Raw genomic sequence first — 417,321 nt, 5'->3', positions numbered from 1 at the left:
TTTCGTCAAAAAACTGGTTAATTAAAAGCATGTGTTTAATTTTATTAGTGGAACCACCGATCGTCACAATCGGTTTGTCCTGACTTGTAATTTAAATTAAACATAACTGCCCTGTTAGATGGCGATCACCCTGACACTTGAATTGGATGTATATTAATATGTTATTGATGCAAAATGACTGACAACAATATATATCAATATTGACCACAATATTAAAAGAGATGGACAACAGAAGACCAGTGTGGGTGTCCGGTGGTATCTAGTGAAAGTGCAGTGATTGTCATTGTGAAACACTTCAGCACAGCACATGGTGAGACAATGAAATGTGTCCTCTGCTTTTAACGGTGCTTTGCTCAGTGGCACCTCAGTGGCATCTTGGCGGATCGGGATTCGAACCGGGACCGGGGCCGCTTCCTTAACCGCCACCGCTGCCCGCATCACTGTGTTGAGACCTGGGGGGTTTAGAGGAAAGCCCAGACCTTGAACTCCAGCTCCATGGTCCGGGTCTGACCCTCAAGTGTCCGCTGTTGATGCTTCTGGACACGCAAGTGTCCTCAGGGTCCAGAACCAACAATATAAACCCCGTTCCCACAAACCCACTGTTCTCTACTGCCTGAAACCAACCATAAAAATGATAACACTTTATGGGAGGTTTACAACAAGCTCTATATCACTATATTGTCACCTTTGTTTGCCGTGTTTCACCGCTAAATGATTCCAGCTTTGTCCGAAACTCAGAAGTAATTTGCATTTCGTTATAAAAATGTACATCCTCGCAGCCACTAGCAGCAGATATTTAACGTTTATGCCACGCTGTACCATGTGGAACGATCAGTAATAATCAGTAATAATTACTTCTCGTGGCCTCGAGCCTGAGGCAGCAGCACACTGGTGCCGAGCTCACACCGTAGAGCACGAACTCTTCTGTGTTATTACTCAAATGACAAGCTGTCCCGCTGGCAGACATGTGTACACTCGGTCCCGTCCTGGCCACCGTTTAGTACATTTTCTAATGTGCGGCTTGGGGGGAAAAATGCGGTGTTCCTGCTAGTCGGGTTCCCACTCACAAAAACAAAAACTCACAAAGTGGGCCTGTAATTGTAGCTAACAAGCAACCGGCAATTACGCGAATGACAGGGCGGCCTTGTTAAAGGCAAGAGCTGTACTGCAACTACAGAGCACCCGCCGGTGCTAAATACTCCACGCTGCACCAGAGGTGCCACACATACAGTACAGGCCCAAAGTTTGGACACACCTTCTCATTCAATGTGTTTTCTTTATTTTCATGACCATTTACGTTGGTAGATTCTCACTGGAGGCATCAAAACTATGAATGAACACATGTGGAGTTATGTACCTAACAAAAAAAGGTGAAATAAATGGAAACATGTTTTATATTCTAGTTTCTTTGCTCTGGTCACTGCTTTGCACACTCTTGTCATTCTCTCGATGAACTTCAAGAGGTCGTCACCTGAAATGCTTTTCCAACAGTCTTGAAGGAGTTCCCAGAGGTGTTTAGCACTTGTTGGCCCCTTTGCCTTCACTCTGCGGTCCAGCTCACCCAAAATCATCTCGATTGGGTTCAGGTCCGGTGACTGTGGAGGTCAGGTCTCCACTTTTTGTTAAGTACATAACTCCACATGTGTTCATTCATAGTTTTGATGCCTTCAGTGAGAATCTACCATGTAAATGGTCATGAAAATAAAGAAAACGCATTGCATGAGTGTCCAAACTTTTGGCCTGAATTTTTGTACAATATGTAGGACCATATAGTAGCATAATGTACATGGTAGCAACAGTTTTTGGAAATATATAAAAACGTTGTTCTTTGTTGGATTTCCTTTGTAACCAGTCAACAAAGTTTGCTGGGTTGTGGGGTGTTTTTTTGTATCTATAAAATCAAAGCATTAGAGCAGTTCTTCACTTTAAACTGATCTAATCTGTCCATTCGTGCAGGATCATGCATACGATAAAGTGATTGTCACATGTGATACACAGAAGCACAGCACACGGTGCACACAGTGAAATTTGTCCTCTACATTTAACCCATCACCCTGAGTGAGCAGTGGGCAGCCATGACAGCCGCCCGGGGAGCAGTGTGTGGGGACGGTGCTTTGCTCAGTGGCACCTCAGTGGCACCTTGGTGGATGGGGATTCGAACCGGCAACCTTCCGATTACGGGGTCGCTTCCTTAACCGCTAGGCCACCACTGCCGACCATATATGACTATATATAACATATATGACGATCTTCCAACTCTGTGTGCTGCACGGAGCACTGCAGTAAACTGTATTCCTGTGATTTCTGCACTTCCAGCACAAGCCTTGGTTTCCAAACTGTGGTGCTCTGGCTTATTGTCAAAGATTATTATTACGATTCATTTAAATGCAGTATCGACAGAGGACGACCGTCAACAAGGAATAATGTTCATATTAACGTTCAACGAAGCTGCGTAAACTGGTTAAACAGCCAAAATATTTTGAGCAGTGGCGAAAATTCTGCGAACCTCTGAAATAAAGTAATATGTACACAGTGAATAACTCTACATTCACTCTTTTAAAATAAATAAAAGCCTGCACACCGCACGGTCTGTCTGCATTTACATTTACGGCATTTATCAGATGGCCTTATCCAGTAGTGACAGGGACTGTCCCCCCCCGGAGACACTCTGGGTTAAGTGTCCTGCTCAGGGAAACGATGGTAGTCAGTGGGGTTCCAGTGGTTCCCACTAGGCCGCCGCCACCCCACCTGGCAGCGGAATGTTGAAAGATGGCGCGTATCCGGTATCTGCTCGCTAATGGCGGACCGACTCGGGCCTCCGCAGGCCGGGACACGGAGACCGCAGGCCGGCTGCGTTTTTATGGACAAACCTTCCGCTCCCTCATGCAACGAAGTCCATTTTACGCGCCGAAATGTTGTGACCGGACACAACAAGCCGCCAGTCGCCATGTCACCACTGTGGCTGGAGAGCAGCGTGGCCGCTTGTCGTCGCCTCGACGTGGGCGGAAATTCCACCCCGTAATCTTCCCCGCACAGGCCCGCTGCTGTCTTCGGTCCGGGGGTTCGGGGGTCCGAGGGTTCGAGGGTCCGGGGGTTCAGGGGTCCAGGGGTTCGGGGCTCCTCTCCTCAGGCCGCCTGGAATGTGCCATGAATCCCATTCCGGGTCTTTTTTTTTTAAACAACAGTGGAATTCTGGGGCGTCTTATCCGCAGAGCAATTTAGATGCAATCACCGTCCAATCAGTCTTTATAACAGCGGAGACAAACACGCGCTCCTGCTGGACTGACCGCTATGCATCCTGGGTAATTTATTGCTGATGGATCGTTATAATGTGATGAGCATCTGTAGCTTTTTTTTGTATTATCTTCCAAAATATTGTTAAATCTGAACCAAAATGAAGTACAACAAATAAATGAAAATGGCGAAGGGAGGTATTATAAACACTTGCTGTTCTTCTTCTTATTTTTCCAAGGCTGCATGTGCAGGACCTGAGTCTGGAGGGGACAACAGGCACCTTGGGCAAAGAGCAACAGCTACCCCTAGTGGCGGGTTGAGGATGATGCAGAAGATGCACGGTGGTCTGTGGTGAAGCGATCGAGACAGTGCAGCGCAGCACACGGTGCACACAGTGAAGCGTGTCCTCTGCATTTAACCATCACCCTTGGTGAGCAGTGGGCAGCCATGACAGGCGCCCGGGGAGCCGTGTGTGGGGAGGGTGCTTTGCTCAGTGGCACCATGGCGATTCAGGATTCGAACCTTCAGATTACGGGTCAATTTCCTTATCCGCTAGGGTTTCTGAACCTGAACTACACACCTCTGCTAATGCATGATGAACGTTCTGCTAATTACACTCAAATATCCTGGGCGACACCGTATTCCGTGGCAATTAGCTGGTATGCGACCTTGCCCTTTTGTACTGCTCTTTATTTCTTTCTCATTAACTTCATCACTTGCTGCACCGGTAGCTGCTGACATGTTCACAAGGTGTGCATTTTCAGTGCTGTTTGTGTAGAAGCACGTTTATTGCCTGGTTATTGAATTAAAATACCAGTATTAATATTAGGAAGGGTGTGTATGTGAGTGCATGTGTGCAAACCAAATGTATGCGTCCGCACGCTTTATCACCGGCCACTAACAATGAGAAATGAATGCATTAGTGAGGAGGTCTCCACTTTACCCATTAATAACAAACTGACTGGGAAAGGGGAACAGCAGGAATTAGTAATGCATTAAGGAGCGCTGTGCCGTTTCCATTATGGGGATACTTTGGTATTCCTTTAGCAGGAAGCGTTATTATCTCTTTAATTGAAGCCTGTGAAAGCGTGTATTAAAGTTATTTGAGGAAGGCAAATAAAAAGAAATTTAATGCCACCTATTTTTTATTTCCTTGCAAAATGAGAAAGACAGCTCTTTAAAGATATCAGTAAGTGTACAAAATACAATCATTGTAGGCCTTGTGATTAAAGGCCTTTTTTCTGCCCCACCCAACAGAACCAAACGTCCATAAATTATGTTACATAAGAGAGTCTCTGTAATCTCCTCCTTTTTTAATCTGTCAGATAAATCTCTTATTTATGATATCGTTAACATACTGAAATATATAAAGTGAAAGTAATTGATTTTGTCATGGTGATATACAGCACAGCACACACAATAAAATTTGTCCTCTGCATTTAATCCGTCACCCTTAGCGGGCAGTGAGTGTTTGGTGACGGAACCTGCTTCCTAACCCACTAGGCCACCACTGCCCCTATTTAATTCATTATTAGTGCTACACATTTGTGATAAATGTTTTGTGTTTAATGAGTAAAGTGTATTGATCTAAAGCATTTTTAATATGTGGTAAAAACAATGATACCAAGGGGACCTCAGTGGCACCTTGGCGGTTTAGCCATAATCATATATATTTTTAGTCTTGTTTGTAATGCTGTAAAATTCTACTTCTCACTGTATTTGCTAAGCATTGGCATCAATCTGCACAGACCACTAATAATAATGCAACATTGATCTAGTAAAGTGAAAGTGATTGTCATTATGATGCACAGCACACGGTGACACAACGAAATGTGTCCTCTGCTTTTAATCCATCACCCTCAGTGAGCTGTGGGCAACCATGACAGGCGCCCAAGAAGTGTGTGGGGACGGTACTTTGTTCAGTGGCACCTTGGTGGTTCGAGATTCGAACCAGCAACCTGATTACGGGCCGCTTCCTTACCCGCTAGGCCACCACTGACCCACGTCTCTTAAAGTTACATTTACATTTACATGTAAAGTCTACAGCAGTCCATCCATGCAAACCAGCAAGGTCACCCAAATATTCTAACAATGTAAGAAGTGTGACTAGTGTATCAAGTTGGCTTGCCATCTTTCAATCCATCCAATCAATCCATCAACAGGGCCTGAGTTCCACTTAATGCTGGGCACTTGCGCCCCCTAGTGAGGAGCCGCAGTCATTTACATTAAGCCTGTGTTCTTTTCTTCCCACTGGGAAACATCTACATTGTCATACTCCTGTCACCTGCCCTGTGACCACATTTTCACCCCATCATGTATAAACCATGCTGTCTGTCATTGTTGCATAGTATCTGTCCTTCGTCCATAATTAAGTGTTATGGGCCCCATTTGGACTCCTGCCTGCCCTTGTGGGAGTTCTTCTACCATTTGAACTGTGTGACTGGTTGCTCTGGCTTTCAATAAACTGCCCTTGCACCTGTTTTTTTGCCACAGGCCCCCAAATGGTACGCCTACATTCAGCTTAATTGATTTTCATGCTGATTATTGAGTTTTCAGCCATGACAATAGACTAAATTGTTCCTGATGTGCATGGTGGAGCCCGTTGCCTGTTCTAGCATTCTATCCTTCAGAAAGCATTGTGGAGATTAATCTTCAGGTTTCCATCTTGAGTGGGTTTAGAGAACAGATGGATGAACAAAACGTGCACTGCTCTTAAGGAAAAACAAAGAGTTGTGTTGGCTCCATGTCCTCCACCCACTGCCATGTCCCTCACCTACATCCAAGGCGATGCCATTCAGACTTCACACCACATATGCAGGGATGCTCAATCGGACAGGCAATGAGATTACATCGCTTGTCATTTTCTTATCTGGGACGGACTGAGGTCCCTGTGGGACCTTCCATCCAGTGGGAGGATGGCTGTTGTAAAATGATTCCTGGACTGCCAATGCAAATCAGCACCACTGGAATTGTGACAGTTTCTCATTGTGACATTTGACCAGACATATCACATGTTTCCAAAGGCCTCCTGTTTTTGCAAACATGCTGTGAATAACTTACCACTTGGATAACTTACCATTCTGTAAATCATAACCTCTGGGTTGTTTGAACCCAAACCCGCATAACGTGAGTATGTTGCTTCCACAGCCCCTGAGAGCAGTAACTTTAATCAACCTCCAATTGGTTACTCAAAGTTAATGCTCTTGCACGGTGCATACATAAAGACATTTTCAATGGATTTTCTTTAGGTTAAAATAACAATGCATATTGACTAGGGATATATGGTATTCTTATTTAATAAGGTGTAATCCTTCTGGAGCTGGAAGAAATTGTGTTATTGTATAATTGAACCCTACAGAAAGAACGCAATCTGTCACAGTTGTAAGTGTTTTGTTGCATTTACATAGTTTTTTTTCTTGACAGATATATACGTATACTTGCATATTTCCACTGAAGGATGATGATAAAGTGGTTAATGCTGGTACATCCACTGAGGTATGAGGTATGATAAATGCCCCATTTCTAGAGTAACAAACTGTCAATTTCCTTTCACAGTACATTACTGGGAACTTGCCCACAGATGAAGGTCCTTCAACCTCAATGCACAATCTAAGCAGTGTAAGAAGCTGTGTGCAGTTGTCCATATTTTAATGTTATTGTCTGACAGTATCTCATTTATTTAATTATTTTTGCCTTCCTAGTTGCCAGCAAAGGAGCTGTCTAAGGTCCATCTTCAAAAACAAATAAGAAAAAGCGACATGGAGATGGACCTTGCACAGCTTCAAATGGAAGTCAAAAAAATGTAAAACTGGACACAAAAATTTTAATTCCTGGAGCAACACCTTAAATGACAGTTGAGAACTTGTGAGAATTTTAATCTGTTGCATGTTAAAAGTGTCGTGTACATAAAGTAATGTAACAAAAAACACAATTTATTTCTTTTTACTTTCATTGTCAGGAAATAGAGAAATGTACTGCACAGCAGACCAGTGCAAACGATTTAATGAAAGACATTTTGACAAATCCTGCCTCTCAAAAGTCTTCCATCTCTGTTGTGTGCATCTCTCTAGGCCATCTTCTACAATACAAGGAGGGTGGCTCTCTCCTCTTAGAGTGGCAATGTTGTGAAGCACAACACGAGCCACTATGGTTGCATGCCCTCTCTGGACTGGCACTGAAGCCTGGCCTTGAGGATCCCTATGGTCATCTCCACCAGGGCCTGCGTTCGGCTGTCAGCCTGGTTAAAGCGTGTCTGTGGTCCAGGATCATTAAATATCATTAAATAGGGCAGACATAGTAAAAAGAATAAAAACATTGTAAGAAGCAAAACTTGCTGAAATGTGTGGCATGATGAGGACTTGCGGAAAATTCTGGCATCATTCACAGATCCTGGCCATTTTGCCTCAACATTAGTAATGATGTGGGTTACCTCACATATTACCTATAGTTACTGGATGTAATGAGTTTACTGATTTTAACAAGGCAGAAAATTAAGGTCACAAAATCAAGTTGTTACCTGCACATTGATACTATGAAGAGATTTCCTATTAACGTAGTCTCCCTCATTGATTGAAGGAGCTTTAATAGGAATGTGGGTGCCATCAATGCACCCAAATACATTTGGAAACAGTGAAATAGAAAGCCATATATGGAAGTATCAAGTATGTGTGTGTGTGGATAAATACATGTATATATCATATATATAAATAGTATGACTAAATTAAATATGCATAATAGATTTTACTACAGAGAACACATCTGCCACTTTGTGTGTCTTTAATAACACACAGAGGTTGATGGCCAGGGAATTGTACAAACGTGTGTAAGAAGCGTTTAGGTAGCAGACACACAGTTGCCTTTCCCACGTGCTCTGAATCACCCACATTGTACAAGAATGGCCGTTGGATGGTTTCTGCTGAAAACCAGTAACGATTCAAGTAATAATTGATTCAAATAACCATTAGAAAATGAAAAGATATCAATACATGGTCTTATAACTCTCTTCAGTAACCTTCTGAAAAAAACTAACCCTGGAACCTAACCTGCTACCAAGCACCAAGCAGGTTATCTTCAGAGAGTAAGTTGCTATGGTTACGTACATACCCAGAAAGTTACCTCCATTTTTTTTAACCAAAAAGTTGAGGTTTTCCACTAATTTACCCTTAAACTTAGCCGGGTATGTCACATAACCTGCATCCTGGAATCCATCCTGATCAATCCAAGCTGAGACCAATCAGCCGAGATTGGTCAGGACTCCATAAGAACAGGCAGTCGGCGTGGCTGCATTAATGTGGAATCTGACTTTGCCGTCATGTTTTTTTCAGTTCCTGTCTGTTTGTTTTTGTTCTTTCAGTGTTCCCTTTGTTCTGGCCCATGTGCCTGCTCTGTTGGTAGTTATAATAAAATCCCTTTAGTTCTTTGAAATTGTCCTTCTCCTGTGCTTCATTCCCCCTATGACCCCAAGTCAATATCATGTTTCTTTTAAAATGTGTAATGTACTGCTGCCAAACTTTTGTCTGCATATGGTATATGAATCACAGTGAATAGCTCCCTGTAGTTTTGTACAATGGTTACCACAGAAAATATTTAAAACATATGTCAGCGTGTCTTGGCTTCATTGATGTACGCTGACAATGCATCAGTATTAAAAAAAACTACATGCATGTCAACAAATTAAAAAAACTTACACATCAATGTGCTTTATTTAATTTATCCAGGCCAACTGGCTCAACTGGTTCCTGTTGTACTGAATCCAAGACTAGCAACCAAAAAAACAAAAATGCTGCTCTGTGTGCCAAGCTAAGTAAGGGTGGGGAGGGAGTTGCAGCACCCCCTGGTGGTTGGCAGGGGACCTGCATGTCTACACCTACACATAAACACATCTACAAAAAGTTAATGTTAGTTCATTTAAGGTCAGATTAGAAATTACAATCAGTCAAAGTAATGGTGAAACAAGTGCAAGTTTTTGAGTCTTTCATTTAAAAAAAATGTTCTGAGACCCCTCTCCAAACATTAAACACTGTGTAAATGAGGACAGTCACGTCATTTATTGCTCCTGTGCACCTTATATTAGGTGTCCAATTAGACCACATTTTGGACTAATTGAACAAGTACATGCAGGAGTAGCCCCTCACAATGACATCAATGTTGGCATTAACCTTTTTCACCAACCTTGACACGGTGTGGATAATGTGTTGGAAAGTGTCAAAAATCTGTAGGATGTGCTGGAAAGTTTGATCTAGGCTCCACGTCAAATGGCCAGTGTTGGGAAGGTTACTTTTAAAATGTATTCCACTACAGATTACAGAATACATGCCCCAAAATGTAGTTTGTAACGTATTCCGTTAAGTTACTCAATGTGAGTAACATAGTCTGAATACTTTGGATTACTTAATATTGTCATGCTTTTTACAACTACATGAATGTGGAAATCACAGATAATAAAAAAATGTGTTTTTCCTCAACCATTTCTTTATTTATAAAGCTGAAAAGTGGAAGAGTATTAGACAAACATAAAATATGCCATTGAAAATTATTTACTGTTATGGTCACCAACATATTCCATCACTTAGTTCAAATAAAAAGGGAAAAAAAAACACAAGTGAAAAAAACAGCATTTTCAATTACCCTCTTCCTGATTAGGACAAAAAAGTAATATATAAAACAATTCTCAAAAATTCAAAATATACTTTTTTGGCATTTACTGTCAATATTATTCTTCCACAAAATTTCAAAATACTAAAGATCCTTCAATACAAATCAGATATTTTAAACTTGATGTGACAATGACAAAATGCACTTTAATCCTTGCCACCAGATATAATTTTGAACACAAGATAATGTATGTTTTAATTCAACATTACTTCATGGCCATTTAACAAAGGCATGCAACAAGAACCATCTAAGGTGTCAGTGCTGAACTGTTTGGGTGAAAAACTTAAATCCCCCCAAAAATCCAATAATTGGTTAACAATTGCCATAAACATATGAGGTGCTGCTTTTCTAATTCATATTTATTATAAAAAATGATAGGGTGGTAGTAGACTAGTGGGTAAGACACTCGCCTGTGAACCAAAAGACCCAGGTTCAAATCCCACTTACTGCCATTGTGTCCCTGAGCAAGACACTTAACCTTAAGTTGCTCCAGGGATACTGTCCCTGTAACTACTGATTGTAAGTCGCTCTGGATAAGGGCGTCTGATAAATGCTGTAAATGTAAATGTAAATGATTATAAAAATGCATGAATTAATTATTCCTCGCACTCATACTGAACTTGGAGAAAACGGAACATTTTGCGGACACGTTTGGCACTATTAGACACACTTGTGCTTGCTCTGGAATGGGCAGATAGCTTTAGAGCATGCCGGGCAGTGCTCCACGCAGTGCTGCCCGGCCGGGCGCGGATCAGACCGTCGAGTCATCCATTTATTTCGACAAAGTAACTGTATTCTGATTAGCACTCATATAAACGGTAACTTAACGGAATACAATTACTCACATTTTGTATTCTAAATACATAACGCCAGTATGTGTATTCCGTTACTCCCCAACACTGCAAATGGCACTCAACTCAGTGGAGACCTACAGGACGTTACGTGATTTAAGTGTATATGTGTGTGTGTGTATGTGTGTGTCTTTAAATATCTATGCATATGTATGTTATGCACTTCAACCTGTCTAAACAGTTTATTGTACTCATGTAATAACCTGTAGAAGTGTTTGACTCTGTCCAGGTTGCCAGGGATTTCCACTCATCAGGCCAACCCTCGCTTGTGTTCTTTTTTGGGAAAACTGCTCCTCCAACAGTTATAACAAGAGATGGATTTGGAGAGAAATTTAGCCATGACCGCAAGTTCAAGTTCGAGTGGGGCAGTGGTGACCTAGTGGGGCAGTGGTGACCTAGTGGTTAAGGAAGTGGCCCCGTAATCAGAAGTTTGCTGGTTCGAATCCCGATCTGCCAAGGTGTCACTGAGGAAAGCACCATCCCACACACTGCTCCCCTGGCGCCTGTCATGGCTGCCCACTGCTCACTCAGGGTGATGTGTTAAATGCAGAGGACAAATTTCACTGTGTGCACTGTGTGCTGCGATGCTGTGTATCACAAGTGACAATCACTTCACTTTACTTTCACTTTAAAAACTTTAAAGCTTAATTGTCATTTCAGCTACATACAAGTTAGACGGTACAAAATGAAACAAAACAATGTTTCCCCAAAACCTGGCACTACATGTAACATTTAAACAAAGTTACATACTGATAAAGAGCATATGTGCAATATCAACCAACCAGGCTTCATGGAACAAGAATAACATTTAAGGCAAACGAAACCTGTAGTCGACAAAAAGACAGATAGTGAAAAGAATGTGTTGTAAATGTCCATTATGAAGAGAAGAGAGACTACGATGATCTTTCAGAGGGTCACCACAGCCACTTCTTCCATAACAGCTAAAGCTTCAGGGATCTTCAAAAATTGACCCGTAGCATTATAATGGACACGTAATGTACACCATGACACTGGACATGTACACTCTGCACTGTCCAGTACCTCCAAACATGGACACTGCACTCTGGACTTTTCCACCACTACTTTTTTCTTTTCTTGGACAAATCATCACCAACTCTGCACTGACACCAATTGCAGGCTCACTCTACACTGGAAGGGGTTCCTTCTCTGTATCACTCCTTCCCATGGTTCCTTTCTTTTTTTCTCCCTCCTAGATGTTTTTTTGGGTGGAGTTTTTCCTTGAACACAGAAGGATCAAGTGTGGGGGATGACATACTGTATGTGAAATATATAAGAAATAAATGTTGTTGTTGAGGTTATCTTCTCGTCACTTCAGAAAAGTGACAAAGAGCTCAACTTGTTCAACTGGCCTTTAACTAACCCTGGTCTCAACCCCACAAGTTTGATCCACAGAATCCCCGCCTCTTAATTCTGCTAGCAGAATCCACCAGACACCTTCAGAGGTCACCTTTGTGGTTCAGAGCAGCGATCTTCAAAGAGCCCATTAAAACGTACACGCCGTCTGCACTGGGCCCCGCCCCCCGCGACGAGGCCCCGCCCTCGTGAGAAGTCCCCGCCCCCCGAACCAGCTGATGTCTGTAAATGCCTCTGCAACAGCGCGGCTAGTCAGACATGAGCGTTTCCAGTCAGCACGCCAGGCCGCAAAAAAGGAAAACGGCTCCGCCGACGACCTCGACGGGAGATTCGGTCTGATTCCCTCCGTCCGTCGCCGCGCTGGAGAAGACGTTTTAGCAGCCGCAGCACTTGAGGCAACTTCGGGCTAGCTGGCTAGGTAGCTGGCGCGGCCGCGGCTCTTCCCACTTCCACGGCTCCAGAACGCTGCTGACGCCGGTAAGAGACGAGCCGTGAGAGCCGCCCGGTCTCGCCGCGACACGACCTCCCCGCGGCCGTCGGTATTTTCTGCCGGGAACCAGCGGCGGCCGCCGCGAGTTACGCGCTAGCTGAGCACTTCCTGACTTAGCCTGCGAGCTAACAGGCTGGTAATGTGCTCCAGCCTGGCTGTATGCAGATGGGGGGATGGGGCTGCTGCCTTTTATTTCTTTTTAAAGGCTCCCATCTCTGCATCTTGAGTTAAACGGCCATTCACAAAATAAAAAAAATCACATTCCTGCCAGTACTCAACCTACTTTGTTGTCAATAGATGGCCAGTCAATATTATTCTACAAATAGCCACCAGAAGCAGCCATTGGAAATTTACATTGTTAAATATTAGATGCAACGTCAGCCCTGTTTGTCCCAACGTATTAAAAAAAAAAAAGTTGTAAATGTGTATGTCATGAACCGTTCCTGCTGAAGTTCAGGAATGGAGAGGCCGGCCGGAGCTGAGCCCTGGGGCAAGCTGGTGAAGGTGGACTCGGGTTCCGGAGCAGAGGTCCTGCTGGTCAACAGGGAGTGCACTGTCGGCAGGAGGAAAGGTGAGTGGGCCGTACAAAAATGGAATAAAACCCACGTTAAACTGCGACAACCCTGCTTTCACTTTTAATTTCACTCTAGATATTTGGTGTGAAAGTGAATTTCTGTGGGTTTTTTTTTTTTTCCTTTTCTTGTGTGCAGATGACTCTTTTATATGTACAATGTTCTGCTGCCAGACCCAGACAGTTTATTTTAATTATAGTGCCTGCCCTCACACAACCAGTGCACCTCACTCTCCAGTGGCGGCTTTAGTTCTATGAACTTGGACCCCCCCCGCCCCCCAAAACACTCCTCATGACAAAGGCGTCTATTGAGAACATGCGTGCAGAATATTAAGCAGTTTTTTTGTATGGGATCTACTTTGGGAAAGGTTATATGTCCCTGGCTCTGTCTGCGTCTGGCCCATTATGTTGAGATTCTTGTCTGGCTGCTTTCTGAGGAACGGCATTTTATTTGTCTGTCTGTCTGCATTTTGCGTGGGACACTGCTTCCATTTTAGTTTTTTTTTTTTTTTTCTTGGTCCAAGTTTAGTGCATTGGTTTATTTTTAGTACAATTGATTATCTATTAATATAGTTTTATATCCTTTTATTCTACAACCTTTTTATTATGAGATGTCAAGAGCAACGGGATCAGCTTATCAGTCAGTATTTTGTCTTGCAAGGGCGACATACCATATGGTTACTCAGTGGGATGTGTGAATAACTATATTATTGTTGACATTGGTCCTGTCTGTTTATCTGATGTTAGTCATGATGCTCGATCATTCTTGCCTTTTCTATTTGGATCGTATTTTCTGTGCACTGAACTGCCCTTTGACTGAGTACGGCACCATAATTTGTTCAGACACATTTCTTTTTTATGTGTAGGCTGTGATCTTTCTTTTCCTTGCAACAAACTGGTCTCAGGGGATCACTGCAGAATTGTGCAGGATGAGCTCTCAGGGGAAGTGTGGCTTGAGGATATGAGGCAAGATTTATTTGTCTTTTAAAAAAATAATAAAAATTGTAAGTTATCATATAGGTCTACACTTGAATGACAAGTTTATTACTTAATTGTGGTTTGGATTCATTTGACCGACATTGACAAGTCACCTAATGAAAATGTGTGGTTTCCTTCATTCACAGCACAAATGGCACAGTAATCAACATGTCCAAACTGGTGAAGAAGCAGAAACATTTTCTGCAAAATGGAGACGTCATCTACTTTGTATACAGAAAAAATGAGCCAGAGCAAAGTGAGTATCTTAGTTGGAAGCACTGATGGTCCGTGCTTCTTTTTTACCTCTTTTAACATTGGTTTGGTGGAGATCTGACTGTTATTTAGAGAATTGTGTGAAGAACCTATCTTGCTTTCTTACAGACATTGCATATGTTTTTCAATCCATGAAGCCCCTTCATGCCATTTCACAGAAAGGTACATCAAAATTTCTGCATAAACCTCTAAGGAACAATAAAAAGTGTGTTCTATGCAATATGATAAATGAATATATTGTCTCTGATATTGCATGATTCAAGGTATGTAATGTATAGATTTTTTTTAAAACCCAGATTGTTCCGAATAGCACCACATAAATGTATTAAGGCTGACAATTGTACTGCTAAAAATTATTATTATTATTATTTTTTTTTTTTCCCCACCCCTCCTCACTTTTTTCATGATCAGTAATATTTTGTGGAAGTGTATAATGTTAGTCTCTCTGTATGTATAATCATTGTGAGTGGACTGATTTGTGATTTTAATTAATTGGTTTCACACTTGATTAAGAGGAAAATCTTTTCTTGTACAGCATGTACTGTACATCCCAAACTGGACAGCAAGGTGAGGAATAAAGGAAAACAGTTCGCACCCCAGGAGCCTGTTCTGGAGGAGCCCCAACCCTCCACCTCCTCTTCCCACTGTTACAGCACCTCCTTTCTCACATCTGCACCAGGTACTGCCTCGCTCCTCCTGCAGGCCAGCTCTGCCCGCCTGGTCTGCAGCTGAAATTTCGCATTTAAAGGAAGGCAGCTGTGGTGTGTTTATAATCTGTGCCACGGAAATGAAGAGTCATCATCTTCCATCTCCCAAAATACCCTTTCAGGGAGCGCGGTGGAGCCGGTCATTAGGCCTCTCAGCTTGAGGGAGATGCTTCAGAGTGAAGAAGGCAGCAAAGTGGCTCTAAAGGAGGGGGAGGAACTGGAACCTCCAGACAGAAAGAGGAGAAAGATTGTCCCTGGTGAGGCTGCAGCTTCTCGGGATAATTTTTTTTAATGGTACATTAGAAAGTGACATTAAATAGATGGAGCATGGAGTGCTGGGCTTTTATGTGCTTACCTTGTTTCTTTTCCTTTCTGTTTTCCCCTGAAAGCGAGTGATGAGTTTGATTGCTCTCATTCCAAGAGCAGCGATGGTGCATCTGTGCCGAAGCAGCTGGGGGTTATCGAGCTGGTGAGAAAAGACAAGGGAGAGAACATCAAAACAGACAAGATGGAGGAATCTCTGACTTGCATCATATGTCAGGACTTGCTGTATGACTGTGTGAGGTATAGTTCTCTAACAATCCTACGTTTAATACAATGTGGGGAATATAAGCGAGTTACTGTATTTGTTGCTGCTAGACAGACAAACATATTACACACACAAACCAAGCAATTGAAAAATATTGGTATATCTTTGAAGCAAAATTCCAGTTGTCATTTTATCGGTTGAAATTAGTCAAAAGTACGGAAAAAATAAATACAATTACGGCAGCATTATTGTAAACCACTAACGGTCTCTAAACTTGTGCTTGTAGCCTACAGCCCTGCATGCATACGTTCTGCGCTGCCTGTTACTCTGGATGGATGGAGCGTTCATCCCTCTGCCCCACCTGCCGATGCCCAGTGGAGAGAATCCGCAAAAATCACATCCTCAACAACTTGGTGGAGGCGTATCTGCAGCAGCACCCAGGTAGTGTTGTCCTACCTGAGAATTAAAGTTACATGTAGCTAGTAAGATTTATGCACAACATTTTCATCCCAGTTCATGTGAGATGCGAGTGTGGCTCAGTTATTGTCATTGTGAAAATTCCCTGAATTTCATGGATTGAATGAATAGAATAAAGAGGTGTGTGTGTGTGTGTGTGTGTCCCCACAGAGAAGTGTCGCAGCGAGGAGGACCTGAAGAGTATGGACTCGAGGAATAAGATCACTCAGGATATGCTCCAGCCCAAAATTGAGCGTTCGTTTTCTGATGAGGAGGGCAGCTCGGACTACCTCTTCGACCTGTCCGACAATGATAGTGACACTTCTGATATCAGGTATGTCAAGTTGCGGTCCTTGTTCAATGTGCTAATGAATCCGAATGGGCTAAAAGACCACTGCAACTTTAACCATTTTTTTTACAAGATGATTGGTCAAATATCCCGCCAGGAGCTTTGTTTCATGCTTATTTACCAGAAATTGTCCCCAGCCGTAATTCTTAGATGTGTTTTGTGGAAAATGTCTCATTAAACTACCTAGTGACCTTCCTTCCACACATCCATAAAGTATGGATTGAAATTTTGTGATGTCATGTTCCCTGCCACTTATAGTCTGTTTGCATCCACAGCCAGTCATATTTAACATGCAGACAGTGTCCAGGCTACAGAAAGGACATGAGCCAAGCCCTATGGATCTCAAATCCACATCCTGATGAGGGCGTGGCAAAACCTCTAGGGGAGGGACCATCTACCTCCTCATCTGATGCGACTTCAGGTACCTCTAAAACCTTGTGCTGGCAAGATGAATTTTAACCATGTAGCAATGTTAGTTTGTTAATGTTTGGGGGGAAAAATGTGAAATTATTTAAAATTGCATGAAAATGTGTGAGACTGCGTAGTACTCAATCATGGAGTAATATGTCTGCCATTAAATCCTAGCTCGATTACTTACTGGCTATTTTGTTTAGCATGATCCCGCCCCTAATAGTATAGTATAAAAGATTAATCACATTAGTGTTCGCGGTATTTGGCTTTAATCAGAAATACACTTTCTACATTTGCCTAGGTTATTTAGTCCATAAAAAATAATGCTAACTTGCAAAAAATGGACGCGGTATTTATTTATTTATTTTTTATAAGGTCCTGCTTTTAAATAGAGATGAGAATTTTGGTGGTCTTCCATATCCCTTCAGTTCCAACACTCCGGGAGTTCCAGTGCCCCCCTCATGGCAGCCATATTATCTGCACCTGCTGTCTACAGCCAATGCCAGACCGGCGCTCGGAGCTCACTGGCCAGCAGCTCTCCTCTCAGCAGTGTGAGTGGTCATTTCCTCGGCCTCAGCGAAACTGTGACCGATTGCTCTTGGGTTTAATTTTGCTGACTGTTTCCTGTGTCCTGTAGGCATGGTGTGCCAGCGGCCCTTCTGCCACTTATACTGGGGGTGCCAGCGGCTGGGCTGCCAGGGCTGCTTAGCACGCTTCAGCGGTAAGCGTCTCTGTAGACCTGAAGAATTTAATCCTGTATGGTCCAGGCGGTCAGTACGACGTTTTATTTTAACATCTGAGTATTGCAGAGTTAATCATGTACACACCCCAATTCACCCACAGAACTCAACCTCTCTGACAAATGCCTTGATGCCGTTTTGAACAGCAACAATTACGAGTCGGAAGTTCTGCAGGTAAAAGCCAATGCTCTTGGTCCACCGTGCACTTTCACGAATCAAGAGTCTTGTTTTTTTTTTTCCCTGCTCACTTAATTGTGTTCTCTGTCGACAGAATTATCTGTCCTCAAGGGGAAGATCGTGGAGGGAGATGCTGCTGGAAGGCCTTCAGGCAGTCCAGCAGGGCGTTTACCATCTGTCTGGTGCGTGATCTCCACCACCCACACCCTCGTGCTGCTATATGATCCTGCCTAAAGCAGAGCTCAACAATAACTTTCTAACTCCAACCTCGGGGGGGTGGGGGGGTGGTGGTAATGAGGCCGGTTCCACACCGCCAAATCACCTCTGTTCAATTTCAGACCATCTTTTCTTGAGTAAAATACCGAGAGCTGATAGGGATTCTTTTCTTTTATCATAGTGCTACTGTGAAACATGACACAAATTACCTATATGCTTTTTAAACTGTTAAACATAATCAGACATCTTTTCTTTGTTTCTGAAATTAGCTCTAATATTACATGGTAATTTTCAATCACACTGATGTAGCCAAATCCTGAAATCGTATGAAAGTTAATGTTCTTTTTATATCCCACAAACATTTGTAGTGTTGACGTGCTTGCTGGTCCAGCAAATATGGCCTTCAGCCTATCACTGTTGTCGAGCCATGTTCTGGATAAACAACGTTAATATATATTTATTTTATTTGTGCGCAGATTATCGCATCAACGCCAGTGCAGTTCTGTGCTACTGTTGTGGCCTACGGGTTTTTAAGGAACTGGCTTACAAGTACAGAGAGAACATTCCCACTTCAGAGCTTCCAGGTGAGCTGCTTTCTGGTCATGTGACTCTGTGAATCATTGTATCCTCTTAATGGGGGTTGTCTTGGACCTAGGTTCCTCCTTTTTTGCATGTGAATGATTCACAGCACAACACCCTTTTTTTTTTTTTTTTATTTTTTTTTTTTTTTTTAAATGATAAGAGAACTGTTCTACAATAGTCTTGTTTTTTCATTCTCTGAAATTTTTCTCCACGAAATAGCTTCTGTGACATCCCGGCCAGACTGCTACTGGGGTCGCAACTGCCGAACACAAGTCAAAGCACATCATGCCATGTAAGTCTGCATAGCCCAATGTCATTTTATGTTGATAGACCTTAAGATTTCAGGCAATGCATTTGACCAGCAGAGGGCGACAGATATTATCTGCTCTTCTCTTGTATTTTAGACATGGACTGTTAGAATATTTAACTAACTTTTTATATCGTATGCTTTTGCATGAATTTTAATTTATTTGGCTTCCCATTTAACATGTTCTTCTCTTTGTGTTTCAGGAAGTTCAATCACATTTGTGAGCAGACCCGTTTTAAGAACTAACAGTCATCTGCAGCGGCATTTGAAGAAGAGATGTTCCTCTGCACCCTGTACTGTTTTGAAAAGTAATTTATCCTGTGTACCTCGTATCACAAAACCTTCAACCCTGGCAATAGTGTTTTATGAAAACTTCTCAGATACTGCAGCACTTTGCCACATTCCGCTTGTAAATACATCTGTCACTTTTACCCTGATTTTAGTTTTTGAAGAATTGAAATCAAATGGCACTTGGAAAAAAAGTGACAACCAGAAATCCTGTGGAGTTTTATTCCATTACTTCCCCCATCGTATTTGTGCTAAAGATTTTTCTATTAGAGGAGTCACTAATCAAAGCAGACTTCCTCTCCATTGTGGTGACGTGGCCTAACCGGCGTGCCTATGTAGCTTGTAGCTGTATACTGGACTGCGGTTGTACCCTCCTAGTGTGAAGTGTATTAGTCTGCGTCTCCTTGCATGTCATTATCATGGTGGAATGGCATGGGCGGGGGAATCCCTCTGGTCGCTCAGCAGACCAAGCCATCCAGCACATGACCGTTATCGCTGGTTGTGTCCTGAGCATTTTACACAATTGATGATGGTGGTGGACTGCAGCAATGCACTAAAAGTATTATGGCACCATTTTAATCAAACAGTTGCTGCTTCCATATAGTCTACTCAAGCTAGGGAGACTATTTAAATTGTGTATTTAGAGGTAAAAAGGCTAGTTTTTTTTTGTGCTACTTGAACATGTGCAGGTATTTAAAAAAAAAAAAAAAAAAAAAAAAGCCATGGAAAACCAGTGTAGAATAGGCTGCAGTGTGAGACCATGTGATAGTTGTATAGGATTACATCTCTCAGTGAGAGGAATCAGACTGCAGACTAATGTGTTGAAACTGTGCCATTTTATCTGAGGCCGGGGGGCTCGGCTGTGCGCTTTGCTCGGGATAATCAACGCTAAGCTGATTAAAGCAGTGCATTTATAGACGCTTTGTCAGACCTAGTGATAATCGGCCGGGTCTGGCACTCCACGATAAATCTTTCAATGGTCTTCCACACCAGGAGGATTAAATTCCTCTTATCAGCGATACATTGTTGGAATTTACACATGAACCTGATCATGTGATCATTATTGAGTAAATCAAGTCCATTAGCAGTATTTAAAATAAATAAATAAATAAAGGTGCCAATGCCTGTGACATGTCTACACTTTTTAAGGACCTTGATCCTTGTAATGATGTATACCCCCCTTTCTTCTGCCCTCTCCCATCTCTATTGAAATGCTATAGGGATTGAACAGCTTGGCCCTGTGATTGGGTCAGTCTGATATGATGAAGGCCTGGTGTCAAGTTCTATGAACCAGGTTTAGTTTATCATGTTGAGTTTTGCTGAGTTAATTTTTTGGACATTTCTGGTTTTATATTTTCAAAACTTGTTAGATGCTTCTGTATGCTTTTTCATACATTATGTTTAGTGTGTAATATTACTTTTCCTATGATTATGTAGTTAGTACCACATTTTTCAGGTGTTTTAATGTTTAAACAGTTAATGCTTAATTCCCGGGACATAATTCCTAAAGCAATACCTAAAGTGGGTTCATTTGGACACGTTGTCCGCTTGCATGGCTGATGGGTGGGCCCTGTTGTGGACTTGGGCCCTGAACCTGGCCGTTCGTCTTGATTACTGCCGGCAGGTTGCAGTTTCCTGGTTGTTGACTGGCACTGTGGCATTCCTCAGCAGCTCAGGTCCTCACACAACCTCGGCCAATCCGCCCCGAGCCGCTGCATTTTAATTACATCCAGTGGGAGGACCTCTGCACCCTAAGCCTACAACAGTGCGAGCCGCCGGTCAGGAACTGTTCCCCCCCCCACACACCTCGCCACCGCCTCCTCCTTTCCTCAGTCTGCTTTGCATTTTCTCAAAGGGAAACGTTTGTACTCCAGGGCAAATATTTACTCACTTCGTGAGAACGTCTGAAAAGCACCGCGCACAGCACACGGGGGCAGGTTAATTCTACCTCATCAAAGCTCACTACCAGTTCGAAAGGAGAACAATCGCTGTCTGTGCTTTCTGTTCGGCAGGTTTAGAGTAGGTGACGACTGATGGGCCATATAGTAGAGCACTGTTATGTTTAAATGCCTTTTTGAGAGCTTTTAGTGCCTCCTATGTTTTAGCAATGCTAAAGAAATTTATTATGTAGAATCTAACAAAAAAATCTGTTGTATTTACTGCACTAATAAACATTTGCATTGAGTTGTTTGCAGTTTTCATAAAGTGCATAAGAAATGAGCGCAACAGGCAGACGGCGCGTTTTATTTTATTACAGTTCACCTCACATCGCTCCTGTCAACCCAGTCAACCCAGTAAAACTATCAGCAACAGCGGTGTGCATTAATGTGTTAGTTACATCTATCCATTCCCTTTCAAAAACCGCAGAACAAGTTTAAGTGAAATAAGTGTAAATGAGTGGCATTTGATTAAATGACTGGAGCCTTAAGACAGTGAGTATGTAAACTGACATTAAAAAGACACTATGTCTTCAGTACATATGAGAACAGTGAGCTGCTCAGCCTGTCCCACCAGCAAGGACACTTGGGAGGGGAAAAAAAATAAATTATATTTATGTGTGTATATTAGCCTGCGAAAGCATGTTGGACCCTTGAATAAAGTTATGAATCGGAGGCAGAGAGTGATTGCCAAGCTCCTTTCTAGTAGGTCCATGCTAATTGGTCTACGTGTTGCTGAAGGATTAAGGACAAGCCGATGTGGAAAAAAACAGGTATTTGGAATTGCACTTATGCTGGGGGGAGGGCACAAGCTACATTTTTCCAAATAAGCACAAGATCTGAACACCTTTATGAAAGCATAGAAAACAGCAGTTGCTTGTGATCCTCCGAACTCGTTAATTTAATGTAAATGATATAATTTGTTTCACGTTAATCTGAAACAATGACCAGGTTTTTCATACAACTGCTGATTTCTTGAATAAACATAAAATGAAATATATATATATATATATATATATGGTTTTAAATCAACCCAGAACAAAGGGTCTTGAGCACAAGTAGCAAAAATGGAAGACAAAAATATAGTTTTTCAGTAAATCTAAAGGCTGCCATTAATAATCTGACAGATTACTTGATCAAGAGAATCACACAAAGGTACTCTGTCCAGATGACTTTGACAACGTAATGTCTGATGCAGTCTAGGAGCCGCGTCTCTGTCCAGACTCTCTCGGTCACATGTCCTTGCCCATTAAGCTGCACTGGACGGACGACTGGCCCGGGGAAGGCAGCTGTATCTGGCTGGAAGTGCTGAGCGGCTCTGCGGTGGCCGCCGCCGCTGCGCCGGGAGAGAGAAGCCCGCCTGCTCCGCTGCTGCTGTTTACCCACGGCCTCCACTCTGACCTGCCCTTCAGCCGAAGGGATCCGTTGACTGGACACTGCAAATTGGGACTACAGTCGGCAGGCCTCCTTCCCTCCTGAGACTCCTGCTTCAGTCCGTTCTGCATGTGAGGCAGGGTGAGGTGCTCGGCCAGGACCAGGGGTTGCCGGTCCTCCTCTTCAGAAATGGCAAACACTGGCACGCTGCTGTGATCGTCTCCTCCGGGAAAATCTTTGCCCTTTCCGCCCTGTGCTTCCCCTGCCTGAAGCTGACCAGCGGGTCTGCTGACGTGCTCTGGGACCTGGGGGACAACGGGTGGTCCCGAAGAACCAGTGGGGACCTTGGCACTGTCAGAGGCTCCAGAGAGGAGGCCGAAGCAAGGAGCAGTGAAACGGGAGCGCCGCAGGTTGCTGATGGAATTGAGGCGCCGTTGCCTCTGAGCTGGCTGGGAAAGCGGGTACGAAGCGTTGCTCATGGATGAATCGGAGTAACAGCTTTCACCTTTGACCCCAAGCAGAACATCAGAAAGGACCTTCCGCTTACCATCCTCGCTATAGTCAGATGCAGAGTTGGCTGGTGCCTGGGAAATAAAAACAAACCAAAATGGGGTGTCAGATGTCATGGCAGTCAGTATAAATTAGAGTGGCTGGCAACCAGACAGACAAAACCTTATTTTTAGTACAATTAACACTTATGCAATTATAATTTGTTACCCTCAATATTTGGAATGATGTGCTCTCTTGGTTGAATTCCTGCTCATATAGACTCCACTACATCAGTATTAGTAACTCACTCAGTATTCTTAACCGGTTAGTCCTGTTACTCAGGGTCGCGGTTGCCCATCCTGGGACACTGAGAACAGGGCGGGGACTCACCCAGGGCGAGGTGACACACACAAACACACGCAATTCAGAGTCCCTAATCCAGCTAGTGTACGGCAGGAGGAAACCAGAGAACCCGGGGGAAACCTGTGCGGGGAGATCATGGATTCCTGAGCTGGGATTTGAACTCACAACCTTGGAGGAGTGAGGCCATGTTGCTCCACCGTCGGCTCTACATCAGTATTAGTCACTTGAAATCAGTCCCTGTCTGTTACGGCGTCCTGCAAAGGTCTATCCCTGGTCTTCATTCTCTATATCCTGCCAAACGATCGTGCCAGTCATTAATATTGCCTGTGATTATGATGTCCAGCTCTACACAAAATAAACATCTCAGTGTGCACAGCACTGTGAACTCCACCATATGAATCAATGTCAATGTTAACCAGGTTAAACTTATGCTATAGCGTTCAGTAGGGGCTTCCTAAGAAGATGATTATCTTTTGGTTTTCCTTCAAAGGTGCTCCCATAAACACTGCTTTTGTTCCACTAATTCTAATCTTCATTCTCCTCCCAATTGGACCAAATATCACACGCCTTCTAAAATTCTCTCGGCTGTGCTATATAAGGCACAGTGGACCCATATTCGGAAGGTTGTGGGTTCAAATCCCGAACCGCCAAAATGCCACTGAGGTGCCACTGATCAAAGCACCGTCCCCACACACTGCTCCCACTGCTCACCAAGGGTGATGTTTAAAAGCAGAGGACACCGTGTGCTGTGCTGTGTATCGCAATGACAATCACTTCACTTTCATAAATGTATTAGTTCTCACTTTTTATTGTACCATATGGGGAGACAATAAAATCGAGTGGGAGTAGAGTTGTACTACAGATAAAAGACTAGATACTCACACTGTCAACCAGCTTGGTGAAAGGACTGGTCGAGTTCCAGCTGCACCATTTCTTATGCAGCTGCGGCAGGGGGGGCAGGAGGTCTTGAAAGGTTCGTACACTCCATGCCCTTGGTCGCGTACTGGAGGGACTAACAGGACTGGCTGCAGCGGGCTGGGCCGAGGGTTCTGGAGAAGGCCAGTCGCTCAGGTGGGATGGACCAGTGTCACTGTGCCTAAGAAATCTTTCCCGTTGCTAAAATAAGCGAATATTAATTATTAGTGATGAGAAAAGTTTAGTGAGGTCGTATATAAGCACAGTAGATATTCAACAAGATCAAGCTAGCCAAACTAACAAAGCATTTAGCATTATAACACATACAACTGAAAATTAGAAATATTTCACTCCACTATCAATCTAATTACAGGGTTGGACTAAAAACTTGCATACACAACCCACCCATTGTTGTTAAGTAGTTTCTGCTCTTTTGGGGAACTTTTTTGGATGACTTGTGGCTGAAACAATCAGGAATCTAAAAACACTGCTTGCAATACTTGTGATCTATTGACAAGGGTGGGTTAAAAACCATCCAGAATGAATGAGAGAGCTGTCAGTCATCACAATGAGCTCCGCCCACTCTAAACTGTCTCAGCTACAGAAATATCAAACCAACAAAAACTGCAGTTAGCATGTCATTCTTTTATGTTTTCATCCATTTGTGCACATAATTCTGTGTACAATACTTGCACAGGTGAACAAGTCCCACACACTACGCCTATTATGGAAATTAGCAACATAAAATAATAGGTGATTATGTTATTCCACAAACCGTGTAACCCTGTTGCTAATGCATACTCCTATACATGCCTTCTTCAGTAGACTGTATTACTCTTCCCTCCTTACCCTACATCCAGTTAAATTTACAGACTTGTCTGTAATGAAGCCAGTTCATCACATTCCCTGCATGAACTTCAAAATCCCTTTATTTTCTTGGAACTGTCTGAGGTGAGTGTACTTCCAGCATAATAAATGTTCCCAAATAGTTACCCAAAGAGATTATGCACAATTTTGATGGATTATAATGGAACAGCCCTGATTAGTAGTCTAATACAATCACTCCATGAAGTGCCTTAATAATCTGCCAGTCTGAATTACACACTGGACCCACATGCATGCTTAAAAAGAACCAATATTCACTGACACAAAACATATTTTACTTCAATCTCTGGCTTCTTTATGACCAAGAACTGATCACAAGTAGTGATGTCAAGATTTGTTGCCAAAGTAAAGAGTAGCAGCAAATAAAAATTGCAATATGATTTTATAGTGTTAACGATATTGGTTTACTCAACACTGAAACTCTGCCCAAGTGTGAAGTCATCCATTCCTCTGAATGGGACTTAAAGTGAAGGTACGGTAAACCTGAATTTAATTCAACCCTGCAGCCCCAAACATTGATCATAAAACCTGAAGACACTTTTCATAAGTTTTCTTTTCATAAATTTCTATATTGTGAACCCTTTTTGGGCTGATTGTAGGTAATTATTGTGATATTTGTCTGGTACATCATCAAAATAAAATAATAAACTTTATGTGTAATTCATGTTTGCTTTACTTGTATGATGAAAGTACAAAAATAAATGAAGTTTTTCAGTAAAGTCTATGTATGTACTCGTTAGATGCACTCGTTTCCAATCCCAATCCTGACGTGAGGTGTGTAGGGACATAGCCCCATACGTACACATCAGACCTGGGAAATTGGCTGCTCAGATAATACATTCATTAGCCTGGACTGCAGGAAAGCACGCCAGCTCCTCAAGAGCTGCCAGCGGTTCTTCATGCCAGCTTTTCCTGCAAAGCTGGGCAAACACTTCAAATGCAAAGCGCTGGGACAGACTTCCCCCTAACCCCACCATTGTCACACACCGACAGTTCCACTAGGCAAAGAGGATGCTATTTGTTGCATGGGAGGTCAGATGCGAATCAAAGGCACTGTCACCTTTGCTGTAAATGCCTGGCAAGACGCGTTAGTTTTCCTGAATGGAGGACCCTGTACCAGAGAGTTCTGGTCTGTTACTTACTGTGTGGGCACAGAATGGCAATCGGCTGGGACTGGGCCCTGACGAAATCACAAAGACCTCATCCGTCCCCAGTTCCAGCTCTGTGAGTCCACTGGATGACGTCTCCAGCTCACGACTGTGGGAAACATCAGCAGCTGGAGAACCTGAGCAAAAAATGGAACTGTTTAAATAACACTACTAGGATCTTCTGTGCAAGTAAAAGATGAGGTAAACAAGAGACCCCACACATGAAACCCTTTACAGACCTCACTGTTAAGTGTCCTTATTCATTTTAACTCAACATTGCACACACTCAGCTCTACTACTGAAATTTGATGCTCATGACCTTGTTTGTGTAGTGCACATTACAGGGTCAAAGGGCAGCAAAAAAGACTAGCATCTCAGTCTGACTAAAATGCTGCAATACATTTCTTTCTATTGCTATTGGTTGAAAGGGACACCAAAGGCTAAAGCACAACTACTATGCAGCTTGGACACGTTCTCTTTACTAACCACGTTTTTTCTTAGAACAATTGGCACAGAGATTAAATGCTAATTCTCTAGCACCCGTTTCCTCCGTATTGTTCAAAATAATAGCAGTGCAATGTGACTAACCAGAATAACCAACTAATTACCCAATTGCACTGACTTAAGAGCGTGCATATCATGCTGGGTCCTGTTTGTTGTCTGAGAATCTACTGCACCTACTGGTAACTTGTTTGCCATGAAGCAATAAAAAATATACTAAAAACCTGGATTATTCTGGTTAGTCGCATTGCACTGCTATTATTTTGAACAATACTGTATAGATGACAATACAAACTGCATATACAGCAGACAAATGTGTGTTGCATTTGTTATAAAACATTTTATGATGCATGTTTATTGTGAATGTAGCATCATCTGAAATGTAAAAAAAAAAGGTCCCCTGTATCCTCATTTATGAAGACAAGTTTGTTTCTTTTCTGCTCACCACAGACCCAATTAAGCTGGACATATAAGTTCAGCTCTGGGACAGATGAAGTCATTGTTGGCTTAGCTGGAAGCAGACCAGAGACCCCCGAGAGACCCCCTCAATTATGCAGGGGACATGGAGAGGCCGATGCATGGCAGAAACGACAGTGGGAAGCAGTGGAGGACTACCTGAGTGTGGCAGGACCGGGCTGGAGGAGAGGTTGTTGTTGTCCTTCTCTAGTGTGACCTCCTGGCCGAGGTGCTCAGGAGGCACCAGCTGCAGTTCACTGGCATCCACCCCCGGACTCCGTGCCCGCTCCGGTGTCTGTAGCGGCGGCGCAGGCCATTAGCAACACGTCCCACCACTCAGCAGAACAGATTCACCAACACGGTTCCCCAAAGCAACGCATCCCAACCTGCTCGACCCAGCAACCGCCTACTAATGATCGAGGCAGGCTGACATGCCGCATCAGAGCACTAGTTCTTATATAACATCAATTAAACCAATGATCGCACATGCATTAAACGAATTTAAACGATGTGTAGATGTAGTTAATGCTGAATTGGTTTTTAATAAAATTACATCAAGCTGCTTTAAATAGGTAGTGCAAGATTTGGATGCGAATGATTACAAAAGGACACGACAAGGACGGCAGAGTTTACAGACACTGCCAAGTGGGGTAAAACTGAAGGCAAAAGAGTCCCCAGCTTTGACGAAGGATATGAAGGTAAGGCTCCTGGATCCGAGGCACTTCTAACCGGGGGAAGAATGTCTGGCTTTCTGAGATCAGAGGGATTTTTGTTGTTGCTGTTTTACCTCTGTGTTGCTGGAGAAAGAGGCGCTGGCTCCTTTTGCACATAGCTTTGGTCTGGAACACAAAAGACCCACAACATTTTGATGATGCTTTTAAAATGATCAGATTTTCTGCACAGCCATTTCTTCTGTGGCTAGTATTTGATTTAAGGCAACTACCGTACATAGCAGCATCCACAACGCAACTACAGTACAGTGTGGGAAAAATTTTAAGCAAGTGGGAAAAAATACTCTAAACTACGGTTGCATTAAAAAAATCAAAATAATTATTGTTCAATTTTAACAAATTCCAAAAAGCAAAGTGAACAACCACTCTTTGTTACCACTCTTTGCTTTTAAACAGGCATCATTTCGTAAATCACACAAAGGCCAACAGGCTCTAATGATCATGAAGTTTTGGAAGACAGTATTTTTAGATCAGTAAGGCACATTTTAAAAAGCTGCCTCACATACAAACATAGACATAAATGCAGAAGAAAATGGTTGTACTGATATAGAGCAGTAGTCGCAAGGTGGTGCAGCAGTTGTGAAACACAGCACAGCACACGGTGCGTCAACGAAATGTGTCCTCTGCTTTTAACCATCAGCCTTGGTGAGCAGTGTGCAGCCATGTGTGGCACCTCAGTGGTACATTGGTGGATCAGAATTCAAAGCGGCAACTTTCTGATTACGGGGCAGCGTCCTTGCTGCCCCACCGGCCTTACACGCCCAAGGTCGTGAGTTTAAATCCCGGCTCGGACCTTGTGTGTGGAGTTTGAATGTTGGGGCGGGTTTCCTCCAGGTTCTCTGGCTTCCTCCTGCCACCCAAAGGCATGTACACACTAGCTAAACTGGCAGCTCTGGATTGTCCATGGGTGTGAGTGTGTGGGTGAATGGTGTGTGTGTGTGTGTGTGTGTGTGTGTGTGTGTGTGTGTGTGTGTGTGTGTTTCCCAGGGTATGCCCCGGCAGCCATGACCCTGTGTGGGACTAAAATGATTGCGTGAGTGAAGAGAGTAACCATGTAGGAGTTAAGTAGTAGTAGAAAATGTTATAGAAAAGAAGCTTCGTAATAGTAGCAGACTGAAAACTGAATAGATATAAAGTGGTACAGAATGACTGTCTAGCTGTACACATTTGCATTTATATTTTATAGAACTTGCATTTGCATCTTATTGTTCTCTGAGAAGCAAAACAATATTGTTCTCAATTTACTGCTTTCACTTTTATATTATTTGGGAGCATTAGTCTCTTCCTGAACAGTTTTAGAGTTAAGGTTGGGAAGATAAAACATTGAATAAGTTTTACTACTCTCTAAATCCTTCCGCCTAGTACTGCATGTTTATTTCATCTTATTATTAAGATAAAATGTTCTGTAGGAACAATTAAGCTCCAACTCCATCTGTTTGCTGGAGGCATTCCTACAGAAGCAAAAATGTGCCTCATGCTATTTTACTCTCAGGACACCATACCGGCTCTCTGCTATATTTTACATCTTGTCTGCTCTTTGTAATTACAGTTTTATTTTATAGCGAGCTTTAAAAATGCATCACATTCTCTGCCAGCAGCAGCATTGTTATTTCATTCCTCTGCCACACATGTACTTAATATACCTAATAAATAAATAATCTTATCATAATTGTAAATAATCATATATTAAACAAATATCTGTACATGAAATGTATTTCTCTCAATTGGGAGACAAGGTCGCAGCATTAGGAATTCTCAACAGAGTTCCATTCACATGAATCTACCTCTGAACTCACAGATGAATTACACAGAATAAACATTAAACAACCTTTTGGGCACACACACATTCTAACATTATTACATGTGTACTCATTGTGTACTGTATTATTTTCAATTATTATTTGAAAATAATAGCTTTTTGGCAATCAAAAATTTTGTCTCTATCAGGAATTATTTTCTGTGGGAAATTATCTTTACAGATTAAACAGCCGCAGGGGGTGGGGTCATGTAAAATGTATGGTGCATACTGGACAATACACTGACAATACAATACTGTGTACTCTGTATACAGTATATATGTGACGCAGACTCGGGCCACCTTGAGCATTTTAATTTCTTTAAGTTATGAACCAAACGAAGAAGACAACGTTAGGACGTTAGTTATGTTTAATTAGGAAATGCAACAATGTTAAATGAGATTGTTTATCTGCATCAATTTTAAATCGAGAAGCATCTTGAAATAAGTTTTCAGACGACAACTGACACTTTGATGATTAGTGATTAAAAAAACTTGTCTATGAACCTGCTAGGAAATTTCATTTAATGTTATCCCAAAAGGTGAAACATACACATCTTGTCACTGAGCAAGACATTAAACTCTTGAGTTGCTCCAGGCTAAAATTACTTTGGAATGAATGAATGTGTGACACAAAGAGCATCAACTAAATGTAACCTAAACTCAACAAATCTATTAATGCATCATTTCCTCATATTAGTACAAATTAGGGCCTCAAAACAGATAAAATTACATTCTCCCAAAGTGATATAATCAACATGAATCCATACTTGAGTGTCCCCATGGCAGTTTGTGAATTTGATACACCCTTTGCGCTTGTTCTATTAAAGAACGACAATAGGATCTCTGCGGGACAGACGACTACAGCCCTCCCCCTGTTTCCTTTTTCAACTTTGTGGACTTTTGTGTGCCTGCGCTGCCTTTGATCTTTTGGAAGTAATGTCAGGTGTGGCACCTTGAACCAGCCCTCTCGTAGCAGCATGCACGCACATCAAGGCCCTCTCGAGAAAGTCTGCCCTTGTACGCCTACATTGGGACTGAGTCAACACAAACTCTACAGTGGACAGAGGAGGAGAGAAACACCTTCTTTGTTGATTTTTATATTTGTAAGGGAAAGCCAAGCAACCATGGGAATAACAGTATTAAAATAGCGTTGTCAGTGGGGGAAAAAAATAGTAATTTTTCAGTAACGGGTAACTTAACAAATTAGTTTCCATCGTTAAAACGCCGTTACAGTAGTGGCAAAGTTTTTTTATTTATTTGGTGAGGGCAGAGGGGAGGAGTGAGACAACCACATAAGTGATGATGACTGGCTATTGTTAAATTTTATTGTAAACTACAGGCAGAGTTGGGCGGGTGTTTATGCAATCGCACATGTGCAGGAGAGACACGGCTAGTGTTGTTCTCGTCAACAAAATTTATTACAAATGATCTTTATCAACAAACATTTTTGATGTGACGAAGACAAGATGCAACAAAATCGCTGGTCATGTGACAATAACTTAATGAAATACATCATATTAAATTGTTAACAAACAAAAACTAGACCAAATCTGGTCACACAGATGTCAATACCGCAGTACGGCATTGCAGAAATTAATTAGCAATTAAAATCTGTTGAAGCTCTCATTGTCTCTCGCTTCATCAAACAAGCAGCCAAGAACGTGTCCGTAGCAGCACAAATGCAGGCGTGGCTAGTGTGGATAGTGTTAGCTACATAAGGATGTTCCAATGACAGCCACATTCTGACATTTTTTTTTTTAAATCTGCAGAATTTAACAGTAAATAAAAAACTTCGATTCAGATGATGTGTCACATGGTACTGTGTGCCTTTAAATATTTTCATCTGGTCGTGCCTGGAGAAAAAAACATGCATCTAGATGCACGTTGCTCCAGTGTCTGAGGCAGTCAGCAGTCATGTGTCTGCATTTGAAAAATCGGACCATCTTGTCTATAGCTACAGTTGATGGCCAATACTCACTCTATTCCTCTCCTGAACTGTATAAAAAGAAGCTGGATCTCCAATCCTGGTACAAAATATTATCTACTGACAGAACAACTCCTGTTGAAAGTGCATGGTTATGTTCATGAATATGGCTGGTTGTCTTCTGGCACATCCATTGAAGAATCATGCATTCTCATGACAAATTACCAAATCAAGTAAGATGGCAATGTATCCTGCAGAAATTAACAACATTTTCGCTACTTTCTGCTCTAACTTATATTTTTAGAATATCCTGCCAGTGATACTATTATGGAACATTTCTTTAACAATCAGGTTCCCACCATTACTTACTCCCAAAGATCTGGGACTGAACTACCACTGCAGCAGGCTGAAATTGTTGCTGCAATGACATCAAAATGCCTGGCCTATATGGCCTACCCTACTGCCTGGCCTACCCTACTGATTTTTTTTTTTTTATCTTAATATCTTTTACTCGAGGCTCATTCCTGCAAACTGAGGTGTCAATTATTTAACTTTTAAAATGCAGAGACTGTGGTTCTTCTCCTCCTATATCTATTTTAGAACTGTGATGTCAAACCTTTAGTGAAGGCTGTAGCTCTTCGCTTAGAAAGCACCATGCAGGATGTGATCTCATCCGGTCAAACAGGTTTTATCTTGGGCAGACGCTCATTTACAAACATCCGTTTACTCTTAAATGTAATTCACTCCACATCATCCCAGAAGTGATGGTCTCGCTGGAAGCGTACGAAGAATTTGACTGAGTAGAATGGAATTACCTGTTTAAATGTTTTGGTTATGGTCCCAAATTAGTTTAATGGATTAAGCTTTTATATTCCTCACTCCAAGTCTCCATAATCACAAATGGTACACAATTGCAACACTTTCAGTTATCAAGAGGGACTCATCAAGGTTGTCCAATTGTCCAATCTTTGCTCTGGCTGTAGAGCCCTTGTCTATTGCACTTCTGTATGTGGAATCTATAGAAATGGATAGGTAGACTGACTTTCTTTGTATGCTGATCTGTTGTTGTACATATCAGGCCCTATGGTAAGCGTAACCATGTTATCCAGTTACTAAGAACCTTTGGTGGTAAAAAACCATTTCAGGGTAAAACTTTGATAAAAGTGAATGTTACCCTGTTAATGACTTTGCTGTACAGGACAACTCCCTGCCTTTTCCAATGGCTAGGAGCAGCTTAGGCATTAATACCTAGGCATTAATATTACTAGGAACATTCAAAGCCTCGTTCAGGCAAATTTCTTCCCTATTCATGATAAAATCAAGATATACTTCCAGAAATGGCTAATTTAACCCATAAGTTCTGGTCCTGTTCAGCTCTGTCAGATTACTGGGCAAAATTTTATAATATTTTATAATAATATTTTATTATAAAAATTTATTATATTTTATAATAATCTTATTATAACCCTTCATTCTGACATATTTACAGGCATTTTTGGTGACACTGATGATAACCATTATAGGTTAAAGAAAAGACACTCTGTTAGAAGAATGTTGGAAATCAGCACACCCACCAGGACTTCATCATGGCTAGCAGACAAGTTGCTGTTCAAATATCTAGAAAAGATTAAATATTCACTTAGGGCACGTTTCAAACTCGGCCGCTTTGCATAGATATGTTCTTCGGGCCCAGCAATGTGACATGCTGGTGGCACACAGGCTTCGGGTCTCATAATGCAGTGTGCACTTTGGTGACTTTGGAGCATGAAATTTTTTTTTGAGCTGCTTCACAACCCATTTTCCATCGACATAGGAACTGTTCCTGTAGAGATTTAGCAAGGCAACTGAAGCACTGCATTATGGGATCTGTAGTTTGTGTGTTGTTGGCGATTCATAATCATTCATAATTGTTGGCGGGCCATAATCGTGGATCTGTATGCTGTGAAGTTTTGTACACTAGGGTGTTGTGGGTTAGCGTTGTCATATGTTTGACTTCCAGTTTTCCTTTCTTTAATTCTTTCTTCTTTATTTCTTTTTTTATCTTTCACCAACTGTGTTGCAATGTGGTGTATTTGACCATACATAGCTATATAATGTTTTGTTTAACAATTGCTGTTGGCAATTGTTAAAGATCAATGATCTTTGTTCTGTCTGTTTCTAAAATAAATAAAAAGTGAAGTAAAAACATAATCAATCAAAATAAACTTATGTGTAAAAGAAAGACATCCTTACCTGAATATCACACACAGTACGCTGGTGAGTGCCACGATAAAAAAGGCGCCACCACTCAGAATGGCCATCAAAGCGTCCATCTTCCTGGCTGTGGGGCCAAGAGGCTGCGGGTTTTCCCCCAGTTCAGTGTGATTCCGGTATTGAAAGAGAAGGGCAAAGCCTCTGCCCCAATGGGTTGTAGTGATGAGCTCCATGATCACCTCCACCATCTCCTCAGAGGAGCCAAACACCAGCTGGCTGCTGGCTGGCCTGTTGGCACCACAGAATCTGGACGAGAAGGTGATGAGGTCGGAGATGTAGAGGACATCGTGGGGACATGCATCCAGTGCTGACTGCTGGGTCCCTAGGCTCTCTGGTTCAGTCTCTGTGGGGGAAGGTGGAGGCAAGGTGGCCTCATTTCTAGTCCTTACCTCCCCTTGAAGGGCTTGAGGAGAGACAGAATTCTGGGCTTTGCCACCCACAGGGTCTGCTCCGGACACCACTTCAGAGGACAGTTGCTGCAAAGGCGGAGCAGATGATGAAGACGGAGACCATTTGGCAGAATTAGAGACAACTTTAGCCATCTCCATTTTGGTGGACTGCTCTTGAACGACCACTTGCTTCTCTTCATCCTTCTGCATGGCCTGAGGCTCCTTAACAGTGCTGCCTTGTGTGGCGAGGCTTTTTACTAACAAAGTGCTGTCCTCAACACTGGAACTAAGGGGTGTGATAATCATGCCATCGTCCATCATCTCATTGTCCATGTTAACCTCTGACAATGTGGCTAATCTTGTCTGGCTGCTGTGACTCTCAAACACATCAAAGTCAAACATCTCCATGATGAGCTGGTGGCCCACAGGCACAAAGAACTGCCACACACAGTGTGTCCCAGAGGAATAGTTATAGGGAAACCCAGGGGACAGTATTAGGCCCTGGACGTCCACCACATCCACCTTAGCGCCACAGTCAAAGTAAACCTGGAACAAAACAAAACAATTCATATGAATGACTCTTCATGATATGAAGCAGGTCACATGTGAACACAGCACTTACTGATTACGCCGTGTCAGGCAAAGGGTGGGGACTTACCCAGGGTGGGGCACCATTTACTCACACACACACCGCTATGGCCCATTTCAGAGTCACCAATTGACCTAGTGCCTTTGTATGATGGGAGGAAAATGGACGACCCAGAGGAAACCTGTTCCATGGGGGGAACATGCAAAAGCTGGAGCCCAGACTTAAACAGCCTTGGAGGCATGCAACCCAGGTACATACCGTGCCACCATGTGGCCCAATCACATTTCAAGTAACCAATGACACATTAAGAATGAAATCCCAACATTGCATTCTTCTATAAATCTGTCCTAGAAATTTGTGGAAACTAGGCTGCATTAGTTACTTCATATCCCAGCACTGATAAACTGGGGCAGTGGTGCCTTAGTGGTTAATCAAAAGGTTGCTGGTTCGAATCCTGATCCACTAAGGTGCCACTGAGCAAAGCACCGCCTGTCGTGGCTGCCCACTGCTCACTCAGGGTGATGGGTTAAGGGCAAAGGGCAAATTTCACTGTGTGCACCGTGTGCTGTGCTGCTGTGTATCACAAGTGACAATCACTTCACTTCATTGCTGTTTGTGTCTACAGCATTGACAGTTGATGCCAAACAAAATTAAATAACAAATAGGCATATTCTACAGTACTGTAATGTCGGACATAATGCCATTATCTGCAGTGGAACTCAAGTGTAAAAGTTAGACACTGTCTCTTCTAGCTGTTGCGTGGTATACTGGCTTTGAAAAGAATTCACTCATATGGCCCTTCAGTTTAGATTAAACATTGTAAAAGCTGTTGGAAAATTGCTAAATTATCCAATTGGAACACTAATTATGCAATAAAAGTTGATGTGCTGGTTTGTGGGCTAAGTAAAAAAAGAAGAAGCACACACAGAATAGTTCAGGCCCAGGCCTGAACTATTCAACCCTCTTGCTTTCCCGGTATATCAAAGCTGCTCTCTCCGTCTGCTTTGTTAACCTCAGGGAGGTATTTCTTCAAACGTGCTGCCTATAATGCTTCCCAGGTGTGCACGGTGGAGGGGACCTAAACCTAATGGCAGTCAGATGTCTGTCGGTGGGCAGACCACTTCGAACCAGACCTCGGTGGGGGACCAACTTTATTAGTCGTCCTCTTCGGCTCAGTTCCGGACTGTGGGAAAACATTATCGGCTCGGTACAAGACAGGTAACAACTAAGCCTAAAGCAAGGTAAGCATCCCAGATGAGAAACTAAATTAAAAAGCTGCCAAGGAGGCAGGGGAGGCGAAAAAAAAAAACGTCTTTCCTGGAACAACGGCAAGTCCATTTGATTGTGGCTTGGTATACTTTCTGCATACTTGAAGGCAGAATGTTTTAATTAACAACATCAAAACAGACCATGTTCTTCTACAGTATGATTATGGCCAAATTAGCTGATTTAAATCCATCACTCTGTTACATGCTGACACAGCAAGGATCACACACACACACACACACACACACACACACACATACACAAACAAGTTGACAGGATAAGACCACACTCATCTTTCACATTGCTCTCTCCGAATCGAAGGTGACCCAGAACCCAGAACCCCCCCCCCCCCCCCCCCCCCATGGACAATTGTGATAAACATTAAACATGTAAGCTATACATGTAAATCAGGGTTAATAGAGCAAACAACGTGGGTTCTTTCAAATCCTTCTGTAGCAAACCCATCTGTCCTCTTTTCCTGGCCTCCTTACTTGACTTTGCAGCAGTTGTAGGGTATAAAAAAAAAATACACCACAGAAACATGCCTGGAGGCCGTCCAGAAATGTACTCTCCAGTCAAATGGAACATCTTGCTCAGAGCCAAGCGGTGCAAAGCAGCTTGTGGTCCATTCATGTTACTTTTCCATAGAAATTTCACAGCCAAAATCAAACCCTCTGAAATGTAGAATATGTTAAACTGAGAACAAGTAACAATATTAAGGATGTCAAAAATGTCCATTTTAGAATTACTATATAATTAACACATTAATTTAAAAAGACGTTTTCCAGTTCATTCAGTTGTGCGTAATGATTTTTGTTGGATCTTTAATGATAATTTTGTGAACTGAGGTTAAAATGGGAGGAGCCTAATGATTGACAGCTCTCACACATGCAACCTCCTCATTCTGAATGTTTAAAGTCACACACATCTTTATGCTGAGGATGACTTACCTTACAGTCAAGTCCATCAATTAGCAAAATATAAAGTGTCCTTTGCCACATGGACCATTTAAATGAATTCATCAGAAAGAAGGAAAAACACAGATCGATGCCAGGAGGTTTGAATACACGGTCACAAATACGTCATTGTGACATGTGAAAGTCTTACACATTTACACACAATGATTTGTGAAGAAATGCTACTGTAGCATAAACATGCCTGATGTTTGAACCGTGGACCCATTCCGACCCTGCTAATTCACATCTTGTGTCCATTTTATGCTAATTTCGCCAGCGAAGCATTCCCACCACTGTCCCACAGAGCAGAGTTATAATTGCGGCGCTTCCATAAGACTGGGCTATCTGTTAGTGCCGTGATCCTCACGGTAGACTTCACATGAACAGCTCCCCAAAGTGCCGAAATGTATAATGGAAATGGGACATTCTTACGATGCCGTACATCCCAGTTCCGTTACATCACAGACTTCCACTGGCAGGGTGCAATTAATCAAGGATGCCTTTTCTCATTGGGAACAATGAAAGCCAGTCCCGCTTGGCGCAGGGCTTCACGCTGAGACGGGAGATGACATTTTAATGAAGTGACGCTATTAAATAGAAGTGGGTAGGAGTTTATACAGTGTAAGACCCTGCAGGTCATCGCACCCCAGTTGCTCTGCAACAAATACGCAGAGACAACCGCAACTAGATCACTTGGACACTTGGTAATTGGTGAAAGTGACTCATTTGCCAAGAGAACAGAGCATTGTTGCAGTACAAGTGTGCCATGTTTATTCGTGAGAGTTTATGAAGTGGTTTCGCAACCTCGTACTTACTGCAATTTTATGATACAATTTATTATTACTTGACAGCCCATTCAACCCTGGGTGGTTTTAAACATATGCCATTTAACATGAATATCTGGAATACAACAGCATTCCCGATTTATCCCAGCCTAGCACAAAAACAAAGAAATCGGCACAAGCAGAGCAACTGGCCTCCACGGCTGTTTTTCACGTTCCCGGGGAGGTTAATGTACTTTTCACACTCTTATTTTACCGCTTTCTACTTCACCGCATTGTCACAACAGGCCAGTAAAAGAGGTCATATGAACTGGGAGGAAGACAGACACACAGACACACACACAGACACACAGACAGACACACACACAGACACACAGACAGACACACACACAGACACACAGACAGACACACAGACACACAGACAGACACACACACAGACACACAGACAGACACACAGACAGACACACAGACACACACACACACAGACACACAGACAGACACACAGACAGACACACACACAGACACACACACAGACACACAGACAGACACACAGACACACACACAGACAGACAGACAGACAGGCACACAGACAGGCAGGCAGGCAGACACACACACACACAGACAGACAGACACACAGACACACACACACAGACAGGCACACAGACAGGCAGGCAGGCAGACAGACACACACACAGACAGACACACAGACAGGCAAACAGGCAGGCAGACACACAGGCAGGCAGACAGACAGACAGACACACAGACAGGCAGACAGACAGACAGACACACAGACAGACAAACAGGCAGGCAGACAGACACACAGACACACAGACAGGCAAACAGGCAGACAGACAGACAGACAGACAGACACACAGGCAGGAAGACAGACACACAGGCAAACAGGCAGACAGATAGACAGACAAACAGGCAGGCAGACACACAGACAGGCAAACAGGCAGACAGACAGACACACAGGCAAACAGGCAGACAGACAGACAGATAGACAGGCAAACAGGCAGACAGACAGACACACAGGCAGGCAAACAGGCAGACAGACACAAAGACAGACACACAGGCAGGCAGGCAGACAGACAGACACACAGACAGACAGACAGATAGACAGGCAAACAGGCAGACAGACAGACACACAGGCAGGCAAACAGACAGACAGACACACAGACAGGCAAACAGGCAGACAGACAGACACACAGGCAGGCAGGCAGACAGACAGACAGACAGACACACAGACAGACAGACAGATAGACAGGCAAACAGGCAGACAGACAGACACACAGGCAGGCAAACAGACAGACAGACACACAGGCAGGCAGGCAGACAGACAGACAGACACACAGGCAGGCAGGCAGACAGACAGACACACAGACAGACAGACAGATAGACAGGCAAACAGGCAGACAGACAGACACACAGGCAGGCAAACAGACAGACAGACACACAGACAGGCAAACAGGCAGACAGACAGACACACTGGCAGGCAGGCAGACAGACAGACAGACACACAGACAGACAGGCAGACAGACAGACACACAGGCAGGCAGGCAGGCCCCTCGCAAAGGGGGCTCCAATCTTCACAGGGCTATTTATTGGTTGTGAAAAGTGAGGCCGTGACGAGTACTATCAAGTTCGCAGGGACTGGATCTCGCGATGATGTGTTACATTAGAGTCATCATTACACACACACAGACACATACACACACACACACCAACCCGGCTCTGACATGCATACACACCACTGGCCGCCGCCATAGCCTCCTGGGAGGATAAGGGAGCGAACGTTTTTAAGACAGGAAACATCCTTGAGGCCGGTCTTCACACAGCTGCGCAGGACACTGATACTCGAGCCCCCAACTTATCACATATCTTTGCTCTGATGTCAACTTCTCACTTGTGCTCGCTCTGCCCCTGTTAGTCTGTGTGTGTGTTGAGTGTGTGTATTCCCATCTGAATTCAGGAGGGGAACCTAATCCGGATACTTCGCATAGTAACTGACTAAACATAACAATTTGGAGTTTATATTTATAACCCTGCTCATTTTCTACAAAACCTGTGGGCTGCAGGGGAAGGAGGGGCGACGCGAGCACCTCCATTTCATTCGGGTCTCGCAGATATGTGGCCGGGTGGGCGAGCGGTATGCGTGGTACACGCCAATTAACATAGTTTTTACCGTCTCTCAGCCACCTCCAAAAGGGCAATTACAGACGAGAAAAAGTGCAGGCGAGCAAGACGCGGTGTTATCTCCGCGGCGCGGCGATGGACTAATTCACCCCAAAATTGTTTCCAGATAAGGAATGTGACTCCGGCCCGCATATCCAAGACAATTAATACTTTCACGTCTCGGTTACAAGCGATGCGGAATATGCGGTTTTCTCTATAGTATAATGTATAATATGATTCTGTCATTTCTTTCAGTATCACTCTGTTCTCAACTCACCAAATGCGATTAGGTCACTGGCTGCTTTTGCAAAACAAGAACAACAAAAAGCCCCCCCACCATAAATCAGATTTGCACATTTCCGACCTCATACCTGTGGAGAAGTGATGGGAGCGGTTCGGATACGAATACTTCCCCTTTTGGCCCGATGGTATGAATTCCAAGCTTGTTTGCGCCGTTCCAAAAATCAACTTAATACAAAAGAGGACAAAGCCATCATTTAGAGTGCCCCCTCAGGCGCATAATTGCAAAGATAGTGAGTACCCTATGCGCGCAGCAGCTGAAGCGAGGACGCCGGTGGTCCGGCGTAGCCGGGGACTTCTCACATCCAGTCAGAATGAGGAAAGAAACTAAAATCAATTTTATTCTAATAGAGTGAAGTCAGGCTAAAGTTCTGTTTTCAGCTGACACTGATGCATCCCAAAAATGTCATTATAAAAGGTCATCTAGTTCACATTTGCCTTCATATTTGCTACATTCATTGTTTTTGTATTCCAGTGGCTGGAATACCTCAAGAAAATTGAATCCAGCACCTAATATTATTTTAACATTACTTATGATTAGGGCTGCACGATTTGGGGAAAAAGACATATTGCGATTATTGAGATCAATATTGCAATATGCGATTGCGATATGATAAAGGACATTTGCTTGTATATCAATGAAAAGTCGCATACTAATAGTGAAATGTTTAATTTCAAAGTGAAACATACAAACTACTTATAACAACCTGAAATGCCCAGTGCTTTCAAAATACTATATTCTACAAAATTAAATAATCACATAAACTCTTTTACATTACTGTCGAACTACAACCCTGGTAAGGCTAAACAACTGTTTTGATGATATTTGGCCATTATAAAATCCCGTATTATAGTTCTTACGTTTAACCAAAACGTTGTTTGGAGGCTGACTTGAACACAGGGATGCATAGCTTCGCTAACTTAGCTAAGGTTAAGATTTGTAAACTGAGGTGAATTTCTTTAGGAAACCTTCAAAGTTTGAGAAAGTTAACTAAACAGCTAAGAACTGTCTAAATAGTTAATGCCTACGTTTAGCCAAAACGTTGTTTGGAGGCTGACTTGAACACAGGAATGCATAGCTTTGCTAACTTAGCTAAGGTTAAGACTTATAAAACGGGATTTTATAATGGCCAAATATATTCAAAACAATTGTCCAGCCTTACCTATGAAATGTTTGGATCTGGTTTGGCGCGTACAGCGGTTTGTACAGCCCCAAGCAGCACAAGAGTGAGGCATTTTTATGCACTTCTCTCCATAAACATATATATGCTTCACGCCACAGCAGAGCCTCTCGCAATATGGCGGCGACGTTGACGTACGCTGCAGCACGTCATGCGACATCTAACCATATGTCTCCGAATCGAAAGTCATGTGACCAAACACGTCACATCCGACTGAGATGTGAGACGTGAGATGTGAGACTTCAGTCAGCTCGCAAACTTTGAGAGAATGAGAGAATGGATCAGCAACATATCCGATCCAATCCATGTACTCCATTTAAATCGCAGCTTTTTGCGTTCAAGTAATCGCACAGGCTGACATCGCGATTAAGATTGCGATTAGATTAATCGTGCAGCACTACTTATGATCATCAGTCACAAAAAGGATTCACAATACAGGAAAGTATTTTCATTCCCTCACTCTCTTCATTCATTGTCCACGGGGGAAAGAAGCATGAGACACGTGTGAATAGAAAAACTACATCTGCCCATGCAGCAGATCCTGTACACGTGTGAATTGGGCCAATTTCATTGCTTCCATGACCAGTGCAACTGTTTTCATTAAAATGGGGTTTCTAATAACAAATGAATCCGTTTAAAGTGACAGACTTGGGTTCACAGCATCATTCCACTGGAACTCAGGACTAATTGTTGCACTTTCGCCCCTTTGACGTCTTTTTAATGCACCGAACAATATCCCAAGCAGCCCTTTAAAGCGTATGATCTGAGAGAAATGAACCACCAAGATAAAGCAGCTGCCGGTAAAGGCGGGAAGGATTTGACCGTAAAAAGCGTGCCTTCGGCAGGAATCTGTTCGATTAAATAATCAGATACTACGGTTCCACCGAAGTGCTAATGAGCTGGATTCTGCCCGTCCGGCGAGGGCCAAGGGCAGCCATGTTTTACCACCTCGCGAGTTCCTACGCCGCGGCACAATCTAACACCATCTTTTAATTCTCATAAAGCCCCACTTAAACCTCTTTAGGTTAGATTTGTCACACCTTGTTAAGCAGTGCAAGGTGGGGTGGGGGGGGCAAAAAAAAAGTTAGAAGGCGGCAACGGGCCGTCAGGTTTGTCCGACCTCTGACCTCAGGACGGAGTGGTCAGGTGTACCGTCCCTCCTGACAGGGGGAGATCCGACACCCACCGAGCGGACCACCGGAGGAGAGGTTACATAACGTTGCGGTCAACTGTGAGGACGCCTGCTTTCTGCTGCAACATGCAAACCCCGAGGCGGACGCTGTCACCGCCACTGTCACCGTCACCGTCACCGTGCCAGGGATACGCTGTCAACGTTGGCCATCTGAGACCTCCTCCTACACGGACCACTCAGCCATGTCCTACTTGCCACATTTTCACACGACAAAATGCCTCATCACATGAGAGGAGTGTCACCTTCTGCCCCGCGTGATGGTGGCTGGATGTGAAGCGCGTCCACGTCACGGCGACGGGGTCGCGCTTCAAAACAGGAGCGGCGTGCCTGAGCGACCACAAACACGCAGCGCGCGCCTCTCCTCCACGCAAACAAACAAACAAACAAACAAACAACAACAACAACCCAAACTCGTACGGACTGAACGCAGCTCGGTTCTTCCGATTCTCCCGCAGCCGCAGCTTCGTCTGCTACCAAAAAACAAGCTTCACCGCAGCGGCGGCGGCGACAACAACAACAACGACAACAACAACAACAACAACAGCGCCGCGCTGACGGACACGCGGAACTTTTACTCACTTTCTGCGCAGCGCATCCCGCGAACCACAGCAGGTACAGCGCGACGCGCCGCGTCCCGCTCGCCGCACCAGAGCCCATTTTGTCCGCTTGTCAGTTGTTCTGCGACGCAGGCAGGAGCGCAGCCCACTCTCCTCCTCTCTCTCTTCCTCTCTCTTCCTCTCTCCTCCTCTCTCTCTCATTCCTCTCTCCTCCTCTCTCTCTTCCTCTCTCTCCTCCTCTCTCTCCTTCTCTCCTCCTCTCCTTCTCTCCTCCTCTCCTTCTCTCCTTCTCTCCTCCTCTCCTCCTCTCCTCCTCTCCTTCTCTCCTCCTCTCCCTCTCTCTCTCCTTCTCTCCTCCTCTTCTCTCCTCCTCTCCCTCTTCTCTCCTCCTCTCCTCCTCTCCTTCTCTCCTCCTCTCCTTCTCTCCTTCTCTCTCCTCCTTCTCTCTCCCCCGCTCCATTCACCTGAGTGCGCGCTCACGCAGCCGCGCGTGGACCCGCACGCACGACGCACAGAGCCCGTCCACGCCGTCCACGCCGTCCACGCCGTCGGTCCACGCCGTCCGTCCTACACATCACAAGCTCATGTTTCATACATTTTTACACACTGAACTAAAAATCGACTTAATTAAAAAAAAAAAAACAGCATGCAGTGTGCTCGTTTCTTTATTAGTCAGCACAGTACAATACAGTGTATTAATTATGTATTAAATATGCTTAATGTTGGGTCAACAAATGGGAGTTCAAGCTGAGGGATGCAACCAATGACACAAAAATGCATTTTAATTACTTCAATGTTGTTAAAGCACAGAAGATGCAGTTATGAGTTTATTTTTTGTTACTTTTATTAGATTGGAATTTTGTAGCACATAAACAATTTCACTACTTCTCTGTGATTCTAAAAACCGTGCAATAGAATTGAATAAAATAATATCACCAGACAGTGTTCCGGTCATATATGTCACACCTACTATTTGGCTTTATTTGACAACATAATGTATAAAAAAGAAAAGGATTTGAAGTGTTACATCAAATTAGGAAGACATTCTGGCTTTCAGAGACCAAAAGGGGGAGGGACGAGGAACAAGAAGAATGTTACTAATTTGGTAAGGACATTTGAGATAGTGCTGCAGAGAAACTATAATGCCAAACCATAATATTCCAAAAATTTGAATAGTTTTGGGTGTGTTTCCTGGTACGACATAAATTGTAAAGCACATCACATCTTTTTTTTACTTCATGTTTTAGTTCATTAGTGAGCGCATCAAAACTATCAAGTAACATTTGGGATTATGCAGTTTTAAGAAATTATACAGTTTCATGACATAAACCTATGTTAAAAAAGCTTCAAGTCTGTGCTGTTGAAGAATAAATGCTTATCAAAGTTTACATCCATCATCTTTTTTATTGACCCACCCCTTTTATATAATTTAATTTCACATTCCAGACAAATATGCAATGGGTAGAAGTGCAGCTCCGGTTCTGGCACTTTTTACAGAGAGTAAATCCCCAAAAAACATTCTGTGGTCTTTTGAAATCAACATTGCTGAATGATAAAAGTAATATCTGAAGGAAACCAGACACTGTTAGAGGCTGCATCATTCAGATGGTCTTCAGAACTGAACAGAAGATTAACAGCGGAAGATTAACAATTCTTACGAACCGCCGCCTAACGTTGCTGTGGATGTCAGAATTGGCCAGAGCTTCACTTTCTGAAAAGGACACTTCTTCAGTGCCCCAGCTATGAGGCCAAATGAGCACATGTAGTGAGGGACAACAAGATGGTACAGTAATACTCGTCTTCTGAGACCCCAAAAGCTTGAGAGGTTCACCAGAGAAGGATGGCGTAGTCATTTCCATGTCATGTATTTTTATTTTTCTAGAATACTCATACTTTAGGTGTTTAAAGGTTGAAAGACAAAAATAAAGAAAAAATGAAGATGTATGAGTAACCTAAACAAGACACTTAACCCTCATGTGTCTCCAAAGGGACTTGTAAGTCACTCTGGATAAGGATAAATGGCATAAATGTAAATGTACTAAACTATTAAATTGCAAATGCAAATTGCACAAAGGTTTTTTATATATATATATATACACACACACACACACTAGGTCTAATGTTCTGGCTTAGCATTCTAGCTCTAGTCTGCATGTATTGTGCTTGATTCCGAAAATGTTAAATTACAGGCTACTATTGGCATAAATATGTGATTATATGATTAAAACAGCCACGGTATATAATTCATAAAACCTTTTGTTACACAAAGAGCAGGTCTGTGAGAAAATTGGCTGAGAGAACAAAGGCAGTGGCCTGGTGAGCCGTGAGAAAGGGTTACTCCGGCGGAGTCATCCGTGATCCTCTTCTCAGCTAATGGATGTCTGTGATTCACATTCCAATCAACGTCGAGGTCTTGTTTGCCAGTGCTTTAGCGAGAATTTGGCAGGTCTTTTATTATGTTCCGTTTTCCTGGAAAGGTTTATGTCCAAGGCAAATAATATATAAACAAAGAGATATTGTGTTTATCTTTCGGTGAAGCACTTTACTTACAAAAGGATTCATGGTGTATTCACACACAAATAAGTGTGAAAAATATCTATAAACAACAACCACAAGAAAGTTTCCATCTGGACAGCTTTTTGAATTAAGGGTAAAATGGGACAGAGAAAAAGGAAATAGGGTGCATGTCAAGAGACAGGTTATTTAAATCATAATTTTGTATGGTAATCAGTTTTGTTGATTATCTGCATACAGTACAGGTCAAAAGTTTGGACACACCTTCTCATTCAATGTGTTTTCTTTATTTTCATGACCATTTACATTGGTAGATTCTCATTGAAGGCATCAAAACTATGAATAAACACATGTGGAGTTACCTGGCCACCACAGTCACCGGACCTGAACCCAATCAAGATGGTTTGGGGTGAGCTGGATCAACAAGTGTTAAACACCTCTGGGAACTCCATCAAGACTGTTGGAAAAGCATTTCAGATGACGACCTCTTGAAGCTCATCGAGAGAATGCCAAGAGTGCAAAGCAGTAATCAGAGCAAATGGCGGCTATTTTGAAGAAACTACAATATAAAACATGTATTCAGTTATTTCACCTTTTTTTGTTAAGTACATAACTCCACATGTGTTCATTCATAGTTTTGATGCCTTCAGTGAGAATCTACCATGTAAATGGTCCTAAAAATAAAGAAAACACATTGCATGAGAAGGTGTGTCCAAATTTTTGGCCTGTACTGTATATCTCTTATGTCTTGGAGGTGCTTGGAGCTTCTCACATCATTCAGAAATCAATAATAATCTGCAGCCTTGTAAGACTATATCAAGGCAAGGGAACACATTCAATTACACAACGTTCTGCTTTTTTACCCTGTGGGATCCCACGCTCTGCATCCCTTCTGGACCGATGACTGGATTTCTGGTTTTGTATGACATTCTGAAATCTGTGCGCTTTTGAGAAATGGGTGCTCATGGTCACGTTGTATGACAGGCAGGCGGTGACATCCCATCTGGAACGAATCTGGCACATGTAACAGATCATTTTAATGGTGATGTGCATCAACATTTGCTATATAGGGGGCTTTATAGCTGAAGCCCAGACACAGTCCACAAGTCCAGCCTACTGTCCCAACCGCCAGAAAGTGTCAAAACTGAAACTTGAATCACATAAAGAAAGTCACTGATCTCATAATACTGCAGTTCTATACCAACATAATAAGCTTAGGAATCTTAAGTCGGGTCATGGAGCACCACGACCTTAGCATTCCAAAGGCTATAGTCAATAAAACATTCACAGAAGACAAGTCGTGCATATCTAGGAACAAAGGTCCCAGGATAGGATGTGGATGTGTAGGAAGGGAAGTTCAACCTGCCTATAGGTGCAACCATGCAAGTGTTGAGATGTAGCTTTAATAACAAGTTCCATGCTGAGTTATGTTATTTTATCCATGTCTATGACCTACACCATATTTCCAGAGCGATGAGGGTAAGAGGAGAAGTGCATGAAGTGATACACCAATCATGCATAGTTATGATGTGGGGTTGCTTTAGCTGCACAGGACAGGGCTCATATAATGAAAGTGGAAGTTAGCCATAAAAGGTGGCTGGGGTGCAGTGCCTTGGCGGGTCAGGATTTGAACCAGCAATCTTCCAATTACAGGTCTCTTTCCTTACCTGCTAGGCCAACAACTGCCTAACCACTGAATATAATAGCGATGGTGAAAATATATAGCATATCTGCATATGTGTTTCGTGAACCCATTCTCAAGTCAGAACTTTTGGAGAGTTCTAATGTGGGGCACAGCGGAACCTTGGTAATGGTCTGGAGTTTTTTCATTTTCATTTATTTGCCGCAGGTGGTAAAGGAAGTGGTCTTGTAACTTTGCAGCCTACTGCTCCCTGGGTGCAGTTCATGGCTGCACACTGCTCATGATGCATGGTCACTTTTACTGTCTCTAACAATAAAAAAAAGAACATACAGCATATATTTTCAAGCAATATTTAATCAGTATTTTTTTTTTGATGAACAAAAATAATAGAAGTACCTCGATATCAAACTATATCTTTCTTTCTTCTTAGAATGAAAGTTTTCCTTTGAACAAAAAGTCCTTTTTTTAAGTAGAACTTTTCACAGCACACGAATACAGTATGCTCGCTGTACCAGACAGCCATCAAAAGTGATTCATTGTTTTTGTCTGGGGCTATTTGACAATATGGGGGAGTTTGGGTGGGGGTGGAGGCATGTTGCAATCATTAAGATGGCATATATTAACATTACAATGCTCTGTTAAAAAAAAAAAAAAAATCAGAAAATATTTACGTTCCACCCCCCAGAAAATTGCATTCATCATTCATTTCAAATTATAAATTATGCACATGGCATCCACTCAAACATTCAATCATGAACTGAATGCCTGAATAAAACACAAGACGTATCAATTATTTTTATATGTGTATATATATATATATAAAAAAAGTTAAACTATATGCTTCATTTTGCAATGTTGCCATGGATTACACGTAAATATTGAAGATAATTTCCTTTAGTATTTATTTAGTAAAAAAAAAATAATTCAGAAATGTAATCCATGGCTACAGAACATTAAAGTCATAAAAATACAATAATACTGTAAGACGGAAATCAATGAGCTTGTTGACTGTGCATTACCACGTACCAGGTCACTAGGCACAGCTCTGAATATCAAAATGAACCCAGTGTTGACAATGACAAGGACCCAGTGGCCTGTCATTGTAGTTGGCTAAACTATGGCTGAGCTTACAATCCAGAGCCAGGTACAGTCAGCAGATACAGATGGAGATGAAGCCCACAATCCTTTCGGCTTCATTTGTGTTGATATTGTTTCTACATCAGTGCAAATGTTGATAGAATATGCTTCAGAAACATAAATGGAATATATAATGTGTTTTGTAACCTGCACATAAACGTGACTGCAACAGCATATGATGAAGTCCTGTTAACTTAGACTCGGGGACCAGACTAGAACTGTGAAATACAATCACAATAGAAAAAAAATTAAATAAAATTTGTACTTCAGTACATAAATGAATGGGACTGTGGGAAGAAATTGAGGTCAGCAGGACAAGCACCGTATTCCTCCTGTCTGAGTGATTAGATCCATTACTTGGGAATGGCCAGTGAACGTTAGTACACACAAGAGATTTCAAAATTAGCATGTGTTGTTTTCGTCCATTTGTCATCTTTAGCAAGTTATGGACTTTTTCTTTTTTGCTCAGGGCATTAAAAGAAAAAAAAAATACAAAGAGCAAACAGACATCTAGTACACAATTATGAAAACCACACGCTCGCATACACACATCAACAATAGCACACGTACTCAAACGCTCTAGGTCAGCCCACTTATCATTTTGCATTACTCTCATGCTGAAAATGAACGGGGGTTAGGGCGTTCAGGTAGAACGGCGGTCTTCTGCCTATAAGGTCACAAAGGCTGCATCCCCCTGATTGGTCGACACAATAGTCATTCAACACAACCCTTTCTCTTTAGCACGAGTGGTGATGGTTGCCATGGCAGTGCTTCCTCCAGCATGAACACCAGGTGGAGGCGCTCTCATACAGAAATCTCGTAGGTGGTGCCACCCACCCCCGACACCTTTTTGACACTGGTGCTGCGGTTGGGGCTGAGGGGCGTGCCCGGGGAGCTGGAGGATGTCCCAAGGTGGCCTTTAGGCTGTCCGTTAAATTTTCCATGAGCCACGTCCTCTCTGGATTAAACGAAAAAAGAAAGTTGTTCCAAAGACAGAAAAACATCCAGCACTTCCAGATGCATGTACTATATAGGGGACACGATGTTAACCAGCGGAGTTCAAAAGGAAATGCAGATGGGTGTGTTTCTCCATCAAACAAGCATTAAATATTATACTGTACATTAGTTAATGCCACTTAGAATTGTAAACATGTAATTTTAGAAAAGTCAATAGTAATAGAAACAAGCACGTATGGGCAAATTACCAGTACCTACAGGATTTTGCAATGTTGTGATCACAACAATTAACACTAATTCAACCAACCCCAATTAATTCTCAATGTAACCTTGCAGCTTTGTCCAATCACCACAACCTTTGTGCAAAATGTAAGTAATGGTCTCTCGTAGGTTTCACCACTCCTAGCAGGTCACTTTGACTATTATGGCACAAATGTCACCTCTACTAGACCTGTGCGTGCATGCACACAGACCAGAAGCAAGCGACACAAATGTCTCACAAACTGTTAAGGACAGAACTGTTTTACCATCATTATTAATTACACAAAAAAAATAAAAACATGTCTTGCATTTTATTTTTTGTAAAAGTTGCCACGTAATTTTGCCATTTTACTTCACAACTAAAGGAAAGCCCTGGAGACTGAATAATCTTTAGTTTTGTATTTTATAAAAGCCTGGACAGAATCACAGCAGCTTTCACTGCTCTTTAATGTGGCTCTGTGTCTACACTGAGGAGCCACGTGTAGTAATTAAAATCGCACCTAGTACCAGTCAATACTTCTATATATAGGTCCTGACCATGCCACTATTTCCAGCTGATCACTTCTTTTCACCTAAGAATGTGTGTTGTGTTGGTGGATATGCTCATTCAGTCCTAGTTCACTGCACTTACCATGGAGGTAAAAAGTGTGCTTTTTTTTGTCATGTAAAATAAACCAAAAAATCATTTCAAATCTTCCCACCATTAATGTGACCTATAACCTGTATAATTCAAATGAAAACAAACAAAACACTGTTCCAGTACTGTGGACATTTTTGATAACCTTCTCCTGACTGATCCCTTTCAACATTGAGATCCCTCTGATGCTTCGTAAGTTCTCTGTGAAGTGTGTACAGCATTTGCTGTAGCAGGCAAGTAAATGTGATGAACTTTATTTGGGGTAAATTAGATGGTAGGTGTGAACCCAAGAAGATTAAACCCTGTAATTAATTGAAAAAATGCAACCCCCATCTCCACATACAGGTTATAGGTCATTTGAAGAAGTTATGGGTCACATTAAAGGCAGGAGGATCTGAGGTTTTTATGCTCTTCTTCTTTAAGATTCATACCTCAGGCTGCCCATACGCGGAGAGTCGCTCCTCTCCAGGGCGCTGATGAAGGAGACCTTGTGGTGGGAGTATGAGGGGGATCGGGGGGTGGTGGCAGGAGAGTGGTGCGCCTGATGGGCCGGGGAACGGTAGGGGGGATCCGCCGCCCGGCCCTGCACACTGCCGCCGCCGGTCACGTCGCTGTGCAGCGAGCTGGAGGAAGTCCTCGGGGCGCGGGCCAGCGAGGAGGCGGAGGAGCGCAGGATAGGGGTGCGAACTCCGTACCCGATCACCCCGCTGGTCGCGAGGCTGTCTCGTGAGCCGTAGCCCACGGGGGGAGTGGGCCCGCGGGAACCGGGGCATCTGGGCCCGTCGGTGTAGCAGGCTCCTGGCGGCAGTTCGTAGCCCCCGCAAGCGTCAAACACCCCCGAGTCTGCGGCATACGCCATCTGGGCCTGCGGGTGGCTGTGCATGTGCATCAGCTTCTCCTTCTCTTCCAGCTCCTTCCGCTCCTGGATGGAAGCCATGATGGTTTTGGAAAGGTTGTCGTAGCGTACAGGGGATGGGTCGCGAGGGTGTGGCGAGTGCCTGCCGAGTCCCCCGCCAACCCGCACGGGGCTGTAGGACGGGGGCGGCTGGCGATGCAGTTCGGCGCCCCGCATGTGGCACATTTTAGTTGGCAGGTAGGGCGAATGGAAGCCCATGGAAGGCACCCCTGGGTGGACGGCACACTCCCCCACCGTGGGCGAGACGCTGGGGTTGAGCAGGCTGTCGTAGGAGAGGCTGCCATTTCGATTGGACAGAGTTCCGGGGGAGAAGACACTCTTGTACGGTGTTGACGTCACCGTCTCCGTATTCATGCCCCCCAGCCGGGGCCTCTCCGCCAGCTGCCGGTGGCCCTGCTTCAGGCTCAGCGAGCGGGTGTTGGTGGCGAAAGAGTCCAGCTGCAGTGGAGAGGACTGGAAGGTCCGGTGGAGGGGGGCATTTCGGTAGTCTGGCAGGTCCAGGTTGGGCTCTGACCGGTAGTCATGACCTCTGCCCCCCTCTTCCAGTATGGCCGAGGTCTTACAGTCATCTGGTGCTAAACTCTGAAAAGCAGCGAACACACAAATTAAAACTAACAAACTAACCAGCATCATGTGCCAATTTATCCAGAAATCTCTGTCTACCAGTTGTGAAAGTGACAGTTGCACGTGACACAGCACAGCACACGGTGCACACAGTGAAACATGTCCTCTGCTTTTAACCATCACCCTTGGTGAGCAGTGGGCAGCCATGACAGGCGCCCGGGGAGCAGTGTGTGGGGACGGTGCTTTGTTCAGTGGCACCTCAATAGGACCTTGGCTATTCGGGATTTGAGGCCGCAACCTTTTGATCTGTTTCCATACCAGCTAGGCCGACACTGCCCAATGCAGTGGCCACCACAGGCTCTTGTCAAGAATGGAAGCATGGTAGCGTGGTAAAGACGATCATAATAAAACTAAATAATTCAATTGTAAATAAAATTATACTTGGAAGAAAAAAAAATTACTTTCAAACTAAACTGTAAATATTTCCAACATATTCAATACATTTATTCTAAAAACCCAGCCATGTAAGTATCGTATTGGCCAGAATATAAAATGACCCTGAAAATGTACACTTGATAGAAATGACACATTTGTAAAACGACACATTTCTCAGACCTTCTCCCCTGCAGCGTGGTAGTGCACTTTAGGGATGGTGCCGAAAGTGGGCCGGTATTTGTACATGGCAGGGGTTGAAGGGTGAACCGGTTTGCTGGACAGGGAGCTCTCTGGATCAAAAAGAGAGAAACAGAACCATTACACTTTCAGACCAGCCCCTGCAGCAACAGAAAATGGGGTTTAAAGGTGCACTGACAAATATCACCAGCTGATGGCGATATAGCTGCAGTTTTAGAAGGAGAAACACACTCACTGCAGAATATGACAGTGACCGCACAACATATGTATAGAATAGAACCCCACAAATTGAATATAAGGATATATAAACATCCAGATATCATGTTAAATGGTAGAACGCGTCCCAGATGTCAAGGTTTTAGCAGTTAAATCCCCATAATGTGAAATCTTCTGAATCAGTGTTTATGTATGCTACAGATACGCTTGCCTTCACTAGATGTTAGCTGGCTCTTCAGTTGGTTGTAGCGCTCTGCTTTGGGTGGCAGAGGTGGCTGGACCTCCAGCCCTTTGTCATCCAGGCCATCCAAGCTGCTTTTAGACTGATGGGTTTGGGGGGAAAAGAAGAGAGGAATATTTATAGTTGTGAGCGGGCAACAAAGGCGATGAAGGGGGAGGATTAGCAGTTCGCTCACTTTTGTTTGCAGCACATTGCCATGGAACCCGTTGTCGCTGACCTTGATTGTGAGCTGTCGGTCCGAGAGGTCAGGTCGCAGGAAGGGGGGTTGTAGGGTAACCAGTGGCTTTTTCCTAGGATCGACCATGTACCTGTTCAGAAATAGAGTACCAAAAAATGAATGGGGTGCACAATCGTTCCCACAGACCGTTGACCCCAAATTTAAAAAACATATAGGGTCTTAATGAGCTGAACCAGGGCCAAAGATACCCAAAAGTGGTGTTTATGCAGTGATCACTTTCCCTGCATCCATTGTTCTACACAGCGATTAAATCTAAATTCTAACAGCCATCTGCCTCCTCGTGGGTCCCTGGCAGCAGCCAGGCATAACAGAGCGAACTGCCTCTGCACGCGAGCATATGGACACCAACAATGGTTCTCGTCCCCTGACTGTAGGGAGGATAGAGGAAAGAGAAAGGGCTAAATCGAGAGGTAACCTTCTAGTATGACCTCTCCTGTTCTCTCCTCTGCTCATAAAATTCTTACCTGGGTGCCAGGGGACTGCACAAGACATACTTGACGTTGCCACAGCAACCGCGTGTGAAAGGATTCACTCCTCCTCTGAACTTCCCTGTCACCTGCAGAAGAAAAGCTTCACAGTAATGATGGCAATGACAGAACATTGTAAAGAATGTTTTTTTAAGGACAGCTTATAACTGGTTCTGGTATGTTCCTGAAAGTGAAGTGATTGTCAGCAGCCATGAAAGGCGCCCGGGGAGCAGTGTGTGGGGACGTTGCTTTGCTCAGTGGCACCTCGGTGGCACCTTGGTGGTTTGGGACTCGGGCCACCACTGCCCTGTCTGTGAGATCAGATAGTGCTTCGACTCACCTGCTCATTGGTAGTGCGCCCTCTGGCCACCAGGACCATGTGGAAGCCAGTGAGTCCCACAACTGGAATGAAGAATAGTCCGGCTACACACATCACCACCAGGCTACAGAGGGAGTCAAGGAGCTAACCAGACCTTCTGAAGACCTACCAACCTTCCAATCTACTTACCTACACTTCAGGCCAAATGAATTGATGTCAAATAATCTGGCAGCATTTTTCCTGCCATCAATTTTCGCCAAAATTACGATGAGTGTTAAGCACGGTCAAGCAAACAGCAATCAAATACAGCTACAAAATGCAGGGAAAACATGTGTGCTGTTCATTTCGTATGTCCGTGTGGACGAGGCTGAACTCCTTCCCTGTGCAGCCACAGTCACTCTCCACTGCCAGAGAATCACCAAGCACCGTCATTATGATATAATCAATTATGGTCTCGACCAATTATGAGATTAATTTCAACACCCCTATCAGTCATACAGGCCATTTATTTATTCAATCATAACCCTAACATAATATTTATCATTGTTTTACAGGTTGAGCACTTAGCCAGCCAGTGTACCATACAAATATTAGCCATTGGAGATTCATTGTGAGAATCATTATTACTTCATGATTCAGATGCTTTTTAAAAAACATTTATATACTGAGTGTGTATATTGCTGATATCATCCCACTGATATCTGCATCTCCATGGTATCAAAAATTCAACATTGGTGCAGCAAGCCAAGCTCATTCTTATAGCAGTCAAAGCATGTATTCAACCGCAGTGACGGCACTCAGTCACACACTCAAGCACACAAATATCCCTTACAGACAGGATGACCTCCCACATGAGCAGCAGGGGAGACGGCAGCTCCACTCCCGATAACGTTCCTGAGGAATCAATTAGGAAAGGTCGGGCTTTGATAAGGATACGTCACAGTTGTGTGCAGGGCGCTCAGCTTCTCCAGGTGGTGAAGCACGAACAGCAGGCCGAAGGAAAAGACACCCACCATGTGTGTGCTCAGCGATAGGAGGAACAGGAAGAAGTAGCGGTAGTTCCGACGCCCGATGCAGTTGTTCACCCAAGGGCAGTGGTGGTCAAAGTCCTGGAGGGGGAAGGAATTTGGGGTGTAAAGCATGATAAGAAAGGGCAGGATAGGGAGGGAACGCTAAAGCTTATCTGAATATTGCACAATAAATATTCACATTTTCCCTTTTTACTTTTCGGAGAGGAACAAAATAAAAACATTATTATAATTTTGTCATTAGCATGAATCGTTTTTTTCCAGGGTGTACAGTGTCACACACAGACTCAACGCAGATGCCTGAAAGATTTATGAATTACAGCAGCAATAAATTCCACAAGGATTACCTCCTACTTCGGTAAATACTCAACTGGAGAGTGTTATTAAAATTAATCTCCTTGGCCGGCCGGGCTCACACACCGAGTGCAGAATCAGAATAAAGATGGAGACGGACAGTGAGGGGGTTTTAGGGCTGATTCGCATCATCCATCTTTTTGGCTGCACATTTTCATTATTTTCACATTTATTTTCACACGGCTGCCGAGGGCCTCAGACTCCCCTTTCCAGGAGCGCAGAGACTGGAAATGCAGATGCAACCACATGCAAATTTATTCAAATGCACACAGTAACCGTGTGAGGTGTAGTTTGCGGGGTTTTAGGGTTGTAAGAATTAAATCGCGATAAATTCATTGCTAGCCTGGCGGGTAGCTGTGTCTTGTTTTTTTTTTGAGTGGTGCTTGTTTAATGACGGATTTTCTTTGAGCACTGCTGCAAGAATATTTTGGTTTTAATATGGTGGTAGTGGCCTAGGGGGTAACACACCAAAGTCCGAGGTTCAAACCCCACTTACTGCCATTGTGTCCCTGAGCAAGGCACTCTGGATACGAGCCATGTGTGTAAATAGCATATATATGACCTGTGAACCAGTTTGACATCATTATAAAGACGGAAAATGCAATTGTTGTGCTCATCATACACATAATCAAGATGTGACTTGTTCTGTTTGTTTTATGCAGACATATTTCGTAATATATCTTGTCCCCTGATTAAAGTGTAAAATATTTACAAACCATGAACATGAACATCAGTAACAGCAAGTGGCCCACGTGGTGTAAACACCGAGTAACCAGAGCTGTTGCGGTCCTTTCTCACCTCCACACAGTTGTCACACACGCTGCAGTGTGAGCAGCGTGGGGGGCGGTAGAAGTGACAGGTGGCACACCACTTCATCCGGACCTGGATGCCCTTGATCTCCACGTTCTTGTAGAGCGGTGCCCGGAAGTCGTCGTCCTTGTCCTCGTCTTCATTGGCTGTCACAACAGAAAGGCGGGGCTTATTTGTACACTAGTACAAATAAGAGCACTAAGAGAGCTTTGTTGCACTATTTAAATGGACATTAAAAATGCATTTTAAATAAAAAGTGTAAAGATACACTTTATCAGAAGAACACTGTAATGTACCTACTAGCCCGAATTGTAAAACATATTCCCTATGACAAATATTAATATAGATGTAGTACTAGAAAGACAAATGATAATCTTAAGCTTCAGGATATTTCTTGTCAGATGTCATGTCTTTTACTGTGTATTATTTGAACAGTAAGTGAATCTGAATGTAATATTGGCTCAATATACACTAACATAATGTCTGGGTAGTAACAAAATACCCTTACTTCAGGAAAAGATAAATCCCCGCTCTGCCAAAACGGATACTAAAAACAGAACAGCAGCCGGCCAACAGAAAAGGCTTTTCACTTACAGCCACCTCTCCCCACACTGAAGCACCATGTGTAGCCGACACCGGCCTCCATCTGTTCTACATCTCTGGCCGCCGTTAACTCTACCCTCCCCTCGGCAGGCTGAGAGGCTCAGCTCAGGCAGGAAGGAGCTGCTCAACCCCGGACAGAGTAGCTAGCTTGCGATTTGAACCTGACTCTTGTTGAACTTGACCCACAGCCCATGACCCATGAGAGGGCGGGCGGATCAGCGCACATGTTGCGGTCCTGCTATAAACAATCCAATCTGAAGGGCTGTCTTCTGAGATGGCTGCGCAGCCATAATTCTCCTTTAGACACGTGCTGGGTTCCTGCCACGAGTTCTTTAGTCACCCGAGTGCAGGCCCCATGAATTAAAACTCCCTCACAGCAAGGGGGCCGAGGAACAGCAACGAAGCAAAAATGCAGAGACAATTGAAGGCCGTAGATCAACCACATTCTTTCTCATTCTCTCTCTTTCTCTCTTTATCTCACACACACACACACACACAGAGCTGAGAGCACCAACCTCTGGGAAATACACAAGGGTCCATGAAGGTGGCCATGCTGAAGTTGGCCAGGACGAAGAGGAAAACGATGCCATTGTACAGGGGCACAGCAGGGGAGATGGCCTTGGTCAACCACGGGCACCTGGAGATACAGAGACAAAAGAAATATAAGCAGCTCTAAAACTTTAAACAATGAGCACCACCTCAATTATAGTGAGGTGATTGTCACTTGTGATACACAGCAGCACAGCACATGGTGCACGCAATGAAATTTGCCCTCCGCATTTAACCCATCTTCCTGAGTGAGCAGTGGGCAGCCATGACAGGCGCCCGGGGAGCAGTTTGTGGGGACGGTGCTTTGCTCAGTGGCAGATCAGGATTCGAACCGGCAACCTTCTGATTACGGGGTCGCTTCCTTAACCGCTAGGCCACCACTGCCCCTCAGAATGTACAATTCATTTGACCAATTTATTATTGAATGAGACTTAATTCCTGAAATGCACAGCAAGTGAGGATATTAACTTGTTTATAGGATATTAGTAATAATGTGAATATTAACACTTGTGTAGCACAAGAGGGAGCTGGAACACCACAGATTGAGAACCAAGGCATTAAACTACACACAAAATGTATTATGAAGGTTCCATTATGCATTTATTTAAAATTCCAGATGGAGAAGAAAACCCTGTCGTTACAGAATTATTCCAATCTCCATATGGTCCCGGATCTGAAAAGCATTGAATTCTGTAATCCAACACATAATCTAATAAATGTAACTGACAAAAGTGTATGGCCTTCAGCAACCCCTCCAATCCCAGATTTGTACACTCATCTGAGAAAATCTGATTTGATTCAACATTTTGAATTCCATAGTAAAAGGGAACGGCAGGCAGCCCTGCCGGGGAAGGGACTCAATGCAAGATATAATTAGATAAGCTTACCAGACTCATGAATTATATTAACAACAACAATAATAATAACAGCAGCATATGATATATGATCAGCCTCACATGAGATCTGATCTCATGTAGGCTGTGGTATAAAGGCAAATGGCAGCTCTATACTTGGTGACCAGCAGGTGGGGGGTGGGGGGTAACAAAAACAAAACTGTATAAAATAATGAAACCAAATAGAACCACAGGTGCTAGCTTTTTTTTTTTACCCTCAATTTGCACAGTGGTTGCCTTTGACAAGTTGAAACAAACAAACAATTCATACACAGGGGTTTTATGAAATGCATTCTTTCATTGTAACATTTTCAGCTTCCATAATAAGTGTTTCCTGAATAAATGGAATTTCAGAATGTCTTGATAAACTGAATAAAGTTCCAAAACTAAAACAAACACCAGTTCTTTCTTTGTTCTTCTCCACACAAGAAATCATGACGTCAGAACATTTTAACCGAGCCCAATCCACCACACACAGTTACAACAGATATAATATAAATAATATATTTAGAACGTATTATTTATTTATAATATAAAATGTCTCAACCCAAAACTGACATCACTCAACACACGAAACCAGAATAAAATAGGAGATTGACTATAGGAATATATTATCTCACCTTTTATTATTAACCTGCTCAGTAGAAGCATGATAAAACTGCCTCTCCCATCCTTTTTATTTCTTTCATCTTCTGTATAAATAGATTAAAAATTCAGAATTTGCTGCTGTAAGGTGGTCACGGTGCTAGGAGTAGAAAATATCCGCACCTTGGGGGCTCAACAATGCAGCACTGATAATGGGTTTCTCAATATTGATTATTTCGGGGGGAATTACTTCTGTGTTGCATTAAAAAAAAAAAAAAAGCTCCTCTGGTTAGCTGCTTGCAAAGTGACTGGAATCAGACGTGATTTACCGACACAGCCACTTTCCCAGCATGCCTATCCAGTTCAGGATCGTGGGACGGCTGGAGACGGTCCCAGCAATCTTTAGGCACACTTGGTGGCAAGCCCAGGGAAATGTGACAGCCCATTTGAAGCTTGGATGTAATGTGTGTGTGTGTGTGTGTGTGTGTGTGTGTGTGTGTGTGTGTGTGTTGCAGCCACATTCTCCCCAAGCCTCAGGGAGCTAACTATACTGCAGACAGCATAGCAACAAATACAATGACACTTGAGTGGTTTAACCAGCAATTACTCTGCCTTACTGGGAAGATATACAATTAAAATAATGGGGTAAGACAGAGCTGGCAGCGTCCCATACTCCATCACAAGTATTAGGTCGAACCCTGAGCAGCACCCTGAGCAGCTCACTGGACAACAATGCCTCCTCTACTCATGTCCTACACATGGCACACAGCGGGCCTGAGCCCTCTGTTGCGTCAGAGCACGCACGGATGCAGAGGAAATGCGATAGGCCCAACAAAAACGGAGAAAATGAAGTGTGATTGCCACAACGCAATCTGACTGAGCTGTGATGGTGCTGCAGGCAGGCTTGTGGCAGGTGGTTTCACGCTGCGCCGGGAGGCTCACACAGACTCATGTGAGGATACTGGGCTGTAAAAATGCCTTTTACCCCTCTCTGACACAGACATATAACGCAATTCAACTTAATAGGATTTACAAATTCACACATACCTTTGTGGTCCCAAAGCCAACTTACCAGAATCAATAATGATAAAAAAGAAAAGAAATAAAATACATACAGTGTCTGACAAAAAATGCAATTGCATTACCAAAGCAGAGTCTTCACAGCATAATGACCTCCATCCCTCTCTCTTGCCTGGTTTACTCTTTGGGGAACTCTCTCCTGTGCCGTGTTCAATAATTCAGAGAGCAGCCTGTGGTCAGCAGAGGATACTAATGGCCCGGTGAGGAGGCCAGACACACACAGACCGGCAGCTGGGCCAGCTTCGGCACAGTTTACTACGTACTGTGCTCACAATTTTATCTAGGGCCACCAATCAATGCATTTAAAAAAAAATTAAAATACTAATGCAAAACCCCCACAGTAAGTAAATAAAATGCAGCTGTGTTAATTTCACTCATTTACTTTAACACACTTTAACTGGATTCCTCCTTCAAGACCAATTTCCTGCATAAATAAGAATTCTGCCAGATACAACGGTCACGGCATAATTACTAAATAAATACTGAATTTATCATTCTCAGGAATCCATCAGTGTGTTTGTTGAAAGCATGAGAAAGAACATACGGAAGTGTGCCGTCATTAGACATTGTGTGCTTCATAATTCCTTTTTTCCCCCATCTCTGCAGTGCTTTAAAGGAGCAGCGATCAACTCGAGCCTGCGGTGCAACAATGCAATTTCAGCAGGAGCACAACAAAGAATGCAGAGGAAAGGTTAACCCGCCTCCTGACGGTGGTGGTGTTTCGATGCACAATAAGCTGCGCCGCTGAGAAAATGGCCTGTCGGGCGGGACGCTGAATTTGATAAATGTCAAAGATTACCAAACAAACACGTAGGACGCTGGCACCGACGGTCAAAAGGAAATTCGATGTTAAGTGGATTTCTCTCTGTTCCTGGAGCAAAGATGTAGAACTAAAAGTGTACAAGGAAGCGCAGTCAGAAAGCATGGCTGCAGTGGAGATGAGCCGAGAGAGTGTAACGTACATTGTACCGCCACCCTACAGCCTTGAGTAGCCTCTAAGCCTGTTGTCATAACAACTTATTTTAAAGCGCCAGCTGCATTTCCACGTCGAGTTGTAGCATTTTAATCTTCGGGTCCAATTGGTTGGACAGAGCCAGTGGAAGACCTCAAGATTTGTGTTGCCAAAGCAGACCCTTCACAACATAATGGCCCCCATCCCGCTCTCCTGTGCCACGTTCAGTGGTGGCCTAGTGGTTAAGGAAGCGGCCCCGTAAATCAGAAGGTTGCCGGTTCGAATCCCGATCCGATCCGCCAAGGTACCACTGAGGTGCCACTGAGCAAAGCACTGTCCCCACACACTGCTCCCTGGGCGCCTGTCATGGCTGCCCACTGCTCACTCACGGTGATGGGTTAAACGCAGAGGACAAATTTCACTGTGTGCACCGTGTGCTGTGCTGTGTATCACATGTGACAATCACTTCACTTCAAAACTTCACTTCTTCACTTCAATAACAGAGCGTACGAGCTGCAATATGCACATGAGGACTCATTCAGTACATAGTTGGACGGTGAGTCGGGGAGACGTCCCAGTGCCACAGCCGTTAATGTTCAGGACAAACATGGTGGAAATGCAAGAGAATTGAACTGCCGTTGTCTCTTTTGTCTGCACCGTTTTCACATTGGCCCTATGCACCAAGCCTGGGGCTCGTCCTCCAGTGTAATGTCAAGCCCACAGGTTCAACTAGAATGAAGAGGTAGTGTGCAAACTCTGATTATTATGACAGAAATAATTAACCAACACTAAGCAAGGGTAAACACAGATAACTAATAAGCAGTTTTCTTGTTTTGCCAATAAAGTGTCCGGTCACCCAGAGCAAAAAAAACACTATTAACTCATTAATTCTTTCTCAATCCATTAAAAGATGCAAAATTTTGCATTAGGCTACATGGATTCTTTTATCACACTGGGGTCAGTACATCACCGGAAAGCTGTCAAAAACAGTGGCAATACAGTGTTGTGCATGAATACATTCAATGAACGGCACTCATTCAACAGGTTTATATATTTATTAAGACTGAACGAAATGAGTGATTTTGATATCATCGACATGAATGCGAGTTTTCACATGAGCATTACATGTACGTAACAAGATTTCTGGAATGGACCGGGGTTGAATGAGAATGGATTTCAGGCAGACAGCATAGTTAATGCACCGAATCTCCCAGCATGGCTGGTGCTAGTGGTACAGAAGCATATGCTGAAGTATCCCAAAAAAGCTAAATAAATGAATCCTATGCTAAAAAACGGACCATTAAAGATGTTACTGCTTCTGAATGGTGAATTACAGTTAACACCCTACAGTTTTCTTTATCTGGTGCATAAATGACTGATTGTTTTCTATTTATACTACACTATTGCATCCTCACTACTGGGTTCAATAATGTGAAGATTTACAGAGAGGCCTTCAAGGCAGACATTTACACCACAGGGTTCATTTAAAATGCATGAATCTGTGTTCATCTCATCTCCAGCTGGAACCTTTCCAAAGACACCAACATGGCGTAATTTAGCAGAACGCTGTACACAGCGGCAAGGAAATCAGATAGCAACATATGTGTACTGGACTCAAGACAAAATAGATCTTCTTCAAATATGGCAGTGGAGCATGCAAAAAATTACATTTACAAATGAAATGAAAGGTCACAATGAAGTGAACATGCGCTTACTTTAGAAACATTTAATAATATGGAACACGAACGTTTCTTTTACTGCTTTCAGGGTTCGATTTAGAGGCCAGCATGGCTTATAGCAATAAAATGCAGGACTGAGGTGGTTAAACAGTCATCTGGTAGACCATGCGCCGGCCTTGATAAAGATCAGAACTGATGGAAAGTCATTTGACTACATAAATCTCAGCTCTCTAATTTTAGACGCGTATGATTTTGCCGCAAAAACTTCCTTCTTTAGAAGGTAGAAGGAAAGCTGAAGGGAGCTCTCCAAAATCAGAACAATGTCGGCAATACTTCCATCATCAAATAATCATAATTCAGTATAGGAACGAGCGTGCCAAAAATACTTATTTAGAAAGCAGTAATTAATTCTTAATCCGCACTGAGCTCGTTTCTGCCATGTATAACTTCACATACGAATGTGTCTTTTTATTCCTATTTCACCGGAACACAACAGCACCAAATCCCAGCCAGTGCCAGCACTTCATGCTGCATCCTCTCTGCAGGGATTATTCATTACGCTTAAATTATTCCAGTAATTGGGTTTAACTGGCATGGAGAGTTGTCACTCTGGAGAGTGCAGCTTAACCGTCATTCTGGGCAGCACAAGAGCTCCCGCCGCCATACATGAGGCCATGACAGCTAAAATGCAGAAGAACGTCCCTGCCATGGATTCTCCTCTTGTGGACCTCTGGTGATGAGCACAAGCTCCCAACGTTAATGGTGCAAAGGGACAATTTGGTCGATACATCTTAGCATTTTTAATGGTGCTACACGTGGCGTAACTAATCTCAGGAGGCTAGTCACATTAGAACAGCCAGAAGTGCACAGCATTGCTTTCTCGTTGGTCTTGCTCTTCTCGGTGCATGATGTTTTCAGAACCCAGCATAGCCTTTTCTTTCTACCTTTCGCTGAGCAAGAGAAAGAGAAACTTCTTCTAAAGCCACTCTGAGGCAGGTTGGGTCTAAGGGGGATCAGAAACCCCGGCTGAGGGAGGAAGCAGGGATGGAAGGGGAAATAGAGAACACTTTTTCAAGTCAAGAGAGCAGCATCCCAGCTGGGGAAGATGTTGTCGGGTATATCCGTTTAAACTTCCAAAGACCTCATTCTTGCAGTGAAATGGCCACAGGGCTTGAACAGCTGAGAAACGAACGAAGAGACCGTGACACATCTGTTGTTCTTGCTCACACCGTGGCTGCTAAACAGTGATGCACCACCATTATCAACACAGTAGGCCTCAAACATTGCTGCAATCTGCGGGCACTGGAACCCTGGCGAGCTCAGACATCCCACCGGGTGCCAGGGGGCCATATCAGTGAGGACCTCATCAGGCGGGAGAAGAGCACCCTGGGACTGAGTCGGACATCATTAATGCTGCAGCACCATACAAGGGCACGAGCGTCTTAACAAGGGTGCAAGACAGTCCACTGGCGTGAGATGCAAATACGGTCTTAGGATTTTGTTCAGGAGTGTATTAATTCATATAAATGGGAATCCCAAACCACTGCTGCCCTTGCACTCTAATCTCCCTAAGAGCAAAGAACTGTGTGGAGTCTGGAGCAATGGGCCAATCGGATTAAGTTCAATTTTAAACTCAAAATGCTTGGGCCTCACCAGCAAACCATTCTGGTTTATTCTACCGACTGTAGAAGGTCAGACATTTAGATTTTTATTAATAGAGCTGTCCCAGGACACCGATATTAGTGTGGATTATCAGACCATACTACTATGGCTAATGAGTAATCAACCAATTAATTGGGGTGACCATTGGGATTTTGAGATCTGCCTGCACTTATGACTTCCACATACATCCAATAACAAATTTGCATTCCATCTTAAATGCACTAAAATAAATTACTTTTGCAGTTTTGTATTATTATGTGGACACATATGAGCTATATGTTTCATATTTCAAGTGAAATTTTCAATTTTATTTCAGTTCTGTATCTGTACAAATCACAGAGGCCCAGAGTGGGAAAGCATCTGTGTAAAATGGTAATATTGATAAATTGAGCTTAAAATTATTTTTCATTGCTTTAGAAAGTGGTTAATTTTGAGCATATATAATGTTGCCTATATTACACTAATTTATCATCTACTTAATTGTATGGATTTTAAAATAAGCTATATTTTGATTGATTATGTACAATCATTGAATAAATCAGTCTGTGTCCATACCTCTGCATCATTATCAAATCTTGAAGCTTGTGTGCAACTCTAGTTTTTCCCCTATCTCCTTCCACCAAGGGGGTTGTTGCCTGTCTTGATCGCCATGCCTCATCCAGGATAAACAGTTGCTAGGCTACTGAAGATGCCAGGTTGGACTGAATAATGCAGCCATCCTCCCCTGACCTTGAGAAGGCCGGTCTGAGATTTTGAGTGCCACCACTGCCCAATGTGAGCCAGGATAAATCAGGACTTTTATCTCACAAGGGCATCTGCAAGTCATTCTGCAGCTATTTTCATGCCACTTCCTGCAGAAACCCGGGGCTTTAGCGCGATTGCTCTGAACTTGGAAACTATTTTAGGGTGGTAAAACAAGGGTGTAGGCTTGTATTCATGTTTGTTTGACTGCTGGTGAGCAGTCTCAGTGTTACATGAGCCTGGCAAATATGTCAGTCAGTGTCAAAAAGACAGGAAAAAAAAAAAAAAAAAATCACTGTAACATAAACCTGGACTTCCCCCACAATGTTTCCACCAAGACAAACTGGCAAAGACTTGTTGTTTAGCGCACGCAACAGTAAGGGAGCGCGTTCCACAGACTGATTAAACAGGCATTGATTCCACAACTGACTGTGCCATGGATGCCAGCAGGATAACTAGGGAACAACAGGGAAAAGCTGGCAGGTGGTCAATAAATGCAGTACAAAAACACAAAATCACCTACTTATACATGCCAATTTTTTTTTTGTATTTTGCTTTAATATCTGTGAAGGTTCTCAGTCGTCCAGGTCACGGTTATCTTTCACTGGCAACGGGACTTGTTATGGATCCATGATAAAAATGATTCACCCTTTCATTCTTCCGGATTGGAAGGGCGCAATGTGGCCAAGGATCCATAACTATTCAGTTGCCAGTGAAATGGCTTCCTTTGAGATATTTTGCTTTAACTCTGGATTATAAAACGATCATCTAGCCATCATGCTGCTACACTCACCGGAGTATATACTGGGTATGGAGGGCTGGCAAATGATTGGTTAGTCCAAGAGGGGTGTGAGAAAGAGAGAGACAGGAGGCCCGCCGGGAAGAAAGAGAATATCACTCCGCTGCTGGGGTTCCCATCACTCTCTCTGCATCAGGACCGGAGCAGACGACTAACTCCGCTCACAGCATAGTGACGTACTACCAATATATACAACTGTTACAAGGTGAACGGTGACATTGTCATTATGTTACAATGTAGAAAATGTATGGGATGCATTGTGACACATCGATATCAAAGAATTGATAATCGTAATTGAATCGTGAGGCCAGTGAAGGTTCACACCTCCAGTTGCTTGTGATTATGAACAGTGCTGGTCGACTATTCCATGCCTTTTCTTTCGCCTTCAGTTTCCCTTGCCTTAATGAAGAGATCATCAGATAGATTACAGGCTGTGGGAAATGAAATTGTTCAGTAAGTTTATTACAAAACATTATTAAAACATGTCCTGAACCGTTTTGATAACATCAGAGAACACTTAACACTACTGCCTATGCTGTAAAAAAACAGAATATCTGCATACATTTAAAGAAAGCCATTATCGGCACCAATTAGTCTTGAGATCCATTGGGATTCTATCTATTTAAAAGCTTCATTGATTATTAGAAAACCGGTTTGTAATGATTTTAGCCGAGCTGGAAACAGTTACACTGATTAAAGAAGCAATTAAAACGGTCCAAATTCTGACTAGTTGGCACATAGGCGAATGTGTATTTGGCTAAATCCTTTCTAACTTTCAATGTGTAAAGTGTATTTAGAAACATTAAAGTGGTGTAATCAGGAACATTTAGAAGAATGAGCCATGATTATGCAACATTGCAATAATTCTCAAAAACAGAAAGAACATTTACATTTACATTTTATGGCATTTGGCAGACGCCCTTATCCAGGGCAATATACAACGTGCTTCCATGTTACCATCAATTAAGTGATCAGTTCTGGTTCACTAGGACCCCCAACTATGAATACAATCTTTTTATTCACTCTGTTGTAGTTTCTATACACAAGTCAGACAATAAGAAGGTTATAAGATAATCTAAATATTCTCTAAAGAGGAAGGTCTTGAGCTGTTCTAACCTCAAGGGGAAGTTCATTCCACCACCGAGGGGCCAAGACAGAGAAGAGTCTAGATGAGCGTCTTCCTTTTACCTACAGCTTTTACCTTCAGAACGAAGGTCTGGACCCAGCGCATGGCGGAGGACACACCGATGTTCCCGCTAGTCTCAGTACATGCTACACTTGCGCATTGTACTTGTAATAGTTGTATTTGAACATTTTCTGCCAGACTACAACAATGTGCATCAGCCCCGTTCGTTAAATGTTTCTGGGTGTTCTGCTGTGCTGCTGCAAGGATTGGATCGAGACCAGAGGAGTTGGCCCCGTCCTGTTCTGATGCTTTCCAGCTGCTCCGAACAGAGGGTTCATGCAAAGCTCAGGTACCACAGTGTTAAAGGTCTAGTGCTGATAGGCACGGCACATTACTTGTGCTCAAGGCTAATAAGAGAACATTTTGTGCACAGAACCAGTGAGATACATTTGGAAGGGTTCAACAAGGCCATGTACTTTCAGAAAAGTTTGAATGGTTTTAGTTTATTTTATTTTTTAATAATGATCCCCAATGTAACATTATTCATGTATGTGCTTCATGTATGTGCTTCAGCCAAATTCAAAGAAAGCATATTTATTATCACACATTTCAGAATTATTATTTTCAACTGTTCATATATATATTCAAGATTGAACTAATAAAATAATGGGCATGCCAGAAGGCGGCAAATATAATGTGTTGAAATGATATGATTCCCTTGTAAAACCCTGGTCACCTTACCCCAAATAGGACAGGGCTGATGTTAAAGGGTTCACCACAGGGCTGTAGGAAAGACTTCCTGCCTTAGAAGGATTTTTTATGAGGAGAGCAGAGCTGGATTTGTTTAGCCTTGAACAAAGGAGACTTTGGGGGCGACACGATCCAGTTCGACATGATCATAACACTGTTGGAGGCTGTTTATTTAAGTAGCTACTTCAACCTAAGTTGAAATGCACAAATTTGTGGACTAATCGCACAATACACTAGTGTAAGATTAAGGATTAGACTCCCTTCTGTCCGATTGTGTTAAAATGTTAAAACTTAATTTGCTTTTGTGTGTTTAATACTGATTTTCACATAACACAGTTATGTACTCACTTCCTGCTCCAGCAGAAGCGAGAACTATAGCTCTCTAGTGAATGGTAATTACGAGTCTGTTGATGCAGTTGTTGACAGAAGCGCGGCCGATCCTCACATTAAACCCCCGCTTTAATGATCGCAGCCAGGTGGACATGAATAAAACAAGCCTTGAGAAAATATAAATACCATTTGCATATGCAACCCACCCACCACAGGCCATGGTGAGAAACACCTACAACCCTGAGTAGAGTTTGGGTGCCAGTAGCCTAGTGGGTAACACGCTTGCCTATGAACCAGAAGACCCAGGTTAAAAATCCCACTTACTACCATTGTGTCCTACCATTCTAACTACTGATTAGCAGTTGCTCTGGATGAGGGGGTCTGGTAAATGCCATAAATGTAATGTAAACTGGTGTCATATGTTATTCATACCAGGTCATCAGTACAGGGTGGGCCATTTATATGGATACACCTTAATAAAATGGGAATGGTTGGTGATATATACATATACTAATGTCCTGTTTGCGGCACATTAGTATATGTGAGGGGGCAAACTTTTCAAGATGTGTGGTGACCATAGTGGCCATTTTGAAGTTGGCCATCTTGGATCCAACTTTTGTTTTTTTCAATAGGAAGAGAGTCATGTGACATCAAATTTATTGGTAATTTCAGAAGAAAAACAATGGTGTGCTTGGATTTAACGTAACTTTATTCTTTCATGAGTTATTTACAAGTTTCCGACCACTTATAAAATGTGTTCAATGTGCTGCCCATTGTGTTGGATTGTCAAGGTGTATCCATATAAATGGCCCACCCTGTAGTATGAGTCCATGAAGAGGAATACTTTGTCAGCAACAATGTTCAAGTAGGTGACCATTCATGTCACTTAGTCATGATGTTATGGATAATCGGTGCAAATGACTACTGTGAACTGTGTCTTTGAGCAGTCTTGAGTTTCTGTGGGCACACAATGGTTGAAACATGACTTTCCAGTGTTTATTTTTTTGCTATGAAAGGCCCTCTGAAGAAAGAAAGGGGGGAGGGAAATGGCCTGTCTGCTGATACAGTGCGAGATGAAACGGCATCGCACTTCAGGCCGCTTTGTTGTCCCATTCCCTGACACCGCACGCAGTGTTGAGGGACGAGCCGCTGCGAACAATGGGGTCCTTTGAAAGACCTCGCTGCAACAAGACACAACAATGACCCCTTTTAGCAATTAAGCCCAGCTCACTCCCAGCAATGTGCTCTTAGAAGACAGGGAGAGTGTGTGTCTGTGTGGAGAGGTGGGTGGGGTTCGGGGCTCCGGCAGAGCCAAGCTGTATAATTATTGCGGGCCCTGTAGCTCACTGCACTCCTTTCAGTCTTCCTGCTTTTAAAGTAAACATAACATATAATTAAAAAACACATTTCAGACTGGCCCCGGTTTCAGGCCACTTCAACACATCTGACATTACATAAGGCAAGTGCTTTTATGCAAAGCGAAAAAACACTCAGGCCAAAGTTCTGCTCTATTCCAAGTGTGAACTTTTAAATGCAGTTTCAGATAAATGTGAGCAAGTTCAAGAGATAATAAGTTCAAATCAAATAATTGCTAGAAAAGTATAGGTCTTAGTATAGAATAGTGGAGGTCTTCAGTTCTGTTTATTCGTGTGGAATTTAAAAAATTGATTCCATAATAGAGAAAAGCCTCCAAAACCACAAACTGTAACCTTTTTTGTGATGGGTGACAACTGCAGTTTCTAAAATACATTCTCCTTCACGTTTGCCAGCACACTTTGTGAAAACCACTCACCCATCTAAGAGGGTCCACTTCACAGATGCTACTTGGCATCAGTGACAACTTTGGACCGTCCTTCACCCCTCCTCAGTCAGACCTGCAAACTTGGAATGGGCTTATTTGGTACAGCGGAGATGACTTGGCCAATGAAGAGAGCTCTAAAGGGAAGAATGGGAATAATCGTCTCCAATCCTGGTCCTAGATGGCACTCATCCTGCACATTTAAAACACCGGTGCAGACATGGTGCTCATCGAGACCCTGCTTTAGACTGTAGCTAAAGCAAAAAAACATTTCAAAAGAGGGTAAAAGAGGAGGACTGGTTGATTAAAACCATGCTAATGGTGAAGACACATTATTTTCCATCTCGCTGCAAGATACCTTAGAAGGGATCTACAGTACCGCACTGCTGTAAAAATGTACCTGTGAAAGCCGGCAGAGTTGAAATGACGTCATATCTTAAATCGCAGAGAGAAGTCTGGTCTGGTTTACCAGTTGCTAGGACTGGCCGACACACACAAACAAATACATTTAGAAGAACAAACGTGGCAAGAGCAAGAACTGAAGTTCGGGAACAGTTCTTGCTGATCCTGATCTTCATGTGTCTAATCAGTCTGTATTCTGGAAGGGGTTTTAACCCCAAAAAAGGTACAGATGCTTTTTTTTTTTTGTTTTATTGTATGCACCACATAGATGGCAGGTCCAGCTCACTGAAACACAACTGTCCACAAGTTTAAAGTCTCCTACCTTAGTGTGAAAAAAAGAATCTAGAGACTTGCAGAGTTTCTGCACACTGGACAGTGAAGCAAATTAAACTTATAAGCAATCAAATGTAGGAGGCGGCGATGGAGACACTTCTGATTCACTTTGAAAGAGGAAACGTCATATGGTGTAGAGCTGAATAACGGGTCCATTATGCTTTGATAGTCGCAGGAACTTTCAACCAGCCATTCAAATATCCCAGCCACAGGAAACCACGTAACGGGCAAAACATTGCTGCGCCGTTTGCTGCTAAACGACCTTCACTTTCTAATTCACTTGCAGGCCCGGCATCCAGCATTGTACCGCTTTCCAATTATACCAGCGGCAGCCGCTGTTACCGTGCGGCACAGCGGAGTATTTTTAAAAACCAGCCCAGCGGGCACTTTTCCAGCCTGCGTAAATCATCACTTAGCATTTAAGAAAAATGGGGTTAGGAGGGAGCTGAGCGTCCCTGGTGTTTATCACGGACAATTTACGAGCCCGTCTGGCACCTCTGCCTCGCTTGTGCCTGCATGAATTGAACCAAATCCTTATGCAGCAGCAGAGCTAGGGGCAAGTGATAATGTGCAAAAACAAGTTATATCTTTACAGAAGTCAGGCTGAAATAAATGCAACCGTTTACGACAGGAAAGTCACACAAGGGACACTTCTGTTCCAAAAGGGTCTTCTCGTCTGAAGGGTCTAAGCAGAGCGATTTTACAGTGACGCTGGACTTCCTTCAGCCACAAGGCCATGGTTGAACTTTCCCTCTCTGGGCCGCTACAGTAAGCCTCCGTGATGGGCGCTGACAAGGGCTCCTGTCCCCGTGCCGGTCTGAAAATACACCCCGGGGCGCGTGAGCGACCGCCACCCCGGACTAAAAACAGACCACGGCTTTCTGTTAAACCCCCGTGAACAGGTGCGTCTATTTATAGAAACGCACCCCCAACTGGAACCCCAAACCTTCTGCACGCCATTCGTGGAAAAAAATTATAATAATTTAGAATTTCTGAATCTGCTGCAGCTTGTAGGAAGAAACGTTTGGTGGCTGGAAATGACACCCACCAATTACAGCAGAATAGATCGGCTGCGACATTTTACACACAGCAAGTCGGTAGCAGAATAATCCTGATCCAGGTTCAGAGAGTGGACAGAACAACCAATCTCACTGATAGAGGCGCCATTTGCATTGTTTACTAGTTGCTGCACTTTTCTTGAACGTGCAGGACCTTTGATGAAGTAAAACCAAACCTCCATTGATGAATGAACACTGGCAAAATGGAGCCGAAATGGAGCCACAGTTGCTGCACAAGTGTTTTCAAACTGCTTATACTGACTCCAACACACTGAAGTGGCTGGATAATAAAAAATATTAAAGTAAAGTGATTGTCATTGTTACACACAGCAGCACAGCACACGGTGACACAACAAAATGTGTCCTCTGCATTTAACCCATCGCCCTTAGTGAACTGTGGACAGCCATGACAGGCGCCCAGGGTGCTTTGCTCAGTGTCACCTCGAACCCACAACCTTCTGATTACGGGGCCACTTCCTTAACTGCTAGGCCACCACTGCCCCAATAGGCCACCACTGCCCCATGTGTTAAGTCAAGTGATGAGTGTAAAGAGAACTTTGAGAAGGTCTCAAACACCAGGGCTGCAGAACATTTGTTACCAGGCTGCACAAAAAAAATCTTATCTGATCTAATCTTTTTACATTTTGTTTCCATTTACTATTTTCATGGCTATAAATTAAGACCACAACTAGTGCGAGCAGGAAAAATAGTTTTAGTATTCTGATGTAATCACAGAAGCTCTTTTTGTCCCTGAAGATCTTTCAGAGCTCAGGTCTCCCACTGATTCTGCATTCTGACTACAGTCCCTTGTGTACAAATTGACCTCAAGTACTGCTGAAATATATTTCTACATTTTTTTACAAGAAATGGCTCATTTTATTTAGTTTTTTCAGTGCAAAACTAAACTGTCAAAAAGTATTCTAATATTCAAAGCTTGGTAAAGCCCATCTTTGAGTCAATCTTTGCAAAGACATAATTGTTGTTGCCTTGTCATATGAGCTTCACCTGTTACTAATAATGGATCAATTCGGTGTCAGGTGTGTATAAAAAGACCCCCAGTACACTAGACCTTCACATCAACTGCAACTAGACCTCATGCCTAAGATTCACCCTGAGACTAAAGTGTTGAAGACCAGATCCACTGCTGATGTGGCAGACACCTTCAATGTGTCTCAGCGTCAAGTACAGAGGATTTATAAAAAAAAAAAAAAAAAAAAAAAAAAAAAAAAAAAGATTTGAAGAGACTGGAGACGTTTTTGACAAGCCCAGGTCAGGCAGACCCCGCAAGACAACTGCTCGAGAGGACCATTTGTTGGCTCGAAAATCCAAGGCCAGCCCATTTTCCACTGCAGCAGAGCTCCACGAGACCTGGTCACCTGAAGTCCCTCTGTCAACCATGGTCGAATCAGTGCCCAGAAGCCAGCACTAAACAAAAGACAATTTGTATGTAAATTTGTTGTTCAACTTCTGTATAGGCGACAAAACGTTTGTCTTACCAAAATTTGACCTTTCTGACATGATTAAATAATTAAATGATCGTTTTCAGTTAAAATAATTTATTTCAATGCATTAAACATCATTTGGTAGGTTTTAGCTTTTCATATGAGCTATTTCTTAGACCAATTGATTAATTAAAAGTCAGGTTAATGGTCGGCCCGTGTAAATTGATGTTGTGGACCACAGCTTCAGGGTGCATCACATCCAAGCAAATAACAAAGATGGTTACTGAGATATGAGCATTGTGAACATCCTTTATTTGCCTCTCAATAATTATCATGTAACATTTTTCCTCCTTCCTCCTCCGAGAAGACCTTTTTCCTGTTAAAGATTTCCTTTTCAAGCATCAAACCAGCGCCTGTGCGGGAAGGCCGCAGAGTGCACCGCCCTGCAGACTTCACTGCGAGGAGGATGCGCTATTAGCAGAAGAATACTGTTGCTGAGCTGCCCGAGCGGCTGGGCTTCAAAAGGCAGAAAAAGCAACAAATACGAAGCTGAGTCGGCTTTTATCAGCAGCGCTTATCACTCCTTCCATTCAACTCATAGACGTCTTTACTTTGTGTGAGACAGCAGCTTGGAAAATTTTCCAGAACACTGTTAGGAGGTTAAAAAAGCACACGATGAGGATACTTCCTCTCATTCTTGTGAGCAAATATCTCAGGGTGTTGGTTTACGGGGAGGGTCGAGGGGATGGCTGACGTGGATGTGGAGAAATACAATATTTTCTTTGGAAGCGCATTTATTTTTCCTGCCCTCCAGCCTTGTCTTAGGAGACGTTCCTGCCAGCAGCCCCCCCAGACCGTCTGAGGAGACTGACAGACGCGAGACAGACAGATGCAACCCAGAGGAGTAGAAGCGGTGTTGTCCTCCCCAACCACAGCAAACATTATAAACTGCCATTGTAGGATGACAGAGAAAGCCCCCAAATTACAATCCAAACTACAATCCAATACGTCTCAGTTTAAACATCTCTGACATTTCATCGTCATGATAGCTCCGGCTGCAGAGATGCTTCATGAACTGATGTTCCTCCAAGACCAAAGACGGTCATTATACAGTGGTCATTAAATTTAAAAAAAAAGGCCATCGACTGCAATACTGGAAATGCCTCTGACAAATGCACTCTGGGATTGAAAGAAGCTTTATGCAAGTTTTATGTAGTACATAAATATATAGATATTTTGCAACGAGAAACATGAAGGTTTTTGAACTACTGAGTGTCAGCTTAACATTCTCCATTATAAAAGTATTTCCTCGCATAATTTCAGTGGCCATTATGCTATGAAAATGGGTGCAAAAGAGATGACGGAGGGGATGATGAGGCCCAAAAGGGAATCTTTGCATAATCATGATTAATCCCAGCCTATTATTGTGATTTAGTGGATTCATTTTTCAATCGACTGACATTTTTTACTTTCGACACACCATGAGTGAATAGAAGATATTCACAATAGGAGGTAGAAGACCAATGTGCGGTAAAGGTCCAGCCAGAGACTTGGCCTCAATCTCACAGAATACCTGTTGACTGCAAAAGAATGGCAGCATGCAAGAGATCTTCTTGCAGTTTTGACCAAGCTTTGCTAATGCCAAGTCATTTTCTGTTTAAAATCATTTGAGTTAATCATTATTGACATCTTAAAATATGAAAGAAAAAAAGGAGGAGTGAAAATATGCGACTAAATTCCATACACACAACACACTCAATCTCACACTCATACACAACCTAAAGGCCAATCTTTAGCCTTTTTCCTAAATTTGCGCAGAAGGTGGAGATGTGCCCTGTACTGCTTGAAACGTGCTATATTAATAAAGTCTGATTGATTGAGAGGTAGTCAGCATTAATAGTATATATATTTTTGGGGGGTTTACAGCTTTCCCAACACTGTAGCAGCATAGCGCCTGTTTTCCTGTTCACGCCTTTACAAGCGTTTCACGCTGAGCTCTCTGCTAATGAGAAACAGGACGAATGAGGCTGGAAGATAATTATGTCAGAGCTCACACACTTCAACACCCCTCCCCTCATGCAGACCCTTACTCAGAGCGGACAGCAGACAGTGCAGAACCCTACCAGAGATGAATCCTTGATAAAACGGTCTCCGGGGGGAACGAGATGCACAGGAAAAGAAAAAAGGGTGTGTGTTTGCGTGTGTATAAGTGCGTGAGGGACCGAGACAAGGCCAAAGGAGAACAGGCAGGAACAGAGACCATTTTACGGAGTCTGTGACATCAGTAAAATGGTCCCACACTTGAGATGAAGACACATGAGAGAGAAGAAAAGTCTTGAGACAGGAGATAAAGCCACAGAATCTCTGCGGTGCGTGAAGACAGGGACAACTTGTCAGATTCTGCACAGATGTAGAACAAAAGAATTAAAAATGACCTGCAGATTCCGTACACAGTCTGGAGTGTTTAGTCTGCTGAAATTTTTAGCTCATACAAGTTAACACACAAGCACTTAACCAGAGTCCAAAATGGCTCCTCCCATCCATGCTAGGGGTCGTCAAGAAAAGCTGGATGCTTATTTAACCAGACTGGTGAAAAAACAGTTTTCAACATTTTTAATAGCAAATTGGCACCAATATCCAGAGTTTAAATACTTACAAGCATAGCACTCCAAGAAGAGGAGTTCAAATGTCTCTGATGTCCTAAATCTGCCCCAAAAAAGTCTGATGAAATCCTGTCCAGACTTTGTCAATGTTGTAAATGGGAATGGATGGAACATCCGCACACATGTAGAGAGGCACATTATCCGCAACAATCAGTCATGGTTTCCAATGCAATGCTGTGTTCATGACTGCAAGTGTGTCACTTTAAAGGCTTCATTGATTATTAGAAATCCATTCCGCATCTGCAATCAATTGCACTGATTAAAGAATGAATAAAAAGAATCTAACTTTCCCTTTTGTTACATTTTCTATTCAAATGCAATTCATGTGTTCTCTAAAGGACCCAGAGCTTTTCAATAGTAGTGCATTTTTGCTCAAAGCACTGAATAAAATCCATAGGCCCACATGTCTTATGCAGTGATCTCTCGCAGTCTTATCACGATCATGTCAAAATTTCTGGGTCGACAGTGGCAGCTCAGACACCGCTCTCACCAGGCAATGGCAGGAGAAATAAATAAGCGTTATGAGGTGTGCTTCTCATTTGCCTTTTGTAATGTCTCGAGACAATATACAGCATGGGTTTTATTGAAAGTACAGTCTGCAGTAAGGTGGTCAGAGAGACATTTCAGTTTATCTACAGACCAGGACAAGGGCAGGAACTGATAAAGTGGCAAAATCGTGAACGTAAACTCACGTGTGATGAAAAAAATGGCAGAAATTCATCCAGTCAGTCCCTCCAGATTGTCCACAATCAAATCAAGTCAAATCCCACAAAACCAGCAATTTACAGCAAATTTTCGGGAAGTTGCATATTTTTAAACCTACTACATCATTTTGTAGAAACATATTTTGTATGTTTGATAGATCTGTTTTTTAACCTCTTTTTACTTTCATGCCTGGTGGAAAACCATCTTCGTAGTCTAACTTGTGATCGACAGAAGCACAGAGTGTGGAATGCTGCAAACATTTATAATGTACAAAATGCAAGACCCATGAGTTTGACTGGTAGTGGATGTGTTGTATTTTCTATGAAAGTGCTGCAGCCAATAAGAAGTCTTTTTTTTTTTTTGTCTGGATTTGTTAGCATTCCTGTCGTGCATAGTGACAACATATTAGCTACGTTCCCAATTCAGGGGTTGCTGCCTTTGAAGCATGCATCACCTTAAGATGTCTGTGACCTTGGAAGTGATGCAGCCCTTGAGCATTGCCGCTGATTGAGTCACCAGCTGTCCGTGGTGCCCAATGAATCTTCGGAAACCCACTGGAGCCTTTGTGGACTGAAGATGGATTCATTAGTAGGCCAGCATTGATTGCTGAGAGGCTGAAGGGAACATTCCATTCCCAGACATAATGCTATACTTCTCCACATGGCTGTCATGATCACACAAAAAATCAGAGATGTCTATCAGTAAGTACACCCCTCACATTTTTGTAAATATTTTATTAGATCTTTTATTGGGACAAGACCGACATTAATGTCTAAACTGCTGGCAACAAAAGTTTGTATAGCAAAAATTATCTTGGTCTGCTGCCATAATTGTGATCAGGTGATTATTTGGGCCTTCAAGTCTCAGAATACGCAGTTTCAGACACAGACCTTGTCTGTCTTAATGTGGAGGCATTCTGAGGTCAGGGCCCTTTTCTAGTGCCGACCGGCTTGGCTGAATATGCCTGAAATTTGTTTGATTGGTAACATCTTATGACTGCAGACACTCTATAAATATCTAGAAACTGTCTCTCAGTGGTGTTTCGTTTAGAAGAATACTTAAAATTACCATAACACTTTACAAATGTCATCTATAAATATATTTTTGCAGTGACTATGCCAAATTTTCACAACTGGCTACTTATACCTATATCATGTATTCATTCTATTTTCAGACATCCAGCTCACATGCAGGTCTTTTCAAAAGAGGGTTTAAGAAATGCAATGAACAATGTTCAAAAACGCAAGCAAAACAGAACAGTGAATCAACTCTCTTAAGTTGTTGGTGTTGTCGCTAAGCAACGGCTTTCAGTGTGGCACCTCAGCCTCTTCAAGTACTCAATTAATCCTGCGAGTGATTCTCCGCATGACTCTGAAGTTCCACAGGTCACCCTAAACTTGTGCAAAACAAAACTCTAACTCATCTGAAAGGCAAAGTCTGAATTTAATTTAAAAAGTGATTAATACCGTAAAAAAAAAACAGCACAGTGTTTGTTTCACATCAAAGCCACAGCACACACTATTCCCAATCGCCATTGAAATCCAAGCTCCAAAAACACAGACAGTCGTTGCTCAAGCCTCTGTGGACAAACGAGGGCAAGTTTCTGATCCCGCTTCCAGAGACATCAGACAGTTGGCTGAGAACTCCGCTCCCTGCCGGCTCAGGCACAGCTGCCAGCGAATGCAGGTTACGCTGCGGAGGAAAAGTTGTATGGCGGTAATATTATTTTTCTCCTCGCCCCATGGGAAAAGCCATATTTAAAGTGGCCTGCCCGTTTTTAGACACGCGGTTAGAGAGTCACCTTGTCCTGGGCAAGGATGGTGTATCGTGATCATATTTAAAAACACGCACACAACCCAACATGCTGAAACACAGGCAGGGCAGAAGAAACATCAGTCCAATAAAATGTACATGGAATGTAATACCGAACAAGATGAGGCAGGACTATGGTAGGTAGGATCCCGCAGACCACATGCACCACAAACCTTTTGAATATGGTGCGACACAGAGAACACAAAAAAGGCGAGCTGTGACTTTGCATTTGTAATGCTGTAATACAAAACCCAAATGGCCAAGCAGGTGGAGCGATTAGGATCTATCAGGTAAATCTCTGGATTACGAATCCAGGGCATGAGCAATGAAACAATCTCTGAATGCAAATAACTGCGGAACGGCCTAACACCCACGAAACGGAGTGGGATGGGGAAAACGGAGAGGAGGAACAACTGAAAGGGTGTAGATTAGAATGAAGACATGGTGCCAAGTGAGAGAAGTAGTCAGCAGGCCGTAAGGTGAAGCTCACTCCAAGAGAGAGAATCGGACCAAACACAACGTAGCGGAACTGTGTGATTAAAGCCCTTTGAAATGGAAATGCACTTCAGGGGAGGAAGGGGAAGAAATCCTAGATGTATTGTAATATAAATCAACGGCAAGTGGCTAACTAGCAGTTCTTGGGTCCGCAGAAAAAACGAAAAAAAAATCCATAGGTGCAATTAGTAAATTACATCTCTCAGGTCCAGCTCAGGTTGGGCTGTTTTACGACGAAGCCATTCATCTCACCCGCCACAAACCTGAAGATGAAAAATATATAAATAAATGCATAAGCAGCATCATTGTTCTGTCACGTAAAATGTCAGTGTGGAGGAAAAATCTCCATTCTTCTCTCGATCATTAATCATCAGACAAGCTTTCATCAGAATTAAATATGGATGAGGCCAATTTGCAGTCAGAGGAGTAACGACGCAACGCCTGAAGAAGCGGTCTGTAGTTTGGAGGGATATTTCAAGCGCTGTAATGGACACGCGCTATAGACACGGTAATAGACATACGGTAAGATAATGAACGAAATGTGTCCTCTGCTTTTAACCATCGCCCTTGGTGAGCAGTGGGCAGCCATGACAGGCGCCCGGGGAGCAGTGTGTGGGGACGGTACCTTGCTGAAGTCCGCTTCCTTACCCACTGAACACTTGCCATTCAAAATAACACAGAACAGCTTCTGTCATTTAACAAATTGCAAAAGATGCTAGATGCACTATAACCTCAGCCAGCTCTGAATGAAGCCCTGTTGAACGAAGACGCCTGGCCGTAGCCCACAGGGGAAAATATGACAGGCCACCGACAGGTAGGAAGCAAGCAGCAGACCCTTCTCTGGGTGGGAGGCCTGCGCCACCATGGCTGGGTTCCAAACCACACAAGGCAGCCTCAGTCAACACGGGTGAAGGGTCAACCAGTGAAATGAACGTGTGTAAGACTGCGACACGGAGGTTCGGGCTGATGAGGTGATGTGGAGTCGTGGACAGCAGAGGAATCCTTGTCTGGTTAAAAGAAAATAAACCCCGCCCACTCACCCACATGACCACAGTGCTGCGTTGCACTGGGCCCATAACCGGAGCCTTGTTCTAAGTCCAGTGAAACTGCCACGATGTGTTTTTTTTAAATGCCTCAGAACAGAGCGGCCCTGCACTCTGTAGTAATAGCTACCATTAGAGCACAGTAAAGAGGCTGTTCCTCAACCTATAATTCAGGTTAGGGAACACACTGAGCGCTTTCTCTGCCAAAAAAAATAAATGTACAGTAGGTCATGGCCAAAAGCTAGACAATGGTGGCATCTGTTTAACCCGTCCAAAAACAAAGACTAATCCTGCATTGGGGCAAAATGACTACATCTGCCCCGAGTTCTGTAGGTTTAATGAGAGAAATCGTTTCACCCAGGCTCAATGCGTACCTGATTAAAATGTTGTTTTGGGTCATCTGAAGCCCTTAAATGTGCCACAGCACTAATGAGTTTTACAAATGAAAAGCTCACATGACAGGGAGATGTCAGTACCACGATGGAAATATTTATTTATACTGCCATTCTGATCATTAAAGTGCAGAAGCTTAGGCTTTAAAAAATAATAAAAAATTTAAACACAGAAGGCAATCAGTCACTGCAGTCGGCGCCTCTGAGGGCGCCTGTTCTACTTCAGTTGACTTGACAGGGCCATTTAACAATGTGTAACACACATCAGACACAGATTCTTCTCCCCCCTGTTGGATCTAATGTGCAGTGCTCCATCAGCACCACAGAATCACCAATCACCTCCCTCCTAGTCACAATAGGAAGCATGTAGGCTGATTACCATGGCAAAACTGTTTATCTGATTTTCTGTAGGCCAAACAGGATTATGTAATGTTTCCAGCTTTTAAATTGGAAAAAAAACACCCCACTTTAATTTAAATGCTATTCAAATACTAAGGAGGACATTCAAATAGAACAAAGACCTTCAAGAGCCCATCCCTGATTGAGGTACACACTCATGTTCACTCTCTAAAGCTCATAATAAAAATCACAATGTTTAAATAAAAGCATATGCCACACTGTCTTCAAAGTCATCCTCCGTGCAGGACCACAACGGTGTCCTGTCCATGTCCTCCCCTTAAGCCTGTGTGGTCCGAAGAGTGCACTTCATAATGTGACAGGTGAAAACGAGCTGTGCAAATGACTTCCGACAGGGCGAGGGACAGAAGGAGACTGATTAAAATCTTCTCTGGAGTCTGTTCAGTACAGAGACATATGTAACACACATATACACACACACACACACACACACACACACACTTGCACAGATATTAATAGATTCAATCACCACCACATGTGGGAGGACGACAATGAGATTGATGTCAAGCACCCAAGATTTTCAACTGGAATTTTTAATTAGTGGCCCGAAAGCCACCCACTCTGCATCCTCTTCATATCCATCCATCTCCAGCCAAGGAGGTCAGTGGCTGTAGCAGCTGTGGTCAGGATAAAGATCGGAATATGTGCAGAAAAGACTAATCAGTTTGCTGTAGGTATATCTGTACATAAAACCAGATTATGCCCATGACATTTATGAATTTGTAAGTAATAATCACTTGAAAGTAATGATCTATAATAATAATTTTAAGTGTTTATTGTGGTAAAGGGAAACCATAGCATATACATGCTATAATGCTGTATACGGATTTTGTAAGGACTCTGCCTTTTCTTTTAACTTTTAACATTTGTAAATATTTGCTCAGAAATGGTTACAAAATGTGGATCTGAGCTGCCTGAAAAGGTCACAGTTGGAACTGTAAGAGATTGCAGTAAGCCATACAGGGCAAGCTGATAAAGATGTTGCTAGAGTCTGTGATCACATGAGTTTAAAAAGAATGAAGAAACGTCATACAAAAGTCCACTGAAAAGCACTGCAGCACTCCACTGCAGTTGAATGCAGAGACTGCGTAGATTTTGCTTGCATTTATTTGTGGAATTGCAATCTGCAGGAGTAATTTGTCTATGAACACATTTGTAGAGCTGTACATATGAACACCACTGTGTATTGTACACCACTTGATGCATAAATGCTTACCCCATCTCCCTATTATGCCATAATGAAATGAAATGTTTAACATCTAAAAGAATGAAATGATAGATTTAAATTAATTCCAATTTAGATATAGATTTGTTGTGGGTGTCTGGCTCATTTTAAATTGAAATTTAAATTCAAATTTAAATTTAAAACTTAATATGTCCCTGGAGATTATTTTTGGACCTCTAGCAGTGGTGTGATACTAAAGGTTCATATTTTTGTCTAATTACAAAATATTATTCATTACAGCAGCATTCAAGCATATATTTAGAATAAATACACAGGTAAGTTCACACACACACATGAAAAAGTGTGACAGGGAAAGAATATGAATAATGTGAAGCATAATAACAATGAAAACAATATATCATTGAGACAGAAAGCTGCCCAACGTTGCCCTTACATGACCCATCATTGTCTACCGAGAGCAGTTAGTTTTGCATTGCTAAACAGATTTTCTCTTTGTAAATATGTCTCAGGGGGAAAAGCAGACTATGGACACTGCAAAAGGACCAGTCCTTCTCCAGAACTCTCTGCTGACTCAGGTGTTTCCATCCAGTCTATAAAGCTCAAGCCCATCCATCATGGTCAGCCATAATGGAGCTCGTCCATCTTTAAACTCATATGACTGAATATCGATGCTCGCCTTCAGCAAGTCCATTCACGTCACTACCTGTCCATTCATTAAGGGATAGACTTTGGGACTGAACCAATCTAAAGTGAGACTTGTGCATGTCCTACTCAAGCCTAGCACTGACTGGATTAATTTACTGAACTGAATCTGGGCTAGACCTGCAGGCATGAACATGCCCAAGAAAAAAAGAACTACTGGAATGGTAGCGTGGTGGAATCTGAAATAAGCAGCTGAGGGATACAAAGCCTGATGAAAATGCTGACATGGAGAACAATGCGTGTCTGAGAGATGGCAATTTAAAGAAAAAAAACGCATGTGATATCTTCTTCTTCGCAGGCTCGTTCCCTGTAAAATTGGTTGAACAATAACAGTCATGTTACATCTCAATTTTCATGCCTGCATGTCATTGCCACATGATGACATGAGATTCCTGAGTGGTTTGTCCATCGCTCCCATTACTGTCAACATAACAGATAAAATGAGGGAAACTCTTCAAACTTGGTGTAAATGTTTACCTTATTTGTAAATTTTAAGGGATCAAATGGCATTGTGACCCAATGCAAGTCTAATTCTGATGAGCCTACCATTAATTGAAGTGGCCAAAGAAACCAAAAGGTTCCAGGTTCAAATCCCAAGCCGACAAGTTGTACCATCTCCACACACTAAGGGTGAATGATTAAATGCAGAGGACACATTTCCTATCCCAATGGGGAAAAGAAACTTTCACTTTCTAAAATAATATTCATATTCCATTCATTCAATAAAAATGACCATTTGGCACCTGTGTTGTGTTTAAAAGTTGTCTGCAGTCAGGCTGTCCCGGCGTGGAAAATGTTTTATGCAGCTTCTGTCATTAAACACACGTGATTGATGGAGTAAACTGAAGTCTATGTCTTTATTATCGACACAATTCATGCGCATTTGCAGCAAAACCAAAAATGTAATAATAAAATGAGTCCATCTAGAGTCTCGTGTGCAATTTCAACTCAGAGCCAAGTCAACAGCACTGGTGCTCTGCCCTGCCCTGCCCTGTAATTCATATCATTTCAGTGCATATTTGTGCTCCTAGTATTATGTCGGTAGAGGTTTGACCAGCAGTCTGTGAATTTGGTGAGCGATTCCACTTCACTCCAACACGAACCCTGACCTATGCCAGATGTCGAGGAAGACATGGCTCATTACATTCGGGCATGGCTTGGCGTGAGGCTTCACAAAGATGTTCTGCTTCCTTTCCCCGTAACAAGCTAAGAGTTAAGGAGGCATCCTGTCGGGTCCCCCACCCCGTCATGTGATGACCGCTCGAGGCCCTGGCTCGTAAGTCAGGTCGAGGCTGAATTGTGCGGCGCTGCTCTGCGCCCGGCGCCTCCCCAGCGATGCTGCAGCAAACCCGCAGCCCGACAAATCAATCAAGGCACCCGGGCCGGCCGGCAGCCCCACAAACCACTCTGACCGTGCGCAGAGTCAGCTGGTTTTCCGTCTGTAGTTGTGGAGCGAACGCAGCGGCTGTTCTGACAGCAGATCCTTAAAACATCCGTAATCTCCCTCCCACTCGTCATTAGGTGATGGATCGGGTGGATGGGGAAACGTTTTTATAAGACTCCATTACAGCAGGTGCTCATGCTGCAGGCTGACATGGCTTTGAAAAAATGGAAGAAAGAAAAAGAAGACAAATACATTTTTTGGGGACATGAAAGATCCTCTGCAAGCTTGCACTCAGAGTCAGTGCTGATGACTGTTGATGGATGACGTGATCATTTTGCTTTCATCTTCTAATATTGTAAAATATGGCTTGAATTTGGATTTTGATTAGTTGTTTTTGGACACACAATAGAGTGGCATCAGTTACAGATGTTAATTTTGACAATTAGTATTTTGCCCAAGACTTACAGAGGGCATCATCAGAATCCTACAGGATTCCCAAACTAAAATAATAGTATAATTCCATTATATCCATTTCATAAACATTTTGTAATAAAAAGCATAATTTCTTCAATTTTTTAAGTAGTTTGTACTTCTGTACAAACACCTTAATTAACAACACTTGAATTAGACTTGCTTCTTGAAAGAAATAATGAAGAGTGTTGTTATCTTGAGTTAAGGTAACAGGCATAAAATTGCAGCTGCCTTTATTCCACATCCTGTCCTGTGCAGGAACTAGCATGTGTGTATTGCTATATCCAAATACAAAAATAGATATATTTTTGGCACATGTATTTCTAGGGTTCTTTCGTAGGCCAAGATCGAAGCAGTATGAAGTGTTTACTGACACAACGTGTACACTGCTCTCTGGCTCTCGAGTTTGTACATCATCTGGACGTGTTCAGAAGATAAGATCTTGTCTTCTGCCAACTCAGTCAGCAGCGCTACCCAATCTCGACCTTCCTGAAGTCCCCCATGCTGTAGGACTTTTAATTCTTCAGCCATGACGTGAACATCATCTCTATTGATTAAACTTGTCATGTCCTTTCAGTCAAACCCTCTGACGCTGCTCCAGGAAAGGACAGAATGATTTAAGCAAGAGAGTATGGAATGAAAAGAGAGCAAGAGGAGGGAGGTCAGCAAAGGCAAAGGAAGAGTCAATAGGCGGCTTAACCCAACTTGACTGACAGCTGCAGGCCGTCAGCTCTGTTATATTTTTAAATGAAAGAGAGCCTTGCTCCAGTTCTGCCAGAAGTAAAAATAGGTCTCCACTCCACACTATCCAAAAGAGACACAGTGAATGAGTGCCAGGGGGGTTTGAATGGGTGGGCCCGTCATTGAGCTCCTATGTCTGACACAGTACAGGGGTGTCAGGACATTGAGGATCATTCATTTTATCAGCAGAACTAGGAGCATTGGACCTTTCAGACCGCCATTCTAAAGGAGAAATAAACCATGGACAAGAATATATAAATTACATTTGTAGGTTTTCATGCATGGTTATGCTGCTCATATGTGCCATAGTGCAAAACTTCCAATCTTAACTCTTAAGTTAAAATAAGATTTACTAAACTTAAGGTTTTTGTCAATGTGGCATTAGAGAAGAAAATCCTCACTAGCATGAATAAGCCTAACTTGCTCTACTTCATCCAATATTCCTGGGTTAGGAAAGTCTGAACATGTCTGTTACCTAGCAACCAACATTATCTTTTATTATGAAGCCAGTTATTTTACATCTAGTCACTAATCATACAAAACTGTCCGGCAATGTGACCTTTACGTAAAGAGCGCACTGCATTTGAACATGTGTCCCCAGGAAAAGATAAAAAAATAACACAAAACACGAAACCCTAATATAACCAGAACTGTGTCTAATGTCACAGCTTGATAAAACTATAAGAAATTGCGCATGTTCCCAAACCAAGACCATATTCACCATGTTAAATTGAGATGTTAAGATAGAAACTGCATGACTGTGATGATCCAATAATACAGCTCCCAATTTAAATAACTAAATAAATAGGGAAATGTGTATAGATCTATTTTTTGTATGGGTATATCACCTTGCGCTACAAGCCTTCCAAAAATCTAACTTCCACTTCTATTGGAACTCTGTTGTCCATCAAACCTGATCGCCACTGCAGGCAGCAGAAGAAGCGCTTCTGGCTCTCTGACACAAACTCAGTGTATCCTACATCTTCCCTCTGATAACTGAATTAATTAGCCTATGCTGTCTTTTGCCTCACATACCGGCTGATCCGTAGCCACTTTCATAATGACTCCAACTCATTATGTGGACCCATAATAGCTGGCTTTTCAAAATGTGTCCCTCATCAGCAAAAGCCCTGCCATCATCAGAAGGCCTCACAGGCTTCAGTTTTCTACCACACAAGTTTTTTACACAGGTCTAACCTAAAAACACAGCACTATTCCTGACCCCAGGTAACCATCCTTATCAACATTTCATTACATCAGTTCTGCAAGAAAAGTAATTAAGTTGCTGCTAAGTAGTGCTGAAAGTGTCACCAGACTGAGCATCATCCCCCAAGTGTGGTTCCAATCATTTCTGACGCCATTCAAACCCAAAGCCTACAGAACATTGCTTTAGTAACAAAGACAGAAGGATCTTGCCAGGGGCAGGATATGTCAAGATTAGTCATTTCCTTAATAGAACATTTAATTTCAAAGAAAATGAACTGTGGGGTGGCTTTTTCTTGTTGAAAGTAGCTGCGCCCAAAGGCAGCCATTAGCACCAATCCACCATATGGAGCAAGAACCTTAGAACCAAAAACCTAAACCATAGCTCAAGTTGTTACCTCAGACGACCCACATGAGGATGGAGATCATGTGCCGAATATCTGATTCTTACCCAAACTGCCAATAATGCAAATGGATGCATCCTGTGGGGCAGGGTGGCCTGTCTGGCTCTCCAGTTAACAGCTGCTATGTCTACTCAGCTTAAAGATTCACCAGACTCCCCCTTGGGCCAGCTGCCCCCTCAGTGGGCCATCTTACCAGCAGGGTGTCTGCCTTTAGACATCCACCTGCCCACCACCACACACAATTCAATTCCCACAGTGCCCCCAAACCCCGGCATGGAGTCTCGGTTCTTTCACATTCTAGAAATGTGTGGCAGCTGTGTTGAAAGCCGTATTTCACTGTGTATCTATTATAGATGAGGTTAACAGGACTTCTCCAAAACACTGTCCACGCAACATCACACTGGAAAATATTCAAAGCATTTATATAAAACCACGATGCCATGTATGCAAAATATTCTGGAACGGTCAGTGGCCTTCATTTGCGGCAGACAGGGTGTTAGGAGAAGCGTACACTAAGCCTACAGGAGATAAGCACAACTAAATGATTTCATTAATGAGGAGGAAGGATTGAGGGAAGGGTTTAAGCCCAGAGATTGCCATTCGGAAGCCTGGAGGCTGCCACACTTAAGAAAAGTGTCCCATCTCACAAACAGCCTTAAAGTGCAAAGCAGAAATAAAAAAATGGAAATGGACAAAACAGAAAATATAAGACTTTGCAAGTCAAAGAGCAAAATTACTTTCACTTTTCATGGTAATAGCTTGTGCTAACATCTTCTAGATAATCGTCTGATTCTTAGTAAAGTATCTGGACATGATGTACAAATTGAATATGGCTAAGTCGCAAATGGTGAGAAGAGACTAGCGGTCACTACATTATCATTTCTACATTATCTTTTACCCTGACTGCTCTGTTGGACCTCATGCATGGAAGCCCATGATAAAAAAAAAAAAAAAAAAAAAAGCTCTACATGTTGTCTGAGCCGTTATCAGTTCTAATGAAATATGTCCTCTGCATATGAACCATCGCCCTATCGTGAGTACTGGGAAAGGCACCCAGAGAGTGGCATGTCTTCCTCAGAAGACACTATGCCACCACAGGCCCATGACTTAAGTCATCTGTGCTGTAAACATGGTGGCATTGCTAATGCTAAGCACTTGGCTAACCAACTAAACCCACAAAAACAACCAGACACTCAGACAAGTCACTTTCCTGTATGAAATGTAAATGCTAACACTATTATTGCTACTATTAGGGCATTTGTAGAGTATTGGTAGAAGCTTAAATGCTCTGGGTTGCCACGTTCTGTCAGGATTCATGGGTGAAAAATGGTGGTAGGCTAAATCCTCGTTTTCTGAAGTGTGTATTACATGCAAATAGTCTACGCTGAAGCGCCAGCTCTGAAGAGCAGGACTGTGCTCCAGCCAAGCCCAGGAGAAATTTATCACATGAAAGGGGCCTGCCAGCTGCCCGGCAGCCTCCGCTGAATGAGACGCTGATTTCAGGCAGTTCGGGTTATTCCATTAACCCCCCCACACACATCCTTTCCTCCTCCTTCATGGGCCGTTTGCCACGGTGGATAGCCTGGGTGAGCCTGGACTCGTGCAGATGGGCAGAGGAGGGCTCTTTCGCAACCATCATTAAGCTCTGATAAACAAAGAAAGCAGAGAGTCTATCCTACAGCATGCCACATCATATAAACCCCCACCCTGGAATGCTGAGATACTCTTAATATGCAAGACTGTGGTAATCGAAGCACAAAGGAGCCCACATCATTCGCACAAACACACAAAAGGTTATCACCGTGCATCATGCAGAGATACTAAATCGACCATCTGAAGACTATGTTGCCTGAAATCAATCCCATTGTTATCTTATCAAACCCTTAAAAGTATAATTAGACTGTTTAGCTTGGGAGTTTCTGCAACAGGGTGGTGATTAGAATGTCAAAGCAGCATTGCAGGCTATCCTCCAAGTGTTCAGCATGTAATCATGCTGTACACGTTAAAAAAAACATTTATTCAGTCATACACTTAACTTACGCCTCTGCATTTAGCAGGGCAAAAAAAAAAAAACATGGTTATGTTAGACTTTATCTACCTTAACCACAGTAAAACTATTACAATTTACACATTCATACATAGAAAACCTCTAAAATATAACAAGTGGATTATGAGTTTTGAGTGGATTATAAGAAGACTCAATTTAAATAGGGTAACAGTAACATAACTCTTTCACCATAAAAGTAATGTGACTAATTACACTAGATTACTTTTTTTAATTATAAATGAATATCCTTAACTTTTAACCATTTTTGAAATTTTGTAATCTGACAGTGTTTACCTTGTATAGCAGTAATAAACATTGACTTACAGCTAAATGGTGTAAATATGAGGAGCTTTATGGTTGTTTTGGGGTCTTTTGGTTTCTAGTTTGTCACCCACTAGGCTACTACCACCAAATAACGCATTCTGTAAGTTTACCTCATTAATTCCGTTAAACTGAAAAGTAGGTCTATAGTTATGACAAATACACCTGGCAGGCCTGCAGCAGTCGACCTTCCTCACAGCCAGATGATGAGGCCGAATTAAATAGTCAATCAACTTATAATCGCTGCTTTAATCATCCTCTCCTCCATCTTGGTTTCAGAGCCAGCTTCAATGCTGTGCGACAAGGCGAAACGGTGCCCAAACATCAGAGTTCGAATTCAATTTCAGGCGTTCCTCGAGCTCCCGCTGGGTTGTGAGAGTGATACATGCCAGTAATGACGTGAGCCTAACCTACGTTCTGCGCTGAAGTACGACACTTGGCAAGATGCCGGTTTCTGGGTGGGACCTGGGCATAGATCAGGTTCATTTATTGATTACAGGTTTGGGCACTCGACTAGTCTTCCACATGCTTCCCCCATGATCCCAAGCCTTGTCCCTTTTTCTGATATCTCTTTACTTCATAATGGTGATCACTGATTAGCAACAGAACTAATATCAAGGGTCTCTTTACTTTAAAATGATGGATGGTGAATAGAAATAGAAAGGATGATGACTTTAGTGATGGCTTTCAGTGGGAGGAGACAGCGCATGGGCAGTCCAGACAGACAGGTTCGATGTGACGACCAGCGATTAGTCATAAACAGTGATATGACATATAGAACACCTATGAACGTCACTAACAGAGTTGGTGGAATCTGTAATAACGGTGCATTATCACAGTGCTTAGGTTATTAGCAAATTAACAAAGAGCAAATAAAAGAGTATTTTAACAACACCATTATTCATTTTTGTTTCTGTAACTTGACTCAGGACAACCGCATCCTACCGTAGTGGAAACTGGTGGTGATGCCTGGTCACCGCGTTGGCATTCAATGTGCTTCCATGCAGAAGCTGTAGTGATTTCACTCTCCACTTTTCCACTGGTAACAAGGATGATCCTTTCAGTTCTGTAAATCTACACAGCTCAGTTTGTGTCTCTTTTGCTGTATGAAGCTGTATTGGGCGCGTGTGAATATGAATGCAGATTAGTCACAGAAACACAGACAAGTAAGTAGTTGACAATCAAAGCCGCTGCTCAAGGACAACATGGCGCATAAAATCCAGCCACAAAACTAAAGCGACAGTGTGCCTCCTGTCGAAAGGACAGCGCCATTCTTCAGTTTACACATACTGTAATATACAGCAGAAAGCGCCACGCAAACCCAAACAAATATATTCACAAAAATGCGGAAGACCAAATGCAGGGTTTCAAACGTATCTTAGATAAAATAAATTCAGAATCATTCAGCTCCTCAGCCTCCAAGCACTGACGCGGAGTCCTTTCAGTCAGGCAGGGAATTCAATTTAGATTCAGTTCACTCCTACATACATCTATACATACATTACACACACATCAAGGAAAAGACGAAACATAAAATTATAACCAGCTCCTAGATCAAAGACTACGATCCCAAACCGCTCGGCTGATTCTAATCCTGGTCTGCATTTGTACTTTCCGATCCAGCATTGCTTACCGTCAGCTCACTGACATTATTTTTCGTGTTATGGTGGCACCTCTCATGTACGGAGCTTTTAAGACACTTTCAGCAGTCTTTTCAAGTACCCTTAAAAAAAATTATTAATTTTATCAATCTGGTTACAAAATTCCTGTCCTACTTCCACTCTTGCATTCCCCTTTCGATTTTTGAATCCGAAGATCCTCATTTAAACAAACACAAAGTTTTAGAATTACAAATTACAAACCTGTAGTTTATCCCTTTCATTTCTTATGAACACAGGAGATTGGATCCAGCTTGTGCCATGCTGGGATCCCTTCAAAGACACATGATTCACCGCAGTGAAAATGGCACGTTCCCTATCATGGCTCTACAGACAGGGTGCTGAAAAGGTAAAAGAGGGTTAGAAAGGAAAGGCCCAGACTAGCCTTTGGATCTGTGGCTTCAAAGTGTCAGTGGCGCTAGAATTTCTATGTAGGCCATCGTGTTTGAAGTCTCCTCTGAGTTTTTTTTTGGTAACCCCACCTTCCCACCAGAGAAGAGCCGCTGAACATTTCAATGGTTAAATGAAAGCATATACTATAATCGGAGTCAGAAACGCACCAGATTTTGTTGCCATTAAACTCGGACATTAGGTGTGAGGGACACATTTCTTAAAGTTATTCCTGGTCATGGCTTTCTCCCTCTTGCCAAAACTTAAAGAAAAAGGACAGGGTGGAGGCACCCATGGTGGGAGCAGCTGGAGAGGCTAAATCAGTTCCAGATGTTTTCCTTCCTTTCTTTCTTTCTTTTCCCCCTCCTTCTGTTGGTCTTTTCCAGTGCCTTCCTCAAAGCCAACGGCACTGGTTCCTACACTTTACTGCTCTAAAAAATGCAATTTAACTTTCTGTATTGTTATCTTTAGATCACAACTTATATTTCTTCTTAACATAACCAAAGTTGGTCTTAAAGCAACCTTTTTGAAGATCACAACTTCTCGTGGTTGGAATCATGATTCTGACTGGATTTCATGTTTCTGATATTGTCTAACGCACCTCAGCGGGAGAAGATGTAGCTCTCCCTGGGACTTCTTCTCCAGTGACAGACACTAATACGAACATTTTCTGTGAATTTTATTTATTCTTTGGTTCAGGTTTACAGTCAGACCTATAATCCTGTGTCTCGTGTAAATCCATTCAAACAATTATAAAGAAACCTATTGAGGTTCCTTGAGAATTCAGTTGAAAAATAATGAAACTGCACATCCTCTCCGGACATCTGTCCAGTATAAGGTGAGGAATCTTGAGCAAATCACAAATGTTCTAGACTAATTAAACATAATATGGAAATTGTTGCACTATACTGTCAAGACTAAGGCCCTGTTCACACGACAACATTTTCCTCTAAAACGGGGAAATTTCTATACGATCCGGCCTTCTGTACACACGGAAATGGCGTTTCAGGGGACCAAACCGGGTTCCAGAGTGAATTTCTCTTTTCTGCGTTTTCAAAAGCAACTACAAGACATCCTCTCCAAGGTGCACATTTCTAATGAAAAGACAAGGCTGGAAAACAACAACTCACCACTGGACACTAAACAAGGAGAGTGGGTAGTTACAACGCCACATACAGGTGTGGAGGGGGTTAAAAATGTATTTGGGCCGTTCCAGTGTCCAGTGTGGATGACGACATTTGAAGGAACGCTCCCGTGTGGACAGGTTTTTAGAGAAAGATACTATTATAAAAAAAAAGCATTCTTGCGTGGATGGGGCCTAAATGTCCTGTCATTTTCCAATAGGGACACAAATTGTAGAGCAATGGGGGAAATCAAGGATTCATATCATATTGGATCAATACCAATATTTTACAATACAGTAAAACTAACTCAGAGGGCTTTAAAAATATACACCAATAAATTTTTTTTTTTTAAAAAGACCACAGAGTTGGTGCTGTTGCTGCAAACAAGCATCAACAAGGCATTTATTACAAGAACAATGCATTGTGACATCATGATTCCATGAGTCATGGATAATGCAGGACCTTGTTTGAATTGCCCATTTTTCGCTTTCTTCTTTGCTCTTGAGAGCTAGTATCTGTTGTTAACGGAGTATTATCCATACGAACAACTCCTGAATGAAGTAGGCAATGAAGTGGAGTTCTGTAGTGGTGCTTGATCGACGTAAAATAGTTTCATTGACGTCAAGGAAACCCTGAAAGCAACCAACCAAACCTGTGCAGACAGTCTAATTTGTTCCAATGAGCAGACGAAATGCATTAATGCCACATTTAGCACTTCTGGCTGAGCCATAAGTGGAAAACATCATAATAGAAACAGTGTGGATCTTATTATTATTACTTTTTTTGAATTAATTTCTCACACTCATCCCTTTTTTCCCCCCCTCATGAACAGAGCAGGTATGAGTCAACTGTGCCATTCACACCCCCACCGCTACTCCTTACACCAGAGCAGAGCTGTGTCTCCAGGTGTTTCCGGCGATCGTACTTCATTTTAATATTTCAAGGGACAACGGGCCTTTGATCAGTGAGAAATGCTGAGCCAATAGCTAAAAAGGGGAAGCTGTTCACAGAACCGTTTGCAGAGACGCTCTTGCCAGCCACACAGGACAAGAAAAGAGGACAAGTGTGGGAGGAAGGACGGGCCGGCAGGACGTTAACTGTGTGTTACCGCTGACTGTCTGTCATTTAGCCACCAGCGTGTGAGATATACCTTTCGTTGTTGACCGAAGCATGGTTTCGATCTGCATGCTGTCTCTGTGGCCTGTGGCTAAGAATACATGAGTCCTGACAGCCAGACTGCACAAGAAAACCACATCAGTCTGTAAGCCCTGGTTCTGGGAATAGAGTCGTCTGACTGAGCTCCCGACAAAATGTCATCTACGAAGTATTTTCGTGTCCGGGCAGATCATGGCTGAGAGCTCAAATCGCTTGTAAATAACTCTACTGAAGGACACAAGGTTTGAATGTTCAGATTTTTTTTTTCATATCTGCCACCACATTAATCTCTGTATTTTCCCCCATACTGAATAACAAATCCTTTAGACTTCTCCACATTCATTCAAAACGTTCTGTCTCGTTCTGTCTGCTCAACTACTAACACATATGCTACCACCACCTATAATAGAAATTTAGAACATTAAAAACACACCGGCAATCATTCTGACAAATAGGTTTTTTTAGAACTCCCCAAAGCAGGTTAGCTGTTCCGAGGACAACAAGCAACAGACAGGAACATGAGGCAGCATGCCATAAAGATCATAATGATCTTAATGAGCTCTACGGGCAACCCTGGGCAGCCCTCACACCCCTGGAGGAGTTTACAGAAGGGAAAACTATTAACCCAGAGCCAGGTTTTGTGTCTATAGCTGAAGTGAACTCCAGGAAATCGGAACTGTAAGGACCAGCTCTCAGGAGCAGAAATAAACACAAAAATGGCCTAGATAGATTAGAGGACGACAGGAACTAATCGCACTGGTTATTTATAACTTCACCTGGCAAGACACCTACTTGTGTAGAAAGCAGGTTACAGTGCTTCTGGCCATCTGATTCCGTGCAAGAGAACTCTGTTGGCTACCCGTCCACCTACTTGGCTTTACAGAAACAAACTTGAACTCAGCAGATGGTAAAATTGTTAAAACCAAGCATGCAGGAAAGGAAAAAATGAATTAGAATAGTGACATGAAAATGCTTAAAATTTTACATCAGTCTGTACAGCAAGTATGTGAGAGAAATAAATAGCAAATAACAAATAAATAAAATGTTGCATCAAGAGGAACATAAGTAAGGATATAACATTTTGATATTATTTGAAGTATAGGTTTCTTACAAACCATTAATTCCACTATCAAGTCATACAAAGGGATTGTTTAAATATTGAAGAGCTGTCTTTTCAGCCTCCCTGCGTGAGTCAAAGCCCTGACACACTTCTTCTCCTTTAAACAGCAATCTTGAAAATGGCCCGGCAGCGTGCTGATGCCCCGCCCTTGGGTTGGTCTCTAGGATGGGCTAAAGACTGCAAGTACGTGGTTATGGCCCATGAGTAAGGAGCACAACTTTACGTCTGGCCCAAAGACGTGAACAATTAGGCCAAATCGGAAGGATACCACAGTTGAATTAGAACAACGTTCTCCCGTGTCGTCTACACATCATGAACATCAGCAGAGATGATGCTGAATATGAATGGTCATAAGTGCTCACAGCAGAGCCTATTAACAGATCCTTTATTAAAATGAATAAATACATAAACACACTAAGGATAAAGATTAAGATCAGCAGGGATGAACATTTCATGTTTGAGCGAATGCTTGTTGGATTACTGCACTGTTTTAAAACTCGGCAGACTAGTGAGCATAAGCGCTTGGTTAATAGCCTTAGGTCAGAATACGGAAGACCCCCTGCATGGTGTCTGACGCAAGCCTCTGGAGCAGAGACCAGAACGGTCTCTGAGTGTGTTTCGACACCATGGGGGATTTGAAGTCACGCTATATTAGACTTAGCGTGTTGTGGACATTCGCTAATGCAACGATGTAGTTCACCAATCGAAATACTTGAATAAAAATGCTGAAAGCATAGCCCCATGTTTGGTTTGGTAGCTGAGGTCATTATAACAGCGATAGTGTTTCTGATGTCCACTACTGGTGCCTTGAACAACTGGCATTTTGAACGAAACGAAACAAATGTGAACGACGGAGGAATGGAGGAGTCCAGAGCATGTGCTCCGGGTTGCCAGAATAGGTCATTAGGAACCCCGTTCTTATTTAAGAATGTTTAGCGGACATGGCAGGTAAATCTTGCTGTATTTTTGGATGACTGTAGGTTGAAAACACTAAGCGTGCTACAGTTTCCATGTTTGGCGTAATGAGTGCACTGTGTGAGTGATAATAATAATAATAATAATAAATAATAATAATAAATTGTCACATGTGATACAGCACAGCACACGGTGCACACAGTGAAATTTGTCCTCTGCATTTAACCCATCACCCTGAGTGAGCAGTGGGCAGCCATGACAGGCGCCCGGGGAGCAGTGTGTGGGAAAGGCGCTTTGCTCAGTGGCACCTTGGTGGATCGGGATTCGAACCGGCAACCTTCTGATTACGGGGCAGCTTCCTTAACCGCTAGGCCACCTCTGCCCTAAAATTAAGGGCCATGCTAATCTTCTCTGTATTGTTCCAATTTTAGTATATGTGCTGCCAAGTGAGGGCTGTCAATCATCACTCTGGGCCTCTCCCATTTTAACTTTGTTTACAAAAAGACCTGCCTGACAGAAATAAAGACACGAGTTCCTTGTCTCCAATGCAGATTCAGACAGAACCGCTTTCTACCTTTCTTGTTTGTGTTTGTTCATTTCTGTAAATCCTGACAATTTAGTTCCAAGACTCCTTATGGGATGGTTGACAATGACAAAATTTAGCATGAGACTGGCATTTGTATAGTGAAAGCTGAAGTGAGGGAGTGCCCGTGCACCCCCAACTCAGGTCAAAAGATCTAGTTTCTCAGGAAGATGCCAGCTTTCTTCGTCTTTCATAATTTAACACCAACAAGGGGAAATAGTATTATTCAGGGGGTAGGTGATGAATAAATTATAAGCTCCAGCAAATTATGGAAAAATACACGATAAATGAAGCCAGATCTCTGTGTCAGAACATTTTGTACCCCATGCTGTGGAACACATGGTCAATAATACAACTATAAACTTTCTGGCCGTGGGCCACCGAGAAACGCGCATAATGTGGCGGATTGTGCAAATGGCAGCTACAGCTCGGTCCGCGTGAAAAGCTGGAATCGGCGGGATCACGTGATCGGTGACTCATTCTCCTCATTGTGGGAGAGGTCCTCAGAGTTACTATGCCGCCCCACCCTTCTCCAGACTACACGTATGGCTTCACCTATAGATCCGTTCTGCGGACGGCAGCGTGCAGCTCGTAATTCCTCCGGAGCGGCCCAGACGCTTTCCCAATCCACGGGATATTTATCAGGGGGATCAAAGAGCACCGGGGTAAAATCTCCTAATCTCCCCACTGCTCCCCATCTGCCGGGGGGACCTGGACCTAAATGCATTGGTCTGGTGGCTGAGATAAAGAGGGAGGGGTGTCATGAAACATTAAGAAAGCACACAATGCTCTGCACGTATACACACACACACTATACACATTAATACGAGTTCCCCTGGCCTGTCTATGGTCCTGCACTGGCTAGAAATGCTGATAGGTATAAAGAGAGCTTTGGCCATTCTGCTACGCCCAGCTCACACGGTCGGATCTGGAATTTGTCCCCTTGTGTCGTGATAAGGGGAAAGGTTACCTCCCCTTTCTCATGCTTTGTTCGCCCAGACAATTTCCCACCCCTCCCCTAAAAAAGGAACTCCACCGACCGTCATGGCTTGAAAACATGTAAAGTATTGCAGCTGCTCTGTGATTGGATGTAAAGATGTTCTGTCACAGTGGGTTCATTTTATTGTTTTTCTGGAAAAACACCAACACAACTTCCTATTTGCACCATACAGGAGGTGTTTTGAACGACATCATTTCCGCGAATGCCTGCTCGCTTCTACAGGCCGCTCTCCTCCTCGTCCGGCCTTTCTCCTCCTCATTAGCATTTAAAGTTACAGACACCGGAGGAGAGCATCCTGGGAAAACCTCATTGGACTCGGACAAAGTGGCTGTAACTGTGCACCACGCCTGAATTTCGGAAAGAGAGGGTTGGGGCCTATCATAATAGCTGACCTTTAGGAACACATCTTGCATTTTCCCATCCACACTTTACAATTCATGTTAAATTGACAACCCTGGCTTGAAATGACAGCTAAGACCATGTGCTGAGACACACACACACACACACCTCATTAGCAGATTGTGTTTTCAGTTCATCCCATGAATGGCCGCTCTGCGTGACGCGACTTATAAAAGCGTAAACGTGTAGGGGCGTCAGGACAGCTGCTTCTGACCTTTTGCTCTGCTCAGTGAAATATAAATCAGAAGAACAAACAGGGTTCGGCACTCATCAAACAGGCTTTAAAGACTGACTGAACGCTAACGATAGCTGTTGTCATGAATAAATTCATTGTTTCAACACCAATTTTGCTGCAGAGCCCCATAACTGTCTGGCGCAGGTAAATTTCACCCTGAACTTCCCCCGTTCCACCGGCTACCAGCGTCTCGGGTCCAAAGCAGCCCCTGCAGACGAGATGATGTGCGCTTACCTCGCTGCACATCGGGAATGTCACATCACTGGAATATGCTATTACTAGGCAGGCCACCTTTTTTAGCAGCGTTATGGCTATTTGCAAAATAATTTAATGAAACATCATAACAGTTCGTGCCTTGTCGCCTTGCGCACTCAGGATGCACAAAATCGTTTTTGGAGAGGCAGTGCACTTTTTTTTGGTGGAAAAGGCTTCTCCCGATAACAGTTAGAAATGTATAAAAGTGTACGGTGGGTCTCGTGACAAGCACTTGTCTAATGTCCGTCCTCTGAAACAAATACTGTTGCTAAAAGCAAGAAAGACAGCAACAGTGGTGACCCCTGATGACCCCTGATGACCCCCCTCCAATCAGCAGGAATAATGACAGCACCGTTACACGAGGAAAGCCAACCAGGAGTCCACCAGATGCCCCAAACGCTCGTTTTTAGTGCTTAATTTTATTTTTATTTATGCTCGTAAACTCGTACGTCTGTCTCTCTGTGCAGTTTTAGCACAAGCAGTTTCCTCCGGGATTAATGACGTTTTCCGATTCTGATTCTTGAAACCAGAAAGGAACCAGCGCCTGGATGCTTTTTCCAAAAAGACAAAAAAAACACACACACACAAGTTGCCGAGAGTTCAGTGGAACTTTCCCCCGACTCCGAGCTCCCATCGGCCGAAGATCCCGACGCCGAGCCGCGGCGTGTAGCGGAGGCTGCGCTGATTCACAGCCCGCGGTTACGGAGAGTCCAGCAGAACACACACACACACACACACACACACACACACACACACACACACACACCAGGCCCGGGTCTACACGCCACGAGCGGGCAGAAGTTCACACGGCAAAATCGCCGCAAGACACAGAACCCGAGACGCGACCGATCCCGGGTCCAGGCGCGAACGGCGAATGAATGGAACTCACGTGAAGACGAAGAACAAAGTGGTGGATCCCACGAGGAGCGCGGCTGCGGTGGACACCGGGATGTACTTGGTGGGTTTAAACCTCTTTCCAGCGCTGTTGGGCATTCTGTAATTTCCACATTCCTTAATTATTTATTCCTGTCGCGGAGGCGGCGGCGCCGGGGTCCCCCTCAGAACGGACGGCGGTCTGCCGAGCTCCACACACACCCGCACCGACACACACACACACACACACACACACACGGCGCTCAGAGAGCCTGGAAATCCCAGCGATCCGATCCGATCCGATCCGATCCAGCCCACAGCTGAGGTCACCGCGCCGCCCGAAAAGGTGGAGCCTCGTCTGGTCGAATCCGAGGGGAGCGCAGCGGTCACGTTAGCGCGGCTCATCACGGCGCCGCGCCGTCAACATCGTAAACTTTTCGTTTTTTTTTTTATTAAAAATTTAAAAAAAAATCTCTATCCGTTCACACTTAGGTAAAAAAAAAAAAGAACTTAGGAAGTAAACTTGATTTAAACGCAATCTATAGAGAAACTAAATATGCGTTGATGTTTTGGAAACAACAACTTAAATTTACACTAATTACTGGAGTTTAAATTAATAGGACAGAAAATGCTAATTTAGTCGGACGTTTCTGAAAGCTCGCACGCCCTCTGGTGGCCAGCGTACGTAATGCAAAAGAAAAAATAATGGTAAATTAAAAAACTAATAATTAATTAATTATTATTTTTCTTTACAAATACAATATTTAAAAATAGTCAAATAGACCTAATAATAGACAAAAGAGGAAAAGTATTAAACAAAACAGCCAAAGTGGCTTCTTTTTTAGAGATTATTTAAATAATTGTCTAACTTCTTATTGTCTAACTTATGTACAGAATCTACAAAAAGAGTGTATGAAAAGATTGTATTCATAGTTGAGGGTCCTAATGAACTAGAACTGATCACTTCATCGATGGTAACATGGAAGCACGTTGTAAGTCGCTCTGGATAAGGACGTCTGCCAAATGCCTTAAATGTAAATGTAAGTGGAATAATACAACAATTTGCGACAGAATATACATTTAGATGTGCTCTGACTACACATGAAATTTAGTACACATAACTATAGTAATAAACCCACATGAGTCTATGAGTTAAGTGAATTGAGCTTTATTGTCATACAAGCCATATACATAATACACAGTATTAATACACCATAAGTGCAACACAGAACACAACAGAGCAGCAGCACTCAGACAAACCAACAATGAAAATGGGGGGGGTTATAGTTCACAGTGTACTTCAGTTTACTTAAAAAAATCTAACACCGAGAGAGAAGAAACAACGCAAATGTACTGAACAGAGTAGTGCAATAGAAAAAAGATGTACCAAAGAGCACCTTAAAAGTAAACAGTTGGAGTAACAATAGACATCCAACTCTCCTTCTCAACTCACATCAGCAATCTTTCCCGCTCATGTAGATTCCTTCTCTACTATATCAGACGATTCTGCCCTTATCTGTCAATACAGGCCACCCAGATACTGGTTCAGTCCTTAGTAATCTCATGACTGGACTACTGTAACTCCCTTCTAGCTGGTCTACCACTATGTACCATCCGACCTCTACAACTAATATGCAGCAGCACGACTGATCTTCAACCTTCCCAAATTCTCCCACACCACCCCTCTGCTACGCTCCCTCCACTGGCTCCCAGTAGCTGCACGCATCAGGTTCAAAATACTGATGCTGGCCTACAAAGCCAAACATGGAGTAGCACCATCCTACCTCACAGCCCTTATTACACCTCACACTGCACCTCGTATACTCCGAGCCTCCAGTACTGCTCGCCTGGTCCCCCGATCACTAAAGGTAAAAGGAAGACATTCATCTAGACTCTTCTCCATCTTGGCCCCTCGGTGGTGGAATGAACTTCCCCTGAAGGTCAGAACAGCTCAGTCATTTTCAAACGGCAGCTCAAGACCTTCAGAGTGAATAAAAAGATTGTATTCATAGTTGGGGGTCCTAGTGAACCAGAACTGGTCAACATGGAAGCACGTTGTAAGTCGCTCTGGATAAGGGCGTCTGCCAAATGCCGTAAATGTAAATGTAAATAACACCGACATCCCGCAGCGCTTTCGGACGCTGACGGCGTGTGTCCCTGATCGGACACCGTACCCCGGTCCTCACTTCCGTCCGCCGCGAACACGTTGACCAAGCTTATTTCGGGGACGCGTTCGATGTCGCGACTCGCCACTTCGTGCAGCGGAATGTGAAAGTGTGTTTCATGGGGACCTTTTGAACGTCGCGTCGTGTCACGCAGCGGCCACACCTCGCTGCGTCGCCGTCTGTGCGTCACTGGCTCGCGTCGGCGGTACGAGTTAGCCTGCCTGCTAGGCTAGCGGCCATAGTCGCCGTCCCCGGCATGTCTTTCAGACGAGCGGCCAGGCTGCTGTGCGGCGTCGCCGGCGGCTCCGCGGTGCTGGTTTACGCCGCGTCCGTAGCGGAGTCCCGCGGGTATTTCCACGACGGCCAGCGGGAGTCGTCGCGCTCCCAAGGCGGATTCGCGGTTCTGCAAGCCGCCCAGCCGCAGACATGGCAGTCTGGCAGTCACGCAGTGCAGTCGAGTGGGAATGGCTGGGACACTAACTGGGATAAGTGAGTTTATTAAATACTATATATACAGGTTGTCTGCCCATAATTAGTATTTTCATTAATACAGGTGATTTGAGTACTGTAAATTATGACATAGAAGAGTACTGCCATCTATGTATGATGATGATGATGATGAACTTAGTTCATGAGTTAATGAATTGCTTTTAGCTCTGTTAAACCCTGGAGGATTTATTTATTCTGGGATTATCTATTGATTACCGTCTGTGTACTCTGATCTTGTATTGTACACAGACGTGACCCGTCCTCTCTTACCAATGGAAAGCGAAAGCAGACTTCAGCTGGAGATGATTCCGGAGCAGAGGTGGAGAATTCCAAGCCAAGAGCCACTCGTCACATCTTCCTTATTAGACACTCCCAGTACAATCTAAATGGGAGTGAGGACAAAGAAAGGATCCTCACCCCGTTAGGTGATGACATTATAGTATGATGGGAATTATATGTTGCATCAACATGTGTTGGGATACTATCCATAATAATCTTAATTATTTATTACGTTTTTTTTTGTTTTTTTTTTAACCATAGGTCGTGAACAGGCCGAGCTGACTGGTCAGAGATTATCAGCACTGGGTCTAAAGTATGACGTATTGATTCACTCCTCAATGGCACGAGCAACAGAGACCGCAAACATAATCAGCAAATACCTCCCAGGTCAGACGAAGCAGCCACCAGAAGAACTTCGTATCGATGCTAGTCCCAAACCAGAGTTTTACATTTTGACCCCATTTTTTTCCTACTCTGTCATGTGGCTGGTGTAGGGGTGGATTTGGTGAGCTGTGATTTGCTGAGGGAAGGAGCCCCCATTGAACCCGTTCCTCCCGTCACTCACTGGAAACCAGAAGCCGTGGTATGAGCCTTCACATAACAACGTCACTCATTTCTGGCACTTTCCATGGTGCTGTAATTAGTCTATTGTATAGTTATTGCGTTGAGTGTTGTAGTGGCCCTGTCATAATCATGAACCTGTACTGTACTGCAAAATGCCGTCGCGGACGGCTTCAGGACTGGGTTGGTGGTTCAACCACGCAAAGAATACATCATTTCAGTGTAATGTATTCCTTCCTCGTGGCGAAACAAAGAGGCATTCTGACCCTTAGCCGTCACGAGTGGTGTGAACATCTTTACCAATCTCAGCAGTATCATGAAGACGGAGCCCGGATCGAAGCTGCCTTCCGCCGCTACATACACCGAGCCGATGGCAAACAGAAGGAGGACAGCTATGAGATCATCGTCTGTCATGCCAATGTCATCCGCTATTTTGTGTGCAGGTTTGTTGCTCTTTACTGGGGCCTGAATATGAATGGAAGACCCTGCTAAGGGACTACACTACGGTCTTTGTTTTGCTGTCCTGCTTGTGGAATACAACGGCTATTTTGTGTGCCCTGCTTGCTTGTCAGCATTTCATGGCTGAGAAGTATTATGTTGCTTTTTGTGTTTTAAAAGTCAGTGGTCATAAACGAATGCATTTATCTGTATGTGGTGACGGCACATTTTGTGTTGCAGGGCGCTTCAGTTCCCCCCTGAGGGCTGGCTCCGCATGGGATTGAACAATGGCAGCATCACTTGGCTCACCATCAGGCCCAGTGGCAGGGTTGCACTGAGGGCTCTGGGCGACTCAGGCTTCATGCCTCCTGAAAAGCTGACCCGGACCTGATGCCTCAGCTGATTGTGAATTAAAGTCGAGCGTCACTCCTTAAGTGTCTTGAAATAGTTCTTTGTTCTGTTTTTTGTATTGATGTGTGGCAAGGAGAGCCTGACATTTCAGAAATGACTGATCCTGTGCAAATTTTCAGCTTTAATCATGAACAAGTGTCTAGGACTTCTTTCGGAACATTGAGTTTACATTAAACTGATGAGAAGTCATATTTCAATGATTGTTCTGATTTAACTAAGGTCTGACTTGTATGAATGTATGTTTTGGGGGGTTTGAAAGAATTTTTTTTAAACCAAAAGAGCAATTTCTCAGAGAACAGGGTTTGTTTTATGGCTTGTTCTTTGTAGGTTGTTCGCTTGTTCAACGTTATGTAATAAATGTTGTACATTGCAAAAAAAAAAAACAGTATTTGGGTGTTGTATTTTAGGATATCGCATGTTCTCATTAAACCATATTAAGTGTGGTGCAAAATTAACATAGAGGCTCTATTTGGATTGTTAAATCATCACACAAGGATCTTTGCCATAAGGTGCAACATTTTATTCATTTTCAGTAGTACATCAAATACTTTTTTTTTACATATACAGTAAGAAAATAGGACTAGAAATGCATGCAATGGTAAAGGCAGGACAAAAAAAACTCTTCTCAACAGTTATACAGCAAATCCAACGCACCACACTGTTGGCACTACAAAGCTCCAAATAACAAAAGAAGTAAGGCTGGCATTAATATACTGTCCTAGCATGTACTAAATTGTAAACGTTTGTACAATCTTATTTACGAGGTATTCAAACACTGCATGTGCCAATGCTACCGTATATCCAAACCGGGCTACTACGATGGTTCATGAATCTTGGGTGTAGTCAGTGCAGCCTCTACACTGTCAGACAACAGGGCTTTTTCTTTCTAAAAGGCACTAAGAAAAGCTGAAGATAGCAAAGTTCCAGGTTGCAAATACAGCAAAAAGAGGGGGCAGGGGCAGTCACAAAAGAACCTTGATGATTTAGGGGGAAATCACAGCCATCTGTCTCACTGGCCAATTTGGCGCACTCTCATGTGCAGCCATGTGGTTTAACCACTTAAAGTACTTGTAAGGGCAACAGGGTTGGGTTTAGATGTAAGAAATAACTTGAACTTTGTTGACCAGTTGTACTGTAAGACAAATCTGAGGTATTTTGCTTGAAGGGGGGGGGGCGACCACCACAAGCTTAATCAGAAAGTGACAAGGCCATGTTCTAAACTTTGTAAAATGTGCCACATTTGCGTTTACCTCTAGCTCCCAGTCTTCATGAGAGGAAACTTTCAGACATTAAGCCTTTCGCCTTCCATCTGGTGGACAGCATTGTTGACCGTTTACCCGGAATATGTAAAATTGTAAAATTTTAGGCAGAATGACTAACATGGCTGCAGCCTGGTGCATGTCATGGAGTTTGCAATCGTGTAAAAAAAACATTCAGGTATCTACAAAATAAGCACATTTATTGGATTTAAAAAAACAGGGAGGCATTAGATGTTCTGAAATCACCAGTCATTGATCACGACATCTGAAAAGCAGTGACAGAAACAGTGGAATAAACAGATATTTCACTGACTGGCCACTTGGAGACCAGCTGTGGCATGACTGGACTGGAGGCTGGTCCCTCATTTCGGAAAATTAAGGCAATTCTTAAAGTGAAAAATAAAAAATAATCATAACATAAAAACTGGCAGTTTATTCAAACAAAACATACACCCAGACTTTGTTTTGTGCTACAATTATTATTTTTTTCTTTAAATCCTATTTTCCACACAGCCATATCCTATTTTCTGTTAAAAAATCCACAAGGGACTTCCTTGTCATGTTACTGAACATTCAGGCTGTTATTCTGGTTAATCATTTTGTTTTAAATGGCTGGACCATTTTCAAGATTCCCAAGCTAGTGGACACAGGGGCTTAATGACGAACAATAAATAATCATATATTTACTTTCTTTTGGACATCACACTCATACATACACTGTAAATGAGACTTTTAAAAACAACAAAAAAACCTACACCACATCCAAACTTTATGTAATATACCGAAGTACCGCAGCTCTATTAATACAAACTTGTGCATATTTTTGATGTGACAAACTATTCTGCAACCCCTGTGTTGTCAGGTGTGCAGGACCTCCAAGCATTTAGATAGGGTGATCTCCAAAATGCTTGAGTCGAAGGCGCTGGATGAAGCTAGCGTGTGCTGGACTGTAGCGGCCCGGGCTGGTGAAGTCCGGCGAGCCTACATGTCGGGCGGGGCTGAAGCGGCTCACTGGGGAAACCAGGCCACTCAGTGGGGATCCTGAAGCGTACATGTGAACCCTGGGGACATTCTTCCCTGCTGCTGGCGTTGGCCAGCTAAAGAAAAATAAATTATGTACAGTTAAGCTTTTTAGGCTTTTGGTGCTACCAAAACAAGTCATTAAAAATCTGCCAACAATCAAATGGACAGGTTAGAAATATAGATTTGATGCTTCATATTAAGCTTCACTTGATCAAGTGCATAAAGAGGTGCCAATCAGAAGGGCACACAAGTGACATTTTGCACCTTGAAGTACAGTGCATCTGGAAAGTATTCAAAGCACGTATCTTTTTCCACATTTTATGTTACAGCCGTATTCCAAAATGGATTAAATGCATTTTTTTTCTCAAAATTCAACACTAAAACACCCCATAATGACAACGTGAGATGTTTAATTGAGGTTTTGGCAAATGTATTAATAAAAGAGAGAAATCACAGCGTCAAAAGCGCTCTGGAGCAGGTTTTAATCCAGATGAAAAGATGCTGCAGTCATCTTTCCCTCTATCCTGACTAGTCTGCCAGTTACTGCAGCTGAAAAACATCCCCACAGCATCATGCTGCCACCACCATGCTTCATTGTAGGGATGGTATTTTGCCTGGTTATGAGCGGTGCCTGGTTTCCTCCAAACATGACGCCAGCTATTCACATGAAAGAGATCAATCTGTGTCTCATCAGACCAGAGAATTTAGTTTCTCATGGTCTAGGAGAGTCCCTCAGGTGCCTTTTTACCAAGAGTGGCTTCCGTCTGGCCACTCTACCATACAGATGGATTGTTTGCTGCAGAGATGGTTGTCTCTGTCCAAGGAGGACCACTGACAGTGACCATCTGATTCTTGGTCACTTCTCTGAATAAGGCTCTTCTCCCCGATGGCTCAGTTTAGATGGCCAGACAGCTCTAGGTACAGTCCTGGTAGTTTTGAACTTCTTCCACTTACGGATGATTGAGGCCACTGTGCTAATTAGGACCTTTTAAGCAGCAGAAATTTTCCCAACAACCTTCACCAGATTTGTGCCTCGAGATAATCCTGAAAATTCATTTGACTTCATGCTTGGTTTGTGGACTGACATAAACTGTCAGCTGTGGGACCTTATATGGTCCAGTGTGTACCTTTCAAAATAATTTCCAATCAGCTGTTTTTCCACAATTGGACTCCAATTAAGCTGCAGAATCATCTCAAGGATGATCATGGGAAACAGGAGGGACCTTAGCTAAATTTTGAGTTTCACGGCAAAGGCTGTGAATACATATGTACATGTAATTTGTCAGATTTTTATTTTTAATATAGTAATTTTCTTTAACGTTGTCATTATTATGGGGTGTTCTGCATAGATTTCTGGGGGGTGTGACCACAAATTGTGGGAAAAGTGATGCTCTGTGAATACTTTACGTATGCACTGTAACTGGTGGTAAAAAGAGTTATAGCCAGCAGTTATCAGGTACTGGTAAATTCAAGAAAATTCTTAAGACATAAGATGTCACATGGAGAACATAAGACAGTCTATATGTTGGCAAGAAGTGTACCCACCTTTGCATTTCACTTGGGGAGTATGACTGAATTGTGCTCTTCCACTTATGAATGCTGGGATATTTCAGGGGATCAATGTCTATGGCTTCGATCGCAGACAGCACCTCTCTATCCACCTTGGTTGGCAAATCCCTGACAAAGCAAGTGTGACAGATATTGAGATGTGTATAGCAATTACAGCTACTGTGAAATAATTCATAATCTGCCATTCGTCACATTATAGTAGTTTGTGTCAGCTCTAGTGTAATTTTACATGACAAGTTACAGTCATGATTTAGCAATTATACAACACACACAAATGCTTCACTTAAATGCTTTATAATATGCAGTCTAAAACATAATATTTAACAAATATTTTGCATTATTCATCACAATTTCACTGACAATTTAATTCGTTTTTTAATATTATTACGGCTGCGCTTACCCCTTAATGAAAAGACCTTTTCTAATACGAGGTGGGGTCCTTAATATGAAGTCTGGTGAGCTGTCTACAGACTTGTAGGAGCTGGATGACCCTGAGCTGCTACTCAGATCTCTGCCACCATGGTCCCAAGATTTGGACCTGGCACAGAGGCCGCGCTCTAGACCAGGGGCCTTAGTCCTGTCATTAGCAGCATCCAGACTCTCCTCTGCCAAATAATACTCCTCTGAACTGGAGCTAGAGCGCTCCTCCATGTCCCGGTCCAGTATGTCCCTTTCGCAGATTCTCCATGCACCCCTTTCCTTGTGATCCAAGCTCCCTCTGTCAAACACAGCGTCTTCCTTAGCGCCGAGCGACAGGCGACCCACCCCTGAGACCAGGTCCCCTGAGTACGGGTCCCTCTGGGAATCCCGGTGCCTTGATCCCCCACTCCTCCTCCTTTCCCTGGGCTGACTATCCACATCGTCCAGAAGGGACATCCTCTCAAACTCCATCATCAGGTTGGTCATAGGTGACAGTAAGCAGGAGGAAGAAGAAGAGTTCCGGGCTGACACCTTGTCCCCGTTTTGAGTCCTCTCGATGCCCGTTTGGGCACAGAAGCCGTTCTTGCTGGCTGAGGAGAGGAGGCCCTTACTGGAGGAGAGCAGGTCCTGTTCAGCGGCTGCCTCTATGAGGTCAGCACTGTGTGACACAGGAAGGATGTGGAAGTCCAGCCCTCCTACTGCCCCCTTCAGGCTGTCCTTGGAACTGACGGCAGAGATGCTTGTGAGCGCTGCATTCTGCCGGTTCTTTATTTCCTCCAGGCTGATGTCATCACCCTCATCCAGAAAGGCTCCAACCGAAATTGAGTTGCAGAACTTTTTTGGTTTACCTGTACAAAACATCCCAAAAAACACAGTCAGGTGACCGGGGAACAGAGTTACATACACCAACACTAATGAAGACATTTATAATTGTTGTTGTAATTAATACAACTACTAATAACAATAATAATGTTTAATTTATAAAGCACCTTCCCATGGTCACTAGGATAAAGAACTGTAACAAACACACATTTGTACACATACAAAATACACATGCACATATATTCACACAAAATACAAAAGTTAATCAAAAAGAGTTCAGTTTTGAAAATAGACAGACTGTGGCAGAGTTCCAGAGCTGAAGGGACCATAACACTGATGGACCTACCACCAAGGGTGGTGTGGGACAGTGAGGAGTTCACTGTTGGAGGACCTGAAAGAGCAACAGGCTGTAGAGTTCTGAATGTACTGAATGGACTAACCACTGTTCCCCTTTCATAGACTCAGAGGGCCAGCAAAAGTCCAAACTGCCATTATTGGGCCCACAGGACTTCTGCACACAACAAAATGTGTCCTCTGCATTAAACCCATGACCTTAGTGAGCAGCCGACGGAGCAGTGTTTGGTGACTGCTGAAGGGGACCTCGGTGTCACCTTTTTGGTGAGGGATTCGAACCGGCAACCAATTACAGGTCTGATTCCTTACACGCTAGGCCACCACTGCCCATTGCAACAATAATATCAGCATAGGTCACGACATGAACTCTGAAGTATACCAAAGTCTACCTGGAGAGGGAGTTCTGAAGCGGTTGCTGGTCTCGTTTTCTCCAGCTTCTTGGTGACTGCGCTCACTAAAGTCTTTCTTGCTCAAGTATTCCTCTAGCTTCCGGAGGCCCTCGGCGGATGAGAGGTCAGCAAAGTTGTCCAGGAAATCCCAGTACTCTGACCACGGATGGCCCAGCTCATGCGCAAGATCCCTGTTGAATGACGGCATGAACCGAAAATGTTAATTTCAAAAATGTCCAAAAAACTCAATTGCTTCATTTTAACACAAACCTGCCGACTCGTTCAGCCCCTCGGTCGGGATCAGACTTCAGGATATGATGAAAGTGCTCTGCTCGATCTCTAGGGGGAGTCTTCCATGCTCTCCGAAATTCATCGGCCTGGCCAAGTATATAGTGAAGATAAAATTAATACAATCTATACTTGCTTCAATTATGGACAATGCCTAAAAGCAATCAGCTTCATGATAACTTTCTAAGATATACACTGGTGGGGTTGTGTGTCAGTAAGCAGTGGACTGTTACCACTGATCACCTTTGATGGACTCAGAGGGCCAGCAAAAGCCCGAACTGCCATTACTGGGTCCACAGGACTTCTGGTCAGAATGTGGGGTAATGTGTCCAGCACCTCGGGTGAATAAGGAGCACCAATCACAGGCTGTGAGGAGTTGTCTGTCGCCCTCAGCAAGGGAACATAACAACGATCTTGGGGGAAAAAAAAAGTAATGATCAGGGCAGTAATTGAAGATCACTTCAACAAACATTACTGTAAACCAGTCAATGTTCACACCTTCCAGGTATTCACTGATCTTCTGCTTAACTTCAGACGTTTTGTTTTTCCTCTCACAGATGACCTGTCCAAGAAGGGAGAAAGCTTGAGGTTACATAAAAATATGAAGAAAAGGGGGGGTTGTTTATAGTAAGGACAACTTACGTCACACGGCTTCTGGTCATACTTGTTCCTGCAGTTCTTGTCAATATCAGGGTGCGAGCACAAAACATTCACCACCTCCGGACAGCCAAATTTACATGCAAAGTGCAGCGGGGTCTCAAAACTCTGCAACATAAATGCTAATTATAAATCAGCTGCCTTGAATGGGATGGAAATGCCACCAAATGTCCTGTGTTGAAATGTGGGTATTATTTACTCACTGCTTTGTCTGGAGTATTCAAGTAAAGGTCCACGATGTAGCGGATGCGTTTCTGAAGCATTGGCTCCTCGTCATCCGGGTACATGAGCCGCATAAACTCCGGGTTCTCCAGTGTGTCCAGAATCAGCTGAGCAGTTCCTGCCTGGTTCTCCTTGGCAGCCACGTGCATCACGTTGTATCGACAGCCCTCCTATAAACGGCAGAGTAAACACAAATCCATTTCAAGCAATTACAAGAATTTTTTTTTTAACAAAATAAAAAGAGAAATATTCTTAACTATGGATACTAAAAAAAAAAAAAAAAAAAAAAAAAAAGTGAAGTGATTGTCACGTGATACACAGCAGCACAGCACACAATGCACACAGTGAAAGGTGTCCTCTGCATTTAACCCATCACCCTGAGTGAGCAGTGGGCAGCCATGACAGGCACCCGGGGAGCAGTGTGTGGGGACGGTGCTTTGCTCAGTGGCACCTTGGCGGATCGGGATTCGAACCGGCAACCTTCTGATTACGGGGCAGCTTCCTTAACCGCTAGGCCACCACTACCACTAGTCATATGAAAACAGCTATACTGTGACAACAACTTTTCAAACAGGCTCTAAGACTGGGGCTTGTTAGTAAGGCCAGTCTTCAGGATTAAGGTAACATAATACAACAAGAAAGAACTGCACTGTAGTGATATGTATCTAGAAAAAGAGCAACTTCTACCCTCCATGTGTCATGCAGAACACGGTATATAATTATGTCTTTATAAACAGAGGAGCCTGATGATTTGTGTCCAAGACCGGCATTGAAATACTGATACAGTCCATCACTGTCATATTAGTTTTACAAGACATATGTCAAACAGTAGAAGCATAGAGACCATTTATATTAATGGAAAACAGACACGTTCACAGATCTATACGATTTCTTGAGCACTCTCAACAATTAAGGAATGACACAGAAGATGGGTGCTGTATGACAATTCCATTACAAACACAAGGACAGAGTTTAATAATGTGGAATTACAAATGGAGAGACCAATAACCTGGGCTCACCTGGACTATAGTTGGATTGTCCCCTGAGCCAATGAGATAGCGTGGATTGCTCCAAATAAGCTCAGAAAAGGCCACCTCATCACCCTTCTCCACAGCTTTCCTCAGCTTAGCCGTGAGGTCTTGTGTGCGTGGGCTTTTGAAGCTGTTGGCCCGCTCTCTATTGATTGTGTCTGCCTCAGAGACTGAACTGTTGTCTGTTTTTGGATGAGAAGGGAGGGACAGACAGCCTAAATCAAGCTCAGACGGTTATTTGTGCTTATTTACCTACACTGGTGGAATCTATCGTTTGTCAATAGAAATATTTTCATCACTCAACATTATGTTCTACTCACCCCTGCAGAAGGTGCCCGATTTGGCAGGAGACACACATGGTGTGGTTTTGCTGGGAGATGGGTAGTAATCACAGATCCCTTTGGCAAATTTTTCAGCATCTTCTCGTTTGTTGAAGGCTTTAAACCGAGCCCCCTTCATCATTTTCACTGCCTGCAGAGCTTCCTTCTTATCAGTGTACACATGCGCTCTTTCTTCAGGGAAGAAAAGAGAAAAAAGAGAGAGATAAGTTATGAAATATCATTAGCATTGACAGAGGTACTTCAAGGCACTGAACCTGGACCCTTCCTTTTTCAGCATTACATTCATACATTTCATGCTTCTACATTATTAACACATATTATGGAATTGAATTGTAAATTTACTGAACCAATACTGAGGTTGGTTTCAGACAGTAGCTGGCAGGGCAGCATTTGACCACTCTTCAGCCAGCTGTAGCAGTGAAGTGTGCAAGAATCAATACTGTTGTGCCTGACACATTCCTAGTGACACAATACAGACCCCCTACTACCATTTCAGTGTCACTGCTGGTGTTTAGATACAAAACATTCTTCAAGCAAAGTTTTCAATATAAAGAAGTATTATAATATGAACACAATGCATTTACTTAAATTGCCACTACATGGCAATATGTTAATAGTGTAATAAAGAACACTGCGATGCTCTATGCTCACATCACCAAGACTCTTTTCTGAAAAAAATAGTCTTTTTTGGAATCTTACCATTCCTGGTCAGCACATCCTCCCACAGTGGACATACGCCATAGAAGAAAGGTGGTGAGGCCTGTGTGGACTTTGCCGGAGTCTGGCCACCTGCTTGACGTTCTTTAACACTTATACAGTCAGACACCACTGGCTTTTCCATCAAAGCCTCCTCCTCAGGCGGATTGAGTCCCATACCATAACCAAAGTCACCTTCCTCACAGGACGTTGCCCCCGAAGGGGCTGCAGATGTGGCATGTGGCACATAGCATTTGGCCAGCTCCAACTCGGACACTCCAGTGGCTTCACGGGAATTGGTTTGCCCACCATTGCTGTCTGTTTCTGAGACACCGCCGTCCCCCTCCAACAGAGCACGGGCCAGTTTCCTCTCAAAGATCGCCCTGGTGGTGGCTGTGATGGGGCCGCACTTCAGGTTGGCTTTGAGAATCTCCTCCCGCAGTTCGTCTGCACTCAGGCCCTGCAGCCTGCACAGGATTGCCTCCATACTGCAACTACCTGACAAATGAAAAGCATGATCTGAGTATTTGCATGTCCATTTCAACTGCAAGCAGGTTAAAAAAAAAAAAAAAAAAACACGTTTCACATTCTCTTTATATTAGTATTGTATATTAGTACAACTTTTAGTCCTTAAAATTAACATTCAAATGCAAAGAAATTGAGGCGAAAACTCCAATGAGCAGCAGACACGTGAACAACTAAATTACAGAAATTACATTAATAGTAAAACTCATGTTTCCGACATTACAATCAACGATTTAAATTAGAAAGGACAAATCAAAGAGCTGCGAAAAGAGGAAAAAAAAGTGTGCAAACTGTGACATGGTGCACGTATCGGTACTAAATCAACTGGGACTACATCAACCCCTCAGAAGAAACAAACTACCCTCCAGAATTTGACCCTGTCACGCCCAAGCCACAGCTTTTCGGTGATTTTAGCCATCTGCCATTCCCTGCGTGACGGAAGCGCTGCTGACACCCAAAGTGAGCGAGGTGACAGCGAGTGAGCTGAATCGCGTGGCGTGACTTACCATGGAGTAGCTTAATAGGCGATACTCATGATGAAACGTGTCTTATTTTTTTTATTGAAGATAACGTTGTTCAGACACAATGCTCTGCACAGTCTGGAACGGTCTCATTGTTTACAAGCAGCTACGCGCATGCGCACTTCGAAAGGGAGGGCTCACAGTTTATCATCTTCGAGCACAGGAAGCGAAGGAAATGTATTTCCCTCCCCACGGTCGACGAATAATTAAACTCTTGTCAATGTCACTGGAGTCAGAATGTGCAGGAAATGGTGTATATGATCATTAAAAATAGACATCGTTCCGTGATCGGGCGGCACGATGGGAGCGCCTGGTCAAGATAACCTTAGTATAAAGAACGAATCTTTCTAAACGGCTCAATTAAATGAACTCGTGAAACCCGAAGGACGAGTCGTTTTCTTAACGTATAGCGTACCTTAGCATGGAATTGGCGATTGCGATAATGTGTAAACGTGTTTTAAAACATGTATGCTAGCAGCCATGGTCATTACCGGCGCCTGAATTGAAGCAATCCGAATAAACAAGAGTATAAAAATGAACTGAGGCTAAAAGATTCGGATCACTAAAAAAAGAAATAGAAAAAAAAAGTCGGAATGCCCAACACCGGACAAGGATTGCTATCCTCACATTATCACACTGATAAATTCGTGTTGTCAGATGGCTCCCCGTACGTATTCATTCCATCACAGTAAGCCTACATTCTTTCCAGCTACCCCCCCAAAAAAAAAAAAAAAAAAAACAATTGGCCGAGTGTTGAAAATGGCTGTCACGCATCGTACGTAAATTGGAACGTGAATCGCGAAATCCCAAACGACCAATTTTCCAACTCAAATAAAGTCAGGCAAGATAATGGCAGCGTCCGCTAGCCGCGGTACTAGCTAGCCAAGGCTGCCACAAAGCGGGGCAGCCGACCAGCCCTGGATATTTAACTCTGGTGTCTATTGTACTTGGTTTTTAATTCTGCAAACTTTGTGCACGGCAGTAAAGAAGCGACATATTTGAACACACTTGTTAAACCGCGTCTATACGCCCACCTCCTCTTTCTGCTTCTCGCCACCTTCATCCACCGCGACGCTTTCAAAATGAACCGAGGAAGGCCCCCTTCGCAGGTAGCAGGCTTCGGTGCCTGACTGAAAATGGGCAGGAAAACCTGAGGACGCGTGAGAAAGTCGGTTCTGTCGTGCGTGGCCTCGTTCACTGTCCACAACGGCTGGACAACAGCTATAAAAAGCTACCACAGCCATTTCCCCCCTTGCCTTTTTTGCGTTAAAACTTTCATGATCTAACAGTTCGCGTGTCGCAATGTGAAGCCGACTTCAGCAAGGAGCTACAACACATGGTCAATGAAATTGTGCATTTATATAAGATAGTTACAAGAATCTATCCCCAGAACTCTTAAATAATAGACAATCTTATTTGCAGCCTTCTTCCCCCTTCAAATGAACAGAATAAAAACAGATAAGTTTTACACAGTTGAATTATTTGGTTAGAAATTCAAACAAAAGCCTGTAACAGATTCGTAATTACCCACCAAACACATATAAAACGTAAATTTTACATTTGATAAGCCTTTGAACATTTTTTTTACATTTTAAAGTTAGTTACCTTCTCTTCTAAACCTTGGTTATTAATTAAATGTCACAGTCAGTTCTTCTACTGTTTGGTAAGCAGCAGTAATCTCAGAAGTATATCCAGATGCAAGTCTTTTTACATTGCCATAGTCTCAAGCATAAAATTGATATATACAGCAAGATATGATACAGTCCTTAACTACGACTGGATTGCTTTTGTTATAGTATTCCTTCAGTACCTTCTTAATACTTTCCCCAATTACACCATTGATTACAGGGCACAATACATACATAGGGCTTAAAACAGTAACTGCATTTCTCATCAATATATTAAAATCACAACTGTCTTTAGTAATTAAGGCTGAATATGTAAATAAAGAAAAAAAGTAAAAATGTTCTTAAATAGTAACAATAAGAAGGAAAACCTCTCAATCTGAAACATTATGCATAAACATTGTACAATGTCCTCTCCCTGAAAGTTAGATTTCATTTCATTTGTTGTGCAACATTGGACAGGATCACTCATATACAACACTGATCAGATCTTACAGTTAGACAATGCATCTTTTGCACATTTCACAACACTCTCCTTAACAGAAACAAAAGTTTACCCAAAGTACAGAAACTCCACTGACAACTGAAAATAACAGTTCAATGCACACAAACTCGAACGTAATGTGGTTTCAGGAACCAAACACATTCTCAAAACAAGGGGGAGTAAAATATACGCCATACATTTCAAATTTGTGCAAGGGCAGTGCCCTTTGTTACAAGGAAACAAATTCAGAAAGGTTTGATTCAAACAGCAAATCTGCATGCTGCATGCTCTGCTTTGGCCAGAGCAGTCTGGGACCTCAGGCACACATATTCAGATGTTGGTTGGGTGGCAAAACCGAATGAGTGGATTTGCTCATTCACAGGCACAGAGAAATGGAAGAACAGATCAGCTTCTGTTGGCCTCCTGAGCCAGGAAACCATTAACACCAAAGCCCCTGCATTAACCCCTGACAGAGATCATGATCAAAAAGTGCTAAAATCCAAAAACAACAGTGAGACAGAAAGAAAGAAACATATTACGTAACAGTAATGTGTTGCAAAGCCCTCTAACATATCCCAGGTTATTGGGATGAATCCCTAATTTTTTTGTTAAAGAATATGATCAACTTTCTCAAAATATAAATAAAACATTTACAAACAAAGATAAAATAAAAATAAATCATATAAGTATAAAGCTGTGGTGTGTATTCTTTATACACAATTACTCAACCAAATAAATTTTGGGGCTGTACCAAATGTTGGTGGTTAGAGGGGACGAAAAACAAAAATTCAACCAGGGGTGCTCAAAAGTGCCCAAGTAGGTAAGACCCTATTCCTCAGCACAGTGTCTCTGAATGACTAGTACGTTCTATGATAGATGCGCCTCCTCCACATCGCCATTCCCTTCCTGATTAACGACAGAGTTGGATCCGTTGTCATGGACTCCCAGTTCAGAAAGCTTCTCGCTGTTGGCCCAGGATGTCATGGACTCATGCACAGTGACTGTGTGTTCCTCCATCTGCTTCTGAAGGCTGTCCATCTCCTGCCTGCACAGATTGACAAACTATGAGTCCAGAATGGCAAAACAATCTTCTGCATTAAGCAGAATCTAGCTCAGGTAATTATAGTACTGCCATCAGATTAGACAAAGTAGGAAGTACAGTGTTTGATAAGAAGTCAAAACAATGTTTAATGAGTCTTGAAAAGGGAATAGTCTTTCATTTTCTAATGAATTTCAAATTTTGATCAAACACAGGCCTATGAGAACCCAAGTTTATGCATACTTCAGTTGCTGCAGACAGTTATGTAGATTCTTGAGAGGTTCTTTATTGACTGAAGTTGACGGCTTAAGTAGTTCATCCAACAGGGAGGCTGGTACAGGGCAGTCTGGGATCTTCACTGGAGTCATGGGGTTGGAATCTGTCTTCAGCTCCATTCGCTGCAAAAAATTAAGGTGGTGTCCTTTCAATTATATGAACATAAGTTATACTCAATGATATTACAGGCATGTTAGCTCTGGCCGACCTTTCTCAGACGGCTCTGTTTGAGGTCAATCTTGAGCTGCTGGTTCTGCTGCAACACTGTCTTCATGGTATTTCTCAGCTCTACTACTTTAGCCTGCAGCATGAACTTGTCCTTCCTGGTACTGGTGAGCTCCTCTTGTGCCATCTCAAGCTCCACCTTGATTCGCTAGACACACATGGAAAAGCACATTTGTGAACAATGTTGTGAAACGTGAAAAGTGGCACCACCTAGGCTTGAAAAGAGTGAATGTGCTCAGTATTAATAGATTCAACACACATGATCTGCACTTCTAAGGTTCCTCCATTGATTCAGGTACCTGCAGTGTGTCCTGGAGGCCATCAAACTCCCTACGGCTACACTGCTCCACCATGTCCAACTGCTGCTTCTGTGTCTCGATTTCACGCTGCCGCTGCTCCACCTCCCACTTCAGGTCTTCCACCTGGTATCCCGGGAAAAGAACATCAGTTAAGCCACATGTGTCAAACTTTATACGGATGTATTATTATGGCGAATCGATATGAAGCAATAATAACACACAAACTAGAGATCCCATAATGCATTGGGGACTTTGCTGACAAATTGAGCGTCCTCCGTACATGGTCAACCAGTCAACTTGGAAACTGCTCCTGTACAGATTCAGGTGCAGTTTAAAGATCACATTTGGCAAGGCAACTGAAGCACTGCATTATGGGATCTGTTGTTTGTGTGTTATCAGTAATTCCTATCGCCAGGCTATAATAATAATAATAATATTTAAAATGATCTCGCGGGACATGGCCCGTGGACCACGAGTTTGACACCCCTGCATTAAGCCATCTGCCACCCAGCCTTTTAACAAATATGCGGTACCTCCTGAACGGTAACAGGCTGTTTATTGAGCTGCTCATCCAGCTGCTTCTGTAAAATGTGCAGCTGACTGTGGGCCTCAGACAGCTCCTCCTGAAACTGGGAAACCTCCTGAGAACGCTGCTCATCCTGAGTTCTGAAAGGTATAAAAAAAATTTAAAAAAATTATGTTTGAAATTCAAAATAAATACATAAAAATTAGCACAATCTTGCTCACAAATGCTGAGGCTGACCTGAGTTTATGGGCCTCTTTCTGCAGAGCTTTCAGCAACTCTTCTTTAGCCTGCAGGTCCTTTTTAATTTCGCTCAGTTCCAGCATGGCTGCCCTATAGTGCCTTCGGTTGTGAGCTGCCTCCATCTTAGCCTCAGCCACCTATGATGCAAAACCCACAATATATACCCCCAATGCAATGTGTTTCATTTCTGGCCTAGTAACATTACAAACATTTTATCCGTGTATAATGCACAATCAGTTGAACATATGGAAGATTCAGTATCTGAGCGCTACTCACCTGCTCTGTTAAGTTCTTCACTTTGGCTTTTTCCTTCTCCAGGGAATTCTGCAGCGTCTGGACAAGCTGTCTCATCTGCTGGTCCTCCTCCTCTTTACGTTTTAAAACAGCTTGTACCTTGAAGGCAAAATAGCAGGTCACAACAGTGTCATGCAACGATGCTATTACTTTGCCCCAACTAAATAGTAGTGGCCAACAGACAATATCGGTTGCCAGAACAGTTTTAATTTATCTTATTTTATTATGATGTACAAGAGAGATAGATCCAGGCAGTGCTACCAAAAAGTCCAAACTTTGACAAGACTCCCTTGTCAACAAGATTAACGGTTCCACAAAACTGGGTTCATTTTTTAAAAAACATCATTCATTTAAGTGATGTTAAGCAAATGTTAAAAGAATAAATCAGTAAAAAAAAAAAGTGAGCAATTTGCACAAATATTCTAATAGCTGCAGAAATTGACATGAACAAATGTTCAACCCTTTAGCTATCAAATTAGGCATGTCACATCGACCGTCATACCTGAAGATTAAGCTGAACCAGATCTGCCTCCCTCTTAGCTAATGCAGCCTCCAGGATGTTGGCATGTTCCCTCAGTGCACTATGGGATTGCCCCAGTCCTGCTAGCTTCCCTTTTTCATGCTCCAGCTCCAGCGTTAGCTTCTTGTTGGCCTCTTCCAGTCGACGTATCCTCTTTTTAAAACACCGGGACTCTTGCAGCTGCGCACAATTTCATCAAACCTGTTAGATTCTGCACATCTAACCCACTCAACGACCTACATTATGTTCACCTACGGCCCACTCAGAAACCCACATCAAAACCTTGGAAGTAAAAAAGTTAAAACTGTATTTACAGGCTAATTCTAGATCGACCTACAATTAAAAAAAAGCAAATGTACAAGACATAGGACATCAAACGTGTTATAAAGAAATGTATGTGACATGTAGACATAATAGTGTTTACAATCCACTGTTTAAAATCTCAGCCTGTTCTTACTTCATCCTCCAGCTCCAGAACCTTTTCTTGGTACTCCTCCAACTCTGTGCTGGTGAGTGAGATGACCTCCTGTAGCTCTTTCTCCAGCATGGCTTTGCTTTGGGAGACCAACTGAAGTTCAGACTGCAGGCTCTCCACTTTCTCCTGAAATGTAAAGTACATACATTCAAATACAGCATCACTCGTGGTGTAAATCAACTCAACTGTGACTTGTCTCAAGTGCTACCTGCAATGCCTGGTTGTTGCCCCCTTCTGTGATTTGGGATTTGAGTTTGACCAGCTCAGCCTCGGTTGTCTCCTGCTCAGTCAGTGCCTCCTGAAGCCTACGGCTCAGAATGCTCACTGCGCTCTCGTATGCCTTGTGCTTGGCTCTCATTTCCTTCTGGGCGCTGGTCAAATCAGTTCCCAGTCGCTTCATCTTCACCTTCTGCTCTGTGATTGCCCTGAAAGGTGTGACTTATTGTAATGAGGAAATGGAATAAAAATGTTAAGCACAGTATTAAAGTCACATCTATAGCCCTACTCACTTTTTGGCTTCATCCTGCATTTGTTCAAGACGTTTCTTCAATTCCTCATTCTCCTCGGTCACAGCAGCTAGCTGACTCTGATCAAACTGTAGTGACTGAATCCAGAAAAAAATCCATTCAGTAAAACAGCACACTATGTAAGGAAACCCAAGGGAAAACCGAAATGTTAATTTGCCTCAGTCTATATAAACAGCTTATGACATCACCCATCCGCCCCCATCATCTTCACCAACACATTCTTACCCGCTCCCTCTCTTCAAGACTCTCACCAATGACAAGAGAGCTAGAAATAGGCTGAAGAGATTCTTCTGTACAACAAGCCCGCACCTGTATTTGGGTGTCAAGGTGGTCTCGTTCGGCCTGCACAGACTGAAGATGTGCCTCCAGAATGTTCATCTGTTGCTGTACCCTCTCAACCTCCTTGTGCAGCCTCGCCTGCTCCTGCTCCATACCCTTCTTCTCCCCGTCCACTTTCAGGAGCTCCTGCTTCAGGTCCCTCACTTCAGACACCAGCCGCTTCTTTGACGCCTTCAGCTCACTGATCAGCTGGTCTTTGGAGCTGGCATCTCGCCGATAGGCTTCTACCATGACCTGAGGTATGCGGATGAACGCAACATCTTAGGAGAACAGGGTGTGATATGAGAAGGCGTGTATAGCAAAGGTGGGACAGAGGATGCAAACCTTCTGTTGGGTAAACTGCTCCTTCAGTTTCTGGGCTTGTTTCTTTAAAGTGCTGTTTTCCTGCTGCAAAGACTCAATCTTGAAAAGGACAGGAAAATACAAATTTCTTACATTTCAATGATGACTTCATGAAGAAAAAGAAAACACTGTTTATCAATTAGATAAAGATCACCTGAGAGGTTTTGACCTGAACCTCCTGTCTAAGCTCGTCCAGAACATCAGCTGCAACCAGCACCTCTTCACCAAGCTTCTGCGTCCCCTCATCAATCTGGTTCTTGTCAGCCCGCGCCGCCTGCAAGGCAACCTCCAGCAAAATCTTCTCATTTTGCAGGAAATGGATGGCATCGTCCTTAGAGGTTGCCTCTGTCTGCAGCTCTGCCAGTTGGGCTTCCAGCTCAAGGTAACGGGCCTCAAGCTGATTGAAAGACAACTCTTTGGCATGAAGACTTTCCTGAGTGCTGGTCAGCTGCTTCATCAGCTCCAAGTGCTCCTGTTGAAGGGCTTCCAGCTGTGCGTCTTTCTGGGACAAAGTCAGCTTGACCTACACGCCATGACAAAATAGCATAACGACACCTCTTTTTCAACTTTTCATCTTGGGAAAAAAACATCTCTTTATTAGGGCAATATGTTAACTCATGTTAAAATGACCAACAAATTAAAGATGTAGCAATTATATTCATATAATATAGTCTCAATGAACATGACAGGGGTGCCATAATCCAGATGATTTCAAACCAGTTGAGTGTGATTAATGTACCTGCTCCAATTCCCTTTCTAGGGACGTGGCCATGTTGGCCAATTTGAGCAATTGCTCACGCTCAGACTCAAACTCATCCAGCTTGTGCTGGAGGTCTTCTTCCACCATGGTCTTGGCATCCTGTATCTGCTTTATAGTGGCCTCCTGCGTCAACATGTCCACCTGACGAAGGCAAGAACTAAAGTTCAAAACTACTGGGAGTTTGAGTTTTTTTTGTTAATTCAAGACAATTTTAAAAAAACTGTGCAGACCTCTATGGTCTCGAGCTGTACAGCAATCCGCTCCTTCTCTTTGATGGAGCGATGTTTTGTCTCTGTAAGTTGGTGAGATAATGTTACGTTCTCCAGCTTCAAGTTCTCCAAGACACCAATCTGGGTCATCTGGCCAGTCTAAATGAACACAAAACACATCTTTTATAAATAAACAGAGCGATTTTCTGAAGACCACTTAAAATCACGTGCACCATACTCACCTGCATGTTGACCATTTCGCTCTGGAGCCGAACCCTGGCCTCCTGAGCCAACCCTAACTGCTGCTGGTACCACTGTCGGAGCTGCTGCAGCGAATCGATCTCGGCCTGCGAGGTCTTCAGCTTGCTCTGCAGCGCACTGCGCTCCAACTGAACCTGCTGTAGATGCGACTGAAGTCCTCCCATCTGCTGCCGCAAGTGCTCAACTACAGTCCAAGCAGAAGTCAACTTTATTTAAAGAAGTCAACTTTATTTAAATTTTAAGATGCAGCACAAAAAAAATTATGAAGATGCGCTCACTCACCCGTCGTGTCTCTGGACAGTACTGCCTGTTGCATTTCCTCCACTTTCCCCATGAGTCTCTGGTACTGCTCCTCAGCCAATTGCAGATCATTTCCAAGAGACGCCAAGCTGGCGTTCTTAGTCTCCAGGTTTCCTTGTAGCTCCACCATAGCTCGCTCAAGCTGGGAGCAATTCTGTCGTAGGGTGCTCACCTCTGCAGTAAGGGAGCTCTGCTTTTCCTGGCTGGTCTGGGTCTGCTGCACCTGAGCCTGCAGCTGGGCATTCACTGTGGCCAGTTGGGCTTGGAGTTCAGTCTTCTCCTTCAAAGCCTGGCAAGAAAAAAAAAAAAAAGCATTGTAAGCAATTTTAAAATGTTAAGATTCTGAGGAGATCTTCAGGATTTTGGTCTGCAAGATACCTGGTTGGCTTCAGAAGACAGTGACTCAAGCTGGCCTTCCAGCCTCATTTTTTCCTTCAGAACTTGCAGCATTTCATCATGGGTTCCCATCACTGAACTGCCTAAGGACACACTACAAAAACCCACAAAACAGATGGAGTCACGATGCTATACTCCAAAGTTTCCAGACTCGTAACACAATGAGATTACCTACCTGCTGGAAAAGCTGTCCCTTCGGCTCCGGGGCTCAATGCTGCCTTCTTGCTCCTGCTCGAGGTCCGCCAGCTGCTGCTCCTCAGTGGCAGCCTGTAGAACCTCCTGCAGGGAGGGGAACTGGCCGACCTCATCAGGGGCAATCTCCCTACCGTTGACCGTGTATGGTGCCTTCTGCCGACCCACGACGGCCGACAGCATTCTGAAGGATCCTGCGGCAGATACGCTGCTGTACGACGAGCTGTCACTGTCGTTACCATCTTGTCTTGTTCCGGTCTCACTTCCATCCACCTCTGAGACATTGTCCTTAATGGGCAGAGACGATTCAAGCAAAATTTCTGCGGTCTCAGATGACAGGCTGATTTCCGACACAGTGGAAACGGAACTTATGGTGGAATGCACAGAGGCAAAGGAGGAGTCTGCAGAATTCTCCACGGTATGAACCCCAGTCTCGGGAGTCCTGAAGTCGGCCAGCGAGTGGATTTTGCGTGACGACTTTGATTTCTTCTCCCTGGCAGGTGGAATGCCCAGGCTGCCAAGTTTAGGGCCCTTTGGAACACTTGTCCGAAGGAACGAATACTCCTTGGTCATAGCAACAGTGCTAGCTCTTGGGAGACCCTCAGGATGAAGCATAAGCTCCGGGTCCAGAGTACTGAAGAGGCGGCTTTTTGGCGTGGAGCGATGGGACTAAAGCCAAGCAAAATAGATAAATAAATAAATACATACATAAATACAAATCCCACTCAAGATGTAGTTACAGAACATGGATGGCAAGTTTGTACAAACATGGTGATCTGTTTTGCTAAAATTAACTGAAAACATGAAAATGATCCGAAATGTAGTTGCAATTTAGTGAGCCATAATCAGCACAGAAAACTTCATTTTGTCATACTTATTCTTTGTTTACATTTACAGCATTTATCAGATGCACTTATCCAGAGCGACTTACAATCAGTAGTTACAGGGACAGTCCCCCCCTGGAGCAACTTAGGGTTAAGTGTCTTGCTCAGGGACACAATGGTAGTAAGCGGGATTTGAACCTGGGTCTTCCGGTTCATAGGCGAGTGTGTTACCCACTAGGCTACTACCACCCCATGGTGTTGAATTTTATTTTCAAATTCCTGCAGGTTAAGACATATGGATGACACTAAATGACTGACTGAGGTCACTTACCCTCTCTTTGTGCCTCTGCACCCTGTACTGCTTAAGCTGCTCTTCTAAGCGCCGACGAGCCTCCAGGCGAATTCTCTCCTCATTCTCCATCTCCAGGGATGGCTCTTGGGAAGCTACAGAAGTGCATTGTCATTCATTGTCAGTCATATAAGCAGAGGTTTTATTTTTTCCTTCTTCATGGTTCTTCATTGTCTATAAATTGGTTCATAATGGTTCATGCTAGAAACCAGTTCTGCTAGAGCCATTCATTCCCTGTGTACCATGTTAGTGAAAAGCCATACAGCGTGGGTTGTTTTTTTGTTAGTTTGGAATGACACAGAACACCAGATCGCCCACACGAATTATAAAAGTGTGCTGTGCATCACAAGGACAATCACTTCACTTCACGTTAAGATCATCCTCGCCACCGAAACATGCAAATACAGCCATTCCAATTGTATTTAACTTAGCAAATCCAATTTAAATTTTACAAATAATCTTCAAACTGGGAGAGAGAGAGGAGGAAAAAAAAAAAGAACAAAAACTCACTCCACTAATCCTCAAAAGCAAGACAAGCAAGGTCACCAAAACCAGGGGTTTGGGGAGGGGATGTTACAACAAGCTTCATCAATCCCCAAAAAACTAAGGGTTAAAACACATGGCGGGAAAAGCAGCAGGATAGGGTGGGGCTTTAACGGACTGAATCGCTGTATGCTTACACAGTTCTGTCTCCTGCATAGGTATACTTATTCTGAGTGACTGCAATGCATCACCCTTGTGAACCCCCTCAGCAAAAGCTCCCTCAGACTTCTCTAGGCTGTCATGGAAAGCGGCCACACCTGGGGATGGCTCTTTGGTCTGAGGAGGGGGGGACAGAAGCAGGGGGCCGTTTGAGGGCCAGTCCCCTTCAGCTCCCTCAGCCTCCACCCGTCCTCCTCCATTTGGCACCATGTCCATCCTTACAGGACCTGTGGGATGCAATGAGGCGCAAGTCAATAATAACAACTCACCATTGAAGAGAAAAAGTTTTGTTCATTGAACAGGTCAAACAGGCTCCACAACTATGGGATGCAGCACATGTATAGACAATGACAGAGCAAGAGGTGCTGAAAAATCTATGATAAAAATGTTCAATGTAACATATGTAGAAACAATAATCAATTATAGTTTTTTTTCCCCGCCACAGAACTTCAGAGACAGGAATGCAATGATGAGGTCTCTGTCAAAATCATAACAGAATAAGAATAACTGAAGAGAGGGGGTGTAGCTAGCAAACGGTACTTCCTTTGTAGATTAGTCATAAGCAGGAAATGAGCATGTGGAATATACGACAAAATATATGAAATATATGGAAAAAATTATACAGCAATCTTACCATTGGACATGTCCTCAGCGGCAGCGCTGGAACTTGGCGCCGGACCTGCACAGCTGTCTTTGGACTGTAGTAGTGGGTGCACCTGGCGGGGACTGGACTCCATTGTTGTGGCAAATTCCAGATGGCTCTTTTCCACAGGTTTAGAGGCTCAGAGGACGCCCCATTAAAGCCCATGGAAAACTGAGGGTGGCCTAGTGACAACTCACTACTTCAGAACATACTCTGATCATGATGAAATTTGACAAAATGCTAGAGAGATTTAGCCAAGATTCCACAGGTGATACCTAAAATGACAAAATATGGCAATTAACTACACTTATACGCGTATCAAATATCACTGCATCTCACTATAATTCACATGCAGATATTTCTCCAAAATCCATTTGGACACTTCCGGGGAATAACGCAGCACGACGCTAAATGCATGCCACTTCATATCAATGTACAACGCATCAAGGTATTCAATGGACATTTAAAATGGACACGACACCAGTTGCTCCCCTGACGCTGCTACACAATTCCCCACAGGTCGCCGAGCGGAGCCTTTACACAGACCAGGATGACGGCAGAGCTGTAATATTTAGCTGCAGTTCCCCGCATGTTCCTGCTGTCCCAGCCACGGCTGGCTAGCTGGCTAACAGGTTAGCCACGAACAAACCCCAGTTAAAACGATAGCGGAAAAGCGCACGTTTCAATATAAAAAAATACATTCCCTCTTCCTGGGTTTATTTTTTTTATACGTTCGTGTTTTTTTTAAAGCTAAGGTAACGTAAGGTTCTTTTTCCTATGGCCCAATCTGTTCAGGCTGCCTGATTCCCTAAAGCAGGAATTTATTACCAAGTTGAAACCGCAACGTGACCGCGTTTAATTGCTACGCCGTGTACGGAGGTGCTGAGCGTAGGACAACGACAAGCACACATATTTAAAATAGTGGCAAAAACGAAAAAAAAAAAAAATACGCCAACCTTTCAGAGGCTCTCCTCCCGGGTACTACGTGGCTGTTTGGATCCCATGTGTCCGTCACTCCGACGTGCAACGTGGGACGCGAGTCGAATGCGTTCCGCTCACGGAGTTCCCGGATGGAGGATGCGCCACAGAGGCCTACATTCGGACGAGTTCGAGTGTAGCTCCTCTGTACGCGACATTTGTCGCGCTTAACTCACACTGTAGTAACCTTTGCTAGCATGATCTTCATCTCGAATTTTTATTTTCTGATGAGTAACTGCTGTGGTATTGTGCTGATTGTAAGAGGCTCTGGAAAACTGCAGACTGAAAAATGAATCAGAAGGTTGCCGGTTCAAATCCCAAACCGCCAAGGTGCCACTGAGCAAGGCACCGTCCCCACACACTGCTCCAAGGGCGCCTGTCATGGCTGCCCACTGCTCACCAAGGGAGATGGTTAAAAGCAGAGGATACATTTCGTTGTGTCACTGCGTGCTGTGCAGCAGTGTTTCACAATCACTTCACATTCTTTCTTTCCTCAGTGTGTAGTGTGTACCTTGCTCGGTGGCACCTTTGACATTTGAACCTGCAGACTTTATCTGCTGACCCAATCTAGATGCCTTACAGTATTATTTTCTAATATACAACCCATATGATTTTCATGGAAGGTGGACGTTCCACCGGGACAAATTGTGGACTAAAATGGCATAAAATGGCCATTGTGTCTACTGCAACTTAGTCATAATGCCAATTGATGTTCATAAAGGAGACAATGTGGGTGTTCTAAAGCTAGCCTGGAACCTGTTTTCTGCATCTTGTATTTTATATAGGTTCATGTCATATAGGTGCCCATGCAATGACAATTTAAAATATTGGACATCCATTGTTAACAGCCCCGTTTCCACCCATTGAAACCACATCATGAAATAACTTGGGTTTATTCATAACTTTTATTTCATACTGTGTAACATGTTACCACTATAAAATGGTGAACTCTTCACCATTTCCAAAATGCTCATCAAAACGCCAAACCAGCATCACACATTCCTTTAATAATAATAGTAATAATAATAAAAAAAAAACTAATGGGGAATGGGAAATCTCTGCATCAGGCAGCATAAGAAAATGGAATTTTCATTTTTACGTGTAGGATTGACCCCAGAAAAACCTTTGCTTTTTAACTTTAAACACCACAGCAGTGGAGCCACATGGAAAGCAATGGCTCATGCAAAGATATGCTGAATTTAGTTACCATTGTCTAAAATGTAAATTCTGAATTTTAAACAGGAATTTCCAAAAAGGTTCCATCTGCAATGAGTGGTCAGACATTTCAAATTCAAACATTTATACAGCCAAACACCAATGACAAGCCATTTCTTTGCATGTAGAATGGTTCCTATATGAAACTGGAATGCCACTGCTTGTTGTGATTTGTAATGGCTAAACACAGGGACCAGTGAACCTAAAAGATCAATGTGTGTGTGTGTATATATATATATAAAAACTAAAAAAAAAAAAAAAACTACAAACTCTCGATTTTACAAGTCATTGGGTGGCCATGTACTGCAAAAAAAACTGAAAAGGAAAAAGGGATGCAACTTAAGCCTTGCTTTTAGTGAAAGCATGATGTACACTGAGTACAAAGGCATCACTATGGACTTCTGAATTACAAAAAAAAAAAAAAAGTTCATTGCTGCAATTTGTGGTTCTGTGCATATTAAACTGTTTCAGAATTTAAATGTGTCCCATGGAAAACAAGATTAATTCCATAGTGCAAAACTTTGGTTAACACCTTTAGTCTATGCCCTGCGTGAGTCAACTTGCCCCAACTAATTTGTCCTTAACAGCACAATATATATCCATTAAGGTTTATGGGTTACTGCCTTATTTCAAGCAGCATTATACTGATCACCACATAGAAGTGCCATGGTATTTTCTTCATGGCTTGACTTTCCTTCCAAAACAAAGTCCTTCTACCACTCCTCAAAACATCGATTTTGCAAATGAATCCCCTCAAGTAAACTTGCTGCAGGATTTGACATTTACGCTCCCATAGGAATTATAATTAACTTGATTTGCACTTCAGATCTTAAAAGCATAAGTTTCTGATGGGTGGTTTTAAGTGCATTTCCAATGAGTAACAATAAAATTCTGACTACTTTAAAAAAAGGATTAAGCACACAACTTCCATCACAACTTTCACTCAGTCTTGGAGGAATAAAAAAAAGTTACCGAACAAAAAAAAAAAAAAAAAAAAAAAAAAAGTACCCAATGTGGGAATCAATCAATACCACAAGCCTCATTTCAAAAGCACATCTTTGTTGTTTTTGATTTTCAAATGACCAGAAAGACAACTCCCCCCCCCTATATAAAACAAAGGTGGGATAAAGTGGGGGGTACGAGGGCTGAGAAGTACTAAACATTTTGAGGACTGAGAAATGGACACTTTCAGAGTGGCACCAAGGTCTTGTGATTTCAAGAAGAAAAAAAAAAAAAAAAAAAAAAAAAAAAAAAAAAAAGAGCAAGTGTCCAAATTCAGTTTCAGAGTCTATTGTAGAAAAACTCGAAGTGACAAGTTGAATGTCTGGGTGAAGGAATACTTCATTTCTCCTCCCCAGCCTTCTCTTCTTTCTTTTCTTCCTCTTTCTCTCCATCTTTCGTCTTTATCGCCTCTTTATTAATGGAGAGCTCCCCCAATTCCTCTGCCACATTATTAGCATTAACGGCATTTGCTGAAAAAGTATAGTAACAGTTAAATTTCACGTTGTGTAAAACAAGTCAATTATAGCAGAACATCCCAACGCTTTCCTTTGAAAAAAGGAAAACACCTGTGATAAATTCTGCATGTTAATGTAGCAGACAGAAAAAGTTTCAAGCTGGAGTAAAAAAACAGCAAGAAACAGAGTGAGCCTGCACCAAAAACAAAACCATTCTTACCTGGTGCCTCCTGAGACTTTCCAATTTCTTCTTTGCACTCATCAAACTTCACCTTGAATTTCTGCGCATCTGTTAAAGACACCAGACTCTTAAGTGTTACAACCTGCCATGCAAACATAGCATATGCACCCCCATGGTTTACTGCAGGAACTTACTCTCCGCATTAAGGAAGCGAATTGCCAAGAGCTCTGCTTTGGGTTCTTCATCTGCGAAGTCGGCATGCGTATTCCATACCCAGGCCCGGTCACTTCCAGCGTTCGGTCTTAACTCCATCAAGGGCATGACTGTAATCAGAGCCGAACAACTTTGACCACCACACTAAATCCACAGAAAAATAGGCTGCAAACATACTACATGGAACTGACAGGTTGTGTTGGGGAGAGTTCATAGTATAAATCATGTAAAATGTAAACGATAGTAACTAGATGGACCAACAATAGTATACTGAATGATTACAGAATCACAGCAATCACAAAGTCATTCATTTCAAGTCATGGCGCACAGGCGGAACTCCTGGATCAAAACAGTCACTTCCGTTCCCTTATCGAGAGGGTTAAGTAGTTTAGGGACAATGGTAGTAAGTGGGATTTGAACCTGGGTCTTCTGGTTCATAGGCGAGTGTGTTACCCACCAGGCTGCTACCACCCTACAGGAAACGGCACACTAACCACAGAGAATCCACACGAGGCATCTACATTCAAATAAAGACAGACAGGGTTGCATAGAAACTTACTGTGGTGATTGGCACAGATCTTCAAAGTCCGGTCTCTCCTCATGAGCAGACGAATGGTGCCCTTCTCTTTGTGTCGCAGCAGCTTGACATCACCAGTTCCACGCTCCTTCCACTCAGGCGGGTCATTCTCACTTGCAAAACGATACAGTTTTGCTCGCCTAAAACCCAAACAAACAGCTTTAGATTACTTAAATCTCAGATAAAGAGACGCTCAGACTGCAAACATACATCCTGAAGAGCTCCTCCTCATCTTCTTCCAATGTTCTAACATCCTGTTCAGGCAGTGACACAATGGGCTCAAAATGGGGGTCATGGTTTGTCTCATCTGGATTATCTGTGGAGGTCTCATGCTCCTCTGGCGTGTCCTGTAGGGAAAAAAAAAAAAAAAAAATGAATTAGTGAGGTGTAGTAACCTAGTGGTTCCATCTGTCCCTGTAAATATTGATTTAAATTTCACTATGACAAATGTGGAAATAAAAACCCATGGGAAAAAGTAATTGCATTCAGCAATTCAGTAATTCAGTAATTGCAGTCCAGCGAGGCAATTCAGGAAAAGCCAGCCAGCATAGTGAACGGATGAGGATTTGAGGAAAATCTTACTCGTGGGGCTTTTGTTTTTGCTGCAGCATCCAAGCCCAGTGGTGCTGAGGCATGCACTTGTGGTTTAAAAAGGAGGGAACAATGCTAGTCTGCCAAAATCAGCCACCCAGGGTCTCTCACAGATCACACAGAAATTAAACACACAAATAAATAAAAAAATGCTTTCAATAGTCGTGAAGACAAATAAATTAACGGACAAGTCCATGTGCTTCCACCACAGGGAGGGCTGCTAACTCTGGCCTTCCAGTAAACTGCAAGATCAAGTTCAACTTTGCATTAAAGTTGCATTTGCATTATACAAAAATACGCCTCAAAGGACACAAACATAGCAATCGCGAACCCTCTCGACTGTTGCAAAGTGAACGGGCAAAAGGAGCATTTCGAGCAGATTTCAGTGTGTTAGCATGCCGGCTAATGGACGCGCCGCGAGTCGGCTAGCCAGCTAGCGTTTCAGACAGAGTCGGGCCTAAAACCGAAGTTCGGTTCGCCGAACACCACCGAGCCGCGGCCGTTCCGTTCGACAAAGACGAACGCCGGCGGCACGAACGGAGCTCTTTCGGGCAACAATTTCGCGTCGAGCGCCGGGAAGTTGCGCGAGTTCCAGGAAGTTGGGGGGGTTCTAACCAGGGAGCGGCGAGGTCTCCCCTGCACGACGGCGTCCAGCGAGGCAATTCAGCTAAACTCGGAACAGTTCAACCCCGGAGGCCGGACGGAAACAACGGAGGAAACTGCGGTCAGAATAACTAACGCGGTTCCGCACATCGAGACGCTTTCGCCGCACGGACGGGAGGGCGACACGACCAACGTCCATCTTGGGGCTCGTCGAAAGGCGATTCACGAACCAGACCCAGAAAACAACTACGAAGCCGAACAGCACGACAAAAAAAAAATAACAAGCGCGGATGAAAAACCGCGACTCTCCAGAAAGAACCGTGACCGGCTTCGGCGTTGCCCTGTCGGCTAGCCGCGCACCGGCAGGCGCCCCGTTCCAGCAGCTCGGGGGAGCGACGCTGCCGCCTAATACTTGTCCCGGCCGGCGTCACCGCTACCGCGCTGCACGGGCGCGCTCGTCTCACCTTGGGATCGGCCATGTCGACGTGGATGTTGGAAGATTGGGATTTGGGAATTCCGCGCTCGCCCGTTGTGCTTTGTAGTTCTCGCGCTCTTCCTGCTGTGGGCGGGCCTACAGCTTTCGCGCGCCTGGAAGAAGGCGGAATCCCCGCCCCCTTTACCGGGCTCACAGGAAGTGACGTGCTGCGTTCGCGTTATAGAATTCGGGTTATGTTCCATTTGGTTATGTTTTTAAACTTTTGTTTAAGGCAAGAAATAATATAAAATGTTAACAGATTTATTTTCGTAGATCCCTATTTGAACTTTTGCTTCTTTCAATCTTATAAGCATCGCTTTCAGTGATGCGAAATAAAATGCCAAATATTAGTCTCCACATTATTGTGGAAGTAAATGCATTCGATTATTGACATCAGTTTAAATCAGTATGTTCTGACATGCAATGCAATGTTTCAGCTGCATTTCTGAGAAGTACTGTTTTGTACGATTCATATGCGCTTATTTATTTGCTAAGTGAATAATTTGTATGAATTTTGAATATATAATAATATATTTCTGCAATAATTAACCTTCATTTTACCCAGTTTACGTTTGGCCTCATCGTGTCAAAATGAATCTGACTTTTATTTTGACACTATGATAATTATTCATTATTAAATGATGAATAAATAAGAATTATACAGACCACGGGAATTATTTAAACAACATTTTGTACTTTCGCTTTTGGATTCTAAAATAAAATAAAATGAACTGGTTGTAAATATGACAGGGACCTTTTTTCCCAGCATTCCTGGGTAGAACACGTGGCCTTAAACATGGAAGCGCACGTTCTTACACGCAGGTTGCGGCAGTAGCGGCTTCTCTCGGTGCTGCTATATTGCAAGAATGGTAACACTTCATGCGTATTTTTAATCAATGTGTCGTTTTATTAAGGAGTAATATTACATTTACTGTATATACGCCTTGGTGCACTTGTCGCTTTGGATAATAAGTAACTCCACACCGGAAACGCAGTTTAGTTGTGACTGTGTACTCGTTTGAAGTTATGCATGCGGTGAGCATGAAGTAGCACATGCAAGAGATCCCAAATTGTTAACGCAACTTGTTGAAACGCAGGATTTTGTAGAATCTGTCGACACAAAGAAGATGAGTTCTTCTCCAAAAGAAACTGAGCACCCAGACCACGACCAAAACGAAGCGAGTCGGACAGCAGAGGATGGAGATGGAAAAGTGTCGTCTGGCTCTGATGTGTATCGCTACATAAAAGGGGACCTCTTCACCTCTGAAATATTCAAAGTAGAGATCCAGAACTTACCGAAGTTCATTGGCTTTAATGATCTGAAGAAGTTCCTCAGCAAGCATGGCCTCAGCCCACACAAAATCAAGCTCTTCGGCAAGCAGACCTTTGCCTTTGTTACTTTCAAAAACCTGGAGGAGAGAGACAGGGCCATGAAGGCAGTTCATGGCGTGCTGTGGAAGGGTCGAGTGCTGAGCGTACGCCTGGCCAAACCCAAGGCCGATCCCATTCTGAGGAAGAGGAGGCAAGACGCGGCTGCCGCAGTGGAGGGCGGGGAGCCGCCCACCAAGCGCCAGGCCACGGACCAAGAACCAGAGGAGTCCGAAGAGCCCCTGACCACCCAGATCGCCAATGTAGTCACACCTCTGTGGAACGTGCCCTATGAAGAGCAGCTGCGGAGGAAAGCGCAGGAGGTGGAGGAGGTTCTGCAGAGGATGGCACGGTGCGTTGAGGTTCCGCTCTCCGTTTTTGAAACTAACCAAACCCTCGTGCATACAGTAAAAGAATGAATTCAAGTTGCATGCAATGACAAAATGTCCCCCCCTCTTATTTCTAGAGAAATAGGAAACTGCAACAAGGCAATGCTCCCTTGGTTATTTGTTCAGAAAGAGAAGTATAATAAGATGTGCTGCCCACTGGAACCAATAAGGTCTTCTCCTGTGCAGGTAAGGTCATTTGTGTCTGCTACATATAGTTGGACTCTTTAAGTCTTCCTCCGTTCAGGTTAGTAGCGCCATAAGACATTTCTTTTACTTTGTAGACCGAATACAGGAACAAATGCGAGTTTCTGATTGGGGTGGGAGCAGACGGTGAGGACAAGACCGTGGGCTTTCGCCTGGGGAAGTACAAAGGAGGCTCTTGTGCAGTGGTGGGGCCAGGTGACACTATTCATGTCCCACCTGTAACCAAGAGAGTGGTCCAGGATTTCCAGGATTACATCAGGCAAGGACCTGTGGCAATATCTCATACATGTTTTATAATTAATGGCCATTGTCACGATTGTTTCGCTCGCTCTGTCCTTCTGAACTGGTTGGAGATGCAGCATGGAGAAAATGTCTGTTTGCTATGTTGTCACACCTGCAAGAGCAAAGCTATTTCTGAGTATTCTTCTGATTCTCCTCAGGACAACTCCCTACTCCGTATACAGTCCTGAAACATATGAGGGCCACTGGAAGCAGCTTACGGTTCGCACAAGCAGGACCCATCAGGTGATGGCCATGGTGTTCTTCAACCCTCAGGTACAGCACCAGCGAGACTGTTTGTGCATTGATGGATCTAAATAATCCTTTTGAAATGCATTTTGTACATATAGTGAATTTTGCTGGAAATAACTAACTATATGGCAATATTTTTATTTATTTATTTATATTTTATTAATATTATTATTTTTTATACTACCAGTCAAAAGTTGACTCACCTACTCATTTATAGATCTTGCAGTTTACATTTATAGGACTATTTCAGGACCATAAAAGAACACATGCAAGGTTATGTAATAACAAACAAACAATGATGGCAGCATTTCACACTCTTTGCTTCTCTCCACATCCTTAAGCTGGACAACACTGGCTGTTTCCAACAGTCCTGAAGGTTTATGCTGAACACTTTCTTATTATTCACCATGTTAATGAGCATTTCATGAAGCGCCTTTTGAAAATAGTGAACAAAGCATCCATGAAGGTAAAAACGAGCAACGCTGAAAATAAGATTCATCTTCAACTTTACTTTCTCCTACAAAAAATACTAAATATTTTTCTTGCACTGGATTCTTCAAAATGACTCAATCTTAGTCTCCATAACTGTCACAGAGGTGCGTCCAGAATTTTGACTGATAGTGTATATGATTATTTTTATAGAGGCAATTTGATTGCAGGCACTCAAATCCTTTTGTTCACACTTTAATGCATTCTATTCTTTATAGTCCGTCATTGTATGGTGCAAATACAATTTGCTTCTGAAACTGATTCAGTTTAGCAGTCCAATAGTTGTCTTTCTTGTGCTATTTTTTCAAATTTAGAAACTGATTGAAGAAGAGCTTAATGTATTAAAGACATCCATGGAGATGTATTTCACAGAAGGAGCTGGGAAAGGCAGCGGAATCACCTCATTATATTTTGTGAGAAATGGGCAGAGGTAAATAATACATACTTTTTGGAGGGAGGGAATCTGATCTGTGGCCTTTTAGGGTTCATGCCTTGCTTCTCTTTTTGAAAAAGGGCATCTCCAAACACAGAAGACCTGTCATGTGAGCATGTGGCAGGAGAGAAGTCGATCCATGAAGAGCTTTTGGGACTGAAGTTCAGAATTTCACCCCACTCCTTCTTCCAGGTAGAACTTTCATCAAATAAAGTAATAGTTGTATATGTGTGGCTCTGAATATTGTATTTAAAAAATACCAAGGCAATAATCTGTATAAATTGATTAATTATTTTGGGGAAATAATAATAGAACAAATGCTAATTTTGTGTGTTTGTTGTGCGATTCATTGCCCTTCACATCTGATAAGAGCGCTGACCAACAGTAATAATTCGATTTAAAGGTTAAGTTTGTGTCTACACCAGATCAACACACTTGCAGCAGAGGTGCTGTACTCTGCAGTTGGGGACTGGGCACAGCTGGACCACGACACTACAGTGCTGGATGTGTGCTGTGGGACGGGGACCATTGGCATTTCTCTAGCAAAGGTAAAAAGCACGGGGGCGCATGAGCTCGTCAGCTCGTCCTTCGTGCTTTGTCAGCACCTCTAAGAATCTGTTGCTGTTCTCCGCAGAGGGTAAAGAAAGTGATCGGAATCGAATTGTGTCAAGAAGCTGTGGAGGACGCCAGGTTCAATGCTCAGAGCAACGGTAGGTTGATCTTTTTAAAATGCGAGGAGGGGGAAAGATATAGATATATAGTCCCACTGCAGCCAGTTTTGGTTACAACCGGTAATACTAAACTGAGCCAGATTGAACAGAACTAATGTTGAGTGTTTTTTTAATTTTTTTTTGTCCTTGTTAGATTTTACATTTGCTTTATCATACTCGTTTTAGGACTTAACAATGTGGAGTTTCACTGTGGGAAAGCTGAGGATGTGTTCCCCACAGTGCTTAATGCCATCGTATCCCCTAAACTCACAGCTATTGTTGACCCCCCCAGAGCAGGGCTGCGTGAGTAAACTGTATACTTAACATGAATGCTGATGTGGTGAACATAATGCTGCACATTTTAAAACCAAGCAGGCCCACATATCCTTAAAAGCTCATATAGAGTTCATATATTACAAAAAGAAAGGCATTTGGTGGTTTATTTACCTTTTATTGTTCGTATCATTTTTACTAGATTCTAAAGTAATTTTGGCAATCAGAAGAGCAGAACATCTGAAGAGGCTGATTTATATTGCGTGTAATGCCAAGGCAGCCATGAACAACTTTGTAGAGTAAGTCCCTGATGATGTGCTGCAGTGACATCGCTTTTCCTGATGCCATTAAGGCTCAAGTGGCTCATCAGCACCCTTTTGTAGTCTGTGCAGGGCTCCCTCAAACCGAGTGCGGGGAGCTCCATTCCGTCCAGTTCGAGCCATGGCGGTGGACCTCTTCCCTCAGACTATTCACTGTGAGGCCATACTGCTGTTTGAAAGGGTCGATTATGGATCAGCTGCAGAGAAGGAGGAGTTGCAGCCCACCACCAATTGATTTGGCTTTGGGAATTATTCTCGATGTAAATGGAGAATTGCCTTTGAGGCTTTATATTAAACCATATAATGTAGAATTTGTTAAACCAATACAGATTTGGTATCTTGCTTTTTTGTTAAGAACAAAACATTACGTTTTGTATATTAAAGATGTTAAATACATTTGCTTTTCTCGTGCTTAAGTATTCAAACATGTATTAGTCTAAATCTGTAAGGGACTTGCCCAAAGGAAACAGGAATTTTAGGGATCTGTAAGTAGTTCATACATCTAGGTATTTAAAATAAGAGAATGCTCAAAAATACTTGCTTTAGTGCTTTGGGATTTCTAGTTCTGATACAAAACAGAAAATGCAACAATCTTCCTGAAATGGCAAGTTTGTTTCCTAAACACAAACATGCCTGTGCTGATTCAATTTCTGTGAGAACAATTAGATATTTAGTCAACGAGACTGATAAAAGCACTGGAATGATCGTTCAAATAATTGACGGTCTGTTCTTAGATTGTCAAAATGATTAAAGTGCAACCGTTAGAACTGGAACCCTCTGTTAAAGAAACCAGAGTCAGAGATAAATCAAGATTTTATTTGCATAAACGAAAACCACTGAGTCAGTGATCATAAGTTACATCAACAAGATTTTTTAATAGGCAGCAACACCCCTAGCAAATATCTCTATATTATGTTCAATGGCAACAAGTATAAAATGCACATACTCTTCACACATCAGCACACTTGGCAAGACAGACTGGGTCAGGCTAAAACGGGACATGTTTGGGTAAAGAACATTCATAAAAGCACTCTAAAACGTAATACAGCAGCCTTGTGCTTGTGTACGATGGTGAAGTGCTAGAACGAACGCAGTAAACATTCAGGAAAAGCACACAAACTAAAATACTTCCTGCAACAACAGTGCACAGCAGTTTATATATATATTTTTTTCCCCCAGCAGTTATTGCATCTCCCCCCCCTTTCCGGTACATGTAATGTATGCAGCAAACTACAGTATTCTAGTAAATGCATAAAGACTATTTAAGCTTTGGTTCACACCTTGTGGTTAAATGATCACATTTTCGTTCGAGGTACTGCCAAAACATTTACGCTTTGAAATAAAATGTTTCTGGTTTTAAATATTCTTCAACGTACATGTACCTCAGGACGCCTGCGGTGAAATAAATCAGTCAGAATAACTCTGCACCTCCACTCCCAATTAAATCGCACAACAGCAGATAGACGGAAATAATAAAATCCTTCAAAATTGGAAAGGCTATGGGTCATTACATGCTACTAAAGGGAAACTAAACCAGACCTCGCCTGTCCACTACCACAAAGATACAGTACTTCAAGCCTTGTGCTTGTGTTCTCTGCAGTGCCAAAAGGAAAGCAAGACTTCAGCTTGTTAGATCAGCTCGAGCTGCTGCCTTTTGATATGTTTTGTCCTGCATTTCCAGAAGAAAAAGGCATTGTAGAATATACATGTATACATGATAAAGCAAGTCCCTCATACTTGAATGTCCAGTTACACTACGGGCTGTAGGCAACAGATAGAAAGCGAACACATTTGAAAAATGTCAACGTGCAAAGTAACGACACCCTGACTGACACTCACAAGAGCAACCAGAACCCAAAGTCCTACGCAGTCAAAATGCTGCTTCTACGATACCAACCATAAGACCATACACCACACCAGTTAGTTTCCACTACATGCACAAAAGCAAAAAAATGGCAGCAGAGTTAACACAAAAACAACCTCAATAGGCATAAGAAGATAAACTAATGCTAAAAAGAAAAGCGACTACAGGGAAAATTAATCATGAGCTGGTCCTCGTTCGGTCAGTCTAAAATTACAGAAGTAACAAGCGCACACTTCAGTCAGGCGATATAAGAGAACACTAGAAATGAAAATGGTTCATAGGCAGGTGCAGAGGCGCTGTACAGAGAATGCATGTGGGGAGCATACACTCAAATCCCACCAAAATGCATCAGACTCCAGTTACAGGCTGAGTAGAAGCAGTACCACAAACCCTCCATGCTCCAACTTCTTACGAGAACTTGGGTCAATGTGTATTGTATTGCCATTTTACACTAATTTATAATGCATAATTGAACAACCTTCCTTCATGTGAACTCATATGGCACCATAGGTCAGTGCTTTTCCAGGGTTGGGGATGGGGGGGGGCGTCCTACACATCCACGGTGCACAGAGGCTCACTGCCAGGCTGGGCTGATTCCATTACAGTCATTTTTGGCTTCTTCCTGGTTTCCTCCTGCAGATTTTAAACCATTAAAATAATATTAGAAGGACATTACATCTAAATTACGTAAGACATTGAAATCCAAAGACAATGATCATACCCTCTCTCTAGCCAACTTCCTCATCTCCTCTTGAAGCTTGTTCAGGATGTGAAGGTTTGGCTTGTTCTTTTTGGCATACTGTTGCAGTTCAATCACACTTTTGTCTGAACTCTCCTGCAGCAACAAACATATAAATTAAACAATCAATGCTCAATCCCGCTGGCCATTAGTGTTGGTGCAACTGTAGAACACACCTTTTTAACCATTTTGTTGCTCTCTCTGCCGTACATGCGTAGCAGCGAGCCCCAGTTTTTCACATGGGGGTGGAGCATCTGCAGGATCTTCTGGGATGCCAACTGCTTACCAACTCGTTTATTCTTGCCTTCAGAGGAAGTAATGAAAAATTATTATTTCAGTCCAGCCTAGACTCTTACTGATGCAAGCAGACATGGCTATTAAAGCTTGCTGGAGTACTTACACCACCCACGCACAGTGTGCTTGCCACAGGTCATGACATACTCGCTCTTCTGGTTCTTTCCAGGAATCACCTCAAACTTGATACTGGTGTCTCCCATCCCATGGTTTCTGTGGAAAACAATGAATGATTGATAGGAAGAAGGGAAAAATATAAATCACCACTATATATTAGTCAATAAGGAGACAACAGCGGTGCCCCAGCAGCTAAGAAAATGGCTGCATAATTGAAAGGTTGTGGGTTCAAATCGCGAACTGCCAAGGTGCCACTGAGGTCCCCAAACACTGCTCCCCATGTACTTTTCATGGCTGCCTACTGCTCCCTCAGGGGATGGATTAAAAGCAGAGAGTGCAATTGAGTCATTGACGCATATAGTTAAAGACAGGAATAGAAGACCGATTTAAATAAATATAATAGAAGTACACAAATTACATTATAAGCAAATTACACGGGTAAAAATAAGTATGGAAAAATACAAATTGCACTAAACTTTTACAGTCTATTACAACTTGTGTGAGATGGTGAGTGAAGCAAGTGTCATTGTGATTTACAGCACAGCACATGGTGACAACGAAATGTGTCCTCTGCATTTAACCATCACCCTTAGTGAGCAGTGAAAGATGTCTGGAGAGCAGTTTCTGGGGACGGTGCTTTGCTAAGTGGTACCTCAATTGCCCCTTGGCGGATCGGGATTCGAACTTCTGATTATGGGATTGCTTCCTTAACCACTAGGCCACCACTGCCCCAGATGTGTAAACTCATTTTAAATGAAACTACAGGTGTGGTAGTAATGGCCTAGTTGTCAAAACTATACTTTGTCCCAGAGGAAGATAAAATAAATTGATTATAATCTTTATTTAAAATGCTAAAATATAGCAGAATACAGGGTTTGGGATATACACACTTACCTCTTAAGGCACTCATGAAGAATCTGGTAAGGTGAGAGCAAACCTGCTTTGTTGGTTAACTCATACACCCTTGAGTCCTCAATACTGATATGATTGAAATACTGCCATGACACAGGAGGAAAAAAATCAAATATTTTATCACTACTGATCTATAGAAATGTGAACATTAGCCATTTTAACGCAGCCTGTACCTCCAGTTCATCCCCCTCAACTGGCTTCTCCTCAGATGTTTGTTTCACAAAGTCAGGAATCAGGATCTCCAGTGTTGCTCGTGCTGAGAGGGGAAAAAAAACAAAACTAATTGAATAGAAGTATATATGGAGTATTATGTATAGTGTGAATAAAAATGTGGTGAAATACCAGCTTTATTCTTGGCAAGCTTTTTACTGCTTGCAGTGCCTGTGCCATAGGTCACTCCATCTATGATGACTGAGGCTCCAAAGGGTTCACTTGGGTTCTCTGGGAGAAAAGTTGCCGCATACATATAAATGTTTGCACCCATCTAATCTTCTGTGACACAGCATACATTTGATTTGGACTTAATGTGAATGTTCCATATTTAGACTACAGAACAAATATATGTAAGTATATTTACAAGACACTTACCACATTCGAAAAAATTGTAAACTGGTCGGACCTTAAGTACACGTTGCATATATTCATGCAAAATGCAAACTTCGGATTTACCATTCGGGTTGATGACAAACTCTGCAAGGGGAAGAAATAGAGATCAACGTAAAAGTGGAATCAACCAGGCCTTTTGAACCAACATGGAGTGAAACATTTAAAAGACTCAGGAGCCCTGGGCACCTTTCTTAGTTGGGGCATCCTGGACCGAGAGTGTGATGAGCTTCTGATTGGCCGGTAGAATGGGTCTCTCTGACTCGGCCTGCTTCCTCTTCATGTCTCTGTTGAATTGCCGTCTTTCAGCCCACGTACGGAACTTCTTTACAGTCACTTGCTCGAAGTCAAAGCATCGCTCCAAGTAACTACGGAAGTCTTCAATATCTGTAATAAAGTACACATGAAACAGAAATAGTTTTTTTTCTGGAATAACGCAGACACAACTTCCTGTCTGCGCCAAACCTTCTGGTTGGTGAATGGTGTGAATGTTAGGAACATGGAAGAAAAAAAAAAATCTTACCAATAGACTCATCTTTGCAAACCTCAACCTTGGCTTTCACTTGGCCCAAAGCCCCTTGTGCCATTTCATTGGCCAGAGATTCCTTTCCATCTAACTGGGAATCCGTAGCTGCCACAGTGTCCTGGCCGGCGTCCTCTGAAGCCCTGGCAGAGGTGTCCTCTGGAGCAGTGGAGTCTGGTTCATCAGCTCTCTCTAGGGATTCTGCCTCTTCTCCAGGTTTCACCGGGGAAACGTCAGAGTTCGGAGTCACCTCTCCATTTTGTTCCCTTTCCTCCTGTTCCTTCATCTTCTTATAGTGCAAGCAAGGAATGCTACTTGTGGGAGGGTCATGTTTCTGAGATGGATACAATTAGGATTAAAATGATAAACATTAACACAATGTGAACACAAATACTACTGAGCAGTGACTGACAGCCCCAAAACCAAACCAGCCAAAACAATAATTACCCTGATGCTTCCTGTTCCAAGAAAATAAGGACGAGACCACGTAACAACTCGTGTTTCTCTGTGAAGGTAGACTGGAATGCCAGAGTTATGGAATGTCATGATCCAGCCATCAGGTAGTGGTTCAGTTGGAGGTCGTCCACGACCTAAGAGGCCAATGCAAGAGTAACTTTAAACTACACTTACAATGTACAAATACTTTAAGAATGCAGTAAAAAATATGAAACACTCATTAACATGTATTTTACAAACATATCAGTAATGCTCTCAACTCACTCTTAAGAACAGTCTTAATTTTGGTCATCATAGGCTGAACACTGGATTCGCCATCAGATTGGTGATCACTGTCCCCGGTGTACTTGTCCTCAGCCAGGCGCATCTTTTTGGGTACTGGCATTCCCTCCTCCAATAAGGCATCAACGTCATTATCAAAATCGTCCTTTAGATAAGAATAATAAAGAAAGCAGCTTTTCTTAGTGATGGACATTATTTGTATTCTCTACAGTATACAAATGAAAGTTGGAACGTTCAGATTTCCAGAACTAAACTTCCTTTCAGGGAATATATTTTAATAAACATTACCTTATCAAAAGAACAAACCAATATTTTCAAAGCAGACTGCTGTTATCTACCAAATGCAAACATGCATAGAGGTTATTTAGCTGGAAATGTTGGCCCAGCAATCTGAAAATGACCAGCATCTACTAAAAGTATGGCAATTAGCCTAATGTATATATTTACTTGACTAAGTACATACTTTAAAAAGCACTTTTTATAAGGTCTCTCAAAAACATACCTCATAAAAGTAGTTCAGGTCATCCTCATTCACTTGCTCCTGCTGAGCTATGACCTCAGATCTGAAGACACCTTGGTCCCCATCCTCTGTTTCTAGAAAGTTCTCGCTGAAATCCTCCAACTCATCCAGCACAGCGAACTCAACCTTATCTTCCTGATCAAGCTCCACCTCGTGCTTTGTCGCGGCGCCAACGGAACCGTTACCATTAACCCCGATGCTACCCTGAGCTGCCATCTGCTCGGAAGCAGCATTCAACTCACCATTCGGCTCCTCGGAAGCAGCCACTGTGCCGCTTGCTTGCCCTACCCCTGTGTACAGCACCTTTCTGTCTTTACTCTTGCTGCAGTCTGAGAAGCTCACGCTGATCTTGACGTCTCGGAGCAGTTTAAGATCGGGGAGGAACTTGGTTACGGGGGGAGCGTGCCGAGCGGTTCTGGGGCAGGGGACATTGGGGTCAGGCTCATCCGAGTGACGGCTACTGAAGGACACAGAGCCCTTGGTGAGGAGCTGCGCTTGCAGGCTCCCTGCTGGGGTGTGTGAGAGTCCATCACCACCAGAGCTAACGTCCATTTCCTCTGCGTCACTGGACGTTTGCAGGGGAGGTGGTGGAGGTGCTTTACATCTAAGGTTCTCCAACTTTGCATCATCAGGTGGCTCCAGAGGGAGCGGAGGCAAGACCTCATCAATATCCATTATTTAAGATTCTAGGTCACCCTAAAGCAGGTAAATCCGAAAATTTACTTATCTAATCAGTCACTTCTGTCTTAAAAACACATTCAGCTCTCAAATCAATCTCTGCATTATTTGGGTACAGTGTTGGACATGCTAAGCTGACTACATTGTTCTTTTCATTAATGTAGACAGCTTTTTAGAATCACTGTCTCAATTATTGGAAATCACAATGCATTCAGCTTAATAGTAGCCCACATCTAGGAACAGTTCATCCTCCTGCGGTTGGTCTTCTGCGAGAGCTGAAACAAGAAAAGAACAGCAAAAAAAAAAAAAAAAGGGGGGGGGGGGGAGTTCAGTCCCGGTCAATTTCAGTTTATAGCGTTTCATAACATTTCAAAAGACATTTTTTTCCTCTGCAAAATGCTTGTGGTCGCGCCAATGACACGAGTTGCCGGCGAAAACAGGATTAGCGTCAGCGAATTCACCTTCTTACGTCCGGCCGACCATCGCAGAATCGTGGCCATTTACAGCCAAAGGCAAACAACTAAATGCGTCCGCCTCAACGAAACCACAAGTCTGCCGCTTTATTCCGACGACGAACGGCAGTCGACAAAAAACAAGGTAGTTTAATTAAAAACCGGCAGCTAGCTGGCCAGCTAGGTCGGCCGACCATAATTAAATAATTATACAGCGTTATTACAGCCTCGCCGGGAGGCTCGGCGCTCCTGCGAGCCATTCTCGGCGTCGCAGAGCAACCACGTTTCGCAGCGCACTCACCTGTTCGACACTTAAACACTTTGCGCGTCCTAGCAAACGTTTCGCTGAGCGAGCCGAGCACGTCCCTCGCCCTCCGCCATGTTCGGGGCGGCAGTTACGTTTTCCCCCGCGAAGTCCCGCCTGGCGCCGGCGCCGAGGGACGCGGACCAATCACGGCGGGCGTTGGGTTTCCTGCGGCCAATCGGGCGCTTCCGTTTAGCCACGACAAAAGGCTGCGGGGAAACGCGCGCCAATCAGGGAAAAGTCCAGATCGTCCCCGACCAATCACAGTAAACCGCCAGTCGGGTCTGCATTATGGCCAGCAGGCGGCGGTCGACGTCTTGTTTTACTACTATTAGCGCCGATGGGTTTGTTGCGACGACCCGTTGATTTCGATAGTGTTTTTCATTTGAGCACGTTTTCTCTGTTTAAGTGTCGCTGGGTGAGCAAAAACGTCACTGGTTGCCCAAAAGTGCCCAGTGCATTTTGGATAATTAGAACACAAAAAAATCTAAAATGCACCAATCAGGAAAAGCGTGTGGTACTAGCTGTTATGTAGTTCTACCACAACAATTTTATGTTTGGCTGTTGTGTGTTATAAAATTAAATGGCAATTTGATCAGCCATCATATGACGTGTCATGCCGCAAGCAAGGGAGGCTGTTAAATCATGGTGCATCTGGACATCCTTAAAAGCCCCACTGGACAGATTAAAACTCAGGACTTCCAATAGGACAAGAAGCTCAAACAGAAGTCATGCACTGACTTTTAATTGGCCTGCTTTTAGAATGGACGTAACCCATCATTGCAAATTTGACTTGGTCTGGAGGCCTTGAACCAGGTCACAAAAACTAAAATATTTACATCTGGATAAACACAGATTAAGAATGGTGTGTGAGATTAGTTCCCTGGCTCCTAGGCCTTCATTAAATTTTCATTTTGCATCACAATGCACAATCAGACTGTGAGGTCAACGTCCCAGATGATGGAATGTTCACTTGAAACAAAGTCAATCAACCTGATCTTACAAGGCTTCAGAAATCTCAGTCCACAAGGCTTCAGGTGACCATGACGACACTTCCATAGCTGTAGTTTGTACAGGGCTTTATTATTAACTTTACAACCACGAACCAGTGCAAACAGTTTTAAATGTCAATTTACTCCTGAGTTGAATGGCCAGACTATGTTCTAAAGTATCCATAAAAAAAAAGCTGTTAAGACATCTGTAGCATTATGAATTTGGTAGTTAATGAGGAGATGTCTTCATGTAGATGTCTTCATGGCTTGGGCTGACACTCAGGAATAGCCAAGCAGCAGCATGGTGTGAAATGCTACTCGCCCTCGTAAACTGCACCAACATGGTTAATCTAACAGGCAATTAATGGCTCAAACATTTTAGCATGCTACTTTGAAAAAACACTGAAAATACTATCATTGACATTTAAGACTTCAGGAAGACCTGAGGCCTTCCCATGGGGTCACAGGAAAAACACTTTTTTTAGATACAGAAAAACAGGCTACATTGTTATGATTATTACATGTTTCTTGATATGAAAGTCTAATCAGACATCCTCCACCCCCCAAAAAAATGTCTTTGGCAGCAATAACCGTATGAAGTATTAATCACACCCTTCTTATGTACTATTTTAATATAACAGTCCATGATGTCTAATAAGGGAGAAGATTTCACACAATCCTTTAATAATTTAAGATGTAAGCTTGGAACTGTAATGATTTCAACTAAGCATTCTTATTGCATCATATATGCTCAGAAATGTTTATGCAAAGCCAATGCTTCAAAAAATAGATCTTTTAACAGATTTGGATGTCATATATAGTTTAAACCCTATACAGCAAACAGCAGATTATGTAAAAAAAAAAAGCTATAAAAGTGGTGTTGATGCAAAATTGGGTCGGGATTCAGAAAGGCACAAAGTGTGTTTCCTCAAGATCTGATGTCCTTCACCCCTGGAGTTTGAAGTGGAAAGATTTTGTGCTCCACTGGGTAACATCACAGTTAAGCATAGTGCGCTCCGTGAAGGTCACATTGTCTGCTGCATCAATAAGAATAACTGTATTGGTCCTGAAAGTAAAAAGTACACAGGAGGTAAGGCATAGAATGGATGCAAGAACTAACTTTAATAAGGCAACATTTTCAATTAAAAACTGAAAATGACCTGATATCTCCATTCATCATTAAATAGCCTTAGTACACTTGGGGTTAAAAACAGCAAAATGTGGGCAAATCAGGACAATACACTCTCTCTAGGCCCATTCTGATTCCCAAATCTGAGAGTGCTTCTGAAAAATATTTTGGTTCCTAAATCCATGCATTTCAACTCATTTCAAATGTTCAACATTTGCGTTGCCCTTCTTTAACTTTAATGACAGCACACAATGACAGTGATGTATTAATATTGGAAAAACATCTGTCCCAATCAGTTAACATAGTCATTAGTGTAGAATATTTTTTATGGTTAATGGTTTGAAACAATGTTTCAGTTTGGTGAATCAAAGTACTGGCTGAGCTATGAGAATGAAGAGATATGCAGCAAGTGCAGTGTGATCACCATATGGAGGATGTTAGTGTCAGGGAAGGCATGACAAATCACAGTGCTAATGAATGTCAGGGGGAGTCCAACCTTGTGCCGTATCTTGGCGCACGGACACACACGGCAGACAGTGCACGGAGCATGGGCTTGCTGTAACCTTCCCCCTGGCTCTCCTGCGCTGGGTCCGGCGTGTTTCTGAAGGAGTGGAGAGGTTTACCACTTCAAACATCACGCTCATCCAGGCCTGATGCAAATGTTGCGTCATTTCACATATTTGCACCACACAGATAGAGGACTGCAAACAGCCAAAGGCACAAAAAAAAAAAAACTGGTGCTTTTCCCGAAGATAAAAGAAAACGCGGTGCAAGGTACTCACAGCTCCTCGTTGTTGAGGATGTGTAGCAGTTCCTGAACCAGGCCTTCGGGGGGCAGCGTGCGGCTCACTACGCTGGTGAAGAGGTGCTTGCCGTGCTGCAGCTTCCTCCACGGGGTCTCCAGGAGGGAATTACTCAACCCGTAGATTCCTGCTGAAGCAAACAGATTCCTGACTAACGTCAAGCTGCCTGTCTCCACCAGACAGACAGCAATACACACTGAGCTTTTAAGAGGCAAACGGTCCGCATGCACGAGGTGTGCACAAGGGAGCTGGAGAAACCGAGCAAACCTTGTTTTAGGTGGATGGGCTCAGGGCTGCCTTTGTTTCCATAGTAACAAATCATGTCTTCATTGGCCCTGTTTCAGACAAAAAGAGGGAACAGATTGTAATTGCAGCAAGGTAACATTAGTGGAAACAATTAATGCATATTATGAATATTTAGGGTGTGTCTTTCATGGCTGCCTTCCACATGGGGAGGCAGTAATTAAAAATAACAACTGGAGCCATGCCATTAAATGAATTACTCTCAATAAAATCGACCAATGCAAAAAGCTACCACAGAGTGTGGGAGGTGGTGGCCTAGTGGGTAAGGAAATGGACTCGTAACTGGGAGGTTGTGGATTCAAATCCGGAACCGTGTGGAAATGATCTAGCCATACAAATGAAGGGAACAAACATCCCCTGATGTATAATTCTTCAGGATAAAATATCCAGCACCGTTTCTTAATTTGTGCTGTGTATTATCCTAAGAGTGCACTAATGGATAAGCGAGATGCTCAGCCCAGTCCTTGGGCCACCCAGCTACTACAATCTTCATTTATTCGCAGTTTACAGGAGATCAATGCGCTACAGCTTTAGGTTACAGGGCCAAGGTTAGTACAGCTTACTTACCACATCAATGCTCAGACAACTAGTGAATTTCTGAATATGTCACATCAATTTTGGATTTATTTGGATACCAATTATTTTTCTGTTGCTGTAATGTGACACCAGCCCAGCTTAAATGTGGAAGAGAAATAACATTTAAATATGTGTTCAATTCAAAATACCACTAGGGTGGTAGTAGCCTAGTGGGTAACACACTCGCCTAAGAATCAGAAGACCCAGGTTCAAATCCCACTTACTACCATTGTGTCCCTGAGCAAGACACTTAACCCTAAGTTGCTCCAGGGGGACTGTCCCTGTAACTACTGATTGTAAGTCGCTCTGGATAAGGGTGTCTGATAAATGCTGTAAATGTAAATTATATGTTTATGTATTGAATATTACTTATAAAAATGTTCATTTTAGAACATTTTTGAGGATTGCATATGTATGTTGCTAGTTGCACCAGAACCAAATACTTCTGGAGAATGGGCCTGACAGATATATTCTTATTAAGGAGAATTTAAATAAAAGAGAAAGCCTGATTATATTAGAATGATCTACAGCTTTCCCTCTGTGTGTTTACAGAATAATAAAAAGCGAATTCAGCAATGGCAAGATGGCAGATTTGTTTACGCCACACTTGCCAATTAAATTGAATAAAACTGAGCTACTGAGCAAAGGGCATCCCTGCAAAAAGCTCTCAAATTCCATAAACCTCCTGAGCAGGAGAATTACACAAACTAACAAGCATTAGTTGGAAGAATTTTTTTCTTCTATTTTGCCTCCCCCCAAAAAAATCTGAGAATTTGAAACATATTCCATGCATTGTTATTAAGAAATGGGTTTAAATGTAAAATTAAAATGACTATTCCTGACAGAAGAAAATGTTTATTACATGTACTTGACCCCTTAACACTCCTGGGATTAGGACCACAGCCAGCTCCTCCTTATCATTCATCAACAGCATGCAGTAAACACATGGATTGGGAGCCTGGGCAGTCGGACAGGCCCTCAGAACTTTAAAGAATTTTATTAATGCAAATAAATATAACATTCTGAAATATGATATGCAGCAAACTGTGTTTTGTATCTGTAGTTCCTAGGAACACCTAATGATGTGTCAGTCTTAAACGTCTCTGCAATTGGACTGCATTTTCGACACCCAGGGTCTCTCGGAAGAACATCAAAAGTGCATCAGCTGTGCTGGAGGGAAATTTTTGGTTGCGGCAGAAAGCCACGGGTGGTAGAAGGAGTACAGAATAAATGCAGAAGGAGAAGGTGCTTTGGGAACCTTGAAACGGCACTTTGAAGTTTCCGATCCGAGTGATTATCAGTATGCAGGATCATGCATGGCTACATGCAAACCATGAAGAATAAGAATAAAGCTGCCTTTGCTGCCTGTTTTGTGGTGGCCCTTATGAGAACTCTAGTTTTAAAAAAAATCATAAATCGCTTGCCTTGAGCCACTTCTCGGAGCCTAACAAACGTTCAGAACACACATTATCGATTAAACATTATTCAATGTAATATACAATGGATGGAGTTGACAGACTGACAGGCAAGAATGCAAAACAATAAAAAAAAAAATTAATACTGCATAAATTCAACTCAATATGAATTACCAGATTACTAATTACATGGATTTTTGCAGTTCATTCATGGTAGATGTATTAAATGTAAAAACCCCCATCAGAAGTGGTAGAGCAATCCTCCATGGTCCAGCAACGTTGCGCCGACATTCGTGCGCTGTAGGTTTTTGGTTTTGTGTGCCACTGGCACAGGGAAGCATCCCCACAGAGAGAATTACAGGGCGCTCCTCCAGATTTCAAAAGGTTGTTTATGGACTAAATGTGTTGCTAGGCAACCACCTACATGGAGTAGATGTTAATAAAATAAAGACTTACTGGTTGCTTCTGGCATTCAAAAAAGGAAATAAGAATAACCATGCTGCATGCAGATTTGAATCCTTACTTAATGCTAATGCCCCAATTCGCCACAGTAAGAGTAAAATGTGTTCAACCCTATTTATCTGGCAAACTTCCTGAGAACCTCCATTTACTGACTGGAAGAGATTTATATAAATGTATTTAAATTATGTAAATATAAAGAGAGACTGCTTGAAACGGGACATAAAAATCAGATTACATATGATATTTAAGGAACATGTTTCTCATTAGATATTTTAATCTAGGCCCTTAAAAGGAATTGCTCATTACTGTGCCATGAAACCTAATCATAATTTATTAATGACAGAGTGGTTTCACAAATGAGATGAGAAAAATCTGCTCTTCACATCGCTCAAGATTGGAAAAGTAATAAACTGCTGTGCTTGACTTCACACCTGCTGGTCTGAGATCCCCAGAAACTGAGGGCTGCATCTGGCGCTGAAAACCTCACACTGAGCACAAAAAAAACCTGTAGATGAAATTTAAAATGAAGATGTCCTCTAATCCCAGGTCACCAGACCCCTTCAGTTTCATGATTGAGGCTTACTGAGCTTAGCCACAATGCTTTGAGGTGAACATTGAAAGAGACAGATTTAGCAATAGTTTTGAAATTAGTTCATGTGGGGTGAGAGAATTCGGGCTGACTGGTTCCATGTAGGATGCTGTTTCTCATACTTACATTTTCCCCTTACATCCCACTTAACTTCAAACTCCTGCAGCTATTAGCACTAATTGCACTTAATTCATGCTGATGTTTCAAATTAATCCCACTTTATTTGGAACAGAAAATCGAGTGAATTAGAGTAAATTAATTGGACACTTAATGCAGGTACTAATAGCCCAGTATCTGCACATATTATCAACTCTATTAGGAGAATTAAAAAAAATGGGATCAATGGGAATTCAGTACATTTAACTGTAAAATGAAACTTCTACACCTATACATTTACTTCTGAATATGAACATTTTTATTTCTGTTTCTACTTTTCTACAGTTTACCTAACATCATTATGAAATCAATGATCTTGTCAGGCAAGAGATGTTTTTTGGGCTACACTTCACTAACAAAATAAAAGCAATATTGATCTAGGACAGTACAGCTACCATTTGTCCTTCAGGCTGTTTTATTAAATCTATATGTTTCCACACAGAGAGAAACTAATAAGGCAATTACAATATTTATTACAATATTCCTCTTTCCTTTCATTGTGACATGTGCAGCCAATTTTTGACTGTTTTGATCCCATCATCTCCTCTTTGTTTAATTTCCAGCACTGCCCACAGTGAAGCCCAACAATAAGTGACTTGGCAGTGTAGAGCATGAGATGCACTGTGATTTGCTGATTTACTTCTCATGCAGAGGAAGTGATGCTTCAATGTGGCCCAGTGCATATTTACATTATACGAATGTGGTCTGAGTGACTGACTCATCCATGCAAATCAATTGAGTCCAACAGCAGCTTCAGATTCATTGTACTCTGAAAATTCTAATCAGAAAAGCAGCTTGGTATTTGCAAATGAAATACCCCAGTCTCTTTAACTCGGAAGCATGCCCGGTCCAAATGCAGTCAGGCGTTCTTACGGAATTCTAAATCGGCTTTCTTAAGCCTTCCACAGTCAGAGAGAGGCAAGAGCAGGTGGCTGTGCACAAGGACCCAAGAGATCTGACAATATCATCTCTGTTTCAGCCTGATCCACCTCCACAAAGGATTGAAAAAGAGACAGAACACATGGAATAGGAAGAGCACTTCAGAGGACTCCGAGGCATCAATCTTGTCTTGACAAGACAAAACCCTCAATTTAATAGATTATCGGTAGTTAAGAGACAGATTATCGCTAGTTAAGAGACATATACTGAACAACTGCTATGCTATTGTGCTTAGAAACTGTCCTATTGGTTCATTCAGAGGTTGAATATAAGGCTATAAAAAACGGATTTGATAATTGATGATTGAAATAATTAAATATGTAGTGCAAAATACTGGCACAAACTGGATTAAAAAACGAGACTCTATTGCTGATGAATCACTGATAAAGAATATTATTAACAGATTTTAGACTGTTTTAATTGATTTGATAAATGTCCAAAAAGTTTAATTTTCATGGGGCTTGATAAGACACTATATGGAGAGTACTCACTAATGTCACATCAAGTATGTCTTCAGGATTTGCAGAAATAAGTATGGTCTGCTTGCCTGTAATCTGATTCTTGGAGAGGAGAAATTAACAACAAAGCCAGCCCTTTTTGGTCATTTACATTTACAACATTTATCAGACGCCCTTATCCAGAGCGACTTACAATCAGTAGGTACAGGGACAGTCCACCTGGAGCAACTCAGTGTCTTGCTCAGGGACACAATGGTAGTAAGTGGGATTTGAACCTGGGTCTTCTGGTTCATAGGCAAGTGTGTTACCCACTAGGCCATTGCCACCAATTTTTTGTCATTCTTTCTAACACCCAGAAGATAATACAATGTACAATTATCCAATTTAAAAAGGAGAGGATCAAAAGGGCATGACTGACAGGTCTCACACTCCCTACTTCATCATTCTGCATGATTTAAACCAGCTCCTGTCAATATGTCACCCAGGTGTAGCATCTATCGCCTCATTTTCTCCTCCCGTTTTCTTTGCTAGTAATTCCCTGTATCCACAGGGGTTTCAGTACAATCAGAAAACCTCAAAAACCTCAAAGCATTCACCTCACAATATAAAACCATATTTTAAAAAAAGGTCACAGTTAGGTCTATTAAAATGATACAGTTGTGGCCAAAAGTTTTGAGAATGACACAAATACTGGTTTTCACAGAGTTTGCTACTTCAGTGGTTTTAGATCTTTGGTGTTGTTTCTGTGTATTGTAGTATAAATACAAGCATTTTATGTTTTTTTTTTTTTCTTTTTCAAAGACCACCGCCTCTTGAGGATTGACCAAAGGTTCTCAATTGGATTAAGGTCAGAGTTTCCTGGTCATGGACCTAAAATGTCAATATTTTGTTCCCCGAGCCACTCAGTTCTCACTTTGGCCTTATGGCACGGTGCTCAATCCTGCTGGAAAAGGCATCTTCACCAAACTGTTCTTGGACAGTTGGGAGAAATTGCTCCCTGAGGATGTTCTCTCTATGTTCTTAGGCAAACTTGTGAGTGAGCCCATTCCCTTGGATGAGAAGCAGATGAACTCACACCTGCCTGCTGCCATTCCGCAGCTGAATCATCTTTAGGAGACGGTCCTGGTGCTTGCAGGACTTGGGCACCCTGAAGCCTTCAAGACAAGAGGATGAATGAAATGGCAGGGCTGAAATGCAGTGGAAATGTTTTTTTGGGATTAAATTTCATTTAATAATACCAGTCTTCGTGTCATTCTCAAAACTTTGGGCCACATAATACTTGGATATTATATATTATGTATATAACTTACCCTGCCATTTTCAGATTCAGAATAAAAACCTTTTTGACTTTGTTCAGTTTACTCTCACTGGCCTTCCACTGTTTGGTCCCCTGATGCCAATCTCTTTTCTGCAACTTTATCCTCCCCGCATCTGAGCGTAGCAGCTCTGCCACTTTCCACTTCACCACACAACCCTTGGCTCTTTGTATAATTTGTCCGCTTGGTTTTAAGAGCAGTGCTCAGTGGAGATCAGTCAATTTCCCAGTAGGATCCAGCACTCACTCACTTGAACTCTCCAGCCAAGAGGTTGAAGCCATTGTAGAGATGCCCTTCAGCAGATACCTTGCGGAGGTAGGAATAGCTGTCCAGGTTCTCCGTCAGGTAGTTGGAAACCAAAAACCCTGAGTTGCATAAATAAATCTTAATTATAATGATCATTAATTATAAAATTCTGGCCATAAAGCTTGGCAATTTCATTTGCACTGACATTCATCAGTGGTTTTTATTTATCCACAGTAGAACCAGAACTACAAATGATGGCCTACGACATCAATCATTTGACAAACAGCCAAATTGTTTAGTAATTGGACAGAGATGATGAGCTGTCAGCGGCTGGTGAGCATGCTTCAGAATGACAGCCTATAAGTAAGACAAATGCCCAAAATCTGGCCTTGGAGGTGATCAGCGTGAATTAAAAAGGCTGACATTATGCTATGAGGTCTTCCCATGGACGGCTGCACATCTGGGACAGACAGCTGTTAAGCGACAAGTGGTTGGCTGGGGGGATGGGGGGTGTAGTCTGCGTTTCATAAATAAATAAAACAATAAATCCCATTACAGCAGCTTATCGTCTGGCCAGATATTACTGCTGCAGAATTCAATTCAGAGATCTCTGGTTTTAAAGCCAGGGGAGCTGGTGGCCTACACAGAGATGAGCTACTTTAATCCGCATCCTGGAATCACTTCTGAAGCCTTGATGTCTTTATAAACAAAACTTTGAAATCAAAGCCTCACCTCTCCCCTGCGCATCTGGGTTGACCTTTCCTTCAAGGTAATTGGTCAGCGCTGCCAGCTTGCCCCTCTTGCTGATTCCCAGCCAGGATCCACCCTCCTTTCCTTCCTCCATGTCAAGGCCTGGCAGAAAGTACAGGACGTTTATGTTCATCACTGTTCACTGTACTTAGCTGCATAGTTGTGATATGACATGATTTGCTGAGAGGCAATCTGCTCACAACTCTTCTAAAATGATTCAAAAGAAAAAAAAATCTAATATTGACCATATGTAATTGGTTGCAAATTAGTACAAATAATAATGCTGATTAGCAACCCATTCGAAATTGTAGTTAGATCCGCTTTCAAACTGTAAAAGAAAAAAATTCAACCAGTAATATAACCAGCTAAACCTTAATCTGAGTAAAACTCTCAAGAACTAATGTATTTTTACTATCCACTTAACCATCGTAAAAAAAAAACTCCCTGTAATGTTTGGCTTCTCTTTATGTATTATGTACAGCACCAACATGTACAGAGACCCAGGCTGTTCATCACAACTCAGATAATGTCTTTTTCAGCAGCAGCATTTGTTTCTGCTGAACAACATAAAAAGCGCCATCCATTCAATTCCACCTACTGGTGTTGGAGCCCCTAGACCGCCAGGTTCAAGAAAAACAGACAGACAGACAGACACGCTGATGTCTTCTCTTCATGTGGGACAGCAAGATGAATCTCTCCTCTGTGTGCTGTTGGACCCCGAATGGGGGCGCATCCATCAATGAAAGTTGTTTTACCTGTGGGCTCTGCAGCCGACTGGGAAAACCACTGAATGCAATGTGATCTGTTTTGTGAAAGGAACTATTATATTCTCCAGCTAGAACCTCTAAATCACATTTAAAGTACTGACAGGTAAAGAATGGAGTAACACTCTGAAAACAAAAAAAGAGCAATTGCAGCAAACAAACACCCAACATTGGCTTTCAAACAGTGCATGAGAGTTGAGGGCAGTGAGACGGATGCCCTTGAAAGTTCCGGAACCGTACGCATTCTGCCTGCCAAGCTTCTCAAAGTGCCTCAGCACAGAGAGTAGCTGCAGTGAAAAGTGATCCAGGTCTACAATGACATGCAAAGACTGGAGCACATTAGTGTGTTTTTTAAATCAGGCCTGTTGACATGGAAACCAATATCTGGGGAACAAAAAAAATAAAAAATAGTGGCATGGAAGAGAAGCATATGTGAAATGAGCTTTTGTTCTGATATCAATCCTGGCACTCCAGGCTATGCTTTAGTTGAAACATGTACTGTACTTACCGCTGAGGATCTCATTGCTGGACCCCCAGTAATCGGCTGCCTTTGACGGCCTGTTATAAACCTCATCTCTGTTGGCAGCCAAAATCAGCCTGAGAGACAAAGAGCACAAACATGGGAAATGCCATTTCTGCCTGCATGTTTCTATGCAAAATTCTTGCCCCTGCTACTCATTTTCTTTATGCATTTTTCGTTTAGAGCCTCGTCAGCTGAGGGGAGGTTAAGCCAGCCAGGGCTGGGGGAGAGAGCGCGTGAAAAGTGCCAAATTGCAGAGATGCCGGGCCCGAAGGCTGCTCAAACAGCAGTCGTTGTGTGCGAGCGAGCTCCTATTTCTGCCCCTCTTTCTCGGGAGAGCATGGCTGTTTCGTATGCTGGGAACCCCAGACCCCCGACAGAAGCAGCTGCAACAGAGGGAGAAGGACAACAAAAATATAATTAAATCTGCTGCATCCTCACTACTCCAGGACATGCCTGTGAACTCGCCCCAAAACCCATCATGGCATGGTCTCCCTCACAGCTCTGAAGTTATGCTCTGGTATCCTTTAAATCCGGCACATCTCATAGACGCCTGACTGGACTGGGATCTAGAAAATTTGGAGGTGACCTTGTTATTGTGTTCCTCAAACTATTCTTGGGCCATTTCTACTGTGTAGCAGGGTGCACTGTCCTGCCTCAATCTGGGAATGTCGTTTCAATGAAGGGGTGAAGGTACATTTCAAAGTAACATCCACATGAAAGCAGCAGAACTGATACATGAGCATCAGCATCAGGTCACCAGGTCACCATCTGCAGTGCCATAATGCACTGTGTGTTTTCAGACACCTTTCTATTTGAACCAACAATTCGATCTGGAAACATGTAAGTCAATCAACCCTGGCCTGTCACAGATTGGCTAGTTTTGCTCAGTACTTCTGACCAGGAAGCTGCCTTTGTCAAAGCCCCTCAAATCTTGAAAGTGAAAGTGAAGTGATTGTCATTGTGATTTAACCCATCACCCTTAGTGGGCAGCCATGACAGGCACCCAGGGAGCAGTGTGTGGGGACGGTGCTTTGTTCAGTGGCACCTTGACGGATCGGGATTCGAACCTTCTGATTACGGGGCCGCTTCCTTAACCGCTAGGCCACCACTGCCCCTGTCCTTGCCCCATTTTCTACTCAACATCAAGGACAAAATGTGCACTTGGTGCCTAAAATGTCCCACATACGTGCCACTGTAGGAGGAAAATCAATGTTATTCACTCCGCCTGTCATAATGTTATGGCTGATCGATTTATGCAGACACAGAGCTGTGTTTTTCTAATTTCCCTATTGCACAGAAGACCGTGTTCACAACTTCATTCCTTCGGACACATTTACGCAACACAGTCTCATTAGTATGATGAAGTGGCTTATTGACCACAAATTGATTGACCCTCATTACTGGTGTCATTCCCGGAAATCAGGGTCCATAATGAATCCTCTCCACCAACGTGACCCAAGTCTCGCTTTTCGGGAGGCGTTCGCTTCTGTCAGCGCTTGCGGTGTGAGGAACTGTTGCAGGGTTATCTACCAATGCATGTGTGCAGGCAAGACACTGCAAAGGATTGAAATGGGAGATAAATGTTGGTGCTGTGGTCGATTAGCCCAACCACACACACACACACACACACACACACGTTATTCAGAAAAGACCCAGTCTACACTCGCATGCGCTGTACGTCGCCACTGGGAGCAGTTGCAGGGAAAAGCACAGTGCCACGCTGCGTCCTGCAGCACCATTGGCTTCCATCCCGGCTGCACCGGGCTTTATCACCGCTGACATTAATCTTCCGAGACTTTTACTGGCTCGGCACAACTGTCACTTATTTAGCACGGCAGCGGTGCGTATCTTACAGACTGCACATTAATGTTGGGCTACTGTCCATGAATCACAGCTGGCAGGCCGCCACACACAGCCGGGCAGTGCACACACACACAATCACAGGTATGCAATCGGATTCATCATCAATGGTTGGGCTTTGCAAAGAATCACATTTCAACTCTGCAGGCATCGATTCTGTGTTGCTTTTGATAAAGTGTTGCTAGGCAACCAAAGTGTGTTAAATTAATTACAGAAAAACCACGTTTATTGATTGTCGTTATAAACAATATATTATTAACTGTATCTTTCTGCATGCTTCTATTACTTCGAGTGAGAATAAGAAAAATGGCATTCATGACTGTGATATTGCCATGTTGACCACTTTTAGCATATGACAATAATGATAACAATCACTTTAACACACATTATTTAAAAGATTAAACCTTTATAAAAAAAAAATCAGGATTGGGGTTTGTATTCTTTTTTATTAACCTCCCATGTTGGGGTTGTTTAAAACGGTACACTTATTGACTTTGGACACGCTCCTCTAGCATTACAGCTTTAGTCGGTTGCAGGAATGAATGTTTGGACCAAGAGCAACACAAAAACCAAGAGCTACACACAACCCGGTGCCAGGAAATTTTAGTCGCATTACATTCTCTTTTTAAATTCCCACAATTTAGAGGCCAGATAGTCACAAACATTTTCATCACAACCACGTTGCTCAGCACAACGCAAGCCAAACGCAACACTTCAAGGTTTAAGAGACAAAAGCAACAAGAATCCGACAGGAATAACCGAATGTCAACCGAAGCACATTTCCAGCCCATTCCACGTTGCTGCACCTCTCACTTGCCACATTCATGAAGGACCTTTAAAAAGAGGGACTAGATGCACACCTGGTTTGAGGATGGAAGAACCTAATGCCATGTTATGGCCGTTCTATTTCTACCGTATGGTATCAAAAACTCTGGAATGTTTCCAGATGAATGATGTCCGGTTTTTGATCCCTTTCAAGGTTTGTATTTCTGAATTTTTAAAAAAAAAAAGGTCACAGCACATAATATAAAACAATGTTGTTCTATTTCAGTTTTTTTATCACACCGAAACATGATTATTTAGGCTTCAACTGCAAAAAAAAAAAAAAAAACTTTTTTACAGTGTCTAATATTGACTATTTTGTTCTTTATAAGCTTTGCAGAAGGCTCGGGTTGAAGACGTGATTGATGTTGTTAAATTCTTTGGAGAAATCTTTTTTACCCCTTAAAGCTGGAGAGATTATTATTCCTGCAGCAGTCACAGAGGGGTTACGCTTTATTCTGCCAAAAAAATTTTGCTGTCAGCCAACACAATTGTTTTTCATCTGGCATGTGCTCAGGCTGTATTTTTATTCTTCTGGTTTTTGCTTAAGAACATTCCAGACTGCTGAGCTTGCAGTGGCAGATGCCTGGCCCGATGCTTGTTCTCAGACTTATTTGCCCTGACAGAGAAATAAAGGCCTGAATAAACCTTCATATGTGAAATGCCTTTTTGAAATGAACTCAGTGCAGGGCTGCTGTAACTATATATTCATCCATCCATCCATCCATCCATCTTTGACAAGCTAAAGATAATTATTTATAGCCAAACAATATCTAGCAAAAACAGACATATCTTTTTAGAATTCCTTATTAGGCCGTACTTTGACGCGAGAACAGCTTCGTAAAACATTATTTTTTTTATGCTGAAAACAATCTAAACTGTTGCTATGGAGCAGATGTACAAAAGCTTTCAAATGAAGCAGAGTGGGGGGGGGGACTTATTTGTAAAAGTAAATGTAAATATATTTGTATCTCAGAACAATTCACATTTCTGATTGCAATATTCTGTATTCACATCAAGCTCTGGGGACAAGCTTACCTGTAAGCATTTTTGGATGCAGGCCGCGGGTCAAACTTGAAAAAGATGATACACATGAGGGTTCTGGGTCCAGGGTGCTTCGTTTTTATACGGGGGATGTTGATGTCAGTGCATATCTGTAAAAGCTAGGAGAGAGTGAGAGACAGTGAGAGAAATTGTGTCTAGAGGAATAAACTGACTGCCCGAAGGTGTTGACTGGACTGCTTTCGATACGCTCACAGACTTTACTCTGCGAATATTTTCCCTTTTGGCCATAAACAAACTACAGTTTCACACAAACCCACTCAACACAAGGTATTTCATAACAGAGCGACTGTATCCAGCAGAGTATTGGGAGGTTTCCAAACCAAAGTCATTGTCTTTTTTTACAATCCGGTCACTGTTAGCTGAATCTGCAACTTTGAAGATCAGGCATAGATGCTGATCAGTTTTTGATGAAGATATAACATCCAATATAACATAACTGTGTACACATTAAAAGACAACCAATGATATTACAGCATGAATTACTTAGTTCTATTACATAGTTATAAACAATGACCTAATGAATTGATTAAAACGACTAATAAGATAAATAAATATTTATTAAAAAGGTACGTAATAATCTATGTGGTACGATTTTTAAACAGCCTGATAAACAACCTGACAAAAAAGGGACAAAGATTAATTCACAGGGTAATTTATGATAATGTCATTGCAAGTCTTATCTAGTGTGAAGATAAACTGGCGATGTTCCTTCCCACCCCTCCCCTGAAAAAGTAGCTCCACTGACCGTCATGGCTTCCAAATGTGTGAAGCATTGCAGCTGCTTGGTGATTGAATGTAAAAATGAGCACAAATGTATTACTGACATTTTTTAGTTCCCTCATGCCAGACTTTGAAGGACCACTGGGTTCATTTTATCTTTCTGGAAAAACGCAGAGAAGACTTCCTGTCTGCGGCAAACATTGTGGTTGGTGAATGGTGTTGATGACGTCATTTCCACGAATCCCCCGCTCACTTCTATGGGCCGCTCTCCTACTCGTCCCGCCTCTCTCCTCCTCATTAGCATTTAAAGCTACAGACACCAAAACGGCGCGTGTTGGGAAATTCTCATTTTGGGACGGGGGACATAGTGGCTGTAATTCTGCACCACGGCTGAGTTTCGGAAAGAGACTTCAGATACAGTATAAGGGGATGGACCTTTAAAGTTACTTTTATTCAACCAGCAAGATTTTTTGACCAGAAATGGCACAGGCTTCTCCCAAAAGATAAAGAGACGATGCACAAGAGGCATTATTGCGGGAGAAAAAAATCTCCACTGGTGCCCAAGGCCAAGTTTCTCTGTGGACTGCCTCATGTTGAGAATCTTCATCTATTGCTCTTTTTTGGTGCCGTTTACTGTTATTAGGTTCCCTGGTCCAGTGGGGATGGTGTTCTTAGGATTGAAGGCTTCTCCTTTTTTTTTTACACCAAATGAAGGAAACATAATTGTGGTAAAAAAATCTATTTTGGTTTCTTCTGTCCATAAGACAGAAGACCAGCTGTTCCCAATGAATCAGGGTAATTAGAATGCATTTGGACAGCTTGGATTATCTGGAATGGTATAGAACTTTGGATTTCCCCAGAACCTGTGACAGTTTGCGAAGGATATGAATAATTTTGCACGTGACAGTTTTTGCTCAAATGTAAATAAAAGCTGAGATATTTTTTTCACCACAATTATGGTTCTAGTACATCGTCTTATCATCTCTTGGGAGATGCTTGTGTCCAAAAAATATTGCTGGTTGATCCTTAAGTCACAATTTGGTATGAATAGTTGTGAAAGTGATTAGTTGTGACACACCACAGCACAGCACTCAGTGCAAACAGTGAACTGTGGTCTCTGCATTTAACCCATCCCCTGAGGGAGCAGTGAGCAGCCATGAGTGTGGGGATGGTACTTTCCTTGGAGGAGGGTCAGGATTCGAATCAACCTTCTGATTAGGGGTCTGTTTCCTTACCTGTTAGGCCACCACTGACCGGCTGTCCTTGTTCTGTACACAGAACTGTACACAGTTTTATATTATGCTTCAAACTATAGTCCCTTAATTTCGGGTAATGAAACCAAGAAAATATGAAAGGGAGTGATCCAACTCTCCTATAGCCAATCAGATTATCATCATGGAAACATAAATCCTGAATCAACTGGTTCCCAGGACTGTATTCACATGATTATTTAATGTTTCATAAACCAAGGTGTGTTGCTCACATATGATAAGATATAAAACAAAAAAACCTGAACTGTCGACCTTTGATGAGGTTTAATGAGCTATCTACGCCCCAATGCATGATCGAGTCACATTTTTCATGCATGATGTTTCATCGCTATGGCATTCAGATTTTGCACAACCCTCTTCCTGTTTTTGATCCTGTGACATCAACCTCCACAGATAAACTGTGAGCTACATCCAAGAGAATGTAGGCCAAGGTATACTGTGAGGACGGTCCCTTTGTCTGCGGGTCTTGTAACCAGATTGGTTACCAGACGCCCTTTGCTCTGGTTCACAGAAAGACACCTACATTATTAAATGCACGGTGGGGCAGCTCCAGGTCCAGACCTCAAACATTATGTTGTCTCATTTACAGCCGCCTGGACATGGATGGTGCCAATCGGACCTCGGCACGAGGTCGCCACACAGCTGTCCACATTAACACAGGTGACCTGGACCTGTCACTCGGCAGGCAATGCTCAGAACAAAAGCAGTATAAAAAGGCTACCGGCGAATTCAGAGGCAGGTCGGTTGATTGCGTTTGTTAGCAAGGGCTACAGAACTTTAGCGGGCTACGCTTTAGCAGCACTTACACTGAGCACCGGGCGGCATGTACTCGACCTAGCCGCCTAGCTAGTTAGCTCGGCGACAGCACAGACGACAAGTCAGATCGGGAAAGGTCGCGCCTCGATGCCGGTTTCGTGAGAGCCCTGGCAACGGAGAACCATTAACCGCACGTTGGTGTCACTCACCGGTCCATCTGACAGGGTCGATTCATTGGGCTTAAGTTCACGCACTCGCCCCTGCGCTGCACTGGCTCTCCGCAGGGCAGCCGCGCTCTGATTGGCTCGCGACACGCTGCCGCCGGAGAACTCTCTAACGCGATTGGCTGCGACGACACGCGGTTCCCTCCCATTTTGCCTCAGCTCACGCCCCCAGCACTACGTCGTATTTAATATACATCGGCTTAATAAAAAAGTAGAATAGATAGTTTAGTTGTTTTTTTTATTTAAATTGAGTAAATTGTTAATTGCATGCGACAATGTTTAATTTGGGACATTTTGTGGGATTCTGCAATCACTCGCCACAGTAAAAGTCCCGCATTTGGCGGGCTGTGGATAATCTCTTGGTTTTGCGCCTGCGTTGCTCCCCTGACGGACGTCTGCTTCGCCACTCAGCTTACAAGCACGGGGCGGGTCTTTTGCGCGACGTGAGAATCGACCAATCACGAGCGAGACGTCGCCGTTCCTCGAAGAACAGGGGCGGGGCGCGACGCACGTTTGCTGTGACAGGTTTTTTTTTTTTTTTAAGTAAAGCCTTGGATCTCGAGAGTCGGAGTGGGATCAGAAACAAACAAACAAACAAACAAAATATCTTATTTTTCTTTTCTTGTTTTTTTTTTTTTGCAAAGGCTTCCCCGGGAACACATTGTGATCAGAAACCGCGTGGTTTTGTGGTCGAACTGACGGGAATCTCCTGGAATAACCGGGCAGCACCTGACACCGTCGCCTTTCTAACGCCAAGTGCCGCGTAAACTTGGAGGAGGGCGACCGGGGGAAGGACCAGACTCCGCGCAGCCCATCGGCTTGGAGGTAATGGGACGCCGGCCTCTAAATCCCGAATTGGCGCCGTGAGAGACACCCTGGCAGCGTCGGGGAGCCCGATCGCCGAGATCCGCCAGCGCCGTTCCCTCCACCCCGACGACGCGATCCGGAGAGGGGGTCGTCTGGGAGAGAAGGTGAATTGATCGCCGCCGCAAGTTTCGCGCAGCGCCGCTGAACTCCAGCCGCGGGGAGGAGAGAGGTAGGACCGGTTGGTTTTTTTTTTGTTGTTGTGGCAAGAAATAGGTGTCATCGTCATCGATTGAACGATCAAAACTGTCAGAAGTGTCTCCGTTTTTCTTTCATATCATGACGTGTTTTTTTTTTTTTTTTCGTTTTTGTCCCAATTGCATCGTACCGTGAACAGGCAGATAAAACGCGGACGTTTTGCATGAGGGATTCACACCGTGTGCCGATATCAAAACCAGGACAAAATCGCCTCAGAACACATCGCGGAACAAAGCTGGCGCGGCTTCCGAGGTCCATTGTGCCACACGCGGCTCCGGGAATAGCGGCGAGCGGACCGCTGCGTGTTTCCTGCGCGGTGTGGTGCCGCACAATGGGGATCAATCAGGGCCATTCGTACGAAATCACGGCCGTGTGGCAGCACGGAGAAAGGGGCGAGTGGAATGGACTCGCGGGCGCATTGTCTCGTGGACACGACGGTCTCGTCGAGGCCGTGATGCACAAAGTCACCTGTGTCACGTTTGCCACTTCATTTTTTTCAGGTGTTGCCTGTGGCCCTGGGGTTTGGTGGGCTGAAAGTTGTTCATCTGTGTGAGGGTCGAAATGCAAACATTAATCTTACTTTTTTATCACAGTGGTGGCATCTGAGGGGTGTTGAATTCAGTGGACGTGACTGCTGCATGAAAATAGATGTGCTGGGGATTGACGTGCATATTAACCGCACTATGAATGAATATAAATAACACGGCAGCTTGTCACAAGGCCGTGCTCCGGAGAGTCCACAGAATCTCAACTCGTGCCAGTAGCGGAGTGGCCGTTTTTTGTTTCTTCTTCCTCATCTGAAGATGAGGAGGTCGGCACGGAAAATAATTGGTGCGGAAAGATCTCTACCAGGAGCTGTTTATTCCAGAGTCCTAGATCACACAAGATTTTAATAATCATCGTCCAACTTGAATTTGAAACAGTGTTCTTTACTACCACGGCTCTCAAGATTTTAAACCTGACAAGGTCCTTGTGACCAAGGTGCTGGTTATTACATTGAACTGGACTGGGTGTTTGGTGTGGATTCTGCTGTTCGGTTGCTTGGTTATAATTTGAGTTATACAAAGAGTTATAATAGATATACTGATAGTAGTGTTTGGTGTTCAGTAATGTCACCTCAGTTATGGATTTAAAGCAATAAACAGATAGAAACTAGAAACTGCAACTTGGTTATTTGAAGCTTGGAGTGAATGAACTACTTCTTTCGGCTAGAAGACAAACTTTAATTTTTAGCTCTAATGCACCATTTCCCATATGTGATGGCAAAGTAGCAGCTACATGATTTCATGATTGCCAGATATTGCCAAACACAGTATTGTTTCATCCCAGACTTGTCTGGAAAATGCAGCACAATAGCCCATATATATATATATATATAACTATGAAGCAAACCGTAACCGTGATTTTTACCATAGCAAATAAGATTTAGGTTCTTCGGTACCTGTTCTTGAGAAGCCGTTTGTACTGAATCAGCCCAATCTGGCAACACAGAGCGCAAAGCTCTGTCTCTCTACAGCATTCCTGGTGAATTACAATTTCAAATGGCCTCAACACACTGTGTGGCAGAATTATCACACTTATTCTAACATAGAGCATGTTTTTTTTTTTTTTTTTTGCCAGAACCTGATTTTTAAGAGTATTGGATTTTTTTTGCCCGCTACAATGAAGCTGGTTAACAGCTGTGTTTGTCTAAGCTGCTTCTTTGCTCCCTTCCGTTTTCGTGATCCAGCAGTTGCAGTACGCATGGAAAAGCAGCCTGTCTTGACCATTCATTGGTATTGATTAGATATTATTTCCACTTGATTCCATTTGATTTGCCGACTGGCTTGGAATGGGACCTGACACCCATCAGAAGTATAATCGCCACCCGTTGATATAATTACCTCTTTGTTTCACCTCCTGAGGGTTCTGTTTTTCACAAATACTGGTTACGCTGATTCTCGGGGGTTCCACTTTAAATCCCGTTGGTGTGTCTTTTTTTTTTTTTTTTATAGGTATTTGCCAATATGAATCAGTCAGTACAACTTTAGGAGTGTCATATCAGGGTATCCTCACAAATATGTGCTTGTTGCTCTATCGCTAAACTCAGTTGACGTTATCATGTTTTATGGTGATATGCACTCAGTTACTTAACCAGCCCTCCCGAACCTCCGCAACATGGCTGTCGGGGCAGAGACAGATTGGCCAGGGATAATCTCCCACTCAAAATGCTACTGATTAAGGGACTAGATTTGTACTATACCTGTCACTCAAGGCGTAGATGTGAGCTGGATACATGGGCTGGGGTTGAATAGAGGGCTAATTTACTTTGAATTAGAATTCACATTGGCAATGGTGCAGTTCCTTGAGGGTGTTGAACAAGAAATGTAATATAACAAGCGGGTAGTGCTGATGCATTGGTGATCAACTAGGGGACATTTAGCCTTTTAAAAAGCAATATTTGCCCTTTATTCATTCATTTATTTATTTATTTATTATTGTTTTTTTTTTTTTTTTTTTACATATTTATCAAATCTGGCCAAATTTGTGTTTCTAATGCTCTGCGCACTTAGTAGGCAGTATACAACTAAAATATGTTGAGAACAGCATCTAAAACCCACACTCCAATGCAGTCTTATCTGCCTGTCTCCTGCTCTTTTCTGTCCGCTGCTGTTCTCTGAACCTCTCAGAACTTGGTGACAATGTCAGAGGAATGTCACTTCTTTAGTCCGGACTGTCAAGTGCTGAGTTTACATGTTAATGAAGTGCGTTTCATTATGGGGCCTTTCGTCTGCCCCTTTAGATATAGTTTTTGTTCTGTTTCTTGTTTGGCTGTTTAATGCTAACAAATTATTATGTGTTTTTCGTTGTAATTATTGCAGAACTGTTGTGGTAAATACTGCATAGTTCTGATATCTACTTTCAGCACAGTTGATTACAATTGTCATTATGCTTCTGAAAATAATTACACAAAACGCATTTGCATAGAGACAGGACGTTATCTGTTGCCGCATGAAAATCAGCCACGCCAACAATCACTTCCAGAGCCGCGTACCCCCCACCAGCCAATTATGAATGGCATAATAATGGTGCATTTGAATGTTTGCGTGCATTGTGATGGGTAAGCCGTGGGGACGGGTTGGTTGGGATCACAGGGAAGAAGAGCTAGAGGGAAGGGAGGGGCTGAGACCGGGCTGAATTATGGGTGGAGACCTGTTGGGTGACTTAGCCCTGCTTGCCCTCTGCGCGGTCATTTGGTATGAGCTTAAATCCACTGATGCACTTTTGCTGCTCTTCTGGGCAAATGGCTGCACGACAAGAGCTCAGCAGCAGGCAGAAAAGAACATAGCTGGAAAATGGAGGTTTTATAATTGAAATCTTAAATGAATGAAAATGTAAAATATATCTTCTGTTTATGTTTTTACTATGGGCTATATTCAATCACAAATGTACTTCATCATGTATTTTAATTAGTATTGTTATATTGTTGTAAGAGCCTAAGTGGTTGAAAATAATTAAAATCTCAATTAAATAGAAGTTCCATTGTGAACAGTATTGGGGGTTTTTAATTTTCAAGTATTCATTCAAGCAAAAATGTCAAATGAACCTGTGAATAAATGGAGGTACTCATGGGGAGACAAGAAACTACAGATTAATGTCTCGGTCTGACTGTTTTATTGCTCCTTAAGGTCAGATTGCTTCACATGGCAGTGCTCTGTCTCACACAATCTCTTTGTTTTGGGCTTTTCATGGGGACGTGACTAGAAATGTACAAATTAAATTAATTTAAAGAAATTTCATGTCCAGCTGTGCACAGTGAAACCTTGGAAGGTGGTTCGAAAATGATATCTGATATCCAATTTATTGCCCTCTATGTGTGGGGTAAAAAAAACATTTATCTTCTGTGTATTTATTGGCAGAGGGAATCTGATAACCGGGTCGGCCCATGTTGATGGAAGATGGGTATAGTCCAGCAAAAGAATCCTATATCCTTTTTTACATCTTTCTTTTTGATTCAGACTGCAGGCATGGGATACTTGCCTTGGCTTCATGAATATGCATCCCTTTGTGTTACATTATGGCTTTACATATAGGCCATGCAAATGGGCCACATTAAATTCTAGATTCATTTTTAATGAAATTCCTCCTCAATTCAAAATCCTTCTTTTATAATCGGGGAAGATTACATTTGGGAGACCCCTGCCTTCAGACGGGTGTTGGAGAGCTCATCTGCGCTGCCCCGTACGAGCTCAGCAAAACCCTTTTAGACTACCAGAACGGACGGATGGGTTTTTCCCTGGTCATTCTTCTCTGGCACAGTATCCAAGCTCAGCAACTGGACCCATAGAGATTTGTGCACCGTATATGCCTTTCATAGAAGCAGGAAACCACAGGACCAGATGTGTGAAGGACACAGCAACAAGGTTATTTCCTGTTGTGACTACCGGTGACCATACAAATAAAAAAACTGTGCAAAAGTGGGGGAAAAGGGATCTTTTATGTAGGTGCTAAAACTGTAGCACCCATTTTGTTTTGAGTGCTATAGAAATCTTATTTTGATGTGACTGTCTAGAAACTATATGAATATTTCATATATTTCATATGTATCATAATCCCCAGAGTTATTATCATGAATGAAAAACTGTGTAAAGGGTGGCACCAGGCAGCAGCCCACACTTGCGATTGTTCAGTTAATACAGACGTGATGAATGTTGTTTTGACTGTAGAGATATCTGAGATTTATAGAATAATGTCGTAAACGGTATAGCCTTCCAACGGTGATCCATCATGCTCAAACGTTGAAGGATATTGTCTTTCATATCTTCCAGAAACATTGGCAGGGGCAGCATGAGTATGTACTGAGGTAGATGATGCACATACTGGAGGAACAAGGTAACTGGGCCTAGTAGCTTTTTCACCAAGGCAGGATTAACCCCAGACAGGGTGCCACCCTGTTCAGATGGTGAACTCACACCTATCAGCAATGCAAAACATGGACAAAGTAGCTCCGTTTCCTTATGTTGAAACGAAGACATGTCACATTTGTAGTCAGGTGTGTAACTCTTGGATGGGTGGTGGTAAAAAGAAAAAAAACTCTTTAACCACAGATAAGGACATAGTTATAACATTATTCCGAACTGATAAATGAACACTAAGCTGTTGTGGCAGTGTTTTGAGTTAGTTTTACCAAACATGGCAACCATTTTCAACATGACCTTGTTCAGGTTGAGCCTTGTTTCATAAGTATACTAACTTTTATTAATTACTTTTATCAGTCTCAAAAAGGCAGATTTTAGACAGGTAGTATTTGCTGTTTTTATTGTTGTATATAAATGCAAGGCCAGTGCTGTGTCACGTTCCCATCTAGGGAGAAAGAACATGGACAATGTGAACTAGGTGGATGGTGACAAGGAGGAACACACGTGCCAAACCAAAGTGCAATAAAAGTGCGGGAAGTGATGTATACAACCAGACCAACGCGTGGTATGTACACCACCATAAAACCCTCAACCGAACACACACAAACTATATACAAGACTGGCACAGAGCCAAACACACTAACAGAGGGGAATCCACGCACATACAAATGCACACAGGTACTCGTAAGAGGGAGAACCAGTACTAGAGACTACAACAAAGCACAATAAACTACATCTCCAACTTTCGCTTTCTCTACGCTAAACAACTCCACTCCACACTCCTCTGTGGGCAATAAGCCACCATCCTCCTGTTCAGGACTCCTCATGTGCTGGCGGCTGAAGATTAGTTACCACACCATGGGCGGAGTCAGCAATCAAAAACTCCTCCCCTTCAGGCCTAAAAAGGAAAACACACATAGACAAGCAGAGGGACCCCCACAAACACACTCCCAACGAGTTACACACCCAGGGACGTAACACTTGTGCTCTGAGAATTTCTAATGCCTTTCCCAAGATGACTTTGCCAAAGTTGGCTCAGAGCAAGTTTTTGGCCACATCGGTTCTCTCCGCACATGGACAAGGGTGGTGTTATTCAGACAGCAGGCTGGCAGTAGTCAGTGACATCTGACTGGAGGTTAATCTGTTCGCTTTTGTTCCCTCTCTGCAAGTGAGGGATGTGATGAATAAATGCGACACAATTAAAAGCCAAATCCGTTTGCCTTCTGCACGGTACTTGCAGCTCCCGCTTGATCTGTTTGACCCATGGTGCAGAATGTCTGTGGCTAAAAGCGTAAGGCAGAAAAGGGGCTTTATACAGACTGGGCCCTCCAGTCATGCACTCTTTTTAACTGTAATGTGTGTTGCCGCATAAACATGGAGACTTAGTTTTCGTAATTCAGTTTACGATATACATGCCCATGTACATGTAGGTGGCACATGCATCTAATCAAATTGACATCATTTTCAGTAAGCATTGTACTGAAGTGAGTATTCTGAGCAGTGATTTGAAGCAACAATAAAAGACATTTATTGAAAAATCGTTAGTTGTCCACCTGTCCCATACGTCAATGTTTGTAATCGCTCTCTAGAATACTTTTGAAAGCATCTCTGGACTCAGAGGTCAAGGTCACTGTGACCTCACTTTCATTTGAATACAATATTGGATCGGTAATGAATAATTGAGGGAATGTCCTAAAATTTGACACGCACCTTCACTTGAACACATGGATGAGGGTGGTAGTAGCCTAGTGGGTAACACACTCGCCTATGAACCAGAAGACCCGAGTTCAAATCCCACTTCCTTCCATTGTGTCCCTGAGCAAGACACTTAACCCTAAGTTGCTCCAGGGGGGGGACTGTCCCTCTAACTACTGATTGTAAGTCACTTTGGATAAGGGCGTCAGATAAATGCCGTAAATGTAAATGTAAATGTAAATGGATGAACCAACCGGTCAAGGTCAGTAATGGTTGTCTGCAGTGGGGTGGGGAAGAGGAATTGGATTGCTGAGGCACAACCGCGTAGCAGAAAGATTTTCCCAGTGATCGTTGCATATAAAATTATAAAATTACATTTGGTTAAATGTCATGATATATAACAAAACTAGATATAAATTGAGTTTTACAGCAGTGATTTATAGTTTCTAAAAGTAGAAGATGTCTGTTTCTTTGCCATGAAGTACAAAATCTTTGAACAGTAGCAAAAAAGCCTGTCAAAAGAATCCCCCAAAAGCCCAGATTAATTCCTCATTGTGAGTCCCTCATTGTGTGTTTTGGGGTGCTTGTGAATTTTGATTTTACAATGTTAGACTACCTGACTTCACATAATTGAAGATATCATATTTTCATTATCTGCACAGCATTTTGGAAGATGGGTTATTGATGTTTTCCTCTGCCGCCTTCTTTCTGCCTCTTTAGATCCATGTCTTCATTTCTCTGTGCTGTCAGGATGGGGTGGGGGTGGGGGTGAAGAAACTTCCATTTAAAACCAATGGCAGCATAGATAAGACCAGGCACCAGAAATCCCCCCGTCTAATGGGTATTTTTATGTGTCTCCCCCCAATTTTGGATCTCCACACCCCTTAATCCTCCCTACCCAGACATCATTGCTCTTTGTGATGTACCCGAGCTCTGCGGGTCGGTGGCGTCTGACACATGTGATCTTGGGGGTGACATCTGTGATTGCTCTTTGTAAGTCCTGTCCCTTTCCAGGGTCGCAATCATTTCCCCCTGTCTGTCTGTGTGTCCCTGTACCTTTTCAGACCGCGGCCACACCAGGCAACAGTGTTCAGGTTCACCGCCGCAAGATTAACCCGTCGCGTCCTACTCAGACTTCATTATGTCAGAGGATGTAGGGATGTCGCAATCACCCACACACACACATATATATATATATGGCCCAAAAAGTCTGTGAACTTCTGAAAAAAGGGTCTGGGACTTGCAACCGTGTTTGTGCTTTAATGCCATTTGTTGCTGCTGCGTTTTTTGGTTTATACCTTGTGGGTATTTAGAAAAACATGATGCAAGCGTTGTGTAATGATGTGAACCCCCTGCCACTTGACATTTTTGGAGCACGCTGTCTTTTGCTTTCGGTTCTTTCCTGCAGTACCTCGCACAGGCACCTACGGCCGTAAAAGCGTGTGTTTGTTGTAGGACCGTTTCATGTTACTCCATGGCTTCTCTCTCGGCCTGCAGTGAGAGGCTGTGGGAAAAGGATGTCCTAATGAACCCTCCCTCTGTCTGTGAAAGTGTGGCCATGGCCCTCTGGAGAGAGCGGCTTGATCTCTGCTCTGTCCAGAAAGGACCTCTTTTGGCGTAGGCCTCTTAGGAAAGGTGGTTTTGAGCACAATGGAAAAAAACAAACATCCAATCCCATTTGTGTCCTTCACAAACCGCTTGCCCCTCCTTTTCATGCTCTCTGAATAACATGTGCATGAGAAACCATAAGTGTTTACCAATCTTGAAAGTTTGAATTTGAAAATAATTTGGGAATGTCCTCATGGCGTCAAACACATGGGGGGGAGAATGCAATGTTTTTAGGGTATATAAAAATTCTGCACTTATAGTGCTGCACGATTTCAAAGGGCTGATGTAAAGTTGTATAACACATAGTGGTGAACTTGACATTTGAATGTGCATGGCAACTTTTTATTGTCAATGTATGGGTGTATTTCTACATGCTATTTAATTGCTATCTCTGGACAGCATAATACATCAGTATAATGCTTGATATAACGCTATTTTTCATTGTACAGCCTTTGTCAAATTTCAGAAATGGTTTGCATTTTATTTTAGTTTTACACTAAAGACACATTTTTTTGGTAATTTACACAAAAGAACAGTTACATCACCATTTGTGAGAGACAATAAATTAATTACATTTACAAAAACAATGAAACATAATATAATTCCTAATAAATCATATTATACATTCTAATAATATACATCTGAATTGCACAATCAGTAATTTATAAATCATTTCACCTCTTTACCTGTAACACCCTCTGCCTCAACTGCCTCAATGCTAGCTTTTCAAAACGAGTTCAGAAAGGAATAATAAGCTTTAGACCTGGAGCTTCTGTGTCACAGTCTCTAGAACAGGGGGGCAGTGTAGGGGCAGTGTAGGGACAGAGGTGGCCTAGAGGTTAAGGAAGCGGCCCCGTAATCAGAAGGTTGCTGGTTCAAATCCTGATCCACCAAGGTGCCACTGAGGTGCCACTGAGTAAAGCACCGTCCCCACACACTGCTCCCCGGGCGGCTGTCATGGCTGCCCATTGCTCACTCAGGGTGATTGGTTAAATGCAGAGGACAAATTTCACTGTGTGCACCGTGTGCTGTGCTGCTGTGTATTACATGTGACAATCACTTCACTTTCACTTTAGAACAAAGCACTGAATGCTGCAAACCAAACACAGTGTCTTAATGTTTTTTTGGCTATCCACAAAACCAACAAATGTGAATCAAATTAGTTTAGTAGAAATTAGTTTGCCTTGGAATTGAATGTGCCAGGCCCATTTAGACCTTATCAAAGCGTCTTCTTTTACTGGGTCAAATTAGGGTGCTCCTTGTGAATTGACTGTACATTTTGTGGAAATCAAGAGATCAAGATTCAATTTAAGATCGCTTACAGGCAACACTAAATAAACAGAAACTACTGATCCATTCATAAAAACCTAATAACAAACACAGTTTGAAATCTGATTCTCCATAATCTGTGTGTATAGTCATTTTGAAGACATTATTTGACCCAAGGGTGGTTCTTTCCTGAATGGGATGCTGCATATTCATCCTGCTAACTAAAAGAGAAGCAATTCTGTGTTTTGTGCATCAGTAAAAGAACAAGAACAAAGCAAGAGAAATCTGGCAGCATGATGACACTCAGACCTCTCTCTGTGTTTAGTGCTGCACCACAGTGAGAGCTGTCATTGGCCAACCAGGTAAACAATGAAAAATGCTCAAAACGAGTGGTTCATCCCCTTCTGCCTTTTTTTTTTTTTTTATTGTTTTCACCTTGGTGTGCATTGGCGTAGTCAGTGAAGAGCTAATTTCCTATGATAGGAACTATGCTATTCCCAGGAAGATTTTTATTAAATCCTTTTTTAAATGAAATACATGTTTATCATGACTGGCCACATGTGTGGCGTGGCGGTTAGTGACATGGCCTCACACCTTCAAGGTTGTGAGTTTGAATCCTGGTTCGGACCTTGTGTGTGTGGAGTTTACATGCTCTCCCCGTATTGCTGCGGGTTTCCTCATTTCCAAATTATTTTGTGATGCTTGTGATACAATTGTGCAAGTTGTCCCACTTAAAAAGATGAGAGAGGTCTGTAATTTTCATCATAGGTACACTTCAACTAGGGGAGAATGTAAAAAAGAAATCCAGGAAATCACATTGTACGTACACTAGGTAGACTGTTGACTCTGTATGTGTGAGTGAATGCTTTGTGTGCGTGTGTGTCCATGTGATGGGCTGGGTGAGTCCCTGCCCTGTGCTCAGTGTCCCAGGATGGGCTTCGACAGCCACAGCCCTTAATTGTCAGTGGGTTTAATGTTCTTAATTGGCCGTGGTTTCTTAATAACAGGTTTATACTGGAGAAAGGTGCAGACATGTCTGAAAGTGTGCTATATGTTCATGCTGTGTTTAAGGGTAATTTCCTTATCTCCATGAAAACGTAGGTCACCTTTTGCCCGATAACGTGGTAATGTTGGTGAAATGGCAGGTGATTCATGCAGAGGTCAGACATGCATCACTTCTAACAGATGCTGTCAGATAAACTAGTGAACATGATTTCTCGCTCTCATTTTTCCTCTCCTCTGTACACTTAAAGGCTGGCAGGAAATAAAAAGGGGCGCCCCGTCAAAGCACGAATGTGTCAGACAGCGTACCAGCGTTTTCTTCAGTGCTTTTTCCTGCGGGGGAGGCCGTAGTGGCTCAGGATCAGAGTCCAGGCACTTTGTGAGATGTGTGACTGAGTGTTTGTGTGTGCAGGCTGGCACATCTGCTATGCCCTGCACAAATGTTGCACGGAGTGTGTGTTTTTTTTCTTCTGCGACACCAAAGGGGGGAAAGATAAGAAAAAAAGAGTTATAGTTTATAATACACACAGAAACACAGTGGGCATGGAAAGTTTTCAGACCCCCCCCCCACCATGCTTTACTGTTGGGACTGTATTGGACAGGTGATGAGCTGTGCCTGGTTTTGTCCACACACACCGCTTGGAATTAAGGGAAAAAAGTTTTATCTTGGTCTCATCAGACCAGAGAATGTTATTTCTCACCATCTTGAAGTCCTTCAGGTGTTTTTTTTTTTTACAAACTGTGGGCTTTCATGTGTCTGGCACTGATTAGAGGCTTCAGTCAGGCCACTCTGCCATAAAGCCCCGACTAGTGAAGGGCTGCAGTGTTTGTTTACTTTCTACAATGTTCTCCCTCCTTCCAACTGCATCTCTGGAGCTCAGCAGCAGTGATCTTTGGGTTCTTTACCTCTCTCACCAAGGCTCTTACACTTACATTTTTAGTTCATGGCATTTGGCAGACACTATTATCCAGAGCGACTTATAAAGTACTTTGATGTTACCATCAATGAAGTGATCAGTTCTGTTTCACTAGGACTCAAACCATGAACACAAAGTTTTTTAAGCTTCTGACCTGTTCTGAAGTTCATTCCGCCCCCTAAGGGCCAAGACAGAGAATAGTCTGCACAAGTGTCTTCCTCGTACCTTCAGCGGTGTAGGGACCAGGCGAGCAGTTCTGTTGGATAATGCGAGGTGCAGTGTGAGGTATAATACGGCTCTGAGGTAGGCACGAAACCCCATGTTTGACTTTGTATGCCAGCATCAGTATATTGAATCACAGCAAAGGGTCTGAATACTTAGGACCATATTATATGACTCAATATAAGAAAGAGTGAAAATTTTAAGGGGGTCTGAATACTTTCCGTACCTACTGTGTATGTTTATACAGTATGTGTGTGTGTGTGTGTGTGTGTGTGTGTGTGTTTGTGTGTGTGTGTATATATATATAAAATGCAAGAGAAGATAGAAAACAGTAGGGACTGTAAAGATTAGTGCTGAGTCATTTAACATAAAAAAACATAAAAAACAGTCATTTTTACCTGAAAATAAATCTGTTTTTCTTTTTTGGATCAGACATAGTTTTTGAAAATACAGCCCTTTTGATATTTTGGTCAACATAATTTTGGTATAACATTTATCATTCATTTGGGATGTTTGTGCTATGATTTAATGAAACTTGTGAGAGACTATGCAAATGTTTGTGTGTGTGTGTGTGTGTGTGTGTAGCTGTTCAAATATGTATATTTTAAATAAGCCTAGGGAGGTTACAAAGCTCATGACCATTTTATATGGGTTACATGTTCAAGGCGGAAAATTGAACAGATGAAACCAGCTCTGCTATGTCAGTTCACATGTAAACAACACATGCTCACACTAGCAGAAGGGGTCTCTTAAATTAGTACTTTTTCATGTCCGTTCCAACAGTTCCTGCATATTTTACAAAATCTTCAGCTGCATTAAATAGAAGAAAGTGTTTCAGGATATGTGCGTCTTGTCCTTCAGCAAGTCCGTGTTTTAACGCGCCACCATCTGGTGCACAGTACCTCTCGGACTGAAAATATCCCAGCGTGTTATTGAGTGGGTTTCTTTTTGCCCACCCATTGTGAAACGTAGTGCTGGAACGTACCAGCCTATGAGTTATAGCGACTGTCTTCGCTAAACGCTCTCCTAATTACCGGAATTGTCTGAGAGTCATTCAGCTCTGGCTGGCTGTGAATTTCAGCTGAAAGACGTTGGCTTGGTCTCAGAGCCTTGAGTCAGACCTGTAATTGCCGCCACAATGATTTGGGACGTGAATGTGCTCTGCACCGTCCTGACCGGATGTGTCTGTGATTTGTCATTGTGAAACACTGCAGCACACGGTGACACAACGAAATCCTCTGCTTTTAACCATCACCCTTGGTGAGAAGTGGGCAGCCATGACTGGCGGTTTGGGGCGAGTGATTTATCGGAGGGTTGCTGAGATGCTTGAAAATTTGATCATTAGCAGTTAAGTGTCTATTCAGTGTTTTGTCGATCCTGCACCCGTAGGATTTCACTTCAGACTGACCTTAATTAACTTCAGTTGTTTTTCCCTAATGGTCCTTTAATGAAGTTGGTGGGTTGCAACCAATGTGGGTTTGTCTGAAGGCTGTCTGGAGGCTGTACATCACTGATCTAAATGATGTTCGGAGATAGGCCTCAAATTCAGAGGTACATTTCTAGGCCAAGATTTATTTTCGACCAAACTCTGAATCCTGTTTAGTCACGTAAGCAGCAATGGTGAGGAATGCATTATTTGATGTGCTTTGATGCCCTACACAGAACTGCCTCAGCGCGTAACCCTCCCTAATGACTAACTTTGCAGCATGGCAAGGTGAAGCTACTTTACATGCATTTTAAGTCCTGAGGGACCCAGAGCTTTTCTTTTAAGTGTTCGCCATGACCCATCGCCGAATACCTCTGTTAAGGAATTGTGCAAGGCAGAGGTTCCTGCACTGTTTATTTTTCTTAGCTTCTCTCAGCCTCGAGGCATACCTACAAAAAAATCTGAATTTGCAATCAAATTTTATATAATCTCATTTTAAATAGTCACAGCCAATAAATTATACAGTAATAAATGAATTGCATTATTTGTTTGAGAGCCTTGGTCTGTTTGGATAATCAACATGTAATGAACATGAAGCTTTTATACTAACTACAACTGCAAATTTGAATTAAATATATTTTTTTGTAAGTGTGTGGTTAGGGCCAAAATAAATGCACTCGGCTGTCTGTGACTGAACTATTGCTTGCAGTGTGCAGGTCCATGCTGCTGCTTTCATTTGGATTTGTGATCTTTACATGATAATGCAGCAGCTACTTGAACTGCATGGGATTCTCCCAGAAACGTGCTATGCTTCCCACGCATCTGATTGGTGGGATGTTTTTGGAAACCACTGGTATGAGTTATAGTTGTGTGTTATTAATATGCATTTCCTACAACCACCCACCCACCCAGTTAGAAAAGGACCACAGTAGTAAAGTTACATCTGTCTTACTTCTCACACTCGCAGTTTACACACACACACACACACACACACACACACACACACACAACACACTCATCTTGCTTCAATGGCAGCCTGTTTTGCGCATTCTTTTGTTTCTTTGTTTGGTTTTCAGATTGTGAAATGATTTGCTTGGAGAGAGTGGGCTTTGCTGGCAGCAGAGATTCGATACCATGGGTCTTTTGGGATTTATGGTGAAAATGTGCGGTGGAATTCTTCTCTCTGTGCTGCGAATGTGTTCTATTTACAGGGCTATCCACAGAAAAGTGTTTTCTATATTTTTTTTAAGGAGGGAAAATGGAAACCAATATGAACCTCTGCATCTAATCTGATGTTGTATGATTGCATGCTGTACAAACCTACAGAGTAAAAGCCAAAAGCCGCAATCGGAAGGTTGCCGGTTCGAATCTCGAAAAGCATAAGTGCCACTAAGCAAGGTACCGTCCCCACACACTGCTCCCTGGGTGCCTGTCATGGCTGCCCACTGCTCACTAAGGGTGTGCTGTTGTTTCACAATGACAGTCACCTCACTTTCATTAAACCACATGGTACATTGCAACGTTGCAAGGGAAAACTATAGACTCAAAGGACATACAATTTGCTTTTATTCGTTTATGTATTTCATATAAATAAAATTTATTTCATCAGAATTCTACTGTTCTTCTTCCTTTATGGAATTTCCTAGAATTTCCATTTCTGACCTTTTGAAAGCACTGAAAGTGTTGGGGTAAAAAAAAAAAAAAAAAAGCTGCCCTCATATCTTCATATAAATACACGTTTGTTTGACCTTGGGGGCCGCTTTAGCTCTGCCATCTTCCAGCATGAGTTTAATAATACACTTCTATATGCTGTCAGCTGGCTGGCCTCAACTTCAAACATGCAGAACCCCACCCTGCTCCTTTTTTTAATCCCTTAGCTGTCAAAATATATCGAGGTTTGCAACAAGTGGCTCAACAAATCACCCCAATTACCTGACTTTGAAATAATAGTCACACGCTTACTATTATATCTGTATTTCTAACTGATTTGATATACTGGAAGCAGGAAAATGGGTGTCTGAGTGCTAAAAAATAATTAGTATTTTTATTCCAAAACTGCAAAGGTTTTTCCTCCAAAAGGACCTGGTTTACAACCTTTATGGCGTACATGATTGAAAGGTGTTTGAACACACAATGCTTCACATTATGGTGCATATGGACACACTTTGATGACCTTGTCTGATGAATGACAATTTTCTACCTACTACTTGGGTAAGCATAATGTTATCAAGATGCATCATGGGTAGAAGAAAAGCAGGTAGAGACACTTTTTGTTGGGGAAACCTTTGGTCTTGCATTCATGGGGAGAGAACATTTAACATTTAGCACCTATGTTGGGTTCTTTGGTGAAGTCTGTAAAATTGTTCCAAAGCAACAAAGAATCTTTTGCTCAGATCTTGTGAGGGCTCTAACCAGATCATGTGAATTTTAAGATTCTTATGGTACTTTTTTTGTTCTCGTTCTACAGCATCAAGAGAATCCATATAAGTAGTTTTCAATTTCGTTCTCTTGTCTTTTTTATTTTCTCACGGGCCTGTCACTAGCATGAGCTTTGTGGGCATTATGTTCATCCTCTGAGAGTCAGGGGGCATTATGCTTCACAAAGGAACCGCTGTTCTGTTGCAATATTCATCATTGCGGATGGAAATATTTTCTGAACGTGAAGACATATGAAGCCCTCTACCCCGTCACGTTCTCTATGAGACTCGTATAGTCCAGCAGACACAGTTGGTCTTTTAATGCCAGCACTTTGAATGGTTTTATTATGTATTTTGGTCTGTGGAAGTATTTGAGCACTCTGCTAATGCAATGTAGATGTTGCGTAGCACATTGTATGGAGTTTTCAGGGATCTCTGAGGGCCGTGGAAAAGCAAATGTCCAGTTGGCCAACAAAAGGCAGTCCCACGTCATTCTTTCTTCCTGGATCAGTGCTTCTCCCTAAACGTTTGGTCCATTTCAGCTTCAGCTGTCATGACAGAAATTAGTTTATAGAGATGAATGGGGCAAAGTGAGGCCTGAGGTTGTTATTTTTTCATGGTGACTGAATTTCTAGGCTGAGTATGAGGATGTATTTTTTTCCACCATCTGTGGATGCCTTCTGCAATCAGCACTCAGTAGATGGCTGTTGGGTTTGTCACAAGAATATAATTTAATATGGTACCAACTTTATTTCTGATTTTGGAGACATATAGGATTCTCATGGGATCATGCACTTCCCAGGCACATGCTTGTTTGGCTGATAATCAAGCATTCCTACATGTTCACACCATATGCCATTAGAATATGTTGCATGTTTACCTGTTTCAGGCCTCTTGTTGTAGCATGTGATGTAGCATGTGGAGCGTGTTTGTAACATATCTGCACATAAAAAGGTCCCGTGACATTTTGTTTTTGCTTTTATATTAGCCTTTGTTGTCCCCTAATACTGTATCCGAAGTCTCTTTCTGAAATCGAGCCTTAATGTAGAATTACAGCCACTTTGGGACAGTCCCACTTTGAGATTTTCCCCTTGACATGCCATTTCTGTGTCTGTAGCTCTCTCAAGCAGAAATGACTGACACACCTAGCAAGCAGTCCAGAAATATCTAATCCAGAAGATGGATAAAAAGAATTACAAACTGAATTGAATGTATATATATCACATCTGCAAAGCAGTTTTGCCTGATATGTGACCTAAATCAGTCAGTCAAATACAAATTTGTATAAGAAGCGGGTTCCCCACTACCTGTTCTCAACAACCATTTTTTCCTGAAATATCTGAGTCTCCTCCCTTCCTGCACCCCCCATCGTTTTCTTAGCTTATAATACCACTTGTTCACCACTCTGTCAGCAGATATTACAAACATGATCTCTGATATCCATTTTTATTCAACAATTCCGACATCCCGGCGAATCTACATCTTATATAATGGCAAAAAAAATCCCCTGAGTAAAAAAAGGCAACACTCCCATACAACAGTACTTCTCTGAGGCTGTGCAGACACTGTACAGTTTTTATATTGTGTTCTTCAGTGACAGCTCGCGATGCATGTTTGAAAATACCGTCGGAACCTGGGATTTATCTGTTCAATCTCTGCCAGAATGTGGTGCTCATACAGTGCATAAAACACAAAGCCCCACAAACCGTTCTGTCCACTAGCGGTTTCCAAAATAGCTTTTATATCTAAATTAAAAGCCATTCTTTGGCTCACAGTGATGCTAAATAAAGAGTAGCATTACATACTACTGCTTCGTTTTATTTCATGACATCCAGCCACTCATTGGCATTTATAATTAAACAGTATCGTATTACTTATTCAGATCATATTCTTATTCAATTTTCTCATCGTAATCATTTTAATAATAGAATAGCAAAATGTACATTAAAATGTATCAGTTCTTCATGTTTTGCCATGTAATTTATTTATTTACTGGTCTGCTATTAAACTGTGGTTTAATGTGAGAGTATTTCGTTGCCACTCTCTCGTCTCCATATGAACCCTGGAAAATTCTCAGTGGTTCATGAATACATTTCCTGCATTTGTGGGAGTGATCAATCACTGTAAACTCAGCAATGCCTTCAACTCCTCCTTTCGTTGGCTGCTCCCTTTAGGGGTTGCCACAGCGGGTCAAGTTTTATATGCAGTTTATATGTTTTAATGCAGCCATCTCCATTTACCTGGGCTTGGGACCGCCATACAGAATTACACTGTTATATTTCAATTGTGTCCCCAGTAGCTTTTTTTAAAACATTTTTTATTATTTCTTTGCTCTTTTTTCATGTTTATGGATTGTTTCTTTTCCCGTCTCATTATAGTTTGGTCTATACTGTACATTGCATGAATTACTCTCAATTTTGTATATGTCCACAGCTTTGGTATGGGTCAGGATGCTCATTGCTCCAACTGTCACGGCCGGGGTCTGGGGGCAGCAGGGGGACAGCAGGTGAGGGGGAATGGGTGCAGGCGTGCCCCTGTGGGCAGTTCAGTCCAGAGATTCACACACAGTGCAGTAGAGGCGACTGTGATTTCATGACCTTATGAAATCTAAAAATGTCACACTTGTACTGCAGTGTGTACACTGTAGTGTCTTGTGTAGGACATGTACAAAGTAGCATTTTTACAGTGGAAATACAGACATGACATTTCCTTGTTGGAATTAAAGGTAAGAATCTATATATATATTATGCACTGACTTTAATCAAGTCGGTATTGAATGCAGAAGTTGATAGCAGCAAAATCCCAGGTTCGGCTAACGTTAATGAAGGAGGGGGCATTTTTAACATATTTCAGCATGTTAAGTTACTTTCCCTGGTGTGCTGTAACTCAGTTACCTTTTGAAAGAAGTAGCCTGTAACTATAACTGATGACTGAAGTATTGTGCCAAAACACTGCATAAACAGTAGTAATATAACATTTACAAAATATTGTCATTATTTTCAAGATTCAAGAGAGATTTGTTGTTTTGTACAACAGTATACAGAGTTGTACTGTTTTACACAGACCCTCCATACTGCAATCATAAAAGAAAGAAGAAAATAATTATATAACGTATTCTGAGCTTGTCTCAGATCGTTTGCATTGTCTGTTGTGTCGTTCATGATGAACAGTTTGTCTTTCAGCCACTAAATAATTTATATATTTTTTATTAATCTGACATGGCAACGTGTCAGCAGTGTGAAACAAGAAAGGAGACAAACTGACGATGACTGTACTTATCAATTATTTACAATATTTCATACTGACAATATTTCATACTGGCTATTTGTAGTTTTGACGTTGATTGGCTACTTCTCTTCAAGATGAATTGTTCTGATAAAGTTGATTTATTTTTTCTTAAAAGCTAGTTGTATCACTATTTTACGGGAGGGTAGAAATTTGTTTCTTACTTCAAAAGTAAGAAACTAATTACTTCCTATATAAAGTAAAAAAAGTTACTAAAAGTAACTCAGAAACTTGTCCAACACGGGTTGTGTGTACACTGGCATCACAACATATGACCACAGTTATCAGCCACCAATTTATCTGCTGTGGTGCCACAGAATATGTAAAAAAAAAATATTTTAAAACACGAATGGACTCAAAATAGCACTTGTAAGTATGTGGTATCAAACACCAGTGTGACCTTGATGGTACTGTATAAGCTCGGTGTGGGTGGAGAGATTCTTTTAATGAATCTTTGAAGAAATTCAGAAGTTGTTGTTTCACCTAATCAAGGATTGGTGGAATGAGTGTAGGTGGACTATCCTGCCGTTGTTGCTCTAATGATCAAATATTGTTTCGTTGTTGCCCTGAATATGCAACCTACAACTTCTGAATCCTTCTGTCCTGAAGAAAAGTGTATTAAGAGTCAGATGACCATATGAGAGGTGCTGGATATTTCAGGCTTCTCAAAAATTTCTTCAAATAACCCATCCAGTAACTTTATAATACTTTCTTGGATTTCTTGGATTTTGAAAGATTTCTGCCTGTCTGGCTGTCCCTTTAACCCTCGAATTTAATCTGGTGGTGGTAAAAAACTTATTTGCACTCCAGACTAGTGAGGGGAATGTCTGCTGAGTGCTTGACCTCAATGCACTTTCCATCTCTTTCCATCTCTCCTCCTGACCTCGCTGTCGCCCATGTCGCCTGAACCCTCTCAGCCTTCATTACCCAGAGAGTTGAAGTACATTTACAGATATAACTGAATTCGGTGGCTTGGCCTGTGCTACCTGGTTTTACATACTTTGTTCCCCGCGTTGTCCTAATCAGTTCCTTCCTAAAGAGTTTTAAATTGTTAGTAATTATTTGGATGTTAAACATGGCAGTGGTAGTATTGTTATTGGTCATTTATAGTTTATAGGTAAGCTTAACCAACTGATTGGCAACAGAACTGAGTGTTCTGTCAATGTTCCCCTCCCCTGAGCAGCTCTGAGGTTTCCACATTCCAAGCTGGAGAAACACCAACCAGGAAATTTTCCAACTCTCATCATTAGATAATAACCTGCCGTTGGAGCATGTGCTCCAGATTTCTCTTTTAATAATCTGATTATAACTGGTATTAGGAAACAAGCTGTTGGCTCCTGTTGCCTTATAGAATCCATCATCCAGGGATTAAATAATTTTTTTCATGTTCTTCTCTACTGTCTATCCACATAGCACCAAGGATGGAATCAAATGTATTTTTTCTGCTATGCCCTAATGAAGGAAATGTACAATAAATCACACAAATTGAGATCCACCAGCGTACAGTTTAGTCCTTGTGTTTCAAGTGAAAAAACTGAATGAATTTAAATAATCTTACAAGAATTAGTTAGAAGTATTGATTAAGCCCATTAAGTCTGAATAACAGTTTTATTGCTTCAGTGCAGAATTTTTCCGATGTAATAAGACAATTTTGAAAGGGTTTCTAATAATCAATGGAGCTATTAAAAATTCACATTAAGGGACACAGCATTCCATTGGAACTCTAGACAAATTGTTGATAATGGGCATTTCATTCATTGATTGCCATTTTCAGCTAAGTTTGAAACATTTGCATCCTGTCCAGACTTGGATATTCATCAGTTGATGATATTCTCGTTGGCATTTTTTTTCTGACCTTTCTAAATGACCCCTTAAATTGATTAGTCATGTATAGATGCCTACAAAATTGTTCTGGAACCATTGAATGGGAGCTGATTCCATTTTTTAAAATTGAGCTCAAAGGAACATTTTCATTTACTTTTTGTTTTTGTTCTGTTTCCTTGTGGCTTCTGCTGATTAAGCATGTGCAATGCTCTGGTCTGAGCACTTGGAAGTGCTGAATATTTTTTACATGGACAGAGGCTCATCAGAGGTCATTAGCAGTCATGTCAAGGCCTTGTGATGCCTCATACTTCAGCTCATTTAAGGTCTGCAGCGTAGCTGTTGTCACTCTTGTCATTCACACTGAGTTTGGTTGTTCCACTTGGTTGCCACAGTTACGCTGCAGAGTGAAGAGCCAGTATGCAAAGCAAACAATCCAGTACTTTCATTTTCAAATCCATATAGATTACAGTTCTGGGTAGGGCAGAGGAGGGAGATGGAATTTACAACCTTCAAAGCTGGGCTCTTGTCACATGATTTGTGAATCAAAGGGCCCCTAATGAACTGTCAGTTAGAGCCAATTTTTCATTAAAGTGAAATGAGGGACCATGACCTGGTTGCACTGCACCACTGGTCTTCGCCTTTTTGTCTAAATTGCCCTTTTGTCTTTTTGAGATGTAAAACTGTGGAGGCGAAAAGCAAAGATGGAGGATAATGTTTTCTGAGGGTGTCATTTCTCCTCCAGCCCCCTTCATTTCAGAGTTGGGAAAAGGAAATCACCCAGTGATAAAAGCATTTCTCCAGAGAGCCTCCCAACGGAGAGCCTGAACATTTTACTGTGGGGGAGCTCTGAATTGGAAGGATTTTAATGCTAGTAAGCCGTTTTAAGATGGTTTTTGATCTAAAATATGAATATTTATTTTCAGACGGGCAATTTCTCTTCCACTGCAAGAAGAGTAAATGCCAACGCACTAGACTCAGGAAATGGACATTAACTGCTCAGCATCCATGATCACCATCTTGATCATTCAATAATAGAATGTTATTAATACTTTAACATACATTCAATGTGATTATGGCTCACCAAAAGAGCTTTGTATATGTAATTTGTTTAATTATCATAGATGCAGAAATAAGGTTCAGTAGTCCATTGACATCATACTATTCAATCAACAAAGCTTTCTGTGGATGCAATCAAACACAAAAGTAATACACAAAAAATAAATATAATGCATAAAAGGGTGATAGATATAAGGACCATGAACTTATTTATAAAAACATGAGCCATAAAATACCCAGACTTGGGTATATATGAAGTAAGAATAACAGAATATCATGAAATCACAGATAGAGAAGGGTGATATAACTTAAAACATAAAAATGCATAGTATTACACATACTTGTACTTGTTAAAGTTGATAAATCTGGTCATTTTAATTTAATTAAAGATTTATTATTCTAGTGTAATTTTTCTTCTGCCTATGATTTTTAAAAATTTTTTATTTAAAGAAATCCACTAACTTCAACAGTCAGTGGCACCTTTCCCATCACAAAAACATGAGTACCTGGTATCTGACTACATAAATGTTATGCAAATTGAACTATTAACAAATTAATGAAATTTTATGTCCTTCCATTAACATAATGAAAGTTTGAGCTTCAGCCTTCATCTTGAACAAGGAAAGGAAATGCATAGCAAAGACCATGCCTTGTCTTAGTCTGTGTCTTTACTGCATTTCTGAGCTAATAAAGTGAAGTGAGAGCGGGATTGGAGGTATTGAAGTGGTATTGTTAAAAAAAGTCTATAAAGGATTACTGATATTGTATTATTCTGATACTGTATGTCTGATACTGTACTGTCTGTTACTGATACTGAAAGACACTCGCCCATGAATCAGAAGACAACAAAGATGGTGACACTTACTACCATGATGCCCTTATGCTGAGAGAATTAGAGTCAGTAGTTGTCAGTCTCCTTGGAGACACACAGGGTTAAGTGTTTTCTGGTCCATAAGCAGGTGTTTTAGCTACTACCAGCCTAGTGGTTACACATAGGCAGTGTGGTTCATCAGCCTATGGTTCTGCACTCTCTTGTACTGTGCTCTTGTTGGCAACTTGACCAGATGTGGTTCAGAACCAGATTAAAAACGGTTTTTGCAGTCAGCTTTAGATATATGACTGTGTATTTGATGCGCGATGGGTTTATGCAATGAAAAAATGTGTTCAGTTTATATTGGCTTTATGTAGCTTCTTTTTGTAAACGGACCTTTTCCTAACTCACTGACCAGGCCCCATGTTGGCCTTACCCTAGTCGCCACCCTCTGGTAAGTGGTCAGGGCCTGGCCTGTACACACCCCGGCACTATAAAGGACTACATCGAGGTTCAAGTTTCATCTACGCTCCAGACCAGCCCTTTGGAGAGAGACTATTCATTTCTCATGATAATCTGTATACCAAAGGGGGTTAAAAATAAGTGTCCCTGATGTGTCACCCGGCTCATGTTAAAAAGCCACTGTGGGATGGGTGAATGTGGTATTCCAGGAGCGCTGGAGGATTGCTCACAATGCAGTTAGACAGAAACATATGTGATTTGTAAGGAAGTGGAGGGTGGTTGGTAGTAGCCTTGTGTGTAACACACTCGCCTATGAACCAGAATCCCACTTACTACCATTGTGTCCCTGAACAAGACACTTAACCCTGAGTGTCTCCAGGGGGACTGTCCCTGTAACTACTGATTGTAAGTCACTCTGGATAAGGGCATCTGCCGTAAAATTCAGTTAATGTACAGTACAGGCCAAAAGTTTGTACACACATTCTGATTCAATGTGTTTTCTTTATTTTCATGACCATTTAAATTGGTAGATTCTCACTGAAGGCATCAAAACTATGAATGAACACATGTGGAGTTATGTAATTAACAAAAAGTGGAGACCTGACCTCCACAGTCACCGGATCTGAACCCAATCCAGATGATTTTGGGTGAGCTGGACCGCAGAGTGAAGGCAAAGGGGCCAACAAGTGCTAAACACCTCTGGGAACTCCTTCAAGACTGTTGGAAAACCATTTCAGGTGACGACCTCTTGAAGCTCATCGAGAGAATGCCAAGAGTGTGCAAAGCAGTAATCAGAGCAAAGAAACTAGAATATAAAACATGTTTTCAGTTATTTCACCTTTTCTTGTTAAGTACATAACTCCACATGTGTTCATTCATAGGTTTAGTGCCTTCAGCGAGAATCTACTAATGTAAATGGTCATGAAAATAAAGAAAACACATTACATGAGAAGGTGTGTCCAGGAGTGTAGTGTAAATGGGAAGGATCTTTTAGATCCACCACCTGCATGCATGTGATCTACAGGGATCATGGGGAGTTGTGTTGGTCCATAATGCTCTGTAAACAGGTTGAAAGTCTGCATCTGACTGCATCTGCTGCCTGGGGCAGTGGTGGCCTATTGCTAATAGATGCTTTTAGCTCCTTTTTTCTTTTTGACCTTTGGTAATAAAATTGCTATTTTGTATGACTTGCTTACAGTTAATCATCACGTAAATCTGATGAGTTGGTTATGGCTACTTATTTTTTGGTGGTCAAGTATCTTTTTGAATAATTGACTCTGTAACAAGGCTTCTCTGCAGAGCGTTGTTACAGTAATCAGATCGGTTCTCCGTCTCCTTACCAGCCCTACAATACAATGTCATGGGCATTTTCACTCTCCTTTGCTTCCTGCATTTTTCTCAGTCCCCCTGCCCCACCACAAGTTTTTTGGTTGTTGCAATTTTTTGTGACAACAATCTGGAGCGATCACGGACCTTGGCTGTTCATTATAACATGAAATACATTTGAATTCTAATCATTTTCATATGAGAACATTTCTCTGTGAGGTCTGTCATAAAACATTCACCATGGCATATATATTTTTTTATTTCTAGATGTTTCTAGATTTTGTAAGTCAAGAAACGCTTGCATTTCAGATGTGTAATAAGATTTTCCTTGCTTTCCTTGCCCGACCTCTCCTCCATGTGATGGCAAATGTTCACCCCTCTGAAGAAAAGAGAAAAAAGACAAATGGCTGCAGTCGTCCAGCTGAGGCCGAAGTGACAGGTGTAGCAGGGCCTAGCTTCAGTTAATTTGGATTAACTTTTTGGCTCTGAAGTGGAGGCATTTTCATGGTACTTCAGACTCTGGCACAATTATTCACGGGAGCTTTGGCGTTTCCATGCGAGTGGCTGAAGGCATTCAGCCCAGAGCAGAGTTCCTCGTGACTTTTTCGAGAGAGCCGGCTGGTCGTCATGAGAACAGCGGGCTGCTGGGAGTAATGTGGCGAGTTGTCATCTTTGTTCTCCAACATCATTCATCCAACATAATGTCCTTCGCCGTCTGCTCATTAAATTGTTCATAGCATGTTTTATTTGTTTACTTTCTTTCTTTTGGCATTATAAAGAGGCAAGACCTTATACATGAGGCATTTTGAGGGTTAAAAAAATGAAAGAATGAATGAATGAATGAATGAAAATTTAATTTTGAAGATGTACACATACACAATGTCACATACCCCCCGAATGTTATTATAAACCCATCTGACCTGGAACGTTTTTATTTCGGGATGCATCGCCTCGCTCTCCCATTAGGGCTGCTCTTATCGGAGGTGCAGACAGTGGTCTGAAAGGAGTCGGGTCATTACGAACCGATGGTGTTGGGTCATTACGAAGGCTGGCAAGGATGGAGGGCTTGAGGAAAAGCGCGATGCGGTGTTCCGTGTTGCAGGGCAAGGTGCACAGTACATCTCTTTACTTTTATTAGTGCAGAAAGACAGAATGTGAAGAATGTGAGTGTGGAGAGGGCACAGTTCATTCTGGAAGGGGAAAACTTTTTTTTTTAAGGGGTCATGAAATGGGCCAACAGTTTCTTGGAAGACTGCTTCATCCCAGCTAAACCACAAATTTGAACTCTGTTGTTTTTGTGAGATGAGGATTTATATATGTGTGTGTGTGTGTGTGTGTGTGTGTGTGTGTAGGATTTCAGAAGGGTTACTGCATATCTGTTAAAACCACCATCACCATGACTCTTATGTATTTAGTGTGCTCTGGAGGCACACAGATACTTTTACAACAGTTTAAGGGTTGTTTAAGGGTTTTTACACATTAAATAAAGTATATCAGTGTGTGATTGCTCAGGGACACCATGGTAGTAAGTGGGGTTTGAACCTGGGACTTCTGGTTCATAGGCAGGTCTGTTACCCGCTAGGATGCTGACACCCACACAGGAGCTTTGTGCTACACCCCTGCATACCACCCAGGCCTACTCTGCGACTGTTGCAGTTTGGGGATTTTGACATGGTCACAAGATGGCACCCCTCCCCGTTAATGCAAGCTCATATACGGCAGTGTTTTAAATCCACTCTGACAGGTTCTGGGGTGGCAGCAGCAGACTCGGCTGGCAGGGCTGACTTTGAAAAAAAACGTCCGCTGGTGTTTGCCCAGAGAGCATCAGCATGCTCTCACCTCAGCTGCTGGAGGTTTGCTGGGCCACCGCCTCTGGCGTCCGACTGCCAAATGACTCTGGTCAGTTTGACAGGCATCGTGAGACTGGATGGGAGGGAGTGCTCACTGAGTGGTCCACAACCTCCCATGGCTGGTGGGAAAATGACAAAGGTCTAATGCTACAGCCTTCCTTTTTCCAGAAGTTAAGTAAGGACCTACGTTTGTTATAATCATCATTTTAGTTTTTTTTTGTAATCTTTATTTCACGTTATTTCAACTTCCACATTAGCAGCAGCAGGTATCTGATGTTTATGTAGGGGTGGCAGTAGCCTAGTGTGGAACATACTCACCTAAGAACCGGAGGACCCAGGTTCAAATCCCACTCACTACCATTGCTGAGCAAGTCTAACCCTAAATTGCTCCAGGGGGACTTTCCCCTGTAACTACTCATTGTAAGTACAAAGGGGAACTACTGTGGATAAGAATGGGGAATGCAACACCATTTCATTTATGATTTTAATAGTGTTAAATTTTTTTGAGCTCATGACTAATGTCAGTGGCACGGCGTTGTAGGGCAGGGAGGACACAAACGCACAATTCCAACTGAAAACAGAGATTTAATTGGCAATACATGAAACAAAGCAGGAAACACTCACGGGGTGACCTGACGAAGATACAGGATTTATACAAATACAACAGGCGATAACATTCAGGGCAATGAGGCACACATTATACAGTTCGGGCCGTGACGAGTTTTAAGAGAGTTTTAGAGTTTTAAGAATTTATATTATATTATGAATTGTGTTATTATTTATATAGTATAAAAATCATAGAAGTATATGGGTAGTATATATAACATATTAGTTGGATGGTTTTAAGGGTTTTGTAACTGAGCTGAAGTGTTTCATATTTTGCAATTATTTGCTTTAATTGCGAAACTGAACATCAGAAATTTGAATAAGGAGCATTATATTAGTGTCCTCTCAGATTTTGTTTTGTTGTTTTATAATAATATAACATCGATACATTGCCTGTTGTCTCTGTGTGCGAGCTTGCGCGTTTTCCTGTGAAATGCGTGCATGCGGAGCTTGGATGCACATGACATACGTGACTGTTCACCGTTCACTGTGCTGCAGTGGTTCTGCCTGCTGCTGCCGCGACTCTGCCATGTTGGACACCCCCAACTGTAGGTGAGCGAAGACCCGCCACCCGGCTCCCACACCTCTAATGGGGAACTTTATGCAGTCTTTATTGCCTAAGAGGGGAATTCACCAAACCACAGCTCTGCTCACAGCAAAGCTCTCTGGTGAAGTGGCAATTTATATTTGCATTCCCCCGTCGTCACCCTTGGTTTTCTCTAGAACGGGAGACCACCACCGCTGATATTTATGACCCAAACATTGTTTTAATCATATGCTCTTATTATTTAGTCAACCATAAAGAGCAATTCATGCCAGGCTGTGCTGGACTGGTGAGGCTGGAGAGGAATCTTAAATCTCCTGAGGATGTAGTGCTACATCTGCTGTCATGCTGCTGAGACCGACTGGCCTGACATACCAGAAAAAACTGAACTAGACAGCATTTTTAGGGTACATACGGTTTAAAATCTAGGTAAATTGTGTGTGTAAAAAATGAGACTTGATGAAAATATGACAGATAGTTTGTGGATGTAAATTTTTTTTCTCATTGTGATCAGGACTGGGGGACTTGGCCCATGTGTGGCTGGTGTGGATGCTAGTTTTTTAGATGACAGTTAATTAGCCTGTAATAAAGATAATGAGACCCATGGATGGAGACTTGATTAGCGACCACAAACCGGTTTCTACCATGCAGTTCTATATAGGTTTTGATGTAATTACCGGACATTGACCCCGGTGTGCTACATCAATGCAATAAAATAAAATAACGTGTAGTTTTAAATACAATTAGTAGATAAACCAAAGCCCAGGCACAGTATGTACAGTACATAGCCGGTCCATCTACATCCGGGAGCCAATAAACACCACCAGGGGGGCAATATTAACTGCTGCACCATAGTCTTTTAAAAAAAAAAAACACCAACACACAGTAGTGTTTGTTAAGATTCCTCTGCAAATCTATTTACTGGGAGATTCCCTCTGTTTTTCTCCTCCTTTTATTAGTGTACAGTACGTTCACAGAATGCTGAGCCGTTTCTGTGAGCCAGGTACACAAAAGCAGACACTGCTAGGGCACAGCCATTGAACTTAACATGGGGAGGGGATTTAGCTGGCTTTTAACTCCTGACCACCAGCACATGTCTTTCACCTGTTATTAATGTGTGTGTGTGTGTGTGTGTGTGTGTGTGTCTTCTGCATTCCCTCACAAAATGCATAAAAACATGTTTTTTTTTTTTGCAGCATGTAGTATGCCTGTCAGACTAATTAGGCTTAATGGCTGATCTCATCCGCTTTCACAAAGTTTACATTTTTTTTTCTTTCTGCCCATAGGGGGCAGTTTCACCCTCTCCTTCTCTCACCCTGTCTTTTTTTCTGACTGGAAGGAATGAGGAACAGTGTGTGGAAGGAATGCTGTGTTTTTGTGATTTTTGTTGTGCTCTCAATACTGCATGGCGATTACCTAACAGGTTCTTTTTCTAACTTATGTTCAACTTTACAGACCAGGAAAGCTATACTTAGCATTTTATTATAAACCCCTACATTGTTCCTGAACATGATGAGGGTACGTGTCAGGAATGAACAGGGACTGCTTTAATGGTTAGTGAGAACTGCTGATTTATAACTTTACAGGAGAACCATAAATTGATCTTAAAAGATTTTAAACTTATTATAATTTTTTTATATTATAATAATTCAAAAATTCTAAAAATGTCACTTGGGCTCGTCTTGTTTTCACGCCTCAGTGTAGGCTTGCCTCCGTTCTGAGCTCTATCACTACTGAGCAAAGAATGGCCCACCATCTGGCCAGTGGCTATTCTGTGGTTGGAATCAATTCAGCGATGAAGCTGTATGATAGCACCAGACTATAGCTGGGCTAAAAGTGCATATGGGTCAGACTGCAACATGGCTGCCCCTGCTCTCAGTAAAACATTACATGTGAATAGGTGGTTAAAGGCCAAGCTCATATGAGTTGGAGCACAAACTCGCCCATTGTCCGATCTTTAGCGATTCGTGACATCGCTCTTAACTTATCCAGTGTTCTGTGCTTGCCTACGAGAGAGAGAGAGAGAGAGAGAGAATAGGGGATCTGATTTGGCACTGACATCAAAGACAACTGCGGACTGAACCTTGGCACACGGGGGTATCATAATGAAGGCGGCCGTCTCACATTAACACCCCATTCAGCCAGATCCTGCGTCTGCTGTGAGCTGTCGCTCAGCCATGCGGTCATAGAGTCCTCTTCTAGCTTTTATTTCCAGCTTGATAATTATTGTTATCTGTTGCTTGTGAGCTTGTCAGTACCCATTAATTTATACAGCATTGGAAATTAAGTGTGCAGAATGTATTTTATCTCAGTGCATGGGGTGAAAATGAAAGCAGAAAGAACGCCCTTGGGGCCAGAGCCCTCTCTATGTAACACATTATGGACTTTTTAAATGTTTCCCCTGTTTAAAGACTCTCAAAATATACTCATAGATAAATTAGGCACAGCTAAAAGGATTGTTCAGAAAGAAGAATGCCATCAGGCCAGCAGATTTACCACTGAGCAGGAAGGTTTCGCTCAAGTTAAAGTGCATGTGCTTTTTATGGCAGGATGTTGATGGTGGGATTGTGTAAAACACATGTATGGAAAAGTAGGTATTCATACGTGCTACATCAATCACTTCTGGACCTCTGCACTGCAGGTAGTGCAAGGCGATGGGAGAGGTGTTCACATCAGCTGCACTAATGTACACCAATGTAAAAGAGAAAAAGATGATGAAACAGACAATGTACTGTGTTAAGAGTGTGTTTGTACTGTGATAAGAGCGCGGAAGTAATCAGTGCTTTGCAATTAATTAATGTCATTCATGCATCCATGCAAAGTTTGTGCAATCTGATATTAAAACAGTCAATTTCGACTGCCCTGCTTTGCCTGCCATGTAACCCATGCTACTGATGCATCGTGCATTTGTTTTTGTTTTTTTGGTAATATGTGTTTTTTCTATAAGTTTATTATAATGGAAGAAGCATCCTAACTGCTATAAACTTAATAATATTTACAAAAAAAAAAACGTCTTGAGCGTAGAATACTTTAACACACATCAACTTGTACACAGCGTATGCTCATTCAGGTTTTATATGCATATATTTAATTAGTATATTTATACACTTAATTTAATGTTAATGCATTAACAATGATAACAGTTCAATATTCTGAACTGAACGATGCATCCAATGCTGGAATAGGAGCAAAGATAGAAATGACAGAAACCATTTCCATTTGAATCCCACTTTTCTACCTAATATCCAGAAAAGTTCACTTCACTTTCAAATGGGCGATAGCAAATTGCATCAGGCGCTCAGAGTTGTGTTTTAGTGTTCATTAGGCTGCTGTGGACCTTGATGGCCTTCGTTTTGGACAGACGGCACTAATTAGGCTACAGCCCCTGCAGTACAACAACACGCTCCTCCGCAATTAAAGAAGTTCCCTCTTCCCTCTGATAACGAGAGGGCCTCTTAACTGCACCGGAGTGGAGCTCGTAAATCAGCAGACCCAAGGAGTTTGATGCAAAGAACTAGAGCAAGTGAAATCGGGTTAATAAGACTGTTAGTCTGACAGCCGCCGACCCTCCACGGTCCCCAGTGACAGGTGGAGATCGGTCGGTCAAGTAGCACGCAGGCTACCCATCCTGGAAGAGCAGTCTCTTCAGCCTGAGTGGCCTGGCCCAGCAACAGCTAGAGTTTGGATAGATGGCAACAGGCCTGCATTTCATTCTGTTTGTACTCATGTCTTGTACTCATGTCTTTGGCTTTTGCCAAATGTTGTGTTTTCTTAACCGTGTTTTTCTTAACCGTCCAGAATTTAGTAGAATTTTGTGGGTTGTGTGATGTTTCAAAAGACTGTACTGCATGTGATTTCTAGATTGGCATGATGATCAAATTAGTAGAAAGTTCTGTTTGGGAAACAGAAGCTGGACAAATGCGGTCACACAAACAACCCATCATGTTTCTAGAGACTGCTTAGAATGGTAAAGACTGGCTTCACCCAAACTGCAAGTTTTGAACTAGAGTTGTGTTCTGTCTTTCTTCATGTCTGCTTTGGTGTTCTTGGTATGTTCTTACTTCTCCCACTGAATATGATGTGTAGAGATGAACCACTATGCATTGACTGCGTTCATGCAGCACTCTCCCAGAAATGCATTCCTTCAGTGTGGGTGCCTAAATGAAGCAGTTGGAAGGCTGGATCCCATATGTCAGCACAACACTTCTGGTTTATGTGGAGATTTGCCTGCTGGATACAGGCCAGTGGCACCTGCAGCCTGTGGATTAGGTTTTAAATTGAGCCCCCGAGGGCTGTTGGTTCTAAAGCCCTGGCCGAAGGCAGGGGGTGTTGGGGCTTTGGACTGGTAGGGGGTCAATTCCATTGCTTATTGGTTGTGACCCACTGGTTTGTAATGATAAAATTGCATACAATGTTGTAGTCATCATAGATAAGATGCATTTATTGTCACTATACAAGTACAAATAACGTAAAAGCTTTTTGGACACCGTATCAACCATAAAGTCGATACAGTGGAACCCTCAATCTTCTGATACAAAGTCAGATGGTTTATTTATTTATTAGGCCACTTGGTCCAGACCACTCCCTGTCATATGACCTGCGGTATTGATAGGGCTGAATGAATGGTGAGGAACAGAGAAGCTGGCTGTCTGGCAGACATGACGAGCCAATCTATAACTGTGTTGTATTGAGCATTTTTTGTCTCTCTGCATGTTTCTTACTAGCAGCATCCATTTCACACTAATTGCAGGAGTGAGTTATTGAAGCAAAATGTTTTGGAATCCCACAGGCACAGAGGAGGCCTGTTCATGTAGCTTGTTTTCATGGCTAGAACTTTATGTGTTGTATGAGCATGTTGAGGAAATATAGTAATGGTTTTGCAGTAGTTTACAGTTAAATGAATGCGTAAAGAAATAAACTGCAGAGCACTGTATTAAAACACTCATCCTGATGTTACCTGACATGAAAGAGGCGTGGCACAATAGAGGTTACAAGAAATGAACAGTTTCTAATTTATTACACCAGTAAATTACTATTGCAGTTACATATGAATAATGTATGTAAAAAAGTACCAAAGTTACAGAAAGAAAAGAAAAGAAAGGAGAAAGGGATAGACAAGGAGAGAGGAAAGCCAGGAGCCAAGCTGCAAAGCGGAAAACCCCCTAGTTCTCGACGGAAGAGGAAAAGTGAAACCAAAAGCCCACAAGAGAACATTATTTTATACATTTACTCCCATCTTTCCTTTGATGTCTCTGTCTTGTTTCCTTCTCTTCGTGGGACCTCAAGCAAATGGCTGGCATTTCACGCCTCTTGCGTGGGGGAGGCCGCTTGACAGGGACACGGGTGGGGGGACCTCTACGCAAGACAAAAGCACAGAATACCATGGAACTGGGACCTCCATCTTACAAAAGGGTACAAGGTCTTACGAAATTTCAGGACAGTCTGGTAGCAGCTCTGTCCCTCACATTTTAATAAATCTTAATGAACAAAACATTGTCACCATGAACACATCGTCAGCATGCTTACATTTGGGGCAGTGGCGGCCTTAAGGAAGTGGACCCGTAATCGGAAGGTTGCCTGTTCAAATCCTGAACCGCTGAGGTGCCATTGAGCAAAGTACACTTCTTCCCGGACTTCCCGCCTGTCATGGCTTCTCTCTGCTCACCAAGGGTGATGGTTAAAAGCAGAGGACACATTTCATTGGGTCACTGTTTGCTGTACTGCAGTGTTTCACAATGACAATCACTTTCATTTTACTTTTTATCCTTTATTTCTTTTTCACTCAAATTGAAAATACGTTTAATATTAATAAGATGTTCCAAAACCCTGGTCTTGTGCCCTTTCCTTTTGCATCAGCCTGATTTTCACACCTTTAGTGATGTGGACCCTTGTTTCTCTCTCTCTTTCCTCCTACCAGCACTATCCTGCCATAGCTCTAGATGTCACTTTTAAAGAGTTGGTCACAGGCAGCGGCCACACACTTTCACTCCAGATTACCACACCCGTCATTCTCAGTTGACCTTTTGCATCGACTGCCTCCGTCCAAAGCCACAAGCCCTTAGAGTAGTCTCTGAAATGCTGTGATGTCCAAAAACCTCAGCAAGTTTTGGAAGTAAGGGTGAGTTGGCAGTGTTGAGTTTTTTGTTCTTAAATTAAAAAAAAGTGCTGTGCAGCATCTGGGCAGTATTCTTTAGTTTGGCTGAGAACCTCACCCATTATCCAGGGGTGAGCAATATGGCAAAAAGTTGGTATAATTTCCCATGTCAAACTGTCAGTTTTTTCCATAAGTTTTTATCACAATTTCACGTATTGGCGGAATGACAAGACGCCAGAGATAAACAGTTTATTAACACATAAAACCATGACTTTTGCCTCCCTCCCCATTTCTGTATCCAGACACTTTTCTAGCTTTTACTTCCATGTTCTGCTTCTCAGCAGTCATGTGTCGCCATCTAAAAATATTGTAAATACACACACTCTCAAAAGTTGCAAATTTCTGTCATTTTCATCATGTTTGAATCATAATCATCAATTTTGTAATAAGCTCCTGCTTCTCTGTAGTCTTATATCATTTACATTTACAGCATTTATCAGACGCCCTAATCCAGAGCGACTTACAGTCAGTAGTTACAGGGACAGTCCCCCCCTGGAGCAACTCCGGGTTAAGTGTCTTGCTCAGGGACACAATGGTAGTAAGTGGGATTCGAACCCAGGTCTTCTGGTTCATAGGCGAGTGTGTTACCCACTAGGCTACTACCACCCCTACTACTACCACAGCACACGGTGTATAGGGTACAGGGTGAAAACAAGAGGGAAACACCAGCATTATCCTGCTGGGAGGCATTGGTTCTCAGACTATTTTCACTAGGGGTACTTTTAAAGATTAAATAATAATTTAAAATATGAGCACTAACATGGTGTCAGTGTTAAGAAAAGTGGGGAGAAATTGATGCATTGATTGTGGTGGACTATGAAGCCATTAAACAGATTTGGACATTACTTTTGGTAATTACTTTTGGTGCCCTAGCGTTTAAGGACGCGGAAGGTTGCCGGTCCAAATACCATTCCGCCAAGGTGCCACTGAGCAAAGTACCGTCCCCACACACTGCTCCCCGGGCACCTGCCATGGCCACCCACTGCCCACCAATGGTGATGGTTAAAAGCAGAGGACACATTTCATTGTATCATCATGTGCTGTGTTGCAGTGTTTCACAATGACAATCACTTCATCTTGCATAAACTCCCTTTTAAAATTTTGAAAATGCGCAAATATGGACACGAGTATGTCCAGCTTTAATGTTGGAGATAAACAAACCTTTACAATCCTTAACACAAGATCACTGAATATGAAATTTAATGTGTTTTGTTTTAAATGTTATCGTATTCTCAGTGCTATAAAGTTATATGAGAATGAAGTGATTGTTATTGTGAAACACTGCAGCTCAGCACACGGTGACACAACGAAATGTGTCCTCTGCTTTTAACCATCACCCTTGGTGAGCAGTGGGCGGCCATGACAGGCACCCAGGAAGCAGTGTGTGGGGACGGTGCTTTGCTCAGTGGCACCTTGGCTCATCGGGATTCAAACCAGCAACCTATATGCATTTCAATTATGTATTTTTATTCTGGTACTTTGTGAAACATGTATTTTTAAAAGCAGTACTCATTTAAAGAAGTTTGAGAACCACCGCTTGAATGAAAAATACTTTTTTCTTTTTTTTACTTTCCGCAACCTTAGCCAGACTCTCATCTCAGTTTGCGCTGTCCTCATTCCTACTGCTTTGTCTCTGGGACTTGTTGAAAGTGGCTCTGGTGCTTCAGGGCCGCTGGGGCTCTCCACGTCGGCCGCTTTGCCCGGATGGTTCTCAGGTGGCCAGCAGACTGTGACAGTGGGGAGTAGCTGGCTTGCGCAACCCCCCCATATCTGCTGTCTTTATCCCAGTTCCGTTGCATAGGAACAGTGGGATGGAAACCCAGACAGCTGAATACGTTTTTAATCGATTCAAGCCAGACTATGGCACCCCTGTCTTCCCCTGCCCTGCCCTGTGCCCCTTTCTATTTAAATGAGAGCCCTTTGCGTATGTGTCTTATAGAAATAAAATAAATGTAACAAAAGTAGACTTTTACACAAAGACTGCATTGGTGAATTGGAAAAGGAAGCATGAGCCTTTTGTGCAAGTTTTTCTAAATAGAATACCTTTTTTTCTCTTTCCTTTACCCAAAAAAATATTTTTGCCTGCAGCTAGGAGGGAGTATTTTAAGAACATTTCTTTGTGTCTGGTGTGGCCAGTGTTTTTTTCAAGTGTAACTAAAGCCTCCTGTACTCCTTATGTAGCAACATACCGCTTTGCAGAAACTCCCAGTTCCTCCTATGAGGCAGCTGCATTGGAAACCCTGAAATGCCGGGCGCGCTGGCTGAAAGCTGCAATTATGGGACATTTTCTCTCCACCTCTGTGTTTTAAATAAAAAAAAAAGAAAATGATACGGAACATATGTCTGTGCAGACAGGCTCTGCATTGCAGCGGTGGCTTGAGGTCACTCTGTGATATTTCACCGGCCTCGGTTGCTTATGGGGGCACCGCTTGGTTGGTATTTAAAATATTAGACAGACAGCAGAGGAAGCCCTGCAGCCGGCGCAGCGGCGAATCAGGCCACCGGTAATGCTGGTTAGTCTTCAGAGGTCTCTCAGGAATTGTAAAATGTCGTCACATTTTAAACAAGGGAGGCTTTTTGGCTTTCAGTCTAAATTATACCCCCCCCCCCCCCCCCCCCTTCCCACTGCTTGGGATGTGTGGGGCACATTCTGTACCACTTCATTAGACTTCCTGAAAGCTGCTAAGCCTGAAAATAGACAAATCTATTTATTATCATAAAAAAAAATCATTCTAAATTAAAATTCGATTTTGCCTTAAATTTTAGTATGCCTATTTCTTTGTTGTGCTAATTTCCCTAAACACTTTGTGTGTGTGTGTGTGGCTTGGATGTTCTGTGATATCTTTTATGTGAATGTGCTTCATAAATTCATTTTTATTTGCTTAATATTAATTTGTTCATTTGCTGTGCATTCCATTACTATGTTTTTACATTTGGCAGAAGAGTTTGTTGAATGTGGGTACCCAGTTTGTCACAATATCAGTTCCTCTATTTGTTTCCATCTCTGTCTCTGTCTTTCTCTTCTTCTTAATGTGATTGAAACACATTCAAAACATGTTGTGGAGATGTGCAGATTTTGTCATTTTGTTAATTCATGTAATAAATCCCAGTCTCCATGTATGATTAGATTTGCCAGTTTCCTGATTTATGTGACTGGGGATCTGTGATTTTCAACATCTTAATGACAACGGACACTGATGATGCACCTTGAATGTCCGCAGGTGACGGAAAAGCGTGGTTTAGTCAGACACGTGTTGTAAATGGCAGGGCTGTCTGTCGGTAAGGCTGTACAGATGTTTGTTGCTCATCAGTTCTCCCTGCGCCCCGACGTGCTCCACAGGTCTGTGTTTGGAGCAGGTGTTCTGCTGGAGGCTTTATCAGCTCAAGGGCCAGTCACTGGTGCTCTTACGCTAATGAAGAAGTATGGAGGCGACTGTAGATCTTCCGTGTTCACTGCCTGACTGCACAATGAATACACCGCACACAGGAAACAGTCCATCTGCAGGTGCCCAGCTTGTGTCTTCAGGGTGTTTTTTTTTTTTTCTTCAATATGGGCCAGACTCTGTGTTGAGGAAGTATTAGTGCATATGTATGCAAGTATTACAGCTTGGTGACCTGATATTTTGCTTTATTAAACTTTTGCTGCATTAAAAAGGTCTGTGTGGCATTGTGGATCTTCAGCACAATGCTCTGTGTTATCGCAGCAGCATGTTGTGTGGCACCTTGTGGGAAGGTTTTCCACTATCTGTGTCGTTGACAAATGGACATATTGGTGACCAATGGTTACGGCAGTTAAGAAGGACTTCTCCCCCCAAAACAGTGGATGTGGATTTGGAGTGGATTTTCATAGCACTAACAACAATGTACCAGCTTTTATTATATTTTCAGTCATTGTAAAATGCAGAGAAATGCATGAAAATGTCTCTTGATTCAGATGTGCTCAGGGTTCTGTTGAAAGCTTTGCAGCAGTGTATCAGTAGATTTGGATCTAGAGACATTTCATAATCCCTGTTGACTAAAAATCATACACTGTGATCTTTTGAAAAGGGAATAGGGCCAAGGATTTCTGAGTACAGTGGTAGTATTTTAATTGTGACATTCGTCAACTGCTCTGATCCTGGAAAAGAGAAGTGTGTATAATGTGAAAAAGTGCAATTTCCTAAAGGTTTCAACAAAACAATGTAAATTCTCTGTCTTCTCTGTCTCCCTTAGGTGCATTTCCTTTATCATTTGTGAATGGAAATCGAGAGGAGCTGATACTTTTTATGGGCCTTTTCCTTCAGTTAAAGGTGAGTATGGCTTTGAAAGCATTTTACATTATTAAAATCTGAGCTGAGATGCATGATTTAATTCACAGAAACAATGACTTTACTTTGAGTCATGAACAATCTTTATTTAATGGAGCAGGGGTGAAGGTAAGCTGGTGTGGCACTATGTACCACTGAACAGTCTTTTTGAGCCATAGTTCAGACATTCCTGTGCTATTAGATGACATTTATCTGTGTCATTTATCATTCATTTTTTTGTTTCTATGCATTCGTGCAAACCAAGCTCAATCAAATGCAGGATCAACAACATCCGGCTCGATCAGGCACCTATAAATGCATTTACTTTTATGGCATTTATCCAGAGTGACTTTGAATCAGTAGTTACAGGGACAGTCCTCCAAATGTCTTGCTCAGGGACAAAATGGTAGGAAGTGGGGTTTTAACCTGTGACTTTCATATATACACACACACTATAGACTAGATCAAACAAGATTAGGTTGGTAGCAGACGCTGGACAGATGTTTTGTTTATTGATTAAATTAGAATAAATTACAGGAATTGCTTTTAAATTTAGTCAAAATGGAAATGCAAGGAACCACAACAGAAGGACTTCCTGTGATCCCAGGCAAGATGATGTTGTAATTCTGGGTGGTGTTTGCTTAAACTTCGTACTAAAGAGACCATACATAAGATTAAATACCACAATGCTAAACCAAATTCCCTGATATTATGCAGTTCCTTTCTCTGGCTCTATTTTCCCCTTCTGATGGGATGTCAAGGAAGAAATGAATAAGGCGATATGACCTCGCTGGGCACTTCTTCCCCAATATTTATCTGGGAAGAGAAACCCAAGGTCACAGTTTTCAGATGAAGCGTGCTCTAATTACCTCTCTGAAGTTGGAATATGAAAGGCCATTTTAATAGTCAGTTTGGAAGTGCATATTAATCTTTCAGCTAGAGGCCAGACATAGCAGCCAGCCATTTACGTTTGCCAGGATTCTCAAAAAAATCATCTCAGCATAAGTCATTACCTTGATTTTGTGTGTGTGTGTGTGTGTGTGTGTGTGTGTGTGTGTGTGTGTGTGTGTGTGTGTGTGTGACCTTGATTTAGACTTAATAAGCAGCTTACACCACTGCAGTGGGACCACGTCCGGTTTTACATCCCATGAACGTTAAGATTTTACTGTTGCTGGTCAATTTTGAGAAAGCGTGATTGATTTTTTAATAACTGCCTGTCCCCGCTGTGGGACCACGCCCTTCATCACCCCCTGTCGGCTCTCAGTGACTCAATTATTTTCTTATAAAAAAAAAAAAAAGAAAACGAAATGAAAGAACACCACTGCCGCCCAGTAGAATTTAGAGAATATTGAATGATTGTGTGTCTAAAACTGTACTTTTAAACTACATTTAGATATTCTAGTCTGACTGAAAGCAAATTGACGCCTACATTAGTATGTTCAGCATTTATCAGACGCCCTTATCAAGTGCGACTTACAATCAGTAGTAACAGGGACAGTCCCCATCTTGTTCAGGGACTCAATAGTAGTAAGTGGGGTTTGAACCTGTGACTTCTGGTTCATGGGCGAGTGTCTCGTGTTCTTCACCTGTCATGCCACCAGACCACCAGGTGGCAGTAGTCCATGTTATCTGTTCCATTGAAAAAAGTTAAATGAAAGTGTGAAACAGCACACGGTGACACAAACAAAATGTTTAACCATCACCCTTGGTGAGAAGAGGGCAGCCGTGAAGGGCCCCCAGGGAGCAGCGTGTGGGGACGGTACCTTGCTCAACAAGACCTACACCGTTCAGGATTTGAAGGTCCAACCCTTTGATTATGAGTGCATTTCCTTACCAACCACCATGGCCCTCAACATTGTTGTTCATTTAGGGAATTTGACATTTGAAACACCTCCATTTATAAAAATGATTAAAGCAAAAAAACGTTATTGGTAGTAGCCTAGTGGGTAACACACTCGCCTATGAACCAGAAGACCCGGGTTCAAATCCCACTTACTACCATTGTGTCCCTGAGCAAGACACTTAACCCTAAGTTGCTCCAGGGGGGACTGTCCCTGTAACTACTGACTGTAAGTCGCTCTGGATAAGGGCGTCTGATAAATGCTGTAAATGTAAATGTAAATGTTTTTATATTGAGGTAACGAGGAACAGTTGAGAATGTTTTAAACCACGAGTCTGGTGCTCTGCATGTTTCGCCAGTCACTGGTGATGGCTTCTTTTGTACCTAAAGTAGGATGAATGGCTGACAACTTTACCAGTGAGTCGTTAAGCATTCGTTAAGCATACTTGCAGGCAGATTAAGGAATTCATGGTGAGCATCTGTTCCTTTATGGTAAAAGTAAGTCATTGTTTCATCTGCCGTGCTGCACTGTGGGATTTGTATAAAGTATAAGTGAACAGAAAAGTGTGTGTGTGTGTGTGTGTGTGTGTTCACTCTTGTTTGTTTGTATGCAAAGCAGATGGTTTAATGTAGTGTGTAGTATTTTTTTTTTACTTTGTACTAGTTTGTAAGGTTTTGATATCTTCAGACCAGATATTTTATTAGTGTTTTCTCTGCTTCTCTGGGAACCAGACTCAACATTTTTTTTTTTTTTTTATACGCACACGCATACACACGCACATGCATATACACTGCACAAAATAAATAAATAAAAATTCACTTAACAATTTCCGAGCAAGTTAGGCCTTATCAGGGCTTAGTTTTGTTAACTCAAAATCTACAGAAATCGAACGAGAATTGCTGGTGTCTTCCTCCTATAAGTCGCTTTGGATAAAAGCGTCTGCAAAATAAAGTAAAGTAAAAGTGAAGTAAATATATCTGCGTTCAGAATATTGCTTTATATTTCATTAGTGCACAAATGAAATAATGATCATTTTTTTCAGTCGGTCAGGTTCATCATGTCAGTTTGTTTATGTAGGTCTGCTGTATAGTTCTGTGCATTGTATGAAGCTATATGCAGTCATTTAATTCACATCCAAATGTGCGTGTTTTCATATTCTATGCTGTCATGTTGTGTTTTGTATTTTATAGACTCTTGTGTGCATGGGTGTGTGAACACATCCAGAAAGCAATGGCATTTCCATGCACACGTGCAAAAACATGCAGTATGAGCAACGCTGTCACTTCAGTGTGTTTGTGTGTAAATTTCTGTGTGCACGGGGGTTATGAGGAGTGAGGGAGCTGTCTAGTGCTGGCGAGCGTGACTAATCCAGGGATCTCCTGTGCAGTCGGTGTAGGCGGCTGCCCTTCACGCCTGGCTGATGAAGCTATACACCTCACAGTCGGCGCCGGCTCTGTCGCACCCTGCTCTCGGGCTCCCAACACCACCGCTGTCCTGCTGTAATACCCAAGATGCAAGATAATCATCCACGGTTTGACCTGATGTCCCCCTGCCCGCTGTATTTCTTTTCGACCCGTGTTTCTTCCTGCAGCCTTCTGATGGTGTTTGGAGCATCGGGTGTTTGAGGCTCAAAATGCTTCTGTCATCATCAGAGGAGGAGCACAAGCCTACATGTCATTATTTCTAGAGTGTGGAGCGCCAACTTTAGAGTAAACATTGAATGAAAAAGAAAGGGTTTTCTTCCAAAAACTGCAATCAGTTGTTCTGTTACCTTCATTTCATCATTCTTACAGCCGGTTCTCCATGTTCCTGCCACAGACTGCTGTCCACTCGGCTTCCATGGTGCAGCCTGACTGGCTGTCAGCGGTGTTCTTGCTAAACATAATGTTACTGGTGGTGATGTATGAAGTAAGGGTTCTTTATACTACATTTAAAAGTCGTCCTTAGATGCCCCTTCATTTGTGTTATGAGCCCTGCGGCTGTTACATAGACTGTGTCATTAATGTTTAATAAAGCATGCATTTTTGAAAGGCCAAAAGGCATTATTACAATTTTTTCACACCTCCGTCTCCAAGACCCACAGTCTTCGGTTGAAATAGGTTGTTAGTTTTGACACAATCACCAATTATCACAGTCAGGCTCCACTTCCAATCAGCATTATGCTGGTGCAAAGTTACATAAAAGAGGTCTTTAATCTGACTGTATTACTGCAACATAAATGGTTTTATTCCCCTGCTCTCCTGCAAGCAAAATGCTTTGATGTATCTTTCCATGAATAAATTGACTGTAAACGGTCAGGTTTACATGTTTCTCTCTTGTTAGCACCTCCATAGGCAGCTTGTGTGTGTGTGTGTGTGTGTGTGTGTGTGTGTGTGTGTGTGTGTGTGTATACAGTACAGGCGTGTTTGGACACACCTTCTCTTCAATGTGTTTTCTTTATTTTCATGACCATTTACATTGGTAGATTCTCACTGAAGGCATCAAAACTATGAATGAACACATGTGGAGTTATGTACTTAACAAAAAGTGGAGACCTGACCTCCACAGTCACCGGACCTGAACCCAATTGAGATGGTTTGGAGTGACCTGGACCGCAAAGGGGCCAACAAGTGCTAAACACCTCTGGGAACTCCTTCAAGACTGTTGGAAAACCATTTCAGGTGATGACCTCTTGAAGCTCTTCGAGAGAATGCCAAGAGTGTGCAAAGCAGTAATCAGAGCAAAGGGCGGCTATTTTGAAGAAACTAGAATATAAAACATGTTTTCAGTTATTTCACCTTTTTTTGTTAAGTACATAACTCTACATTCATAGTTTTGATGCCTTCAATGAGAATCTACCAATGTAAATGGTCATGAAAATAAAGAAAACACATTGAATGAGAAGATATGTCCAAACTTTTGGCCTGTACTGTACACACACACACACACACACATATGTGTGTGTGTAAAACCAATAAAGCCAAGTAATGCACATCTGGGAAGTTCAGAGCAAGCTTTCTGATTCATGACTCAAGAAAGAGGCTGTTTAATTTATTAGCATAGTTGCATTAAGCAGTGTCCTTTTTTTTTCTCAATTTGGAAGACTCTGAATGCCTACCAGTTGGATTCAGAAGGGAAATGTTTCATTGGCACTGGTATGTTAATGTTTTGTTGGCAGAGGGTGAAGGAAAATGGGATCGGGAGTACAATGAGGCTGATTAAAATATAAGCAGATTTCAATTACTACTAATTATGTTTTTCAAGATCCGGTACTGGCAGCAGGTATGATTTAGATTCTTGATTATTTCATAGTTTAGCTTAATGATGCACTTAAAGCATTGAATCCATTGCCCTTTTTAAAGATTACCGTCAAGGTACAGATTTTTGTCAAAATACAAATGCGGGTTCAATGGAGAGGTTGATTGTAGCTCGCAGATGGCTTTTGTCATTTTTTGCTTTACAGTCCTTCATGTCTATAGAGGGTCGTTGCTGCTGGACTCACCCAGGCTCACCCAATATCCCACCCTCTAGGCAATGGGAGGAAACCGGAGGCAATGGGAGGAACTTGGAGGTGTGGGGCCACGTTGCTAACCGCCACTGTGGGAAGGGAATTCCTTCAAATGGGACAGGAATTGTTCTGTTATTAGATGCTGTTATTCCATGTTTAGATCCATGGAAAAAAAACAGAAAGTGTGTTGCCGACATTTTTTTTTTTTTTTTTTTTTTTTTTAATACTGAAAATAGTATGTGTTTTGACATGAGTTTTTTTCTATTCTTATTCAAGCCAGCAGTTTTATTTAGAAAATCAGCGTCCAAATCCAATATCAAGTTAATATTTCTGCCATTGTGTTGCATTGTGTGATTTTGTAATTATTTTATATCCAGCTGAGTTACAAAATGTTCCAGAACAGCTACAGCAGTGATTGGCCGACATTTTTTTTGTCTTTTGAACAGTATGTTCCCCATAGACAGTGTTCTTTTTATCTCACTTGAGCATCCCCAAGACTAATTTTCATGTGTTCTGTTTTTGTGACACACACATGTGTGTGTGTGTGTGTGTGTGTGTGTGTTTTCTTTTTTCCCTTCCGATATCTGCTGCTCCTCTCTGTACCAGTATGTGTGTTAGACAAAGAACAGCACGCTACTATTCCAAGACTGGAGGGAAGTGTTTGGGAATGTTAATTGGTATGACTGGACTACTTTGTAGATAAGGCGAGACGGTGGGTTTGAAGTGTGCGTGGGGCTTCTTTTAATAGATGCCAGATCACGATGACCCACCACTTCCCTGTGGCCATGGAAGGGGAACTTCAAAAGTACTCTGACCAGCCGTGACCCTACATATGCACCAAGCTACGCTTCAGATATTTACTCAATGTCTCTAGTTATCGTGATCCTTGGAAATAGCATGAAACATTAGCAAATGTCTAAATAAAATGGCTAGCTACAATAAAAGTTCCCTTAATAGGTTGGTCAGGGGTAGGTATACCTGAACATGTTTTATATTAATGGAAATAAAATAATAATCACCAAAAAAAGAACACAATATTTGAAAAGATTAGTTGGGACTGCTTAATTAATTAATCGATCAATTCATTCACTCATTTATCACAGATTTTGCCTTATACAAACCTAAACATTTCTCATTACCATCAGCATGTGCCTCACTCCGTACATGCACCACGCATGTGCTGTGCGTTCTTTGCAGAGCCATGAAATGTGAATGTCCGTGTAAATTAGGAATAAGTTTGTCTGTGCTTTTGTGTGTTTCTCTCTTCTCACCAGCAGTGAAAGCCTCAAGGGCACCAGGGCTTTGAATGCAGGATGTGAGGCAGAGTGATTACATATTTACTGCAGCCAGCTCGTTGTCACATTTGGCTATAGCGCCATATGTGTCCTTTCACTCTCACTTTCTTTCTCCTTGTGTCACTCCACCTCATCCTCCACCCCTCTCACTGCACCCATCACCTTTTCATATTCCAGTGCCTTGGTCATATTGTACACCAAGGCAGGCAAGGTAGAAATGATTGTATAGGGAGAAATGATTCCTGGCTTCATTTATGTTGCCTGTCTCACCCTGAATTGGTTGTGCAGAGGCAGGCCGGGCATTGTAAACACTGTAGACACTCGTAAGGAGCCGGATCTCTCGGCCAAAAGCTGCATCAAATTGGCACCGTTGGTAATGAGCGGCACGAGTGCCGAGCCTTCCCTGGAGAACAGGGCTGTGTAAAGCCGTATCTCCATCCCTTTGTTCACGGCCACCTGTTACCTGGACTTTTCAAACTGTAATTGGTGATAAGGGCAAGGAAATTGGCTCTGAACAAGGTTCGGCCAAAAATAGACACGTTTGACAGCCTCAAGGGCAAAAAATATTTAATTAGAGGGGAGAAATAACATGATGCAGCAGGTTTTTAATTGTGTTTCTGCGTGGATGTAATATCCCCTGTTTTCAGGGATGACTCATAGGCCACAGATAAAACCGAAACAGATCACAGATGGGGCGTTTTCCCACCCCAGTCCCACATTCGGTGGGATATCATTTCTCTGTCCACTGAGTCGTCACGGTGGGCCCCAGTCAGCCATTCAGTGGACCACCCATTCAGGAGGAGGTATCTGGGACATTAAGGCACCCCTGTCCACTCAGGCTTATAGTTTTTTTTCCCCAAATACCCTGATTTCGTCTGGACCCTGGACTTGGGCGTGGCAGAGCTCATTGTTTTCCTGGTCCACTCTCTTCCAGTCTGGAAAACCTGCTTGTAATTGTCCTGCCACCTAGGGCAACTTTAGCCCTAAGCAACTAAGAATGATGAGAACGTGGCTGTCCAGACGATTGTGTGGCTCCTCGGTGTCAGAGGAAGCCGAAGGCCTCTGCTGTTCCCACTGCCTTTTCTTGTCCAGCTCTGTGCATCTCCCCTCTGCAAACCTTTTGTAATGAAAGCCACCTCGGAGAACCTAACTAAGAGTTGGGAAGTGTTGGTGTAACTTCCACTCGTCTCCCTGGACACTGCAGGGGAAATCAATTCTTTCTCATTAACCTGTCTCCTGCATGTGGAGTAATGCGAAGAGCCTGAGGTTTGAGGGAGCTGGCGGACAGCAGTGTGATGTTGAGCCCGAGCTCCCACCCCCCGAACCCTGTGATGTAGGTGGCAAATGCAGATGCTATCGCTGTGCACGCTGTTCCTCTCTGTACTTACAGCACTCAAATAAGGTCTGATATGTTGAAAAAGATAACGGGCTGTGGCATTCTGACACAATTGGTGCACATCCCAGGGTTTCAAGGTTCAGCTCAGACGGGACTTCCATCTTTCTCATGGCAGCAAGTGATCAGTGGTTAAAATAAACAGGATTTTATAGAAGCAGTTTGTTTGCATTGCATTGTGTGCTATGTAGTGGTTCATTTTCCGCTTAATTATCTAGAGTTTAAAAAAAAGGAATTTAAGCAGTGGTAACCAAACTTTTACATGCCATTTTATGTAATGGTGCCATTAGTGAACCATATCCAGGAGAAATAATTATGCCTGAAACCAAAGTTGAATTGCCAAAAAAGGAAGCTTAGTTGCAGCATAATTGTGCTTTGTTTACATGTTTTGTGACAAGAAATGCAAATACACATAACTGGAACACTCTGGTCGCATAATTAGCCCGGTTAATGTATTCTGATATAATGACCAACGCTCTCCAGGTGAGGACGACTTTTTCTTTCGCAGTTCACACAAGCTAACGAGCATCTAATTTCAGACAGTACAATTGCAGGAAGTCGAAGCGGCGCGTCCGCTGGCATTGAGGAGGGGGGGGCGCCCTGAGCGCGCGCCGAAATAAAAGTGGGATTTGCAGAGCAGGCGCATGTTAATGGGACTAATGTTGAGGCTCAAGTTGTTGCTGCTGCAGCTCGTGGTGGGTTGAGCGTAGACTCTGTGGTATGTGTGGTATTTTTGACCGCTGGGAGGCTCAACCTTTGGCAGTGTGACTAAGTGACCTTATATAGTAAACCATTTTTGCCAGTTTATGAGCAGACTCTGAACCCAAATTATGGCATTTTAACAACTGTTTTTGGCATAATAGAATCGTCTGTAGTTGCTGTTTTTTTTTTTTTCAACAAATTTCAATAATAAAACTGTACCAAAATTGACCCGCCACCCTGTCTTGTTTGAGGTGGAAGAAGAGAAGAAACAGACGCATGTTGAAAATATAAAATAAGAAGACTGGACCAACATGGAAGTGAAATTACGAGGCCACGCTTACAACCTGAATGAGGGGTAGGGATTGGACATTGGCCAGACGGGGACATGGCAGAGGTTGATTTCACCAGACTGAACCAAGGCAAGCTGTCAGAGTGATGCTTTGAGCAATGTTCTGCTGGGAAACCTTGGGTCCGGCATTCATGTGGATGTTACTTTAACATGTACTACATACCTAGACATTTATACTTATCAAGTTGGCGGAAACAGTGTTCCCTAATGCGCCCTTCCAAAAAATGGTTCAACAGTGTGTGTGAGGTGGTTGACTTTAAATTCTCCAGAACTCAATCCAAAAACACACCTGTTTTATCCAGGTTCTTGTGCTTTGTATAGCAAACAAATGGAATTTTTTCAAAAGTGGTGATGAATATGTAGCCACAAGCTGTTCTTGATGGGATTGTTCCATCTTGCACAAAATTCAATGCTTCATATTATAAAAAAAAAATACCAATAAAGTTTTGATTTTATTTTATTGGCCACAGCGGAACTGTTGAAGATGTTCTTAAATAAGAGAATATCTTGAGGAGCCCAGTTAGGAAAATTGAGGTAGAAATGTTCACAGATGCCCTTTGATATTATAAAAACCTTGGTGCAGGTGGATTTGGCTTTTCACGTTTGTGCTGAGGCACCGAAAGCAGTAATGATTGAATCGTTCTTCCGTGTTTGCTGCTGGCTGTTCAGTTGGCTGAGGAGCTGCATGGGTAAATCTGTGTGACTGATTTGCCCTGTTCCTCGGGATAATATGTAATGACCTGTCTCTAAATGTTTTACATTTTCATTACGACTTGAGTCTCGTTTCTGCTGCTGGCCGGTTGCCAGAGGTAATTTATCTTATTTACTTAACAGAAAGAGGCAGTTGAATATTTTGCAGCCCTTACCTCTTCTTTTTTTTAGTTTTTCCCATTGTAATTGCGTTGCTGTTCTGGTCTCCACTGCCAATTAATCATACGGGGTGAAGGGGGGTGAGAAAATGCAGAATAAATGTCACACTGTGACCTTTTCTCATGGAAAGTCAAGTGTATGTTGGGCAAAGCATATCTTTTATTGCTGATATCATACAATCCCTTCTCCCTTCGTGGGGAATATTAATGACTCCGGCTGCTGATTGAGACCACGTCTCTTGTCTCCATTTCGCAGACGGTGGCCAGCTGTCAAAAACACGCATGGCAGCACAGGCCCCTCCGCATAATCAATACAACTGGAGCTGCTTGGCTTTGCGGGCTCTTTTACACACTGTGCCTTTTTTATTTTGGCTGCATGTGCACTTTTTCATGTCTTTGCATTTAATAGATACAGATTGGAAAGGGGGATTAAAATGGACTGTTAGGTCACTGGGTGCCTTTGCATCCATATTAATGCTTCTTTGCCAGTGTGCTGTGATCCTTTTTTTGCATCTCTGAATATCGCTATGCTAATATGCCAGTGAACAGGTGAGACTGGGACACCGGAGGAAGGAGGTTTCCAGCAAAGTAATTACTGCAGTAACTTTGTGCCTATTAGCATTCCACTCCTGGCGTCCTGCCTCTGTACAGCTTCATTATTAGGAGGGTGCCTCCGGTGTAGGAAAGTGGTGGCCTACTTAGGGTTGACCTGGACTTGTATGAAGCATGATCGTCAGTTGTAAATTTACCTGTCAGGTCAAGTAAATAAATACGTAAAAGAAAGAAAGGACTGCTTGCTAGATATCTGTATCTTGAAGATATTCCCTTTTGTTGTTGTGTAAGTACATCGGTCACCCAAAAAATCACTACAATGATGATTTAATAACTGTGTTTAAGATCATGGAGGAACCCATGATGTGATGCCACACAAATGGTGGTAACCGTTATGCACCGGACACTATAGGTTTGGTTTATAGCTAATTTAAGTAAAGTTAACTAGGTCAACATTACATCCTCCTTTTAAAAAAAGTTCAGCTTAGTTTTAATCTCATTTATTGCTGTATGTTCAGCAGCAAATTGATTTAGTTTGTTTTGACAGTCATATTGGTTTAATTTGTGGATTAATTTGTTAATTTTGAGTTGTTTGGTGTTTGGGTGGTCATTTCTGGTTTTTGGGTGGACCTAGTCAAAAGAGGAGCCTATCAATACCTGATTTGGATGGTAACCCGATTTGGACTGTGTATTCCAAAAGCCACATGGTATGGCCTAAACCTAAAATTGTATTGCTTTAGCACAATTTGTTAATTTAATTACAACTAACTGATTGAGTACACTCAAAAATTCAATTTTGACACCTATTTGAAAGTGAATTGATTGTCATTGTAATACACAGCACAGCACAGCATTTGAATTATGCTATTTGAAACTGAGGCAGGCAAATAGAAAGGTCCTATTTGCCTGCATTAGTTTCAAATAGCATAATTCAAATGTGTGAAAATAGGTGTCATAATTGAATTAAGTTAACCCAACAAATAATTTTTTTGAGTGTTTTGCTGTCTGGGTCTGATCAGCACTTAATATATTTTCTCCTCTGTGTTCAGTTGTTGTTGTTGTTGTAAATGTTGCTTTATTAGGATTTGCGACTTTGTGAGCTGTTTTGTTATTTTTTGAGAGTAAATAAAAACCCCTTCTTTTTCTAAATCCACATGCATCCTCCTGCCTACCTGCTCGGTCCCTCACACATGGTAATGATTGACAGCTGTCACACATCCAATTTGGTCAATTTGACTAAATATGATAATGCTTTAACATTGATTTGGTGTAATTTTTAAAGTCACATTTCTAGTCTCTGAGCTTTTCTGATTGCAACTCATGACTCATCAAATAGATTTTTTCAGTAGGTGTACCATTCAGTAGGTGTACCTGATTTTATTGCTTTTTTCTTCAGTATGATTGATTATTAATGAACTAGTTAGTTAGTTAGTTAGTTAGTTTATTTGTGCAGATTTTGCCCCATATCTACTGAGGGAGGCTAAGATGTTAGACCTTTTTATCTATATAATGCTGGAGTAATTTGTGTCATTACTGTCATTAGGTCCTCTTTTAATGCAGAATAAAAATTTCTTAAGCATTATCATCAGGTGTAACTTTTTCATTATTATTAAATCTTTTCCCAATATAGGCAGAATGCTTGTAGGCCCATAATTAAAATGATTGAAACATACTTCACCCTTCGACAACTTCACTCGTCTACTAAAATGCGGATGTGATGTTGACCCCATGGGGCAGTATTCACTTATTTAGGGTGTGATTTGAGGGTAACTTTAGTGGATGTAGCGCTTAGTCCTAATGTAGCTATCAACAGTGGGGCTGGTGCTCCTGACGGATGGCAGAGGTTGAGAATGTGGTGAATAGCTTGGATAATGACACATAAGAACCCCTCAGACATGTTTTATTCAATGCCTGGTTTATGAATGCTTTCTTTCATTTCATTTTGTTACCGCAGAGGGCGAGATTTCAGTTAAACTGTATTTCCATATTTGATCACAGGGCATTGTGGCCCATGCTCTGCATTAATTATTCGCTCATGGTGGTTGTATTAAATGTGCTTTAATCTGTTTGTTATGAAACGGGGAAAACAAGATATCAAATGATCAAGTTATGTTTGGGTGTGTTGTTTAGTTGTGCTTGTGTTATGTTCTTGTTCCATCATTATTAATACTGCAGGGCCTGTCTACTGCAGTCCTTGAAAAAAAGAATTGAAATTCCAATATCAGAGCACTCATGAAATTAAGTATTTGTTGTGGTCCAAATCTGGAAATGCTTGTTATTGACAACTTCTTGTCTCTTCCCCTTGAAGACATGCAAAGGTATGAGCAATGATGGTTCAGGGTCAAGTTTTTGGCATTTTCCCATCTACACCACAGCACTACAGACCACGGTTACTGTTCTGAAAGGTATTGTAGTTTGATCCTAGTTCATTGTTTTACCCCACACCTAAAAATGCTCATGGAATAATTGCATGAAGAGAAGTTTTACCAAAATGTGTGACGCTCAGTTGCTGTTATTGCAATTAGCACGAATGAGTGGTGTTATATACAGGAGAGAAAACTAGTGTTGCCAAGAATTTTTTTTAGATTTGGTCAGCCAGAGGTTGTGTGTTGGCTAATGAATGGCTAAATGGATAGTAATGAGTACATTTTAATGGCAATATTTAGAGATCAAGGTAACTAATAACCATAGAGCTGATATGTCTTTTAGTGGAACCCTGAACACATTAATTATCATCTGCAAGTACACAACTGTGTAAATGTTTTAATTTTTCATTGAAACAGTTGTTTTCATCGTTAAAACAGCATTACATTGATCAAAAAATGACTGTCGCAGCTGAAAATTGCTATTAATGAATTTGTATTTGCATAATTGTAGAGAAACCATTATTGGCATCTCTTAGTCTGGAGTTCCAGTGAAAGACTGTGTTCACTAATCAATAAAGTATATCACACAAAAACTTCACTGATTATTAGAAAACCCTTCTGCAATGATCTTAGTAGAGCTGAATACAGTTGCACTGATTAAAGAAGCATACTATTTCGTATTCATTTTGCAACATATGTTCACTGACATGGGTGACTGGGTGGTTACCCAGGGCAACATCTATCCGCACAAAGAGAGTCTCATACAGGATGCAATTCTGAACAGAACCACAACTGTATATGTTTTATTCAGACTCGTTTAATGTTTTGTCTTTTTTTCATAGAAAACAATGAAATTTCAAAGTGACCATAATCTTTTGAATAGTAGTGTAGAGCTGCACTTATTTAAGTAATAATAATATATACAAATATACAATATATACAAATGAGGAATGAAAAATTGTAGTTTTAGTTTGTTTTGATTGTTCGCCATTGGCCAATGCAGACTGTCTAAACAGATTAATCAATAGACCACCGGTAATGTGGGAGGGAATGGGGATTTAGCTGTGCATGGCGCGTTGTGTTTCAAGATTCCCTCGCTTAACACTCCTCAGACACTTGCTCTCTCTCATCTCGGCTGCTGCGACTGAAATATTAATGTCTGTTTCTGAACCTGCTGCTGGGTCTTCCTCATCCGCACAGGCCCTGATGCCAACTCTTCTAGCCGTCAAACAGAAACTCCTCAGGCATTAAATACAATAAGAAGCACTATAATTATTGGGAAAGATGTGTTTTGCCCCACTTTAGCAGGAACGTTGTTCTCAGCAGGGTTGTTTTTAATCGGCCTTATTACTTTTTTTGCTCTTCGTGCAGCGTTGGAGTTTTCTTATTCCTTTGTGTTTACTTGATAATGTGTTTGGTTTTGGATGCTTATCTTGTTAAGTCCAGCTCTGTGGATCCACTTCAAACGCTCTGATGATGTTTGTGGCTGCGGCTGCTGCAGGTGCCGATTAACGCTTTTTTTTGTCTCATCGCGGCTCCACTCTCCCTCTTGTCATTGCTGGTGACATCATTTTCTTTGACGCCTGTGTCGTATTTCTCTTCAAATGTACAGCGCCAAAACCATTCATTACCAGGACGTCTCTGTCCCGCAGCTTATTAGACATTCAGCACACAGCGGCCTGTAAAGCTCGGTCTGTGCGGCTGGTTAAGGACCAGGTAAATGATTTGGATTTTCAGACAAAGCTGCGAATGTGGCCAGCGTCCCGGCTAATTCATCCGCCGCTTTCTCTTTTTTAAAGAAGGGTTTCACAATGTCGCTCTGGAACTGTCAGGCTGACCTTCTCTTTGGCTGTAGCTGGGGTGAAAATTGTCCCTGCAGTAACCATTGAGTCTTTGAAAACATCTTTACAACTCCAGCCCCACCTCCACTTGTCAATATAAGCTACTCTTATTGCTGTAAGAGGTACCGAGCCCCAAAAAATGCAGTTCTTATTATCAGTCTCCAAACTATGCGCCAATTCACTATACTCAGTCAGTCGGTAATATCTCTGTCTCCGAGGGCACTATTTTCAAAATGACAGCACTAATATGCCTAACTAACTGTTAACTATTTAGGTTGTTCAGAACTTTTATTTTCACACAGCAGTTCAGTTGTGAGTTCTCTGCTTTGTGCGACTTTCTTTTTTTAAGGGTCTCCCCCAGTTTAACTTTCTTTGCCCACTGTTCTTTAAATTAATGGCAACACAGAGACTCCGACATGAGCGCTCGGTTTCAGCAAGCCTTTGCTGCTGAATATAATTGTACAGCAGCTATCAGAGGATAAGGTAAAAAAAAAACTATTTCTTCTGAGCTCCTGTTTAAAAGAGGAATTTCATTATGCTGCCATGCTCTTGATCTGCATGGTGAATGGAAATTTGGAACTCAAATAATTGATTATGAGGCCACCTGGATTTCCTTAAGAAAATCTGATAATGGGAAGAAAGTGTAATAAAAAGGAAAAGAATGTAAAATAGGTGGTGTTTTTTAATATCTTGGGGAGATGTGAAGACCATCAGTATATGGTTCCCCTTGATCTCCAGTGACTAGCAGGTCTCTACTGTGGGACGCTAGTTTTGGTACCCAGCACAGGAAATTATGCCTTCTGGGTTCTAAAAATAGCAGTTTCTTCCAAGAAAATTACCAACCAATTACAGTGGGCAGAGCCCATTTCCTGAACTGAGGAGAAACGTAATATTTTTGAAGTCTTTGAAAACCTCCTGTTAAATCCATCAAAGCTACAACATGAATGGTGATGGTATTTTTTGCAAACCCAGGAAGTGTGAAAAGTAAGTGGAGAACATGCTTTTTGAAAAAACCATGCACACTTGAAGTGTGTTTTAACCCATTTAGAATGAGTCATTGAAGTGCCCTGGATGAAGTACAGAACATCCAAAAGGCTCAGTGTCCAGTGGACACCGGATATTGCTCACCATTATTGTGTGCATGCACGGTTGATGTCCAAAATGATACTGCTGTAACATGAATAAATGAAAGGTCTGCAATAAATTGTGTAATAAAGCAGTAACACCAGTTGCTGAAGAGTGGTAAGATGACATTGTCAGGAAAGGCTTCAGTTCAGGAACATATTTACCATTTAGCCATTGAATGCTATTGGTGGAACACTCCAGGTATTGGCTGTGGTATTCATCAGAAATAAATTGATTAAGACATCATGTCACAAGAGCAATGTTAATGCATGTGACATGATTATGATACCAGGTTTTGAGCTGGGTAACATTGGCAAAAAAAGTGGGCAACATACCTATGACCCAGGAGAAGACCCAGGTTCAAACCCCATTTACTACCATTGTGTCCCTGAATGAGACAGTTAAGCCAGAGTGTCTCCAGGGGGACTGTCCCTCTAACTGGATAAGGGCATCTGATAAATGCTGTAAATGTCAATAAGTGAAATATTCACCTCTTCACCAATAAATTAAGCATTGGTTTCCCATTTTGAGATATAGTTCTGTTTTTTTTCTGGAACATTTATTGGCATGTGAGTGGATCTTATGTACCCCTGGTGCATGCTGCATAATTGAAGAAAACAAGGATATTTGTTCCAGACATCCAGAAATATCATTTGATTTTTTCCTCCTGGATTGGTTAAAAAAAAAAACAAGTTCTGCTGGGTCCATCAGGAACGCTGATTAATCCATATGGTCTAGGCTGCATGCCTGTCATGGGCTGAATGCAGAAGCTCAAACAGTGCAGCTCCTCCACTGCATTCTCTCTAATCTAATGCTGATCTGTCGCTTCCTTCTGCTCTCCCAAATACTTACGCCCTTAGAAAAAAAACTCTTCTTACAGTCTACATGAGCAAGTGTAGGGAAAACCAGATTGTTTGGGTTGATTATATCCATGATTCTTATTAGATGTTTAATCAGATTCAAGCCTGGGCTCTGGCTTGGCCATTCAGGGACATTTGCAGAGTTGTCCTGAAGCCACTCCTTTGATATTGATGGCTGTGTGTTTAGGGTCGTTGTCCTGCTGAAAGATGAACCATTGCCCCAGTCTGAGTTCAAGAGCGCTCTGGAGCAGATTTACATCCAGGATGTCTCTATACATGGCGCCAGTCATCTTCCCTCTATCCTGACTGGTCTCCCAGTTCCTGCAGCGGAATAACATCCTAACAGCACGATGCTGCCACCACCATGCTTCACCGTCGGGATGGTGATGAGCGGTGCTTGGTCTCCTCCAAACGTGATGCCTTGCATTGATACAAAAGATCAGAGAATATCGTTTCTCATGGTCTGAGAGTTCTTCATGTGCATTTTACCAGGAGTTGCTTCCGTCTGTACACTGTACCATACAGGTGAATTGATTGCTGCAGAGATGTCCTTTTAGAAGGTTCTCCTCTGTCCACAGAGGACCTCTGGAGCTCTGACAGAGTGACCATTGGTCACTCCAATTTGTCACCTCCTTGACTGAAGGACCTATTCATTTTTTGCATCTTTTGCTATCTGATGAGGTTATGAATGGTTTTGTTTTAACATTTTAATCCTCTGGTATGTGTATTCCTTGACTTTTAATCCATAATGGCCTCATGTCCAAATTATGTTCTATGATCTTCCAAAGGGTTGTCCCAAATCCCGAGAATTTTTCCAAACTGTTTTTTCATATTAGATTTTCATAGACGCTTGACCTTTCACTCCTGTGCCCGTTCATTCCTGTGGGTTCAATTCCAGGTCCTGACTTTGTGAGATTGTGGCTGTTCGCATGTTGGCATTCTCTGGTTTCCATGCATCACCCAAAGGAATGCATGCCAACTCGACATGGGCTGTAGGTGTCAGTGTGTGAATGAATGGTGCGTCTGCCCTGCGGTGGACTGGCTGTCACTGCCTTGTGTCCCATGACCCCCGACTCTGGCACCCATAGCTTTAGTGTGGTTTAATTGGTTACAGAAAATGAATGAGTGACCTATGCATATTTGCTATATATATTTTTCTTTTTGCTGCTGAAAAGAAATGTTCTAAGGCCATGTTTTAATTTGTATATTATACTGCAATTACAGCACACAATGGTTATGGAAGGATCAGTCTAAGGTGAGAGAAGTGAGCCTGAAGTTAGTGTACCTAACGATTTATTTGTCAGCCCTTTAGCAATAAATGTCTGAAAGCATTTGATGAAAACACCTTTCTGTGCATGAGGAAGCAAATGTGTCGGATGTTAAAACAAAAAGGCAAGCTGCTCGTTGAGCACCGTGTCTTCAGTTGTCTTCAGACTTCCATCTCTCTTTTTTTTAAAGGAGTCTCCTTTCTGGAACCTTCAAAGTTTGTCAAAGCCATGTGAATCTTTTTTTTCACAAGTAGTATTTTTTTTGTCTTTGGTCAAAGACTTTTTCAATCTATCTTGTTCCCTTCTGAAAGTATTTGATTTTGATGAGCTGGTGAACTGAGGTTGATGGAAAAGCACTGTGTGAAGGTCAACACCAATCTGAATCCTAGGTGCTCTCACATTGAACCAATTCTTTTGGCTGACCCATCTAGAGCTAATGATGATAGACAGTAATTTTTCTCTAGATGGAATACCCAATCAGGAGCAAGGGTCTGTGAATGGCAGAGCACAGTAGAAGGGCATTTCAGGTACCAAGATCTTTTTTCCATTGGAGCATGTGGATTACCTTGGGAAAAGTTCTCAATTGTGATCAGCAGCAACTCCCAGTAGCCCTGCAGACAAGCCTGAAATAGAAATTGTACCCCTTTTTGATTTAAAGATTACAACGGCCACTTTGATGCAAGGATGATACAATTATTTGGGATTTAATAATGAAAACTGCATGACCCAACTGGTGTGCTGTTTGGAAATGTGAGGGTCATAAAATCAGAGCTTCCAGAGGCCAGTTTGAAGGGCTTCTCTGACTATTTTACTGCAAAATCATGAAGTGCTGCATTAAGAAAGCTTTGTAGAAGGATTTGTGAAGGTTGCAAACTGTTAATGAGGGATCGTTATCGTCACTAGGAACAGTCTCACTTTGTTGAATAAAAGCCAATTAGTCTTGATGACATGAAGCTTCGAACAAAAGGACATCAATAAGAAGGATATTTTCCAAGGCCTATCTTGCTCCCTCCGCTTGACCACATCAAGGATCCGTTAAGATGGAAATAAAATGTAGGAGTTGATCCCAAGAATGAGGACCAAAAGTGTAATGGAAGCAGAACAGTTGCCTGAAGCGTGGAACAGGTTTTAAGCTTGATTAGGAATAGAGTTGACAATATGTTTATAGTTCTCAGTGTCAAAACGGAAAAGGCTGTGTACAAATGATGATGGTTATAAGTTCCCCTACCAGTCTATGCATTAGGTCATAAGTTATTTTCAATCAAAATGTAGGTTCAGTACACTGTATGCCAGACAATACAGATCAAGGTGTTAGGTGGGAGGTAACATGTATATCAGTGCAGCTTGGTATTATACTTATGATAATATAATTTTTGTCAAATCACTAACAACTCCCAGTGGTGGTGCATTGGCTGAAAAGAAGACTGAAGCCAGAGATGGTGGTTTGAGTAAGAAGACATTTCCGAAACGCATTGGAAATATTATTAGCTACATTGTATATGTTTACATATGAATTTCATGCTTTTAACAAAATAAAGTAAATGTTGGATTTCTGTACAACTGGACACACACCCTACATTAATACAGGTGACAGACTAAAGTCTGTCTTAACTGTTAAACAAAGGTTGTACATGATGTCAGATTGTATTAATTTAGTAAATTAGATAAATACAAATTATTTCTATTTGCAACTATTCTCCATAGAAGCATCTTAGGGGGAATATGAGTAGAATTTTTGGTTTCAAAACTGGTTTTGCCAAATTGGGTGGTTTTGAATCTGATATTTTGAGGGAAAAGTGCTTGTCAATTACAGGTATTAAGGACCTCCTGCAGGTTTTCGGAGCCAGCTTGGGATGTGCAAGGATTCTGTGTCCTCTGCTATCCCTGGCCCAAATGTACAATATTAAAATCCTCTGCTGTTGAGCTATATGGACACAATGAAGTGTAACAGTAGGATTAAAATAGGCAAACATCTGGCTCCATCAACAGCCTTCAAAGATAGAAATCCATTGCTGTAGTGACAGCTTTGAAAATGCCTCAGATCAATCACATCTTTTAGGAAAATGGTGCAATACATTTATTATTGATCATAAAATATGCACCAGAGCTTTATTCCCCCACTCTCAATTTTTTTCTACATCTCTAAGCAATGGTATTTATTTATGTGTTGTGGCACTTGCTCCATTGCATTTAATTGAATAGTATTTTATAACACAGATGGACTAGGGCTTTGCTGTTTTTTTCTTTTAAGATGTTTTGGAGCTAAAAGCTTTTAGCATATCAAACATGAGTCACAAGAAGGTGCCTTTCTATACTGCTTTTTATAGAATACATTTTATGAGATTTCTTCCCCCTTCACCCTTAATCCTAGGCATTTATCTTTTTTTTTTTTTTAAATTCTCATAAAATCATGTAAAGCAGTTTGAAGGCATGTAGGCTGGGGGGCTACTGTGGTGTAGGACTCAAGCCATTAAGATTGAGCGGCAAGGATGGCGTTAACTAATGCAGTTTCTTTTATGAAAGACATTTCTGTTATACAGTTTCTATGTGTGTAAACATATATTATGTATTGCATTTCCTACCTGTATACCTCACCCTTACCATTATTTTCACCACATATATATTCAGGCAATGAAATTAATGGTATGCAGGTAACAAATGCAATAACTGAGCATCAACGTTGGCCATTACATCCATATATATGTGTGTGTGTGGCTGTGTGTGTGTGTGTGTGTGTGTGTGTGTGTGTTTGCATACGCATTTTAGATCAATGTATGGATGAGTAATAACAATAGCATAGTAACTGGGAAGTAGTGACTCATTTGCCCCAAACTAGAACATTCTTACCGGAGTGTGAAAGAACTGTTCTACGTCTTACATAGGTCACATTGTATTGATGCTCGCTTGTTTAATTTGCAATGAATGCACTTTGTAAATCTTGATGTCTTTTTGTGTCTCATTGCAGCTTCTGTGGCTGGCAGGTCTCCTTGGCTGGATCACGCAAAGTTGTCAGCTCTAACAGCCAGCTCCCACGTCCACTCCCCCGTCAGACAGCGGCCCAACTAGCATCAAAGGTACCGGCTCAGCCGTCTCACTTTTTCTGCCTTTAGCCTTTAATCATTCTGTTCAATACATCATTGAGCCAATTACTTTTCACGGACGTCCTTTCTCCCCCCTCACTCTTTTCCTGCTTTTATACTCCAGCCACTGCCTTGGATAAGCTGAATTCTCAAGAAGCGCATTTAATAGTGTTTTCTTGGTGGAACTCATGAAATAATCCACTTGGGTTAATTCCGTTGAAATGCTTCATCCTCTAAGATGTTTACGTTTATGCTTTAGTTCTCCCACTCCCACCTTGGGCTGAAAGCAGAAGCAGACGTTTGTTCTGGTCTGTGATATTTCTCCCCAGGTCCAGAGTGTCTGAAAGTGGTGGGCACCGTGTGGAAGGAGGTGTGTTTTCTCTCTCTCCATTTGCAGCATCCTAACTGATAGTAATTTCATGTCTGAGTGCTGCTGTCTGAGGCGGAGAGATTTTTATCCTTTATGTTTTATACAGGCAGCTCCTTGCAGATTATGCTGTTCGATTAATACAAATGTAATCGAGTAGATTATCCTTTTCTATGAACAATAATATAATTAAATTATTTATACTTGAAAGTCTGGTTCATTTGACATTCTACACAGACTTAAATTTTAAATTGTTCATATCTTAATATCTTAATAATATGTTCATGCTACCATTCAAAGTTTGTTTTTAAATATATTAAATATTTCATTTAAAAATATGCTTGTTTTAATTGTCTATTTAAATAACATAAAATTCAATATATCTGCATCCAGGGGGAGAGACCCCATTATCAGCAGCAATTAGTCTTGAATTCCAAGGAAATGCTGTTAATAATGCAAACCTGTCAATTTAAAAGCTTTTGTAATTGATCTTTGTACAGCTGATGCACTGATTTAGGAAGCAGTGAAACTGGCCTTCTGCAGACTAATATTTGCTCTATCAGCAAATGTGGTTTCAACTTCATTATTCTTTCTAAATTTGTCACTGACTGTCATTTTGTAATATTTTCCAATCAAACGTATTCCATGGAAAACAAGGACATTTCTAAACTTTTGAACAGTACTTCAAGAAGGGACTAGTGCACTTTCTGTTTTGTTTGTCCTAAAAGCGATTGATTTGCATATGAGATGTCTTTGTATCTATGTGAAAAATCCCTCACCGAACCCCACTTCAAAAGAGCAGTAAACCACCTTTTCTCCTCACCACTTTCTTCCCACAAAGAAATGTCATCAGCAGTTGGGTCCATATTTCTTGCAAAGCTTTATTTATCCTGCCATCGGCCAGCCTTAGCCGATGCTGGATTAATCTTGGCTTTAATGTTCCATAGAGGAAGGATGCGTTGAATCCTTAAACGATTCTCAAGATTGATCTTTTTTTATTTTATGTCCTTAATTAATGAGCTGTTCTGGATTTGTTCTGTCTCTTTACAACATTTAAGATGTGATTGCTTTTATTGGCCCTTCACATAATGTATTTTGCAACACGGGGCATATTTTTTCTGTTGAGAGCATGCTGGCTCAAGCCTTCATGTCTTTCACTTGGTTTAGTATGCAAGTGATCGTGATCCGCACTTTCTGCTCCAGTTATATTGTAGCTCTTACCCTCAGTGATGATCATGATAATGATAATAATTCTAATTGTTATAAAAGTTAATATTGAGGCATTTCATGAATTAACAGTGCCCTTAAATATATCAGTCATATATTTTTTTCACTAAGTCAGTTGACAGATATATGGAAGGTGCAGGGTTAGTGATGTGTTTGGTCTGGGCACTGAAAATGGAGCTCTGTGATGGTCCGCAGATACTACACCTGTCAAAAATGAAACTCCACAGGCACCTCTGTAGATGCTGCTCGAGCACAGTTGGCTGCCGCAGCATGGTCATCTTGCTATCCTCACCCAACCTGGCTGCTTTCTAGCCAATCAGAGTGAAGCATTGGTGAGAGGCCAGTCACCCCACCATGGATCAGAGCCAGGGTTACAGGGCTGCGTGACCATAACAATTGGTATGGTGTTCCACTTCATGCCCCTGCCAACCTCTGTCCTCCTCCCAGTGCTTTACATTGGGGTCCCTCAGATGGCCTCACAGCAAGCCAGAGCCGAGTGGTTGGGTTTGACTAATTAGACCAGCATGCACTGACTGTAATCATCTGCTTCGCTATATGATGCAGGTCAACAAAATATCACAATATTGACTGATATGTATGACTGAATATAAAATAAGTGACCCAGTGATCACAGAGTTGGAAAGATATGTGGCTTTAGAAACTGCATTTTAAAACCAGTCTTTTTACTATAGGTAACAAAACAAAGAAAACTTTCATGGTGTAAATAAGGGGCAGATGGTTGCACAGTGCAGAGGGTCATCATACCCAGTGTTCTCAGATTTTATGTCATGATTTTCTCCGACAACATAGTGACCTCCTTATCATCCACCCTCACCTTCTCCGCAGACCCCAATTGATTTTTTAAAATGTATTTATTTTCCCTAGGGATCTGTGATGGAAATAATTACCATCCCGGTCCCCTTTTGTTCCACTCATGTTCTCATTTTACTAAACGTTTGGAGGAGACGTGGTGCTCCACACAATTTGATGCATAATTGCCATGCACGACAGCACACCAGTGTGAAACAAAGAGAGAAATGCTCTCTGAAAAGTGGCCATTTAATTTTTTGCAATTTGTCATTCCTTTCAATGTGCTGAAAAATCTGTTGACCTCTAAAATGTTCTCAGAGCATGGCACATTGTGTTAGACATTATTGAAAATTATGAAAATGTCAATCATGCCACACAAGCACTCTGACATATTGGGCCAGTTCAGGCAAGATTGACTTTTATGTCTGTAATCATTCTTTGTTTAATTCAGAGTAATGATGCTTAATTGGCGTTATTCAGCCTCAAATTGACCCCGTGTTAGTGCTGTTGTTTTTATTTATAGCTCAGCTAGCGGGAGTTGTGGAGCAGGTGCTTGTGGATTACACGCACCTCCCCGTATTCCCTGGGGATTTATATTCTCACGTGAGCATCAGGTGTGGACGTTTACACCAGACGTACATCTGGGAGTTTGGTCTGAATGACTCGATTGACTGGGATAATACAATCGCACCTGCCTCGGTCTGCTACCACCTGCTGTTGTGCGAGCGATTGTGCAAGCAAGCACAGCACACGGTGACACAACGAAATGTGTCCTCTGCATTTAACCCATCAAATTTAGTGAGCAGTGGGCAGCCATGACAGGCGCCTGGGGAGCAGTGTGTGGGGACGCCACCTTTGACTAATTCAGACAAATTTTATGCAGTATGCACGCATGTAGCAGCACGACTGATCTTCAACCTTCCCAAATTCTCCCACTCCACCCCACTGCTACGCTACCTCCACCAGCTCCCAGTATCTGCATGCATCAGATTGAAAATAATGATGCTGGCCTTCAAAGCCAAACATGGGGTTTCACCATCCTACCCCAGAGTCTGCCAAATGCAATAAAAATAAATGTAAATGTTTTTCAAATTATTTACTCTGATAACCTTACAATTTACTCCAGGATGTAAGCAAAGGCCAGTGCTTGAAGTGTTCGGTGCTTACGGAGAAATGCAAGCCACAGGTGAACCATTTAAAGTTTGATCTGTCTTGGTTAGTCCACCAATTTCTGTTGCTGTTATCATCACTACTGCATTGTGGGATTTTTATGCCAGTATAACCTCCTGTGCATGTGTACGCCACTTTTGGTTGGTATAATTCTACGATTATGAATACACTTACAAAAAATGCAAATAGAATTTTATCATAAATAGCATATTGAATTTTGGATGCACAGAGTGACTAATAACACAACAAAAATGACACTCGAGCGCTGCACGATTTTATTGACATCTTTATAAATCCTGTGCATGCGAGCTGAAGCTGTCTAGCCTGTCACAAGTTCTCAGCAAAATTCAACCAGAGACAGTCAAACACAGTCCGTATGACATCAAACCATTAATGACCAGTGTTTCTAATGAGGAGCCTGGTGTAGCAACAACACAAAAGCATGCATTAACTAGTACTACTGCAGCCAACCACAGTTTTCTGATCACATATGTAATAAATACATTTCTGAATTGACCATCAATGTCAACAAGTTTTTGTGAAAATGATTTGCAGATGCGGGTTAGAGCTGGCACTTTCTCCCCACTTCAAGCACCAAGAAGACTGTATCTGTAGCTTTAGTGCTAGTGTTAGAGCCAGTCACTGCACAGTGGCATGTTTTCCTAACCTGTCAACCCTAGGGTGCAGCATAGGTTGTACCAAAATCTACATATATTCGAACATATTTTCAAACATGTTTTATACATATTCTCTGCTCATATGTCACTGGAAAAATCTATATTTTGTGTATTGTGTTACTTTATGTATTCTGTATGGTATGTTCTGTGACCACAGAGGCCTTCTGACTGAGATGATGAATGTTGCGTTCAGGATATATTACCAATTTTCCAGTTGGACTTTGAAGTGCAGCACTTCTGTATTTCACAGGCAAAAACTCGATGAAAGTGCATCTGTGTGTGTAAAATTATTACAAGGGCTATTTTTAACTGCTCTATTTTTTATTTTTTGCTGAAACACATACACACTCTGCTGATATAGCGTGACTCCTGCTCCCATTAAGGTCTTTTATTCAATCACTGAAGACCAGAGAAGCAGATTACACCTTCAATTATTAACATTTAGCTATTCTAACCAGTGTCTTCATGAAATTACCTTCCCCTTTTAACAGTTTTATACCTGTTTCTGCCCCATTCTGTACATTATTATGGACCATTTGCTCCTTCTTGTATTGCTGTTGTATAGTCGGCAATAGAAACTAACCTTTTGCCCTTGCAGTGTGCTTAAAGGCCTTATTAGCATATGTTTAATTCAGCATGGGAATTGAGTGATCCTAATGGAAGAGTAGGTTAAACGAATGGCCCTCTGAATCCTTTCTCTTTGGAGCTGTACCATTAGCAAACATGTGCCGCCTTAAAGCCAGTCTCGGTTGAGCATGAATTCTTTAAATTCAGTCCACTGCACACTTGGGTTTATTTTGAGAGGCATCCAGGAATCAGTGGTAATGATGAGCTCTCTGGACATTGCTGAAATGCCTCCCGCATTCCCTGCTTTGTCTTCTGGGACATCGCCCCCTTTTTCATTCCTGTGCTTCTCGGGACTCATGGGATTGAAACCTCAAAATGCAAGGAAGGAAAATATAATTGTTGGCTCTCCAATGCTTCAGCAGTGTTTTGTATGGTGTACTGTTTTAGCAGCTAGGCCAAACCATTAACTTTAAAAACATTAAAAAAACATATTGTAAGGACTGCCTTACTAATCTTACAATCTTAGAATGTATTAACTCTAAACTGCATTATATTCACTATTCACCCTGCTCACTTGTGGCCAATGACCATGTGACACCAAGTGCACCGATACAGGGGTGTGTTGAGCTGGACAGAAAAAAGTCAGCCACACTTCACGAGTGTAAGATTTGTGACTATATTAAAGCACGGATTAAATATTTTCAAGTTTGATTTGGTCGCGGATGTGGTGCTGAGATGATCACTTTTGTGAGATCAGCTGATTGCACCGTGACCAAGAAGTATTATTTGATAGGAGGAAGGGGATCTTCTGCTCATTGCTGCCAGATTGGGTGGTGGATACTTTTATATTTTGGGAGAAATTTCTTGGTATCAAGTAACTCAATTCTTATGTAAGTATTTTAGGTATTTGCAGCAGGTAATAAGATTGTTTTGGCAATTTTGTTTTTAAATATTTTTTTTTATTGCAATCATGTATCTGGCAACACTGACTGCAGTGCTTTGTGTTCTCTGGGGTTTTAATCATTCTGAAGCAGGGTGTATGACCACTGTGGGCTCCTTGCATTTCTTCCTCCGGTGAAAATCGAGCTCTTAATTAGAACTAAACCTTATTTTAAGTTTGAAATAAGGTAGTTGTGTTCAGAGTGGCCATTTTTGGTCCTTGTTAACATTGTCACAAGCACATCTTCTAACCAGCAGATGAATTCAAAATCAGCAACAAAATGCAGAGGTGCACCACTTTGAGCTTTCAAATATGGGAACAGATATCTGCACATCAAATCTGATTCTTGCCAAAAGTGGTGTGTATGGTGAGTGACAATTTAGATCTTTCGTCTGATCAACAACAAAAAAGTCCTTCCCGTTTAATCCAAGAATCACACTGCCTTAATTTGAGTAATGAATTCTCATCAGATCAAAGTTATGGTGCTTTACCACGGTAATGTTGACTTAATTTTTTCAGTGGGTGAAGCACATTTGGGAGGAGCCCTGCCCTCCTCCCCGCCCCATCTCCAAAGGCCGCTCTCCTATGGCAGCCCCCTGCACATTGCCTTGATGCAATATGGTGTCAAAGCTCCATTTCAAGATAAATAAATGATCACCCCACATCAAAGGCCGATTGTGCTCGGTGTCATTCTTCAAAGGGAATAGGGACCTCAGCCAGGGCTTCTTATAGAGAACATTCTGTCTATTTACGTGTACCCTACTTGGGAATCTAATCAGTTTATATGTGCCTTTCTCATTTTAACACCATAATAAACTTTCACTTCAGTTGTCAGCTGTCTGTGGAACACTGTTTTCTATTTGCTTGTTTTTTTTTTTTTTTGACTCCACGGGGCGAAAGCTAAAGGAAGCCGTGTTATAACCCCAGCCTTATCTAACACTGTCCCTCTCGTCCCCTTTTTCTTAATTTCTCTCTCCATCTCTTGTTTATCTTCACAGCTCTGTATTGCTGTGCAGCCTTTGGGCTCGTCTGCTCTCTCTGTTCTTACCGGCGGACGTGTGTAATCTCACGCTTTCTGGCCAGCTAACCACTAGGTGTGTATGAAGAGTGGACTATATTCTGACTATATTCTCCAGGTGTTTTTTATTCTGTGCGTGCTAAGTGGCCCTGGTTGCTTAATGGCTACTATGGAAGTTCTGTAATTTATTTATTTAGTCATTTGTTCATGTTTAAAAACTGCACTGGAAGGTTTTTCTTTGTGTTGTTATGGGCAACAATGTGGTGTTGTTGTTATTATTTATTGTTGTTGGATCATGAAACTAATGGCCTTTCCAGTTTGTGCTAACCCAAGCCACTTGCCTTTTGACCCGCCCCTTTCTCTCTCATCCTCGTGCTCCCACCCCAAGATCAGTACAGCCTCGTTCAGGCACGGCAATGGAGGACTATGAGGTACGCTCGGCGGCCAGCATCCTGGCCTCGGTGAAGGAGCAGGAGGCTCGTTTTGAGCGCCTGACCCGCGCCCTCGAGGAGGAGCGGCGCAACGTCTCCCTGCAGCTAGAGCGCGCCACCTTGCCCTCGGACAGGCTGGCCGGCTGCAATGCCGGGGGCAGCCAGCCGCTGGCCTGGCAGCAGGTGGTGATGCAGGTAAAAGCTAAAGCTGGCACGCTCATCCCAACTGCTCGCCTGCCTCCCTGCCTGCCCACCCGCCATCTTCAAACCCATCCTCATGGTTCTCTTGCTCTGGATATGGTGTGAATGATGGCATTGCTTTGGCTTGTGTATGTCGTCCGTTTCTTCATTCCTTCATATTTATTTTTCATTCTTCTGGGTGCTGTGTCACGCCAGTGACTCCTCATCTCTTATGTGGGATGATGCGTCCGATTCAACGTGGCCGACCATTCCTGCCTGCTTCCACCTTGAACCATTTTGATATTGTCTCGTAGCTGTCTGTCTTGTGGAGAAGCCTCTGAATCACTCTGGCCTTCCCCCTCCTTCCTGTAGCGTTTGGAGATATGAAATCAGATGTGATGTAATTCTCTCAAATGTTAGTGGTCACCACAGCCCACTGATTTACAGAGAAGGCCCTTGATCTCCAGTGACTGATATTGTCATTAGAGTCTAAGGTCAAGTGTCAGACATGCCAAATGTCCATAAGCTTCAATGCTTGTATGACTCATAGTCACACAACGGCATTAGACCTAGCGTAATTTGACCGGCATTTCACAAGAACGCTAATAGAGCGTATTTAAAATAAAGCCAAATAAAAAAAAAATTTAAACCCCATCTGAGCATGTTAGCAAAGTCACAGCATATGCTGCAGCCTTTGATCTCTTCAATTCAAATTCATGGCGCGACCATGAAAGGACCCTGTTTCTCACACTTTAAAATGTGGCTGATTTGCTCATAGATGCGTAACATGACATCTTGGAAATGAGCTTGCTCTGCCTAGCTTCTCCCTGGTTTGTGGCCAGTAGTCCATGTTTCTGGAGCATTTAGCTCTGTTGCAATCAAAAACAGTCAGGGGGTCAATTGGCCAGAACGAGCTTCCTTTCGCCGGCACATCCATCCACCGGATCACAGAACATCAGACCCGAGGAAATGATTAGAGCTGAAAGCTGTCCTGAAGTCACATGACAGACAGGAAGGAGAAGAGATTGCCGACTGTCTCTGCAGAAACATCACTCATCCTTCAGGCTTATGTGTGCTGCCAATCATTTTTTAAAATGGTTATATAACCAGGTCATATAAGGAAATGATTGCTGATCTCTTAATGCTTTCCTGCATGTTGATTGATTGTGAGGGGCTATCTGTGGCTGTATTGTCTATTAAATGAAGCAGATGTTACACGGCCTGTTGTACATATTAATATGTTCTGTAAAAATTTTATTGTGTGTAATGATGATTGCTTTTGTGCCGAGGTCTGTCATATATATATATATATATGAGAGAAAGAGAGAGAGAGAGAGAGAGAGAGATTGTGATTTGACAAGTATCCAGATTTTATTAATGCTAATGCAGTGTGTGGGGACGGTACTTTGGCGACTCGGAATTCAAACTGGCAACGTTCTGATTACAGATCTGCTTCCTTAACCACTAGGCCTCCACTGCCCCACTACCACAAGGTTACTTAACCAAATCTTAAATCCTAACCTGGTTCCAAACATGTTGTTCTCAAGGCTTCTCACTTGGCAGCTAGTTTTAGCAGTTGTCTGTGCATTTTTGTGTGTTTCTGGAAGACTTTGGGCTGAGACGTTGGTAGCCCTGTGGTAAGTGCTAACAACCTTTTGTCCGCACCTACCTCTGTGCATAGCTATGCACAAAGGTTCCCACTCCTTTACTCACCTGCTTTTGAGAAATGTTTGGTATTCAAACCTCAAGCTTCATAGTGACTAGTGGTAGCCGGCGCTGGCGGGTGTGCTGCAGTCCCTGCATGTTGTGAAAACTTCGGAAAGGCCGAGCTTTATGGGAACAGTGACTTCTTTGATCTGCCTCCTGTCAGCAGTGAGAAGTATTGGGCTGCCTTGTGATGGTTCCATGGAGCTTTTCTCTGCCCTTGCACTGGCACAATGGACACAAAGGCTACAGATATATTCCTCCCGGGCAGGGCCTGCAAGTGCCAAATACGTCATAAATCACCTGTCCTAACAATGAGCCCCAGGTCCCTCCTCCTCATGTTTTCCTGCCAGCACCATTAGGAAAATTCACCCCTTCTGTAAATGTCTAATTACCGTAGTGTGAAAAATTGTGTGTCCACCCCCTCTTTTTCTGGGCCTTTCCTTTACTCTCTGTTCTTGCTCTCTCTCCTTCTCTGTTGTTTTAACTACTACTAATCATGCACAGAAAATGGCTTTTTCTCTAATGAAGACCTGGACTTGGTGATAATAAAAGCACGGCCCTCAAGTCTCACACATTGAGTGTGAGACACACGTATTTCAACAAGTACACCAGTCCTCCTAGTGTGCATGACTTTGAATGGTGGAACCCCAGGGAAACCCAGACTGACACTGGGAAGTTGCAAAATCTTCACCCAGGACCTGGATTTCAACACCCAACCTTGTATATTTTGTCGGCCATTTGAGCCAGTTAATATCACCTCAAGGTCCTGGATGGTTAGAAAGTGAGAAAGTTAGCATGCGCTGTAGTGCTCCAATGTGGGCCATGTGGACGTCAGCAAGGAGATAAAGAGCCTGAGCCATGGAAGGGTTAACCTTCTTCAGCTGTTCCAGCTCGCTGCGTTGGTAACGCAGAAAGACAAGATCTCAAGGTTTGGAAATGGACACTTTCCCTGTTTTCCAGGCCTTGAGAAAGAAATGGATTTTGTGCGTAATGCAATTTGTATTCCATGGGGGCAACTTATACCACCATGTCTCAAATCAGCCTGATGCTGGTCTACTTAATGCCTGTCCATGCACCCCATTCTGCCATTTGATCGCAATCTATTAAATCATTAAACTCTCTGAAAGCACGGAAAGTGCTTCTGCACCGCCGTGTCCTCTCTGAACACAATAGCACTGTTAAGGAATGCCTGAACACTGCAGAAGGGTGAAGGTTTATGTCGGGACACCATTAGCTGTCAGCGAGTAAACCGTACTAAAACTGATCTGAGACGGGTGCTGTGGCTCATGTGTTTCATATACAGGTCCGTGCTTTACTTGACCCCTCTGCCACAGCAAGAATGTGACCCCCTGACCCCTCTTGTATGTTATATTGCCAGATGAGTCTGTGTCGTGCTCCTCTGATTGAACACTTAAATTGAAACCATTTGGAATGCATAGATTCCTTATAGTTAAAAGGATTTTTTTCCTTCCCCATGTCTCTCGGCTCTTCAAAGGTTCCTTGTTTACTACAAGGTGTTTGCAAAATGGTCGGAACACATTTACAAAATGAATTACAACCATGTCAATTCTTTCAAAATGAGGGGTGAACAGAACACGTGGCAGAGATCAGTTATAGATGTGGGGAAATTTGTGCGCAGGCAAAACACTAGAGGCCTAAAGCTCAGATCCAGAGGCATCCATGGTTTATTAGGGCAAGCAGTGCAAGGGTAACTGAGAATGCTGGGAACCTATTTCTGACTTCAGAGTCTCAGCAGGCATTCCCGTCAAGAAGCATGTTTGACATTGTTTGTCTAAGGCCTTCGTTGTTGTGTGCAGGACTCCACACTGTGCATGTTCATTAGGAGGATTTTAAGAAATGAAGGGAGAGATGATGATATTGTGTGGATCTAAACCATAATGGACATGGGTATGGTCAATAAATCAGACCCTGAAGAATACAAGAGACTGGCTGCGAACGCATGGACAAAGCTGTAAGTTAGATCTACTGAATGCAATAATGTAGATTCTGGAGGATGAGGTTATTTTAAACATAGTTTTATTAAGTTTTGGGGAGATGTGGTGCTAAATGAAAGACCCAATATGCAGTTATGAACTCATAGAAATAGATTTTATTGTTAAGGTTTTTTAGTAGGTTTGATCGTCTGAAACCCATGTTTCATAGTAGATTACCTTGTCTTGAACCTGGAACTACTGTACAGTCTACTGTAGTCTACTGGACAGGGGTCTTTTGGACAAAAATAGTAATTTGGCAAGTAGATGTTCATGAATCCTTCTCAGTGTTCTTTTTGCGTTCTCCATACATCATATGACTGACCATGCTTTACCGGAGGGGGCTGTATTCAACAAGGTAGCAAAATCTGGTATAAGCATTTCCCAGCATAATCATTGCCAGTAATGAGAATTCATAGGAAGCAGCCTGTGCCAAAAAGGGTACTTGTGAATAGTAAAAAGACTATTTTTATTGGAGAGTGACAAGCCCAGCCATTCTTTAAATGTATTTCTTTTCTTCTCCTGTTTATTCACGTCAGCAGCTGTTGGATGAGGAAATAAGCCATAAAATGAAATATCAAAATCTCCGCCATGTTGTATTATTTCAAATGGAGAACAGCTCAGATGGGCGTCTGACTTCCTATCTGACCCCCACAACTGCACTTTGTCTTTTTTTTTTTTTTTTGACATACAGTAATCCTTAAGCATAACACATAAATGTCACATTGGTTATGTTATTCATTACATGGGAAACTTCAGTGTGTTGCATTATTATCTTTGGTCTTGCGGAGTTGTCATTTTGGGCAGCAAAGCACCATTCCTGATCACAAAACCCATCTGAACCTGCTCAGTCACGTTGCAGGTGCATCTGTTTTGTTTTCTTTAACACTAGATTGCAGGTTTATTTAACACACCTGACTGTCAAACTTTGTCTACGTAGGAACATGAATCTTTCTGCCAGATGTTCCACCGCAACATCTTGACTGACAAGAAACGGAGCTGATTACAAACAATGTTTTATTTATGCATTTATTTATGAAAAACCAACCCTGGTACTATAGCAGCATTCGGCACAGGGCGATATTAAAAAGAAGCGCGTTGTCGCAGTAAATTATTCAGTGTGTGCTTCAGAGATAAAACACGCTCGGGTGTGTAGCACGGCGTGTGGACTGAAACTGTGAAGAGAAATCCGGTCCTCGGGAGGGGAACATCGGGAAGTACCGAAGTACAGAGGGGCTGAACTTTTCTGGTGTTGAACATCACGTCAAAGAGTAAATTTAACTCATCTCCTGCTGAAGCTGTGGGGAGGGAGAAATGCGGATATTTATTTACTTTTTACCACCGTAAGTGCACACACACACACACACACACACACACACACACACACACATATATATATATATACCCCCTTTGGATTTGTCTTGGTGGCTGTATATGGTCTGCCTTTTCTTTCTTTCTGTCTTTCTTTTTCTTTCTTCTTTTTACACTTCTTTTTATAGTAGGCTGGGAGGACAACAAAAGGACCAAAAAGGAGTGAAAGAAATGGAATGGGAGAATGTGTAAAAGTTTGAGGCGCCGAGTGCCCCCTTCGCCCCCCCTTTTGGGAGCCGCGCTCTTGTGGCACGTTGGCTGGGTGGGGCCAGAGCGGATCTGGGAGCTCCAGCTGCGTCTGTCTGTCAGTTCCCTCCCCCAGCCCCACACCTCGTTTGCATAGATGCTGTTAGAGGAGGGAAGAGAGAGAGAGAGAGCGAGAGCTCACCGAATTTCTTTTCACCCTCGCTCGCCCGCTCACTCATCATCGACCTATCTTATCTGCCCCCACCTCTCTTCCCTCCCCTGTGGGTTTTGTTCCCCGCCCGGGAAACTTTTATCCCGCCCGTCCCCCCACCCACTCTCCGCTCCGACCCGTCAGCTAGTGCATGTTTTTGTTGTGGCTCTGGCTCTCCGTGGATGCTGTACTGACTACTCCGGTGACTGATTTGCCCCCTTCTCTCCAATTCTGTCCGCAGACCGACTTGCTTTTTCATTATTTTATCCTATTCTTATTCTGCCTGTCGTTCCGCCGTGTCTTGTTTTAGCATCACTCCGCCGAGCGGCAGAGGAGGCGGGCCTTACTCCTTTCTGAGAGGATTTAGAGTGTGTGAGTGAGGGAGAGAGAGAGGGACGGAGAGAGGGTGTACATGCGTGCGTGCCTCAGAGGGGAGAGAATGGCTTTAAGGCTCTGAGCTCCTTATGCACTGGCTGGAGTAAGAAAAGTAAATAAGGAACGAGAAGAAACAGAAGGAGGAGGGGAGAGAACTTTTTCAGTGGAGGGAAGGAAATTGTTCTCGCTCGCTCGCTCGCTTTTTTTTTTTTTTTGGTGGCTCAGCAGAAGGATTGTGAGAAATGCCTGCTGAAGTTAAACAGGTTAGTGCTGTTATTTTCTTTCATTTCTTTTCCTTCCTACTGATATTCTGTAGGCTTTATTACATTGTCACTCCGTCTTGTTCCCTGGTCCCCTTCCTCTTTCTGTCTCATCAAATTTGTTGCTGTGGCAGATGTACAGTTAACAGTTCATGACCTTAGTGGTGGGGTCGTTGCCCGGGAATGTCAGACTCCGTCTCGTATGCTGGTGTCTGGCCATGTTGTATGATGTGCACTGCATGTGCACAGATCTCGCCCTTCTCGGTAATTCACGTGCAGCCTGTCGAGTGTGCCGGAGGTCGGAAAGTTGTCAGAAACATGCTGTCATGGAGATGATGTGATGCTCAGCTTATCCTGTTCATTTAAAGCATCTCCGTGGCATAACCAGCCGGAGCAGAGAATGTGACAGACGCACGGTCAGACGGATGGAGGACAGGGCACATTTATTCATGTTGGATCTGTGAGGATTGGACTGGTTTGCATGATGCTGCTGCTGTACCTCCTACCATTCCAAGTTTTTGCCACGCCTGAGGGTGCTTTTCGTGCCGAACATCCTGCCACGCCAGCCTATGCTGTGAAAACAGAGGCCACTCTTGCTAAGCCTGGGATCGGTTCCATAAGGGAAATGCATCCATCCAACAAACCTGGAGTCTCACAAATTTTTGGGTGACATGGACCAGCCATGGCAATGATAGTCATGCTGGCATGCTAGACTCTATGTTGATAACCTGATTATCATGAACTATTTGAGAGCCCAATGACCTTGTATTCCACATGACCCCTGAGAGTTACTCCATTGTGAGGATTTAACACCTGGCTCTGTTGACCCAGTCCCTGACCTGTACTCTCAGTAGGAGCACATTCCCAGCATGCTCCATGGTATACTTCGACCTCGGCCAACTGCCTCCCTCCTCCTTTGACCGTTTTCCTCTGGAACTTCTTCAAACCGCACACCTGCTCTTCTTGATGTCCTCCTGACTCCTAATGCAGATGGTTTGGTTCTGGAATGGTTTCTGTTCTCTTTACTATTCCACTTGTTTATGTCTCTTCCGATTGGTGCATTCCTGCTGTATGTTACCTCAGGGCTGAAACGGGTGGGTCTGGTCTCCCAAGCTAGTTGTAGTCCAGCCATTAAATTCTGATGTAGATATTTGTGCCCTAACAGCGTTGTTTTGCTGCTGTCATTCAGCGGAAGATTACGGCACATCAGTCACCGCTGGTTTCACCACGACTGATGTGTGAGAACTTTTGTAGTCCATACCACTGTGTACCTATACCCAGCCTGCCGTAGAGATGCCTGCGCTTCTCCTGCATTCAGAATCGAAATGGCCTCATGCCAAGGGAGACCAGAGCGTCTGAAAGACTGAGAATTGCCATCGCATCGGCCGGGAAGGAATGTGTTATTTACATCAAATTCAGACAGAGAGCAACGTTTCCCTTTGTGTGTGCATTGCTCCCTGCCTGCCTCGGAATACTGATGCAAGTTCTGAATGCGTCCTGGCTACGGCTGGCTCTGTACCAACTGTTATTTGGCTCCTTTGTGAAATGAAGAGCAGTCTCGCGTTTCTAGCGTGGGTGGGTTTGTGGATTGTCCTGGTTTCTCTGTGTTTATGTCTTTTATTTCCCCCGTCAGCCTCCTCCCCTTCCAGTGCTGGGAGCAGCAGCTTCCTGTCGATCAATATTTGAAGACATGTAGAGCATGAGGTGGATTGTTTGTTTTTTGTGAACTAAACACAGAAAGTCAGTGACCTGAATGAGCAAAAACCATGGAGGTCAGTGGCGAGGGTGGACACCCCCCTCCCTGTTGCCCACAGGGCTGGTTTTAGCCCAGTCTGCCAGGCCTATGCACTGGTGCAGAAGTGGCAGTAGAAACAGCTTCTGACGCCATCCAATTTCTCTCCCACTCACGTCCATATAATCACACTCCTGACCTCAGGGTGTTCGTGGTTTAACCCATAAGTCTCGAAGCGGGTGATGGGGCTGAGGGTTCAAGTTAACAGAACAGCTGAACCCACCCCTTGCACATTCGAGAGCCATGCCAGAGGCTCTCAGGTATCTGTTACCCTGAAGAGCGTGGGGAAATGCCACACAGCCCCAGAATGCATCAGACCCCAGACCAGCCCTGGTTTCTGGTCCTGTAACCCATTTGGCTGGAGTGCAATGTGACCGATATAGGAGCTCTTAAACCAGAGTTGGAGTAATATGGCGGCTTTAAACTGTCACTGCCTGCCAAGCTATTCCTGTTGTGGATGAATTTGGGGGGTTGCAGCTTTGTAGTTGTTTATCACAGGAAAATAAATTGTGGTATCCAGTTCTAATTTAATTATGTTAAATGGTCACTGCAGTTACTTTTCAGATTTTCAACAGTTTTGGGTGTGTTTTGGTGCATTTGTTTTATAATTAATAATTTATCTGCCTACGCTTCTTAAGCAACTTTGTTTATATAGTTTACGTTTTGAGTTATCAATTTGTCCATGTAAATTCTGAGGACGAATTTGACCTGATATTAATGGACATGTCTATTGTAGCACTTAGAAAAAGATTTTTTTGTCCTGTCGAGCATCAAAAGCATTGATTTTCCAGGGAAAAAAATCAGTTGTGATATTGACAAAATGTGAGAGGAAGAACAGAAAAAAAACGTCCTCTTTGGACATCTGTACGGTGCTGAAGGAGGATGCCTGCGCATTCAGTGTTTGGAATGGCAAGCTGAGGAGATTTGCCGCATTAATGAGTCGGAACCTTAGTAACTTGCGCTTTTGTCTGCTACCATGAGTCGGCGTGGCGAGCAAGGGCTATATCCTGAATACTCGCCGCTGCGCCATGCTCGCAATGCGTTACGATGTGCCGGCCGCCATTTGACGATTTAAGAAGGCGCTCTGTGAGAGATGCTAATGAGCGCTACCTACTTTCAGCACCTCCTTCCCTCTTTCCCCACCGTCACCCATCCATTTTTTTCTTTCTCTTTGTTCTTCCCTACAAGTAGGCTAAATCCTTGACATGATGAATCTCAGTCTACTTTTCCCCCTGCGGGCGTCTCAGTAGCGTTAGCCATGGCTCGCGCCATTGTCCCCCACTTTATTTATTTAGGGTGCGTTTTGCTCCGGTGCCGTTTCCGAGGAAATCTGCCCATTCCTCTTCCCGTAAACGTTCTCCCAGCTCTGTCTGTCTCTATCTACTCAGCTGGAAGCAGCCCTCGGTTTGTTCCTGATAGCGCAGGAACATTAACTTCAGTAAACAATGGGGGCTGAGCGAGCCCTGTTGTTGGTTGAAGATTGAGGGCCAGACCAGTCCAGCAGTCCCGCAGTAGCGTTCTAACAACAGTTTTAATCACCAATCGGCTAGCATCAGACAGCCATGCTAAGCACTCGACCTACCACCTTGTCCTTGATTCCCATGTTTGCAAAAAGAGGGACATACATCCTCCCCCACTCCTAACTTCTCTAAAAAAGCTTACTGGTCAAGTAAGGCTAAGCTAATTCAGGAAATCTTGTCTTTTTTTTTTTTTTTTCTCTTTCATTGCTCCTGCTGATTACTGGCGCTAGATGTAGTTATGCACTTCTGCCCCGAGTTGCCACCCTTCCAGGATTTTGGTTATCTCTCCTGGAAGCCATTAAGTCCATTCTGGGATCCAAGATGTTCCAGAACCTAAGAGTTTTCAGATGTTACGCTCACTACCATTAGCCTCATGGAACCTCTCGACCCCCATTCCATGTAGTTACTGCTTTAATAAAAAATGTCCTGAAAATTTACTTGGGGGTGGGGGGTGTAACAAAAGTATATTAAGATGATTCCAGCATAACTAAAGAATTGTCTTCAAAATGAATAGGAGTATTGTAATACTTTTGTGAGCCATTATAGTTGGAGTGTAAAGTGAAATTATGGTAACATAGTAGCATAGCTGTAAAAATAACATGCATTTTTTTCATTAGTGAATGAGGTGGCAACCCCATTTGTGCCCCAAACCATGTCCAGAGTACTGAATAATGCTTGCATTTCTTGCTATTGTCCACAGTGTTTATTGCATTTAGATTTGACATAATACTTAATGGTCTAAACTTGTCCAGGGCCAAGACCATGCAACACTATATTTGGACACATGGATTTTTTGAGTAGGGATTATCTTGAAGTCATTCCTTACTTGCATCCTGCTTCACTTTCTGTCGTAGATCAGGGTATGTGTGTGTTTGCTTGCGTGGCTGTTGTAATTGGCTTACAGCCAGTGGGTGACAGGAAAAGGAGCATATGTGACACGTTTTTGGGCACAGCCATGGCAACAGGAGTGGTTGGGGACCCCTTTGACCCTGAACTTGATGATTAATGGCAGTGTGCGGCTGAGTTTTCTTTTTGGCAGACAAGTCTCTTTGACTCACTGTGTGTTTACTCTCTTTCATTATCCTTTCACAGTGAAAGGCAGGCTTTTCTTTTTAGTCAGTACAGCCTGGAAGCCCCCCATGAGAGGGATATGAAGAATTATTAGAAGTGGGAATGTGGCAGTGATGGACGTAATGAAAAACTATTTCTTTGTTTCATGTTTCCTCTCTTTTTTTGAAATCATTTATGATTAGGGCTTAAATGTGAAAGGTAGACATCTGTGTGTTTTGAAAACTAAAACCCATGAGATGGGTAGACTCAAGGATTATTTCCGATTGATGGACAAATACGAAGCCCTTCTTTTGTCCCTCGAAATGCATTATTCAACAATTGACCACAGGAATCGATGAGGAGCTTAAGTGGAAGTTCATTCCCCTCCCTGGAACCCGCTATTCTACCACTTCCTCTACCGCCCTGATCAGCTCTGGATTTTCTATGCAAACAGGACTCTCTTGACTGTTATGTATTGAGCTCAATAGGAAGCACCCCAACTCCCTTCCTCCTCCTCATACCCAGGGACATTAGAGGCCCGGGGCAGGGTGTCAGAGTTCAAATTGTACTCCCTTTAGCTATAAACACAGAAAGGGCTACTTAGCGACATCCGACGCCACCCCCTCACCCAGCAACACCAGCCATATTGTACTGAACAATAACAGACACAGCGGCCTGAGGGGTACACGGTGCATGAGTCTCTGGTCTCCAACTTTCCCCATCAGGATTATCCAACCTCATGCTCTCCTAATGGGTTGTGAAGGCGGATGGGGGGAAGGGACGTTCATTGATCCTCTGACATCCGCTTCCATCATACCATCTGTCTTAGACCACCATCTGGGATTAATAACTCCTTCTGACAGCTCCTTAGTATGATTTGGTCACCGCACAGGGCATACCAGATAACCGAGTGCACTCTGTATTTGTCTTTGCAAATGTTGGGTCGTGACCTTCTCCTGACATGTTTTTTGGGGGTGGGGTGGTAGCGATGGGATACATTTGCAGAACTTTTATTTGCCTTAAATTCATGCAAAACAGAGTGTAAGTAGTTCTTAATTATGCTTTCTACTCCCTGTTAGAGCATCTCAACCTGTTGAAAAATTGTTTCTGGGAGGTTGCTATTAACCCACACTAATGAAAGGCAATTCAGAAGGTTGTGTCATGTGATATAACTTTAACAGATGTCACGTTTCTAGCGGAAAATGTGACCGTGACTGAAAGTGAGCTTGCTTTCACCCCTTCATGCATGTAATAAATGTGTGATTTATCAAACCCATGTGTTGCAAATTGGTGCTTTTAATAATTCACATATGGTTCATAATGGTTAAGATCATTGGTCTCATCGCTTATAGTCAAGGTTCATTGGGAACTGGGTCACAGTGGTTTGTCACATACAAGGGGTCAGTTTTCCAGAGTTTTTGGGAAACACTGGTCTACTGTATTTTTTTAATATATAAAGAGTGTTTATTGAGCACTCCATCATTTTGACTGTCATCTATATAAAACAACGCTTTTTGTGTGCGCCTAAAACAAAATAAAATAAAGTTTTTTTCAAAAAGCTGTGGCTATTGCCGCGTCTGGCCCGGCTCCCAGTAGAGCCGCTGCCGGACGTGCCTCTACAGAAGTCTGAGCATGAAGCTCATTATTGCGGGCTGCAGGCCAGAGCCAGTGTGACCCAGGCCCTCTAATGGAAGATGACACCAGGCCTTCGCCCTGCTTAGCTCCCTCTCACCTCAGTCGTCAAGTCGGCCCACTGTCCACAGGAACACGTTTTAATGAGCTGAAAGAGGTCAGCCAAGTTCTGCAAAACCAACTTTACAATAATAATAATAATTTAAAAATAAATAAATAAAGAAAAGAGGGCAACGTTTTCTTTCATCTCAGGTTTTTCCTGAAGGTGATTCACTTGAACTAATCGACAATAGCTTGTATAGTTCCAACAATAGGGAGGTCCAGCTCTCTGGGCAGCTGTCATCTGTTATTAACCAGCGATCACACAGCATTGTTATTCACCTCCTCATCTTGTCTTAATGTATGAGCCACTTGTTCCCGGCGGCCCCTGGTGAACAATGGGCCAGTGCGTCTTTCTGACATTCCGTAAGGCTCCATTCATTTGTCTAATGAACTCCAAACTGGATCTCCAACGTTCTCGGGTTAAATGCTGTTTTCCTCCCTCCTATTTGGCTTGAATTGAAATTGTTTTCGAGTCTTTTAATTGCCTGTGAATCGGAGCATGGTGCAGAGCTGACTCGTCCCAGGTCTGAGGAATAAGAGGAGGGACGGGCGCCAGACATTGATGGCAGAGAGCAGTTGAGAGCTGGAGACGTCCCACAGGTCTTATGAAGGATCCGTGCAGCATAATTGGTGGCTGTAACGGTTGGTGTCGTGTGGCGTCGTTTCTTTCTTCTTCTTTTTTGATGACTGAACACTTGTTCATGCTATGAAGTATGCTATTAATTATTTTACCACGGCCTCAAGAATCAGAGGTAAAGTGTCTTTTTGTTTTGCTTGCTACAATTACCACTTCACCAGAGCCAATCATTATTCACAAGGTTGTTATCATGGTGAGGAAAGGAGTGAAGATGAAAGTGTGTGGCCAGGATTTACTCCGTATTTGACATGCACGGTTCAGGAGGCAAGAAGTGATGTTTTCCCAACCGTATTTTCCCCCCACGAAATCTGAAAAAACTCACCCGAGGAGCAAAGTAAAGCAAATACGGTTTGTTTATCCAGTCCTCTCAGCACAGTTAGGGAAGCCTTAATCCAATAAGACTGTTTTTCGCCCCAGCCCCTCCTTTCGCATCTGCTTTGTGGTGTTTAGGTTCTTAAGCTGGACCAAGTGCTTACAATACGCTTGTTTCCCTGCCCTGTGAAGGGCTGCAGGGAGTATTTTTATGCCACAGATCCCCTCACATTCCACTCCCCACCTTCATATGGAGAAACTCCACCTGCCAAAATGACCAGCCCCATCCCATATACATCCCTCCCAGGGGCAAATTACAGCCCTGTATATTCCTCTAAACCCAACCATGCACACGTACATACGGACCTGCTGCTCAGAAAGGCCATTTTAAGCTAATTGAGGCCGTCCTCCCTGGCTGGCTGCAGCAGGAGGAAGGCTATGAATGGCTTTTTGTGTGTTGGGGTTTATTATCGTCCATCAGTGGATTGGGAATCACGAGAGGCTGAAGAACCCCGGTGTTCTTGCCTCACTTCATCATCTAGAGTACAGTAGGCCTGGACTAATTTGAAAGACCATTTGTCCTCTCATTAGGGTAATTGCTCCTTTAAATTCATCTAGTTATGGCATAGACATGGTAGATTATTACCCTTGGTCCTGGAAAAAGCACATAACAAACTATAGATTACGTGTGGGTTGTAATTCTTATTGCCAAATAACTCTCTTTATACGAGTAATAATAATAAAGTACTGCACTACTTTTACAAATAAGACAATATGTCTCAGGTACAGTGTGAAATGGCACTTTCTGCTGAATTTTGGAGGTTCCGAAATAACCGTTCAGACAAGTTCTTGAGAATAAAGAGGATAACACTGTGTTATAGAAATGAAATATTGCACCCTGCTTGAAAGCCATTGGGTCAAATAGAAAACAGGGCACATTCAGCATCCTTCCTTGATGCACTTTAGCTGGTCTTTAGTGATAACTTTTAGACTAGTCATCCAGTGAAGGGTTTTCAGACTCTTCAGTACATTCCAGTGCATTGGCTGCACAGTTTAATATAAATGTTTAATATAAATGCCTATAATTCATATGCCTGTGGAGACCTGCAATCATAAATATGCATTACATTAAATGTTTAACTACACACACAGTCATATATCAGCTATTCTGAGTTGACTGGATAATCTTGTTTGCTGTTATGTGCAATATACTGAGATATTACTGTAAAAATATGCATATTTGTAGGAGAATAACCAGTATTGCTTAGTGAATGAGAGAGAATACACACAGGATGGCACTAATTTTTGTTAAACGATTTTCAGTTTGCAGTATTTCTGGCAGCGCAGAAGATAATTCTAAAAACGTACTCTATATTAAAGGTCTTGTTTGCTCTTCCTTTAGAGTTACAGTGGCACCTCAGCTCCATTTGGTTACTCTGAGCAGTGAGCTGTCAGTTGTGCCCTGTAGACTGGTGTGCCACTGGTTCTGGCCTGCATGTAAAGACTCCGCCGGTCCCCGCTAGGGCTCAGACTTACAGCTCTCTGGTGTTATCTGTCTTCCGGAAGCTCCCAGAACTCTCCCAACTCCCCAAGTTGTGAAGCCACTTCTCTACTCAGGCAAAACATGTCTTCTGTTTTTTCTCTGCCAGCCAGAAAGGCTAATTAGAGCGGCTTCTCTCTCTGTGTCCCCGCACTCGCACTTCTTCTGTTTTTTCCAGGGCATCTGTTATTAGGAGCCACTGGCAGTAATATTGTGTTGCGGGTAATGCGGTGGCTGAGATGCTGCCTGTGTTCTGGATGTGGATGTGGCTGTGGCGCTGTGCAGGGTGAGTCTGGGGCGCTGGGGCAGTGGTGGCCTAGCGGTTAAGGAAGCGGCCCCGTAATCAGAAGGTTGCCGGTTCGATTCCCGATCCGCCAAGGTACCACTGAGGTGCCACTGAGCAAAGCACCGTCCCCACACACTGCTCCCCGGGCGCCGGTCATGGCTGCCCACTGCTCACTCAGGGTGATGGGTTAAATGCAGAGGACAAATTTCACTGTGTGCACCATGTGCTGTGCTGCTGTGTATCACATGTGACAATCACTTCACTTTACTTTAGCAGCAGTAGTAGTAGTCCCGGAAAATGGGAAAAAGTAGCAGTGCACCTCTGCACATGCTTTTGTGTGCTATATTATTTCCAAACAGGCAGCTATAAGGTAATCCCATCACGTATAAGAAATGAAGTGCACGTACATTGGGTCCCACGCCATATACGCTTGTGATTCTCTGAGAGAGTGTGCGTGTGGCTGTGGCCAACAGCACTGCAGCACTGGGTAGCCTGCTTTGGACCTGAACTGGGTCAGCCTCCATTCTCCAGCAGTGATGCGCGGTGGTGAGGGGATCTGGACTGTAGCAGCAGGACGGACTCGACACCATGCGTGACCCGTGACTCTGGGGCTTCCGTGAGTGTCATTATCCAAAAAACATTTAGTACAGTTTTTTCCTCTCGAGGGTCTTGCTTTTATCTGAAACTAATGTCATGAACTGACATGGAGGGGCTTGAGGATTTGGGTAGTGGGGTGTGTGGGAGTCTTCTCTGACTCAGTCATTAGTCTCTGATTAGCATTTGCCCACTCTTTTCTTTGGCAAAAACATAGCTCTGCTCGTCATTAAGCATGACCCAGAGATAAGAGATGTTTTACCGCCTCAGTAGCGTTGCATTACGGGCTGCTACTGTTGTGGAAAAGCACCTGCTTTACTACCAGCATCTGCTTCTGGCTGTTTTCTCTAGTGCCCAGTGGAATACATGATAGTTAGTGCTAACTAGTACTACCTTATTAACTAGTATTTGTTTTGTGGTTTTAATGAGTTAAACTAGCGCTAGCCTTCTCTTGTTTTCTTGAATTACAGTTGTCAAAAGAACTTCGCAAGACACGCACTTACGCTATCCAGCAAGCTAGCCTTCTCTTATATTCTTGAATTTGGTTTTAAATGAAAACTCATGGACGTGAACGCATGTTGTTAAAGTATATGTTATAAAACAGAGCCCATTGCATTTTGGGGCTGTGGTACACACAGCGGATGTCTCTAATCTAAAAATTCATACTCAATTGCTTCAGATTGACTATCTGCCTTGCTGATGAAAATAGCTTTATGCTAATAGCTTGTATTTAGCTTGTCTTAGCGATTCCTTTGCTGTTCTCATCTGGTAAACCACGACTAGTATGAAAATACAGTTTTAAGTCGGTGAAACCTGCTGGTGTTATGACCAATTTGAAAAACATACCATAAGCTGGTCATGCTCTTTTTGTACAGGGTGTTTGCCTCAAGAACATTTAACCTTTTGGTATTTTAGCATTTCAAAGGCCAGTTGTGTTCTTTTAAACACTTCACTGTGTTGCTGTTGCCGACTGAAGATGGCCTCAGTGCTGCTTCGAACACCACCGAGTTGAGTGATTTATTCATTTCTGGCGTGCCACTTTGTTTGAAGTCTCGGCCTCAAAGCTATGAAGCAGTCAGCCTCATCGATCTGTGTGTCGTGAGGAAATGATCTCCCCTGATTGACAAACGGCGGCTGTTATTTGTCATTACTTTGACAACGTGTCAGAGGAGCTCGGCAGCGCTCGAAGACGGGGAAGGGAAAGCGAGACAACGAGAACGGGTCTGATGATGCAAGTCCACGCCGCGTCTACAGCACAAGCAACGTGGGCTGACGAGGAGGTGTTACGAAAGCCATAATCTCTTTCATGCCTTCAAAACCACGACGCTCGCGCTCACTTCAGAGCCCAAGAACTTTTTTCTTTTCACCCCGTCCTGTCTCCTGTCTGCGTTGCGCATTCGCGTCGCCTGCCTTGGTGTCTAAAGCGGAGCGATTCATTTGTCTTGACGGGCCGCGATTCAGAACACTTACGGAGACTAATTTCTCAGTGTGCAGCAACTTAATCTGGGCCTGAAAAGTCAGGCGCCTGTCGCAGAGTTGGCAGGGTTTTATTTTTACAGGTTTATTCTGCAAGAACTTGCTGTGCTATAAATATGTGTTAGAGTGCCGACCTGAGAGTGACCCCCTCCCACTATTTAGTTGCCCAAATTCCAGGTTTTAAAAAAGCACTTCCATTCCATTTGTGTTAACCCCTGGGCAGGTTTTAAATACCTATAAATAAAAATGTATAACATTTGGTATAATACAATTCATTGATTCATTAGAATTCATAGTCTTCTTGAACATGAAAGTGAAGTGATTGTCATTTGAAACACTGCAGCACAGCAAACGGTGCACAGCGAAATGTGTCCACTGCTTTTAACCATCACCTTAACCAAGCCATCTGATTATGGGGCTGCTTCCTTATCCGCTAGGCCACCACTGCCCCTTTATATAGGAAAACCAGGCTTGTCATATGTCCTGTACGGTAATACCGTATCTTAACTACTACAGGGAAGGTAAAACACACATGGCGTGAGGGACAGAGGCTGCATTTGCTTTTCTGTGGCGTTTCCGGTGTCAGTGGTATGTGTGTGTTGCCGTGGGTGTGTCGTCTGTTCTGCCTGTGTGGGTTTACATGTCTGTGTTATGTTTTCCGACAGAAAACAGAAGCTGGCGTCCCGTTTGGATCAGCTGCGGCCCTGTCGATGCTGCACTTTTGGCAGCTCTGTTAGGGGAGGGTGGAGGGTGTGCGGGGAGGCGCCGCAGTAGTCGGGAGTTCAGGACTCGTGCTCCACTTTACACTGCAGCCGGGGGAAGATGGCTGCCTGCCACAGAGCCGTTACTGCCGCCGATGATGTGATGCATCGGCACAAGAAACACGCCCTGGCTTTTTTTTTTTTTTTTTTTTACGCCCTAGCTACTGTTCTGGAAGGTCTTCGAATGAGACTAAAGCTTTCTTGAGTAACGTCAGCTACTCCCTTCACCCTGCTTGCTTTCTCTCTTCTTCGGCGTCACATGCTGTACCAGCGGTGTCGCCTCCACTGCCTGGCTCAGCGTGGTCCAGCAGACAGAAACATTCGTTCACGTCCTTCAATTTGGAATCATTTTGATGTGGTGGACAATGTTCGGTATGCTCAAGGCCAAAACCCCGGAGAGCATTCGAGCAGATTTTATGGCTCTAGCATTGCTAGTTTTCCACGCAATATTACTTTAAATCTTTTTATTATTTGCCAGCTGTTTTTTTTTTTTTTCTTCGCTGAAGAGTTGCAGAATAGTAAATGTGTGCCTTTTAATCTGTAGCAATTCACTTGATATTACAGGAGTCAGGGGAAATGAAGCTTGCACTGGAACATTTTTGGTGTGTGTGTTTGTAGTATTTTATGTTTTTTTTTTGATCGACGCTATCAGATGTTCTGTAATAATGAAACACCCTGAGGTGTGATGACACTAATCATACAGCCACTGTTGTTTTAATGTTCTGTTGATTTCCCCCCCTCTTTTGTCCCCATAAATCACTTTTTATGTTCACTAAAGAATAATATTGACGTAAAATACAGGAAAAACAGAGCTATCCCATTCTTTTTTTATTCTTGCACGTACTTGTGATGTTTATAACTGCCATCCGTTCTCTCAAAATGCAATTGGACTTTCAGAGTTGTCTAGTTGTCAGCAGGACTCGGTGACCAGTAGATTAATGGGCGTCATTCCCCGCGTCATTCCCCTCAATTTTATTTTTTTTTATCGTTTTCCACTGAAGATCTTTTGAAGCCCTGCTGTGGCTGTCAGCATAAAGCACAATATGAAATACTTCCCATAACTGCAGCCCTCCTCCTCCCCATGAAAATAAAAGTACAAGGACATAATGCGTGAGTGGTCTTCTCCTGTTCTTATTTGGAGGGCTGCATCACAGTGCTGCAAAAAGGGCGGTAGTAGCCTAGTGAGTAACAACGCCTATGAACCAGAAGTCCCAGGTTCAAACCCCACTTACTACCATTGTGTCCCAGAGCAAGACACTGTCTCCTTGGGGACTCCCTGTAACTACTAATTGTATGGTGCTTCGTATAAGGACGTCTGATAGATGCCATAAATGTAAATATAACAGTGATGGTACGATTTGCAGATACTAACGTACCGGCCTGCTAAATCACCCTCTGCACTGGCTCTCCCTTCACCACAAGATGTACGGTATAAGGCCAAACCCCCCTTTTTTAGAAGAATTCAAACAGAATATCACATTTGGTGCCATCATCTGGTATTGTATTTTTAGTAATAAGACTGCACCACCTTCCAGGCCAATATAGTATCATTTTGAGAATGTAATGTAAAGCCCGATGCGACTGGTTTTATTCTGTACACACAGTACAATTATTTTGTGAAATGTTCAATGTGGGATACAGAGTTGTTATTGCACATGAAGAGATGAGCTGTAAGATAAAACCGCAGATTATTGCCGGAAGCTGTTCTTCAGTAAAAATCTATTGCTGCCCCCCCCTTAATGCATTTAGTTCATTTGTGTTGCTGAAATTATATATATTTTTGCTATTAATTTGCTATAAATTTTTGCCTCTCTGTATCTTTGCTGTATCTTTGCAAAACTACTTTTATTCAGTTTGCTGCTGCAAATTGAATTTTAAATTCTGAAAATTGTTACACGCCCACTGGACGGGGAAACTGGTGCTCAGGTGCCTCCAGGCGAACGCAGATGCTGTAAGTAATTGCTGTGAAGCCTACAGGGGACAGAGTGGGTGGGTTGGGTCCCGGGAGGAGGTTGTGCCGCAGGCCCCCGCCTGGTTTAGAACACAAGCTCTGCTGCACTCTGAGTCCTGATTAAGGGGCTGTGCACATGCCCACGTCACACAGGGCCTGCCGGCCTTAATGAGCCGCGGTGCGATGCCAGCGTGTGATGCCAGCGTGTGATGCTGACTGTATCCCATCACGGTTTTGAAATGACCTGCTATGGCGAGGACAGACTTGTGCTCTCCAAAATCTTCACATTGTTATGCATAGCAAGGTTGTCTCGGGGGGGGGTCCAGCCACCCACCCAAAATGACCCTTGTCAAAGCTGTCAAATGTCTTCACTCAGCCTCTTTATTTTCATTTCCAGTGGCGTTTTGAATGCTCTGTATATGTTTATTCACACTGGCGCTGCAGAATGAGAATGGGAATGCACGCCTCACAATAGCACCGGAAACGTGTGTGTGTGGATGAGTCTGCACTGGTTTTGTGCTGCTCTCAGTGCATTTTCCCTCCACCTCCGGCACCTTGCTCAGCTCCTGCTGCTTCTGGTGTCCCGTCGTGCGAAACAGCTGACTGGAATCGCCCTTCTATGTCACGCGGCGCTCTCCAGCCAGCCTAACAAAGACGTCTGAGCATCTGCAGCTCTTGTTACCGTATTCATTAACCCCTGTGCACCCTGTCTTTTTAACACTGCTTTATCAATGTAATGCAGCTCTGGTTGTGGGTGTGTGTGAGAGTGTGTTGGGGAGGAGACTCCTGATTTGCTCAGCACACAGATTGGATTAGTGGCATTAATTAGAATCCAGACGGCCTGTGTCCCAGCTGGGGTGTGTCTGCATGCACTATTCTGGGAGTTTTACGTCTTTATGCTGATGCATCCCTCATATTATGGGATTGGTGATGGGAAATTACCATTTTAGAGCTCTTTTATTGCTCTAAGTTGAATGGGGGAAATAAGATTAGCACACATGCCTATACCCTTGCAAAATGTATATCAGTCTAGCTTGAAAAATGTTTAAATCATTTTTAATTAAAGAAACCACAGCATATTACATACAGACAGATTGAACCTGGGTCCAGTGAGCATCTTAATCCAAATTGCACGGAATTCCTTGACTTCCGTTATGAACATAAGCGGAATTCCACAGAGCACAGTGCAGGAAGTGGAGACCAAGCTCCCTAGCATTTCCTTCCTGTCCTGATCGCACCATGTGATCAGAATCGGCCATTGTTTGCAAGGTTGCCTGAGGAGATGTGCATGAACTGTTACAGGGTGCCTTGTAAAGGGAAGAAACCCCATTTTGCGTAATACGGTGTACGCCATGTTAACAGTCACCTCAACTCGGGTGCGTCAGCTGCGGATTGTTCATTAGATTCAAGTGACAGATGTTGAATTTGGACAGGGCTCACCCAGTCGAAGTGCGAGGCCCTGAAATGAAACTACACCAGTTTGACAGTTGCAGGGGGTGGCCAGTAGGAAGCCTGTCTCTTATTATTCTTGGACAATTAGACAGAGTGAACCGCTAGAGCCCAGCGGCCCACGTTTCAGCTTGGTAATGAGGCAATAGCCTTTCCTGAGGTCACTGGCAGTCGTTCACATGCAGACAAAATCATTTTCTGCACCTTTCAAAGACATATTTACACCGGAGCAAACACAGACAGGAATCAATACTGTATGTGTTTAGGGTCAATACATTATTCATACAGTGGGAGCTGATTTCGGTAAAGGTCACACTGTCAGATAGACAAAGGCTTATATAAACATTTGCCCATGTGATATGTTCATGTTAAATAATTTATATATGTAAATATATTTGTGTGTGTGTTCAATATTACATTTTGACTTTTTTTTTGTTGTTGGAATAATGTTTTGGATCTTTTAGGACTTTTGTACTTTGTCATTTGGTATTAGGTCAAAAGATACCAAAGCTAATAAGTAATTGAATTACCCTGCTCTTTGATTTTAGATTCTATGAGTTCTAGGACTGTTGCCAGGACTGTTGCCAGTTGTTTAGTACCAATCATTTGTGATATAATGCGAACTAAAATCAATAATTTTACTATTCATGTAGGGTTTAATCTATGTATGCATGTCCCTTATTTGGTATTGGTACCAAATAAGGGACAGCTACAGTATTTTTTGTGTGTGTTTGTGAGAGTGTGGACTCTTGGTGACCCTGGCATATCCAGTAGCAGTGAAGACAGCTGGAGGGCTGTGGAGGACTAGAGGGAGATGCCAAAAAGCTAAAAAAAAAAAGATGCCTCCTCTCCAGCTGTGCCTTATAGGAAAGATGTGTGTGGAAAGAACGAGGCGTAGTGAGACAGCGCCAGACCTCAAAGGAGACAATCCATATTTCATGTGCATCAATACTGTATCCCTCTCACACACACATACACACACCCATTAGATTCAAGACAAACTCCATCCAACTGCACAGAAATGGAGTGGAGGGAGAAAAAAAAGCATGAATAGAACATAAAACACTCAAGAACATACATACGGAGCCAGGCTTTTGGCACTATTACACATATGTGTTCAAAAGCGGTCCAGACCAACACACACACCCAGCTGTTTTCCACACTGCAGGAAGCTGGGTGATGTCAGGCAGAGCACAATAAATTTGTTAAAGCACAACCTCTACAACATGAATGAATTTTGGGCTTTGGGTCTGTCATTCATTTTTCATTTAAACGGCAGTGGCATTTTGTTTCATTTTGATGACGAGATGGAGACTGGGCTGATTACAGATCAGACTGTGGGCACAATGGACACACATACACACACACACACACGCTCCTTGTGATTGTTTGTAATGAATATCCCCCTGTCTGCCATAGAGGAGCCCACACAGTTACGTGCCAAACAGCCTTTTGTTTGCTTGCTATTAATCTATGATTAAAAGTCTAAACATCAATTAAGAACCAATACTGCCGAAATCAAAATCCAATTGGCCCGTAATCAGTCACACCTCTGCACCACTCTTACTCTAATTGATTGATATTCCATCAGAATGTTGTAGGCGTAACCCTGTCACCGATTCTCAGATTTGCAGAGCTGCCTTTTAAGTGGCTCGGGGCAAATTGGACAACAGTGTCTGGTAGGGCTGGGCAATTTGCCCTACAAAGAGCAAAAAAATAAACCTTTTTCTTTTTATTTTCACTATTAAAATGTATGATTTTATTCTTGCTATTTTACTGAATCACTGCTGAGAGAAGTTCTAGTGTCACTGAAACCTGACTTGGGTAAGTGGGTGTAGAGGATGGATAGACGTACAGAGCAATATAATATCTTGCGCTGCTGTCCATGATGTCAGGTTTAAATGATTGATGCTTCAGAACTGATAAGGACTAGACTTCAGCTGCCCAATTTAGGAGAGGTGGGGATGTGGGTAAATCCTTATCTGCTGGAATCATTTGACCTGGTCATTGCTGCCTTAGCGTTAGGTTAAAGGTTTTATAGAACGATGTTACCTTTCCTGAACCTGCAGTTGGGTCTTCTGCGGTTTTGGACAGATTAGAATGTCTGGCCTGGCTCTTTCACTGCCTTGTGAAACGACAGGGCTGCTCACATGGAAGTACTCAACGTTTGTTCCATCACACTTTGACTCAGGCGTGACTGAGCCGGAGCGATCTGTGTTCCCATAATAGCCGCGACTGTTCTGTGGTGCTGGGGAAACTGTAGCATGAGCGCTGCTGGACACTGGAGCCGCATGTAGCGTTTATCCCAAGGAAGTGAAGAAGGATTTAAACGGCCCTGCAGAGCACCAGTCACAAGGCAGAGGATCATCTTATCTGACAGCCATGTCTGTTCAGTGTTTTAGCTCACATTGTGCACCCGTCAGTCCCTGATGTGGTGCAATCCCCCCATAAATTCTGCAGCTGGGCTAAAACTCGAGGGTCATGATGGATTTATTCTGCACAATAGACTGGGTTATGAGCACCTGATTCTATTCACCTACCTACCTTTTATCTCTTGTTGGCTTGTTGTAAATCCGCAGAGGTTTCCATGACAGCCCCTGTCTCCTGTTCTGTTCGACCTGGGGACCCGCACCCCGCCGAAGCTTTGTGGAGACACTGAAAGCCGATCATAAAGTCGCTTTGCAATTTAATCCCATTTTAACTGGCCGCATATTGTGTGCGGCGTGATCCAGTATCCGTTTTTGTGCTTTTGACAGTAACGTGCAATTACAACTTTTGCTGACATTTTGGCTCCTGGTAAGAGAGTCGTTCTCTGGAGGGCTATTAAATGTGCATGATAAAGCCCCCGGGGCTTCAGGCTGCCTGCTACCAGCCCTCCTCTGTATCTGGTGAGGGGTGTAGTGTTTCAGCCTGGACACATGATGCATGTAAATTGCGAGACATGGCATGTCCCAGTGGTGATTTGGGGAGGACAGGATACTGATCTCACACACACATTACATATACACACACACATTTTTAATATATTTGCAGGGCCATTGAGTTATATATACACTAGAGGACAAGACTTTTGGGGGTCCACTTAAAAAACAAATAAACAAATAATCAATACGCTGTTTTTTTCTATTTTTTATTACAAGAAACCCTAGAAGTAATTAAAACAAATGTAACTGGCTGAATTTTTAGCCATAAACGCACCAGTTGGGTCTGAAGCATTGACATTCACTCTACAGTGCATCTGTGCTACTGTAATAAAGGCAGTTGTGGCGATACAAGCTTTTACATCCATTAAAGTATACATTTGTTTTTCAAATATGTCAGTGTTTCTATTCATTTTATATATAAAAAATCTGCCTTGTCCCCAAGTGACAAGGTTTTCCACTAGGACATTAAACAAATGTGGATATACTGGCTCATAAGTGCACACGCACATACCTATAAGCTATACGCATGCAGCCCTTACATTAACTTTTGAATAATATGCCCTGCCCCTGTCGAACGAGCAAAAACGGGTGTGAGGTGGGAGGGGGGGTCACAGACATCCTTCACAACAACCCAGAGTCTCTCACACTCTCACACAAAGCCCCCCCCCCCTCCTTTTTTTTTTTTTTTCTCAGTGTTGTCAGTAATCTCACCCCAGTGGTGAATTCCTCTTTCCTCTCTCCTCCCCTCACCCTTTAAACAAACAAATAACCCCGTGGCGAGCGCCTACCCCACCCTGAGCCTCACGATGATTGTTTGAACAGATTCTCCTATAAATTTCAGATGCTGAAAGCAGATTTTACAATAAAAAAAACTTCTTCTGCAGTACGCTCGGAGGTGCGTGCTGAAGGCGGCGAAAAATCCCCAGTCGCTCTCAGACCGAAGCCTTGGTTGCATTCCGCCGTGACAGTTCTCACTGCATATCATTGTGGTGGGTGGGAGGGCCTTTTTAGAGACTCGGCCCACAGTTGTGGAATGCGTGTGGAGTGTGAACTGGGACACGGCTCTAATGCTTTCCATATGTTCACAATTACTTTGGGTGATTTTTTTTATAGAAACCGGGGTGCCTTGGGAGAATGACCATAGCGAAGTCTGTATGTTGTTTCAGTGCTATTTAAAGATGTGCTAGGCCGCCTTCCATGCTGTGGCTCTGGAATCAAGTCAGTTTCTTTTCATGCACCTTTTAACTCAACTTTTGTAAAAAAAATAAAAATGTATACATTCTGTGTTTTGGCACCTCCCTGCTTTCTGTTCGTACTGTATGTAGTCATAAGAGAATAAGGATCTCATTATCTGCCGCATAGTTTATGAATGAATAGCTGTGTGCAATTCTTAATTAAATAGGATTTTTTTGTGTCAGAACTGGCTGAATGAAATTGTATAATTCAGTAGGACATGTAATGTAATGAAAACAACTACAAGTTTAATTAGTTTGAAGTGAAAGTGATAAATTTTCACATATGATACACACCAGCACAGCACCAAGTGCACACTGTGGTCTCTGCTTTTACCCCATCTCCTGAGGGATCAGTGTGCAGCCATGAAAGGTGCCTGGGGAGCAGTGTGTGGGGACAGTTCCTTGCTCAATGGGACCTCAGTTGCACCTTGTAGTGTTTTCGTGGTAGTATGAACAATGAGCTTGTAGACACAAGATACACAAGTTCATATACTTGCAGTACGTAGACCTTATCAGACTTAGCCACTGTGGTAAAATATCACTAAACTACTATACATTTTGGAGGGGCATCATTCAGCTGTCTTGACACTAGGGTTCAAATGACCAAAATTCCTGGAAATGCAAACTAGAAAGCTGAATCAGAGTGGGGATTTTTTCTGGAGTGGCACAAGAAATGAGTTTTAGGTTAATGGTCTGTATCCTGTTGTCTATATTCATTTGTACAGAGGAGTTCTCAGCGGTGCATCTTGTGCATATGACTGTGGATGCAACACTGCAGACAAGGAACATAGGGCGCCAGTGAAGAACAATCAATTGGGGAGTCTCTGGACTCCCAAGGTGGTGTTGCAACACTCTGAAACCAGTAATGGTCTCAAAACCTATTGGCCCATGGCTGAAATAGCACTGAAATAAATGTAGAAGACACGTCTATGCACAGACATATTGGGGGACAAGTGCTCAACAGGAGCAGTGTTGCTGTATCATATTGCTCATCAATATGAACATTGGATGAATAAAATATTTGCACATTTACTCTAGATGTTCTCCAGAACTTACTCCTAAACTAAAGTTTTACACGTATGCATATGATTGCATACAAATATGATCATTTTTTCCTATTGTGTTGAACAGAGTTCATTTGTTCATTTTAACGCATGCCTGTTAGAAGCTAATAGTGGGCTTTTGTGTGTGGTTGGCTGACTGTATTTTAATATCAGAACAGTGCTAAACGAGCTTAAAGCAGACATTATTAAGACCTGGCAGGCACCAATGAAAGAACTTCAGCGACTTGAGGCTGTTCCACAATGGCTGTGTTAGCTGTAATAGCTGTTATGATGACAAGGAAAGAAGGAGGGACACACATGTATATGCGGAATTGCATAATAATAATAATACCATTTGGGAATGGATGTCATTGAAATGTATTGAAATATAAAATTGTGAAAAAAGGGGTTTGAGGCCAGAGGCTTGGAAATCATAGCTAAGGATGGTGTGGTGTCTGTGAGAGCTGCAGTGCAAAGGAGGTGTGCAGTTGCAGGGACGAGCATTTGTGAAACATACACAAGAGTGAAGTCTTGGCTCGCGATCACTCGGCAAGCCAGGGAAGATTAGAAGTCCCATAATGCTAGGCTGCTTTGTCCTTTCCTCCAAGCTAGCTTCAGATTGGCCATTAGGACCAAACATCTCTGGTGTGCGTTGCCTTGTGGGACGCCCGCATCCACACTCTCCTCTCATCATTCCACTCAATTAGGGCTTTCTGTAATGGAGCTCATCCCGGGCCCCTGGGACTGGCTGGGCATGAGATTGTGGGGGCCAGCCCCGGCTGCAGTCTCTGCCTTGAGAGAGTGTGTCCTGTTGGGCTACTGCCACTCATTGTGAGCCTCTCCACTTTCGCTTCCTGACGTTGACTTTGGAGGGCTACACACGGGCTGCAGCAAACAGGCTTTGTTTTGGTCGCCCCTCTCCGCAGCATTATTTATTTAACCAGGACTAGGAAGTGGCGTGATGCCGCCAGTCTGTTTGTTTTCGGCCCCTGTCACGTTACTGCGTAGCCAGTTAACGAATCAGCAGGTTGAGACAGAAGGCATGATGGGACGTTGAGAGACCTGAGGTTACCCAAATGGGTTGTTGTGTTGGGATTAATCATGCAAGAGCCATGTAATTATTGCTGGGAGCCATCCTGGCTGAAATCTGGTTACGCCCAAAACAAACTGCCTGCCTCTGAGAGATGCACAGGCTCGGGTGGTTGAAGGAGATTTGAAAATGTTCCTGCTTGGCTGACAAGATTGTAAAACGGAATTTGAAACATGCTCGCTCACAAGTAGAACATGACTTTCAGTGCATTGCTGACAGTTTAATATCAAGCATTTATGACTGTCCATTACAGCAATAAACACACGAAACAAAACTCAGATTCTCTCATAATCCAGCTATATTGGTGTTGCTAAGCAACATAATTCAGTCGGCATTCTGTGAGGTAACCGAAGCTTTTTCACATGAAATTTAGGGGAGAAAAATGCAATAATGTATTGAGTTACAGTCAGTAGTTAAGGGGACAGTTCCCCCTGGAGACACTCAGGGTTAAGTGTCCACCTCAGGGTAGTAAGTGGGGTTTGATTCTGTGACTTTGTGGTCTTTTGGTTAATAGTAGAGTGACTACCACCACAAAATGAAACAGCTGAATGCTCTGGAATCATAAAATATATCAAACCTTTGAGACCACTGGTGATTGAGGAAGCGTTGGGGGTCTCGAGCTGTGAAGATTCGGAATGTTCTTTTGGCCGTAGGTCGTCTCTTGGCTCCGTTGCTCTGCTCCACTTTTTCTCGGGATCAAACAGTCTTTACTTGTCGACACAGTCGCCCCTCTCCAGTCTACCAGGGCCGGTATCAGTGGCTTTTCCAAACCCTCCCATCATTTTTAAAATGCAGGGCCATGAGACGTATCTACATATAAACTTCCTTTTCCTTGGCTCCCCTCACATCCTTAGCGCTATGTTTCAGAGTGCTGTCAAAGGCGTGGCAAATTAGCTTAGAGCATCTGTGCAAGCTTTTCACCTCAGAGTTTCATTTGTGTGATGCGCAAATGGGAATGGGGCCGAAAGGCTGAAGTGGTGCTATGCATCTTCTCAGTCAGAGAGCTTAAGGAAAATGAGTTCTTGTGGATGGGTAGTTGTTGGAAGTTTAGGTGGCTTGGCAGGTTGGAAAAGCTTTTTTCGCAGTGAGCGTGTGGAAACTCCCTTGGCAGCAAGTTCTTGTGACTCAGTGCTGACAGTTTTTCACATTGCCATGTTAATGGTGCACTGGGACGTCTAGGAGGCACTTAGGAAACCTGATAACCAGACCGTGGCTCCGAACGGGTTTCTACTGCTTCTAGTACCTTCAGTCTAACAAAGGCGTATGGTATACTGAGCATACTCCCACACATAGACACACACCTTTCTGGAGTTCAAGAGTTCACCTGTATAATTGTCTTCATTAAGCCCTCTCAGAACGGCGAAGTTGTTATCTGGAGGCTCAATCTTTGCTCCATGCCAGGAGGATGATCCGCACCAAACTCCAGAGAATATAATACTGGTTTGGGCAAATCCCTGACCTGCCTCTCAGCCAAATCCCTGTCTGGGCAGCCTTTCTTGGTCCCTCTAAAGGAAGTATATTAGCCCTGTTTTTTCCCCCTTTTATCAATTCTTTTTCAAGTGGTGGAGTCTGGAGCTTGCTACCGAGGTTTTACATCCATGTTAACGTGTAATAGAATAAGGTAATCAAGGCTGAAAAAATTATTTGTGTGTCATCCTAATAAAAGAACTTTCTATTATTTCCTCCTCGCTGACCACAATCCATGTCATTCCAAGAAAGTCTCTCTGTATTTCTGCTAAATTTCCACTACACAGTGTTGTCATTGGGCAGCTTAGTCAACAATGAATAAAAGAGCTGAAGGCCTTGTGATGAGTGTGGGCTTGACCTCCGCAATGTAAAACTATAGACAGTGGAGATAAATTCACAACACAGTTCTCCAGCGCGTTTAGACCTGGTATTAGGGTCACATGTCACATTTAAGCTTGTGTGCAGAGGAGGTGTGTATGTGTATGTGTGTGTGTGTGTGTGTGTGTGTGTGTGTGTGTGTGTGTGTGCATTTAGATAAGAGTGCCTATATCCCTTTTTATGGGAAGGCTGAAACACTAGTCGCAGTTCTCACAGCACCAGGAATAGCAGCAACTAGGTTAAATTGGTATGCGTCAGAAAGGCTGTGTAATAGAATTTGAATTTGATTGGCTGAACTGGAAAATGCTTGCTCACGTAATGAATGCATTTCCTTTTCAGCGATTCAAATTCAATTTTTGCTCTGTCACTGGAAACCCAATGCCTGGTGACATTTTCGTTTAAATGTAGGCTTAGAGTCAAATATCACTTCTTGTTTCTCACTCTCTGGGCTCCTTGCAGACAGTTTTAATTATGTAGTCAAGACTTTTCACTTCTGGCTCACCTCCCCTGGCTTATTTCATGTGAAGATGTCTTGATGTAGCGGAATATTTTTGGTCACTGGTCACAGAGTTCTACTGGCTTGAGCTCAGCAGTTGTGTGGTTGGCAGAGGTGGTGTAATATTCAGACTGACAGGGCCGGTCACGGGAGGAATAGATGCCCAGTGTACACACGCTGAGTTTATCGCCCTCATTAATGCGGGACTCGTAAAGGTTAATAAAGGTGGTCTGGCTGAGATAATTTCAGTCGGCACAGCAGGACCCACCTGTGCTTTTAAATTGTCCTTTTTAAAGGGTGCAATTTAAAGCATGTGTATTAAAGCTATAAAAGAGTCGGTATAGCAACTGTTCAGACTCACTAACTAACTCTAGATGACTTATTCTCCTTTTTTTGGGTGCTGGTGTAAATGTCAGCAGACTTCGAGGGAGGTACTTTTTCCTTCATGCATTCTTCCCCACTCATTAGTTTCAGTAATGGAAAACTGACACGCTCTTCAGCAGTGAATTACTTAACACGTCCAATTAAAAGTATAATTGACTAAGCCCTGGCACAAGAAAAAAGGAAAAAAAAAAAAACCAATGGAAGTTTTCGTCCTCAGAAAGTGAGTGCAGATGCCCGGCTGAGGCCGCAGCATCCCGCGGACCCCTGAAGTCCCTGAGATGACTGGGGGGGTGGACATGAAAAGCAGGGAATTGAGTGATCAGCAAGACAGGCCGCAGATCAGCCAGCCTAGCTGAGACTTTGAAGTTGTCAGCTGCCTAATCGATGAAGAACTGGCCGCTTGTTAGCGGGCTCATAAGCGGGCAGGAAATGAGCCTGCCCTGGCATCATCCCTATCGGCGCTGTCTTCGCTCTTGCCAGTCTTCACTGGCATCACCGAAACATCTTCTTGTGCTCTCCTTTTTGTTGTTCCCAAGCTAATCTGCCGCTGTGCTTTTGTTATCGAAAATAGCCCGTCCTATTTTCCAATTATTAGTCAGCAGAGGTTGCTTTTTCCTGATTTTAGCACAAAGAGTTGCTGGTGTTTTCTGGGAAACTGGCGTGCCATTTAATTTCATACCTCCTTGCAGTGCATTCATCAGTCTGCGGCTGAATAAAACATGAATCGGCTCTCGGCCTGGAAAACGGCCTGCACTACACCACCTCTTTGTTTGTGTGCTCCCGCATGATGGAGACCAGCCAGGGTTATTCACCTCCAAGCCTCGCCTGAAACACACCTAAACTCATTCTTTCCCCCTCTCTGATCCACAGGAGCAAAGTCCCAGTAACCAGACCTCCCTGGCCATGATGCAGGAGCCACAGGAGGTGGTTGAGGAGACGGTGACTATAGAGGAGGACCCGGGAACTCCAACCTCCCACATCTCAGTGGTCACTTCAGACGACGGCACCACGCGCCGTACAGAAACCAAGGTAGGAGCCCTTCTTCTCTAAAGGAACATGTCACTTTCCGCGGTTCACAAGACTAACGAGGACAGGGTGTCCAGGATGTCGTCATGCTGTTCGAGGGACACACACTGGGCTTGTTTTCTTTCATCTTAATGGCATCAGATAATGAAGTTGAGTGATATGCAGTTTTTTTTAGATCACAGATGATCCAGATACACTCATAACGAGGCTGAATAAAGGAGGTGAGGCTGATCACGACATCAAAGGGATTTAATTATTTTAATCTTCTAACGATTCTAAATTCGTCCAGTATGATTTTCTACCCCAAAGGCTGTTCTCTGTGGTGTGAGCTCTCAGAACAGCATGAGGACTGGGATGAAATTATTATTATTTCATTATTATTTTAAGACCGGGTGAACTTTGCCAAGAAGGATAAACAGCTCTAACCAGCCTCCTGTATTAGTCCTGGACTGCTGCACCAGTGTGTTTGGATTAGTACTTTTAACATATGAATGGCGAAGAGAGAGTCATCCACTACACAGTGCTGACTGAGAACGTTCCCGCAACTGAGTTGGCATCGCTGGATAGGGCACCCACTGACTGATCAAAGTGCAATTGTAAAGGATTCAACGGCTCAGAAAGGTCTGGGCCGATGCCTGCTGCACAATCAACAAGCTATTGATGTTCAGCCACTCAGCTCATGGCGGCTATACGGTGAATTTTTCACCTCAGTGATTCAGAAGGTGGATTTTATTTTAAGGATTTACTTAATTCCAGGCCTGGGATCCCTCTGAAACAGAACTGAAATAACTCTGTTATATTTAGAAATATTTCCAGCATTGCCTGAGTAGTGCGGAATACGAGTATGTGATGTCCTAACTGACGACAGAAGCAAAGACCTCTGGTACGTCAGTCTTTGAGGGCATTTGGCAATAAAACAGCACTCTGAGACATTCAGCTGGAAGAGAAATGATTTATTCTTAATTTGCAGTGGAAAATATATGCAGCAGCTTACATTAGACTGCAAGACTATTTGCTATATTGATGTTAATTATGTTACATAATGCTACATTGTGCATTCAATAATTTGCTGGTTATGTTTACATAACTAAAATCTTTATATCATTATATTTGTGTCATTTGGCATAAATCATTGATGAAAATTTCCATTGAGTCGGAGTTGATAAAACAAGGACTTAATAATAAAAATAATTAAGTAACTTCATTATAATAATGAAGTAATATTTAAGATCAGCTCTGTGTCGATCAGTGTCGTGTGTAGAGATGAATTTTGGATACTTGTGGCATTTTTAAAAGTCCAAATTTTGGTGTCCTTTTGGACCATTTGGGTCATTATTAAGAAGGAAATGAAAAGTCATAATACTCTGTCAGTCAAGGAATATATGTAGAAATTCTTTGTGGTTCCTTTGGCAAAAGGACATCTCCTTGATCCTGTTCTTTTCGTTGTGTCTTGTAAAAGGATGTCTCTGCTAACGTGAAGGTGAGTTTTAACTTGTTCCCCATCACTCCATACCTGGATGTCACCTCTTCAACCCAAGCTGCTATATGCGTAGCCTGGCCTGGTCTGTCATAACAGAGTCTCCATCTCCCAAGTCTTACAGCACCACTCCAACCCATCGCTTCTCAGAGACAAACTGGCAGAGGAATCATGGGGAGGGACATTGCCAGACCGGCACACATTTAAATGCCTTAGTCATTTTTTCTATTTATTCAAGAAGGTCGCCATCACCAATTAGAACAACTGTTTGAGCACATGCTCATTATTAGGTACACCTATTAATTGCACTTTTGCCACTAGGGATATGGGAGAAAATAAAAAAAAAAACATGTAATAATGTCACATGTTGTAAAGGCCACACCAATCCATAGGGGAAGTTGTCAGGGTGTTCTAGAAGTCATAAGGAAAAGAGGTTAATCTTAATCCTATCGTGTAGCATGATGATTTGGTCTGATTCCAATTCACATAAAAATTGCTTGTTGGGTTGACCAAATCTGTGGCTTGAGCATTCAGATTCCATTTTCAGCTAAGGTAATAAATAATTGTACAAGCTTTAATATGAGAAACGTGTGCCTTAGTGTATAGTTACTGTACTGATTGGTGAGATTTGTATGGGTCACTGGCTAAGCAGTAATTTAAACACTAACCCCCAAACGATTTACAGTTTTGGACATTCCACCTCACAGCATCATTTTTCCACCTTCCTTTGCTTTTTCACTGAAACACTGACATTGTTTTTCAGATGAGGTTATTTGAGACAAAAAAAAACTTGCATTTGAATAAATGTTTTACTTATAATCATCTTGGTGAAATTCTGTTGTTGAAATGCTTTTAACTATCTTCCCAACCTTATGCTTGTGCTATAGGTGACCAAAGTTATAAAAACCATCACTCGCCGCACCTACGTCCCACTGTCCTTCACTGAGATCATTTCGGATTCCAAATTTGCCACGCCCATATCCACTCCCACACCTACACCCACCCCATCTGAGGCAGAGCCAGTAAAGATGGAGTCTTAGTTTCTCTGGCTTGAACCGACCTCCTCCTGCTACCGCCTCTAACCGTCAACCCAAACCCACGGCTGGTGTTTCAGTGTTGTGTTAAAATTGGTTCCCGCTAGACTGTGAAATCTTACAGTGCTATAAAGTTTGTGTCTGGTTAAAAAAACCTGCTAACAATCTAACCACAGCTAAACACAGGGCTGGGATTGCCCACCACACATCCCACTGCACCTACTCTGGTTAAAAGCCCTTATGTGGGTACAGAAGTGCCGTAAATACTTGTTTACGGTCGCTCATGTTGGCTAATCTCCCAAAGTTGTGTATTATACAAGATAATATTCTGTGATCTTCAGCCAGATCAAAGTGTGTCTCTTCATGGCACCATTGTCCATCTTGAATACTTAGTGAGTGTCAGTTTGGGCAGCAGCGTTTTAGCAGTCTCTTTTCTCTTCCCGTCTTTCTTTTTCTAAGTGTCTTCAAAGGAACAAAGACACAAAGTGCCACTGCAGTTTGCCTGCCTGTTAGGCATCAATAGATCATTACAGTCTATATAGACTCTAATCAAAAGACTTGCAGGCTCTCGCACCGCTTTCTGAGGCTTCAGTGCTGGTACCAGTAATACGCATCTTCACCATCAGCCAAAACAAACCAGAGCAGCAAGGCCCTAATCATACACCTCAACTGCAAAGGCTGTTATTCTTTAGCTGGAAGGTGGTGGCAGGTTGTTCCCATGTTTCACTAAAACAATTCTTATATATAAAACGATATATTTTTTGGCATAAAAGGGTCCTTTTGTCTTTAAAAATTTGAGTTTTTCTGTAAAGGGGGAGTTTTGGAGTGTTGCTTTTTAAAAGGCAGCAGTGAAGTGTTTTCTAGATGTAGAAAATTGAATAATTAGTCTCAGAAGAAATGAGCCATAAGTCTTTCTTTGAAAGAACTAAATAGATATTGTATATACTTTGGGTTACATAATACATCACACTGAAGAATAGCACTAGAATATAACAGGATGACATCCCAAAGTAATACATTTACATTATTTATATAAGCTACATAAAATGTCTTAGGAAGATGTTTTAACCTTCAGAACTCTTTTTATACAGTCTTTGTTACACTACCTAACAGATGGATTCCATTCTTTTGAAAGAAGTTCCCTTATTTAGTGGGTTGATGATGGTGAATGAATCTGCATTTGGTGTTGAGATGGTTGGACATTGAAGACACCATTCCATCTAGATTGATCTTTCAATAGAAAGCAATAAATGGACCTAAACAATGACAGGAAATTTAGATCGCCAATTGTTATTGTTTATTACATAGCTTTATGTGTTTTACTTTATAATCCTGAGTAGGTACATCAGAACCTTTGACTGGTAGTGTACAAATTCATTTATTCCTTAATGTTTTGTTAATGTTCTTTTTGTTAATATCTATAATACCTTAAGAGAAAATAACAACAATAAAACTGCAGAATCATGTAGCATGCACTTTTGTACTTTTTCAGGTCAAGGCCTAAGACAAGAGGTTCTCTTAAGGCTCTGTTAATTTTTAAGAGCCTCATTAATTTGTAAGATGAAAACAGTTCATTATCAGCAAGGAAGAACTCTCTGCCCAGCAAATTGGTTACTGTAAGGGACACTGCTCTGAGACATTTTCCCTCCAGCATACAGCTGCTTTTTGCTGCAGCAGTGGAGGGCCCATAGGGCAAAACAACAACAAAGAAAAAGACCATAGAGACATCCGAACCTCTGCAAATGGTTATAAAATGGCAAAAACTGTGCAGAAGCTGTCTGCTCTGTCACAGCAACACAGCAGCCGTCACCATGACCGTTCAAACGTCTCTATGACAGTCATTTTCCTGCTTAACTGCTGTGCCGTAATTGCTCTTCGGTTAGGGCATGAGCAGTGAATGCGGCCAGAAATGAAATGGCGTGTCTGATGAGTGGGTCCCGACTGTAATGAGCTTCAGGCTACAGCATCATTACGGACACAGGGCTGCGCGCTACAGAAGTCGCAGCCACTGTAGGGCAACACTGGACAAACACTTATCAGAGGAAGTCACAGTTGCTCTCAAATTACACTTCATCTTTGGATTTTTCCCCCATGTAGGGGCTTTATGAAGCCCTCTCTGCAGCCTGTGCTTGACGCTCACCAACGCATGACTTTGAGCTTTAAATCCCAGTGCTTGCTCTATTGTTTTTAATGAATATACACACCACTCATTTCATTTGGCAGCCTTTCTCACCGTGTGGCATTCCACTCTCAGGTCGAATGTGGACTGGCTGTGTGTGTTTTGTCGTGTGTTTAATTTGCACTTTCTTGCTCTGGTTCTGTGTGGTTAATGTTTTATTTGTCTTAGTTGCATGATCTGCATCATAGGACGATCCTTGCTGTTGTGACATTGTATAAATTTCCCCGCCTTTTTTCTCCAGGTGACTAAGATGGTGAAAACAGTGACCACGCGAACTGTGCGGCAGTTGCCACTGGGTCCCGATGGACTGCCTCTTCCTGAGGGTTCCTCCCCCCTGGGCAGCTATACCGACTCCATTGACCGGCGCTATATGAAGAACGGCGATCGTTTCATCACACCCCAGTCTACGTCCACCCTCACCCGATCCTACAACAATTCTTACAATGATTCCTACAGCGAAACCCCCGACAGCGGCCACTACCGCCACTACCCGCTCCACGATGGCTATGGTGACATTTCGGACAACTACGGCAGCCTGTCTCGTGGCATCAACTACCGACCCCCACGCTACCCATATATGCCTGGTGGGTACCGGCCGGAGAATAGCTACACTCTGCCTATCCGGAAAGATGACTACGGTCACATGGCCCAGCCCCAGGTGCCCATAGGTAGCAGCAGCATTGACCTGAACCGTTCCCAGCCTGAGCGTTTCCAGCCTGAGCCCTATGGCCTGGAGGATGACCGCCGCAGCCTGGGGCCCGAAGATGAAGAGCCTTACGACCTGGAGCCTGACTACTCCACTGCCAACCGCCGGACCCTCGCTGGAGCAGACCGTGGACGACCCATGAGGGAGCCGATTCGAGATGGCCCACGAGTCAGGTGAGGAATAAGGATTTTTTTGGAGGGTGATCACAGTGCCAAAATTTAAGATGGAAACCTAGGTTTGTCTCCACAGCGGGAGATCATATTCTTTCACAGTCTAACTACATTTGCTGATGCTGATGATTGGCCTTGGTCATCAGTATGGTTGCGGGATTAACCGGTTTGACAATTAAGCATGTAGTGAAACATTGAGCTGTGCTACCGATAGATTTTCCCCCCTAACTGTCTGAAAAGCTGCAATTTGTGTGATTTACATATGTTAACACAGTTGTGAAATCAATTCACATAAAATAATCAAGATATTTGTGAAAATGGGATTATTTCTCTGACTATAAAACAATTGCAGCCTTGCCCAGTTAAATTTAAGATGCATGGATGTTCCGTAGTATGATTAGCTCCTTCCCAAAGCACGAAGGAGGAGACGGGTCCTTTTGGGATAATCAAGGACTCTCTTTGAGCTCTACCATAGGCTTCCCCTGTGCCGTACTGAGAGTGAAGAGCTTGTGATGAGCATAATTAAGACTATGTGTGGTTGAGAGGATCACGGATGTAGCCGACAGTGTGTGCATGTAAACAGATGTCTTTTACCTTGGAGCAAATGTGTGGAAGGAAGTGGCATTGAACTCAGAGTATGGTTCTGATTTCCATTTTGATGCCAATTGGTTTGTAAACATGTGTTTATATCAGCGAGAGGGTGAATCCAAGCCGCAATGTAGGGAGAGACTGCTGCCTCATGTCAGTTGGCCCCATCTTTGAGCCCTGTGGTCTAGGGTGACCTTCAGCCAGAGACCAGTCACCCCCGGCACCATCTGCTTGATAACAACGAGGGGTTCAAGACCGGACACACTGGGAATGATTTACCCTTATTCAATGCTGTCCAGTGACTCAAAATTGCTCTGTGCACCATAACAAGAAGAGAAACAAAAGGCCTGGATGTTAATTGAATTTGATCTGTGACATTTATTTGTGGGCACTGTGTAATGAGGATATATTTTTTTTCTCAGCAGTGCTTGGAGGATTGATGGCAGAAATTAGAAATGGTTAAAAAGAATCTTAAAAAGTTTCACACGACATAGTTAAATGTGAACTGTTTCATGTTCATTTTCATTATGCTGCTATGAGTCTTTCTAGAAACTAGTAACTATAGTGAAGTATAAGTGTATAAGCTTGCTCAGTAATGCATGATGCAAAATAATGAAGCTTTCATTACACTTTATCAGTTGCATTTCCGTGCAATCTACAGATTGTATCCATGTTGTAGAAATGTGTGTGTGTGTGTGTGTGTGTGTGTGTGGCAGGAACACACAAACTAGTGTTGTCCTTCTTTAATCATAGCTTCCGTTCCTCTCACACACACATACACAGGAAGGTGGTGTGACCTGCTGTACTGTCATCGCTGGAGGGAAGAGTAATCTCCTGTGCCAGTCAGTTTTGGTTGTGTTTGATAACATGCGCGCACACACACACGCACACACACACACACACAGAGCAAGCACAGATAGCTTGTTAATGAAGTGTCGTGGTTGAATAGCGGTCTCATCATTCTGGGAAAGCTACACTCATCCGCGTTCTTTTATTTCTGCAGAGTGTCTCTGCTCTGATGGTTGTCTGTGCATTTCTCCAGACACTGAAGAGTCACATCGGAAATGTCACTTATCCCGAGGCCCAGCCCTTTCCTGTGATTACCCTCATTCTAATAATACTCAGTCAAAAAAATCACCATAATGTGTGTGGAAACTGTTTTAATTACAGACCCCAGCACAGTCATCTTAGAAACCTCCAATTACAGGAAAGTGCAAATTAAGACATTTAGCCCAAAAAGGATTTGTGTCATCTCTCATATTGGTTTCTGATGTTTGAGGATTCTAATTGAAAAACAATTAGTCTGTTCTCTGTATTTATGGACATCATTATTGAATAGGATTGCCATATGAATTCTGTGTTTTTGAGGGGTTTTTTTTGTAGTGAACTTGCTGACAATATCTATTGTGTCTTTATTAGTATTTGTTTTATGGTTGTTTGTTAAACGTCTGCTTCTTTGGGATATAGATCATATTGTGATGCACTGGCCAATATCCAGCACTACAAAGACCTTGTGGTCCCACCCATTTGGCCCACCTCCTCACCCCCACCTCTGGCAGCTGTCAGAGTGATTAATACCCGTTCCTGAACCCGTCCCGACAAGAGAGTCTCCAGCAAATCTGTAATGTCTCATCTCTCCTTTGGCAACCCAAAGCCCACCTGCTAGCCAGCGAGGGCCAGCCAGAAACAGGAGAAGGGTTGCCGGGATCACGTCCCCAGAGACAACCGGGACACTCCCCCTCCATGTGCTCCTGTCTTAATGGAAAGAGGATGTGGCGTTATACACAAGGGAGTTTATACAGATGCATCAAGCTGACATGCAGACAAGGCTACTGTTTCTGACAAGATAATATTCCTGACCATCAGTTCATTCAGCACAGGAATAGAATTATTACTACTTAATAAAAACGAAAAAAAAAAAAAAAAAACAGTGAAATGTCTGATATAAATAAATCAAAAACACAAATTAAAAGAATAAAGACATTGTATTTTTGCTTTTCTTAAAAAAAGAAATTATGTTTATTACCTTGGAATTATGCCTCTAAAAACAGCATTTCTCTAAGTCCCGTGTTTTTTTTTTTCCTTTTTAAGGCATTGCTAAAATGGGCAAAACTATTTCTATCAGGATGACAAATTTTTCAGCACAACAAAACATAGTTTCGGTTCTAGAAATTCTACTTCAACCATACAGGCTTCATTCTGGTTTCCCTGGTCACTTCTCCCACTGGATAGTACAGACTCAACACTTGACATCACTTTTGGTATCAGATGCTCAGATAGTAGTCCAACAAGTAGTCCAACTGACCTTGATGCCTCTGAAACACATAGTCCCAAACAAAAGTAGAAGGCAAATGACCAATGAGAGAAAAAAGATCTATGGGTAAAAAAGTGAGTTCATATCTGTAATATTCATATATGCCTCAAACAATTTAAATCTTGTTTAAAATCACTCTTTTCCATTCATCTGTACGATGATGAAAAAGAAGAATAAACCCCAAAATTGTAGATTCCTGTGTAATCATGAATCACATCCTTTCTTTTAAAAAAAACAAAAAAAAAAAACGCATGAACAAATTTAGGATGTTCAGGACGGCGAGTTCATCATCGTGAGAGCAGAGTTGCTCCTGTAATCACGGTCGAAGCATCATGTCTGCTCAGAGCACCGGGACTTTCTGTGTCCTGTGAATTACGGCCCCTGCCCACACAATGGCTGCAATTTAAATGCAAATCCTGGCATTCCCATCAGTCTGTCTGAGAGGCTTTACCTACAATCAGTTTGGATCTAAATAATTTCATGTTATGAGTGCGTGTGTGTAAGCATGAGAGGAGTTGCGAGAGATTTATGATAGCCATAGAGAGATTATGTTAATGGGTTTTGTTTAGAAGATTTCACATTTTCCTTCAGTCCTTATTTGTATATGAAGCCACCGTCACTGCACGTAATATCAATTTAGATTAACGTAGCTGTACTGGACTCTTAATGCACAATCACGCACACACATTTTTATATATTTTATTAGGTCCTGATGTCTTTATCAGTCACAAGCAGAACATTTCGGTGACCCCAAAACCACACCAGACCACCTTAATTACCGTGTTTAGTAACTAGACGCCTGTCGGTGGAGTTTATAGCAGCGCAGCACTGTGTAAAAACTGCGGTTGGTCTTAACCGTTTCATTCCGTCACCAGGGCAGAACTCCTCCACCCACACATTTACACTACCATCCGGCGCACCATGTCCCTCACATCTTTCATGTGGCTGTCTCCACGCTCGACCTGTGCTTTTGAGCTGTGTGTACGTGTGTTTTGCTCTTATTACCATACCATCAGCCTGCACACCAAGCCCAGTATTGTTTTTGTCTCAAGTACAAGAAATGTCATATTGATATTAAACTTCCTGCAATAGCCTGCCCACACACACACACACACATGCATAAGAGACCTGGCAGTCAGGGACCCCCGAGGTGACAGATGTGCCCTTACCCTGGCGTCATTAACATAAAAACTCTTGCTACTCCTGTGCGGCGCACATCAAAAGATGCTTGGCGGTTATGTAAGTGCCGATAAACAAGCCTGCTCTCCGTGGAAACACTGTCGGCGGGGCAGTGGTGACGTGGGCGCCGGAATAGAGTGGCTCTCTAATTCCATTGCGCTCTCCCACTTGCCCTCTCTGTCTGCTCTTATAGCACCTGCCATGGTAACCCACGAGAAGAGGCTGCAACACAGAACTAGAGTTAATAGAGTTTGCATTAGGGCTCTAATTCCGAGTGGGAGAAGATGACTCGGAAGGGAGGGGGGTGCTCGTGCCAAACAGCAGAATAATGAGCCGTGGGGGTGTTTAGCAGTCGAGGGCTGGGCTGAGAGCTTAAAGAGCACACTGAGGAGATAGCCACCTTATGTGTTCATCGTTAAATAGAAAGAGAAGAGAAATGCCTTGAAAGAGATGTTTGCGGTCCCTTTGAAGGTGTAGGCTTGCCGACGCCTCCGAATGTAATAATCTCTCAGCCCTGGAGCGATTCTTGAAGAGTGCACGGGCCTTCAAGGCAGGAATGTATGTTGTATTAGTGTCTTCTGTCACTGCAGTGCTCATGTAGGGAATTCTGTCTGTAGGAGTCTCGTGGCCATGGTAATTTATGACTAGCTTAAATAGAATGAGCTTTCCTGCTACCTCCGCAATGCATCTTACATGTTACACTTAACAAACTCAACTTTGTATGCACACTAGATGTTGTGGCTCCTTCTCTACAATATCAGATCTATCAACACAGGCCACCCAGATACTGGTTCAGTCCCTAGTAATCTCACGAGTAGATTGCTGCAACTCCCTTCTAGCTGGTCTACGTCTGAATGCCATCCGGCCTCTACAACTAATACAAAATGCAGCAGCACGACTGGTTTTCACCCGTCTGCTACGTTCCCTCCAGTGGCTCCCAGTAGCTGCCCACATCAGATCCAAACATGGGGTTTCACCATCCTACCTCAGAGCCCTTATTATACCTCGCACTGCACCCTCGCATCCTCCAGTACTGCTCGCCTGGTCCCTCCACTGCTGAAGGTACTAGGAAGACTCTCATCTAGACTCTTCTCTGTTTTGGCTCCTAGGTAGTGGAATGAACTTCCACTTGAGGTCAGAACAGCACAGTCATTAAGTATTTTTTTTTCAAATGGCAGCTTAAGATCTTCCTCTTTAGAGAATACTTTCTTATAGTCTGATTTATGTAAGAAAAACCACAACAGACTGAATAAAATGTTTCTATTCATAGTAGGGAACAAGCCCAGTGAACAAGAACTGATTACTTCATTGATGGTAACATGAAAGCACGTTAGGGCATCTGCCAAATGCCACAAGTGCAAAAATGTAAATGTTCTCTGACTCCTCTTTCACATCTGACCGAGTATCAGATGAAATTGCATGAATTATTTTTATCATCCAGTCTTGCTGGTAATCTGGAATATAATCAATATATAAACAGAATCAGTTATATTCAGTTATATTCCAGAGTTGGTGTATAGACAGAGTTGGTGTTATTTCTGAGTGAAAAGAAACATGATGCACATTGGCCATTACTTTACATGCTTTTTCCTGGTATTTGATTGGAAATTGCCAGTCGGTATGTGTGCATGTGGAGGTGCTGATGCTGTTTCAGCACATTCTCGGCACTGACTGTGTCACTGATGAGCTACAACCAGTGAGAATGCAAGGCACTGTATGACAGAAAGTGCCAGGGAGCTCCAACTCTCTAGAACAAACCATTCTGCTGACATGTATCAATCCATAACATGAACTGTAGCTGTTTTATGTTGTTTTCTTTTGTTTTTCTTTGCACTTGTTCTTGTCGATCAGCTTTTTTTTTTTTTTTTTTTTAGGTCTCCTGTTTTGCGAGACAGATACATAATAGAATCAGTCGAAATGCCAACTGAATGGAGACATTAGACCCTAGTCTTATTGAAATTTGCCTTTTTATTGTAGTGTAGTGTACATGAAAAGCTGTGTGGCCCTGAAATCAGTTTGATAAAAGACATCTTTACTGTGAGGTATAATCTCAGTTGCTTGTGGACATATGGATTCTGTCTGTATCTGTTGGCTGATGCTCTAACCCTGGTTTTACTCATCATTAATAAAAGAGATCTGGACAGCTGACCTGACAGCGAAGATTAATATGGAGGTTTAGCCTGTTTCTTATTGACAGGAGATGTTTTTCCACCCGTTTAACAGACCGAGCGTTTAATAAAAGTGTCTGTATTTCTCCATGTCTGCTTTTTGATGTATTCTTCTTACATCTCTTGACATATTTATATGCAAGTGAAGTGATTGTCATTGTGAAACACTGCAGCACAGCACATGTTGACACAATGAAATGGGTCCTCTGCATTTAACCCAACAACTTAGTGAGCAGTGGGCAGCCATGACAGGTGCCCAGGGAGCAGTGTGTGGGATCGAAACTTTGCTCAGTGACACCTTGACAGTTCAGATCCACAACCTTCCGATTTCGGGTCTGTTTCCTTAACTGCTAGGTCAACCACTGCCCTATATCCCATTATCATTACTAATTATTTTATTTTGCTCTTTTTTCTCATCACCAGAGGAGGTTATGATGATCCTATTGAGGCCGAGCTGATTGATGAGAGACACCCCTACATCCACAGTATGTACCCAGCTCCACTGGCTCAACCCGAGCGCGGCAGCATGGCTAGTCTGGACCGGATGGGTGGCCGTCGCTCTCCCTCCATTGACAGCATCCGCAAGGACCCTCGTTGGAGGGACCCAGACCTGCCTGAGGTAATCGCCATGCTGGGCCACCCCATCGACCCGGTCAAGTCCAATGCTGCTGCATACCTGCAGCATCTGTGCTATGAGAATGACAAGATCAAGAAGGACGTCCGCTACCTGAAGGGCATCCCCGTGCTGGTGGGCCTGCTTGACCACCCCAAACCCGAGGTACACCGCAAGGCCTGCGGTGCCCTGCGCAACATCTCCTACGGCAAGGACCATGACAACAAGGTGGCCATCAAGAACTGCGATGGCATTCCAGCCCTCATCCGTCTACTGCGGAAAACCAATGATATGGAGGTCCGAGAGCTGATCACAGGTATGTTACTGCACCTATAGATGGCAATTAATGGCCAATGCATCACACACTTTTCCAAAAACCTTCTCCGTCTGCTGCTTATGTCATAAGATCTCTGTATCTGGTGATCCCAGTGGCCAGTGTCACTATTGTATGTCGCATGCATAATGCATAGTGGAATGGCATTAGTCCATATTTTCCATGTGTATGTGTAGCTTAAAGAAAACATGTCTGTCCCTAGACTTCTGGACATGTTTTCTGCTGCAACCCTCTGTTTTGTATGCCCTCATGTGTTTGCCTCAGCACCTTTCACCACCCTTTTGGAATATTAATTATAAAAGAACATGCTCTACCGGGACCCATATTCTAAATATAGCTGTACAGTTTCTCGTGCTCCTGCTTAATGTGCCCTGTTAATGAAAGCCTCGGGCAGGATGCCAGAGCTCCGCATGCGGTAGAGTACAGCAGGTCTTGTCAGCCAGTGAAGGCGATGGGGGGCGGGGGGGTGGCATGCATTAAAAACAGGTCAGTGTTACAGTATGCTCAGCGAAACCTTCAGCGCGACCTTTGATGTCGCTAAGCGAAACGGGACTGCCAGTCTCTCTCTTTAGTCGGAGCCCTAATCCCTGCTTAATTTGTTTGACCTGACACACATTTGGTGGAATGTGTGGAATCGGAATATTCTGTCCAGCTGCTGACAACAACACAGGCTGCTGTCTCTCTCTCTCTGAACTTTGATGGCCTAAACAACTACCAAACAATAACCTAAAAATATCTTGCCCCTTCTATATTATTGCCTAATAACATAATCAATATTTAATTGCAAAAATATAATCAACCTAAAAGTTTTGATTTAACTGTGCAACAGATCACTTTACAATGAAAATTTTTGATTCTTCATACTTACAAAACAATTTCAATGTTTTTTTTTTCATGCAAACTATTTGGAAAACATTTTTTTGCCAAATACCATGACCAGGCAACAGTTTCTAGATAATAAAGTGAAAAGCGACACCACAGTCATGGATAAAATATTTTTCTTATAACTGTTTTGGATCTTCAGAAGCGTGAAGCTTCATTGATGCAAGGTCAAAGGCACCCACAGGATTTACATAAATTATTAAATAAAACAAGAAAGAAACGCCGTATGTATCAGTGAAAAGGAGGACCAAGGTAGGCCCCTCTAAACTGGTCCTGGCTGGCCATATGTTTTAATGGCATAGCCCCTATGAAAACGGTCCCTTCACAACGTGCAATCCGCTTACAGCAGCGCAAAAACTGGGCATGTTTTTCTACAATTAAAAATAATTGGATGCTTTAAAAATAACCCGCTTCTGTCTACCATGTGTGCTTTTTAAAAGCTCCACGCTCTCCATGCAAAAACCACAGAGAGTCTTTTTTTTCCTCCAGGAAGGCATGAGGAAGTCAGTCTGACGTGGAAGCGGTCGGGTACTTTTACTGCATCACCAGTGGAGCCTGTTATTCCCCTTGCTGTTTTCATCCATGTGTTCGGGCAAAGGAGTGTGTGCATTTAAACGTCTTTAGCCATTTGAACAGCACCACCCTGAAGCATGTCTGAAATCAACCATTCAGGTGTTAAGCTATAGAGTGGCACCCTGGATTGGATCCATGTGTGTCTCTTGTGTGGGCATTCTGTGCAGTAGAAATGGCGCAAATTGAAGGAATTGGGAGGCTTGTTCTTATGAAGCGAGGGTAGAGGCCAGTGCTCCCGATCCCAGATGAAAGAATCAGTGGTTTATAAATCAGCCAGCCACCGTGATCATGCCACTGCAGCACTTAATGGAAATAAAGCTCCCCTGCTCCCCAGCACAAGGCTGGGCACAGCTACACCGGGGAACTGCTGTGGTGGCACTGAGCCCACTGATGAGACAAGGGGGAGAGATAAAATGTAGGAAAGAAAAGAAGCGATGAGTGTAATGCCGCTTTCCGTTTTCCTTGAAAGCCGCATCTGGGAGCTGAGAATGACATCACATCCAAGTTTCATTCACTCCAGTGCAATTTGGAAAAGCAATGTAGTCATTATTAGTAATACTAGTTAGTAATAATGCAATAAAATGTTTAGCACAAACCATGTCAGCTGTTACAGGTGGGACAGTGCTATACATACAAATAATGTCAATAGACACTGACATTCCGATTTCTGGAAACTTCCGTTCAAGTAGGAATTTCCGGTTTCTGAGGTCACTAATTCTGTACAAATGGAATGCCATGCTATGTGGCCTTGCTACTCATGCAACACACTCTTAACCTTGTTATACAAGCAAAATTACATTATCATGCAAAAAATTTTGCATGGAATTTTGCATCGCCCATTCGGTAAGTTGCTCGCTTAATACCCAATGCCATTTTGTGTGGCATTTTATCCATCGTCTCACACCCTTGTCACACTTATGCTCACTTATGTGGCGTAACCCCGTATTAATGTATTCTAACATGCAGTCAGACAGAACTGTGGAACCCCCTTCCTGGTCACAAAGCCTTACCCACCTTCCCAGAATCCCCCCCACCACTCCAATTCAGCAATTAGCCTGTGAAGCATGTGACACTGGGGGAGAATTATGCCCTTTCAAATCGGTTCAGAGACATGTCACTAATACTTGCAGCACATGGTGGCTGGGGTAAGATGGAGGGGGGTCTCTCAAAGTGATGAATTGCAGGGGGAAGGGCTGAGCCATAATGGCAGTCCCTAAGTGAATGGCCTGTTAGAACAGCATGTCTGCTGCGCCCAGGAAATTGAATTAGCTGGGAGGCTCCAATGACAACGAGGCAGGAGTAAACCCAATAAGGGCGCAGCCTCGGAGCTCTCCTGCCATCCCAGGGTTTTATTCCATTCCTCTGCTTTTGGATTTGATTTGTGGCCTGTCCAGGAAGCTGCAGCCAGTGGGGCACAAGATGAAAAAAACAAGGAAGTTGGAATGGGAAAGTAAAAATAGAAACCTTCAACTGATTAACTAGCATTCCTCCTAATTAAGCAATGATAAATGCAGGGTTTCTCCTTATGAGATTAAACTGGAGATATAAAAGCCTCAGTACACAGGAGCTGTGCACAGTACCGTTAAAATACCAATGATGCCACTGGAGTTCCATTCTAGCACTAATACTCAAATTGTGTTAAAATTGTGCTACTCTTTTTAGGGTTATTTTTTCCACCTTCCAGTTACACTGGTGGAGGTCTCAATGGATTCCAGTGTGTTAACTACGTGTGGGCATGTTTTTCACCATGCATGTGGCATGTTTTATGTGTCATATCAAGGTGTGAAGACTCTTCACCAAATCACTTATTAGGCAGTTGCAGTGAAAAACTTTATGGATTTTAAACACATTTTTGCCTATTGCCTCCAAACATCATTGCTAATTACTGATGTCAATACTGACATCTCACCTTCATCACACCATATTCACACTAGTCTGTGTGCATTTAAGGATTGTTTACTGGAATATTTTAAGGAATTCAAAGTTAATTTGGTTATTTGACAAACCTATACTGATCATTTTTGTTACATATTTTAATAATTAAAGGACCACCAACAATATTTCTCCATAAACCGATAGCAAAAACACTTGTCTCTGTGTCATAGACTGTCACACACAAAGACCAGTCCTGCAAGCCAATAATGGTGGTTTGAATACAGTCTTCTATTTCCTCTGAAAAGTGCTCCTGAAAAACAGTTCACCACACTATCACCGCAGATGGGAACACTATTCATGGCCAAACACCTTCTACACACACACACACACAAATCCTTATTTTCATTCCTCAAAAGTGGCAATCCTGTATATTGCTTCTTCAGCATCGACCTCCACCTGTTTCTTTTTTTTGGGAGTACTTATTTTTGGGAGTACTTTTAGCTGTTAAAAAGTCAAATGTGCCTATCCCTATTTGATCAATAATGTTGGACAAAAAGACATTACTTTTTCATGCTGAGGTTGAACACAGAAGCAATCTATACAGTTTTAATTCTCCTTCTTTCTCACATTGCAACTTGCAAGTGTTTTTGCTTCTCCCCCCACCCTCATTTCACTCCATAAATTTCTAAATGCTTTTTTTTTTTTATCTAAATGAACATAATTACAGCTCACTTCTTTCTCTCAGTCAATTTCAGTGTTGTTACTTCATCTCACTTTCCAGATAACTCATAATAACAGGGGCGCATTCATGTGTGTCGGTGATGGAACACTCTGACATAACAGCCAATCAGAGCTTAAAACAGATCAAGCTCATTTCAGATTCATCACCCATTAAAAAAGTGAGGATTTATTTTCAGGCAAGAAACACTCCAGGCTGTTTTCTCCTAACAGTAATGAGACCTTTTTTTGGTTATGGACATTAAATTTAATTGTGGTAGAGATGAAAAGAAACACAGCCATTTTCATGCTTTATAATTTCAATCAGGACTAGCGCCACTGCATTTTTCTGCCTTTGCCAGCTTGTTGTTAAAGCAAATGGGGTGATTCTAATAGTGCATTGTGGAGGTAATCAGGCTGGTAGGCCTCGCGTGATCCAGCCAGGATTGAATGCTAACCTCTCCCCCATGCTCAATCGTGCTGTTGTTGTAGTAATGAGCCATACACTCTTAACATGGCCCATTACAGAACACCCTAAATGCCAGGCCGGCCTGGTTCCGGATATATAGCATGTTCACCAGCCCTGCCTTAATGGCCTTGCAGTGTCATGGAGGTGCTGCAGCGTTAGTGTTGTGGGTGCAGTTATTATTTTTCCCAGAAGCAGGTAGTGATATTTTTGTTCTTGTTTTGTAGAGAAAGTGGTCCAGTGTTACCACTGTGACCCAAAGTATTTTTAGTTTTCGCTTGGCGTCTGACAGGGGGCCAATTGACTGGGTGGAAAGTGTACAGATAAGGACCCTAAGAATGGGGGACATGACAGATCCAGCATTTTTTGGCTATTAGTGTGCATGGAGTGAGGTATGTGTGTGTGTCTTTGTCTGCGCTCATGTGAGATTAAGCTAAATGCTCCGGCTCCTGGCTGTTACCATTGTGTGAGAGTAAGAAATCATCTGCAATGCCGTTGGGACCACATTCTCTCTGACCCGAGATGAAGCAGTTTATCTTCTTACTCTGCCTCCCTAGGGTTGTGCTGATGTTTGTGGGGTTGTGGGGGTTGGGCTTCCTGTTGAAAGCTGGTGCCGTGCATATCTGCTACGACTTTTAAGTAATTTTTTTGATAATATTTCAATTTTTTCGGCCAAGCGTAGGTCTTGCTCTGGCTCATCCATTTGTTTTAAGAAGTTCCCGCTGGGATCGCCCCCATTTTCATATCTCTCATATATCCCCAGAGGAAGCTAACCAAGGTCTCCCAATCAGTAATTTAATTATTCACAGTGTGTGATGGCTTCATCTGCCCTCTCTGTGACTATTCTGCCATGCCACTGTCTTTGTTCTAGTGCTATCCTTTGAAGCTGAGCGTCTCATTTCTATCGCCAGTGTCATGCATATGGATGCCGGTCAAACTGACCTCCTTCATGCCCCTTTCTTTCCCCGGGTCTGTTCACACAGGAACGCTGTGGAACCTGTCTTCATATGAGCCTTTGAAAATGGCCATCATTAACCACGGCCTGCAGACGATGACCAACGAGGTCATCATCCCCCACTCAGGCTGGGAGCATGAGCCAAACGAAGACTCCAAACCCCGGGATGCGGAGTGGACCACAGTCTTCAAGAACACATCTGGATGTCTGAGGTAACCATCTCTCCAACTAATATTGTGTTTCGACTTTTTCCAATGAGAGCAGGGTTCATAAGTTGATGATGGAATATTCTTGGGAACAAGTAACACAACTGTTCTGACAGTAATTGCTATCTCCACTTTACATTGCATTGCCACTACAATAAACCAACTGTTCTCACTCTTGTGACAGAAATAAGACCAAACTGAGTGAGGTGATACCTTGGCAGTCATATTAGTTATGGACTTGTTTGCATTGGTTGGTAGTAGCCTAGTGGGTAAACACACTTACCTATGAACCAGATGACCACAAAGTAATGTACTACAACAACTACCATTTTGTCCCTGAGCACGACACTTCACACTGAGCTGCTTAACCTGTACCTGCTGATTGTAAGCCACTCTGAATAAGCATGTCTGGGTCTGCTCCTGATTGGTCCTGTTACACACGGTACCTTTTATACATGGTATGTTGGGTAGAGGGATACACCAACCAAAGCTAAAAGCGTAACTGTTATGTATCTCTTCAGAAAGGGTCTGAAGTGAACAAATTAACTTAACAATGTCACACATAACTGCACATTATATCACTGAGTCTAGTACGTTGTCTGGATTTGAGCTGAATCTGTACAGCTAACTAATGGATAAGCATCCAGTAGCCACAAAGCCAACAAAGCCCAGTAGAGCCTTATTATTTGGAGTAACTTCTCCCTGAGTGTGGATATCTTGGCTGTAAGCAGGAGGAAATATGCAAGATCAAAATCATCTCCTGAATGGGTATGGCTAATGGTCTTGAACATAGGAATATTTTAATATATTTACTATTTTGTTACTCTCTTCGTGCATTTTGTAACAAGTGTGGGGGAAATATCAATACAAGAATCTGAGATAGGGGTATTGACCTCCTCTACACATTAACTTGACTGTCCAGCACCCCTTCTGGGGAGTGTTCGGCCAGACGGCCTTTTGATTACGGTATCCGGGAGCTCTCATCGCTATGGTAACTCTGCATCCTACCACAACAAATCAGCTTATTCTTTTCCCTTGAGCTGCTGAAGAGGGGTATATCAGTTGTACAAAACTCTGAGGTTCTGAGTTCAGGTCAAAGAAGGTTGAGAGTGTCTTCAAGGCTAATGAAGGTCACAGGTACTCCTTCCGTCTGTGTCAATATGAGCATCTGTCGGGGGAGCATCATGACCACTGGGTCATTTGAAAATATTCTCATGATTAGTTTTGAATTACTCTTGAACATAATGCAGAAGAGGGATGAAAGCTAGCCTAAAGCCCACAGACCACAACTTTGTTCAAACGGAGGCTGTTTCTAAGGTGGACTTACAGCGGAGCTTGGTGGCACTGAGTGAACCTCATAATTAAAGAGACTGAGGAGACCTTGGCTCGGCCTGTGGGAAAGGGCTTGCGATAATGTCAACACATCCACCTATATCGGTTTCCCCCAGCAGAAGATAAGAGAGTGTCTATATAAAGAAAGTGGCTGTCCAAATAAACTCGCTTGCCTTACAACAAAGCCAGACATCCAACCGGGACCTTCTAAAGCATATGTTTATCTTCTTCTGAAATCAAGGGATTTCATGAGATGCATCTTAAATAAATGAAACAATGCTTAATTACTCTAAACGCAATCTCAATCACCCATTCCACTCTTATGTAAGAGTTGTGTAATCTATTCACAGCAAGATGCAATTTTATTTTAATATGCTTCAATTTAGTCTAGTTTAATATTAAAGATAAAGTTTATCTCTGTTTATGCTGTTTTGATGTTCTCTTGAGTATAGTACAAATTGCAATTCAGATCATAGTTGTGTAAAAGGAATCATGATTTTATTTCTTTGGGGAAGATCATCCACCCCTAGGAATAACATCATTAACTGTTCTTGTATGTTCATTTGAGTCTGGTTGTGGCATGATGCTGTCCTAAATTAGTAGTGCAGAAAACTCTCTAGCTAGAAAAAGACTAGCTTACTGCAAAAATCACATCTACTGCAACCTGCTGGTCAATAGACAAGTCAGTGCTTACATTTACAGCCATTCTACCCCCTGCATCCAGAGAGAAACATTCCAGATTGACATTCCTCTACCTCCCATCTCTGACCCCCTCCTTTTGACATCTGGACATGTTTTAGCAGCCCTGAGAAGAGTCTGATCGGAAGGTCCTTAGATTGCATTCTGCCTCCCTGTGGGCATGCTTGTCCATGACCCATTTTATTTTTTTAATCACTGTAATCAGAATCTGCTGGCCACTAGGGCACATCAATTGGTGTAGCTCACAGGTTCTAGGTTGGATCATTTACATGTGGGGGATTCTGAGGGGTCGATGTTCAGTCCAAGAACGAATACATATTCTTGACTGCCGTGTATATAGCTATGGCCTAAAACTCCCAGTGCTGCAGTCGCATCCAGTATCTCTAGACCATCTCTAAAGCTGCTGCTCAGCCAGTCTCCATGGAAACTGTATCCATTGACATCTGTTGCTTAGTAAGCCGGTTGAAAAGCAGGTCTTCTTTCCTTTTTTTCAGTGTCTCTCGCAAGTTGCTCTCCCTACTTTGACTGATGAAATTATTGTGCATCGACAGACCTCTCATGGTTTTTTTTTTTTTTTTTAGAGCAGCTGTAGAAGACAGAGCTGAGATCCCAATTTTTTCTGATATTGCCAGACTGAAAAATTACACAATTTTTGTTTATTTGGGTCCTAAGAAGTTGGTGAGTTTGTAACATTATATAATTTTCCTCTTGGTTTGGCTTCCTTTTACACAGGGAAAAATCTAACCCTAACCCTGCTTATTGGTCAAATGTATCACCACTGGAACAACAAAAGTAAATACAGGAAGTTGTGGACTACTACATGTTTGTGTGAAATCGTGCACATATAGTCATCAGACCAAATGTCTATGAGGCTCTGCACCTCATTATTTTAGCATGGAAGGTTGCCGGTTCGAATCCCGATCCGCCAAGGTACCACTGAGGTGCCACTGAGCAAGGCACCATCCTCACACACTGCTCCCCGGGCGCCTGTCATGTCCGCCCACTGCTCACCAGTGGTGGGTTAAAAACAGAGGTCACATCTCGTTGTGTGCACCGTGTGCTGTGCTGCAGTGTTTCACAATCACAATTACTTCACTTTTTATTTGGTCCTGTTTAGGTTTGGTATTCGTTCTCACCAGGCATACCACACCAGATATTGCTATTTGATTTGGTTCAAGACCACCTCTTTTTAGGGGTCATGGTGCAGTGGTATACATGCGCAAACCAAGTGCTATTACAGTGTTCACACCACACCAAGGAGGCAAACAAACTTGAGTTCAATTCAAACGGACTAAAGCGTGTAGGTGTGAAAGCACCCTTACACATTGCTTTGGCATAAATGAACAATTTCTGCATGACTGATGTCATGTAACCTTTCCTGTCAGCAATGACTTCACATAACAGCAAGTCATCACTATTACTTTCACTGACTCCATTTTCAGCCATTTCTCTCTGCTAGTTTTATGCAATTAACCACGTCACTTGATACTGCCTGCATTGCTTCAGATTTCCAGCACCTACACAGCCGCATGTCTCCCTTTTATGAAGTTATGTACATGCACACCAATTTTGCAAATTTTATCATGATCATGAAAAAGGGCCAAAGCAGATCACCAAGATTGAGCATTGATCAAGATTGCATAATCACCCAGTCCTATCTGTCACCATGTTTTTAACACATCAACTTAGACAGTTACAACATAGAAGGAAAACAACTGAATAAATGACTGCAGAAACTCATTTGTGGGGAATTTTGATGAGGGGGTCATTGCAAATCAGTACAAAGTGATTGCAAGTGCTCACCTCTATCTTTTGATGAACCATTTCTTTTCCTGGTGGGAATAGCGTCTTCCAGGGTGATGACACCCCCACCCACAGGACACAATTATCTCTGAATGCTTGATGAGCAGGAAAATGATGCAAATCATGTGATATGACCTTCACTCACCAAATCTTGACCCAAATTTGGAAGGTAGTAAATGAGACAACTGCTTTTGAGAGAATGGTGTCCATCCCTCCAGAAGACTGTGAAGAAGTATTTTCATCAACAAAATTTATGACAAAATACCTTCGTCAACTAACCTTTTTGACTTGATGAAAACAAGACGTGATGTAAATGTTGGTCATGTGACTATTTATAATGGAATATATAGTAATATTGTTGATGAATAAAAATGAGACTAAATAGGTAACAAGGTAAAAACTAGACTAAAATGTCTCTTTTTTTAATTATTTCCTGTCATTTAATAACGTTACTATATTGTGGTTTCTGTTTCCTTTGACTCCCATCCAGTCGTGCAGATGACATCACTTCTGCAATATGCAATCACTGCATTAATTAGATTTCATTAGATACTTGTGATGAGTGAGCAGATGGCTTTGATTTTGGGTGCACTTTCTTTACAATGAAGTGGAAAAGAAAACAGAATGTGTGATCAAGAAACATGGATCAGAGCTTCTTCCATGTTCAGAATGGATGTATTCTTGAGACTATAAGGTAACAATAATATAATAATAAGATCATCTTAATCTTTTAATTATTAAATGGGTTTGACTAAAATGTTTGTGTTTATCAATTCTACTAGGTACTTGACTGGGTTATTGACTAGGTATATTGACTGGGTTAAATAGAATTGCATACCTAAAAATAAGTTGACTAAAAGTAGATTAAAATGTCATCAGTTTTTGTTGACTAAAATATTCACATTTATATTTAAGGCATTTGGCAGACGCCCTTATCTAGAGCGACTTACAACGTACTTTCAAGTTACCATCAATGAAGTGATCAGTTCTGGTTCAGTCTTTTTTTTTCTTTTTTTCTGGTTCATTAGGACCATACAATCTTTTTATTCTCTCTTGTTGTAGATTCTGCACATAAGTTCGACAATACGAAAGTTACAAGTTAATCTAAATATTCTCTAAAGAAGAAGGTCTTGAGCTGCCGTTTGAAAATACTCAGTGACTGAGCTGTTCTGACCTCAAGGAGAAGTTCATTCCACCACCGAGGGGCCAAGATGGAGAAGAGTCTAGATGAATGTCTTCCTTTTACCTTTAGTGATCGGGGGACCAGGCGAGCAGTACTGGAGGCTCGGAGTATACGAGGTGCAGTGCGAGGTGTAATAAGGGCTGTGAGGCAGGATGGTGCTACTCCATGTTTGGCTTTGTAGGCCAGCATCAGTATTTTGAACCTGATGCGTGCAGCTACTGGGAGCCAGTGGAGGGAACGTAGCAGAGGGGCGGTGTGGGAGAATTTGGGAAGGTTGAAGATTAGTCGTGCTGCTGCATTTTGTATTAGTTGTAGAGGTCAGATGGTACATAGAGGTAGACCAGCTAGAAGGGAGTTACAGTAGTCCAGTCATGAGATTACTAAGGACTGAACCAGTATCTGGGTGGCCTGTGTTGACAGATAAGGGCAGAATCGTCTGATATAGTAGAGAAGAAATCTACATGAGCGGGAAAGATTGCTGATGTGAGTCGAGAAGGAGAGTTGGATGTCTATTGTTACTCCAAGGTTGTGGGCTGTTGGAGAATGAGAGAGCTGTGAGTTGTCCAGGTAAATAGCAAGATCCTGATGTGGTGAAGAATCTGCTGTAATGAATATTATTTCAGTTTTGGTGGGATTGAGTTTGAGGTGATGGGCTGCCATCCAAGATGAGATGTCGGTTAGACATGCAGAGATTTTGGAAGCAGCATGTAGATCAGAGGGAGGAAAAGAGAAGATGAGTTGTGTGTCATCGGCATAGCAGTGGTAGGATAATCCATGTGAGGAAATGACCTCACCAAGTGATCTCATGTAGAGGAAGATAAGGAGAGGACCTAGCACTGAGACTTGAGGGACACCAGTGGAGGGTCTACGTGAGGCAGAGATGGATCCTTTCCAAGTCACTTGGTAAGATTGCTCATCAAGGTAGGAAGCAAACCACTGCCATGCTGAGCCCTGAATTCCAAGCCTCTTCAGGATTGACAGGAGAGTCTTGTGGTTAACTGTGTCAAATGCTGCAGAGAGGTCGAGGAGAATAAGAACTGATGACAGTTTTGCCAATCTGGCCCCATGTAGCTGCTCGGTAACATCCAGAAGGGCAGTCTCTGTAGAATGAGCTGTTCTCAAGCCAGACTGGTTAGGATCCAGTCTATTCCTATCTTCCTTCCTATCTATTGTTCACAGATCATTTTGTCTAAAATATGACTAAAATGCTCAGATTTTTAGTTGAAACCTGACTACAGTTGTACTATACTGAATGTCAAAAAAAAAGGCTAAGTTGTGTGAACGTCTTCATACCCACTTGTAAAAAAAACTCATTAGACCCGTAAGGATAGATCATCATTTGCATGCAAACCAAACAGATCAGTGGCACTGTGTTCGGTTTATTTTGTTGACAGCCGTATGTTCGAACAAGGTTATCACTGTGGAAATAATGCCCATTTACCAGACAACGTGCGTTGTACCTCAGAGGGTGGATACATGAAAGGGGCAGGTAACTGAGCTGGCAAACATGATCAGTGTCTGTTGCGTTTGGCATGTCGGCCTGGCAGATGTTCAGACAGGATTTTTTTCATAAAAGTGAAAAAATGCAAGAAAATAAAATCCTTCAACCTCTGGTTCTATAAACATCCTGTTTTCTTTGCCCAGGCACTTGGATAAATATCCAATCTTCCTTTCTATTGTTGGCTGGTGCGAGTGAGTGGGTTCCTGTGTTAGACACGACTGGAGATTAATGGAAGAAAACAGCCAACCCAGATGGCGTCCACTGTCTGCACTGCTCGTGCATAGATTAGTTTTAATTAGTGAAACGCGCCTGACGCCAGGTCTGTTTTCACGAGTTTGATGAAGAGCGTCCAGGTGACTGAGTCTCTCAGTCTCAGTGTGCAAGTGTGGATGCTTTTCTGGCGAGCGGTCTTTCACGCCACAGGGACGGTGTCACTCTCCAATGAGCATGCTCGGCACTTCCTAATCGGATTAGATAGCCATGAAAACCCTCTTAAATGAGGTCTCTAGTTGTAGCTGATTACTTCTGCATATCCCCACTGTCTCTTTAGGGGGAAACTTTGCTGAGTCATTTGTTTGGACATGAGTCTATGTGTGTGTCTCCAGTTTCTAGCCAGAATTGTGTTGTCAAAGTCACAATGAATGTCATATTCTCCAGATGTTTCTGTGATTCTACAGCACTGCCTTCTACAGCACTGTACATGTTTGGATTGTGGAGTCTGGTCTGGCCTTGTATTCACATATTAATATCATTTTTTGTCTCCTGCTGTTTTCTAGAAACGTGAGTTCGGATGGGGCGGAGGCTCGTCGTAGGCTGCGTGAGTGTGAGGGGCTGGTGGATGCTCTTCTCCACGCTCTGCAGTCTGCTGTGGGGAAGAAGGACATGGACAACAAGGTGAGCTAAGACTCACATCACACTTACAAGTTGTGTAATCATGTCACCCAGAACACAATTCTTAAGGATGTTTCTGCATTCATCCAGAATGGGGAATTAGAGTGCATGGGAGCTGTCAATCATCAGGCTCCTCTCATGTTAAACTTTGTTTATTAAGTCATCATTAAAGGTCATATTTTGGGTGACAGAAATAATTACACAAATAAAAATGGGTAGTTAGTGTTATTAGTCTCTCTTTAACCTTTTATCTTAAACAAATAGGCAGTAGTTCTTGTTTGAGTTCATGAAACTTTGTTCATGAAACTTATTCAATTGCTCAACCAAACTGGCTTCAGTAGATACATCTCTAATGCTAGCACTAGCCTTGCTGGGTTCCTACCAGCTGCCTGATGTCGGTGCGTGCGCAGATTCCATTTTCAACCTTCCTCAATGGCTGATCTGTTCTTATGTGCAAGTGCATGCAAATGTAGAATGGATTGGGCAAATGATATGGACCAGGTGTCATGCGGTGTGCTGTTTAACCTGCTGTAAAATAGGCATCATTAATGATTAAAAACCATACATTTCAGCAAGCAATATTTTATATGTTTTATTAAAAACTTTTGGTATATGGCAGTGAAAAATTCATTTGTCTGGTCTTTTTTTTTTTTTTTTTTTTTTTACTCTCGCACTCTCAGTCGGTGGAAAACTGTGTTTGCATCATGAGGAACCTCTCCTACCAAGTGCACAAAGAAGTACCTGGAGCAGAAAAGTACCAGGATCCTTCAGCCATGCAAGCCCCCGGCTCAGCCGGACCACAGAGGAAGAAGAAGGACGATGCCGGCTGTTTCGGGGGGAAGAAGGCCAAAGGTCAGTTTCCGTAATCGTATCGTAAGGCCTTGAGTCATCCCAAACATCTGATCTCATCTGATGATGCCAGTTTAATGCAGGGCTGCTTGAGCGGTTCTCACAGGATGCCACTCCGACTGTATAAACAGATGCTGTTGACTTGCATGCGGTTGTTATGTCTTTGCACAACAAAGGCAACTTGATGCCAAGATATCTGAGGCAGGATGAAATAATTTGCCCACTTATATTATTTTCATTGTCCCTGCCTTGTCTAATGTTACCCACACTTAGTTTTTCCCCCAGGCTCTATGACTTGCATGCTATTATAATCCTTGATTATGATTCATATTTTAGTGATCACATGACCGTCTTCCTATCACTGACTGGTGTTTTTTTTTTTTTTTTGAGCAATGCTGTGGGTGTGACAAATATCAGAGCCCATCCTCAAGGCTCTCGTGTGCCTTTTTAAGCCCTGACCGCTGCTGTTAATGATCAACAGGGAGTTTGGGGAGGGCATGTTGAGTCAACAGCTGACTTATGCTGCCAGGCAGATGGAGAGGGAAACTGTCACCCCATAATCACAGGCCGGGGAGATGTCACACAGTACAGTGCCCCTCGGGAAAGGAATTCAAACAAGTAGACTAAAATGTCTAGAGATGATGGCACGTGGCGCACGTGTACAGCTTTGTTTAGCCATTTCAGTGAGGTTTCTTTTTTCTATCGAGGGGCCTGCAGGGATCATTCGAAGAGGAAATGGCCTACATTTAAACCTTTAAAACTATTTAAACGCTTATATCTTGCCCTCTCAAAAATACATGACTTCATTCAAGAGCTGTTTAGGCTTATTTTCTTCATCTAATGTGTCCTCCAAGGTATCCTTATGTAATTAAAAAAGACTGGGATGTAGCTTTTGGGCTGGCTTCCCTTTTGTAAATTCAACAACCACATATGTAAACTCATTGTTTATTCCACTTCATGTCTCGGGGATGTTACCTTTGTTGTTGTAACCATGTAGATAATGATTTTCCACGACTCACATTGCATAGCTATGTGAGCTAAGCTATGTTACCCTCAACGCTGTCCCCTATCTCCCGCGCTTTGTCCTTTTCTTAGCCCTTATACAGTGCGGTTGTTTTTGTTTCTTTTGTCAGAAATTTCTTTAAGGGCTGTCTTTTAAATGCGCTAAATGAGTAAACTCCACGTTATCAGAAAAGAGAGAGAATGATCAACAAAAGAGCGGCCTGGGAAGTTCCACCACTTCCACCTTCAATCACTAGTTACAGGCAAAGTCTTCCTGGAGCATCTCAAGGTGTCTTGTACCACTTTGGTGGCATGGGGGATTTGAACCTGCAACCTGTTTTTTTCCCCCTGAAACCTCAACAAAGACTGGATCTCTACTTAATGTGACATTAGTCTAGTGCCCCTTCGAGAATTTTGCTTGATTAAAAGACAGCCCCAAGTGTTTCTCTAACCGGTTCATATGTGAACTCTGCCTTCCTTCCCTCTTATGTCTCCTCTCTGCTGCCTGCTTGTGGCTTTTTGCCATTGCCGCTGCTTCGTTGGCTAACTGTAGAGGAATGGTTTAATCAAGGTGAGTCACTTCCTGCCTTCCTCCAATGACGCTCCTCTGGGGTCTGGGGTTCAGTGTACATCATTTATTTTCAGATCTGGCTTTCAGTGTCTTTGTGGTCTATAGTGTTGTATAGTTGTCTTTTGAGTCTGTATGAGTTGGTGTTGTCCAGTTTTGAGGTTGTCTGGGGTGTGAGTGTGTGATATTGTGTTATAAATGTGCACAGAATTATTGGGTTTGCACTTAAATATTATCACATTATTTAGAGCATGATACAGACAACACCAGTATGTCTGCTACATAGCAGGTATAGCATTTAAATATATCATTTAATCACAAGCCAGTCTGTCTGATCTTAACATTATCATATTTTATGCAATAAAATAAAAAATAAAAAAGTGCACTTACTGTATCCTGACACTAAAATGTATGCAACAGACGGGCTTTGTGGTTGAACAGTGCAGTAGAGAGCTACACAGGGGCTGTCCCCATTTCAATCTACCCCAAGACCTTCCTTTCCCCATACATAAAACTTGGACAACTTCAATAACTTCAAAAACTTTACTTACATTTGTGTGTTAGTGGCAATTCTATATTTACAAAAAACTAGTAGGGCTTGTTTGAATGGGATGTATTGAACTTCGAATAATTTGTATGATTGTGATCAATAATTGCAGGCTTAACAAATTAAAACAGGAAACAATTAACTACTCTGTATCAATTTGAGTCGAGTGATTGGGCTTCTCAGTGCCATTTTCAAGCCATGTTCAAAATAATGACCATGTCACTTGAGTGAACCACCATTACAATGTGTTTTTCCTATTATTATTCAAACTGTTACCGATGAAGATCAATTTAATCAATTTAATTTTGATAGTCCTCTAGAACACCAAAGTGAAGTCTGTGTGTGTGGTGTGTAGTTTTGTTGGTGTCACTGTATGTAAGTGTATATGTATGCATCATGTAGATGTGTGGGTATGTGCTTGTGCAGTAAATTGTATATCTGACTGTCTATATGCGGTTCACTCTAGGCTGAGGTCTGAATGTTTAAAGGCGACTCACTTCTGCTCTCTCTTTTCACAGGCAGGAAAAATGGGGAAAATGACAAAAACTATGACACGCTGGATCTACCCAAGCGCACAGAGCCAACAAAAGGTATGCGTGCCACCGTTCCACATCATCAGCCCGTCACTCCTGCAGAATTATAAAGGGAAGAATCTGACGCCTTCTAGAAGCCATGAAAGACCACCCACGTTCCCAAACTCCCCCCTTTTTATATAGTGATGTGAAAGTCGCGGTTATGGCTTAAAATTAGCTTTGTTTTTTTTTTTCTGAGGAATTTTTAGGCTTTTCCCAAGACAATTTTGCTGCTTGTGGCTTTGCACTGCGCAGAGCTTTTATCAGCGTTGTGTAATGCTCACCGCATGAAATATTTATTACTGAGGCAGTGAGATGTTTGCTGTGCGGGAGATGAGATGAAGATCAGCACTTTAACCCCAGTAACTGCACTGAAAATCCTATGTATATGTGTCTCCATGCAGTTGCAGTTTAAAAGTATTTAAGTTTCCAAAATGAAAAGCTGTGAACTAATCAGAACAGCAGCTAAAATTCAAGGGTTTACTATTTAGTCCATGATGATTAATTTTAAGCAAAATTGGATAAAGCAGCAGTTTTACTGTATTTAAAATTGGGCTTTCAAAAATTGTGCCTACGTATGTTTTATTCTAAAGACTTGCTGTAATCCATGTTTAATTCATATTACCAAGGCAAGTGTGGGAAAATAGGCCCAGGAAGCGACAAGGAGATTTTTATTTTTTAACAACCCTGATTAAGATGATGCTCCCCAAAATGCTGTGTCACACTGTACTATGTGAAATTAAAGAATTTCATTTGGCCAGCCTAAATTTAAACTGTAATATTACTGGAATATTATATGTTAAAATTAATTAACCAATATATGTTTTGAAAATATTTGACTCTAAGTAATACTAACAGAAAGTGTCCTTATTTGGCTTGTCTTAGGCCTGTAGCTAGCTGCACATAGCCTCATGAACCTGTGGAATTTCACACAAATTTGGTCCTAAAATGAATTTGACAGTCCTGTGCATTCTCACATATATTCAGATGAAGAATGTAGTGGCTAGATGAACTTTCATTACAAGAATAGTCTTTCCACTTTCTTTCTTTCATTTGGCAAATGCTGCTGCAAATATGACTTGAAACACTGAACTATGCATGGCTTCCATTGACAGCCTGGCAGAGTCTTGTAGAAAATGTCTGATTTCAATCCAGAGACATTTCAATGTATAACATTTTGTGTGTTTAGGTATATTTGCCATAACCTTTTACTAGATAACCGTGAGTTGAGGGTTGGCTCCAAGGACTCGATTGAGAGCCACTAGTTCAAGTAGATGTGTTTCTCCCTACCTGGGAGTGCATTTAGGGGTGTATTTGTGGGTTCTCTGTAGATTTGGGATGGTAGCATGAAGATATTTGTTAATACAACCCCAATGAAATTGAGGTCCTGCTCATCCACACAGAAGCTAGTGTTAGGTAAACAGATATTGCAAGAGACAAGAGAACCAAACAATTTAATTCTGTTATTGCAGTGTGTGTGTTTGTGTGTGTGTGTGTGTGTGTGTGTGTGTGTGTGTGTGTGTGTGTGTGTGTTCTCATGCACACATATGTGGACTTCCAGGATTCGTGTTGTCTTGGGTCCTTAAACAAGACTGGAGATGAGATCCTGTTAGTCCTTCACTATACACACAGCATCTTGTGATGGCTGTGATGAAGCAGGTTTAATTCTGGTTTACAGAAAGACTCTTGGTGGTTGTAGCCTAGTGTGTAACTACACCTGAATCAAACCACCACCAAGTTACAGATTCCAGAACCAGACCATAAGAGACTGACCAATAAGCACATAGCAAGAAATAGCAAGAAAAAGGGTCCTCTATGGCATGGGCTGGTTGGTCACCCTAGTAACAAGACATGAAAGCACAGAAATAGGTGGACTATGATTATTTTTATTATGGAATTTATGCAAAGGATCCTTATATATTTTAAAATTTATACATATTTGATGGATAGATTATTACACTTTTATGAAAATGAGTCAACAGAAACATGGAACAGTTGCAGTCAACAAATGGAATTTGTAATTGTTGCTGTTTGTTTTCAGATATACTAATTGTTTAATTTGGGAAGAGCTGCATCTCGAGTGCATAGGGCAGGCAAGCAGCAGAAGAGAGCCGAATGGTGCTTGCATATATGCACATCACTGGACTCATCCGAGTTAAATGGCAGATGCTCAGAGTCACTTCCTGTTTCTTTGTCATTAATGACATTAGCAATCCAAAGTGGGCTCTTATTAAATTAGATTATAGTTCATTGCAGTGGTTTATGGAGGTAAGCCGATTTTCGTGTTTTTTTTTTTGTTTTTTTTGCTTCAGAGTGAAGTAAAGCAGATAACGATTTTTGGCAGTTATGATGGCAGCAGTGTGTGTTAATTACAAGATAATTTCAGTGGTACACAATTGCCCTCTAAAAAAAAAAATCCGTTCTGGGTCTTAGACTTGAGTGATTAACTGTGACCACTGGTTGTTGATAGTAATGTCCTGATTAGTTTAGTCATGATGAGGTTGAGCACATACAATAATCTCAGGCACATGCTTGTGGCCTCACCTGATCCACAAGGCAACAGGCTTTGGGCTGAGCCCGAAATTAGTGCAAGTACCAAATCCCATGGGCAAGCGATTGAAATCATCATTCAATGAGGCAGACAGGGTGCCTTTCCCAGTCACTCCATCTGTATCGTGGGACAAGACTGTTCTTTTCTGGTGTTGGAATGTGTTCTGCTCCAGAACTCCAACACTGAGATAATGAACAGATAATGATCTGAGTGGTTCCTGTACCTGAAAGTCCATGATTGTGCTACAGCCATAAGATTAAGAGAGATCAGGGATTTTGATCCTTAGTAATTCTTCAGTAGTTCTAGAGTTATTTAAATGATCAAGATTTTGTGTTGCTCATGTGAACTGTCAATTTTATTATTTATCTTGCCATAACCCAACCCAAGCCATAACTTCAATAAAAAAAAAAGTTAAAATGAAGTGATTGTCATGGTGAAACACTGCAGCACAGCACACAGTGACATGACAAAATGTGTCCACTGCTTTTAACCATCACCCTTGGTGAGTGTGTGGGGACAGCTCTTTTTCTCAGTCGCACGTAAGTGGCACCTTGGCGGATCTGGATTTGAACCGTTTTTTTAACCGCTAGGCCACCACTGCCACCAAACTTGGAAAGTAAAATAATACACTAGTAAACAACAATATACATAAGTACAAGGCTACAGACTAAATTCTTCTAAAAAGATAGTTGGTCTTTGATTATTGTGAATTATTGCCTGTTTTAAATCATCCAGAATTAATTGTGTGTTCTGGAACTTTCAATTATCAGGCTCTTCCCATTTAATATAATCAGCGACTGTGATCTGGATGACAGCTATGAATAAACAAGCTGGTAGTTAGTTTGTCATATTAATACAGATAACTACCAAGTGGTAAATAAGTGGGAGGTCACACTAGTGAACAAGCTCCATGCTGTGGTTAATGCCAGTTTGAAAATATTGCGCTCTGTTTGAACAAGCTATCATGTGATTTAGATCAGAGCGCAGACCTGGAATCAGAAGAACAGGCTGTGTGGGACTGATCTCGCCAGAATTCCACTCAACAGTCCCTAACATTCATAGCTGTTGAACATAAGGCCTGTGGAAAAGTAATTAAGAACTCTGAAGAATGTTTTTAATTGGAGAATGAGGACGACAGGCCCGGGGATGACTGAACCCATGCCACTGTGTTAATTGACACGGGGGCACGAAACCATGTGCCTTGAGAAAGGTCATGTGAATGTTTATACTTCTGTAAGAAATGTGTTGGTGTCGCACAGAAGGACAAAAACGTTTTTTCAGAAGCTGAAGGATGTCCTGAGAGGAAGATACCACAGATTAATGATTTTTGTCTTTCGTCTCTTTATCTTCCATGTCCCCTCTCTCCCTCGTAGTGGTGCCAGGAGAGGGGAGCAGCTCTGACATCAGGTGCAGGGCATGGTAATAAATCATCCTTCTTCCCATCCCGCTCCACGCATCTATATTCTTTTGTCTGTGGCACAAAGCACACAGAAAGACTTCTGTGCTAAAAACCCAGAGAAACTCAAGCAAAGATTAGATGATTAAATGAAAACAAAAGCCTCTCTTCCAGTGTTGCTGCATCCAAGGGAGGCGGAGTCATTGCTTTTTGTCTCCATATTGAGGAAAGATTCTGGTGAAAATCTAGGAGGATAAAGGTGAACAAAAGGATGGACAGTTAGGGTTCTTTCACACCTTACTATGTTTGCTTTGGTCCAAATCAGTCTGTTTATAACATTATATAATCATCCTCTTGGTTCGATTTCCTTTCACACAGGGAAAAATTCAAACTAACCAAAATTCAACGCTTCAAATCATGTGAAAAATAGCTCTCTGCTTATCTGTCAAACGTGTTGTTGTGGGAACAGAAGTAAATACAGGAAGTAGACCTTCTGTTGTGGACTACTACATGTCTGTGGGAAATCACGCACATGCAGTCATCAGACTCAATGTTTATGAGGCTCTGCAGCTCCTCATGACTTCAAGTTTGTCTGCGATTTATCTTACAGGATGAGTGTACAAGCCATAATTCACTGGTCTCAAATCATGTGATTTATAGCGTTTGGTCCTGTTTTGGTTCAGTATGTGTTATCAGCAGAAAGACCGCACTAGAGTTTGCTATTTGATTGAGATCACCTCCTTTTGGGTGTCTCGGTGCTGGGGATCTCAGGAAACTTCTCAAGGTGTCCTTTACCTTTCAGAATCAACAATCAAGTCTACCCTGGAGAGTGAAAAAGGGAAAGTGTCAGATGTGACACCACAGCGCCGCACCCAGTGCACACAGTGAAATGTGTCCTCTGCTTTTAACGGGAGCATGGTGTGGGGACAGTACCTTGCTCAAGGGGACCTCAGTGGCACCTTGGCAGTTCGGGATTTAAAATACGAGTCTGTTTCCTTATCCACTAGGCCTCCAGTCTATGCTGCAGCTGGATTAGCACTAACCAGATTGTAGCAGCGTGATCATCTCTGGCCCTTTTTTTATTGGTTCTTAAAATAAAGATAATTGTTTGTATATTGCTTACGTTTTGCTGATACTCTAATCCAGAATGACTTACAATCAAGGTACAGGTACAGAACCCCTGAGCATCGTTAAGTATTTTGCTCAGGGGCAAGAATGCTATTGAGTGAGGTCTTCTGCTTCAGAGGTGAGTTTGTCACCCACTAGGCTACCATCACCCCACTGTGTGCTGCACAATTTATTTTATAAACCCATGCACAGTACAGGAGAATCTGGCCAATCACATTCATCGGATTTCAAAATTTTCTATATTTTCAGAATACAAACAGTTATAATTCTTGCTCTAGTCTGTTTTTCCAGACTAGACACTGCGGGATTGGACCGTCTTGCATTTTATGTTTGCTTGACTGGTCGATGGATTGAGACATGGACAGAAGCCATAAACTTTACTTCAAGCCATGCCTGGAGTGCTTGTCGTGCTTTTCCATCCTCTGTCATCTCATTTGTCTTCCCGCTTCTCCACAGCCTGCCCCGTCTCGTAGATTTATGCCATCCTTGCACACGGGGCGAGACTGTTTATTTACAGCTTCAGCGAAGTCCGTATAAAGCCTGGCTGCTTTATTTGTGCCCACATTTTAATTTCAAGAGGATCCTAATGACAAGAACAGCAGCACTGATGTCATCCCACCAGGGTTTCCTGGTCAATGTGTAATGAAAACTGTCTGTGCCGAGGGAAGTCACTAAACTGAAATGTTTTGTCAACAGTGAATGAGCAAAGCCCCGTGCCCATCAACGGTGTCACCCTTAATCAGAAACGTGCTTGTCACCGTCTGCTGGCCTTGTGATATATCGAGGAGCACCGCTTCCTCTTTCCACCTCATCTTTTCCTTGTCTTACCCGCCTGTGCACTTTTCTAAATAAATAAAAAATCAGATTCAGTGTGATATTATTGAAATGGGAACACAGTTAGTGCAGATTGACTTGCCCCGAGTGCGAGCCGAATTCTTTGAATAATTCATGGCGCCGAGGCAGCAACAATCCCATCCTAAACCGGTGAGGAATGTAACACCCAGATAGCGAGACTTAGTTCATGTCCACAGCGCTCTCTTGCTAAATAGCATTTCCACCCCTGCGATCCATCGTACAGACGCCTCTCTGTCATTCGCCACCATGGACCACAACGCCCACTCCTACTCCCTTTCAAATCTAACAATAAGCACTGCAACTAACAATAAATAATAAATGTGAAATAATTAAAACCTAAATAGTGCTGAACAATATAAGTACTTGTGTTAAAAGCAGTAACATGAACTCCCTCACTTTCTTCACTGTATTTATGGTATTTTAGTAACATTATTTGTTTTTAGTATGTGCAATAGTCAGTCAAAATTTACATGGTTGCATGTGACTAGCAGAGCTTATGCCCCAAGAAGGTGGTCGTGGTGACAAATTGTGCAGGAAATTTAGTGGGATAAAGGTGCAGATAAGGTTGGGCGTGTAGACGCTGGTCTTGTTGTGGCTGCTCTTCATATTCACCTCATTATATCAGCATCACAATTCAATGCAATAAAAATTTACATGATGTCATGGCTGGCAGATCTGATTCCTGGTGTAGCCGACAGAACATAACATGGCTGAAGGCTGCCCCTCACTGGGTCTTGTTAGGTGGTCCTGATGCGGATTGCAAGATACATTATCCAGGCTTGAGGTGTTTGGGGTGTGAGTAATGAGCCTGTGGACACCTTTTAGACCCTGGCCTGTGTCTAATCTCTCCTAAGTACACTTATCTCACAGTGATGCTTTCTGATAAGCCACAGACTCCCTGGATGCACACAAATAACACATCCTTCTGTTCTGTTGTGAGTGCGTGCAGGCGCATATGTTGTGGGTTAATACGTAATTGGTGAACGGAAGGATTTTTTTTTTTTGTCTGCGTATACACACACACACACACACACACACTTATGACTCCTGCAAGTCCACTATTACTGGCAGTCTTCCACATATGAGGCATGAGATTAAAAGTGAATTTCCCTCATGGAGACCAGCTGTTGGGATGCCACCCATTGAGGCTGCGCGGGAAGCCGCATGGCAATCATAATCACTCACTCTCCAATACCCCGTCCCCCATGCCTCGCAAAATAATCTCCTTCAATAACGAGAAATTAGATTGTATGTAACAGACCTCTCCCGGGCTGTCGGTAGAACTGCGCCAGCATTATCAAAATCTGGCTCTGAGAGGGGAAAAAAAAACAGGTATTGGTGACTTGTTTAATTTTAAATTACATCTGCTCATCTGTATATATACCCTTCCATACAGTCAAATCTAGTCTAGCCATGGGTGCAGGTCCCAAAAGGCTGTTACCATTCCATTTCCATTATCCATTCACATTTACTGTCACCAGTTATAACCCTGGTCCCAACCATGCTGACCCTAATTTTTTCATCATCACAAATAAAACATATTGAGGTGGCGGGAGTAATCTGGTGTCTTCCAATCATTTCTGTGTATATTAAAACAGCAAAATGTCTTTTGCTCAATGACATTGGTTTCCTTAAGGTTTTTTATTTCTATATTGCTTATAATTGTATTTAATTGCATTTTTGCTGCTTTATTTGTGGGCATGTTTTCTATTGTGCATAAATAGTGATTTTGCTCTGCAATAACTATAGAAAAAGCCTGAACCTTCACAATAGTATCCCCTTACCCAGGATTATGCACACCCTCTCAAGATGATATACTGTCACATTCCTCAGAGCCATAATGGCTGAGGCAATAATTATAGCTCTGAATTAAAACTACACAGGAGGAATTCAATGCGATTTACCCTCCCATTGGAGCCTTTTTTCCCCTCCTTTTGAGCCAAAAGAGGGTGTTTCTGTTGCTCTGCGAGAGGCTTTAATCTAATTAAATTCAGATAAATAGAAGTGCCCTGGCTGCTAGAGCCATAGTGACAGTTGCATAAAGCCCGCCGGAGCTGACTGCTTTATGTTTGGATAAACAAGCTATTAAAATGAAATATAACCACCAGAAAGCTGAGGCCATCAAATGAGTGTCTGCCTAGAGGGCACTCTCGGGATCTGTTGTTTTTCTCCATGTAACATCAGGGGAGGATGTTGACCTTCGACCTTAGATTGTTGTGGTCAGTTGTTTGCCTTTTTTTCCTCCCCTCCACTTCACTCATTGAAGTGCTGAATTTCGTTTTTAAGACTCCCTCTGGGAACTACGGAGTTGAAACTACAGAGAGTGCGCTACAGAGTTGAAAGGTGATCTGGTTTTTATTGAAAATACTTCTGTGATATTTTCAGGGAGATGAGTGGAAAATGGAACCATCTTCCCTGTGTTATTAATTTACACCTGTAGGCCAGGTAGGCCACAGGGCTTGAAGATGAGATGTCAGGTGACTCCTGAAATCCATACTAAAAATGGATTATTGAACGCATAATATGGAGAGTAGTCAATTTGTGGGTCAGTTCCCTAGGTTGCTTTGTGTTGGAGTGTGTGCTGTGTACATCATGAGTTGTGTTGCCCTGGGAAATTAGTCAGAAAGAGAGTTGTAGGGCTGCATTACTCAAATAAATTACTGCATAAAAAATAAATAAACATCCGCCATTGCCTCATGGTTCTGTCCCATTAGATAAAACGGTTAATATCCTCACCAGAGCATTTTTCACTAAATTTTCTCAGTGGCTGACAGTCAAAAAGGAATAATATTCATGTTGGAAATAAACTCTGTAAATCCAGTAGGTCTATGCATGATGTTTCTTGTAGAGTACTTGGACTTAATTTTTAAAAGTTTGACGATAAATGCAGTATCCAATTTTTGTGTAAGCCTAGCCCAACTCTGTCCTACTCTCAGCTGTCTTGTGTATTACTGTTCACCTGCCAGACACTCTGGACCAGCACATGCGGTGGGTTCTCTGCCTTTCTGACATGCTTTCTCATTTTGTGTCTGAGTCTGAGTAAACAAGAGTCCGGAGTTAGCGGAGGGGTGCTGCCAAACATAAGAGCCACAACACCAAGATGTTAATTTAATCCACAGTCTCTGACTTGTCTGGCTTTTTTTCTCCCGGAGGTTATAGTGGAACCTCACAGCATGCTGTTAAGAGTGCTCATTTTTTCTTGTTTTTTTTCTGATTTCTGCTTTTGACGTGTCAATCTGTTGGGCCCCAGGAATAAATAAGTGAGAGGATAAAACGATCTCTGTCGATGTTTGCTGTCACCCCAGCTGCCAGCGTGTCTCTCTGTGCTGCCTTAATGAACAGATTTGTTAGTGTGGATGGATGTGGTTGCTGTGGCAACTGAGGCAAATGCTATTTCTGTTCAGCCGGATGTTCTTGCACACCTACCACCGCCGCCTCGTCTTATCCGCTGTGTGAGTTTTCCCTCCATTTTGTACCACCGCCCCTCCATCCTTTCCTTTCGTCTCTCTCATATATCTCTTTTGGTTGGTCACATGACCAGTGGTTGTTGGCTGCCGAACCTATCAAACTGATATAGTCTGGTAGCTTCATCAGGGCTCATCTTTGGCTGAATAAATGGCCAGAATTTCCTGCTGCACAAGGGGTGTTTGCTAACATCACACTCAGTAGTTTGCCAGTCAAGAGTGTTTGAAAGATAAATTGAATGGTTTTGTTTTGTTTTGTAACCACTCGGCAGTTAATTCCACCTCAAGATATATCTAGAACGCGGGAAACACTCCCCGTGTGCCATGTTTTAAACAGCACTGGGAAAACATGCCCCACAGAATATTTCCCTGGAGCTGTGTTTCAGTGCAGATGTTATTTCTATCTTAAAGTAGTATAATATTTTAATGTTGCATTCTGGGATAGCAGGGCCATGGCTAATGATGACTTATGGAGTGAAGATCAGTGCAGGTTTTATAGATTCCTAACTTATTTTGTTTTTCAAAGCACATTTTTCCCCTCTGGAACTGAAATAGATTTTAAATCAGTTTCTGTTAGTGCTTACCACGAGATATTCATTTGCCAATGCTTTAATGGATGCCTCCTTTGTTTAAAGGTGGAGGTTACAACCGCACTTTCAAATAAACACACGTCCAGTCGCCCCAAGGCCCAGCATGAGCTATAGGAAATCAAAACGCAGCCACCCAATTTTTCGTGGATACTATGAGGAAAATGGTTTGGTGTGAAGGCATGAATCTGCTGGTCGACATGACTGCTTCTCCGAGAGGCAGAGAAAATCTCTGAAAGACGATTCATTCTTTTAGCCCAACAGAGGGGAGGTGAGTGCAACAAGAGAATCTCTTTGAGTCGTGTGGTGAAAGGTTTGAAGTGTTGGTGATTCGGGCACAATGCTGGCTATTGAAGAGGAGCCGGAAGAAGCCCGGCTTCCTCGGGTGACCGGTGACAGGCCCCTCGGCTCACGGAAACTTTGCGGGACCTCATTAGCCATTTAGAGATGGAAAAATGTCACGGTTTGATTTGGATGGCGAGCTTAATGCTTTCAAGCATCAATCAAACCCCCTTTGACAGCATCTTCCTGTCAAGTCCAAGAACCAGGACACTAGTGACAGAAGGTGTTTTGTCTCTTCTCATCCCCATTCCTCTCCAGTGACCCCTGGCCATTCTCCCCAGGAAATGATTGAGTCTGCCAACAATGATGAGCCTGGCAACACGTGCCTGCCCGACCAATTCCCCAAAACAACACACTCACACACCCGCAGAGGACCTACGAACGTCCCCCGCCAAACACACACTCCTGCTGCAAACCGGTAGCAGCGTTTGATTGACAGGCTCGGCCGTCCCCGCTGTGACTGTGCACCAGTGCCTGGGGGCAAAGAGAAGAGGATCCCTCGCCGCTTTGCAGCTTCATCAGTATGCTGGGTGACTCAACGCCGCCGCCTTTTCATCCTCTCGCCAGGCGCAAATTTCCTCCATTCCCCACCTCGCTCTTTTCCCCACTGCGCTTTCCGCAGTTGAAGAATTTGACTCTCTTGTCCTTTCTTCGTCTTGGTTATTGTTTTGGCCCAAACCACTCCTTTGGAAGCTTGAGGTATTCATTTCCGGATATATTCGCAAAAAACAGAAGACTTTTTGCACAAGGTTGTGAAAAGGCGCTGGCTTCCACAGAGGAACTTGGACGGTTAAACATCAGCATGTGTTCCTCATTGTGGTTGTTAAATGACATATTTTAGGGGGGAACAACAGTTCGAATGTGTTGTTCATTTTATTTTTTTATTTTTTTCTGTGTGACTATTATGCAGAGACACTGTAACCCAACTTTGTCCCTGTGCCCCTGATGTAGTAGTGTAAAGTAGTGGCCTCCAACCTGTCGAAATCTGTTGTGTCATTCCAGTCTGCTTATTAAGTTTGGTGGTCTGTGGGTTCTCTGGGTTTTGGGTTATGAAACTTTTGGCCTTTTTTTGTGGGCAGGCGAGTTATTGGCACGTTCTTCATTTGTAATTGTTTTGCAGCTTGTCAAGTTACAGTGCAGTCACCTAAATTGCTGAAAAGTTGAATAGCATCTGGAACCCACTTTCTGAGCCACTCGGTGGACTGTGATGCTTCGTATGACCTTTACTTTGCACTAACCCACTTTGCCAAATACAGCTGAGCACAAGAAAACCGGTGAGAAACAAAGCTGGGTGGGATGCAGGCTCAAAGTGAGGACCATACACACTAGGACCTAAGGCCACTTTAAACTAATTAATACATGTGACAGGAGGAATCGTTGGAACCTGGAGGAAACAGGGACACACACACACACACACAAACTCCACACACACACAAAGCCAGGGCCTGGATTTGAAGGCACGACCTTAAAAGTGGCAACTACTCTACCCAACACATTGCTTCTTCTATTCAGTGCAACTGTTTAATCGTTAATAATATAAGATAATTACCATATTAATAAAAAAAAATCTATTAACAAATTAACCCAATACTTAGTGTTCCATTGGAACTCCCTCTTTACATTTATGCCCATATTCAGTTCATTAACAGCCATTTCCACAGACATACTATTCACAACATAAGCAGCATCTGGGCTGGATCTTTGATCAATCTGATGTTGTTTTTGAAATGGAGGTTATGTACAGGATGCAGCAGTATATAATATTTACATGGCAGCATGGCTGTTAATGAGAGGGATATATGCGCTGATGGTTTAGAGCCCCGGTCTCAGCTGGGCTGCGCCTCAGCAGGCAGCCTGTCTCCGGATGCGCTGCTGCTGTAGGAGAGATCCCTCATCATCCATGACTGAGCTCACAACACTGCAGCAGGAGGCCAGTAGCTGGCGAGTAAACAAACCCAGACAAGCCGAACATCTCCCTCCCTCTGATCTCCCTCCGAAGAGAAGCTTTTTAGCATGTTGTCTTAAGCCACGTCTTGGAATATTGCTGTTTCGTAACCGTCTGGCCACAATCTTGAGGGCAGTCCAAGCCAGAAGAATTACAAGAAGGAGAAATAGCAGATTCCTAGATATTAAAGGCTTGTGTTGGGTTTCAAGTGAACTCTGCAGCAGGGTGTAGTATGAAGGTCATTAAATCGAATATGCATCCGATCCAGCTTGGAAGACAAGTTGTGTGCCAACACACTACCGCAGTGTGAAGTTGAATGACAAGTGTTTGTTTTACTTCTTCAGCATGGACTTTAAAGGACCGGCGCAGCGTCCCCTAACTGCGGCCTCCCTCCCACTGTGTCCTAAGCTGCTGAAGGGTCCATTCCATTTAAGAAGAGAAGAGCATCCTCAAAATAAACCTTTGTGCCGCCTCGTTTGCTCGAGTCAAACGCCTGGAATGGAGCGAGTGCAGTTCTGTGACTCAGAATAATTTCTGGCAGGGTGATAGATCTGCAGAACCGCTACAAGTCGCTCAGGCAGAAAAGATAAATATGCTTCCTCTGGCCAATGCCAGGAGATCTGAGCCAGAGCCACATCCTGTGCAGAGTCTTCCTCCAAAATTACTGGTGCGAGCAGCAGATTTAGCAGTTTAAATGGCCAGGTTGGGATCGTGCTCTTCCTGAACTTCGTCTACTGTTGGTCTGCTTCTCGGCTGGTATGGGTGTGTCTCATTCCTCCCAATACTATTTATTGTTTTAGGCTATTTTATCCATTCTATGTGCAAGAATTACCAGGAGTTCTATTTACAATTTTTGTTTTTAAAAACCAAACCCCTCATCTACAGAAATGTACAAACAACATTTGTATTGTTTGTTCATTCATAAATGTGATATATTTGTATTATAAAAAGACCATCACTGGACCATCACTAGCCATCAAAACAACTTTTAAAACCAACCAAAGGTTATTTATAATTTTTCTGTATTGTAACATAGTAATAATATTGTAACTACTGAGTGTAAGTTGCTCTGGATAAGGGCGTCTGATAAATGCTATAAATGTAAACATAGAACTAAACCCAAGTCTCATGTTGTAAACATAATATTGCAAATACATTTGAGGCTGTGATGACAGCATTTTGGGCTGCTGTTGTCCTTTCATACAATGGGGGTGGTCTTCCAACAGTCCTGGCAGGGTTTTTTTGATTAGCACGTCTTGTCAGCATTTCATTCACTCATGTTACTGACTGTATAATGAAACTGGATATGATGATGACAGTCATGTGCAAAGCGGTCATGAAAGTAAAGAGGGGCGACTCGTTTTACATGAAACGGACATTCTTTTCTGCATTAGATTCTTGAAAATAGCCTGTCATAGACTCTATACCCTCCACAGACTAGCTGTGTCCAATGTTTGGACATGAGGGAGGGACACTTGGACAGTTAACATTGTGCTGAATTGGGTTGAGATCTGGTGACTGTGAAAGCCATGTCATAACATTTTAAATCATTATCATCCAATTAAGACAACTCAACAATTTGATGCAGGCATTGCCTTATGGCAACAAAATGCATCACAAATGAGGTTCTCTTTTTTTGTTCTTCACCTGTCATTATATTAAGTTAATTCGAGTAATAAGCCTTTTATTGATTTACTACTTTGCAAATACAGAGAAGTAAGGAGTTTTTCATCTGAATTGGTTCAGAGTAAAGAGGTTACCAGAGGGCAGATATAACAGGGTCACCATATTCCTACTTCGTGTAGTGCAGTTTCTGCTCTGTTACCCCAGCCGCACCAATCTGCTTACAAGAATACTGACTGCACTTTTTTGAGTCGTGATCCTTCCCTCCACACAATTAAATGCAAAGGGTGTGACCTTGAATTGCGGATCAGTTCGATATACCCCCCTCCTACTGTCCCCTGAAAGCTGATAACGTCATTACACTCGCATCACAGAGAGCAGCATGCAATTGACTGTTGCGACGTTTAGAACGGACACAGAGATAAACATGCCCTCAAATGTTTTCCTGCTTGCATTTGGAAGTCAGATCAATGCCACTGCCACACACACACTGAGGAATAATCTAGAACCCAATAATGATCTCTCTTTGAGTAATGTTGCTGCAGAGAATATGGCCCAGGATCTTAATGGCCGTGTCAACCCCCCCAACCCCCCCTCGACACTGCATCGAATATATTAGACAAGTGATTTCTCATAATTGCACAAAATACGTGGTGGACTGCATGTCACAAGGTGTTGTCTGTGTATAAAAATGTCCTGACGCAGGTGAAATCGGCCCTGAAACTTGTCTCAGGCTTGGATGGATTTTTTCATCGGTGTCTTAGGTCAGAGCCACATGGGAAATAAACGCAGCTGTGTTAATTGCGCTAATTTGTTATATTTGTAATTGAGTTGAAGTGACAGATTTACTCACAATACAGACATCCTCAATTCAGTTAGTTATACATTTCATTGTGAACTGGTCAGTCTGCCTCACCTTCTCCCTCTTGGAATGGCAGATCTCCTTTTTTCGTTGAGACTGTTTGAAGATGCCGATGGCATTGTGTTATTGCGCTGTTTGCATTGGGAATGCAAAGCAGCGCAGCAGCAGGGCATCCCTCCACATGCAGAGGAAGGTTGGAGTCATCTGACTGCGCTCATTGATTAAATTGGCAGGGACAGGGACTTGGGGTGAAATTAACAAAGAAGCCATTAAGCTGTTGGATTTCTGAGGCAGTTCTTCTGGCTGCGCCTGGCCCAGTCCGTGCATGCAGAGCACTCGTTCTTTCTTTTCTCCCATCTTTTTTCCTGTTGAATGTTAATAATGATACATAAATCCTACTCAATTATTTCATCTAGCAGACATCAAATCGTCCAACCAACAGAATGGGAGAGAATAAATCACAGTTTTTAAAGGCTGAAGCTGTCATTTCCGTAGGAAGCTCTTTGCTGGGTCATTCCTTTAGGATTAAACAATGCACTGTGTACTGTATAATTACAGGGTGGATACATGTTTTAAGTGTATTGTGATTGGCATGTTTATGGAGTGTTGTCTCAGTTAATTATGAGCTTCTTAATTTCCCAACGTGTTAAGGCTTCAACATTAAGTGCCTGCTATTATCTCAGCAGTTTTTTTTAATTCATATCTGTTCACAGGCTTTGAGCTGCTGTACCAGCCAGAGGTGGTGAGGCTGTACTTGTCCCTGCTGACCGAGAGCCAGAACTACAACACACTGGAGGCGGCCGCAGGAGCCCTGCAGAACCTCAGTGCTGGCCACTGGACTGTAAGAAAGACCTCCATGCACACCATGGCCTCTTGGGATAGGAGGGAGATGGGGAAGGGCCTTTACCATCAGTAGAACCAATTATGTGCCAAATAAAACAAAGAGTGCTTTTAAACGAGCAATCCTGTTGTCCAGGGTGGTAGTAGCCTAGTGGGTAACACACTCACCTATGAACCAGAAGACCCGGGTTCAAATCCCACTTACTACCATTGTGTCCCTGAGCAAGACACTTAACCCTGAGTTGCTCCAGGGAGACTGTCCCTGTAACTACTGATTGTAAGTCGCTCTGGATAAGGGCGTCTGATAAATGCTGTAAATGTAAATGTAAATGTAAATGTTGTCAGGCTGGGGAGAATAGTGTTTACCCGTACAGTAAACAGAGGGTTAATCACCCCGGCAAGGTCAGCTCGGGGATTCCCTGTATTTCATCAGACAATTCTATTCTCCATTAGCCTCTTTGCCGCTTTGCGCCCAGTGGCACCTGATTGGCTAACCCCAGCCCTGTTAATTAGTTTGTTAAGTTAGATTAGTGTTTAAAAATCTAAAGCTTCTTTGGGTAAGTAAACAGTTGTTTGCAATATTTAGTGTTTAATGATTTTTGTGTAGAGTTAGCATGGTGAAGTGAAGTGATTGTCGTTGTGAATGCATAGCACACGGTGCCCACAACAAAATGTGTCCTCTGCTTTTAACCATCACTCTTGGTGAGCAGTGGGCAGCCATGATGGGTGCCTGGGGAGCAGTGTGTGGGGACAGTGGCTTGTTCAGTGGCACCTCAGTGGCACCTTGGTCAATCGGAATTTTTTTTATTAGCGTGTTATTTGCTGTTATTTGCTTAACTGATCTATGTAGTTAATAGAAATCTAGTTTTTATTTATTTATTTATTTATTTATTTGGAAATTTGGACCATAATGAATGAACTGTCTTTAAATAACACAGCTATAGTCACCACCGGGACCTGATGGCCAAGCGGTTAAGGAAGCAGTCCCGTAATCAAATTCGTTTCAAATTCCAATCAGTCAAGGTGCCACTGAGTAAAGCACCATCCCCTGCTCACTAAGGGTGATGGGTTAAAAGCAGAAGATATTTTGGGGCTGTGGTGGCCTAGTGGTTAAGGAAGTAGCCCCATAATCAGAAGGTTGTCGGTTCAAATCCCGATCACCAAGGTGCAACTGAGGTGCCACTGAGCAAAGCACCGTCCCTGCACACTGCTCCCCGGGCGCCTGTCATGGCTGGGTTAAAAGCAGAGGACACATTTCGTTGTGTGCTCCATGTGCTTTGCTGCAGTGTATAATGACAATCACTTCACTTCACTTTCACTTCACCACCACAAACATACCCCCTAGCACAACACTTCCATCGCTTATCTTATCGCTGAAGCTTGTCTAAACAGTCAAAGCCCACTCCTGCATGTGCAGCAGTGTAGAACATATTTCCAGCCCATGCCAGCAACGTTTATTATCTACATCAACGTAAAAGACATGAGGGACGCAAACCCCACCGAGGCGTCTCCTGACTGGGAGCACTTGTTTAAATGCCATATATTCTTGCTAGTGGCAGAAGTGTTGTGTTGCATGGGAGTTGCCAGATCGTAGAAAGCAAACATGCAACGGGAACTGAAAATAAGCCCAAAAATAAGTGGCCTTGTTGTAGCATGTGCTTTTCTACTATTCACTGGAGTACAGTTACTTCAACATTTTTTTTTCCATCAGACCTGCTCACAATCTAAATAAACAATTGTACTGTAACCGAAGTAATTATGACTTTATTCTTTTTAAATGCTTTGTGTAATATGCCCATTTGGCAATATTAGGGGAATGGTGGCGCTGCTGATTTGAATGTGATGAGTTACTGTGCGTGACCAGGAACATTTGGTCGTAATGATGCGCTTGGTGTCACACAGGGGCTCAAAAGGACAAAAACACCAAACCTCTGCATTTTGGTAGATTGACATATCATGTCTGATGTCGATAAGAGGCTTTTTGGGGGTCTTTTTGTTGGTTTTAAGCAAACGCTTTCTCATCCTCGCTGTATCGCATGATTCGTTCTCAGAGGCCCACTGCTGCCTTCTAGTGTTGTTGATGGTGTATTACGAAGTTTTAATTACATCTCTGGGGCACAGAGCCCAGCAAATCTCTTTCATGTGAAATGTAAATGTTTTTTGTTCCAGAGAGAAGAACAGAGAATCTTCTGAAGTTTAATGGCTACAAATTAGATGATTTATCATCAAGTAATTTTTTTACTCAACCATGTGAATTACTAAAATAATTTGAAGCATTTTTAGCATTCTGAGCATTTGGTTTGATTACAGCCCTCTGATTTTCTAAGTTAAGGACTTCTTTTCAGCTCTTGTTTTAAATTGTTTTATGGGAACAAGTTTTACATTTTTTCTAATCCGCAACGTTCCATTTCAGTGGTCGAATTACATCCGTGCCACGGTGCGTAAGGAGAAAGGGTTGCCCATCCTGGTGGAGCTGCTGCGATCAGACTCAGACAAGGTGGTGCGAGCTGTGGCCATCGCTCTGCGAAACCTGTCCATTGACCGCCGCAACAAAGACCTGATTGGTAGGATTACCCAGAAGCCTATTTGTACGCTTATGCACAAGCCTCATTTCTTTGTAATTTTGACATATCCCTTCCGTTCTTTCTTTATCTCAGGGAGCTATGCAATGAGGGACTTGGTGAGCAACCTGCCCAGTGGCCAGCAACGGCCAGCCAAGAACCTGGAGGAAGACACGGTGGTTGCCATCCTCAACACCATCCACGAAATAGTGACGGACAGCTCGGAGAACGCCCGCTCGCTCATGACCGCACAGGCCATCGAGAAGCTGGTGGCCATTAACAGGACCAGGTACTCAGATCCACTAGATAAAACCAGGGATTAAATTATGCACCAAGAGGAGGTTTAAAAATGAATTACATTTAAAACCACAGCTTTAATGCCCTCAGGCATTTATTTTAGAATGTCCATCGCTGCTGATGGAGTCTAGAAACTCAGAACCTTGTTGTCTTTTCTGAGAACTGAATGTTCTTGAATGTTCACCTTCAGAGGTCTGTGTAGTTTGTAGTTTGCAGAGCTGCTCCTCTTCCCACAGCAATAATGAGTCGTGCCTGTTCCATTATTGACCACCTCTGGAGAAGACCATGTTAATCAGACAGTCCTGTTCATTTCCTCCAGTGACCTCATTTAGACAAATATTGTTAATCACTGCATCACTCTCCAGCAATGAGACTTCATAATGCGCCATTCAGAATGTTGCTGTCCTCTTTAATTTGATGTGTTATCTTGAGTAAAATATTTACTGTGTACTTCCGAAATGGTAAAAATAGATTTTTTTCTGAAAGCTCGAGATTCACTTTGAAGCAGGAAGCTCTTGCTAATTATCGGTGGGTATAAATGAGCTGGAGGAGGAGGCAGCAAAGGCTACAGGGTTGTGAACTCAAACTGAACTCCTGCAGAAAAAAGCCAGAGTTTCCAGACTCAGAAGTTGAATTGGACTGTGTTTGTGTGTGTGTGTCTTCTCTCACCCGTCTGCCCTGCAGCCAGTCACCACGGGAGACCAAAGCCGCTTCCCATGTGCTGCAGACCGTGTGGAGCTACAAAGAGCTGAGGAACACTCTGACCAAGGATGGCTGGAACAAGACCCACTTCCAGGTAGAGGGTCTCCTCCTGCTGAGTCCTGATACACACTAATCTATAGTTTCTCTATACATAAATACGATCAGTAAAAAATTGTGTTATGCAATCTGACTTGTTTGTTGAGGTGCTGATATTGGACTGTAAACTCTAAGCTCTTGTTCCATCTGAACATTTAACGTTGAATTTAGGGCAAACATCTTCTCAGCTGGGTCTTTGGGAACTTTTTGGGATGGTTTTCTGTTTCAGATTTCGTCCATATTGAGCTGAAACATTAACTGGCAGTTCTGTCTTATTGTGTTCCTGAATGTTTTAGCCCACTGCAGCCAGCACCCCCAAGAGCTCAAAGAGCGGCAAGCCCGGATACGACGACACAACCTTGCCCCTGATGGAGAAGAACCAAGGTCAGTCACTGCGAAACTGAGTGTGTGGCTGCTGTCTATCTGCCAGCGGTTCCACATTAAAGGCTCAGCAGTCGGCAGGGGCTGGTGATGAGGAGGCTTTGAGATCATGGTGTCCTCCTGCTTCCTGGCTCTCACTGTGTCCACCTTCCCCCACTGCTGTCTGAATTGCTCAAGCTCCAAAGAAACAAGCCACCGCAAGATGATAACAGAGCTGAAAATCACTCTCCAACCGCATCAGAGATGTACAAAACACAAACACTTAACATTGACCTTCCTATGTGTCCGATTTCAGCTTTGTGCCCATAAAACATCTCATTGAGAGAGGTGTCACGTGCATGACAGCACTTCTGTACTATATAGTTTTAGTAGGACATATATATGTGTGTGTGTGTGTGTGTGTGTGTATATATATATATATTTGTGTTGCTGCTTTTTTGGTTGCTAACTTTGTTTGCGTACCTGTTGTGTGCAGCTGTCATTCCCATTCTCATTCTCAGCCGAAGGCAGCTGATTGCTTACAAGTGCACCAGCGTACTGCCTGAAAGCATCTACAGCAGTGTTCATTTTGACTTTAGTCCTAGTCTTCTGACTAAAGAGCACTGTAATTGGTTTCCACATGACTGAAATAAGAAAACGGAAAACTTAAATTACAATGTTCTAAACGTTCAAAGGACAATTAGAATTCAACATAATTAGTTCTAAAGATAAAATGACAACATCAAGCATTTGAATCTGTAGTATTTTGCCCTGTCTAGTGGTGTGTTTTAGAGAAAGTTTTGTTATTTAAGGCTTACATTTTATTATACAGGGTTTATCAACAAAATGAACACTGATCTGTTAGACCAAAAAATCTAAGAACGCATGAGGGGTTTTATTGAAAATAGGAATGTAAATGCTTTTCAGGCAGCAAGAAAAGTGGCTGTGGGGATATGATTCCTATGGATGAGCTTGGGCCAGGTAAGACGGACGTTGCACAACTTCAGAAATCAGAACGAGGCAGCCACCACCATTAATGTTTTTTTTCTGTTGGGTAATCATTTGATTATTTCTGTCCTTTTTTTATTACTTTAAGAATTAACAAGTCTGTTGAAACTCAGATGCTGTCTGCGGGACCCCTCTTTTAACAAGATGTTTGTATTAGAATGGGCACTTTTATAGATCAATTTCAATAATAATCTTAGATGAATTACAATAATAATTTTAAAAAGTATGAGGGGAACCATGATTGAGCCCAGATTGGTTTCCCACTTTGTTTTATATCCCAAACACACATTATTCACTCTCCAACACTGCGACGAGTGTGTGTCTGTTCCACTGGTCAGAGTGCACTCTCTAGGCTGGATGCTGTCAGGATGCTTCCCAATCTCTGCCTTAAGTCTCCTCGTTTCCCAGTCTGTACCAGGCCTCTGTCAGGCCCTGACTGACAGTAATTGGACAAAAGTGCTGGGCTGACACAACGGAGGGAGGCCAGGGAGCGTAGAGTTTGGATATAAACCCAAGAGTACACTCCTGTGGACTGGCTCATATACACACACACACACAAACATACATGCACGCACACTATGCATCTCTGTTCCCGACATGCCTCCACTCTCTTTTGTCATTACCCATCACAGTGAAAACAGGCCTGTTGACTTCTGCTCCAGAGCTCTTATGCCAGGATGGCCTATCACTACAGCTAATTTCTAGCAGGACCCTGTTGAGTCTGGCTGTTATTTTATTTACAAGGCTAGACGAGGAAGAGCTCCTTATTCTGTATGCTGTTGTTTAGCATTATTGTGTGCAGTTTAATGAGTCTGAATGCAGAATGCTGCAACAACCAGAAATCTGTGCTTCCCAGATGGCTATTCCACTATTGACCAGAGGGACAAGGAATGCAAATATAAGAGCAGTGATGGCACAGGCGATGTCACAGAACGGGAACCTTTAAAGGTGAGAGTGTGCATTCATGTATGTATGTGTGAGTATTCTTTTTATTCAATAATACTAATTAAAAAATTAATAAACATGACATTATTAAACACTATTAAATATTAAATAATTTATATATATTTTTATAGCATAATACTATAAAAATACTATACACATAATTACTATATCTTCCATCATATTTTGTATAGTAAACATAGAAAAACATGTTGGAAAGTACAGTTTTTGAAGCAGTTTCTTGCCGTCAGTGGCTACAGCCTGCAGTTTTGCTAATGTGAGCCAATTTGCCAGCCGCAGATCTGAAACGGTAGATAATTGAGTGTTAAGCTTTGTGATTTTAAAGTCATTAATCTTGCTATGATTAAGAGACTCCGACTATCTTCTCTGCTGCCCCCTCATGTAGGTGACCCCCATTTTTGGCTGCAGAGAATAGGCCACTTATCAAGGGCTTTGTCGCCTATTGTTTCACATTATTAAGTTCACAGTGATTTGCACTTGACCTTGAATAGTGATTAGTGGGCTCTTAAATTGTTGCGTAGTTTGGCCCCAGGAGGAACCGTCTTTAGTGTTGCACAACATTGTGACACTGCAAATTGTTAGGAATGCAGTTACGGGATTTATGTCACTCCTTTTTCCCTAACTTCCCTTTCTTTTAAGGAATTGTGGTGACTTTCAGATTTCCCTTCTTCAGAGTTTAGAACTTTTCAGTAGCCCTGGTTATACTTGCCTTTTAATCTTTATGTACATATGATACATATCTGCTCGGTGTGTTGTGTTGGTTTTGCAAATTCTTGCACTATGGGCACTACTTTCAAACTAGTGTTTGTTGGGCTTCTTTGTGCTAAATAAGTAAAACAGGAAAGAACCACATTGTAGATGTTTGTATGATGTTAATGATGACTGAAAGCTCTCACACACGCTACTTGTTCATTTAAACCCGCACCTGTGGAAACAGCACAAAACAACATTAACTCCTCCCACAACATGACTGTGTTTCCCTAAACCCCCATCAGCCCCTGCCTTAAAGGAGCCACCTAGAACGTATGCAAACCTTGAGAGACTCATTTCCTCACCCATGCCCAGAAAAATTTACCTCCTGCAGTCCGCCTATCGCCCCAGATCTACAGAGGATGCCATCTCCCATGTTCACATGGACAAGATTGTTGTTTGTTGACTATAGTTCAGCATTTCACTTCTTCACCGGCAGACCACAGTTGGTGAGAACTGGGAGCTATATAACCAGCAGAATCACCCTCAATACAGGAGCTCTGCAAGGGTGTGTACTTAGTCCCTTGCTGTACTCTATCTACACTCATGGTGGAGATGGGGTTCATCTCAAACAACGATGAGGCGGCCTACATGGAAGAGGTAGAGAACCTCACATTGTGGTGTCAGGAAAACAACCGCCAGCAGGAGACAGCAACTGAACTACATGCCCCTCAACATCAGTGGGACTCCAGTGGACAAGGTGAGCAGCTTCAAGTACCACATCTGTCCCCACATCTCAGAGGACCTGACGTGGTCTGAAAACATCCAGATTAGGTCCAAAAGGGGAAAAAAGGCCTGTACCACCTGAGACAGCTATGAAAATTCATGGTAACAGCTTGGTAACAGCTTTGTCCAGGATTGCTAAGCCCAACAGAGGGTGATCAATGTGGTGGAACACTGATGCAGGTCACCTCTTCCAATTATGATAAAATGGAATCACTGGCACCTCAGTGGCACCTTGGCTGTTCAGGATTTGCACCAGCAACCTTCTGATTACAGGTCCACCACCTTACACACTAGGCCACCACTTGCTAGTGGGATCTTGAGAATGGTAAGGAAACAGCCCAGAATTAAATGGGGGGAGCTAGTAAATGGACTGAAGAGAGCTGGGACAGCAGTAACAAAGATTACAATTAGTAACACACTATGTAGTCAATTTTTATAATCCCGCAGCACTTGAAATGTCCCCCTGCTTAATCCAGCACGTGTCCAGGCCCATCTTCAGTCTGATGAGACCATCTGGATAACCCAAAGGAGGACTAGGAGAATGTCATGTCATGTTTGGAGCAAGAAGAATTGCATCCAAAGAACATTACCCACTGTGAATCATGGGGGTGGAAACATTATGAAACATTTATGTATTTTCAGATTTTGGGCAACAACCTCCTTCCATCAGTGAGAGAATTGAAGATGAAATGTGGCTGGATCTTCCAGCATGACAATGATCCCAAACACATAGCCCAGGAAACAAAGAAGTGGCTACAGAAAAAGCATTACAAGGTTCTGGAGTGGCCAAGCCAGTCTTCAAACCTCAATCCAATAGAGAATGTGTGCCCAGCGACAGCCCCAAAACATCACAGCTATTGAGAAGTTCTGCATGGAAGAATGGGCCAAAATACCAGCTACAGTGCAAACTTGGTGAAGACCTACAGGAAAATTTTGACCTTTGTCATTACCAACCAAGGTTACATTACAAAGTGTTGAGGTGAAATTTTGCTATTGACTATTATACAAATAAATTCTTTAAAAATCATGCAATGTGATTACCTGGATTTTTTACATTCTCTCTCACAATTGAAGTGTACCTATAATGAAATTTGCTGGCCTCTAGCATCTTTCTTAATCGGACAACTTGCACAATCTGTAGCTGCACTATTGGTTGCCCCATTGTGTCTTTGTATTTATGTAAAGCTTAAGAATTCATTTGTACTTACACTAGTGCATAGTGCTGTACTTAGAGATGGTACAAAAGTAGTTCCCAGTGTACCAATCAGATGTAATACCATCTTGATCTATGGAGCTGATAGACAAGATTATAGAGTATCTATGTGGTGTTGTCACAAGATCGTAACCTCCTGTCAGTCTAGTTGAAAATACCTCCTCCTGGTTATTAACAGGTAGACAAATTATTTTTTAGCTTACAATAGAGGTTGACAGGGAGCCACTCGATTTTTAGCAATCCTCACACATTCAAGGTTGGCCGTTCGAATCTTTGCTTGGACCTTGCATGCTGTCCCTGTGTTGTCGCAGGTTTCCTCCAGGGACTCCAGTTTTCTCCTGTCTTCCAAGGGCAAAGTGAATTTGCCAACTTTGAATTGTCCGTAGGCATTATCTGAGCAGGACTAAGCAATTATGGAAAATGAGAGAAAGGTTGACCGCTCACAGGTGATATACTGCCCCCTATTTGATAGCCTATAAATTGATCTAAATTAGAGCACAATTTGAATAGTAAATAAATAAATGATAAATTGGAAAATGCTACACTTGTTCACCCTTTGTAGAGCATTATCTCGATTTCAACCGAAATTTTAGTCAAACATTCTGTACTAATATTTGCAGGGGATGCATTTTTAATGAATGCTGTATGGTCATGTATTCTTGATATCAGCCCTCTAGATTTAAAGGGTGACATCCAAGCTTGATAGTGAGGGAAACTAGGTTCAAGACACTGAAGGTCATTACATGTCACAGTGTTAATTAGTCATTTTGTTCAGAAGATAGTCAGAATACTCGGTTTTCCTGGTGATAGATAAGGATGTGTGAACAAGCGCTGATCCTTCAGAAAGCGAGCAAAGCTACTCACCTGTCTGCACTTGTATTTGCTTGGAAAGGACAAGTATAACCAGGCTGTTACATGTGCCACAAAGGTCTCTGAAGTTAAAGGTCTGTGGTCTGAGAGGCATTGTTAAGCGGTCTGTTTTAGCAGTGGTCTTTGTGTTAAAATTTGTTCCACCACAGCAGCCACGGCTCAATCTCCACTGCAGACCTTGCTCTCACTTTTGCCCGTTCCACTCCCCTTAGTCTTTATATTTTTGCATGCTGTATTTTTTTAATTTAATGTATGACTTACTAAATCTGCTCTCCCTCTCTCAGAACTAACACTGGATCCCGACTCCTCTTTTCTTACGTTTAACTCTTGTTTTGCTGATAACCCTTCTCCCCCGTTGATGCAGAATGACACAAATAGGAAACACTATATGAGGAGTAACAGGCCTGGAGTCAGTCTGGTGGACGCTTGTGATGTTAAACCACAGCCTGTTGACTCCTGGGTCTAAGTGCATGCATGGTAGGTCTTTATGTGTTTGATTTTGTTTGTGGTGTTTTGGTTGCTTTTGTCACAAATTCATTGTCCTTAACTTTCAAGCTCACCCCTTTCCTTTTTGTTGCCGTGCCTAATCCAGAGTAGTTGGCTAGTGAATGTACAGTTCTGAAAAGCATTTTAATGTGCTTGCAATCAATGGGTTGATGCATCAAATTTATATGTATGCAAATCAAGTTGCTCTGTATGATGTCAAACAAAAAACAACCCCCCTTGACTATTTCGTGTGAAATTAATCAACAAAGGCACTGTGTGAGATTCGGCACCACTCAGCACCATCCAGAATGCATTTCTCCTGTGGGAGTCCTAATAAGCAGTAGTCACAAGGACCTTCTCTGCTCTTATCTGCATTCGTCCCACACACACTTCCTGTGGATGGCTGTGAAGGGGCCTGATTAAACACGCCATGTCTGGCTGAGTGCTCTGGGTTCCCCACACTGGTGTTGGGCTTGCTCCTGCTTAAGCTTTCCACCCCCACTGCCCCATCCCATGTCCTGTCTCCATCTTTTGTACCACATGTCTAGGTCTGTCATGTCTGTCTGTCGGACCTTTCAGAAACATCACATTTCTCCTACTTTAGTCGGCTCCCTAACATCATTGTAACATGGGTGGTAGGGGATTGTATGGTTGTACGTTTCTTTATTTTGGTACGAACATTCCTTATTAACATTATGTTTCATATAGCATAAAAATATTTTTGTTTTGTAATGAAAAACACTATACCATGTGACGCACGGTTCATAGCATTTTTGGGAATATCATCTGAATGAGCTCTTAGGTAGATATTTTAACTAAACTATTCAGAAAACAAAAGCAAAACCAGATCATCTCACTGTCACTTTACGTCTGAGCCTCTTCAAATATGCATAATTGGAAGCTTTAGTTGACAGATTTATTGTGATTTATTTGAGTGGTTGTTTGCAGAATTTGCAATAAATTGGTTAAATGGCTTTATCAATCAATAGTCCTACTAATTATGTATAATATTTAGATACTAATATTGATTGGGTGAATTGGCGTGAAATAATTTCAGTGCTTGCTTTCTGCATGTTCTTATTAGAAAGGAACGCTCATGGATAGATTATTGGGGATGTTGAGCACACTGCTGCGATTAACTTGGGATAAGAACATGCATTGGGATAACAACAATCTGCATTTAATATCGAATCATCTTGCCTCACGGATTCAAGATCATTTTTGTCTCATGACAATCATCTCCCTTTCAGCCATTATTTTCACAGTGACCTTTAAATTCATTTTATGTGTATGCCATGTGTCAAGCATGTTTGGAAATCTCATTTGATTGTCTTTCTTAACTGTTTGTACTGGATAAGGAGCCCAGAAAGCAGGTATTTTAAAAACGATTTTTCTTTCTTATTTTGATGATCAAATCCAAGACATGTTCTAAAAGATTTTTACCATGCTGTTTCCCAGGCTTAAATCACAACCGTGCAACATGTCGAGCAGAAGAGGATCTCACGTCACCACTGCCATTATCCATGGAGCTCGTTTCAGTGTTGACTCATCATCAGACTTGTAGAAAGAAACAGAGACAAAAGAAACTCATTCAGCAGCCAGCGTTTTCAGCGTTAACAAACGAAAAGAGAGAAACAGCAAAGAGTTTGCATATCTACATTCCCACTGGACATGGACACTCGCGGCGTGGACGGACAAGTGCTTAAGGACAAGTGATCACAGTTGGGAAGGAGGTTCAGATGACTGGAAGACTGGAAGAGTAAAGAAGGTGACGTGTACGTTGTTGTACGAAAATGAAGCAGAATGGAATGGGCGAGGCCCGGAAAGGAAACAAAACCTTTGTTTTTGACCTGTTTATTTTTACAGAGGCACTGTGATTATATTTGTGGGGAAAAATATTCTGGTTTCTGTTTTGTCATGATTGTGTTTTGGTTGGGGTGTTGGGGTTTGGTTGAGGGAACACTGGTGTGGATGCTTTTTGGTTTGATTTGGTGAGTGAACAAAACAATGCCAGAGGACACGCTAATGCCATGTCATAAACACACTTTGCATACATTGCTCTTGCTCTGTGTTTAATTTGTTTCTGTTTAATACGGTCTGTATTGTGTGGAGTCTTCAGAGCACTTTCATAAGAACGTTATTCACCTGCAGCAGGATGTCGCTGCAGTACAGAGAGGAGCTAGTGCTCTGGCATAAGTGCTATTGGTTTTACATCAACACTGAGAGTCTGGAATTTGATTTTAATTCATGTGTTTCACTAATTTTCAGGAATCCTGGTTGCTTGCAATTTCTTTGGCTGGGGGAAAAAACAACTTGGTTTTGTATGCAGTTGGTCTAAAAAAAGCGAAGAGGTTGTGCACAGCCATGTTGTCAAAGAGCAGAAAGCATTTTATTTTTTGGTTGCAATTGTAAATGTATATTAGATTGTAAAGCAGAAAAAAACACACAATTTGATGCTCTTTATACGTTGTCAGGTGTTTGTCCATAACAGTTTGTTTTTTGATGGGTAAAGCGTTGCCATGCTTGTAAAGAGAAATATTCACTTATAAGTATAATGATTATCAAACCAGAGTCACACTAATCATTTATTTATATTTTTTAAGTGGTTTAAAAAAAACAAGAGGTGAGAATTTTCTGCTTGTGTCCGAGGGAGCACATTTTGAACCGGCGACAAGGTTGCCAAATGTTTGTGGCTAGCAGAAGGGGTTATGCAAGCACTGACATGCAGGGGGGCTTCACGGGGATAGACATTTCACCGCTGTTCTACAGTATACAGCTACAGTAAAATGTGCTTTTGATTCCATCAGTGCATCTTTTGAAAACTATCTGAAGAAAGCATGACAAAAAGATGATGTTTTCTTATATCTGAGTACCAGTTTTTGTGGTGTTTTCTAGATATTGAGCCTTTTGTCTCATGAACAAGACAGAAAACAGGACTGTATCTAAATGTATACCATGACCGTATTTAAAACATTTTTATAAAAGCTCGTTTAGCATTATCTCTTACAGGAGAAGGTGCATTGCAGACCAGAAGGTCACCAAGGTCATTATGAAGTGACAAGAGGAAGGCAAATAACACGTACTGTATATGTTGTCCTCAAACAGGTCTGTAGTTATGTGATCCTAACCCAGTCTATCTCACAACAGCTTAGTTCATATGTCAGCTTAGGCAAACGGCATGTGCCTGAATCTTTTTTTTTGTTTTGTTATTCGGTCCTTTTCTTCCTATGTGATGTGACTTTACAAAGCTTGCCGTTTTTACCTAGTGTTAACAGAGACTTATAATAAAGAGTATGTGTTCTAACTTTAATTTTTGATAGAAGAAATATCTAATATTTCCATGTGATGGTCTACGGTCCCGTGTGCCCTCATCTGTAAACTCATCTCTGACTGTCTATTCCTGACTGCCTTTTTGCAGTACACAACCAAAGGATTTTGGTGCTGTACTCGTGTACAGTGCTTATGAGAGTGGTCTGGGGAGGGAGGGGTGGGGCTCTGTGTGTGGAAATATGACCAGATTGTATATAATTCTAAAGTAATGATAATAAGAGTGTGGACCTGTCACAAGAAACAAAAAATGGAGGACCTGCCGATCTAAGCTAGGTGGAAACTACCTTTGTAGATATCACAAAATAAAGGCGTCAAAATACAAGTCAACTGTACAACTCGGTAGCAAATGTGTTTGTAACTATCATGTGCCTTAACCTTTTTTCCATGTTAGATCGAATCAGAATAACGACGTGTTTTATATGCTCTCTCTGTTGTTCCCCTTTCATCCACTTCATGCCATCCTCACCCTGTCTTTCTCCATTTCTCTTTTACTCTATCTTTCTCAAGCACACACACACATACACAGACACACAGTTGCTCTCTCTCTCTTTCACACACACTCATTTTGTCCTAAGTGTAGTCTAGACCTTTGGTGGGTTTTGCCATGTATCACATTGTATTATAAACTTTTAAAAAATAGAGACATTTAAGAAAAAAATGGGTTTGATTTAATAGAAGAGTAAGTTGTTAATGCTTCGGTTGCGTTCAACACAATGCCACAGTTACAGAATGTATTATGTTAATTTTACTAATACCCAGAGGCAAGTATTGCTCTTGTTGAAATAAAGGAAAAATACAGGTTGTAGAGTATCAATTTGGTGTGTTTTCAATAAATCATGCCTGGAAAAATATATATTGTTTTTTGTTGACTTTGCATTCCATAATGTAAGGGTAATGATTTATTTCGATCAGAGTGGATGCCCTATTTCTGATCTAATGTAGAAAAGGAGGGATGTTGAAATTATCCTAAATTAAAGAGGATTGTGCTGATCCCTGACATGTAAACCATGGATAATATTATTATTATTTTTAAATACAGAATATGAAATACTTAACTCCTAATGTTCTGTAATCAGAATCAAACATAAGCTTTATGCTCTAAATTCAAGTTACAACTGAAAGGGTACCATTAGGCCCATTGAGATAGCTTGGGGATAATAAAAACATATACTTTATAGCTGCTTAAACCAAGAACACTAGCCCGATGTTGAACCCTTTCTAAATTGTCCATTTTGAGACGTGAGCATTGTAGTGGGGATAAAGGGCAGGGTGGGGGAGAAAGGCCGGGAATGGAGGCTGGATGGAGAGGGCTACGCGCCTGATGCCATGCTACAAGCTCGCTCACACACTCAGCGTCCAGAACTGCTTATTCTTAACTATACAGCATTCACTTACACACACATGATCACCAAGTGCTATTGGACAAAAGGGGCAGACAACTGTCATTCTATTAAGATACTGAATGAATAATAATAAAGTTAAGTGATTGTGATGCACAGCACAGCACACGGTGACGCACAACGAAATGGTTCCCCTATTTTTAACCATCACCCTGAGTGAGCAGTGGGCGGCCATGACAGGGACCCAGGGAGCAGTGTGTGGGGACGGTGCTTTGCTCAGTGGCACCTCAGTGACAACTTAGTGGCATGGCATTTGAACCGGCAACCTTCTGATTATTGGGTCTCTTTCTTAACCACTAGGCCACCACTGCACCATTTTCATATTAGTATTCAAGTCAGCTCATTTTTTACACTTGTTCATCACTGTGATTTCTTGACAGTAATTAACAAAATAACACAAAAGGCAACAACAGTACATTCAACAGAGTCGTGATGTCATTTTCGAATCTCTGACCGTAGTAAAGCATCCCAATTACTGTTCCAAGATGTAAAGCAGTCAGTAGCGCCATCTAGCGGTCGCGATAACATAAACAGACCGTTTTTATTTTATTTCAGTGTTTATTTCAATCTAATAGTCATTATTACAGCCAATGAAAACACTTACGCTACGTGGAGAGAATTCTACTCTAATATGATTTAGAAAAAAACAAACAGGCATCTCAATAGGCACATACGTTGAAGCGAGGGGTCCTTAACGCAAACAACATGGCGGCCAGCTGTAGATGGAGACACCGGTTTAAGTCTTTTGGGTGTCTACACAATCCGAAAAGACATTTGACAAGTATTCCATTTTATATTATTAAAGAAACGCAAGTTTTAAACAAATGAAAGTCGTGTTTTGAGGTCCTTGGCTGTAGTTGTAGCCGAGAGCTTCTCGAGAAAAGGGCCTTCAGAAATGACCGAGGTTACATGACGCGTAAAGTTTGCTTTAAAACTGTTTTAAAGGTGAGAGTGCAAGTTTCCAAACACTGTGCGAGACGTCATGTGTGCTGGATCTTTTCTAGGTCTATATGACTATGATATCGTGGTAATTGGTGGCGGATCTGGTGGGCTTGCTTGTTCCAAGGAGGGTATGTAGGTTAAAAGTTTATAATGTGCACGCCAAAATAATGTATTCGCATAGCGTTTCGTGGTAAAGGAAAGTCCTTTTTTTCTCACAGCTGCTCAGCTCGGGAAGAAAGTTGCTGTCTTGGATTACGTAGAACCTTCGGCCAAAGGTACGCGTCTTTAAACGCATCAAAAAGTATATTTTAATCAGAATCAGAAAGCTTTATTAATCCCGAAGGAAATTGCTTGTGCTACAACTGCACTGAGGGAAAGACATACAATGTATGTACAAGACATACAACAAGTACACAGAGAGACAGACATACATTTACCAGTATAAATAAGAATAAGTATTCAGTAATGGCTCAAGAAGAATTGCACATTATGTAAGAGTTACATTTACAGCATTTAAAAGTTAAGAGTTGATAAGTGAGTTATTGCACAGAAGAACAGCAGCAGCAGAATCATATTGCACATATTAATCACTGGACTTAAGTAATGCGTGCTTTTAATGACATGTTCTTTTTACGTCAGGCTTTTTAAGTTGAATAGCGCGTCTCACGTCTTCTCCTGCCAGGAACTAAGTGGGGTCTTGGTGGCACCTGTGTGAATGTGGGCTGTATTCCCAAGAAACTGATGCACCAGGCTGCTCTCCTGGGCTCCGCTGTGAAGGACGGGCAGAAGTATGGGTGGAAAATACCGGGTCCAGTCTCACACGACTGGTAAGCGTCTTGGAAAAGAATAAGGTCACACCAGCAAAGGATCCATGTAATAAGGGGCGTGTCACTGGACTAATCTTGAAGCAGAAAAAACAGGCATAGCCACATTCGATTAGGCTTCAGAGCCCTCTAGTTGTTAAATTATTGTATTGCAGGCAGGATGACTTTACATGAATTTACACTCACCCAGGTATCTCAAAGACTTAGAAGTTAAAAGTTCTGCTTTCAAACACAATTAATTCTGCATTGCTTCATGCAGACTGGAACAGTTTTTCGGGGGCGTTTGGTGTTTGTTTTTTTGTTTATTTATTTATTTAATACGTTTAATAGTTTTAAATATTTAGTAGAATTTTGTCATTAAAATATTTAAAAACACAATACAGAAACTGGAACATAGAATTTTCAGACAGAAAGAACACTGCAACCCACCCCAATCCCACACCCCGGATCTCTCTCACTCAGAGAAATAAAATAAATAAGAATACATAAGAAACCAAAATGTATTACAAAAGCAGCATATTTTCATTTACTAAATAATAAGCTGCATACCATTCACACAAGGTTTTGTATTCAGGCCACGAATCTTTCCATTGTAACTATATCTAATAATAAGTTGAACAGGCTGATCCGGAGGGGCAGCTCTGTTCTAGGATGCCCTCTGGACCCAGTGGAGGTGGTGAGTGACAGGTGAATGGTGGCTAAGCTGTCATCCCTATTGGACAACATCTCCCACCCCATGCAGGAAACTCTGACAGCACTGAGCAGCTCCTTCAGTGGCAGGCTACTGCACCCACGATGTGGGAAGGAGAGGTTCAGAAGGTCTTTTCTTCCAACCACTGTCAGACTCTATAACAAAGACCTCACAGCTGACCACACACACACAGACAAACAAACAGACTTTGGTACATTTTGTAAATTGTAAATTGTTTAAATTGTAAATTTGTACATATATACAGATACATATTTATCTTATTTTTTTGTGATGCTATTACCTCTGTTTTTTGCTGCTATTACCTTCTGCTTCTATCCACTTTCTGCAGTGACAATTGCAATTTCCCACTTGTGGGACTAATAAAGGTTGATCTGATCTTATCTTAAGTTTGCCCACTGCTGCCATGACAAAGCGTGAGGTGGTTGCCAGATGATGGCAAATTCTGTTGAATTCTTTTTATTAAATTTGGAATAGATCTATTTTGGTACTGAAGTCCCTCAGGTGTGAGAAGATTTGCTCTGTATCCTGTTCCACAGGGTCACTATGGCAGACCGCGTTCAGAACCACGTCAAGTCGCTCAATTGGGGCCATCGTGTTCAACTGCAGGATAAGTAAGAATCCCAAAACAAGCTCTATTAAGTGCAACTTTAATAAAGCTTCATTAATTTAATTTTTTAGTACTCAGAAATGGAAGCAACGAGTTACTTCCAATAAAAAAATAAACACATTAAAATCACCCTTCCTTTATTGTGGGGATCAATGGCATGACATTACTTTTAAATAATGTCTCTTTTAGGTTTGTATTGGTAAAACATTTTCAAATGTCTTCCGTCTGTAAAGCTTTATGGTTTGATTCATTGCTGTAGCTGTGTAGTTTACAGAGCAGTGATCCTGTATCACACACAGAAGGCTTCTGGCCTCAGGGCAGCCAGGTGTTTGTCTCTGTGCTGCAGAGTAGCAGCCGACCGACTTGCTGCAAGGGCCTCCGTTGTTTTCAATTGTTTTCAGTACCGCAGGATTATACAGCTAAAGCGTACAGTTTACAGAGTTCAGAGGCATCGGGTGCTGGGTTCCACCCGACAGCATTGTTTCAATATTTACATTTCACTTCCTGTGATTGACAGGAAGGTAAAGTATTTGAACATGAAGGGCAGCTTAGTGGATGAACACACTGTCAGAGGAGTTACTCCCAAAGGCAAAGAGGTAAAATATATCCTGCATGTTCTGTCATTTTTAATGCATGTGTCTCTTGCTTCCGAGAATTTTTTTTCTTTGTAATGAATGTTCACTCCCAGAGCTGCCGGTTTGGTCTGTTCTGTCTGCAGATGCAGTTGACAGCCAGGGACATTGTGATTGCCACCGGCGGACGGCCAAAGTACCCCACACATGTGAGTCCTTGACCAGGCCTTCGGCCTCCCCTTCAGCAATAGCCTGACCTTGCACAGTAGCCAGACGAGGGGGAGAGAGTTTGGCTTCATCCACCATGTCAGCGTTTGTGGCTGAAACCTCCTGCGACCTTGGCCTGCGGTTGTCTGCTGGCAATTCCGTAATGACAGAACAGCAGAGATCAGCGCTTTTGTGGTTTACGTAAAATCTGATAAAAACGTGATTAAAACATCACAGGTCTCAGGCGTAGTACGCACTTTGTGTTTTCTGTTGTCTCAGGTCCCTGGGGCGGTGGAGTACGGTATCACCAGTGATGATATTTTCTGGTTGAAGCAGTCCCCTGGAAAGACGTGAGTGTCTGTGTGCACAACAGAGAGCTTTTTTACACTTGCCTGTGTAGGAGCCTAAATCATATCAAATCAAAATGTAATAATATACACTACCAGTCAAATGCTTGAATGCACCTACTCTGTGACTACATTTACATTTACAGCATTTATCAGACGCCCTTATCCAGAGCGACTTACAATCAGTAGTTACAGGGACAGTCTCCCTGGAGCAACTTAGGGTTAAGTGTCTTGCTCAGGGACACAATGGTAGTAAGTGGGATTTGAACCCGGGTCTTCTGGTTCATAGGCGAGTGTGTTACCCACTAGGCTACTACCACCCTACCAGGCGCTACTAAGATGGGGCCATTTTGAAAAATCTTTTGGAAGAGGACATATTTTTTTGTAGCAGGAGAAAGTGAAGTATGCTTGATGAATCGGTCATCTTTGCTTTGGAGAGACTCAATGTATAATATTTTTATTTTATTTAAATCTCATTCACAGTGCATAAAAGATATTTACCCTTTTCATTCCCCTTACTTCCCCATTTTATTCCCCCCATACAATTCCCCATTTTATTTATACTTTAATTCTATTTACCAAAAAATGCAGTTTCACAGACATTTTTCAGAGACTCATAAAATAAATAATATATTACTCCATAATTTCATTTCATTAGTCAATTGGATGTACACATTTGAGATGCATTCATCTTTCCAAAGAGTCCATGTCTCTATTCCACTGCAGCATTCCAATCATATGTGCTATTGTATACTTTTCATGTACTATTAATGCTTCCATTTTTGTTTTTTTCCATCCTCAAAGTGGAATCCCAAGCTTCATTTTGTTCTGAATGATGCCAGAGCCCAGATCCAGCCATTACTGTTACTGCAGAATACATAACCTGAGGTTTGCAAGCCGGTGTTAATTGTCATGAAGGCCACTGGCGTCAGTGTACATGACGCCCTCACCAATCCTGGTGAGCGATGAGACTTCAAAGGAATAGGGCACAGAGAGACTTATTTCTTATTGACTGTAATTTGATGTGGCATGATGGGAGTATGGTGTAGTCCAGGACTGGTGTATTTTATAATTAAACTGGTCTTCAGTGCTGGTGTTCACCGAAAACATACTCTTGTTTCATCTTTTGGCCACTTGATGGCAGTATAAGCACGTACCACACAGTACCATACCGTCAGGTCTCTTCTGAATGTAATGTAAGATTGTGCTTATGTTCAGGGCTCCACGAGAGCTGCTCTGTTGTGGAAAAGTCATTATTTGAGTTTGACCCAGAGGCCCGATCTGCTGTTAGTCTTACAGACCTCAGGTGGGCCATGTGCTTGAGCAGGAGAAGAGAGAGACAGGACACTGCTGTGTAACCTTGTTTGGAGGGTAGCAGCACCTGAGGGCCCTGCTGAGTGACAGGCACACACCTGAGAGGTTGAGATGGACAGACACGCGTGCGCTGCTGCCCTATGGTTTGACCCAGGGTGTTTGTTACAGTAACTGAGGGAGCTCGGTGAGTGCTGGGAGATGATAGCTGATCCACAATGTGCCCCATAGCATATTAACTGTGTGTGTGTGTGTGTGTGTGTGTGTGTGTGTGTGTGTGCTGAAAAGTGCCTTGGCATCAGCAGTCCAAACCTTACATTATCTGTAAATTGGGACATTTTTAAATAGTAGTGCCTCTTTAAAAAAGTTAAATTGTTTGTTGTTGATCATGGCGGATGATCAACATTAAAAAAATTTAATGAAAAAATAAATGTTTAAAAAAAGTACAATACAGAAACCACTTGGTGGTGGCTCAGTTTTTTTAAAGGTGCATTTCATTCTTTTTAACATGCTCTTGTTTCATTTTAATTTTTGTGTAATTTTTGTGTTTAATTGATGCAGCTGTGATGAGTGGTACAGCTCATCTGTTCTGCATTGACCCATACATTTCATGTGTTAATTCAGTGCAGTAGTGTTTTGCAAATATAATGGATATAATGTATTGCGTTTTGCAAGGAAGCAACTTTATGGCACTTAATAAACATTGACACTTTAAATGCTACATGATAAGGAAACGAACCCGAACAGCAGACCATGTGCCAAATAATTTGGAACCGGATCAGGGTTATCTGGATTATTATTATTATTTCTTTTATTTATTTATTTTTTTTAAAGGTCTTTCTGTGTTCATTCTGCTCCAGTCTGCGAGCCTGTGTTTTTGTTACTAAGTGAAAATTTGCGGCTGGTGTACGTGACGTCCTCGGAGAGAGCGGGCCGAGCGCCGGGAGATTAGGGGGATAAAGAGAGACACGTTCCTGTGTGCCGCCCCTTGCTTTTCGTGCCACGGCGTGGAGGGAGTATTGTGTGTGTTTCTCTCCACATTCCTTTCTTCTAGATCACTTACAGTGGTACACAGTGTCGGCCCTGTCTAGGCGCTACGTCGCAGCCTCCCTAACTGGCCTACCTCAGAATCCTCCTCTTCCTCCACTTCATGCTGCTGCAGTTGGTTGAGCTTCTGTTGGTGGACAAGGTTGCGATATGAGAATGTAGGAACTGGCCTTTAGATGTGCCACCACCGCCAGACATTTTAATCATCCTGCTAACAGAATGAAGAGATGCTGTCTGGCTCCCACCTGCGTAGGATTACGATACCGACCTTGTGCACATTTCACGCTTGCATGTGGCGAGTTGGAACCCAGAGTAGCTATCTGGCGATGGGCTATTTTTAAAAAATTAATAAATAACATCAAATGTGTATCCAACATCTTTTTTTAACAAAATTCATTGCGTTCAACGCAACGTTGTGAATTATGGAAAGTCCTTTTTGAAGCTAAATTCAAGTAAATACAGGGTGGGCCATTTATATGGATACACCTTAATAAAATGGGAATGGTTGGTGATATTAACATCCTGTTTGTGGCACATTAGTATATGTGATGGGGCAAACTTTTCAAGATGTGTGGTGACCATAGTGGCCGTTTTGAAGTCGGTCATCTTGGATCCAACTTTTGTTTTTTCAATAGGAAGAGGGTCATGTGACTCATCAAATGTATTGGTAACTTCACAAGAAATGGTTTTAATGTAACTTTATTCTTTCATGAGTTATTTACCGGTTTCTGACCACTTATAAAATGTGATCAATGTCACCAACCATTTCCATTTTATTATGGTGTATCCAAATAAATGGCCCACCCTGTAGTACATAGTAAAGTACAGAAACCAACTACAATACGACAATTTTTGTATATTTAACAATGGTTCATTTATCTCTCTTATAATTCACTGTAAATGTGTAAAAATGCCGTACCGATCTTGAAACATGACAATCTTTCTGTCATGTGAGTATTAAATAAGACAGTAGGAGGCAAGTCAGGAATATTTTGCATGTGGATGAGGGTCATCCTGGTCAGTATGCCTCATGAAGTAGAGAGTATTTAGTTAAACAGTAAAATGATGAAGTTCTTGTGAAGTTCTGTCTCAGAGAGGCACGCACATCCATTTGTCTAAAATAATAAATTTGCATGTCAGATGATGGGCCTTTTGAACTTATTTAGCAGCCTCAGCGAGGCATCTCAGCGACAGGCCGGGGGCGAGCCGCCTCCCGCCCAGATGAAAGCCCTGCGAATGGGGTGGGAGATCCTGCGCTAATCCCAGCATGAACTGCCTGAGCGCAGCTGCGTGTACGGTGGCCGGCCGGCGCTGGGCTGAGCCGAGCTGTCAGGTCTGAGGAGGGGAGGCTGAGGGCGGCTCCATGCGGGACGTCACTCAACGGTGTACCGTGCAGACCGGGCCTGGAAGGCGCGGAACTGCATCCGCGGGGGGATTAGGCCTGACACTAGTAATTAGCTTCCTCTCCGCTCTGCAGAACGGACCTCTGGGCATGGATTTGGTGGAGTGATTCACCTGCGCCCCACACGCACACGTACACACTTCCCCTATGTTCATTCCTTCTGTATTCCCAAATCATGCTTTCCTCCATACTCCGCTTTTATCCCCTCTGTCCTTGGCTCGTTGCGCTCCTGTTGAGTAATTGAGGTCTGACGTTTTCATCACTCTTCTTTTCCTCTCTGGATTTAGAACTAACCCCAGACCCCATGTCTACCTGTTGTCCCACTGTTTGACTTGGCCTTGTTTTAGAGAGAAGAGTGTTGACTGTCCCAGCAGTGCAATAAACACATGTGATAGTGAGGGCGTAACACTTTTTTTTTTTTTCTCTCCCTCTCCCTCTCTCTCCCCAGCCTCGTGGTCGGTGCCAGCTGTATCCTCCCTACTGCCAGGCAGCAGAAACTCCATATCATGCACAACAGTGTTTATGCTTTTTCTCTTTCTTTACTCCTCCTTCAATCCAAAATATTGCTGTTGCTTTTCACATATCCAGTTTCCCCCCCAGCACATGTCCTACAGACTCACTCTGAGTTTACAAGAGCAGTGTACATCATTTAAAAACGTGAGTTTGAGTAGTCACTAAACCAATAGCTTGAATGATCTTTGCAACAGTTGGTCAGAGAATGAGTGCAATTTTTAATCAGACCTGAACTTTTAATACAAGTAATTTGCATAGTGCAATAATAGGAACAATAAACAGGAATAAACGTAATATAAGTAGGAATAAAGATCCAGATTACAGTGTGCAAAAAAGATTAATGTAGGAGATGTTATGTAGGAGTTGAGATGTTAATATGATTCCTTTTCAATGTTTTAAATGTGTTATATTCTTAATAATTAAATACAATTAAAAGAAAAATACAATTTAAATGTAATGAAAAGTCTTAAGGCTGTAATGCTGCAGTGTAGTTTAAACTGTGAAATAATTAATAAATGCTGGGACAGGTATGATTTTTTTTCCTGAACTGCTGCCTGTGAAGATGTGGCCTTGGAGTGTGCAGGTTTTCTTACAGGCGTCGGCTTGGACACCACTGTTATGGTGCGAAGCATCGGCCTTCGGGGCTTTGATCAGGTATGACCCTAATCTAATTCTCCCCACAATTCACCTCGGTGATGCTTCTCTGCAAGATCATGTCTAGCATCTAGAATTTATTACAGGAGTAAGTATGTAGATTTACATTAATTTATTTGGGAAAAGTGTTGTTTTGGTGTTCTTCTGGTTTCTATAAATTTTCTTGGATGAGACCCATAAAATACTAAAATGTAGGAAATGGGTGTAATTGTGGCACTGAACCGCATTACGTGAGCCATCCTGCCTCTCACACCGGCGGCAATTATATGAGCAGCACCGAGAGAAAAGCTGAAGGCTAAGAGATTGACACCAGCGATTACAAGTTTGAATTTAATTACCACTTCCACCCCGTGCTTCATTCAGTAGTGAGCGGAGTGTGGTCGTATCACGCCACTGGATTAGGTGATGTAATGTTTTTCAGGCTGGGAAGCGTGTTTGTGTGTGTGTGTGTTTCTGTGTACTGGTGCCAGATGAGGCAGTTGGATGACTGTGGGGAGTTTCAGTGGTGAATCACGACAGACAGGCTGACAATAACAGGACATAGAGCCCAGCAGACGTGTGTTTTCATGCTCTGAATGTGCTTAATAATAATAAAGGAATACTGTTTTGAGGTGTGCAAACCTTATGGCTTCCAAATCCATGTTGTTAGAAATTCATGAAACATGTTAATTTAAAATGTACAAATTAACAGGTTTAATTTATATATTTGTTGTTATTTATGTTGAAAACTGCTGGGGTTTGTCATCTGAATGTGTTTTCAGCAAATGGCGGGACTGGTGACAGATTACATGGAGGCCTACGGCACCAAGTTTGCCTGGAAATGTGTGCCAAAGAAGGTGGAGAAGCTGCCATCTGGGACACTTCAAGTGACCTGGACAGACATGCTTTCAAAAAGGGATGAGTGTGACACATTCGACACCGTACTGTGGGCTGTAGGTGAGTCTGGATTATTCTGGTGATGGTACTATTCAATAATATGAACCTGATCAGTCTGATACATTCATTCATACAGAGGAGGGTCCTGTTATAATCATGTTGTACATGATTGTATGCATCTTATGTCAATTGCTATGTGAATATAATACATTATACAAGTGTGCTCTGATTTTATTTGAGGTATTTTACAGCTACATTAGAGCTACATTTAGGAATTAAATGTAATTTTATTTATTGGATGGGTTTTTAGGATAGTGGCATGTAATTATTTCATTATTTGTGGTCTCTCTAGAGCAAATAATTTCTCTTGCATTAATACGACCTCTTTTTGGGATCTGGGCATCATAGGAAGTGTTAAAGGTATTATTTTGATGGTAAATATACAGATGAATACATTCATGGTATCAATCATCACTGAATTTAATGCCCACCAGCTGTACAGCCCCCCCGGTCACAACAGAATTGTCCTTACGTGTAAACTCTGTGCTCCCTGGCTCTCCCATCCCATCAGCCATCCATGTCTTTTATCGTGACTCACTGTACAGAGTGCAGAGTCAGCAGACCGGGGCCGATCACAGCCCGAAAACAAGGTAATAAAGTTGCGGCGCTTGAGACGCCAAGGGAAGAGTAAATCAGCAGCCCGACGTTGGGGCCGCTGGGCAGGATGTGCCGTGGCAGTGGGTCAATGCGTTCCCTCCTTTGTTCTCCCGCTCTGGGCTTTCCTGCCCCGTGCCACCCCTACGGAAAAACACCAGACCCTGGGACACCTCCCGAGCCCTGTGCATCTGTCACTGAAGGCTCTGTCCACGCCTGCGCTCCGTTTCATTCTTTCATTCCCCTCTCTCCACCCGCAGAGGACAATGGAACAAATATCCGCCAGCGAATTGGCGGTTTATTTATTTCTGCGATGGCCTCAGAGTTTGAGACGTTTCCTCTCGCCCTGAAAACATGTAACTGTTCACATTTCTCACCGCATTGTATAAGGTAGGCGCCTGTGTGTGGAAGTCCTTGGCATGGGGAGCACATGTGCTTGACACTGCGATTTTTAAAAAATTATAAAATAAAATAAAAAAATGTGTGTTCATTGGTGACTGTACCTGAAGCGTCTGTCAGGCCTGTAATTCATCTTCCAGTGTGTATTCAGGTGGACCGGCCACTTCCCTGTGACAAATCGAGTTTTCAAAATTCTAATTCAACGCTAATCGTGTGCTGATAGAAGGAGAGCGCTTTAACCAAAATCAGTCAAATGCTGCTAAAATAATGTCAAGATTTTTAATATAGTTAGTTAAAGTTGGGTACATAATGCAATTGTGTTTCATTTGTTTACTGGGTCTTGATACATGGAAAGTATTACAATCTAGGGTCAGGACAAATAAAAAATGGAATATGGCAATATATATTGTGATGCATGTGATGTAGATCTGTTCGCTTGCACTATGGATGAATTGCACTTGAAATTGTGCTATCTTATTGTTCCTCTTCTATTATATAAAATCATTACATGTTTGTATCGTAGAGAACTGTCCTGCTGAATTTTGAGAATTGCTGCATCACCGTTATTGGGATTCAGACCACGGCATACTGTGTTACTAATGTTATACCATGTTGAGAGTTTTAAGAGATTTGACAAACTTGTCAGTTTGAGGGCATCTTGGATCCTTGACATTTATAATCGACCCATAATGCTTGTAGGTAATTATGCTGCATGCCAGATGGAAGTTGGTTGATAGAGCTGATGTTAAGCGAGGTCTATATTGGGTGAAAAATGGCAGTTTAATGCCATAGTGCGTGTCCAGCCTAAAAGCTAGTGAAAGGCGACGAGCTCATTAAACGCTGTTGCATTTACAGACATCCTCCTCTCAGCGTGGGCTTCCCGCCTCACTGTAGGCATCTAAGTGATGAGCTCTCTCCGAGCACTTTAATGAGCGGACGCTCCATTTCCCCTCCAACCTCCTCCGGCTGGGGGTCAGACAGTGCACGCTCCCCCGGCGGGGTGTTAAAGGGTCTCACGGCGGCTGTCATGGAACCCGGCTGCAGCCTCGGTCCCGACCGCACGCCCAGAGGAGCCTCCCCGCCCTTCCGCCTGGCCATCCTGCCTTAGCGCCGCAGTCCTTCCTCCGCCGCTGTCTTCCAGGTGTCCCTCAGATGAATGCGGGAAGTGTACATTTCCTCTGCGTGTGCACTCGCTCTGTTGTTCTTTCCCATGGAATTCTCTTATCCTCTTTCACAGCGGGGCACAAGCTCCCTGCAGCACATACAGTACGGGGCAAAAGCTTTAGGAACCAATACGAACCGGTGGAGAAAAAAACAAACTGTGTTTATCTAAACTGCAAGCTATTTTGTTAACGGAACAGAAAATCCTATGCCAAACATTGATGAAAGGTTGATTCACCAAATTTACATAATACCTAACTGCATAATTTCATTACTTTCATTAAGCTCTCTGACATTATGTGTATAGAGAAAGAGACTGTTATCTTATTCTCTGAGCAGAAATGCAGTATTGCTCTGTAGACTTTTGCTTGTACGAGAGCATTCTTTTTTTTTTTTTTTTTTGAGAGACCTCTACAACATTTTAGGACAAAGTACAATTGATCAGGGAAAACGACCTAATTTTATTTTGGTGTGTCGATCACAAAGGTGGAGATGGGTTCGGAATCTCCAGTTACTAGTGAGCTGCGTGGTCAATGCACCTCATATGATGTTTTCATCAATTTCAAACTCCACCCGCCAATGTCACTATGCACCAAATGCACCATTCCCATGCATTTACTTTGCCCTGATCTGACCGTGGACTCAAAACATCCCTGTGAAATGCCCCTCAGTTGAGTTCTTCCACTCGTTTATTCTTACCTCAGTTTTATTAGCCGTCTGTCATTCGTATCTGGTTGGGGTGAAGAGTGGGGCTTCTTGAGAACTGCATGGGCCGTACCGAAGACTGTGGGCTCAGAGCCACGCTCTCTTTTGTCTGGGTCCAGTGTAGTTAAGGCGTCGCAGAGAGGGACTTGTTGATACCAATTAGCTCATAGACCTTGAGACTTCCCGTATTTGCCTCAACGGACTTTGTTATGCCTGGGCCAGAAGGCCTGGCCTGCTGTTACTCAGAGCGTGGGTGCAGGCGACTGGGGAACAGTTCTTATCGGTTGTTATGTCCACAGCTCACAATGGACATGGCTGTTCCGGCAGCACGGCAGAGTTTCAGACTCTGAGCAGTCCTCTTCCAGAGATGAGATATCATCGCATGAAAGCACGTCGTAAGTCGCTCTGGATAAGGGCGTCTGCCAAATGCCGTAAATGTAAATGTAAATGTAAATGCATCCCTTTATTGGCAAAACTGTCCGGCTCAGTCAGATGGAGAACCTTGATTTGCCGTGAAACTCTTTCTTTGCTCTTTGTCCACATTAATATTTCAGTGCTATCAGCCAGATGAAGCAAATCCCAATATTTTCGAGGAATGTGGGTTCTGGACATCCATGCCCCTCCTTCACTGTGCTTCAGGTGCTTTCAAAGTGTTCTTACATTCAATTTTATTTATTTATTTATTTATTTATTTATTTATTTATTTATTTATTTATTTTACTGAAAAATTTATTCGTGCATTAATTGACATTGAAGCCTCTACCAGTAACAGCAGTATTATAGAGGAAAGGCAGGCATATATGTTATCTTATGATACTTCAAACTAATTGTATCCATTGCTTCTTTTATATTTTTATGAGTGCATATTTGTGTTCATGATTCTGAAGATTTTTTCCCTTCACAATAATACTTTGTGCTTTGTGGCTACAAATTACGAACTTTTCAATTGTGTCAGCCAAAATGTGCAGAAGTTTTTTACTGGCCAGTTGCAGAATATTTTCTGAAGGTGCAATACCGATGTGTCGAGCCGTCCATCTCAAAACCGGGCCCGTTGCTGGTCTCTGCCGATGGAACACAGAGTGAAAAACAGAAAGCCATTCAGCGTCTGCAGCGCCGTACCAACCCGAAATATCCCCGCACGCATAGAGAGGCTACAGAGTCCTGTGGGCGCAGCATTAATGCACTAACTGTTTCAGATTTTTATCTTGCTTGTTAACACGACTCCACACATTTACCACCAGGGAAAATGTCATGCGAAATGCCGCCTTGAGGGCGGATAGGTGTGTGCATGCGCGTTCATCGTGCCGGATCATGCCGCTGGTGCTCGTGTTTGAACAGTGGTGGTCCTGTTTGCCCGTGTTTTCCCCGGCCTCCGTGGTGCCCCTGTTCCAGGAAGAATGAGACGCTCGGCGCTGCGGTCCCGCGGCTCGGGCCGCGCTCGCTTTCTTGCTCCAGCCGGCAGGCCCTGCTGGAGGAAGTTGTTCCTCGGGTCCCGGCAGGAAGAGGGTCTCGGGGGTTTGTTATTCTAGTCGGTCGATAGCATCTACGTGGGTACCTCTGGGCCCTGCAACAGGGGAGTGTTTATTGTGTTACCCATGGTGAGGGGGAGGGTGTCGGGTGCTGGGTGAGGACTGTTTGGGAGCTGTGTGTGTGGGTGGGTGAGCGGGAGATGGGAGAGTGTCGACAGCATCAGTCAGTCGTCCCATAGGAAGTGACAGAAATGACATGGCGGCCCCAGCTGGCTGATGGGATGTGTATCCAGGTCTCCTCATTACTCACGCTGCCAACAGACAGAACCCCCCTCGCCTCCCTCCAGCTGTGCAGATGTTTGGTTTTGTAATTGCTGGATAAGATTTTGGTACTGGAGATGCGCGGGGACCGGGCCGCGTCTGCATCGCGCCTGCGTGGCGGCAATGTGGTATGCGAAAGCAACGCTAAACAGAGCCGCTCTCCCACCGTCCACAGGCAGAGCCCCCGAAACCCAGCACCTCGGCCTGGAGAAGGCGGGGGTGCAGATCAACCAGGAGACGGGGAAAATAGTGGTGGGCCCGGATGAAGCAACGTCTGTGCCCAACATATACGCCATCGGTGATATCAGCCAGGTTAGTACAACCTGTAGTCTTCCTCATCATAATAATAATAATAAATGAAATGCCTACATCATCACCTAAGAGCACAGATAGTAAAAATGCTGCATAACTGTACTGTCTGCACACCAATTCCGTTCAACTCGCCATTGTCATATCATATTTGGACATTTTTGTATTCTACAGAATTGTTGTAATGGTTTCTGTAATGTGTACAGTGCACTTTTCTACACTATGGAGTTTTATAGAACTTAATGTTTTGCTTTTTTGGTTTGAATAATAACTCTATTTTTTCCTACAGTACAAGGCTGTAAACAAGATGACATTTTGAAGGCCCAGTTTTCTTGGCTCATGTATAGGATTATTGTCTAGTCTGTTTATGATCAGAGGTCTATAATGAGGAGGTTTGACTGCCCTCGTGCACCCTGCTTCCTTCTGAATTGAAACCTCGACCTGTAAATACGTCACACAGTCAAAATAGCGCAGCATTCATCTCCTCCCACGTTTGTATCTGTTTTCTTTGTTCATTATACCCCTTGCAGCATGATCTCCATGACCACTAACACACATTCAGACAGAAAATCGAAAAGCTAAAGAATCTGACAGAGAGGGAACACTCCCCACGTGCTACATCAATTGTCTTAAAAAGTGTGTAATTGTTTAAAAGCAGAACAGGCAGGGGGGAAAGTAAAAGGGTGTGTGATGTGGATTTGGTCCTGCTGTTTTATAAAAAGGTCTTCCGTCTTCAGACAGCTGGGTGTGTCACTGCAGCTTGTGCTTCTTGGTCACAGGCAGCTGCAAATGGGCCTTTGAAGAGTGGCTCATGCTTGTCAGTTTTTTTTTTTTTTTTAATGAATACATTTTTTTTTGAGGGGGAAGGATGTGCAGACGCAGCATTTTTAGTCCCTGAAAGTGAATCACACCTGGAGACTCCCTCCTCCCCGAACCTACTCTATTATAAACTCACACGCAGACTCTGATATTGTACACAAACTTTGTACAAGTACACACACACATCCGCACAAATGTTTGCTAAAATGCAGAAACGAACATAGCCAGAGGACGCGTCTCGGACAACAGGACGTGCGGAAGTAATCAAACAGGTTGTGATGACATTAGTCAGCCCTCTAACATGCCCTGTAGCTCTCTAGGTTCCTGTTATGATGTCTTGGTCTGTCTGCGTGTGTGTGTGTTCACCATACAGACAGCAACTGCACTAAGTGCAGCACAATATGATGAGCATGGGGCTTGTTCACTAGTGTAAGGTCAAAGACATCCTAAGGATTTTACATTAAAAGCCAGATACATCTAGAAACACTATCTTTGGCTACAATTGTGTGCCCGGCATATTAACAGACCAAATGGTTTTTTTTTTTGTTTTTTTTTTTTCCTTCAAGATACAGATAATTACCAAGCTTCTTTTATCTATTTATGTAAATGCTGAGGACTGCTTTTTGAAGCTAGGTTGACGTTAAGTCAAATGTTGTCCACCTTAAGTTGCTCTAGTATTTACACAATTACATTGAATTTACTTCATTTCAAGAAGGCTAATTATGGGCTACAGTCATGAAGACCAAAGTGAAGACCAACATGCTTTAGCTTAGAATTATTTACACTTAAACTGTTTAACAGGGGCTTTGCACTCAGGTATTTACAAAAGGTGCTTAGGTAAATATGTCACGAATGAGTTATTGAAACCTGTGGAGCCTAGAGTGCTGCATTCGGCCCGAAGGGTCGCAGGTTAAAGGTTTTTAAAGTTCCCATACTGTCAGTTTCATTGTCAAGGTTAAGCCTTTAACCCACCGGTGCGGTCTGACCGTAACCTGACCAGCAGCTCCCCTGCTCTCCCGGCCCCCGGGCTGATGAGACATCGGAGCGCGGGGCCACAGTGGAGCGCCGTGCGCTCCTGTGTGAGTGCTTGTTTAACTCATTAGTGCCTTTCTCTGTTTCCAGGGACGCCCCGAACTGACCCCCACCGCCATTAAGGCAGGCAAGCTCCTGGCCCGCAGGCTCGCCAGACAGGCCAGCGAGTTTATGAATTACGACAACGTGAGTCCAGGCCTGCCTAATGCAGGGCTTCAGTATGAGTGTGTGAAGCATCATTAGCCCTGTTATTAACAGAGCCTCATCACTATTACTGGGTACATCTGTATCACTGGGTATTTCTGTTTGTCTGATTCACGCAGCTAACAAGCCACCCTGTTGAGAGGGTAGAATGAATTACTGTCTCTAATAGGTGTTTTTTGTAAATGTCATCTCAGTTTATTGCCTGTTTTTCTGTGTGTGTGTGGGTGTGTTCTTATTTGAATCAGGTCCCTACCACTGTGTTCACACCTCTGGAATACAGCTGTGTTGGACTGTCTGAACAGGAGGCTGAGCTCAGGCATGGGAAAGATGCCATAGAGGTAAAGATCAACACAGACACACACACACACACACTTTGCACTCCATTAAAATGTTTAATCTTGCCAATACATAGACAAAAACCTATGTATTGAAGAGAATCATGATGTGTAAATATGAAAAAGTGTTTCCTGTCACGAATCAATTGAAATACTACCTCCAGCAATGGAGCGTTTTAACTTTTTTAATTGTTGAACTTTAAGGCCTATATTTGGGGGTGTACCTAATTTCCTTCCCCCCCACACACCTGCTCCACACAAACTCCAAACTGTTGAGTGGCTCCTCCTCGCCCTGACTGACAGGAGAGCAGGAGGCATGATTGAGGCGCGCAGAAGGCGATGACAGACCCTCCGTCATCAAAAGCGCTGTCTCTCATTGGCCCCGCCATCTGCGCATCCGGGGTTACATGTGTGTGCACGCTTCACCCCGATTCCCTCAATTCGGTCTGATGAAACAGACCCATCCCTGCATCCTGCAGAGTCTCATTCCCTCTTGTACCACCACCGGCCCTAAACCTGAACAATCATACCGATGTTCAGTGTATGTGTGTGTGTTTACTTGTCTGTGTGTACCAGGTGTTTCATGCCTTCTACAAGCCGCTGGAGTTCACAGTTGCCGAGAGGGATGCCAGCCAATGCTATATTAAGGTTTGAGCACAATTGTTGCATTATATTATTGAGGGTTTTTTTTTAAAGCCAAATGACTTTTAATTTAGCACTTTATTCAGTATAAAATCAATTCCTCCCTCCCAAGCTTAACTGAATAAACCCGGATCTGTGATTTCAATGGAACTGAGCACAGCATAAGGTAGTAATGTTGGGAGCATGTTCACCAACACCATTTCTGAGGTGAACACAGCCTCTATTTGGGTTTGCAGGCTGAAAGTAAGGCGGGTATAGCTGATGGTGGTGCACACTAATAGTCTGTGCTTAATGTGATGTGCCCTTTAATCTAGGCTTTATGCCACTAAATGAACAACTAAATATATTTCTAAAAAACTATGGGATGGATTGCAACATTTAAGGGTCAGGCTTGTTTAGTGTGACCGAGAAGCCCTGTTTTGTGGTTTGTATGTCCCCCTCAGGTGGTGTGTCTGCGGGGAGGAGACCAGCGTATCCTGGGTATGCACTTCACTGGTCCCAATGCAGGAGAGGTCACTCAGGGTTTCGCCTTGGGCTTCCAGTGAGTCAGACTCCCTCCCTTCTCTTTGGTCAGCAGGGCGGTCAAGGACAAACGGGTCTTATTGAAGCCAACTGATGTATTTTGAATTGAAATAAGGAATTTTAATTAGTCTCATGTCTCTCAGCCATATGGTAGATTGTGTAACCATATGGAAGATAATTTTTGTCCAAAACCCCTGTTGTTTGGAAATAGAGGAGCAATTGAAGACGCAGCGGGGTCGTCACAGTGAAAGATTGAATGAACCCACTGTTTCACCTCCATTTCTCTCTCTCTTTATCTGCAGGTGTGGGGCAACCTACCCGCACCTGTTAAACACAGTGGGCATCCACCCCACCAGCGCCGAAGAGCTCACCAAGGTACACATCACTAAGCGCTCTGGCCTGGACGCTACGGTAACCGGCTGCTGAGGTTAAGCACCCCCGTCTCTGAACGACTCGAGCACACAGGACCCCCACGTTAAAACCCCCTCCTCCGTTAGAACCTCTTAAGTAAATCGAAGCTTCGAAGCACCGCCACACTCTCTCCTCGCAACGGCAGGTTTATCTCGTTCGCACCTTTTAAACTTATTACTAAAAAACTCTTACAAACACAAATTTCCGGCTGATCCAGGTGTGGTGATTCCACACCTTCTGAAGTTTATTCTACACCATTTTTACACCTCATATGATTTCAGCCCTCCAATGGATCTGCAGTTGTTATAGAGTGTAGATTAAGCAGTCTTGGACAAAGCAGGCAAATTTTGATCAAGCAGGGACAATTTTTTTTTTTTTTAAACTAGGCTCTTAGTGAAATACCGACCCAGGTTAAAGAAAACCAAACCACAGGGCGGCACGACAACTAAGTAAACAAGGCAATAAATCACGATTAAGGGCCATTACAGTTTGCTGAAAAGGAACTTGTAAGAGAAAGCAGCCTAATGTTTCTAAAATATATTCTGCAAATATTGTTGTTTCTCCGGCTGTATTTCCTGTCCATTAGTCTTGACGGTGACACATGCATTGGCTGTGACACTGATGGATGGGAGAGGCCCTTGACACCGCCCCGTTTCCCAGAGACACAGACAAACACTGGGCCGAGCCTGCTGTCAGTCAGCACAGGTCTGCTGGGGTGGCCGGGTGGCCAGGGGTTCCAGCGGCCTGCGCTCTGGGGGAGTACGGACCCAGCAACCCAACCCCAGCGCTAAAACGATGGGACGCTGGTTTTATGTTTCCTCCTGCATCTGTCACTTTTCAAGATCTGCCTTAAGGTGGCGGTGTTGCCTTCCCTTTAAATTGCCACCTCAGTGTGCGATTAAAGATGTGATAATTCTACTCAGCAGCTCCTACACATACTTCATGGATTTATCGCTTGTTTAAGTAATTCAGACTGCAGACAGTGTGTTTGTGTGTGTGTGTGTGTGTGTGTGTGTGCGAGTGGGCCCTCCAAGTCGATAAGCTTTATCAGTTGTTTATCCACAGAGCTGATATCAGTGGCCTTAAGGGCAGCACCCCTGAGAGGCAGGGATCACTACCTACACACCCTTCATCCCTGGTCCGAGAGATTCCGCGTTTAATCTCGCTGAGTGCCGCCGCCGCATTAGCGGCTTAGGCCCGGCCGGCAGAGCCACACCACCCTTTGCTACGGGCCGGACGGAGCTCGGCGGCCGGGTGGGTTTATTTTGGTTTGAACTCTAATCTGCCGCTGCTGATTAATGGTCCCAGCGAGGGGAGAGACAGCGGCCAGGGCCCGCGCCGGCGGAAAGCCGCTACCAGGTTTATTTGTACCTGGAGCTGAGGGAGGGCGTTTGGCAGAGGTGGCGGTAAGGGGGTGGAGATGGGGGTTTCCAGTGTGCTGTGTTCAGAGGACGGGGTGCTGACTGAGGGACCCTGACCCCCACGCTGACAGGCAGCAACAGCTTGACTCTATCAGGACCAGGGGCCTTGGATCAGGCACAAAGTCCAAAGTGATCCCGGTGCTGCTTTACCCCTTTGGCCGGGGTAAACAGAGCCGGACCCTCCGGAGACCTGGGAACTAAATGCTGTACTGTGGCCTCTCTTTACGGTGACCATGTCTGTCGCTTTGTCCTGTAATACATATATACTTCTATTGAGGCACAAATTATGCACAAATGTGATGACTCTGGTTCATTTTGACATTGTTTATTTATTTTGTAGCAATGTGTGTGTGTGTGTGTGTGTGTATTGTTGTAGGCAAGAACCTTTCAAATGCAGCTAATCTTGTTTTTAAGTATCTCAGTGTTTAAGAGAGTAATTGCAAATCATCACATCGCAAAAAGGTCAAAACAGCATTTTTAATTAATAACCGTGCAGCAGAAACCGAATCCCATTTTGGTACCGCGACCTGTGTGTGATAAATGACATTTATAAACAGGACGAAGGAGCTACAGTGGTCAGTAAACAGCACCACCGGGGTCAGAGCTCAGCTTACCAGCGTGGGGGGCGGAGGCCAGTTAATGACGACTTACCTTAAAATCCAAAACTGGAGCAGGCAAGTCTGATGTGGTCCTGGCCTCCGAACATCTCTTTCTGTACATTCAAGCTTCTTGCCTCATAATTATACAATATTGAATGTATTAAATGAATAAACACACGCAGCTCCATTGTTGCTTTTTAAATGATGATGTGTGCGTGTTTGTTTTCTTCCGAATGGGCATGTGTGTGCACGAGGTGTCGGGTCAGCTCTGCTGAGGAGCGCGTGCACAGTGGGGGTGGGCAAACCCTGACCTTTCGCTGTCTCCGCTGACAGGGGTCCTCTGCTATGCAGCCCTGTCACTCAACCCTGCGCACCAACAATGTCTGAAATGCCTCTCTGTTTGTTTGGTTAAGGACGGGGCTCTCACAAACTCGGGAGCTCTTTAGGAAATTCGCCCCAAATCGATCTTTTTTTTTTTTTTTTTTTTCACCCCTTTTTTTGTTCTTTTTCCTCACACAAAGGCGAAAAGACTACAAGATGCAGCCAAAGGGAAGGGACCAGTTTTGCAGGATCTGGCTTTTAGCTAATTTTTCCTTCCCCTTTGCCCCTAAAATGGAACAAATGTGGCTAAATCCACCTTGAAATGCACTTAGCAAGAACATGTCAACATGTCAAGGTATTTTCTGTGATATTTCACGTCTTAATCCAGTCCATTGAATGTTGACAGTCTTTCAAAATGTCTGTATTTACTGCGCTATTGTGGCTTCAGTCAAGCAGGCCTCCCAGAGACATGTGGGTGGGGTGGGGAGGTGAGACGTATGCTGGATAACACCACCACGCATTTGTGTCAAAAGCCCTGTGAGGAGAAACAAATATCTGCCTTGTGTAAACATTTGCAAGCATGAAAAAGGTGACACTCCGAACAGAAAAGGCTGAAGTAGCTGGGGGGGGATTATCCCTCGAAATGAATAGGGGCCAATTACGGCCTGGCAGTTGCGTTGGAGAACGTCCTCCTCAGAGCTGTCAGATTTGGGAGGTGCCCAGAGGGCATGCGCTGGGTGTGGCTGCACCCAACAGTGTCAAAAATTAGGGCCAAACTTAATCTTGGCTTTGACGGGTTTTATAGGTTTGGAAAAATGCAGACCTGGCAACATCAATCCTTAACTATTCATATTTGCTTCAGTTGTCTTTCAATGCATTGTGTGTGTTTTTCTGTTGCTGTTTTTCTGGCCAGTGCGTAATGTTTTGGACGTTCACCAGAGACCGTTTCCAGGGCGAACGATGGATCTCAGGCACCCAGATCCAGAGGTGCACAGCTGGGTTCCGGGGTCTGAGGGAAAACGCGGGCCATAATCCTTCTGCTGTGCTCCCATCGCCAGGCTCTGGGAGAGGGAGTGGGAAGTGAGCTTATCACCCGCTGATAACTTCAGATACACCGTGGGATGATTTAAACCCAAACCAATGCTTTCTACCCGCCGTTATCGTGCGGCCTGCTGAGAGCATGAGGATAAGAAGCTTTTAAGGCGGCCTGCTTTCAGTTCTCTCTACACTTCAGAGCCAGTTCAAAATCTGAGATTTTGGTTTTAGCTAATCTATAAACATTTAAAGTTGTATGAAAATATGGAACTGCGGGTTGAAGATGGAGAGAGACCAGGACTGCTGATTGCCTGTCAGACACATTTGTAAGCGGTTTTTAATGTCAGAAGATATTCCATTATCAGAATCTTTAATCACCTTTAAGACATTACTATTTTATCATTTCTTGATTTTTTTCATGTCTTGTTTTAGTTATTAAATTTGCACTTCATAAACTTTTTCATAATTGCACACAGAACTGCGTCTTCTCCGATGTTATTATGAACCTATATCAAAAGTATATATCTGAGGTCTGGTTGATTCATTTTAGATTTAATACTTGCACAACTGGAGCCCTGAATATTTTAAATAAAAACTGGTGAACCAATTGTTGTGGCTCAGCAGATTAAAAAAAAAAAAAGGAAAAGACCACACAAGTGCCGTATGTTGATTGCACAATGTATTGGCTGTTATGGGGCAAACAAGACTGTAATAAGGCTTCTAGAGTGGGGAACAAAGTCGTTAGTTGTTTTTCAGTCATTAATTTAATTTTGTGGTGTTCTGTTTTTCCCTCATTATTGTTTTATTTTTTCCATGGAGAGACCATCATTGTTAGCAATGATCAGAACGATAAAAAAAATTATAAAAATAAAAACTCCTTCCAGAATCATGTCACAGTAAAGCTGTGGTGAGGATGAAGATTGAAGTGTTTTTGTATACTATTTACCACTCATTAGCTGTGTAAAAGATGCTTTAGTCCATTCCTCTCAATTCGACCAGACTGGGGGGCAGAGGTGTGGAAGCAGCCGGCTTGGTCTCCTGCACTGCCTGCAAAAGGTGAGCCAGTGGGTCTGTGCTGGCTGCACACAAGGTCGGCCTCTGGAAAGAGTTCCTGTTCATCAGGCTCACGCTGAATGCAGTGCATGTGACATATGAATGAAAACCAATAGCGCATTTCTCACAATTCAGCTCATTTTTCTTTTTGCAACATAACCGTTTCTTGAGACTTTACATGATATAAAAGGATGCCTGATGTCTTTGTAAATTTAAGAGGTTTATTAATTGTCTGGTGTTGTAAGCATGTATAACAGTCGTTTCCAACATGTGTGACCCTGAGAAAGAACAGCAACACCAACACCATCAATGAAAGTGAAGGGAGAGGTTGAAAGACACATGATAAGGGTACGAGCCTCTGATGCACCAGTGCCAACACTTGCGCCCATCTGCCTCACTGGCCTCCTCCCCCTCATTCACAGCAGCCGGATCCAGCAATCCGTCCACACCTTCTCTGAGATTCCTCTCCTTGCACTCAGGGCATCCAATGAAGCCTCCCAAGAAAAACAGCATCCTGGGATAGTGAGATATTATACCTGGATCTTCTGACCATCACTCCCACCTACACATGCCTTCGTCAGATTGTTTCTCCACCGAAAATTTAAATCTTGGATGCCCCCCCCCTCACACCGAGATTTCACGTGATGATGTAAGCGCAGATGTCAGTGATGCAGCTGATCTTCATGGGCATGTGTGCTGGTGCAAAGGCCTGTTTTACTGAGGGCATGATTTCTTCATTCCATATACCCCAAATTGAGTAGTTAAGACAAATGGTGGCATGGAACTGCAATGAAACAGGTACCGTGGTACAGAGATGAATATAAATCACATTCAGTTCAAAAGTGTGTTAAAGAAGCTGTCCGGTGATTTCTCTTTGTGAGAATCCAAAGGGTGGAAATCCAGTGGTCTTAAACTGGGACTTAACGGTCAGTATTACTGAACAATCATTCCACACACAGTACAGGCCAAAGGTTTGGACACACCATCTCATTCAATGTTTTTTCTTTATTTTCATAACCATTTAAATTTGTAGATTCTCACTGAAGGCATCAAAACTATGAGTTTGGAGTTATGTAATTAACAAAAAAAGGTGAATAACTTTTATATTCTAGTTTCTTCAAAACCGCCGCCCTTTGCTCTGGTCACTGCTTTGCACACTCTTGGCATTCTCTCGATGAGCTTCAAGAGATCGTCACCTGAAATGCTTTTCCAACAGTCTTGAAGGAGTTCCCAGAGGTGTTTAGCACTTGTTGGCCCCTTTGCCTTCACTCTGCGGTCCAGCTCACCCCAAACCATCTGGATTGGGTTCAGGTCCGGTGACTGTGGAGGCCAGATCTCCACTTTTTGTTAAGTACATAACTCCACATGTGTTTATTCATAGTTGTGATGCCTTCAGTGAGGATCTACCAATTTAAATGGTCATGAAAATAAACAAAAACGCATTGAATGAGAAGGTGTGTCCAAAGTTTTGGCCTGTACTGTATGTTTCAAAGATTCAGAACGGCCTTGTTGAACCCTTTTAACCTCTGGTACTTTTCTTTGTTACACAGCTTTCACTTCACAGTTTCACAACCGTATATGTATTAAAGGACAATCTGTATGTAATTCATGGTTTTAATTTTTTTAAAGTCTCGCACAACCCGTTTGAGTGTTAGTCGGTAGTACGAGGAGAGAAATGTTAATTTGAATAGACATCAGCGTCAGTAATGACATTCTATTGAAATACTGATTGTGCCAAGTCTTTTCACCTAAAATTATGTATATATGAAGGCAAATGCATTTTGTGTACATTTAAAGGGAGCATATTCTACCTTTTGTATGCTGACAGAAAAAAAAATCTATAATATCAAGATATTTGAGATTTGTTTTTATCCTATGGTGAGACACGTAGCAGACCCAGGGTTCACCACTTAACTAAAAGCCTTTCCAATTTGACAATGAACTGTAAGATGAGCAGTTTGCTCCTGTTATGAAGTAGTGACTGGCATCTAGGCATTTCCTTACCTAAACTCTCGTTAAGGTGGACAGTGGTGTCAGCCTTCTTTTTCTCCCCCCACCTTAGACCCAGGGAGACCACGGTTGGCATTGTGATCCACTGTGGGGTAAAATGAGATGCCACCAATAATTTATGATAATGCAGGGAATGGCAACTGACCAGGGCACTTGACATACCCCCTGCTGAGGGTTCAAAATCCTGTCCAGTCCATTTGCTATAATTGATTTACCTGCGGACTGTCATCCATACACAAGCTCATTACTTTAACTACCCCAGACAAAAAAAAATGAAATAATCGCACTGCATGGACATCTGCTGTCCATTGCCCATTTCATTGATCTGCTCTGTACAATCTATTATTTAACATCTATAAGAGACACTGGCCTAGTATTGTCCACTCTTCCTAACTCATAAAAGCAAAATGTCTGCTGTGAAATGACTTTGGATGCCTTCATGCCAAATTCCCCAGTTAAAAAAAAAAAAAAAAAAAAAACACCTGTGGCCTTGTATGCATTATTGTTTCATTTAGGACTACTGGGAAAAGGCACCATGTAGCCATCACCCAGACTAATCCAGGGCCCCTAAAGAGGTTTAAAATGCTCTGGTTTCATCTAATCTTCTCGCTCTGGCTCTGTCGAGCTTGAAACCTCTCCTCGATAGGAATGGACAAATAAAGGTCTCTCTCCTGGCCTATCTACGGGAGGACAATGTGTGCTCTGTGGATTAGACTTTAGCTTTTCCCCCGTCTCTTTCTCCTCTCTTTTTCAATTAGACTGAAAGGGATCAGAAAGAAAAATAAAGAGTCATCTGTTTGCTCAGTATCGTAGCCTGGAGTTTTGAACCAGGTTTTTCCACCACCTGTATTAAAAACCTATATATATATATATACCTATTTATGTGTGTGTGTGTGTGTGTATACAAATATAAATCTTATTTTTAATCTTTCAGTGCTAGCCTGTTTAAATTAGTCAGATTTAGTTTAATTGCAATTAAAGAACAACTGTAGCAGTGTGAATGTAGTAGAACTGAGAACGTGGTAAACGGCGACGCAGTCCCGCTGAGTGTACCGGGGGAAATCAGGCAGTGCCGCGGGCAGCCCCGACCTCCTCAGAGGTCCTACCGGTCCGACGTCGCGTGTAGTATTTGTGTTTGTATCCCGGCGCGCTCCGCACAGGTACCTCGCCGCTCGGTGTTTACGCCGCATTCTGCTCTGTTGTCTGAAGGGAAGGCGGAGTACTTTTCTTCCGCCGCCTTTATACGACTTTTTCAGACTTGGCGCACTAAGTAAGATGGATTTAGGTAAATGAAAGGTTCAATTGTATCAGGTTTCGTTCGTGTCAGAAACGCTCTGTTTTCGGCGCGTCAGCGAACGTTTTAAAACTATTACTGTATGTACGACATTCCGATTTGATATAAAGTAAAACATTGACTGGTGTCGCGATACGTTGTGGCAAGGAAAGAAACAATGGTAAATAAATATGTGGATATAAGGCAAGTCTTCACACATCAACAAATCATAACCGTGAAGCGGCGCAATGTCTGCCGTGTTGTGCAGTCTGTGCGAATGACGTCATTCCGTCTGTATTTTAATCCAGACTGCACTGAAGCGCTTTCTAGTATTTCTTATGCATCTTTTTGGATTGATGGATGGATGGATATATATATATATATATATATAAAGCAGAATATCCATAAAATGACTATTCCAGCCTAATGCGCGTGCCGACGTGGCCTGATGTCCAGCTATTTCACCTATAACCTGTACAGTATTTAGGCTTTAGTTTTAGTTAGTAGTTTAGTGTGTATGTACATATATTTTTTTGTTTTATGATTGCAGTATGGGGGTGTCCGTGTGAAACATTATTTCAATAAACTGTATACAGTGTATACTGTTGTAATGACAATTAACCAATCTTAAATCTGAACAATGCATGCAGGTGAGCAGTTTTCCCCAGATTTCCCTCTGAGGTAGTAGCTAATGCGAATGCTGCTGCTTTCTACTTCAGTGATGTTAAGCTCTGTGGTAAATGTTAGTGTTTAGAGAGGCAGTAATTATGTATCAGCGTCCGGTCCCTGTCCTGCTCCTCTTCTGCTGGTGGCCAGGAAACTCGCAGATAAGGCGGAGGTACCTGCAGGCCCCTTTTGTCGGTAATCACCGGTTCTGCCTCCTAAATCATGGTGAAGTGACAAAGTGCTCCATCAGGGCTCTTCTCGCACTGAGGCCCTTATCTGCAAGGGACCGAATACAGCGTTCACGCCGTTGGCGGGAACAATGGCGTCTCTTTCCCCTTTTGAAGCTGTGACTGACAGAGGGTGTGGGTGCACTTGTGTCTGACTTCACCCTCTATATCTTCCACCAGGGTGTTTTTCCAGACCCGATTAGCCCCCTTCTGCTCACCAGCTCTGGTTCCAGCTTCACAATAAAGGGTGTGTGTTCGCCGCGCTTCCTCCTCTGTTTATTTAAGTGCTTTTTATAATGGGCCGAGAATGTTCCATTCAGCACTTCTCTTTCCTCCTGAAGAGAATCAGATTTGTGCCCAGCCAAGGGAGGGGGAGAGGCCGCGAGGAATGGTGGGCTCCGTGTGGCCACCAGTGATGTGGAAACGCGCAGGATGAATGGAGAAATGCAGGGAAAGCAAGATAAGGCTTCAGATAAAGAATGACTTAAGAAGCGAAGCATGGTCTTATGAAACATGCGGGAGTTACAGTCGCTGGGGTGGGGGCGTAGCCCTCCTTGATCCTGCGGTTACCATGGCAACCCGTGCAGACGCCTCCTGTCCCGGCCTTAATTTATGAATGGCCCAGCGCTCTGGCAGGTAGCTGCCTATCACATGAGAACCGCTCCGCAGAGGCAGCGAAGGAATGTGGATGGTCATTTCCAAACTTTGAAGCCCACATTAAAATGACCGGGTCTCCTTATACCCGCCCCACCCTGCCCTATATGAGCAGCAAAGCGAGGGGCAAAGATAGTGGCTTCGTTTGATCTGAAGGTCGCCAGCCCCTTGCCAGTGTTGAAAGATACCTGGCTGGCGAAGCTGGCTCCTATTTAATAACATGAAGGGGAAGGGAACTCTCCCTCTCATAATTAGGCCTAATTACCAGGAAGGTGTCGACAGACAGGCCACGAAGAGACAAACTGCCTTTATCCACAGACTTAGTCAGATTACCAGAGCTGTCTTATCTGTTACCGGGCCAGCAGGAACCTCACTCACGCTCTTCTCTCAGCATTTGGCCGATCCTATTATGAAGGAGCAAAAACCCCATCCCGCCCTCGCTTTTCCATACAGGTACTCTGACTAAAAATCCCACCATTCATGGAGCCCCGGACGCAGCTCCAAGCTCATTCCGTGGCCGGTGATTGGCTGCTCTCTTGACTGCACAGGATGTCCCCCTTGACTCATTCACTCCACATATCCTTTATTGTGCCTGGTTTTTATTTTCCTTGGCTGGAGCACTCACCCATTGCTTTACCCCTTCCCAAAAAAGCAAGAATGTTGAACAAATGATTGTGATAAGCGTGAGCTGCTGAATAAATATTGGTTGGGTTTTTTTTTTGTCAGAAAACAATGGGAGGGCTTGCTCGGCGAGTGTGATTGACAGCTTCTTAACGGCGCGCTCTCTTTGTCTCTGGATTGGCGTGTCCGTTGACCGTCGTACGCGTTTGTGGTGGGCTTGTCAGTGGCCATCATGAGAGGGCCTGAGGAAGTAATCACTCCGCCCAGCGGAGGAGAAGGAGAGGAAGCCGAGTTGATAAAGACCTGGGTGCGAAGTGGGCTTGAACTGGGAAGGCCGCACCTCTGTGTGTTTTTAGACGCCTCCGTGATGGGTTGTCTTTGACTGACGCGTGCCCCGTAAAGAGAACTTGTTATGAGAAGCTCCTGTCACCGCCCTTCACCTCATAGCTGCAGGATGAAGACACATCTAATCCACCTTTAATCCAACAGGACCTTCTGCCAAACACACTGTCTCAGCATTGCTTTGTGGGGGAAGCACAAATATTTCTCATTTCACCATAAAAGTGGGGGGACTTGAGTGATTATTGACAATTTTCGAGGGACCTTTGATGGCTTTGGGAGCATCAGATTAGAGAAGGTAATTCAAACCTTAAAAGGAAAAACTCCCAGTTTAATCCAGAGCTGTGGCCCTGGTGTCTCTGGCCGGCCTGATTGTGATCTGCCGGTCACGGTGCTGAGCCGGGACACCCACTCGCCTCACCTGAGCTTTTGTGACAGTGACTGCCGGGATAATGGATGCGAGAGCTGGGAATGACTGCGCTCTTTGTGAGGAGGCAGAGTCAAGGGGCAGCGCCGTTCCAGTCTCTTAATTAGGCAGGTAGTGCTGGGGACTGTCTCCGCTTGATGGATTAACATGGACAATTTAACCACTAACCTTCCAAAATGAGCTTCTTCAAAATACACACAGCTATGGTTTCAGGCCGTGGGCGTGAGTGGCAGCTAATAGATCTTAGAATGTAACCTCAGATATACCCTATAAATAATACGTTCATCTTTTCACATACACTGCCGATATTGGTCATGACAATATAGAGTGATAGTGATGGCATTTAATGCTCCCAACAGTAAGTCTGAAATTGTTCAGAAAGTGCAAAACCCACAAATAAAGATAATTAAACGTGAAAGTAATAATAATTTGAGTTCAAAAGTCTCGAGATCCGCTAGAAAATCTGGTCTCCCACTTCTGTGAAAATATTATTGACCTCCTATAAATCTGCAAATGGAAATCAATGTGGGATTGGAGCTCAGGGAACATAAATGAACTGTGGAGACTTTCTTTCTCTATATCCACAAAAAATTTGGTAAATCAATATTTGATTGTGGTTTGATGTCGGCTCTTCTGCTTGCAGCTTATATATGTATTTATGTATGTATTTGTCTATGTATTTGTCTTTTGCTGTATGCATGATGACATAATTTTATCAATTTATTGTCCAGCTCTTCTCAGACAGTCTGACCTATATTTCAAAACATCAGAAAAGCACCACCCCTTTCTGAAAGGCGAGCCAATAATACACCCGCCACTTTTATTTTTCTGTGTGCGTGCGTACGTGCGCAAAGGTGTTTTATGAAGCCGTCCGACAAGTCAAACTTTCCATGTAATTTGGCGTTGACACGTAATTTCCTCGTGCATTTTTGCGGTCGACTGCATTTCCAGAGCAGCCCTGCCTACAGCCAACATAAAAAAATAATAATAAAAATAATGCTGTGCCTATGTCCTTTGAAACCTGCTGCCGATAAAAAATAAAGTGAAAAAAAGGACTGAAGCGTGGCGTGTTTATAGTAATTAAACTGTCTCGCGGTGAGATTTACGGCTTTTTCAGGAGGACTTTTTATCACGTTTTTTCCCCCAGTCCTTGCCTAAAGCCTCTGTTTATATTGATGCCAGAGTGATTCTGTAGATGCGGCAGAAGTCTGTTTTCGACGTCCTGAAAGGATTAGCTGTGAGGATATTATGGTTTCGGGGTGGTTGCGGGAGAGTTATAGCCTCTTTAGGTTGTTTTAGTGTTCCTGATGAAGACGAATGTAAAACCGCGTTAAAGGAACCTGATTAGTTCCCTCATTAGTATACATTCCTTAACCTGGCCTGATGATCCGAGTGAAATCTGCAGGCATTAATCCACCACTGAAACGAAAGATGTTTTTCCCCCTCTTTTCTCTCCTCTCTGAAGGACAATATTTTGGCCTACAGATTTTAGCCAATGAATTATCTGCTGAGTGTTAATGATCTGGAACCATTTAAAACCAGCGGCAACCAACGAAGTGGATTTTTTTTTTCTTTTTTAGGTCCCAAGGTTAACTGGCGGCTGGGAGAGAGCCGGTGAGTGCATCTGAGATGGCTCGCCCTCCCCCGGACCCTCTGTATACCCTGCGGGGCTTAGGGGCCGCGGTGAACACCCTCCACTTCAGCTGCAGCGAGCCGGCCCGCCCTCTGCTGTTTTCTGGGTGCGTTGTTCCCAGTCCAAGTCCCCAACTTGGTTTGGTTGGTGCTGTGGTTCACCGAGGCTGGAAGCGTGACTGTGGATGGGTGCATCAGCCAGCAGAAACAAACCAAAGGGCAGAGACTGTAGAAACCACTGGTGGTGGATGGTTTGGACTTGTGATTATGATGACAGCCCTGAGTAAAAGATGTAAATATGCCACATGTGCAGTTAAACACACTTTTCCCCCCTCTCCAGCTCAAGTAATGGAGCTGTCCATATATGGGACCTCACCACTAGAAGATCTCAGAAGGTTTTGAAAGGCCATGCTGACTCATCTATACTGTGGCTGGACTCTCTGTCAAGAGAGAATCTCATTAGGTGAGACAGTCCAAATTTATTTATAGTGATACTATACAGTTATATGATACTATATATCTTATGTGTGCTTATGAAGTCTCAACTTGTACAAACGTGTGTTTTCAGCCAGGGACGGGACATGCGTGTATGCCTGTGGTCTCTGGCTGAAGGCAGAGCGGACGTCACTGATTCCCTTTTCGCAGACAGCGTGGGCTTCTGCCAGTGCAGTCTGATGCAGGGAGGGCAGGGGACCTGGCTGCTGGCACATCCCACTGACTGTATGGAGGAGGTGAGGCGGAGCAACAACATCAACAAAGTCGAAAAGTTAATAGTTTAATAAGTTCCATAAATGTCATTTGTTCCAATCTCATCTAAATGTATATATTATCCCACAATAATATGTAGTTTTAATAATTTATGTTTTGGCCTTCATGATCCTGCTCTGATCTCCCAACACTGGCGACAAATTGGCCGTCCTGGTGGCTGAGGGACCGCCCAGAGGGGCTTTAACCCACCCCCTTCACCAGATATCTTACAGACAGCACGCATCCCCTCATCCGAGCACCTTCTGCCCTTCAGCCACCGCCTAGCAAACATTTGTACGAATGTTAGGAAGGTAACTGTGCCTCTGGTGTAGTGGTAATCATTAGAGTTATTTATGGGCAGCTGGTGCCACCCATGAACTACCCCGCTCCTGGGGCAAAGGCTCGCCTTAATGCCCCCTTTGTTTTGGGGCTAACCCTGATAAACATGTGGCGCAGATGTGGTTCGCCGCTAAAATATGGATTGGCCCTAAGAGGAGACGTTGAGTTGCGGCCCTGATGAAGATGTATCTCAATCAATCCGCCTGGACAATCAGCCAATTAAATGGCTGGACTTTGTTTCTTGCCTGTTCCTTGTGGGCATCATCAGCGTGTGTATTTTATCAGTGCCAGCCTGCTTGAAAAAAACACAAACATACGAAGCATGTCGGCTGGAGCCATCTTTGATTTGGACAAATTGTACGCTGTGGAGGTACGTCAGTGGCTGACTGGTTTCTGTTTAAAATGGAAAACCTTGATCCCTGGTGTGTTTTACATGGTTGGGTGTGTTACACCAGTGTTGACTCCAGCCAATCAAAGTTGAACTCTTTAAGCCCGAGTGATTCTTGGAACTGTCCCGACGCCGGCTCGGTTACTCCACACGGGTTCATAAATTCATTGATGGCAACACCGCTGACAGCCGTGTGTTGGGTCTAAACATTCTGGGTGTTGGTGCTGCTCGACTGGGTGATGTAAATGTAAAAAGGTTTTGAATTCTGTAACTGGTTATTGTCATATTACCAAAAGGGTATGGCAGATAAGCCAAATCTTTATGGCATTTTTATTATTATTGGTGTATCACAGCGCACAAAAATGTTATTTCTTTCAGCAGCACTGTAGTTCACTCACACAGAAAGATCTCAGTGATGTGTGTGAGGGGTGTGTGTGTTACATGCACAGAGATATGAAAATTGTGTCCAACATGAAATGTCTAATTTCCTCGCCCATTCTAGTCATATTTGGACAGTTGCTGCAGATTGGTCTCCATCTTGGCACATTGTGTGTGTGTGTGTGTGTGTGTGTGTGTGTGTGTTTAAGTAAAAGCTGCCAAACTTTTATGCTGTTGAGTGAATGTAGTGCATCACAGGATATGCTGCTTGGCATCAGTGTGGCAATGACTGCTCTCTTCCCTCACAAGAAAACTTAAAAAAAGAAACTTTTAATTTAGCACTTTTCATACATGATTGAGCTTTCTTTGTATGAAATAAAAGAGAACAAATAAAAATATATCATATATTAAAATACAATAACAAAAATCTAATTCATGTAATAAGAATAGTTACAATTGTAAAAATAACAGGCATAAAAAACACAGAATAAATAACAGCAGCATTTCCACTGTACTTGCAAAAAAGCCAACCATATTACTAGAAATCCTCCTACAGTCCCCCTACAACAGGCATCCCTTTCACCACAAAGATAAAGCCTTGACACACCTTGAGCTGCCAGTGATGTGGTTGAGCAGGAACTCAGTCCTGATCCAGACCAGGTCCAGTGAAATGGTGTGTTACAAAAAACAGCATGATGGAAAACCACCATGTTATTTTTTTTGTTATTCTTGTTAGTGTGTTTATGTGGATCTAGGAGTGTTTAAATTGTGTCTGTCCTCCAGGTGAAAGTCATCGAGTTGCCCACTAAAGCACCGCTCGGCTCTCTAAAGCCTGAATCGAAGCTGGGAATGGTCATGTGCATGAAGTTGTTGCAGGTAAGCAAAATCCGCCTGGGTAGCCAAACTCTACTACGGTCAAACCCATTTTATTGTCCAAGTATGTTTTCAAGCTTTTTAGATTGTAACGTAAAATCGTTAAATTGAACAGAAATTACAAAAACCCAGCAATGTGAAGGAATTGTAAGTGCACCCATATGTTTGTATGCATTAACAGTGTTGTGGTATTATTATGGGTCTATGCATCCCATATAATTAATATGTAGGCAGTCAGAAAGGTTAAATTATAAATAAACATTACATTTATAAACTATAAAAAAAAATTCACTTTGCCTGTAAAGAATGTTGAAAACATGAAAGTTTACACTTTTAAATTAAATTCCAGAACAAATGAATTAGAATACGTGATATTCTAAGAAGTTGAGATACACTAGTGTAAATAAGTGCTGTGACGCACTGACTAAAATGGCCAGTATTGTTAATTTATTTTTTACCATTCAGTCATCCACCTTCTGGAGACCAGTGTCTCTCGTTTCAAATTTGACAAGGTTCCGTCAGTTCATGTCATGAACAAAAAAAATCTATATTATTTTTCTATATTATTATTGTTATTACACTGATTCTGTGGGAGCTGGCAGCACACATGAAGCATAATAGACGCGTCAGGAGTGGCTGGGGTGACGCGGTGGCCTGATTTACGGCCCAACCTGTCCCGGGCAATTTTGTGTTCCAGCGCTTTTCGTTCCCGATTCATCGTCGCTCCCTGCACTGTAATTAGAGTGTTTGGAAGGGCCAGGGTTCAGCACCATATATCAGCCTCCAGCTGGCCATTGCATCCAGCGACGCACCGCGTGTTTTGTAAATACTGTCGAAAGTTTGATTTCCCCCCTCATTAAAAGGCCTGTAATTATTTTCATGCTCAATTAATGTGTTTTTTTGAGTATTTATGATTTTTCCTGTAATTAATGTCAAATGAACCCTGGTCCCAGCTACACGGCAACGGGACTGAATGAACAGTTTTGTGTGTGTTGCCTCATGTAGACATTGGTTCTTTTTTGCGAGGACTGCCAGAAGTATAATTAATAATTTTGCTGTATTAATGCATTTCTGCAGGCAGTTGCACACATGTGTGGTGCCCATATGACATTAAAATCAGCTTTTTCCTCGCTTGGCAAGAGTCACTGCAGCACAGCACTGAAATGCCACAAGACAGGAAACCCTGCCCACTCTGTGTGTCTGGGTGTGGTGTTCACATCCTCTTGTGTTCCTCTGTCTGTCTGTAAGTTCAATTCAGTTGAATTCATTCCAAAAAACTGACTGATTCAGGCCTGATACCACAAAGTCACCAGATCATAATATCTCAACCAAATTACAGTCCACTTCCTTACCCACTAGGCCACCACTGCCCCAATTATTCATAATGCCTCATTAGCATCTAATTAACATCTGCGAGAGATTCCAAAAACACCAGCACTGAGCCACTGCAAGAATCACTGCACCACAGAATTCATGTTGGGTTTGTTTTTGTGTGTTTATGTTTCCATCGGTTGTCTGTGTGGACCAAGGAAAATACAATTATTCACTGTTACCCATAAATACTTTTGATACTGTAAAAAGAAAATCAATATGGAAAAATATGACAATTGGACATAATATTGATTTTTAGCTGAGCCCTAGTTGGAATGATGATCATTTTCCATGGGCAGATTATTTTGTACTTTATTTTTCTATTTGGACATTACACTTTGTGCAATGACAATAAAGTTAAATCTCATGTAATACAATGCAATTTAATTGAAATAGTGGTGTCCAGACCCCTCCCCTTCACCTTTCACGCTGTCAGTCAATCAGGAGACAGTTGTCTTGTTATCCACAGGATTCCTGCTGGTGCTGAACACTGCTCACAGCAGGGGAGGAAGAGGGAAGACACTAAAACACACACACACACACACACACACACACACGTCTTCCTTTTCTCTTTCTTTTTCTTTCTGCCTCAGTGACTTTGAACCAGAACCCTCCATCATGTTGGCAGAGACCTGTGGACAGATTTATTGCCGCCTCCGTAGGACTTTTGGAAAGGATTTAATGCTATATTAAGCCCCCCTCCTCACTCTTTTCCAGTCTTTTTTTTTTTTTTTGAACCCCTCTCCAGAAAAAAAGATCTGTTCATCTCCGAACACAGAATGAAGACTGAGTACTGGATGGTAGAGCATCCCCGAGCTGTGATTGGCTGAGGAGATGAGTGGGCGTGGCCTGTGGAAAGGCCGCCATGTGCTGTCCCTGTGATGTATTATGTGCGAGGCTTTTAACATGAACAGAGGCTGCCGGCACGGAGGAAATGTTCCTATACAGATATCCATCACTTGCGCCGCGTCGCCCAGCGGGGATGACATCAGCGGCCGTGATCGGTTCCGTATGTGCCGCCGCCCACCTTCCTCTCCCAGCTGGGCTGCAGCGTGTCCTGTTGCCATCATCATCACCCTCGCAAATCCCGCAGCAGCGCTCATGCGTTGCGCCCGCTCTCAGCACCCCGCGCCGGTCCTGGGGCGCTCCGGCCGCGGCGCAGTAGACCTCGCCGAGCCTCGCCAGCTGCGCCCCTGATGAATCTGTCTCTGAAGCGCGAGCCCTAATCCAGCAAAGCGCTGGCTTGTAGAGCAGCTCTGGAGGATATAATGAATTAGGTGTCTACCCAGGGTTCTGTGACCTCTGCCCTGTGACATCATCAATCAGACATCCCCTACACTCCAGTGAAGTGCGGGGGGGCCAGAGGGCAGCAGACGGTAATGCTTAACAACTGCTGGGCGAGGACGGGGGATTGGAGGTGCCCTTGTTTTTATTTGTTTTTTTCTGTATGGGCCCAGTCATGTGTTTATGGGCTGAACACGATTGTGTCTATAATTTGTTAAAGGGTCGGGGGGGGGAAAGCGGCGGGGCAGCGAGTGAAAGCAGCGCTGAGAAGAAACTCGGGCCGCGTTTCAGGCCATCACACACATGGAAAGGATTTTTGGTTGGTTGTTGCTGTGGGTTACGGGATCCATGAAGATCTGGTGGCTTTTCATTGGCCGAGAAAGTACATGATTCTATTTCATTTTGTTTCATAATCCATTTTCCTGCCTTTCCATTACTGAATTGCATAAAAACCAAAGCAGTAATTTCCTTGTGTCGATTAGACAGAATTGTGAAATCACTGCGTTTACATTCATGGATGTCTCGCAATCATTATGGACGACAAGAAACCTCTAGATTTTGGCAGCAACCACGCGTGACGGAATTTTTTTTGCAGACTTGTGCAAGTTATTATGGGAAGACAAGCCTTTCATACATGACAGTGGACGCATATGAGGGAGTTCTGGGAGGTGATTTCATGGAGGAACTGTGGATTCAGAGGTTTAGAAATGTGTCTTATTTAAAAAGCACCTCATGCCAGCATAACAGCCTTTTAGAGATATGTGTGCGATCTTTTTTTTCCATTTGCCATATTTTCGACACTTTATTGCAATTTCAGCTTTAACACGAGTCGTCTATGAATACGTTTTGGTGATTTGATTAGAGTTATATGTGACGGGGTTGTAATAGGCAGTTTGCATGCTTATTGACTGCACAGTTTTATGAAGCACTTTCAGGTTTTTTTGGCTGCTCTAGATTAGTACCAGCACAGGCTTCTATGCAGGTGCCTGCAAGCTGAAGAGAAATTACTGGGCTGTGGGAGTACAAACACACACACACAACATCGTTTATAGTCTTGTGACAACCAGAAGTCATAAATCTGTCACGTGTTCTAACTACCCATATGTTATAAAATTTAACTAACCTTAACCCTAGTCTTTAACTTTTTACACTTTTACTTTTGTAACAACCGTTTTACCTTGTGAGGAGTAGTAAAAGATCACACACGCACAGCTCCTCAACTGTAAATCTTTCCCTGCCAGTCAGCAGTCGGCCCTGCAGTGCTGCGCTGATGTATGGCACTCGGGGCTTTTATCGGCTCTCCTTTACGGTTTTATCTGCGGGCTGATTTACGACGTCCCAGCACCGGGTATCCCCTCCACCACGCCGGAGAGGGTCTGCATTGCTGCAGTAAACACTAGCTCCCGTCACTAGCCAGAGAGTACGTGTGTGTCTGTGTTAGACTACACGGTGTATTCTGTGTTTATTTGACAGTGTGGGAAATGCTTTGAGGCTACAAGTATTTTGGTCTTTTTTTTTTTTTTTTTTTGGGGTGGTGGTGACAGCAGGCATCGGGAGAACATATTGTTTGACATAATTTAATTTACAGTATGTTTGTATGACAACATGGATAATAAAAAAAGTTGTGTATATATTGTATTTAGTTATGCGTGCGTGAGTTTGTGTTTTTGAGCGTAATGTCTGTGTAAGGTGCGTGTGTGTGTAAGAGTACATAAGAATGTGGAGTGCAGTAATACGGATGAGGAGTAAAGTGAGCTGCGCTGTAATTGGCTGCCAGCGGCTGATGAATGGAGTGGAGTGGCGCTGCTCTGAGTCAGATAACCTCTGCTCCACCTCACAGATACGCACAGCTTCTGTTCTCTCTGTCTCTTTCTACCCAGACAAACTCTGGACCCATGCTGGTGGCGGGCTACGAGGACGGCACCCTGGTCCTGTGGGATGTGTCCCAGAGACGTCCCCTGAGCTCCCTGAAAGCCCACCTCGAGCCAGTCATGAGCCTGGACTTTGACCCGAGCCGGCTGAAGGGCGTCTCGGGCTCGGCGGAGCAGACCATCTGCTCCTGGACACTTGACGGACAGCAGGTCCTGCAGGTCAGGAAGGGTGAAATCCTCGCAAGTCAGGGGAATGGCGTTCCAGGGGCGCTGCTGATACACTGGGAAAATATTTGGTCACGAAGATGAGTTCCTTCAGAGCTGGGGGGTGGGGAGGAGGGGTCATAAATTAGCCACTGCTTAGTTCCCCATCTTCCTTTTTAGCTGGCAGGGCCAAGCTTGGCTGCAGTGTCTCTCCAAACCCACACACACACATACTCTGTAATGCTGCCCAGAGTTCCACTGTCTCCTCTCCCAGCCAGTCTTATGATTTACAAACAGCACATGACCACTTGCGTTCTGGCCAGCCGTATTTCACCGCTGAAGCACCTCGCTGAAGCATCTGAGCGTCGACGCCTCATTTGCCGCCATATTTTCTGTACTCAAAAAAAAAGAAGCAGCCAAATAGTTTGCATAGAGCTTGATTCGGTGGGACTGATGTACTGACGCCCCACTCGGGCTGAGAATGTTGTTTTTTCCGTGGTCTCCCACCAATGTATGGATGAATTAGAAATATTTGCAAACCATATTTTTTATTAATTTGTTTATTCTGTGTGTGTATCTGCAGTAATAACGGGGATAACTATTCAATATTCTGGAAATAGATTCAGGGTTATTCGGGTTATGTTGGGGGGGGTGATTTAATATGTCTTTCTGGAGAAGATAAAAATATTGTTGGAAAAGGACCCGGCAGGGACTTTGAAATTATCCTTAAGTGCAACGCAGTGTGACGTTCCGGCGAGCCGGCCCCAGCTCTTCCCAAAGAAGTGTTTTTGTGTGGCAGTAGCGAGACGGGCAGCCGAAGGCGCTGATGAACGTCCCCGCATGAGGTAATAAAAATATCTAAACCTTGCCGGCCGCAAAGCAAACAGAAAGCCCCGCCCGTGTTAAAACAGAAAAGCGGCTCGCCACTGGGGGAAGGGGCGGCTACAGTGCGCCTCACCCGCCATCTGTGGTGGAAGAGAGAGACCCCTGCCACCCCCTCCCTGAGGTGGAGGTTGACGGGAATCTGAATTGGACAGAACCCAGCCAGGGTCCTGTGGAAGGGTGGCAGGGAGGTGAAGGAGCGGGAAACGCGCTTATCCGCTGCAGATAAGCGCAGATGCCCTCCGGGACGCTGCTTCGTTTATAACACGTGGCTCCCGCCAGCCTTTATCAGTCGGAAGCTGCACTGAGGGCTTCCATGTGTACACACCATTCAGCCACGAAATTATGAGCAGTAGACCACTGAAAGTGGTATCTGGCACCAAGCAGATCTGTAAAGTCCTGTGAGCTGCGATGTGGTGCCTCCATGGAATGGATTTGTTTTTCCAGCAGGTCAACACTTAAGTTGGAGTGAGATCTGAATAATTTGGAGATGGTATGTGTGTTATGTGTTAATTTACCATGGTTCTCATTATGATGGCAGCGGCTTCAGCTGATAGATACCAAGACGGGTTCTTCCAGAGGCTGAGAGGAGGGAAAGTAAAGAGCAGTTGGGCAGGAGACAACGAAAGATTGCCAGTGTAAGTCAGACATGGCGGCCGGACAGCGCTGTGTGAGCGTTGAATGAACGCTGTGTGAATGTTGTCTCAGGCCTGTTGACAGCTCCCACAGGTGTATCTGCCCCATCCCCTCCAGTTATCTCAGGCATCTTGCGTCCAGCGGTACCTGCACAGCGTCTGCTCTGGAATTTTCCGATCCTTCGTCGCCCCAGGAGCAGAGGTCAGAGTTTCAGACGCAGGCATAATCTGGAATGGGGGAGGAAGGCTTCCTTTAGAATTCCTGAAAGGCATTCAACCGCCTTCATTAAGCTGAACTAGAGCCTCAATCTCTCGGTCAGCCTTTGTATCTCTTGAACTTGGATTTCGACAGCCCCGGTGACAAAAGGCTGTAATCTCAACACGCCGAACTGCAGTTCAGGAAATAAGTGTGTCAGAAATACCTACAATGAGGGTGAAAAAAACGACAGACAACCCCCCTTCCCATCTCAGAGAGACAGGACAGGTGATGATTGCACTTTTCAGTCGTTCGGTGTGAATTCTGGAGCTCTGTGCCAGGTCTGGGCCGAAGCGTTTTACGCAGACGCTGCGAGTGATTGCTCCCTTTGAACGTCCGCCAGCGTTGCCAAGAAAAGAGCCTCGTCGCTCCGTTTTTATTGGCCCTTCGCACAACATAATCCATGGAAACTTGTTGGCCCAGCTGTGGAACAAAACTAGAGATGCTCTAGACCTCTGAAGCCCAACACAGCTGGCCGCCTCAGTTCTGCGAGCGGAATTTGTAAAGAAAAAAAATAAATAAGAAGGAGTAGTATGAAGCCTTAAAGACAGATCCTCGTGACGACTGGAACTTAATAGTGGGGGAGTTGAAGGAGTGGAGCCCCAGGGTCCCGCGAGGGAACCGCCGGCTTTTTATTAATGATTGAACCGCGGCTAATGATACCGCTCCCCTGTAGCTCACCGTTCTCGCTGGAGGAAGTGCCTGTTGGAGAATGTTCTAGAGAGAACAGTCACTGGCGGCGACAGAGAGAAGGATGCGAGGAACGCTTACAGTGTAAACAAGCGTTTGACCTTTTTATCTGACCTTATTAGGTCCGTTCATGAAACAAACCAAAAAAAACAAAAAAAAACGATAGGAAGCAAAACAAACAAAAACAGACACATTAACCTGTTATTATCATCGCTGTAATGCGCAGCAGATGGACTTGGTCCACATGATCCATCTTTCTTCTCTTTTCACGTCTCATAAGGAAGGCCTTGTGCTGCATGGTGGCTTTTCAAGATCATTTCAAAAAACAGGCTGCCTTAATTATTTAAGTCATTTTGGCCATTTGGACCTTCTCCCCCTTCCCTCAGTTTTTTTCCCCAGATTCATTCCTTACTTCGCTCTGGTAGGAATACCTGGCTTATATCTTCCACATGCAGCCATGGATGTCTCTCATTTTCCGCTCGACAACAGGAGCACGAGGACAAATCCTTCACTGTCTCCCCGCGCACAAGGCCCATTAGTCTCGTAGGACGCGGCTTGTGAAGTGGATTTTACGCTGTCCGGTTTGATTTTTGCATCAGACCAGATGCTCCTGAGCACAGGCGCAGGCGGCCCTGGTCCGCAGCAGCGGGCCATAGATAACCGTCTCTCAGTCACACTTTCTACTGTGTCACAATGTTGTCCAACGCCGAGATGGATTCCCTCTCCTGGACACTGTAGATCACGCGCAGGGCCTCTTATTCCGCTGACCGGACCTTTCACTGCAGACGTAATTCATCACATGCAGCCCAAATGGCCCCTTACGTGTGACAAAGGTGACTGAGTCAGCCCATTATGCCTTTATGTTGTTTTTTTTTTTTTTTTAAACGGCAAACTAAATAGTGGCCAGAGCTGTATTTGCTTGCACCACTCGTGCGACCTAAACGTTTTACGCCCGCTCGATGATTGAGTCCCCGGAGTCGCGCGCTGGCTTCCTCTGCCAGGTTCAACAGCTATTTAGATCCTTCATTTGGGCCTCAGTCAATGGCATGGCTGACAGCTTAAAAAAAAAAAGGGAGGGTGTAAGAAACTAAATCACAACAGGATGTTTTTTTTTTTTTTTTTACAATACTGAATCTATTTTCAAAATCAAAATATAGATTTTTAGTTTTTAAACTAAGTAAACTAGTACAGTACATTATAAATGAGACCTTGAGAGACAGAAGCTACACTGGAAGTTCATTAAATTCTGCAGAGCCTTCTGAACTTTCAACACATTAATGATAATTAAGTTGGACAATTTTAATTAAATAAGACATCTTGCCTTATTATTATTAAATTATTGTTCTCCTTAGAGTTAGTTCAATATGTACTTTATTAAGAATGAATAGATTCTTGCACTTAGAACATGTGAAACTGGGTTAATGATCAATGTTCTTGCGTGTAATAATAAATCTGACGTTTGTGTTTCTGTATTTAGCTTCAGGAGCAGGTGGAACTGGTGAACCCTGGGATCTCACAGCTCTGCCTCAGACCTGACGGGAAGATCCTGGCTTCTGCCGGCTGGGACCACCTGATTCGTGTGTTTGGCTGGAAGAAAATGAAGCCCCTGGCTGTGCTCCAGTACCACAGGGACATGGTGCTCAGTGTCACCTTCTCAGACCACCAGGACCCCAAGCAGAGAATGATGGCTGCAGCATCCAAAGATGAGCGCATCAGCCTCTGGTCCATATACAACTAGAACCTTTACACCATTGTTACGGTGAATTATTTTGCACACTTCACAAGCATTACCATGAAGGGCACTGTTTTCATACTGATGCTAAGTACAGCACTAAGCATGGAGATTGTACACCGGTGTACCATCAAAGGCATCCTCAGGACCATTTACATTTGTAAATAGATAAAACCAGAACGTTTTGAGGCAAAAGTGCAGGGGAGCTGTCAATCATCAGGCTCCTTCCATTTTAAAAAGTGTTACAGATTTCTGGGGTGACAAATATCAACAAAAAGGGTATTTAGTTTCTTTGTGATGCAAAACAAAGTGGTTCTTTAAACTATTTATTTATTGATTGATAGATTTTTTTTTTTTTTTCTACATCCTGAAGACACTGTTGATCTTGACTAGCAAACAAGTTATTGTGGCAGTTTGAAAAGAGTGCCGTGGAACTTAATAAAATAAATGAGAAACAATAGGAACATTTAGAAACTCAGAAGTTTGGGTTTGTGTGTATATACACACACACACACACACACACACACATATATATATAATACATAAAGCAGATCTAAAGTCTTTCTTCTTTTTCAAGAAAAGTTGCACCTGAATCGACATGTAATCCAGAGGTTTTTTTGTACACTCCCCCCATCCCCATCCCGTTTAACGTTGCCCTCCGGTGCGACCTACACCGCATTCATCAAACAAGGTTAATCACGAGTGTGCGGACCGCAGAGACAGGGCTGTTTGTTAGCAAGATTCATTTGAGTTTACCAGCAGTTTCATTTAAAGGGGCAGAGAACACACTCCATATTGCTCCAGGAACAAAGCTGTCTTTAACGCCGCCGAACACTGCCGATGCCCCCCCTTCCCGGGCCGGGAGGTCAGTCAATGAGCCGTTGTTTCCAATAAATTTGGAGAGCATATTGAATGTCACTTCATTCCACCTAAACACGGAGCAACGCGGGCTCATTTCTTGAGGAATATTAACGCTGATGTAAGCCTCTGTGGGACTCTTGAGGGGGCAGGATTAATTTTTTTTTTTTTCTTTTCCCCCCGCCATGCCGTGTTTTGGAAATCGTATTAACTTTCACCCCCAAATTATTTTCTTAGCCATCTGACATCATCTGCTGTATTTTGTCTTCTGTTCCACTGTAAACATCACGGAAATGTTTGTAAGGATTAATTCTTCCTCCTCACACTCTTCATTCATCCCACGTGTGCTGATAATGGGGGAGGAGGTTTGAACTCCCAGACATGAATATTTTATTTTATTTTTTTTTATTGAAAGTTTTTTTTTGTTTGTTTTTTTTGTGCTTTGTAATTTATAAGGAGAAGTATGGGGTTTTTATTTTTATGAATGAAGGTTTAAAAAAAGTTAAAAAGGCTCCTCTCCCGGGACGGGACAGGCCGCGGTGTCTCATCAGACTGTACAGGAAGCTCGCGTGAAAAACCAAAGGCCCGACCCTCGCGGTGTCCACTCCGTATCTGCGTCCGTGACCTCTCGGGCCTTCTTCTCTTCCTCTTACAACCCGTAATCGCTTCCTCTCCTCTCTTGCAGGCGTTTGAAACGCTCAACAAAGGCAGCCTGGGCCGTCTTCCGTCCGCCGGCTGATAAATCACGGGACCCTCCGAGGCTGCAGATGCGTACTGAAAGGAGCGCTGACCTGAGCTGCAGGAGGAGGACGACGGCCCATAAATCACCACGCGGACGGATCATTTAGGAAGCTAATAAAAGGAGGGACCCTGCGACGGGGACGACCCCGCAGCTCCGCTGCAGCCCAACACGCGTTTGCTGGTGACCCGTAGGGGTCGGAGACAATAGCGGAGCTGTTATTGTCTCTACATCTCAGACAGGCTTCCCAACAGTGGAACCCTCTTTAACATCAGGCCAAAGTTCACCTCCTGCGGCGCTGTGAAGGTTAAATGACTGTCGTCTGGTCCGTCCCGACACATTCCGCCACCTCACTGCACCCCTACACACACCGCCGACTGCTCCTGGCTTCAGTAAAATTCCAGAAATCAGCCATGACATTTACTTATTTCTATATGTTTTTATTTGTGTGTGTGTGTGTGTATATATAATGCTTCTAGAAAATAAATCTTTAAAATCCCTCATGCTTAATGTGTTTTTTTTTTTTTTCAATTCTAATAAACACCCTGGTCAGTTTTCTACATTTCCTGCTTCCTACAGGATGTAGCCCGTGTGCAGAATTAAACTCGGTTACTTAGCTTGAACTGGCTTTGTTTTTTTGTTTTTTTTTTCTTTGAATTTGTGCGACTAAAACCAAAAACCTTTTATTCGACCGTATGTCTGAGATCAGGCATTTTAAAATGGATATTGGTTTGTGATTATAAGTATTTTAGACTTTTTTTAGATCTTATTTATACAGTTTGAGTAAAGAATGTTTTTCTGAAGTGCTGGAGAGCTGAAGATGAAGATGTTCCTTCTTCTTCATTTCTCATCCGCTCCTTTTTTTAAATGTTATTATCTCCTGTGGTTAACATTGCTGTTTGTGCAGAACATATTTAATTATTCTAATAGCGATAAAAAGTTATAAAGATTTCTTTTTCTCTGTTGTAAAACTGCAGGAAGCGAACATGACAGAACTCTGCACTCTGGGCCAAGTAATGAAGAAATAGTTTGACGTCATTGCTAGAATAAAAAAAAAAGTTTCTCTCCTGTTGTAATGTCGACATTTATATTCATTTTGCAAAAACGTCAAAGCAAATTTCCTAACGTGATTCGTTATTAGTAGTTAGCAGCATGATTATTAATTTGAAAAAGTTTTAATATTTTTCACCTGGGTTTTAGAATTATTAAATACACTTCTATTTCAGTGTTTCATGGTAAAAAGTTAATGATACGTACACAGGAATTAATGTAATATGTGCAGAATTAATGTCCGACGAACGAGCTCGAGAAAAATGAATGAAAGATCGAATATAAATCGGCTCATATTTATGTGTCGATATCGGTATTTAATGACGTGGTCAGACATAACTACGACGGTGCGTGCTGGGAAGTCGTGTCTTCCCATCTCCAGTCACGCCAAGGGACGTCGCGTTTCCACGCGAGTCCGAGCGTGGACAGCGTGGTCCACAACATGTCCACATGTAAACAGCAACAATAATAACCATCGGGGCTTGTGATTATGAGTTATTATTTTTGTTTTTTATTCTATATGTAACAAATGAAAAATAATACATGGACGTGTTCCTATTTGATGGTTATTTGTGCGATCATGGATTATAAATGAATATATAAACGTTATAAAGTTTTTTTTTCCTCTTCTTTGAGCCCCTCTGAATGCCGCATGTGTTCTGCTGGGGGCGGAGGGGTCGCCGCGCACCAACACGGAAATTATACGATCAATTAGTCGCCACTTAAATCGCTGGAAACGTTGTTTAACCCCTGATGCCACCCAGAGTCATTAACAGTCAGAGGTCAACTGGCGCGCGGTGTCCCATCAGCCACCTCGACACCCGACACGGAGCTGCATGCGCTTCATTATTATTATCATTATTATTATTATTATTATTATTATTTATCTTAACGGGATCACGTGTTGCTTTCCAGCGCGTCCCGACCTTTGACCCTCGGCGTTGTGGATGCTCGTCATTTACTGTTGTCACGAGGACCTTATGTCACAATTGAAACTTCACAACATCCCAAATTATCCAGTAAAATTATTATTGAATAGTATATTTCATTAAATTGTATTTAATGATATATACATTAATAATTATATTAACAATTATTAACTTATATAATATAACAGCCGATAAAATGATCTACTACTTAAAAATAACTGTATATAATTTCATTGTTTAATTTTATCCAGTTGACAGCAGAAGAATTATAAAGAAACAAAGACTTTATACATCCAGGAATTCACGGTGTGGAATGTTTACAGATGCATTTGTGTAAATATCGAATTTTCCAAAAATAAAATAAACCCCACATGAAGGGCGTGGACGTGTAGCGGCCTTCTGCTGGGATTTACGGGGATTTTGCTGTTTGTTAAAGCTGAGGCCGCAGGGTGTCAGATTGAACCTTTGTGTGTGTGTGTGTGTGTGAGGAAAGTGAGCGATGGCAGTAAAGACTGGAGAATGGCGAGTACAGTAAAGGATTTAATGTTTAGTTTGAATGTACAGCAAGGTCGTTCAGTTCGGTTCGGTTGCTGTTCGGTCAGTGCCATGGTGCAAGCTTCTCAGCATTTCCAAAAAAAAAACCCAAAAAACTTTCAAACAAACATTTCCAGCACCTTCTCACAAGCGCAACATGCAAATATCTTCACTACTTAGAAGCTGGTTGGACTCAAAAGTAAGTCATTTATGGCTTTTTTAAAAGCAAAAAAAAAAAAAAAGTGCATTCAACACAAAATTCAGCTCCAGTCTGTGATAATGCGCTCTGTGTTGTTGTTGTTGTTGTTTTTGGGGAGGGGGGTCCTCAGATCCTCAGTCTCTACTCCAGCGTGGAGACCTCGGCCCCCGTAAATAAATACGTTCCTGCCTCCGCGGCCAGGGGTCCGGCACTATCGCGGCCCGTAGTCGTAGTTGGCCGGGGCGCTGGTGGCCGAGTACATGTTGGCGGCGGGGTTCATGTGGTGGTGGTAGCCGTGTCCCCGGATGCTGGGTAGCGGGTAGGGCGACGCCCGGGTCTTGGCCCCGAGGTAATGTTCGTAGGTGCTGGGGTACTTGTAGGGGTGGTGGTGCAGCGTGTCGGGCGGCTGCGCGTGGCCGTCCAGGCGCAGTTCGTGCGGCGGGCTGCGGTGGCCGGCCGTGAGGGGGACGGCGTGAAGGCCGCCGGGCACCGGGAGGGCCGGGCTCAGGACCCGAGACATGAGCTGGTGGGCCGGGTCGGCGTGGATGGGCGTCCCGCTGGGGTCGCGCTCGTATTCTCGCCTGCTGTCCTCTGCATTGGAGGAGCACAGAGGACATTAATTCAGTGAGGGAGGTGACAGAATTCACACTGTCACACAGTCACCGGTTTTTAGGCACGATTTGGAAATTTCTTTGCTTTGCAATTCTAAAAAAAAAAAAGCATGAAATGGGTTTGCATGGAACAAAAATAAATTACAATAAATAGCGACTGACAACATTTGAAATAATGATGTAGTTGAACTGAGACGCCAAATACTGCACTAGTGTGATATTTTGCCGGGTTCGTTGCTTCAGCCGCACTAAAACACTAGAAGAGGGTTTTATTATAATGAACAACTTTTATAGTGACATTTATAGTTTTATAGTAGCTTAATGAGCTCAGGCTGAAGCTGAAAACTGATAGCTGTGCAGATATTCCGGAGTGGTTTACAACACGAGCGGCATGACCGTAAATGGTAAAGTCGGGTCTTTTTACTGTGATATGAGGGATTTGCACCTTTTTCTGCGCCATTCTGCTGAGGAGGAGAAGACATGGGGTTTCTTGTTCTCGCAAAGGCGCTCATGATTGGCAGAGACCCCGGCCTGTGGTTCCTGGGCCTGGGACAACATTAAAAAATATATATAATTTTTCCACAAGAAATGGTTGCAATTTTATAAACGATGAATATCTCCCTTTCCCGGTTACAAAAGAACTTTTGTATCGCCAACCCCCACGAAACCCCCACCCATCCAACTGCAGCAGATGAAACGAGGAGTAACAAGCACGGAGCGCCGCTCACCAGTCCTCAGGATCGCAGTCCCTGAAGCCCTTGGCGAAAGGATTGCTGGCTATTTTCAGCTGAGTGATCTGGATCCGGGAAAGACAAGAACAGAGCGGTTTATTCACATTTTACCCCGACGTCAACATCTTTACAAGCTTTATCTAGTTAAAAAAAAACACATTAACTCACGAATCCTCTAATATCCTCCAGATAATTTCTCAGTTCCATTAAAAAACGCCTCATTTATCTTTCATTTTATTTCATTTTTTGAATGCAGGTTGTGTTGTTCTACATTTGGATTTGGTGGAATCGGGAAAAGGTTCAACTGATGGAATAGGTGGAGAAGTATTCAATTTTTTTTAATAGAATGGTGTGGGGGAAAAAAGCAACGATGAATATCTGAACCATGGTCTTAGTATTAATTTACCCCGTTTTACTGCTCTGTATTTACCCTCTCCACTCCAGGCCGCAGGAATATCGTTTTTTTTATATAGAATGGTGTGGGGGAAAAAAAGCAACGATGAATATCGGGCCCGTGGGCTGTTTAATATAAATTTACCCCGTTTTACTGCTCTGTATTTACCCTCTCTTTTTGGGGTAGTGAATGTAAAACGAGAGGAATTTGCGTCCCACCCGGTGGTTCTGGTAGGCCGTGACTGCGGTGAAGCGCGTCTCCTCGAACACGAAGGTCTTGTAGTTCTCCTCCGCGTACTTCTCGCTGTCCTTCCGCGGGTCCACGTACACGACGTGGAAGCGCGGCTGATAACGGTGCATCGAGTTGAGGATAATCTGGCCGCACGGAGCGATGCGAGACAAGTGATTAGTATCATTATTATTACTATTACTCTCGGTATTATTGTGGTTTTAATCATTCGGACTCACGTGGCCGTTGTCGTCCAGTAAATTGTTGGTGAGTTTGAGTTTGTCGAAGGACACGATCTGCTTCATCCACTGCGCGCCCTTGGCGGGAGAGTCGGGGTGGTAGTGGACCCGGCCCGGGGTCGCGGGGTCCGCTTTACCCGCCACCAGCCACGAGGAGCTGTGGAAGGCGTACCTGCACGCAGCCGGGGGGAGAAAATCACGCGTGTTACAAGGCCGCCACGGAGCACGCCAGCAAGATTCCAGCATCATTCCAGAATTACCGATATCTCTTATCGTCGACGGGCAGGAAATCCATCAGGAGCATGTAGTCCGCCATGGGGTCCATGCCGAAGATTTTCACTTGAAACGTGGGGAACATTCGCCTGGTGGGGCAACGGAAAGCCAGCACGTCACTTCTCCGATCAAAACGTGCATTTATTCACGTAATCCGGAGTCGGCCTTTTTAATTGCGCGGCTGATTCGATTTATTTATGATAAAAACCCACCTCTCCAGCAGCGTCGGAAAATATGTATATTATATCCGTAAAATCACTCTGACAATATCTACACAAATAACAGCAATTTGCTGCATTTAGCAAGAGCCGAAGCTGCTTTAAAATAATAAAGTTTAAATCTAAACTGCGACAGAAATTAAAAACGAATTTACCATCAGAATCGCGAAGGCTGCGGTTAAATAACCACGAAAAGAAGAAAGAAAATAGGCAACAAGTACAGCCATTAAAATGGAGCAGAATTTAGAATCATTCCGCGTTAATGGAACTTGAGCTGCGACGGTCCCCAAACGTCACAGGGTTCTTACGATAAAAAAAAACGATCCGGTATTATAATGATCTGCCAGCTAACTGGCGTTTTGACGTATGAATTATTTCCACCTTTTACGAATTGAATTCCCGTTTCTCCGGTTTTTACCTTCAGATTTACACCAGACACGCGGATCCGATAAAACAGAAATCCTGCGCTGTACGTAACCGCGTGTAACCCGGATGTGAGTAAAAACGTCACCTGCCAGCCTTGGTGACGATCATCTCGGTCCCCAGCTGGTTGAACTCGTCCCACAGCGCCTTCATCTCCAGCTGGACGCTGATGTTGGCCACCTTGGGGTTCTTCTTCACCATGGACTTAGTCGGGGTGCCGGCGCCGGGGCCCGCGTCGCCCTGCTGGGCCGGGCCCGGGGTGCCGGCGGGGTACGGGCCGGTGTAGGGGTGCTGCGCGGCGGGACAGGGCTCGTAGTGTCCCTCGTGCTGGCTGTACGGGTCCCCGGGGGACGGGGACAGGTGGTAGCTGCCCGCCGTGTTCAGGCTGCTCAGGCTGCTGGTGGTGAAGGCTGCGACATCGCAAAAGTGGGAGAGCTGCGTCAGCCACGGGCTGGAAATGGCTGAAATCATCCCAAAGCGGAAGAAAGAAGAGAGAAAAGGAGGGAAGCGGCAGCGACTCAGCTCCTCGGGGGGACGGCGACGCGCGGAACCGACATTCGTCCCGAGTCCTGGCCGAAGTATCCACAGCAGGGAGGTCTGGAGAGTCCGTCCGCGCAAATCCTTCCGTGTAGTTCGCGTACGAACGAACGAACGAACGAACAACAAAAAGTCTCCTCCTTCCTCGCGCGTCTTTTCTTTTCTTTCTTTAAAGAAAAAAAAAAACCGGACCGAAAAGTCAGAGTGAAAGCGTGCGTGCGAGCGTGCGTGCGTGCGTGCGTCACGCGCGAGCAGTACTCGGGCTTCTGCCGCCTGTGCGCCGCGCTTTTCCTCGAACCTCCTCCACCCCTCCACCCCCTCTTCTCCTCCCTCCCTCCACCCCTCCACGCCGCTTCTTATTTCTATTTAGATAAGGAGCTGCAGGTAGCGCGCGGCTCCCCAACTCTCCACGCCGGCACCCCCACTCCTCTCCCGACCTTCCTTCCTTCCTTTCTTTCTTTCTTTCTTTCTTTCTTTCTTTCTTTCTTTTTTTTTTTTTTGGAGAAGTATGTCGCCCTCCTCTAACAACGCACGCGCAGATCGGGCATTTATTCATTCGTTTGTGTATTAACATATTTCTAGTTCTTTTGGAAACAATAAAGAACAAAATCTTTTTTTTTTTTTGGCGCACAATTTTAAAAGTTACAAATTAAAAGTGCTCAAGTGTATATATATACATACACACCATAAATAAATATATATAATTCTGCAGACATGATATAATATAATAAATAAAATGTAAGGCTCTCTCCTGGATTAATTCATCCCCGAATGACAGCGCTGCATTCTTGGTTTTTAACCATAATCCACGTCGAGGATGAAGGATCATTATAATCCACGAACACGGAATCCGCGTGAATCTCAACGTCGTAAAAACAGAGCAGATTTCTCATCTGACATTATCATTTAACGTCCAATATTGTTTTTTATTCTACGATAATCTGATGAACGCGTGGCATTTTTTCTATTTGTATTTCGTGATTTTACTGCATTTGGGGACGTTTCGCGGATGAATATTTCGACTCTGATGTTAATCCGCGACCGACATAATCCCTAAAACGAGGATAATCCTAATCTCGAAATTTTAAAGGGGGAATAAATTCCCCCTGTACCGACCTGTGTGTGTGTGTGTGTGTGTGTGTGTGGGTGGGTGTCCCTACCTTCCATCTCCCTGGTGACCGGGCTGTAGTGCATGTTGAACGGGCCGCCGCGGCTCCCCGGTCCGCGGCCGGTAACCGGAAGCAGCGCGGCGATCGTGAACGCGGTCGCCTTCGGAGAGAGGGCTCCGCCGCCGCCGCCGTCCATAGGCGAGGGAGCCGCTCCCTCCGCCGGTTCCCGGGAACGCGGCTCCCGCCGAGAGAATGTCGGGAGTTGGGGAGATTCCACGCCTCCAGTCCAAAAAAAAAAAAAACGTCCAGAGAGTCCGAAGCGCCTCTTTCCACGGGACGTTTTATTCCCGTCGCTGGAGGAGAAGAAGAAGGAGGAAAAACGGCGGATGTCCGGATTCAAGGTGCAACAGCGGACCTTTTTTTGGTTTGTTTCGGTTCTTGGATATGAGGTTTTGGGGGCTTTATACGGGGCTTGATTTTGCTTTTTGGAGCCCGAATCCCTCAAGGCAACCGGGAGGAAGTCTCGACACCCCACACTCGGAGAGAGAACCCGGAGAACCTGTTCTCGACTCAGATCGGCACCAATTTCACTTTAATGTTTAATATTCAACACACACACACTGTTAGAATGTCTCGTGCAGTGGGTGCATTTGATGGGCGGGTCAGAAAAACATCGTGACAATCTCTGGACTGTCATTTAGAAATGATACCAGTCATGCATACACACACATGTATGGGTATGTGCGTGTGTATGTATGTATATGTATGAATGTGTGTGCATGTGTATATATATATATATGTGTGTGTGTGTGTATGTATAGGTGTATGCATGTGTGTGTGCGATGTGTGTGTCTGTAATTATGGAACGAATAACTCGTGTAATTAACGTCAAATGCACTTTGAGCAAAAACAAGGCTTCTTCCACAGACTCTGTAAAGTTGAATACATTTCATTTCACGCCATACTTGTTCTTTTTCTATTCGAAGGTCAGTCAGTGTCAGACCCCCCCCCCCTTCCTCACGCCTTATCAGCTTCGGAGTCGTAATTAATGAACGGCAACAAACGCTGTTTGTTTTTGTCGCGCTGCTGCTGCGACAGCAACTGGGATCGGATCTCATTTACACTTGAGCACCGGAGGAACTGATCCACCTCAACACACACACACACACACACACACACACACACTCCTACATATACACCTACACACACACACACACGCAGCAGCGGGGTCCTAATGGGATAACCTCGTTAGTGTCTTTGGAGCTCATCCCACGTGTTTGTTTTGGGTGTTTGCATTGGGGGCGGCAAATAAACTGAAGAATAACCGATATCGATTATCTATAGAAAAAAAATATCTGGCTGATATCACGAATACACGCGAGCTATTTACTGACGTGCAAAAAAAGTTTTTAAAAAGTCACACGATGCCACAAAGCCCCAACTCGCCGCACGGCCAGTTTGGTTGCGTGTGTGGACGTTTTCCCGGCCTGGTCAGTATCGTGGAAGATCCGGCGTCCCCGCGTTTCCTGTCCCTTTATCTGATGCCAGCGCGCTTCATCACCGCCACGCCGGAAGCGGCGATAACAGACGACGTTCAGACGCCGAGGCCAACGTCGTCCAAAGCCACGCAGCAAACGTGCAGACAGTTACAACGTGAAAATGTCACACGACCCACGGGCCCCACAACTCCGGTCGGAGTTCTGACGGGCCTGTTCAGCGCTGCGGCCGATGTTCGCACGTCTACGCACAGGCTTTCAAACGTTCTTTGCACGTTTTTAAGACGTTGTGAAGACGTTTTGAAGAAAGGCCGCGTGATCGGCGACGCGCCCCTCAGGTCCGCAGCTGCGGCCGCGTTTCCTGTTTTGACTCCCGCTTCGCGCCAGGTGCGCGCGGCCGCGCCCACTTTACCGTAATACACCCGAAGCTGCACCCGCGTTACGGTAAAACGCGCAAACCTTTTCTTCATCAAGTCGCATCGCTTGACTGTTTCGTCGCGAGTCAGGTGTCGCATCCGTTTTCATTTATATTTACCAGAGCGACTCACAGTCAGTAGTGACAGGGACACAATATTGCATATAAAGTGGGGTTTGAACCTGCGATATTCTGGTCTTCTGGTCCGTAAACAAATCTCTTACCCACAAGGATACTTAAGCCCTGTTAATGCAGATCATGTCTGATACAGGTAATTATAAAATATGAATAAGATGGAAAAGCACATCGCAGTACATTACTACACTAACATCTTTCTGTTAAAGATAAAACATGTTAATTCAATAAACGCTCACGGGCTATAAGCCTTTTTAATCATATAATGAAAATGAGTGATTAAAAATAATAGTAAGTAGAAGTTGTCAGCATTTAAGCAAACACAATAAATTAGGAAATAATTCGTAGACCTTTATAGACTAGAGTTTAGGCTACTACTACTACTATTATTGTTATTATTAACAATAATAACTATTATTTTGGTTGTTTACGTTGTGACATCAAAACTGATGAATTCTTTTGGGATTTTGCCTGCCAGGATCGGAGAGAAAAATAACGCATTCATTTCACACCATTATTCCTTTTATTTAACAGCATTCGTGCTGTCCCTGGAGGTAAACATGGTAAATATGGTAAACATGGCAGTAAATGTGTGTACTCGTGACCTCTGTGCTCGGGCATTTAATGACGTTTTTCTGTCATTTCCGAGACAGGACGGGAGCGCGCGCGTAACCAGACCCGTGCACGAGCATCTGTAACGCCCATTATTACCATCACTGCTTTTTATTTGTTTGTTTATTTTCTAAAGTTTCTAAACACGAAACAATTATCAATAATACAAAACAAATTTTAACAGCCACAATTAATGTTATTATCAAGTTTGACATGCATGTAAACCGTCTTGTGGTCACGTGACGCGCGGTTATAACGGTTAATTAATGCTTCCGAGCGAACAACCAGGACCTTGATCCGATCACGAGTCAGGACAGTGGACAATAAATACATAAATAGATAAAATAATATCAGCGAGGACGTGGAGGAGGATAATGGTGAAGATGAGCTGATGCTGAACCTCGCCGGTCACGTGATGAATTAGTTTTCTCCTCCTCTTACACACTCTTTTCGTCGCGAACACTGGTACCGCAGTTTGATTTACTAATAAATATATTTATTATTATAATATTTGGCAGAATGTGTAATAAAATACATGCAATAAATACTGTGGTACTGTGACAATGACCTTCCCTGCAAGACGCCCCGCCTTTAAATTTCCGCCGAACCCCGCAGGACCTCGTCCAGTCCGACGTTCATTAGGGCCCGAGATCAATTAACAGATAATAAATCAACCCGAGTCAGCTGAGCGCGCAGATGGAATAAAACTCGATCCTATCTAAATATTGTCGCCAATCCGTTCCGAGACGAGGTCGCGTCTAACGAGGGTAAATAATAAAATAATAATAATAATCAAAAGCAGTGAAGAACAATTCATTTCTGCACATCTTCCCAGAAGAAATACTGCAGCTTCTTTACATTCCTGCAGAAAGCGCGAGTTCAGCCTGTCCCGTCGCATTGGAACTGCTTATTAAATATTAACTCCGAATTTGTTCTAACGCGTTCTAAGCAACCAGTAAAAAGTCGGGCCAGAAAAAAAAAAGAAAAATGTAATTACTTCAGCAATCTTCTGCAGATTCCGATTAAGTGAAATATATTTTATTGACCACGGACATTTCCACAGTTAAAAAAACTATTTTATTAGCAATCAGATAATCACAAATCCAGAATTATATATTGAATAACTAAAATATTTTTTCTGCATCGACGGGAAAGCAAAATGTTACATTTATGGCAGGATGACCTTCGACACTTGAAAATAATAAATCTGTTATTAATGACACAATAGAGCAGAACTGAGCCCTTTTTACAGTAAACACGCTTCCTCTCTGGCTCCAGAATTCCCACTTTTCCTGCTCCGCAGCGCCGCTTTTATTTTGGTCATCTTTTAACCCAAGGATATGCGCATAAAAACACAATAGTCCTCCTCCTCCTCATCCTCCTCATCCTCATAACGCTTCATCTGACATGTGAAGCAGGGAGCAGCCCGCGGTGGGTCCCGTGGTTCTCACGCACCGAACAAGGAACGATCCTTTTCAATGGCGACACGCACTCAACACAGAACGAGAAATATAAAAATTAATAATTATAATAATACTGCAGCTGCCCACTGCCTTCTGTTCCCCTTTTTAATGATTCATTCACTTTCGAAGGATATTTTTTCATTCGTATGCAGATATAATGTGCACTTTTAATTTGTTTAGTAATAATACTAAACATTAATACTCCATCCGTTGGTAATAACAGCACCACAAATTATTCAATTATTATTATTATGCATATATTATTGCATAGTTGTCTGCCTTATAGTTTCTTTTTATTGACCATCCCACATACCTGGAGATGCTAGTGGCCTATTAACAGCCCATTCCACGCCATGGGAATAAATTAGTCTAATAATTAATTTCTTCCTTTAAATGGACTTAATTAAAAAAAACATTGTGAACATATGAAGTTTTACAATTACAGTTAGCCGGTAGATGTTTGGAGTTTTATCGCACCTTTTGGGGAGTGAGGAGGAACGTCCGCAGCCTACATGGTGGGCAGCCGCGCTCCCAGCAGTGGAAGAAAGACGTATTCATGGGCCGCCTGCCGCCTCTGTTTGTTTTTTTGGGGAAGGGAGGTATTCTCTCCGCATGTCTCTGCAGGGTTAACACACACGGGCCTGACAGCTGCCAGCCCTGCCCTTCAGCAGGTCCTGCCCGCGCCACGGGCCCGCCACCCCGGTGCAGAGGGAGCGAGAGAGCAGAGAGCAGCGGCCTCCTGACGATTTCCTACCTACGTATCCAAAACCTCCAGTCCAGATGCTGGAAATGTTCATCAGCAACAGTGGTGCTGTGTTCGTTAACCCAAGTCAATCACTTTCAATATCAGAAAATCATTATATCCTTTTATTACAGCTTAATAAAACTGAAGCAGCAACACTGGCCAACGTTTTTTTAATGACCCAACATCTTTTGCAACTGTATTGCATACATTTTGTGTGCGATTTGTATTCTTTCTTCTTCTTTATTAGATGAAAAGTGAATACCAAGTTAATAATGAAATACGTTGTTTTGGGGGAACCCAGTTCTCAGGACCCAAAACAGTCTGGAATGTCTGGAGCACCGTGGGCAGACCCCTTTCCAGAAAAAAACAAATTGCCCCCTTTTTTCTTTCCCTCCCACCTTTGTTTTAAAACTGGGAAGCTTTTAGCTTTGAAAAGTATCCTTTTCCTATCTGCGCAGAAGCGCCTCGGACATCATCACCTCCGCGCTCCTCGCCTCCTATTGGGCCGCCGCTAAATAGCTGGCATTCCTGCCACAAAGGGCCGATGATTTGGAATTGTGGCCTCGGTGATCTCCCAAATTAATTAAGGCCTTTCTTCTGACTGAGCGGGGGTCTGCTGTGGCCTTCGGGCCTCTGATGCTACTTAAGCTGGGTATTAAGCGCAAGGGTTTATTCTGCGCTCATTAAAAATGTTACCCCCCCGCCCCTGCACACTACCTTTAAAAAAAAAAAACCCCAAAAAACCATTAAAACATTTAATGGACTAATAGTGATCGACAAACGACAAACTGTACCAGTGTGAATATGGCAAGTTTTGTATTCAGCTGCGATAAAATAATTTGAATGGGTTTTCTAATAATGAAAGTGACTGACTTGGGTTAATGAACTCAGCATCATGCCACTGGAACCTGGAGTCCTTGCCTGTTGCTGATAAAGTTCCTCTCCACATGCATCTACAGAGTTTCCATCTCCAGCTTCCAGGGAACGAGGAAATGAAATGGCCTGAACCTTTGGGACAGTAGAGTAGGTGCTTGGATGAAACAGGCTGGAGAAGGTAGAGAATCCAGGCCCAAGTTCTCCCCCCTGATGTCTCCAGTGCTTCGGTATTTGTTTGGGGGTGTAAAGGCCTCTACTTTCATGAACTTGAGCTGCGGTCTTGTCCACACAGGATTCCGTTAAATAGAACCTCCGCCCTCTCCCCCAGTCACAGCATCTCCCTCCACCTCAGTACCCCTCGGCAAAACTATTTAAACAATGATTTTACTTACACATTTAGAAACGAGAGGGGCAGTAACAGGGAGAAAATTCCAGTCCGGACGTTGTTCATGTTGTAAATGAAGCAGGAAACGGCTGCTAATGATGGAATATCTGCATACACGTAGAGAGGAACTTCAGCAGTTAGTCTGATTACTTCCAGTGGAATGGTGCTGTGAACTCAAAAAATCTTTTATTCATTATTACAAAACCCATTTTAATTATTATAGTGTGGCTGGAAACACTTACATTGAACAAAGAAGCAATAACCTGGCTACGATATCTGGTACGGTATTTAGTACAGTATCTAGAGCATCGGCAGATGTGGGTTTATTTCAAACCTTGTCAATAACTATTCATTATTCTTTTTGTAATTTTTTCCTATTTAATTTCCAATTTATTAAACTTCTGAATGGTAGTAAAATATCCGAAAGCTACAGAGACGCTGATGGAGGATATTTTCAAGAACCGTATGCACAAGAAAACAAAGTATGTGTCATGAAGCATTGTTCGTTTTTTTTTTTCAACGTATCATTAATTATTAATGAAAAATCAACCAAACAGACGCATCTTTCTTTACATTCTGCTTTACATCAGGCAGCTTCACGGGTTGCTCATTAGCATGCGTGAAGGAACAGCTCGACTCCTTCAGGACTGCTGGAGAACCAGCATCCCCATTTTCTGAGCTCCAGGTGGCTGAGAAAAGCCAAGAGTGTGAAATACTGTCGTCACAGCAAAATCAGCATAAAACCAGAAAAGCGTTTGATTTAATTTTTTTTTTGTTGACCATTTACTGTCTTTATTTCGTAGTTTTGAGTCAGGAAAAGCTCAAATCATGAATGAGTAGGATACTTTGGGATACTTTGATCCCAAAGGGAAGACTGTGATTAGAGAAACAGTAATTGGATGAAAAAGGAAACAGCAGGATTTTCACCTTCACATTCACTGAAGGACATCAGAAGGGCGGCCTTTCACATGGAGCTCAGGAAGTGGATAACTCGCAGATTTGGAAAGCCCCCACATGGACCCTGGACAATGAAGGGAGGGGGGGGGTTGGGGTGTGGACGTCCAAAGCTCAGGAACGCTACAAAAAAACAACAAAAAAAAAAAACAACGTAGCAGGGACAGGAAAATTTGGAGCATGGAGAACCTCTTCCCTGACGCCCAGATGAAGATCAGGAAGTCACATGGACTTTGAACAATGTAGAGAATGGAACCAGCGTAAAGCCGCTGGAATTCTCTTCCCCATCACCGCCAAGGTGGCGCGTAGCCGGACGATAACGGACACGGCACCCACCGCAACGGCGGGGTGTGCGCAGGTCTGACCCCCACAGGTGCCGTGTTTGTTTTGAAGGAATATACCTGCGGTCGGGAAAAGTTTCCCTTTATTGAGCCGTGATCGGATCTGTCAGTGCCTCGTCCCCGGACCCGGATCCAGGTCACAGATCCAGCTGCTCAGACATCCCTGTTCCAGCCAATTAGAGAGCAGAGAGGACGCTGGCTGATACTGATTACACAGATTCATCATCTTTCTGCCTCCCTGCCACAGCACTTTTGTTTTGATCTCCTCCCTGGGTCTGTGGTGACAGTGAAGGATGAGCGGACATGTGGCCTGGCCTGGTGGGTCGGCGGAGCACCGTGGAAACCCGCAGCACGGGCTGGGTGTGTGTGGCTCGGCCCGGCGGGCTAATTGCAGTCGCTAAAGTGTAACATTAGGTGATGGGAGGATTATGGCATGTTGACTTGTGTTCACTCGGGGGTTAAGCTGACACTCTCTCACCTCTGACCGGACGGTTCCAGAAGGAGCGGGGTGGAGGGCTTTCACCGTAAAATAAAGCCTGATTGTATTTGTAATGTTTAATAAAAACCTTTTTGTTTTAGCATCCAATAACATTCCAGACATGTACCCCAGAATTACACAATTGTTCTTAATTTAACTAAAATGCTAAATTTCCTTTACATACTGTACTGTGATTGGACACTATGCACTTTTTCTCCATTATGAACAAATCTTAAATACCTCTATTATGAGATGATGTTATTTCGAAAATGACAATTTTGTCTTATACATTGTAATATGACAGTATTTTTTAATATTTTGAGTATAAAGTCAGGTTTAATTCATTAAAAATAAACAAATACCTGTATGTTGTGTAAACACTTTGATATTGTTATTCATCTGGCTTTATAAATCTTGAACAGAAGTATTGATATTGTGCTACAAGTATGATGAAAAACATAATAGGCTAGATTTAAAAAATCTAAAAAATGCCATATGTGAGTAAATAAATATATGTGGCCAATTAAACAAATCAGATTATCTTCTATATATTTTATACTTTATTTTCAACTGTTATTATATTGTTATTGTATTATTATATTTTATTTTCTATTTACTTTTAAAATAAGAATTTATTGACATTATGTGTGCATAATGTAACATATATTAAATAAAATGTGTTTAGATCTATTCATCTTTTCCTTTTGTTCTATTAAAAAAAACAACACAATGAGAATGTCAGATTTCAATTTAGCCGTAAATTGCGTATTTAGCTGAAGCTCTATTTTTGCCATTTGTTCAATTTGTGCATCTAACGCCAACTTTCTTCCCTCAGCACATTAAAAGCAGCTTATTCAGTATTCTGGTTGACCTCTACAATATCTGGAACTGCTCCATAAAGTCACTAAAGGGGTTTTGCGTGATCTGTGACTCTGCACACATTCATTTTACTGTTCCTTCATTATCACCACCATCACACAATACATATCAAATTCTCCCCATTTCAGACCCACTTATTTTATACGGACTAAATCTTGGACCAAGGCGGCGAAGGGAAACAGACAACACAGAAATCCCTCTGAACAGAGTGTGTTGTAGTAACCTCCCATGTGGGTAACACAGCGAAAGGAAAACAGTGTAATGAGCTGGAGAAAAGACTCAGTTTGGGTCAGATTTCCCAGGCCATTCATCTTAGCTGAATTCAGATTGTGTGTCTTCAGAGATGGCACATTTGGCAGCGGGTTAAACGTAATGATATTTATAGGAACATGTTGCTTCGTGCACACTCCTTCGCTCGTGAATTCAGAGCCCTGCCTCACCGCTGAAAGAGGTTTGAAAGAGATCTTTGGTGTTTCGTTTTAAAAATAATGGCTAAAAAAAAATGGACATCAGTATAATTGACTCTAATTGAGCTTTTTAGTTGTTGTTATTTTTATGATTTAATATCAACACCTATAAAATAAAACACAGTTGGGGTCATTATCCTAAAGTAATGAGCTGCGCTGAAAGAATTTCATACCCTGGAGGCTGATTCAGCTGACATTTTCATGTGCGCTGAAATAATAAAAACAAGTGAGCACTGGCAAACACCTATAATGCAGAATAGGTTATTTCAGCATCTTCAACGACACCAACATCAAAAATCCCTTTTCTCGCAGGGCCGCGCCTCTCAGAAAAGCGTTTTTGTTTCATAGGCTTTGTGCTCATGTGAGTTTTAGATCATGGGTGTGTGATGGTTCTACTTTTTTTTTTTTGGAGTGTGTGTCTGTCTGTCTGCAGTGGGATTTTATAACAAGCTGCAGCTCCCCTATGTGGCTTATGAGTGTAACACCAATGGCCAGCATGGCTGCCAGAAGCTGGGGATGGAAGAGAAGGGCTGGAAGAGAAGGGCCTGTGGACAGAGCTTTCCTGCTTCATCTGGTGAACTTGGAGAACTTTAGAGGAACCAGCCACACCTCCCAAACAGAACACAGAATCGGTCCATTCAAGTGTTATAATGCGAACTCCTCTTATTATATGCAAAGTATGAGGATTTCAAATCGTCTTTGACTGAACGCACACACACAAGGTCACGTATCCCCTCACACGTTCAGCTGTCTGCTCAGATCGCATCAGTTTCAAGTTTGTGTTGATCCTCCTGCTGCAGGTACCACAGCTTCAGAGAGCAGCAGTGTGTCTAATGCTGTATCAGATGTCTGGTCCGTATCAGGTCTCCAGGTCCGGCTGGTGGCCTGAGTGCTGGCTTGAGATGCCCTCCCTCAGCACATGTCCACTTTCAGCTCGCTTCAGGTTTTTTTTTTTACCTGACACGTCTCCCTGGGTGGTAGGCTATCAATGGGAGCTCACGTGTGCACTCACACACACACACACACACACACACACACACACATCCACACTTGCATGTACCTTCACATTCAAAGAGAAGCATTCCTGCGTCATGCCCCATTGATGGTAAGCCTTTGAGGCAGCTACATGCATGTTTACTGATGCAAATTAGCCTCTGGCTTGTCTGCAGAAGATCACTGGAATGCTAGGTGGGTGGTGGGCTTTGGTCCGCTGACCCGAGTGCCTAACTCCCCTCGACCCGCACCTGAAGAATGCTCTCAGACTGCCTCTCATACCTGACAGGGCCATTGGCTCAGGTGATGGGGCAGTGACACCGACATGCTCTCACTAACGCAAAGTGGGCCTCAGAAGTGATGAAGCTACACCCCGCCAGTGGGGGCCAATCACATGGGACATGCGATATCCTAGAGAAACAAACAGCCCACCAACTAGTGTCCGTCATGCTAAGGGGGTATCCACGGCAAGTCCCTATCCATGGCTCAACGTCCTATTGGGTGGCGTATCCTCTGTTTTCCCTCTGTTCCTGACAGGAGAGAAGCGAGAGGGAGGTGGGACATCATGCAGGGTTGCTGGAAGCTGATATTCTAACCACTCCTGGCATTAGAGGCACTTAAAGGCTCTGTTGCATTTTTAGCAAAAATTGGAGCCCTAAACAGTGAAGCGAGGCGGATTGGGCACCGCATGTCTTGGGCGAGTACAGATATTCACAGGGCACTGGAAGCTGGACTGTGGTGTCTACATGCCACCGCCCCCCTACAGAAGGGCTTGATGGGGGGGGGTCTTTTGAAGCCTTGGTCATTACTGTCGATGGGGATTATCCCGGCTCCTGCTACGACAGGTGTCAGTGTCAGTCACACTGCATGGAAGGGAAGAACATCTGCAGATGTTGACCCAGAGCACCGGGAATCTCTCTCAGGGGATGCAGGGGAAGGCAGAGGGATATTTGTCTAAGACCTCATGGGGAAATCAAAATGTTGGTTGCTGGGCAGAATCAGGATCACTCTTAACATCTAAAATATATTTCTGGTTATTATTGGCAATGTTGTTGATGCCATCATAATATGTAATATTATGTATTACATAATATGTAATGTAATATGTGATCATAATATGTAAGTACTAGTTGCCAGGGATTTTGTGTGTATGCATTGTACATGACGATTTTATTTTCTACCAAATGTTACTATATTCTGTTTAAACAAGAATCTCTGTATTCCATATTTTTTCAAAATAGTTTCCATTTAGGGTAAGGGTCCTGACCCTGGCAGGTCCTCTCCACTAGGGGCCACTACTGGACACCACTGGACAGACACTCCCTTTGTTGCCTGACCTTTATTGGTCCTATTGCATTCACCCGCAGTTTATTTGCATCTTAGGTGAATGGGGTTTAGAAACACACAGAATCAAACATAAGAAAGATAATGCCGGTAGTACAGCATATTCAATTAGTTTTCTCTGATTGCGCAGTAGACGAGCACACTTTCTATTCCTGTGCAATTGTCTTAATATGATGTGAAATTAAGTTAATGTTAAGTTACTTTTTACTTTTCTAGAGCCTATAGGTTTTTACTCTAAATAAAGTATTTTTTTTAACACAACTAACTAGATTTTTACTTGAGTGAGGAATATGTACACTGTTGCCACCTCGGGTAGTGGCCAAGTTACCCCAGAGCAAGAACCAATGATGCTCCAGGGAGACTGAACATATAATTAGCGAAAGCCTGCAATCATAAATACAATGCAAGTGTTATTACGCAAGAACAGCCCTTATACAACTGAATGTTTTTCAAGGTTTCCTGTGAGGCGTAGATTATTCTTATCTTGCCTCAGATCCCTGTCATCCGACTCTGGAGAGACTGAAAACAGAACGTTTTTTTCCTTTTTCTTTTTCATGCTGTTTATCGAAGCTGCCTTTTATATTTGTGCTTTTCCTTTAGGGCGGATCCTGCTGTGTTTTCACTCTCCATGAGCCCAGGTGTATGCGAGGATCATCCCCCTCAGGGCGGGGGCTTGATGTTTAAGGGAGGACATTCCTGTTCTCTCATTACTGTTCCTGAGGCCCAGCCCCTAGAGGAACCCTGCTGCCCTGGCCTGCTTCTCCGAGGAGCAAGGTGCGCTAATTATAGCACAGCCCGCCTGCTTCTGCTGTGTGCCAGCCAAGCCCTTGTGTTGTTGCTGGGGCGCTGAAACAGACTGTCCGCACTTTAGAAGAAGCTACGCTTGTTGATGTTGATGTTGATGTTGTCAGCTCTTGTGCACTTTTGAAGAAGGAAATCTCATCTGAGTTAGATGGGGCGGGCGGGTCCATCTGAATTATAGGCAAAACAAGCTCTGGGCTGATGCGTGTGTTCTCAGGAAAGCCGAGCAGAACGGCTCCCCCTGCTGTCTGCACCTTGTGATCTCCTTTGAGATACCACACCCCCTCCCCCAGGGACTGCCTGGGCTGGATAGACCCTCCTCTTCCTGCCCGTTGCCGAGTGGGTTGTCCTGATTGGAATTCTCTCTCTTCATGGCTCCTCCAGTCTCTTTCGCTCCTCCAGTCCCCCCCAAATCCGGCGTGATGGAATGAAATACTGTCATGTGCACAGACCCTTATAAACACTCCGCCAGTCCCCAGGGCTCTGCAGGTATCTGCAGCTCTGTGATTAGCAGCTCCAGACACCTGTGGGGCGAATTCCTCAGGCGTGTTCAGGGTCCGCTGCAGGCCTGCAGCTGCGCAGGGCCCTTCATCTGCTCCCGAGGTGTAATTCCTGTGAATTGGCTTCCGACTTCGGTACTTGAATGGTTCCTTCTGCCTGCAGCGCTTGGCCTCGGCTTTTGCGGCGATAACGCACTTCCTTCCTTCACCTGCGCACATTCCCATGGCATGAAAAAGAAGAGAAGAAAAACACATAGCAACGCAGGCTCAGTAGGAAGGACTGCTCTTCAGTGCATGCCACCGTGCTCTCACTCACCAGAAAACAGGTCGAGCAACGCAGACGCTCAGACCTGCAGCCAGGAAAAGGCTTGAATTCCTTCTCTCTCTTGCTCTCTCTCTCTCTCTGTACCACTTTCAGCTTTTGCTCACACTCTGGTTGGATGATTTATTTCCTGGCCTGTTTACCCAGACCCGCACCGTCCTGGAGTTTGCACTATGGCCATTCAACGAGAACCGATGTCATTCAAATCCAGTAAAAAATAAAAAAGGGCCCAATAAATTTCCTCCAATAATAATGTGTGCTGGGTAGCTTTAAGTGTGAGAATCTCAGGCTGCTGGGCCCTTGTTAAAAAGGGGGTTACCATCTACCTCTCTCTCACACACACACACACACACACACACACACACACAGACTCCAGTCTGCTTCCCTAACGAAAACGAGGCCTCTGGGAAGCTTTAACTCAGCCCACCCAGAGGCAGTGCTTTCCCTTCTCTCTAGCCTTTCTCCCTCTGTGTTTAACCCACACAGCTTTGTTAAAGTCATTAGAACATTTATCTCCACCACCATGGAGCTCCACTGGACAATAATGCAACAAATCAGACAAGTAGAGTAATATAACGCTCAAGCGCTTATGATATATTAGCCTACACTACACTGTTTATTTTCATTTTCATTAGACACTAAATTGCATTCAAATGCTGTCTACACCATTTCTCACAAGGGTTTGATGTTTCCTTGGAACGAATTTTGGTCAAATATGTTGAACAATTTCTCTTTAAGGGACGTATCAGATTTTGGTCTTGGTGGTGTCCAAGGGAACAGTAAAAAGTACTTGTGCCACTTTTCACGGTTAGCAGACAATGTTTACATGAAAGCTAATTTACTGGCGCTTCTGCAGCGCCCAGTTGGCAGTGTGTGTAAACGTCACAAGCCCCATGGTGTTTGAGGGGATCCTTACACCGTGGGAAACAGGAAAGCTCAATATTATTCTTGTTACTGCTCTGGGATGCGCTAACATGAGACTCAACGGCAGGGACGGTGCCATGCTATTTGGCGGCCGCGACGTCAGACCCTCTGTCCTAAGGAGCAAAACAAGGGACCGGAACCAAGTGCAAGCTGAACAGGCTCGGCTAAATAAGACACATTATCCCCCCTAAAAATAAGCATGCACAGCCAAGCCTTTTGTCAGCATGCCCCACGTCTGATGACCCCAGGAGGTCGGGCATGAAAGAGGGAGTCGGTCGGCCCCTGTTTGGAAGACCGCCCCTGCAGCGGTCTCTGAGAACTGGCTCACTATGCCGCCACTGTGCGATCTCAGTGACCCACAGCCTGTTTGCTCGTTTACACACTCCCCATCCCGTCCCTGTGTCTCTTTTCACCATGGAAGATGGAGGAAAAAGAAAAACGCCTGACGCCAGCAGAACGGGCTGAGATACTGTAAACCCTAGAGGCATAGTCAGAGCCTCGAGAACCAAATCAATTTTCAAATAAATTTCCCCTCAAAAGAGATTTAGAAATGTACCCAAATTGTACTATTACCTCTGACACTGACGTTGTGTAATTCTACAATGCTTCTAATACACAATGGAAAAACACAGGACCACTAAATGACTCAACACTCAAAATAATATATTTTTCCATATCTCTTTTCCAAAACCCCCCAAAAAAAACAGACATCCACCATCAGAATTAGAAACATGTACTGGTCCACAAAAATGACCACCACTAAATGACTCAGCAATCAAAATAATATATTTTTCCATATCTCTAACGCAACCCCCCCCCCAAAAAAAAACAGACATGCCCCATCAGAATTATAAACATGAACTGGTCTGAGTTTAACCTGCAGAACCATGGACCGACTGGCTGTTCTATTCTGCTGCAACATCGCAAGGATTCAGGGCCAGTGGAGCTCTGGATAAACGCGTCTGACTATGGATCAGAAGATTCTAGGTTTGACTCCTGGCTGGTTTGTGTGTTGGTGCACTTTTAGGGGCAGTGATGGCCTACCGGTTAAAGGAGCGGCTCTGTAATCAGAAGCTTGCCGGTTCAAATCCTGATCAAGGTGCCACTGAGCAAAGCACCGTCCCCACACACTGCTCCGTGGGTGGCTGTCATGGCTGTCCACTGCTCATCAAGGGTGATGGTTAAAAGCAGAGGACACATTTTGTTGTGTCACCGTGTGCTGTGCTGCAGTGTTTCACAATGACAATCACTTCACTTTCACTTTTCACTTTGCATTAGTGGCAGACACAACCATATTTAAAGCAGGACACGCCCATAGTATTGGTCATAAACATAGAAAATGCATCACAACACACACTGCACAGCCTGAAGTCAGTCATTTTAGTCTGCAACAATCCTCCCAAAGGCCAGCAGAATCCTTGAAGGTCTGATTCATTTGTGTATGTGCATGAGACAGCAACTGGGAGAGCAGGGAGAGCGGGTGTGTGTTTGTTTAATTTGTTGATGCAGACTGTATGGCACATGTATCATGTCCCCAAGCTTACCTGTCACACAAACCACTTTATTTCCAGCATAAACAACATTTATCATTACTTGCAAATCACCAATCTTTACTTTGGAATGAATGAGCAAGCATGCAGACACGCAGACATGTGACATTACAGAACTTTTCTTTCACTTTCTCAACCTGTTGATGGTAAAATCCTACTTCATTATGGCAATAAACACATACGCACTCACATAAATATCAGGTTTTATAGAGTTGTGCCTGAAACTTTGAAGTTACAGGTCTTCTCTCCCTGTCGTCCTGGGAAATGATTGTAGTAATTTGTGGTAAAACACCTCTGGGTATATCCGCTTAGCATGTGTGCTTGTGGTATGAAGAGCCTTGGTTTGAGATGGTGGGAGGGGTTGATGAAAATCTCCGAAATAAATGTCCTTAAATGACTCATGGTCTCTATAAGGAGATTTTAAGTGGCAGAGTTTGGGGTTAACACATGTTCTTTTATTTTGTAAAATCATACATGGCTTCTCAGAGAACACGTCCATGACGGGTCAGCAATGCAGACAGAGCTGAAGTAAAGACGCTGACCTTTTGGAGGTGCTGCCTTGAGTGACTGCTCACCTCAGATCTGGCTGCTAATTACAGAGAGTTCGACTTCAGCAGAGAGGTGGCGGGGCTTGAAGGATGAGTGTAATAAAGCAAGGCGCATGGCTATTCCAGACCTTTGATGGTGAGTAGGTAACCATGGCCACCTCCAAACTGAGACTGGAGAAGAGACCCGCACAGCAAGAATGAGATGAGAGAGAAAGAGAGCTGAGTTGAGCTTAGTTGGAAAAAGAAAGAGCATTTTAACTTGGTAATAGAGACACACAATGGCCAGGTGTGGATCAGCAGACAGCTGTCTACACACACACAGGCATGCACACACACACAAATACACATGATCGCATGCTTGAGTACAATCCTGTTCTCATGCGCACACATATCTGTGCAGTCCAGTGTTTGGTGGTGGCAGCTGCAGCGATGCCCCATTAGCCCATTCCGACGGGATTTAGTCGCCTTTGTGAAGGAAGCTCACCAGAGCAGGCCTCCACACACACACACACACACACACACACACACACACACTCAACCACACATGCTTACGTACATGCACTTCAAAATATAATACAGGACAAAAGTTTGGACACACCTTCTCATTCATGTGTTTTCTTTATTTTCATGACCATTTACATTGGTAGATTCTCACTGAAGGCATCAAAACTATGAATAAACACATGTGGAGTTATGTACTTAACAAAAAAAGGTGAAATAAGTGAAAACATGTTTTATATTCTAGTTTCTTTGCTCTGATTACTGCTTTGCACACTCTTGGCATTCTCTTGATGAGCTTCAAGATGTTGTCACCTGAAATGGTTTTCCAACAGTCTTGAAGGAGTTCCCAGAGGTGTTTAGCACATGTTGGCCTCTTTGCTCATGTGTTCATTCATAGTTTTGATGCCTTCAGTGAGAATCTACCAATGTAAATGGTCATGAAAATAAAGAAAACACATTGAATGAGAAGGTGTGTCCAAACTTTTAGCCTGTAGTGTATAATACAATGGAATATATGATGCAGGGATTACACCCACTCATCCAGATCATTTCCAGCAATATCTAGGTGCAAAGCAGGACGGCCCATGGACACAGGGCTTATAATGTTAGCATTTCATATGTAATGATCATGATTTCATTTAACTGGCAGAAGGTTCAAATCTTCACATCAAATGGTCTGAATAGCCAGTGCAACTGCTGTGGTGTTACGTCAGTGGAGTGTTCCTCAGGAAACCGCTCTAATTAAGAAACATGGATGCTGGATACATCTATTTACTTTTCCAAAATTATCATTAGCACGTCCCTGGCGGGCTAATTTGTCAGTGACTGAATACTTGGCATTATTGAGCCCGAGGCCTGTCCCACGATTCCTTGGTGCGATGACTTCACCAGGGCATTTTTCGTTTTCTGTAAACACCTGGGTCTCTCTGCGATATGAACTCATGATGGCGGAGCTGGGATGGCCACCGCCGGCGAGGGAGCACGGGGCCGTGCGGGGCCGTGCGGCGTGAGAGAAAATAAACACGGATTAGTGATTTGTGAGCAGGTTCATGTTGTACCGCTTGCCAGGACGTTCTTCATCGTCGGCCATGCTCCGCTCTGTGTGTGTGAGCAGTCCTTCTTCGTGGCACGGTTTGTGTTCGGCTTGTCCGCCGGCTGATTTGTGGTTTAGAGCTTAAAGATACTTGTCTGGATACTTGTCTCGATCCACGAAAGCAATCATTTTCTAATGTCCAGCGATTACGGAGCTCAGTGGGAGTGTGACAAATGCTCGATGCGGCCCAAAGCGTGATTTATGAGTTTTTTTTCCCCGCTGCCTGCAGTGTTTAGTATAGAGTTGGGTCCTGTCATCTTTAACTGGGGCCGGTCATAAATTAGCAATCATTTGCAGGGGCAACTGCAAGGCTGTGTGTGGGTGGTGTGTGTGTGTGTGTGTGTGCGTATGCATGTGTGTATGTGAAAGGCTGATTTATGACAGGGGTGAAACACATAATTTCAACATCATTTAGAGGATGGCCAGCTAATACCCAATGAATCTTTTAAGTTTTTATAATAAAGCGAGTGTTCGTAAATCAAGTCCTTGCGGGTAACGGTCCAGCTATCTTACGCTGAGAAAAGCAAGGCTTTCAGCTCAGGGGAGGTATATGATAAAATAAATATGCCGTCCCCGGCCCCACAGTGAGAGAATAAAAAGGGTGTTAAATGTCTAAACACGTTCAGAAATCCAAATACACATGCATTACATCTATTTACATGCCATTTCACATGGGGTGGTTCTTTATCTACACACAAAACACACTCATGAAAACAGATTATCAAAAGAAACGTCATGCTCAGTGTTTTCTCACGCCTACATTTCTAATAAACTGGCTTTTTCTACAATCAAATCGGCAGGCATGGTTAAATAGGCAATATTGCCGCCTAATTTCACAGGGACTACTTACATCATTGATAATAGCAAATCAGAATTGAGTATTTTTGACAGTCAGTAGCTGTTGTGAGTTTACAGCTGATTTAAAGCATGCATATGAGTGTATATTGTCAGGTTCATGGTCAGGGTGAAGGTTACTGTTCAGTACTTGACTGGCAGCTTATCGTGTTGGAGGACAGATTGATATCAGTTGTGTTATTTCTCTGTAACATTCAGCTGACAGTTTTAAGATGGCTTACTGACTTACTGAGTTCCAACAAGAAATTAAGAGTCACCCCAACAGATTCTGGACCTTCACCAGCAGCTGCACCCATATCTGGTCAGAAGTATTTTCAAACTCGATTGTTCTCTAAGATTCAAAGTAACATATTTTCCCGTATTGTAAACAGTTCTGCCTTCACTTTATGAATGGGAGAGGAAGACAGGCTTGCGCAGACCTGTCAGGGGCCTGTGGGATTCAATAAAAACACAGACTCAATTAATAGCTGGCTTCCTGGTGATAGCCCTCAAATATGTATGGTGCACCACCTAAGGTGTCTTCTGAGTGAAGTAAGCTTACTCAAAAAAAAAGACCGTTCCTCTGCATGATAGGAGGTCCTCCAAACCCTGTTCAGCTGTCAGGGTTCTGTGTGCCATCCTTGGATCCAGACTTTTATTTGGCCTGGGCATGTTCTCTGCTCTCTGCATGGTCTGGTTTGAAACGCTTCCCGGGGGGGACTGACTTAGCTTGGCAGCGTCCCAAAAGGCCTCCAATCCCTCGTCTAAAATATGACACAAAGACAATAATCCCTAATTGCTGGATCGCATTACAAACAAATTCTCCCAAAGACCATCAACAACTGCGCCTAATTGCACAGCAAAGAGATTTCAAGACATTACCCCTTTTTTAAGGGAGCCGGGAAGAGGCACAGGGAAGAGTGTTTGAGAGAAATGTCCTGAAAAAAAAAAAAAAAAGCCTTTCAGTCCTGGGGGCGCACCATTTAAACGCTGCGTAGTAGTGTGGAGATCTCTCCCTGACATGTAGTGTCACGTTAAAACCTTTTTCATCCGCCACTACTGTAGGCAGCTGGTTATTTCAAGCTTGCCTGGGGGATTGGCACATTCTGGATGCGTTTAGAGGGCTGCTTGTTTTCCGCGTGTTTCTCGCTCGGCTCCAAACCGCACAACGGCAAACACCAGCAGAGACCTGCACAGGTGGCAATGGCTACAGTATATATATTCATTCATTCGCCGTCTATTTACACTTTCTGTTCTCGAGCTTTTTCTCCTGGTTTCCAAGCAGCAGATGTGATAAAAAGCAGCGGTGTGGATGTTGCCTGTGTGAGTTGGGCTCAATGGGCTTTACGGCTCTTTCTTTCTTTTTTTTTTTTGTCCTCCGCACTCCAAGCTGTCTAAACAGAGTGCACCTGAGAGCCCTGGCAGGATTACGGGAGTTTTGCGGCTGGGAGGAGCACATGCGGCGTGCCTTTGAGCTGAATCAGCTCTGATATCAGGAGCGACTTGTCGTCAAAGCATGCTTTATTGATTCATTTCCCCGCCAGTGTGCAGGGACCACTGACAGGTGTTCGCCTCAGTTAAACGGGGGTTAAAGATGGCCACCCTAGTGTAGATGCGGGCAGCTGTTTGGTCATTATAAACAGGACGTGTGCGGGCCGAGGGCGTGGGTCTGGTGGTTGTCAGGGGGAATTAGAGATGACTGAGAGGCAGATTAGTTGATGGGTCAAGATCAAGAGTCACCCCATCCTTGTGGCTCATGAATGACCCGGGCCAGTGTTTTCACTGTGGGAGAAGTGAAGGGCACAGATGCACACATTTTCTTTGGCAAAACAAAAGGGATGCTCATATTCCCCTGGCAATGGTGTCCGTCCCTTCATGACTCATGTGCTCAGAGAGGAGGACAATCAAGACGATCTTGTCTCAGACCTAGCTGCATTGTTGTCAGGCAAGTAATTACATTACACAGCACAGTTATTTTATTAGGATCCTGACCCATCCCAGCGGACACCGATTAGGCTTAATGGATCAGGACTCCATAAAACCCAGGAAGCAGCATGCAGACACGGCTGCTGCAGTAATCTGGACACGTGAACGTCACCTTTGTGTGTTGGTTTGTGTTCCTGGCCTTGAGCCTGCGGGTTTGTTTCCTTTGTTGATTTCGTTCCGTAAATCCCTTTTGCCCAGATGTCCCATCTCTGCACTTTCTTTCCCTGTCAGAAAAAAATTGTAACTATAATTTTGTCATTTCGTCATTTACTGAAAGTCATTTTTTCCTAGAAATTCATTTCACAAAATCACTGCTTTTGATTTATACATTTTGTATTTTGAAAATTTACTGGGTGGGGCCTAGGAAACAGACCTGTTGTGGGTTCGAAGTGGGTTCGATTCTCAAACCGCCAAGGTGCCACTGAGGTACCTGAGCAAAGTCCCCGTCCCCACACGCTGCTCCCCGGGTGCCTGTCATGGCTGCCCACAGCTCACCAAGGGTGATGGTTAAAAGCAGAGGACACATTTCACTGTGTACACTGTGCTGTGGTGTGTCACATGTGACCATTAATCACTTTCACTCTCAATTTAACTTGATTAAACCAAGTTTAATGTCATTGTAAAAACTGTAACTCATTTGCACACCTTCACCCTACCAGTTACACATATTTTATGTTAAAGATGTAAAAGTGTAATACTTGGTTATGTTTGCAATATTTGCATATTGGTTCACTGTTTACTTGCAACATTTGCAATACTGTGGTCTGTAGCAGTTGCAGAAAGCATTTCACTGCACATCATACCGTGTATGACTGTGTACGTGACAAATAAAATTTGAATTTGAATTTGAATTTGAAATTTGAATGTTAATCTACAAATGCTTTCAGTTTTCTGCAAACCTGGGAAGATAATTACTAAAACATCATCTGAAAATGTTTGCAAGAAAAAAATTGAAGGACACCATAACTTGACAGTGAATCCCCTGTGACTTGGTGATGAATGGCAACAGCTTCAGTGGATACACTGGCTCATGAAAGTTGGTAGAGAACATGTTACCTCCGTAACAGCAGAACAAATTGCTGGCTTTTTTCTCTCCTGACTTTGCTGGATTCTTGTTCCCCTTGCAAAATGTTGCAAGCAAAATCTCAGGCCCCACCCCCCGTTGACAGTTGCATCTCCATTATCAAGTGTGTCTGCATTTTCATCTTTTTATAAATATATATTTATGGTAAATAAATGAATGTTATAAAACTTTCCTTGATTGTTTTTACTTTGCAGTTACTGTAAAAAAACTACATTGAAATACCATAATTACAAGTATTAACATTGTAATCTTTATCATACCTGGCAACAAATCCTCCTGCAGCATAATATTTGCCATTTAAAGCCTTTCATCTCTTGTAGGTGTTGCTCACAGTCTGCAATCTACAGGTTGGGACTAAAAAAACAACAACAAAAAATGGAACCATTAACTGCTGTAAGTGCGAAACATTTATTTGTTCAGTCTTAAAATATGTAGGCCGACAGTTCTTAAAATTTCCATTCAAAGGCTGCGCTTAAAGGACAACGTGTCAGTTAGTGTTGCATTTGTGATGTGTGAAATAGACAGATGAGTTTTAATCTCTGAATAAATGGAACGTTTTGCCACTGCTGCCAAACAGAGCTTGAAAAGCCTGCGGCATCCGGAATTTAAATGATGCCAAATGTCTGAAAGTAGCAGTACAACAAGGGATTAGCTGTATGTTACACTTGCCAATGTGCATTTCAGTGTTGTGTTTTTCAGTTGCATGCTAGCCACTAGAAAAATGCCTAGAAATCCAGCCACTGCAGATGCATGTGACAGTGCATTCTTCGGTGCCGGTCCCAAGCCCAGGTAAATGGGGAGGGTTGTGTCAGGAAGGCCATCCTGAATAAATCACTTCTGTTCGACAACCAGACCGGTTGAAACCCCCCAGCAGCCGAAGAAAATAATGACAAGTTCCGCCGATAATTGGCAACTCTGATATCAAAGCCATTTGAAAAACTAGATATTCATAATAAATAAGTAAAAGCTTAGATTGCATTATAATTTAGTAAAAGTTTAGACAGCATATTAAGCAATATTTAATTTCAGGATTTAGTATTAGCTTTATATATAGCAGCTGTTCCAGATGGGTATTGAAGGTACTTGTAGATTTGCTTGCTATCTAGTTATATTGTTTCAGGCTTTGCTTAGCCAACTTCTCTTGGGAAAAGGTGAAAGTGAAGTGATTGTTAATGTGAAATACTGCAGCACAGCACACGGTGCAACAAAGAAATGTGTCCTCTGCTTTTAACCATCACCCTTGGTGAGCACTGGGCAGGCATGACAGGCGCCCAGGGAGCAGTGTGTGGGGACGATGATTTGCTCAATGACACCTCAGTGGCCTTTGTGGTTCGCGATTTAAACTGCCACGCTTCCTTACCCGCTGGGCCAACCACTTCCCTTGGTTCAGCTAATGCTAGCATAATGCTAGTAATCACTCTTTTACATTTTACTGTAAAACCCAGTCTGCATGCAGCCTGCCAGCTTCATTATTGGGCCATTATGAAACAGGTTTAAGTTTAACAGGTCTGAATTGAAGACTTTCTGGCAGGTGTTACCCCAGGAGAAGGATTCATAATAACTGGTATAAGATTTTCTGATACCCCTATTTCGAAGATGAATAGATGAAAGTGTATCCAAGGCAATTTTTTTTATTATGATGGTGGAGAAAACATGTTTTATGCAGAGCAAAGACCTCAAAAGGTTATTCTATTCTTTTTTTGGGGACATAACATAAAATTAACCAACTGTAAAAGGCAGGGCTCATTGATATTGATATATTGTATGGTGTATTTAGGGAACCAGATTAGTAACCATAACATCTATGGGACAGGTACCATTTGACATAATATGTCAAATGCCAGAACAACGTGGTTCAGCTCAACTGGAACCACCTTCTGAACCAGAGGACCACAAAGTCACAGGTTCAAGCCCCACTTAATACAAGACACTTAACTAGGAGGGCTGTCCCTGTAAATCACTCTGGATTAGGGCATTGGTTAAAATGCCATAAATAGAAATGAAAATGAAACAAGATTCATAATTTGGATGGAGGTAGAAGAATCCCTTTCACCAACGAAGACACATATCTAACATGATATAACACAATTTCTAAAACATGATACATAGATTACATCTACATTATACACTACTCTCAAAACACCAGTTCTGCTAAACATTTTGAGGATATTTTAAGAAGAAGTCAGTTTAGCCGGACATCAATGTAATTGTACAAAACTTTCTGAATCCTCCATACATTAATGACACTGTGCCAGACACATGAAGTCTTTGAGAGGCTGTGAGATCCTCAGCATACTGTCAGTGGGCTGCCTGTAAAGGCTCAAGGGATGCCAAATTGATATTCATATCCTATCTGTCAGTGATATAGTTGAAAATTCAATGTTTGACCTTAAAAGAGGAAGATGCAGGTTCTTACCCAGCTGAAATGAGACAGGATATTGTTCCTCAGTAGGGACGCAGTATAAAAAAAGAACTAAAAAAAACACATGTAATTGGGTGGTTTGAAATGTAAAAAAAAGATTATGTGGCTGGGCTATGAGCAGTTGTAAAAACAAACTTGGCCAGTCCTGTCTTTACAAGAATACTGTAGCTACGTCAGTGCAAGTTCAACTGGGACAAAGGTCATGCTGGTTCCTTGATGCATGAAAAGCAATAAATAGCTGAGAATATCTGTCAAATTGAAAAGAACCTGTTAGGTCTAAAAGCGAGAGTTCTCTGGAAACTGCATTAACAGAACCCCTTTTCTAAAGCACCAGGGAGCAGAGCTGCTATTTTCTTCTTCTTTCTCGTCATTCCAAGACGGGCCCTCGCCCCCCAGCGTAATCCGGAAATGTAAAAGTGGGCGTCCCACCCCCGGAGTGTGTGCAGTCAGAGGTCCTGCTGAGCAGCGCTTGGCATGCTGCCCTCTGCATTCCACAACAGCCAGAGGAGATACCTGTAATTTGTCGTTTCTGCAAAACAGCATTTGCACTCCCAGACAGGTTTTTGTTTCTAGAGGATGATGCTCAGCGCCATATGCCATGTCCGAAAGCCTTTTCTCCTGGATTTTTTTTTTTAAATCTTTATTTACATTTTTTTCTACTGCAGTTGGCAAGTCAGCGTAACTTTTAAGAAGACATGTAATCCGTCTTGACTGTATTACTTTCATAACATGCACATAAAAAGAAAAAAAGAGAAAAGCCAGAGGGCAGTACATTAGTTCGTTCCCTGACAAGCGCCTTGGAACCCTGCCAGGCCCAGATTTCTTACAAGATTGGAGCTGCTGCACACCTCCAGGTAGGACAGCCGAGGAGATAAATTACAGCTGAGCTGTTAAAGTTTCCCCCTGTGTCATTTACAGCCCAACAAATCGCGAGTGGATCTCACCACGGGTCCAGCCTGCTCATTAAGCGAAGTAGCATGATCTAAAAAACAAACTAGGGCTGTCAATCGATCGTGAAATTTTGAATGAGTTCATCCAACTTTTGATTAATCTCAAAATATTCATCATATAATTTCACCCTAAAACTGTTGTCCATCTCCATCTTTACAAAGCACGATTTCAAAAAAAAAAAAAAAAAAAAAAAAATATATATATATATATATATATACACATACATACATACATACACACACACACACACACACACACACACACACACACACACACACACACACACACACACACACACACACATATATATATAAATATATAAAATTAATTAATTAAATCGAACGTGATTAAAAGCTCCAGTGTCCGTCTCATCTTCATACAGGGATTTTCTCTGGCTTTTCTCTGAATTTTGGGTCAGGTCCCAAACAGGAGCAAAACACTACTATATTAATTGCATTTGATTTTTTTAACTATTTATAAGTGAATTGCAGCAATTAACATGTACATTTTGAGAGCTCTGTACAAAAAAGTCTGCATGCTCTCTTGTCCTTTTTATGTCATCAAGCAGACATTCTTCTTCTCAATTTCAACCAAGCAAAAGCAAATAGGAAGCCCTGGCTGAGGGGTACGACGCTAATCACAGTGGGCGGGATCAGGAATTGTGCCTCTTCTTTGTTGTTGATTTGTTCAGCCAATGAGAGAGGATCAGAGGTGGGAGGATGCTGACGAACAGACATGAGCACTACTTATGCGATGAGTGATGGCGCGCTGCAGCATTCCTGCTGGTGGAGACACAACAATAGCAAATTATTTGTAACAATTCTAGTTCTGAATAGTTATTTGCCCTGTTGTATGTAGGCAGTTTTTATTCCCAAATGGTTCATGTGGAGTTTGTATACACTCACCATCTTAGGGGGGAATCCGCCCTGAGTCGGGAATCGAGCTGTGGGTCGTAGTTGTGGAACATTCTGGACCCCTGCTCTGTGACAGAAGACCCCTCCGCCAGAAGGGTAATCCTCTTTCGCTATGCGCTGCGCCTCGTGCCAAAAACACGCTGTGCAGAGACTGAGTTAAACCAACAACTGCTTGCCATGATGAAAGCACCAGCAGTGGGGGGCTTGCCAGTGATCCCGTCGAAATGACTCTTCCAGTCTGGGCTGTCAGTCGCGCTCACAGTGGGTCTTTATGTCCGGCACTGAACCGTGCCTCGCTGAGGTCTCTCTTAACTGCGCATCTGACGTGAACAGGCCTCATTTCTGCCGCTCCCAGTCGGAACATTAGCTGCAGCAATGGAAGCGAAGCCTTTTTTTCCCCCCTTGTCTTTTCTTTAAATATTGTTTCCCTTTAAAACCTGCACAGATGTGTACCCAAGCGTTCTTTCTGGACGGGTTTTTAAAAAAAAAAAGCAAAATCCACTGATCCATAAACCAACCGCCAACGTCTGAAATTAGTGGCTGGGTGGAGATGGTCTGACTGCTTCTGTACGCCACGACTGTGCTAATCTCATGGATGTGGTATCGAGAATTAGAACAAAAGGCGCACCAGCACAGTCAGTGAACAGGCATTGCGGTGCCACTGTCGACGTGTCACCTCGCGGTTTGGTTAGAATGTCTCGTCGTCACACTGTGACCGCTGTCTGCAGGTGCAATAAACTTCTTTTGCCACAATGTGTTGGGCGCTCAACAAATCTGATTGCTTTTGGCCGGACCTCGTGGTGCTCAGTTAAACAACGGCAGGCACACGAGCAAATAAATAGCGAAAGTGGGCTTCGGTGGGTGGGGCAGCGCATGAGATTTCGGCGAGGCGATTACTTCACGTGATTTCAATCACATCGGCAGAAACAAACACGGCCTTGTGCTTCCTCAAGCCATTTGTTTTCGACCAGGCCTGCCACGTTTTTATGCCGGTTTGCAGGATGTGAGGCATGGCATGGAAAATACACACAATTTTATTTTTCGCCAGTTGTGGACTTTTGCACATGGAGCTCATCATAGGGAAATGGCTTGTTAATGCCATGCTACTTCAGCTGGAAAGAGTCTTTTTTTTAACATGAGCATGGCCTATTGAAGAGGTTTGTGTAATAAAACACCACTAATCGCTGCCATTGCACTGTAGGGTTGAACATTTTAGCTGTAGTCTTTCCCTTTTCTGTCTCCCACAACAAGCCAATAAAAGCTTTCAAAGCTAGAGGAGTTATTTTACTTAAGATAAAGATCAACAAAAAGCATATTTGCAAGTTTGTTGTGTTTATGGCAGTGATCTTGGAGATTATGGTGAAGAACAGGGGAGAGTTTGCTCTGGTTTGTGCGCTCAGACAGGTCACAGCTGGAATTCACTTTGTGCCATGGTGGTCTTGAGTTTGGCTCAGCGGACCAGGACCTGTCATTATATACATGCTCAATAACAAACACACAGAATTTGCAAATAGAAAACGTGCCTAATTGAAACTAATTAGTTTGGAATAGACTGCAATTCACATGTACAGGTCACATGACGTTGTAAAAAACATGGTGTGGAGGTGACTTCTCTCATGATAATGCAATTGGGTTTTAAAGACCTTTACAAACACCATTTTTATAGGTCTAGAATATAGGAAGAAATAGGACTTTTTGGTCAAGTCCTCTTTTGAAATGTCATATATTCAAGTTACAGTGTGCTTAAATTTCTCATGTATCAACATTTCTGACAAATAATTCATACATTCTTGACAAGGCTCCAGGACTCTTCATGGATAGCAGGCCTACATTTGTCACAATTGTCAGACAAAAATCCTTGATGATCTTGATGAAACCTTTTCGTATGGGTTGCCGTCTAAATGTACCAGAAAAGGCATGGGAGGGAAAGTGTGTGCGGACAGGAATTTGTAATTTTAGAAATGCTTTAGGGGTTGGGTTGCGGTAGGAGGTGTATGGAAAAAGTACGAAATACAGAGCATGTGTGCAGCTGCTTCCAACTAATATCCAAAACAAATCTGCTATGGAAATTATACAGCGTGTTTGATTGTTTCTTAACGTCCTTCTATAAAATTGGAAGCTCGGGAATAGTCTAACTGAACTCAAAATTGTCTACGATTCCTGAAACATGTTTCAGAGGTATTCAGAGGTACTCAGAGACATTAAAGTTCTAGCTTTAGAACGTAAACTCATATCACCCCAGTCTTCCATTCATATTACTAGTAGAGTGCTTTACGGACAAACTCCTGCTTGTCTGTCTCAACTACTTCATTCACTAATCGTCCCGGCCTAAAAACCCAACGACCTTGAGGGACAACGAAGTTATTCGGTCAGAAGAAAGCTTTGGAATGACCTTGTTTAGCTGATCGACATTTCATTTTCTCATGCATTTGGTTGATTTTTTTGCCTTTATTCTAGCGCTGTGTGCCTGTAAATCACTACATGTGACCACACGTCTGCGATAAGCCCTCTATGAATAAATTTGACTTGCCCGCAGACTGGAGACTGGCTGTGGAGCGACAGCGACAGCTCTGACAGTAACAGATCGGATTGCAGGATTGTGTTTTAGTCACATTTAGACACGTGCGCCCCGTGAGCTCTTCCCCCAGCGGCGTGAGGCAAAGAAAATACATTTTGAGTGACATTTCTCTGGCTGCTGTCATACTACCGTCTCTGCTCCGCTGTCACACAGGCATGTAACCCAACAGGAAGAAGCATTGTTCCACAAATGTGTCACAGTTGACAAATGAAAGATGATTATCACTTAATGCACAGGGGTCAGGTGTAAAATCAGAGGAATGCGTAAGAAGGTTGTGAAACGGCTGGGCACAGCGGAAGGGGGGTGTCATGCCCAGGGTCCCTGCATGTGCTTATCTGCCAAGGTGCCAATGAAAACACATTACAACGCTGCTGCAGAGATCTTACTAAGGGACTGGGATCGGTGGACTGGAGTGGCTTTCGAATTAGTCAGCAGGGACATCAATTCAGCTTTCATCACCAGAGCTCGCCTCGACATCTCGCCAGTAGCTCTGACGCGCACGCTAACAGTTTTCTGGGTGAAGGGAGGCCTTGCTGGGTTAAGCGGACCAATTACACAATTAAAAAAAAAATTCAGTTGAAAAATAGCCCACTTGTTCCGAGATCACCCAATGTCTCTGAGCTTTATACACAGCTTGTTCATTCATGTCTGCTTAAAACATTTTACGGCATAAATCACATTTGCCGCTGACTGGCAGCTCCTGCTGCTAGAGCTGTAATTTATTCGCAGTGCTGAGTATTTGCCCAACCCCTGCTAGGTAACTGACAAACGTGATGGATCGGGGAAGTTGCTCAAGCTGGCAGGATTTGTCAGGCTCAAGTTCTTTTTGTCATGTGAAATACAAGGATACGGTATTTATAAGACAGTGATAATTGAGGACGTTTATTACGGGCAGCCTGTAGCTTTCCTCCCAACAAACAAGGTCATGATAGATGCACTTCAATTTTGCCATTGTGTCCAACCAATAAAACTTCAGTGAGTTGAAACAGCCAGTGATAAGCATTATGGGGACAAAGTCATGTTCTTAGCTCTTCTCATTTTTGTTGTTATTATTATAATTTTAATTTTTAATATGTATTTTTTTTTTATTGCGGAGTGCTTATTAATAGATTAGCTCTCCACTAAGAAACAGAAACAGATTTCAGTCATCTTGAATCTGATAATAACAGGGTTTGATATTGACATCTTAACTACACTTACAATCAGGTTTTACATCACAACCAACTTTTTCAGCCATTTGTGACATTTCATTTCCTGCTCATGTTAAGGATAATGTCACATATTTAGGAAATATTAAATATGAAGGAGTGCTATAATGTAAGATACTGGTACTTGTGTGCACATTACTGCTAACACTTCACACAATGGACAATAATCCTTTCTGTCACCCAGATTTACATCTGCAGTATTTATCAGAGCGACTTACAGTCAGTAGTGACACGGACAGTCCCCCTGAAGACATTCAGGGCTATTTGTCTTGCTCAGGGACACAATGGTAGTAATTAGGGTTTGAACCTGGGACTTTGTTGTCTTCTGGTTTATAGGTGAGTATTTTACCCACTAGGCTACTAACATTCTGTTTAAAAATTATTGACAGCTGTCATGTTCTTTCTTCAATCTGTATGCTTAAACCAGCACCCATTAATATGTCGCATGCACAGATATTTTGTAAGATTGTGTTTCTTTCTTGTTCTATCAATTAATCAATTAATGCCATTTCAAAAATAACGGCATTTATGCACAGATGTGAGTGTAGCATTGCCCAAAGCCTGTAGCAACATTTAAATATGAGAATGTGTACTTCTTAGGAAACATCATGTGACAATATGACTACATACAGGTCATCATAATAAACTGTCAATCCCAATGGAAATGCAGGAATTATCCAGCACTAGTTCTAGTATATTGTTGAAATATGGATAATTAACCCAATGCCTATTGTATGGGGTTCCAATGGAGGATTACTCTGTTTGTATAATGCAGTTACTGAATAATTAAAATTCACTGTTTAATTGCTGGAAAGATATAGGGTAAAACTAATTTGTCTTTACATACCCTTACTCATATTTTAACACCCAATAGTCTTTCCTTTCTTTTTGTTGCTGTGATTTACGGTGTGTTTTTTTGAATACTGAAGATGACTTCATTTGGCAGAAGAGAGTAGGTGTCAAGTACCTGCCAAAGCTAATAAGAGTGGGGATTTGCTGAGATCTCAAACCATCTTCTGTCGGTGATTCACCCAACTGGACAGCTGACAGACAGATGCTTACCTGCCGCACATCAGAAAACACTCTCCGTTCTGTGCCCGCATTTTTCCGTAGGTACGGGATGGCACCGGGTATCCAAAACAGTCACTTCTTCACGTACAGATGGGCACACATACACTCGAAGAGGCATGTAATGTTTGCACAACACAGTGTCAAAGGGCACGAAGGCTATGGCAAATTGTTGCTTTCTGTTTCCCCAACAGATTTTTTCCTAGAGTTGAAAATATTTATTATGTATTCTAAATCAAACATGTTTGAGCAAGAAGGCATTTATTTAAAAGGCTACCAGCATTAACAGCTACAAAAAGTACCAGAATTGGAACTGAGCTTCTACCCATGGCACCCCTGCCTGGAATGAAAGGCAATGGTTCACGTTCTATGAAAAACACAGAAAAACATGCAATGCTGCAGGAACAGTTACAACACAACCGAGCACAAATCAACATTACAACAATAAGGCATTGACCACAGTTATTCATATCCCTGCAAGCTGTTATCTTAAATTAATTTCAGTACTGTGAGTATTAATAGTTATCTCAGCACTATTAAACAGCTCATCAACCTTGTTGTATATAATAAAAGGAAGTTAATAAGTCCCTGACCTCTGTTGTGTAGTCAGGTTTATTTTATTCTTTCATTAACAAATGACAAATTTTACAAGTGAAATGCTTTCAGGGTAAATACATGCAACAGTGTACTGGATTTCTTTCAAGTTACCCGAGGTTTCTCATAAGAAGGAAAAGCACATTTCCAGATTTCTAAATGCATTTGAAGCACAAAAACGTGGTCATTACCAAAATACTCAAGTGCATAAAGGCAAGAGAAACGAGATCAACACACTCCATCGGCTTGTTCTTCTTCCTCCAATTCCTCAAACCTGTGGCTGTCAGAGGGTGGGACAGGGAGTGACCTTGTTCCATAGAGGTGAGCTTTATAAATGTCTCTGCCTTCGCTCTCCTGCCAGGAGGTCTGGCGTTGCCGTGGAAATGCACGGCCAGGAGATAAACCTGACTGAAATTGGCAGAATGATGAAGGAGAGCGGTGGAGATAATTGATGATTTCTTGCTCTGTCTCTCTGTTTTCCCTGTTTTTTCACTCTGGAAAAAGAAAAAAATCAAGCTGCAGCTGACCAACATTTGTAATAAATTCCTTGTGCTTTGACAATGTGTAGGACGGAATTTTTCTGTGGCTTAGAGTGGCGCTGTGGACTCCCTCTCTCCCATAGGTTTTACATTACAGCTGAGATTGGACAGGTCCCAAAAAGAACAAGCACCACTGTTACAGCATTGGCCCTGCTCTCATTAACTCACGATTCCTGTTTTGTAGCTCAACTCTATAAAACTGCAAAACACAAAAGAGTTTTGCTTTTATTCAGATACTGGACAGCAAACATGAACCCACTTAGCGCAAAGTGCTGTGGTTAGCAATGGTTTGAAAATAGGACCCTCAGACTTATTCTGCTCAGTCACTAAATTCAGGAGACCATTGGCATAAATAATAAATTGGCATTTAATTTTAGTAATTTAGTAAAAAGCTTAATTTGACCATAAAAACCACATATATAGTTTCTGTATTCTTGCCACAGGCTCTCAGTGCTGAGAAAGAAGCGTGAACTGTACTTCATCAACCTGGGAATATTTGCATTAACAAATTTCATCCGCACATAAACATGAGTCATCTAAGGGTCGACTGGGTGAAAATGGAATTGTGGGAAATCCAATTGGGGCCATATTAGTTACAGGGACAATGATATTGACAGCAGTCCAAGCAAGCAACAGGCAGTACAAACAGTTTCATCATGAAATATTTTACATTTAGTCATATGACACACAATGTTTGGACTGCTTAGGACACATAGGAAATATCTACTAAACATAAAAAATCATATATCATAAAAAATCCCAGCGGGGTAGTGGTGGCCTAGTGAAAGGTCAGGGCGGAGACAGTTGGCATGAGGCAAGGTCGATCAGGAACAAAGGTTAAGCAGCAACGATTATACCCAACGATGAACAAGCCCTAATCAGGATGGCCACTGGGTCTTTATACTGAATGCCAATCCTGGCCATGTCTACTTCTGGATTGCCGAACTGAAAGTCTTTTATTTGGTGCCAAATGCTTAATTAATTTAGGTTTGTTGTAAAATTATGCATCAGTTCTCAGCGCTCTTAAGGTTTTACCAAGTTTGTCATTTTCTATCACATAAACTTGTCTGGACGGACCAATGGCGCATGTGGATCTAATTTCTGGAGCTCCTCCAGAGAACGGCCAACTGTTTCCTCAGTAACACAGGACTGGAGAAAATACATCACATTCACAAAAAAGATAATGATCTCTTTGCAGTCACTGTTGCCATAAGTCACCTGACGCCAGATCTTCACAACAATGCGCCACAGACAACTGAATGTCAAGACGAATGCCAGCAATGCTTCAGTTTTCTTTGGACTATTCATATTTGGATGAGTATTACCTTCTCCAGGCATGAGGCACACACCCATCTGAGACATGCTTAGCACTACCCTGTCATGTTATGCCGGATTCTAGACCATTCACAAAAAGCAGGGCCGAAACGATCTCCATCTCACCAACAACGTGTCTGTCAGCGCTTAGCGGAGAAGTGTCAGGAAGTTGGGCATCCCGGGGAGGAACACCCCTACAGCAATGGCTCACTGCCATGCCGTTTGCGGTGCTGCATTTATACCTTGGAAGTGGGTGAAAACAAATTAATCATCTTCTAGTGTTGGAACTGAAACAGCACTTACCTTTAGGCATCCCAACATGATGTTTTTTTCTTTCTTCAGTTGTAACGCTCACATGACTTTATATTGATACCCTTGTTCTATGCAGCATATGACGGCTCAGGTACTCACTAGGCCTGACGTGTGTTTTGGATGGATGTCTTCCCAGCGTTTAACGTTCTCTCCTTTCATGTTCATTGTCAAAGTTAATCTCCTTGCGCTTTGTGAATAATCAGACACATTTTCATTAAAGGGATCCCAGCAGAATTGCATCCGTTGTTTTATCCGTTGTTGCTGATTAAATGTCATTTTAAACGTGATGCTCTGTCAGCTCATGAGAGCATTAATTCAGACTGATGATGAAAGATGAATGGTATGATTCTGGGCATTGTGCTGTTTTAATGCACTAATCTGTAAGTTCCGGTCAAGTGTACATACAGTTCTCAGTTTTGCTGATAATTCTCCCTCTACTGTTTGCTTGCTGTATTGTTAATACTGGACTGGTGCCTTCATATTTGTTTCAGACAGAGAAGCACCTGAAGCATTTTTCTGAATGGCCAAGGTTACAATCCAAAAATTCCTTGACATCAAATACCAAATTACATATAACTGTGTGAATGATAAAATCTAAGTCTTGTAAATGCCTTTGTCCAAATGAAATGAATTAGATCAATTAAACAGTTAAACATCATGGCAAAAGAGTTATACTCAGCGTCTGTATATTGATGCACATATTACAACATTGCAACATAATGGCATGGTTGCCCTTCCAAATTGTTATCTCAGATCCTTTGTAGCATTGTGGTGGGGTTTAACATGATGTAATTTGGTTCATCTTCCAGACAATCGGAGTCACAAAAGAATATACCTGACGGCCCTGCCCACAAGAACCCACAAGCGTGTTCAATACATAGATGCACACATTCCGTACATGCATATCCAGTTAGACAACTGCACCCCCCTCCTGGCGTCAGCTCCTCTGTATCTTAAATTAAAAATAGTTAGATTTTACCTGCCATCATCTGTCTAAAATGCCAAGCTTTTTATTTGAATAGTTTGTCTTGTTTATATTCTACATGCTGTGACACTTATTACTGATGAAATTCATTTTGTACAGACGGATGCATCAGCTTTGCAGCCTTTTCAGACCGAGCAAGTGTACACTGTAAACAGCACCAAAAGGAAAAGAAGAAAATCTTGTTTGTGGAGCTCAGCGAGTAAGTGTATGCTGTCTGGAAGGTGGATGAGGTAGTATATTTATAGTTTTTCTTCGTACCTCCAAGATGCACGTCAGGTTAGAAAAATAGCTCCTTTCACTTTTATTTGATTGATTGCGAAAAAGAAGCTTCTGCAGTTTCAGTCCAAACAGCCCTAAATCAAATGTGTCACATATTTCCGGGTTTAACAAGCCATCCCAAACCTATGAAGGAGCAGAAGAAAAATCTTTTATACAGACTGTATACAGTATTATGTTCAGTTCAGACTTTAGAATTATCTATTTCCAATTCTAATGTGATTCATAAAGAATGAGTGAGTGCTGTTTTGGTAAATGTTCATTTTCAGATTTTTTTTAAGCTTAAAGGCCATTCCCAGGTTTATGGGCGACCCTGACCCGGTCTATGCACTCCTTTACCTCTCCCTCACCCTCTCAGGCCTGGTGTGCAGGGCCTGGTCCACCTGCATCTCATCATGCCTGGGTGGTGTTGTGGGCGCTTCTGTTGGTTTGGACCATCAGAGGGCTGTGTGATGATGAATCTGCCTCCTTGCTGCCCCCTGCCCCGCTCCACATCTGTCCCGCAGAGAAACAAGGGGGTGTACAGATGGGTCTGCTAACCAAAGACTGATTAACAGTCAGTAGGTGTGTTGCCATCACAGAGTTGCACGAGCAACAGCAATTTCAAAAGATGTTTTGATAAAACACAATTGCGAAAGGCCTGTGCATCTATAAAAAAAACACGTTCTTTTCTTTTATGATAAGCCGTTCATTCTCTATCCAGACATACCACACCATGTACTGCTGAACGTTATGCAATCTGTACATGTGAAAATAGTGTTTTGCTAAATATGCATTTTCAAATTGCCTGACAGTACCGTCTCATGTGAGTGTAAAGATGTTTTGGGAATTTAATCTTCCATATTTTTAATTCACAAAAGATTGCATTTTTAGGGTTAATGGAAATGCCATGCTTAAAAAATGGACGTGTCTGTATGGACAGAGATAAGATTTATCACAGTTGCATTATTGTTATTGCATGCATGATGTTTGGGCTCGTACCCCCATAGTAATGTATCTACTACGCTCTGCTCACTGGTTTCCTGGTAAACACTGTATTTACCTGTACACTACCAGCACACCCTATCACCCACACATCTGCAATTACTATCAACAATGAGATTTCGTGACGCACCCGTCCCACCTCACCCAAAACACACATGTCTTTCACCATTTAAATACCATTTAGCGCAATGAATGCTTTTTTCATGCTGAATTAAATACACTCCTAATTAGTGCATCTTTAAAAACGTGGTACTTCATGCCTTCTACAACTACTAACATGTTTTGTATGGGGCTTTTTTCTGTCCTGAAGATCTTACAGACAGTAGCCACACCCTTATTTCCGATGACTCGATGACAGAGAATGCCCGTTGGAGTTTTTGCCCAGGGCTTGTTTTGTAAATGACAGGCTGTCAGTGAGTGGGAAGCCCTGATGCCAGTGAATCATGTTTATTCTTCATACAGCACATTAGATTGTACTGTAATGCACCCCAATGCTGGTATAAGCTTTGTGCTGGTGTCTGTGTTTATGCATAAAATTGGCGTGCGTGCATGTGTGTGGGTTTGGGAATTCGCACAGTTGTCTTCCAGTGTCATGCATGTCTTAGATTTCCTTATCTGGAGCTTCAGTGCCACCTCCACACATTTCCAGCTGAAGCCATATTTATCTTCATCTAAAGCTGCTAGCCATCAGCCATAAATCACATGCCTGAACAATCACGCTGTATGATGTGCAAAACCAATAACCAATCTCCAGTTGAGGCTGTAGGAGGTCCACCAGCCTTGACAGAGACTTGGGGGGCCAAAAGCAGTAGGATTTGGGAAGTGCCCTGTTAATGACAGGCCTGTGGGCAGCTGGATCCTGTTTTCAAGCCTGATTAGGGGAAAGCAGTAGGGCACGGACGGGGCAGTCTGTGGGTCCTCTTAGTGTTTCATTAACGGATGAAGACTGGTCTGCTCTGGGACGTTCACAAGCATATCAAGTTATAAGGAAATGCTTGACCACGTAGGGTTTTTTAGGGGGGAGGTGATGGTAGGAGCTTAGTGTTACTTTTTTTCACATATTGGTGACTACTGGTTCAGAGCATCTTTGAACTGTTCTGGGTGTGTTCACGGCAATGTCTGATCCCACAGAAGACCTTCTATAGCAGAAAATGTGAAAACTTTATTGCTGGGAGTGTAAAGCTGCAGACTGGTCAGATTTCCCTCACTGGCCGCTGTGACCTGCCAAAAAGACCTACATTGTGCATGTGATCATCGGAGTTGGACCATGAGGCAATGGAGGAAGGCAGCTTGGTTTATATAAATAACCAGGTCATGAGTGTAGGTTGCGACCCGCACAGACACACACACACACCTATGGACAAATAAGAGCCAACAATTCACCACCAATTCAGGAGGAAACTGGAGAACCTGGAGGAAACCTGCACCAACACAGAGAGAGTATCCAAACCTCACACACACCATACTAATTTTTACACTCTAACAGTGTAAAAAAGACTCATTGTATGACTTCAGCCATTCAATCATATGAATATGTTGGGAGGAAATCTATGATTCTACCTGCTGATGTTGCCGATTAGAGTGAGAAAGACTCGATTATGCAAGATTTTGCATTTTTGTTCTCCAGTTCACATCGGTCACGTTGGTTTTCCAGAATGGTGTCTCTCTCTCTGTAGTTTTAAATATACGCTCATCTTGTGGTTACGTGGAGTGTTTAGTCCTGCCGTTTTCCTCTTGTCCCATCAGGCACAATGTGTGCCGATCAGGTTTCACCCTCCTTGTGTTTGTTGTCTCTAACCAGACTGGCAGAAACCAATAAACACCACATTTCCCCTATTCTTGGTGTTCAGCTTTTGGCCTGAAAAGATATGTATTGCTGTGATACATATTTCCTATAGATCAATATTTATTCTTTCCCATGCTTTATAAAAAAAAAGACAAATTCCTAAAATGCCAGGAGGTACACAGTGCAAAGCCATGTTATATTATTTTGAGGGTAAAATAAGTGTATTCCTGCAACAGGATCTATTTTTATTCAATGCTACGGATCCCGGTGTTTAATTTGTTTTTGCTGCCACAGTGTGTTTTTGGGGTGGTCTCTCCTTTGTTTGGAGTTCAATGGGCTGTTTCCAAATGTTTGAATCTGCTGTATCTGGATTGGACTGGCCTGTTCTGGCGGCCTTTGTTTAATGTGGTTTTTGGTTGCTGCGGGTTCATGTGTTTTTTATTGTTCCGGGGTCTCACTTGTGAGATGTTAATTAAAGATGAGAAAACTCCAGAAATGAGAAAATGATCTGCCTCATTCTTCATGAGCTTCATTGTCAAGTGGGCTCATAATTGTCATTTATGTTATGTGCACATAGTTGACCGTATTGTTTTTCAGACAGCATGACAAAGCACACGTGTGCTGGGATTGTACCTTTTTCCAAGAATTTAATAAACACACACACACACACACACACACACACACACACACACAAGGCCTGTGACAGAGAGGAAACCAAAAAAAAAAAAAGGACGGTGTCCATAGACAAGAAAAAAAGAATTTATAAGAGCAGGCAAACAGAATGAAAAGGAGCTATTCCTGCCTGGCTGCTTGTCAAGTCCTCCTCAGTACAAAGCACAGGCCTGCATGCCGGCAAAGATTTTGCACAAAGCCGGATGGTTGAGTAGTTCGTCTTTTTCTGTCAGCACATAAACAAAATGTATAGCAGTGAAGCTGTCATGAAGCTGTAGTGAAGTTGAAATATCTACATTATATACGGTGTTGCATATATGCCAGTTACTAAAGCACATTTAAAGGGTTTTCTTCTCTCTGATCAGATTCTTTTAATTTGAATAACTGCAGTATGCTCACCCACACACAGGCACACACCCTAACATGTGTTATGTCCATTTTTTTTATTAATTTATCTTTTGGCATAAAAAATGACACCAAAGACAGCCTGAGACTGTTTGAGTAGTTCCAAATTAATCACAATAAATGAATGGTAAATTAATGGCCATTGCGGTCTTTGGGTCTTGTCAGGCCACGACTGAAGTTCTCTTGGCGAAAAAAACATTTTGTGTTCCCTCCACTGCAAAACGAATCATAAATCACGCTCTTGTAAACAGTAGTGACATGGAGCCTGATCTGTATTTTGATATACATTTTAGGAGCCTTCAGCACAGAAATATGATCTCATCTAGGCATGCAGGAGATTTGATCCTTGCATGCGTGCCTGGTGTAAGTTTATTCGACTGTGTGTGTTTCTCTGGGAGAGACATAAGCACATTGTACACAGATGGAACTGTGTTAATATGTTCTTATTGCTACAAATTCAGCAACCCTAACAGCAGAAACAACACAGACATTAGTTTGTGTGGTGCCAGTAGCCTTTCACAATGGGTGGCAAGGATCTGGATCTACTTTCCTCATATCATTACAGATTGTGTTGTTCTAAATAATATAATGCTTTGCAATGTATAAACCATGTAAGGTATCACGTGTGTCTTAAAGGAATTTACAGGGTCGAAAAGACTGCCTTTAAATCACACCTTCCTTTTTTTAATGTAATTTCCAAGCAACGCAGGTTAAGTTATTTTATTATTGAATGTTATCATCATAGAGGCAAAGTGGACCGTGATGAGTATTTGGGTTCGATAAAAATGTGTTTATCCTTGTCATTATACCATAAACTCAATCAGTTGTTTAAGATATTATTTCACGTTTATTTTTTGCTGTTTTAGTAAATTTTTGTCTTTCCACAATGTCCTCTCATGGAGGCTCCGATACCAAAGAGAACTGGAAAACAACACAAATTGTTCCTATTATAAATTATGAGAGTATCTGCTTTCGACTGTATTCCTCATCCATCTCAGGGTCTGAGCTTCAAAGAACATACCATCCCTCCATGACTCAAATCACCACTGCTTCTCCACATCCTCTCTTATCTAATCTGACTGCAGCTCATCCCTTTCCTGTCCTCAACAGCTTCCACAAATGGACATTGATATACGGGGTGACACGATATAGGTGGTTGGGGGTCCAAGTAGACAAACAATGCCTAAAACAAAGAGGCTGGGGGTCTGCAGGGTAGCTGGCTGGGTATAATGTGTTAGGAAGGAGGTGGAGCTTTGTGTGCACCAGCTGGAGTTTCTTAATGAGGGGAAGGTCAGGGTGTTTTTTACTCAAACTCTTGCGGAGCCTCACTCAACGCCACAGCCCGCTTTGACCTCGGATTAGGAGCCACTCATGGTTTCCCCACTCACCTGAATACAGGCCTGGTCAGGGGGACCAGCACGTCCCATGGCCAGCTGGATGTCCTCACAACAGAGGTGTCCATCTGGACTCATTGACACACAAGGTCTTTGTTCTTTGTACAGATGGGCGCCATCAGGTCGCCATCATGAGCTAGAAGGCATGGGCCAATACATATACCCTGGTATTATTATCCATATCTAATCACCACCATCTCAAATCCTTTCTTGTATCACCATGGTTGGGTTAGCAGCATTGTGCTATACAGTTGCATCCAAACATGCCACGCAACATACTGAAAATGTGAACTTGCGATAAAGTGACCTTTCAGCACAATGGCCTACATCCCAGTGTATTTGAATTCTTAATAAGGGGTTATTGTGGTGACTGGTGTTTATTGGTTGACGCGGCATTTTACACTGCCCCAGCGTGTTTGAAGTACGTCTGCTGATAAGTACGTCTGGTGGCCTTGGGGCAGCCTTCTGTTTGTCCTGGAAGCATTGTTGTTTGTTGTGTCAGGGTGATGTGATCATGATAGGGAATTATGATCTGGTGTTCATTCGTTTCTTTTCAGTGCATCTGCTTATTTTAGATGGAGCGATTGTGTTAAATAAAAGGGAAGCAACTAGACAGAGCAGGGTGACCTGGATCATCTGCTGCTGTGATGGAAAGAGCTGCAAACTGCAGCGGTCTGGTGTATAAGGCTGGCTCACACACACACACTCACACACACACACACACACACACACACAAACAGCCACAGCCCTCTGCAGTCTCCGTCAGATCCGTGACCTTTCATACCGACTGGGTTATCTGTCTGCATATCTTCATTCACTTCCTCACACCTGTTGATAAAAGACATCCTCGTAGGAAACCCAGCTCCTGTCATCACCCCAACAGGTCTTGCGCCTGCTTCGTAGAGCAGAGATATATATATATATATATTTTTTTTTTCTTCACTTCTTGCGTCTCCTGCAGTGCTGTTTTCTCGTTGCCTCTATCGCTCCTTGCATGCTTTTTTCCCTCTTGGTCATGAGTGCCCTTAACTTTTAAAGAGGAAAGAACCAGAGGTGAGGTGTCAACAGAGCTGAGCTTGACCTTTTGTTTTGTATTGTTCTCGTCCATAAAGGGATGTAGTGATGGGTGTGCAACATCCTGTGGCTAAAAAGTGAGCTGAGAGAAGGATGATCAGGACACAATTGGTGTGAAGTGATTTTTTCCTTTGGTCAATCTTTACCATTAATGGCATGTATTAATTAACTATTTAACTATTTGGGCAGCTTCAGCCACATCAGTATGGAGAGTTTAAAAACCCAAATTATTAACCCAAATCATCAAAGTCACACTTAGGGCACTATTTTCAAACTGCTATTACATGCAACACTAGGTGCTAAGTGTGGGGCTTGTTTACTGGTGTAGAGTCATAAATAATTAGATTTAAAAAAAAAAGACACAAGTATTGATGAAACAGGTTTAAATGATCCAGAATGAGGAGCTGGCATGTTAGCTATCTAAAGGTATTATGACTATTAAACATATGCAAATAAAATGTAGAGTTCTCAAGTTGAGCTTTTGCAGTATACCCCTATCCACGGACTGGCTGAGAAAAGGAAAAGGCTGAAGACAAAGGAAACCCAACTACCAAGGGTAACAAATGTTTCTAATGATTTATACCCAGCTCGAGTTCCTCATTTTTCGCCTGTGCACGGTTTAACGGGAGGACAGTGCTGGTGGTGCAGCATTGATGCCCTGACACATAGTTAAAGATGGTGACAAATGCTTATGGAGATGGTTACCTCATTTTCTCAGCTTTTAGCTGCTGCAGTCCGCCTTTGTCACATTAGCCAGCTATTCAACTTTTTTTTTTTTTTGGCTCCTGGTGATGTGAGGGGTACCAGCCTTCGTATCCTTGTTTTCTCCGCCTGGAGTGTTGAAGGGACTTGGAGAGGGGGACGTCTCCAGATCTCGCGATGAGCTGAAGGAACTCCACACCCTCCACCCTCATGTTTTCTTTTGTCTGGCTCTGACAGTAAAAGAGTCCTTCTATGGTTAAAAATACGACAGGCCTGTTATTCCAACAACAACATGGTTCCTTTTATTCTGGTCAAACACTCACACACGCACACACATCAGATTTTTCAAAAGAGGGTTCACTCAACAAAAGATAGATTTTTAAAAGGTACTGACAAATAAAATTAACAGTTAAGTGCCCCCCCCCGTACCACCTATAAAAATTGACTATACACATTATCTTGATTTATTTTCAGATAAGACTGCAGACACAACACCTCGTGTTTGTTTGCAAGCAAGACTTAATAAAGAATTTCCAACCTGGGGCGATCTGAAAGCCGTCCCACCCAGATAGGATATATGAATTATAGCTTTAATATCTTGGCACAGTGTATGAGGAGGTGGTTGTGCTCTGAAGCAATCAGGGCCAACTTTCTTAGGACTTTAAGAGGAGAATGTTGGTGATCCGGTTTCAGCAATGGGCCAGGTGGTCAACTTCAAACTCTCAGTGCAAAATCAGATGTGATTCTGAGTAATATTTCTATGCATATATACAGTAGAAAATACACAACCTCCCTACACTCTTACTATCCTCTGAGCTTGTTACTAGTACGAGTATTCCTTTTTGGTTATCATCAATCAGTAATAGGTTAATTGGGGAAATTGTAAAATGGAATGATGCACTATTTATCTCAAAAATATAAAGCTTGTTTTAATACATTTTTAAAATATAAGGATAAGTGTGGGAAAGAGGCTCAGACATGGAGAGATTGGGAGATGATCTAAGCATTTATTTTTTAATTAATCACCCTGCAGACTATGCCAATGAAATGGAATTTCCCCACCAAAATGTAATGTTGTACATTAAAAAAATGTGTGCATTTCAATATTTTTATCTGGTTATCCCTGAATAGGGATGTGTCCAGACGTTGGGGCATTACAGACAACCTTCCCGGTCGTTTACCTTGATTTTTTATGTAGGCATTGTCTCCAGTTAGGATGAATTTGGCATCCCTGTCATAAATCAGGCCTTACCAGCCGCTGGGGATGCACATGGTAGTGTATTTCTTGGTGCCGGTCCCAGGCCCAGGTAAATGGGGAGGGTTGCGTCAGGACAGGCATCCGGCATAAAACTTTTGTCAAATCGATTGTGCTGATCTGCTGTTGCAACCCCTGACAGGAGGAGCCAAACTAAAAGAAGAGGTCATATGGCAGGCACCACACAGGCAGAAAACGAAATGTGTATAATTTATTTAAACAAATTGCTTATTTGTCAATTAATTATTTGACAGCCTGAATATTTTGTACATTTTTAAAATATTTTTCCATCATTACCCCCTTCATTTGCGAACGTGTGGAATGTCTGTGAATAGTCTGTGATCACTCAGTGCACATAGGATTTGACCTTCTGATGTTCTTATGGCATTCAGCATTATTAGCCATTATCATTGTTATTATAATATATAAACACCAAGGTCTAGCCTAAGACTGCAGTCACTGGACTGTTTGGCTTGCCCTCTGTTTAAAAGCTCAGTTTCAAAACACTTACTACAATACTGCAGATAAAGGAGGAGCAGACGTCTGCTGGGGTACCTCTACAGAAGCTCGAGCAGATGAGGGGCATCAACGGCAGTGACAGGCAGACACAGCAGCACCCATCCATCTCACTCGGCGTCTGACAGTGGCACTGCTGTTATCTGAGCAGGGTTAAGCATTTAATGGGGGTTACTCTCAATAAGCTTGAATAGGGCGATGTGACCTTTCTAAAACCCGATATTGTGACTGAACCTAAAAGAAACTCAAATATTGCTGACAGGAGGCTTTTCTTGTTGCGTTAAAATGCTGAAACATGTGCAGCAAAAACCAGCAGATGCGTTTTGTGATCTATGTGAAAATGAACAATGAATCATAAAAAAGAAAAGCTTAAATGAAATGGCCAATAAATGCATTCCAGGCACCGAGCAATAGAGGGTGTTGTTAAAATCAACACAGTCATAATTACTGTAAAATGTATTTTTGGTCACAAAAAAAAACTAAACTTTGCTTTTTGGAAACTTTGCCTTTAGAAACAGGTGCCACTGAAAGGAAGGTTCAGGCCAAGGTACAATATCAGAGAATATATACAAGAGTAAATCAGACTTAGCAAAAAAAAAAAGCCAGAAACTGGCTTTTTTCATGTATTATTAATGAAGGTTGGGATTTCTTCAGGAGAGCTTCTAATATTCCAGTCTTTTAACTGAAGCACATTAGAGTCACTCCACCAGTTATCAGTTCTTTCTGTTTTCTGTCACCGAGACAGCTACACGGGGGCAGACGGAGGACTCCGATCCATCTTAATAACAGACCAAAAAGCAGGGGTCAGCTCTAGAGGCAATAATGAATGAAATCGACAGAAATTTGTGGATGGAAAGATCCTTGAAGTGCACCCCAGGAATGCTTTGAATATAAAAGAATTGTAAAAAAAATGCACAGTCCATCTTCCTGATGATAAGTACAGAGCTTTAGAAGTACAACTGGATAGCATTAAGTTATTTCCTGGTACATTTGTTTTGTTCTTAAAGGAGAAGTCTCAAAATGCACACGTTTTTCTAGCTATTGGTGCTACCTATCGAAACAAGATTGATAGTGCTAAATTATCTAACAATCTTCTTTTTTTTACATGACAATTCCTTGCATCACCATTTCAGCTGAATTAATTATTTATGATGATTATTGCATGCAAGGGTTTATGGGAATTGAGCACCTAAAAAAACAGCCAAACTAGTCCGCTGTCACCACTGGTCACCTGATCTGGCATAGAATTAGTTACAGTTAGAAATTCTCAAATGGCAAGACAAAGATCTTGCATGTGTAATGCATTTCAGTTAGAGACAGACTTGTCTTCAGTTGTGAGGTTTATTAAGAACAGGCTGAAAATCTACTCTGATGCACCGATTCGCTTCATTCGCTTGGCCCATAACAACATCTTTGTGACTGTTTACAGATGTCACCAAACAGACACGGACATGTTGGCCTTCAGAAATGAATCCGCACATAAAGTACCCCTTAAGCTGAGCTGACAGGCCGGTTTGATTTTTTAAGACACCTTCCATGCAAGCTTCTCTGCCCTTTCCTTAAGTAATGAGAGAAT

The 417,321-nt window shown here is 42.8% G+C and overlaps 14 protein-coding genes, 1 non-coding gene and 1 pseudogene across 36 annotated transcripts; 6 read left to right on the top strand and 10 right to left on the bottom strand.

Annotated features, from left to right (window-relative positions):
• The first annotated feature begins 12,296 nt into the window (after window positions 1-12,296).
• On the top strand, window positions 12,297-21,371 carry chfr (checkpoint with forkhead and ring finger domains, E3 ubiquitin protein ligase). Its single transcript, XM_028996033.1, has 18 exons — window positions 12,297-12,590; window positions 13,056-13,174; window positions 14,041-14,140; window positions 14,299-14,408; window positions 14,534-14,587; window positions 14,961-15,104; window positions 15,255-15,389; window positions 15,522-15,696; window positions 15,948-16,102; window positions 16,289-16,451; window positions 16,742-16,887; window positions 17,306-17,428; window positions 17,515-17,598; window positions 17,721-17,791; window positions 17,889-17,976; window positions 18,487-18,594; window positions 18,812-18,884; window positions 19,103-21,371. The coding sequence occupies exons 2-18, from the start codon at window positions 13,063-13,065 to the stop codon at window positions 19,143-19,145; spliced, it is 1,884 nt and encodes a 627-aa protein (XP_028851866.1). The 5' UTR covers window positions 12,297-12,590; window positions 13,056-13,062; the 3' UTR covers window positions 19,146-21,371.
• A 52-nt stretch (window positions 21,372-21,423) lies between these two features.
• LOC114799471 (uncharacterized) lies at window positions 21,424-43,560 on the bottom strand. Its single transcript, XM_028996145.1, has 7 exons — window positions 43,371-43,560; window positions 33,941-34,896; window positions 28,043-28,094; window positions 27,415-27,550; window positions 26,293-26,435; window positions 24,233-24,466; window positions 21,424-23,082 (listed from the first exon to the last, which is right to left on the bottom strand). Exons 1-7 carry the CDS (start codon window positions 43,446-43,448, stop codon window positions 22,357-22,359), a joined length of 2,325 nt encoding a protein of 774 aa, XP_028851978.1. The 5' UTR covers window positions 43,449-43,560; the 3' UTR covers window positions 21,424-22,356.
• Window positions 43,561-47,840: 4,280 nt separating this feature from the next.
• Window positions 47,841-99,060, bottom strand: zdhhc8b (zDHHC palmitoyltransferase 8b). Of its 2 annotated transcripts, none has more exons than XM_028995838.1 (11): window positions 98,774-99,060; window positions 57,401-57,522; window positions 56,271-56,428; window positions 55,027-55,199; window positions 54,112-54,214; window positions 53,769-53,860; window positions 53,284-53,374; window positions 53,037-53,148; window positions 52,592-52,701; window positions 50,928-51,994; window positions 47,841-49,599 (listed from the first exon to the last, which is right to left on the bottom strand). In XM_028995838.1, exons 1-11 carry the CDS (start codon window positions 98,875-98,877, stop codon window positions 49,446-49,448), a joined length of 2,286 nt encoding a protein of 761 aa, XP_028851671.1. In that variant the 5' UTR covers window positions 98,878-99,060; the 3' UTR covers window positions 47,841-49,445. The 2 variants fall into 2 exon arrangements, with proteins under 2 accessions (XP_028851671.1, XP_028851670.1); XM_028995837.1 differs by having other exon boundaries at window positions 53,242-53,374; window positions 98,774-99,059.
• LOC114800205 (uncharacterized) lies at window positions 95,804-95,866 on the bottom strand (annotated as a pseudogene).
• A 1,826-nt stretch (window positions 99,061-100,886) lies between the features above and the next one.
• On the top strand, window positions 100,887-103,477 carry pgam5 (PGAM family member 5, serine/threonine protein phosphatase, mitochondrial). Of its 2 annotated transcripts, none has more exons than XM_028996289.1 (6): window positions 100,887-101,411; window positions 101,661-101,836; window positions 101,952-102,077; window positions 102,185-102,273; window positions 102,564-102,694; window positions 102,930-103,477. In XM_028996289.1, the coding sequence occupies exons 1-6, from the start codon at window positions 101,179-101,181 to the stop codon at window positions 103,078-103,080; spliced, it is 906 nt and encodes a 301-aa protein (XP_028852122.1). In that variant the 5' UTR covers window positions 100,887-101,178; the 3' UTR covers window positions 103,081-103,477. The 2 variants fall into 2 exon arrangements, with proteins under 2 accessions (XP_028852122.1, XP_028852121.1); XM_028996288.1 differs by having other exon boundaries at window positions 102,561-102,694.
• Window positions 103,478-104,542: 1,065 nt separating this feature from the next.
• ankle2 (ankyrin repeat and LEM domain containing 2) lies at window positions 104,543-114,526 on the bottom strand. Of its 2 annotated transcripts, none has more exons than XM_028996149.1 (13): window positions 114,252-114,526; window positions 112,175-112,669; window positions 111,455-111,646; window positions 111,123-111,316; window positions 110,085-110,273; window positions 109,867-109,989; window positions 109,723-109,786; window positions 109,468-109,637; window positions 109,207-109,313; window positions 108,937-109,127; window positions 107,352-108,219; window positions 106,928-107,059; window positions 104,543-105,456 (listed from the first exon to the last, which is right to left on the bottom strand). In XM_028996149.1, exons 2-13 carry the CDS (start codon window positions 112,656-112,658, stop codon window positions 105,243-105,245), a joined length of 2,928 nt encoding a protein of 975 aa, XP_028851982.1. In that variant the 5' UTR covers window positions 112,659-112,669; window positions 114,252-114,526; the 3' UTR covers window positions 104,543-105,242. The 2 variants fall into 2 exon arrangements, with proteins under 2 accessions (XP_028851982.1, XP_028851983.1); XM_028996150.1 differs by lacking the exon at window positions 114,252-114,526 and adding an exon at window positions 113,203-113,325.
• A 735-nt stretch (window positions 114,527-115,261) lies between these two features.
• On the bottom strand, window positions 115,262-126,152 carry golga3 (golgin A3). Of its 3 annotated transcripts, none has more exons than XM_028995878.1 (24): window positions 126,021-126,152; window positions 125,056-125,339; window positions 124,400-124,648; window positions 123,702-123,814; window positions 122,530-123,215; window positions 122,337-122,448; window positions 121,941-122,247; window positions 121,640-121,842; window positions 121,419-121,556; window positions 121,168-121,329; window positions 120,583-120,951; window positions 120,411-120,488; window positions 120,057-120,320; window positions 119,730-119,824; window positions 119,429-119,645; window positions 119,203-119,346; window positions 118,728-118,925; window positions 118,208-118,324; window positions 117,929-118,068; window positions 117,699-117,831; window positions 117,166-117,288; window positions 116,850-117,014; window positions 116,609-116,763; window positions 115,262-116,371 (listed from the first exon to the last, which is right to left on the bottom strand). In XM_028995878.1, exons 2-24 carry the CDS (start codon window positions 125,156-125,158, stop codon window positions 116,194-116,196), a joined length of 4,449 nt encoding a protein of 1,482 aa, XP_028851711.1. In that variant the 5' UTR covers window positions 125,159-125,339; window positions 126,021-126,152; the 3' UTR covers window positions 115,262-116,193. The 3 variants fall into 3 exon arrangements, with proteins under 3 accessions (XP_028851711.1, XP_028851712.1, XP_028851713.1); XM_028995879.1 differs by having other exon boundaries at window positions 124,520-124,648; XM_028995880.1 differs by lacking the exons at window positions 125,056-125,339; window positions 126,021-126,152 and having other exon boundaries at window positions 124,402-124,435.
• Window positions 126,153-128,530: 2,378 nt separating this feature from the next.
• On the bottom strand, window positions 128,531-131,496 carry ranbp1 (RAN binding protein 1). The gene is made up of 6 exons (XM_028995946.1): window positions 131,344-131,496; window positions 129,896-130,032; window positions 129,668-129,825; window positions 129,090-129,218; window positions 128,935-129,003; window positions 128,531-128,729 (listed from the first exon to the last, which is right to left on the bottom strand). Exons 1-6 carry the CDS (start codon window positions 131,356-131,358, stop codon window positions 128,599-128,601), a joined length of 639 nt encoding a protein of 212 aa, XP_028851779.1. The 5' UTR covers window positions 131,359-131,496; the 3' UTR covers window positions 128,531-128,598.
• On the bottom strand, window positions 128,776-128,911 carry LOC114800210 (small nucleolar RNA SNORA77). Its single transcript, XR_003751360.1, has one exon. It is a non-coding gene; the product is annotated as a small nucleolar RNA SNORA77 (small nucleolar RNA).
• A 636-nt stretch (window positions 131,497-132,132) lies between the features above and the next one.
• On the top strand, window positions 132,133-136,467 carry trmt2a (tRNA methyltransferase 2A). The gene is made up of 12 exons (XM_028995945.1): window positions 132,133-132,223; window positions 132,452-133,074; window positions 133,189-133,297; window positions 133,393-133,574; window positions 133,756-133,870; window positions 134,650-134,765; window positions 134,849-134,960; window positions 135,194-135,316; window positions 135,403-135,478; window positions 135,665-135,781; window positions 135,954-136,050; window positions 136,135-136,467. Exons 1-12 carry the CDS (start codon window positions 132,221-132,223, stop codon window positions 136,304-136,306), a joined length of 1,845 nt encoding a protein of 614 aa, XP_028851778.1. The 5' UTR covers window positions 132,133-132,220; the 3' UTR covers window positions 136,307-136,467.
• A 399-nt stretch (window positions 136,468-136,866) lies between these two features.
• On the bottom strand, window positions 136,867-143,926 carry dgcr8 (DGCR8 microprocessor complex subunit). The gene is made up of 14 exons (XM_028996083.1): window positions 143,813-143,926; window positions 142,364-143,334; window positions 141,844-142,006; window positions 141,571-141,713; window positions 141,124-141,457; window positions 140,790-140,987; window positions 140,586-140,687; window positions 140,340-140,438; window positions 140,171-140,253; window positions 139,980-140,080; window positions 139,075-139,181; window positions 138,851-138,978; window positions 138,657-138,770; window positions 136,867-138,568 (listed from the first exon to the last, which is right to left on the bottom strand). Exons 2-14 carry the CDS (start codon window positions 143,054-143,056, stop codon window positions 138,485-138,487), a joined length of 2,349 nt encoding a protein of 782 aa, XP_028851916.1. The 5' UTR covers window positions 143,057-143,334; window positions 143,813-143,926; the 3' UTR covers window positions 136,867-138,484.
• Window positions 143,927-144,879: 953 nt separating this feature from the next.
• tango2 (transport and golgi organization 2 homolog (Drosophila)) lies at window positions 144,880-162,062 on the bottom strand. 4 transcript variants are annotated; one of them, XM_028996636.1, is made up of 9 exons: window positions 161,940-162,062; window positions 158,957-159,081; window positions 155,222-155,310; window positions 153,932-154,051; window positions 153,204-153,318; window positions 147,007-147,074; window positions 146,719-146,869; window positions 146,433-146,537; window positions 144,880-145,873 (listed from the first exon to the last, which is right to left on the bottom strand). In XM_028996636.1, exons 2-9 carry the CDS (start codon window positions 159,010-159,012, stop codon window positions 145,753-145,755), a joined length of 825 nt encoding a protein of 274 aa, XP_028852469.1. In that variant the 5' UTR covers window positions 159,013-159,081; window positions 161,940-162,062; the 3' UTR covers window positions 144,880-145,752. The 4 variants fall into 4 exon arrangements, with proteins under 4 accessions (XP_028852469.1, XP_028852472.1, XP_028852473.1 ...); XM_028996639.1 differs by having other exon boundaries at window positions 146,719-146,866; XM_028996640.1 differs by having other exon boundaries at window positions 155,222-155,619; window positions 161,940-161,953.
• A 538-nt stretch (window positions 162,063-162,600) lies between these two features.
• On the top strand, window positions 162,601-319,526 carry arvcfb (ARVCF delta catenin family member b). 12 transcript variants are annotated; one of them, XM_028996624.1, is made up of 25 exons: window positions 162,601-162,990; window positions 200,601-200,677; window positions 221,588-221,696; window positions 228,459-228,554; window positions 228,867-229,104; window positions 260,180-260,338; window positions 261,795-261,815; window positions 262,700-262,834; window positions 265,267-265,904; window positions 272,574-273,079; window positions 278,594-278,777; window positions 286,066-286,183; window positions 286,861-287,032; window positions 288,585-288,602; window positions 289,665-289,736; window positions 305,185-305,312; window positions 307,725-307,875; window positions 307,969-308,161; window positions 308,854-308,965; window positions 309,264-309,351; window positions 310,255-310,308; window positions 311,192-311,283; window positions 315,222-315,334; window positions 316,702-316,716; window positions 316,802-319,526. In XM_028996624.1, exons 5-23 carry the CDS (start codon window positions 228,895-228,897, stop codon window positions 315,321-315,323), a joined length of 3,153 nt encoding a protein of 1,050 aa, XP_028852457.1. In that variant the 5' UTR covers window positions 162,601-162,990; window positions 200,601-200,677; window positions 221,588-221,696; window positions 228,459-228,554; window positions 228,867-228,894; the 3' UTR covers window positions 315,324-315,334; window positions 316,702-316,716; window positions 316,802-319,526. The 12 variants fall into 12 exon arrangements, with proteins under 12 accessions (XP_028852457.1, XP_028852456.1, XP_028852463.1 ...); XM_028996623.1 differs by lacking the exon at window positions 316,702-316,716; XM_028996630.1 differs by lacking the exons at window positions 262,700-262,834; window positions 316,702-316,716.
• Window positions 319,527-320,758: 1,232 nt separating this feature from the next.
• On the top strand, window positions 320,759-341,295 carry txnrd2.2 (thioredoxin reductase 2, tandem duplicate 2). Its single transcript, XM_028996267.1, has 17 exons — window positions 320,759-320,854; window positions 321,078-321,143; window positions 321,234-321,290; window positions 321,698-321,842; window positions 323,088-323,162; window positions 323,676-323,754; window positions 323,877-323,939; window positions 324,217-324,287; window positions 328,493-328,512; window positions 329,120-329,211; window positions 329,973-330,147; window positions 334,972-335,108; window positions 337,047-337,142; window positions 337,406-337,498; window positions 338,072-338,143; window positions 338,581-338,678; window positions 338,962-341,295. The coding sequence occupies exons 1-17, from the start codon at window positions 320,779-320,781 to the stop codon at window positions 339,083-339,085; spliced, it is 1,539 nt and encodes a 512-aa protein (XP_028852100.1). The 5' UTR covers window positions 320,759-320,778; the 3' UTR covers window positions 339,086-341,295.
• Window positions 341,296-346,623: 5,328 nt separating this feature from the next.
• gnb1l (guanine nucleotide binding protein (G protein), beta polypeptide 1-like) lies at window positions 346,624-365,094 on the top strand. Of its 3 annotated transcripts, none has more exons than XM_028997140.1 (8): window positions 346,624-346,669; window positions 351,297-351,455; window positions 351,689-351,811; window positions 351,917-352,079; window positions 353,984-354,076; window positions 358,609-358,818; window positions 362,744-363,025; window positions 364,542-365,094. In XM_028997140.1, the coding sequence occupies exons 2-7, from the start codon at window positions 351,346-351,348 to the stop codon at window positions 363,002-363,004; spliced, it is 960 nt and encodes a 319-aa protein (XP_028852973.1). In that variant the 5' UTR covers window positions 346,624-346,669; window positions 351,297-351,345; the 3' UTR covers window positions 363,005-363,025; window positions 364,542-365,094. The 3 variants fall into 3 exon arrangements, with proteins under 3 accessions (XP_028852973.1, XP_028852972.1, XP_028852974.1); XM_028997139.1 differs by having other exon boundaries at window positions 346,665-346,794; XM_028997141.1 differs by lacking the exon at window positions 346,624-346,669 and adding an exon at window positions 346,671-346,779.
• Window positions 365,095-367,101: 2,007 nt separating this feature from the next.
• On the bottom strand, window positions 367,102-372,341 carry tbx1 (T-box transcription factor 1). Its single transcript, XM_028996085.1, has 8 exons — window positions 372,122-372,341; window positions 370,513-370,834; window positions 369,771-369,872; window positions 369,511-369,682; window positions 369,262-369,417; window positions 368,647-368,714; window positions 368,364-368,464; window positions 367,102-367,898 (listed from the first exon to the last, which is right to left on the bottom strand). The coding sequence occupies exons 1-8, from the start codon at window positions 372,264-372,266 to the stop codon at window positions 367,519-367,521; spliced, it is 1,446 nt and encodes a 481-aa protein (XP_028851918.1). The 5' UTR covers window positions 372,267-372,341; the 3' UTR covers window positions 367,102-367,518.
• Between the last annotated feature and the right edge of the window lie 44,980 nt (window positions 372,342-417,321).

This window comes from Denticeps clupeoides, chromosome 11 (genome assembly GCF_900700375.1).
Source record: "Denticeps clupeoides chromosome 11, fDenClu1.1, whole genome shotgun sequence".
NCBI lineage: Eukaryota > Metazoa > Chordata > Actinopteri > Clupeiformes > Denticipitidae > Denticeps > Denticeps clupeoides.
Note: the sequence above shows the minus strand (reverse complement) of the source record. Positions and strands in the feature narration are given on the sequence as shown.

Bases quoted from the DNA above. Each gene is read 5' to 3' on its own strand.
- chfr (XM_028996033.1), top strand. From the start codon at position 13,063: ATGGAGAGGCCGGCCGGAGCTGAGCCCTGGGGCAAGCTGGTGAAGGTG. The intron at 16,103-16,288 runs GTAGTGTTGTCC...GTGTCCCCACAG, and splicing joins GTATCTGCAGCAGCACCCAG to AGAAGTGTCGCAGCGAGGAG. The intron at 17,977-18,486 runs GTGCGTGATCTC...ATTTGTGCGCAG, and splicing joins GGGCGTTTACCATCTGTCTG to ATTATCGCATCAACGCCAGT.
- LOC114799471 (XM_028996145.1), bottom strand. From the start codon at position 43,448: ATGGGCTCTGGTGCGGCGAGCGGGACGCGGCGCGTCGCGCTGTACCTG. The intron at 26,436-27,414 runs GTAGTCCTCCAC...TTTTTTGCTCAG, and splicing joins CCCGGTCCTGCCACACTCAG to GTTCTCCAGCTGCTGATGTT. The intron at 24,467-26,292 runs GTAAGTAACAGA...CGCTTATTTTAG, and splicing joins TGCCATTCTGTGCCCACACA to CAACGGGAAAGATTTCTTAG.
- zdhhc8b (XM_028995837.1), bottom strand. From the start codon at position 98,877: ATGCCCAACAGCGCTGGAAAGAGGTTTAAACCCACCAAGTACATCCCG. The intron at 55,200-56,270 runs GTGAGAAAGGAC...TTCCCCCTCCAG, and splicing joins TGTGTGACAACTGTGTGGAG to GACTTTGACCACCACTGCCC. The intron at 51,995-52,591 runs GTCTGAGAAATG...GCTGCTTTTCAG, and splicing joins ACCACGCTGCAGGGGAGAAG to AGTTTAGCACCAGATGACTG.
- pgam5 (XM_028996288.1), top strand. From the start codon at position 101,179: ATGTCTTTCAGACGAGCGGCCAGGCTGCTGTGCGGCGTCGCCGGCGGC. The intron at 101,412-101,660 runs GTGAGTTTATTA...TATTGTACACAG, and splicing joins TGGGACACTAACTGGGATAA to ACGTGACCCGTCCTCTCTTA. The intron at 101,837-101,951 runs GTGATGACATTA...TTTTAACCATAG, and splicing joins AAGGATCCTCACCCCGTTAG to GTCGTGAACAGGCCGAGCTG.
- ankle2 (XM_028996149.1), bottom strand. From the start codon at position 112,658: ATGGAGGCAATCCTGTGCAGGCTGCAGGGCCTGAGTGCAGACGAACTG. The intron at 110,274-111,122 runs GTGAGCCCAGGT...TGCCGTTTATAG, and splicing joins ACAATCCAACTATAGTCCAG to GAGGGCTGTCGATACAACGT. The intron at 109,787-109,866 runs GTAAGTTGTCCT...CTTCTTGGACAG, and splicing joins ATGACCAGAAGCCGTGTGAC to GTCATCTGTGAGAGGAAAAA.
- golga3 (XM_028995878.1), bottom strand. From the start codon at position 125,158: ATGGAGTCCAGTCCCCGCCAGGTGCACCCACTACTACAGTCCAAAGAC. The intron at 124,649-125,055 runs GTAAGATTGCTG...TGCATCCCACAG, and splicing joins CGCTGAGGACATGTCCAATG to GTCCTGTAAGGATGGACATG. The intron at 120,489-120,582 runs GTGATCTTTATC...GTCCTTTTCAAG, and splicing joins TTCAGGTCAAAACCTCTCAG to ATTGAGTCTTTGCAGCAGGA.
- ranbp1 (XM_028995946.1), bottom strand. The intron at 129,826-129,895 runs GTATGTTTGCAG...TTTGGGTTTTAG, and splicing joins GAGGAGGAGCTCTTCAGGAT to GCGAGCAAAACTGTATCGTT. The intron at 129,004-129,089 runs GTAAGTTCCTGC...TGTCTTTAACAG, and splicing joins TCGCTTCCTTAATGCGGAGA to ATGCGCAGAAATTCAAGGTG.
- trmt2a (XM_028995945.1), top strand. The intron at 133,298-133,392 runs GTAAGGTCATTT...TTTACTTTGTAG, and splicing joins TAAGGTCTTCTCCTGTGCAG to ACCGAATACAGGAACAAATG. The intron at 135,479-135,664 runs GTAGGTTGATCT...TACTCGTTTTAG, and splicing joins GTTCAATGCTCAGAGCAACG to GACTTAACAATGTGGAGTTT.
- dgcr8 (XM_028996083.1), bottom strand. From the start codon at position 143,056: ATGGATATTGATGAGGTCTTGCCTCCGCTCCCTCTGGAGCCACCTGAT. The intron at 142,007-142,363 runs GTATGTTTTTGA...TCTTATCTAAAG, and splicing joins ACCTGAACTACTTTTATGAG to GACGATTTTGATAATGACGT. The intron at 138,569-138,656 runs GTATGATCATTG...TAAAATCTGCAG, and splicing joins GGAAGTTGGCTAGAGAGAGG to GAGGAAACCAGGAAGAAGCC.
- tango2 (XM_028996636.1), bottom strand. From the start codon at position 159,012: ATGTGTATCATCTTTTTCAAGTTTGACCCGCGGCCTGCATCCAAAAAT. The intron at 155,311-158,956 runs GTAAGCTTGTCC...TTTGTCTCTCAG, and splicing joins GCATCCAAAAATGCTTACAG to GCTGATTTTGGCTGCCAACA. The intron at 145,874-146,432 runs GTTGGACTCCCC...TTTTACTTTCAG, and splicing joins GCGCCAAGATACGGCACAAG to GACCAATACAGTTATTCTTA.
- arvcfb (XM_028996623.1), top strand. From the start codon at position 228,895: ATGGAGGACTATGAGGTACGCTCGGCGGCCAGCATCCTGGCCTCGGTG. The intron at 261,816-262,699 runs GTGAGTTTTAAC...CTTGTGCTATAG, and splicing joins ATGTCTCTGCTAACGTGAAG to GTGACCAAAGTTATAAAAAC. The intron at 311,284-315,221 runs GTGAGAGTGTGC...CCGTTGATGCAG, and splicing joins CAGAACGGGAACCTTTAAAG to AATGACACAAATAGGAAACA.
- txnrd2.2 (XM_028996267.1), top strand. From the start codon at position 320,779: ATGGCGGCCAGCTGTAGATGGAGACACCGGTTTAAGTCTTTTGGGTGT. The intron at 320,855-321,077 runs GTATTCCATTTT...GATCTTTTCTAG, and splicing joins TCCGAAAAGACATTTGACAA to GTCTATATGACTATGATATC. The intron at 335,109-337,046 runs GTTAGTACAACC...CTCTGTTTCCAG, and splicing joins CCATCGGTGATATCAGCCAG to GGACGCCCCGAACTGACCCC.
- gnb1l (XM_028997140.1), top strand. From the start codon at position 351,346: ATGGCTCGCCCTCCCCCGGACCCTCTGTATACCCTGCGGGGCTTAGGG. The intron at 351,456-351,688 runs GTGCGTTGTTCC...CCCCCTCTCCAG, and splicing joins CGCCCTCTGCTGTTTTCTGG to CTCAAGTAATGGAGCTGTCC. The intron at 358,819-362,743 runs GTCAGGAAGGGT...TTCTGTATTTAG, and splicing joins ACGGACAGCAGGTCCTGCAG to CTTCAGGAGCAGGTGGAACT.
- tbx1 (XM_028996085.1), bottom strand. From the start codon at position 372,266: ATGGACGGCGGCGGCGGCGGAGCCCTCTCTCCGAAGGCGACCGCGTTC. The intron at 370,835-372,121 runs GTAGGGACACCC...GCGATGTCGCAG, and splicing joins GGTCACCAGGGAGATGGAAG to CCTTCACCACCAGCAGCCTG. The intron at 368,465-368,646 runs GTGAGCGGCGCT...ATGTTGTCCCAG, and splicing joins GACTGCGATCCTGAGGACTG to GCCCAGGAACCACAGGCCGG.